We start from the raw sequence: 573,175 nt of genomic DNA, 5'->3' as shown, positions 1-573,175 counted from the left end.
TTGAAATGTTTTTGCTCTATGAAACCTGATGTACTTATATGATTCTGTTTTCTTCAAGTTTGTATTTTGTTGGTCGAACGCACTTATTGTAAGTCGCTTTGGATAAAAGCGTCAGCTAAATGCAATGTAATAATTTATATTGACTATGTTGAATTTATCCTTGAGATACAGTAATTGACTGTGACAGACGGATAACTTAAATGGAGAAATGTGATGTTTGTAAAGTTCAGCTATTTGAATGTAACTGTGTACTTTGAATTTTGAATAAGAAGCATTCCAGACGATCAACCGGATCCTGTGTATAATTATTGCTGCTGCACTTTTCTGTTTTCTACAGAAATCATTTATTGTTGCTGTGGTACCCAAGCTTTTGGGACCCGTAACAAAAAATGTTGTGCAGCTGAGTGTCAAGAACTGCTTCAAATAGTGATAGGATTAATTGTAGTGCTCCACCTGTATACATGTATGTTTGTTTGTTTGTTAATTTGAGTAAAGTTCCATTGTGATTGACATAATTGTTGTTTTCTATGGTTGCCAATTGACCCACAGTCAGTGGTTCATGAACAGTTCATGTACATGAACAGTTCATGAACAGTTCATAGCCAGCCATTGAATTATATTCAGTGACTGGGTATGAACTGTTCATGAACGGTTCATGAAGTTGTTATGAACAGTTCTTGATATGTTCATGAACAATTCTTGAAATGTTCTTGGTTGAATATCCCTACACTCACTGAAAACTCCATTTCATGAATTGTTCATGAACCTGCCTAAAACCATATTCCATGAATTGTTCATGAACCATTCCAGCACAGGAGTTTCATGAGTAGTTCATGAACTGCCCTAGTGCCATTTAATGTTCATGTCACTTTCATGAACAGTTCATCAACTTTGTTATGAGCTGTCTATGAGCTGTTCATGAATATGGTTCACTAATATTTCATGAACTTTTCATGACAAGTTCATGAACAGTTCACTATCATCTCACTGGGGAGTGGTGATGGCATCCCTGAGAGAAATAGAGAGAAACATGAAGAGAGTAGTGTTGTCACGATACCAACATTTTGGTTTCGATACCGATACCAAGTCAAGAATTGCGATTCCGATTCTTTTTCGATACTTTTCTTAAAAAAAGGGAAACACGGAATATCGGCTTTAAAATGAGGAATAACAGATGATTTTAGCAGTCGGAACAACTAAAGCAGCAGTGTTACTAAGAACAGAAACGCCAAAGAGTCACATCTAATATAAATATATATAAAAGCATTTATTTTAATTGTGTAGCAGTGAGTTTAACATTTTGGCAGCACTGTTGAGCATTTTGAAAATGTATTTTCATGCCTCTGTGCAAGGCTTAGTCTTTCTATCTTTATAGCCACTGGTGTAAAGTAACTAAATTCATAAACTCAAGTACTACTTGGGTACAATTTTGAGATACTTGTACTTTATTTAAGTATTTCAATGTTTCTTTTGCTACTTTGTACTTCTAATCCACTACAGTTCAGAAATAATGGTGTACTTTTCCTCCACTACATGTATTTAATCCCTTTAGTTACTTCACAGATCTGGATGAATGATGTGAAATATAATCAAGTGTTAAATCAGACTTTAGTTCCACCTGGAGTAAATCCACCAGCTACCCTGCAGTCTACAAAGTCATTCAAACTAGCTGCACATTTACCAGCTTTGAGAACACTTTCATGATCAATCATTATAAAACATATCATATATATTATTCTGAAATGGACCAATCTGCACAATGACTACTTTTACTGTCGCTACTTTAATACTTTTACTTGAGGAACATTTTGAATGCAGTACTTTTACTGTAACAGAGTATTCCTACACTCTGGTGCTTCTAGTACAAGACCTGAGCACTTCTACTTTTACTGTCGCTACTTTAACTATATTTTGATGATAATACTTTTGTACTTTTATTTGAGGAACATTTTGATTGCAGGATTGTTCCTACATTCTGGTACTTCTACTTTAACTCAAGTACAAGACCTGGGTACTTCTACTTTTACTCAAGTACAAGATATATACTTATACCACCTCCGTTTATAGCCTATGAAAAAAACTAATAGAAAACGAAGGCTAAAGCTAACGTTAGCAGATAGTGATGCTAGTTTGCTAGTTAAGTTTGCTCAACGATAATATTGCGACAGAAACACTTTTCAGTGCACATCACGCTCTTCCGCTGCGACAGGGAGCTCTGCTCTGAACACCTGAACGCCCGTTCACAGACTTCTGGCGTCTTTTTTGTCAACAAGCCGAGGCGCAGCGGCAGTTGCACTCCCACTTGCAGCCATGCTTCTCCTTTTCTCACATGCTCTGGCAGCTAGCGCGTGGCCGCGTGCAAGAGAGAGGGGAGGGACTTAGAACGTGCTTGAGAGGAGCGGGACTGCAGGCACGGCTGCAGTGCAAGGAGTGGAAGCAGAGCGTTGAACACACACGGCTCTTATTAAACGGCGTTTTTTCACGGGAGTACTTTTCCCCGTCATTCTTAAAGTACCGATACTAATGAAACGGAGGAATCGTACCGTTTTTAACGGCAGGGTATCGCGGTACCTTTCAAGTATCGGTACACCGTGCAACACTAGAAGAGAGTGTTTGTATGTGTGCATTTGTTCTTGTGTGGTTATACTATATGTTATACCTCACAGGGACAGAACGATAAAGACCATTTTGTTTATTCTTAAAGGACCTAACGCCAGGGTAGTTTACATTGGAGAAGCATATTTCTTTCAATAATATCAACCCAAACTGTTCCCCCGATGATCCAGTAAGTCTTGTTTGCTGGACAGAATATGTCTAGGAGGTGATTGTCTCCAGGGTAGAACTTTATCCAATCCCTACTCTTCTTTCTCTGATGTTTGCAGGTCTCCCTTGAAAAGAGATCTATGATCTCAATGGGACCAATCTGGATAAATAAAGGTTTGAAATGAAATGAAATGTTGACGAGTGATCTCTTCTTTATTCAATATGCTCCAGTAATGAGGACAGAAAAACAAACATTAAACTAAAATGTAATGAAGTTCATTGGAACATCAGGCTGCTGCATCTAAATTTCCCCCATCACTGTAACAAATATTTAGTAGTAGCAGTAATACATTTTAACATAGTATACATTTCTCATCAAATGCTCTGCAAAAGGTTAAGTGATGTTTCGTAAAATGTCTATTTCTGTAAATAATTTTCCTTCTTAAACTATACAGAATTTCTTCGCGCCCACTATGGGAATTACCGCTATAAATCCTCTCAAGTATAGAGAGCAAGAGCGTATGTGTGTAATGTATGTGGAAGCCTCTATGGACATACATACCACATACTTGTGTATTTAAGATCAATCATAGATGTCTCAGAGAGTTTTTGCTTTTAAAATCTTCAGTCTTATCTTGCATCACAAAGTAAATATTCCAAAAAGCAGTTTTACTTCCCTGGATGAATGAGAATTTCCACACAGGCGTGTTTCTCCAGGGGTTCGGGACATACTATCTGCTGATAAATAATTAATAAGAACATTCCTCCTTCTTCAGCTGGATGTTATCAGCCTAGCTGGTGTGAAAACTGTTGTTTTATGTTCTGACCTACACCCAGTTTTTCAGCAGCCTTACTCCAAAGCTGTTGTTTTTGTTCACCCTTTCTGTCCAAAGTTAAATGAACACTCAGACTCACAAAAACAACAAACAGCAGCCTGTCCCCGTTGAAATGTTTATTTGACCTGCAACAAAACAGTTTGTTTCTTAATATCTATGCTTGATATATTATGACATTTTATCACAACGACATCAGCTGTGGGCTGTGTGTGTTCCCAACTTCACCTTACCGGGCCTGCGCACATGCAATCAACATACACACTATGTATTTATGGCTGTGTACACTCCTCTTTGTGTGTGTGTGTGTGTGTGTGTGTGTGTGTGTGTGTGTGTGTGTGTGTGTGTGTGTGCGCACTCACAATTTCAAGGTTATATTACCTACAACTGTATTGGGTTACTTGTTGTTTTCGTTGTTGTTGTTTGAAACCAAAAACCACCTCTTTCCATTTCTTACCCTTAAGTGCATTACTTCGACTGGGCAAAAGCCGGGTTAATGGTAAAGAGTAGATTGCATGGTGGTATTTTATCCTTAGATCTAATTCAGAGAAGTCTAACTTATCCTCATTACAGGGACCTGTAGAGGAGCAAATGACAAATCACAGTGTGCGATAATAAAGGTGACACTGTGGAAATCTCTTGGCTGGGATCCATCTCATCATTATGAGAGCATTATGAATGGATGTAATAAAAGTGAATTAAGACAGGACACCGCTGATATAGATATTAGGAGCACATTGTCCCTTCCCCAATGTGAATGGTGCTTCAGCAGGCTTCTGCAATAAGAGCCTCAATTTGGAGAGGCTATGCTCAACTCAGAGTAATACTTACATACAATCAGGACCAAAAAGCTGGGAGGAGAGAGGGTGGGCAACTATTGAGTCCTCTTTTGTACTCTCACTGCTCTTTCATTATAGCAATGAATGTAAAAAAGCCTTTGATATCCCTGGCTACAGTGTGCAGTCATTCGGTTGTACAGGGCCTCACGTCTCTCTTTGAAGTCTCAGGAAGAAATTGATGTTCCACTGTCCCTTTATGACTCTTCTGTCGAAAAGAAATATAGATTAATAGGCCCCGGACAAAGCTAATAGCCAGACTTGTTCAAAGCAAAGCAGCAGAATAATAGTGCCGTGTGTCACTTCAAGCCAAAGAACATTAATCTCTTATTAATACCAGTTGAATTTATTTTCAAACTGTACTTTCTCGGCTTCTGTCTTCCCTTCTCTCTCATCCTCTGGCGGCTGTTGCTCTGTGGAAAAGGCCACCGTTGAAGAGCTCAGCTATACATCATTGATGAGGGTACAATAGCATTAGTGTATGCTTAGCCTGCTAATTGTCATCGCCATTATGAAAAGTTTTCTAATTGGACCATTTGTAATTCCGCACATAAAAGGATAAACTAAGATCTGAGCTTGCAATAGCGCTTATGACGCTGATCAAATTAAGATCATTTTCTCCCAACACGAATACCTGATAATGAGAAATAAAATTGACACAGAGAGTACCACTGACATGCTGTTGACAAAGAGATTTGCCCTGCTGTATTTATGAGTATTTGTTATGCACATTGCATTTGCAGGAATGTTTCTAGCGCTCCATTTTTATATATGGTGCCTTTGCCAGAGGTTTATTAGAAACTTCACACTAAAGCAAATTCATTCAATTTAATTTATATTTCAATCAGAAGAGACGTGATGTATGGAATACATGTTTATTATCGGTCACATTATATAAATGAAACATAATGATGACAGTTTATAACAAGTGAATGAAATGGTGTTTGGTGATTAGGCCCAGGTTTTGTAGGATATCATTCGGGAAGGGAAAGAACCGTTTCCGATGAACCCCCAAAAGAAGTGAAGTATGAAGTACTGAACCTGAAGAAATCTTACCTTGTGGGATGCAGTGGAAATCTATGGATGAAATGAGAGGTTAATACATGTGGGAATTTAGACATACTGATGCCTCCCAGGCATCCTTCCTGGACGTACAGGGCATCCTGGACGTACAGGGCATCCTGGACATCATAGGGCTTCCCGGACGTACGGGGCATCCTGGACGTACGGGGCGTCTCAGACATACAGGGCGTCCTGGACATACAGGGCGTCCTGGACATACAGGGCGTCCTGGACATACAGGGCTTCCCGGATGTATGGGGCATCCCGGACGTACGGAGCATCCTGGACGTACGGAGCATCCCGGACGTACGGGGCGTCCTGGACGTGCAGGGCTTCCCGGACGTGCGGGGCAACCTGACTTAGCAGGGACACATTTATACAGACCCGAAGGTTACGACCTGGACATACAGGGTTAGACATGGCAAGAATAAACATGAGCCGCGGGGCGAACATACGTGCTGACATGCTAAGAACCACCACCAGTTATATGCATACGTACCAATTTTAAGGTTGGAGAGACCTTTGGATAGCCAGCACGGCACTGAGGTCCGGACGAATGTAGGATGAGAAAGCGGAGGAGGACCACCGTCCGAGTTGTTGCAGGGATGAGGATGAGACGCCTTGATTAGCAGCGGAAGTAGCTGCACCTATTCTAAATGAATGCCCGTGTATAGAAGGGGTGAAAACCCGGATTTAATGAGAACTTGCTTTAAATATTGATTGAACTGTCGTTGAGTTAAGGGAAAATTCCCTGAGATAAGAAATAATGGTGAGAGAGGATTAGAGGTAGGTCTAAGCTGTAGGAATTTGATCATGGATTTATAAGGGCAGAACTGGGAGTTGTTGCGGGCGGCGATGACGGAGCAGGCGCCGCCGCATTTGGAGTGCTTAAGATATAAGCTAAAATGGCTGGCGTGAAAGGATATGTCAGAAAAGCTGACGTCTCGATTGAAATCGAACGTAAGAGAAGCTGTGGTAAATTCACCTGGTCTGAGGAAAGCATAAAAGCTAGTCATCAAGCATCAAGTAGCGCATCGATATAAGGGGAGAACAACCCACTTCTAAGTTTGGAGAGCATAAGGTGTAAAGTGGAGAGTGTAATAGGACGTCTCCGGTCTAAGACGGGGAGAAACGTTTTAATAAGACCTTTGAGAATGAGTTTGACTGACTGGTTTGCGAACAGGCTGGGAAAGCCGGGATCGAAACAGCGAACATTAAACTGAACTCTTGCTAAGAGGCCCCGGATGTATTGGGGTTTGAGGTGGCGATCAGCGGCGCAGTAGCACATGAAGGCGCACACGGTGGAGATGAGAACAAGTTTAAGTGTAATGCCTACGGAAAAGCAAAATAACGCGAACGTTCTCCAAGCGAAATCATATGTTTTGAGGGTGGACGTGGCTAAGCCCTTCCTCATAAGAAACCTGGCGGATTCGAGGTGCCTTGCTAGGGGGCTTCTATTTAGAAGAGAGAGAGGAGATGCAGGGGAGGAATCCTGACGGGTTGAGCGCTGGCTCCTGGGCAGGGGTTCCGGAATGTCTGGAAGTGGAAGCGAGAGAGGGAATCAGCCACTGAGTTAAGGTGGCCGGGAACGTGACGAGCGGAGATGAGGAAGTTGTGGGTGATGGAAGACCACGTGATGCTTCTCATGAACGGCATGATGTCACGGCACGGGGAGCGCGCTTTATTAATAATCCCGACCACTGATTGGTTGTCACAGAGTACTGAGATCCGCTTCCGGGGCCAGAGGTGACCCCACATGTGGCAGGCAACAGCGATCGGAAAGATCTCATGCAGAGCGGAGGAAGAGGCATGGCTGGGGAATGACGGAGGCCACGAGCCTGCGAACCACTCTCCCTGGAAGAAACCCCCAAAACCCACGGATGGGGCAGCGTCCGTGAAGAATCTCATGGAGTCGGAGGAGTACACCAGGTCGTCGTAGAAGAAGGTGACGCCATTCCAGTGTGCGAGCAGGAGGGACCAAAACCGCAGGTCTGAGCGGCAGCCTTCATCTAGGAAGACGTGGTCATGGAGGTTTTCTGCAGCCGACGCTGTATCCAGGAGCCGGGAAATAAAAGAGCGCCCCTGAGGGATGATACGCATGGTGAAGTTGAGGTGCCCGAGCAGGGAGAGCAGCTGCTGCTTGGTGATAACTTGTTGCTCGCAGAAGGCTTTTGAGATGTCGCGAATGCGCTGCAGTTTGTCCGTGGGGAGAGACGCTTCCATGTCTACGGAGTCGAGTGTAATGCCCAAAAACTCCAGGTGTGTGGTGGGACCTAGCGTTTTCTCTTCTGAGAGGGGAACACCTAACTCCTGAAAGCATAGTTTGAGTTTTGCTAAAGAGGCGCCTGAGTTGTCCCGAGGGGGATCTACAGTATGAGGAGGAAATCGTCCAATAAGTGAAGAACGGAGGGGATTCTGACGATGTTCAGGAGGATCCAGCAGAGGGCTTCGGAAAAAGAATTAAAGATGCAAGGGCTACTTCTGCACCCGAAGGTTAAACGGACAGCGAAGTCGAATTTGGACTCCCACCTGATACCGAACATGTGCCACTGAGATGGGTGAATGGGAATTATTTTGAACGCGTCGGTGATGTCTGCTTTGGAGAGCCACGCTTCTTGCCCTGCGAATTTGATAAGCTTGATGGCATTATCGACTGAAGCGTAATGAAGCGAAAAATACTCTGGGGGAATAAGGCTATTGATGCTGCAAAACGGACCAGCACGAGGAGCGGTCAGATCGAAAATGAGCCTTTTCTTCTCGGAGTATTTGCGTGTAGCGACCCCTATTGTGCTTGTCCGGAACACTGGGAACGGAGAGGAATGGAAAGGACCGATTAAATATCCTTTGTTGAGCTCTTTTTGAATGAGCTGAGAGACTATGGTGGGTTATTTGGCGGCTGACTGCAGGTTTTTAGCCACTAAAGTCACTCAGGGGGGAGAAAGGACCCCTACCCTGAACCCTTGAGAGAGCCCTGACAAAAGATAATCAACGAACACGGGATTTGGGTGAGTCGAAAGCGCAGCTGCTAAGTGTGTGGTGTTAATGGGTGTCGAGGGGTGATATTTTAAAAGGTTTTTCCACCACGTTGATTCTGGCGCGGGAAAGGGGGCCGGCGCCTGGGGCAAACTGAACTCGGGTGAGCATCCCTGCAGGTACTGACGGTTTGGTTTATTGTTCCCGGAATACTGCGTGGGGAAAACGCTAGACCCGGAGAGAGGCATTGAATGGCAGAGCCGAGAGGTGTGGCTCTGCGCTCCGCAGCTAATGCACGAGACGACTTGTTGCCCGCCGCTAGCCATTACGAGCAGCTCGGTATCCAGCACGGACCAGTCCAGGCGGATGTTACAATGAGCTAAGTGTAGCGCTGCTTTGCTAGAGAAGCTTTTATGGCATTGATAGAACACTGATTTCCCGTATTTGATGTGAAGATCGCCAATCGTGGCCAGATAAGCATCGAACTCCACTCTCCTTCCAGGGTAAACTGCGCAGACATCGCGGAAGATGCTAAAAGCTACCAGAAATTGCCCTATAGAAAGGTCTTTGAGGAGCCGGGGGTCTGCGGATTTAAATACCGCAGGAATGCTTCCTCCCGTGGCGATGGCTTTGTCGTACTCCGGGGAAGGCAGAATAAGGCTAACCAAATTAATGTCTTTCCCGTCGAGGATTTTTGCTCTGAGCCGTGAGGAGATGTTAGCGGCTTGGGGAATGTAGGGCCTACCAGAGGGAGGAGCCGGGAGGGCGGAAGCCAGAGAGTGAGAAGGAACTACCATGCCAAATGCAAAATCCTGACCCGGCGGGCCCGCCGAAGAGGTTGAAGCTCCTGCCTGGCCTCTCTCCATGGACTGAAGGCGAGCGTCGATTAGCAGCATAGAACTTGCCAGAGCTTGCAGTGTGTTGGCTAGGCTGCCATCGAAGAGGGGCTGAGTGCCGGAGCTCCCGGGCTGAGCAGTGCTGGGCTGCTGAGCGGCGCTGGAGTGAGCCTGAGGAGTGGAGGATTTCTTGGCCGAGCAAGCTCCTGGAGGACTCGCTTTTTTAGACCTTTTGCCCCCGCAGCCGCGAGAGTGCCCTCGCCCTCTTCCGGGGGGGCTGGCTGGAGCTGCTGGCTTGGGCTGGGAGACCGCACCGGAGGCTTGGTCCGACAGCTCACGGAGCTGGGAAAGCAGGAGATCTGGGGCTGGGGTGATGCCCTGCTTCCGGAGATGGGCGACGAGGAATTCTGCCTCTGCTGTGCGAGAGCCGCTGCGGGCGCTCAGACGAGAACTGAGGCGACTGTGACTTGAGGAGTTTGACGCTTCCTCTGGAAGTGCATCGGAAACGGGATCGAGATCCTTCGAAAAAAGTAGCTTCTCTGAAGAGTCTGAATTAGACATGTTTGAGGTTTTCGTATCAAGTGTTTAGGCGTAAGAGGAGTGTAAGCTACCAACTTGCGCATTGACACCTGGAAGACAGCTGATAGAAAAGTGGCGAGCATATATATAGAGGGATTAACACATTTAACAGGTGCGATAATTACGCTTGTGAATGGAGGGACATGATAGGTTAGCTAAGGAGTGGCGCTCCCTGTCATCTAGTGAAGGGAGCGAGTATTGCCATGACGTGCAATACGGAGTGATAGGTCTTCCTGCCTGAACTTGCGCTAAGCTTCATTTCTTAGTGAGTCTTGGCAGTATTGTGTCAGTCATACATTCTGTATGAATGTAAGAATGATGCCACAGTAATCCTGCCTCACCAAATATCACTCAGTCACTGAGATACACCATTTCCCCCTCATGTTTTTAATTTGTCTTTTCTTTAATGGAAGTATTGAAGGACACATGAGAGCTGAGGGAACACTGGCATCTGATATCCACACTTGCTCATGCAAAGTCATTATGAGGATGCTCATCACAGATTTGTGTTTGAATTCTTCTGCACACTTAAACACCTGCAGAAGAAGAAGGGCTCATATTCTCACACTCATAATGATAGACACAGAGACATGAAAATACAGCCTCTGGAAATTATGGGGTGGAAACGTTCAGTATGTGTTTTTCCTAAGGGAAAATGTTTGGCGCAATCACATCTGATAAGAAAGTGAGAAACCACATTATTTAGTGTGGCACGCTGTTTCGAATAATGAAGATACAGCATTATGAGCAAATATGGCAATTGAGCTCACATATTTTAACACAGTGTCATACGACTTTCTTTATCAGGTGTGACGCCCAACACACCTGTGTTGTGATGTCATACATTTTCTCCTCAGTTCTTAATGAAATATGAGGTCATCATTCAGCGCCCTGTCCGATGAACGGATCCAGGGAAATGTGAGGTCACTCCAGTTTCCCCTGAACTTCAATCACAACAATTACTTCCAGAAAATCTGAGTGCAATCTAAGACAGGGATGGGTTCAGTTTGGATCAGCACCTCCCAAACACATGGACAATTATGTAAATTCCATGTTGATGTAATAATAGCTTTGGCCTCATGTTACTTCTCATATTAGAAGTTCCAGTGGAACATACAGATTGTTATACTCTCAAGCAGAGCATCTCGCAAAGTCTCAGTCTACCAAATAAATTATCATTGGCATTATCTAACAGGTTTTTGAGTAAATATACCAAAAACATATTATTAATTTATTAATATTTTTTGTAAATCTTTGATACAGTATTCACCCTAACACATCTGTATTCACCTCCACTGCATTTGCAGAAGTCTCAGTGGGATCAAGACATCTAAAGTCCCTGCATGCTAAGGCAAATCATATGGAAAGGGAGATATTAGGATTCTTTTTTGGTGAACATTGACTTTAAGGAGTATTTTTGATTTGGGATTGCTGACAGTTTTAGAACTTTGCGCAACATTCACTCCCAGAGGGGAGTAAGGCACATAAAACATAATTCCCATTACAACACCCAACCATCCCTGTGTGATAAGTATCAGTATTACAACCCGACCCTCACACCTGCTGGCCAGCGGGCCACTGGAACACAGAGCCGCCCTCTGAACCGACATGTTTGACTAATACCAACTTGTCAGCACTATGTTTCCCTGCAGCTCAGGATATTGGAGCAATTACCTTCGTAAAGCACCCCCTTAGAGCACAGGGGTCGTTGGAGCCCAATTCATCTGCAGGACCCAGTCAAACAGACCTAACAGAGGCAACGCTGACTTGTTAGAGAACAAGGAGACTGTCATAATTAGCAGTGACATTTGCTGACAGAGAGGCCAAGCAGGCCGGGCCTCCACTGAGATGCTTTAGCATAGCGAGGGGAGAGAGATCTATCAGATAGAGAAGGGTCTTTCACCCGCCTCTCCGATGGATGCTCTTGCTTGCCTAAGGGGCCATTGTGCCAATCAGCAACTTTCTAACCAAACCATTTGCATCATAAACAGTTGCTCAAAGTGTGCTGTGAATTAAAAACAAAACAATTGTCGGTCCAGAGGCAAGAGCTTTGGAGCTAAGAGGTGACGTCGCTTACGTCTCTCTTACGTCGAGGCGTGCAGGAAACTAAACCCACCTCCCATGGGTCGACTGTTATGCCTGCCTACAAGCAGTAGTGCCTATAAACACACTTTATAAAGTCAGGCAACACTAACCAGGCTTCGTGTGATTCTGTTTATTTGTGCCTTACTTTGACCATCCGTTCACTGTTATCGATCATTGTGGAGAGAGGCAGACGTGTTGTTTTGTATTATTGCAGCTATCGGATGCAAGTAGTCAGTTTAGCTTCGGTTGCTATGCTAACATCACCCGTTTTATACCAGACGGACTTTCATAACAGCGTTGTGATACCAAACAGTGTCAATTCAGACTGACACACATTCACTTAAGCTAAGGGGAACTGGGGATATGCATCAGCTGCTTGTGTGAGTCGGACAGTGAATACTTTAGAGCGGCCGCTGCAGTGTGAGCTAACCGGGAGCTAACGGGAGAATAAACTCCAGTGGAAGAGCAGCACTGCAGCGGTCGGTAAATGCTGCAGAAACACATTAATAAACAATGAACCACGGCACTCTGGAGCAAAGTATAAGGTTGGAGAAGTCGTTATTGAATTTATTCTGGCTTCGTGTGATTAAAAGCAACACGATCATCGACCCGACGCAGTTGTTGTTGTTGTTGTTGTGAGCTGCCGTAATGGCTGCCGTTGGGGGGCAAATCAGCGATGTAAACGGTGACGTCATGACGCAGCAAGGGCAGCTCTGGGGCGCCAGTGGGCGGTGTGCACAGAGCGGGAGCTGAAAAGGGAAACTGGAGTTGAACCAGAAAAGCTCCCGCTCGGAGCTAGAAACTGAAAAGCGCTGGTGTGAAAGCCGCATAAGAGAAACTCAGTGGTGTCTGACTGATAATGCACAGCTCAGCGTATTTTTGTTTTTAAACTTGTTTTTCTTTGCATGGGACCTAATCATTCCACCAGAAACAGAAAGGAATGAGAGCAAATACTTATGAAACAAAATTCAAGAACTTCTAAAATGACACTAACAGTTTGCACTGCCAAATTCTGCATGCATATGAACAGTGGCGGCGCCAGAGTATTTTTGTTGGGTAATCTATGGTAGGGCTAACCCATACAGTGGTGGGGCTCAAGTCAGTATTTGTAATGTAATTACATACACGCTATATACACGCTATATCGCACCCCTTGACAGTGAAACGCACGCGTGAGGCTTTTATTAGCTTTTATTAGTCTCCTTTTATCATCGAGAGCAACAGGTGTGAGTTAAACAATACAATAGCCTATTCTGCTAATTCCACGTTGTTACAACATGCTACGCAGCGGCAGAAACAAAAAAAGTTGGCATATAGAATTGACACGGAGAGGGAGAGAGAGAGAGAGAGAGAGAGAGAGAGAGAGAGAGAGAGAGAGAGAGAGAGAGAGAGAGAGAGAGAGAGGGGGAGACAGAGGGAGAGCGACACAGGTAAACAGAGAGAGACAGACACAGCACACAACAGGTGGCCTGTATCTCTATTGTCATACAAAACACTTTTTCAAATGACCCATTATTACAAAATATATTCAAAACTCACTATTCACTCTTCAGGTGGGTCGTGTGACTCTGGCACCTGTTCGACTTGTACCTCAATGCGAGGGCGTTTAAGAACAAATCTATCCATCCGAAATATACAATTAATCCTAGAAGTTCTGCTGTCTGTCTGCAATTTACTCGTTGCGAGTTTGGGGACTGTGAACGTGATGTATCGACATATCAGTAATGCATGACGCAGCAGACCCAACGTTGCGTTGCTCTGATTGGCTGTAGGTCTATTCAAATTGCATTCGGAGGCATTTTGATCTGACCGCGGCCGCACTGATATTATAACGCCAGAGAATTTTCACACCTTTAGTGTATAAAACTCCCCCACTACTTAGACTATTCCTGGCACCCCTCTAGCATAAGCCCGAATGGTCTCAACCATATTGCGTCAGTAACGTGCACTTGTTGTTACAGCAGGATCAGTTTGTGTGTTGTGGACACGACCGGGCCCTTTCTCATTTCTCAAACTCCCCTCCTCGACTCCCCTCCTCGACTCCTATCCTCGATACTTAGTCCCGCCCGCAGGAGATGCGAGCGGAGGAGCCGAGGAGTCGAGGAGGGGGATTTGATGAAATGAGAAAGGGCCCGGTAGATTTTCGCAATCCGTGTTCTCAACATGCTTACTTTAACATAATTTTTCATGGTCGGGCTAAGGTAGGGCTAAGCCATTTCTTGGTATGGCTGTAGCCTACCCCAGCCATACCCTGGCGCCGCCACTGCATATGAAGGATAGCATGCGTCCATAAACACATCCTGAAACACATCTGGTGTCCATCAGAAACTCTTTATAGGTCAATTGGACACAGGATATTTAAAATCTCCATCAAAGAATCCAGATGTCTTGGTAATGTCTTGGACAGGGACAGGGACACATTCAATTACTTTTATTACACTTGTCTCTTATGATCAACAAGAACAATTACAAAAATAATGTTGAGGTCCGTGAAACATTACATTGTCACAGTTCAGACGGAACATTTCCTAACTCAAGTTTTTCATGTAGTTTACATGTTCATGCAGGACCGAATAGCAAACATTTTTGTATCACTCAGTGTTTGCCTCAAGGCAGATATGTAACTTGGAATACACTAACTATATGGTAAGTAATAATGTCCCACATCACTCGATCCTCTGACATGTGTCAGCCTCACTGAAACAAAACGGACCGCCCCTCATGTCAATCACTCTCACATCTTAAGGAAATGCGGAGATGAAAGGAGACGGATGAATCATTTTCAGAGATAAATGAGAACAGGCCTGTCTTGATTTGCTCAATGTCTGCCACCCATGAAGTATGTTCACTTTCTCACCTGTAGCAATGTCTCACTGGCCTCTCTCTCTCTCTCTCTCTCTCTCTCTCTCTCTCTCTCTCTCTCTCTCTCTCTCTCTCTCTCTCTCTCTCTCTCTCTCTCTCTCTCTCTTGTTCTTTCTTTCTGCCTCTCTCTTTCACTTCCTTGCCCCAGGCAGGACAAGGGACCACCTGCCACTGGTGAGGCAGGAACATGGGCAGCAATGACAGCTCTCCTATGGATTTGTACACTGTTGCTGGCCTGGAGGCCCTGTGGTGAAGGAGTGAGGTAGGAAAGAGAGAGGGAGGGATGTAGAGTGGGAGGGCAATGAAAAATAAGTAAGAGAGAAAGAGAGAGACTTTTAACTGCCTTACCCATTACATTACATTACATTGCATTTAGCTGACGCTTTTATCCAAAGCGACTTACAATTAGTACATTCGATCAGGAAGAACAACCTTGAACAACCTTGAACAACCTTGAAGAACACAGAATCATATAAGTACATCAGGTTTCATAGAGCCAAACATTTCAAGTGCTACTCAACAGGCTATAGATAAGCCAGTCCTTTATTAGTATATAAGTGCTCTGTAAGCAGTTCTTTGTTAATAATTCTATCGCTCGAGGTGGAGTCGAAAGAGATGAGTTTTCAGTCTGCGCCGGAAGATGTGCAAGCTATCTGCCGTCCTGATGTCAATGGGGAGCTCATTCCACCATTTTGGAGCCAGGATGACAAACCCACGTGTTTTTGCTGATGGGAACTTGGGTCCCCCTCGCAGCGAGGGTGCAGCGAGTCGTTTGGCTGATGCAGAGCGTAGAGCACGCGCTGGGTGTACAGTTTAACCATGTCCTGGATGTAGGAAGGGCCAGCTCCATTCGCAGCATGGTACGCAAGTACCATTGTCTTGAAGTGAATTCTAGCAGTTACCGGAAGCCAATGAAGGGAGCGGAGGAGCGGGGTGGTGTGGGAACCCAGGGAAACAGACAATTAATTATGCAAATCACGCAATGAATTTTTTACTTTCGTGGCGTAGGTACATGCTGAGTAATTGGTTATTTACCGAAACATATATGATCCAGTAATGGGGTCACTATTCACTTTAGTTCCGTCACTTTGCCATGTACATGGACTGGTTTTATTGCCAGAAACCATAGAGAATGTTTAAAAAATACATTTGCATTTACAAAAGTCAACGTCGGGCTGTGACAACACTAAGAAATGTTTTCAATGTTCAGCTTTACTGCAAATGTGACCCAATCCTCTTTGTGCCTGTTAGCGTAACAATTTTCTTCATGTGCTTCACATTAAGATATTAACTAAATGATTATGTATTATTTATTTATTTATTTCAAAAGAACAGAACAAATAATTTTGACATCCTGTCAATATAGAAAAACATCACATTTGGGAAGGCAAAGAAACAACCTGTTTTATAATTGCATTTTAGTTTCACTATGTTTTTCATGACACATTTTTATTAAAGAACATACTTTTTCATTGTTGCTTAGCACTAACCCCCAGCTCCAATATTAACACGATCTATTCCAAAGGGTTATTGGTTGTTTTACACATTGTCAGCCCTTCTTTTGCAATTCCATGGCCCATTTAGACCGATCTTAGTCTGACAAACCTCCGGGAGATGTATCGCCTGTTCTATTACAGACTTGACACAGGATATATTTCAGATAGGCTCTCTGTGCCTGCAAAACAATAGCACATCAGACACGCAACGTCTAATGTTGTTTTTTCTGGTATTAACTGGATTCTAGTGCTCTGAGGGTCCTGCAATTCTTGTGTGACTTTTCAGTTCAGTGAAAGTGCCTGCTGTACAGGAATGTGTGTGTGTGTGTGTGTGTGTGTGTGTGTGTGTGTGTGTGTGTGTGTGTGTGTGTGTGTGTGTGTGTGTGTGTGTGTGTGTGTGTGTGTGTGTGTGTGTGTGTGTGTGTGTGTGTGTGTGTGTGTGTGGGTGGGTGGGTGGGTGTGTGGGTGGTTGGGTGTGCATGTGGGTGGGTGGGTGGGTGGGTGTTAGCGTGCATGTGGGTATACTCTCTTTGAAGGTTTACCATGTAGGTATGACAGCCCTAGATAGATAAAGGGGATAAGAAAATGGAGAGAGACAGAGAATGAGGCAATATATATGGAAGATATGGACAAAGGTAGATTCTGAGACAAGAGATCCCCTTTGAAAGTCTCTGATCATAAATTAAACATATGCATCTTAATAACACTGCATGGGAAAAAGAACACCACTCTGAATTGGATCTCCGGTGCTTTCTGCAGTCATGGTGAATCAGATGCCTGCCTACAAGTTCAGAATACACCAACACACCAACAAGGGCTGCATCCGCATCTCAGGGCTATGGATGAATAGGAGAGGACAGATTGAGGAGAGGTGGATGGTGATGGGGGAGTGGAGGGGGGACCCAGTCAATGCTTTGGCAGGCGAACAAATAGTGGCAAAAAGTTAGACAATGAAGGAGGGTCATTAAATGGAAAAACATAGTCTTGGGGAAGGATGTGATCTAAGTCCTTAGAAATGCCATTAAATGTCGGTTTGTCACAACTTATTTTGCAATGCCACCATGTTTTTGCTTGAGTTACTAAGGTTTGGGCAACCACAGGAAACAGACGAACAAGAAACACCTTCCCTAAAATACATGCCAAAAATGCAAGGGTCTAGGTTACAGTCAAGTGTCTTATTTTTATTGTTTTTTTGTTGTTGTGTGCATGCAATTCTATAGAGATGCGTTGCTATTGCTGTTGTTCTCTTTTTATCCTCCTTGTTTCTGTGAACGTGTTGGGATATGTATGCACGTCAGAGAAATATATTGTTTTTGTGTGCACTGTGCAGCTAGTGCAGAAGCTGCAGGAGCAGACAGATCGGAGCTCTCTGCACAGTGGAGCCAGAGGCAAACCGTTCATTAAGCAAAGAGATAGAAATTGACCCAGCTGGCGGTACAACTTATACACATGAAATACTCCGAGCGCAAACCCACTCACAATCTGCACGTACACACATGTATTTACATACACTCAGCCAACCCCCCCTAAAAAATACCCAAACGTGAACATGAGCAACTGTCAAATGCATGCACATTATACACACATCTGCATGAACAAGGACTACATCTACACTGATAAGAGTCTGTCTGTAGGCAAGACAATTAGTCATTGAGCAAGAAAACGCTTTCACCTAACGATTTCCAGTCATCCTCTAACTGTGTTTTTTTTTTTTTGGGTGGATGTAGCTGCATGTAGCCAACATCATAACAGCTCCTCCCAACTCTGTTGCACAATTAAACCTGCTGTTAAAATATATGTGTGTGGTTGTATAGACAGGCCTGCGTATATGGCGCTAACGATTGCTTGTGAAAAGAGAGAAGACTTTTATGGCTTGGCTGTGGGGCTCCCAGGGAGCCACTGGGGCTTCGCTTTATCTCTGACTTTACATCTTTGTCCCATTCATCATGTCAGACACTGATAGTGAAAAGCTTTACTCACATACACATAGGCTGCTCTGCCATATTTTCTACATATACCTCTATATCTACCTCTGTCTCCCTTTTGTAAGCACACACATACACATTCAAACTGAGGGAAATAAGTTGTATCTGGTTGTTTAGATTGCCTGTCTCAGAGTAAATCCTCAGTCCTGGACCTTATGGAGTGAGGTCATGGAAGAGCAGTCAATATGGATTAAGGCAAATTGCCTGGCTGTCTATGGGAGGAGAAAGGTGGAGAGGACAGAAGAGGAGAGGAGAGAAGAGGAAAGAGGAGGTAGTTTGAGAGTACTTCAGAGCAGGACATGTAGAGTATGTAGTGCTTTAATTTTGTATGTGATACTATAAAAGTGGACAAACAAACATTTAATAATACAGTAAATTACAAAACAGAGGAGCAAAAAACACACACTTTGTTGGTGCGTTAATACACACACACACACACACACACACACACACACACACACACACACACACACACACACACACACACACACACACACACACACACACACACACACTCTGACACACTTTCTAAGGACATATACACATGCACTTTTTTATGGAAATGAGCTTGATTTCCCAGCGCCAGGGGGTTCCGCTGCCTTACTCAAGGATACCTTGTACCAGGTGATGAACTGGCTCCTCTCCAGCCAAAAGTCCAACTAGACTGAGCTCCTGCCGCCCATGAACCTTTCACCCTAACACCTGCACATCCTCATGTACAGCGCATACACCTGCACCCACACAGATACCACAAACAAGCCTACACGCACATGAATAATACAAAATGTGTATATTCTAAACAATCCCCATGCAGACACAAGTGATCTTTCTCACACAAAAAGTCAAATACAGAAACTCACTCACATTCCTTCTGTTTCCTATTATCTAGGCATCCGGAGACATTTTGTGGATGACATTTCCAATGATCTGTCACTCTTAAGTCTTTCAACTGCCCCTCTGGAATGTGAAGCATTATTTAAAAAAATGGTACCCCTGCTGTCTTTGCTTCACACGTTCACAAAGTCCCATAATGGTAATTACTCTTCACATCATGATTAGAACATATGCAGCCAGTGAATGGCCAACAGATGTGGCATGGTAATCCTGTGATGTTAGGATGAAGATAATTCCAACCTCGCCTTGAATACACAATCACCTCCTTTTGAGTGTTTCTGTGGGTCTGCTTTTACTGTCCCGTTGTGGCATTTGTAGAAGAGATGTATGGTTTTAGATACTTCTTGCATCCAAGAGATTATTTGCACATTCGATTAAAGAATTCAAGTAGCCTGATGCCACTTGGACTTTTAAAATAAGATACTAATACAATTTCCCCATACCTACTTCATTGCAGTTTCAAGAGGCAGTGCACATGTAATCTGCCTGACTTTATCTTGTCCACATCTGTCGGCTCATTTTTCCCATTTATCCAAGTATTGTGGTGTTCTGATGTAGCTTGTTTTTCTTGGCCAGTGCTGCTATGTGCAGTTATTTCCTTATGTTTCCTGTTACTGCTTAAGTTTTCCCATCTCTTTTACCCATATTTAACTCGCAGAACATTCTGATAGCATTTATACATGACTGGAAAATGAGACGTTTACCCAGTGTTACCCACATGTTTTCCACATTTAGTCAATGGCTAGAAATAACTGAAACATTGCAAGACATAAAGATAGTTAGATACTCAGTCCCATGAATGAAGATATCCACAATTGAGTATATAGTTAAATACAAGAAAATATAAATGTGATGTTTTGTACACATTATTCAATCAGACCTAAGTTGTCCAATGCAGGTTGGCAGTCCCCCCCCCCCCCCTTCAGTCACAGAAGAATGATCAAATTACTCTCACTGAATCCTAACCTGGACAATTAAAGGATCACATGCTAAACTGGTCCTCTATCAGCAGGTAACTGACATTGTGCCACAATCCTCCGGAAGGGCCTTGGGCTCCATGGAGTAATATCCATTACCCATCAAGAACCATGGCAGCCCTGGGCTGCCCATCACAAATGAAACCATCTGCCTCCTCCATCTGCGCTCATTTTGTTCATTATTCTTGGTCCCTTCATCTTATTCCATCATGCTCCACAATACCTCACACACCACCTTTAGAAATTCACTCAGTGTTATTTAAAGGTATGTGTCGGAATATTTATTCATGATTGTTTTGTCCTTGTGTCTCATTATGTTGTCACAGCTCTTAAATCCTACAACCTAATTTTGCTATTAGTGTGTGGTCATTCATAAAGCAAATTCCCTGTGTCAGGCCCTACTGTGTGTGTGTGTGTGTGTGTGTGTGTGTGTGTGTGTGTGTGTGTGTGTGTGTGTGTGTGTGTGTGTGTGTGTGTGTGTGTGTGTGTGTGTGTGTGTGTGTGTGTGTGTGTGTGTGTGTGTGTGTGTGTGTGTGTGTGTGTGTGTGTGTGTGTGTGTGTGTGTAGGTGTGTGCAGGTGTGTGCAGGTGTGTGTGGCTTAACGTCTTGTGTCTTTCAACATCTTAATAAAGATGGAGATTGCATCGCATCCCAACTTATTAATCAGCCATCCCCGCTGCATCACTCAGCACGTCTGCATGTGAACTTGTGAGTCTCCATATAATAGACTTCATAAAGCTCATATTCTTATCTGATTAAGTGATTAACATCTGTTTAAGCATTAAGTAGCATTAGGTGGTTCACATTCATTAAATGGGCATGCTGAGAATACAGTGTTTTTCCTTTTCCTCCAATCTTCCCCCTTAATTTTTCCTTCCATTAATTAATTTAGCAACCTTTTAAGTAACAACGTTTCAGCCACACATCAGTTAGACCCTCTTCACATCAACAATTGACAACTCGAAAGTGTTTTGGTTCTATATCTCCTTAAATCAGTAGTAAAGATGTGATGAGTGCAGTCTTCAGTAACCACCATCCTCAGCCATGATTAGCTAGATGCTGCAGATGTCCTCACCAGTTGTGTTTGTGTTGGCAGCATGATTAAGATTTAGTAGCACAGCATCCTCCTGATTTACAAGATGAATCTCTTAAATCTCATTGGATTAACTTGGAGGAAAATACATGTATTCAGTTTCCATTAAGCTGAGGAGGAGGAGGAGGAGGAGGAGGAGGAGGAGGAGGAGGAGGAGGAGGAGGAGGAGGAGGAGGAGGAGGAGGAGGCGCTTGAACATGTTGATGATATACTTCAACATCTGGGAGAGGGTGGAGCTCTCATATATTCTAATGAATCAGCTGGACTGTAACATGATAGAGGATATTGGCGCGTAGGTCTTTAATGGGAGTGTTTGAGGAATGTCAGGCTTACGATTGTCAAGATAATAAATAAATGATTTAGGAAAACCTGGTTGAGTACAGACCCTTCTTTACTTTTATAAAGGGATTGATTTTAGAGTACGGTGTGAAACAAACCCACGTCTCCTCCATTCCTTCTCTACACCCTCTTTTTTCTCTCCACACCCTTATTTATTTACATACCTCTTTTATTTTTCCTCCTAATCCACCTTCCCCAATCATTTCCTTTCCTTCCCTCCTCATGGCTAAAGGCTGATCTGGCTCGATGATATCACAGGGCTTGTTTATTTTCTCACATATCCGTACACATACATCATTCCCAATTAAAATTGCTGTCATGATTCAACATGGTACAATAAAACACTATTTGAAATGGGCTTAACCTGCAAAAGGGTCATGCTTGGACCACACTTTGGAAATAACTGCAGTATGAGAATAAATAATCAGGGTGCGTGTTTTTAGAGACAAAGTTTGGACCTATACAGCTGGAGTGGAGCTGGAGAGTGTTAGATGCAGTTTTACAGCCTCAGGCATTGACTGGGGGAGTGTTTTATTAAAGTTAACGAGAGAAAGCCGCGCCCCTTACAATGCCTATGCCCAAGCTTAAGTGCCTGTTCCCCCATTACTCTGCAAAAGTCTAAACCTCCCTCCCTCCCTCCTCTCCCTCGGACACACATAGATGTGAGAAAGTGCAAACAGGACAGAGTGTCCAATAAAATCTCTGACTGTGTTTAGAGGGTTGTTCTAGGATTCACAGGGCATTTGTGTCTTCTGATATATTTATGACAGCAGCATGTCTAGCTTTAAATACCTTAGACTTCACATTCACACACACATATGCCAATTGCTATGATTGACCCCCATGACCTTTTGATATCAAGCTCCACATGTAAAAGTTGGGCGTGTGAGGAGATGAAAGAAAGAAAAGAAGTTAAAGGGCAAAGATTGTATATACTGGTTGTAAAAATGACCCTATATATGTCAAAGTGAGATGTGCTTTCAACCTCCTTATCTGGTTTTACAAGTTGTCTAAGTTGTATGTGCCTCTGTGTGGCATTAGAGAGGGAGGAAGACTGTGTGAGAGACTGTAAGAGAGGGAGCAAGATGAGAAATCAATAAGGCAGAAAATGAGATCATAAAAAATGAAAAAGGACAAAGAGTAATGTGTCTCTTGCCAGTGGTGCATATTGCTCTTTCACACCAATACCAGCATATCAACTTGTTGATGAATTATGACACACAGCAGTGGGTCAATTAAAAAGACTGAGCCAGTTGACCGAACCCTAAAGCAGGGTTTATGTTAAATACTAAAGTATTATAGCTGTAACCAAAAAGGCTGTGGTGTCAGATCCGGCACATCAGTTTAACATTGTGATAATATCCTCAGATTCTCTGAATGTAACAAAAGCCCTTTGTTGTTTACCAACTTTTAAAGCATATCATTAAGCACTAACAGAAGGAATTATTTACATTTGTTAAACTTGCTTTTTTTTTAATTAACAGGCTACAATGGTGGTAGCTATAAAAACAGATTGTGTTGCATTCATTGCAAGCGTAAAATCACCGAAAGCCATCTTTTAGTCCAGTCACACTTTGGAGATTAAGACTTGGGCCCAGATTCTAAACTAAAACACTATATATATATATCAACAGTGGTTTATCAGAAGTACTGATATATGAAGCCAAAAGAAATAACCAATGTCTCACATTCACAAGAGAGGGGGAAAGACCAAATAGACATCCTGACATATTCTTGTTGATTCTGAGCAAAAGTTCTTCATTGACTGCTTAAATGTTTTTTTAAATGTTTGCGCAATAATATTTGCAGTATGTAACTCATTTCCAAAGGGACTGATGCAAAAAATACATATTTATAAAGAGCAAAATTCAAAGGTAGAGAAAAGTGTATAAATAGTATTGCCCTCAGAAAAGGTATAAATGTATCTTCCAACACTTTCCTTAGGCATTGATTTTTAGGGTACACCTTATCCTAGCCTGGAGAAACTGCTGTGCCTCAGCACGTCAGTTCAGAAGCATTGATTTACACTGTTGTCTGCTGTGATTGGTCCAGAGTGGAGCAACACTAAGCATGGTGTGAAAAAACACTAAAGAGGCAGTGACATGGGAGATGGTGAGGCCTGCATACCTTTAAAAGTAAAGAAATGTGTTTTTAAAGGAGACACACAAACTCTATGAGTTGCAATGTGTTGGACTGTTTTCCTTTAATGGTGTTCTTTACATTGATATTTGGTTGCCCTCGGTTTCTTCTTCCTTATCCCTAAAACTTTGGAAGACCTCTGCAGTTGGAAAATGGCACAGAACAGTCTAATGGCCCCGTTTAAGCGTCCCTAATGGCGCATTTCCACTGCAGCGGGGTAGCCCCGTTTAAGCGTCCCTAAGCGTCCTCGCTCAGGCCTCGGGCTGCCTCGCTGACCGGCCGAGGCCGTGGCGCATTTCCATTACAGTTTAGGACCTGGGGTAGCAACGCAGTGTAGGCGGGACGATCGGCTTTTTGGGCGGAGCGACGCTGGGTAAAACTGCAGTGGCGTCATTTTCAATGCGACACAACTCACAAAACACACACAACAATGGAGGATGTGGAAGCGATCGTTTTCTTGTTTATTGTGAAATCCATGGTGCTGACATGCTGTGCTCTGCATAACCTCTGCGAGAGTCATGGAGAGGACTATGATGATGGGTGGAATGCACCAGCAGCAGAGCCTGGGGTAGCAGTGTCTCAAGGTGTCTTTGATGCGCTACCTGAATACCTACATATGCATTGTATTGCATTCATTGTATTGAACATAAATACATTTTTTAAACAAATGTTATCTGAATTGAATATTTAGTAAATATTTGAATTTCAAGCACCAGTAAGTACTGCCCCATAATAAGAACATTTGAGGAAATATCAGATCATGAAAAGAAAATCTTTCTAATAAATTAAGCGAATATCAAAGCTAACTATAAACATAAATACTAAAGTGTAAAACACAGCAAAACTATATTCATAAATGCAAGTGTAAAATAGTGTGGACAATTGTAAACATGGATGGAGACTAAAGTATCCACAACATAAAACAATATATTAAATATAACCTCAATCTTTCTTCTAGACATGTTAAAAGCTTGCTTGAATGGGTTATAGGTTTCTTCTTTTGTTCTCTTGTCTTTGAAATATATAAGGAATGTGTTGTTTGAGTCTAGTAGAACGAGGGTATTACAATTGAGCAATTTCTACATGTATTATGTATTTATCATGTATTCTTAATACCATTACAAAAATAAACATGTAATAATGTTTTAGAGGAGGACCTCAAGCTAGCAAACTCAATTTCTTGCTTTAAATCTCTTAAAAGTAAGGGGCTTTTTCCTAACTGATGGTGTTTGTTATGTAAGGGATAATGTGCTGCGACGCAGTCATTATGGGGAAAAGAACACCGACAGGCTGATCAGGAGCCCGACGCGAAGCGGAGGGATCTAGATCGGCATGAAGGTGTTCTTTTCCCCATAATGACCAAGTCGCTGCACATTATCCCGCTTATTACATGGCCACATTCTCAACAAAGTAACGTTATGACTCCCAATATTAATTGAAATGCTTTTATGGATTTAGAAAATGATTTTATTGATTTAAAAAATAGTTGTATGTATTGATTTAAATTGACATGCATCCGCGAAGAAAAATAGTCCGTTGTTACTGTTTGAACTAACGTAGCAATGGCAGGAACTGCTTCGATAGCGTTTTTGAGGAGCTTTCTGATTACAGATTTGAAAACATCGCTGCTTGATTTAAAAGTAGCACAATTCATGATGTCAAACCTTGGAAAGTATCTCGATATCCCTGCCCTGATGCCAAAGTAACTGCACACTGTATGTTTTGCCGTTTGATGTATTATTATACCTTCATGCCGATCTAGATCCCTCCGCTTCGCGTCGGGCTCCTGATCAGAGATGGGTCTGTCTGCAGACCGCAGCAAGGAGGCGTTTCCTATAGGGGCGTTTCCTAACTTTTTTTATCCAGCTGCTTTTATAAATCCTCGCAGAAGAAGTCATTGTTCTAGTGATCGGAATTCCGGCTCTTCTTGCTGAGCCGGATCATTTGGCTCACCAAGAAGAGCCGGCTCTTTCGGCTCCCAAAGGGCTCTTCAGTTTACCACATATTATACCTTTTAATTAAATCAAATGTAGCGCTGTTTTGACTAATTATTTATATGTGTACACATATATCACTTAAATTATTCAAGACATCCTTTGTACTAAAGTATTCAAAAGTAAAAATTACATGTTTAATATAAATGATTTGCTGTGGCCAATTGTTTTCATTGCATTTACAGACCCGTGTAACTCTCTGATACCACCCAATTAATGCATTGACTTGCTTGTAGAACCACGCTAGACAAAACAGATAGCAACACCTATAAAAACTATTTAAAAAAAGGGGCTACTGTATCAACCTATATAAAGTATATACATATAGTTTTTCTCCCTGCAGGAGAGGGGAGCGTGCTTTGAGATCAACTGCTAGGCTGCAGCGGGGAGAAGAGGGGGACAAAAAGTAGGAAGAGAAGTAATGGGTCAGAAACCCTCCTTTTTACGCAGCGGTCCAGACATAGACATCATAGCTACGGCGACATATATTCAGTTGCCAGTTACTTTTGGCATTAGGGCAGGGATATCTTTCAAGGTTTGACATAATGAATTGTGCTACTTTTAAAGCAAGCAACGATGTTTTCAAATCTGTAATCAAAAAGCTCCTCAAAAACACTATAGAAGCAGTTCCTGCCGTTGTTACGTTAGTTCAAACAGTAACAACGGACTACTTTTCTTAGCGGATGCATGTCAATTTAAATCAATAAAATCTTTTTCTAAATCCATAAAAGCATTTCAATTATTATTGGGAGTCGTGTCGTTACTTTGTTGAGAATGTGGCCATGTGTAATAAGCGGGATAATGTCCACATTGCACATTGCATAATGTGCCTTCATGCCGATCTAGATCCTTCCGCAAAAACAAAACAAAAAACGTCTCGTTCGCTGGCGAGAGCCGGCTCCCGTCGTTCACTATAGGAAACGCCCCTATAGGAAACGCCTCTTTGCTGCGGTCTGCAGACAGACTCTATTGCCTGATCAGCCTGTCGGTGTTCTTTTCCCCATAATGACCGCGTCGCAGCACATTATCCCGCTTATTACATGGCCACATTATCAACAAAGTAACGTTATGACTCCCAATATTAATTGAAATGCTTTTATGGATTTAGAAAATGATTTTATTGATTTAAAAAATAGTTGTATTGATTTAAATTGACATGCATCCGCGAAGAAAAATAGTCCGTTGTTACTGTTTGAACTAACGTAGCAATGGCAGGAACTGCTTCGATAGCGTTTTTGAGGAGCTTTCTGATTACAGATTTGAAAACATCGCTGCTTGATTTAAAAGTAGCACAATTCATGATGTCAAACCTTGGAAAGTATCTCGATATCCCTGCCCTGATGCCAAAGTAACTGCACACTGTATGTTTTGCCGTTTGATGTATATGTCTGGACCGCTGCGTAAAAAGGAGGGTTTCTGCCCGTTACTTCTCCGCTGTTTTCTTGTCCCTCTTGTCTTTTTCTTTTCTTCACTGGGGACTCAGCCACTAACCATTACTCCAAATTACTGTGCTCTCCAAATATATTAAAATCAATGTTAAAATCCTCCATGTTGCTATCACACGACAGCGGAAAACTAAAGACAATCAGACAGTTTGCTTGCTTTTCAAACTGTTACATTTGAAAAACAGTTACGCAGCGTCCACACTACAGCTCCAAAAATAGCTTGGAGCTGGGCGTGTCTGGAGCTTGGGGATTTTATTCAAGCAACACGACCAACAACCAATCACATGAATCTCCCGCCCCCGACATACAAAGCAAAAACCCCCGGGGATTTTATGCGAGCAATATATATATAAACTCCCCAAACAGGCGAAAACCTACCAGTTCCCCCCACTGCCTCTGCCACCTCCCTCCATGCCTGGTTCCTCCGGTTTGTGTCCCGGTAGGTGAAGAGGGTCTGGTCATACAAAACCGGGTGATTGCTACGGTGATAGTTAGTTTCTCCTCCGACTTTTTTTGAAATATAGAAATGAACGGCGGGATATCTCTCCCAGCTTAGACGCGGTTTGATTGGCTGGCGCTTCAGCTGTCAGATTTTGGGAAACGGGATTTGATTGGCTGGCGCTGGCTACTCCGGCGTCCAGGCGACCAGAAGTTGAACAATGTTCAACTTCTGGTCGCCTGGGTCGCCTGAGACGCCTCGCTCTGCTACCCACAATTCAGTTCGGCGAAAAAGCGCGGCTACGTGACGTCACCCCATTGAAAGTGAATGGGCAGCTTGGAGCTGCTTGGAGCTTTCGACGCTGTAGTGTAGACGGGCCGTTAGAGTGTCTCTTGTCAGTTTGAAAAGCCAACGGTAGGACCTGCTTGCGTTTTTGAGGAGCTTTTTGATTACAGATTTGAAAACATCGCTCCTTGCTTTAAAAGTAGCACAATTCATGATGTCAAACCTTGGAAAGTATCGAGATATCCCTGCCCTAATGACAAAGTAACTGGCAAGTGAATATGTGTCGCCGTTTGATGTCTATGTCTGGACCGCTGCGTAAAAAGGAGGGTTTCTGCCCCGTTACTTCTCCGCAGTTTTTCTTGTCCCAGTTCCGGGACAGTTCAATCGACCGGACTTCTTTCTGAAGATGTGAGCGTCCTTAACAACGGTCAATAAGTCCTTGACAGCGGTCTGTCTGTTCGGTATTAACAACGTGTCACGTGTTCTGAATTGACCAATCAGAATCGAGTATTCAACTAAGCCATGTAATAATGCTTTATAAATTCATGTATGTTTATGATTTTGTTCTGTTGGGTGCCATTCATTATCAACAAGAGATAAGATAAGTCAAAGAAGTACTTTATTGATGGCAGTATAAAAATACAAATGTTGTATCAAAAAGCCATGCCATTAAACAATACAAATAAAAAATGTAAAACTGTATTGCAGCCAGCATAAATATACATGGAATTGTAAATATAAAATGAACATTTTAAAGAAAATAAATAAACAAGGAAGTACAAATGTTGCATTTAAAAATTAACTAGATAAAAAATATATAATATGTACAATAACTATTAAGGTTTTTTGAAGTATCACGGAGGAGACAGGCCAGTCGGCTGCCCAGTCATGGTGCCGTTCCTGCTGGGCCCGATCCTCTCCTCCTCGTTTCCTCTTGCCTGGGTGACAATAAGATAATAATTAGCAATAAGGAAAACACACAGGACAGGTACAGGTCACACAAGGATATAAGAATAACATGTATAAACAGAACAACAGTAAGGTGAACTAAAGAAAGTTCTGGCCCTAGATGTTTACAATGATTGTGAAAGTGAATTACATTATGTCCAGCCTCTTGATAATGAATATAAATATATGTATATGATAGGATGTCACACACAACTGTACTAGCTGCTTACTAGCTAAGACTTTACTTGAAACAGAGCATTTCCACACAGTGGTATAGCTTATTTTAATTACTGACGATGGATGATCCAAGGTTTAAAAAAACAAAACACAATTCCAGTCATTTTGCTATTTCTATTTCTTACCTAGAACCACACGCTGCGGTGTCGTGATGGCACTCGGTGTTGGTGGTTGAGTCGGGTTAGGGTCTTCGGCTGGTGTCTGTGGTCGAGCTGGGGTCCGTTCTGGATTCAATGACGATGTGGACGGAACACTGCCATCAACCGTTGTTCGGGAATGTTCCTCCTCACGAGTCCCAATGTAATCATCTAGAACAGCAAAATGACTTGTTAATTCCACAAACTACTGCAGCACAATACTAAATAGCAACAACAACTATAGAAAAGAAAAACTGAACGTAAACAATGGCACATATGGTGTTAGCAAACAATAGCTCTAGCTAAGGCTATCTGCCTTAGCTAGGTACGTAGCTCTTCGGGGCTCCATAAAAGCATGGGTTGTCGAACATTAATGTAAGGATAAAATAGACTTCTTTGTTAGAAGTGAGCGTACCTTGCAGGGACTCCAGTAAAGCCGTTGCCGTTTTCCCTACATCGCAGGAAAGTCCTCTAAAATCCGCGTTCGGACATCTGTGCAGAGACATCCTGGAACACTTTCACATTTCGCGTTGTTCCGTCGAGCTCCCGCTGGATTTTATCATCCCCAATGAGATGTAGGAACGTCGTCACCTCCTCGGTCGACCACGGTGTGCTTTTCTTCGACGTTGCCATTTTTGTAGCTCCTCCGTCTACAAAATGCTGCAAGCTTGCTTCTTGATATATATGTGACGCGAGGGATGATCTCGCGCGCGATCTTGTGACGATTCTCTCTGACCAATCAGCAGTCGAGTGTTGACGTCACAGCCCTGGCCTGGTCTGATAGAACCACGATTTTATGGGGCCGGAAAAAGAGGGAAAAAGTACCCGCTAGCCGGTACTAGGCTATATGGAAATGCCACCAAAAACTGGCCTGGCCGCATGAGGACGGTTCAGGATGCTTAAACGGGGCTACCCGCTGCAGTGGAAATGCGCCATAAGTGTCCTCTCTGGCCGTCCGAGGCCGTGGCGCATTTCCATTACAGTTTAGGACCTGGGGTAGCAACGCAGTGTAGGCGGGGCGATCGGCTTTTTTTTCACATTTCGAGTTGTTCCGTCGAGCTCCTGCTGGATTTTATCCTCCCCAATGAGATGTAGGAACGTCGTCACCTCCTCGGTCGACCATGGTGTGCTTTTCTTTGATGTTGCCATTTTTGTAGCTCCTCCGTTTACAAAAATGCTGTGTATAAAAATGCTGCAAGCTTGCTTCTAGATATATATGCGACGCTAGGGATGATCTCGCGGTCGATCTTGTGACGATTCTCTCTGACCAATCAGCAGTCGAGAGTGTTGACGTCACTAGTTCAGCCCCGGCCCTGGCCTGATAGAACCACGATTTTATGGGGCCGGAAAAAGAGGGAAAAAGTACCCGCTAGCCGGTGCTACGCTATATGGAAAGGCCACCAAAAACTGGTCTGGCCGCTTGAGGACGATTAAGGACGCTTAAACGGGGCTACCCGCTGCAGTGGAAATGCGCCATAAGAGACCTCTCTCCACCTTCACAGACGCTCCTGCTGGGACTGCTCGCTCTGTAGGTCTCCTCTTTGATTCCCTTTCACTCTTGAAGTGTGTGTGTGTGTGTGTGTGTGTGTGTGTGTGTGTGTGTGTGTGTGTGTGTGTGTGTGTGTGTGTGTGTGTGTGTGTGTGTGTGTGTGTGTGTGTGTGTGTGTGTGTGTGTGTGTGTGTGTGTGTGTGTGTGTGTGTGTGTGTGTGTGTGTGTGTGTGTGTGTGTGTGTGTGTGTGTGTGTGAGTGAGTGAGTGAGTGAGTGTGTGTGTAGATGGCCATTAATAACATCTTTAAGGGATCCAGGCTGGCCCTCCTTGTCCTCTGTGCCTTGTATTTATCCACCAAAGCAGAAAGAAAACAAATGGACATTAATGCCACCTTTTTTCTCTCTTTCACATTCATACACACAGACATACCCACACAATCCTACGTACATACATTCCCATTGGCCCACTCCACTATAGCTCAATGGGTAATGGCAGCCTGGCCAGCGTCCAAAATTTGATTTCACTTATCAAAATAAATGATAAAACACCATAACAGTCGATAACAAGCTATTCAGACGCTATTTCATATCAGCAAGTTGGTGGCTGTCTAAAATGTCTGGATGAATGACTATCCATCAGACCTTTTAAACACTCGCAGGCCCGACTGAACGACATCGTAACAAATAGTCGCCTGGGCTGAGACGCCACTCAGGTTTATTTAGAAGATATTGATTTCACGCCACGGCAGAAGAAATATCACAGCCTTACAGTAGATATCATAAGCATGTATTCAGATGTGAACTCAACAACAATAAATATTTTTTAAATTAAACTAAGCTGATGTAGCAATTTGGCTGCTAAGTGCTATGAGCTGAGCCAACTTTATCCAGATATTCTATTGTATTAAAAGCATGTTTTTACATGCCAGTGAAATATACCGAACAGCAAAAAGTCAGTCACAATCTGTGAAGTGAACACAAGGTGAGAGCTCATGCATCAAGCTTGTCAAACCTGGAAATGTGGCAGTTAGATTAGTAGCGTGTGGTAATTTATTATTTCAGCCAAACTAGATTGAAGTCTTAGCTAATTTCATATCCTAGATTCTTTCTAGCATTAAAGTATCCATTTAAGCAAATACAGTGCCACTTGTAGGCCAAATGTACAGCCTGATGTGGTTATACGAGGACTGCCAGGCCATATTCCTGGCTTTGAAGATACACATTGTATTTTTGTACCATTGTCATTAAATGCTTACTATCCTCACAAAATGGCATTATCAGTGCTTGTATTTTCTGCTTTGACAATGTTCAGTTGTACATTCCTGCATGTATCATCTGACTGCACAGATCCAAGAAATGTAAGTTAGTGAAACTAATCTTATCCGGAATATAAAGTCATACTTAATGAAGCAAGCCGTTAATTGATAGGCAAGGCAAGTTTATTTATATAGCGCTTTTCAACACAAGGCAATTGAAAGTGCTTTACAAAAAATGAAAAACATTAAGAAAATGGCATTTAAAATCAGTCATTAAAGAAAAGAAAAAAAATAAACATTAAAAGAAAAAATACATGGATAAAAGTTACAGTGCAGTCTAAGATATGAATAGTTCAATTAAAAGCAGCGACAAAAAGAAAAGTCTTCAGCCTGGATTTAAAAGTAGTAAGGGTTTCAGCGGACCTGCAGTTTTCTGGGAGTTTCTTCCAGATATTTGGAGAATAATAACTTAGCTGCTTTTCCATGTTTAGTTCTGACTCTGGGGACAGAAAGCTGACCAGTCCCTGAAGACCTGAGAGATCTGGATGGTTCATAATTTAGCAGGAGGTCAGAAATGTATTTTGGGCCTAAACCATTCAGTGCTTTATAAACCAGCAGCAGTATTTTGAAATCTATTCTTTGACACACAGGAAGCCAGTGTAAAGACTTCAGAACAGGAGTGATGTGAGTCTGTCATGTCTAAGAAACTTATTGTGAAAGTTTATTCTTTATGTTAGTCTTGTCATGACCTTTTGTTCTGTGCCTTATGTTTTGCTCGTTAAGTAATTCTCCCTCTCATTGCAGGCCTCCATGCTCCCCGTCCCTATCTGTCTCCTGCGTCTGTGATTGTTTTCCCCGCCCTGATTGTTTCCACCTGTTCCCCATAGGGGGCGCCGGAATTTTTTTTTTTTTTGTATTTGTATTCATTTAAAATAAATCAAAACTCCCAAAAAACGTACACAGCTTCTGTGTGCTTTTCGCTGCTTTTATTAACATTGGAATTTACATTGTAAGCGGCCGCGGGGGGAGAGCTTTAGAGAGCTCTCTCCTGAAAGACTGAGAGGCTCTGATAACCTCAGCTCAGTGAGGTAAAGGCACACCTTTATATGATCATTATAGTTATAAAAAAACAAGAGAATAGGTGAAAAACAGGTATAAAATACTGACAGTACAAAAATATTGTTATTAATGAACAAGAATACAGTTTGAAAGGGGAGTAATTTGTAAAATATCCATAAAGAAAAAGAAAATCTGCTTACAGTTCTGTTTCATCTGGGTGCTGAGAGATGTATCCATATTTCCTAATGTTGCTCTCAAAGTGCACCAGATTGATGCTTGTAACTTCAATATTTAAAAAAAAAAGTCTTCCCAGGGGTGCATGCCCCCTAGAGGAGGTGAGGTCCCCCCCCCCCCCCCACTTAAATCATGTTCAAATGGATAGGAAACTAAATACAGTTGCACACATCTTGTGTCAATATCTTTCTGTGTTGGTGGTCATGCCACAACCGTGCACGCTGCATTTGGGGGGGGGGGGGGCGCCAGCTAAAATCTTGCCTAGGGCGGCAAATTGGTCAGGGCCGGCCCTGCTCCAGAGTGTCCCTGTTGATCGTTGGCCACCAGAAATGTCTCTTCAGGAAAGAAAGAGTGCAGTTTACTCCGGGATGGATTGAGAACCGGGAATTGTGGACCCACTGTAGAACCTTGGAGCGGGCAGCATCAGGAACAAACTGACGGTTCGGAGGACCATTGCCTGGATCTGGTTGCTCTCTCAATGCCTCCAGGATGGTGTTATTAATCTCCCAAGAGAGGGCGCCTACTACACAACTCTCGGGAAGGATTGAAGCATCTGGAGGATCAGGAGAGTCAGGAGAGTATAGCCTAGACAGAGCATCGGGTTTTATATTCCTGGAGCCAGGGCGGAAGGTGAGGCAAAAGTCGAAGCGACAGAAGAACAGAGCCCACCTGGCCTGTCGGGAATTCAGTCGCTTCGCCGACTGGATGTAGGAGAGATTCTTGTGGTCCGTCCAGACCAGGAAAGGCTGCTTGCTGCCTTCGAGCCAGTGTCTCCACTCCTCTAGTGCCAACTTAACAGCCAGAAGCTCCCTGTTACCAACATCATAATTGCGCTCCGCAAGAGAGAGGCGACGTGAAAAAAAAGCACAGGGATGGAGGATGTTATCAGGACCAGCCGTCTGAGACAAAACTGCTCCTACTCCAGTATCAGATGCGTCCACCTCCACAACAAACTGCTTCTCTGTGTCTGGCTGAATAAGGATGGGAGCTGAGGTGAACAAGGACTTGAGTTTTATGAAAGCTCTGTTAGCCTCTGGAGTCCAACAGAACGTGATGTTGACAGAGGTGAGTCTGGAGAGAGGTGCAGCTACTTTACTGAAGTTCCGGATGAAGCGACGGTAAAAGTTGGCAAATCCCAGAAACCTCTGGAGCTCCCTCCTTGTAGTTGGGACTGGCCACTCCACCACTGCCTTGATCTTTCCAGGGTCTGCTTCCACCTTGCCCTGGCTGATGATGTAGCCCAGGAAGCTGATCCGGTTCTGGTGGAACTTGCACTTCTCCGCCTTAACATAGAGCTTGTTCTCCAGCAGTCTCTGTAGGACCCTGCGGACATGGTTCTCGTGTTCCTCCTGATTCCTGGAGAAAATCAGGATGTCGTCTAAGTAGACAAAGACAAAGCAGTTAAGGAAGTCACGCAAGACATCATTGATCATAGTCTGGAAAACTGCTGGGGCGTTAGTGAGACCAAAAGGCATGACCAGATATTCAAAATGGCCCAATGGAGTGGTAAACGCTGTCTTCCATTCATCCCCCTGGCGGATGCGGATCAGATGATAGGCGTTTCGAAGGTCAAGCTTGGTGAACAGGGTTGCCTCTTGGAGAGGTTCAAAAGCTGAGGTGAGAAGGGGTAATGGGTACTTGTTCTTGACCGTGATATTGTTTAACCCCCGACACTCTATGCAAGGTCGTAGCGACTTATCCTTCTTGCCTACAAAGAAGAACCCGGCACCCACAGGAGAGGAGGGATGAATAATACCAGCAGCCACAGAGTCTGTGATATAAAGCTCCATAGCCTCCCTCTCAGGACGGGACAGATTGTAGAGGTGGCTGGAGGGTAGAGGAGCTCCAGAGAGCAGATCAATTGGGCAGTCGTAGGGTCGGTGGGGAGGAAGAGAGAGAGCCCTCTCTTTGCTGAAGACTCAACGCAGGTCGTGGTAAGTAGTAGGAACACCAGTCAAATCTACAGATGCATCAGGGCAGACAACAGGATTTGGGGAAACAGAAGTTGAAGGTATGGCAGAACACAGGCAGTTAGCGAGACAGTGCTGATCCCATTCAATAATCCTTCCCTTAGCCCAATCAATGTGTGGGTTGTGAGTACGTAGCCACGGGTAACCCAAAACCAGAGGTGTAGAAGGAGAGGATATTACCTTAAACTGGATAAGTTCACGGTGGTTTCCGGAGGTGATTAAAGTCACAAGGGGTGACTGTGCTGTGACTGAGGAGATGATTTGTCCATTTAGAGCATAGGCAGTTAACGGTTCCTCTAGCGGCTCCAAGCAGAGTCCCAGCTGTTCAGCTAGCTCCTGGTCCAAAAAGCTATCCTCCGCACCAGAATCAATGAGAGCCTGGAGAGGCAATGTCATAGAACTAACACAGAGCTTGGCGGGAATAAGAAAATGAGTCAAGGATGGGGTTATAGATGATTGCTGTGGACTCGTCAGGACCCCCAATCTTACTGACGAGCCTCCCAGTTTGGACGTACTGGGCAGTTGGGAATGCTATGCCCAGTCTTTCCACAATACAGGCATTGGCCTGCACCTATCCGGCGCTGACGCTCCTCCAGAGAAAGTCTAGCACGACCCAGTTGCATAGGCTCCTCCTGAGAAGAGGTGCGCACACTGGACGACGGGGGAAAAGAGGGAGGTCTAGACACCGAGTGAGCAGAGTAGGAGGAAAAACTGGGCTTACTGAGTGACACTGGTGAATCCCTCCGTGTTCGCTCAGCTCGGTGCTCCCGCAGACGACCGTCCAAACGAGACACTAAGGAGATCAGCTCTGAGAGATCCGCTGGAACGTCTCGTGCTGCCAATTCGTCCCGAAGCTGGTCCCTTAATCCTCCGCCTTGAGAGCCGCCTCGTCCCATCGAGCCTCTGCAGCGAGTGTGTGAAACTCGATGGAGTAATCAGCCACTGTCCGGCTTCCTTGTTGCAGGCTAAGCAGCTTATTCTCGGCGGAGCCAGAGGAGTTGGGATGATCAAAAACAGCTGAGAACCGATCAGAGAAGCCCGATCAGAGAAGCCCTCAAAACAAAATTAATCCTCGTTGCTTCAGCAGCAAATGCAACAGGACGCTGGCGAAAAACCTTGTTACATTGGAACAAAAAACCTCTGCATTTCTCCACATCTCCGTGAAATGGCTCAGGATCGGTGATAGGAAAATCCTGGCGAGGAGGGGGCAAAGGGGCTGGACTGGGAGTAGCCTGAAATGCTACCGTCAAGGTACTGAGAGCGGAGATCTGGCACGCCAACTCGGAGACACGATGAGCGGTTACTCTCAACCAACGCTCGGATGAGCTTTTCGTGTTCACCCAGGAGGGAACCCTGACTTGACAGGGCATGAAGGATTGGGGTAGAATCCGCTCCGGATCCTGCGGGGTTCATTCCTGGCCAGTTCTTCTGTTACGCTCCTCGTAAAGAGACTCAAAACTTGACCCCGCTATGCAAGAACACTTGGGACGGAGACTTAGGTGAAGTGTCAAAAAGACTGGATTTATTTACGTCCTCAAAAAACAGGCAGGAGACAAAGTAAACTCTCAACAGAGTGGGAAGAACGTGGAGCAGGGCTGGACGTGGCAGGCAGGACGGGATGGAATATGGAGTTTCTGGAACAGGCACAAAACAGAACAGGATTAGTATATGAAAAAATCCAACTGGAAGAGTATACAAAAAGACTAGCAATACTAGTCAGCCGGAACTGGAGTTTACCACTGTGAGTATACGAAGAACTGGCGAAGTCTGATGGTCGAACCGGAGTTTTAAGCAGCAGCAGGTGAGTAGTGGTAATCAGTGATGATGAGAAACAGGAGCGGAGGTGAGTTGGCGGAAAACGGAAAGTAGGTCAACCACGCCCAGCCAGGAAGAAAGACAAACGGATAGACAAACAAACAGAAAAAAGGAGAAGGAGATACTGCAATTCCTCACAGCTATTGACTTGATTGCTGGGTCTCCCATTCCTAAGGGTCGACTATATGCAATTTCAGGACCTGAGAAAAAGGCCATGAAGGACTATAATGATGCCTCCCTCAAAACAGAGCTTATTCGTCCTTCCTCATCCCCAGCAGGTGCAGGGGGTTTTTTCGTTAGCAAAAAGGATGGGTCTCTTAGGCCCTGTATCGACTACTCACCTCTCAATGACATTACGGTTAAAAACCGGTACCCCCTCCCTGTCATCTCGTCCACTTTCGAGCAGCTTCAGGAAGCCAAGGTTTTCACCAAGTTAGACCTGCGTAACGCCTATCATTTGGTCAGGATCAGGGAGGGCGATGAATGGAAAATGGGGTTTAATACTCCTTCAGGACATTATGAATACCTGGTCATGCCGTTTGGATTGTCAAACGCTCCTGCAGTCTTCCAGGCTATGATCAACGACGTGTTGAGGGAGTTTCTGAACCGTTTCGTTTTTGTTTATCTTGACGACATTCTGATCTACTATCCTGACCTTCACACCCACAAACAACATGTACTCCTGGTTCTACAGAAACTGCTCCAGAATAAGTTGTTTGTCAAAGCCGAAAAGTGTGAATTTCATGTAGAGACAGTCACTTTTTTGGGCTTCATCATTTCGCCAGGTCAGGTTAGGATGGACCCAGAGAAGGTTAGCGCAGTAGCCTGTTGGCCTACCCCTGACTCTCGCAAGAAAGTGCAGCAGTTTTTAGGCTTTGCTAATTTTTACAGGCGTTTTGTGCGGAGCTTCAGCGCTATTGCAGCCCCTCTTCATGTCCTCACGTCCCCTCAGGTGCCTTTTGTTTGGTCTCCTCAGGCTGAGGAGGCTTTTTCTCGGCTGATAAATGACAGATGTTCACCACTGCCCCCATACTTACCCTGCCGGATCCCACTCGCCAGTTTCTGGTGGAAGTGGATGCCTCCAACGAGGGAGTGGGAGCGGTCCTCTCCCAGCAACAACAGAAGGACAACAAACTTCACCCCTGCGCTTTCCTGTTCAGGAAGCTCTCCCCGGCAGAGAGAAATTACGATGTGGGAAACCGTGAGTTGCTGGCCGTGAAGCTAGCGTTGGAAGAGTGGAGGCATTGGTTGGAGGGAGCCGAGCATCCTTTTGTGGTCTTGACCGATCACAAAAACCTGGAGTATATAAGAAAAGCCAAAAGACTGAACTCCCGCCAGGCTAGGTGGACCTTGTTCTTTAACCGGTTTGACTTTGTTCTTTCCTACAGGCCGGGATCTCAGAATGTCAAGCCTGACGCTCTGTCCCATCTGTTTGACCCTGTGCTTGCAGTCAAGGAGCCGGAACCCATCATCCCATTAAACCGTGTGGTAGGAACGCTGACTTGGCAAGAGAGAAGGAGGTGATACGAGCCAACGGTGGAGCTCCTGCACCCAGGGGTTGCCCGACTAACCGGCTATTCGTTCAGGAAACCGAGCGACCACAGGTGATCCACTGGGCTCACACTTCGCTGCTCACCTGTCACCCCGGAGTTAAAAGAATCCTGTTCATTGTAAAACAACGTTTCTGGTGGACATCCATGGAGAAGGAGGTGAAGGAGTATGTGGAGGCGCTCACAACAAGACCTCTTCCAAGACCTCTTCCAGGGCACGGATGGGATTATTACAACCACTTCCTATCCCCAACAGACCCTGGTCAGAGATTTCCATGGACTTTGTCACGGGCCTGCCCCTCTCTAGAGGTAAAACCACAGTTATCATGGTAGTGGACCGTTTTTCAAAGATGACACATTTTATTGCTCTGCCCAAAATGCCCTCAGCTAAGGAAACGGCTGAGGTCATGATGCATAATGTGTTTCGTCTGCATGGTTTCCCAAAGGATATTGTCTCCGATCGGGGTCCCCAGTTTGTGTCTTGTTTCTGGCAGGAGTTCTGCAGCCTCATCGGTGCCACGGTCAGTCTCTCGTCGGGATACCACCCGGAGTCTAACGGCCAGACAGAGCGCCTGAATCAGGAACTGGAAACCTGCTTGCGCTGCCTGGTGTCCCAGAATCCATCCTCCTGGAGCGAGCACCTCACTTGGGTTGAGTATGCGCACAACATCCTTCCCACTTCTGCCACGGGCCTGTCTCCGTTTCATTGTGTCTATGGGTACCAGCCGCCACTGTTCCCAGCCATGGAGAGAGAGGTCACGGTCCCGTCTGCCCACGCTCTGGTCAGGCGTTGTCATCGCGTGTGGGCTGCGGCTAGGAAAATCCTCTGCAGAAATTCGCAGCTGGTAAAAAGAGCAGCAGACCGAAGACGCCGACCAGCTCCTGTATACCAGCCAGGCCAAAAGGTCTGGCTTTCTACGCGGGATCTTCCCCTCCACGTACTCTCCCGTAAGTTGGCTCCCCGGTTTGTGGGTCCCTTTCCCATCACCAAGGTCATCAACCCGGCTTCAGTGAGACTACGGCTTCCCAGGTCCATGAAGGTACACTCCACCTTCCATGTGGGGAAACTAAAACCACTGAAGGAGAGCGCCATGGTTCCCACCGCCAAACCCCCCCGCCCCCCCGGATGATCGATGGAGGTCCGGTCTATACGGTTAAAAAACTCTTGGCTACTCGGAAAAGGGGTAGAGGGCGACAACTCCTTGTGGACTGGAAGGGTTACGGCCCAGAGGAGCGGTCATGGATTCCTTGCCGCTTCATCATTGATAAAAGCCTCATTGAGGATTTTGACCGCCACAACTCAGAGGAGCCTGGGCCGTCAGGAGCCGTCCCTAGAAGGGGGGGTACTGTCATGTCTAATACACTTATTGATACGCAGAGTGAGGCAGGTAGGACCCAAACGCAGATAGCACCTTTATTTCAAGGACTTAATTATACTTGGACAGACAAAACACTCTACTGTGAACTAGGTCACAAACAAAAGAAGCACCAACACTGAACACAGGAAGAGACAAGACTAAATACAGGGAGGGGTAATCACAAGACAACAAACAGCCTGGCAGGGGAGGAGAAACACAAGGGCCACAGGTGAACACAATCAGATAACTAGACACACCAGGGAAACTAACAACAGGAGGAAAAACACAGGGAAAAGGACCAGACAATAACCCAGGAGGAAAACATGACAGAGAGAACAGCAAAAACACCCAAACCTAGACATAGAAATGTGACATGACATGAGAATCGTGACAGAACCCCCTCCTAAACACCAAAACAAAAATCTAACAACGTCCAGCAGGGTGGGAGGAGGGGGTCCGGAGGACGGGCCTTGGCTGACAGCCCAGGGCAAGGCAGAGTTCGAAGAGGGGGTCTCGGGCGGACGGCCCAGGGGCAAGGCAGAGTTTGAGGAAGGGGTCTCGGGCGGACGGCCCGGGGGCAAGGCAGAGTTCAAAAAGGGGTTCTCGGGCGGACGGCAGAGTTCGAGGAGGGGCGAAGACCACAGCGGGCAAACTCAGGGGACCGGGCTCGAGGGCGAAGACCGGACAGCTCCGGAGGCCGGGCAGGAGCCGGTGTCGACCGGACAGGATCCGGAGCCGGTGGGACAGGGCCGGCAGGACCCCCGGCAGGAAAGCAGTCGGCGGGACCTCCAACGGCACAGAACACAGGGTTGGCAGGACCCCCGGTAGAAGAGTAGTCGGCGGGACCCCCAACGGGACAGGACACAGGGCCGGCAGGACCCCCGGTAGAAGAGTAGTCGGCGGGACCCCCAACGGGACAGGACACAGGGCCGGCAGGACCCCCGGCAGGAGAGCAGTCGGCGGGACCTCCAACGGCACAGGACATAGGGTTGGCAGGACCCCCGGCAGGAGAGCAGTCGGCGGGACCTCCAACGGCACAGGACATAGGATTGGCAGGACCCCGGCAGAAGAGTAGTCGGCGGGACCTCCAACGGCACAGGACACAGGGCTGGCAGGACCCCCGGCAGAAGAGTAGTCGGCGGGGCCTCCAACGGCACAGGACACAGGGTTGGCAGGACCCCCGGCAGAAGAGTAGTCGGCGGGGCCTCCAACGGCACAGGACTTAGGGTCGGCGGGGCCTCCAACGGGACAGGACACAGGGTTGGCAGGACCCCCGGCAGGAGAGTAGTCGGCTGGGCCTCCAACGGCACAGGACATAGGGTTGGCAGGACCCCCGGCAGAAGAGTAGTCGGCGGGGCCTCCAACGGCACAGGACATAGAGTTGGCAGGACCCCCAGCGGAACCTCCAACGACACTTGAGTAGGGACTTGAGTGGGAACTCGAGAGAGGGCTTGAGAGGGAACTCGAGAGGAAACTTGAGAGTTGACTTGAGAGGTGACTTGAGAGGAATCTCGAGAGGGAACTTGATCGGAGACTCAAGAGGTGACTTGAGAGGGAACTCAAGAGGTGACTTGAGACGGGACTCGATAGGGAACTCGAGAGGGGACTCGAGAGAGAACTTGAGAGGGAACTCGAGAGGTGACTCGAGAGGGGACCTGAGAGGGAACTCGAGAGGAGACTTGAGAGGGAACTTGAGAGGAGACTCGAGAAGAGACTCGAAAGGGGACCTGAGAGGAAACTTGAGAGGGGACTAGGGTAGGAACTTGAGAGGGGACTTGAGAGGGAACTTGTGTCGGTCGGTACGTAGACAGGACACAGGGAGCGGGCGTCGGCTGGAGAGCCAGCAGGAGACGAGGTGCTGTAGTCGGCCGGTACACCGACAAGACTCGGGGAGCTGGCGTCGGTTGGGGAGCCAGCAGGAGACGAGGTTCTGGAGTCGGCCGGTACGCCGACAGGCCTCGGGGAGCTGGCGTCGGCTGAAGAGCCAACAGGAGACAAGGCGCTGGAGTCGGCCGGTACACCAACAGGACTCGGGGAGCTGGCGTCGGCCGGTAAGCCGGTCCTGGAGCCGAAACTGGAGTCGGGACCATGGCTACTGGGGCCGGTACTGAAGCCGGAACCATGGCTGCTGGGACCGGAACCATGGTTGCTGGGGCCAGGACTGGGGCTGGAACCAGGACTGGGGCTGGAACCATGGCTGTGTGGGCCGGTTCTGTAGCCGGAACCATGGCTACTGGGGCCTGTACTGGAGCCCGAACCATGGCTGCTGGGGCCTGAACTGGGGCCGGATCCATGGCTGTGTGGGATGGTACTGGAGCACGGAACCATGGCTGCTGGGGCACGGGCTGCTAGCCTGGCCTTGCGACTCCTTCTCTTAGCAGCCGCCTGAATACTCCGTGGACCTCCATAAGCCAGACGAGTTCCAGAATACGACTCCTGGCCAGGAGCAGGAACTGGGGCAGAAGCATGGGTTGACTTCAGACGGAACCCACCGAGGCGTATGGTACCAGGTTGGGAATTGGGAGCCAGGGAGCTAGCATGCCTGGGGCTAGCAGGCCGGGAATCATACACCGGGAGGATCTTTGAAATCCAGCCAGGTAAGAATTTCACCAAACCTGGTTTCTCTCTAGCCATCTGGCGCGCCTCTGATAACACAGCCTCTCGCTGCTGAACTCCGGGTGCTCTCTTCCATCGATCCGAGCAGTTAGCCAAAAAAAAGGAAAAATTCAATAATTCCAGCTCGAACGGATCTGCTGGGCCCATTTCTTGGTTGGTGCTTTCTGATACGCAGAGTGAGGCAGGTAGGACCCAAACGCAGATAGCACTTGATAACTTGATTATTTCAAGGACTTAATTATACTTGGACAGACAAAACACTCTACGGTGAACTAGGTCACAAACAAAAGAAGCACCAACACTGAACACAGGAAGAGACAAGACTAAATACAGGGAGGGGTAATCACAAGATGAGAAACAGCCGGGCAGGGGAGGAGAAACACAAGGGCCACAGGTGAACACAATCAGATAACTAGACACACCAGGGAAACTAACGACAGGAGGAAAATCACAGGGAAAAGGACCAGACAATAACCCAGTAGGAAAACATGACAGAGAGAACAGCAAAAACACCCAAACCTAGACATAGAAATGTGACATGACATGAGAATCGTGACACTTATTGTGAAAGTTTATTCTTTCTGTTAGTCTTGTCATGACCTTTTGTTCTGTGCCTTATGTTTTGCTCGTTAAGTAATTCTCCCTCTCATTGCAGGCCTCCATGCTCCCCGCCCCTATCTGTCTCCTGCATCTGTGATTGTTTTCCCCGCCCTGATTGTTTCCACCTGTTCCCCTTACCCGGTGTATATATTGTGCTCGCTCCCTCCTGTTCATTGCCAGTTCGTTTCCTCATTCTGGACCAACGTCCCAGCCAACTCCACGGACATTCTCACGGACCTTTAAAGCTCTTGATCTTAGTTCTTGTTTTTTCCTCCAAAGAGTGTTTTTGTTTTCCCTGTTTTACTACTGTGCCAATTCCAGTAAAGTCTTTATTTTTGAACACTATCTGAGTCTGAGTTTGAGTCGTGCGTTTGAGTTCATGCCTCAGAGTTCTCCCCTTGACAGAGTCCATGACTACACCTAGATTTCTGGCTTTATCTGTTGTTTTGAACATTGCAGACTGAAGCTCAGCGCTAACTTTTAAACGTTCTGCCTTGGCTCCAAAAACCATTACCTCAGTTTTATCTTTGTTTAATTGGCGAAAGTTCTGACACATCCAGTCATTGATTTGTTCAATGCACTTATTCAGTGTTTGAATTGGAGCATAGTCTCCTGGTGAAATTGTTACGTACATTTGTGTGTCATCTGCATAGCTATGGTAAATTATTTTGTTGTTCTTCATTATCTGAGCCAGTGGTAGCATGTAGACGTTAAAGAGAAGAGGCCCCAAGATGGAGCCTTGAGGTACCCCACATGTCATATTTGTCAACTCAGATGTGTATTTACCAATGATAGGTCTCAGATTTTCTAATCCTCTGTCTTGAAAAGGTTTTTTAGTAATGCCAGATAAGAATGTAGAGCTTGTTGCACATAAGTAGTAGTAGTGTGGTTCAATGTGTGTTTTTTGTTGTTATTTTTTTTCTTATTCTGATGTCAGACACATATAGACAGGAGTGAAAAATGTATATGTTAAAGGATAAATACATGATTGAGGAGTTCTTCTGTCTCTAAACAAAAACAACACATCTGTGCTCTCTGCCTTAAGTCTGACCACAAGCTAAAACTGTTGGATACCATTGTTTATTTAATTGAAAACAGATTTAAATGGTTTGAGTAGCTGGGATTTCGACAAATTATTTAACTGCAAAAAACCTTCTTGTCAAAAAGCAGCTGGTACTAAAGAGTTTTAAAAAATCCGAGAGGGTGATCAGCTGTAGAGTGACATTAGTGCGCAATACCTCCAGTCTACGCTCTGATACAACACATCTGTCTGCTTCTTACACAGGCCTCTAAAGTAAATACAAGTCAGCCTGCAAATGTGTTTTCCTATGATACAAAGAGTTTAAAGCTGGCTATCCCTGCCTTGTGTTCAGTAGTATTCATTAAGGATTTTATTATCGTATTGTTAACTGCACCCAAGTGTCCAAGAGACAAGGATCAATGTTCTAGAGTCCCCTCTCCCCATTTATGGCCCTTATGACAAGCACTCTGATGCTCTTAGTCAATAGCCCATACTATTAATGAGGAGGTTAGTTAATCAGAGGGAGTGCATTGACAAGGCTATTCTCCCTGGTCGATAAAAATATCATTGATTGGCATAAATACCATTGCTTCCTGTCCTGTCATGTTAGATGTGGACACATGCTGTGTTAAAGAGAGATGGATCCATTGTGCAGTTTTCTTTAGACCTATAAGACATCCTGAAAACTCTGGGTTGTCTGGCTGTGCTGTTTTATCTCCCCCAGCTACTTTTTTCACCATGTTGGTTTGTAAAATAACATGCATGACCTGACCCCATTGTGAGCCCAATCCAATGAATGTCTGTGAGCTGAAGCAAAGAAATAACGATTGTAACCTTCTGACCTCTTAAACTTAACCTCAGCTGAAACCTCTGACCCTGATTTGAGATCAAACAGATTGTGTATTTACTTATTAGCATGAAGACACTGACATACCCTATCTGCCAGAACCTTTTACTCGGTGACCTTAGGAGGCCTCAGAGGTACTTACGTTTGGCTATAGGACCGGAAGACGTTGAGAGGAAGAGTTCACGGCGCGGTATGGTAGCAGCTGATGCCATTTAACCAAAGTGTCCTGGGTTGGATTACAGCCTTTGTATTGTATTTCATACCTCTCCCTTCTTCCCTAATTTCTAAACTGTACTCTGTCCAAACAAGGAAAAAAGTACACTACAAAAATAAACTAAAAATAAAAGAATATTAATAGTAAATACACAGCTCTCCAAAAGAAGAAGGAATTGTAGCCTCCATGTTTGATTAGTGTAATATTCTCTATTATAAACCTAGCATTCAGTCCATATTGTCAATACTTTATATACAGCCCATTTATGCAGCCTATACAGTAAGTGTACATGGTCACAACATTTAGATGCATTATGTGACCCTAACAACCATGGAAAATATTATATATTTTAAATAAAATAAATAATTCCAAAAGCTCATACAGTGCATTTAAATTGCTCAGCTATTTTAGATCACAGCCACCCTGCAGGTAACCTCCTGACAGTGTTCAGTACATATGTGTTTGGGGGTATACAGTATTTCATCCTAACATTGTGGGAAGCAGCTTTTAGAACAATGCAATTAGACTTCACTATAGGAGCTATTTGCTCTGTGTTTGGTTATGTGTGACCTTATTGGGATATTAGACTGACATCTATGGGCTCAAAACAGTCTCATAATACACACCTGCACACAGACAACACACTCACTCCCTAAGCGTCCAGGAGCGACGTTTGGTCAGTGTCCGTGGCATCCAATTGTGACGCTCCTAGGCTCCTTCAGCGTCATAAAGGTACGCAAATAGCTTTCAACTGATTGCAATGTATTCCCATCTGCGTTGGGATTTGACGCTCATGGAAGCACGGCATTCGTTTGTGTCGGCTGCCCTTAAAGGCAATGTGAGCGTCCATTCCCATTGGATAACGGAGAAGTGTACACCCGGAAGTAAGTATTCCTCTTACTGTCGATTGATTTTACAGTGATATCTGCACTACTCATCGACTAAAAAACACCAGATTATCCTTGTTAATTACACAACATTGATTGGTTTAAATTGTGTGCAATGCTTTTGTATTTTTCCCCTTCGATTCGGAGAAACAAATATTTTTTCTGAGTAAAGGATGACAGAAGACACTACCCAGAATCCCCAGCTATCGTTTGGACTACACCAAGTGCTCTGTTTGACAAACCCCGTTTTTTTTCACCATTCATTCCCATGGCTGGCGTCTATGTCACGGGATCTTCAAATTTCTCCCTGCAGAAAAAGAAAACATGGCCGAACTTCGTTTTATTCTCGGTGGAAAATGCCTATTTTAAAGTTAGTTTGGCCATTAAAATGTGTTTTAATGTCATTTGATGCGAGAAATATGAGTTGTTATTTCAGATTATGTGTGCAGTGGATGTACATGATCTTGAGTTTGCTAGTTATTACGAAGATTACTTCAGGAAATCGCGACGTTTTCATTGTTACCAAGGTGGTTGCTAGGGACGCTGCTATCGATATTATTTCTGTTATGTTGTGTAACTGTTTAATGGTGTTATCTTTATTGCTACCCCCTTCCCCGTCAATGTATAGTGTTGGTCCACAGCTCAAACATATTAGTTTAACAAAATCCGCATCTAAAGATAGCCTATGTTATTTCCCCTGTGCAATTCCAGTCTCACATCTCACAGCACATCGTCATTAACAAATACCGGAAACAGACCGAAAACATTTTTAAAAAATAAAATAATACTTTATTCCGAGTGTGCTTGCTTTTCTCTTTGAAAGTCATCACATAACGGCATTGTAATACACGGTTCGGCTGCATTAAATATTACATATCTGCCGTAGTTCTGTATTTATAGAGCCCTGATGAGAAGACTTCTAGACAAACATGAGGAACTGAAAACGTGACGTGGATCATAAATATATCATTAAACAACATCTTACATTTCTTTTCACACAATACATCTCCTTGCAGTATCAACACTAATTCGGCTCACTTTTATATTTGATCCAATTGGTGGATAGGCTGTATAACCATAAAGGTGCACAGCTGATATAAAGGGACACCTAGTGGTTAAAGCATGTTATTTAATTTCATTATTTTTATTATTAGATATTAATAGGATCCCTATAAAGTATATTCATTACTCGTTATTCTCTACTAATAGTTAATTAAAGACTGTATATAATGACTATTTTGCACATCCCTTTCAAGATTTCAAGATTTTCTAAGGTTTATTGACATATCATATAGGCCTACACAACTATGGTGTAGTTCTGCATTGAATGAAAAACTTGGGTCGCAGGCTCCTCAATAGAGAGGCGAAGTCACGCCCATCTACTTCCGATCTATGGGACCCCGGAAGCGAAAAATTATACATTGAATTCAATGGAGAGAGAAAACGTATCTTTTGATCCCGTTTGAATTGTGCCACGAACTACACATATGATGTTTGTCAATCTTAAACAACCATTTCCATGTCAAAAAAGTCACATTTTGTCGTAAAACTGTTGAAATATAAGACTATGAAAAATACGCGACTACAAAGACTACAAATCCCAAATCCCATTCTGGGTCGCGTAAGTGATGTCACAGGCGATAATGCTCCAAGTGGTTGGTTCACTTTTACAAGATGCCTGTGTGCTTTGTACCAGGTTGTAATCACAAAAGTGATCATACCACTTGCTCGTTCTATCGCTTCCCGTCTGATGAAAGGACCAGGAGTCGCTGGATCAGACATATCAGGTAATATCATAGGTAATATTGTTGTGCATGGAACATAGTCAAGGTAGCTACCTAGCTAGTAGCGACGAGTAACGAGCATGTTAGTTAGCATTACATTACTTAGCCTTGTCATTTTTAGTAGCCTTACCATGAAGTTATTATTTTATTACATGAAGTAAACCAAAATGTTAAACAGTAAGAGTAGTCATGATGGTAAGTATTTCGTGAAACATTTGAAGAGTAGCCTACTGCGCCCTCCACCGGGTGCTAAGGAAGCAGTCAGGGAGAGTTGAAGGCAGGCAGGGAGCTTTGCATGACATTCTTCTGGACGTATTTCATTGTGATGACAGTGAGGGTGAGTCCATTTGTTTGTTGGAAAGACAGTCGTAGTGTGGTTACTGAGAGAAAATTGTTAGAAGAGATAATTATTCAAAGTGTTTCAAATTGTTTTTACTTTAAAGTGTTGTTACTGACCTTTTTCTCTTTTATTTCCTTTACCTCACCTGTAACTGCTGAGACCCTGAGGAACATGCACACTGACCTGCTCTGGCAACCTGATTTCCACTGTACGTAATAGTATTTGGTTATGATATATTATTTATATAGATCAAAGGCACAATGCACCCCCCAGAGACACACATGTATTGAGTGTGATATTTTGCATAGGTCATGTGAAATCATCTTTACACACTAGAAAACTGTAGGAGCGGCAACTTGTTTTGAAATTGAATTTTTAATATCCGATAATAAAGTTGATCTGTTTTCTTTATTCTTCTCTCTTCCCAGCTCCATCCATCACCATGCTCTGTTCCTGCAGGTCCTGCTTGCTAATCAATGCTCATATTTGTTTACACAATTACAAATAAAGTCAATGTATTGTATGACATGAAGTTGTGCTTCATTCGGAGTCAATAATAAATTCATTCTGCCTTCAACTGCACAATGATTGTGGACTGCACCGAAACCCAGTAAGATGAACCAAGCAAAGAGGGTCACCATCATGCCCAAGGACATCCAGCTGGCCCGCCGCATCCGCGGAGAGAGGGCTTAGACTGACCTGAGACCAGCACACCCAAACACAACGGCTCTTTTAAGAGCCACCTACAGTTTCAAAGAGTTGCAATCCTACATTATTATAATGATTAAACTGGTTCATGTGTCACTTAGTTTACTGAACCGTGATGAATGAAAGAAATTAGTGAGGTAGTGGTTTACTGAAGTTACAAAGACATTAATATATGAGTAACAGGTCAGTGTAAACACAAGCTTCTGTCAATTCATTCATATCATTCAAACTATTTATATAAAAATATGTAATAAAGTTCTAAAACAAGTATTCGGTATATTCCTTGATAGCTTTTGGAGAAGGTTGTTTTTAAGTTTACTAAAATCTATCGTTTCAACTGTTTCACTTTATAAAAAGGGAACAGGTGAGTTTCTTATTCTGTCAGTAAATTATCCAAATGAATGTTTTTCATTATTTTAGTCAACCCTAAACAAATTGATTGTACCTTTTTAATAATGACCTTACATTAACTTCAGAAAATCAAATCTGTTCTGAGAAAAAACTAATAAATGTTTAAAGATAGGAACTTGCCATCCTACTGAAAAACAGTCCGTAGAGATTTAAAGGCGTAGTTGTAGTTCAGTCCAACGTTTCATTTGGATTCATTTCTCCAACAGTCAACTATTTTCATAAAGAATATATATATTTTTCAAAGTCAACTTTATTGTCAATCTTACTCAGTTTGTGTTTATAGACAGAGATCAAAAAGACGTTTAAATAAAATTATACAATTTACAGATATGTATACAAATATATATATATCCTATATACACCATCATGTATAATGATGGTGTATGATGTAGAAGGAAGTGTGGTAGAAAACAAGTAAATATAGAGTTACATACAGATCCATGTTAAACCAAAAGATGGAATAACTAAGAAGCACGCAGTATAATAATAATTACATGCAACAATTAAATAACTGCTCAGCATCTCCACCACAATCCCAATCTGCTGTGTCCTGTTTTCCTCCCCTCTGCATAACACCCCATCACACATACGAAACACAACGCAGAGTCCGAGGGTGTTAAGAGTATGTTTATTTAAATGTCCTCCTCTCTACTGGCCAACACAGGGAGCATATGCTGGGTGTAGAAGTTCTCCAGGAGGAGGAGATTTCCATGCCATGCAGGGTCTTTGGGGATGAGGATGATGATCGCCTCCTTCGTGGTCCACACAACAAAGTAGCAGAGACTCCGGTCTGTGATGTGCAGCTGCCCTTGGACCTGGTGCCAGTATGGGTGATTCTCCTTGAGAATATATGACCCACCCTCCTCACGGAGACAGAAGGATGGTAACTGGACTGCCTCCGCGATGGTCATGTTCCTCTTGCTGTGTGGACACTTCACCTCCAGCAGGGCAGATGGCTGCACAAGTCCATCGGGTGATGCTCCCAAAACACCTGACTCACTCACAAAGAGACCAGACTTGAACACTGTCACCCGATAGGCCTGCACAAAAGCCTTCACCCCTTCGGCCTCGTTTACAACCCCCCAGTTGACAGTTGGCGATGTCTCTGGCCAGTGGGTTGTATGTCTCCTCTTGCTGTTGATAGAGTTGAGACACCGGCTGGACTACTTTGGAAGTGCCAGGCTTCCTCCACTGGCACTCAACATCTGTGGAGCTGATCTGCCACATGGCACATATTGCCAATGCTGCAGCGTGGCTGCATTTTTACATCCCCCGTGCACAATCACAGACAGCACTCTGCATCGCGCCATCGTCTCCCATGCAGATCTGTAAAAATAAAGTAAGTACCATTTGTTAGCATGTTATAATAGATTGAATGAGCAATAATACAAGGATGGTCCAGATCTGGGGGTGGGAGGGTTTATTTATCCATAGTTTTGTCCTCTTGTCTGATTGTTGTTATTGTTTGTTTTTTCTGTATTGGTTGTGATTTGTGTTGTACTGGTTGTGACTGTACATTGTATTTTTCTAAATGTGTATGAATACATTTTTGAAAAAAATGTGATCAACAATAAAAAAGGATTTGGTCAGGATCTAGACTCAGTGTGTAGTTTATTAATTAATCAATGCTCTCTACATTAGGAAAACACATACCAGTGTACCAGAGGGAGTCACACACAGCTGTGCCTAGATAACCAAAATCCTTGAATCTACACACAGCAAATAAACTCAAATGACACAACGAGAAAAAGGAGATCACACATACAGTATAGTCGATATAAAACTGGCCGCTTCAATCTGAAGAGCAACTCAAACAAAACACGGGAGTGTACCTTGTTCTTGTGAACACTAATGTTATCCACAGCATACACAGAGATCACGAAGTTCTTAAGGAGAAAACTAGTTACTAAAACAAAACACGTTAGTGTACCTTGTTAGCTAATGTTAGCTAGCTGACATTAACGTTACACATTGCACTCATATTACTCACCGAAACCTTGTAAAGCCGGTCCCGCTGCTCTTACAGAACCGACTAACTCCCCTTTCGTGTATGTACAGCTCTCAACATGCCCAGACTTGTAGTGATGTTCACCTCGTTTTATACTTTTCGCCTCATTCTGAAAGAAACAGATGACATTTGCTAACGTGACGGCCGTCTTTGAGATGGTGAGACCAGAGACCTGTAGTTCACTGAGCGGTTTCACACAAAAAAATGTGTAACTTCACAGTTTTACGACACATTTTAATTTTTTTGACTTGCAAAATGTTCTTTTAAATTGACAAACATCATATGTGTCATTCGTGGCACAATTCAAACGGGATCAAAAGATAACCTTTCTCTCTCCATTGACTTCAATGTATAATTGTCCGCTTCCGGCGTCCCATGGAGGCTCCCGGAAGGGGAGGGACTTCGCCTCTCTATAGTGCATTACAAGACATCTATCAATATTTGTGCATACCTCCAGCAATGTTAACTATGTTGAAGCACTTATTTTAACTGATATTATACATAATGTATTCTACTCTTATAAGATGTATGTAGATATTTCATCTCCGGCCTTGTCAGGTATTGAACAATGAATAAATAAAGAACACAGAATTGTTAAACAGAATTTGTGTGATTATACTAAATGATTTACAAATAAACACCACTGCATACAACTGTTACACATGCTGATGTAACACAAATGTTCCAACTTGGGATCAATAAAGTATATCTTATCTTAAGCTGATCGATGGCTACTGCCATATTTGCAAAATTTGCCTCTGAACCTTGACAAGTGCATGTTTCAGGCTTATCAATTAATGTAATGTAATGTTATCAATTAACAACAGGGGTCACAAACATAAGACCAGCTGTTGAATAAAGCTCTTCTGACCTTAGCTGGCATGTGTGTATATATATTAATGCTGCCCATTATGGGCACAAGCAATTTTCACCCATTTATTAATTATATGTTTTAAATTTGAGTGTTTCCTGTCCCCTAAACCTCCAGTGATGTACACAGTTTAATACTGGCATCTTCTTATTATGGGAAATACGAAAACGTCTTTTAAAACTACAACTCCCAGTAGAGACGTGCCATATAGAGAACATGTTGCGAAACACAATAGCCAGCATGTGTAGTTATGGGGACGGGGTGGGGGAGGGGGGACACGGTGGACCCGTTCAAATCCAGTTTTGGACAGTCTGCCGTGGTTCCATCCCATTTCAAGTGCTGTTCGAGAATCGGCGTAACCCTCGGAGCACACTCTCCAATCACAGAGCTTGAGGACTATCACGGGGTTTGTCAAACAGAGCACATGGTGTAGTCCAAACGATAGCTGGGGATTCTGGGTAGTGTAGTGTCTTCTGCCATCCTTTACTCAGAAAAAATATTTGTTTCTCCGAATCGAAGGGGAAAAATACAAAAGCATTGCACACAATTTAAACCAATCAATGTTGTGTAATTAACAAGGATAATCTGGTGTTTTTTAGTCGATGAGTAGTGCAGATATCACTGTAAAATTAATCGACAGTAAGAGGAATACTTACTTCCGGGTGTACACTTCTCCGTTATCCAATGGGAATGGATGCTCACATTGCCTTTAAGGGCAGCCGACACAAATGAATGCTGTGCTTCCATGAGCGTCAAATCCCGACGCAGATGGGAATACATTGCAATCAGTTGAAAGCTATTTGCGTCCCTTTATGACGCTGAAGGAGCCTAGGAGCGTCACAATTGGACGCCACGGACACTGACCAAACGTCGCTCCTGGACGCTTACGGTACGTCCACATAGCAGCTTTTCAAAAATCTTGAAAATCTTGGAGCTGGGCGTGTCTGACAGCTTGGGGATTTTTTGTGAGCAATGCGACCAACAACCAATCACATGAATCTCCCGCCCCCGACATACAAAGCAAAAAACCCCGGGGATTTTATGCGAGCAATATATATATATATATAAACTCCCCAAACAGGCGAAAACCTACCAGTTTCACCCACTGTCTCTGCCACCTCCCTCCATGCCTGGTTCCTCCGGTTTGTATCCCGTTAATAGTTCTGGTCGTAAAGAACCGGGTGATTTGCTACCGTAATTTCTCGTTTGGAATATGAGGAAATTAACTGCGGTCTGGTTCTCCCTGCTTACACGCGGTTTGATTGGCTGGCGCTTCCAGCTCAGCTTCAAAAGTTGAACATTGCTCAACTTTTGAATCCTGGAAATCCTGGACATCCTGGAAATCTTCGCTTCGCTCCCCCACAATGCAGTTCGGCGAAAAGCGAGGCAAAGTGACGTCATCCCCATTCAAAGTCAATGGGTAGAGAAGCGTTGGAAGCGGTGGAAGATTCTTCTGAAGCTGCTGTGTGGACGTACCGTTAGGGAGTGAGAGTGTGTTGACACAGAAGGATTCACACTTGTATTTCATGATCCGCAAAAGGAGTCAGCAGCTGATCTGATCTCTCTCTCGCGTCCGGTTATACTTCACTCGCGTTTATGTCCATAGCGATCAGATCCAGCTCTCCTGATCGGCCTTTATAGAGAGCACCGATCAAACTATTAAGAGTGAATATCGGCCGATAATGACCGGCGGGGCTCCCCCCGTTAACAGGTCACTGTCTAGCACTGGCTTCGTAGTGCATTGATCGATTAGGCTAAGCTAACCTGTAGCTGCTCCCTCCACACTCACAACAACTTCATGCAGACATAAATAAAGCAGCTGTATTCGCCATACAGGAAACACACATTTAAAACGGTTTTGCCTGCCGTTTTTGTGTACACAAGCATTCATCAATGGTTCGGAAAGTGGCGCTGTACCTTAATAATATAACTTTAGGCTTGTATTTGCGTGCATTTCCTGTTCGGAAAGTGGCAATGTACTGAGAGTGGACTGGAAGTGTCCTGACATTAGCGCCTGCAGGCAAGCTCCATGGACCTGTCAGCTCCCGACTGCGCAAAATGCGTACATGAAGCGTTACATCATGAACGCAAGAAATCTACCCTCGTGGGTAACAATTGAGTTTTCATTTAAGGGGGTGAAACATTTGATTAAAGAAGTAAGAAGTAAGAGACTGAAATCAATGGGATGTGTTTGTAGAAGCCCTATAAAAAGTTATCCAACCATTTGGGACCCAAATTCATCTCTGTCACTGCCATCCTCTCACAGACTCAGACAGGTTAAAAAAAAATATGACACGTTATTAATAGAGCTGTCTCAAAATCAACTGTATGAAACCCACTTAGGTATCTTGACGGTTGTAACACCCTTACAATTCCAAACTAAGCCTGAGGGATAACACTTGCCAATCAAAAACATGAGAATGGTCACACAAATGTTTCTTTACCTCTTTCCCTCCTCTTCCTCTCCTCCCTGTGGGCGGGTGACAATACATTATAAGTGTAAGATTTTATTTTACACAGGTCCTTTAAAGTGATAGCTGTTAGTTCTGTTCTTCAATGATGATCTCCTTTAGAAGAGTGTTACATTGAAATATTGTCATTTTGACGCCTGAGAATGAGCTGTTTCATCTTCTTGTCAATCACCTGTGTTATCTATTCCCAGTTCAGTAGTTATTTAGTGTAACGCATATTCTTTCCTTAAAAGGAAAAGTGTGTTTGAATAGATTCTCCTTCATTCTCTTGGTAATCATCATGCACAACCTTTCATTCATCACTTATGCAAGCTGTGATGTTTACTCTGTTGTCTGTCTTTCCATCATGTGCTGGGAATCATCACATGATCACAGGACATTACAAATGTCAATCAGATCATGACTCAGACAGACCACACCGCATCACACCGTCTCCTCACATTCGATATCCTAGGGGATTGCATGGCACCAGGCATCATGTGCATATCCAATATTCCTGCCTCGACACTCGTGTTTGTTCCTCTTCTTTTTTTTCTTTCTCCTGTTACCTCAGTCAAGAAAGAAAATGTGCGTGAGGTGAATTTGACAATGATAATATCGAAGTGGGTGCAAGACAACTCTCATCTCCAGTCACCTCATATGCACTGTGTAGCTACACTCTAAAAACAAATGCCTTGGCTCAACAAAGAAAATCAACGCAACAGTTTGCATCGATGTTTATTGAGTTAAGACAACTTCTAATGAAATTGTCTTAAAGCAACAAAGTTATTTGAGTTAGGGGAGAAGGCTTTTCCTCTACAATCAGAGGTGTTTTTAATTACCACTTACTTAATAATTGGTAGCATAAACACAAGTTTTGAAGTTGATTACTCAAAAGATTAAGTTGTTCCGACTAGTTTTACCACGTGATTTAAAAGGAATTTTAAGTTGTATGTACTTAATTACCCTCATTCGGGATTCAAGTTTTGAAGTTGATTACTCCAAAAATTAAGTTGTTCCAACTTGTTTTACCACATGACTTAAAAGGAATTTTAAGTTGTATGTACTTAATTACCATTATTGTGAACACACGTTTTTAAGTTGACAACCATTTATAAATGAAGTTGCTCCAAATATATTGTATTCAATAGTTATTTTCCTTAGCTTTTTCATGTTTTTGCCTTTTAAAGAAAGAAATTAATTGATTCCACAACAAAAATATTAGGCAATTCACTTTTTATTTTGAACTGCAGTTGTTTATTTCAACACATGATGTTTCAATCAGAAGAGAATTCATTTTGTTTGAACATTTATTGACACATGCCATATGATAAGGTGCATGAACACCTGAAATCACAGCTGACTGCAGGAGTGAGGAGAACCATTTTATAGTTTGGCTGCAGCACGTTGATTGGCTACTGGAGAATGAGGTGAAATGTAATAGGTTAAAGAGAACGCCTGTGATGAGCTGATTATATGCAGCTGCGGAGTGAATATACACCCGGGCCCTTTCTCATTTCTCGAACTCCCCTCCTCGACTCCCCTCCTCGAATCCTATCCTCGATACTTAGTCCCGCCCACAGGAGATGCGAGCGGAGGAGCCGAGGAGGGGAACCGAGGAGAGAGGAGGGGAAGCAGCAGGCGGTTAGAGAAATGAGAACTCCTCTCCTCTGAGCGGTCATTTTAAAGAGACGTCCATTAATGATGACAGAAGGCACAGCAGCCCTCTGTCTGATGGACAGATGTGTTCATGATGACTTATATATTTACTTTGATTCATTCACAGTGCGGTATAATGAGACAATAACAGGCTACAGATGCGGACACGCACACACACATATATATGTATATATTTATATAAATATATACAATTTCAGAATCAAACAGAGCACTCTCATAATAACGTAACACTATCAGAGACTGGATATATCCCCCCCCCCTCTCCCCTCTGGTCGCTACAATGAGGAAAATAAATTACGGGCCAAAAGTTGTATTTACAAGTATTAAAAGTAAGCAGAGGACACCAAACCAACAGAGACCTGTCTGTCCGCTGCATCTACGCACACACTGTACCACACACACCTACACACTGTACCACACACACACACACACACACACACACACACACACACACACACACACACACACACACACACACACACACACACACACACACGCACGCACATACAGCTCCTAAAATAGGCTACAGCCGTTGTGTATTTTATTGTGAAGCACTAAATGGTTTTAGAAAAATATCAACTCTTTGTTTGTAGATATCTATTAAACTAAAGCAAATAAAGAGAGTAGGCCTGTTTGCCCTGTTATACTGAGTGATATATATTATACACACTGCTCTGCTTTCTGCACGGACCTCACAGCTGTTCTCACTGTAAACATCACCAGGGGATGCATGCAGAGCTGTCATTGGCTGAGATAAGTCCGGCCGTGCGTCACGACTCTTTGAAACATCTCTGTTGCCGGAAATGCATCCATGAAGGAGCCGTGGAGGACCGTGGAGGACCCATCAGTGTATCCTCGGTTATAGCTCCTCCAGAGAGCCTCTTCGACGCTCGGTCCTCGGTCCTCGAAGTGCATTTAGAGAAATGAGATCTCCTTCAACATGGCGCGCTAAAATTCATTTCCGGGTCACTACCGGAGGACCGAGGAGTCGAGGAGTCGAGGAGGGGGATTTGATGAAATGAGAAAGGGCCCCAGTCTTCCTGAAAGAACTTGCGCTGAGCTTCATTTCAATCTTGATAAATAACACAAATTTAAATTGCCCCACAAATAATAAATAAGAAACACATTAGCCATATTACCATGGGAAATGGCGACACAGCAAATAAATGCTGCCATCACAACAAAGTTAGAGGCCTTTGCATATTTAAAACCAGTGCCAAAAATGTAAAATCTGTAAAGTTTTTGTAAAGCTACAGAAACAAACTCTCAATGGCCACCAATCTGCAGATCACACACATCAATTTGACAAAAGATGTAACAAAGATGTTTACACTGCCGACAGTCATTATTTCAAACAGTATGAACACATTTAACGCAGAATGCTTGCTCATTCATTTGTTTCCCTCCACCACGATGGTTGCCATCGTATGGTCAGATCCTGAGGTGGACCGGTCACTGATGAAGGCGATATTCATGTCCTTTTGAAGCACATTAAATAATAGGTTAGCGCATAAGAGATAATGAATTAGGTAATTGCATACTTTTTAAACTGTCACTCTTAGCTAATTCAAAGCCATTATTACCAGCTGCTAAAGCAACGCTGGTATTGTTTTCACCTATTGAGTCTGCATGTGTGTGTCATCATGGCAACGTGGTCCTGAAGACACACAGAGGTGCTTTTGAGTACTTTGCCTAGTGTTTAAATGCATGTGGACAGATTTTGTCAATCACAACCGTGCACGTTTTAGTGTACTTTCTCATCTGTTTTGCAGGTTCCATACAATATGTGAGCTGGTTAAGTGAAGAGCAGAAGCCACTTTTCAAATTTACACAATCCTTTTCCCATGCCATTGCTGTCAACACCCATCCATGCTGAACGTTGCTAAGATATTATTGATTGGGGTGTGGCAAAAAGTGCAATATGCTTCAAAATGTAACTGACAGAGAGCAGTGCTTTTGTCCTGTGCTCATGGATTTTATGTTATTTCAAGATTTTACGATTAAACTCCTTGAAAAGGTCCTCTTCCTTTTCTCCAAGGTACACGACAAGGCAGCGGATGGCTATAGTTCTCTGCGTACTTCAATTGTATTGTGCTATCTTTGAAAAAGGAAAAAAAGAGAAATTACCTAAATGAATATATTCTGAATGGGTGACTGCCAACAACTTGCATTTCAATGACAACTCTAAAAAACAATCCTACCTCAAGAAGCATGTCCTTGATCTGCTTCACCGAGATTCATTTTGAATAAAAAGTGATATCACAATAGTAACCAAAGTATTTTTACACTCACAGTAGCCTATACTACTTTGTATCCTCTCACATACTATTCACAGTTCAAAGGCTGCTAATTTTGGTCAAACAGCAATTTGCCTATACAGTGCAACTACAAGGCTATCTACTGTATTTGAATGACAAAAGATGACACTCACCTTAAAATGTCCTTTGTATATTTCTATTTGTCTTAACTGTCGGAACTTGTCCAGGCATGTTAAGTGGGAGTGGACTTGAAATCCTTAACTCAAGGTGTAGAACAATTAAGTTATCAAGCCAATTGCATTACTTACTACAACTTGAATTTTGTTTTAAGTCAATTAACGCAGAAATCAGAGTTCAAATTACACACAATATTAAGTTGATGTAATTACCAACATTATTACGTCAATACAACTTATAAATTAATGTTTGCAACTTAAAATGTTTATCTAAATCAATTAACTCACATTTTTATCTTGCAGCCATGCATTTAATTAAGTGGAGGTGAAAGGTCGCCTGAATTCGTTTTTAGAGTGTATTCTGGTCAGGACCCGGTGCTGATGGGAAGTGGAAGTCAACTTTACATTTCAAGGAGTAAGAAAAAAATACAGCCTACTGAGATGCAAAAATACCGTCATCCCTTCAGATACTCTATCTCTGACTGTCTGTGTTTGTCTTAAGTGTGCTCATCTATTTTTGCAGAATATATGCATGTGTGTGCTTATTTGATCATTTGTGTTTATTGGTGTGGTTGCTTGCAGGATTGTAAGTGCATGCTCACTTGTGTGTGTATGCATGTGTGTTCAGGGGTCCAGCATCCCTGGCCTGCCTCCATAGGGAAATATCCTCAACCCTCCCTGTCTGCCTGGACACGGTGTATCTGTGTTCGGACTCTCGCTGCAGGTCGGGGCTCTGTGCCCCGATGTACTCGTCATGCAGCTTTAGTTTACCTCCCCTCCCCTACTGTTCTCTCTTTTTCTTTCTCTCTCTTTCTTTTCTCACTGTCTGTTCCTCTCTTAGTCCCACAGCAGCCAGACACACAAACACTCACAACACACAGAGGTATACAAGCACCAGAGCATTCATGCGCACATTCACATTCAAGTACACACACATGCATTACTTATTCAGTTGCATTCTGGGATATATGACTGATATATCTCTGACAACTAGTACCTGCCAGAGGGTTGGGCAAATGCATGAGTCAGTCCCAAATGACTTCCCAAGTCAAGCTCATAATAGTAATGTTACGTTTTGAGTACTTGAGAAATGTTTATGCATTCTTTACTATCCTTATAGAAAATGACATATGGTAAATGGCACACATACCTGACAAATACACTCAGAAATCAGTAGCTAGTTCTTGCAAATGTTAAGATCCAGTTTCATAAATACAACAGGGTTCAAATCCAAGTTTTCTGACAGTTGCTTTTGTAAGGCTTACTCTTGTGTAGGTACTATTGTGATCAAATTAAGACATCCTGTTCTTCCCTTTGGATGTTGGCAAGCTTTGCAAACTATGCTCATGTGTATTTGACAATTTAATTTGTTAGCCTGGGACTGTGTTGCTTTTTAGGCAGATGTTTCTAAGAGATACCTATCAACTCAGTTATATCCTCTGAGGCATAAATGCATGAACATATGTGGGGTATAGTGTATCAAGCAGGCATATTGTTCTCTTACAAAATGTTGGAAATTCTAAGTCAGACACATCTTGTCATATATAAAACTCCCTTCTTTGCTTTCTCTACTTGAATTGAGAACCTAAAGCACATATATAATGTATATCAGGTGCCATCAGAGGTCAAGTGACGTTTGCCTGTTTTTTCTAGCACTCTTACAATAGTAATTTTTCATTTTTATTTACAACATCTCATTTTCTCCCTCTTTTCACCACATGATGTCTGAAAATGTGAACACATCCTTAATCATTGTTTCTGCTGTAAGTGTTGCAAATGGAAAATGGAGGAAATACTTCAAAAACAGCATGATATAGAGAGGTCCAGTTTATAAAAACGATGATGGTGTAAAACTAAAAGGCCAGTTTTTTTAAATCTCATTTTATCATTTTGAGCTTCATGGGCTAAGGCTATTTTCTGCGGTGCTATGATGTGACCAAAAAAGGCTATAACTCATTTTGTATAAGTTATACTATTATTCGCTGTTCATATTCTCTGTCCATTTACTCACCATTGGGGATCATTTTGACATTAAGTTGAATTTCAAATGCTGTGAAAGTTCTCATCTGGAAATGCCATTTGGAACAGATCTCTTCCATATCAGTATCAGCATTTGTAAGCAACACAGCTGATTTGGATTTAAACCTAAAGGCAAACCTTAGTTTATCATGGGATCTGTCTAGACATTAGACACCGGGTGTGGCCTTAATTTCCATTTCCTAAATCCATCCTGCCACCCTTGTTCCACAACAAAGTGAGAAATATGAGCAGGACAGATTGAGAAGTTACATTTCAGCTTTCTCTCTCTTTCTTCATTTGCAGTCTTGAAAAACAGCGGTTAACACGGAAATTGAACCAAACCAGTGTTTCATTCCGCCCGTTCCTATCCTTTAGGCATTGATTGAATTTTCCTGTTGCCTGCACAAAGCCAGTCCCCACAGGAGCATTGGCATAAATGCTGTTGGAAGCCTGCCTGTTAATCCGCTAAGGAGAAGCATGTGATGAGATGTATCATGTTCGTCATGCCCGCCGCATCAGACACACACAGACACTCACACGTCTGTCCATTTGGTAGTGGAGCGCTGGGTAATGTGGGTATGGATAATGCAGATGATAGTGGAGAGAACACATCAGCTGACCTGTGGGAAATAAAGAGCGATATTTGGTTAGGCAGACCTGCATCTAACACCAATTGCTCTCTGTTAGGGGGAGAAGCTTGAATGGCTTTTTTCTCAGTATGTTTTCTATACTACTGTTTGAGGGGAAGGCATGAGAGATGGAGGATGCCACGATAAAGAAAAGGCAAGGAGGGTATGTGGTGCTGCAGGGAGAAAGACAGCATGACTTTGACCCCAGATAGAGACAGACGGGGAAGTTAAATACTATAAAGGCATACAGTGCTGCCTTCTGTCTTGGTGAATACACTCTAAAGTGTAGTCGTAGAGAACGCTTGAGCCAAGAAATACTGCTTAAAAGGGCACCATCTCTGTTATATATTTTACATTCCTCTAAAAAGCAGGAGATACGTTTCTTTCAAGATCAGAATGCTGATCAAACTATAAAGGTTTACCAGACTGTGCGCCAGTGGACCGATGTGTGTATGTATGTGTGCATCATGTATGCCATTCCTCACGTAACACAGCAGGTCTTTGATGTGATTGGACTTGATCCACTCTTTCATCAACATCAAATAAATAGGCAAATAATAAATTCAGCCCTCTCGGAGCAATGGCACAAAGGGACTTAGATAAGTGGTGTTTACTCAGTGCGTTTCTGTGGGCAAGTGTGCTCACCATTGGTATTTATAACTATACTTTGTAAGCATACAGGCCAGTGTTCTGCTATGCTAATGGATATATGGACATATACAGTCAGATTCTATGACTCTGCATTGTGTAACCTTGTTCCCTAAAATAAATGTTCATATACATTGACATAGCAGTTTGGTAAGAAATATGAAGCTACCAGCATATATTTGTTTAGGCAACTCAAAGAACGTGGTTAACGGCACAATGAGAAGGATTTTCCTAACAACACTTGAAGATTTATACAAACAAATATTTCTCTCAATCATCACTTATGTCTGTTTATAAGACCCTGCCCTCGGTCTGGATGTTCTCTTTTCATTTCATTTTGCAATGTCAAACTCAACTAGAGAATGCAATTCCTGAAGAAATTGGTAGTAGGAATGCTTTATGCTGAAAAGCTGAAGCTAAACTGCTATGCTGAAATGTAATGTGTAAGAAGAAAGTTAAGAATTTAGATTGAAATGATACATGAACACTGGGGGCTTGAATGTGTGATGAGAGAACAAAAGAAAGTAAAAAGGCTTGGAAAAGCAGTAGAATATTTGAACTGCAAACTTTTGAACTAACTTGATGGTGAATGATCGCCATGCCAACGGCATTTGATGACATCCCATAATACGCTTAGATGCGTTGATGGCTACATCGTTACCAAACCTGTGAAGCTTTGGGTCATTTGGAGCATTTTCACTGAAGTTATGAGAAAACCATGTTTCGTGGTGAGCATTGTGTTGCCATGGCAACAGCATTTGAAGAAATCTCAAAACTGTCCCGTAGATGTCTTCACGACATGTGAAGTTTGAGCACTTTTTGAACATTTTCATAGGAGTTATAGCGACATCGTCTTTTATGGCGAGGGATGTGTTTCCATGGAAACGGCATATGATGAAACCCCACAATTGACGTAGAGTTGTTGAGGGCAGGACCGTTAACCATTATCTGAAGTGTGGTGCTGTTTTGACCCTTTTCATAGGCGTTACTACAACATCGTGTTTTATGGCGAGGGATGTGTTTCCATGGCAACAGCCTATGGTGAGATCTCAGAAAAAAATATGAACAGTTGGAAGATTGAAAATGGGATTATTATTAGGATTATTTGTAGGTCATTGAAAAGTAGAATCATTTAGAAAGATGTGAACATTGAAGTTACTATTTTAGAAAAGCTGACACTGTAGAGCATCGCTGGTTTTAAAAGGGATTTATAAGAGTCATGTTTAAAGATGTGCAATACTTAAAACGTTTATAAAGATCCTCTGAGTTTGTGTCATTAGCTGATAAAATGTTAGGGATAAATACCTTGCCATATTGACTACAAGAGCTTGAATCAAACCAGCAACCTTGTATTTGAAAGATTAACTCACATAGCAACAGTCGCACCTGGTATATAAGTGGTGTGGCTGAGTACTTTAAATATTTGAACTGAAAACTTTAGAACTAAAAGCATACGTCACCAATAATGTCTAAAATATGTGGAACATGTTGAAGTCAGTATGATGTCCCCATCAGACGGAAAATAATAGGCTGAGACAGTCTGTTAAACTCCAGTGACCACGTCATTAGTCTGCTGCTCTAATTATGTCAATTGGAGTTATGACATCATCGTGTTCCATGACACAGGTGTTTATATTTGAGCTAACAACGTGTCCAGAGATCAAAGGTTTCCATGGTGATTAGTGAGAGGAGAGCATTTTCATTGTTTTGAATGAGAGATAAACCTCTTACATGTGAACGTTTTGTTGAAGAACCGTAACAGATATCGGTGAAATTTCAAAGCGTGGAGCATGTCAAGGAACTTGAGCATCTGAAGTGTACGTTTTGTGTACTTTCGGGTTAATAATGTGGCCTTTTTGGCAGATTAACTAAAGGTGTGCGTGCGGCTGCTGTGGTGGGGAAAGGTGAGGCTGAACTTACAATGGGGTTTAATGGAGACATGTTGAAAGTTTGTGTCACTTTATGCCCTCAAGAGGCATTTTGTTGAATTCTTTTTGCTTAATTTTTTTTATCTTTCAAGCTACGAGATGTTTTCCTACATTTCTCATGAAAAATGATGTCTCAGGAATGTAGGGTTTGGGAATTATGGCAGGTTTAAAAGAAAATATGAAGGCAAAATTAAATCCATAGCCATCCGACCGAGCTGAACGTTTTGATGTTTGAACGGAGTTTCTGCGATGTTTAATGTGGGAGAAGAAGAGGTGCAAAACCGGCGGAATAATAAAGAATTTCGTGCGTAGCATAACAGATCGTTGGAATGCTGTGTCAGCCTTCCCCCTAAAATGTGGTGAGGAGAAACTACAAGCAGACTTGTACCCAGAGTTAGTTGCTATAACCCGTTGCCGAGCACCTTAACGCTTCTCGAGCAAGGGAGGGGCCAACTATCAGTGATGTATTTCCAAACCCAAAAAACAAATCATGCTTCATGCCTTTCAATTTAAGGAAATAGTTGGTTTTGGTTAGAGACTGGAAAAATAATCAAGGCTGCCTGCGAGCACAAAAAGTTCGCATTGGCAACACAAAGTCATCGCATCGGCTCTCACACATTTCCTCAATTTACAATGCTTTGTTCGCATTTTCACTTATCCTAGGATTATCAAGTATATTTCAGCTCCTGGCAATCCTGGTGAAGTGACTGTCTCATTGTTCTGAACAAATAAGTATTTAAAAAATGCTGACCACTGACCCCTGAGAGGATTAACATTGCTCAATAGCATGACACAGTCACACCCCACTGTTTACTAAGTATCTTGAGTCTCTCATTCCAGCCATTCAACGCTAACACTGGCATCTAAATGGAGAATTATGTGTATGTGAAGTGTGTTCTTGCCATTTCAATCATTATTTCCATACAAGGTCTTATATCTCGTGCAATTCAAGATGCACGATGCAATTCAAGATGAACATAAGCCTGTTCACGAGGGCCATATAGTACCTTTCAGGTCTTCTTGTATATGTTTTGGAGGAAATATCCTCTGCAAGTGTTATTAGGCTGCCTGTGTGTTTGCTCCTAGGAGAATAAACACTATGGTTGCTCTGATAAACCATGAAGCCTTCATTTCACTTTGTATATCTGGGCTCTACCCGAAACTCATCCGCAAGAAATTTGCTGTGCCGTTTCAGGGAGATTGGTTTGGCTGTGTTGCTTTTTTGAAATGACTGGGTCTAAACACTGGGCCTGCATGTTAAATGGCAGCGCTCTTTCCTCCGGGGAGGTCTCTTAGCTCTTAATCGGCATTTTGTTCGGAATTTCAATTTACTGGAAAAAAGCATTTTCTTTTGAATAATATGAACAGAGCCAGAGTGAGGTCCCTCCTGGCCCCCAGTCACTCTCGCAGTTCACCTCAGCCCCCGGGGGTCGAAACACGTGCCGTTTCATGATACACGCGGCTGTACTGTACGTGTGAGCATGTATACGTGTCGGTGGTCTCTCCAAGGATTTGGGTGTTTATTCCTATCATTAAAACAATCGGCTCAGACATATCCTCCATGGCTTAATGACGCACAATATGTGCTGTGCTTCAAACTATTCAATGCTTCTATTAATAAATAGTTTGAAAGAAACATTCAAGTAAAAATAATGAAGGCACTGAATGCATACTTCTTGTCTCTGGTGAGTGTTTTAAAATATTTTGTGAATATAAGAATGCATGTGAGTGCGTATGTGTGTTTATTAACCTTTTGCCCCTGTCTCTGCCTTATGTCTCTCGCATCCCAGGAGCCTGACACTGGGTCACTTTACACATGCATGCACTGACATCATAGGACATGACGCCCAACACACACTAACTCACAAACAAGATTAAGCATTAGCCTAGCAAAAGTGAACCCTTAAGTGCAAAGAAAGTGACAGAAAAAAAACACAATTTTTTTTTAATCTTGTTTAAGATTTAATAAACAAAAAAGAATCAAGCCACATTGTTAGACATTTGGCCTCTGTGCAACATCTATAATTATGGAGTTGAACAAATATTCCATCATTTAAAACATATTCTGCGATTTGGAGAAGAGACAAAGATTCCTTTGAACAAACACAATCCTTAGCCTTTCATACGTTTTCTATTTGTACTCTATTCCCCACATCTGTGCATGTACTGTACGCACAAGGATATGTCACTCAGTTCTCATTGTGTTTCTGTGTGTGTGAGTGTACGCACACGCTTCCTCACAGGTATGCATGTGTGGGTCAATGTTCCAAAATAAAACAGTCCCAGAATACAAGTTTGCTGGAAGCGAGCAATCAAGGATAGAAACAATGCAAACAGATGGAGCCATATCTCCTAACAACCCACAAACACACACACAAACACAACACCACACACAGATGTCCGCAGTTTCAAAGGTTGCTATCAAAGCATCTACTGGCACCACGCTACCCCATTAACAAGGCAGATGGTCTTAAACGGTTTTGTTTGTTAGACTGACAAACACCCACAGCCAAACTGTAACACAACTGAACACCCACACACATTTGCACCAGGTATTGTGGCTTAGTATCCATATGTCGTACTTCCTCTCCTGTGAAAGAGAGAGAGCAGTGTCACCTCTCTGGAAGACTCTGTTTTTGTAATTAAAAGGAGAAGCTTGTCTCCATCCAATTGCAACAGAAAACCTGATGAAAACTATCTGCTACACCCAGCCAACTTCTAGGAGCAACTAAAGACCCAGTTGGGGATTTACGCCTGCAAAATGTATCTTTTGTCTAACTCAAAGTGATGCACAAAAATACCTCTTTTCCTGCTGATGTGTGTAAGTAAAGTGTAAAGGTCAGTTTCAGAATCAGATTTAGGATACCTTTATTTGTCCCACGAGGGAACATTTACATAGTTACAGCAAAAGTGAAGAAATGTGTGTGTGAATATACTTCTAGTCTCATTTTATTTGATGTTGTCAAACACAACCACAACCAGCTTAAGCAGTATTTATTAAGTTTTTTGTGCAGACAGATTTTGGATTTTACAACGTAGTTTGAAAACAATTGTGTAGGGATGCTAATTGAGACCAATAGTATCTACTCTATCACATTTCAGTATATGCAAGCCTGACTAGTCCAAACAATCAGGTCTGTTTCTTGATGTTTTTTTCACATTCATGCTTCTTCCAGGTAATTAAAATCCATTTTCAGGGTAATATATTGGTCTCTATGTCTCTATGACTGTGCATGGTGACATGCTGTGAGTTAAACTGAGCCAAAATCATCAATTTACCTCGGAACAAAGTGTCTTCTTGTTTGTGTCTCCTTGCTCTATGAGAAGGAGACAGTAAGCCAGAAAGATGGGGACGCCAGGTACTAACGAAAGCCATGTATTTTTTCTAACTGTTAAAGACAATACCAGCTGGAGTTTGTTTCAGTTGTGCTCTTTAGCTGGAATAGAGATTTTACTTTCAGGAAATCTTATCTGGTTAAGTATTGAGAACAACAAAATAAATAAATGTGGCAGTACTAGTTGTGCTTATTCTGGAAGGTTCTGAAGTTACAGGGTTTCCCCTTAATGCCATATCCGTCTGAACAAATCAATTATAATCTGATGCCAATATTCAGTGCCAAAGGAGTGTGCCTTTTTCTTTAGAAACGCAGAAGGGCATGAAGATAGGTGGTGGCTGTCAACGTTTGTGTTTCAACAAAGGGGGGGGTTATTTTTGGTTTTACCAAAATATGTCTGATCCAATATCAAAGTTATTTCTGGTGACAGACTTGGGAATGTTGTGTGTTCTGAATCAACTGTTTCCCACAACAAACACATGGACATGATTTTGAATCATATATAATGTAAAATTAAATGTTAGAATATATTTGAGGACTCTGAGAAACCAGCATTCAGAAGAAGACAACTTGAGTGAAACTATCTATAAGACCTGTCACAAAGCTGGACCAAGGTCCTCCTCCTCTTGTGAACATGCTGCACTGATATATTCCAGATAAAAAGGATGCAAGTCTAGTGTGTTATAAAATGGCCTTCAAGTGGATTTCAATAACAATATCATTATTATTACAGAGGTGACACAGCACAGTAACATTATGAAAAGCATGAATAATTTTCTGTTTTATGACCCTTCTGTTGTCATACTGTAGGTATTAATAGAAACACTCTCAGCGGGAGTCTAATGGTACTGATTCTTATTGATATTCTGTACCATACACTTAAGAGGTGAAGGAAAACTTTGGAGCTGCAGTTTGTCAAAGAGCACATAACCCTTGGACCATAAGGTCAGGTCAATGTGTGGCAAACTCTCCAGCAGACAGGTTTGTTTATGTGCTTGGGAGAGTCAAGCACCGTTCGCATTCTGATCGAGAGCTCGCCTACTCTATTTCTCTCTCACGCTCAGTGGCTCTCCATACCTCTATATGTGTCCCTTTAGCAGTCGGGTGGAGTGGAGTAAGGGAAAGCAGAGTGGGAGGGCTAAGAGAGTGGGAAAAAAAACTGATGGAGGTAGGGAGGAGCTTCAATCCGTTAGCTTGGCAGTGGATCTTCGGCGATGGAATGCCAGGTCACTGTTTTACTCTTTGTTCGGGAAGTTTCCCTTCTAGCTGGAGCTCTGCTGAACTCACTGGACTACTATCAGATGGCAGAGTCTACCCTGGTGGTATGGTATAGGAGCATAAAGGGAGAGACACTGAGAGGCAGGGAAACAGGCATCAATTCAACTGAAGGGCCAAGCAGGTCTTTCCAGGCCCAGGGCTCAGCTCAGACATTGATAACAAGTGACTGAAAACACCACAGATTTCCTACTATCCTCTGCGCCCAGTCAGAGAAGTCAATTCTGATGTAACAGAGTATAAACAAAAAGCGAAATGTTCATGTTGAACGTATCTCTGAAACGTTCACTGTAATTTATTTGTTCTCTCTCAAATGTCTCTCCCACTGTATTATTATGAGTGATATAATTATGCTCAATAGCTTAAAAGGATCATATTAAATTGTGTTTTTAAATACGTATTGAATTGAAGCAGGAAATGGGCTGAAAAATATGAAACCCCGTTTATAAAAAAACACAAAATCTTTATATTTTTCTAAACTTACTTGAGGTGAAACTTATACAAAGTTTATCCGGGAAACAAACCCCAGTCCTAGTGTCAACATTGTGCTTCTCTTTGTATGCCAAATCATTCACCCTGGGCTTAAGTCACACTTCCTTGACAAAGAACAAAAAGTTGTTAGTGAAAGTGAAGCAGGCATCAAGTGCATTTCCTTAAAAACGCCTCAAATCAGCAGCACATAATGTATTCTGTATTCTGAGATCAGAACTAACCTAAATATTTTCTATGTCCTATGCAGCTCCGTCTTTTCCCAAAGAACTTAAAAAACGTGTTGCGTTTGGGCTCATCAGGGGATTTATTGTTACAATTACACACCAGGTACCCAGGTCAGTGCATGTCACAGTAGCATGTTGCTGAGGAAGATTAAGTAAATCTAAATCTTACCTGCTGTACGTATTTGAGAGTAACATTTACAATAAGAACCCTATAAGGTTTCACGATGAAAAAAGGACAAGCAGGACTTTGCAATGACTTTTTTCTTTTTACCCTTTCCTGTAGTATGTTATATTTGCGCATGTAAATGGTCTGCAAAGGCTAAAATCACAATGTTCACGCCAGAGGGAGCTTCTCTCCCCTATACATGAAACGCCATTGGACTCGTTTGTTTACTAACAAACCGGGATCACTATGTAACACTCATGCTTCTATTGGCTAGAGCTCCAACTTGTATGTGATAGGCTAAGAGGCGGTACTTTACCGACATATATTGAAGCGGCTGACCAATTAAATCAGAGCCGGCCAGCTTACCAATCAGAGCAGACTGGGTTCTTTTTTTCCGACACAGGGTGAAAAGAGGTGCTGCAGCAGAGGTACAGTAATATGAGAAAACTAAAGACCTATTTGAACATTAAACCATGGACAAATTCACAAATATATGAACCTCAAAATCAGCATCATACGTCCTCTTTACCAAGTGGAAGCCTTCAGATGTTTCCTTTAAAGAAGAAGAGTCAGTAAACACCAACTATTATTTCACTTTTTAAATCTATCTAAAAAAAAAGTTAAAAAAAGACATGGCTTCCTGCTGATTAAGCTATTGTATTTTTTATCCCACCTGTGGCTGACCTGTGATGGATTCACAGTCTGAGTTTTCAGATTTTAATGAGTCGGTCAGGTCATTGTAAAGCTAAATAACCTCCTCTTGTGTGTGTGTGTTTCTGTGTGTGTCTGTGTAAGAGTGGGAAGGGCACCACTGGCTGTGTGGCAAATAATGAGCACGTCCTGAGCTAGTCGTTCTCAGCCTGGTGTGTGGCAACCAGACGAGACAGGCTCTACGGCGAGAAACTGGCTCTGTTAAATCCCAGTGAACTCCACAACCCCTCAGCCTTGGCAGACTCACAGCCGGCTGAGATTGTCAAGTAAAACCAGGAGTCAAGAGACAGAATGTGGAGATGACAAAGAAACAGGGACAAAGGAAGGCAGTGAGAGTGATAAAGAGGGGAAAGGAGGTAGGGAGTTTTTAGAAGACAAAAGAAAAAGAGACGAGTGAAACCACAGATGGAAGGGAAACAGAAAATAGATGGCAGGAGACAGGCAAATGGCAGAGGAAACGCAGATGAAATAGGGAGTGTTACTCAAAAAAAGGAGTGAATAAAAGAGCGATAAGGGAGACAGGAGTGACTAGAGATACAGCACACATGCATACATACACACATGCACACACACACAACAGTCTGGGCGCCAAACCATCTAAATTGAGTGCAAATAAAGAATTGCAGCCGTGTTTGGCAACCTTCCAATTGCCATGCAGGAAGTGCAAAGACGGGATGATTGAGTAGGTTTTGGACTAACATTCTGCCTTCAGATGACACGAACCCTCATCCTTCACCCCCCCGAGACAGTCAGTTATTGGAGCTGTTATGAGCGATGATGTTAATTATGTATCTGACTATTTTTACAGCAAGAAACAAGGGCCGATCGGATCATTACTGGGCTGTGGTTGAGGACAGGATGGCAGGTACTGTAGATGGTGTGATTTGAAAGTAGAGCAGACAGATGGGCGAGAGAGGCTGTGATTACCAGAGGATGAGAGATGATTGCAGCACAGATAGCCACCGTCATTAATCAAATAGTGGTCGATATGTTGCATCGTGGCAGAGGCCTTGATGCATAGGCAATCTTTTTTAACTAAACACTGCAGATACAAGAGTAAGCAACATCACCAACATTGTTCACATACGGATAGGTTGAAAAAAACTCAATCCAGGAACTGAAGATAAGATATTTCTCATGGTCAGCTTTAAGTGTTAGTTTAAAATAATTAGAAGTCAATTGCAACCAAAGAAAAATATAAATGGGATCCCCATCTTTTATTTTAGCAGAGGGAAAAGAAAGTGGGGAAACCAATGTATCTCTAAGTCTGCTCGAGTATAAAGTAACCTGGTTGGTGGTTTTCTGTTCTGTGACATGTGGCAGACCAGTAGATTGACTTTTTGATTTCAGATAAACACAAACAATTACAGGTATGAATAATACTATTAAACTTAAGCATCTCTTATGCTTGAAATTGGAAAATACAGGTTACTTTTTCCTCGCCCTGGTGAATTATGTAAGAATTCATTGATTATACAATAGTTTATTGACTAAACCCTTTAAGCTTCCCAATTCATCTTTGCAGATCCTGTGTTCATATGATGAGGGCTACGACATGTAATCAAACATGTATACTTAGTGGGATGAATTCTGGCTTGTATTGAATGCTCATTTTTGAGGGATGACTACTGGTTAATACACCATGAATAATTAACTACAAAGAGAAGAGAGACTCTACCTGAAACCTGAGTTTAGATAAAGGCCAACAAATACATTGAAGACCATTTAGCTGCAAACAAATATACCAAAAAGTAAACTATCCCGCAGAGATAGACAGTTGTGCTTCTTGTTGGTGTTTTTAGACCTCTTCCTAGTATTTCATTTTCAAAAAAAAGTTGAATTTAAAGTAAACACCATAATGTGGATTCTTTATGCACACACATGCTATGGGAAGTCAGAACAGAGAGCACGCTTGTTTCTTTCTTTCACAGCCTATCAAATAAATTGGTACATTTAAAGTAAAATCATAGTCGAACCCTCTCACAGAGACTTTGACCAATCATCCACGCTTGTTTTTGTCATTGATTTGTTGAATGTAGTTTAGAGGGATGAGAGATGTCTATGTGGTGTAATGGATAGACTTGTATGTGTCTGCTCGTTCTGCCCTGACCGGCACAAAAAAAAGCAGGTCTTGCTCTGGAAAATTAAAACATTCTCATGCACACACACAATCAGACATGTGCGGGCTCACATACACACGAGCTCAGACCGCAGACTGTCTGCTGGTGGATCAGCAGCATCCCCTTCACCCTTCATCCTTTTCTCCATCTTTCCCCCATCAGTCTTTCTCTCCTTCTGTCTGAGCGTGTCACCTTTCTGCCCTCACCGTCTCCTCCTTCCCTTCACTTTTACGCCACCATCTCCATGTGTCAATGCTCTGAGTCCCTTCCTCCCATATCACTTTTCCCTCCTTCTTCCCATCGGCCTCTCTTAGTGGGACAACTCCTGACCTCTTGGCCTGACCCTTTGCTCCTACTTTCCTGCTCTTCCCAGTAACACCAGCTGCCTATCTAGTTAGCCAGAAGTTCTGCTGGAAAGTATAGCTGTAAACCAAATATATATTGTTTTTAAAGCTGAACCCCGCTAAAGTAAACTAAGAAGTGGAATTCAAAACATTTCTATTTGTTTGAATACAAAACATCCGCCATTGGATCACTTTCAAGTTTTGTTTTGTTTCAGTTGAACTATTTAAAATGTATATGTGCTGAATTCAAGGTTAACATCAGTGGTGATTTTCTTCAGCAAATAAAGAACCTTGCAGTCAAATTTAAGTTGTAGAAATAAAGATCTGACACTTGATTTGCCGGTACATTTGACTTATTGAGACCAGAGCCATTTAATAGAAGAGTTACGACATCTCCGTTCACTCCAATGGACCACTTTTTTACAGCAATGGCGGATCGTGGAGCCTCTCAATCGTTCCCCGGAAGTTAGCGCCAAGGCTGGCAGAGCTGTGGAGTTGCAGCATAATAGACCGTTCGTGACGGACTTTTAAAGGTAAGAAGAAGTTTAAAGATTTATATTGCGGATATTATCAGTACATCTGATTCAAATGAACATGTGTATTAAAGGATGTCAGTGGATTATCCCTAAATTAGTAGATTTAGGGAACGTTTACAGATAACAGATTAAGCTAGCATACCGAAGCAAGTTAGCAACACACGTTGAACAGCCTTTTAATTGTAAATTCCGTTCTCTCTATGTCATTTCGTCCAACGTGTTGAATTAGAGAAGAGGGGCTTCTAAACGGGATTGTATGCAGGGGTGGAGGGAGTTAAATATTAGATAAATATAACTTTGGTGCGTGTAAGAGTGAGTGTTTTTAGCAGAGCCATATTGTGTCCTTGTGATTCTGTTTATTATTACCTGTCTGTATAATGTTGCAGCTCAGCTGATTCTGGATTGATGGCAAAGGGAGAGGGACTTAAGTGAGAGTGAAAACACAAGGTACGTTTAATACTACTGTTTTATATAAGTAAACACGTTATCTCCCCAAGGCAATAGGTGTGCTATATAGGTGTGTATAACCCTTTCTCCTGTCTGTTGCTCCCTCTCTCAGCACAAGAACCAGAGGGGAGTTCAATGGAGCCTGAATGCCTGCACTGAGACCCTCACCCTGCACCCTGAGTCTCAACTCTCAGTGTTTTTCAAGCCTTTCCCTGTTTTTTTGTATTTAACAAAACATTAAGCTCTCCCAATGGTGTGGTTTTCGTTTTGTGAAAAAGTGCAAATGCAGTGTTTGTATATAAATCACATATTTTGTTGCTGTTGGTCGTGAAAGTGCTCCTGCTGACTTGAGCCAGCCATTTTTTCCTCCGCTCTGTGTCAGTGGGGAAGCCGTACATTCGTATTCCTTTCTCTGAGCGATTTGAGCATCCCCAGGCAGCACAGCAAACCATGGTGGCGACTAGGAGGCAGCACAGCAAACCAGGACAACACGGAGGAAAAGGCACCGACAAACTGCATGATATGCTCTTCAATGTTTATTGAATTCCATGTATTTGCAATGGATGTTCCTAAAGCAACACATTTAACATCATCATCATATCCTGTCGGTCTCCTGTCCTTTCTGAAAGCCATAAAGACGACATTAGTCATTTAGATAACTTGTGTCCTCAATTACCAGGGGATTACTGAAACTACCATGAATTTAAGAAAATGGTAGAAATGAATCCAATCTGAATTTTAAAGCATTACTTTAGATCCCCTCCCTCTAAATGTATCAATAAACATTAGAAAGTGATGCTCCTGACTATCATACAAGTTTAAGAAGATAATGTTGGTTTTAAAGAATTCAAAGCTATAAATAAACAGCAACAGGCTCTTTAACCAAGGCACTGTTAGCCTAACATGTAAACTAGTTGTTCACACTAATCCTAATATTATCACTTAATATTAGCAAATTCGATTTTATTTTTTAAAACATATTGATGTAAATACATACACATATCGATTTGTTGTATAAATATTGCAAATCAAAACCTTTATTCACTAATAATTACCAAAAATCGTAGTTCTAACTCCTGTTATCAATGCATTCACATTGCCCGCCATGAACTTCCGGGGAACGATCCCTCGTCTACATGAACCACGTGACGATAACCATTTTTGGACTTCCGGTGTCGTAACTCTTCTATTAAATAGCTCTGATTGAGACATGAATGCCTTCAGACTTGACTTCACTTGAAAGCAAGATGCAAGTCACAAGATTCCAGCTGGTGGTGGAAGCAAAAACATACATTTTTATGAACTAGGCAGCCGACTCTACCTTTGCATCTGATTGGCAATGCACCAAACCATTATTAATATACAGTATATCTTTGTTTATGGTCGAATGGCCCCCATGGCAGAGCATTGTTTTTTGGCTGTTTCATGGACCTGTACCTTATGGGACATTCAATTGAGATGACTTGAGAAAGACTTGAACCTTCCACAAAGACTGCTCTGTAAATAAGCCGCTGCTTTATATTGCTGAGATATCACATCTACACCTTTTTTGTTCCTGTTAACTTCCCCTTTCTTTCCCAGCTGCACCCCATATTTCTCTATCTGAATGTTTTCCACACAAACCTCAGAACTCCTCTTATCCTACCAGTCCAGGCTGGCCCAGGTCTGGCCAACTTATCACCTAGGCCAACCCATCTTCTCTCCATTACACCACAAACAAATTGGTCTGTTACACCTCTGTCTGGGCCCAGATTGTATTTCTCTTCTCATCCCTCACTGCCTAAACAGTCTTTCTTCTTCACTGTGACATTTTCAGCTCACTTCATCCACACTTTCACATTGCCCTCCCCGGTCAGACAACTTCTCTCTCTTTATGCGTGCCCTTGCTGCTTTACAGCCTTTGCTTGTCAAGATTGAATCACATCTCTCTTTAGCTCCCTTACTTACCAACAAAAAACACACATCACATCTCTAGAGTGTGTATCTACACACACAAAACTAAGACTTTTATTAAAGGGGCAGCCGGATACACACAAGGATACAACTACAAATTAATTTCAACCTCTTTTTATCAAAATTGTCCTAAAATAATTAATTTAGCTATGTACTTGTGTCTTTGTACCTTGTAACCTAAGCTAACCAGCTGCTGTTAATAGCTTAGTTCTAATAGTGTACACAAGTTGTTACCGCCCTGAGGCTTGTGAATTCAATCAACAACCAGTACATCCAACCACAAAGGACAGTACTACACCTAGAACACAGATCATATGTGGCCTGAACACAAATTGAGACCCCAATTCCGTTAAATGGAAAGAAAGTGAACTTCCTGAATACCTCCAAGGTTGCTGGTTTTCTGAAAAGGTTCCTTCAGTGGTATAGGGCTTTCAAAAAGCTACCCTTGTAATATAAAGTACACTGTATGCATGCACTGCATACAGCTGAAATCATTTCCCTCTTGTATTCTCCCCGGTCACAGGTCAGAAGTGAGTTCTTGTTAGTGAGATAAAATCTTAACTGTAGCTTAGGTCTTTCTTTCAATACTCTCCACGGAGCAAAATGATTTCACCACAGGACACTGTCGGCATTCAAAGACACAGTATGATATACATACTCCACAATTTCCTTACCAGCATATATCATAGGACATGACCACAAAAGTTATCATGATGTTCTCACAAACACATGCTTAAGTTACGCACTTCACTGCGTTTGTTAACCAGAGCGTTGCAATAAAGAGTTGTTCCTGTTGACTCAAATCTGTCTACAGCCTTTTAATCAAACAGTATTTTTCAGCTTTATACTCTCCTTGCCTCCTACACATTCTCCCAACACAAACATATTTACTGGGATTTCAGGGAAGTACAAACTGTAGGTGCAGTGGCTGCCTGCTGATGAAAGACTGACAAACGTGGGCGGTCAATTCTAGGTGTGAGCTGATCATAGGATCTGGTGTGGTTCTTTGCAATTGTATTATTGATATTGCCTGAGCAAAATCTATTCTTCAGTCCACATATTTCTGTGTACACTCGCATTTATGTACATCCATGTGTACGTGAGAGGATGAATGTTCCATCGTAGGCGTGTTTTTCTGATCCACTCTCATCTCAGAGGAGAGACAGTAAGGCCACTGCAAGCACACATGAGAATCTCGTAAACAAGAGCAGATCCAAAGAAGGTTACAAGGGTTAATACAATATAGGACTGAGAGTTGTAGGTTGGTAAAGAATGAATGCAAATGTTTTTTCTGAAAATGTCCTTGAGGTATACTGTATTTCTGATCAAAAACAGCAAGCTGATAAACACAAGTTCTGCACTACTTACCTCTTGAAGGAGGAGCCTGTGACCTAAGAATTTCATTGTCATAACTACACTGTAGCTATATACAGTTGCAAGAAAAAGTATGTGAACCCTTTGGAATTACCTGGATTTCTGCATAAGTTGGTCATAAAATGTGTTCTGATCTTCATCTAAGTCACAACAATAGACAAACACAGTCTGCTTAAACTAATACCACACAAACAATTATATGTTTTCATGTTTTTATTCACATTCACAGTGCAGGGTGGAAAAAGTATGTGAACCCATAGGCTAAAGATTTCTTCAAGAGCTAAGTGGAGTCAGGAGTCAGCCAACCTGGAGTCCAATCAATGAGACGAGATTGGAGGTGTTGGTTAAAGCTGCCCTGCCCTATAAAAAATACACACCAGTTTTGAATTTGCTATTCTTAAGAAGCATTGCCAGATGTGAACCATGCCTCGCACAGAAGAGCTCTCAGAAGACCTACGATTAAGAATGGTTGACTTGCATAAAGCTGGAAAGGGTTACAAAAGTATCTCTGAAAGCCTTGATGTTCATCAGTCCACGGTGAGACAAGTTGTCTATAAATGGAGAAAGTTCAGCACTGTTGCTACTCTCCCTAGGAGTGGCCGTCCTGTAAAGATGACTGCAAGAGCACAGCGCAGAATGCTCAATGAGGTGAAGAAGAATCCTAGAGTGTCAGCTAGAGACTTAAAGAAATCTCTGGCACATGCCAACATCTCTGTTGACGAATCTACGATACGTAAAACACTGAACAAGAATGGAGTTCATGGGAGGACACCATGGAGGAAGCCACTGCCGTCCAGAAAAAACATTGCTGCACGTTTGAAGTTTGCAAAAGAGCACCTGGATGTTCCACAGCACTACTGGCAAAATATTCTGTGGACAGATGAAACCAAAGTTCAGTTGTTTGGAAGGAACACACAACGCTATGTGTGGAGAATCCAAAGGGTTCACATACTTTTTATTGCAACTGTACATATGACAATAAAAGCCTTGAATCTTGAATCTTGAAGGAACAATATAAAACTGCTGAATAAAATAGTACCTGGAATGAACAAGTTTCTTTTTATCATGAAAGAATACAGATACATTTGTCCAGATAAGCATAGAAATTGGCGCAAAAATCCATCTGAGTCACCAGACATAAAAAACCCTTTTTAATAAATGTGGTTCTCAAGAGTAACATCTGACAAGAACAGTAGGGCCTGAAGTGATCTCAATTTTTCATCAGTGCACCATTCAAGCTGACTATAAAAAGCTCACAGTGGAAAGCTACAGGCCTTGCCAGGAACCTGCCGGCCTCACAACACCACACAAAGAAGAGACACAGTGATGTTTCCGTATGGAGCGTGGCCATGGAGCTGCGAGATAATCAACCCCATGTGCAAGCTTGTGACTCTATTCCACAGCCAAAAAAAAATAGGAAGTAACAACTTATCTGTGAATGCAATAGTTATGAGATATTTGTTATGTCAAGGTTTGTGAAATAGTCTAAATCACAAGTTTGTCCCAGAGGGTTCTGAAAACGTTGCAATCGGTATCTTCTAGCCTTACTCCCTTAATTAAAAATAATTCCATAAAAATAAATGTTCTCACAGATAGGACAAACATGCAAGAGGAATCATGTGAACACAGTGGAAAAAAGAAATTGAGATATAATTGAAATGCCTGCAACATGCTGCTCACATGCTTTATTTCATTTCAATATCATTAAGATACTGTTCTGCTTTTAAGTGATTTTATGCGGTTTGCATAATACAGCACATGACTAATATATCTTTATTTATAAACTTGACTTTTTTTTATAAAGATAATCTAGTGGGAAGCAGAGGTCAAGCAAAGGTAGGCCTTCTCGTTATCCTGTTAAGCCCCATAGCCCCCGCCGGCGAAACTGTGTCTCAGGGCTTCTTAACATTTAATAAACTATGAATGTGTCATACTCACTTAACGGGAAGAAACTCAGCTAACTGACGATATGAACAATTTTTACCAAAACAAAACACAATTAAGTCTCACAAGAAGCGCCTAAATTAGCCCTGAGCGAGAAAATGCTAATGCACTTAGCACAGAACTCTAGGTATAAATACTTTATTACTTATCGGATCTGCACGATCAAGATATTAGCTAGCAAGCTGAGATTCCACAGATTCTAGAGGTATTTGTATCATCACTGAGCGATCAGAACTCGCGACATGGGAAGCAAACAGACATCACAACATGCCTTATGGAGCAAAAACGGGAGAAATATCTTACCATCTTATCAAAAGTTGTGTTCAATGGCATTAAAACGAGAAAAACGCTGCTGAAGGTTAATCCAATGTGTCTGTGTCACTTTGAAATGATTACTGATAATTCATCCTTCCATTTTTATGTAAAAACCGGAGTTTTCATATTAGTTGCTATGATGGCTACCAGAGTGTATGACAGCTTCCTGTTTTGGATATTCTGGCTACGCATCACTCTCAATCCTTATTTGATAACGTGTAGGTGGATTTACGAACTTCCCCTCGATTCTATTGGCTCTAACGGTTCAAAAGAGATGTCAATCATCAAAGCCAAGGGGGGGCCGGAGATATGGAAAATCCACCCAAATGACCCCATAAGTGTTTTTTTTTGCTAAACCTCTCTAAAAAGGTCAAATGTCACTTGTCTTGCATCAATCGTGATACAGGGTACTTATATATATATATATATATATATATATATGTTATAATTTGGATTCCTAAAGCTTTTAGTCTACTATCCCATTATTCAAGGGTGGTTTTCACTATAAGTAATGTTTTTTTTTGGACGGACACTACAATTTACGATTCTTTACTATGTTCAATCTGAATTTACTTTAAAATAAAAAAAATCTATATTGATTCTGACTTCTCTACATCCAACTCACAGGTTTATCATTACTTTGAGAAAAAAGATTATTAATGTACCCCTTTTATAAGTGAAGTTATATCATTTTCTAGCCTGAGACCTGGAAAACAGGCTCAGGGCTTAACAGGTTAAAGGGAGAAGAGATCTGGATATTCTTTATCTCTGAGATGAAGGTACGCTCCTACACATGATCCAGCATACCTATGCAGAGTGATGCACGACACACAGTTCACTGAGAATGGCAACCCACACTGAACTGAAGAGTCAACATGTTTTGGTGAGCTCCATGTGATGCTAAACCCATTCTCAGGTGTTACAATAGTATGAATAGCTGTGTAAAGATATTTCAATTGTTCATTTTAGTTAAGGTAAGAGGTCAGGATAGGTTCATACTGTCTAGAGATACAGGAAAGAGTTGTTGTGTCATCTGATAACAGCTGGGTATCAACAAAGCTGAAATGGTACATTGTTAAAGATCATTTTGTATTCAGATTAAGGGTATTCTCATTTTCGGAAGTTATCTTATTTCCTTGTAGAAGTTAGATGAAAAGATGGAAAACACTTTAGTGTCTGTATAGCAAATATGAAGCTAAACCTAGCAGCTGGTTAGCTTAGATTAACTGGGAGAACAAAATCTTCCTACCAGAACCTCACCTAAAAGCTTGGTAAATAACATGTTGTATCCCTATGGTTGTATCCTGTTTGTTTCATGTGTACAAAAATAAAAAAACTGTAAAATGATGTTCGCTACTACTTAGCTTGGAGTTGACAGGGGAAACAAGTGGAGTCACTGTGCCCGGCCAACCAATATTCTGGCAAAGAAAACCCTGTTAAATCACACTTGTTTGATTTTATACTTATACTAGACATTTAGTTTGCTAAATAGTCTGTTGAGGAGATTTGTTTGCTTCCAGACAGTTTTGCTGTTTCCTCCCGTTTCCAGTCTTTATGCTAAGCTAAACTAACCACATGCTGGTTAGCTTTATATCAATCAATCAATCAATCAATCAATCAATCAATCAATCAATCAATCAATCAATCAATCAATCAATGTTTATTTATATAGCCCAAGATCACAAATGTTACATTTGTCTCAGTGGACTTCACAGTTTGTACAGAATATCAGTATGACAATCCAACACCCTCTGTCCTTAGACACTCACATCGTAAAAGGAAAAACTTCCAGAGAAAAACCCACAGTTTAAAGGGAAAAATGGGAGAAACCTCAGGGAGAGCAACAGAGGAGGAATCCCTCTCCCAGGACGGACAGATGTGCAATAGATGCCGTGTGTAAATTGAAAAGATAATACATTTACAACATAGGTAGTCCAAATGTTTGGAAATGCATGTGTGGATAAGATGAATCCACGAGGATATCCATCCAGGATTTATGATCCAGGACCACAGCAACAGGATCAGCCACGACTCAGGATCCCGGCGTAGATAGACACCAAAAATATATTTGGGGAAGCTGGGTTATTCGGAACAAGAGAGTACACAGGTACAGACAGAGAGAAGGAAGAAGTAAGGTGTCCCCTGACAAACTAAGCCTATACTGTAGCATGAAAAGAATATATTAATGGTACACAGACAAGACTGGTGTCAAGCTCATTAAACTTAACAGCTACATATTGTCACCTCTTGTCTACAGTTAAGGTTATTTTGAGATCATTATTATTATGTAATACATTGTGGTGACCACCTATTTAACCACTGGGTCATAATTCAAACCTGGAACTACAGTTGCGGTTATTGTTCCCACACGGACATGTTATGGGTTACCTATAAATAGGTGTGCCCTCTTGGCTCTGTCTCTTGTCGACCCGGGCTGCGACCCGACAACATGTCCTTTGCAGCTTGTGATTAAAGTTCCCTTTTGCACCTTCGATGCACCGCCTCTGACTCCATATCTCTCGGCACTACACTGGTGACCCTGACAAGTCTCGAGAAGTTTCCGGGACGGACCCGAACACGGCAAAAGGAACTCAAGTTTCTTTCTCGAAATGCCGGGGATGTTTTGGAATCGTCCGTGGCTGCCACCGGCACGCGGACTGAGGCTCGGTGCACGCCCCGCAGAAGAGCTGGGACGTTGCTCGCCATTCCCGCATCAGCCTTCCATCCAACAGGGGGTCGATGCACGACCTGCTGGGTCGACCAGCAACTCGATTGCTACCTCGTGGGCTTGTTTCTTCGGGGCGTGCGGCTGCACGTCCTGGCTGCGCTAGCTGACGACGACTAGCGGCTAACCACGAGGGGCTAATAACGGCTAGCAGCTACCGACGACAGCTAACAGCTAACAACGGGTAACAGCTAACGACAACTAGCAGTGGCAGCTAACGGCTAACAACGACAGCTAACAGCTAACAACGGCTAACAGCTAACGACAGCTAACAGCGGCAGCTAACGGCTAGCAACTAACGACGTGTTGACATCTGACTGTTAACATTTTTTTTCCGGTGCCGGAGAGGAGGTTCGACCAGCCGGTTGACCTCATGTGGACACTCTCATTTTTTTTCACCACCTCGACGGCGGTTCCAGACGCCACTCACGGTATCATCGACGCCTGGGTGGTGCACTCCTGGACCCCCTCTCGCCTCGACAGTTCCGGACGTCGCCCATGCTCCATCGGCCCATGGGTGGCGCGCTCCGGGACCCTGTCTGGCCTCTCCTGCTTCCCGGTGATGCCTCAGCACCTGCTGAGGACTTCATGCCCGCCGCCGCGGCACGTCTGCCTGCGGCCGGGTTGTGCTCCTTCCTCCCGGGGGGACTGCTCCTCTCTTCCGGGGATACCTCGACGCCTGCCGAGGACTTCATGCCCGCCGCAGTTGTGCGTCTGCCTGTGGCCGGGTTGCCCTCTCTTCCGGGGATACCTCGACGCCTGCCGAGGACTTCATGCCCGCCGCTGTTGTGCGTCTGCCTGCGGCCGGGTTGCCCTCTCTTCCGGGGATACCTCGACGCCTGCCGAGGACTTCATGCCCGCCGCCGTTGTGCGTCTGCCTGCGGCCGGGTTGCCCTCTTTCCTGCTGGGTTCTCCGCAACACCTAGTGCGGCCCCCTTACGACGGCCCGCCCTCGGTGTGGGTGCCCTCACCCTCGTTAGGGCCCCTGCCCTCTCCTGCGGCCCCCTTTCGTGGCCCGTTCCATGGCCCGGTCCTCACCTGCGGCCCCACCCTCCTCGGCCCTTGTGGTGCTTCCTCCACGGACGTGGGGATATATATTTTTTTTTTGCCATGTTTGAATTCTGGGGGGGCTTGTGTGGTGACCACCTATTTAACCACTGGGTCATAATTCAAACCTGGAACTACAGTTGCGGTTATTGTTCCCACACGGACATGTTATGGGTTACCTATAAATAGGTGTGCCCTCTTGGCTCTGTCTCTTGTCGACCCGGGCTGCGACCCGACAACATGTCCTTTGCAGCTTGTGATTAAAGTTCCCTTTTGCACCTTCGATGCACCGCCTCTGACTCCATATCTCTCGGCACTACAACATACAGTTAAAGTAATACATGTTTTATCTCTGTGTGAGGTTTGAGCTACATAGCGAGCCCCTATTAACCAGCATACCCTCAGTACGCAACCACATTCTTTCACTATGACAACAAAACTGCCTCTGCATGTACAGCAACAATCCTTTAGATGAAAAGAGAAAAGAAAGGCGTGGGCATCTTTTTAGTTTTCTTACATTGTGACTTTGACCACTTGTGAAGTCATTATATCTGTAAAAGAAAAAGTGTTACCTTGCTATTATTTAGTTTACTAAATTCGCTTATATCTTAAAATCAGCCTGTCCTCCTCCAAAAAACGACCAAATATGTTGATTGTTCAGCAGCTTATTGCTACCTATAGTCACGTTTTAAAGTTTAGCACCTCTAGTGGTCGTGTAAGAAACAACAATTAGCGGCATTTGCTCCTGTTGATTGCAAACGCTCCGGAGGGTCGTATATTCACAAATAACCCTCACGGGGTGAAAACAGTATTTCCGGTTTTCATGATAAAACCGGAAGTATTCCCCTCACTGTAAAATTATTTCACAGTGATATATCTGCAGTACTCATCCACTAAAAAACATCATATACAACATTGATTGATTTAAATTGTGTACAATGCTTTTGTGTTTTTAACCTTTGATACGGAGTAACAAATCGTTTTTTGGGAGTTTAGGATGGCCAAAGACACTACACTACCCATAATCTTCAGCTGTTAGGATTTGTCTGTGTTAGTATTTTTTGTGTCCTTTTCTATCTTTGGGTTTCCTATTTTATTTTGTAAAGTGTTCACCCCCGTTTCCTGCCTGTTTGCTTTCTGTCGGTTTCCCTCTCTGATTACCCAATTGTGTTCACCTGGTACCTATGTGTTTTCTCCTCCCTCCTCACCTGTCTCGTGTTTATGTGATTAGTCCTGGGTGTATTTAAGTTCTGTGTTTTCTGTCTCTCTTTGTCGGGTTGTCTTGTGTCATGACTAGTTCGTCGGTGAGTGGTCTGTTTTGTCTTTGATTATAGCTTAGCCTTGAAATAAAGGAATTATTTTTACTTTAATCTGCATTTGGGTCCTACCTGCTTCTTTCGCTCCACCGTAACATTACAACCCGACCTGAAATATGGGCCCAGCAGATCCTTTTGAGCAGGAATTATTGGATTTTACGTTTTCTTTGGCTACCTGCTCTCATCAATGGGTAGGAGCGGTCAGGGTTCAGCAGCGAGATGCTGCTCTGGCAGATGCAGTCCACCTTACACTGAGGAATCAAGGTTTGGTGAAATTCTTACCTGCCAGGCTTTTGGATTATCTCACAATTTGTTTTCCCGATCCTGACAGACCCAGGTCTCCCAACTCCTGTTTTGATACCACACGCATTGGTGTGGTCCGTCTGGCGTCAGCCCCTGCTTCTCACCCAGTGTTTGCTACTGTCCAGGAGCCATTCGCTGGTACTCGTCTGGCCTTTGGAGGTCCACGGAGCCTCCAAACGGCTCCTAAAGGAAGGGGTCGCAAGGCCAGGTTGGCAGCACGAGCCCAAAGAGCCAGGGTTCCAGAACCAGTTCAGCCCCCAGCAGCCATGGTTACGGACCCAGTTCTGGCCCCAGCAGCCATGGTTCCGTGCCCCAGTACCATCCCACATAGCCATGGTACCGTGCTCCAGTACCACCCCACACAGCCATGGATCCGTGTTCCGGTTCCCTGCCCTGCAGCCATGGTTCCGGCTCCAGTGCCGGTCCCAGCAGCCACGGTCCCTGCTCCGGAACCGGACTTTACAGCCATGTTTCCGGCTCCAGAACCGGACCTTTCAGCCAGGATTCTGGCTTCAATTCCGGCCCCAGTCCCGGTCCCAGCAGCCTTGGTGCCAGACCCAGATGTGGCCCCAGCTGCCACAGTCCCATCTCCAGTTCCCCCTCGAGTTCCCTCTCGAGTTCCCTCTCGAGTTCCCTCCTCTGGTCCCTCCTTTAGTCCCTCCTCTGGTCCCTCCTTTAGTCCCTCCTCGAGTCCCCTCTCTAGTTCGCCTCTCGAGTCCCCTCTCAAGTTCCCTTCTCTAGTCCCTCCTCTAGTCCCTCCTCTAGTCCCCTCTGGAGTCCCCTCTCCAGTTCCCTCCTTTAGTCCCTCCACTGGTCCCTCCTCGAGTCCCCTCTCTAGTCCCCTCTCAAGTTCCCTTCTCTAGTCCCCTCTGGAGTCCCCTCTCCAGTTCCCTCCTTTAGTCCCTCCTCTAGTCCCTCCTCAAGTCCCCTCTCTAGTTCCCCTCTCGAGTTTCGTTCTCTAGTTCCTCCTCTGGTCCCTTCTCTAGTCCCCTCTGTAGTCCCTTCTCTAGTCCCTTCCCTAGTCCCTCCTCAGGTCACTTTCCTAGTCCCATCTAAAGTCCCTACTGAAGTGCTGTTGGAGGTCCCGCAGACTACTCTTCTGCCGGGGGTCCTGCCAACCCCAGGTCCTGTGCCGTTGGAGGTCCCGCAGACTACTCTTCTGCCGGGGGTCCTGCCAACCCCAGGTCCTGTGCCGTTGGAGGTCCCGCAGACTACTCTTCTGCCGGGGGTCCTGCCAACCCCAGGTCCTGTGCCGTTGGAGGTCCCGCAGACTACTCTTCTGCCGGGGGTCCTGCCAACCCCAGGTCCTGTGCCGTTGGAGGTCCCGCAGACTACTCTTCTGCCGGGGGTCCTGCCAACCCCAGGTCCTGTGCCGTTGGAGGTCCCGCAGACTACTCTTCTGCCGGGGGTCCTGCCAACCCCAGGTCCTGTGCCGTTGGAGGTCCCGCCGACTGCTCTCCTGCCGGGGGTCCTGCCAACCCTGTGTCCTGTCCCGTTGGAGGTCCCGCCGCCTACTCTCCTGCCGGGGGTCCTGCCAACTCTTAGTCCTGTGCCGTTGGAGGCCCCGCCGACTACTCTCCTGTCGGGGGTCCTGCCAACCCTTTGTCCTGTCCCGTTGGGGGTCCCGCCGTCTACTCTCCTGCCGGGGGTCCTGCCAGCTCCTTGTCCTGTCCCGTTGGGGGTCCCGCCGTCTACTCTCCTGCCGGGGGTCCTGCCAGCTCCTTGTCGTGTCTCGTTGGAGGTCCCGCCGACTACTCTCCTGCCGGGGGTCCTGCTAACCCTTTGTCCTGTGCCGTTGGAGGCCCCACCGACTCCTCTCCTGCCGGGGGTCCTGCCAACTCTTAGTCCTGTGCCGTTGGAGGCCCCGCCGACTACTCTCCTGCCGGGGGTCCTGCCAACCCTTTGTCCTGTCCCGTTGGGGGTCCCACCGTCTACTCTCCTGCCGGGGGTCCTGCCAGCTCCTTGTCCTGTCTCGTTGGAGGTCCCGCCGACTACTCTCCTGCCGGGGGTCCTGCCAACCCTTTGTCCTGTGCCGTTGGAGGCCCCGCCGACTGCTCTCCTGCCGGGGGTCCTGCCGGCCCTTTGTCCTGTCCCGCTGGGGGTCCCGCCATCTGCTCTCCTGCCGGGGGTCCTGCCAAACCTTGGTCCTGTCCCGTTGGGGGTCCCGCCGACTACTCTCCTGCCGGGGGTCCTGCCAACCCTTTGTCCTGTCCCGTTGGGGGTCCCGCCGTCTACTCTCCTGCCGGGGGTCCTGCCAGCTCCTTGTCCTGTCTCGTTGGAGGTCCCGCCGACTACTCTCCTGCCGGGGGTCCTGACAACCCTTTGTCCTGTGCCGTTGGAGGCCCCACCGACTCCTCTCCTGCCGGGGGTCCTGCCAACTCTTAGTCCTGTGCCGTTGGAGGCCCCGCCGACTACTCTCCTGCCGGGGGTCCTGCCAACCCTTTGTCCTGTCCCGTTGGGGGTCCCGCCGTCTGCTCTCCTGCCGGGGGTCCTGCCAACCCTTTGTCCTGTGCTGTTGGAAGCCCCGCTGACTGCTCTCCTGCCGGGGGTCCTGCCAATCCCGTGTCCTGGTCCTCTTCCGTGGGGGATCCTGCCGAGGCCTGTCCCACCAGCTCCGACACCGTCCCGTCAGCGCCTTCCTGCCCGGCCTGCGGAGCTGTCTGGTCTTCGCCCTCGAGCCCGGCCCCCTGAGTGCAGCGGTCCTCGCCCTCGGGCCCGGCCCCCTGACTCTTCCTGCCGCTGCCTTCGCCCCTCCATGGTCCCCACCGTGGACTCTGTCTTGCCCCCGGGCCGTCCGCCCGAATCCCCCTTTTTGGACTCTGCCTTACCCCCGGGCCGTCCGCCCGAGACCCCTTCCTGGTCCTCTGCCTTGCCCCCGGGCCGTCCGCCCGAGACCCCTTCCTGGTCCTCTGCCTTGCCCCTGGGCGGTCAGTTCAGTCCCGTCCTCCTGACCCCCTCCTCCCACCCTGGTGGCTTAGTGATGCGTCCCTCCTCCGGACCCCCTCCACCCACCCTGCTTGAGTTTTTGGATTTTTGTTTTTTGTTTTGGGACGTCTGGGATCCGTCCCTTGAGGGGGGGGTACTGTTAGGATTTGTCTGTGTTAGTATTTTTTGTGTCCTTTTCTATCTTTGGGTTTCCTATTTTGTAAAGTGTTCACCCCCGTTTCCTGCCTGTTTGCTTTCTGTCGGTTTCCCTCTCTGATTACCCAATTGTGTTCACCTGGTACCTATGTGTTTTCTCCTCCCTCCTCACCTGTCTCGTGTTTATGTGATTAGTCCTGGGTGTATTTAAGTTCTGTGTTTTCTGTCTCTCTTTGTCGGGTTGTCTTGTGTCATGACTAGTTCGTCGGTGAGTGTTCTGTTTTGTCTTTGATTATATCTTAGCCTTGAAATAAAGGAATTATTTTTACTTTAATCTGCATTTGGGTCCTACCTGCTTCCTTCGCTCCACCGTAACATCAGCTATCGTTTGGGACTAAAACATCCCCCTCCCTCCTCAGAACTACAAATGCTGGCTATTGTGTTTCGCAACATGTTCTATGGCACGTCTCTACTGGGAATTGTAGTATTAAAAGACGTTTTCGTATTTCCCATAATTAGAAGTTACCAGTATTAAACTGTTTACACCCCTGGAGGTTTAGGGGATACGAAACACAGTGGTGTTTTCAAATTTAAAACGTATAATTAATAAATGAGTGAAAATAGCTTGTGTCCATAATGGGCAGCATTAATATGCCCACATGACAGCTAAGGTCAGAAGAGCTTTATTTAACAGCTGGTCTTATGTCTCTGACCCCTCCTGTTGTTAATTGATAAGCCTGAAACATGCATGCAAGGTTCAGATGCCAATTTTGCAAATATGGCAGTAGCCATCGATCATCTTAAGATAAGATAGGATATACTTTATTGATCCCAAGTTGGGAAATGTTTTTGTTACAGCAGCATACTACTTTGTTCTACTCCACTACAATTCAGAGGTTAACCTTGTATTTTTACTCCACTACATTTATTGTAGTTACTTTGGAGATTCTGATTAATGATGTGAAATATAAACAACCCTTAAATCAGACTTTAGTTACACCTGAGTAAAATGCAGGGAAGGTGATTGTCAAGTGCCAAAATAAACTATGCAATATATTGGACATTAAGTACTTTGTCAGACTTAATATTTATCTGTTGATACCCCCAATGTTTTTTTTCTTAAAAGAAGACCTTAACTTAAAGTATTCTTTAATGTTTGAATAAAGCCTTATTAGTTTGTCTGTTTTGCACATCCTCCTGTTAATATCTTTGGACGTCCTGCACTAGCTGTTTTATTGTAGAGATCACTACAGTACAGGCTTGGATTTTCGTCATTTTAGGGGCAAGGCCATTTGGCCTTTGGTGTCACACATTTTTTCAGCACGCAAAGGCCACATGCCAGGGCACAAAGGCCATTGAGGAAAAAATTAGGATTTGGAGCTTACAAATAAATAACTTCACTTTCTAATGACAAAAAACAAATCACTTTTTTAATATCAATAATCGTATCATCATATAGGCCTATGCCTCCTTAGTATTACCGTATATAAAATGAAATACTTTACTTTTGTGTATGTTTCCCATCTACTTCTTCTCCCATTCACAAATCTGAAATGAAATCTAAAAATCAAAAATTCTATTAATATGTAACAAATATATTCCATTTCAGAGCAGAAGAAACAGCCTTCAAGGGTCAAACTCTGCACATACATCATTCTAACCCAGTCTCATGGCATTTCGTGTTCACCAACACGATTTTTATTCTATTGATTCGTGTTCACGATTTTACCCTTTTTTTCGTGTTGCACAGCACGATTTTAAAAGCAATGCATTTCTACTGGTAATGTGTTTCGTGCCTGCAGCACGTCTTTTTCTCCGGTCGGGTCGTGGAAGACCGGAAGCTGTGTGTTTCATAAAAACATGTTCTTACTCAATATCAAGCCACAATTATTGCTTTTATTTTAAATCGTATAATTTCGGACTTTTGTTTCCGTCTGTGAGGAAAATAAATGGGGCTCAGAGCCTCAGAATACTGAAATCTGTATTTTTTTAAATCTTTTTTTCATTCTAATTTGTTATTCTTTTCAAAATAACACTGTTATTTACTCACCAATAACACACAATTATCCTTGCTTTTATGTATTGGTTTAATTCCATAATCTCGTTTTTTTTTTGGCGTCCGTCAGGAACTGAATTTCAAAATAAAAATAACCGGAAACAGACGTAGGCATTTCGAGTGATTACCCAATATCCTCAGCTATGGTTTAAGCTCGCTGATTGGATGTTTTAGCCGCAATGCATGCTGGGATTTGATGTGTATATGATATGAAATCCGGAAAACATTTTAAAAGAATAAAATAATACTTTATTCCGAGTATTCTTGCTTTTCTCATTGAAAGTCATCACATAACGGCATTGTAATACACGGTTCAGCTGCATTACATATTATAGATCTGCCGTAGTTCTTTATTTATAGAGCCCTGATGAGAAGACCTTTGGAAAAACTGGAAGAAATGCCGCCGAAACTGAATACTTGACGTGGATCATAAATATATCAACAATTAAACAACATCTTCAATTTCTCTTCACACAATACGTCTCCTTGCAGTATCAACACTAATTCGGCTGACTTTTACATTTGATCTAATTTGTAGATAGGTTATATTTACACCATAACGGTGCACAGCTGATATAAAAGGACTTGTAGTTTTTAAAGATATTACTGATTTTCTTTGAATATAAGAATGTAAATACTGAGTCTGAAATAGTATAGCAATATGCTGTAAAATTATGTGAAAACATGTATAAAACTACACATCTTCAGATGTTGTACATACATAAGTGTCCTACACTAATAATACAAAGTTATTATGGCTGTGTGTACCTTGTGTGCACCGCCTAGTGGTTAAAGCACGTTATTGAATTATTGTTTTTATGTGTTATATTTGATTAAAAAAATATTAAGAGTACATACTTTCATAGGGGGAAAGTATAAATATTAGAGCCGGGACTCGATTAAAAGAATATAGAATATAAAAAATCAAGAAGATACTATAAGTGATCTCTACAATAAAACAGTTTAGTGCAGGATGTACAAAGATATTAATAGGAGGAGGTGCAAAACAGAAAAACGAATTAACCTTTATTTAAACATTAAATAACAGATTAAGGTCTTCTTTTAAATAAGAAAAAAACGTTGGGGGTATCTATCTACAGATAAATATTAAGCCTGACAAAGTACTTAACGTCTAATATATTGCTTTCCTGCAATGTTAACTATGTTGAAGCACTTATTTTAACTGATATTATACATATGAAGTATACTCTTATGTATGTAGATAGAATAAGAAATGTGCAGAATATGACAGTTTTATGGTGGAGGTACACACATTGATAGATGTCTTGTCTTGAATGCACTGTTGAGGAACCTGTGACCCAAGTTTTTCATTCATTGCATAACTACACCGTAGTTGGGTATATGATATGTCAATAAACCTTTGAACATCTTGAAATCTTGAAAGGGATGTGCAAAATATCCATAACATACAGTCTTTAATTAACTATTAGTAGAGAATAACGAGTAATGAATATACTTTATTACTCGTTTCAATTCATGTCAATTGCAGATACATGTTTAGTCTTCTCAAGCACCAACTATCAAATATCTCTCCTGATTGTTGGCACTTGACAATCATCTTCCCTGAATTTTACTCAGGTGTAACTAAATGTAAGGGTTGTTTATATTTCACATCATTAATCAGAATCTGCAAAGTAACTCAAATAAGTGTAGTGGAGTAAAAATACCAGGTTAACCTCTGAATTGTAGTGGAGTAGAATTACAAAGTAACAATGAGCTGTCATGTGGGTATTAATGCTGCGCATTATGGACACAAGCGATGTTCACCCATTTATTAATGATATGTTTTACATTTGATAACACCAATGTGTTTAATACTGGCAACTTCTAATTGTGGGAAAAACGAAAACGTTCAGTAGAGATGTCCCATAGAACATTTTGCGAAACACAATAGCCAGCATGTGTAGTTCTGGGGGGGCCTTCGATTCCAGTTTTGGATAGTCTGGCGTGGTTTCATTCCATTTCAAACAGCTGTTTGACGCTCAGCGTAACCTTGGTGCACTGCCACTCCAACATCCAATCCCAAAGTTTGAGGATTAATCACGGGGACTGTAGTCCTAAACGATAGCTGGGGATTATGGGTAGTGTAGTGTCTTCGGCCATCCTAAACTCAGAAATGTTGACAATCGCAATGATGCTCGAAATGTCCCTGATAGGCCTACGTCTGTTTCCGGTTATTTTATTTTGAAATTCAGTTCCTGACGGACGCCAAAAAAGCCAGAGATTATATAATTAAACCAATAAATAAAAGAAAGGATAATTGTGTGTTATTGGTGAGTAAATAACAGTGTGTTATTTTGAAAAGAATAACGAATTAGAAGGAAAAAAAGATTTAAAAATACAGATTTCAGTATTCTGAGGCTCTGAGCCCCATTTATTTTCCTCACAGACGGCAACAAAAGTCCGAAATTATACGATTTAAAATAAAAGCAATAATTGTGGCTTGATATTGAGTAAGAACATATTTATATGAACCACACAGCTTTCGGTCTTCCACGACCCGACCGGAGAAAAAGACGTGCTGCAGGCATGTAACACATTACCAGTAGAAATACATTGCTTTTAAAATCGTGCTGTGCAACACGAAAAAAAGGGGGAAATCATGTTGGTGAACATGAAATGCCATGAGACTGGGTTGATCATTCACCAGTGCACAGTGAAGCTCCAACATTCAACTGTATGAATAAGCAATACTTTGAAATGCAAAAGTGTGTGTGTGTGTGTGTGTGTGTGTGTGTGTGTGTGTGTGTGTGTGTGTGTGTGTGTGTGTGTGTGTGTGTGTGTGTGTGTGTGTGTGTGTGTGTGTGTGTGTGTGTGTGTGTGTGTGTGTTTGTGTCTCTTTAATCAACTCCTCACAGCTCCTCATATCTGTTCAGAAACTCGACAAAAGTTAAACAAGTACAAACCACAGACTGTCTCTGTCATGACAAATACAGTCGCTGCTTTAATTCTGTCTTTAGGACGTTGTTGTGAGTGTGGACAGAGCAGCTACAACGTTAGTTTAGCCAAGGGGTCTGCAACCTTTTTGACCAAAAGAGCCATTTTGCTCCTTTTTCCAAACAAAATGTGTCTGCCGCAAAACATATTTCATAGTTTTTTATTGTTATATCAGACAAAAACTACAGTTTTTTTGCATTTATTAGGCTATTTATTATATGATATAAAACTGTTAACCTCTAATAAGAAACAAAGAACTCTTATAAGGAGAATTAAAAATAATACACAGGCCTACTTTAAAATAAATTAAACACAGCGCTTGGTCCTCTGCACATTTGAAGGGGAAACAAATTTGAAATAAATAAAACATATAGCTGCACCCTAAAAAGAGTTAAAGGTAGGGTAGGTAAGAATGGAGAAACCAGCTCGAGTGCGCTAGAATTTGAAAATACACAACCGGAAAAAATATGCCTCTTCCTTCAGACTTTCTTATAGAGTCCCTCCTCCAACACACACGAACGCGCACATGACCAATGAGGGCACGAGATAAGTTTGTGCACAGATGGAAGGCTGACAGGCAGGTAGGCCATCCAGTTATTTTAGCCGGGCCGAGGCAGATGATTGGTCGTGCTTTTTATAGCGCTACAGCTTCCACAGATTCATTTTTGTATGTTTTTATTGTTAAAGCATTTAATATATTCATTGCTATCGGGACGTTAAGAGCATTCCATGGAATATAACAAAAAGTGTTTTCTGAAATAAATTACATACCCCATTGAATTATGACTGAAGATCGTCAGCTGGCTTCCTCTCCCTTGTTGTTCTTCGATACGTAAAGGCTGCACCACCGTTGACAACTTCTCTCTACATATCAAACATACCGGTAAACCAGCATCGTTTGCTGTGAAAGCAGATAACTCTGTCCACGCAGAATTAAATCCTGTGTTCCTCCGGTACTTTTCTTTGATTTATCCATAGTTCGCTCATCGAGCCGGGGGTTATTCGCCTCCAAGAAAAGGCGCTCGCGCGGGACCATAGCAGGATGTGACGCATATTTTAGTTGACCTAATTAAAACCGTTTTGTTTTTTATTTATGTGTCACAGTATCACCTCAAAATACAAGATACGAAACATTTTCAACCATGCAACAAAATATAAATAGTCCTACAAATACTTTTATTTTATTTCCTTCTTATCTTTGTCTAAGCTCAAGGGAGCCAGAGCAGAGGGCTTAAAGGGCCGCATGCGACCCGTGGGCCACGGGTTGCCGAACCGTTATCAGTATTTAGTTACTTCGGCATAATTTTGAAACGTGTATTACAATTAAATCACGGTAACATAGGTTAATTTGGTCGTAGTTGGTTTCCATCACAGTATTTACATGGATATAAGCCCTGCCCCCTCTCCAGCGTGTCCTGTTTGAATGACAGGAGTAAACACAGCTGACAGCCGCGGTGAAACTATAGGTTACTTACGTAACCCCAGGTCTCAGAGTAAAATGAAGTGAGATGTCTCACTATGGGATGCGCCTCAACGCGTATGCAAACAGAAGCATCAATCTCATTACGCCAATCCTGATTGGCTGGTGATCTTGACGTCTACGTCAGGGAATCCACCCACCCTTTAAGTAGCTTATGCTACGTCACCGCGTCATTCAAAATAAGCACCTCCTCTCGCTTCGCCTTAGCAAGAATGGCCGTCTGGTGAGACATCTCACTTCATGTTACTCTGAGTGCTGGGGTTACGTAAGTAACCTATAGTTCTCATTCATAACACTCCGTTTGATGTCTCACTATGGGATATTGAAACTCCTGTATTGCTAGACATGCTTATCTCGAAAATCACCAAAACAACCAGAACTTAACTTAAGGTAACCCTGTCTCAACACGGGGCCCAGCACTGCGCGGGCCACACTTGGAGCAGAGACATCTAGCCTGTAAAAGCGGACAAAAGTGAGCGGTGAGGACCAACTCGCTGCTGCACAAATGACTTGGATGGAAACATCCTTGAACAAAGCCCAGGATGTAGCCAGTCCACGAGTAGAATGAGCACGTAGGCCCGTTGGTGCCTGCAACCCCTGACTCGTATAAGCCAGAGCAATCGCTTCCACAATCCAGTGGGAGAGCCGTTGCCTTTTAACGGGCTTGCCCTTATGAGGGTTAGCCCAGGATACAAAGAGTTGGTCATTGCATCGAAATTCTTTTGACCTGTCCATATAGGTGCGTAAAGCACGGACTGGGCACAGCAAATTTGGCCGCTGTTCCTCAGAGGAACACAGTGGCGGAGGAAATGCCTCAATGTCAATGGGGGTACATGAGCCAACCACCGTAGGTACAAAGGCAGGGTTGGGCTTCAGCAACACTCTCGTTTGCCCCGGGGCAAACTGAGTGCATGAAGGATGTACAGAGAGCGCATGAATGTCACTGACTCGCTTGGCAGATGCCAGAGCCAGTAACAACACTGTCTTCAGTGACAGGTGTTTCATGTCAGCTTCTTCCAGGGGTTCAAATGGAGGTCGAGTGAGCCAATCTAAAACCACTGCCAAGTCCCATAAGGGCACCAGTGACCTGGAAACAGGGAGGAGCCTTCGAGCCCCTTTCATAAAACGGCAGACCAAGGGATGTTGGCTAGCCGTCTTTCCCTCAAAGCCCACATGGCATGCAGCAATAGCAGCCAGGTACACTTTGATCGTAGAGAAAGTTCTGTGTTTATCAATCAGGTCCTGTAGAAATGATAGAATCACCCCGACAGGACATTGAAAAGAGATGTGTCCTTTTTGAAGGCACCACTCCTCAAACACCCTCCGCTTACAGTCATAGAGGGACCTGGTGGAGGAAGCTCTTGCACTCTGAATAGTGTTTATCACCTTCTGAGGGAGTCCCGCTGTATTCAGGTTATACCACTCACGGGCCAGGCCCATAGTGCCAAGCGCTCTGGGTGTGGGTGAAAAATCGTCCCCCCCGCCTGAGACAGTATGTCCCTGCGTAGTGGGAGCTGCCACGGCTGCCCGCACAGCAGCTGATATATCTCCGCCAGCCAGTACATTGCAGGCCAGTGTGGAGCTATTAGGATCAGTGTGTGGCGTTGTTCTCTCACTCTGGCCAGAGTTGGGTGTATCAGAGCCAGGGGTGGGAACGCGTACAGAAGGACCGGAGGCCAAACGTGCGCCAGCGGGTCCACGCCTAACGGTGCGTTTAAATCGCACATTGAAAAGAACAGCTGACATTGAGCGTTTTCTTTTGATGCAAACAGATCCACCGCGGCCCGGCCGTAACGCACCCACAGCTGACTCACAATTGTTGGGTGTAGAGTCCAGTTTGCATATAGTGGTGCACCTCTGGACAGCAGATCTACCCCGAGGTTCATCACTCCTGGTACGTGCGTCGCTCTCAGAGAGAGGAGACGTCCGCAGCTCCAAAAGATCAGTTTGCATGCCAGCATGTGTAACTGGAGAGAACGCAAATCCCCTTGGCGGTTTGAATACGATATTGTGGTCGTGTTGTCTGTCCTCACGAGGACATGATGTCCTCTGAGAAAAGGCAGAAAGCGTTTCAGGGTGAGGAACACCGCTAAAAGCTCCAGATAATTTATGTCTGACCGTTGGAGGTCTCCAGAGACCCCTCACAGGTCGACCTTCATATATAACCCCCAGCCCGTCAGACATGCGTCTGTGGTGACCACCTTCTGTGATAGGACAGCAACCATAGGCACGCCCCATACTAGAAAAGTCGGGTGCAGCCAGTGGCGCAGTGCCATTATGCATTTCATAGTGACCATCACTCTCCGCGCGCCATGACGCACGGGGTCCAATCTGAGGGCAGCTACCCAGCGCTGAAACTCCCTCATGTGTAAGCGTCCCAGTCGTACCACCAGGATGGCTGATGCCATGAGCCCCAGTAACCACAGACATGATCTGAAGAGAACATATTTGCATGGCTGGAAATTAGCGAGGCAAGCCCTGAAGGCTTTCACTCTCTCTGCTGACAGGCAGGCTGTAAAGGGCACTGAATTCAGGCGTAGGCCCAGGAAGAGTACAGTTTGGGCTGGGGACAACATGCTCTTTTCTGTGTTTATTACGAAACCCAGGTCGAGCAGGTATTTTACGAGGACATTCGTCTGCGTAATAGCCTCTTGCTCCGACTGTGCGAGAAGGAGCCAATCGTCCAGATAAGTTCCCAGGAGAATACCCTGTTGTCTTAACGGGGCTATCGCGGCTTCCTGTACTCGTAACAGACACCCTGAAAGGCGAACCTCAGATATTTCCTGTGTGGATAACATACTGGGATGTGGAAATACGCGTCTTTCAGGTTGACTGATGTGAACCAATCGTTTTGGCGCATGAGACGCAACAGAGATGTGAGTGAGCATTCTTGAGCAATCTTTTGAGATATTTGTCCTCAAATCTAGTATAGGCCGAATCCCGTTCCCTCCCCGTTTGGGAATGAGGAAATACTTGGAATAAAAGCCGCTCTGACTCTGTTCGGAGGGTATTATAGATATAGCCTTCTTGTCTAGTAGCGAGAGACTCTCCCCGGGCTTGCGAATGCAGAATGCCCGAAAAGTGAGGGGGGGGTGACAGCGAATTGGAGTCTGTAACCCTGTGTTATTGTCTTGAAAAGACAATAACACTTTCTTGGCCAGCTCGTCCTCGCCTCGTGTCTGGGCTGAAGACCCAGGGCGGGCTGTGGCCTCTGCTGTTTCGGGATCTTGAAACGGGCAGGACATGAGGCAGCCTGAGCGAAGGACTGCCGCGGGGCCGTTGAAGGCGGCGGCTGGACCCTTCGGGGAAGACAAAGCTGGAGAGCCTCATCCTCCTTCTTTTTGGATTCACACCGCTGCTGCATCGAAGCTAGAGCTGAGCCAAATATGCCCTCGAGAACAATAGGCATGTCCAAGATGTCCTCTTGTTCCCGGTCTGGAAGGTTCATCAGGGTAAGCCACCATGGCTCTCTCCTGTACCACCATTATCCCCAGTGCTTTTCCCGTGGCTTGGACTGCACAGCGCTGCACACGGAGGCAAATGTCCGTGATCGCTGCGATTTCGTCCCACACGGCAGGCTCAGGTTTGAACGTCATGTCCTCGCAGAGCTCCGCCTGATAGGCGGTCAGCAGCGAGGGGACGTTGAGCGCCCTGGCGGACAAAGCTGTGGCTTTATAGGCTCGTTCGGTCTGACTGGAAGCGGTCTGCCTTTGCCGGTAGCATGGGGTTCCTGCTCGGTGCCGAAGCCAGCCGCGGTTGGAGGTGGGCTGCCACCAGCGGTTCCATGGGCGGCATGCGGAGCAGGCCGAGCTTCTCCATGCCGACACAGTCCAAAGAGGAGGCACCCTGGATTGGGGCCTTGTTGCTGAAAGGGCGGTCTCTCCACGAGACCGACACCTCATCCAGCATCTCTGGAAAGACTGGGAGAAGCTGCTTCCTCATCCTCGCTGCTTGGGGCAAGTTCTTCCCCTCATAGCGAGATCTGGAGGTCCCCTTGGCCACTTCAGGCCAGGGGATGTCCATCCTGGACGCAGCGCATTGGCACATGGCCTGCAAGTCCATACTGAGGCAGGGCGAAGCTGGTGTGCTTTCGCCCGGGGGAGCGGACATCGCCTACGGCTTGGCAGCCTGGGCAGATGAAACGAAGATGTCATCTTCGTGCTCATCCGAGTCGGATAAGAGGAACTCAGAGGCATCCTCTTCATCCTCCTCCATATAATCCAGCTGTAGGACATCCTCCGCAGGTGGAACCATGGTGAGGTCCAGTTGGGAGCCCCAGCTTGACACAGCGCGGGGCTCCGCTCTCGCGGCCCTTGCCGCCACCAGGCCCCAGCCTGACACAGCGCGGGGCTCAATCTCCGCGGCAGTCGCCGCCATGTCCCGATTGCCGACCGGCGAATCAACGGACATGAAGGGGTCCCGTCCCGACAGACTAGCTTGGCGCGCTAGCCGTCGGCAGAGGCTCTTGATGGTGAAGCGGGCAATGCCCGCCCGGTGTGAGTCCGTGCCCGAGATCCTAAACCCGCAGCCTCCGAGCCGAGCCTCCGAGCCGAGCCTCCGAGCCTCCGACTCCTCTGGTGTGAGGGAGAGAAGGGTCCATCCTCGTTTGCCGGGGTGTCGGCGCGGAGGGACAAGCTAGTAACAGGTATGTTACCGAAAAAAAATCCAACCTTATCATTATTCCGAAAGGGGAATAAAACGACGGGGTAGATTTTTCTTTAAAAAATATTAACTGGTGTGTTAATATCTTTCTTATCTCCGTCTCCTCTGGTGTGAGGGACAGAAGAGTCCGTCCCCGCTCGCCGTGGTGTCGGCGCGGAGGGATAAACTAGCAACAGGTATGTTACTGTTTGAAGAAAAAAATCAAACCTTACCGTTATTTCGAAAGAAAAAACGGCGGGGCAGATTACAATATTAACTGGTGTGTTAATATTTGTTCAATTCTTCTGCAAAGCAAAAAAGTAACCCACAAGCGCCGTCGACCGAATGTTAGCTTGGGTTCAGTCTGTGGACCGTTAAGCTAGCCCGGCTACTGATATTCGAGATGTGCTCTGAAGCGAGAAGAGGTGTTTGAATGACGCTGCGACGTAGCGCAAGCTACTTAAAGGGTGGGTGGATTCCCTGACGTAGACGTCAAGATCACCAGCCAATCAGGATTGGCATAATGAGATTGATGCTTCTGTTTGCATACGCGTTGAGGCGCATCCCATTCTGAGACATCGAACGGAGTGTTATGAATGAGAACTCCAGCGGTTAGAGCAATGCGAATATTCGCATCGCGTCCGTTGTGAACGCAGCATAATGCAGTTCAGAAACCACTGTTCTGATGCTTTTAAAGCAACTTTTAACAGTGTGAGGGGCCCAAAGGCCATGGTGGCCGTAGGACGTACAATTATTTGTGGGGCATAACGGCCAGACCGAGGGGCTACGACGGCCATGGCCGTCATGGTCGCCGTGAAAATCCCACCCTGCTACAGTATCTTCTTGATATTTTCTATTCTATATTTCTATCATTGACCGTCTACTTTCCCCCTATTTTGTATGTAGGATACTCTTAATATTTAAATGATTTCATCAAATATAACATATTCAATACACAAATTCAATAACGTGCTTTAACCACTAGGTGGTGAGGGTTAAAAAACTGTTAAGTTTAAAGTGTTAACACAATAAATTATACTTTATGAAGATGTTACAAATAACACACAGCATACAATAATAACTTTGTATTATTAGTGTAGGACACTTACGGCCCGTCCACACTACAGCGTCGACAGCGTCGACAACTCCAATCTGCCCATTCACTTTGAATGGGGTGACGTCATGTTGACTCGCTTTTTCGCCAAACTGAATTGTGGGTAGCAGAGTGGTCCGTCGCCAGCGCCAGCCAATCAAATCCCGTTTCGGAAAATCTGACAGCTCAAGCCGTAGCCAATCAAACCGCGTCTAAGCTGGGAGAGATATCCCGCCGTTCATTTCTATATTTCAAAAAAAGTTGGAGGAGAAACTAATTATCACTGTAGCAAATCACCCGGTTTTGTATGACCAGACCCTCTTCACCTACCGGGATACAAACCGGAGGAACCAGGCATGGAAGGAGGTGGCAGAGACAGTGGGTGAAACTGGTAGGTTTTCGCCTGTTTGGGGAGTTTATATATATATTGCTCCCATCAAATCCCCGGGGGTTTTTGCTTTGTGTGTCGGGGGCGGGAGATTCATGTGATTGGTTGTTGGTTGCATTGCTTGAATAAAATCCCCAAGCTACAGACACGCCCAGCTCCAAGCTTTTTTTGAAGCTGTAGTGTGGACGCTCCGTTATGTATGTATAACCTCTGAAGATGTGTAGTTGTATCCATGTTTTCATATAATTTTACAGGATATTGCTATAATATTTCACATATTGTAATTCTACACATTAATATCTGAGGAATATCCGTCATTTAATGGTAAGCTATTGAAATTCTGATTCTATAGATGTGTCTCCCATCACCCAAAACCCCTGACTATTCTCTCAACTAAGTATTTACATTCTTTAATTCAAAGAAAATCAGTAATATCTTTAACAACTACAAGTCCTTTCATATCAGCTGTGCACCGTTATGGTGTAAATATAACCAATCTACCAATTGGATCAAATATAAAAGTCAGCCGAATTACCATTGATACTGCAAGGAGACGTATTGTATTGAGTGAAGAGAAATTGAAGATGTTGTTTAATTGCTGATATATTTATGATCCACGTCACGTATTCAGTTTCGGCGGCATTTCTTCCAGTTTGTCCAAAGGTCTTCTAATCAGGGCTCTATAAATAGAGAATTAAGGTAGATGTGTAATATTTAATGCAGCCGAACCATGTATTACAATGCCGTTATGTGATGACTTCCAAAGAGAAAAGCATGCACACTCGGGGAAAGACATACACGTTCTCCTGGCGAGACCTCAAATAATCTTCGTAATATCTATCAAACTATAGATCCTACACATCCACTGGACGTGGATTCTAAAAGTACAATATACACTTCTCGCTAGAAATCTAATCAAAAAGCATTTTAATGGCCAAACTATTCTACAATTTAGGATTTTCCAGAGAGGGTTATTTGTGAATATACGACCCTCCGGAGCGTTTGCAATTGCCGCAAATTGTTGTTTCTTACACTACCACTAGAGATGCTAAACTTTAAAATGTGATTATAGGTCGTAATAAGCTGCTGAACAATTGACCTATTTCGTCGTATGAGTTGGAGGACTTGTTGGTTAAAACTGAGACAGTTACGATGACTGTGTTGTTGGTACATTGGAAATTATTTGTTATCCTTTGTAACACTATAACCCTTTTTGAACTTATTGGCATTTATTTTGAACTGAAATGAAAACCACAAGCTTTTAGTGAGTAAAGGTTACAGCCGTTGGCACCAGCTGATAATAAGAGTCCAGTGTTGAGGGTATTTGTACACCATCTACAGTAATTCATTGAGGAGGAAAAGAATAAACACAGCAGGAGGCATTACTGTATGTTTTTTCTGGATTAGTAAATGCTGGACAATATGAATATAAATCGCTGATCCTGCCTGCCATCAACGCAAAACAATGGGGGACTAACAAGCTGGATGTCTCAGGGGAGCTCCAATGTAAACAAAACTTTTAATAATAAGATGAGTGTGTACCCGGCACAGTTAATTTCCTCATCATGTTGTCCCAACGGATTCAAGCAGTATTGTCATCTTAAAAAAACAGACATGATTTATCTTCCTTCAATATCACATTACATATGTATACAGTATGCTCAGGCCTTTTGAGAATATATTTTCCCTGATGGAAAACTCGTCTGCTACTCTATATATCTTTAATCTAGGATTTGACTGCTGATTAGTGCCTTTAAGTATGTGTTTTTGCAAGTATGGGTATTTGAGTACTGCATACATATGCAATACAAACTATAAGCAGTATAGAATGTGTGTGTTTTCTTAATGATAATAAGAATAAATAATGTTGGATGCTGTAGGATTGGAAAAAGAGGAAGATAATTTGTTTGTCTGGGTGAGAGGAGACTATAAAAAACATGATCTGCAACAATTTAGCTTACTATAAACATTACAAAATGTTGCTCAACAAGATGCAAATTTCTTCTCATGTAAAGAAAACACAGCAACAAGTTGAGTAGCCAAGATCATGACAACAACTTAAGACACCTTTGCATTAATGTAGCTTTTAGTTGTTTCTTTGAGAGGGATCCACTTTAAATATGTAAATCTAGCTCTTATTCCTATGAAATTAAATTCACTTGATAACCTTTGGATACAAGTTCTGCCAAATGAATGTAATGGATGACAAATCTTCTTTGTTGAATTGAAACTAACATTTGAAAATCAATAGTCTTATTGTGTTATACATGTTTGTATTGTTTGAGTAGTTAAGAAACCTAATGAAAATGTAGAATATACCAATTGTTATGTCCCTGACCTCCGGGAAAAAAATCCACCAGGAGCTAAATGTTACATATTATATAACTTTAACATCATACACTGACGACAGAGAACTTACAAGATGCTAGAATTCAAAAACCTTTTCACCTGTCAGTGTTTGCTTTAATTAGGGATCTTTGTCCACAACAATGTCCAACATTTTCCATACATGCTTTCCTACACCACAATAGTCTGCCTATTCTAAAAAAAAACGTACATTACTTCTGTCATTCCCTGTGGGGTCAGAAACCAAACCTCGGAGGTTGTGGCCACCTGGAGAGAGAAACATCCACTTTCCCATTTCTACCACCTCTGACAGCGATACCTACTGCTCGCTCTATAAGATGATGGTGATAGTCAAGATGAACATGATGAAAACGAGAATGATGGTTGCCTGGTAGTAGTGATGAGCATGATGATGATCATGATCTGCTATTTCTTGTAATGACAGCGTTGAGTCCTTCACAGGTAAAGAGAGGCGCAGCGCTGCCTGTATCAGGTTGACAGTAGGGGTCCAGGCCAGCAGCAGCAGGAAAGATGAAATCACATTAGGTGGAATGAATGTGATTGGGCTCCAGGCTTGTCATCATCACACAGGCCTCCGACCGTTTCAGGATTACATTGTGAAGGGTAGAAGGATTCAAAGAGGTCAAGCAATTTACTGGAGGGTGTGGAGGTAAGTGTATAGACAGAACTGTGTATGTTTGAATTTAAGACTGAGAGTTTTTTCTAGTGTGAAGCTTGAACAATGAAATAGACATAGTCAGGCTTCTTAAAGAAGAAGCAGCGCAGAAAAGTATCACTTTTAAACAGGAGGAGCACTTGTTTTTTTTGGCTGCAGCAAAGAACACTTTGAGCCCCGGATCTAACTACTTAAACTGTCGAACAGCCACGTCAGTGTCACCCTGTCTTGTAACGGCACACGCACTCTGGTGGATGTCTTTATCTCGCTGTGTCACTTTGCTTCTGACAGCTTCTCTTTAGACTCTTATTCTGTGGATGCATCCACTTTTCTGATCCATCAATCCTTGAGAAGATGCGAGGATAGGACAGGAGGGGAAGATTGTAGTGGATGGAGATGAGAGCAGACATAACGAGTGTCTCTCGCTGATTAAAATAGCACGTTTTGGAGCGACACGCCGTGCTGGTTGTGAAGCAGCGTGGGTATGTCAAGGCCCCCAGGTCGATAGCACTCCACCGCAGCGGAATATGAAAAGTATTGATCTGCTTTTTACCTTGGACAGCTTTGAGCACAACGCCTGTGATGTTTCTGTAGCCAACCTTCAAAGTCAATACACTTTTCTGTACATCACTCTGACTTATAAAGGGAAAGAAAGGGGAGAAAAAGAGAGTCCTGTCATATCAGACAGAGGGTTACGTTTTCCTCTGAACTTTTAGCTGGAGAGGTCAGGTTGGTTGTTGTTTTTATTACCTCATGGATCTGATGCAGTGTAAAGGGAGGGATAAGGGTGATAAAGCTTTGGGTCAGATTGAGAAAGGTTAGAGCCAGAGAGACACAGTTTGTGGCAGGGAGGGACAAAGGCTAGAGAAAGAAAGATGAGGGCCACGACCCCATGTATTTCACACATGTAGACTTGAGGGTCACTTTCCATGTTTGTGATTTAGTCAGATAAAAAAACGTTCAAACTCATACAGAGAAAAAATGAGTTTCAAATAAGCAGCTGTAAGCCATCAGACTGTGGAAAATCAATGTAATCAAGAGGAACCGACAGACGCGTTTAAGGGCACAGATCTCATGTAAGAGAATCCTCCTCCACAGAAAAGACCTACTGAGAGAAACACACTAAGGACAATCCTCCCTGTTAAAGCTTGCTGATCCCTGATCAGAGTAGGGGGAGGTCTTGAGGGAGTAATACAGAGACAAAGAACCAGAAAGCCTCTGAATAACAGATCTTAGAGCAGCCTCATACAGTAGATCACAAAGAGCTGCTCCACTCGGGAAAAAACACAGACAGACAGCAGGATATCAAAGCCAAGAAGATGTTCCTTGTTGAGCCTCTCTCTCTGGAAATGTGCATTGTGCTCATGCACTGTTACGTTGCTCTTAAAGACACAGAGTGCTATATAATAATAATAATAATAATAATAATATATTTATTTTGTTAGCGCTTTTACAGGTGCTCAAAGACGCTTTATAGATATAGTGAAAAGAAAAGAAAGGAACAACAAATAAATATATAGTTAAAGTTAAAGTCAAATAATACAAAAACAATCACACATTAAATGAGACATTTATGAGGGTACTTCTATGACACTGCAATCACTACGCCTAATACAAAGTATCTCAGTCTGATTATGACTCCTGGTGAGCGTCTTCCGGGCTATTGAAGACTCTGGGTGATGAGGTGGGAGACAGAAAGAGCCCATGATTAGAATTGAGTGAGTAAACCAGGTCGGCTGAGAATTGAACACATCTGCTGTGATCAGAGGAGAGGTGTGGTTCTGCAGTAGCTGGATTAACCACTGGCCACGGGGCTATTGATGTTATTGAGCTGACAGGCTGATGAATGGAGTCCTTCCGCAAGGTGTTTGAGTCTGCTGCTGTTGCTGGTTAGCGTGTTCACAGGCCAGGCAGTGTGAGAGAATATAGAACCACCAGCAATTAATTTTGAAAGCCAAAGATGTTGTAAGGCAGCCTTTGATTATTTGCAAGAGAGTCAACATTTGCATGATTACTTCCCTTGGTTAACAGTGATTCATCCTTGTGACAAAGGTTAACCTGCTGCCTGCTGCCCAGGGCTCAACGCTAACTTTTTAAAGTGGTTGCAACTGGCAGGCTGGCAACCAGGCATCAGCTTTTGGTTGCCAAAACTGAAAATATGGTTGCCATTTTTAGTCACCTTATATTTTAAATAATGAAGATACTATGCAGTTATACATCAACTTAATAATGAAAATGTGACACTTAAAGAATGTTAAAATGCTTTACAATAAGTAATTAACACAATTATTTGAAACTTAAGTGGTAGGAAACTTGTCCACCCTCAATTGCTGGTATACAAAACACCAGTAGTGCAGTTGTTGTTCTGTTCTTCACAGATCACTAATTTCTTGGTCATCTGTTGTCTCCCTTTCAAATGTGGGTTTTCTTGACCTTTGTACTGATCCCCACCATAGATCCATTGGCCCGTCAGCATTGAAGTCTTGGATTGGCCAGACTAATACATTTCTAATGTTAAATAAATGAAAACCATTCATAGTTAAGAATTAGATATGATTTATTGCTGTAAATTATCTTTAATATGTCTAACTATATTTAACATGTGTTACCTTTTTATAGAAGTGATTATATTTGTATGCCAATATTTTCCTATGGTAAAGTGTCGTTTTGCACTTTTATTTTGGTAGTAATAAGATCGGGACTCTTATTTTGAAGGAATTTTTACCGGAAGTGAATGCACAACGGAGCAGAAGCAGAGGCCGTGGCCGTTTCTCAATCTCGAGGATACTGGCTTCCAAGCCAATATTTCAAGGATGCCACGTCATCGAGTGCCGCCGAAGGACTGTTCCAATCTCCAGCATACTTGGAATTCCACCAAGGCCGCGTCCTTGGTTTGGGGGAAATTTGGAGGGTGCACATGGGTAGACTTTGCGTCCTTAAAATCCCCACAATGCTTTGCGCACAGACCAATTTCAAAAACCCTTGTGGAGAATGGCTGAACCGACGCAGTACACATTTAAATGTAAGTATGTAGTGGCATAGAACATGTGTTGGTAAATATGTTACTTTGTTACATTTGTTTGTTATCACCAAAAATGTGTTCCGTGAAAGTAAAGCAAGTTAATAATTAGATAGACATCGTGAGGTATTTATTTTCGGTACAGTTTATGTTGAAACCGTTAGAGAGAGTGGCACACTTGTTAGGCTGTTCCATTCTTATTCGTTTTCGGAAGCCGTGGCTTGGAAGTATACTTGCTTCGTTTCTGAAGGAAGTAACTTGGAAGTACGCGACTACCAAGCCAGCATCCTCGAGATTGAGAAACGGACAGAATGTCATACATGCCAACCTTTCCAAATCCAAAAGAGGTAGGTTTACGCGAGTCAAATGTGCACGCCCAAATTAGGTAATCAGAAGAAATGGAACCCCAGTAATTACATGTATAAACCATGTATTTAACATATATTGCATAATTTTATGAATTTTTCAGAAAAAGTGGTAGTTTGGTAAACAGTGACATCAACGACATGTCTGGTCTGTAAAATGCCCGAAAAGTAAAATAATGGTAAATAAATATCCCAAAGTCTCCACATTTTATTATATTTTTAATGTGCTTCTGGTCCTCTTTCAGTTGAGACAGTGTAGATGAAGGATGTGTCAGGATGTAGAACTCTTGTGTGAACATTGGTTCATATTTTTGTTTCATGTTGTTGACATATTAGAGTCAAAGGTTTGCACAGAGCCAAATATCTTTGTGTTGCGCCATAAATCAGAAAATACTGCATTAAAAAAGTAATTTCCTGCATTTTTCTACTGATAAAGTGTGATATAAATAATGTACAGGCTTTCAGATTGCTGTAGTTCACTAAACAGAGACATGAACGACATGTTTGGTGTTGAAAATGTCAGAAAAAGTGAAAGAATGGGAGATAAATATCCCCAAATCTCAAAATCGTATTATATTTTGTGTGTGTTTGTGATCCTCTTTCAGTTGAGATACTGTAGGGGAAGGATGCTTCAGGAAAAGACCAAACACTGGATGTCTTTCAGTCGCCAACATGTGTTTTCGAGACACTGATATTAACCGGGAAATCCTGCAGGACTCAAATGACTCGTCTCTGTCCCCTTAAACTCATTTGGGAGTGATTACCCATCAGCCCGGGGGTGCAGAGGAAAGGCAGCGTTACCCCGGTTACCCCCGGTCTGCACGTTGTTTCTCTTTCAGAAACACTGTTTGTATGATGCGATCACAGACACGCTGCAAACGGTGTCCGCCAAAGGTCGAGTCCAGTGTCTATGTAGTGTCATTTTTATTTGTTATAGTTTGAGAAGATTGAAAATCGGTAGGGAAAGCCAGCTAAGTTGGTAGGCGGTAGAAACATGTCAAAAGCGGTAGACTACCGCCCAAATCGGTAGGGTTGGCAGGTATGGAATGTACATATCGCCTCCCAAGACTTTACACATTTCCTCTTTGCTTTTCGTTCGGGTTCATCTTGCGCTTTATCAGTTGAATCACTTTGAACATTCGTTTGAGATGTTGACGGGTTGGCCGAACTTTTTACCCCACAGTCAAACAACTTAATTTGCTTAATTTTTTTAAATCAAACACACGGCGCACCGCGCACGCGAGTAAACGTGCATTGCTTTCTGGCTCCGTAATCACACCAATGCACGTGCAACTTAAGTATCAGGTTCCGACTGGTCACAACAATAATTAACATTTATCTATTTTGGGGTGCACATTTTGCTGTTTGGTGTCCTTATTTCTTTATGTTAAAAACTGGTTGCCACTGATGGCAACCAATGGCCAAGAAGTGGTTGACATTTGTTCTAAATGGTTGCCAATGGCAACCTGGCAACCGTTACTGTCGAGCCCTGCTGCTGCCTGTGGTATGTTTGTCTATGTAGGCTTTTTACCATCAATTATGAGTAAATGAGCATAGGAAGGCACAGTATAAACTACAGCGACCATACAGTTGTTTCAAAGTCATTTCCTCATGCTGAGCATCTGTTTCACTTTGTAAAGCATCAATAATCTGAAAAAGGAAAGGCTCAGCAAAGTAAGAGAAAAAATGTACTGTCTTTATATAAATATCCTCTTCTGCAGGCCTGACTCTCTGTTTTGACTGAGAGTCATTTCAAAGATTCTCTCCAATTACGTCTCTAATGTGCCGGCTTAATTTTCTTTTCTTTGGAAAGTATGAAGTCATTTGGGGAAGCTTATAGTGAATTAAGAACCTAGCAGGCGCCTGTGTCTTTATACAGTAGCCAAGTCATTTCACAGTCAGTATAATAACATAGTGTTTATACATCAATCATCAGTGCTTTGCTGTATTCAATATAAATTGGAATATTGTGAGTGAGTGTGTTTACAGTGAGTCACTTCCTTTCCATTTCTGATCCAGGGAGAGAAACACTTCTACTCCACACATGCACCTCTAGAAGTGAACAAGGAAGATGTTTTTTTTTCTCACAATTTACATTTTCTGGTTGTCTTTTACCCAATTGTGCGCAACTCTTGTCTGCTCTAAGGTATGTCAAACCAAACTTGCATGTTAAATTCATTCACACACATGTACAGACACATACTCTCTCTTGCTGTCTCGACACACACAATCAAACACGCAACAGGTGTCTAGTTTTTTTCTGCATGGCAGCAGAGGTTCCTGAGGGTGTTGTTTTACTAATCCAATGATAAAGTCAGGAGGATTATTCATATTTGTCTCCACATTCCTCCGGTATGTCTCACAAGGAGAGATTAGATTTAGCCAGCTGAGCACCCCCAGTTAACTGCAAATCACTTCCCATTCAAACAAGCAGTCGTCCTGACCACAGCCGACCTGGATCCACCCGTTTCCAAGCAGATCTTGATCATCTGCATGACACAGACTTAACAGATCGCACCTGCATCTTCTTTGATATACAAGCTAGAAGATAAATGAAAGCCAAAAACTAGTTGAGGAAAAGCCAGAAAGATGAAATATGTGTGGTGACTCCCAAGTTGGGGGAAAAGGACCTGTTAAGCAACAGCAGGATGAATTCATTGTCTTTTATGGAAATAATGTGTTATTGCAAGCAAGACAGCACTGAACAAACATTCCAGGGAAACATTAACTTGGCTCCCAAACAAAGCCATCAGGACAATCAGATAGAGGTGATATTTCAATGACTGTTGTCTCAGATCTTATTTCTTCTTTACCTTGTCTTGACCCAATGTGGCGTTGCTTATCTTTTTTGGCTGAAACATTTAGAGGAGGATGCATCTAGCTGATTTATGCTTTTATTGCTTTTATTACACATACTCTTGTAGTTCAGAGGGGAAGTTCAAACTTTTTCCACTAATAATATCATATCTGTCTATATAAAAGCAAACATTTGGAGGTTATTAAAGTGTCACATGTAGTTGAGAAAGTAAAAACAGTTTGAAATGGGTTTGGCTGAGTTTATTTAAAGGTAATGTAAGAATATATTACTATAGTTTGTCATTTCACACTCCAAAAATAACATGGATCCATTATCTGAATCTTTTGTATTCCAGACAGCTTTTAAGGTTCTCCACATTTCCAAAAGAAGCACAGTTAACATTCTTCTTGTATTCATCAACTAAGATGTCACATTGAAATAAAAGTTTTTGCAGGTTGTGAGTGTTTTTAAATGTAGGTAGCAGCACTGATTTTACGTGGTGCTGACCTCTCGTCTAAAGATCTCTAACTTAAAACTCCATGAACTTTGTAAAAATAAAATAGAGCAGAACAAAGAAGGGTAAAAACACCATTCAAATTAAACAGGAAGACAGTTCCCCGAGTCTGTCTCCTTTCGCTACAAACAGCAGACATCATTTTATACAAAAAACTCGGAGAACAGCTATGAGGAGAAGGGTTCTCAGTGTAGAAACAACATCAAATAATTTCCTGAATTGTATCGTCACATGTTGTCTGGAGAGTTACAATTGCGACAGGCAGAGTTCGAAAGGCAGACAAGACTCCTGGAAGCTGGTCACGTACCCATAAGGCACAGACACTGGCGCACACAAAGGTTCACGTGCAGTGTGGCATTGGTGCGGGTGCCAGTGTATTGTTCAACATGTTTAGTTTTGAGAAATAAATCCTGCTCCCTTTTGATGAAGTCATTTCTGGCTATAAATGAAAAACATCACACAAAGGCAACAATAGAAAGTTGGAGAGGCATGTGTGGTTGTCACGTAGCCGAATGTAGCCAAAGTGTTGACATGTAGACATTCAGTAAATTACACTGAGGACAGGGAGCCAAATACAATGAGCTACAAGTCTGCAGCAGGGTGGGATTTTCACGGCGGCCATGGTCCCCTCGGTCTGGCCGTTATGCCCCACAAATAATTGTACGTCCTATGGCCACCATGGCCTGTGGGCCCCTCACACTGTTAAAAGTTGCTTTAAAAGCGTCAGAACAGTGGTTTCTGAACTGCATTATGCTGCGTTCACAACGGACGCGATGCGAATATTCGCATTAGCCGCGTTCACACTGCGGTACTTTTCCCACAAAGGTTCATGCGAACTTAGTTCATGATCGCGTTCACACCAAAAAGAGCCGGTACTAAAAGTAGTTAATGCGAACCTTTTTACCCCCTCGAAAGTCCCTGCTAGAAAGCAGGGACTTTCGAGCGGCTCTTTTTTGAGAAAAGAGCTATATTCCTGATTGGCTGGGCGAATTGCAAACCACGCCCCGTAAAACTCCCAACAAGTTTTGTGAAGCCGCCATTTTATTATCCTCGCATTAGCATTATTAGCATTAGCATTAGCCCAGCGCAGAAACGCAGAGAGACTAACTTATGGCAACACAAAATAAAACATGGGAGCGGTGGAGATGAGGAGGTGTCGGCGTTCTGGCGATTTACTCGGAAGGCTTCAGTAGAAGCTGCTGGGACTCCCAGCAGCTTCTACTGAAGCCAGTCCCCAACTCCGGGGACTTCCGGCCGGGGACTTTGGGCGGCAGTATACGCTGTGAAGTGGTTTGCTGCCTGCCAGTAAACCCAAAGCAGAAGAAGAAGAAGTGACGTCAGCGGCTTCATTTGCCTAATCCACCCCCAGGGACTTTTGCTGGTGTGAACGCGATCTGTACTTAGTTCATGCGAACTAAAGAGTTCGCATGAACTAAGTTCGCATGAACCTTTGTGGGAAAAGTACCGCAGTGTGAACGCGGCTATTGCTCTAACCGCTGGAGTTTCACCGCGGCTGTCAGCTCATTCAAACAGGATGCGCTGGAGAGGGGGCAGGGCTTATATCCATGTAAATACTGTGGTGGAAACCAACTACGACCAAATTAACCTATGTTACCGTGATTTAATTGTAATACATGTTTCAAAATGATGCCGAGCGAAGTAACTAAATACTGATAACGGGTAGTAAAAACCATGCTTTAATGCTTTGACAAGTGTGCAGACAAGACGGCATGCAAAACCCTTTAAAATGCGCGTTTTGTGAATGGAGATTGGATCGATCAGGCTAAACTAATGTTGTAGCTGCTCCGTCCACACTCACAACAACGTCCTAAAGACAGAATTAAAGCAGCGACTGTATTCGTCATGACAGAGACAGTCTGTGCTTTGTACTTGTTTAACTTTTGTCGAGTTTCTGAACAGATATGAGGAGCTGTGGGGAGTTGATTAAAGACACACACACACACACACACACACACACACACACACACACACACACACACACACACACACACACACACACGTTCTCACTCCCATCCCGTCATATATTGACGGACGGTCAGGGCCCCTCCCCGTCGCTATATTACGTACAGGGTACCCCTTGCCCGTCAGGCTTCTACGGGCAGGGCGTCCCATAGACCTTCATTGCGGACAGCAGACCACTTGACCGTCAGGCTTCTACGGGCAGGGCGTCCCATAGACCTTCATAATGCCTATTTTAAGGTTCATTTGGCCATTAAAATGCGTTTTGATCTCATTTTATGCGAGTAATGAGTTTTTATTTCTGATTATTTGTGCAGTACATGTACATGATGTTTAGTTTTCTAGTTATGACAAAGATTACTTCATGAATGTGTACACATTCATGGTTGCTAAGGTGGTTTCTATGGACGCTGAAACAGCTCCCAGACCACGTGATCAAAAAATGTGTGACACCAAAGGCCAAATGGCCTTGCCCCTAAAATGACGAAAATCCAAACCTGGTCTGCAGTCACCATTATGAGAGTCATAGTGAGCATGGTGAGCAGCTTACTGAAGCTTACTCCAAACAAGCTTTATACTAGTGTCGAGCTATTTCTGCTCAAACCGACTGGAAGGCTGTTTCCTCAAATCCCTGAGCTCGGTACACGAGGGCATGGCAGAAGGAAAAGCCAGCACATTCCCAAATAACTTTTGTGGAAGTGACCCTGAGCAAAGCAATTAACACCCGGCTGGTCAAGTAGAAATGCTTGGTGAACAACAGAGGGGAAATCTTGGCTCCCAGAGGTGCGAATGTGTGTAACTGAATGTGTGTGAAGCAGGGCGTTTCTTTAAAGCAGCCTAGCACGCTCGGTCAACTATCCTGATTAAATAGAGGTAAATAAATAAATAAAGCCTGTTTTTCTTAACGTAACCACAGTGGAAGAAGCACTGTCATGCTGGTTTGTAAAAGATCCCCGCACACTTTCTAAAAAGCACAGCGGGGATCATTGCGTTGGCCCACATCCTGTGCAAATTCACCCCCATTTAGGTTTATTCAAAACACAATATTCTCATTAGGCTCAGTTGGCTCACTGCACTGTCATTTAATCTGGCTTTCCGCACACTAGCACATTAGCCCCTTTGGTCCAGTAATGTTCAGAACATAACCCATAAAGGACCATTGTAATGTGTCTCTGCCTCATTATTGCCAGGTCAGTGTATGGAGCAACACAGGAGAAAAGGGTGCCTCGTATGGCTTGTTAATTCAACACCTCTCTCATTCTGAGCAGCATTTATACAGCTGGCCTTTTGAAGGGAGTGCAAACTATATACTCCTGCACATGCAGACACATAGATATGCAGTGACACGGCGCACACACATGGACACACAAAACCTAGTCCCTGCTCTGACATCACTCCACACCACTGGTTCCTGCTCAACCTTCAGCCCCCACCTTGGGAAATCACCCAGAGCCTGTCCAGCCAACAGGGTGTGAAATACACACCCCTGGAAAGCAACTGAGGTGGGTGGAGGGATTGGGAGGTCGGGTGCTGAGGCGCCGAGACGTGGCGAACAAGTGTGAGATTTGGAGATGGAAAAATGAGGGGAGAATTCAGTGGGGTAAATGCAAAAAGGAATGTGTGTGTGAGTGTGTGTGTGTGTGATTGTTCTGGAGGGAGGTGTTGATTAGAAGGTTTGGGCGGCAAGTGATGGAATTGAAGAAGGATTAAATGGACACTAGGTTTCAGGAGGAGGAGGAGGAAGGGGGGCTGCTTTGAAAGGAGGTCTGAGGGTGCACTCTTGGCCTTGAGTCTGGGGCTCCGTCACGCCTCAGGTCTCTGCGAGCCACTAGGGCCCGGAGCTCCAGAGGGGAGTGGGCCCAACCTTTGTTACATTGGAGGAGTGGGGAGTGACAAGGCATACCGGCATGTCTGACATGTCAGAGCAGTTGGCTGGGAGACCCTGAATATGGTCGGGTCTGACGCTGGCCATCTGTAGCTTCAGAACAGGGCTGGACTGTTTTAATTGATGAAAAGCGCCCCAGGGAGGATGTGAGATCGTGCTTGAAGGAAAAAACAAAGAGTGGTTGGTGAATCAGGCGTTGATGAAATGTGCTCCGAGTTATTCCAGCGAGCAAACAAGACTAGCGTATCCTTGGAGGAACCCTAATGGTAGCTAGATAAAATAGTTTTTTCTCAGCAGAAAGACAAATAGAAATATGCACGATCGAATTTGAGCATTGCCTCGAGTCCTCTGTGGATGTATTCATCCTTATTCCGTTCTCACAAAGAGCTTCCTTTAATGTCACCCAGCAAAGCAAAGTGATGAAATGGAGCAATTATGTATCCATTTGTGCTATTCAGGTGAAACCAGGTGTAACATGTTCAATCTGTGCACCTGCTGTATCTTTAATGCATTGTGCTTTCTCACCAGCATTGCCTGTAAAATGGTAATATCCAGAATATGGACAAAATAGTCAGTCAATAAATCTACTTTGCATTATTGTATTGCTTCCAGAGGGGAGGATTGCTCTTCCTGTGTAGTCTAACCGCAGACATTGCAATAGAGAAGTTATGATAGCTCAACAATAACACACATTTTGGGGGGGAAACATTCAATCATTTGTTAGTTCTGCTGTAATAAGAGGTAGAAAGCATTGCAATAAAACAACATTCACCTTCATCAAGAAGCAACATGCCTAATTTGATATCCAGACATTAAGGAATATGAGAATGTTGTCACCCTGAAAAGATATAATTATCTTCTCTGGTGAAAACAGACCAAGTCATCTCCTGTCGGGCTGCAGATTAATTTTCATTTTCCAAACAGTTTGTGCATATAAATATTCATGAACCACCTTGAAAAGGGATGTGCGACTTTATAAGGCGGTCAGCAAAGAAACCAACAACCCCCCCCCCCCTTCCTGCAGCTGTGCTGATGAGGGGGGGCTCGTTCATGATGAAAGACTCTCACTATCCACGACCTTTCCAGTCTAAAACAAAGATTTGCACAATTAACTACTTTTAAATGTCACCCAACTGCCAAATCTGCATATCAACGCCAAGCCTTGCATAGAAATTAGGATGTTTGTAGAGGAATCATTTCTCTCCCTTTTGCCATCCCAATGCCACCAAATGGGGTTATTTCTATTTTAGCTAGGAAGGAATGCAAATGTCAACACATCTTGTGTGGAGATCCTTCTGTTGCTAATTAACCTTTGCTGTGTAGAAGCTAAACTGAGCTCTGCCTAAACACCGCAATTAACTCCAGCTTGAAAGACAGAGAGACAACATCTACATGAAGCCTTGGAAAGAGGGAAATCACAGTGACTTCATTATCCTTCCCAACACATACTTTGCACACCTCATTTGTTGAGGTTACTCACTGTTGGATATTTCCCCCAGGCAGCAGCAATGGGCCTTTTGGGAGGATGTCAACATTTGGTGGATTAACAAATCTCATTTCTTTTATCTTTATGAGTTTGGACAGGAAAGCTGGTTTAGTTGTAGCCCCTGGTGAGAGGCAAATCATTATAGAGGAATTCATAAATCTTCATAAATCAAGCTGAGGACTGCCTGAGTCCATCATCTTCAAGTTCAATCTTTAGATGGAGTGACTGGGAGAAAATCCGTCCTCCTCTAACCGACATCCGCAATCCAAAACAAGTAAAGGAGCCAGTGTAATTTAAATCCTCTCCTCCGCAGGTCTCTGTGGGTCTCGCCGGGGCCCAAACTGCAAAGGCTCCTCTGGAGTCATGAATAGCAACACTGATCTAGCTCCTGCTGCTCAAAGGCAGTGTCAGTTACAAAGTCAACCCATTAACATCTTCACTATTCAACGCTACACTCTTTCCCAAATGCAAAATCAACACCAGTCAATAGGCAGGCAGAATACCACAGGTAGCTATAGGCAACATACCTCGTTGCTCCCCTGGGAGTGGCGTGAGAACAGTATATGATGATGGACAGGAAATAGTTTTCTTTTATATGTTGATAAATATTAGAGTTCTTGGAGCTGATGCAGACGAATGATTGACATCATTTCCAACAGACAGGAAGAATCTGGGTTTGGAGAGGGCAGGGGTGAAGCAGAGGGAATGCCAGAGTAAAGTTGACTCAGTGTAGGATGGATAGGATAAAGGAACGTTTTAACAGAGTCGACCCTCCACAGTCAGACAGTGAGAGCAAGTCAAAAGAGGAAAACCTCAAAGAAGGTATCCACAGACAAGATGACCAACCTAGGTTACGCAAAATACTTGGAGACAAGACGTGACTTGTCAAAGGGAAGAGTTATTTTATAAAAAGGAGAGATGTTCCTCAACTATGGCGATGGGGGCTGCACTGAATCAGATGGCTGCTATAGCTGATATGATCAAACCTTACCATGGGCAGTACAGTTGGCTGGATCAACATGTTTCTGCATGCTGTGTTTGCCAGCATCTGTGTCTCATTCTGATATGTTACTAACAAACAGGGTCTAACATCCAAAGCTCCTGACAGCACACCCACGCATAAGGAGGTTGGACTGCCATGTTTCTTAAACACAGCCTTCATCTTGACTAGATGCTCTGGATCAATTATTTTGAGGAAGTTCAAAGGGGCCCGTACCTTTCAGTGGAGGACATCCGTCAATGTCAGCTATGATTAGGTCTTTAAAAATTGTAATTTCTTAGGAAGACTGGACTAACGTCCTTGCAGGTCCGACATGACAAATGTCCTGGATGGTCAGCGTCCATTCTTATCAGCACCTCATTAAAAATGTAATGACCACATGAATATTTACAAAGTTTAATTACTGCTCTCTATTGCTATTCTGCCGCACCCCGAACACATTTTCTGTCCTGGAGGGCAGTCTCTCTTCTAAGTGCCTGGACTATCGCCTCCTTCCACCTTGATGAATATTGCAGGAGTGAGTGTGTGAGCCATTGATGGAATCCACCTCAATAAGCAGGAGAATCTAAGGCATACACTCACATTTGCAAAGGCACTAATTGGCAGCAGTAAAATTCAGCAACCTGCATAATTTACCCAAGACAAAAATGGTAGCCGAGTGCAGGGGGATCAGCATTTTGTAGTAGAGATATTTAAAAATAAACCTGTCATTCTGAAATGAGAAGGCTTTCATTCGATGCAGAGGAGACAAGCCAAAGGCTACATTTTTAATATATCTGCTTGTCAGGGCCAACGGAGTACATGCTATTCAAGTAGGTTTTCTTGCTAGAGAAGTAACATTGAAAATGTCTTCCTCGATGGTCTTTAGAGCAGAACTGGAAATACCACACCCTATGCACCTGTGAAATGCAGACATGCAGTATTTAATAAATAAAAAGCCAAACACACAAGAAAAAAACCCATCTAAAAATGTAATTATACACAGGTGGTCAAGGCGGCCATGGAAAGCAAGAACTGGACTCTCCTTGCAACATTAATGACGCTTTTCTCATGTTGAGAGGGAACAGAGGACATGAACATGGAAGTGAGTGTAGCGAGGTCATATACCCTTCTTTTCTTCTTCCTATGTTTTCCTTATCTACAGCTACACCATCCCATTAAGGTAATGATATAGTGGTTTGGTCACACAAACAGCTGTTGTAAAAGAAAATATGAAGTGATACACAACTTTACACGTGTTGTTTTATGTTTACAAACCGCTGAGTTTCAAGCAGCTGTCATTTATTTTCATCCATCTGTTGTGAGTGAGTGTCACACGAGGTGAACACAACATAATGAACAATGAAATCCAACACAATAGCCCATAACTGCAACCAATATTTGTGAACATTATAATACGTGTTAGGAAGAGGTATATATATTTCCTATATTGGAAACAAAACCACAAATTGCCGCCTTAAAACACACCATAAACACAACACTTTAGTATAAGAATCTCAGAAAGGCAGTTTTGTTTGAAGTTGACTATCTGGGTACGAGACATTACACAGGCGTTGGTGTTTCTGCTCCAACAATGTCTGCTGCCATGTAAAGGTTGGAAATGTAGGATTACAATTGATATCTTCACATTCTCCTCACTCTGAAAGTAAGATGAGCATACAGTACAGCTGGTTTTAAATTCTACATGTGTTGTATGTGTGCATGTTTATAGCTCCCTATGCTTTAATCAAGATTAGTATGAACTAGTTTAGCTGTGTCTCAAGTAAATTGTGTATATTGACCCAAACTGTGCAGGCAACACAAATAATGTATCTAGGAAGAACCTACCTTGGCATCCCGTTTGATTATTTCTCCCGTGTTTGATCGCCAGACATGAAAATAGGCACTTAAGGGACAATGTCAAAGACTGGGGACTAGTTGAGTGACAGCTTGTTAGCCCTTTGTTGTCTTCCTGAGCAGCTCACTTTGTTTCAGATGTGAACTGCTGTGATGGTGACAATAGTTCTGACCTTGACAACACTTTTAATGGAAATGCAGGATGATTGTTGTGTCATTGTGCTCAATAGAAAAATACATTATCAGTGCATGGGTATCAGTGGAAAACATATTTATTAATACACATACAGAGGCTTTGGTATGTAATACTTGCATATTCCAAGGCGCCTGTTGATGGTAAACCTGGTGGTATACTTTTTGCATTGTACAGTACCTGAGCATACAGATTCTGTGTTGGATTTAAATTCCACGATGTCTACAGTTATATATCGTGGTTGAGATGCAATTGTTGTAATGAGAAGTCGAACAAAGTAAAAAAGAACATCCGATATGTTTAAGCAGTCGTCCGATGATGTCAAATGAGTGAAAAAGTACTCCACTGTCATTTTGAATATTCTTCTCCTGCCTCAACTGCATACATACAAAAGGAAAAGAGAAAAAAAAGCTTGAAGTAGTGTTTTATTCATCTTTATGTAAATCCAGTCATTTACGGTTGCCTTAACAAATCAGGAATCAAGTGTGTCAACATCTAGCAAAGAAGAAAGTGCATATAGGGATTACAAAAGAACAGAAACTGAACAAAAACAGGCCGAGGGAAAACTCTCCATCGGTTAAAGTCTACAACTTCTGACAAGGGTAAAATGAAGGTGTTTTTAATTGTCTGAATCTCGATATGCTGTAGAAAGTTTACAGTTCCACCCACACCCCTCAGCTCAGCAAGCTATTGTTCATGTCTGAGACAGTGTGTGGAGGCCGAGCCCAGAGCAGGTTCACACCATAGAAAAATACCCTGGTTATTAGCATTTTTAACTGTACACTGCTGAGGTTCTATAGAATAGATGCAAAACGAACAACTTTCTCATATAATCTTTCATTGGCCCTGGTTCTTGGCCCAAGACGTTTTTTTTTGTTTGTTTTCTTTTTTTAAATCCTACACCACTAAGAAAGATAAATCCCTCATTGCATTGCTACATAGCTAATGTTACAAGTATATGTTCAAAACCAATAATAGGCTAAGTAAATCCCACACAGTATTATATGAATACATCAGATCAAACAATGGGTTTAAACTCAAACATTTCTTCAGTAAATGATGGTTGCTAAATAGATGGCAATATCCTACTAACCACTTAAGGCAACGTTTCCTCTAACCTATCATCACGGTGGTTGTGGTTAATATTCTGATAACATGGTTTTTAATTAAAGGCAACTTCTATTTCAAGCATTATTTTATTCTGTAATGACTCAAGTTGATGCTCAGTCAACCCTAAATGTATGCATGGAATTAACAAACAGCAAGTCCTACAGATCAGCAGTAGCTATATCTGTAGCCGAAAAAAAGATGAGGATCTTAATGTAAACATGCAGTTTTTTGGAACATAATCAATGCTGTTTTCCTGCCATGAATTGACCAGGTGTTGAACTTTCTTTTGTACCGTGACAATGTGCATATTAAGTCACAGCAAAGAGCTCTGTCCTTCAAAATGGAGCCTTGTGAAACATCATGAGTCCACAAATGCCTTTAACACTGTACTGAACATCCATAGAAGAAAAAAAGAAAACGTCTACTGTAATTGGACAAAATAAACATCACAGTGCCTCAAGTGAGATCTGAAGCACGGGCGGTTCTGTTGTCTTCAGGTCTGAAGTTGTGGATGTCGTCTCTGATCCTTAAGTCTCTGATCTGTGCTGTGCGATCTCACTGCAGCAGTCAAGTTCAGTTTGAAGGGAGTAAACACTACAGAGGGCATCGCTCAGGAATATCTGCAATCCTTTTACTCCATGTTCATTACAAATATTATTTTCCAATGTTACCCGAATGTCTTTAAACAAATGATGCGTTTATTTTGATCTTTTTCACGTGTTGAGGACCAGACCGCTGCCCATACATCTTGACCATTTCTCCATCCAAAGTGATACGGACAACTTACAATGTATGAGTTATAAATACTCTTAACAACTGAGTAACACTCACCTAAATATATATCAAAAAACACTTGTTGGTGCACTGCTTTGCACCAAAACAAACTAGTCACTGTTCTGGTCAAAGAACTATATTGTTGGATGTAATCTGACTTATTGACAATGATGATGCGGACGATTCAGTCATGTATAACCTAAGATTGATAGAAGTCTCACTTTACCATAAAATACCCATATTTTTCATAAATGATTCAAATTGAATATTTGCTTTCAATGAAACAAATGATGAACTGAAACTTTGTGAGTGTGAAGCTACATGTTCACATGCATGTCCGAACAGTGGCTGGGAGGCAGACATGACTGAACTGCAAATATAGTGTGAAAAAGGGCCTCAGTGTGTGTGCGTGTGTGTGTGTGTGTGTGTGTGTGTGTGTGTGTGTGTGTGTGTGTGTGTGTGTGTGTGTGTGTGTGTGTGTGTGTGTGTGTGTGTGTGTGTGTGTGTGTGTGTGTGTGTGTGTGTGTGTGTGTGTGAGTGAGAGAGAGTGAGAGAGCTCTAGCAGTAGCTACGAAGTGTTTGATGTGTTGGGGCTCCAGCCCATTTGATAAGCTCTCTCCAGGGTTCTCTTGCAATCCTGCATCACCGTGCTGAAAACAATGTGAGGGTACTGCACCACCAGCCTCTCCACTGTCTCCTCGTTCACCTGCAAAACACAAAGAAAAAACCCACACACTGTTAACGTACTGATTAAATGATCAGATTCACCTCCATGACAAAAATAATAAAATCGTTTTTGATGGCAAATAAAGATAAATCCTTACTCTGTCTTCCTCAGCAGAAGTTCAGCTTTCAAGGAATTGTGGATTTTTAAACTCTCCATTATACTAAGCACATTTTGGATTAAAAAAATAGTGGGAAAAAAAATCTACATTTGCTGATGAAGAATCTTTAATACCATGGACAGTTCCGATGAAAGAATTACTGCACCTTGAGTTGAGCTTATCCATATTAGGTGCTATGGAATGGTCTTAACAAAACTCTCTCAAATGTTGACTGTCATCAACAATTAAAATCAAGACTCAGAAAAAAATTATTAGCAGCCTACTCTAACTAACCAAAAAAAACCTGGAAATGGGTGTATATATGTGTACATATGTATGTGTATGTATATATAGAATGTAGTTTATCTGTGTGAGAATTTAATTACGGAATTATCTTTTACTTACTCCTTCAACAGGATGACTAATGGGAGGGCTACTTCTATATAGCTATGCTTTCTGCCCTCCCACTTCTACTAATTTGGTTTCTTTTTAAGATGTACAAACTGTCTAAATTGTTGAAATTGTAGAATAAATAATTTAAAAGAAAAGTTGAGATTTTTTTTTGGTAGATTTTTTTTCAACCGCTGTTTTGAAGGCCAACTAAGCACTACTGTCGTCTTTGCTCACTGCCTACATGTTTGTCACAGTATTACCAGTTTCTAGTCATTCTTTATAACAATTGTCAGCTACCCATATGTACATTGATATCGTTTTGTGTCCACCTATAGTCATTACTCCTTTTTATACTTTGAAAGCAATTAAGAGATAGCTTCATAAGAGATTTACTACAGATGTTGGTATATTAGACCCATTGTCCAGGTCCATACCATGAGACAACCATTTCAGAATCTTTCCAGAGTCTTTGACTCAGTATCAGACATATTTCCAGGGAGTTGATGATTTAAAAATAGGCAAATCAGATTTAAACCAAATAAATGCAACATAAATAATGCTTTAGGAATAATAAATACAGACTTAAAAATAAATCTCTTGACCATCTCTCCATCGCTCATGACGCCCTGTTGAGATAATCAGACACAGAGATTGAACTGCGGGGTGTTTTCAAAGTGACAGTGTAGCAGACTAACATGAATGAAAGGAAATGTCTTAAAAGCGAACAATGTATGCACATACACACACGACTGGACTCTGGCGATGGGTTTAGCACTGGAGGACAGCTGAGCTCACAAGGCAAATGAGGCCTTCATGTTCTCACAGGACTAGAAAGACCAGCAGCTAATAGCTACTCCCGCCCTTTTCTGCCAGTCTAAAACTCTGCCAGACCGTCACAGAAAACCAAGAGTGAGAACGCCTGAGAATCTGACAAAGAGCAGAGGGAGAGTAACCCTGGAGACCTTGAGGGGTTAACCACAACCCACCCAGAACCAACCCCCGCCCACCCGCGAGCATGACACTTTCCAGGGGAAAAGATGTATAAACACTCACACACATGTTGAGCACACAGTCATCCGTTGTTGCCAAAGCAGTGACAAAGTGTTCTACAGTTTTCCCCAACCTCATTGCCCAAGAGCCCTTTGGTTTTTGGGTTTTCTGGAAGAAAAGCTTCGCTGGGTAACAGAACCCTGGCTCTAGCTCAGGGTATGATCTGCTTTAAGTTGAGGGCATCAGCAATTCCTTGTTAAGTGGAGAAATTGAGAAAACAAATGGACAGACACAGTCAGGGTAAAGCAGCAGAATCAGAGAGAGTAATAAGCGCACTTGAGAGAGCAGAACACTGATTCTCAGGTCACAGAAAAAAGATGGACAGCAAATGTGAATTCAAGAAGACTATAAGGCAACAAGAGCCTTCCCTTTAAGAGGAAGAAACAGCAAGATGACGTTTGGGTGCTTGAGGTAAACGCACTGAGGCTGATCAAACTCTTCCAGGATACTGCAGATAAGGTCAAATAAAATCAACACCATGGTGTAAAAAAGTCTTTCTTATTTTCATCTCTTTAGTTTTTCTGATCAGACTGAGCCAATTCAGAGAATAAGTGCTAAAAACAGTTGTTACTCAGTTCTCTCTACAGCCAGATTTCAAAAGGGGACGTTGCGGTTTATGCTCACTCTTAAAAACTATAAGCAACAATGGCGACCCCACCCTCTTTTCTTCACCCACAAACACCTGAAGTTACTTAAATATGCTGTACGTTTCCTCCACAGAGCACCAAAGCAGGAGCAGAAGAGCAGCATAAATGAAACCTCCTAAAGCTGCTATTACAGAGACAAGTTAAGAGTGTTATGACATATGGCTGAGTCTCATTAGCAGATAAAATGACAAACCCCCGATTGCCTTCATAACATATTATACTATATTCTTGAAAAGAGAATGAAACATCCCCCAGCTCATTAATCAGAGCTTAATTACAATTACAACAGATCTAAAGAATAGACCTGTCAAACTGATGGGAGGCCATAACATTCATTAATGCTAATGTAGTGTAGCGTCACTCGTTGAGAAAACACAGCACACACAGAATGGATCCCAATCAAAACGCTGAATCATTTCCTAATTGCTAGTTGCGTCAACGCTAAATGTTTATGTTGCATCAGGATCACTTGGATGAAATCATGAAAAGAATAACTAACTAACCTTGTTGATAAGTCTGTGAGTGAAGAGACCATTTTTAAAAAGAACATGTTTATGTTGTTTTTTTCCACTTTTGAAAAAATGTAATTACTGACACATGCAACAGGCTTCAAACGATTGGAAATCAAACATCTTATTATGAGAGGCAATCAAGTTATAGAAAAAAAAAGATTTTACTATCAATCAAATCCAAGCCTGTATACATTTGAAATGGTTACAACACAGCACAGAAACCCAATGTACCTGGTTTAATAAATTGGCATCTCAAAATGACATATGCCTAGGTTCATTTTTAAAACATTTCATTGCCCGCGGATAGAACATTTTGCTGACAGAAAATCAGTTGACAGAGGCATTTATGCATCACAGCCTCCATTAACTGAGTTACTGTAAATCTTAAAAAGGCAGCCTTCTGTCAAATAAACCCTCTCCTAGCTATGTTCCCAGAGTGTACAGCTACAATCTTCCTTCCAGAGCAGGGCTTTGTGCCCTTTGCATGGCTCTGTGGTATGTTGAATGAGACGTGATGACATCACCACACCTGCTTGGTATTTGTGGCTCTGAGCTGATGTTAGACATGAAGGTCAGACCAAAGCTGTGGGTAGCTGGCTGGCAGAGAGGAGAGTCTTCTGGTTACAGCACGACTGCCACAGACTTCTTTAAAACGGTTATTCAGCTGTTTTATCCTACTGTGAAATGTTGTTACTGGGCAAAACTGCGCCTAACGGTATTTGTTGCTAGGCAACATAAGCTTAAAAAAGCTATCGGAAAGCAATGGGGCCTCTGGTGTTGGGAAAGGTGCTTTAGATATATTACTGTGGAAGGACGTTTTTTTTTCCTTTTACCCCATGCATCCCTTAGTATACTGTACTGACCCCCCCACCACCACAACCTGCTGCCAAGTCTGTCGGAGAGCCATATGATGGAGCAGATCGCTGCTCACTGATTCTAATCTGTGAGCAGCATCTGGGAGCCCAGCCACAGCTATCTGGAGCGAGGCCTATACTTATGATATTTTCCCCCATTTTAACTTCAAAGATGCTGCCCTGTAGATCTAAGTGCGCTGTAATGCATGCTGAAGGGTAATGTGCTGCTGTCAGGGTTTACAAGAGGGTGAGGGAGGGATGAGGGGAAAACAAAAAGATGCATGTCTGATATGCTGCTCAGCAAAAAGCATTTGGACAAGCTGTACGGCATACGTGAATAGTTTATAGCGTTGTGTGTGTGAGCGGCTGTTGACAAGCGCTCCTCTACTTTTACATGTGACGGCTGAAGGTAAGTGACGGGATGACCTTTGCTTTCTCTGGGAGTGTGGTCTTTCTTAACAATGAGCCCTTTTTTAAGTCTGATCCTCGGATGCAAATGCACTTTATCACCACGTAAAAAACACATTTACCGCAAGCGCTGGGCCTTCCCCTAGTAAGCAGCGCAGTAAAACACGTCGTAAAGATGACTAATGGAGCAGCAGCGGCTCACATTCTCAGTGGGAAAAAGAAGAACAGGGTCGTAAATCGATAATCAGATACACATACACGAAGATGCATATCATATTAGACCGGGTTGTGAGAACACCCTCTGAGTCCTCCTAGCAATCAATGTAGGGAAATGGAATACAAAAAAGTGGGAGAGAGTTGAGGAAGTACAGTGTTCAATTTTTTTATATATGAAGCCTCCTGAGGACTCTATTGTACACCGCAACAATCACCCTGAAAACAAAACACTCACAGTTGATATGAACAATTTCAGAGCTGAATGTAAATCCGTGCTGATATTAGAAAACAAAGATATGTTTAGTAGTCTGTTTGACAAAAAACTATTTATTTTTCAATAAAAATTGCCCTATTTATTTGTATTCCCTCTGTGTTTTCTTTCAATTCAGACGGGTAGGGATCTTTTTTTTCTTTCCCATACATTTACTTTGGCCATGTGGCAGCCATTGCCGGTCCCCGGCCCATAAAGAGAGACAAATACCACCGTTCCCTTTCTACTTCCATGAAGAGAGGGTATCAGTCAAGCAGTAAATACATTTGGGGGTAAATGTTTAAAAAGCCTGTTTAGGCAGCAGAAGAATGCAGTGCATCAGGTCTTAGTAAAAGGCAGCTTAAACAAGTCTGGATTTAAACAAGCCAGATTTATGGCCTTCTTAAAATAGTCAAGCCCCTGTTGTAAAGTTTTTAAACGAGTGACTGGACAACTGAAAGATAGTCTCTGATAAGAAGGAGAGGTATAGGAGGGAGGGAGGAATGAATGGGAAAGAAAGGAAAGGAGGCCGGGGATTTTTAGAAATTTAGAGACAGCAAAGAGGTTACCACAAACCCATTCTGAAAGATTCAATATTCTAAATGAACTATTGATGCATTGGCTTGGATGCAAGCTTAATGAATAGACTGCTCTTTACCAAGGAAAGCCTGAGCTCAAACATTTAGATTTAGTCTCAAAGCGACCCTGCAGTGCATGGCTCTGAATGCGCTTTTAGAAACCAGGTCAGGCACTGCTTGCGACAACTGAGGTCTGGTACCGCTCACAAACCCTCACCTCTGCACAATATCAGACAGCAGCAGAACTGAAAAGCAGAGTGTCAGAGCATACACCCATTCACAGGCACATGGAGGAATGGGGTCTCAACTGAACAGGGTCAGAGAAAGAGGTTCTGGAGGCCAGGTTTGTAAACCCTATACTCCATCACGCGTGACAAAGGTAACTAAAGGAATGAGTAAGAGGCTTAGCACAATCTCTCTTTCTACACAGGCCTTCTTATCTTGGGAGACATGAGCAAAACATTCAATAACTCAAAAGACTTTCACAATTTATTTGTTGTTCTCTAAAAAAATCACAATCACAGCTAAATGTATAAGTTTGAACAAAAAAAAAAAGCTAATTAAAAAGTGTTGTGGTGACCAAAAACCCTTAGAGTAAGATTTGGTGTTCTAGTCAAAGTTATACTCATAAACCTGTATTTATTTTTGCATTTAAAACATACAATTTGGTATAATAAAAGGAACAACATACAAAGCCAAATGATGCTTTAAATGTCTAGAGGTAAGACAATCTAAGGCACCAGAAAAATTATGTACAACAATTAACTTTTGTCTTACAAATAATTATTGTGACTGGGCGACTGTGGCTGCGAGGGAGTGCGGTCGTCTTTCAACCAGAAGGTTGTGGGTTTGATCCCAGACCATGCAGTCAACATGTCGATGTATCCTTGGGCAAGATACTTAACCCTGAGTTGCTCCCGATGGCATGTGTGAATGTTAGGTCCTAGAGTTAGGTACACTGCTCTGTGTGAATGGGTGTGAATGGGTGAATGACATGTAGTATGTAAAGCACTTTGAGGGGTCTTAAAGACTAGATAAAGCGCTATATAAGTACAGTCCATTTACCATTGTATTATAGATAATTCTAAGTCTAATGAGGTCCAGGTAGGGCCCGTTCTATTGAAGCTGATCTTAGGTCTGTGAATCATTATGACAAACACCCAAGAATATTGAACCAAAGTCTCTAATAACTCACGTGGTGCATCATTATCACAGAAGGAGAAAATGTGTTTTTAAAGCAAGATGGTCAGCGGAAGCAGTCTGTTTGCTAATTCGTACCTTTTGATCCATTAATCCTAAATTCAATTGTTTATGAATCGTTTATTATTTATGTCTATTAAAACTGATTTCATATAATCCATTTTGATTTGTGTGTGATTTTCCACAGGTCTGTTTCGATCGGGTCCCAACCAAGGAGCTCTACTCTTCGACCAAATGTTTCACCATTCACAGTGAATCTGACAAATGTATATTATAACTATCGAAATTAATTATTTACATCTTTCAGCAATTGTTAAAGATTGTTAAATGTTCTCTGTTGGGGTTAAAACCCTTTAATACACAAAAGAGAAAAATAAAGAGACACACACACGCACACGCACACGCGCGCACGCACACACACACACACACACACACACACACACACACACACACACACACACACACACACACACACACACACACACATACTTTTGGAACAAATTCCAGAGCAGCTTACTGGAGGTCAGACACAAGCAGAATTCCTTAAATATAATCACAACAGAGCTACTGTGTTTAATTTTTTTTACCTCGCATGACTCCCTTGTTCTTCAGAATAAATAAAGAATGAGGACAGCTTGACCCTGTCCTTTCAAAGAACACCACGATACAAAATGCATAGTGACTCCTTAGAGCGTGGAGAGCTTGGATTAGATTTGTGGAAAGTTACACACAGGGCAGTGAGCAAGACTTTGGAGTCTCATCTGTAAAACTAACGTTGGAGTGGACATTAGAGACACTCACGGTGAGTATCTTGAATCGTGACTTTATTCTGAATGATCACGAAAGAACACTAACATTAAAGCCAAGTTATTTTGTAAGTTTTGTGCTAAACGCTGTCATTAGAGGAACACATCTTGACAGTATGATAAATCTGTATGTCTTTCGTGAATTTTTGTCTCATTGAAATTGTTCTTTTTCTCACATGTTTTACTCATCTTCCACACTTCATAGGAACAGCATTTCTGACAAAACGTATTCAAAGCATTGACATCCATTATCTATACAGCTTTAAATAAAAAAGCTGGACATCAATCAGGGGCTTAATCCATACCCCGCATAATGTTCTGTATGTGTTAAATCTGCACAGACAACATTCACTGAGGGGGCTACATTGTCATTAGCATTAAAAAGCTAATTCATCACCAACACAGTAAGACTCTACGCCTGCAGGCTACATACGGGCTGTGACCTCCTGTTGTCTCTGCCGAGAAGGAAACACGTAGTTATTGTTTAAAGACATATCAGGATTGGCAAGTCTGAGTACCCAGGCCACACTGAGTTGTGTCTACTGTCTGTCCATGACTCCATGAGATTATGTTGACCTCCATTGTGATGAGTAAACAGCAGTGGATGAAGGAGGAAGACCAGGAGGGGGAGAAAGCGGGGAAGGCTGAAAGACAAGACAGGGGGGCAACTTGGATGAACTAATTTAATTAACAAAAGATGTGAGCAGCATCCAGAATTCAAACAACCTTGGATGTCCTTGCTTAAGGAAGGGGAGGGAGTAACTGAGAGACAAAAAGAGGGAGTAGGGGTTAAAAGAAAAGTAAGGACAAGGTGGAGGCAAAAAAAAGCAAGAGTGTGTATATGAGTGTATGTGAGCCAGGTTTAGGTCAAGTTTACGAGTTTGAGTGTCTGGAAGATTTTTGTTGAAGGGCAATTCTGAGATACTCAGTGAACTCTGTCGCTGTCTCACTTTATTCCAACCTCTCTCCTTCACTGTCCCTTGCTCCTGCCCTTTAGAAACAAGATGAAGGGATGATCAGGAGGCGGCTTCAGTTAAGACTGCCAATCAATATGGCTCTTCTGTGTGGGATGAGACTCCAAGATTACACTGAAAAGCACAAATAGCAAATTACTCTTTCAAACTACTTTCCTGACTTTGAACATTCAAGCCTGACCAAAGCCTGGAAAATAGGAACCAGGGGAACATCTCTATCCTATATTTTCCATAATTCCTCCTCACTTTGCAAGCCTTTAAAACTAAGAACCCCTGCCGGTCAAAATAACAACACTCATCACAGAAAGTTTTGCCCAACTCCAAAATTCTCATTTCCTAAACGAGAGTTAAAATGCCCCCTAACTCTTCACCATACTTCATCTTTGTTTTCCTCACTCTAAACCTCCAGGCCCTGAACAATTAGGCCGTTGTTTATGCCTGCAAATTGCTGCGCCGTGCCTATCTGTGTATGGTCTCCGGCAGCTGGATGCACCGGTGGAACGACGATATTGATTGGTATGTCTGTTCTTTTAACAAGGTCTGTCTGGTTGCTCTATCTGGGGGTGCAGCCGTGCTCATACCTGCTCCCCAAACGCAGCTCCACCTCGGTTCAGGTAATGGGAGAACACTTCAAAACTGCTTACAGAAAACACTTTTGCGGGGGCCATTTGTAAAGGGAATAGCCAGCACTCAGTCTATTGTTTCATTTCATCTAATTTTACTTTCTCTTGGTTTCTGTCATCCGTTTAATAATTTTCTCATTCTTTTTTTCCCTAGAAGCCACTCCTCGTTTTACTTTCATTGTCCCTCCTTCATCTGCTCCATAACTATGATAACTCTTACTCTCTCCACTAGCTGCTGAAAGGCCAGTAGTCAGTGTTATTATCATCAGGCTCCGTGCTGACGCGGTGAGTTTGCTTCCTTCTCTGCTTCACAACCTGGACTGCCCATTTGTTTTCACTCAAATGAAGTAGTGGAAATGAAGCAGTGAAAAAAAGAAGGATAAGAAGAGAGTAGAGGGGTAAATTATTTAAGATGAGGGGAAAGAAAAGAAAGGCAGAGATAAGGGAAGAGGAAAGGAGAGGGAATGGACAGGCGGAGAAAGAGGATAAGAAGGAAACATGTAGATTTGAGCAAGCTGTGAAAAAGCTTCTAAAGAAAACATTGAACTGAGGCTGAAAAATATCTAAATCCCCATAGTGATACATCAGCAAAGACTGAAGTCTACATTTTCAAATTAACCAGTAGGGCCCATTATAGAAAACAGCATCTTAACACAATTAAGAGACATATGAAAAGAGTGTCAAGATTAGATACACTGTATAGTATTCAGCTGTAAGGCTGTCTCTGTGTCGGGACAATTGTCTTTACTTTGTGGTTGGCTAAAAAGAGATACATTACATTACATTACATTGCATTTAGCTGACGCTTTTATACAAAGCGACTTACAATAAGTGCGTTCGACCAACAAAATACAAACTTGAAGAAAACAGAATCATATACAGTGGGGCAAAAAAGTATTTAGTCAGCCACCAATTGTGCAAGTTCTCCCACTTAAAAAAATGAGAGGCCTGTAATTTATATTTTAATAACAAATACGGCAATACGGCGTGTTCTCCTACTGTATATCTCTCAGGTAGTCCACCAGCAGATAACCCCCCCCCCCCACAGAGCGGAGCAAGGCAACGAAACTTAAAATAAGAAGCAGCATTTTATGGCACGCTATGCATGGGGCCACCTTGAGGGGGTTTCCCGACATGTTGTTTCAGTAAATTAAAGGGTGTTTCATGTTGTCGTTGCTGTGGACCTTCTTAATACCTTGGAAAATGCCGTTTAATACTTTTTAATACTTTTTAATAGCCTTAATTTTCGCTAAATTGATTTATCAACTTTTAATACTTTTTAAGACCCCGCGGACACCCTGTATCAATACTAAACCAAAATTAAATTATACCTCCTTTGAAAGTCTCGTTTTCAGTCTTACGCATCCGACCTGGAAAACTTTGCAGCCAATCTTATTTGTTACAGTGTATCGTACACCAGGTCCTTATTCAGAATTCTTATCAGAATTCTCTGAGTTTTTATCAACTTTGGTTCTTAAAACAGATAAAGTAATTATCGTAGGCGACTTTAATATTCATGTTGACGAAGATAAAAATAGCCTTACTGTTGCATTTAACTCTATATTAGATTATGTTGGTTTCTGTCAGAGTGTAAATAAACCAACCCACTGCTATAATCACACTCTCGACCTTGTTCTGACTTATGGTATTGAAATTGAGCAACTATTAGTCGAACCGCATAATCCTGCTTTATCCGACCATTTCTTAGTAACTTTTGAAGTACTGTTACTAGACTACAAAGCATTAGTCAAAAGCTCTTGCAGCAGAAACCTATCTGTTAGTGCTATAGCCACATTTAAGGAAGAGATTCCACCAATACTTAACTCGATAGCATGTCTGCATGTAGGGGAGGAAACTTATACAAAATGTACACCACCCCAAATTGATCATGTTGTTGATAGTGCCACAGATGCGCTGCGAATAAAATTAGACTCTGTTCCTCCTTTGAAAAAGAAGAAAATAAAACAACATAGATTAGCTCCATGGCATAATGCCGAAACCCGCAAAATAAAGCAAAAGTCGAGACAACTTGAAAGGATATGGCGTTCCACTAAACTTGAAGAATCTCGTTTAATTTGGCATATTACTCTCAATGAATATAAGAAAGCACTGCGTAAAGCGAAAGCAGCCTACTACTCTTCATTAATAGATGAGAATAAGAATAATGCAAGATTTCTTTTCAGCACTGTAGCCAGGCTGACGGAGAGCCACAGCTCGATTGAGCCTTATATTCCCATAGCACTCAGTAGCAATGATTTGATGTGCTTTTTTAACGATAAAATTGTTACTCTTAGAAACAAAATTAATGACCTCTTGCCTTTGACCAGTATAGTGTTATCAACAGCTCCCGGAAACGTAAGTTCTAATATTACACTAGATAGTAAACTAGAATGCAAGGCAAGGCAAGGCAAGGCAAGGCAAGGCAAGGCAAGGCAAGGCAAGGCAAGGCAAGGCAAGGCAAGGCAAGGCAAGTTTATTTATATAGCACTTTTCTACGCAGGGTAATTCAAAGTGCTTTACAAAAAAAAAAAAAATGAAAGACATTAAGCATTAAAAAAGAAAAGCTAATAAAATAAACATTAAGGAAAAATACATGGATAAAAGTTACAGTGCAGTCTAAAATATGACTCTGTTCAATGCTTTTCAGCCATAAACCTTGAACAATTAAATTGAATGATTCTCTCTTCTAAACCATCAACGTGTATGTTAGACCCAATTCCAACTAAGCTGTTGAAGGAAGTTCTTCCATTAATTAGCACTTCTTTATTAAATATTATTAATATGTCTTTATTATCAGGCTATGTTCCACAATCAAAGTAGCAGTGATAAAACCACTTCTTAAAAAGCACAACCTCGATCCAGAGGTTTTAGTCAACTATAGACCTATTTCTAATCTTCCGTTCCTCTCAAAAATTCTTGAGAAAGCGGTCGCAAAACAGTTGTGTGATTACTTAAAAAACAATGATTTATTTGAAGATTTTCAGTCTGGCTTTAGAACACATCATAGCACGGAGACGGCTCTGGTTAAGGTCACAAATGACATTCTAATAGCCTCAGACAAGGGACTTGTCTCTATTCTTGCTCGATCTCAGTGCTACATTTGATACTATCGACCATGATATCTTATTGCAAAGACTAGAGCACTTAGTTGGCATACAGGGAACTGCTTTAGGTTGGTTTAGGTCCTATATATCTGAACGCTCTTAGTTTGTACGTGTCAACGATGAATCTTCCACGCAAACCAAAGTTAGCCATGGAGTGCCACAGGGCTCAGTGCTCGGACCTATTTTGTTCACATTATATATGCTTCCGTTAGGCAATATTATAAGGAATCATTCTGTAAACTTTCATTGTTATGCGGATGATACTCAACTATATTTATCAATCAAGCCTGATGAAATTAATCATCTAAATAAAATTCAAGACTGCCTTAAGGACTTGGATGACCTTAAACTTTTTGATGTTAATCCCGACCAAAACTGAAGTTATTGTACTTGGCCCGAAGAATCTACGAAACAAATTATCTAAAGATATACTAACTATGGATGGCATTAATTTGGCCTCCAGTGAGACTGTAAGGAATCTTGGTGTTATATTTGATCAGGATGTATCCTTTAACGCCCACATAAAATCAATTTCAAGGACCGCCTACTTCCATCTACGTAACATTGCAAAAATCAGGCATATCTTACCTCAAAACGATGCAGAGAAACTAGTCCATGCATTTGTTACTTCTAGGCTGGATTATTGTAACTCTTTATTATCAGGGTGTTCCAAGAAGTCAGTCAAGTCGTTTCAGCTGATTCAAAACGCTGCAGCTCGTGTACTAAGCAGAGTTAGGAAAAGGGACCACCACATTACTCCTGTTCTGGCTGCCTTACACTGGCTCCCTATAGAACACAGGATATAATTTAAAATTCTTCTTCTCGTCTACAAAGCCCTTAATGGGCAGGCGCCATCTTACCTTAAATAACTCATTATACCCTACTGTCCTACTAGGGCATTGCGTTCCAAGAATGCAGGATTGCTGGTTGTTCCTAGAGTCTCTAAAAGTACAATGGGAGCCAGAGCCTTTTCTTATCAAGCTCCACATTTGTGGAATCAGCTTCCAGTTTGTGTTCGGGCGGCAGACACCATATCCGTTTTTAAGAGTGCGCTTAAGACCTTCCTTTTTGATAAAAATTATAGTTAGGGCTAATTAGATTCAAAAGCAGTTCAGTCTTGTCAAGGTTGAGCTTGAGGTGGTGAGCAGACATCCACTGATGCCCCTTTCACACCAGCGCCTTTTCAGCTCCGGCTCGGAGCTAGAGCCTGCTCTTAGCTCCGGAATCCGCTTCATTTCCAGCTCCAAAAGATTGTCGGTCCAGAGGCAAGAGCTTTGGAGCTAAGAGGCGACGTCGCTTACGTCTCTCTTACGTCAAGGCGTGCAGGAAACTAAACCCACCTCCCCTGAACATGGGTCGACTGTCATGCCTGCCTACAAGCAGTAGTGCTTATAAACACACTTTATAAAGTCAGGCAACACTAACCAGGCTTCGTGTGATTCTGTTTATTTGTACCTTACTTTGACCATCCGTTCACTGTTATCGATCATTGTGGAGAGAGGCAGACGTGTTGTTTTGTATTATTGCAGCTATCGGATGCAAGTAGTCAGTTTAGCTTCGGTTGCTATGCTAACATCACCCGTTTTATACCAGAGAAACTTTCATAACAGCGTTGTGATACCAAACAGTGTCAATTCAGACTGACACACATTCACTTAGGCTAAGGGTAACTGGGGATATGCATCAGCTGCTTGTGTGAGTCGGACAGTGAATACTTTAGAGCGGCCGCTGCAGTGTGAGCTAACCGGGAGCTAACGGGAGAATAAACTCCCGTGGAAGAGCAGCCAGCACTGCAGCGGTCGGTAAATGCTGCAGAAACACATTAATAAACAATGAACCACGGCACTCTGGAGTAAAGTATAAGGTTGGAGAAGTCGTTATTCAATTTATTCTGTCTTCGTGTGATTAAAAGCAACACGATCATCGACCCGACGCAGTTGTTGTTGTTAGCGCCGTAATGGCTTCCGTTGGGGGGCAAATCAGCGATGTAAACGGTGACGCCATGACGCAGCAGGGGCAGCTCTGGGGCGCCAGTGGGCGGTGTGAACAGAGCGGGAGCTGAAAAGGGAAACCGGAGCTGAACCAGAAAAGCTCCCGCTCGGAGCTAGAAACTGAAAAGCGCTGGTGTGAAAGCCGCACAAGAGATGTCTGCTAGACAATGCGTGCGACGACCTGGGTCTCTGAGCGGGGAAAGGACAGAATTAATTCGTCTGCTAATGACAGATCCGAGCGAGTTTGTGTACAGGGAGAAGAGGAGGGGACCAAGAACAGAGCCCTGAGTGACCCCTGTAGTTAATTGACAAGGGTCGGACTCGGACCCTCTCCAAGTTACCCTGTAGGTACGGTCTTTGAGGTATGAGGTGAGGAGGGAAAGTGCAGAGCCTGAAACTCCAAGTTCTTGGAGAGTGCGAAGGAGAATCTGATGATTCACCGTGTCGAATGCAGCAGACAGGTCCAGAAGGATGATGACAGAGGAGAGGGAGGCTGCTTTAGCAGTGTGCAGTTCCTCAGAGACAGCAAAGAGGGCAGTTTCTGTTGAGTGACCTGCCTTGAAACCAGACTGGTGCAGATCCAGAAGGTTGTTCTGATGGAGGTAACAGGAGAGTTGTTTAAAGACAGCGCATTTAAGTGTTTTAGACAGGAACGGGAGGAGAGAGACAGGCCTGTAGTTTATAATATCGGATGGGTTGAGAGTGGGTTTCTTTAGGAGAGGGTTTACTCTTGCCTCCTTGGGAGTGTTTGGAAAGTGACCAGAAGTTAGAGAAGTGTTGATTAAATGGGAGAGAAACGGTAGAATATCAGGAGGGAGTCTGAAGGAGGTTTGAGGGGATAGGGTCCAGAGGACAGGTAGTAGGACGGCAGAGGTAATGAGGGTAAGAACCTCACTTGGAGAGAGAGGGGAAAAGGAGGTTAGTGTGTGGGTGAAAGCTGGGTCTGGTGACCCAGCCAGTTGCGGAGCCGGGGGGTGGCTGGGAGTGGCCATGGCCACTCCCAGGTGAATCCTGACCACCCTATTGGCCACCCCAAACACCCTCACCAAGGGGACCCAAACAATTTTAGAACATTAAGAAAAAAATGTTTAAGTAACCTTTCATCATTCATCAATAATTAACATTAATAGGACGTTATATCGATAATGTAATCACTAAACTTACAATTCATTTAACTTATTTTCTTCCAAAAGTTAATTATCCAAAGCCTCTGTACACCCCCTTCTATTTACATGTAATGGTTTGGTCCTGCCTCCAAACGCGGTGTAGCACCGCAGGGACTTTCTAGCAGAGAGTGAGAGCATGTTAGGAGCAGGGATGCTAGTACTTTCAAAAGAGAAAAGAAAGGAGAGAAAGAGAGAGGGACTAAAGGGCCACAGTATGTCACCCAGTTTTTCAAAGAAAAGGTGGGTGTGGTCTATGAGTGGTGGAAATGTGTCTGTTAGCTAAGCGTAGTCCATTGTAAATAATAATTGTTATGTTTTTTTACTAAGCTGACATTAAGTACTGTTAATATCTATAAAGAAAATGCAGAGGTTTTTAATTTCACTCCTCTTTTAGCTGACATTTAACAAATGAAGGTACATTTTTAGCAGCACTTCATACTAAATCAATTGTCCCTCCCCCTGGTGCCAGGACCAACAGATCCATCTCTAGACTTAGAAGCCCTGTCCCCCCATAAGTGTTATATTTTCACAGCTCAGTGTCAGTAGATAGTGTGCGGTTAGTATTGGACTACAAGATAGATGCAAGCCTGTACAGGTAGTAGGAGTTATTTAAAGCATAAATTAGGCGTGTGGCACAGTGGATAGAGCCTTGGTGTTGGGATCAGGGGGTCACAGCAGGTTCAAACCCCACTGCAGTCAGCATGTCATTGTGTCCCTAGGCAAGACACTTCACCCAAAAATTGCTCCTGTGGGATTGTCCACAGTATTGAGTATGTTAGTCACTTTGGATAAAAGCGTCTAACAAGTAACATGTAATGTAAAAAATGAGTCGGTTGGGTTCTGGAGGTGTGGTTACAGCAATGGTGCTTGGTTGGCGTGGCCTGGGCCTGGTGGCGGGGCCCAATGTGATATATTTTCATGGGGCCCAAAATCCCTGGCGGCGCCCCAGGTTGTGTGAGTGTATGGCCAGAGGGCAGGACCTATAAACACATTTACTACCCAATAGCATTGTGAGGCTGAACAAAAGGACTGTTTGATGTAAATGTAGTCTTTTAAAAAGAAAAAACATTTACTGACTTTTTTAGGATAGGGTTATGGGCTATTGTTTATTGTTATTTACTTTAAGATGTTTATTCTTAACCTATCATTGAATTTAAAAACCCTTATTTAAATGATGTGTGCGTGTCTCTGTATTCCTGATGATACACTGAGAGAATGAGCTCATAGTGCTGCTGATCATCAGAAGCTAAACAGTCTGTATATTGCATTACATTTGTATAATGTAAACTTGGTTGATACTTTGCCTGCGGGAATACGAAAAAAATAGTTAGATATACTGAATATTATTTGATCTATTCCACCACTTAATCCCAAATAATGTAGAGGTGTGTTGTACAGTAGGTGCCTTAAATAACCCCTTATTTTCTAGTGAGATGTATTTTTATGTTCATATAATAGTGATTTCAATGCCACCCCAAAATGATCACTTGTTCCATCCTGGCCACCCCACCCTCACCAGTGGTGAGTAAAGGTGAGTCAGAAAAAGAAGAGCGAATATAATCAACCTTTTTTTCAAAGTGGTTAACAAAGTCGCTTGACAGATGGGAGGAGGGGGAAGGGGCTTTGGGAGGGTCCAAGAGGGTGGAGAAGATGGAAAATAGTTTTTTGGGATTGGAACAGGAAGTTTGGATCTTATCTTGAAAGAAAGTGCTTTTTGCCTGAGAGATCGAAGCAGAGAAAGAGGAGAGGAGAGCCTGATAGGTTAGGAGGTCGTCATGGTGTTTGGATTTCCACCGTTTCCGCTCTGCGGCCCGAAGGATGGTTCTATTAGCACGCAATGCGTCATTAGTAGCATTTAGTGAATGTGTGGGAGTTTGGCATATGTATGTGTTTCTGCTTCAGAGTCTCTGTGTGTGCCCAGTGCAATGAGCAGAATATATGCACTATATCGCTCTCATTTGATTGAAAGTGAACTCTGCTCTGCGTTTCACCACTATAAAGCATAGCCTCGATTAATAGATAATATTCCATTGTGTTTGTGTAAGAAGATGAATTCCCCACACAGAGAGGACCTAACATTTTACAGCAGACTCACTGGGGAGCGGGCTTTTCAGTGACAGACGCAATGACATGTGTGGCACTGCTGAGCAAAATAAGAACTGTTTTTCAGAAGATTAAGGCACTTTTTCCTTGAGTCTTTCAGCTGAATACTTCAAAAGACAGCCATAGAGGCAGGGCTGAAAGAGAACTAAATGAATTGATTTGATTATTTTTGGGTGAGTCTGGATCAATCGCATTCTTTCCCCTCGTCAGAACTGTGTCGTGGGCGGAAGGGTGTAATCATTGGAGGCAGGCGGAGCACGCCATTTGCCCAGGCCTGGAGGGGTTCTGATTTCAATGCTCCATTATGAACCGTGTTAACAGCAAATAACATAAATTCCTCTCGGAAAGAACACACACTGTTACACACAGACACATCGTATTTGAGCAACTATAAACACACTGAGACACAAAGAAAATCCTTCAGGCAGAGAGGAAAGGAAAAAAAGTCAGTGGGACAAATGCACACATTCCATACTATTTAAACCGTATATCACCCAGTCACTTAAAGGACAGTCTATATAAGAAAATATTCTGAGATCAACTAGACTTCACTTGGATCTGTGCCGGTGCAAGGTCTGTGTTTGTATAGATGTAAAAAAAAATCTCAAATTCTTCATATCTGTCTAAATGGCGTGCCTGACTTAAAAGTCAGGCTGCCTGGCAGTAAAATGTATACAGTACGGAAGCACGTTTGTATAAACTGTGATGGAGGAAATCGATCCCTCACACTGCTCCACATGAGGAGAGCCAGATGGATCCTGTTAACAGTTCTTAAATGAATTCTACACTTTCTAAGTCCTGTGACATTCAGGGAAGCTGTTACATTAAAATTCCCAGCGTTTTGACAATTCCAAACAAATGTACACAGACCGAGCGGAGCTGTCGAGGCGGAGAGCAAACTGGGTTGTCTGCACTGTGTGTCAAGGTTATCACAGGACTGTATTTGTCTAAGACTGACAGGACCCCGTCTGAAACCTAACCCCACATTAGTTATTGTGGGATAAAGCTTTGTGGGGCAGGAAAGGAAAAAAGGAAGGAGGGAGAGAGAAACTTAAACCATGATTTATTTTAAATAGCCAAACGTGGGGTGCAGAAGTTACCTGAACATCTGTAAGGCAGGCAGGCTAAGGCAGGCCGAATGCTGAAGAGAAGGCCTTTTTCATTATGTGATATGGTAATTAGCTATTATTTTTACCACAGTGTTGCAGTTATTTGTACTAAATTCTTTACAAAATACACATCCTGAACTAAAACTAAGCAACATCCTTTTAAGGGAAATATTAACTTTGGAATATTTGCAATATGTCCAAAACACTGTCAACACAGATCTCACAAGGATCAACCACCTGCCAAAGCAGACCACAGTGAGCAGGTGTATATAACTATTTATTTTCGCAAAGCAAACATTCATGGTTGGTTTGCAAGGCAGGATGATTTTGGGTTGGGGCCACTGTCAATGATCCCCTTAGCTACAGTATGTTGGCTTGGACAGTAGGTGCATGATGGGTAAATATTGAGATGGTTCCTCAAGTGTGTAGATCCTGGGGCTGAGCTAAACAAACGAAGGTTGTTCCGAGTGTGAGAGCAATTAAAGAAAATACCATCCAGAGAACATATTCTACACTGAAGAAGTTTTTCCTGGAATCTCCTCCTGTTATTGCCCTATGTTGAATGTAATCATCAATACATGCAGTTGAACAACCTAAGAGCCAAGGAGAAATGTGTCCTACACTGCAGAAGCGTGGATGACCTTATATGCTGGTCATTCACGCTGTCAACACTGGGCTGAGGAAGGAAAGAGAAACAAGCGTATGCATGGAGAACACTACGCCTTGCATCTTATTCTAAACAATGGAGATTTTAATAAAATGAGGCATAAGGGAAAAAAATCTAATGGATTTGTCAACATAAAGAAGAGATGCTGTGGCGGAGAGAAATCTAAAGTTAAGTAATTTGCACAAGACTTTCATTATGTGGGAACCTTGTGGAATTGAGAGTTATCCACCAGCTTCTGCATTTTCCCAGAACCGAATTAAGTGCAGAGATGAGATTAGTTTGCCCAGAGATTGAATTGGACATGCCTCTGGATTTTACTGCTGTGATACACAAATAAAGCATGATACAACTTTGCTAGAGGCTGAAATGTCAAATGCAAACCCGGAAAAAAATCATGACCAAATTGAATATGCTCTCTATACTAAAAACACATTTTGCGAAGTACTTAACAATATTGATTTGGTTTATTAAAGTGACACAACATGCAACACAGATTAAAACCACTGTGAAACCTTGTAAAAAAGGTTCACCAAGCAGTGGTCAAAGAACTTATATTTAGTGTGTAATTTTATTTTATTAAAGTCACTTGACTTCCTTGAGCAGAGAAGAAGCGTCGCAGCAGTGTGGCCAAGGGGTTGAAAAGTCACACAGACAAAAGCCAATAATAACCCTGTCACAGTGACCTTGATAAAGAGATCCAACAGCCCTATCTGTGGGTATTTCCGGAGAGGAGTGTCAGCTGCGTTAATGCCTAAATGGGTAATGCTGTCAATTTAAAAGAACTTTAAAAAAGAAACAGAAGCACCAGTCTTTAACTGAGGCGAGTGAAGAGTCTCCAGAGCAGAGCAGGGGGGTTGGGGGCAGGAGGTTTAAACTAAGGAGGGCAGGAGAGAGATGAGATATGAGTGTTCACTTCTGCCCCTGGACTTACTTGTAGATAACCACAATCAGCTCTCACCTTTTTGACTCATTCTGTAGCTCACATTTTCAGTATTAACAATATATTCCTGTTTTTCTGTTTCCCTCTGAGCACGCTTTGTATTACAACCATTCCTCTCTCCTTCTCCTCCTGAAACTTGACCTACTGTAACTCCTTCTCACACCTAACATCATTAAAAAAAAACAACAATAATAACAACAGCAACAAAGAAAGTAGGAGACGTTGGCAGGTTTTTTCCCACACAGGCCAGACCAATCCTCACCACTACCGCAGACTCATTTGGAATGCTACATTTTAGTACTAAAAAGCCTGGAAACTGAGCAATGGTCGGAGGGGGCAAACATGCCATGAATTAAATCTGTGATTCAGAGCTGGTAATGTTCCTGACCTTGCAAACTGTCAAACTCTTCTATTTGTTCAAATCACACTCCATTACAACTTTAATAGTACAACATTACAGCTTTATTTAGCTCCGTCATCCCCACATGTCCCCCTTCAAAGCAGAGAGAGAATAATTATTTATCTTTCCATCGTCTAGGCAAAATGATGAGTATGAATATCACATCTAAAGAGAGAGATGGAAAGATAAATAAGAGCAGAGGGATAGTTGAATGTTTTCCGTTGGTAGGGTAGGAGCATGAAAGCATAAAGTGTATTGAAACTAGAAAATATTGTTATTCCAGTAAAGATGTAGGTCATTCCAGAACAGAGTTTTTATTACTCTGGCTGTAGATATCGATTGTAGGGTCACTGGGTCGGCAGAAGGGAAGTAAATGATAATGGAATCTAAGTGATCACCTGCTATGTAATGCAGTTTCTCTTTATTACTCTTAGATAAATATGATAGATACACATTCATGTCTGCAATAATGTGGATTGAGTGTGCTGCTTCATCACTGAGATCTAACATATAGGGGTCACTGTCAGACCCTCATATGTTTTAATTTCATTACAGCATAAATAGATAAATATGATACACCGATGTTCTTGTCGCAGTTAACGATCTCCTGGCAGGCATTTTTATCTTAAAAATCCATAGGGTCAATCCTTAGGCCACGGCACGCAGATACCACTGATTTTATAATGTAGGAATAAAAATGATGAGTTCCCAACCCGGTGTAAGGGCCTCAACTTTAAGTCAAATCTTATACTCCCTCCTTTTCTTCCCTGCCGACTTCTACAGTACTTTCACTTTTTACTGCACAGCACGGGGCTTTAAATTAGTTTAGCCCTAAACCCAAATGTAAAATGTGGCCTGAACAACAAAAGGCTCATTAAAACATACTATTACACTCACCATATGCAGGCCCACCAGCATTGGGAGTATGACCTGTGCTGTGTACTACGCTACAGAACAAGAACGCAGACTGTAGAATATCAGCACAGGCTAAAGTTTCTTGGTTAGGCAGCTGCTCACTTTCCCTTCCTTGTCTGCCCTCATCCCACTCATGTCACACTGAATGATGCCACACTATGCCCCTTTCACACCAGCGCCTTTTCAGCTCCGGCTCGGAGCTAGAGCCTGAAAAGCGCCGGGTTTTCCAGTTCACACCGGAGCTGCGCCGGCTCTTAGCTCCGGAATCCGCTTCATTTCCAGCTCCAAAAAATTGTCGGTCCAGAGGCAAGAGCTTTGGAGCTAAGAGGTGACGTCGCTTACGTCTCTCTTACGTCGAGGCGTGCAGGAAACTAAACCCACCTCCCATGGGTCGACTGTTATGCCTGCCTACAAGCAGTAGTGCCTATAAACACACTTTATAAAGTCAGGCAACACTAACCAGGCTTCGTGTGATTCTGTTTATTTGTGCCTTACTTTGACCATCCGTTCACTGTTATCGATCATTGTGGAGAGAGGCAGACGTGTTGTTTTGTATTATTGCAGCTATCGGATGCAAGTAGTCAGTTTAGCTTCGGTTGCTATGCTAACATCACCCGTTTTATACCAGAGAAACTTTCATAACAGCGTTGTGATACCAAACAGTGTCAATTCAGACTGACACACATTCACTTAGGCTAAGGGGAACTGGGGATATGCATCAGCTGCTTGTGTGAGTCGGACAGTGAATACTTTAGAGCGGCCGCTGCAGTGTGAGCTAACCGGGAGCTAACGGGAGAATACACTCCAGTGGAAGAGCAGCACTGCAGCGGTCGGTAAATGCTGCAGAAACACATTAATAAACAATGAACCACGGCACTCTGGAGTAAAGTATAAGGTTGGAGAAGTCGTTATTCAATTTATTCTGGCTTCGTGTGATTAAAAGCAACACGATCATCGACCCGACGCAGTTGTTGTTGTTGTTGTTGTGAGCTGCCGTAATGGCTGCCGTTGGGGGGCAAATCAGCGATGTAAACGGTGACGTCATGACGCAGCAGGGGCAGCTCTGGGGCGCCAGTGGGCGGTGTGAACAGAGCGGGAGCTGAAAAGGGAAACCGGAGCTGAACCAGAAAAGCTCCCGCTCGGAGCTAGAAACTGAAAAGCGCTGGTGTGAAAGCGGCATTAGTGGATGCATCTGTATGGTAGCAGCTCCACTGAGCCAATCGGAGAGGTGGGAGGAGTTGTTACCATGGCACTACAACTAAATGTGCTTCTATCAGGTTGGTGATTGGACGGGTTAGAGGCCAGATGAAGGTTTAAGAGTGACTCTGGATAGAATGTTGGTCAGACCCAGAGGTGAGTAGGTTTGAGAGGGGTCACTGTGTCCCTTCCCTTCTTTTATAACCAAAATGGCTGATGGACATACGGAGCACAGCAGTGGTGGCTAAGCTTAAACATGTTGGTACATGATTGTATTCATACAAATATATGAACGTTCAAAATATAATTCATTTTCTAATATGAATAATTCACCAACAATATTGCATTATTGCCCCGTTTTAGATACGATAGCAACAGGTTTGCAATCAGCAAGCAATCTGAGTCTGATGGCACACCTGTTGCTATTGTAATTAGAACTGGGCAAAAATACAGTATTTTGCACACACACACACACACACACACACACACACACACACACACACACACACACACACACACACACACACACACACACACACACACACACACACACACACACACACACACACACACACACACACACACACACACACACACACACACACACACACACACACCATATGTTACCCACAGTTAGAGAACAATGGGGGCGGTAACAACTGCACTAAAGTGAGGCTAATGATAATTATTATCATTCTGATGATTATTTTAAGTCTGCAAATTCTCATAATGTTTTTTGCTGTCCACATAACAAAAAAGACACCATTTTGCTCTTTTTCACATTTCCAAAAGCATCCTTTGAGATGGCTGCACACATACATTAGATACTGTACTGCACGGACAGGGAACCAGACAGCAGCAGACATATCGGGCTGAGCCATGTTACCTTGTCACATCTCATGAGGCCCAGGTAGCGGAGGGACTTGCTGCTCTGAGCGATCTGTGTGGCTCCCTGGTCTGTGATGTCCTTACACCAGCCGGCATCCACAGTCTCTATGGTGCTGCTGTACTGGCCTATGGCTATCAGAGCTGTGGAAACAGGAGGGAGAGTGAGAGAGGGGTGAGGGTAAGGAGGGATGGAGAGAAACAAGTGAAGGTGTTAGTCTGACACCCGCTCTCATGCAAATGCAGCAGCATCATCCTCCCATAGAGACGCACAGTAATTCCAGATGGAACCAGTGTCATCTGGCCAGCTGTGACAAATACGACAATGTTTGCACAACACCTTGGAATTATCCACACATACAAGGTAACACACTGAAACACACACATCACACACATACACAACTATGTTTGTTCAGACTGCTGCAGGATTCATCCATTAGAGCTTTGGCAATAGTCACAGCACTGAAAGGCAATGACATCGTGCCAGGGTATGATTTAATTCTGATGGTGTGTATGTGAGCGTGTGAGTGTGTGTTTGTGTTTACTGCTGGTAGATAGGGCAGAAACATTGTGCCAGTGTAAAGAGTATCCACAGAAACAAATATGTGTCAGTGTCTGGGGGCTTTGTTACAACCTAGAGCATGTGTGCATAACTACACACATACACACTCATGCACACACGCAAACAAACACAAACCTCAGAAATGGGTTCTTTTAATATAGTCTTCATTCATTTTTCAGCTGAGCACATATTAAACTGTGTAGCTGACAAACCAGATGATATCAAATTGTATGTTATCTATCTCAAATAAAGACATGCTCTCTGTTGCATTAACAAACAAACATACACAGAGACACAACAATCCTCCTCATCAATCTTTGACCCGTCAATCGTTGGGCAGATGGAGGAGACCTGTGCGCCACCAGTCGATTGATAGTGCTGCTCGGTGATCGATTGGTAAGGTCTGGGCTTTGTTCTCCCCTCTCTCACAACCACCACTAATGAGAGTGGGACGGGAGGAGGTGGAGCGAGGGATGAGAGAAAGATGAAAGAAGGAGGGTGAAGACAGAGAAAGCCTTTGACAGCACCTTCAAATACTTAGCCCTGATGTTGTTTTTTCATTACGGAAATCTATTTCACCTCAAACTTTTTCACAAACAAGATAGAGACTCAAACATCTCCACTTTAACCAGCAGGGAAAGAATGTGTTTAAACTTGTTATGTATACAAACATTTTAATGTTTAATCTCTACCTGTCTACGCTTCTAAAATGTTGCCTTATTTAATCAAATGTAAACATAGAATTAGCAGATTGTTGATGTCGCTGCACATTGGGTAACTTGTTGTTCAAGAATGTGTTTGTGTGTGTGTACACGAGAGTGTGCTTTCACTGCGGAGCGGGAGCTTGTTTCCGCAGGAGAAGGGAAACGAATAATCGTACACTTTTTGAATCAACTGCATGTATTTAACCCTTTTTCCTCATGTGCAGCTGGAGCTATGTGATGTAGAGTTTCCTCCACACACACACAGGAACCATCTTGTGTACAGTAGGTAACATATGTAACATATAGCCTTGGGCACTTGGGTGCTCGACATGTGGTTCCCTTTGTGCTCCAGCATGCTCTTGGATGCCATGCATAATGGCACATTATGACTGAACAGGCAGTAACATGGCTTTGAAGCTACAGAATGTTTCATGTAAAACGGCACCATGGGGAAGAGTCTCCATCAGGCCAGATGGGTTCACAGCACACGGAGTAGCCACGTTGTTTTTTGACTGGCCCTGACCCGGTAAAGCATTCTAAAAATGGAGACGCCTGCATTTTTCTATGTGTGTTTGAGTGTGTGTGAGATTGGAAATACGTAATATAGGTGAATGGCTCCCCATCTTGATTCCCTTGTCATGTCCAATCACATGATCCCAAACTCGATTACCTGGGCTCAGACCTCTCGTCTGATGTTGAGACACACATATTGCTGCTGTTAAAACCTCCTTGCAGTGCGATTGGGAGTTTTCTGAGAAACAGGGAGATCAAATAAAAGAGGAGAGCTTCACAGTTAACCAAATCCAACAACAGAACTCCCTCCACTTCCCCTCCAACAACTCCAAGACCCTGTTTCTTCCACTTCAACCTGACAAAGTGAGAGGATTGAAGCAGACAGGGTGCCTACCACAGTGAATGTATACGAACTGTGTGAATATATTGTCCGTGCATTTCCTGATTACTGGGCTGCACTTACCTAAGTACACAACCTTCCTACTCGAAATTAGTAAATTACAGGCTTTTGACTTCATAAAGAAAAACATGTGGTCGTAAGAGATAGCAGCAGGGAGAAAGAGAAGAGCTAATAACACTTAACAACATATTGTTATGCACTCACGTTGGTCAACTGGAGAGTCAGATAATGGCTTTGTCAAAATGAGCCAAGTGTTAGGCTATTTAGACTTGTTTAGTACTCCATCAACAAGTTCATCTGGTCGCCATTAAGTCTAATATCCCCATGTGCTCTGCCTCTCTCCCTCTGCCTTTGATCCTCTATCAGGAGACTGTAAACTCCAGCTACTCCTGGTGGCAAATGGAAATCGTTGGCTACTTTTCAGAAAGAGAAGAGCTTTAAGGGAAACCTTTTAACTATAATCAAAAACAGTTTTGTTCACCTTGTCAGAGATGGAGAGCGCAACTGAACCTGTTTTAGAAGAGAGAGTCAATAATAGTACAAACAGAAGAGGTGTTTTACTTTTTAATATTAGGTTTCAAAATTATTTGACTGGCAGTGTATGGGACCATAAGAACAGGAAGTTGTATTTCCTGACTGACAAGGATGTTCTGTCCGAGAGATGAACCGATATGCAAGAGAAGTTAAGGTGAACAAGAGGTGGAAGAGTGAGCAGAAAATCCCTTTCTGGCAGCAGGAGCTGTGACTGAGTGGTGACTACACACTCAGTCGGTAATGAGGACACACTCTGCTGCCCGGGCTGGAAATGGCTTTCGAATCTGGCTCTGTCTGTGTGTATGTGTGTTTACACTCCCTCTTTAGTGTGAAAAGAAACAGAGAGACCTTAAATCCATGATATCATTCATTTTGAGCATGGCACATTTCACCTGTCTTTTACTGAATATGTCATTTGGGGATAAACTTATGTCATCATGCGAAAAACAGGTGGGGATCGTATTCTAAAGCAACTGTTGCAGTTCATTTAAGCAACTGGGATTTTGGCCAACACATCTTCTTACTAATCAATCACCAAACAACAAATCGATCAATGGATCAATATAAAGTGTCATGAACCATTTAGTCCCTCTAGGAAGCTGTGTCAAATACTGAGCCTGCAAACGCTCATGGTAGTTTGCCTTCCAATTCTTTTACTAAGACTTTCTCAAATGTTAGAATTTAAGGGGAAGGCACTACTCATAGCTCTTAGTGAAGAAACAAGGTGACACATATCGAGCAGAGGTGAATAACCAAGTAAAACCTCAAATCTTCTGTGTTCCATTAACTTCTACATTATCTCTAGACAGAGATTCATAACCTATTACTTTCCCATATCAGGCACAAGCTGTTATCAAAAGCCATAAATAGCAGATTTATCCAGACAGAGGTGCGGCTCTGGGGTAAAGTAACCACATTCTTAACAGAGGGGTCAGGAGTTGGTCAATCCTGTGATGACCGCAACGTGAGAAGAAACCTTCCTTAATCTGCTTTTTCCACTATCTCCGTACCTGACCTCAGAGCTTCAGGGGTTAAGCATCTTTTACAGGCTTATTAGATATACACTTATTACATTCTCCTAAATGATGGTGTGCCATTACTGCTATCTTATTGCTCTGCATCCATCCCCAGGCCTGTCTGCTGTAACCCTATACACCATATTTTAGCCGCTGATGAAGACAGAATGCTTACGAAAGACATGATGGTATATGGTTAAGATTTACTGTGGTGCAGTGTGTGTGTGTGTGTGTGTGTGTGTGTGTGTGTGTGTGTGTGTGTGTGTGTGTGTGTGTGTGTGTGTGTGTGTGTGTGTGTGTGTGTGTGTGTGTGTGTGTGTGTGTGTGTGTGTGTGTGTGTGTGTGTGTGTGTGTGTGTGTGTGTGTGTGTGTGTGTGTGTGTGTGTGTGAATATGGAAACAGGGATAATGCATAACATGGCTTATTATGGCTGATGTATTCCAGAGAGCACAACTGTCATGTCTAATGTGAAAGACATGCACTTGGTTCTTTGTGTTGCGTTTAAAAACTTGGCCTCAGCGTGGCCTTCTCCACTGTGCTGCTGCATGCCCAAAACCAAAAGAAACTCACTTTTCATTTCTTGTCTTCCGAATTGGTGTAACAAGGGATGCAAAAGCTATTTTTTAGGGTGGAAATTACAATCTGTATGTTTTCCTTCCAATTTAGCAAATTGTCTTACCAGTACTGACGTGGATTTGTTTGCAAGGAACATGGCCAAGTTAGTTTCCCTTTTGCGGTTTCAAACCCTTTAAAGAAAAGGCAGGGCAATAAGGGTGCAGGACTCAAGTATGTCCAAGCAGGACTGTGCTGATTACCGGCATTTAAACAGCTGACTTACCAAGTTTTCCTCATGCTGATTCTACAAAGATTTGGTGAATTATCAGGAAAAAAATAGGCTGAATTATCGGTTTTTCAATTTGTCTTCAATGGATCCAATCCCAAACAAAGAGACACATGATGAAGTGCATGGACAAAAGGTGAATGACCTTTCAGATGTTTACATTGATTATGGTGTATCATTCTTGGATCCCTTTTCTGTGAGTAAATATACAAGTATGTACATATGTGTATGTTCCCTTGTGTGTGTGTAACATGATAATCATTTGTGTGCTGGTTTAAACCATGAGCAGCAAAGGGAAAATGCTCCCACAGGATTGTGTTTACATGATTGTACATACACATGCATGAGCACATGCACATCACACATGAGTGTACAAAACTGTCAGGAGATCTCAATGAGCACCATGTGGATGTCACTTACCTCCTTTGATGCCTATCTGACCTGGCCCAGCATCGGCCCCATGGTATGATTGATTAACACACTATGCTCACCTTCAAAGCCCCCAGCCAAACTGACTGGGGTCAAGCAGAGTACCAGAACTAATTCAGTAAACAACATACCAAATAAAGCGTTTGAATCACACACGCAAGGAGAAGAGAGAGGGACTGTTTTGTTGGCTGGGAATTAACAAATTAAAAACTGTGATAACTCGAGGGAACTTGAGAAGGGATGCCAACAATCCCTCGTTTGAGAGGAGAGACAACCCTGCTGGGATGTGGACATGAACATGAACTTGATGTGACAAAAACTGGGCCGCTTCTTCCAAGGCAGAGAAACATATTCAGAAAGAAATAGAAAGAAAGAGAAAAGCGAATAAGAGAGAAGGAACAAAATGAGAGAGGCAGACGTTCAACGAGGTGACGCTCTTTGCCCTGACATGCTGGGCCAACGCAATCAAAGGCCGGGGGAACTGAAATGAGCCAGGCTCCACAGAGAGACACTGGAGAGAGGAGGAACAGATTGAGTGGGACACAAGAAGGAGGGAGAGCACTTTATGGTGGGACATGCTCAATCTGGGAAATTAATTAGCCAGAGGGCAGGGAGAAGGCAGTGTGCCTCCTTCTGTGTGTGTGTGTGTGTGTGTGTGTGTGTGTGTGTGTGTGTGTGTGTGTGTGTGTGTGTGTGTGTGTGTGTGTGTGTGTGTGTGTGTGTGTGTGTGTGTGTGTGTGTGTGTGTGTGTGTGTGTGTGTGTGTGTGTGTGTGTGTGTGTGTGTGTGTGTGTGTGTGTGTGTGTGTGTGTGTGTGTGTGTGTGTGTGTGTGAGAGGGCATGGGCATTTTCCTAATCAGCCTCTGATCTGATGTAAACCAGCTGACACATAACATTTGTGGCAGTGTGTGCTCGTATGGTTTTATGTGTTTCTGTGAGTGTGTGTCTGTGTGTTTCAGGCAGAGAGAGAGAGAGAAACAGAAGCAATCAGCAGACCCAGACATGCTTAAGTGGTGAGGTAAAGGCAGTACAAGTCAAAAGTGACTCTTAAGTTTCATGGTGACCACACACAAGCAAAATGTAACACACACACACACACACACACACACACACACACACACACACACACACACACACACACACACACACACACACACACACACACACACACACACACACACACACACACACACACACACACACACACACAGAGTTGTAGTAGTTGGTGTGTGATAACCTTGTGGAGAGGAAGATTGGAAAGGTGAGTGAGTGGCAGGCAGTGAAAGGGAGAGATAGAGGGGAAGAGTGATGGGCAAGGACAGATAGACAGAGTAAAGGCGCGATAAGGAGAGATGGAGCTATCACAGGGGTGACCTACAACAGCCTTTCCTTCACCACTGAATACAACCACTCGTCACCCATTCACACACACACATTCACAGGTCAACAAGACACCTAACAGGTCGGCATTATTCATCAGGACTCAATTATGTTGAACACACTATGGTCTACAGCAAGAGCAAAGGATAGGATGCACTCACAGGTGAAATACTTTTAAGAACTTGGAAACTCTTTCTATTTATTATATGTGTGCCTCAAAATGTGCGCCCAATGCCTTGTGACAACCCCTCTATACTCTGTCACTTCAGTCAGCCTTGTCCTCTCTTAATATGTCTCTGTCTCGCTATCTTTCTATGTCTTATGCTTTTTATTTATTTTTACACTCATCACTTGTGTTACCAATTGTTCATACCTCATTGATTTGTATTGTAAACAACATCATCTCATAAATAAAATGTATGTGTATAATCTATGTTGAAATAGTGTGTTTTATATCTTCATCTTTCTTCTTCAATACAAGCAACTAATAAAAACACACACACAAACTAAGTTCCCATTGACATCAGCAGTAAACCCAAGATATCAAACTATTTCCAACCAACAGCACCTCTGCACCTCTCCTTTGACGATATTAATCTCCACAACTTGTCTCTCTCTCTTTCCCCCGTTGTCTCTTTCTCCATTACTCTCCCTCTTTCTCTATTTTGGATTGTGTATAACAGGAAACAGCTCTCGAATTCTCGACGGAGGGGCATAAAGCTTATCAACCTCAATTTAAAATGAGAAGACGAGAGAGGAGAGGAAGTGAAGAGGCGGAAAGAGGACGAAAATGAAGACAGACAACATTCTGGTGAACTGCATGTTGCATGCATCTGACTAAAATGAACGTAGCATAGCAATAGTTATGGCTTTGGTTATGGATTATGGCTAATCCTCTAGCATAGGGAGCAGGTCGTAAAGGTAATTACACGCTACTATTGGATCCAGAGCCCAGAAGTGGGCCTCTCTTGCATCACGCTTATTACGACCCAGAAGAAAACTGGCTGCTCTTACATGTTATAACCTTTCGTTATTACATACTGCCTGAACAGACCATGGCATTCTCTGCCAATCTTAATACTATTTAAACCTGTCTGAAGGGTTAACAAGTGCTGTTGCTGGGATATCAGCTGTTCTTTTAGTTTATTATGGAAAAAGGCAAAACACGGATTAAGATACAAAAACACTCTTTGTTTAGTTCTGTGATCATTGGGACTAGGAATTAATTTAGTCATCAAAAGAAAAGCTAAATAGCTTGCCGTTCACCCACTTACGTAATTAGCAGCTCCACTCAGTTCTTGAATATTACCAACACTGAAAGACAGGAAGATGGACCCACTGGAATGTTTATTTAAAGGCATAAGCCATACCCTCACATTGTGTTGACCCTTTCCTCCTTGAAATGCCCCCCTGACTCCGTCTAACACACGCAGTCAGCACTCCAAGTGCCACTAAGTCTGTTTGGATGCCTTATCTCGAGCCTTTAACAGTCCACTCTGTCCGCTGTAACCCTGCGGGAATCATTAACCAGACACACACTTCCTCTTCCTCGACCACTGAGAAAATCCTCCAAATGTTTGTGTGTGTGTGTGTGTGTGTGTGTGTGTGTGTGTGTGTGTGTGTGTGTGTGTGTGTGTGTGTGTGTGTGTGTGTGTGTGTGTGTGTGTGTGTGTGTGTGTGTGTGTGTGTGTGTGTGTGTGTGTGTGTGTGTGTGTGTTTCTCTGTGTGTGAATTAGGGTCTACTTAGCCCCTGAAACAACCATAAAACAAATGACCCGATACCAATTAGTTCAAAACAATTAGGTTAGTAGACCGGTAATAGCAGACGGACCCACCCAAGGAAAAGCTTAGGTTATGCCTGTTTCTTTCCTCAAGCCTAACACCAATAAAAACAGTGACAAACAATCTAACCTTGACAATACAGAAATTAACAATGTGTCCAGCACTGGGACTACTTAACATGGTGTCGAATAAGTGCTAAAGGAAATAGAAACAATAGTCAGAACATGTAATGTTCTTTTCAGCACTACATTATATTTAATGTACTAACTAACTGATAATCTTAACTGTAATCTAAACTTCTATTTGAACAATCAAAGCTATATTTAACCTCAAATGAATACAAATACCTTAAAAACTAAAGCACATCTAAAATCTCAACATGCAAAAGTCAAACAAATGTTTTAACTTAGCAGAGTAGCATTTGAATTGTTTACTAAGACGAGAAGAGGAGATACAATTATTATCTCATTTGTAACTGAAAAGAACATTTTCAAAATGCTCTCTCCTTTTCTTATCATTCTCCATGTGTCTCACTTTGGTCTCCTTTATACAAACTCCCTAATGGCTCATGAGTCAGTAAAAGCACGTCGTCAGGTCTCACCAAAAGCTCTTTAGCAAAGTTTAAAGCTCCCGTGATGTGTTCTGATCGATACCTGGCCATAACTCAAATCTCACGTCAAGTGCCATTACTGTATGGACTGCACACTCTCAACCGACGTGCACCAGCGCACACACAAATAACCACATGTACATTTTCATGAGCTTGGACGGTGTTTTTGATCAATACCTGGCTATAGATCAAACAACTTTTTCAGTTTATGGCTAACCTTTCCCAAGGCTCATTTCAGACGCACACAGAGTAACTCATGTCTTATTCGAGACTGCTGCTTTGACTGCGTCTATGAAATTGATAAGTGCTCTTAAATGCAAAATGACAGTTTAAGAACCTTGTTTTTGTGCCGCAGCATAGTCAGAATGACTCATAAAAACACAAAGCACTTTTCTTTAGAAGGTAACTCCATAGTCAGTGCCAAAGAATGAAATACACAAGGCCAAATGTGCAGCTAAAGACTTGAAACGGCTTGAGAATTCTTCTTTGGAGGGTTATTAGTCCAAATGTAACAAGGGGAACGACATGGTTAGAAACTATTTCCCCCTTATACATTTCATTATATGTCGAATTGAGGAAAAAGATGAGTTGGTTTCCCCACAAATATTTAATCTACCTGAATATTACTGACCTAGAACATTCTCCTAAATGTTTAGACTCCACTGACACCTGCAACATTTTTATTTTTATTTGGCTGGAAATACAATCAGCCATGAATGTTGTTGAGGAAAACTTAAAACAAATTAAATAACCATGCGGTGAAAAATATCATTACTTCCTTATTTGTTTATAATCTAAAAGCGTGGCTGAGCAAGCAGACGGGGGCCTACATTTCTAGCTGTGTGCTTGTTGTTGCTTCAAACATGTGGGCCATTGTATTGTGTGCCAAGAAATCACAGCTTCTCAATCCCACACACTTCTTTACTATCAAGCTTCTCATCTACTGTCATCCTGGATATGCCCAGCATGCACGTCTCAATTTCTCCAGGTCTCAATGTCCTCATCATTTATCCTTTTCTCTTCTTTCCTCATCATCTCATCTCTTCTCATATTGTCCTTTCTCTCATCCTGTTTCCTCCCCCTCCTCATTTCCTCCTGCGCCTCTGTCTTCCTTCCTCTCTTTAATGTTTGCTTTCCCCTCAGACTCCCCCCCTCTGTCTTCATCCTCCTGCCGATCCTCTCTAAAGGATGTTCCTGTGTTCAGGGTCACAGTCACCCCCTCAGTAGCTCTGTTGACCTTTAAACTCTTTACTACTGGGGTCAGCGCCTGTCGCCATGGTGTTTAACATCCCTGTGGGAGGCCCTCCATGTACATGGGATGGATCCAATTCAAACATGCATATTCACATTATGGCATGCAACATTGACCTTTTACATCCACTTCTTCTCTTTCTCTCAGGTTACAAGCCTTGATGACAGACAACAGTCAGAGGAGCCAACAAGCCGCCCCCGCTGTTTGCTTCAACATCTTTTACTCATTCCTTTATCAAACATCCTTCCAAGAAAGTTGTATTATTGCCCTTCCTCCCTGTCTCCCTGTGGTCTAAACAGGTATCTTTCTCTTTGGATATTCACATCCAAGACTGTCGACTGCAGGCTATTGGGTTACACAACCACGATAGAAAGACATCCCACAATGGCAATTATCCCGTGTAGCGATGGCTGTAACTTGTGCCTGGGAACCAAAGAAGAACATTTATGAAAACAGCTTCCTGCTGATATGAAGAGCTCAGTGGCAGCATAAAGCAAACAGGCCAATTTCAGGTTTCTGCAGCCTTCCTCTCAGTTCATGTTCAACCATTTACAATGTCATTAAGGATTAAGCACTAATTGCAAAGCTGAGCTACTTTGTCAATACAACACAAACTTTCCCTATTTTTAAACAAGCAACTTGTAAACAAATGTGTTGGGTTATAAAAAGTATAAAGTGGGTCACCTGTTTTCGTTTTAAAAGTATTTTTGTGTAGTCTGTGTGATGCCGTCTGACAGCAGAAATATGATACAGATGTAATCAGCGCAGCTGGCTTCAGATTTTGCCTGACACTCGCTTTTCCACTCAAAAGCATGCACATATGTACATGATTGTTTTTGGCCGGACAAGACAATGTGCTGCTTTAAGTATGTCATTATGTGCACTTACAGACTGTGTGTGTGTGTGTGTGTGTGTGTGTGTGTGTGTGTGTGTGTGTGTGTGTGTGTGTGTGTGTGTGTGTGTGTGTGTGTGTGTGTGTGTGTGTGTGTGTGTGTGTGTGTGTGTGTGTGTGTGTGTGTGTGTGTGTGTGTGTGTGTGTGTGTCTACGTGTGTGTGTGTGTGTGTGTGTGTGTGCGTGCGTGCGTGCGTGCGTGAGTGCGTGCGTGTGTGCGTGTGTGTGTGTGCGTGTCTACGTGTGTGTCTGTGTCTGTGTCTGTGTCTATCTGTGTGTGTGTGTGTGTGTGTGTGCGTGCGTGCGTGCGTGCGTGCGTGCGTGCGTGTGTGTGTGTGTGTGTGTCCCTACTTAATGTTGAGGGGTGTCAGTCTGTGTTTGCACATGGCTCTCAGAGTGTGTGCATGTGTCAGAGGGAGAGGGTGAGCTTGGGGAAGGCCGCACACTCAATAGTCAAAGATACAAGTCCTGCACTCCTCCTCCATAAATTACCAGCTCATTACAGTAATGCAGCCCATTTAGCAGAGAGGAGGGAGGGAGATGTAAGAAAGGATTGCAACAAAAAAAGTGTTTGGGGGTAGCAGATAAAGCATAAATGTCAAGAAAGAAAATGTGGTGAGGACATGGGTAGGAAGAGGGACCGAGAAATGAGGAGGGATGAAATAGAAGGAGAAGAAAGTAAGGTATGGAAAAAGAAGGGGAGGAGGAAAGAAAGGCTGAGGATTTGCTGTGATGTGTTTAAGGAGCTTTTCAATCTCAACAGAAGTGCTTTTCATTAGGTTAAAATCTATCATCTGTGCAGCTGCTGGAAAAAACAATGGGGAAATATTAATATAGATAGTGGCTACAGTCGGAGACAGAGATATAGACCCAGACGGTATGAAGGAGTGGAGGATTGAGAGGGGGGGGTGGTTGGGGGGGGAGAGAATGGGATGAGATGTAACAGTTGTAATTGAATAGTGAACTAGAGAGGGCCTGAGTGCAAGCACTGATTAATACAATTCAAATTGATTGTCTCCTAGTAGCTGAGAGAACATCTCATTCTGACTTCCATATTTGAATGTTCAGCATGTTCTCTATGTGCATGAGTGTGTGTAAGTGTGAGTGTGTTACAGAGAGCATTACTGAGGGGTAGGGAGATAGAGAGTGCCCTCTAGTGCTTTGCTACTCCTTTTACCCCACCCTTATTCTGTGATATTGGAATCGTTGGTGTTTTTTGTCAAGTAAGTAGCAAGAACTCCCTGTGCTTCATAATATCCCCGGGGTTATCTTCACAGTAAGCATCAATGGTTACATTCTCCTTTTAGGAAAAGTCGTCTGCAGCTTTTTCTATTTCCAGTATTAAAAATATGTTTACAGACTTTAAAATAAGCCACACTAGACATCAGATCAGAGTCAACATGAAGTTTTAACACGGTTTTCTCTGTTAGTTTGTGTACATTAGCTGTGTTTTGCTGTGTGCTCTGCTTACCGTCAACCTGGAAGAAATGCATATCCCCAAAACACATTTTATAATCTTTATTGTCAGATCAATTGCTTTTGATATGGTTGGTGGATAGAGTAGCAGTTAATTTCAGGGAGCAATTGACACTGCAAACAACCACCAAGTTAGAGCTGTTAAGAATTCTAATAGCATCCGGCACTTACAATGGCAGGGTTAAATGCTACGTAGACAGTAATACATGTGTTTTCCATTCACACCATTTTCCTCCTAACTTTATCTCTTTGCCTATTTTATAAATGACTAAGACAGCGCCAGAGAAGCAGTATATATCAGACAAATGAGAGTGAAGATGGCTACGGGGGAAGAGCCGAGCTCCATTTGCACCTCAGGAGTAACAGAGAAGGATTTATAGTTTGGGTGTGAAACAATCATTCACATTAGTGAGTCAGGCCCTGCGTTCAATTAGCAGTAGCTTGTGTCTCACACTAATTCCCTCCGCCTGTGAGCCAGAACATCCTGTCAGCGATGTGAACACAGAAAGCTTTCCTAATAAGACCCCCCACAATTATTGCTGTTCTGCCTGCCAACAGTGGGCAGCCATTAGGATGCCTACCTGCACCACACTATTCAGATCCTTCGGTGGTTTGAAAGGTTTCCCCCTCCTCCTCTGTCTCCCTCTGTCTGTCAGTCCATTTTGTTTTTATTAAGGCCCATCTGTAAACTCTGATACGCTCTTTGTCACATTAAAAAAAAAAAGTGTCACTACTGTTCTAACTCATACGATCTTGATAGCTCATTAGCCTCGGGGAGAAAGTTACATAGGGCTCTATGTTGTCTCAATTGTATTTATTTCATGTGATTCAGTATGAGATGTGACCAAGTAAGTGCACCGAATGATGCTTGGTGTTTTTAATTCAGTGGTAAATAAACAACGGGGATCTTGGCCATCAGGTGACCAGATGAGGCACCTATCATTTCATTTGAATTAAATAACAATTTATAAAATGACAAAATGATTTAGTTTTGAATTAACTAACACAATATATTATGCCTGTGGGACTTTATAAACTTAGTTCTGAGTCTTCCATAGTGAAGTACTAGAGCAGGGGTCTCCAAAAATGTTTCACCGAGGGGCCACATACTGTACAGAAAAATATACGAAGGGCTGGGCCACTCACTCGAGGTGTTTGAATATGCTTTAAGAAAAACAACAGCCTACATCCCAGCTCTCCAGAGGGTTTCATTTATGTTGTTAGCAGCTCATTCCTTAAAACAGGAGCTTATCATAAGAGGAAATAGGAAGGGTTTATTTCAAGCGTGTTTTGAGAATAAGTTATTGGGCTTTTTTCTTATCAACTTAGATTTGATAGAAAACATTTTCAACTTGAATTGACTGAATTTGTTGGGAAAAGTGGGCTTCTTAACACATGAATACTGTGTGATATCTGCTTTGATCTATATTTAAGAAGTAGCTACAATACGAGACAAGTTTCATTTGTGGGCCATACTCCATTATACTTTTTGAATTTGCTGAGGGCCGATTCAAAATGGCCCGTGGGCTGTGGTTTGGACACCCCTGTACTAGAGGGTTGGCCAGGAGGTCTATTGCAGTGACAACAAAAGCCATGTTCAATACTGTGTACCATCAGAGGCATCATAAAGAGATGGAAGTATCCTTACTTTACTTCAAAAGATTTTATGTATGCTCTCTTTGACATGAAGTCTGATTAAATGTTATGTGTGCAAGTACACCTCTCTTTCGTTAAGTAAGGCCTTGAATTGATACAGCAGAACAACATTTATTCCATGCTTGTCCTATGTATGTTTCCCTCACCAACATAAACACTCAAACACACATCCCTAGCTCTCTGCCATCACAAACAAGATGCAATTAAGCTCTCATTTATAAACGGAGGAAAGGGTCAGGTGGAGGAACAAAGACAGAAAGGCCGGGGGCAAGCACTGAATTGTAGCCGCTTCAGAAGAGGGTGTGCTGAAAGCAGTCCGTTGTGCCGGAAAACAGGAACCTATTATTCCAAGAGGCCGGCTACACTTCAGGATGTCTTTGTTTGCCTTTGCTGAAGAGCACTTCCTGCTTCTTATTTGACAAATGTAATCATTATTATCATAATTACTATGAACTGAATTAGAAAATGCCCCACAAACCACACATAAAGAAATCCATCTTAAAAGTTTTTTACACAACGTTTTTCTTAAACCCTGCAGACAATCATGAATAGCTATAGGTCAAATATATGACAACGTTTGCGGGTTAGGTGGCAAGTACGTACAAACTGTGAGAGTGTTCAACGCATTGATCTGGGCAGTGGATCAAACAGTTCATATATTATGGAGAAACATCGGAGAGGCAAAGGTTCCATACACATGAATGATTTAGAGACCACATTTCTGTACAGGATGTTTAAAATAAGTGTATGTGTGTGGTGTGTGTGTGTGTGTGTGTGTGTGTGTGTGTGTGTGTGTGTGTGTGTGTGTGTGTGTGTGTGTGTGTGTGTGTGTGTGTGTGTGTGTGTGTGTGTGTGTGTGTGTGTGTGTGTGTGTGTGTGTGTGCGCATGCGTGCGTGCGTGCATGCGTGTGTGTGTGTGTGTGTGTGTAGAAAAAAGACGACAAAATGAGAACCCAGCTCTCAGTGCAGTAACTCGCAGAGAAACCTACAAAAAAATAAAAGTCGAGACAAACTGTAGGCAACCACAAATGTAAGCATCTACATGTCTTTGGGGTTGTCTGTACTGAGTCACTGCTTATTCCTTTTGATACTGAAATCAGCCAACGTACTTCCAAATATGGTGTGTACAGTGACTGGTTTGATGGTCTAACTGCCAAACATTTTGTATGTTTAAAAACAGATACATCTTGTTCTTTAATGAAAACACCCTCCCTCACTGCCCCCTCAACCACAACAATTCCCACCGTACAATGAACTACTTAACTCCTGAAGCTCAGAAGAAATATCAGCTAATGTGATGTGTACTCGGGACCAGTCGGCAGTGTTGGATGGACTGCTGCTCAACAGAACATTATGGCCAATTACCCTGCATGGACACTAATGGCCCACATTAACTGGCTGTATTATGTGAGTGGGAAGTGGATTATTTAGTAAAACAATGATTTCTATCCATCTGGAGTTGCGTTGCATAGACGCCGGCAGTTTGGAGAATAGGTACACTGAACCTGGCTTAGGCAAGATTGAATCATTCATCAAACTGGAGTTGTAGATATTTAAAACCGAATTCTGCTCACATTTTGCAGCATCATGCCTCAGTGCCTCCAACACACAGGAGAGAAGAGCTTCTGTTCAGTTCCACAACATGCTGAAATATTCAACCAACAACCTTGTTGTGCTTTCGCATTGTATTTCTATAACTTTACTTTGAGTTATGCAGTGCAATCTTTGTAGTAGGGATGAAAACACATGATCATTTAAACGATTCTTCAACATGATATTATAAATCAATTCTCCTAATTAGAATTTTTTTAATGCACTATGTTGAACTGTACAGTATCATTGTTTTTGTAGAACTGTCACATTATTACTTTAAATGGCCTGTAAATTGCAAATGAGTGTCATGACTTAATCTATTTGTATCCAACAACAATGTGAGTATTCAATCTGTCTTTATTAATTAAACAGTAATTTGCAATGGACTGACAAAAGTGTAATACATTCATTCATTGAAATTAGTCTAAAAGTCATTTGGCTTACAAATGGTATACAATCGACTATTCAAGGTTATTGGTCCACAAATAGTTTGTTCTCGAATGAGATGGTTTAATTCATGTTTTCCTCTCTCAGGACATTGTAGTGACTGGAATGTAATATTAGGGTATTCACTTATATATATATTAGGGTATTCACTTATATATTTCCCTTATTAAGTGATAACATTAAAATGACCACTGCAGTGCTGTTTTGCATATGAAAAGTCAAAACCAGACAATCTTTTCCATTAATTCAATGTTTGAAGTTATTTATTTTATCCAAGAAAGGGTTGGAGGTGGTACAGATTGTAAAGCCCCTCGAGTCAAATGTGTGATTTTAGATGTTGAGCTGTAGAAAATAACATTTAACTCATTATAAGCATTGTTTAGCTAGTCGATAAATGTCTTACTTTCATTTGTACCCTTCATACTTGTTGTTGAAGCATTTTAGCAAAAGCAGCACACAGTAAGAATAGCTATTATGTATTTGTTTGCTTAACGACTCCTCCAAAATATTGTTTGTCGATGCAACATCACAGCTTATACCTGTTTCTGCGTAAACACAAACCCAAGTGTGCGGCCAGCCAATAGCACCTACACATACACACCTACTGTTCACCCTCGGCATCTCCCTTCACAATCACCTCCACTGCAATTAATCAAAGCTTGTTCTTTTTCTTCCACGAGTTAAGCCTGTCACACTTACCTCTCACTCTTTCATCATCCCTTGCTTCTTAAAGAGCCACGTGGAGGACAATATGAGCCCTGCGGGTGCGGCAATATGACACAACGCCGACAGAAAGTAGGGGCCGTGGTTTAAATCATACTGACATGCAGATTTATCACTGTTTAACTTGTCCAAAGTGTCTACTCTAGTTGGTGCAGATCTGACTGTGTGAGCTAGTTGGCTCTCCTCAGGGAGGCTCAGAGTCCCAGCCTGGCTTAGTTCAGTTCTGCTCAGCACATAGTCACTTTCTACACTTCTACAACGTGGACAGACAGAGAAAGTTCAATTTACAAAAAAGTATTTTTCTGCTACAGTACAAACACTTTTAAAGGCCACGTTCTTCTGACCATAGCTCTGTCACTATTTGGAAATCATAGTTGTAAAACCTGATATTATAGCTGTTCATCTTTCAACCCACTATAACTGTGATTTAACAACATATATTTGCGTAAATATGGCTTTTACAAGTCATCAAGTGGAAAAGGGTGAGCATGCACAGAAAATCCATTACTGTGCTATTATTCATCCTCCAAGTTACTCAAAATATGATGGATACTTGTCCTTTGGGGGAGCAATCTGGGAAATGTAGGGAATCAACAACCTAAACACAGAGAGACAAGTACATTTGAAATAAAGTGGCTAAAACAAAATGGTAAATCCCAACACTTTATCATATATAAAAGCTGGAATGCATCTGTCATCTCAGACCTATGACACAGAACAGCCCTATCAGAATGCTTATGAATACATAGTTCCTTAGAAACTTTAGTATTACTCAGGAACCAACTTCCAAACGTAATCGCTCAAATACTTTCCTGTTTTGTCCTTATCCTCTCAAAGATATTGCATCTCCAATGGACCAGTTTCATTCCTGTGTTCTTCTGCAGATTGAACTAATGATAATATAATCCAGTGTCGTTTATGCTTCAGTTTTGTCCTACACAGAGTTCCAGATAACATTGTAGTTAGTCCCCTGACAATCATGCATAATTCATCAAGAATGCAGAGCACCTCCTTAAAACACACACACACACACACACACACACACACACACACACACACACACACACACACACACACACACACACACACACACACACACACACACACACACACACACACACACACACACACACACACACACACACACACACACACACACACACACACACACACACACACACACACGCACACACACACAAACACAAACACACAGTGTGTCTATTACTGCAAGTGAGCTCACGCACACATGTTTAAGTATGACCACGCTGCAGTCTGTGCATGACGGATGTGATGTTTAACTGGATCACACAGGAACGTTGTGGTGGTCGGAGTGGAATAATAAAATGAAAGTAAATAAAGCTTAACCCGATGAGGGACAGAAGGCAGGACTCAAACCAGGTCGTGGTGGAGGTAGTTTAGTGTAAGAATATGTGGTATGTTCTACTTAACTGGCCTTGATTGAGAAGATTGGAAAAGGGCATCTGTTAAGAATTGGTCATTTAAAAATGTTGTCAGAGGAAAGTATGTAATATTGTACATTTGAAAATGTGAGATCTGTGAGAAGCATTAATATCAACTAATTTGAAAAAGTTTGGAAAGGTGTTTTTAAAATGCTGCTTGTTTCTGAGTGATAAAATAATAGTGTTGTTCCCACCATTCCTTCAGCAATCAATGTGATTGTGAAACTGCCAGATCAAAGTGTTATCACAATAAATAAAAGTGATGTCTGAGATATCACAAGTGACGAATGGATAAACAAACAACCAGCAGACAGAAAGAGCCATTTACCCAGAGATAGAGACAGAAATGTGAATAGTCCCAGTGAACATTACAGTAGGGAGTGAGAGAGAGGGAAGGCAGCAGTGAAGGGAGTGGGGAAGGTAAGCAGCCTTGTTGCGCTAGGCGACAGGGGTGTCTGCCTTTAGATAGATGGGTCCCGGCTATCGATAAGGTCAGACCTCATTTGCGCCAGACCTTTTGCATTTTGCGAAATGTTGGTCTGGCCATTGGACTGTCAGGAGCAATTCGTCCCTGTGAAAAATGTACTGGCTCATTGAAAACTGTGACTCCATCGTAAAAGTATGAGGCCCTGGCGTCGTGTTGCTACTGTAACTCGTGATATAAAACCTTCGCAGTACAGCCTCAGCTTATTTAAACTCTCCACTATGCTGCTGCTAACTCCCCCTCCACATCATAGCATTGTTGCTTTCATGCCAGGATTTCATACCCCCTATGTTCCCCAACATCACAGGTTATCATTCTTACTATTTATTTTTTCAACAAAACTATTGCTATTTTCCTATTTTATGATTATAGCAAAGGTCCATTTTTTAAATTCTATGTGAAAGTGAAAACAAACAATGGATACAAAAAAAAGTCTTTAAGTAAGATATTCACAGTGCTAATTCAATTAACCTGGCAATCAGGCTTTCATAGCGGGCATAAGTCAATAAGCCCATGGATGGACTGTGTCATTGTCAAGGTCGAATAAGACATAAAGCGTCCGAGTCGACGTGTAGCTGTGTGTGAGGACAGTCATGGAGCTATTTATGTGTGTGACACAGTGGCAAGCTTGCTTCCAGTGAGATCTGTTTCATACCGTAAGTAGGGGTAGGATATTAACCTAGCAGGGGCAAGAGAACAAGGGGGAAGAAATGGTGTGCAATCAGAGAAGTGGCGTGTATGGTCCGAGAGATGGCACCAGCCTAATCGTCATTTAACCCTTATTGACCCAAAGACTCATCCTTCCTGTGTTAAACTAAGGTCAGCTCCCACCTTCAATGAAATCCTGCTCTTACAATATGGCCAGCACTTTGTGTAGACCATAATGTTTCAGTTTGTATCGTACAGTATGTGTATTTCTTCCTGCATTTTAATAAGATTAACATCAGCTCATTATTCTTGCAGTTTTCCAATTTGATAACTAAAGGCAAACATGAAAATAGGGCTTTACTTTTAAGCACATTTCCAATCTATTTATTTCACAGAACTTGTGTGGCCTGTATGACAAAGCTATGCCTAAGTGGCAATTCATTTACTTGTGTTGGGAAACATTCAAGGCCCATTAATTTATGCAGTAGATGCTTATACCAGCATAAAGCACATTTCCTAGACTGTCCACACATTTCAGATGAGCACGGCATTTAATTTGTTTGAAAACCAGCCGATCCATGTCAGCTTTTAATGTAAAATACAACCACTTTTGATTAAATTGGACTTTGTGCATCACAAACAACCCCATATATCAAAGAGTAAAGGAATTCACCCTTTTTTCATCCGTTTATCATTAAAGTACATAAAAAGCCGACCCCTCCTACTCCTTTGAACAAGGACATATAACTTGAGTCCAGAGGACTGTAACTCCCTACACTAAGACACCAGTCTGGCAAAACTCCAAGACACAGTAAAAACAGCTTCCATAAAATAACGCTACAATCAGTGTTTCATATATGCAATCCAATTGCATCTCATCAGCCCACTGGTCACTTCTATAAATTAGTGCTGTCTGCACCATTCACCGAGTTCAGGGTTTATTCAACAGCATTTCTGCAGGGTTAAAGACACAACAGATCAACTGGCTTCACATGGGAAAATCCAGCTGGAACGCTGTGCACCAAGCATCCACTCCCTAACAAGGCGAGTAAGGGGTTGGCCTGGCTTTGAGTGAAGGACATTTCAACCATTTCCACCTTATTTAAAGCTACATATGTACTTTCAGCTCCAATATGCCTATTTAAAAAATATGCTGCTGCTGCAGAGCGGTAACGGTACATTGTCACAGATCAAAGCGGCAGGGGCCAACTGACGGTAATGAGAAGGCCGTATGTTAAAAACACAAGGCACTGTAATGAGTTCTACAAAACAGAAGAAAATACTAAGGGCACCAGTGTGTCTTTGATCCTTTATGTGTAGATGTCTTGCCAGGTAGAGGAAAGCAAGTTCTGTTATCCTATCCACCATAGGCTGCAGACAGCTTGCGTTACTGAGGCTGATGCAGATCACGGGATAATTGACATAACAGGCCAGATTGGTCTGCACGGCCCCCCCATGTTTACATTGGGACTCAGTCACCATTAATCATTAGGGCCAAAAGGAAGAAGCAAATCGAGCGAGACGACACTGTCATGGATCAAGGCAAACATCATATATACACGTAGAAATATATTTTCTACATTCTTTATCAAAATCACCTTCTTGACAAGAGCTACAACATAGCAGAAACCCTCAGTTTTAGATTTTCAGGGTTTTGTTGTGAGATATATATCACCACTGCTTCAGTATGAGGCACAAGTTGTCACAAAGTTAAACAAGAGGCAGTGTGTTTGTTGTAGCAAACCAACAGTTGTATCTCCATGTTAAGGTACTAACTACAAGCTAAAAAAGTACCTGGTTGGGTATTCAACACATTATTGAAAGGGCAACGTAACTCCTCCTATCCCTCAGCTCTACTCTCAGGCACACACATTTCATGAAAACTGTATTAAAAATGAAAACAAAAGTGATGGAGAGAAAAACCTTGAAATCCATAAAAACTGCAGCCATAAAAGTAATGACATACAGTTGTGCTTCCTGGCATTGTGTGAAGTTAATCGCGCATGAAAATGGGGGAGATGGTCATGGACCAAATTCCTGCAATGTAATATGAAATTATAAATGTTTTATCCTCAAGATTCTTAGGGTACAAAACGACAATCAAGTTTCCATTCACAGTTCTTAATGCTCTGAGAGAAGTTCAATACAATGATATGTACATTAAGGTTGCCTGAAGACTTAGAATGGCAGTCAGTAAGACTAGTGGGCACAACACTGAGTGCTTTATATACTATTCCCCGTGGGCATGATCTGTTCCCGGCATATCATAAATCTGCAGTGCACCTATCTTATTCTTGATTCTGACTGGCCATGAAGATAATATTGTCTTCACTTGCATCTCCCTTTCCAATAGCCTGCTAGCTCTAGCTTAGGTGGCTACTCGACCCTGACTGCTGCCGTATCAAACGGAGACCTCTGAGCTGAAATCGATAGTGGGTGCTGAGCATAGAGCTTGTTTGTCAGCCTGTCCCTGGTCTGTCAATCACCATCCTCCATGTCCTCCATCTGCTGCAGCCACGTAACCTGGCTGTCCATGACAGAGCCCTTGGAAAGACAAAATGTCAGATACAGTTTCGATTATGATGCTACTTACTGAAAGATCCATTAGCTCACATGTTTAATAAGGAACACAGGGTGTAAAATGTAGATGTAAGATGTGGCTGAGACTATAATATATTGTCCTTAATAAGCCTTAATGATATGTATTCATCTTAATATTGATAAAACTATTCACTAAAGAACATTCACTCTGTCTAAAGTTAGTGATCAACCTATTGTTCACTTGTGAAAACAACAAGGGCAACAAAAGTGAAAACAGGAAGACTCCCCAGGAATATCTGAAGTTGGGTTGGTTAGATATTCCCAAACCAGCAGAACATTCTGAAAGAAAACAAAGGCTGATGTGTTTAACATTACTCATAGTCTGCAGTCACACGTTACCAGGTCGGTCATGAAAATCTTATATTAAATCTGACTATGAGTTAAATATAAGGATTAAGACATTGTAGTTTTCACATATGAACACAGTACATTCCATTCAATAATCCTCCTAAGAAAAAAACTAAAAGGTATTTACTGTATACTTATTAGAACAGGTGAAATGGGAATCTATAGGATTAGAAACTAATCTTATTACAGTACGCCAAATAACTTAAATTCTGTATCCACATGCTCTGGCTACCATGGTAATCCTAATCAATCTTAAAGGGTCAACGCTATCCCACTTATCACACACAATGTCTGACTCAGTACAGGGTTCTCTCTGTGATGATTATGTAACATGGCAGTACTCACACACACAGATGGTGCACACAGGGGATGAGTAATTGCACCAACTTTTGCCAGTCTGTTTTGCCAGCATTCTCACAAGAAGGCAATTGTCAACTAAATATATGCAAAAAACTGCTAAGTGATATGTCTAACAGCCATATAGTGTGCTTTCACAAAGTAGTCTTTCTGAAACGCCTCACTTTCCACTGACACTTGACAGTTGTTCATGAGAAGTGAGGTAAGTTCATTTACATAAAGAAAACAGAAGTTGACAAGTGTAGCACCTCTCTGTGAATTAAGTTGATTTTAAACTTGAGATGTTTGCACTAGAAATACAGCAGGCTCTTAAGAAAGGTTGCTGGTGCTTAGAGGTATTTGCAGGTGGTTTGCAGGCACTTTGACAGAATTGATAAAAGCTGAAAAAATAGAGACTGCCCAACAGCTTTAACAACTCGTTTGAAAGGGTGTCAAGAACCACCAGCAACTCCACTTATCACAGGATGCTGGCACCTCGCTCCCTGTAGGAAATATTTCTGCAGAGTGGCTGAAAACCAATCTCTCTTCAACCCAACGTTAGAAGAGATTTCTGGCACATGACAATTGATGGTAGAATGTGACAGACTCGTATTTAATAGAAACCGAAGAAAGGAGAGCACAGATCCAGTGGAACCACTGAAACCTCTCTGTGCATTGACTTGGATTATATCAGTTATCGTTGACGGACATGCCAGTTATTTTCAGGTTCCAAGCCTTAAAGTGCTAAACCAAAGTGAGGCCCTGCACCCATAACTCAGTTCCTCTGAGAGCAATATCCTTGATATTTGGAGCTGGTAGAGGGGGGTGGCAGTAGCTCTGTGCCTTCACATTGAATATGCTCTTTTGTGACCATCAACCCAGACATAAAAACATTTTTCTAAACATCACAATCGGTATGTTCTTGCTAACTGTACATTGTGTAGGCTGGGGATGACAAAGGCACATGATGTTGCCCAGAATAAATATATTGTATTGCGTTATATCACCACATTAGGTCATAAATAAACAAAAAGTAATCAATTCGTCTGATTATGTTATAACACCTGCATTTGGAGATAATCTTTTGCTTTTTAAAAGCTTGAATGCAAATAAATATCTGGTGTAGTTTTGGAAAAATATATTATCTAAGGTATATGTGGCCATACATTTATGAATGTATACAACAGTTGTGTGGAACTGAGCTGTGAAGATTGAAAAACCATGAGAACAATAAGGAACTGTAAAATGTGACTTTGACAGAGCACATGTGCAAACACTGAAAAGACACACACACACATTACATTACATGCTAGACGCCTTTATTCAAAGCGACTTACATACTCAATCCTGTGGACAATCCCCACAGGAGCAATTTGGGGTGAAGTGTCTTGCCCAGGGACACAACGACATGCTGACTGCAGTGGGGTTTGAACCTGTGCTCCCCTGATCCGAACACCAACACACTAGTCCACTGCGCCTCACGTCCCCTCCACACACACACACGCGCGCGCACACACACACACACACACACACACACACACACACACACACACACACACACACACACACACACACACACACACACACACACACACACACACACACACACACACACACACACACACACACACACACACACACACACACACACACACACACACACACACACACACACACACACACACACAGTCTATTGACTTGCTCCCCTTAGCAGCCTACATCAATCTGCTGTACTGCTCTGTGCATTGTAATCGACTGCTTTAAGAGTTACATTGTTTACCTACTGAATGTCAGACAGAGAAAAGCAAACAAGCTATTACACTATCTAAGTTTACATCACATTATGTCTCACAGCACTTAGACTGTAGGTGGTGAATAACTAATTTGTAAACAAACAACATGCAGGGATAGCAAACACACGCTCAAAGAGAAATATAGATGTACACACACACACACACACACACACACACACACACACACACACACACACACACACACACACACACACACACACACACACACACACACACACACACACACACACACACACACACACACACACACACACACACAGACACGGATCCTACAACAGCAACAGATATACAATGTAGCTAACAGCATCTGGCTTCTGGATTGATAATAAAATAACTTTGATTGTATCAACATAACAATAAACACATAAGTGATATGCCTGTGTACTCTGTCACAGTTACAGTAAAAGAGCTACATCTCCAAGTCGTACTTTTTTCTAACATATATTTTCTTGTTTTTACTATAACTTTGTATTTGCAATTTATCAATATTGTATAATGTATTTTGCAATCAAGCCCATCTTGAAATATATGTAATATAAAGACAATGAAAGCATGAATGTTGAATCATAGAGAAGCGACAGACATTCTATTTTGTATTTATTTATGTGACATAGGAAATATTCTTAAATGCTAAATCATTCACACACACATACGCACGCACGTACACACGCACGCACACACGCACGCACGCACACACGCGCTTTCGTGCACACACACACCTAGCCATGCTGTCTCTTCTTACAACATATGGTGGATATTTAATATATTTTCCGATTGTCAGCAGAGCCTGTGTCACCACCAAATCACAGCTGGGGTTCAAAAATAAAATATAAAAAAGCAAAGAGAGCCAAATAAAATCAAAGCAGAGCTCACGTCCGAAATGTGGAGGAGAACACAGTAGAGTCAAACTAGTCTGAAAGAGGTGGAAAAAAACATGAGAAAATATGGAAATGTGAATCAAGGAGAGCCTTCAACGGTTTTCCTTATTGCTGTGTGTGTGTGACACACACATTCACACACAACATGAATATTCCATTCATTAAGCCTCCAATTTCTCCGGTCACAAGAAACATTTCAATAAAGTCTCTTAATCAACATGCACACCGATTAGAATGTCATGTTTCAGAATGTGCAGCAATCTGTCTTCCTGTCACTCCCTCCCTCACACACTCAAGCCTCCCAGCCTGTGACTTAATGGCTTTTTTCACCTGCACTTAGCAATGGACTATGGTCTGTGAATAATAAGTGGGAAGAAAGAGTAAAAACTGGAAAGCGGGAGACAGTATGAGTGAGAGTGAGTATTTCATGGTTTGACTGTCAATGTAAATGCCAAATTCTATTGAGAATTTCATATTTCTGCCCCTATTTGCCAGAGTACTTCTCTGGATACAGTAAGGACTGATATTAAAGGATGTAGTCTGCGTAGGCCTACTTTATTATAATATATTGAATAGCAGGGGAAATGGAGGCACACACTAAAAGGTCCATTACAACCTTTTTGACTTCATAATAGAGACACAAACACAAACACTTCTCAATGTATTCTCTCCATACACGATGCAGCCCCTTCAATACAACATAATGCCTTTTCCACAGCACATTTAAAGGTATTCAAGAAAGAAAGATTGTCTGTATATTTGTCAAATGTGTTGTTTGTATACATTAATTGTAATAGCCAGAAGCCAAGGCCACTCAGATATGCTCAGAGGAGACGAGAAATAGGTGTCGATAAAATGCTTCTCATGCCACAATGGAGGCGCGTTGGCTGCATTCCAATGGGGCTGCTTTGTTGAGCACCTGCGGCACAGCGCAGTCATACAGAGTGGATAGGCACTCAAAACAATAGCCATGCCCCTGGGACTCGCAAACATAATCTTTAGAGACAAAAGAGGAAAATACACATGCACAATTACAGCAAAGAAATAATGTTTAATTCTCATTACAACCAGAAATACACAGCTAATGACTTGTGTGTGTGTTGAGTGACTGTATGTGCAGGCATGTTTATGTATGTCTATGAAATGCTACAGTTAAAAACACATGACAGTGTGTTAGGATAGGAGCTACAACTTACATCCCATAACATCTGTTGACACTGCAGATCGAAAAAAGTTTACTATGTCATAGCCTATAACCAAACAATAAACAGAAAAAACGCAGATCCAATGTTTACTCGCTCCCCAGGGCAAGTCTATTGGCGTGAGGCAGGATCCACACTGCCATATGGGTGAGCTTATTGCTCTGTAAGCCTGTGTATCTGTGTGGGTGTGTGTTTATGGAAAAACTCCCTTGAGAGGTATAATGTAGACTAATAACCAGTAATAAAGGTAATGTTGACCTTGTAATAGCTGGTTTCCTGTCAAGCCGCAGGCCTGAAAGGCTGTCTTTGTGTGATACACGGTGCTGTTTAGGCATATCATTTGAAGGTTTAACTAAACTCAGTGATGCAAACACAAGTATGGTGAAAAAAGAGAGAACTATTCGAAGCAGAAAAAAAACAGCGTAATACCATCTGACAAAGGCCTTTGCTATAATGCTTCAATTAACTGGCTATTCTTTATAATATATCAATATATATATCAATAGGAGACAGAGATGTTAAGTTATAAATCAAGGGTTTTTATTATTATTTAAAGCAGGGGTGGGGAACCTTTTTTTTTTACAACATCCTCCAAGGGCCGTACAAATTATTGAACTCAACCTCGGCTTAAAAAAACAAAAATCACAGCCCATTCATTTGGCCTTTCTTTCATGCTGTGCAAAGACAATCCAGATATCTTACCATGACTCGCACATGCATGCATGTGCACGGTTGTGGCATGACCACCAAAACAGAAAGATATGAACACAAGATGTGTGCAAATGTATTTAGTATCCTATCCATGTGAACATGATTTAAGTGGGGGTGGACCTAACCTCCTCTAGGGGGGTACAGGGGCATGCTCCCCCGGGAAGATTATTATTTGTTTTAAATATTGAAGTTAAAAGCATCAATCTGGTGCACTTTGAGAGCAAAATGAAGAGATCTATGGATACATCTTTCAACACCCATTTGAAAAAGAACTGTAAGCAGATTTTTCTTTTGGGATATTTTACAAATCACTCCCCTTTTAAACTGTATTCTTGTTATTTTTAACAACTTTTTTGTTACTGTCATATAGTATTTTATACCTGTTTTTCTTTTAGTCTCTAATGTCTCATTAATAACTATAATGATCATATCAAGGTGTGCCCTAACCTCACTGAGCTGATGTTATTTGAGCCTCTCAGGAGAGAGCTCTCTTCCACCTGGTTGTAGAAAAGCTCTTTAAATTCGTTAGCATAGCTAGCTAACCAGATGCTAATAACAACAGATCGCCACTGTGCTTACAACTAAAGACACAGCCACGCAAACACTGCAGCATGTGTACGGCTCCTTGGCAGGGCCACCTTAATGCACGGGCTGACCTGGGCTGAAGCCCAGGGGCCTACGGAGATCAGGGGCCTACTGTATCATGAGCCAATAAAAAAGTTTTAAAACATTTTTTATTTCGGATGTTTTTAAAACACATTTAAATAAACAAAGTCTTGGCTTTCAGAATATGAAACTTCCAAAATCACACGATAAATACATTTTTGAAGCTTGTAAAGGGAAGATGACAGCTCTCACTCGCCACTCACTCCTCCTCCCTCCGGCTGACATTATGAATGTAAGGCGTATAGTAATCATAGATAACACGGCAGGGTCCGTTACAGTTTGTTTTCATCTGGTTTCAAATAAACAAAGTCTTGGCTTTCAGAATATTAAAATTGTTTCGGCAAATTCAGATGATAAATACAACGTTGAAGCTTGTAACGGCATAATTACAAGCGGAGAACGGAGTAACTTGACGTCACAGCAGGCATAACAACAGCCTGTGTTTCTCGTGAGTGTTTTTCCCGGGAAACAAACACAATACACACAAACGCAAAAATACACAAACACACACACTCGCGAGCTTCCCCCAGACCAGTAATCCAAACGAAAATATCTTCCCTCCGTAGTATTATGATCATTTGCTCCGCTAATCAATCAGATCGATGGATTCCAGAGATTTTTCTCAAACATGATGACTCCGAAACAGTCAGTGGGCACCACTTAACAGCCAATCGGAATGAGAATATGTTTCACATGTGACTTATTCAAATTGCGAGTGATTGAGTGACAGATGAAGGTTGTTTAGGAGAAAAAGTTTGAGAAGAAAAAGTTTGAGAGTGGCGCTCGGGAAAGGAAATTGTTGAGGGAAAAGGAGTTTCGAGACAAGCAGCTATTACAAAAAATGCCGAAGCTTACAGGTTATTTTAAACCTGTAGGCCAGGATGAGGAGGAAGGACAGATGAGTTCTGTACCGAGCAGTAGCGGTGCTGGCCGCGGGGCCTCGGAGCCAAGTAGGCCGTCTGGTTCTGATAGCGATGGAGTAGCGGGAGAGGAAAAGCAGACAGGAGGGACATTATCTGTTGGAGGAAATGGAGAGGACAACGAGGACTTGCTACGTGGAGGGGAGCCAATGGCAACCGGACAAATACATGAGGGAGGCCCGATACGTCACTCATCTGGAGGAGAGGACCAGGCGCGCGTAGAGCAGAGTGGAGAAGTGCGATCACAGAGCCTGCCGAGGCTATAAATGACTTTCATTTGTTGTTTAAATAGGGGGGCCTACAAAACCAAATCAGCCCCAGGGCCTGATGGCAGGTTAAGGTGGGCCTGCTCCTTGGGTACTGCAATATTTGAAGAGCCGGTGCTCTCCGTCAGCACTCCTTTCAGACGAGACATATACCACGTGAAGACACGTTACACTCGTGTTGTGTTCATGGAACCTGTCCTTGACCAGGAAAAACAGGCACTCGCTTGTTTAATTATTTTGCGGTCTAGATTTCTTCTTCTTTTTTGAAGTGAGAAGTTGCCCGTCAGTCGTCGTCCCCCCAAAACGAAAACTCTTCGGTTCTCCACAAATTACACAAGTCACCCAAATCAGCGTTAAAAAAGCGGGAGGCGCCGAAAAGCGACTAATTTGCATCAACGTAAACTAAGATCAAACAAAAAATGTCTGTACCAAAGCAGTCAGACATGATTTTTAAAAGAAACATACAAAAAAAAAAAAAAAAAGTATATGTCTTACTGACTGGCATTAAAATCAAACTGGTAGTCGATAATGTTTAGGTCAAATCTGGTGTGTGGAAGGTTGTGGAAGGTTGTGAAGTGTTGACTATTTGTTCAAGAGTTAGTTTTTTCCAACTTGGAACTATGTTTTTGGAGTATCATGCCACCTTATCATCAATGGTGTACATCGATTAAATGTGAATAATAATAATAAATAATAATAATAATAAATGATATTTATATAGCGCCTTTCAAGGGACCCAAGGTCGCTGTACATGGTGGACAAACAAAACAAACTGACAATCAACGGGCAAACCAAAATAAATAAATAAAGGAAGCCGGGGGACCAGAAAAGGGCTAGGGCCCGAAGGCCAGGGTGAACAGGTGTGTTTTTAGTGATGATTTGAAGATGTCCAGGGAGGCAGCAGTACGGATCTCGGCAGGAAGTGCATTCCAGAGGGTGGGGGCCGCAACACTGAACGCCCTGTCACCAACAGTTATATAGTACCTCATTCCTGACAGATTGGGAATATTAATGTTCCATGTACTGAAGAAAGAATACATTGTCAAAAACTGCTAGTGGCCTCTCACACATGGCTATTCTGGTTCATAGTAAAGAGGCAACAAATATTCAGGTCGATTCTGTGTTTTGAAAATATGTATTAGGGTGTATATTTTTGGTCTTTGTTTGCCTTCATTATAGTGAGGAAGAATAAAGACAGTAAGGGGGGAAGGGAGAGGGGACGACACTCAGCCAAAGGCTGTAGATTGGATTTTAACCCAGGCCTCTGCGGTAAGGATATAGCCTTAGTACATGGCTGGTAGCTCTGCCAGGTCATCTATACAGTAAGTTAATTTGGGTTGTGAGCTTTTACTAGTAACTCAGATAACTTAAAAATGAATAGCAAATGTCTTGAATCTCCAGGGCAGTTTGTTTCTCTCATGTCAAAATGGCACCCTACTGTGTAACAAAACACCATCTGACATTTTTCAAAGACACTTGTCTCATTGGCACTTTATTTAGCCACTCATGGTTAAGTATGGGCTAAAGTAGGCTGACAATGATTCATTCTTAGTGGCAACTTCACCTTGGAGCTTGGAGACTTGTGCGGAAGAAGACTGGGAGTTTACTGCATAAAGGAGAAAGTATTCAATTTTCACAGTAAAAAAAGTTAAAGTGACTCACTCGATGTTGCATACTAGTAATTTCTGGAAGTGAAAGAATTTGAAGAATGGCCAGATGATATGCATACTATTATTAGCATCAAGTAAAGCTTTGCTGTTTGTACTGGAGGCTGCATGATAACGAAGCAGAAAAGCAAGGTCGAGTTGCGCTGTGATTTTTCGCTAAAGGTTGCATCCCTCTGCTGAACAATACAGCAGATGAATAATCTATCTTCCGAGGAAGGCAGCCTTGAAGCAGTGAACTCCAGAAGCAGAGATGTTCAAACACTATTCATTGTTTGCTCTCTCCGGCTCACCTTTTCAGGCTCCATCTGATTCCACTATGGTGTCTCTGTGGGCCCGACGCCACAGTGTCTAACCATACGCTTTGAATGGCCTTGAAAGGAGATTGGAAAAAGGTTAAATCTACATAGCCCTTGTTGGCACATTGTGTACATTGTACCACTGATTAAAATAAAACATGGTGTATTACAAAAATCCCACTTTCAGATACCGATTCCTATATGATAGCATTAAACTTTATCATCATGTCACAGTAATGCAGAATACTTACTTCTCATCTACTAAACCTACATCGTCTACTTTCGTGCATTTCACCTGTGGATTCTGTAGACAGTGGAAGAAATTGAATTGATTAAATATTACTTTTAAAAGTAGCAACTCACATCTTATTGAGCTTGACCTGGTACTCTACAATCGTTTTTTTTCTATTTCTGCTTTTCTTTCAATCCACACTGTGCAGCAAACATTAAAAAAAAGCATATCAAGCTACGCAACCTAACGCACTGGAGAATGACACTCAATCACATGAGCAAAAACACAAACAGGCCTCCCAAGTCTCTTTCCTACGTCTGGTGTCGGGCATATAATTGAGGGCTTACAATGTGCTCCCCTTCTGCTAAGCCTTGCTATCTATCAGGCCACACACTGCTCTCACAAACTGTCCTCCACTGATACATATCTGATTAGGGCTCCTCTGTAAATGAAGCTTTACAGGACACACCGATAACAGAGGGAGAGGATAGGAGAAGGAGAGGGAAAAGAAAGATTACAATATGTAAAAAGGAAATGAGGCGTGGACAGACTTGAGTACCAAACAAGAACACCAAGGTGGGGACGAATGTGGGAGGGATGCGATAGTACGCAGAGGCAGAGAGGTAGAGGGACATGGGAGTATCACAGAAGAAGGGGTATTTCTCCTTCTGCATTTATTTAGTTGTATACACTGAAAATGGAACCATTTTTTAAAAGGTTGACAGGCATCACTGATTTCAAAGATGTGCTTCTAGCATTCATAATACCAATAATATATTTTCATAATAAGCACTTCAAAATGGCCTTGGCAATATCTTGACAAAACAGATCATTTTAATAAAGTCGGCATATCGAAGGTGACATAATGCTTTTTAAAATGTCAATTAACTATGTATGAATCCAAATAGTAATTCATTTATTTTATATAACCCCCAGGACTTTAATTAATACCTGTTCACCTGTTTTTATTCATTTAGCTGAACTCATAAGCCAGGGTGACTTAACTGGTAGCCTTGAGTCATTTCAACACATCTCTTTGATTTGTTTTGGGCAAGTAATTGAACACAATATTAATTTATTCTATAAAAAATGTATGTGCCTTGAGATATTTTCCACAAAAAAATAATACTTTTCTTTCCCTCAGAGTTAATAGGCAATGTTGTTTATGAACATGTGTTAAACAGGTAGCTCCAAGTAATTATTTGAAACCATATTGTTTCCAGGAAAGCACATTTTTGTCGGTGAAAGACTGCGAGGACAAACTCAACTTGAGCAAACTTCATAAAATTACTGTAAAATTGTAATTAATTTTGTTAATAAGCATCTATGCCAGGCATCCTCAAAGTCCGGACTCCGGTCCGGATCCGGACCGAACCACAACTGTCTCTGAGTCTGGACTCTGGGCAAATTATACTTTTCATATATATTATCTGTATTATCTGCGAGACATCGCCACAACGCAACGAGTCAAAATTATCTGCTATGTCCATAGACTGCAAACAGCGCTCTGCATGTCCTGTTCCACTGTCTGTGTGTGTCTGTCACATTCAGCATCCCGTCAGCGTTTTTTCCCCCCAAACAATCTGCGAATCAGAGGCACAGTAGGGCGGGTCTTCGCGGAATGCGGGTGGTAAAAATGTGTCTCTCGTCTCTTTCAACCTGTCTGAGTCAGAGCGAGAGTTTAAAAAAAAAAGAGAGTCAGAGCGAGAGTTAACAGCTCATCTAGTTCCATCTGCACTGTAGCTAGCAGCCTAGTTTCACCTACCGGGGTGGCAACTGCCACCCTAAAAATAGGCCTTGCCACCCCAGCTGCCACCCCAGTTGGCAGCTTTGTTTTGAAAGAAAAGTTGTGGCTCATCGGACATTTATGAGAGAAAGTCTCTAATATCCGAATGCAAGTGAATGCAGCACAAGATGCACGTCATGTAACCCCTCCCCTGGTCCTGGCGCGAGCGAGGACATATGATTGGCGGCGATTTCATTTCAACGGGAAGGCGCAAAACGAGAAGCATTCGGACCCAAGCACAGAAGGAATGAGGTATTTGCGGTCTACACTGACAGAGAAGAGACTGTCAGTTTGGCTGTACTCAGCATTGAATCAAAACGCACTAAAGCTGTTGATCTTAATACGTTTGTGAGGCGTTTTGCTGAACAAAATGGTAATCGCCGCATTCAGCTGTAATACACGTCAACTTGATGCTCTGCTCACGGATGAGCATACAAAACTATTAAGATGATGACCTTACGTGTGTAAATATATTTTTTTCTTTGAGGGTGTCTGCCCCCAAAAAACTGTTTTAAGTCCTGAGAAAGTCAAATAAGACGGTGTGTAAAACTTCACTGCCCAGCCAAAAAAAAGTAACCACTTTGATTTAACTAGGTTAGTAGGTAAGGACTTTCCACTGGATAATAACTGAAGTATAAAAGAATGCATGACTGAAGTGATGGAGACCATGTTGAAGGCAAACAAAAAGAGGAAATAACAGGTCAAATCAAGCAAATCCCCCTCTCAGATCTCACAGCAACCAGAAGAACATACTGGCTGGTGATTTGATTAATCTTTGTGATGGAATAAAAAATGCACAGTGCATTTCTTTAGCTGTGGATGAGTCCACTGACACCGCTGACATTGCTCAGTTGCTGGTGTTTGTGAGTTGTTATGATGAGGCAAAGGGGGAGTTTGTTGAAGATGTGTTGGGCCTGACGAACCTCAGTGGACACACAAGGGGGCAAGACATTTATAAAGCAATAATGGGAATGCTGAATGAAAAAGAGTGCAGCTGCCTTTATTCATAACTGTGTAGCTTTTACACTGCGACTCTGAGGGATCAAGCACAGACACAATAACAATGAAAACTGCTGCATACAGATTATTTTTGTTTTTGCAACCTCGTGTTAAGAATGTTGTTGCAATTGTTTAAAAGTTTGAATGACCGTAATAAACGGACCTTTGTCTTATTGAAACATTTATGTTGGACCTTTAAGATTTGTATTTGAGTACCCCTGATCTATGCAAAATAAATACTTTGACTTATTTTCATTAAACAGTTACAGCTTCCAGGTAGGGGCAACAACCTTACTGCTGGTCGAACAAACCCCTGCAGATCATACACATTATACAAAACAGACACATGCTGAATGAAGCACATATGCTGTGTTGCAGTATATCACAGTTGGGCCAAGACAACAACCCCCCACTGCCTTTTATGTTTAAAGAGCAGTGATTTACAGATGTATTTAATCATATAAATATACTGTACGTACACACGCAAACACACACTAAGTATAATAGCAGGGTTCTGTTTTATCAGTGACATTGATCAAATGATGGTCGGGATTAGCCAACACCATGTGTGACATTGTGGCTTTTTGCCAGAGCTGCTGCTGAAAGACATTTAAGAGTCATAAGCGAAGCCATTAAAACATGGCCGGTGTGTTATGTGTTAGCCACTCCCTGTCAACTGGATGATGTACAGTCCTTTTGTTAAATAGAGGAGAAACAGCAGGAGACATCATATAGACAAAAAGAGGAACATTAATTAAGAGTGATGAAATGGATTCAATTGACTTCAGGAGTGAGAAAAGAAGATACAAGAGGAGAATCTAAATGAAAGCATGGCCTTTAAGTACAAATAGATTTAGCATTTAGATACTTCAGTAACCTTCCCGTAAGCAGAGGAATCCGACAGAGATAAAGACAGGGATATTCTCTTGTAGAGCAGCCACCAAGGTGGACTAAACAACGGCAACAATAGGAGGTAAATGACAGGTCAGAGGTCAGAGCCAGCAGGAGGAAATGACATCAGCAGGAAGTATGAATAAACAGTGGGGTACAATCTTCCAATACAAGCTCTGACCTTGCAAGGGATTAGTAGTGGCATTATCTCTCAAATATACAGATGTCGGAAAATGAGCCAGGGAGTAACCTTCCAAAAACAAAGTTTGTAATTTCAAGGTTTATGTTTAGCTGAAACAAAGACATATAATCCAAATTACAATATATCCATGATAATTGCGCAAAGCACTAGTTCAATATGAATTTCAGTGTGTGGCATTCAGGAAATATGATGCTGTTTTCTCATGCAATATGCAGACTAATTTAAAATGTTCGTAAAGGAAGACCTCGTCATTATCTTTATTTGAATAAACATCCTTATGCCATACAAACAAATCACACAATTCGAAACAACAATGTTAAGAAGATAAAAGAAGAAATAAAGAGCTCTCATGTTCAGTAAAAGGGCATCTCTATCTATATATGGCTCTACATTTTCAGACGGAGCTAACCATAGAACCCACAGCAGGGGGCTTCAACTATCGAATGCTCCCAAATCAACAATACACATCAAAACCCACGTAACCTGCAGGACAGCTCCATTCACACCTGAGAGAGAGGAGGAGGAGGTAGAAGATGAGGAGAGAGGGACAGAGTTTAAAAGCAAAGGAGGGGAAGAAGGTCGGCGATGTAAAATAAATGGAGATAACCAGAGAGAAAGACATGCCTCTATGTCAGGCATCCTCAAAGTCCGGACTCCGGTCCGGATCCGGACCGAACCACAACTGTCTCTGAGTAAATTATACTTTTCATATGTATTATCTGTATTATCTGTGTTATCTGCGAGACATCGCCACAACGCAACGAGTCAAAATGATCCGCTATGTCCATAGACTGCAAACAGCGCTCTGCATGTCCTGTTCCACTCTCTGTGTGTGTCTGTCAACGCATTGGTCCAATCACATTCAGCATCCCGTCAGCGTTTTTTCCCCCCAAACAATCTGCGAATCAGAGGCACAGTAGGGCGGGTCTTCGCGGAATGCGGGTGGGAAAAATGTGTCTCTCGTCTCTTTCAACCTGTCTGAGTCAGAGCGAGAGTTTAAAAAAAAAAGAGAGTCAGAGCGAGAGTTAACAGCTCATCTAGTTCCATCTGTACTGTAGCTAGTAGCCTAGTTTCACCTACCGAGGTGGCAACTGCCACCCTAAAAATAGGCCTTGCCACCCCAGCTGCCACCCCAGTTGGCAGCTTTGTTTTGAAAGAAAAGTTGTGGCTCATCGGACATTTATGAGAGAAAGTCTCTAATATCCGAGTGCAAGTGAATGCAGCACAAGATGCACGTCATGTAACCCCTCCCCCGGTCCTGGCGCGAGCGAGGACATATGATTGGCGGCGATTTCATTTGAACGGGATGGCGCAAAACGAGAAGCATTCGGACCCAAGCACTGAAGGAATGAGGTATTTGCGGTCTACACTGACAGAGAAGAGACTGTCAGTTTGGCTGTACTCAGCATTGAATCAAAACGCACTAAAGCTGTTGATCTTAATACGTTTGTGAGGCGTTTTGCTGAACAAAATGGTAATCGCCGCATTCAGCTGTAATACACGTCAACCTGATGCTCTGCTCACGGAGCATACACAACTATTAAGATGATGACCTTATGTGTGTAAATATATTTTTTTCTTTGAGGGGTCTGTCCCCAAAAAACTGTCCTGAGAAAGTCAAATAAGACGGTGTGTAAAACTACAGTGGAAAGCCAAAAAAAAGTAACCACTTTGATTTAACTAGGTTAGTAGGTAAGGACATTCCACTGGATAATAACTGAAGTATAAAAGAATGCATGACTGAAGTGATCAGTGGTGTAGTGGGGATTTTTTTACTGGGGGGACGCTATTTTAAATTAGGTCATCCCAAACAAGTGCGCACGCGCGCAGTGCACTCACAAAACGGGCAGACAGGTCCACAGAAACTACCGGTATGCTTAGTCCTACTTTACTTACTGTACTGCAAAAAGCAGACGGCGCTGTGCTCAACAGACACACACAGACTCAAAACCATGGACACACTGGCACATACGTTACATAAACAATGTATAGGCCTAAATTGCATAAACTACAGTATTGCAACTAAGCAGACAGCGCTGCTTTTCTCTCTCTCTATCTCCACTTTCAAAATCTATTTAAAACTCATAACAAACAAACAAAATTCCCAAAGTTGTCCTGAAATTAACTTATTAAATAAACAAAACGAAAAATATATATAGCCTACTAATGCAAACATTGAATCTGGACGGGAAATTATTCTGATTAGGCCTAGCCTACATTGCAAATAAGCAGACAGCGCTGCTTTTTTCACACACACACACACACCTTGCGTTTTGAAGACTGATACATCAGATATGGATGAACAAACTTTGCAGCCCAGTTTCCCAGCTTTGCAGTCTATCCACGGGTATGTCTCTTGTTTCCTCCGCCACATCTCCTCCGTCCATACCTCTGGGAAAGGTGAGCTTGAGCTAGCCAGGGGAACGTTGCTAGCGCAGCTAACGTGCACGTTAGCTAGCATTATCCACGTCTTTAGGCGGCTCTTCTGATGATGTACTGTAGTACTAGTAGCAGCTTCACTTGTAGCTTCGGTGCTGCTAGACTCTTTCTTCTTGTGAATTATATTCTTTTTAGAAAAGAAGTCAAGTAAAAAATGGTTGCCTGCCATTATAGAGCTTTTTCGTTAGCGTTCTTGAGGGAAAGAGCTGCCGCAAAATCGGCGGGCGGTAAGCTGGCCGTGGGTGTGTCACTGACACACCCCCAGCTCGCCGCGGGGTCACGAGCGTGATGACTAATCATAATTCTTTAAGGAAATCGTTTTTATTTTTTATTATAATTACTGTGATATGTATTATGTTTTTGTCATTATTACAACAAATACACACTTGCAACTGATAAGACTGGCAATGATTTTATATTTATTAGACTATTACAAAAAAGATCATGCTCCAAATAAGTGGGGGTACGGTGTACCCCCGCGTCCAACGCCCACTACACCACTGGAAGTGATGGAGACCATGTTGAAGGCAAACAAAAAGAGGAAATAACAGGTCAAATCAAGCAAATCCCCCTCTCAGATTCCACAGCAACCAGAAGAACATACATACTGGCTGGTGATTTGATTAATCTTTGTGATGGAATAAAAAATGCACAGTGCATTTCCTTAGCTGTGGATGAGTCCACTGACACCACTGACAATGCTCAGTTGCTGGTGTTTGTGAGTTGTTATGATGAGGCAAAGGGGGAGTTTGTTGAAGATGTGTTGGGCCTGACGAACCTCAGTGGACACACATGTCATTAAAACTATAGTGAGCATTTTACCTGTTGACGGGGTGTATCAGTGCTACTCTGAGGAAATGGCACAGTGGATATGATGCTGTCTCTGGAGAAAGTCTTGTCACATTTAGACACATACACACGATGGACTAATAAGAAAAATAAGCAATGTATCACAACAAAAACCTCATAGCCAGCAATAACAGGGACATCTCTTCCAACTTACACAGCTTTGTGTTATTAAGTCCCACAGGCAGACTTAAAAACTGCTGTTATTAGGAACTACAGGGCTGAGATGGTGGTGAGAGAGAGAGAAAGAGAGAGAGGAGATAAAGAAAAAAGAGAGAACAAATGGACCGTCCATATCATAGCTTTACAAACACACATGGGACCTTTTGTTGCTAAAGCTTGCAACAGTGACATTAGTGTGATCCAGCAGCTCACATATATAAGATTACATCGTCTTTGTACACACACACACACACACACACACACACACACACACACACACACACACACACACACACACACACACACACACACACACACACACACACACACACACACACACACGCACACACACATTAGTGTACAAAAAGGAAGGCACATATTTACATATGAAACTGTGTATAAATAGTTAAACCCCAATTCAATCCATCTTCTCCATAGATTTAAGACTAAAATAGCAGCAGACTAAGGCTGCGGCCCCACGAGGACGAAAACGGCTAAACGCATAGGATTAACGCAAACGCAATCGCAAACGGCTTCCGTCCACATGCAATAATTATCCGGATAGTGTCTGCCCACACGAGACCGCTCCGTTTAGCTCCAACCGCTGGAGAAGCTGCAGTACATATGCAGGAGCCTGTAGGTGGCGCTGTAACTTCCTCCACAAAAGCAGCGAAGAAGAAGGTTGTCATGGTTGCCCTTCTGTTTATTCTCCGCGGTGGGGGCCGAGGGAACCGGGCAGAGTTTTTCGCCAGTCAGCGTGTATTAAAGTTGAAATCTTCCGGACAAAATTATAAAAGTGCCGGTCACAGGTCTTCTTTGTTATTTATTGAGCTTTAAAACAAATGAATAACGACTCTATATAATATAATGATAAAATACACGGAGCCTCTCTTTTTCCTCCCTCTCTTCGGACAGCGCCAGTGTCTGTCTCATGCAGCAGCTCATCCAGTAATCAGTGACCCGGCCGACTGTAAAAATAAACATATTTATAACTAGTTTAGGGAGTTTGAGAGGTAATTAAAATAGCTAAGGGTGATGATCTGACTTGAAGTGTGTGTTTTGCTGCAGAGGGAGGAGCTGCAGGTGAGCAGAGCTGCGTGTCTCCGTCCTGTCAGATTAGACTTCACTCGCGAGAGAAAGATAAATAATCTGAATTCAGGGTGCAGTTTACTTTGACGTGGGGGTGAGCAGCAGAGGTGGGGAGAGGCGGGGCTATTGCCTCATCATTATTGCTGTAGATGTTGCACAAACAACTGTAGCATGGTCAATAGCGTCCGGAGCACGATAGCAACTCTGCGATCCGCCATTGTTGTTGTTGTTGGTGGCGAAACACTTCAGCACTGGCGCGGGGTAAGTGGAGGTGAGCAGAAGAGGTGGGGAGAGGCGGGGCTATTGCGCAATCACTATCAGTGATCTGAAAATGTCCGTATAGGGCGCACACACGGAGCTGTTTGACCCCCCAGAGAGTGGCGTATGCATTTCTATCCACCTTGGGACCCGTTGTCGTTTCCTCAGTCGTTTAGTGCCATATTCGGTCGTCCTCGTGTGGCCGAACGGTCTATATGACACTAAACAGTAACGCAAACGACCAAATTCGTCCTCGTGGGGCCGCAGCCTAAGCGTTGCCACCCCCCAAAAGTTACGGCTAAGGGTGCATGCTGACATTTGATAGTGTGAGTGAAGGAAGATATAAGCAGGAGCTGTGTGTACTGCCTGTGTGATTGTGATTGTTTCTGTAAATGCAAACAGGGCCTGCCTAGTTGTAATTCAAGAAGCACGTGTGTGTGTGTGTGTGTGTGTGTGTGTGTGTGTGTGTGTGTGTGTGTGTGTGTGTGTGTGTGTGTGTGTGTGTGTGTGTGTGTGTGTGTGTGTGTGTGTGTGTGTGTGTGTGTGTGTGTGTGTGTGTGTGTGTGTGTGTGTGTGTGTGTGTGTGTGTGTGTGTGTGTGTGTGTGTGTGTGTGTTAGTTGGGTAAGAGAGAGAAAGAGTTAGTGTATGAGTGTGTTTGTGTGTGACCAGTACGATGGTAGACAACGTAAGCCCTAGCCTTCACAGCTTAAGCCCACTCACTTTTCTCCCCCATAAGGCAAACAGTGGATAGACCACAGGGCTTAGCTGGGGAAAGAGGAGGAGAGGACAATATATGGAAACTAATTCAATTTCAGCCTCTTTGCGCTGCTTCCCAATCTGCAAATACCACCACAGGCTGATGTAAGGAAATGGAAATCTTGACTAACTCAACGACACACTATGAAAAACTGTAGATTGGAACCCTATGGAAGAGTGCTTATACACTTCAGCAGCGTTCAACCAGTTAAATGCCTTCCCACAAGTACAGCCTCTGGAGCTGCTCCCTCCTTACCTGTCACCCTCTCAGTTTTCCTCTATATCATCTAATGAACTTTGCAAATGGTGGGAACACTGTCATCCCTCTTAGTCTCGAAAGAAAGTCGGCTTTACAGTTTCCATGGCTAAAGCCAAAGAAACACTTTTTTTCACAGATGACGTTTTTTTACCTACTTTTTGGATTTCATGTGTTGCATTTTTAAACACAGTTTGAAGAGAAGATGAATAGAGAGAACCTTTGACTTTTTACTGTACTTCCTTTGGTTTCTCGCATTTGTTAAATTGAGCTGATAAGAACAGTGATTGATTGATAAATAAATAGTTTCAGTCATTTTTGCAAAGTTGAGGCTTCTGATTCCTTTTTTTCAGAGTTTTGGACTGTTGGTTGGATAAAACAACAATTCATGTGAAAACTGCAACGATAAAAAAAAAAAATTAGATGTATCAAGAAAACAATAAGTTATGGATTATTAACTAAATGATTTTAAAGTTGCAGCCCTTGATAACACAGAGTACTTATTACTCTGTGCTTCAGCATCCATTCTAGCTCGGCCTAATGCTGGTTGTTTCCCCACGGCTCAGGCACTCTCATTGATTTGCAGAGATAATAACCCGCTTTATGAGTCTTTGCCCTCACCATGTCCACTAGCACTCTGCAACAGTTACCACCCCCTTCCTACAGTCTCTCCTACCCCTCAAGGAGAAAACATACTGCTTATGAACTATCCTACTAGGTGCTACTTTTCCGTACTCCTGCTCCATTGGCTTTGAGGGTCTTGCTGTGATATGGGAAAGGGTCATGGATGTTAGCCTAGGGGCTTCCTCTGCCGTTGCATTGTTTTACGCTTAATGGTATTGATGGCAGAATGATTGCAGCTCTCCTCTCAGGTTGTATTTTGATGGTTGCATTAAACATTTATGTGGCCAGGTGAATTAAACATTGACAAGAACCTCGACGATTTACCCCCCTACATTGCTAATGGTACTCAAGTGTGCGTCTCCAGGAAGTACATTTTATGATCATTTCTTAATTCGTATACAACAATTGTTTGGAAAATAGTTGTATTGTTACAAACAGGCTTAAAGAGCCTGTGACACGGTTTTCCCCCATCATCCAAACCCATCAATTTGAGTACATATTGTCCCCTTGAAAACCGTTATTGAACTGATTTTGGATATTTGTACTTTGATAACCATTAATCTGCCTTCAATGTTGACAATTTTCTGAATCTTCTCGCGGATTCTTCAAGTCCCGCCAAATGATGGGTGACGTCATTGCGGGCACAGCGCTCCAGCTGCACCGTCCAGGATCCCAGCATCTGCATGTAAACCTTTATATATATACAGTCAGATGTAAACGCACGACGGCGCACACAGCAGCAAGCTCAGACAGCGATGACAGGTTAATGTTGAACGTGTCTGAGAGCTCATATGAGGCTGAAGGATCGGTTTATGTTGTATCTTCTAAGTTTAGGAATGAGGTGCGTCAATATGGGCGATCATATGGTCATGTAGCCAGTGGTGGACTGGGACTAAAAATCATCCCGGGACTCTCGACCGGCCCACTTCGGTACCGCTAGTAAGCTGTCAACGGGGGGAGTGGGGGATGTAAAATACAAATATAATGTCTGTGTCTTTGACATTAGCGCTGCTAGCCACCTGTGCCCTGTACTACGAAGCCAGTTCAACAGACCCTGGATATGTTTGAGTAACAAACTAACAACAACAAACTAACAAACGAGATCTCGCTAAGCGGTCCTACGACGCTGGTTATCAACTCGGTAAATCAAGCCAGGGTTTCTCTCTCCAGCTGAGAGCGCGTTCACGTCTAAGACACGAGTGGATCTGACTTTAATTACATTTGACTCGAGTGTTTCGTCAACATAATGTGTTAAATAATACTTCTGCATCCAGTCTGTGACACTGTGAGTGTTGCACGGCCAGATGAGGCTGGAGAAGCTGACTCAGATAAGGAAATATATGATATTATCTGATTGATGATGTAATATGAATGATAAGTGCGACACGTCGGCGTCTTCTCTGCATACGGCAGTTTACACTGTATTTCCTTTATCCTGTAATATGACTTGAGAGATTTAAATTCCGCACACTGAGTGGATCTCTTTTCTATAGACGCCGGAGGCGGACAGCGTCAGGTAAAATAAGTTATTTAGCCTTCTCAAACCTGAGCCTCACGCGCCGCCTATGGGGGATGTGCTAGTTACTTATCCGACCGGCCCACTTCGGTACCGGCCCATCGGGATTCGTCCCGATGGCCAGTCCGCCACTGCACCCACAGTCCGCCACTGCACCCAGCCCACGTAAACTGTCAACGGGGGGAGCCTCGCTGCGGGGAAACGGTGGACCTAGTGTCCCGATCGGAGTGGGAATAATAATAATAATCCGTGCATTTTATCTATTAATTTCCCCAACATTGTGGTAAAAAACCACACGTTTAATCCACGTTGTTGGTGTACTACAACTACAAAAAGCATCGGTTTGTTTTCTCATCAGTAAATGCAGACCGGCTCAAACAAACGATTTTTAATCATCATCCTCACTCATCATTTAATGTATCATATGTTCGCCGAATTGACATGAAAGCACTAATAAATGTAGTTTCATCCACTTGAGTTTATAACCACAAAAATAATCGATTTGTTTTTATATCACATCCGACGGGAGGAAATTCAGCAGCTCTCACTCCCGATTTTTAATCCTAATGTAATCATCATCTTCACCACGATCATTTATGTTTATGTCGCCGAATTGACATGAAAGCACTGACAAATATGAATATACTGTAGTCAACTTCATTAAAACGTTCTTAACGTGCCTAAACTCAGTAATTCACCATTTCTACGCATGACACAACACACTTTGTCCGTGTTTGGCTCTCGAAGCGTTCCCGCATTGACGTCACTTCCGGCTTCCCCCAAAACTTCAAAATGAGTGAAGGAATTTCCCCGCGATGTTCGAAATTATTGATATTTAACGAAACGGTATCGCTTTTTCTTTTTTAAACTGATGGTTCGAGATTACTAGTAGCCCAATATTTCATTGCACAACAGTTGTTGGGATGCTGTCACAGGCTCTTTAACACTCACTTAAACCAAGCTATTAAAAAAAATATTATACAGCGTCCATGAAGGGTAACAGATCCCCCATTTCTAAACTGCAAACCAAGAATAACCTTGATCACGCGCACACACACACACACACACACACACACACACACACACACACACACACACACACACACACACACACACACACACACACACACACACACACACACACACACACACACACACACACACACACACACTGGTGATACACAGACACAGATTATCTATTGACTTGCTCCCCTTAGCAGCCTACATCAATCTGCTGTACTGCTCTGTGCATTGTAATCGACTGCTTTAAGAGTTACATTATGTACCTACTGAATGTCAGATAGGGAAAAGCAAACAAGCTATTACACTATCTAAGTTCACATTACATTATGTCTCACAGCACTTAGACTGTAGGTGGTGAATAACTAATTTGTAAACAAACAACATGGAGGGATAGCAAACAAACGCTCAAAGAGAAATATAGATGTAAAAGGAGAGAAGGCAGAAAGAGATAGACGGTGATGTACGATGACAGCAGGCTCAAGGAACAGCGGTTTACATCATTACCATATCACCGTGAGTTTTCATAACGCAAATACAATAAAGTACCCTTTCATTTTTTGATTTTAGGGGTTTCAATATTGCACTATGCAATGCAATCATTGCTTGCAAGAAATGGATATTGTGCTGAAGGGTGTGACATGTTCATAAATCCCACAAATGGTGCAGAATAATAAAAAGTGAACACTGGCTTAAGGTTAAAAGCTAGCACAGTAACTCTTGAGCTATGAGTTTATCCTAACGACCTCGTCATACTGTATAAGCGAGCATAACAATCACATGTCGTTTTCATTGTCAGTAAGATAGTTACAGTGCTTTTGCAGCTGCTTTTATGTTAACTCACCTTGTAAAAAGCACTATGACACACTGGGGAGTGAGTGTGTATCAAAATGTCCCCAGCGGCAAAGAAAACTGTATATGAACGCAGGAAGGCACACAAAGTTACACAAAGGCATGTCAACAAGTACAGAGGCACACACATATACATGTACACACATGGTACACACACATCAGCAAAGACACACATACAGCCATACTTCATTCTTGAGGTTCTGCTTAAGTAGGGAAGCCCCATCTATCAATGCTCTGTGCATTTAGAGTAAAGCGCCTCAGATGAAAGCGAGAGCTGAAAGATGAATGGAAAGAAGGACGAGAGGGGAAAAGAGAGGAGAAGGGGTTTGGCGTTGGAACAGGGTTTATAAATGAAAAAAGGGGGGGAAATGGAGATATGGGGTATGTTGATATTGTGAGAGCTTTGGGAGGGAGGGACAGTGGGGTAATCAAAGAAGAGAATAAGACTCTAAAAATGGAATGACAACAATAATCTCTCAAGCTGACACATGGGTAAATACAGATGGACATACCAATGAAATGAACAATCTGATAGCTCAGTCCTTCATATTCAACAGCACAACACAAGCACATCCTTCTGGACCATGGGCTGTCAGCGTCAACATTTCTTATTAGGTGCAATATAGCTGCACAGTAGGAGGAAGAATGTTCAATACATATTTGTCCCACTTTCAATTCCAATTAATGATGTCCTTAATGTAGCACAGAACTAGCACAGAACTACACAAAGAGCCTGCATGATTTAACTAGAATATAGGATTACATTATGGCTAATAGTTATAATTATATACACCTTGTGATGGTTTTCTCAGTTTGTTTTGAATGTCTTTAAGGTTACTTAAAATACATTCAAAGGGCTTCACAGTTGCAAATTGAAACCAAACTTGCAAGTAAACTTATTAGAACACATCATTTAAACTAACTCACTATATTATCAGGTGTCTACAAATATTTAGCTTGGAATCCACTGGCCGTTGGCAACACAACAAACCAAACAAGAGTTGTATTGTTCTGTTGTATGAAAGTGCTCATATTCTGTATTGATGATTCAGCATCTAAGACTTGTATAATACTTGGAAAAGCTCTAAAAATCACCTACTGCATCACTGTCCGTGCAATAAATGAAGAGGACTCTGACTTCCATCATTCTGAAGCCTGAAATAATCCCTCCCACTTCGCAACTTTATAGCTGCTCAGCTTGAAGTCCTCTAAAAGCAGACTAAATCTGTTTATTTTCTTCCCTCTCACTCATACACAGTCTCCCACAGGTGTGTCACTCCATCTTGTATTCACACAGATGTATACAGAAGGCCATGACTGACAAGGTGAGGGAGTGTGGGGAGGCGTGCGGGTGAAAGAGGAGAATTACCATATGTAAAGGACGGAGGTGCCAAGGTCTCTCTTTGTGTCTCTCTGGATAAAGCAGGTGAGCTACAAGGGACAGAATAAGTGCAGGTACAAGCGTACACTCTCAATGCTGACACAAAAAGGATGTATGTGAATGCAAATCACACATGTAGAACAAAAGGCGTGAGAGGAGACAAGGAGGTGTCTCTGTCTGACCAGGTGTGTTGAAGATGCCGCATAGACCATCACCTGTGGATGGGTCGGGCACTGAGGAGGTCAGCGGTGCTGGAGTCATCTGATTAGCACTGGGAGCCAGGACGAGTACAGTTTCTCATCAGGATCAGCTTTAAAACCAATGTTATAGTGGTACTATTCATTTGATAGAGAGATAGGCAAACTGTGACCATGGTCTCTGTATCCTAAGGGAATAAAGAACTTAGGTAGTCCCCCTTTTTTATTTTTCAGTTAAGAATACGTGGAAAGTGTGGTTGTCTGTGTCTTTGTCACTGCAGAATTTGTGTCCGTTACTGGAAAAGAGGGCACATTTGCATTGTTTTAAAATGTTTTTTCTCATCAATACTTTCAAAACTTCCTCAGCATTATCTCAAACTATTTACAGTAGAATGGTACATGGGACCAGTGATTTTAATTGTTTTAAATCAACAACACAATCTATCTGTACAATCCATGTTTCCTGTTAGTGCCACAATGAAGTCAACGTTATTATTTGGATTCATAATTTGATAAATGAATTAATGATGTAAAATTATTTATATTGCCATGGTGAATATCTTTTGATGAAATTATTGTTTATTTTAAATTGTAAATATGATCCGTTTCCTTGTACCTTCCGGTGTTTATTTAAGTGAGGTAATTGAGGACAGCCGCGGTGCTCTGAGACCTGATGAGACGGGGAGCGGAACAGTTTTTCGACCGCAAATTGTAAACAGAAATTAGTGTTGCAAATTGGACTGCAAAGTATAGTTTATATAAGAAAGTATATCGCCGAAATATTGATTTAGATTTGTTATTTTGAGACTATTTAAGTCAATACTTTTTTGTTAATAAATTACATTTTTTGACTGAAAACCTTCGGCTGCTTATTGCTTTGGATTGCGTGTCGTCAACCCCGCTCTATAGTGGCAAAAGGAAACCTTGGATGCAGACTGGGCCGGTCGTGAGTAAATAAATGAAATAAATCTGTGTACGCATTGAATGGAATGTCGGATGTGTTAAAGTCTAAGAGGAAATCATAATGGCGATGCACACCTTGGAGGAGGAATGTAAATACCTGTGGATCGTCTGTGAAAAGAATGTGATTGAATTTGTTTGTGCAACAAAAGAAGCCAGTAGGCGTGCTCTGTGAGACTCATTAAAGGAGCGCAACGTCTTTTACGCACGGCCTAAAAACAAATAAATAAATCATGTCGGACAATCCCAGGACTTCTGCTGACGTAGAAACATTGTTAAAATCACTCCAAGCCTCCCGCAGTGGGAAATTAGGAGCATGCACAAGGAAAATGAACGAAATGAAGGCCTTGCTTGTGGAGGATGGGAATGTGGAACATGTGAATGAAGCTTTGGAGATGTTTAAACAAAATATAAATGACTTGTGCAGTGTTCATGGATCCGTACAACCGCTGTTATCAGAGGAAGAGAGAGAGGAGGATCATGTGGACTGGTTTGAGCCAAAAATGACACATTTTTAATATTGTATGAAAGATGTGGATGTGTGGAAAAGAGAACAAATTGCACAATCAAAGATTCATCCCCATGACAGCATCTCTAATGTTTCACACAAGTCAAAGAGCTCAAAAACCTCTTCAGTCTCCTCAGCATGTATAAGAGCGTCTGCTGAAAAGGCTGCCCTGCTAGCCAGAGCAGCTGGATTAAAGGACAAACATGCACTGCTATTAGAACAAGCAACACTAAAAGCTAAACTGGAACAAAAACTGGAACAAATGGAACTGGACACAGAAATTGCACCATCTGCTTCTAAAATAAAGGTTCTGCAAAGCATTGGCGTGGAGGAAAAAATGGATGATCAAATTCAAGATGGAATGAATGCTTATCTGGAGGAAAGCAAAGAAAGAAGCACAGACACTTTGGATCCTGAAATCTCAGCCATGGAGTTCATACAGTTGGGTGCAGTGCCTAAAACACCACTTCAGAGGACTGTCATTAATCTTCACAGCCCTCAGCAACCCACAACACAGTTTAGACCTTTCAAAATGCCCACAATGCATAGCTCCACCCAACGCAATAAAACCCATGATAACCTCGACACTGTTATACAGAGACAGAGAGATATTGCTGCCCTCATCATTATGCAGCAGAAACTTACCTTGTTACCAACAATGGAGATAAAAGTGTTTGATGGTGATCCACTTGAATATCAGTCCTTTATGCGAGCTTTCGAACACTTTATTGAGGATAAAACAGCTAACAGTCATGACAGGCTCTACTTTCTCGACCAGTACACTTCCGGCCAGTCCAAAGATCTCGTTCGCAGCTGCCTGCATATGGATACCCAAAGAGGTTGCACAGAAGCCAAACAGCTATTAAAGGAGCACTTTGGGGACGAGATCAAAGTAACCAGCGCCTATTTGGAAAAGGCAATGAACTGGACATCAATTAGACCGGATGATGGCAAAGCGCTTCAGGCATATGCAATGTATTTAAGAGGATGCTGCAATGCTATGCAAGATGTACAGTACATGGATGAACTAGATATTCCTTCCAATCTAAGATCAATAATATCTAAACTCCCTTACAAACTGCGAGAAAAATGGCGCACAGTGGCTTATGATATATTACAGAGAACAAAGGAGTGAGCTAGATTTTGTGACCTTGTGGAGCTTATGGAAAAACAAGCTAAAATACTCCTGGACCCATTATTTGGGGATATACAGGATCGCCACATCTCTAGCCCAAGGATGGCCACTAGGAGCCAACCCATGAGCCATAGAACACCTAAAAGTAGAGGCAGCAGCTTTGCCACCATCATCGCAGCAGCATGTGATCAGGAGAGCAGCGCCGCACCGTCAAACACAGAGCAGCGTTGCACCTTCAAACAGCCACAAGGGGGCAGTCCTGCCTCTTTTTGCTACTTTTGTAAAGGCAAGCACGTGCTGACTGATTGCCATCAGTTCAAAAATCATCCACACAAGGAAAAGGTTGACTTTTTGAAGATAAATGGTTATTGTTTTGGATGTTTGATGAGGGGTCATATGAGCAGGAACTGTAGGAAAAGGCTGACATGTCAAACGTGTCAAAAGAGTCACCCAACAATACTTCACATTGACAGTCCACTTCTACAAAAGCCTCCCCCTACTGAAACAAAAGGAGCTTGGGTCAACAGTGCACTTGTCTCAGCTGGTGAAGCTACTGGGGCCGGTAGGGATTGTGCCCTAGCCATAGTGCCTGTTCGAGTCAAGGTTCACAAAGGAGATAAGTTTATCTCAACCTATGCTTTTCTTGATCCCGGCAGTTCAGTGTCATTCTGCAAAGAGAATCTAATGAGACAGCCGAATCCCAAATCACGAAAAAAGACAGTCGTTCTACGAACAATGGGTCAGGAAAGACTTGTAAAGAATTACGAACTCAAAGGATAGGAGATAGGAAATGTAGATGGCAGTACTTACCTTAACAGTCAGGTGTACACACAGAGTAAGATTCCTGTCTCAAAAGAAAATGTACCTACCCAAAAGGATCTGGAAAGATGGCCTTATCTAAGTGACATACAGCTGAAAGAAATTGATGCTGACATAGAGCTACTAATAAGAGTTGATGTTCCTAAGGCAATGGAACCTTGGGACATAATAAGAAGTCAAGGAAATGGACCATATGCAGTCAGGACAGTGTTTGGATGGGTGGTAAATGGACCACTCAACGCTTGTACTGTTGTGGAATCCGGACCTATGGTCACAATGGTCAACAGAATATCAGTAGCCAACCAGAATGATCTCCTCATCACACAATACAATCAGGACTTCTCGGAAAAAGATTATGAAGAGAAGAAGGAAATGCCAGGTGAAGACAAAAGGTTCATGGAGATAGCATCAAGCTCAGTAGAACTCAAGGACCTGTCTCAGGAGAAGCAGTGGAGGCATGTGAGCTCCATGGACAACCCTACCGACGATGCATCCCGTGGGCTGCATGTAGAAGACTTTGTAAAGACATCAAGGTGGATAACAGGACCTAAGTATCTGGAAAAGGAAAAGGAATATTGGCCAAAAACACCTAAGAACCTGGGCCTTATTCCATCAGAGGACCCAGAGGTTAGAAAGGACGTAGCAGTTAACAGTTTGAGTGTCCACGAAACCAACCCAACCAGCAAACTGTTTGAGTATTACTTATCATGGAGCAGACTGCAGAGAGGGGTTGCTTGGATACTTAAATTAAGGGGAATTCTTCTTCTGCTAAATCAAAGAAGGAAATCTGCAAAAGCTGACCTTGCCCCAGATTGGACTCTTTTGAAATCCTTAAAGGACAAAATGAACAAGCTAAAGTTGACATTTGGATCACAACATCTGTCTGTGGAGGACATTAGAGAAGCTGAAAAGTCAATAATTCACTTTGAGCAAAGACGTCACTTCTCTCAGGAACTTGCACTTTTGGAGAAAGGAAGGCAAGTAAGAGCAAGCAGCTCTATCAGGAAGCTGGACCCAATATTAGTTGAAGGCATATTAAGAGTGGGAGGACGAATAAGCAAATTGGCAATGCCAATGGGTCTGAAGAACCCCATTGTCCTGCCCAAAGACTCTACTATATCCAAACTGATCCTGGGCCACATCCATCAGCAGATTGGACACTCGGGGAGAAGCCACATGCTCTCAAGACTAAATCAAAGATTCTGGTTGCCTCGTGCTAACTCGGCAGCCATAAAAATAATCAGAGCCTGTGTTTTCTGCCGAAGAATGCCACAGTTGGAGAGCAGAAAATGGCTGACCTCCCCGAGGATCGGGTGTCTCCAGATCTACCACCTTTTACTCATGTTGGTATTGACTGGAGGTTAAACGAGGTTAAACGAGGCAGAGCAAATGTAAAACGTTGGGGAGTGATCTTCAACTGCCTCGTGAGTCGTGCCATACATCTGGAAGTTTCGAGCTCTTTGGACACTGACTCCTGCATCAATGCTTTGCGCAGATTCATATGTCGCAGAGGGCAAGTGACAAGCATCAGGACAGACAACGGCACAAACTTTGTGGGAGCACAGAAAGAGCTAAGAGCTGCTCTTAAAGACCTGAATCAACACAAGATTCAAAATGCATTACTCAGGGACGGAGTAAAATTTACTTTTAATCCGCCATATGGAGCCCACCATGGTGGAGTTTGGGAGAGGCTCATCAGACCTGTAAGATGCTGTGTTCCGTTCTAAAAGAACAGAGATTGGATGATGAGACTCTACAGACAGCTTTGTGCGAAGTTGAGAGCATCATGAATGACAGACCATTAACTACAGTTTCAAGTGACCCAAACGATCTCGAACCCCTCACGCCAAATCACCTCCTTCTGCTAAAGTCAAAACCGATTATGCCACCTGGACTCTTTCACAAGGAGGACTTGTACTCACGGAGGAGATGGAGATAGGCACAATACCTCGCAGATCTCTTCTGGAGGAGATGGATAAGAGAATATCTCCCAATCATGCAACAGCGAGTCAAATGGCACAACCCCAAACAGAACCTTCGCCCCAATGATCTCGTCGTCATCGTGGATAATACAGCACCAAGAAATTCCTGGCAAATGGGCCGGGTGATAAAGACATTGTCAGGGTCGAAAGGGCTTGTCCGAAGTGTCTTGGTGAAAACCAAGAGTAGCACCTTACAGCGACCAATTGTCAAGCTCTGTCTGCTTCTGGAAGCAGTTGATTGAACACAAGGTGTCATGTGCTAGTAACCTCTGACACCCAGTATGACACATACACACACATGCTCCCCCCCTTTCTCTTGAACTCATACAAAAACACCTAACACAAACATTGGACTATGAACTATGACAAAGATTGTATATTGATGACAGTTACATTTTGCGTAACTGCTTTTTTTTTTGTTACCTTTATTTAATCAGATTGGTCCCATTGAGATCAGATATCTCTTTTTTAAGGGAGACCTGCAGCATATAGGTTCCACATGAAACATAAAACAATAAAGGACATCATACATTATTTTTACAGGATACATTTACATAGTTATAGACATTTACAAGTGCCCATAGTATCAACGAGCATTTCATTTAGCCTAGCTTTAAAAACATGCAGAGGAATGAGATTGCTCAGTTTCAATTCTTGCTGAAGATTGTTCCAAGCAAGTGGAGCTGCGCACATAAAAGCTGTCTTACCTAAGACAGTCCTTGCTCTTGGCACATCTAACAAGACTACATCATGTGACCTCAGACAATAGCTGCTTGCAACTCTCTGTGTTATCAGAGAGCAGATATAATACGGGAGTTTACCCAACAAAGCTTTATAAATAAATAAGCTTGTTTTTTGGCTCTATTATAATGTATTAATTGTTTTGCTACTGCGTCAACAATTAGGGGCCGGTATGTTAGAGCCACAATGAAGTCAACGTTATTATTTGGATTCATAATTTGATAAATGAATTAATGATGTAAAATGATTTATATTGCCATGGTGAATATCTTTTGATGAAATTATTGTTTATTTTAAATTGTAAATATGATCCGTTTCCTTGTACCTTCCGGTGTTTATTTAAGTGAGGTAATTGAGGACAGCCGCGGTGCTCTGAGACCTGATGAGACGGGGAGCGGAACAGTTTTTCGACCGCAAATTGTAAACAGAATTAGTGTTGCAAATTGGACTGCAAAGTATAGTTTATATAAGAAAGTATATCGCCGAAATATTGATTTAGATTTGTTATTTTGAGACTATTTAAGTCAATACTTTTTTGTTAATAAATTACATTTTTGGACTGAAAACCTTCGGCTGCTTATTGCTTTGGATTGCGTGTCGTCAACCCCGCTCTATAGTGGCAAAAGGAAACCTTGGATGCCACTACATTTCCGATTCAGAGTATTAGCGTTGTAACTGCAGTAACAGGACATTTAAATGCACAATTATTGGATGTGCTGGAAAGTGTATACGCCCCTGGAAGCCTGGAAGTAGCAGTGATACTGTAAGTGGGTGATTCTTAGATTATAGGTTCTTACATAAAGGGTCAGGACTAAAACTGTCCAAGGGCCTGCAGCTGGAGGGTCTCCATTTGAAAATATTAGTTATTAAAATACCCATGAGTCCCAGGTTAATGCTAAATAAATTCAATATGGGTTTTTCAGTTTTTGTAGTCCAAGAACTACAGAGTACTCCAAGTGTCTTATTAGAGTAGGGGGCATACTTCACCATATGTGGATACCTTTGACAACCCTTCTGTAGAGTCAAACGCTATATAAATAGCAATGATTATATAATGAATTATCATAAAGTGTCAATTAAATAATTTAAACTAAAATAAAATGTCCGTGTTAATAGACCCCCTTCTTAAAACAATCAAATAACCATTATTGTTGTTGAATCGGGCAGTCACTGTGCAAAGCGGTCATTTCCCATGAGTTCATTTAGAAAACCTCTCATTTAATTTTAGTTTAATTGTAGTAGCACAGTAGTGAACTACAGGTTACTTACGTAACCCCAGTCTCAGAGTAACATGAAGTGAGATGTCTCACTATGGGATGCGCCTCATCGCGGAGCAAACAGAAGCATCAATCTCATTACGCCAATCCTGATTGGCTGGTGATCTTGACGTCAACGTCAGGGGAAATCACCCCCTATAAGTAGCCTGCGCCACGACGCATGCGTCATTCAAAATAAGCACCTCTTCTCGCTTCACCATAGCAAGGAGGGCCGTCTGGTGAGACATCTCACTTCATGTTACTCTGAGGACTGGGGTTACGTAAGTAACCTATAGTTCTCATTCATAACACTCCGTTCGATGTCTCACTATGGGATATTGTAGCTCCCGTATTGCCAGACGAGCTTATCTCGAAGATCACCGATCAACCAGAATTTAACAGGTGGAGTCCCGACTCAACAAGGTGCCCAGCATTGCTCGGGCCACGCTTGGAGCGGAGACGTCTAGCCTGTAAAAGCGGACAAAAGTGAGCGGCGAAGACCAGCTTACCGCTGCACAGATGTCTTGGATGGAAACACCCTTGAACAAAGCCCAGGATGTAGCCAGGCCCCGAGTCAAGTGAGCCCGCAGACCCGAAGGTGCTTGCAGATTCTGACTCGTATAGGCCAAAGCAATCGCCTCCACGATCCAGTGGGAGAGCCGTTGCTTAGTAACAGGCTTACCCTTGTGTGGTTTAGCCCAGGACACGAAGAGTTGGTCATTAAGACGAAGCTCTTTTGATCTGTCCATATATGTGTGTAAAGCCCGGACTGGACACAACAGATCCTGCTGCTGCAGATGTTCTACCAGTCTGTGGTGGCCAGTGTGCTCTTCTTTGCTGTGGTGTGCTGGGGTGGAAACACAAACACTAGGGACACTGGCAGGCTGAACAAGCTGGTGAGGAAGGCTAGCTCTGTAGTTGGAGTACAACTGGACAATCTGGAGGGGGTGGCAGAGGGGAGGACGAGGAGGAAGCTCGACAGCATCCTAGAGAACCCCTCCCACTCACTCCACGCAGAGCTAGTGAAGATGAGGAGTACGTTCAGCCACAGACTCATCCCTCCACCACAACGCACCAAGCGCCTCGGACAGTCCTTTGTGCCTGTAGCCATCAGGCTGCACAACAAGGGGTTAATGATGAAAAAGAAATCAAATTAAATCACTGGTCATAAATATACACTGTTTTCACAACCCAGGTTAACTTGTCACTTTAACTTATTATGCACTTTATAACTTAGATGATGACGAAATATGTATATATGCTGACAGTTATTTTACTCTTATTTTTATTTATCTCCTATTTGTATAGTCTTTTATTATTATTATCATTATTTCCTTGATTTTATGTTATTGATTTTAGATTTTATTGATCTGTGTGAATCTTTTCTGTACTGTTTTTTTTTTCACGCTTACCCTGTTGCTGCTTTGTACAACTGAATTTCCCCTCGGGGATTAATAAAGGTTCATCTTATCTTATCTTATCCCCGGAGGAAACCAGCTGCGGAGGAAATGCCTCAATGTCAATTGGGGTACACGAACCAACCACCCTTGGTGTAAAGGCAGGGTTGGGTTTCAACAACACTCTCGTTTGCCCTGGGGCAAACTGAGTGCATGAGGGATGTACAGACAGTGCATGGATATCGCTGACCCGCTTGGCGGATGCCAGGGCCAGTAACAGCACTGTCTTGAGTGACAGATGTTTCATGTCAGCTCCTTCCAGGGGTTCAAATGGGGTCATTTTGAGCCCATTTAAAACCACTGCCAGGTCTCATAAGGGCACCAGCGACCTGGAGACAGGGAGGAGCCTGCGAGCTCCCTTCATAAAACGGCAAACCAAAGGATGTTGGCTAGCCGTCTTACCCTCAAAGCCCACATGGCATGCAGCAATAGCAGCCAGGTACACCTTGATCGTGGAGAAAGCTCTGTGTTTTTCGATTAAGTCCTGTAGAAATGATAAAATCACCCCGACAGGACATTGAAAAGAGATGTGTCCTTCTTGAAGGCACCACTCCTCAAACACCCTCCACTTACAGTCGTAAAGAGACCTGGTGGAGGAAGCTCTCGCACTCTGAATAGTGTTTATCACCTTCTGAGGGAGTCCCACTGTATTCAGATTGTAGCACTCACGGGTCAGGCCCATAGTGCCCCGCGCTCTGGGCGTGGGTGAAGGATCGCCCCCCCCCCCCCCCCCCCGCCTGAGACAATCTATCCCTGCGTGGTGGGGGCTGCCATGGCTGCCCGCACAACAGCTGATATATCTCCGCCAGCCCGTACATTACGGGCTAGGGCGGAAACATCAGAGTAAGTGTGTGGCGTTGCTCCTTCACTCTGGCCAGAGTTGGGGGTAACAGAGCCAGGGGTGGGAACGCGTACAGAGGACCCGGAGGTCAATCGTGTACGAGTGTGTCCCCGCCTAACAGTGCGTTTAAATCGTGCATTAAAGAGAACAGCTGTCATTGAGCATTTTCTCCTTTTGCGAACAGACTTAACGCGGCTCCGCCGTAACGCACCCACAGCGGACTCACGATCCTTGGATGAGGAGTCCAGTCTGCATAGAGTGGTGCACCTCTGGACAGTAATTCTGTCCCGAGGTGCATAACTCCCGGTACCTGTGTCGCTCTCAGAGAGAGGAGACGTCTGCCGCTCCAAGGGATAATTTGTGTGCCAGTGTGTGTGACTGGAGACAACGCAACCTCCCCTGGCGGTTCATACACGATATCGTGTTGTCTGTCCTCACGAGGACATGGTGTCCTCTGAGAGAAGGCAGGAAGCGTTTTAGGGTGGGGAACACCGCTAAAAGCTCCGGGTAGTTTACGTGTGCCCGCTGGAGGTCTCTGCTCTAGGGACCTCTCACCGGGCGACCTTCGTAAATACCCTATCAGCCTGTCTGACCTGCGTCCGTGGTGACCACCTTCTGTGAAAGGACAGCACCCGTAGGCGCGTCCCGCACTAGAAAAGTCGGGTTTAGTGCCACTACGCATTACATAATAACCAAAACTCTCCGCACGCCGTGGGTGAGTGGGTTGAGTGGGTGCTTTACGCGGACATTTTTCCCCGTAATCTGACTCCGCTCGGTGGGCATTATAGATAAAACCCTTCTTTCTAGGAGAGAGAACCTCTCTCTCCAGAATATGGGTTGACTCTCTCTGGGTTTGTGAAAACAGATAAAGTATAACTGTTTTGAGAAGCCCAGGCAGATGTCGTGAGTATCTCCTGCTGTATGCTCCTTAGAGCCAGCTGAGATGTCACGTTTACGGCTCCAGCCGGCACTGCGCATGCGTGTGACGGTGGTGCCTTTACAGCTCCAGCCGGCACTGCGCATGCGCGAGACGGTGGAGCCTTCACGACCCCAGCCGGCACTGCGCATGCGCGTGGCGGTGGCTTCACGGACCCGTCAATAATCCGCCTTTTGAGAGATGCCGTAGCTGCTCTCAAAAGGGGAGAAAATTGGCGGGCTGCTTATTGGTTTTATTGATCTCCTTTTCATTTTTTTGAGCTGCGCCCTCGGCCTGAAGCCTGGATGCGTCAGCGGCAAATGTTTTATGACAGAGGAATCAACCAACGTGTGACATGTGTTTGTGCGGACTTAAGGATGGTGTTTAGGCATCTCTCGAGGCGGCGGGAACACATTCACGGAGGGGAGAAGGAGGGGCTGTCACGCCGCTCGCTTCTTCTTCCTCGACTGCTGGCCGAAATTCTGGGTTGGCTGAGCCTGAGCTGCAGCCGGAACCGGAGATTTTCTCGGCCAACTTGTCTAGTCTGGCCGCAGCGCGCTGACAAACGGCTTGCAGGTCCATGCTTAGACAGGGCGAAGCTGGTGTGCTATCGCCCGGGAGAGCAGCCATCGCTCCCGGCTTTGCAGCCTGAGCTGGTGACACGAAGATGCCGTCTTCTTGCTCGTCCGAATCAGACAGGAGGAACTCAGAGGCATCCTCTTCGTCCTCCATGTAATCCAATTCTAGGACATCCTCCGCGGGTGAAACCATGGTGAGGTCCAGCCGGGAGCCCCAGCTTGGTATAGCGTGGGGCCCCGTTCCCGCGTCTTTTGCCACCACCGGGTCCCGGCCTGATATGGCGCGGGAATCCGGTTCCGCGGCTGCCGCAGTTGATGAGCCCCAGACCGTAAAGGTGAGGGACTCAGTCTCTGCGGCGGACGCCCCCGCGTCTTGATTGCCAGCCGGCCAATCAGTGGACATGAGGGGATCCTGTCCCGACAGGCTAGCTTGTCGTGCTAACCGTCGGCGGAGGCTCTTTATGGTGAGGCGGGCACAATGCCCGCACGAGCCGGGGTTGTCAATAGCCTCCTGGGCGTGTTCCAGCCCGAGGCAGGACGAGCAGACCTGGTGTGAGTCTGTGCCTGATATCTTCAACCCGCAGCCTCCGAGTCGAGCCTCCGAGTCCCTGACTCCTCTGGTGTGAGGGAGAGAGGCGTCCATTTCGTTCGCCGTCGAGAAAAAAGTGTTCCCAATCTGTCTTTAATCCGGAGAAAAAAAAGGCAGTGTGGGTCTTTTTTCTCAAAGAATATTACCTGGTGTGGTAATATTCTTTTAATCCTTTTCTCCTCCGTGAGAAGAGAAAAGAAAAAACGTCCTCGCTACCGTGGTGTCGGCAGTAAGGGAAAAAAGCACAAGCCAGCAACGGGTGTGTTGCTAACTTGAAAGTCAAAATCTTACCTTAATTCCAGAGGAAGAACGGCGAGGTTGACTATAATACTAACTGGTGTGTTAGTATCATACTCTTCTGTAAGGCAGAATAGGGTAGCCGGCTAACACCCGTCGACCAAAAATTAGCTTTGGTTCAGTCTGTGGACTGTTAAGCTAGCCCGGCTACCATTAGAGATGTGCTCTGAAGCAAGAAGAGGTGTTTGAATGACGCATGCGTCGTGGCGCAGGCTACTTATAGGGGGTGATTTCCCCTGACGTTGACGTCAAGATCACCAGCCAATCAGGATTGGCGTAATGAGATTGATGCTTCTGTTTGCTCCGCGATGAGGCGCATCCCATAGTGAGACATCGAACGGAGTGTTATGAATGAGAACTGTACTTTGTGCATCTATTACCTCTAGAGTCAATCTTAGTTTATGTGTAACATAGTAGAGTGTTGATATAAATGTGCATGGGAACGTTTGTGTGTGTGGGGTGTGTGTTAATAGATTTTGATAAGACAGGGATATAAACAAAAATGCTTGAAAGAAACATGTGGGAGAAATCCTTAAAGGTAGGGTAGGTAATTTACTTCAGAAACACTTGTTGGCCCGGCTAAAATAACTGGATGGCCTACCTGCCTGTCAGCCTTCCATCTGTGCACAAACTTATCTCGTGCCCTCATTGGTCATGTGCGCGTTCGTGCGTGTTGGAGGATTTTTTTCGGCTGCGTAGTTTCAAATTCTTGCGCACTCGAGCTGGTTTCTCCATTCTTACCTACCCTACCTTTAAGTAGCGAAAAGAAAACAGAGCGTTGAATGAAGGACAGAGGAAATGTTGAGTGAATAATTGTAGAGGTTTAAATAAACCTTTCAGCAGCATGACTATTAGTCATCATCAATCATGAGTTACAGATGTGAGGAACTGAAATGCATAAATCTCATGAAAACATAATGAGAGTCAAAGAATCCAGGTGTTTAATACGTCTCTATGCTGCCTGAGTGCGACCAACATGTTATTAAAGCAAATTATTTTCCATGCTCTTTAATGAACGAGAGAAAATTCTAGGTTGTTTTTTTTCACAGCACTAATAAGGCTTTCAGTGAGATCATTACGCCAAAACAGCTCTATCCTCGCCTTTTACATTTGTTTCCTCTTCCCCACAAAATAATCTCCAAAACCATCTGCGCTGGGAGTAAAATTACATGTTGCCTAGCTCCATTTTTCTGTCATCTAAACCTGTTTTTAGGTCCCTCTGTCTATCCGTCCTCAAAGCTCCTATAAAAAAAGGAGGAAGCAAAAGCTGGGAGGAAAAAACAGAACACTCAGATGTAAGAGGCTTGTGGACATCTCAAATGCACTCAGAGAGGCCATTAATAAAAAAATAATTAGCACAGGAGATGGGAGGAAAAAACGGGGGCCGGCTTGGCTGATGTCAAATCTAATTTCTGTTATTTAATTTATCACAGACTGGGGCAGGAAATCCACCAATCATTTTGTTAGAACACAAAGCTCCTACAACAGGCATCTCTATTCTGGAAAGACACATACACACATAAATACACACAGAGCACATCATCAGCCAGAGGGGGCCGGAGGGGTCATTAGTGAGGGAAGAAGATCAGATATCAACAATTCATCTTGGTCAAAATGATTAGAGGGCACCAGGAGGAGGGGGATATATAGGAGGGTGGTTGTGTGCGATGCTGGTTTAACGTACTATTGTGATCTTGGAGTCATTAATCAAACAACAGTGGACACACGCCCACATAACGCTTCTCACCCGCAGTTGAGGTTCAGGTTCAGAAAGGTCAAGGTGATTATCTCCACTGTAACTCAAAGAAGTCAGCAGCACACTGCAGCTCGTGCACTTTGTGGCAACACACGTGATATATTCGCATCTTTGCTGGAGAAACCTCTGAATAATTGTGCCTTGTATTAACCTTTCTCATATCTGTTTTCGAGTAAAACCCCAAAAGGATGGGCAAAACATGGCAGCAGAGGATTGGGGTGATGAAGATCCATACGAAAGGTAGCCAATAGCTAGAGATACATTTGTAATTCTCTAATACCCAATTCAGAAAAAAATATTATGATGTGGCTTGCCGGTAAAGTAGAATTTTTCAACATTAGAAAAAGTGGATGTAGCATTCCAATATGTCGCCCGATTTGGTATTTTGACCCTAACTCACTGCCAGAATACACTTTAATCAATTTTCAGGCTCAACTCGAGATTTTCTACAGGCGTACTAGTTGAAAGCAGGCACCATACAGACCAGCCAGCATAGTTCCCATTGTAAAGACATTTAAACAATTACCCAAGTACGAGTGCAGCAAGAGAGAACTAAATTGTGTATCAATTAGACAGGCACTAAAACTGAAGCCACAACAGCTGCACTGCCTATGAATATCATTTCCTGAGTTCAAACACACATCTTGCATCTGCCCCAGTATCAAAAGTTAATAAAACAGCATCACATCGGTCGAATTCATCTGTACATCCCATCATCTCAATGTGCTTTACAGGCACACGCAAGAAAGCATCTCCAGTGCCAGTCTAAGCTCTCTAAGCTCGAAAGAAAACACCAAGGGACTACCAGGCAGAAGTCTCTTATCTCAGTAGTTCCTTTGAGCAATTCTCAGCAAGCTTATCATCCAGACAACAGCAAGTTAAAACACAAACAACTGAAGCATTATCAAACACAAAACTATCAAAAGCATAAGCTACTTGTGCCCTTTAGTTTAAAGAAATATAAACTAACCTTCAGTAGCAGATGTATGACTCCAGCAAGCATTTCGTGTTAAGTATTTAAGTATTTCATAGTCCCTTTTTTTATTTAGAATATGGTATTCATTCAGACACTGAATACCATAAACAGGCAAACCCTAGTTTTTGAAAGTTGGTCATTACAGAACTTATCTGAATAACAAGTAAGCATACCTTAAAATGAGACTCAAGCAAACGTGTTTTTATCATACTTGGATCAGTGTTTTGAGCACAGTGGGTCATTTGTCATTTGTGGGTTAGGTGATCAGAAAAAAAATTATAGAAATAACCTCAGATTGTGTTATATTGGGTATCTTTAAAAAAGAAAAAGCACCCAGAAGCAATAGTTCGGTACTGGAACTCCCAGGGTACACATACACACAAAACCACATACAAAAACACAGACAAAGACTGCCACACAAGGAAGTAGCATTGCAATTCCTGACGCTTCCGTACTAAAATGCTCCAATGTTGCATTGTACTGCAGGTGATAAAAGACTAAGAAATAATCTGCACAACATATGGCAGAGTGGAATCAAGCAGAGGTGGGAGTGTAAACACAATACAGGGGAGATGGTGCTAGAGGGATAGCAAGACTGTACACTGGGAAGGAAAACAGCATGTATGTCTCCTGTTAGACAACATAAATAGATTCAATCCACAGACTCAAACAAACGCATAGAAATCCTGCCAGGAGCAGTCATCGTATGCGACACATACTTCTGAAACAATATTTAACGTCTCAAACATGAAGCCAGATAAAGACAGCATCCTCTCTGTTTGAAGCGTTGCTGCCGACTTGTAAGGCAAGGCAAGGCAAGTTTATTTATATAGCACTTTTCAACACAAGGCAATTCAAAGTGCTTTACAAAAAATGAAAGACATTAAGCATTAAAAAAGAAAAGCTAATAAAATAAACATTAAAAGGAAAAATACATGGATAAAAGTTACAGTGTAGTTTAAGATATGAATAGTTCAATTAAAAGCAGCGACAAAAAGAAAAGTCCTCAGCCTGGATTTAAAAGTAGTCAGAGTTGCAGCGGACCTGCAGGTTTCTGGGAGTTTGTTCCAGATATTTGGAGCATAATAACTGAACGCTGCTTTACCATGTTTAGTTCTGACTCTGGGGACAGAAAGCTGACCAGTCCCTGAAGACCTGAGAGATCTGGATGGTTCATAATTTAGCAGGAGGTCAGTAATGTATTTTGGGCCTAAACCATTCAGTGCTTTATAAACCAGCAGCAATATTTTGAAATCTATCCTTTGACACACAGGAAGCCAGTGTAAAGACTTCAGAACAGGAGTGATGTGATCCACTTTCTTAGTGTTAGTGAGGACTCGAGCAGCGGCGTTCTGAATCAGCTGCAGCTTCCTAATAGATTTTTTAGTGAGACCTGTGAAGACACCATTACAGTAGTCGAGTCTACTGAAGATAAAGGCATGGACAAGTTTTTCCAAATCCTGCTGTGACATTAGTCTTTTAATCCTAGATATATTCTTTAGGTGATAGTAGACTGATTTAGTAACTGTTTTAATGTGACTGTTGAAACTCAGGTCAGAGTCCATGACTACACCTAGATTTCTGGCTTTATCTGTTGTTTTGAACATTGCAGACTGAAGCTCAGCGCTAACTTTTAATACGTTCTGACTTGGCTCAAAAAACTATTAGCTCAGTTTTATCTTTGTTTAATTGGAGAAAGTTCTGACACATCCAGTCATTGATTTGTGCAATGCACTTACTCAGTGTTTGAATTGGAGCATAGTCTCCTGGTGAAATTGTTACGTAAATGTGTGTGTCATCTGCATAGCTATGGTAACTTATTTTGTTGTTCTTCATTATCTGAGCCAGTGGTAACATGTAGATGTTAAAGAGAAGAGGCCCCAAGATGGAGCCTTGAGGAACCCCACATGTCATATTTGTCAACTCAGATGTGTATTTACTAGGGCTGTCAAGTTAACGCGTTAATAACGCAAAAACAAATTAACGCCACTAATTATTTTAACGCGATTAACGCATGTGTATTTTTTTTACTCGGCCGCCCCGTAGTTTCAGAGCGCATCGAGTTTAAAATACCATCTACAAGCTGATGCTGATAGCCCCGCTCCTGCCGCCCGCTTGTGGCAGACCACACTTCCACGCTCACCGGCAGGCACGACTGGCCATCGGGAGGACCGGGAGGGTGTGTGTATGTGTGGCCCGAGCGAGCGAGAGAGAGACCTTACGTGCATTGGTGTTGTTAGCATCTGGTGCTAGCTAGCTGCGCTAACGGATATAAGGAGCTGTTTAAATGAAAACAGAGGAGCGCTCTATCCACACAACTGCGCCGAGCACTTGACTTTATGCAGGCAGCCAGACAGCGGGACATTGTACGAAAAAGTCAGCACACTCGGCACGGATAGTGCAACATGATTGCAGCGTCCAGGCAGCTCCCGTTCGAGCATATGCCTTGAGTTGCACATCGCTCCAACGATCCATCACTCACACACACACACACACACACACACACACACACACACACACACACACACACACACACACACACACACACACACACACACACACACACACACACACACACACACACACACACACACACACACACACACACACACACACACACACACACACACACACCATTTGTATTGTATTATTGTATGAGAGAGGTTCCAGGTTGAATTGAGGCGAATATTTGTAATGTTCAGAGGTTATTGTGTTTAATATTCATGAGAATATTTGTCATTGTTCAAATGATAATAAACATTAGCATAAAGCATATTTGTCCACTCATATGTTGATAAGAGTATTAAAAACTTGAAAAATTCCTCTAAGGTACATTTAGAACAGATCAAAAATGTGCGATTAATTTGCGATTAATCGCGATTAAATATTTTAATCGACTGACAGCCCTAGTATTTACCTATAGAAACAAAGTTGTTTCTGTCCTTTAAGTAGGATTCAAACCAATTTAGAACTGTTTCCGAAAGTCCCAAAGTTGTATTAGAACATTTAGATAGACTATAATATAAACTGCACTAAAGAGATCTAGTGAACAATACTTTATTCCGTGTGAAACTTTGCAATCATATTTTTACTGTTTGCAGGTCTCATAAGGGGGGCGGGTCGTAAAATGGAATGAGCTCTGAATCATGGTAGTGACTGCGGATAATAACGTTATGGTAATAATGCAGATTGACTGCAACAATGGGACAGTGATTGAAAGTATCCTACCGTGGTCTGTGATTTTACAAGACACAAGATACAGCTCCTTCAGACTTCTCCCCTCCTTGGCGATGATTTCCACACACCTACAGAGAGACAGAGAGAAAGAACAAATGTTTAGAGGGCCACCTGAGGCAGTTGTGTTTTGTTTTGTATATTGTGTTTCATATTTGCTTGAAGGCGCTTTTGACCTGACTCAAAAACTGCAAAATGCATGAACACACCCAGCAGCTTTATTTCAACCCTCACGGTTACTCAAAATAAAGGTTAAACAGTATAGCTGCGGGGTCAACCGCTCGAATATTCTGCCTCTGCTACTTTAACACATACATTCATAATTAAACACCTGATCTGATTAGAGAAGCATGCACTAACGCAGCATGGTTATACGTGTGATGTTGTGCATGTGAGTGTGCACAGACATAGAGTGAGCACTTCAAAGAGGGATATCTGCATTCAGCCCGTGCCTGAGCCCAAAGGACCTACAGATTGTGTGTGTGTGTGTGTGTGTGTGTGTGTGTGTGTGTGTGTGTGTGTGTGTGTGTGTGTGTGTGTGTGTGTGTGTGTGTGTGTGTGTGTGTGTGTGTGTGTGTGTGTGTGTGTGTGTGTGTGTGTGTGTGTGTGTGTGTGTGTGTGTGTGTGTGTGTGTGTGTGTGTGTGTGTGTGTGTGTGTGTGTGTGTGTGTGTGTGTGTGTGTGTGTGTGTGTGTGTGTGTGTGTGTGTGTGTGTGTGTGTGTGTGTGTGTGTGTGTGTGTGTGACTGGGGGGGAGATCCGGAGAATTCACTAGGGAGGGCCGGGAGGAAGATCAGAGTATCTGTATCAAATGATTCTCTTTAAATGCCTCTAATGAGAGGAGGGTGTGCAACAACTAGAATTTGATCAACGCATTTGACCTATTAACCTTCAGGATGAAATGTTTTGATCTTCATGCTGGTGTTCTGTCATGAATATTTATGAGACACACACAAACCACACACACTTTACAGCTCTCACTTGAATGTGAAGGCAGAGGTGTAGAAAAAGAAAAGTGATGTTGAGCTGTCTTTTATCATTGAGCCTCATGTCAAAGTGAAACAGGGAACAATATAGCATACTGTGCTCACACACTTCCACACCATATGATTGACAGCTGGGGTTATTCTGAAATGCATTACTCATATGCACTTTCTGTGTGCTGTGTTGGCTAATCTCACTGTAGGCCAAGTGTGATGTGTGAGGACTTGTTGCTAGAAAATGAGCTTCTTTTCTTTCATGTTTTTTATTTAATGTCACATCCTCACTATCTAGAAGACAGAAGTGAAAATAGGATGAAGATCAAGAGGGAATACAGTTCAGTGACATTTCCATTTTGAACAAAGCAGGATCTGTATGCTTGTGTGTTTTTCTCCAGGATTCGTTTAAGGGCACACAATTTGTGGATGTCACTTGATGTGTGACATATCACACCGTGGGATCAAGAAGGAAAAGATGGCAGTGAGAGGAAAGTTAAAATGTGTGTCATATTTCTAAAATCCTTATTTGTGAGAGGAGCAAAAACTGTCAAAATGTGCACTGGCCTATCTGCTTTAGTTCACTGGGCTGCATCTTCATATTTCACCTTTTTCTATTAAATTGTTGTTGTGCTAGCCCTGCATGCCTCTCCATGTTATCAGGTTGTTTTTGTGTTTTTCCGATCTTTTCATTGTCCCTCCCACCTTTCCCTGTTTATTTGTTCTCTTATTCTCCAGGAATCTAGTTCCATCCTGCCCTTTTCTATTTTTCTATCTTCCACAATTTCTCTCTCTCAGGCACACTCTGAGATGGTGATGGGAAAAGCTTTCTTGAAAATAGAAAGATACCTGTTGCAATTGGTCATTCCTGAACCTAAGTTGCGCTGGGGGCCGCATTAGATTAGATTCAGTTGGGCCAGCAGGATCACAATATCATGCTTTGCGTCTTGGGGCTATGGCATTAAAGCTGCTGAGTGAATCAATGAATGCACTGGGGGGAGGGGGGGGGAGGAAACAGATAAAAAGAAAGTAGTGATTCAGGGATGCAGCCACGAAGGGCGGAGAGCATCCTCTGGGAGCTTGTTACACTGTGCCCGGGTCCCCAGTGTCAGGGCAAAAGCAATTAGATCAGACATCAATGAATGAGAGAGGGAGTGAGGAGAGATGGAAAGCAAGTACAGCAGGAAACAGAGTGAGTAGAAATCTCTATACAGTAGCTAGGGGTTGGATGAAGACAGAAGGGGTACATTCGTGGGAGGCGGAGAGCTAAGAAAGCAAGGGAGGGAAAAAAGAAGGAGTAAGAGGCCATTCAAAAGGCCGGATGAAGTAAAATGAGGACTGTGGAGACAGCAGAGGAGACGAGAGGCCGCAGCAGAGGTGTGGGATGTGATGGCTTAGGCATGGATCACGCCACATTAAAGGCCTTCAGAAAGCAACAAGCCTCCACCCAGCTTCTCTCATACCCCACAAGGCTCAGCTGACATGAATTAGTGATCTGCTCGCTTTCAATAATGTACAGAGCCTGTAACAAAAGCCATAGTACTCTGGAACTCCCCTCCCCAGGCACGTCAGATCCGCCAACACTCTCACATCATTCAAACAATCCCTCAAAACTCACCTTTTCACTCTTGCCTTCAACTCCTAATCAACTAACCCCTTGCCCTTATTCCTCGTAGCTTAGCACTTTCTACTTTCTACTTTTGTTTTTTTGTTTTACTTGCTTGTAAGCGCTTTGAGCACCAGGAAAAGCGCTTTATAAATGTAATGTATTATTATTATTATTTATTATTATAGTTGGACATACTGAACATTTAGATTGAGGCGATGCTACAGAAGATAATGTTGAGAGGAGGACATTAGGATGCAAAGTAGTAGGGTGGGTGAGATGGAGAAGCTAATGGTGGTGCTGAAGAAGGACTGAGCAGAGAAAGGTAGGATGAAGAAAATAATAAGGAAATAGAGTGCCACAGTGACGCGTCCTAAAACCCGGAAGTAAGTTAGCCTTGTTAGCACTTCCGGTTCCTTCGATAAAAAGCAATGCAATTTCTCCATAGGATTTTGGAAAATAGCTCCAAATAAGGTCTGTGGTTGACACAAATTGAAGAGACAGATCACATTTTGTTCTACAACATTAAATACATCAGCAGTGACCCCACGGGTGATTTTTTGAAGAGTTTACGTGTCTGAAAAACGATGTCTGTTACTGAGTGGCTGAATAGGACTACAGAAGTTGTCCAGGCCCTTTTACATCATTACACCGAACACGTAAACATTCCCGCTAAGTTTGTTTTTTCCCCCGTATTCTGCTTGAAAGCAAGTCCCTGCCTCCTGCAAACTGTTCAAACAAACGCTTCAACTTGTACCATTTAGAATCTGTAGTTTTAAATATGGATCTTAAGTTGGCGTGACGTTGAAGCAGCGACCCTGCTGTAGTTCCTTTATAGCAAAACGTTAGCATTTTGCTTCTGGCGACTAGATTTATGATTCGAAAATTATAAAAGTAGGATAGACATGTGGATATTATCCGGCTGAACAAAATGTGATCCGTCTCTTAAATGTGTGTCAACCACAGACCTTATTTCAAGCTATTTTCCAAAATCCTATGGAGAAATTGCATTGCTTTTTGTCGAAGGAACCGGAAGGAGTATACTTCCGGGTTTTAGGACGTGTCACTGTGGCACTCTATAAAGCCCCTGTCACACTGTCCCGAAATTGACACCCGATGGACACACGAATATGGAATTGTGAATTTCGCACGAAGATGGCCCCGAACCACACACGAAGGCAACATTTACATTACATTTAAGACATACAACTGCAATGAAAGTACCAAAAACAATTATGTTACAGTACTTATGTCATACTGTACTGATATCTTCAGACTTTGTTCTTTACTTTTCCGTCTTTATATGTAGAAAATATTACGTTTTCTCCGTAATGTTGTTTCCATAACAACAACAACTGTCCTTCAAAATAATATATTATATCCTTTTCAGTTTCACAGAACACAAATTGGGTTATTTACATAATATGTTTACATGATTTTGTTGTGCAATAAAACAACCCGATGGACACACGATAAAGGAAATGTTCAAATTCGGCTATGATCGTAGCAACATCGGGCCGTTCGTGAGGGCATCGTATGATCGCTGGTGGAGTTTCTCAGGCTCCGGCAGCAACTTCGTGAGCGGTGGCAAAATCTTTGGCATGCCAAAAAATTGCCGAAGGACCTTGCGAAGGTTCATTTTCGTGTTGAATTTGTGTGTCAATTTTGCCCTTCTTAAGGCCATCGTGAGGGCATGTTGTTATCATCGGTGCCATGGGGCATTCGCCCCGATCAGAGTGAGGGTGAATGCACCGATGATAACACGAAGATGACACGATTTGACAAGATGCCCTCACGAGTGCCTTACGAAGTTGCCGCTCACGAAGTTGCTGCCGGAGCCTGAGAAACTCCACCGGCGGTCATACGATGGCTTAGATGCTCTCACGAATGGCCCGATGTTGCTACGATCACAGCCGAATTTGAACATTTCCTTTATCGTGTGTCCATCGGGTGTCAATTTCGGGACAGTGTGACAGGGGCTTAAAGGATAGTTCTAGGAGAGAAAAACGTTTTTAAAATGAAAAAGCAAGAACATTTATACAGTAGGAGGGACGTTGAAGTTCTCAAATGGAGAATTTGGAAGAGAGGACAAGAGGAAGAACTAATGAAGTGACAGGTCGTTGATGATGGGGATTCAATGTGAGATTCAGGAATAGAAATTAGTTGGAGAAAGAAAATAGGAGACTTGTCCGCAGAGAATAAGGAAACAGTGAAAATAAGGAGTGTAGTGTAAAGACGCTAAGTGGAGACGAGGCAGAAAGTACAAGATGACTAAAATGAAGGGAAGTGCAGGGGAAGGTTGATTATTATATTTTGAACAAAAAGATACAAATGAGCTTCAAAAGATGAGGAGAAAATGATGATGGATAAGGTAAGAAAGTCAGTCAAGTTGTCTCTGCTACTATATAAGGCAAAGGATGCTCCTATAAATAAAATGTGATACATCAAAGTCAGAGAAAGCATTTTGTTATGTAGCTAACTGAAATACATCTCATGGCTCCTTTTTCAAATAAAAGACAATAAAAGATTCCTTATAACTGAACTAAGGTCTAATGTTGAAGCGATTAGTGCAGCAGCAGGCGGAGAGAGAGCCATTAGGGGTCAGTGTGTGTTTGGCTTCCTGTCACTATGCTGTCGGCACAAACAGCTAGAGGTACACAATCAAACTGTCACTCCTCTATCTCATCCTTACGGGGCGATACAAACAAATATACTGTGTCAAACTCAAGGCCTGTGGGCCAAAACAGGCCTGCAACGTCATTTTATATGGCCCGCAAGAGCTTGCAAAGAATACAATATTCAATACAATTGGTGTAATTATTGAATATTTGCTTTCATTTATTTGCCCTAGACTTCTGCTTTCAGACGTAGTTATTTATGAAGTTATTACCAGAACTGATAATAATCCAATGCAGAGCCAATAATATAATACATTATTTAATATGTATAATATAGTTATATATGTATTTGTATATAGTCTTACAGTTACAACCGGCCCTTTGAGTGCAACCATAATGCTAATGTGGCCCGCGATGACATTGAGTTTGACACTCCTGATCTAGACTCTAGTCAAGGATTTGGGGGAATTTTTCTTCCTTTAAATCATACAGACATTTTGTATCTAAATTGAATTACTGGAGCCACACAACTGGACCTCATGGGCTTAACCCCGAAAAATATTATGTATTTAATTGTGTTTCCTTGGCAGCCAGCTGATGCAGCCTGCCAAAGAATAGATCCTTTGTTTGACTCCACTCTGAAGAAAAGTAGGCCCTAACAGATATGTTTATTTGTCTTGCAAGACAGAGAAGGCTTTCACTTAATAACCATAGAAACATTTTGCAGAGTACTTATAACAGGAAGTAACACTCTAAAGAGATGCAGGTGCTGTTATTTATTTGCATAGCATCAGGAGAGAATACAAAACTGTAATCTGTGCTTCTCATACATAATTGCTTTTTCCTTGGAGGTTTTAAGAAGAAAACTCAATTATGTTGCTTTGAAACCATGGTAACTACATAAGCGCTAATTTATCTTGTGATTAACAAAAGCATTTTTCGGGGGTTTTACATGCAAATGAAGCCTGATGGTATGACAAGCTAATAGTGTCGCTGCAAGGCAGAAATGCCACTGATGTATTTTAAACATTCATTTTTATTTCCCAGGAATGCATTTGATCTTTTATTTTTTCTCCATACAGTGTATTCACTTTCCATAAAGGATTTCAAGTTAGAAAGTGGCTCCATTAAAAACGAATTTCTTAAAATTAACATGGGTTATCTTATTTGCATTTTATTTATGCACTGAATATCATCATTGCAAATATGTTTGCTTTTTCAGAGAAGCTCTTGAAAAATAAAACTTGGAAATACTTTAAGACCTCTATTAATCTATTAAACTAAACGTTAGAAAAATTTACTTTCTGGTCTGGGCCAAGGTGATATACATATATTCCTCTTTATACAGCAAGGAGCTACAAACATTACTGTACACACGCTGTAACATGGCTTGTATGGACTTTTACAGCCTTAACCAATGTTTTCGAAGAAAAAGGGGATTAGCACTTGAAAATAATCGACCAACCAGCAAAACACTGCTTTGTTCTATACCGTGCTCAAAGCTGCACGATAGGACAATTGCCCCGTAACTGTATTTTCTCAGAGTGTGTGTTTAACCAGAGGTTAAACCTGGACAAAGCCTAGTGATCATGCCTTAATCCCAGCTCACTGTAGGATCAACACTATTCTCTTCTATGATCCTTTTGTCATGGTCTCGCTAACATTTCGAAAATGTTTAATGCTTATTTAAGATTTATAGAGTGCACTGTGTGCCGTATTATTTTCCATTTGTGTTTATTTGATTAATTAGTGTTTTTTGACTGGCATCCTGTAAATCTAAATATCAAAACTCCAGAGTAATGACTAGTGTGTTCAACATCAAATATGCCATTGGCATTACATCTATTAACATAAATCAATTAAGATACAATGTGTTTTCATTCTTGAGCAGCATTAATATTTGAGAACCCTGCTCCTTGTCATATTGCATTATGGCCTATTTGACAAAAAAAACACTGATTTAAAATGTGTTTTCTTTTGGTTAATAAAATGCTCTCTGCAGAGCACAGGACATTTCCAACCAACGAACTGGACAATGCCATGCACGGCAAACTGGAATAAGTCTAAGGCTCAACAAGGATTTGTGAGACATAACGAAGGACAAAGGGAGTAAGGTGTTTATGTGTGTGTCATTACGCAGAGTGTGTTTCTTGTGCTTCTGAAATGTGTGTCTCAGAGGTGAAGATAATCTTCTGTTATGCAGCACAGCCAGAGGTATCCAAGCAGACAGGCAACAAGAGGAAGAATAGCAACAACACTTGAGAGAAACAGAGGTTCATGTTTATCACAAAGACTGCAGACAGTCTTCCAACCAAACAACATGTGTAGCGCTTCTCTTTAGCCAATCACAATGGAGCAGGAACAAAGAGGCTTCTGGGAGAATGGCTGTAGGTAGGTACACTAGCACAGCGCTGACCAACTCAAGGCCTCTTCTCATCCCGCTCCTCACACGGCCTACAATTACACGGCTGTCTGGCCACACAAAAGGAGCAGGGAAATAGAAATGGATGATTTTCGAGAGAAGAGGGCAGAAAGAAAGAAAGTAAGCATGACATGTATAAAGAAAAGCGGTTGAAGGGAGAGGTTGAAAACATAAAAGAAGGGGGAGGAGGGGGAGGCAGCAGTGGTGGTGACAGACGAGACTTCAGACTTCCACGGCTGTCTTTAGACTTAATGAAATGGAAGGGCGGAGCAGCAAAGAGGAGGAGAGCAAGGAAAGACGGGGGTTTATACTTCTGAGGAGAACGCTCTTGCAAAATTATTCTTGCTGTAAATTTTCTTTTTATCACCCATAAATCCATACACAAGTGTAAGGAAGCAAAGTTCTGCTTCCTCAGACGATGTGCACTACTGAGTATCTGGAATCTTCCGAAAGAAAAAACGTACAGACCGTTTTCATTGGGCTAATATAAGTGGAAATAAAAATATCCAATACCTCAAAAGAGCCATTCAATAAGCAAATACTTAAGCAACCATCTTAAAATGGAGCAATACAGGTTTTATAGAATGAGAGGGAACACGTTCATTGCTTCTGAAATTGCTGACCCTCTGATAATATGTGCAGACTTGTACAAGTGTTCTGTTGCTGACTTGGGAAACAATTAAAATTGTGTTCTCAACAAAGTATCAGCAAAGAGATTGTTCATTACTTTGTTTGTTTCTTATATTTAAGAAGCCTAATTTCTCGTAGGATCCACAGATCTTATCTGATCGAATGATTTAGGATTTAAGAATATTTCCTATGTCACATTAATAAATACAAAATAGAGTGTATGTCGCTTCTCTATGATTCAACATTCATGCTTTCATTGTCTTTATATTACATAATATTTCAAGATGGGCTTGATTGCAAAATACATTATAAAATATAGAAAAATTGCAAATACAAAGTTATAGTAAAAACAAGAAAATGTACATGTTAGAAAAAAGTACGACTTACAGACGTAGCTCTTTTACTGTAACTGTGACAGAGTACACTACACAGACATATCGCTTATGTGTTTATTGTTATGTTGATACAATCAAAGTTATGTTATGATCAATCCAGAAGCCAGATGCTGTTAGCTACATTTTATATCCCTTGCTGTTGTAGGATCAGTGTGTGTGTGTGTGTGTGTGTGTGTGTGTGTGTGTGTGTGTGTGTGTGTGTGTGTGTGTGTGTGTGTGTGTGTGTGTGTGTGTGTGTGTGTGTGTGTGTGTGTGTGTGTGTGTGTGTGTGTGTGTGTGTGTGTGTGTGTGTGTGTGTGTGTGTGTGTGTGTGTGTGTGTGTCCGTCCGTGTGTGTGTGTGTGTGTGTGTGTGGTGTGTGTGTGTGTGGCGTGTGCGTGTGCGTGTGTGTGTGTGTGTGTGTGAGTGTTCCAGTGGTCTGAATCAGGGTCTGCTTCGGCAATTAGGGCCTGGATGATTTCCCAGGCTAGGCTGCTGTACCCACTGCTCAAATAAGAATCACATTCCTATTGTGCTCCACCACCGTTAATCATGTTTTCAAACGACTTTGCAAAACGGCAGGGCCTTCCAGCAGCTTGTCATCGGCCTGCTTAAAAATGTGCCGATGGGGTCATAACTGGAGCCATAAATGCCCCTCTTCCTCGACTTTCCTGTCCAACCTGTCTTTCTTTTGTTGGTCTGGGAATGAGAGGCGAGCCCAAATGAGCGCACTTTTTAGGTTGATGCAGCCAACGGAAAGTAGGCCCTTATATGTGCCGCTGTCTCCTCTCATCTTCAGTAATGGTTGGCTTCCTTAAATGCTCGAAGCATTTTCTCCAGCTGTAAGCACAGTGTAATTGCAGAGTAAAACACTTACAGTACTCCACAAACAGCAAAACTTTCAATACAGAAACAGCAGGAGCTCTACCCACAGCAAATGGCCATTTACGGTACGAGATATAAAGGTATACATTACATAATATTGAATTCAAAAGTGCAGAAGACTTCTGAAGATATTTCAAAATACGCATATTCAGCTGTAAACCCCTGGCTGATAGTATAAGCACCATCAGCCAATATTTTCACTATCTCCAAAAACCAGTGTCCCTCACAAACCATCTGATTTGTCCATCAAAAGCCAGGGGTAAAAGCCAACTAAGCACTTTGTAAGGTTAAGTGACAGTTATTCACTTTAAGCTCAACCAAATGGACAGCCTGTTGCCTTGCCAACGCTGATGGGTCTCCGTGATGCACATGCACAAAGAGCATTTTAAAGCAGCTCCTCGGTTGCCAGAGGAAAACAAACTGGCTTGACATCGCTCACACGTGGCTCTCTGATAGCTCTCCACTCTGTCTGTAAAGCTCCTTCCTATGTTGCACCTTAGCAACTCCCCCGAGGACATGCAAGTGAGATACTGACCTGCAAATGAACAACTGGGTTCTCTAAAGCAATGCCATGCCCCTATCTACCTCCTCGGTCAACCCACTGCAGCCATAACACAATAAATAACTCAGGAGAAGATGTGGCAGATGGCGATAACACTTACAGCCTCAGGACTGTGTGTGTATGTGTGTATGTGTGCATGTGTGTATGTGTGCATGTGTGTGTGCGTGTGCGTGTGCGTGTGCGTGTGCGTGTGAGTGTGCGTGTGTGTGTGTGTGTGTGTGTGTGTGTGTGTGTGTGCGTGCGTGTGCAGAAGAGAAAGTTGGTACAGCTCATGTGAGACGAACAGTTAGGTCATAGATGGTTGCCCATGATAAATGTCCCTGTGGACATAGCTGCTTTCTTGGTGTCTATCTTATTTCTAAAATAAAGAAATCAGGCATAGCAGGGGAAAAAATGTGTTTTTATTTTGTAAAATTAACTACAGAAAACGATGTATATACAGTACAGTGTAACATTGTTATCACAAGATAAAATAACCTCTATTTGGGTTTCACTAAGATATAAAATCCTTATAAAGCCAATTCTTGATATACTAGTTCAGACATTTAATTATGTTTGTGTCAAACAAGTACAAACATCTGCCAGTGCAGCACTTTTCCATTTTCTTAAACATTATTTCCATTTAACTTTAAGGTAAAAGTAAAAACAGACTATAGAAAATGAGAATGAAAGAGGGATATGACCTTCAGCAAACATGTAGGTATACTGCATGTTAACTACAAGGTTACCAAGATGCAGTATGTGTAACACTTCTAAAAAGCTATGTAAAGCAGTTGTTTGTAGTGAAAACACATTCATACTCTGCTGTCAAGTTTCCTAATTTGTTTTATGAAGTAAGCTTTTTCAGTACTCAATTATTAACAGAAACTGTGGATAAAACTAAATAATCAGTTTTGTTTATTTTAAAACAGGCATTTATTCCTCTGAAATGCTGTCATAAATAAACACTATACCACTTAAATGTGATTTCTGCAGTGCCGAAAACACAGTTAATAACTAGCAGCACATGACAGATGTTTGTCTCAGAGACCAAAGAAACGGCCAGTCTGACTGATAGATTGAGCTGAGCATGTCCCTCGGGCTGTAAATTGTAACTCTTGTGCTCCGTGTGCACATACAGAGAGGGGTGAACTACCCAATGTTTACCAATAGGCCTAACACAGTGGCACACACTAACACACAGTGTACACCCTCCGCCCACTCAGCCATGGCTAATTGCTCTGCACTTTGATTACTTCCATCTATTTTAATGAGAGCTTACCAACACACTCTCTCCTGCCCACTTTCTCTGTCAAACACACATGCAAACACCGGTACACACATGCAGGAGAGTGTGCATGCCACTTTGATGCGCATACACACACGGAAAGGAGAGGAGAACTATACTATGGTCCATGTTTGTCCCGGTGGCAGGAAATTGCCAGGTGTTCATTAGGCTAATGGATATGAAGAGGAAGGGAGAAGGGGATGAAGATAGAATGGGGGAGGACAGGATGAGAGGGCGGGAGGCCTCTGAATTATACTACAACACATTCGGTAAACAACAAGTCATATTGCAGTGTGTAATTTCCTTGCTGCTATGGTAGAGCAAGAGTGCATCAATTACATGGACTGGCTTTAATTACGCTGAATCTGCCTCATAAGGCGGCTCCTGTTGGGAACCAATGAGCTGTTGCGTTTCTGGTGCTGCTGCCCCTGCAGCTTGCTGAATGGACTCGGCTTCATTGGAGTCACTGGTGTACCAGCACACACACCAGGCTGACAAAGCCTAATCAATGGACTCACACTGTTCTAAAGACTCAGGGAGAAGAGAAACAGTAGACACCCAACTGGACGGAGCTGCTGATCGATGGTGGAAATGTGTGCTTTGAGTGTGGCTTCTGTCATCCTTTTTATTTTCCTTCGCACACTTATGTCACTCAGGCTGTACAGACTCTTTTCCTCAAAAACATTATACTTTATATTTCTTTCCCGAGTGAAATGACAAGTGTGCTTCAATAACAAAACATGAGCTGAATGTACACAAAGAGTCAAAGAAAATGAGGGAGACCAAAAAAAATCAAAGAAGAAAGGAGGAGTGCGAAAGGAAAGAGAGCATTAAAAGGGATGAAGCGCGACGACCGCACTACAACCACAACTATGCCAGATCACATGGTCACACTCTGTCTCATCGCTTTACGAGATGCTAGGTCGTCCATGAAACTAGTTCAGCATGTCTAGTATAACAATCATCAATAACACACACACACACACACACACACACACACACACACACACACACACACACACACACACACACACACACACACACACACACACACACACACACACACACACACACACACACACACACACACACACAAGTGCTTAGTTTGAAAATGTTGGAAAACAGAGCTCCAAATACTGCCAGGATGAGGTCAGAGCACTGTGGAGGAAAGCCAACTAGAAAAGGTGAATATGTGCGCGTGTATCCAAGGTTTTGAATTTATCCACATGTCATAAAAACTCTGATCGTTACAGTTTGAATGACCCTGTAGATGCCCCTCACCCTAGCAACAATCATTCCTGACCCTTGACTTCTGACACCCTAGTCACCATAGCAACAGGAGACAAACTTTAACAACCTAAAGTGGTGCCATTGTCTCAAACAAATTTTTATTTCAGGCTTCGAATTCCTGGAACTATTTTGCAAGCAGTCCTACCGTTCCTCTCACCTCATGGTTGCTCCTGAGGATACTGGATATTATCATATAGCATATTCCCATGGTGGTGTTATCATATTACTGAAGTATCACACCTTACCAATAAGCACTACAAATACAATTCCCACATGGAATCTATATAATCTGTAGCAGAGGGCTCTAGCTGCTAATCCAATCGTTACCTCAGCAGGGACGAGAAAGAGCCTAATGAGAAACTGCTGGCTAAATAACCATGATGGTAATAACAGTGGGAGCATCTCTCAGTTCAGGCGTTTGACTCTGGTGACACTCAGCCATTAGGTATTCATGAAAACAGATGTTGCTTGCCTTGCCAGCTCATTGGCCCAAACACCCCTTGAAAAAGCCAGATTCCGAAATGAATTCCCCAACGGAACAAACTGTTTGATCCAATGCCAAAAAAAGTGAGGAGATTTCATGCTAGAGGAGAAGGACAAGGAGGAGGGGGACGGACCAAGGATAAGAGGAGGGGTAAGAAAGAAAGGGCGAGAGAAGTGTGGTTTATCCCCCTTGAAGTTGCTGTCTTCTCTCATAATGCCTCTTCATCACCAAACCTTATTTCTTTCTCCTCATGTCCAAAGATGCCATCTATAGCATGGGCTGAAGAAACTAAATCCTATTAGCCTGACAGCAAAGTGAATTTGTTGAAGCAGTCTCAAGCAGGCGACGCTCCAGTGGCTTATCACTGGCTAAGCAGACAGAGCTTCGGCAAGAGGAGGATGCAGGAGAATGGGTGAGGAGACAGACAGACAGACAAGGGGGGGGGGGGGGGGGGGGAGTTTAGGTGTTTTAATATACAGTACTCGATAAGTAGGTCTGTATAAGTAGGGTTCATTCTTATATTTATTATCCCCTCACTACTCCCCCAAAAAATACATTTGATATTTGATTCTTCCCCCGTATTTCGACTCTGGTTTATAATCTGCGACCCTTTTGTACTTTCTTCCCATATTTTCTGAAATCTTAATGTCAGGTGCAGTCCACTTACTTTGCACTGGATCAACAGTCTGACATGAAATGTGAATAACAATATCTTTAATTGTTACAATATCTTTAATTGTTACTCCGAGTAAAATCCCAAAACGATCAAAAGACTATTTTCTACTTTGGTGGAAAATATTATTTTCCATACTTTTGTACTGCAAAGGCACATTGAAAAAAACAACTAAATAAGTATATACATCCTCACCCTTACTTTAAAGAGTACCAATCACTATTGTAGGGGATAACCACTCGCTCTTTTGTCTGTTGTTGTTTTGGCTCCATCTCTGTCTTTGTATAAGAGTGAATGGCGATGAGCTGCACATTTACCTGAAGACATGAGGAACAAGGATGAAATCTTAGACGATCGGGAACCACACATGCAGCCTTTGTTCACTATCTTTACAAATAACTATGGACATTAAAGTCATCATCCTTACAAAGATTTTCTATTTAGAGCACTGCAGTGAATTGACCATGGCTGGCGGTTTGTAGAGACAGAGGGAGGAAAGCAGAGAAGAAGAAGAACGGGATTTAATAGACATGTCGTTGATGGATATGATTATAGCCTCTTCATACTGCCCATCCATCCCCGATAGATTCCAGATGATAACAGTCCTTGGACCCTCTCTTTCTCTTTCTCTTTCTTCTCTTATCCTGTGCTTTTCACCCCTTTATTTAAACATGCCATCTTTTCTCTTGGTTTTTCCAGCCTTTCTGTTTCTGTTTATCCTCCTTCACTATTTTGTCTCTGTTCTTTTCTCTCTCCAAACTCTGTGCACTCTCTTTGATTCCTTCCTTCCCATTACACCACCTTCCTCTCACAATCACTTCTACCCACCTCATGTGCTTTACAGGGTGCCAACAAACCACATCACAAATCTAAGACCTTTTCTCCCCCTAAATATCGCCTCTTCTATATTTTCTTTCTTTCTTTTATGCTTTTACACTGCCTCCCATCCTTGGTCATCATCCCAGTGCGCTTCCTTACAGTTAACGATAGTGTTCACATTTCCTAAGAAGAAATACCCCCCAATGGGTGGTATGTGTTTGCCTCGAAACACATTAGCAGTGATGGCAAAATGCTATGACAAATGACAGGAGACCAACAGTGGGGATCCTGCTGGTCATTCAGCCAGCAGCAGCAGATCTGGAGTGCGCTCTGCCACAACACTGAGGCTCAGAGTGAAACCAATCTCCAACGCTATACAATATCTGCCTTAATCTTACTCAAGCTCCGCTCATTACACACTCAGCATGGGCCGGAGACAGGCAACACAGGGAGCTATGCAGCTGGGACACCGACTGTGTGCGTGCGTTTGCATGTGTGTAGATGCAATGATGTGGTATCGCTATCACTGCAACATGAAGCCACAGTTAAAGGGTGTGTAATACGCCCTGACACTGTACGCAGATCAAGAAGATTTATAGTCCGTATCATCCGCTCCCATAAGAAACAAAACCATAGAGAATGTTAATTTCCACCGTCATAAACAAGCATAATAAGCATTGCACTGACATGTTAGCATGCCGGTGTACCAATCAACATACTGTGCGAGTCTGCATTCATTACATGCATATGCCTGTGTAGCTTCACCATGTGTGTGAACATAAATGTGCATGAGTAAGCGGTTGTGCACATGTCTACTTTTTGCCTCATTACCTCAGTAAAAAGGCTGAAAATGCTTCGTTCATCGCTTCCATCATGCGAGGTGAGGTCATCCAGAGTGAATTCGGAAAATCCTAATTGTGCAGAGTGATAATGCACCCACATAAAGACTGACATATTTCAACCAGCAATAATAATTCCAGTAATCCAACCACTTTTCAGCACCCTCCAGTACTCAGCTTAGACCCAAGTATGGACGCAGAACAGGCTATACCAAGAGCTGGAGGGGTAATCTGAAAAGCAGAAGCAAACATCTGAATAAAAAAGGTTTTGAGCACAAAGACACAAATGTGCGAGAGGAAACCACTTCCTTGCATACATTATTTTCTCTCAAGCTGAAACAACCATGTACAAATATACACATGCAGAAACTCAGAGCCGCAGACTGGAGGGTTGGAGTGGTACGGCTCCCAGTCTGCCAGTTAGGTTTTATGTCTCGGCTTTGATACAAATCCACACAGCATGGGAGCTCAATCCACCACCTGAGGTGTGTGTGTGTGTGTGTGTGTGTGTGTGTGTGTGTGTGTGTGTGTGTGTGTGTGTGTGTGTGTGTGTGTGTGTGTGTGTGTGTGTGTGTGTGTGTGTGTGTGTGTGTGTGTGTGTGTGTGTGTGTGTGTGTGTGTGTGTGTGTGTGTGTGTGTGTGTGTGTGTGTTAATATAAGTGTGTTTGTGTGTATATATGTGGGTATGAATGTCCAATCCACCACCTGTTTATAAGCGTAGAAAGCCAAACTCCATTCACTTCCAGAGGGTGCACTTGGACGCGTGCGTGCACGTGTACAAGTTTTTCCATTTGTGTGGGTTTGCCTGTATGCAAGTGTGTATCTCTGGTTTGTGTACCATTCTGTTTTCCACATGAAGCTGTTCCTCATTAATCAATGTATGGAGGGACAGCTATATGAGCCCAGTCTCTCCTCCACTCCCTCCCAATAAAAGCTCACTTGGCTTCTTTCTTTCTCCAGCTCACTCACCCACCTTCTGGCTAGATCAGGTCATACACCGTAACAAGAAAACCACAATGAGGATCATTGGCTCGGCCGAACACATGCTATGATTATTTAATTTGTCAACTAAACTTGTGGGTATATATATTGTTTGAACATTCAAGATATTATTTTTACTGAAATGTTAACATCATAATTTGTATGTCAAATATTATTTTATAGCAAAGTTTGCGTGAATGACCTAATGTCGGCATTGAAAGAAGGAATAATCCCATTTTGGTGCCATATAGTAGTTTATGATACATTTTTCCACGGTTCTGGTTCATCAGTTTTTTATAACATTGTGGAATCCTGGCAGCATCAAGGTAAAATGGTAATGAAGTGAGTAAAAAAGACAGGTGGTCAAAAATAAGAGTCAAAAAGAAAAATGGACATTGTTGGGCCAATCTGTTTGACCAAATGTCCACAAGCCTGAACTTTTCTGATGTCTCATGAAACGCACAAAGAAGACGTGACAAATGCAGCAGAACAATGGTTTATCTCATCTGACATCCCGACAACAAGGAAATAAACATAAGCTGACAGCCAATCAGATCGCCCATCTGTTTGTCTGCCCCACAGTGTTTGGATCGCGCGACAAGTGGCGAAGGAATAATTTATGTAAGGGACACACCCCAGAGATGGTAAGTAGTGGACCGGGGGGTTTGGGTAAGGAAAGAAAGGAAGCAAGAGAGGATGAATCAAGGGGAGGGGAGTGGGCAGCCACATGCCAACTCCAGGCTTTTTGATTGGTGGAGGCCTGCAGGCAGCCAGGCAGGCAGGAAGACCAGGAAATGTAATTCAGGGAGGCTGTCTGAATATGACATCTCTGGGAGCTATTCAATCTGCAGCCAAACCCTCAAGTGGCGCCTCGCCTGGCATGGTGGCAGGAAGGTTACTACTGTGAGCTCACTGCCTGTCAACCCCACTACACCCTCTGTGGAGGAACAAATATGACGGTGAGAGGAGAGGAGAGGAGAGGAGAGGGGGCAACAAAAATACTACAATAAAGAGAAATATATTTATATACTGACAATGTAACTAAAAAGGGTGCAGCCGAGATTAAACACGATTTATATTGAGTGGGTGAACACATGGAAGTGAAGGCGGAGGGAATGCCAAGAGACGGAGGCACAATGGGACTGAGTTGAAGCTCCGGAGAATGAATGGAAGATAGACGGAGGAAGGAAAGGCGGAGGTAGTGAGAAAGTGATCCAGGCGCCGGCTGTGATTCTTCTCTGTCAAGCATGGCTCATAGAGAGCAGTGATAATTGACAACAGTGGCTGACGCTGTTCCCCGGACCACTCTATTCATTACAAAAGCAAACAACCTGCCCCGCTTAGTATGCCTTAAGAAATACATTAAGCAACAGCACAAGCTTTGAAGTGGGTCAGATACAGAATGTGAACATGGAACGGGGTGGAGGGATTAGATTAGGCAATGGTGCGATGGGTCAAAGGTAGTAATGTTCACACAAACTATTTCACATTGTTTACTTTCAGTTTGAAAAGGACATGGACTTCAGGAGTTTTAAATTCCATTCAACACAGATGTGTTTTAAAATACATTTAAAATATAGGACTCAAGAAGAATGGAGAATTGGTGTTTTAGTTCGACCTTGTATGATTCATATTTGGCACAGACAAATGAAAAAGGCCAGAGCAGTAAGAAATAAATTAAAAACACATTATTTCAGTTTTGTTCATACCATGCAGGTAATCCAACACAACAACATACTAACAAAAATATAGTGAGGCAAACAAAATACATATACAAACAAACTGACGTTAATGGGAAAAAGTCAAATATGTCTGATGTATCAGCCTTATGCGGTGTTGACCCTCAGCACTGTCCAGGCTCAAACTTATTCCTCCATTCTGTGGTTTCTTGCTCAAAACAAAGACAATGACAGTAACCAAACTCAAGGCTTTCAAAACGTAATGCATCCGAGTGGCCTCACAGACTCAGGGGGCGTTCTGTTTCAATGGTATACTACAACTGTTCTGTTACTGTTCTGAACAGCATTTCATGGCACAAAAAATACTTCAATATAGCAAATAGAGAAAGATTCTGAACAGAACGACTCACACACACCAATACATACATCTTCATAATGTTCTCAACAGAGCGCACCTGGACCAAAGAGGAATGACATCATTTGAGGAAACGCGGCAGCTAATAGTTCAGATGCTGCCATTCAGCTGCACTCCTCGTTCACATCCATGTGGCTTCCCTGCTGTCTTTCCTGCTGTTTTTTCTGGGTTTAATAGCAGGATCTTATCAGTCAAGTTATGACTTCACTGTCTAGTCCTCGCCAGTCAGCTTGAGATATTCGATGACAGCTCACTATTGGATACAGTTCCAGAAATCTTTTATCGAGGCCATTCATTCATACTTGCATACAGATAGAGAAATTCAGAGGAACACAAAGACACACAAACAGAATCACTCACCCCTCCTCCCTCCCATTTCTCCCTCCTACACAGACACACTCAGCTACCATTTCATCCCAAAGAGACCGTACACATTCAAACAAACAGAGGAGACGCTTATTGTTCGAATGCAATTATCGTGTACTGTCCATCTCCTCGACTGCTGTGGGACAAAGAGCCCTCTGTTGATGAGGCTAGCAGCGTGTGAATAGGAGGTTAGACATCCTTGGCCTTTTCCATGGCTGTGGACATTCAATCTGCCATCCACACATCCCAGTGGATCTGATAACACACAACAAACCCCAGAGAGGGAGGGAGAGAAAAAGCCAGACGCTAATGGCTTCACTATTGTGTGTAAATCCTCTCTTATCTGCCTGCTCTTTGTGTTAAGAGACTGGTCAAGGGCAGTAGGAAAGAATAAACTCCATTACAGCAATGTTGTCTGCCAGTGTTCCCCTCAACATAAACAGTTTAGAATAGGCCATGGCTACGAGTTAGGAAACACATCATGAAATGTTTCATAAACAAACTGGAACGAACACATCGACAAGCATCTATACTGTACATACATGTATACACAAAGCTTGCTATCCAGAAAGGGCTGACCTGGCATCAGACTGGAGCTAATTATTCTCAGCCTTTCAGATTTTCCCATTGGATTTGTCTCACATAAATTCTAAACACACACACACACTAATTGTTGTGCTGATTCTGTCTTTAGCGCTGTCTTGTCTGCGTCTCGTGGCGACAGAACAGTGAGAGGAGAACATGAGTGGAAAGGTAAAAGGAGCGAGGATGGAAGGAAAAGAAAAGACATGGTGGATTATCCCTCTAATCCCTTCGTCCCATTATAGAGGGGAGGCTCAGTGTCTGATACATAAAGAGTACAGTAGGAACCAGCTTCTCTCCCATTCCTTCTCCTCTGTGCTTCTCTTTTTTTCAACATCCCCAGAGATGTTGCTTTCTCCTATAACTGTCACTCTTTGTTTTCTTTTGACTGGTTTCATCTACCTCAGTGATATCTGATACTGTATACAATAATTATGTGTATTTTCAAAACGTTTTGGGGACAATGCCTTCATGATAGTATACAGAGGAGCCATGAGAAGAGGTACAATGCAACACATGTGCCACATCCTTCCTGCATTTACATGTATTACATTATTTATTTTTAACATTTACCTTTATTTAGTATTCAAAGGCTTTAATTTGTATTAACATAATTAAACCTAAAAATTAAATCTACACAGCTCTTTGTTTTCAATCCATGGCTTTTCTCTGTTATTTGAAGTCATTTATGTCAGAAAGGCTCCAGCTCTCTGAATAACATGCGGCTGACTCTTCTTCTCAAACACATATTAGGCACTGTAACTTAAAAACAATACTATACACTAATTGTTCAAAAGAGGCAAGCACTATTGGGCAGGTGTAATAGCAGGCAACATAATAAACACTTTGTTATTCTAATGAGAGCCTCAATTGACTCCCCACTCTCCTCTCTACATTTATGCGCAGTCACACACAGAAACTCTCGCTCTGTACAAAACAGAAACGGCTATCAAATAATGTGAAATGTTCATTTTTACAAGCATATTTACAAATGTAACTTATTTTGTAAGATGTTGGAAATCCAGTAGTAAAAGCAGAAATTGTAAATATGCTAAACCAATTACAATAGTAATTTTTCTTTGCAGTCTCCTGCGTGGCGGGTCACAGCAGGGCAACTGTACATTCATCCATCACAGCAATCACTGACACATTGTATGTATGAATCTAATCTGAATGTCAAACTGCAGATTATACAGGCAAGAACCCTGTAACCAATCATTTGTGAATAACCTCCAACTGACTGTGTAGCTGCTACAAGAGCTCAAATGGTGAATGGACCGAGGTTTTCTAGTCTTTTGTGACCATTCAATTCAGAATAATAAACCCATTCACACACGTACACACATGATCACACTGCTGGCAGAGGGAACCATACAAGGTGCCACCTGCTCATCAGGGGTGATAATATCTACACACACCCAGGTGGTAACAGTGTAAGGCTCAAGTATCTTTCCTAAAGACACTTCAACACGTTGACGTAAAGGGCCGGGGATTGAGCCACCAACCGTCTGTATGTTAACACATGGTATATATCCAGGATGTCATGTCTTCCAGGCTCCACTAAAGGAGGATTTCTCTACTCCAGTGTCAACATCACAAAGGCAGGAAAGAGGTCTGCAGCAGCAACAATGGCCTGAGAGCTGACTTGGTGGAGTTGGGTGTCACATTTTGAAATGTTCCATGGATGTGGGCTGTCAGAGGCTGCCAGACTGGCTCGAGCCTGGGTCCTCTTAGGTGCCTTCCCCTGGGAGAAAGACCATCACTGATTGAGTTGCTGCTCCTCACATGTGCACAGTGAATATGTACAAAAACGTGGACCTCATCATTGGCTGATACATGCCTTTTTTTCTTCGTCAATAAAAGCCAGCACAAACACACACTGCTGCCACTGCTATGGAGTGTGTACTTCCCATCACTGCATACTTTTGTCAATACTGGTTCAGGGAGTGATTCAACTGTTTGAGCAGACGAGAGGAGTGTGATGGAAGTGGTTCACACCTCTCTGTGTGCATGTACGTATATATTTGCATAACTTAGCAAGTTGGACAAATGTCCTCCCATGTGAGATGCGTGTGACAGGTATGGTAATGTGTGAATTATTGTCACTCGACCACACCTCGCAGTGTGCATCGCCTTTTTCCATCTCAAAGACATGAACCTACTGCAGCTGTAATTCACTCATCTCCTTCTTTCCCTCTCATTTCACAGTCGGCCTGTTGGGAAGTCATTTTCAGGTAGCACACTCTTGATGTCTCACCATTCCTATGAGAATCTTCATAAGACTCTGAAACACTTTAATTGACAAGTACAAAAAGGAAAAAACAACCATTAACAACTAATGCAGGAAATATTGGAAAATGTATGATTACTAGAAAAAAGGTAAACTTAAACTCGTACTATGAATAGTATTCTTTATTTGGATCCCCATTAGCTTCCCCAAACTGGTCACTACACTATTGTTCCTAAGTTCCACCCTAATATTACACAATACATATTGCCATATTAGATACATTCCACATGGTCCGTTTTTGAGATACAGAGTCATTTTATTTGTTGTCCTGTTGTCTCTTCATCTTCAGTTCTTTCTAAACAATAAATACATACAAATGCAAGGCTAAAATGAATACATGGCCACAATAATCTCTTTGTTATTGACCGGTGAACACCGCGTGAGGGAGAGGTTTATGAGACGGGGAAAGAGAAGAAAATCCAATAAGCTTTTACTGAGGTCCTTACATGCTATATCCCTCTTTACTCTTTTTCAATATTTCTACTATTAACCAAGTATCTCTTCACTTCGCTGCTGAACATTGTCTACCTCAGAAAAAGCCGGAAACACATTCATTTGCATTCTTCCACACTGCCGTCCATCCATCCATCTGTCTATCTGTCTATCTGTCTAAAAAGCAGCTCCTACTCTCCCTCCAACCTCATCGCTCCATCTGTCCATCACTGCTCATTACTCTCCCCAATTTCCATTCCTTCCTACTCATATTCTCTAGCATCCATCCATCTTTGTCATGGAACATAAAAGAAACTGCAGCATGTAAGAATATATGAATTGCGTAGTGTTAAAATAAAGTGGCAGCAGTTTTTTAAACATACATATAGCGGAGGCGTGTGGTGCAGTGGGTTGAGCGTTGGGATCAGGGGGTCACAGGTTCAAACCCCACTGCATGTGGTTGTGTCCCTGGGCAAGACACTTCACCCCAAATTGCTCCTGTGAGGATTGCCCACAGTACTGAGTATGAAAGTCGCTTTGGATAAAAGAGTCTAACAAGTAACATGTAATGTAATGTAATATATAATATGAATTCAGGACAGTTTAATATTAAAGGTTTTTGGGTAAAATCAATATGTTGCCTTTGTTTCTGCAGTTTGTAAAGGTGGATGTCATTGGACTGACTTGGCAGTATGCACGTTCTTCATATAGTTAGATAGGTTGGAAACATGTGTCTAAAGAAGAACTCACTGATTGACTGATAATGAGGAAACTGTTTGTGTTAGTTTTGGGGGAAAACCTCAATGAGATATACATTTTCTGACGACTCCATAAAAGTTGAGTGTAACATTGTGAAGTAAATGCACACACTCACACAATCTCAAGTTTCCATGGCGAGGGGAATTAGACTAAACAGACAAATAGCTCCTATACCTGTGGCCACTTGATCTGATATAAGTCCTCACCAAAAAGATTCCCCTTTGAACAAAACCAACTCATCATCTCTAAAAGTGAACAATGTATCTTTCCCTGAAGACTAATTTCCCTGTGAAAATGGGGTTTTAAGTCTTTTGAGGCTCCTTTTAGATTCTAATAAACTAATTCCAAGGCTCATGCTGAGAGAGGCTTATTTCAATTTCACACGGCTTTGTTCAAATTTGTTTTATATTATGATGCTCATGGGCGGAGGGAGGAGAGGGAGGCATGGTGCTGAGCGATATTTAGTTGAAATGCATTCAGGCACATTGTTTCGTTGTTAGCGGTTTTCATACCATAAAAGAGAAAAATAAATGTACAATCTCAGGGAAGTTCCTCCTTTCTTTATCTTTCTGTCTCTGGGACAAACATTAATACTGCATATTAAAATAATAAAAGCAACTCTTTAATAAATGCTATATGATGGAAGAAAGCTTCTGTCTGTATACCACCATCTTTATATGATATATAAATATTATTTTCTGCTGCACATTACAGCAAAGCAAATCTCCATAAATTCTCCCCAGTGAGTAGGCTTGTAAGTTTGATTTCAGTTAACAATAGCAGCTATAGAGATGTACTTCTTCACATGGAAACAACAAATAAAGAAAGTACATGAGTTAAATTGTAGGCACGACAACAAGCTTCCAAAGGAAAGCAGCACGGAGAGCAGTGTTTAAGATACAGGGAGAGCAGTATAATAGTAATTGCAGCCAGTCCACTAATGACTATAATAACATACCTTAACACTGGGCTGCTCAACTCTGGGCTGACTGTGTTGATTGCAATCATTTTTAATTGCACATGTTTGAGCCAATTAAGGACACTAGCAATTTCAACTGTTGCTGTTCTCACTGGGTCCGTTACACTGTAGGAAGTTTACAGAATATCTATGCATAAATATTTTTGTTCATAAAACTTTTGTGCAAAATATAATTATGAGTGTTAAGATATACTCTGGAAACATCAATAACTAACACATTCAGCATCATCACAGCAGCCAGTGCTTTGCAGGACTTTCCCAAACCAACTGTGTGTTTAGCCTCTGGCTAGCTTCGCTGTAGCAGCCATTAGTTTCCAATTATCTCTCCTGGGGCTAGATATTGTGTGCACATGGAGCACATGTACAGCAAACCCAATCAAATGAATTTTCAAAGATGACTTTATATGTACTCTTGCATAATTTCACACAGATATGGCATGAGAGAGATATAAATACCTCCCTTAACACTATTATTACATGCATGCAGGGGTGGCCTAGGTCAGCAAATATAAGTAAAACATATATATGCAAAGAAGGGAAGCAATAAAAGCAATACTCCAATGTACATCATATTAAAAATGCAGTACATGCACACACATGTTGTGTTACTGTATGTAGGATAGGAATGGGAATGCTCAATGTTTTTGGTCTAATAACACAAACAAGAATGTGTGCATGCATAAATACATATAGTAACAGTGCAACTGCAAGTGTGCCCTCCCAAGAGGAAATAACTGAGACAAATGTTCATGTTAAATTGCAGTGGTTTGGAGTTCACAGTGGTTACACTCTTATTCTCCTGTTTTTGTTTTTGGGGGGGGATTTTCTGATTTTCCAACTGGCTCCCCGACAGCTATATCAATTCTGTAATTTCACTGCGAAGATACTTCTAATGCAGACTGAACATTTCCTAGAATTCAGATCCTCACAGACTATCAGCGTGGTTTTATTATGAAACTGAATTCCTAAGTCCTAAGTTTTACAATTGACTACAGACTCATTGGTCTACATAGCATTATTTCAGCATGTTTCAATTGATGTCTGGCTTAATCTCTTCAGCATGTCTTTTAGGTTTTTTCCTCATGGTAAGAAAAATCTATAACATATCTTAATTGCTTTGTCGAACTATGTTCCTTACATTTGCTTGTGCTGGGTAGCAATGGTATGCAACAAAAGAAAAATACCAACACAATTTACATCTCCTACCTATTCTCCCCCACCTTTTCGCCACAGCAGGATCAATGGGCACAGTGCACTTCCACAGTCCTCATTAGACAGAGTGTGGTTAGACAGGGAGAACAGATGCATGCCTATAAAATATCACCCCTTGCCAACCCCTGGCACGACTTAACCCACAGAGCTAGCTAGACGCTGAGGTAACATGTCATTGTGCGGAAACTCAAGCTGTTGACATGCGTCCCGTTGGCTTGTACCTCTATGAAATAGTTCACTTAAAGTTACAGTTGCATATTTGAGTCATGATACAACAGCTTTCCTTGACTTTTATTACATGCTCTTTTAGTAACATTTAGGAACTTAATGCCCCATTAAGTTTCCCCTTTACCAGCCTATAGGCAATAGAAACTTTTTGTACATGAACTGTGTACCACAAGGCTGCTACTGTAGCTACAAAGTGATGTTCTAAAACCATAACATCGCATGTTTACTCTGCAAACATAGTAACAAAGTCTATCTACCAAAATCATTTATATTCATCATTCAGTATCTCTAAGATGCCAAATTGTCTTTGCCAAATACAAACTGAAGCTATTTCCCATCCAACAAATAAAAATGTGTTTTCATTCAATGTTGGCACTTCAAATTCAAAAGATTGTCATTACGTACTGACGCAACATTTTACAATTTAGCAATCACCACCCAACTGTTGCACATTGTCAGTGATATTTCAACAGAATAATCCATACATCCCCATTAAACCAGAGATATGGATGTCTTGTTTATTATTACAGTTTCCCCGTTGTTGGTGTTGTTGTTGATAACAATCTAACAGCTTTTACTTATATGTATTGTATAAAAACAATGCATTAATTGAAATTACCTCCAAGCTTTGTCATGTCATTTGGATGACAATCATGCCGTTGCAAATGAGGCAAAAAGCAGCAGGACTCAGGTGTCTTTCTGTGTCCAAAGCCAACCTTATTTATTATTCCTTTTGAGGGGAAAGCCACTGACCATCATCTGTAAGTGTGTGTGTGTGTGTGTGTGTGTGTGTGTGTGTGTGTGTGTGTGTGTGTGTGTGTGTGTGTGTGTGTGTGTGTGTGTGTGTGTGTGTGTGTGTGTGTGTGTGTGTGTGTGTGTGTGTGTGTGTGTGTGTGTGTTCCCTGATTGAGTTTCTCAAGGGATAGAATCCTGAACCTCATCTGCTGCACACATGTAGTTTGCACGCATGCACAGACACACACACTGCCAACATCCATTTCACCATGGTGCTGAATGCCATTAATTATTGTGCCACATCTGCTTAGGTGAAGAGCTGGTGACAGAAGCAACCTCAGTCAGAGAAACGTTCTCTCTCTCTCTCTCTGTGCTTCACCGTCTCCCTCCGTCCTCCACCCATCCCTCCACGTCCATCCATATTCAGCAGACCCATGAGGAATAAGAAGAGGAGGAGGAGGAGTGGAAGGCTGTGACGGGGAGGCGTGGGCGATTGTAAATTCAGCACCATCTCTTCTTGTTGCGCGGGAATGACCCATCATTTCACACTGGGCCAAATGGCATGAATTCATAAATATAAATAACAGCAGCAAATTCATCTTTGCAGGATGCTGCACTGAGGCACAGAGAGGGCCATATTAGAATAAAGATGCCTTCCCTCTCACTAGCTTTCTACCTTCCTATTATTACCCACCACACACACCTTTTTGCCCTCATTATCAACTTCCGCATTTTCCCCGTCACCTCTCGCTCACTTCCCCTTACCCCCATCACTATCTGCTTTTCTTTTGTTCTTCCGAGACATCCACATATCTCCTCTATGATGACTGAGACATACAGTATGTAGGAAGAGTAGGAGAGCACAATTCCAACATTATTTGATTGTCTCAAATAATATAGTTTTGTTTTTATAAGTTCCATACCTCCTTTTTATTCTCAAGTTGTTGCTTTGAGTTTTTGCCAGTACTGTGTAGGTTTGATGGGTAATGGGAGTTACAGGAGACCCTCCACCCAGTTGAAGTGTGAGAAGCAGCAAAGAGTGGGTGGAGATTGGCCTGGACAGCCGACAGTTGGATTGATAAGAAGCTTGGCTCTGCCTCTTCATAACCAACGCATCCATTTGCCTTTTGCACAGTTCTTCAGTCCTTTTTGTTGTACATTTCCATCTTTTCTATTCCCATGATTGCTCAATCCTGTGCTTTATTTGTGTTCCTCTTGGCAGCAGTTGAACAAAAATACACGCACACAATCAAACGTGTTGTGAGAAATACACACAAAGCATTAGAGCAAGGGCAGATACAACTGATTAGTCAAACTGCCACCTCTCCACACCACCAACGCTAATGGTTGCCACGGTATTCAGAGATAAATATGGCCAATCAGAGACAATCACCGGGCAGGCTGAAGAGGCAGGTGATCTAATGACAAGGACGCAACAGAACGATGAAATGGTCTCACAGAGCCTGACAGTCATTTGGAGGGAGTGAAAACAAGTGTTTTTTAGCATCAGGTGGGAGCAAACGGCACCCACTGCCTCTCGTACACTCCTCCATCAGGCTCACTCCTCTTCGTCTCTCACGCTCTCTCACCCTCCATTTACCAACTTCTGAAATAGAACCCCAAACTGATAGAGATAGGATCAAATAAAGTAGAAACAAAATAGCACACCATTACTCTACTGAAATGTATAATCAGATGAACATGTTGGTTTAGAGAAGAATATACAAAGCTACTGAAACAAATACTATCTTGATTAGTTAAGAATAACTTTTTCACAAAAATTACTCAAAGTGTAATGACACAACAACACATTATGGGCAACACTAATTTCATAATATGAATACCACCATTTTAATAAAGAGAAAAGTTCATTTTAAATGACTTGAGAAATGTTTGAGCCTTTTTTTGTGGCAAAAATCGTAGCACTCAAAATCTCTGGGACTTTGCTTTTTCAGGACTGTGTGGGTGTGGTGTGTTAAGAATTGATTGACAGCAGCCGGCAATGTGATCAAACAACCCAACAACTGTCATCCCATTTACTTCAAATATTGTTTAATCCATGCACAGATGTATCATCCTCATGTTCCGAGTCCTGTCCATTTCAAACCAGTTACGAGAGAGAACAATTTAAAATAAATCTTGAAATGTCTTCAATTAAATCGCCAAAACTGTTCTTAATAATTGCACATTTCTGGCACCTCTCACCTATAAGTGGCTGATTGAGGGAAAGAGGTTTTTAGGGGTTTTAAAGTCAAATATACCAAAATGCTATCAGTGAAATGTTTTACTTTACAGCTCTACAATTCTTCAGCCAGAGGACCATCACATTACTTGGGTCAACACGTGCACCATAAACCCTGCTGAGTGAATTTGAAATGAAAAAACAGAGCAGAAGCGAAGAAGAAAATGCACTTAAGGGCACTTAATCACAGATGTGGCTCGTTGGTCTAAATCAGAAATGAATGTGGACACAACGGACCTCCATGGGACCACGGATGTACTGGCACTTTGTGGAGAGCACAAAGGCCTGAAAAAGCCATTAATGATGAACACCATACAGTTATCCTGTACTTCCAGATTTAGACCTTCAAGCAGTTCTTCAAATAATAATGGTTTAGAAAAAGGTCTTACCCAGCAGAAAGCAGGGACAGAGATCTTAACTCTCTGAGCCACATGTGACCTTTCGCTTTTATGTTCCTTCTTTCTGCCCTTCCCTTCTTTCTTTGGTACTTTCCCTGATATCATGTTTTCCTTTGTCACAGACTGTTGCTGCTACAGGCTTTTAAGGAGAATTAGCACACTGTTACATATAAAACAAAGGTCAGTATGTGTTAGTGGAATGTGTGTGTGTGTGTGTGTGTGTGTGTGTGTGTGTGTGTGTGTGTGTGTGTGTGTGTGTGTGTGTGTGTGTGTGTGTGTGTGTGTGTGTGTGTGTGTGTGTGTGTGTGTGTGTGTGTGTGTGTGTGTGTGTGTGTGTGTGTGTGTGTGTGTGTGTGTGTGTGTGTGTGTGTGTGTGTGTGTGTGTGTGTGTGTGTGTGTGTGTGTGTGTGTGTGTGTGTGTGTGTGTGTGTGTGTGTGCATGCGTGTCTGCACGGAAAATGAAGTTCTGTCATATCTCAGAGAAAGGTCAGTGTGAAGTGTGCTTGAGTGATCAGGTATGACTTCCTGCCAGCGTGCCATGCTTTCAGTATGGACTAATATGCATGACTGCATCTGCTATCAGAGCTGATTCCCAGGATCCATATTTCCAATCATTGCAGCACAAGCAAAATAATTCTCTCAACATCACACAATCATCCAAACAAGACTCTATTGGATAGCATTGTGTTCTACAATTGACTGGCAATATTTTACATCCCAGACTCTTATTGCACAGCAGATACATTGTTACCCATTCATCTCTAAGGTAATACGACTACATGTTCTACTGCTGTATTGCAGCAGGCAATAAACCAACCATTTCTTTGAGTGAATATTTGTGTTTTTCCCAAACCTGAAGAACGGCCACAAACATATTCATATTCTCCATCCTCATATTATTTTCTCGTGATGGCTGTGGGTATGCAGTTTCAAGGGGTAGTCATCTTGTAGGTGTAACTACCTCTGATGACTTTGCACAATCACATTACAGCCAAGGAATATGAGGCCATTTTGCACAATTAAGCATCCAGTGGTGTGTACACCATTTCCTTGCTACCCAGATAGTTACACTCCCATCCTGTACACACTGCTAAACACATTTAAGAGCATTGTCATGAACACAAATGGTTTGATTTGAACATCAGTCAAACTTTATTGCAGCCTCTGGGGCATCAAATGCAACATATATTTCCACCCTCGCCTCCATCCCTACAATAAATAGGAAAAATTTCCCACCACACAAATGATGCCGCAATTGCTGTAATGTGATAAAGAACTGTCAGTAATGAGAGTCAGTGAGGAACAATGGCAGGAGTAAGACATGCAACATACTAACCCAAAGTTAATGAGTTTCTGAGCTGGATTGTATTTATATCAGTATTAATCAATGTGATTTAAAAATGTTTAGATATTCAGCACTCGCATGTATTGCACTGCCACACAGTGTCGAAGGTAAAGCTTTTTTCCAACCTTCATTTACTGTATGACCTCACATCAGAAATAGTCCCTCTTTTAAAATGAAAGGCATCATACTGGCAACAAAGCAATAACGTTACCTTGGAGTGGACATTTTAGTTTGAAAGCCAAGGGCCAACTGAGTTCCTTTTGAAAGAGCCAAGACAAACTGTTTTTATTGAAGCATCAACAAAGGTTGAAAGGGAAATAATCTTGACATGTGTGAGCTGTACTGGCATTCAAGACCACTGGCCAATGTCAACATACTGAGATGCTTACTTCCTGAAGAAAAAAATCAACCTGAACCTGAGAAGGAAGTAGCAGGAACTCAGACAAAGGGGCCTAGGGGTTGGTCAAGGTCTTCAAACCCACTGTAAATTATTATTTTCACTCATCAACGAATATAGACACAAACTGAGGAAAACGAATGTTGGGAAAATACTGAATGTACTCTTTTAATAACAGAGTAGCACATGATAACAAAGGCCCAACTGTAACTGTGTAGATGGCAGGATGTATGATTACCTAGAAGAGCATCAGGACACACTGTTTTAGGCATATGATAGCTATGTGACAACGATTAACATGATGATTCAGCCTCTAAGGAGATAGACAAATGACAAGCATGATCATTTCTGACGTGGGCCTTAGCTAATCTGAAATAAACATTGTATACTGCTTTGAACCGGTATTCCTCCATCCTGTGACTGTGTAACACCCTCTCTTGTATTTAAGGCATGAAGGCGTGAAGGACACTGTTGCGGGAACTCATTGTACCATATGCTCTGTATGTGATGTTTACTTCCATTCTTGCCAGGTTAATAAATACATGTATCCTGATATTGAAACTCAAGCCGGTGACGAGTGATATTTCTTCTAAAACCTACTACACGTGAATTTAGAGACCAAAGCCTCCACAGTCACATGCATTCCGGGGGCCAGAGCAGGCGACGTTGAGGCGCATCTTAAACTGCTGGCTAAAAATAAACATAAATACGGTAGGATTGTTATTCACGTCGGTGGTAATGATGTTCGTTTACGCCAATCAGAATGCACCAAACTTAATGTGGAGTCGGTGTGTAGTTATGCTAAAACAATGTCGGACACCGTAATCTTCTCTGGTCCCCTCCCCAATCTGATCAATGATGACATGTATAGCCGCATGTCATCATTTCAGCGCTGGTTGTCTTGGTGGTGCCCAGCAAACAATGTGGGCTTCGTAAATAATTGGACAGCCTTCTGGGGAAAACCTGGTCTGATTAAGAGAGACGGCATTCATCCTACTTTGGAAGGTGCAGATCTCATTTCGGCAAACATTTCAGGGCTTTGTGGACTTAATCCATGACAAACTGGAGTTGAGACCAGGAGGCAGAGTCGCAGTCTTACACGCTTCTCTGCGCTCTCTCCTAGGCAGTCATCCATAGGAATCCCGAACCCAATAAAATACCCAATATTAGCGGTGTGTGTGTCTGCCCAAGGACAATTTAAGGTAAAACCTAATAGAGGTGTCGTACATAATAACCTAATAAAAGTAAATGTAACAACTACTACAGTGCAACAAAACAGGAAGATTAAATGTGGTCTCTTAAACATAAGATCTCTAGCATCTAAAGCAATATTGGTAAATGATTTAATATCAGATTATAATATTGATATATGCTGTCTCACTGAAACTTGGTTGAGACATGAAGAATATGTCAGCATAAATGAGGCCACTCCACCCAGCCATATCAACACTCATATTGCTCGAGGCACGAGCCGAGGAGGTGGAGTTGCAGCAATCTTTGACTCAAGTTTACTTATCAATACTAAACCAAAATTAAATTATACCTCCTTTGAAAGCCTCGTTTTTAGTCTTACGCATCCGACCTGGAAAATGTTGCAGCCAATCTTATTTGTTACAGTGTATCGTACACCAGGTCCTTATTCAGAATTCTTATTAGAATTCTCTGAGTTTTTATCAACTTTGGTTCTTAAAACAGACAAAGTAATTATCGTAGGTGACTTTAATATTCATGTTGACGATGATAAAAATAGCCTTACTGTTGCATTTAACTCTATATTAGATTATGTTGGTTTCTGTCAGAGTGTAAATAAACCAACCCACTTCTATAATCACACTCTCGACCTTGTTCTGACTTATGTTATTGAAATTGAGCAACTATTAGTCGAACCGCATAATCCTGCTTTATCCGACCATTTCTTAGTAACTTTTGAAGTACTATTACGAGACTACAAAGCATTAGTCAAAAGCTCTTGCAGCAGAAACCTATCTGTTAGTGCTATAGCCACATTTAAGGACGAGATTCCACCAATAATTAACTCGATAGCATGTCTGCATGTAGGGGAGGAAACGTATACAAAATGTACACCGCCCCAAATTGATCATGTTGTTGATAGTGCTATAGATGCGCTGCGAATAAAATTAGACTCTGTTTCTCCTTTGAAAAAGAAGAAAATAAAACAACATAGATTAGCTCCATGGCAAAATGCCGAAACCCGCAAAATAAAGCAAAAGTCTAGACAACTTGAAAGGATATGGCGTTCCACTAAACTTGAAGAATCTCGTTTAATTTGGCATATTACTCTCAATGAATATAAGAAAGCACTGCGTAAAGCGAGAGCAGCCTACTACTCTTCATTAATAGATGAGAATAAGAATAATGCAAGATTTCTTTTCAGCACTGTAGCCAGGCTGACAGAGAGCCACAGCTCCATTGAGCCTTCTATTCCCATAGCACTCAGTAGTAATGATTTTATGTGCTTTTTTAACGATAAAATTGTTACTCTTAGAAACAAAATTAATGACCTCTTGCCTTTGACCAGTACAGTGTTATCAACAGCTCCCGGAAACCTAAGTTCTAATATTACACTAGATAGTAAACTAGAATGCTTTTCAGCCATAAACCTTGAACAATTACATTCAATGATTCTCTCTTCTAAACCATCAACGTGCATGTTAGACCCAATTCCAACTAAGCTGTTGAAGGAAGTTTTTCCATTAATTAGCACTTCTTTATTAAATATTATGAATATGTCTTTATTATCAGGCTATGTTCCACAATCATTCAAAGTAGCAGTGATAAAACCGCTTCTTAAAAAGCACAACCTCGATCCAGAGGTTTTAGCCAACTATAGACCTATTTCTAATCTTCCGTTCCTCTCAAAGATTCTTGAGAAAGCGGTCGCAAAACAGTTGTGTGATTACTTAAAAAACAATGATTTATTTGAAGATTTTCAGTCTGGCTTTAGAACACATCATAGCACGGAGACGGCTCTGGTTAAGGTCACAAATGACATTCTAATAGCCTCAGACAAGGGACTTGCTCGATCTCAGTGCTGCATTTGATACTATCGACCATGATATCCTATTGCAAAGACTAGAGCACTTAGTTGGCATACAGGGAACTGCTTTAGGCTGGTTTAGGTCCTATCTATCTGAACGCTCTCAGTTTGTACGTGTTAACGATGAATCTTCCACGCAAACCAAAGTTAGCCATGGAGTGCCACAGGGCTCAGTGCTCGGACCTATTTTGTTCACATTATATATGCTTCTGTTAGGCAATATTATAAGGAATCATTCTGTAAACTTTCATTGTTATGCGGATGATACTCAACTATATTTATCAATCAAGCCTGATGAAATTAATCATCTAAATAAAATTCAAGACTGCCTTAAGGACTTAAAAACATGGATGACCTTAAACTTTTTGATGTTAAACACGACCAAAACTGAAGTTATTGTACTTGGCCCGAAGAATCTACGAAACAAATTATCTAAAGATATACTAACTATGGATGGCATTAATTTGGCCTCCAGTGAGACTGTAAGGAATCTTGGTGTTATATTTGATCAGGATGTATCCTTTAACGCCCACATAATATCAATTTCAAGGACCGCCTACTTCCATCTACGTAACATTGCAAAAATCAGGCATATCTTGCCTCAAAACGATACAGAGAAACTAGTCCATGCATTTGTTACTTCTAGGCTGGATTATTGTAACTCTTTATTATCAGGGAGTACCAAGAAGTCAGTCAAGTCGCTTCAGCTGATTCAAAATGCTGCGGCTCGTGTACTAACCAGAGTTAGGAAAGGGACCACATTACTCCTGTTCTGGCTGCCTTACACTGGCTCCCTATAGAACACAGGATAGAATTTTAAATTCTTCTTCTCGCCTACAAAGCCCTTAATGGGCAGGTGCCATCTTACCTTAAAGAACTCAGTATACCCTACTGTCCTACTAGGGAATTGCGTTCCAAGAATGCAGGGTTGTTGGTTGTTCCTAGAATCTCTAAAAGTACAATGGGAGCCAGAGCCTTTTCTTATCAAGCTCCACATTTGTGGAATCAGCTTCCAGTTTGTGTTCGGGCGGCAGACATCCTATCCGTTTTTAAGAGTGTGCTTAAGACCTTCCTTTTTGATAAAGCTTATAGTTAGGGCTGATTAGATTCAGGCCCTAGTTTTGCTGATATAGGCTTAGTTTGTCGGGGGACATCTTACTTCTTCCTTCTCTCTGTCTGTACCTGTGTACTCTCATGTTCCGATTAACCCAGCTTCCCCACATTTCTTTCTTTTTGGTGTCTATATACGCTGGGATCCGGAGTCATGGATGATCCTGCGGTCCTGTGTCCTGGATCGCGAGCGCTGGATCTTGAGTCGTGGCTGTGGTCCTGGATCATCGGTCCTGGATGGATATCCTCGTGGATTCATCTTCCTATTATACACACATGCATTTCCAAACATTTGGACTACCTATGTTGCAAATGTATTATCTTTTCAATTTACACACGGCATCTATTGCACGTCTGTCCGTCCTGGGAGAGGGATCCCTCCTCTGTTGCTCTCCCTGAGGTTTCTCCCATTTTTCCCTTTAAACTGTGGGTTTTCTTCGGAAGTTTTTCCTTGTACGATGTGAGGGTCTAAGGACAGAGGGTGTCGTATTGTCATACTGATATTCTGTACACACTGTGAAGACCACTGAGACAAATGTAACATTTGTGATATTGGGCTATATAAATAAACATTGATTGATTGATTGATTGATTGATTGATTGATTGATTGATTGATTGATTGATTGATTGATTGATTGATACTCCTGTTCTTACAAACATATTTTTTGTATCAACACATTCAGTACATGAGACTAAATTAAAGCAGTCTGATGTGCTGTGGCCCATCTCCCATCAATTTGGTTGCTGGAGCCCTTCCCGGCTTTGGTCAAAGTGTCATTTGATTGTTGGAGTAATTTAATTTAGGATATTCCTACACCTGTAGGCTCTCATTACCCTTTTACAAGATCCCGCCTCCCTGCCCCATGTGAGGTGAGGGAAAAAAAGAACTGTGAGAATGATAATTGATAACCCCCCAGGGCTGTAGCGCAGGTGGCTGATGAATCATTGCAGTGTGTGAATGTGGTTTCATCATCCTGCAGATCCAAATACATGAAGGTGCCACATTGAGAACGGTTGGTTTGATTGTAAGGAGTTGTGATTTTCTTTCACATCCATTACGTGACGCACACTGGCCCACAAAACCTGTTCCTACACAGTCATTGGAAAAGAACGGGTTGCAAAACTGTGAATAATCTTTTTTTTATCACTTTAAATGACTCTCAGCCATATGATTAAATTGTTCTTTTACATTCATATGAGCAAGAAGCAAACAGATAGTCTGACGCATGCTCACAAAACACTCGGCTGCAGAAGCAGTCTCTTGCGTGCATACTCTTGCAAAAGATGTGGAAGCATTGAGGGGGGCCATGGCTTATGAAAAATGTCATCCGAGTGAACAACTCAGAATAAATGGACATTATACACCATATAGCAAATGCTAGAGACGGCCATATTACATTTCAGCAGTGATTATTGCAATTTACAATGTGTTTTTTCATGAATGCAAGTACAATATAGCTTCAAAGGAAGATGATTCTTAATCCTGCCCGTTAAACTCTGTGTGGTCAACTGTTTCTCCTACTGGTAGAACAAGTTGTCTGATTACAACAGAAGACCTGATCAAAGGTCTGCAACTATACTAAGCAGTACTTTAATATTATTGTATGTATACATACAATGTTATTGATGCATGGCAATTCAGAAGAGTTAGCCATTTTAGAAGTTATAATTAAATGTCAAAAAACGAATTCATTCATATGTTTCAGTATGAAAATATACCTTTATAGATTTGTCATATTGATTTCAAATATAGCCCAGCCATATATTAAAGTTTGACAAACTATCTCTCATCCTGCACAGCCTACGTTTAACTTCCAGACTCCTCCACTGTCCTCTCCATCACTTGATCCGCCCTCTCTGTTCTCTTCAACCACTTCTCTCCATGGCAGCATGATGGAGTGGGGATGTCTATAGAGAGGTATGACAGTTGGATCGTTGGCTGTCACAGAGACGGGTGTCCATCTCTACCTGCTCAGACAATTCTGACAGCTTAACAACGGACGCCTTAATATCGCCATGCACACATGCACGATTCAAACATGGTGATCAAGAGTGATAAGATGGGCAAAAAGGCAGTTGTGCATCAATAAACACCCTTTATCCATCCTAAACATATAGATTAGGTCATTCAGGTGGTGAACATGAAGCCAGCGCACATTGCTTGATGAAACGATATGGAACACTGATTGGAACAAAGCATGCAAGGTTTTCCAAGTTAAACAAACAATGTTTTAAGTTTTTGTTATGCTTGGTTTAATTGTTTTTTTAAGAATAGCCAAGTAAAATATCCAAGCTGCCAAAGGACTTCAATCTCTTGCAGCTGAGTAAAAAATTCAGAGAAAAGGCTACAGAGACAAAAACCTGCCTTTGACAGTGTTGTAAAAACTAGGCTTCACGAAACACAACCGGCTGTCTCACGAAGTGTTTCCACACAGAGAACACTGTTTTAACTCAAACACACCAGAGCCCAGGATGTCCTTGTTTCTCTTTGCACAGATTCAATAAACTGGCTGTAATGCCATCAGCAATTTCATTGTAGCAAGACATTCCTTATAGTTAAGTGACTAGTAGTTGACAAAACGATCTCATCGAAAGATCCACTTAGTAGCTGTTCTGGAGAACAAACTTCGTCAGCATATGGAGCTAGGCCATGTGTCATGCAATACAGATTGTATATGTTGCTAATTTTGTATTTTCAGAGCACTTCTAGCGTAGTCAAATTCCATGCTCCAGAACCCACGTTCATGGGCCCCGTTGTGAGGTGGGATCTTTCTAAGAATTAGCATACGCAACTTGACTAGAGTCTTGCACCGTCACTCTCTGATTTATTCTATATTTTTGATTGTTTAGGAGTTGTATTGTTGTTATTCCAAAGCTAAAGAAACGAGTTGTTTCCCACCAAAACACTCACATGATATAGAGGCAGAATAGTACATATTAAAGTTTAGAAGACACATTCATGAGCACTGTAAATGTATGGTGTTGTTTGAATATTGTAATCTTATATTCTTTAACAGGACAGGCACCTGCAGGGATATTTTTTTTTCTTTCTCATTCCCAGTGTTTACAGTTGGACAGGGGTTTGGTATCATTTCTACCAGCTCAGCTTCTTCAATAATATATGCCTATAAGACATTACTGCTCTATCTCCAGCAAGGGAGCTGTGAGCCAGTGGTTGAGATGGCTTGTGGAGGGTTATTCATAGATTCCGCGCACAGTGCACACACATGCACACACTCCCCATTTCACCCATGCAATCCGGCTCTCTTCTCCCAGCTGCCCTATTAAACTGAAGAATCTCGGGAAGTGAAATGAAACTAGTAAATCTCAACTGCTTTTATGATTGACTCGATATGATTTGTATTATAATTTGGACACAGTGCTCCCTCTCTCTCTCCCGCTGCCTCCCACCAACGCACTCCCTATCCCCTTCTCACTGCTTTCATTACTTAGATTGGCTCTCGTGAAATAGGCCGTAGGGTCTTCACAACACACATATGTCCATATGTATAAACACATAGGCACATAAAGGGCCCTTGCACATCCACACAATCTATAACCTCCACGGCCCTTGCTGGCCGGGTAAACAAGCGAGCTGAAGCGACTGAAGGTGGATAGATCTAAACTGTTGAGATAGCCTCAGTTTGCAGACCACGGGAGTGGGCATAAGTGAAATGTGGATATGAGATGAACAGTTATAGAGGAAAACTGAGATCTGACAATCCAATCAGACCGCTCCCTGGACAGAATGGGCTGAGCTCATAAATGAATGCATGAAGCCTGGAGAGATAACCAATGGGCATAAGGACCTTAGAGAGACAGGGAGAATCATTATATCGACTAAGTGATGGACTAACTGACAGACTGATGGAGCGACTGTCTGAATGGACCCTTTGAAATGCAGGCAGTTTGAAGTTGGAAGTCTCAGGGTCTTTGACCATCAGAGTCTAAAAGGCAGGAGAGGGCAGCGTCTTCTATACACCCTTTAGCCTTCTGTGGCTTCACCAAAATAAATGATAACCGCATCTCTGACTTCCTTTATGCTTAGTTGATGTGCCCTTGGCGACACTTTCTTCACTCCTCAGTTTGTGAGTGCATCTGTTGAAAACGAAGGCCAAGTCGTAAGTGCTGGCCCGGACTTTCTACTTCAAACTGAGATCAGGGTCCTAAATACCTGAAATATCCTCTCTCTGAAATGACTTTCTTTCTTGAACATGTTGCCAAACTGGTCTTATCTGTAGAACAGCAGAGTGCAGGCGTGTCCCTCAGTAGCCTTCTGAACTTTACTTTGAAGATTGCATTAGTATACAGACAGTTTACACAAGCATCGCTGTGAGTGACACTATATGCTCTGAGTGACTTGCGGAAAGAAGAGTCCTTGTCACGGAAATCACAACTTAGAATTCAGCGCTCTTAGCAATCGTTGTCCTGCCCTCTCTTCAGTCTTTTACCACTCTATCTTTCCCAGGATAAAATCCAAACTCTGCGGTCCCTCTCAGTGAGAACCGACTCTGGCCGAGCTTCTGTCACAGCCACAGAAAGGCCCGCAGCCACACATCTGTCTACAAAGCAAAATGGCTCACAGAAGCCTGGGCCCAGTTACCTGCTGGGGCTCCAGTCTGTCCCAGTCGCTGAGTCAGATTGAAAAATACACACCTGCTACCATGAACACTGACACACACTCTAACTCCTCCTGCTTTTCTAGTCTCCTGCGGACGGCAGGCATTCTTTCAACATATGTTCATGCCAATATCAGCTCTTTCTTAACACAGTAGGAGAAAATCATTCAGTCTATATTCTGTGGTGAGAGGCCAAGCCAAACTGGGCCTGTGGAGACAATGGAATAGGAGCTGCTGACTGAGGAGAGGAGAGGAGAAGACAGAGAGAAGAGAAGAGGGGAGAGGAGGGGAGATGAGAAAGGGGGGTGTGGCACAGGAAGCACATTAACTCTATCTGTATGGTAATGCTATTACCTCCCATCTAATCAGCATGGTCCCCTCCACAGACTGGCTACCTCCTAGCTTTCATTAGCAACATGAATTATGGATCTGCCCTAGCATCAAAATGCTAAGCATTATGCCATTTATGATGCCGTTTTCTAAATCCTTCTTTCTTTCTTTCCTGTCTCTCCCATCTTCCTCCCCTTCACTCTACCGATCTTCTCCAGAGCTGCCACAGACTACGATTACCGCAGAACTATTAGGAGGCTGTGCTCAACACATTTCCATACCATCATATCTCCCTTGAGATATTGATAGTGAATAATGTGCTGCTTTTGCACGCACGCACGCACGCTCACACACACAACAAATATTTCCAGCTGAAAGATGTGACAGTACCAAAAATCAGCATGAAGCTGAAAGGGGATGGATGAACAAAATAAGGAAATTCTATAGACAGAAATAATGAAAAAAAGATAAGGGGATGTGTGTAGGCAAGCAAAGAGTTATGGATATCAGAAAAAAGAGTCAGGAGGAAGGAGGAAGGAAAGCTTGAGCCTGCCTGTATCGTGCTACTAGAAGTGAAGCCACATCAATAAGCTTGGTGCGCAGCAGGTTTTTAGAGGATACATCGGAGGAGAAACTGGACACTGTGTAATAACAGCTCACTAAAAACATTACAGCCCTCATAAAGCGCCCAAACTCGCTTTAATAGCTGCTGAAATGTTTACTTTGGCCTTACTCAGGCTAAAGGGAACACGTCAGAACAGGCAGGAAGAGAGTGAGTTTGCGTGTGCACTAATACAGGTCAGCGGATCTGTCTTCAGCTAGATGATCCATACAAATTTACTGTAAAACCCCAAACCGAGTTCATCTGTCCATGCAGCCGGTCTTTCGTTAACGCAGTCACAAATAGCCCCGCTGCGGTTTGGTGAATGACATCAACCTCTATTTGGCTGTTTTACGAGCTACTCTGACCAGCGTGAGAAACCATGGTACTCTAACCTCATGAAGTACAGCCCAAGGACCTGGCTGAAACACATGCACAGTAACACACAGACGGACACATACTGAATATAAATGTGCATATACACAATGTGCAAACACTATGGTACAGCAAAGGCCAAAACCGCACATACTTTCCCATGCTGATGGTGGAGTTACTGAGTTTTACAAGCTGAGCTTCTGCTTCTCGCCGCATTTCTTGGTAAAACACAAGATCTTTTTTGGAAACACACACCAAAGCAGCCTTTTAACTGATGGTTCAGGTTGTTGTGCTTGGAATGTGAACTGAGAGCAAACACACATCACAGGAAAACTTTAGCTCTTAACCCGATGACCACATCACTTACTCACAAAAAAAATCATCAGATAGCAGGAGATGGTTGATCAAAAGGCAAATGAACAGACACAGGAACAGTATGTATGAGACACAGACACGTGGTTGAGTCTGACTAAATGTGAAGCTAGTCTAAAAAGAAAGGGTACATTTGAGTTGAACGTGCCTCAACTTTGGCAGAGAAAAGGATGCTCCTTCTGTTGTTTGACTCATAGACTCAGACAGGAGAACATTTGAAGGGAAAAAGCGTTTATGAGTTTTTGGAAAGTTTTGCAATCAGGCTGACTTGCTGATATACAGGTACACTGTGTAACCTTTAAACTTTTATACAGTCTGTGTGTGTAACAATCAAGAACGATATTTCCAGCTGACATCTGTCTGTCACCTCAGTTGTTCGTATGTGGCTTATACATGGAAACTGTAGCCCAGTCAAGCACAAAAGTCAAATGCCGAAAAATAAATCAAGACAAAAAAGTGCTTCAGGCTTAGTCTGAACGCACCCTATTATAAAAATAAATGAAGACAAAGTTAGGGAGCGAGACATAAAAGATAAAAGATTCTACAGCAGAGAATGCATATAAATATATATTTGCATATAAAACTGTTTTATTATTCCATTAAAATGAAGCATTTGTTTTAATGCCTCTGATAAATGGAGAAGATTCTGAACCAGTATCTTTATCAAAACAGTGGTAGTGTGCAATAACATCGAACAATATTTGTAAGGACTGGCTTATCTAAAGCCAGTTGAGTAGCACTTGAAATACTTGGCTCTATGAAACCTGATGTACTTATATGATTCTGTTTTCTTCAAGGTTGTGTCTTCCTGGTCGAGTGTACTTATTGTAAGTCGCTTTGGATAAAAGCGTCAGCTAAATGCAATGTAATGTAATGATGGACAATCCTCTATATTGCCTTTAAAATCAACTCTTAATTCTGCACCACACTAAATAACCCTCATCTCTTTATATTCATATATATATATATATATATATATATTTATATTTATATATATATATATATACCATCAGCTTTCAGCCATTATATCAAACAAACTCCTGATGTCATTTGAGCCATCACTTTACAAGTGTCTCTTGAAGAGTTGGCATCTCACGTTTCTTGATGTTTCAAATTAAACAGTTTGTTAACCTTACACGTCTTCTGGTCTTAATGTAATATGATGACACTCCGCGCATGCAAGTATGAACGGGCCAAACAGGATGGAATTCATGTGGGTTGTTGGGCTGCTCGATTATGGCAAAAATCATAATCTCGATTATTTGGGTCAATAATTGTAAATGCGATTATTAAATGCGATTATTCATTGACTTTGAAAACATCCATTTATTGGAGAAAAAAAATGTGAACAGTATGTTTTTAACAGTTGATTACCCTGAACATTAAGTATAATTCAACTGAAAAAAAAGTAATAATAATAATAAAAAAATAATCGTTTTATTTCGATTACGTTGTTTTCGTAATCGTTGCAAGCCATAATCGTAATCGCGATTAAAATACGATTAATTGAGCAGCCCTAGTGGGTTGCATTGCATTTTGGGTGATATTTGCTTGCTCTAAAGGGTGCACTGTAGTGTACTTGACCTGCATTATTTATAGACCAGGCAAACACTTCATGACATGGCATAACATCCACTTCTGATGGGAACTCTTTCAGGGCTGACGGGACTGAAGCAGCCTGAATATGATCCTGCCAAAAAAGGAGGAGCGAGACGGAGCATAAGGTCATTCATGAGTGGGAGAATGTCAGAAAGAGCCTTTGCACTATCACCCCTCCTCTGTACTCCCAGGGGGGCTGGCTAAAAGACAGACAGGTATATGGACTATTTTTCCCTTTCATCTTTTGATAATCCCACCTATCTTTGCGTTTGATGTTCCTCTTTATGCTCACTGGACAAATCCTCTGTCTCTGCCCCCCTAATCGCATTACCACCTAAGGTGTAGTGCACTCAGAGTAACTGGACCTCACTAGTGCCAGCACACTGCTGTACCAAGACAATGTACTGACTGCCAACAAAACAGGCATGACCATAGGCCTTCATTACCCCCACATCTAAGACACAATTGACTTACACGCACACTGAGTGATACTGTGATGGCACGGGACAGCCACAGTGAGTTCAAGCTACACACTGGCAATAGGAGCACCATCACACCTGACTTAAGCAGAATTTGACCTAACTTTCTTGAGTAAGCCAACAAAGTCCAGATCTGGGTACATCAACATGTATTTCTCTTTCTGTCCTGCTGTGTCTGCACACCACAGACGTAAAAAAGCATGAGGAGAGGCTCAAAGCATGGAAATACAAAAGAGAGAAGAGGTGGCGGGAAAGGAAGAGATAAAGAAATATGAAGCCAAAGCTAGGAGAAGAATGGTGTGGGTAGCGTCCAAGAGCTACTAAAACTGTTTTTCATGTGGAGCTAATAAACATAAGTGAGGTATTCAATATGAACCCGAGCAGATCTGAGGAGAAATAGCATGTAAAAAGGAAAGCAAAGAAAGACATACAAGAAGATGAAAAGGCAAGTTCCTCTTTCCATAGCAACATCAACATGTTTTAGAAATGTCTTGTGCAAAGCATAACAAAAAACGAGAAAGATCAAAGCTGAATTACAGTTTTGAGGGAAATAACCTAAATAAAGGATGGGGGATAATGAACCTGTGAAAAAAGCAAAGAGCACAGATGACTGGTTTTCTTACCTAGATGTGTTGCAGCAACATGAAAAAGACAGAGAAGGAAGGAGGTTGGTGAAATGTTCATATAAACATGATTATATAAATATTCAAAGGTGCACATGCTGGGTGCTTGTATGTTTCCCGCTCGCCTGCCTGACTGTCGGCCCATAGGGAATCTTTCCTCTGCCTTGTGTAAACAGACCATGATTGGAAGTCTGACCCCCTAATCCAGTGACCACCAACTGGCGGCCCGCGGGCCACATCCGGCCCGCCAGACATTCTCATCCGGCCCGCACGACGGGGGTGACTGTGGCGTTGGCGGAGTGCTTACTGCGTTCGCCCCCCACCCATTTCTTTGTTTACAACAACTCGTGAGTAAGGTGCAGTACCGGAGTCCAACAGAGAGGCAGCAGCTGTGGGACAGTAGACTGCGTACTGCGAAATCTTCCTTCCCCTGAAGAAGAAGAAGTGATCCATCATCCTTCGTTGTGAAGAGTCTGGTTAATGCGCTCTGCACCACAGCAGTAGCCCTGCTGCGACAGAGTCCAACAGAGAGGCTGGAGCTGCGGGACAGTAGCCTAGAAGCAGGGTTGGGTTGTAACGGAATACATAACGGCGTTACGTAATCAGAATACACAAATCAAGTAGGCTAACTGTATTCAGCTGGCGTTACATTTGAAAGACGAGTGATCTGATTACAGTTACTTTCGTAAACCTGAAGTGAATACATTTTGGAATACTTATTGGAGGAAAAGTTTCCTCACAAAATGTAATATTCATTACCGGCAGAGCTGTGTGCACACTGCACAAGCACAGCGCTGCAGCAGGTCTGTGAGCGAGAGAGAGATGCAGCGTGTCTGTGAGGCCCCGCCCCCGCACGCAGATGAGAGAGAGAGAGAGAGAGAGATCTCTTTTAAAATATATTGAAAGTTAGAAACGGAGATGGTTAGATAAAATGTGCAAGATAACGTTTATGTATCATTTCTTTATTGTCGAAATGATGACATTTCATAACGGGATGAAATCAAAGTGAATGGCCTGCTGCTGCTGAATGCATGGGGCAAGTGACTGGAAAAAGTTTCAAAAGTTATTACATCGTTTCAGATAATAATAATAATAATAATAATAATAATAATAAATAATGATAATTCATTCTATTTAGGGGCGCCTTTCAAAGCACCCAAGGACACCTTACAATGCATAACATATTCCAAGGAAAGGTTTTAAGACAGTACAAAGAATGCAGTCCGGGTGATGTTTTTTCTGTGGGGTGCAGATGAGGGGGAGCTGTCCAGAATGACACCAAGATGTTGTGTTTGTGCTCTTGATAAGCCATTAAAACAGTAAAATACGTGTCTCCTGTTCACCAAAACATACCCATCTGTTATGGAAAAAGAAAGTATTCCAAAAGTAATCTGAATACTATTTATAAAATTCTGGGCTATATAAAAATCGCTGGCCCGCGATAGTGTCTATTGGTTACATTTCGGCCCTTGGACAAATGTAGTTGGTGATCCCTGCCCTAATCCCACCAGGAGCGTCTGCGGCGTTTTTAGCGATCGCGGCCACTCTAGTCAATGGGTGCTATTCCACCAGACCCGCCGCGGCTCGAAGCGTCCCAGAAGCTCCTCGCCGCAAGCAATTTCTAAAATATAGGATGAATCCTATTTTTGACGCGGCGCAGGCAGGAAGTGATGAAAATCACCTTGTTGTCTGCTTTGCTGGTTGAGGGGGTGCACCCAAAACCGGCTCCTTCTCCTCCCCCCCACCACCTTCTTTCAAGTAGGAGAATACATGCCAGCGTTCTCCTCCGGTTTACAGGCACTGTAAATTATATATATATAGAATAATTATGATGATGAATGCATATTTTTTTACCTCTAAAATACAGCAACACATCTTTGATTCATGTCGTTTATAACTGGAATATTACAATTATTATTAACTGTGTCTGTAGTCTACAACACAACAAAATAGGAAATAACAACAATAAACATGATTTAAACAGACACAAACATAAACCATTTAACTACGTAGCCTACTACTTGTAGAAGTACAAATGTCCAGGAAATATTCCAAAATCAACAACAACTGCGAGGCTGCACACACGATGCTCCGCTTCCGCAACGTTTTGAAACGCGCCTGGTGTGTTAGGTCGCAGGAGGAGGTCGCAGCGCTAGCTTTGACTCAAAGCTGGTGATTCACAATCTGACTTATTAGCTACAGCAGAGCAAAAGCAATGCAGAGGAACATATTTTGTGTGTAGAACAGCGCAGGAATGTTTGTTTCTTACAACAGAATGAGTTATTTCCAATAGTCACTGCTTTATGCGTTTGCATTTGGTCAGATGAAGACCAATTGGGCTGGAAACGTCACCTTGGTGCAATAAATAAGCAAACATTGGAGACCAGCAGTGTGTGAGCTATTTATTAATTTTTCATTTGTGGATATTGTGTACAGTCCCCCACATTGCAAGAGACTATTTAGTTTAAGGCTTAATAGTGATAACAGAGAAGGCTGATTAAAGGAAACTAAGTCATCCAAAAATTTGCAGAACAATGAGACAAGACCAAACCAGAAACAGATTAAGCCTGTGTCCAATCAAATAGCGTTTAAAGTAATCTGTGAAGGATTATGTCGAAATCTATCTCTACTATTATAAAAGCTGCTTCATTCTTAAACAGAATTTGACATGTCACTTTTTTTCTTGCCATTCCTATGTTTGCTGTATAATCTCTGGAGCGAAAGTGTGTCACCGTAGCAGCAAAGAATTAAGATTGGGGATAGTTAGAAAGGTAGTAATGGCTTTTACAACAACAACAACAACAACAACAACAACAACAACAACAACAACAACACAAATATATATATTAGGGCTGTCAAACTATTACAATTTTTAATCAAATTAATCACAGCATAAAAATTAATTAATCATGATTAATCACCATTCGAACTATGTCCAAAATATGCCATTTATTTATGTATATTGTTGTGGGAATGGAAAGATAAATGAAAGAAGGCGGCTATATCCATGTATGTTTATTATAACATTGTACTGTGTGAAAGACAGCCCACACACCTATCAATCATCAAACCGTGGGGTCTTATTTCATTACGTGTTGATTTCTATCAACACGTAATGTTGTATCGATGTATATAGAGATGTACTACAGCAAAAGTATTCTCCGTCTGGACTTCCTGCAACAACATCACGCCGTTATCTTGATTCTGATTGGCCAGAAGACATTATCAAAGATGCTCTATGAGAAGACGATCACTACGTGACAAAAGTTTTCAAAACCGTTTCTAGTCTTCGGTATTTCCAGACAAGTGGCTACTGAAATCAATCTGTCTGTGCAATTTACTCGGTGCAAGTTGGCGGACTTTATTTAGCTTACTTTAACATCATTTTTCATGGTGGGGCTATTAGCCATTTCATGGTATGGCTGTAGCCTACCCCAGCCATACCCTGGCGCTGCCACTGGTGGGATGTATGGGGCGGGCCATTCTGCACATGCGTTAAATATTTTAACGCAATCGTATCCAAAGTAATTTGGAAGTCCACAAGACTAATTTCACGAGACCATATTAATGAGAACTCCTACAGGTACAGTGAACTGGCAGGTTTAGAGATAAACAACTAATGAGAAGAGGTTTGGAGAGTCACCCTAATTGATGTCTGCTAAAGGCAAAGCCACCACCTCTCTACTCTTCAAAACATTGTAAAATCAAAACATGTTGACGGCAGATGTGACCTGTGAGACCAGATTAAATCAAAAACTTCTCGCAAGTGCGGAACGAGGCGGATGAACAGCAGTGGCGAGGTGCAAGATGTCAAAACTATAAACAACAATCATGCTGGTGACAGCTACTGTAGGAGGGTGCGAGGCGGGAAAAGTACTGAAGCACCCAACAACAACAAAAACACACTCGCACAGCCAAACAGAGGTGAGCATACACACACACACACACACACACAAGAACTCTCGGTTGGCTTTCAAAACAAAGGTATTAATCATCATTACACACATACACACAAACGATGAACACAGTGGGCCGGGGGTTGGTGTGCCTGCGGGACTCGTCAAAGAGACACACTGACACCTCAGTGCAGCCGCTACTGCTGCTGTCATAGCAACCAAGGTCAAGTGGTTTAAAGCTGTGTGTGCCTGTGTGTGCCTGTGTGTGCGTGTGCATGAGAAAGAATTGTAACATGCTCCCAGAAGAACTAGTAGGAAATAATGAGCTGGTAGGAAGACAACACCGATCACTCCGCTGAGCACCACGGCACTACCTGTCCACTCCTACAAGCTGCCACACACAGGCTCTAAACGACACTTATGCTACGTTCACACCGGACGCGATGCGAATATTCGCTTCACTCTAAACGCTCCTATCGCATCGCTCTAGTCGCTCGAGTTTCATCGCGGTTGCCAGCTGTGTTTACTCGCATCATTCAAACAAGACGCGCTGGCTCGGGAGCTACAACTACAACAAAATGAACATATTTTACCGTGATTAAATTGTAATACACGTTTCTAAATGATGCCGACGTAACAACATACTGATACCGGTTAGTAAAAACCATGAATTAATGCTCGACAAGTCTGCAGACAAGACAGCAGGCGAAAAACCTTTTTAAAATGCTTGTTTTCTGAATGGAGATTGGGTCGACCAGGCTAAGCTAACGTTGTATATGCTCACTCCACACTCATAACAACGGCCTACAGACATAAATAAACCAGCGACTGTATTCGCCATGACACAGACAGTCTGTGGTTTGTTGCTGTTTAACTTTTGTACAGTTTCTGAACAGATATGATATGAGGAGCTGTGATCTCTGTGTGCTAACTGCTAACAGCTAATGGCTGATGTTTTCTGGTTGAACGTCAGTGACGGCAGGCTGAGATCCTCACCGCTAATTGGCTTCCGCGAGAACGGGTCACGTGAATTTGACGCCCGAGTTGAAAAAATTGAACTCTCGCGTTTGACGCAGCCCCCTTCAATCGCCTCAATCGCGTGATTCGCGCCGCGTCCACCGCTTCATCCGCGCCGTCGCGAATTCGCGTCTGATCGTGTCTCTGCATTGACTTTACATGTAATCGCGCCGCCCCCAAACGTCGCATCGCGTCCGGTGTGAACGTAGCATAAGAATACATTCAAGGATTGTGACACCTGTGGAGCAAAGGAAGAAATAAAGGATGTAAAGCAGAGTATTCCTGAGGCATTCTTGGGTCGAGGTTGTACGCCACCTTGGTACTGAAGCATCGTGTCTTACTATCAACAGTTAAATATCTATCAACAACACCCACACTTATTAAGCATATACACTATCATATGCTATGTGAGAAAATGTAGCTTTAAAGCCCTTTTTGAGGAGAAATTGTTTTATTTTGTTGTCTAGGGTAGGCTACAGTACCTTAACTATGGGAGGGGGAGGGTGTTTGAGGATTATGTTTTAAAATGAAACCCCCCACCAAGCCGAAACAACCTTAATGAATCTTCAACAAAGCCCGTGTAAAAACATTGACAGTAAAGAGCTGATAAATTGGACATGGCAACAGTCAAAATATATTCAATATAATAGACTCATTCTGAGGACCTTGCAATTAAAACTCTACAATTTGGCCTATCACAGGTTTGAATCTCAAACAACAGCTCTTTGTCGGTAACCATTCGACCTTCATGTCTTTTATGTTTTACCCTCCTTAAATTGTACTACAAGGTAAAAACACACCAACCTAGTAGAACATATTATACAGCATTCCAACCTTACAATCAAGGGGTGCTTGACAAAGAGAAACCCATCCAGACACCCTCCATGCACAGACTGAACACAATGTCAATGATGACTTTGTGCAGAGGATTTGAAGAGAGAGCTTTTGAAGTGCAACTCATTTTTCCATCAAGTCCAATGTATTCTTGTTTCAGTCACTGAGGCATCCGTATCCTGACAGTGTCTGTCACAACAGTTGTAATCTTCAGTGGAGTGGTGTCACTCATAACACAATCTGTCACAACCCTCTGAAGAGGCGCACAAATAAAAAACTATATTTATTTATTCTCATTCATGATTCAAAACAAAAGCCAGAGGTCGTCATTACAAGCACAGCCTGTCTAAAATTCATAGAGGCTGGGATCTTGGGTACATACTAATGCTGTTTGAGTGAATAATTACTTCAGAAATACTTTGAAAAGCTCACAAAACATGGGCACACTAGTCCCATAGTTGCACATTCTCACAAATACCAGCACGAACACAAACAAGAGTTCGGTAACCCATACAGTATAAATCAGATCCACTGCGTTTATGTAATGAATAACAGCATGCATAATGTACACATGAGTACTTAGAAATACATACTCAAATAATGTCTGATCAGGAGAGAGGAGTCTCAGTTCCAGGCCAGTGGCTGCAGATCAGCATTCTTTTATAGTTCAACAAATCTCCAAGGCCTTGTAAAATATTATAAAATGACTCAACAGATATTTCCCCCAAAAAATAAAGCGTCTATATACATAACATGGATATTTATTTTTAACTATGACCGGTTCATCCCTCCACCCCACTTTCTTGTTGCATCCCCCTGGGTTAATTTTCTGGTTCACTTTTCATTTTAAATATAACATACCCTTTACTTACCCAGTTTAATCTTGAACTGTTTCATTGTGGTTGAACAAGTGTATGTGTGGTGAAACCGCAGGCTTGTTTTAATGCAGTATCTGAGCTTGGCATGCAGGCATTTGCTCATCAGCCAAACACTGGACACATAATGACATAATAAATAACCTTGACCTCAAAGAAAACTTGCAAATTATGAAAACAAGCCATGTCATCTTTCTTAGACAGAACCTCTTGCCAATAAGAACATTTTGGGGCAGGAGTATTAATAACCTAACTTATATAAACATGAAAAGTTGGCCAGTAAAGACATTTGTGTTGGTATTCGGCCAACTGTCTGTTTCAGTATTTCCCAGCAACATATTGTATTACTTAAAATCTGACAAAGGCCTTAATATAAACACTTAAAGCAGAAGGAATGTGTAAAATATGCTGTCATCAGGACATTGATCATTCCCTAGTGTTGATAGCTGATGAAGATGAGCTTCTCCTGTTGACCTTTCTCTCTGAGCCCACCCCATCGTTGTCATGCCTGTTAATGTTAATTCCATCAATTCTCCCTCTCAATATATCTCTTGCTTTTTCTCTCCATCCTCCTCTTTCTGTCTGCATTACTCATCCAATGTCCCTGTTTCTCCTTCTCTTTTGTGTTAATTGCAGGAACCCGAGACAAACCTGACCTTTTCAGTGTAATCATCCCTTTGGCTCCACTAGATCTACACCCCGGGCCCAATCACTCGCACAGACACACATACTCAAGTACACCTCAATAAAACAACCTGAACACCACCATAGGTTAATCACAGAGTGAAAGTAGCTCCATCCAGGGACGTGATAATCATCCATTCCCTCTGGATATGCTCAATGTCTCCTCAGCACCCTGCAAAGGCCTTTACTCTACAGCTAACAAAGCAGCCTGAGAGAAAACTTGGAAATATTTCATTGGTGGTCACACTGTCTAGACATGTTTTGCCTCTTCACAATGGAATTACACATTGGTGGGTTGTAAGGAAAGAAATATATATCGAAAGGATACTTTGAAATAATTAAAATGAGTGTTTTGTGCCTGGGCGTGTTCATTTTCATATAATAAAATCCGTTTCATCTGCACTCTTGTGACTATAGTATTGTCAGGTGTGCCTAAAGCTACACAGTGAAGCTAAGGTGGGAAATGCTGATACACTGCCATTGTCCACTGAAACCTTGAGGCCACAATGGCTAATGACAAATGATGTGCTGCCTCGATATCAAACTCTGTCAAAAGTTGTTTCATTGAAGAAGAATAAATGATTCTTGGCCTATGGAGAAAGCAAGGATAGAGGGACAGATAGGTTGTGTCCTGACATGCCTGAGGACGACTGGTGACATGGACGATATTAGCCTTCCACTCACATTACCTCACACTAACAGTGATTAGATTCAGAAGACACACATGAGACCGATGAACACATGCTGACCAGAAAGCAAAAAAACATTTACATTCCTACATCAACAGGCACCATGTGAAAACAGGCAGGGAGACGCACAAGGACGGAAACACACGCACACACATCCCATCAATTAGGAAAGAGCCATCCAGTGATCAGTAAAATCTGACTTCCAGCTATTAGTTGAGACGGCACGTTACGGATTGCGGCTGCTCCTCGGCCTTAACTCAACCTTTCTTTTTTCACTCTGTCTTTTTTAAGAGGGGGCAGAATAATTCATTACTGGTATCATTCCATTAAAGCCATTAGCAGTCACTACATTTGTTCATTCTCTCACTCTATCCCCCATGTTCTCTCGTCCTCTCGGGTTCTGTCCCTTCGCTTTCCTCCGTCCCTCTCCCTCTCTGTGATAGATGAACATGCTTGAGAGCAGCTGTAATGCGGGATAGCTTTTAGGCAAAAAGAGAAAAACAGTAAAGCACGCCAAATTGAAAATAAAAGCAGGCCTGGCACAACAACAAAGTATGTCATGGTTGAAGGGTGATAAACAAGAACAGCACGTCCCGCTGTAGTCCTTCAGTGACCTCCATCTCTGGATGTGGCCAAAACCAACTATCCCTATTTGGAATTTCCTGTTTTGGCCACAACATTAGCAGATATATTTATAACATGTGTAAAAAGGAAAGAATGAATAGGTGTGTCATATTCTCAACAAATAAGTCCCAAAGCACTACTGCATTTTAGTCAGCCCCTTTCAACTAACGTAATTAAATAAAGATAGTACAGTTGTGGCTCTAGAAGCCCATTGGTTAAGAGGATACCACAAAACAAAACATTCCTGATTGAATGCCACCACACCACTACAGCTCTAAGGTCTGAAAAACACAGTTATTGTTTTCCCTGAAACAATAATGTAAGTATTTGTTATGCTTTTTCACCAGCAGGAGTCATAAGATAAAAGATTCAGCTTAATATCATTAAAACACATTCACTCTCTGTGGGTTTCTCATACAGTAGTTGACTGTATTGATTTTGTTGACCCAAAGTATTAATATCAAGGGCAAAGCCATACAATCTGGGCAGGGAAGAAGCCTGATCAATTAAGACTCCATTTATTATTCACATCTTGTTAATTTCCCCCACTGTAAAGGGCAGGCCTCTCATGAAGTTACATTATAAAACAAACAAAGACAAGGGGGGATAAGAAAAGACAGGAACCTATGGAAAGTATAAACTCTGCTCCTATAACAACATATTATTGTAATATATTCTAAGTTGTTGCCAATGATCACATGCACCTGTGTGCTTAAAAATTGTGGGAAAAAACAAAGCTACATCTATATGCTGATTCCTCATTTTCTCCTTGTTCTCAATTTCCCTGAGGACGTTGTGAGATAGCGTTCACTCCGTAATGGCCCAATGCGCTGCAGATTTTAGGGGTAAATTGATGTCAGTGACATCTTTGTAGGTTTGCATAAAAACCGTGGGAAGAAGAGCAGAAGAAAAAGTTTTGCTGGGGGGTTTGAGAGCAAATTGACAGCAGCCTGCGCTATCTGGTGCTTTTCAGATCCTCATACCCATGATAACCTTTCTGCAATCACAGTCCAGCATGCTGGATTCAGCTTTGAGCAGCCCACACTACCAGCTCCAGGCTGTGAACACACAGCATCTACTCATACCTCTCAAAGTAGTAGAACTTTTTGGAACACTAAGTGGGAAAAAAATGAATTTCAGTGATTAATGAATAGATGTTATAACTTTGATAAACAATTTAAATACATTCAAATTAAATTACATTATAGATTACAGACAATTAGCTAAACATATATAATCATGCAAATTAAAAACCTTCGTCAGTGAAATTAGTTTGGATAAGAGCTTTGCCCATTCTTTTTATGGTGCAGAATAAACACAGCAAACAAATGTAATGAAGCACAATGATGACTCATTGCAGAAATGCATGATTGTCTTGATTATGGGTCAGCCAAACCACTATCAGCCCAATGGGGTGCAACATCAAACTGTACTGTAACATCTGTCATATTCTGGTGAAGATTGATTTGTAACTAAAGACATGGGAAACTGTTTCACTACTATCATTATGCAATCTAAAAAAGAAAAATGATTTTATACAATAAAGAGAAACATCTTAGGTAGAAATGGACAGTTCATGGACAACCATGGATGATTTAAATAATCATAATAATTATAATTTTTATTATAATTATAATTATCTTGGCCCACAATCCTTATCTGAAGATGTATTCATGTTGGATTAAGTGATTCCATCGCGGATTAAGTAAACACCAAATTTAAATACATTTTCTGAGATTACAGACCAAGGTTAATCACCAGCCAACATTTCAACGGTGAGCACACTTGACAGTGAGACAGCAGGGACAACAGGTGATGGAGCAGCATTTGATGTGAAACCTAACAACTTCAGGTTGCACAGCAGGAGGCAGCAGCTTGAGTTTGTTAACACTCATCCAAACTGGGGGATGACTCCCCAGTTTAAGGCTCAGAGCAGAAACATTTGTCAAAGTTTGGACACAGCGTGATCTTTTCATTAAGAGAAGATCTGTGCCCTGACATTTACAACACCCGTTAAAATGAAGATGAATTACATATTTCACAAGGTGGCAAAAAAGGCATCCATCTCTCTGCCTTACCCTCTCTATCCCTCTCTCCCTCTCTCACTTATGAAATGTGGTACAGTTAGTGGCTTATTAATTTAAATGTACCGCATCAGCCTATCCTAGGTGAATATGCTAATCAAAAATGTTGAGGCTTGATGAAGTATTTTACGAGATGCTGTAAAAGTAGTTTGGGGAAATTCACTGTCAGGTTCAATTGCTCAAAGTGACTGTCCAAGGAGAACCATATCTCAGCCTATGTATTAAAGAGGATGTGGACTGATTTAGGAGGCACATTTGAGGAACCTTACTGTTGTTACAATTGAGTTATCAGTGACAGGGCTTCTATCAAATGAAATCTCTGCATATTACAAAGAAATAAAAGATCCAAGCTACATTTTGGAAAGTGTAACTATCAAACATATAAAAGGATGTCCTGCATGTTTCAAAAGACCCTATAAGGTTTAACATTATTAAAGTATGACCCCACACACCCCCTAATGTTTAGTTTTATCATATTCAATCATTACATTGTATTTATATGTGGACTTTCCAGTTAATCTAGAAGTTTAGCTTTCAATAAAGCTGATTTATTGTATGCTGTTCTTGCAATATGTAAGTGGGTGGTCAGGATCAAGTTTAATATTGTGACAATCCACACTGTCCATCTTCGAGTATATTGTACTATCAGTAGGGAATGAGCCAGGTAGCCAGTACCTTTATAGCACTGCTGCAGAGCTTTGCCTCAGGTGTTGCAGATTATTTTGTGAACTGCTCATTCAAACAACTTTACACTTCACATCCGGGTCCTAAGGAATACACCTGCATGATACAGTCCCCTATATATAGGGGACTGTATATATAGGGGACTATATATATGTATAGACTTACAGTTTACATTATGGGTTGGGCTGGTGTAAACATAACAACCCTATTTAGCTTTGTTAGTTTGTTTATAAACAAACATATTATTCTATTAATCATATTGTGATATTGCTTGTTAGTTAATCAATATGGGTTGGATTTAGAGCTCGGGACGCCATCAGCAAAGGTTGCTATAAGGTAAGCTACTAATTAATTTGCCAGAATGTGTCATAATGATAAATGCCAGTTCAGCATGTTTGTATGAGATGCCTTCTTGTTTTCTTTTCATATTAAGAGGGCCTTTTAAAAAAGGTCACCTATGATGCAAAATCCACTGTTTCATGTATTTTATACATACATACATACATACATACATACATATGTGTCCTCTCTGTGTTAAAGGTGGGGTAGGTAAGTTTCAGAAACCGGCTCGAGATACACTTTTTGTTATATTCCATGGAATGCTCTTAACATCCCGATAGCAATGAATATCTTAAGTGCTTTGACAAAAAATCCATACAAAAATGTCATCTGTGGAAGCCGTAATACTGTAAAAAGTTGCCGCCCTGTCTGTCAGCCTTCCATCTCGTGCACGCAGAAATGTATCTCGTGCCCTCATTGGGCGTGCATTGCAGCAGTACTTCAATGACTCGCCAGCAACAGGCGGCCACTTTCACCAGTCTGCTGACGTCATGTGCGCGTTCATGTGTGTTGGAGGAGGTGCTCTGTAAGGAAGTCTGAAGGAAGGGGCGGATTCTTTTCGGCTGTGTACTTTCAAATTGTAGTGCACTCGAGCCGTTTTCTGAAACTTACCTACCCCACCTTTAAGAGATTCAGAAAGTTTCAGGAAAAAAGATTGTCTCTTTTGTGCTGATCCTTCTATATTAAAACCTGTCAGAATATGAGCTGATCAGATTTGGCCGCTTCGTGATGAAAACAACTAACTAACCAAGGTACCCCCCCCCCCCACCTTATCACCTGAACTCCTCCTAGAGCACCATTGTGTTTTTTTTAAACCAAACACTTCCACAGAGGGGCGACGAGAAGCAGTTAATTTGCATTTACAGCTACAGCCAGAGAATCAGCACTTTTGGAACAGGGCTGAAACGGAGGGGCTCATGGGATGCTACAATGCATGATCTGTTTGGTATTTCAAGCCAAACACTTCAGAGACATGTTTTGCATATGTGAGACCTATAACATTTTGTTGAAAAAGAGTATAATAGGGGACCTTTAAGGCTCAAAATGAACTAAGAGTCAGTTATACTAAGAGTTATTGCTTATATCGACGACTCAAGTCATTATTAATATACTAAATGTATTGCTTCTTTGATATTGTTAATACAAAAATATATGTATGGTGTTATAGCTGAAAGAGCAGAGACAGACTGAGCATCTAACCAAACTCAAGGTTAAGTCCCCCCTTCATGCCCCGACATTGCACTCATGACATCTTTAAATTGATAACAAAGCAAGATCAAAGAGAGATGTAGAGTAAGACTGTGAAGAGTAGGGATAGCAGACGAAAATGTACTTCACTACATGTGTTTCTCTTTATGTAGGACTTTTGCTACTCTCCACCTCTTTCTGAATACTCCTCACCCTTCACGCCGTCAGCAGTTATTCCTCTATGAAAGGCTCTGATCGAAGAGTGATTTGCATGATTGCATCTTCTATACCTTGCATTAATAGTGTAGTAGGGATGAATGGCTAATGGCCTATCACATTTAAGTAGCCATCTCAACCAGCCATCACGTTACAGCTCCTTCAATCCACTAATGAAACAGGTTTTTCTCTCCCTCTTACTTTCTATCTCTATAATTCCCACTCTCTAAATAGACATCTGGTTCAGGAAGGTCAAGTTACCTTCAAGTCCAAAATGAAACATAAATGTGAAAATCTGCGTATGCGAAGAGGTGTGTTAATGACGAAAAATATTTGGTAAACTGCCTCAAACCTTCTAAAAAGTTTTAAATTAATACAAGGCAAGGCAAGATTATTGATTACTTGATCAGTAGAAATATAACCCAGCAAAAATCATTGTTTAAGTAATTTGTCAAGCAAGTTGTCCAATTAATGTTCTGCTTTTCCTGATATTTAAATCATAATAAACTGGTCAATTTATTGTTATGTAAACCTTTTTTATTGTTGTTTTAACTTTTGTGGAACAAAATACACCAATTTGGGCTTAGGAAATATATGTCTAGCGTTTTTTATTATCGTCTTTTATTTTATAGACCAAGTCCTTTGTAATTAATAAATGCTTGATTAAAAAAAATCTTATAAGTATAGGCTCTATACATTGGCTTATAAACTCATATTTAAACAACAGCAGGCACACTTCTAATGTTAACAACACGTGTTTTCAAACAGAACATAAACGTTGGGAGGTTGTAGAAAGAGTGTGTTTTCCTCTGCCTCGGGCCATACTGTAGGAACATATTTGTGTGTTTGTGTTTCAGCAAAAGCTTGAATTGTTTTCCCATTTGGTTAGGTGATTCCAAAACCTCATACCACAAGGTCATAGATATCACACAATTCAAATGTGTATTCTCTCTGGGTTATGGCAGACTCATCTAACCCCCCCACCACAACCACCTTTATACTGCCACCCGCCAGGCCGAATTTCCGTAATCTTCTGAATCAGCTGCCAATAGATTTCCCAAGAGTTCACACTCTTATTGAAGATCCAGAGGATAGAAAGGGGAGATACCCTCAACGCCAATGTGAATACACATATCACCATGCTGTGCCTTCACTTGGAAAAGGTCCGCAAAATTCACACTTACTGTACATATAAACGCACACACCCACATACACATACTGGCTAGGCTCTAGAGACCTCTGTTAATGGTGTTTGGCTTCCAGGGGATCTGACAGGACCTTGGAGCAGAGGAAAGTTTAAATAGTGATTGCTTTGACGAAAGGAAAGATGACGCCAGAGAAGAACGGAAGGCTGGATAGAGGAACAAAGTAAAGTAGGGAGGAAGGGAAATATAGATTCAGTAAACGCAGGAGGGTGAATGGAGCAAGGGACGAAAACAGAAAAAAAGAAAGTCGGGGGGTGAGAATGTATAAGCCTGAGCAAATAGTTATTACCAGTCTCTGAAGGGTGGCGGCGTGAGCTGAATAGACTGGGACTTGGAAACCACTGTTACCGGTGGTGATAGGGGACAGCTTCACAGCCCTGCAATCTGACAAAGGCTTAGTAGGTAATGGAAGCAGACCTCCGACGGCAAAAAAACATAAGAGTGTTAGCAAGCTATAAGAGCCGAGCATCATATAAGTCCAAACACTCTTTAGGTCTGACAAAGTAAACGTTTAAACGTCAGAGATATTTATCTCTTATGATTTGTCAAATGTGAACACCTGAAACTAAAGCCACAACCAGGGACTGTGAAATATTCATTTGAAGCACAACAAATGGATGTGTGAGTGTTTTAAGAGTGTAACTTTGCCTAAAAGCCCAGGAACAGGCTGCTTAGAATAGCAAGCAACGGTTCTGCTTTTCTTTTGCCAAGACAACCAACCGCAGCTGCCGGGGCACAGTTTTGTCACTGACCTTGTTATTTGACCTCATAAAGGCAAGGCACAACTTAAAAGACGCATTATCTTAAAGTCGGGTTAGCTAATGTTAAACCAACCAAATGCCTAAAGGTAAACCAAACTGCACAGGCTAAATGCAAAGTTTAGGTACAGCAGAGAACTTGGCCTGGAGCTCATCTCTGGGGAGAGAAAAACCAGGAAATGAATGTAAGAATAAAAGTAAGCAGTCACAAACAGTGAATGGAGGCACACCACATATGAATAATAGTTGTATCTTGCGATTTGGTTCAGTTGCTCAAAGACAGAGGAGGCCATTTCATACCAGTTGCGGCTGAAATGAAATTAGAAAGTTAAGTTAAGTCAGATTTCCCATAGTTCCTGGAGGTTTCTGGTTAATGCATCATTCTGCTCCCAAACATTACATTTGAGGTTTGGCTTCTGATGGCCTGATCAGCACAGACGGGCCATAGATCATGGCTTGGGCAGGTTTGTGTTGACTGGAAGAAAGGGGGAGGTGAGTTTTCTTGGGTGTGTGTCTGCATTACGGCCCGTCTACACTACAGGCATCGAAAAATGCTTTCAACACTTCGCCCATTCACTTGAATGGGGTGACGTAGTTGATTTCGAATCTTCGCCGAACTGCATTGTGGGGAGCGGAGCGTGGCTTTGCAAGCATCGCGAGCATCAAAAGTTGAGCAATGTTCAACTTTTGAGGCTCGATGCTTGGCATCAGCCAATTAAATCATGCGTATGCAAATCTGACAGTACAAGCGCTAGCCAATCAAACTGCGTGTATGCTGGGAGAGAGTACGCAGGTCATTTCCTCATATTCAAAAAATGGAGCGGTAGTGAATCACCCGGTGCTGGATGATCAGTCTCTGTTCATCTACCGGGATACAAACCGGAGGAGCCAGGCATGGAGGGAGGTGGCAGAGACAGTGGGTGGAACTGGTAGGTTTTCGTCTGTTTGGGGATTGTATATCCAGTTTACTTCGTTTTAACATTGCTATTGCTTTGTATGCCGGAGGCGGGCGGGAGATTCCTGATTGGTTGTTGGTCGCCTTGGGCGCGAGAAATCGCCAAGCCTCAGACACGCCCAGCTTCAAGATTTTTTGATGCCTGTAGTGTAGACGGGCCATTAGTGTCCTTGGCCGGTGAGGTCATAAGCATACATTGTACATAGATATGCAATGCAATGACATGTATTTATCATAATCACATTATGGTCGAGCAATCGGTAACACCAGCTCTTTATAAATAATAAGACCTAGTTAGTTTTAGATATATAGATGTGGAGTCTTCCTCAATTTAAATAAATAGTGCAACCTAATTTAATGAATCACTAGTATAAAACTAGCTAGAATACACTCAAAACTTATTTTAGTAATGGATTAAAAAAGGTTAGGTTAATTCAATACAAGTTCCTGAGTCTGCAGTTCTGTTCCTGACCAGAGAAGTTGCTACCAAGCAGCTTGCATGTGCAGGCTTTCCAGAGGCTAGACCCACACAAACACACACAAGCACATGCATACCAAAACAAAGACAATGAATAACAATCAGCTCAGTATTTGTCCCCAGGAGCTTCTAATACAAACCAGGTGAGCAACAATGGCGGTTAATAACTCCAATTTACTTTATAATTCAGGTCCCATTACAGAGTACTGTTTAAAATACCAATTTGAAATAGTGAATCAGCAACGCAGCAAAAATGTTTATCCCTAGAGACTAATACCCCACCTAAGCAATTCAAACAGACGCAAATTCCCCTCCCTCTATTTAGCATGCAGGCCTTTCTTTAGTATAAAAATGGCCTCAAAACCCTGGGTAATTTTCTTAACCTAGGCCTTATTCTCAAGATTTGCATACAAATTTTCACTTTTGAGGCTCCCCAAACAGAACACGGCTCTAATACGCAATTACTCTCGTCAATAGTGGCGGCTAATTACAGAGGTGTCAGACAAACAGGTAGCAGAACAGAGAGGGGGGTCTCTGATACAATGGCTATAAGGTGCTAGTCCGCCACATGGGACCGAGTGGCTCAATGGAAAGCAGTAAATTCATTTAGGCTGGCTTCATTAAACCCTGTTCCTAGGGCCCTGCATCACGCCCTCCCCTTTGCTCTCCCACTCTCCCTGCTCTCATTTGTGGGGCAGCGGATGTGCTGTGGGTAAGAAAAAGGCGATCACACAAATGAGTGCAATACAAAGGGAATGGGGGAACGCTGTAGGGAGTAAAGGAGGGGGAAACAAAGCAATGAGAAGAAGGGAAGAAAGAACAGCAGGAAAGGAAGGAAGGAAGGAAGAAAGGGAAAGGTTGTTTTCAATAAAGCAGCACAGCAATTCAAAAAAAGAACAGGGCAATAATACATAAAGTGCTTGTGGGATAGAACAAGGGCATGAGGACATGTGCTCATTTGATGATAAAGAAATAAGGCATAAAAGGATGAGCATATACAAGAATAATTTTGAACATGGCTTTTGTTTTATTCATTTGACCCAGTATTCCAAAAGCCATAGAGAGCAGATGAAGAGAAAATGACAGCTTTGTTTCTCAAACACCGGCCAAGGTCTCCAGCATAGTGAAACAAGGGCAGTCGCGCCCCGTGGTCTCTTTACCTTTTAGATTATACGGGCAACTTTCTGACCCCACGGTATGGATAACCATAATAAGCCTCAGTCCCTGCTGTGTACCACCTGTAAGCCAAACATATTCACAAACAACAAATTCAACTTATGCATTGAAATCCTGACCAGTCTACTCACTCAAAAACAGAACTACTCATAAACCTTCCACCTCTGCATAGCTTCGTTAGACTCAATCCAATACCACTGGCTTTGATTTACACCATGTTGTGCGAAATGTAATAGGGAACTCTAAAAACACAATGTAAGTGTGTTGTAAAATGGACATCGAGTAGAGTTTGCCATCTTATGCAAGGAAAGAATCCACTGTCTGAATGTAATTTGAAGTATTGGAGGCTCCCTTTAGCCATATAAAATGTGTGCTGATGCCCAATCTCTTCAACAGTCACCATCTTCAGTCCACTGCTTCGGTTATTTTGGTTGTGCAATTACACAACCTACTTGCTTTTTGACACGCTGATTCTAAGCGACTCAAATCACTTTTACACAGGACCCACACACCCAGCAACCTGGTGAACACACACTGCTCGCTGGACACACCTCTCTCTGGCCGAGGCTCCCTAAGTGAGAGTCACACACAGAGCCTTAGAGGCCATAATTGATTAAGCTCACATTAAGCGAGAAAAAAAAATACAATATGCATTGGCAGATATCGTTTTGGCTACAGACCAAAGTATCCATGTACAAAGATATGCACAGAAACAAATAACCCCATTTGTTTGTCTGGTAGACAAACTGTAAACAGCAGGATTGACTGATACTGTATTAAATCTTCAGTAAAAAAAAAACAATGATTGTGTTGAGCAAGCAAGGAAGGGTTTTGCTAAATAAGTCAGACATTAGAGATAAAAATGCACTTGTCTTTTCTGAGAAAAACCCCCCCATGAAGTTAGGTCAGAAAACCATGTAAGATGTTGCTGATGAAATAGATAAATCAAACAATCAGATTTCCTGCTCAATATTCCACTCAGCCAAAATGTAACCTTCAGAGTGGAATTATTATGGAAAAAAAATCCACAAGAACGAAGGAATTGGATAAAAGCTTACAAGTCAGATCAAGTCTAAAAACAAAGACATACAATAGGATCAAGGGGAAAATCAAATGAGAGAAGATTACTCTAAGCGCAGACCTTTCGGAAGATGCACAATCTACTCTGCATACATTTGGCATAATCCAATGGCAGGTTATAAATCATGGTCTCCATTGACTTATTGTTTTATCTGCTGGTCTGTTACTATCCTGAAGAAGTAATAACTTTCTGAGCATGACGGTAAACCTACACATGGGAAAAAACGAAATAACTGTAAAAACATGTTTGGTATAAATGGGACCAATAATGATGATGTCGAGGGCTAACAATTTTGTTAGCATGGATTTCAGCTCAGTTTCAGTGTAAGGCTCATGACTCATTTTATGAGATATTAGCGCTTCAAGGTCTGTGTCTAATGTGGTTCCACAGCTGTGAGATGCTGGGTTTCCCATACAATGATTACATTTGGACGTTCCACGAGGTAATTTAAACGCTGCTGAGATACATCAATGTTTCGAATTTAGAGTGATACTGTACTCTAATCTGGCATTTAAAAAGCAGTACTCCACATCAATGCTGAAATAATTCTATCAGAACCAGAACATGTGGCTAACATGTCATATTAGCAAAGCAGACAGAAAATAAAAAACAAAAGAATTAAAGTAATAAAATCTAACAGTGCTCAACGCTGCCTCCTCACCAGACATGTATGTTCATTTTTGCCGTTTTCGCTACCTTGAGCTCTAATGTAGATCATTTTTTGTAAAACATTGCCACCATGACTGGCAAGAACTGTTGGTGCTGCAAGTCCTTAGTCACTGAGAGAGGGTGAATAGAGTCAAAGAATACTTAAAGCCCCTTTAAATACACCAGCTGTTTAGTTGTCACTGACAGCATATCACAAATAAAGTCTTATGACTTCCAGAAATGAAAGCAATCCAATCAAACTTAACACCTTAGAGCAGCAGAGTTGTGTGGCAAGCATAATGGATTGTAAAGTAACATATTTTACTTTTTTATGTCACACATTTCCATAGGTTTTGACATACACAGGGAGGAGTAGTAGGCTGCTGGTCTTGGATCTGTCCCTGAATACAACAGCAGCTCTCACGCTGCTGTAGCCCATAAGCTCCAGCTGCTTGCTTTCATTGTGTCTCTGCGCCGCGCCACAATGTTCCTCCATCTCCGATACTTATCAACGCACTGGAGTTTGACGCTGCCATTACTCAAAATGAATAACCAAGGCAGCATGTTTATCATAGCACACTTTCACACCCAACCTGCCAGAAATAATCACTTCAGTGTTTGTGTGTGTGACAGGCAGAGAGGAAGACAGAAAGAGGGAGAATAGGAGAAGTAACACAGAAAGACAATTGGAAGAGAGATGAAGTGCGAAAAACAGAAGAAAAGAGAATAAGTGCCTGATGAAAGACATAACAGAGGGAAATGAACTGAAAATCTGATACATACATACGTGTGCATTTGCCGTACCTAATCACTATGCCTCCATTACACCTCGTTGGTTTTCCCCGCAGCTTTTCCTACCATCGTGTCTGACAACAGGGCAACACTGGCTCTCCTTGTGTATTCACTCTGCTAAGCAGGACTGTAATCTCTGCTGACAGCCAATCTGCTCCAACAGCGCAGGCCTGAGTAAATAAAAAATGTCGGGGTTTTTTAATTTACAAATCGTGTGACTGCCGTATGGCAATGAGCTCACCACTGGAGGGAGAGAAAACATACAGTGGTATATATGGTAGCGTTACTAACATTGTAGATCCTCTTGCTGTCTGTGTGAACATACAGTAGAGAAAGAGAAGCGACAAGGACAGGGGACGGCCCCTCAGCACCTCTGCTTGAATCTGGAGGGACAGGTGGTGGAGAAACAAGACAAGGACAAATGACTGACAGTCGCTGGTTTGGGCTCCGGTGACATTTTTCATGGCATTCAGAAAAAACAAGAGAGAGCAACCTGAAAATAGTGTGCTAGAGGAAAGATATGTGTAGTGAGGTCATACAATACATGTAGACACTTCATATTACCTGAGGGATTTTCTCACTTTCCCAAAGTCTCATGCTTTCTCTCACAGAGATTAATCTGTGTGCTGAACTCAGAGCTATGGGGGTCAGTTGGAGGATTCGTACCCAGCAGAAACCATAAGTATGTCCTTATACTTCTTCAGCAGCAACACTCAGCTGAAGGTAGTCCTTATTTGTGTCGAAAATGCTAAGAAAGGAATTAAGGAAGGAGGAAACTACAAGCTCTTTTACCAAGGCCCCTTTTTATAAAATTAACAAATGACAGATAACTGGTAAAAAATCTTTAACTTTTTCCTGTTGAGTATAATGGCCTTTTATTATATTTTATTGTACATAATGTTCGTTGGTGACCAGCAATTATCCCATAATATCTAACACATTTTATATAACAACTGTGCTTATTCATGAGCAAAACCCCCTTGTTTTTAACTTATTTCAGACTGTACATTTGTAGCATTTTCTGATATGATTTTTGAAACAGAAACAATAAGGTTTTCAGCATTAAATAATAAGCGAATAACCTCCTTTTTCTTGTCGAGAGGTAAACATGCTTTATCAGGACATTTAAAGTACTATAATTGCACCCGCATTTAAATGGCTGGAGGCTCAAAGGTGTCCAAGGTATTTTCAAATTCAAACCCATTGCTAATAACCTGATAACGCTAATGTGAAGTGTCAGCCGGTGTGCACAAAGGAAACCTGCTGGCCTGCAGTGAAAGCTTGTCCTAAAGGCCAGACACGCAGCCATGCACAAATACAGATTGAAGTTCTCTTAGGGTCGTCAACAAATATCTATGATTGTAAAAAGTATAAACATTAACCGGTAGGGAGTTTGCTAGCCTATCTTTTAGTTTGTATGCGTTAATTGTTAATGGAAATGTAACAGATTTCACACAAATGAAACTAAATAAAATGGTTAAATCATTTGGGCTTTATAGAATATCTGAATGTAAAGGTGTAATGCTCCTTTAATAGAATATTTTTAGCCTGATTGGTCATACCTTGGTGAGCATACATTTGATGATTTGATCTTGAAGTGTAGCTCCTTGACTTTGCTTTGAGTAGGAGAAAATCACTTGGTAAATGTTCCTCAGTCTTTTAACTCTTCTCTCTCTTACTCGCTCTTCAGACTCTCAGAAACTTGACACATACAGGTCCTGATCATCTACTGTCGTTCATCATTATTATGTGTATCATGTACGTATACGATTTCAGGGTTTAACACTTCTCCAGGCACTGTGGGGTCTGGCTGCGACAGAGGCTATTTGGAATAAGCTTCCAATGCATGACCATTGCATGTATGATATGTGTAATGTGTATTTGTAAAGCGCTTTGAGCATCTGGAAAAGCGCTATAATAAATGTAAGGAATTATTATTATTATTATTATTATTATTAATGCAAACGCCTCCAAATACACACACCTCACAGTTTTAGAGAAGGTGTGATTCGGAGAGAATGCTTCTCCAATTATTTCCCACATTATAAGCTCCTGAAAGTCAGAGAGGGCCCCCGGTCATCCCTCACGTAGTCCGATGACTGTGTGAGAGGGGACAAAAATGTAGGACAGACTATTTGGGCTGTGATTTGTGATGCTCATGAGTGATGGATATGCAGAGAATGTTGGCCCGAAGAAAAAAGGGTATGAATATTGATTCCCCGAATTAAATGAAGCTGCTTGAAAGACTAAGAGAAGAAGAAAGAGAGAGAAAGAGAAAGAGAGGGAAATACCAGGGTTTTTGGGAAAAGCTTCCAACAAAACGTAACTCAAAAGAAATGACTCACTTATTCCATGCATCTGCTTTCAGTGAAGACTACTGGCCGACTGACCAGAGCTTACTCACAAACACATACACCGACATAGACGGAGGGGAACACATAAATCTGCATGTCAACACAGGCTGTGTGAGGCAGGGTTAATGTTAGCAGAATAGATGCTGACTTTGACCAAAACCACTGAAGAGGCGTTTCCGGAAACTTTATTGCAGCACACTCACACACATACAAACAGAAGGATAAAATTCACATAAAATCCATGTTTAATCTCCTTATTTCTGGCAAATAATGTACAATATAATAAAAACGTATTAGACAAATGAAAAATGATACTATTAAGTCAACAGTCTCCACTGGGCAAATAACTCTAGATATAAAAGAATCTCTACGCACAGACACAACAGAACAAACACAGAACAACAACTACGCCATGGGCACAATATAAAAGCAAGACCATGTTTCTGCAATAGATAAAAAAGGACACCAAGCAACAGAAAATGAAAGATAACCATTTAACTTTGACACTGTGTTTTCAACTTGGTTCTCAAAAGTGAGCGCCATCATTTTGCGCTGCTGTTCCACTTTGATCACGACACGCTCCCCGTTTTCAAATTCTATAACATTTGAAAAACACAATCACACATTGGTCTGCGATCATTGCTGAAAGGGAATACAGAAAAATAACAGGGCTAACAGTGGCCACCTGCAGCACATCACTTCCTGTCTCCACAAGAAATGAGGGTGAACTCAAAATTGGCGTCCTACTGTCACAATCTGCCTGTCAGACTGTGACGATGGGAGCCCATATTTGGTCGACATACCAGCTTTTCTTACACCGGGACGCTGTTTTTGGCCATTACTGAGGAAGATAAGGGGAGCCAGAGGACACAGGGTTTATTATTTTATTTTATCTTACAGATAAGATGAGAGCAGAAGAAAAAAAGAAGAAGAAGGGACGAAATTACTGAAGTGCTTTACCTCCCAAGGAGCTCTATCTCTCAAATTGCACCTTGTGGGGGGACAAATTGATCCTGGAAATAAGGGGTCATTTCCTCCGCCTGTTTACCTGCTCACAGCACACTGTCATCACTTTGAAACACGCTCACCAAAGCTGACCCAGCTGTGCCCTCGCTGAGTTAATGTTAGTCATTCTGGTCTTCACTGTGACAACAAGTGGGTGTGTGTGGGTGTGTGTTAGCTTTCCCAACAGCAGTGACCCGATGACCTTTGAATCTTTCAACTTTAAGCCAAATAAAACAATTTAGCCTCTCTAGGGAGATACAACAATTATATATAAAATATTACTTTTCAAACCAATATCAGATGAGGAGTGTTGACATAATAAAAAAAATGTTTTTCAGATTTTATCAATTCTTATTTGAATTGAATCATGGTCCTAATTTGAGTACAAAATACATGTAAAAAAAAGAGGTTAATAGAAAAACTAAATTGAAAATCCAAGTGTGTACAATCCAACCATCACATTCAACTGTCAACTCAATGTCTTATCATCAAAACAAAATCTCTCTCAAACACAATGAGGTTAGTTACACTTAACCATGCCGTGAAGAGCCACAACCTGCATCCGCAGAGACTGGGGAGATGTGAACTTTTAAGGAGCTGATCTTAATTAAGAGTTTCTCCTGTCCTGGTTGAATATTAAATGTTTGAACACAGTATGGTACAATCATTAATGCCTGTTGTTTTATAGCTTATTTGTAACTCCTCCCATGCCTTTGTTTTATTTATTACAAAAACAAATTAAGTCGTAATTCTGGTATCTTGACACATTGCTCTAAGGCTGTAGTTTGTAGTGGAAACACATTATCACAGTTTGGCAAGCTGCGGCTAAAGCACACACACACACACACACACACACACACACACACACACACACACACACACACACACACACACACACACACACACACACACACACACACACACACACACACACACACACACACACACACACACACACACACACACACACACACACACACACACACACACACTTGTGACGACCACCCAGCCAGTTTCTTCCCTTAAATAAACACCCTCTCCTCCTCACTGCGCCGAACTGTGTGACTGTAAAGTGTAACAATAAAGCGGCTTATGACCGGACTGGAGGCTTTTATTTGCTCCTTGAGAAGCAAGTACACAATATACGCAAACACACAAATCTGCAGGTCCAGGAGGAAGGGCAATGGAAATGGCCCTCCACTACTTTTGATGGATCTTTAAAGAAAATAAAAAATACTTCTTTGGGGTGGGGTACAGTAGCATCAGAGCAGCAAGCATGTAAGACTGTCCGCCTCGGCCTTTTACTCCCCTGCAGCCTCTGCTTAATACACAAGCCAACAACACAGCAACTGCATGCTGCAACAAACACACAACACGCTAGCTTTATCTCACACACACACACACACAGCATTTTCAATTCCAATATTCTCACAGGTGATCCAGACAAATCCAGTCAGACACACATACACCTTCAGCTCCTGAACCAATGCAGTAAATATCATTATGGCATCAATAAAAAGGATGTGTGTGTGTGTGTGTGTGTGTGTGTGTGTGTGTGTGTGTGTGTGTGTGTGTGTGTGTGTGTGTGTGTGTGTGTGTGTGTGTGTGTGTGTGTGTGTGTGTGTGTGTGTGTGTGTGTGTGTGTGTGTGTGTGTGTGTGTGTGTGTGTGTGTGTGCGTGCGTGCGTGCGTGCGTGCGTGCGTGCGTGCGTGCGTGCGTGCGTGCGTGCGTGATAAAGGGAAGAGGTTGATAACGCCATGTGCTTTGGGGATTTCACCAAACTCCATGTGTTTTGATTGAAAGAAGGCTGGTAAGGTATTACCATAACCTTCCCACCACATGTCTGCTGTTTACTCAATAATGCAAGAAAAATGTCACACATGCACACAGACACACACACACACAGACACACACATACCCTTTGTTGCTATGCGCCATGGTAAATTCAATATTGTGTTCACACTCCTAAGCCAGAGTGGGAGTACAGTCGGCAGAGAAGCCACAGCCTAAGCTGTAAATCAATAGATTAAATACAAATGTATGAATAAAACACAAGATAATAAATAAAAGAGGAGATGCTTTACTCTTGCACAGGTTCTTTACCGTTGCAGAGAGAAAGGGGGAAAAAAAAGAAAAAAGTTCTTGGTTGTCTTTTCAACTTGTGTTCAATATTCATACGGACATCCTTCCCTGTGCAAGAGTTGAAATACCTGCACGAGGCCTGTATCCATTATGTATGTGTTTTTGAATGTATGCACAATATACCAGCATGTGTCCTGCAAATGAAATGACTATACAAGAGTTTGATTATGAAGCATATAAATAATGAGCTCCAAATGTTGTTTGTGAGAGTGTCCGTGAGTAGAGCTATTAAAATCCTTAATTGACTAATAGATTAGTTGATTTAATTGAAAACTCATTCAAAATGTTTTTCAATTGGTCCTGCTTAGATTAAAAGTACCCTGTGGAGTTTTCCTTGAGAACAAACAACAGTCGTGGTTATATTCTTTGTTTTTCACCAAAACATTCCTCCTTGAAGCCTAGCAATGATGAATGTATTGTCCTTCTCATAACACATTTGCACATATTTTTCTGTTATATTTAGAGACCACCATTCCATGTTTCGATCAGAAAACAGCCTTCTTCCCTGCCTTTGTCTATGTTACTGAAACCAAGTGTTCAAGAGTCAAATAGTCTGAAAACATGTGCATTATTGCAGAAGGATCCTTACTACAAACAAAGGCATATTTGTGAATATTATTGTGAAGCGGAGAAGAAACTTTAACGTTTCAATCATCAATTACAGCAACGCATAAAAACATCATGAAAAATGACCAATCAATGAAAGATGTCTGTGCCAACTTGGACCCTAAAGAGCCATTAGTCAAATGATCAAGTGGCCTTCATACATTTGATTTACTTTAAGTCTTGGCAAAAGCATTAGTATTGGATTTATTATAAAACTTGATTTATTTTGTAGTTTATTTTTTACTAAGGCTCCTATTACAGACCTGGCAGTCACATGGAGGTTTTTTAGTTGAATTGCCTCTTCCAAGGTTTCTTACATTTATATTTTCCAAATGCAATGACTTTTAACTTTTTTGTTTTCGTTAGACAGAACGACTGTATCCGTTCCTTGGCGGGCCAAAAAACGCATTGATCGATACCAAGTGTGGTACTTATATACTTGACAGACTTATGCACTTGACATACCTGTCGTTGATGCTCCAGTTGAGGCAGAGGTTGAGGGAACTGAGGTTGCGACATTTCCTCACCACCTCCATCACCGTCTCATTGTTGAGCTCTGAGATGTGCCGCAGATCCAGGACATTCAGGTTCCGTAGCTATAAGACGAAACACACACACATATTTGAATTATTTAATCATCCAATAACTAGATGTCTTCTTTTTTAAGTGCTAGGTTAAAAAATGTTTTTAATATTTAAAGAAGAACAGTATGCATTTAAACATTCAAAAAACACATCTAAAAAAAGAAACCTGTTATTTCTTTCTTTGAAGAAGAAAATGAAAAAAAAAAAAATCGGGATAACCTGTCTAGTATCTTGTGCGCACGAGAAACTAACCCGTTATCCCGACTTTGTTTTGTTTTTTTGAGAAAGTTAGGAGGACAACCATTTCTTTTTGACTGTTATGGTTATGTGGGGAAATGACAGAGCATACATTATGAGATATATTTCGTACTCAGACTTCATTTTAAGGACATTTCGGCCAGGAGGCAGCGGGACGTGTAACTCAGAGAAGAGCAGCACCAGCGCTCAAAGAGCTTTTACGTACCACCTACACTGTGTTTACCTTAATTCAAACAGCTAAAGCGTGACCGCAGGCTGCTACGTTTTAACCACATACACCTCTACACACATTGAACTGCCTGATTACTCCCCCTTTTATTAGTTTTATGAAGGAGATGTCAGGTCACCAAGGTGTGTGCGTGCGCGCGTGCGTGCGTGTGTGCGTGCGTGCGTGCGTGTGTGCGTGCTCTGCGCAGGGGCGGACTGGGACAAAAAATCAGCCTGGAAATCTCACCCAGCCCACGTAAACTGTCACCGAGGGGCTAGTGAACTGTCAACGGAGGGAGCCTCGTTGCGGGGAATCAGTGGACCTGGTGGCCCATCGGGATTCGTCCCGAACGTCCTGATCGCCAGTCCGACACTGGCTCTGTGTGTATGTGTTCTGAGTGTTTGTTTCCCTAAAAACAAATAGCTCTACACCCCTGGCCGAAATTTCCTTAAAATGAAGTCTGAGTTCGAAATATATCTCAAATAATGTATGCTCTGTCATTTCCCCACATAAATATAACAGTCTGCAATGAAATGGTTGTCTCCTGTGTACTCCACTTCCTCCAACTTTCTCATTTTTTTTTTTTAAAAGTCGGGATAGCGGGTTAGTATCTCGTGCTCACGAGATACTAACCCGCTATCCCGACTTTTTTTTCTCTCTTTTTTCATGTCCCTTTAGGGGCTCCGTATATATATGTATGCCATGGAAAAGGGAAAAAATGGAATTTAATCTTAAATGGACCAGTGAAATTGAGCAGTCAAACTCCCAACATTTATAAATGAAACACAAAAAATGTAAAAAAATATCAGAAAATGATTTGTTACGATAAGCGGTGCACCAAATGAGAATAAATATTTGATGGAGGATACACGCCTGCTGAATTACATGGACGGTTTTGATGTATCCTCAAGGAATGTGGAAAGAAAATCAGGTTAAACACTGAGTAAACTTGTATACTGCCACATGTAATGAAACCTAACATGGCAGATAAATGATACAACATTGCTGTTACTGTTTAATATTATGTGCCTGGTGTGAGGGGTTATGAACCAATATGAACATTCACTTTCCATCATCTCTCCGACTTTCAATAATCCCTCTTTCCGATCTGAATACTTTATAAGAGGGGGTTTAGATTAATCCTCCGGTCAAAATCTCTACTTCCTGACACACTCTTAGAAATCCACATAGGCGCACTGTTCAACAAGCGCTCCTGCTCACTGAAACTACCAAAGGCTTTTCAAGTCACAGCACAGGTGTATTTTCTCTGATACATGCTAGAAAGTCTTTAAAAGGTGCAGGTGCATGCACACACGCACACACTGTTACACTCACACACCAGGGATGCAAGATAATCGAGGTATGATATTCAGGCCAGTCGCAAGGGAAGCAGTGAGGTAAATGTCAGGGCAGAGAAAACAAGCTTACAGTTGGTCACTGAGCACAATTGTGCGCTCCATAGGTATGACATGTACCTAGCAGCATGAAAACACATGGGCGAATGCATGAGGACCTAGGACCTCTGGGTGAAGTAAGCACATATGTAAACACTCTTCACTCTTCCCCACATACTGAGAATAAAAGCACAGTGACTCAAACACTGACTGCAAACAAACAACAGCGAGTGTCTGATCCTGCACTGAGCTGAGATTAATGTAATAAAAATACAAACCTTTACCTTTGTCTATAGTGGCCCCACACAAAATTAGATCCATGTATTATCTTTTCAATTTACACAGGGCATCTATTGCACGTCTGTCCGTCCTGGGAGAGGGATCCCTCCTCTGTGGCTCTTCCTGAGGTTTCTCCCATTTTTCCCTTTAAACTGGGTTTTCTTTGGAAGTTTTTCCTTGTACGATGTGAGGGTCTAAGGACAGAGGGTGTCGTATTGTCATACTGATATTCTGTACACACTGTGAAGACCACTGAGACAAATGTAACATTTGTGATATTGGGCTATATAAATAAACATTGATTGATTGATTGATTGATTGATTGATTGATTGATTGATTGATTGATTGATTGATTGATTGATTGATTGATTGATCCACACCTCTTGGGATAAAAGGTCTGCTTTGGCAGGAAATAAACATGAAACAGATTTTGTTTGTGGCATATATGCACATGTTTACTAAACACACATTAAACTGTTTGTGTGTGCAAAGACGGGTCAAGAAAGCAGCAATGATAATCAGGGACAGCTAAACTGACATGATAAACAGCAGTTTTTAATGAAAGTTAAAAAATAAATAACTATGAATCAACAAAGAAATGCACATATACTAGCAGATGCTGAAAAGTGGACATTAAAAAGCACACATTTGTCATTTGCCCCTGTGGCCAGTGTTGGATCAAAGTGCTAAATTATGCATGCAGAAATAGGCTGCTATATGTGTGTAGGTCTGTGACTTTGTGCGTGCGTGCGCCACCATAAAAATCAGACCTGGGTGTAGACTAAAGGATTGCTACCTCTTATATTCATAGCAAAAGACATTCATTCACACCGTCAACAATTCTCAATCAAGAGCAGACACGTACACACAATTCCTCTTGCACACACACAAAGATATATACACACACACACACACACACACACACACACACTCACACACTTATTTGCATTATGTATTCATGGTTTTTGAGCCTGGAGTACATTTTAAAAGCCCTGACATCAAAAATAGTATTTGTTCTCAAAATCTTTAAAAGTGCTTATGTCTGCTATAGTAGTATTTATACTACAACCAATAGTAACCGTTTCATTGATGTGGATAACCAATGAGAAATCAGGCCAACTAGTGTGAGTTTTCATTGGCTGAGAGTGTAGCTAGGTTGAAAAGAAAAAGAAAATGTAGCAGATGTCTGGATGAAAGCGAAGTGTAACGTTGTTAATCCATCTGTAGCAAAAGCAATGCAGAGAAAATAAATTCCACCATTTAGCAGACATTTGCCGAAAGAAAAATATCCTTCAAATCCCTGAATTGAAACTGGAAAAAAAAACTGGGTAATTAGTCGCACCTCCAGAATGTGACATGCCACAGTGCCCGTGTTTGTTTTCTCATAATTGACAGATTCTCATAATTTGACTCCTATGTGAAAGTTTGTAATGGTTCCAATCCTATTTAAACATTTCCACTCATAATACAGCTTATTTTTGCCTCATGTATTCCTGTCATCCAAGAATAAACAGGCATGAAATAGAAAGAAAAGGAAATGGAGAGAAACGGGAGAAAGAAAGCATTTTTCTTTTCAGACAGAGTGGAAGACAAAGCAAGACATGCAGACAGTGCAGAGAGGAAAAGCGAGATGGAAACAGAGGGGGGAAAAGTGAGAGAGAAATAGAGAATAGAGAGCAGGGGATTTGGTGGAGGTTTCGGCATGTTTTTCTCCTCGTTGGCTGAAGTCTGTAACCAGGCAGAGTTTGACTCGTCTCCTCTGACTTGGTAGCTACACCTGGATCATTATTCATGCAGTTCTTAAAAACGGTGAAACCTGCAGAACCCAGCTGCTCTGGGGCCAGCGTGTCGTCCCGCCCCGTGAAAACACATGCATGCCGCAGACATTAGGGCTGATTATATGAATATTCCAATAACTATATTCACACTAAACATTAACTCAAGGGTTTTATTTGTGTTTTTATTTACATTTTGTTAAAGTCTATAGCTTGACTAAATATATATCATACATATTTTATATGAATGACTACATTAATTTCACAGAAAAAATTAAGTTACCATTTTTGGTTTAACTTTTACAAGGCAAATGTATTTATATAGCACATTTCAACACAAGGGAATTCAAAGTGCTTTACAAAAAAACATATGAAGAGTTTATGAAATAGGATTGTTATGAATGAAACTGCCCAACACGATATGAAGCAGCAATACTCTTCAACTTGTCAAGCTTACATTTTGCATGCATTCAATTAAATAACATAACATTAATGTATTACAAATAAATATATGTTATTCTTATATTTACACAGTCCCTCTGTTTTTATTTCAAGTACTTTTTGTTAGTAATTTCTTTACTACTTGCTCTAAACTTTGTTTGCCTGATTTTAAATATCATGTGTTTTATTAGCACTTTTAATTTAATTAAGTAATTATTTCGGAATGCTCAGTTACTAAAATATGCAAATAGCAATATAAATATTTAGGTTAAGGGAAGTTATTTAAGAATTATTTAATTGAATAAATAATAAAAGGTATAAAAGTTTGAAAAATGGTTAAGAATTACTTAAACAAACTTGAAGTATATTTTAATACGGTTTTAAAATCAACATTTTATTTCTTAATTCAAATGTTTAATAGCGGCATTAAACCCTAAAAGATCAGAAAAGTTGTTTAAGGAGTGAAACCCCACCCCCCCCAGGCTTCAGCGAGAAGCCTCTCTCAAACAGGGAGAATGGAAGTCACAGTGAGAGGTCAAACCAGAAAAATAACAACCCTTCAGCCAAACATAGTTCAATATTTGGAGAGGTTGATTTGACACTTTATTACATTAGTGTATGTCACAGTCTGGCACACAGTGAGGGAGTGTGTGTGCACCTGTGTATGCTCCACCAGACTACAGAGCTATAACTACCTATGCTATTACTTAATTTATTTGCACAACGTCAGGCATCATGATGCCAAGCAGGAAGTTGAGGCCTGTGGACCCCATGCAGAGGATGTGATGTCATGGTTTGAACGCTGGCACAAAGCAGCATGAGTTCATGGCTGTTGCTGTCCATCAACCTCAGTGTCCCGGCTGACAAGCAGCTAGATGATATTTAAAAAGCACGGACAGAGAAAGCATTGTTTTAGTCCTAACTGGCAAACATGTTGGGTTTGGAAAATATGAGCTGCTATTTCATTGCTGTAGTTAATTTATAACCACTTCGAAGATTTATTATGTGAGTTTAGTCAATGAAAAATATATGTTCTCCATCGGGAAATGCTTTCGATCCAAAAAAGAAACACATGCACACAAGCAATGTCTATGAAAAAATTGTCTTTTCAGCAAAGCGAACAGCCGTAACGGTGTAAACTCTCCATTCTCAGACGAACAAAGATGAGTCCAAACCAGTTTATATCCTCTCAACAATGCCATTAGAAGTTTAAACAGTGACTTTGAAGTCATTTACAAAGTCCTGAGATAAGTCAAAGTCGCAGGGTGTTGTTGAGGTGCCATTGTGACCCTGACACATTTAGCTCGGCTGTCCGCATGTGTTTGAAGACTGTGAGACGGCATGAGGTGGGGGGCCAAAAGGTGGGACGAATGGCAGAAGTGTCACAAGGTGAATACAAGTGCGCACTCATGCATACACGCTTTGTTTGTCTTTTCCATATCGGAACATCCCAGACAGTTCAGTCAGACAGGAGAAATCTGTGTCGAGACAATCCCTCTGCGGTAAGCTTAAATCGTGCGCCGCGCCGCGACCCCCCCCCTTCCAGACGCACACACTGAAAATCATACACACATAAACACACAGGGGCCTGTGCAGACGGAAAGATATGAATATTTGAAAAAGGACTGAGGCAAAAAACTGGAAAAGACCATGGGTCTGGTATCACAAATACATTGTCTGCATCAGTCATGGACCAGTGAGCTGATCCGTGTGCGTGTGCGTGTGTGCACATGCGTGTGTGTGTGTGTGTAAACTTTTTTCTTTATCTTTCTTGCGCCCATCTACTGTCTATCACTTATTCTCCCTCTCCTACCCCCTTTTTCTCTCTCTTTTCCTCCCTTATAGTCGCTAATCCTGCATGTGTTGGTGTTGATAACAAACTCAGTGGCGAGGAAAGGCTCGAGGAGATAGAGAGTGCTGGTTTCTCTTCGCCGCTCTAAGCCAAATGACCACATCGGCACGCGCATACACACTTACGTACATAGGCAGTAGTCTGTGCTTCAGCACTGGATGATAGTCACAGCACAGTGACACTATGGGCCAATAATGAGACATGATATCCCCCCCTCCAGAGGTCAGAAACCTCTCTATCTGTCTCTGGGTTAAAAGTCTTAGAGCCAAAAGAATTATTCTTCAATTACTCTTGCGAGAGACACACATCATCCTTAGGCTCTTCTCTGCTCATTATATTCATAAATCCCCCAATCTCCTCCATACAGCAGTGAAGAAAATTATTATTACAATTTCAACACATTTTGCGACCCCCACAACCCCATTACCTTTCTTCCTCTAAATCCCCTATACTCTTTCGTCTCCCCTTTATCCTCTCCACCACCCCTGAGACACAATACACACGAGCACGTACACAGTCACACACATTTGTACATAGGAAAAGGTACAAAAACACACACACACACAGAGAGACTTCCCCGGTTTGTGTTGGGGGTTATCAGTATGACACAGGGCACTGCGATTATGTATTTCATGTGCTCCAGTCAGAGGGAGGAGATAAGGGTCCAGCAGACTACAGCAAAGCCAGACACCAATCATCCAAGGTGGGGAGGGGCTGGTGGAGTGGAAGGTGTGAAGGTGACAGTGGGTGAAGACCTGCATCTTAACCTTTTGTATTTCACAACTTCAAAACAGCTTTCCTAACCTAAGGTCGTGGACATTTTTAAATGAAAATGGGAAAATAAATAATTTTCTTAAATGTTTCTCTTGGTTTTCCTATTTCTTAAGAGGTTGTAGGCTAAATCTGAACTTCAATGCTGCAAGTATATGCTACGACACTAAACCACGGGAATGGATAGAACATAGGATTCTGGTTGAGAAATTACATAGCTTCCCTGTCCCTTTCCCAGACTGTTTTATTTGCTCATAAACACACAGAGAGAATGAGGTATTGCCCACGGTTCAAAACCTGTCAAATTTAGTGCGCATTTATTGAAGGTCCCAGCTTTTTTGTCTGGAGAAGAAACAAGGAAAACACTGAAGCGGCACGGCTGAATTAATCTACAAGAGCCAAGATTAAGACCAGAAATATCCAAGATCAGCACATCATAGAGACAACACATCGCTATTAAAGTCTCCAAATATATCTCTTTTCATCTCTGACACATTCTTCAACAGTCTGTTCATTTGTTATGTCTTTGGCCCGCTCTCCCTCTCTCCCGGGGGTGGGAACTTCCACACATACAAAAAAGGCATTTTGAGGCCCACAGTGTCTTAGGGCAATGATAGGCTGATGTATGAGGAGGGGCATTGTGGGTAGAAATGACAAGCAAAGGGAAGCCATCAGTGGGACATCTAAGGGTCGAGGAATGAAGGCTCTCTGGCACCCAGCGCTGCTCTCAAACACTGACTCTCTGATACAGCCGACCTTGGACTTAATCACTACCAGAAGAAAAGAGCGGCGCTTGACAGGAAGATGGAGGGACGGTGCGAGAGTGTGTGTGAGAGTAAAGAAGAGAAAAAAAACACTAGTATAGAAGAGAGAAAAAAAATACACACAGAGATTGACAGACACCAAAAGCATAGGGAGACAACAGGTAACAACGCTGTTCTTCAAAGAGAGGGATAATGTCTCTGTCCGAGTCACAGGGGCTGAGAAGCAGAGAGAGAGCACAGTATGCAGTATGTCAGCCACTTCTGAAACACACATAAATCCCTTTCATCACACACAGATCACACTCATGCTTGCAAAGTGATGCCTTCAACCCTTTTTATAATGGCCAACACCTCCATAAATCTATTGCACTTCCACCTCTGGGGCTGGTCACAGGCTTGGCTAAAGAGTAGAGCGCCTGAGACTAAATGAGGAGAATGGTTAATATCATACAGGACCACAAAAAACACATAGAAAGTCCTCAAATGAGCTGCAAACAAACCGCTGAATGCTCTGGGACGCCCACAAAGCCTCCACCCCAACATGTTTTGTATCCATTACACAGCCGTGGGATGTGACAACCTCATCAATAAAACTATTATTAATGTCAAGGGCTTAGAGCTGGCTTTGAGCTTCAATCTCAACACCGACCATAAATAACAATGTACAGAGGATCCCTAGCACGCCAACACAGAAGACCACATCAGATGCACGTCTGCTTTAAAATCCTCTCTTTTGTTTTGACATTTAAAGCCGTTTGTAATATCTCATTTTCAAGCAGTAAGGAAAGTGTTAGAACGCTTGTTTTCGATTAGCATCCTTTATTCTTTCAGACAGCAGACAATCTTGATTTTCCTTTTTAGACGCTAACAGGATGATGATTTATCAAACGGAGCTGCCGTAGGACTGAAAGACTGAAAAGCATTAGGAGCAAAAATGCCACAGCTTTACAGTTTACTCGACAGACCATCGGCATCGAACTCAACACCGTGGGTGGCCTATTTCAACCATCAGCTCACTTGATTAAGAAAATACGATTTCAATTGATTTCCTCAAACCCTAATTTGCGAGAAGTCGTTATGGAAAAAGAATATCAATCTGAAATGAGTGTGTCATATAAAAGAAGTTAATAAAAGTAATGGAGTGTCTTCGCTTTTTTTCTGGTGGTGGCTGAATAGCAAGTCAGGAGGTTGGGAAGATGATCAGCAAGAGAAAGAGCAATCGAGGAAGAAAAGAAGTGGGAGGGAGAGTGTCATAATCGAACAAGAGAGCAGTCCTGAAATCACAAGCAGGTCCACGGAGTCATCAGAAATGCAACGATTCCAAACGCCAGAATATGATTTTCATATGACACTGGATGGGACCAAGTGGGAATGAATGAACTGCTAAATGAGATAATTACTGTCAGAGATTATAGAGGGATGGAGAGAGGAAGTAGAGAACCAGAGAGGGACTCATGGCTGAAATGACAGAATCAAAGAGAGCTGTGATTTGACTCTAAATCTGTACTGATCAAATGAATGTGGTCTTTGAAACATTTCTGTCTCGTCACGATTCAAGTATTATTATCTTAGAAATGAAGTATCTAAGTGGTTGACTAAATCTGTGTTTGATTAATAACCCTTTTAGGTGGGCAAAGTGTGTGTTCTGTAAATGCTGGTGAGGCAAAACTGACTGCTTTTGAGACTGATTTAAAAAAAAGTGTAATAAAAATTAAATCAACCTATAATATTTATTTACATAAACTCTTAATTCATCAGTTGCCTAATTGCTCAGCTCCAACGCCTTGCTGCAGGGATGTAGATGTGTACAGCAGGGTGTGTTGTACACTGTGGCATCACTGGAGGGTGTGGTTACAGCCCACTTCGGACCACAACCATCAATGATTCTGGAAGTGTCTGGACGAGTGAAACTAAATTGAATTGGACTCGATTGAGTTGAATAATACACTTCTTGATCTGTATTTAACATGCTATGCAATGGTTGCTAAACTTTGTTTGGCATTTCCGTTCTAAAATGTGTTCAGTGGTCGATGGCTCTATAAGGACGTATTAAAATTGGTGGTGTTAGACATTAGAGGCTATTCAAAGAGCTGCTGATCGGGTAATATCATTCATGTAAATGATGATTGTACATATACGCACACCTTGGTGCAATTGTAGTTTATTAGGAGTTAATCGCAATTCAGCTTAAACAGATGAAATGTTATGTGAAAAAAAAAGAAAAAAAAGGTATGAATGTATTTTATGTTGATAAATTGTTATGCTATAATATATATATAATATATAGATGAACTCAGACGATTGCTAAAAAACATCAGGTAGGATTTTCTGTGAAATGGCAAGATGGGTGGGAAGAGGGGGGGACGGGGTGGCACGGGAAAGGGATTCCCTATATATATTTTTATTTTTCCTTTCTTTCTTTTTTCTTTTTCTTTTTGTATTGTCTATATAATTTGTATCTGTATAAATCCCTTTTGTGAGGGCAAAAAAAACAACAACAACAATAAAAAGTGGTGGTGTTGTACTGCACCACTAACCTCAATGCTTAAAAATATAATTAAATCAACAACTTACTTGCTTGTAAGCGCTTTGAGCACCAGGAAAAGTGCTTTATAAATGTAATGTATTATTATTATTATTAATGACAGCGTCAAAAATTACTTTATAGGGATCATAAAAGTGGACTTCACAGCAGAACAGTTATATTGCTTTGCATCAGAGGTGTGGGGTTAAAAATGCATAGTCTCCATGTTTGTGTAGTAGTATCATGTTGCAGAGGTGTTTTTGTATGAATACATGTGACATTACTTCTTGTATCAATTTGTATAAGATTGAAAGTGGGGTTCTACATGTATCTCTGGTGTCTGTCCTGTTAAAACCCCCAACCTAAAAATATTTTTTTAAAAGTACAGAAAAACCTATCAAGTAATTTTTTTGTTTAAACCGCAGAAGCTTTAAAATACAAATATTATCAGCATTATTAACTTGCTCATCTGAACTTCTAAAACTTCACCTTGGTTAATACTGTAATAAATAATAATGAGTGTGTGCTAGACTGCGTGTGGGCGGATGTGTATGCGTCCACCTCCAGGTATGCTAATGCTGTTATGACTGGCTGGCTTCATTACTGTCTGTCTACAACACACTGGCCAAGGTCAGTGGGGGCTGCATAGATGATAGGGGGCCAAAACCATGAGCACAAATTAATCTGCTGTTTAATCTAATAATGCAGCGTGGCATCGGGTGTCTCAGTCCTATTAACACAACTGTAATTGCATTTGAGGAGGAATGGGCACACGTAGCCCACAAGGGTACGTTCAGACTTGCGTGTACCCCCAAGTACATCAAAAACAAATCGAATTGTAATACACAGGCACACATGGATGTGCACAACCCCTGCACACTTATACATAGGTGCACTCTAGATGTATGTTATGTTGGGGAAAGGAAAAACATCTGAAGAAAAGCAGGGTGCAGTATTTCCTGATGGATTAAATTCAAGCAATCACGGTGTGAGTGCATGTGTGTCCATGTTTATATGGCACGGAACATCTTTAAACCAGGGAGCCCTGCTCATTAGCATGGTAATATCCAAACAGCAGGGTGTAGCCAGAACAGCAGCGTATTATTAGGATTCATCTCATTAGGCTTTCATGAGATTTAAAAAGTTAACACGAAATAACTTCAAAACTAAGTCTGAGATAAAAGATACCCAGCGATGTCGTACGTTTACTCTCCAAAAGTAATTTGCCCCCCTGGAGACAATGCATGGCCTGCAGCAACGTAGAGAGCTGGCCCACGGTAACAGGATTAAACAGAAGTCTTTGTCACGCTGACATTTCTGTTGACATTTACTGATACGAGTAATTACTTCAAAAAAGTGAAATTGTTGATTGAAATAACCCTCTTTCAACGGAGATAGAGGATTTAAAGTATCTTCATTTTGTATGCAAGTAAAGACATGAGTTGAGTTCTTGTAATAAGTAACAAGTAAGGGTCCAAGGAGCTATGAGTGAGTGACACTAACCGCAGTGAGATGGATGACTCCCTGAGAGGTCACCGGGCATCCCATGAAGCCAACAAACTGCAGCTCAGGACAATGCTCAGCAACCGCTCGCACAGACCGATCAGTGACCTGACAATAGAAGGGAGAGAAGAGGGAGAGAAAAACGTTAGCATCACGGGTAAAGAAGATATTAATATGCATAGTTAAAGTAGATGTACGGAAGAGGATTAGGGCCAAATGAAAAGACGTTTTTGTTTTGTTTTTGTCAGAACTCTGAGATTAAAGTCATTTTTTTTTTCACATGCCCAATACATGTTATTCATGTGGCCCTAATCCTCTTCCGTATAGATGCAACTATGATTTCACACGTTTTTTCTTCTAAAATACTGCCTCAAATGCATATTACAGTTTGAAAATGTGTCATTCATTCACATTTCCAGCATCAATATATGACATTTATGTTGAAAATAAATTACTTTTTCTTCCTTAGTAGGAACGTTTAGAGAGAAGAAAGCTGAACTTGACAGTAATTTGCATGATATACATTTGGTAGACAGAAGAAAAAAGGGGGATCACAGGAGGAGAGGAGAAGGAGGACGATAACGGACAAAACAACCAAACGAGCTCGTCTGCTAAGCAGCGTGGGCGTCAACCTATGATGGATGGACCATTCTCCACCCTTCACCCAGCCGTCTACTAACAGCTCATAATGGATCAGAGATCAATAGGGAACATTGCCACCAGCTTTCACTGTAGTCATCAATGTGGGTATTGATGACTCCCTCATCACACTCAGCACTGCAACAATTTGTGGGAGATTGTTTGTCCTCTCTGAAACCTTCCTCAGTGTTTCCTCAAACTCGTTAATCGTCAAAAAGACTTTGTCAGATAAGAGGAAGGAGACAAAAGAGATACAAATGACTAAAGGCTTTGATTAACCGGGAAACAAAGAAAAACAATCATCAAAGAACATTTAAAGGCATCCCTGGTTAAAAGATGGAATTATTTGAAAACTTTTCAAATACAAATACCCAATTTACTTAAAAACACTTCTACATGTAATATACAAATATTTAAGAATCCTAAAAAGTAAATGAAGACTCACAGTGGGTGGAGCTTGTAAGCTGGTATAATGAACGCCCAAACAAAAACGTAGTTTCATTTGAAAGTCATCCTGCAATTCCAGAATTAAATAAAAAATGGTCAATGGTTAAAAAACTCAAGTTTACAAAACTAAGATTACAGGAACAACACTGTATCATCCATCATATATGTATGGCTGATATAATATTTGTGTGTTTGTATTGAAAGTGAAAGTTCACTACTGCTTCTGTTCAACCACGGCCTGGCGTTCTCACAGGTCTGTTTGAAGCCCTACCTATTACAATGAGACTACTATTTGTAAGCCGTGGTCCTAATTGAGCACTATACAGTTCTTATTTATATACCTAATGTTGCCTCTCCTTATCTATTTCTCCCTGTCTCACTGCCTTCCTCCCTCCTTCTGTTGTATCTTAAAGGTTGCTGAGTCGAAGCAGAGGAAGATGGAAAACCCAGAGAGACAGCGAGGGAAAAAGTCACAAGAAGAAAGAACAAGGTCTCCATTTATCTCTCACCAAGTCCCATACAGTATGGCTTATCTGGGTAAAACACCTCCTATAACTCTTGTGAAGTTCAAAGGTTGGTTTCTCACCTTATCAGAAAGAAGCCAAAGTGCTTGTAAATTGCCAAATGGTTCATAAAGTAATGACTATAAAGGATTTCCTTTCACAGGTGAGGCAGTGGAAATAGTTTTTCGAGCAGAAATGAGAATTGAGGAGGAACTGCAGGCATAGAGCCATCTACTGTATGACATTGTGTCTAAACATTTGACCATTTTCGTCTTTCACTTCAGTACAGATGTAAATATTTTAACTATGAATAATGAGGTGATGAATTTAAGTAAACATTGTCAACAGACATTCATGGTCCCAAGAGGATTTGTCTTTTTATTTACGGCACCTTTAAATGATTTTGTATAACTTTTGTTACCCCCTATTGAACAGGATCCTACCTCCTTCCGGTGTCTGTATTTTGAGCCTTTTAGAAAAACCCTACTATAAAAGTAAAAAAAACGTGTCAAAAAGAACAGTTGACCCTGGAAAGCTGTGAGCACAAGTTGTAGTCTCAGTGTACTTGCTAGTTTTGAACAGAACAGTTTTTTAGAGCAATCAATAACTGGATGCACCTTAATATTCTTAGCCTCAGGTGTGGACCCACACAGCTCCCTGCAGTCAGAAAAGATTAAGTGAAGGTGAGTCAGTGCTCCCACTCTGAGACACTGATGCATATGGAACCTGATCTGCTGGGCCATGTGGAGAGAGGCGGAGGAGTAGAGCAGAGTTGTATTTTTGAGTATCAAACTTAAAGAAAAGCCTCCAGAAGGACCAGTCTGAGCAGAGCAGCTGGCAGGTGAAGTGAGCTGGTCGGAGCTCCCACCAACATGGCCTCTGCCAAAAAAACATCAAGGAAAACATTTTCAGGGTTGACTACCAGCAGAATCAAAAAGCCACACACCGCCATGATCCTTGAATCAGAACCGTCTGCAAGAGAAGCAAACCAATCACAGCAGAGGCCACCTCCGAACCGCCTGTATTACTGGTGTTTGTGGTGTAAAAGTGTGCGGTTACAGTGGTGTGTGTGAGTGAGTGTGTGTTTATGAGTACATTTGAGTTTGAGAAGCATAACACACAAAAAGAAAGACAGCAGGTTACACATCTTCTGTAACTTTCAGCAGGTGAGAGGGGAGACAGAGAAACACATTTCACTGGAGCAGAACAGACCAGGAGGGCATGTACCATATCAGTGTGAGTGTGTGCGTGTGCGTGTGAGCGTGTGCGTGTGCGTGCGTGCGTGCATGTGCAACACCATATGGGTTTGAAACGAGATTTGTCTCCAACCCACAAAAATAAAAACTCCTCCCAAATTTCTCCTTGCCTCCCCCTCAACCTTTCATGGACTTTGATTTAAAAACATGAAAAGAGCCATGGCAGGGCTTTTGGAGAAGAAGTGGCTAGCCAAGAGAGGCCTTAAAGCCTTTTAGAAGGGATCTGGTTTAATGGTCTCTGGGTGAAGGAGGTAAGGAAAGCAGGCAAAAAGGGGGCTGGAATGGTGGAAACATTGCAGTGATAAAGATAGCCTTCATGTGTACGTGTCTTAAAGAGCTGGAAGGTAATTGTTCAGAGTGCCGGGGTAGCAAAAAGAAGTAATGCTGTATGAGTGTGTGGTTTTTGTCTGGCACTCAGTTCTTACAAAACGCTGGGGCAGCACCCAGGGGCCACTTCTCATCCAATAAGGGCATTTAAGCCCGTCAATATTGTCTATCATACGACTCGTTTGACTACATCAAATGCACAGGGAAAAGAGATGTAAACAGAGAAAGACCAAAGCAGATCGCCTTTAATCCCGTTCATCCTTTGTTCAATAGTTTGTTCTCCCCTTCAACCTAGCCTCGTTTAAAACTGGACAATTCTCACCAACAAAAACAACCGAGCAGGGTACATGGCTTAACACCATCTCGAACACACAACTACTTTACAGTATTACAACAAAGATAGCATGGACACCATTATTATGAAGTTCTCAGACCAGGCACAAGCATGTAAAATGATCTGATACAAGAGGGGTTGCTAATGAATGGCTATTCGTGAGACAAGTGGAACTAATAGGGATGGTTGTTGGACAACAGGGAGGGCCATGACATTTAGAAGAAACCAATTATCGAGCCAGTTGGGCCAGCCGTCCAGTTTAGTCTAAGCAGATACCAAGGATAGCACGGAGCACGACTCATGACATTGCCCTGTGTTTGATTTTTATATTTGCTGTTGTAATTTATTGTCTTCTGTTTTGCGATTGTAGTAATGTGTTGTTTATTATTTGCATGTGCAGCACTTTGGCTCGACCAAAAATCTTTTTTTAAATGTGCTGAATAAAACCTGATTTGATTTGATATACAGTATAAGGCCTCATGAAGCAACATAGTCTTTGCTTTTTGCTTAGCTAAGGTAAGGGTAGGATTACAAAGTCACCTTAGGTTGAGCCTAATGTTATGTTCAAACCAAAACATTTAAATGAAGAAACCTTAGAAAAAGAAGACAATAAAGGACTTAAAAACGTGGATGACCTTAAACTTTTTGATGTTAAACACGACCAAAACTGAAGTTATTGTACTTGGCCCGAAGAATCTACGAAACAAATTATCTAAAGATATACTAACTATGGATGGCATTAATTTGGCCTCCAGTGAGACTGTAAGGAATCTTGGTGTTATATTTGATCAGGATGTATCCTTTAACGCCCACATAAAATCAATTTCAAGGACCGCCTACTTCCATCTACGTAACATTGCAAAAATCAGGCATATCTTGCCTCAAAACGATACAGAGAAACTAGTCCATGCATTTGTTACTTCAAGGCTGGATTATTGTAACTCCTTATTATCAGGGAGTACCAAGAAGTCAGTCAAGTCGCTTCAGCTGATTCAAAATGCTGCGGCTCGTGTACTAACCAGAGTTAGGAAAAGGGACCACATTACTCCTGTTCTGGCTGCCTTACACTGGCTCCCTATAGAACACAGGATAGAATTTAAAATTCTTCTTCTCGCCTACAAAGCCCTTAATGGGCAGGCGCCATCTTACCTTAAAGACCTCAGTATACCCTACTGTCCTACTAGGGCATTGCGTTCCAAGAATGCAGGGTTGTTGGTTGTTCCTAGAGTCTCTAAAAGTACAATGGGAGCCAGAGCCTTTTCTTATCAAGCTCCACATTTGTGGAATCAGCTTCCAGTTTGTGTTCGGGCGGCAGACACCCTATCCGTTTTTAAGAGTGCGCTTAAGACCTTCCTTTTTGATAAAGCTTATAGTTAGGGCTGATTAGATTCAGCCCCTAGTTTTGCTGATATAGGCTTAGTTTGTCGGGGGACATCTTACTTCTTCCTTCTCTCTGTCTATACCCGTGTACACTCATGTTCCGATTAACCCAGCTTCCCCAAATGTCTTTCTTTTTGGTGTCTATATACGCTGGGATCCGGAGTCATGGATGATCCTGCGGTCCTGTGTCCTGGATCGCGAGCGCTGGATCTTGAGTTGTGGCTGTGGTCCTGGATCATCGGTCCTGGATGGATATCCTCGTGGATTCATCTTCCTATTATACACACATACATTTCCAAACATTTGGACTACCTATGTTGCAAATGTATTATCTTTTCAATTTACACACGGCATCTATTGCACGTCTGTCCGTCCTGGGAGAGGGATCCCTCCTCTGTTGCTCTCCCTGAGGTTTCTCCCATTTTTCCCTTTAAACTGGGTTTTCTTCAGAAGTTTTTCCTTGTACGATGTGAGGGTCTAAGGACAGAGGGTGTCGTATTGTCATACTGATATTCTGTACACACTGTGAAGACCACTGAGACAAATGTAACATTTGTGATATTGGGCTATATAAATAAACATTGATTGATTGATTGATTGATTGATTAAAAGGATTTCATTGGTCCTTTTACCAATTTGAAACAAAAAAACATACACTGCTATTTTACAGTGACAAAGATATTTGAACTCAGGCTACTGAATATAATCATGTCTTCATTTGAGTTGTTGGTTACAGAATGATATTACAGATTTCCAATATTACCCATAAACAAGATCTCAAACTGCAGGCCTGTGAGGTGCAAATTGAAGTGGGACGATTTTCATCAAAGTTCTGTTCTTTCCAAGGTAATCATTTTCTCCATAAATACCCTCTTAGGGGTGATATTGCAGTGGGTTCATCACAACCTTGGAATACACACACGCATAAACTTAGGTGCCCACTCATGAAGTCACGCACACACACACACAGACACACACCAAACTCTTTTTTTAAAGAGCTCAGATGAGCTGTATTGACGCTAAGGACTGGTGATCTGGCAAAAATCTAAATGAATACTTATCATCCTCTGTAATATCCGATGCCTGGAGACAAAAGCAACATGGAAAGTCATAAAGTTTTACTACAGCGAGGGAGAGTCTCTTTACTGTGCTGTCTCTGTACTGATGAGCAGGCACTGTGCACTAAGTGCAAGGCGGTTGTTGCCTGGAGCTACGTGTGTGTGTTCATCAGCAAAGCATCGCAGAATACAAGCACTAAAGCTTTAGCATTCACATTTAAATCTGCAGGAAAACAATACTTTGATATGAGCACACATACAGACATAGAGAGATACAGATGCGGCAGACACATGGGCCAAGTCCAAAGTTGAGTCTAGACAGATGTGAGGTCCTTGTTCGCCAGCTATCCAGAGAGATGTTTTCCTTGGCTAAAACAGAGGGACGTGTCATATTTACGAGAGGGGTTGAGACAGGAACACAGGATGGATCACAGTGAGAGACAGGGGAGAAGAGCAGGGGGGGAGAGGAAGAAGAGAGGAGGGGGGGTGTGAGATTTGCAATATTTTCGTGTTAACATAATGTACCTTCTAGTCTTCGGTGTATTGCTTTGGCAAGCTCGGCTGCCTGTTTCATGCATGTAAACGCTCTCTGAATATAGATGTGACAAACAGGAGGTGAAAAAGATGGTATGAGAGGTGGTATGACAGGCCAAACAAGCCATAGGTGTGTATGTGTGTGGGGGTTGTGGGTGTGTGTGCAGGGGAGTATACGTGTATATGAGAGCAATCTGATCTTATTAGAGGCCTGACGGGAAGAGGAGCTCTGATGAGAGCTCTGAATCACCACCATCTAATCAATCAGTCTAATTAACCGAGCTTTATAAACACTGTGCCGAGCTGAGAAAGAATCCGCCGACACATAGATTAATAATGATTACTGAATACACTGCAACACATTCTATTAACAATCCATCTTCATGCCTATCTAGCGGCTTTGCATAAGAAGTCGCTTCATCGCCAGTTTGCAGGAAATCCTCCGAAAAATATCATAGGTTAGTCTTCAAAGTAAATGAAATTCCCAATAATTCATTTTGATTTAATGATTGGACTTCTAAAAGTGACTCGGCGTATTAGCATTATAAGATAATTGGCTCATAATAAATGCCCGCATTTCTTTTTAATAATCTAGTTAAATAAACAGGCATGGCCAGTATTATAAAAACCAGACAGTTTAATGGTGAACTTTATAAAACAGTTGGAAGTCATTTTTGTTTGTACTCATATTTAAGTAGAAACAGCACAGGTTATTTGACGCCCACCCATGTCTTCACAGAAGTGTGTGTGTCATGTCTCATGTGTGTGTACATGTGTAGCGTCAAGTCATCACATAAAGCAGACCTTTAACCACCAGCGGGGGTCTGCGTGTGTGTGTGGTGTTACAGTGACCTGCTGCTGGGCAACACCACGCAACAACTGTCAGCGAGGACAGAACCATCTCCCTTACACTCCACTACTTGTGATGCCACGCTGGGAAGTGGGTATTTTGTTTTGTAAACTAAGAGTCTGTGACACACTCTCAGTCTCACTGGGTTTTTTTTCAATCCCACAGTTTCTGTGCCTCTCTTAACCTTTGTCCAGCCCATTATTTGCTTCTGTAAATTGCAGGGGAAAGCAAAGCATGGTCAGAAGGCCAATGTGCAAAGCAAAGCAAGCAAAAGGCCACACTCTCACACCATTTAAATAGAAAAACTGAAAACTGAGCGCAAGTCAGATGCTAAACAAATGAGTCGTAGTTAGTGACAAACCAGATTTAAGAATAATCTGTTATTTATGAATGTAGAATCTAAGCAAGGCTGCAACTAATTGTTCTTTTCATTATTGATGAATCTGCAAATTATTTCCATTTTTCTGTGAAATGCCAGAAAACTGTGAAAGAAAATGCCCAGTGATGGATTTAAATGTGTGGTTTTATTTCAACTATAGTCCAAATCCAGATCCATCATGTTTATCAGTAAAACATCTTTACATATAAGAACCTGGATCAAAACAAATGTTTGCCATTTTCGATTTACAAAATAGGCTTAAACCTTTAAAAATGTAATCAAGTTATATGAGCTAGAGCTACGATGAAGAGGAGTATGGCCTTCCACTTTCCCCACATAACATGTACCCAGGGATTCTTTCCATCTCTCCACTGTATACTGACCATAAAAAAGGCCATAAAGTTGTCTGACAAGCACACTGTATATTTTTCAAAAATCGAAAACTGTCTCTGAAAGATGACTGTTTGAAAAATGAAAACTCCCAGGATCAATAGATCCACTTTCCTCCAGCTGTGGCTATCTCAGACACACTTGGGAAAGAAAACCATGAAAAACTTGCCCTATCCTTTTCACATATCTCGAGAAAAAAGTAACTGCTGCCTGCCTAGCAGGAGCTACTTCATTGCCTGAACAAAGGCAGCATTGCATCCGTTTTTAACGGAAATCAATTCATGTGCCATCTCCACATATTCATAGTACACACTTCTCTCTCTCACACACACTTGCCAAGCAATCTTGTCTTGTTGTTATCAGCCTTGATGATGACAGGGAGGACTGAAGTCTGCATGGGTGATCGCCAAAGTGATTGATCGCCTCACTCGTCTGTACACTCCACTCTCAACTGAAAATTACCTGTCATTTATTCAGTGGCTTAAGCCCCCGGTTCCCTCAGGAGTTTCACACACTGTCTTATCTCGATGTGGCTGTGTTCATGTGTAATTGCAGAGACAAGTATGTGGGCAGGGGGTGAGTGTTGGCTTCCAGAGACCTCTTCATAGCACTAACCATGAGATGAAGAAGAGCTTTTGTTATCTGCCTTTTTCCCTAAGGATCAATAATGCTTTGTTGCGTGTCAGACAGAAATCAGAAGCTGCTACTGCGGAGGAAGCCAAAAGACATACTTTAGTCCATTAAATGCAAAGTCATTACACCACATTGTGAAAATCTTCCATCAGTTCTCTTGAGGCTTCAAATCCTAGTGTGTCTTTGTTCCCAAGCGACATATCAATACATCTTTGTAGCATTTCAAACAAAATCAAACACTACTTCAGAGGAAGCAGGGATGTCAGATTTCATCCTTTAAATGCAAAGCGGGAACTGTTATTATGCCACATTGTTGAAGTCCTCCAACACCTCTCTTGAGTTTAAATCCCAGAATGTGAACATTTGCAGTCAAGGGCTCATCCTCAATGTCAACTTACCATATTGGTTCTATGGCTCTGTGCTTTCACGATATGCAAGGCCTCCGGCTATAGAGCAATACAAATGCAGGCTAGTTTTGTTGCTTTGATGGATCCTGTTTTGACAAACCCTCTCTAAAACGGAAAGGTCCAGCAGCATGTACAGCACAGTGCGAGTTTGGCTTTCAAAAGAAGTACAAACAGGTTGTATTCGATAACCATTTTACAAAACAACCACAAAAGACACTATGTCATAACAGACACAAACAACTCCCTCTTCTTCGTACCCTCGACAGGATTCCAAATGCCTTATTGGAAATGCTGCTTCTAAACCTTTTCACTCTGCCTAAAGCAAGCCATCAATTAACCAGCTTGCCCTTCAGCTTCTGTTTACTAAACAACACGACACACAAAAACACACACACTCACACAAGTCTACACTCATCAACTGTTAAAAGCTGTCACTGACATTTAAAGACGTTGAACCAATTACAATGGACATGGCATTAGTGCATTAGATTCTGCTTGTCTAATGTCTTTTATCGAAATGTCATCAAGAATTAGTTTCATTGTTGACCTTACCTTTATCTCAGCAAAGTTCACTAACCAAAATATTACATAACTTAAGGTGACCATGCAAACATGGTTGAGACTGATAAGAAAACTTGAAAAGGTATTTAAAATGTCATAGTATGTTTAATAATGTTACTCCTGCTGGCATACCCAAGTTTCCCAAGGCAGATTCTGGATTTGTACTTTTTGGCTTGCTGGTGGTCTCTCACTTTCACAAAGAAGTGGAAACCACTAAGAAAGACTTTGGTCTGCACAACACTTAACCTTTAAACCCTTCACTGTTCCCATGGTAACTGCACAGAACAATCTATCAGGGTGGGCCTGAAATGGACTTTAAACACTTTAAGCTTTACTTAAAGATCAGTTTTATGTCTGATGCTAATGATGAAAAATAGGACTTAAAGAGGCCTATTTGACCATGGACCTCAAAAAGGGCGAGTGGCGTAGTGACGTTCCCATCAATGCCTGGCGTTACCGCTATGGCCCATATTGGATTGTTCTGCTCAGCAGTGTATGCAGGGAACCGCTGCCTCTTCTTATCGACACAGTGCTGAAGGTATGGAGCGGGAGCTGGCAACAGCTGAGAGAATCAACAAGACAGCAAACAAACAACAGCTTCAATGCTCTCTCAGGGAAAACATCGGTTTTCAGAACCTTTGAGTTTCTCTCAGATGACATCGATCTTGTTGGTGGATCTTTGATGTTAATCATTGCTAAATACGCTATTCAGCAAATATGAGAAAGCCTCAAGTGGTGTGTGTGAATGTCAGAAAGAATTTGTAAATAGAAAAATATGCAACTTTGCAAAGAATATGAATCGCAAGCCCAGAGCCCTTGTGGATTACATTTGTAATCTCGTATCTTAATCTTAAATCTCAACATGGCCTTGCTGTGGGTTTTTCCCCCGACAACTGCTTAATCAAGACATCATTTGTGTGGATAACCTTGGGTGCTTCCTGTTAATCACATTATACAAAGATACAAAATTGATGTGCACTAGAGAATTACCAAGAAACTACTGGTCAAAAAACGTTATATCACGTGAATGACCACACACTTTTGGTTGTTAGGTATCACCGTTTGTAGCCATTTAAATAACTATAAATCCTAACAGCCTCTTTATTTTATTTCCTTGTTTTTTAATTTTTTATGTTCCACCTCTTCTCTCCTGTCTAGCCACCTTTCTTTTCACTTCCCAACAGTAAATCGTTGAAATCCAGTTTGCAAGAAATCAAGTAACTTGAGCACAAATTAGTCTTGATAAAGATTAAGAGCCCCTGGTTCTAATTTAGAAGAGTCTTTCTCGTGCCAAGTTGATGCTGTTAACTCCCTATAGAAAATGATATAACCGAGTACTGTAGAAGCACTGTAAACTGTACAGTCATTGTGAGTAAAAGCTCATTTCCATCACTTGTCTTCTGACAGAATGTAAACCAACTTTGAGCTGACAATATGTGTAGGAGTGGCCCTTTATTGATTCCAGACATCCGTCTCACCCGTTTTAAGTGGTACTGTATAACAAAACATAGGTTGAGCACCATCATTAGTTTGAAACTCTTGCATTTTCTTCCCCACTGTTTGGGTGAGCTATCGGCTTATCTTCTCTTAATGTTAACAAAAGTTGACTTCTTGCAATATCCACACCTCACTACACTAAACTGCTCCCTTGTCACACCTTATACAAGCCATGCCATCCAAAACAAAAGACAGGTGCCACTTTCTTTCCTTAGTTTCCAGACACAAAGGAAAGCTTCCAGACAAACAGGATGATCAGAGAGAGATCAGGCAGACGCAGAGGGATGGAGCAGAGACAGGAGGGAAGTGAAAGAAACATGTTTCCTGAACGCAGGGGACCTACTGGATGGGGAGCATACAAGTATGTCTGGTGTGAACAGAAATTGCGAGTCCTTTAATTTTATATTTGAAGTTTCACCTTGTCATTGGTCTTTACGATTAGTTCCATTCAATGATTTGAATAGTGACTAATTGATCGATTACAACTGATGTTGTTTAATTATCCAGTGGGAGCAATATTAAAGGGGACCTATTGTGCGGAATCCACTTTGTCATGTCTTTTATACATAAACATGTGTCCCCTCTGTGTAAAGAGATCCTGAACGTGTCAGGAAAAATGATTTGCTCACTTTTTGTCCTGATCCATTTATATAAAGACCTGTCTGAAAATGAGCTGATCAGATTGTGGGCACTTTATGATGTCATAACGATTGTTTTTGGCTTGTGTAACCACCAATAACCAACCAACCAAGGTTGGTAAACCCCCCGCCCCCCTATCACCTGAATCTCCTCCTAGAGCACCATCAAATCTCTCTCGGTGGGGCGTGGGGAGTGGCTCCTTATTTTCATCTAAAGTAACAGACAGAGAATCAGCACTTTTGAAACAGGGCTGAAACAGAGGGGATTATGGGATGTTACAATGGGTGATGCGTTTGGTATTTCGAGCCACACACTTCAGAGACATGTTTTGTATATATCTGAGACCTATAATATATTGATGAAAAACAGTATAATAGGTGACCTTTAAAGTATTTTAGGGTTCTATATTTCTGGCAAACTGTTTCCAAGCCATCTACAGTACGGTAGTCCATACATCCTTCAACCTTGTCAGTGTCATGGTAGGCTAGAAAGACCGGGGCTGGCTTGAGGGTAGCGGCCTCCTCTGCCCTCATGGCCTCTGGGCGTGTAACCTCTGCCTGTTAGAGCTTAATGATTAGAGCTCGAAGACCTCTATGAGGACGGTTGACATCCTAAATCCTCTGGAGGTGCACACACATCTACAGTCAGGAGAGTTACCAGAGTGTTCCGTTATGCAGATGATTGCCAGGCAGGTGACAGTGCCCAGGGCAGGGAAATTAAAAGGCTGTTACATGTTACCGGTGTGTGCAGAGCTCATTCACAAGGCATTATTCATGCTGATGCTATGAATAGTGACAGTGACATATATCTGCTGTCAGAGAGACAGAAATGCGAGTTGCTTTTTCCATACATTTCAACAGTAAGGACGCCTCTAACAAAGTGTTTTATTCTTGTAGAGTTCTGACTCAAAACTGATTATTATACAATCTGACACCAAATAAGTGGCCATAAAAAACATTGAATTTATTGTGGGGAAAAAACAATACTTTGCCAATTCTGCAGTCTGATCGTAGACGTTTATAGAGACGTCCATTACTGGTCATTACTGACTTTAAATAGATGCTGACTATTGGGGAAAACAAGAGGTCAAGTGGTGATTATAAAACTAACTTCAGACAGCCAAGATGTTGAATGGCTAAAGGAATCAGCAAGAGAAATAGGGATGAGGAGGTGCCATATGCTAACCCCAAATTAGTATATAAAAGAAGGTTGGGACAGCAGTGACAGTAAATGTGTTCCTACTTGAAGCTGCATGGCCTAGCCCCCCCTTTATTCTCTACATAATAAGCTGTAGATGAGTGAACCATTATCTTTGCCATGACTGTTTAACTTGACAATTAATGCCCAGATTTTAAAAACGGGGACCCGACCATTAAAATGGCTGATAGCTATAGAAGTCCACTGTGTGCTGGTGCATGTATGTGTGAAGCAGACTGATGGTAACTGACAGTGAGAGAGAAGGGGACAGAAAGAGAGACAGAGAGAGAGGGAGACATCAGAGGTAGGTTAATTAGTTCAACACTATCACAGATGGCTAAGGGGTCATTGTTAAATCTTTATGCACTTCCATATTACCCACGTCAATGGTAATTCTACAGGAGCTAGGTCATACGCAGCATGGCTTGTATAATGAATGTGCCTTATAGCAAGGCCTGGGGTGTTGGCAAACCGGAGCCTTACCAGTGGAAAAATTGAAAATTGACCTTTTACGTTGCTTTCCGACTCACAATGCTCAATCTTCAGGTTCAGAGGCTTTCTGCAAAGGTTGTTAGAGAGCCATTGTTCCCCTGGGTGCCATGGGGTGCAACGAGAGAGACGGATAGATTGAAAGCACAAGAGAGCGTAAGGGAACGGAATTAAAATAGAAGAAGACAAATTGAGAAAGAAATCTACAAGAGTGACAGCAGGAGTGTAGTCATAGATAGAAGCACATCACATGGAATTAATGTGTTTAAAGTGTTTCTTGCCATTTCTATATAGAGACAAACACTTGTGCTGACAGCAAGATAGAGATTAGCCCTATCTCCACGTATGAGTGCATTTGCAGGTAGATGTATGCTATTTTAGTTGAAGAGCTGTAATTGCAATACAGAACTTATAAAGCACAGGTTAATTATTTTCACTCAGAAGTATGAGCAATACTCACACACGCTCCAACACACATATCCAGTGAGTGTCATCACTAAATCGTTATTGACAGGTAAGCGTTCGGGCTGAGAACCCTTCTGCTCGGCATGTATGTTTTTTGTAGCCGGCATTGAAATACCTGTGCGGTTCCACAAGGGTGTTTTTTGTAAATCCAAGAAAAAAAGTCAATAAATCTCAATGGGGAAGCACTTTGTTTTAAAACACTCACTGGCTGTGTGTTAGGACAGTAGCAATGAAAAAATAAATGAAAAAATGTGAATGTTGTTAGCCTCAGTGGTTGCTGTTTGTGGTGATGGCAGTCTTTTAAAAGGAAGTATAACTATAGGTCTGTCTGTCTGTATCCTAAACATAAAGTTACTGCAATCAGCATGCTAGACTAGGGAGGCTGTGGCTCAGTGAGATAGTGCGCTGAACTTTGTGCGCTGAACTTTGAATCAGGGGGTAGCAAGTTCGAGTCCCACTGCAGTCAGCATGTCGTTGTGTCCCTGGGCAAGACACTTCACCCCAAATTGCTCCTGTGGGGATTGCCCACAGTACTGAATGTATGTAAGTCGCTTTGGATAAAAACGTCTAACAAGTGACATGTAATGTAATGTAGACTGGTGCCTCTAGCTTGAGGCATATCAAATATATTAGGTGTACCAATATGTTATCTCCCTATCAAGGCAGCTGGGCTGGTAAAGCATGTGCCAAGACTGAGTCCCTACCGCAACAAAGTTCAAATCCGACCTGCAGTCTCCTGCTTAACGTTATTTTACCCTTTCCAATATATCTGTCCTATCTCTTTAATAAAGGCAAAAGGCCAACAATGAAATCCTTAAAAAGTCAAACAAAAGATTGTATTTTCCAAAATGCTCAATAATAGATATAGTCAATTAAAAGGATCAAATTCACCAATGGTGGTTACCTTCAATAGCAAATGTCTCCAGGGTTGGATTTTGTTTTTGATTCCAACACAGTTGCTAAGCATCTGCAAGCATGTCAGGTTGCTAATGTGAAATTAATGTGATATTTTGAAAAGGCTGAGATCAGTCTCCAACTAAATATGTGTTGTTAGGACTGCATCTGAGAAAATCTCTCAGACAAAATCCTCTGAGAAGTAAAGGCACGATTGCCTAGTGAAATGCTGAAATGGACAACATTTGTTTGAAACAAGTATGTAATCATTATGTTGTTCCTCAGCCTTATAATTCACTATATCATTGTGAATGTAGCTTGGAAGACAGTCTTTGATTAGAGGTGTCTAAATGAATATATGTTAAAGTTATTGATTATTTAATCACTACAGCAATTGAAGAAACAAAGTTTAAACAGCACGTACTTTTCCTACATTTCCTTTCTAATGGTTTCTAAAGTGTTAGCAATACTGGCAATTGCTGTTACACTAAGTGATGTTACACCCTATTAAAAGGGAATACATTTTGAAGTGTTTTTTTTTTTTTGGAGTACTTGTTTGGGATCCCAAAAAAGGAGTGGTAGTAAAAATGGCGGGGAAAACACAAAAGAAAATAACAGTAAAGCAAAAGGACACTCAGAGAGCGTGGATCTCTGCCAAGGGCAAAAAACATAACCTGCCAGGGGTAAATACATTCTCTTTTTCCACTGTAACCACAGCACAGGCTAGTGCAAAAAGGAACAAATCATACTCAGAGGCCACATCATGTTGAAAAAACAACAGTTCCGCGCTCTAATTCAGCATTTAGCCCATGTGTCTTTGTGAGTGAGAATTATCCGACACAACGTTGGGTTACTTAACATAACCTCAGGTATTTGATAACAGAGCGAGGTGTTTCACTGAGGGGATCGCCTCAGCGTGAAGCAACTCAGGAATCTCTAACGACACACCGTGTATCAGTGACAGATAGGTCAATCTGTGGCAGGGCAGTTCCCATGGTGCTACACGGAGCGAAGTAAGAAAAATAACCCCTATTGGAGCTTGAGTCCCAGGCGCCTTCTGCTTAGAGACTGCTAATGATAAAAGAAAGCAAAGGGAAGGCTAAAAGAGTGGCACAGTTATAGGCGGCATTAGAGGGATGCATAAAAACATGACATTATGGGACGGCCCGCTGCACAGTCAGCTCAGCGGGGGGTTGACACGGAGATGTGATTTCTTAGGCAATGTTTGTGATATAAAAAGGAGCAAAGGAGGCACTGAGAGTCCTTGGTGCTTCAGCAGCACTTTCAAAGATCTACACTATCACACAGACACTCACATTAACCAACACTCACACACACCATTTCACCCATTGAAGTTATCAGTGATTTATGTAAGATACATTAAAAGCATCTGTTAATGTTCTAAGTATATCAATCTAGTGACATTGGTGCCTAAATATTAGTTTTTAATCAATTGGTTGATATTGATAATAAATTGACGAATAAATGATTATTTCTGAAATGTGTAAATTCACTGTGGCTTTAATTGAAATCTTCACATTTTGGACTGCTGCGTACACAGAAAGAGACATCTGAAGATATCTATGGGCTCAGAACAGTCTCATAATACACACATGCACACAGAAGGATTCACACTTGTATTTCATGATCCGCAAAAGGATCCACACTTGTGTTTTTCAATGCACACACAAATGTATTCCGTTTCATATACATGTAAATAAAATCCAAATACAGAAAAAAGTTTTACATATGTATTTTTGATCCTCACATATTTGTTTTCCGTTTAAAACCTCTGAACCTGCAAACACAAACAGCTTTCTGTGCACGGATCGCTGTGCATTCGTGTGTGGGGTTTTTGAGACTCCCCTGACGGTCAGCCGATTCGTACTTGTAATTATTTCTACCTATAGCCAATCAGATGTCTCCTCAATTCTAAGCCAATCACATGAGCGCGCCCCCACGAGGGTAGATTTCTTGCGTTCATGACGTAGCGCTTCATGTACGCATGTTGCGCAGTCCGGAGCTGACAGCTCCATGGAGCCTGCCTGCAGGCGCTAATCTCAGGACACCCTCCACTCTCAGCACAGCGCCACTTTCCGAACAGGAAATGCACGCAAATACAAGCCTTTATATTATTAAGGTACAGCGCCACTTTCCGAACCATTGATGAATGCTTGTGTACACAAAAACGGCAGACAAACCTGTTTTAAATGTGTGTTTCCTGTATGGCGAATACAGCTGCTTTATTTATGTCTGTATGAAGTTGTTGTGAGTGTGGAGGGAGCAGCTACAGGTTAGCTTAGCCTAATCGATCAGTGCACTACGAAGCCAGTGCTCGACATTGACCTGTTAACGGGGGGAGCCCTGCCGGTCATTATCGGCCGATATTCACTCTTAATAGTTTGATCGGTGCTCTCTATAAAGGCCGATCAGGAGAGCTAGATCTGATCGATATGGACATAAACGCAAGTGAAGTATAACCGGACGCGAGAGAGAGATCAGATCAGACAGCTGCTGAGTCTGACGGAGACACGCTGCTCTGCATGATCACCTGAAGCTCCGCCCTCTGTTTAGCGAGCTGACCGGACTGCGCAAAATGCGTATATGAAGTAATCTTACCCTCGTGGGGGCGCGCTCATGTGATTGGCTTAGAATGAAGGAGACATCTGATTGGCTATAGATAGAAAAAATTACAAGAACGAATCGGCTGACCGTCAGGGGAGTCTCAAAAAACCCACACACGAATGCACAGCGATCCGTGCACAGAAAGCTGTTTGTGTTTGCAGGTTCAGGGGATTTAAACGGGAAACTAATATGTGAGGATCAAAAATACATATGTAACACTTTTTTCTGTATTTGGATTTTATTTACATGTATATGAAACGGAATACATTTGTGTGTGCATTGAAAAACACAAGTATGGATCCGGAAATACAAGTTTGAATCCTTCTGTGTGCAGGTGTGTATTATGAGACTGTTCTGAGCCCATAGATATCCCCTTGGATACTGGATAACTGCAACTAGCAAGTTTTACCATGTTCTCACATTATAAAGAGATTATTATATTTGACACATGTATTTGATAATTAGTTCCAAGATCAGTTTTGTGAGTAAGAGTTGCTTGTATTCTTTGACTTTTATTAGGGCTAACTGAATAGTGTTGGGTTCTGTACTCTTCAGACTGAATAAGCAATTTAGGAACATCACCTCATGCTCTAGGAACCTTGTGTTTTTTTAGATCATATTTACAAAGATGTTGCAGACCAAACAATGAACACAAATAATAATCATCAGACGAATCAATTTATTTTTTAAATACCTATTTGCAGTTACGATACAAGAAATGCATCACTGCAGACCAATGTAAATTCTAACTGTGCTGATTCGTTAACCATCAAAAATAACAACCACTTCCAGGCAAAACTGAAGACAGGAGGGGAGCAAGGGGGAGAAAATAAAACGGAATGAGAGAGAGACCGAGAAAGATACTAAAAGAGAATGAAGCATTCAAGGCCAGAAAGTAGAGAATAGCAAGAGACCAGAGATGGAAAGCTGCAAATGTATTAACAAGCATTCCCTGTTGATGTGGTATCATCATGTTCACAAAAACCCATGCACAACACACACACACACGCACGCGCCACACGCACACACACATACACACACACACACGCCGCACACACACACACGCGCGCGCGCGCGCGCACACACACACACACACACACACACACACACACACACACACATCAGAGAGGCAGTGTTTGAGGCTCTGCAGACTTGGATTAGCAGCATGTTATGATTAATGCAGTGGGGTTAAGACTTTGATACCCCCCGTTTTGCTGTGAACATCCTCAAACAGTCCACACCAGTAGAAGCACAGAAACACATACTGTATAAATGTAAACACATAAAAAGGAACATAAAGACCAGTCTTGTCTTTTGCACAGGCAACAAGCTTAATGCTGCAGTGAGCACCCACTGAAGAAAGGTTGGGAAACATCAAACGCTCACACACATGTGGTCTGCTTCTCCGGGCTGTCTCCCTCATCAACTGGTCTTTTTCTGAGGTAATCCCTTTGTGAGCTAGGGAGCGCGAGCATGCTGGATATTACCCCCAGGAAAGACAGGCATCCAGCAACAGAACAAATAGATGGGAGCACCCAGTGATGGGCTGGTGGACAGCTGGGGTCAGCCTCCTCCAGTGGTCTCTGATTCACAATCCCATACCTGTCCAACACCATTAAAGCCATCACAGAACTGCAACATCCAGAGGCAGTGGGCTGGAGATGGAAACTCTGACAGCAGCTTCACTCAGTCACTTTGATAAGCATTTTATATACATATTACTTATGTTGAATCAAACTGCTATGAAACATTCAATATATATTTTAAGGGCACTAATCGACTTAAAACCGTTTTATTTATTGTGGTGGAACAGGTATTTGTATGGCAGTTAGATATTGATATGAGTTATACTATATACACAAGCTGATATTATTTTATTTATTTGCTTTATATTTATTTTACATTTGAAAAATAAATGTTTGATAAGGAGATCAGAAATCTCCTCGCAGCAGGACATTTTACATGAACAATAAACGTCACCACTATAATGTCCTGCCTGCATTACATGTCGGGATTGTGTATATTATGAGAAAAACTGCTGTTGGCTTTCCTTTATTGCAACTGATGATTTAGTGCATACCAAGGGCAATAAAGATCGTCTTTTATTCTGTTTTCTTTGCCGTTTAAAATTGTTGCGTATTAAAATCAGTATCTTTAAATCACGTCCATGCTAGTGACATCGACAATAGTTTTGAAAGTTAGCTCCTTCTATAAAGCAAAACCACAGAGACACGAGACCTTCTGTTACAGTCAGTGACGTCTGATATTTCTTTCTGTAAACCTCTCAGCCATTCATCACATGGTCCTGCTCTCAGAGCAAGATTTATGAAAATGTAGCAAAACATTTTCTTCATATATTTTGCATATTATATTGCATGATGTTGATTTGCATAGAGAAGGAGCATGCCCCTCAGCAGTTAACAACCAAATTAGTAAAAAGGAACAGAAGAGAAAAGGATGAAAAGGAAGAAAGCGGAGATGAGGCAACATGCTTTCTAAGTGGTGTATCCCCTTGGTCCCCTTAAGGAAATGAAACGTTGTTTTCTGGTCTTTCACCCTGAGGGAAACATGGGAGCAGACTCAAGCATGAAGCTGATACAGCTGTTTATATTCAGTCTGCCACTAATGCACCCAGTGAGACAGACGTTTGGCAGTGTCCTGAGGAGTGTTGCAACAACAAGGGATCAAATCTTTGACCCAAAACGTCAAACTATACCGAGTCTAATTCTATCCCAGCACTAATGAGAGTAATGTCAGGAAGGATTAACTGTACTTTTTTCTCTTTAATAGTTGCTTCAGGGAAAAAGACAACTTTAATCATAGAACAATCTCTTTTCAGCAACAGTATCTCAGGCAAAACCCTCAAACTCAAATGAAGTGTACAAACCACCTGCTGTTCTACCAATTTACATTAAACTGCCATCCTCCCAGCCTTGCTTAAAAAACAGATGCTATATTTGTCCTATAACCTTAATTTCACACCCTGTTTCCTCCTTATTAGGGGCCCTTCTGGGGCTCCTAACCTCCTAATCACCATGGTAACAGGACACAGTGACACAGACTTGGTCCCTCACCAGGTGTTGGGCTGATCAGAGGAATTAAAAAAAGGAAGGAAATGAGAGCAGGAGAAATATATGAATTATCAATGTGTCATGAGCAAATGGGAAATTATTATTTCATGGTGATTGTCTGATGTCTGATTCTGAATTGTAATAATAAATTATTAATTCTCTCAATGGGATGAATATTTGATGAATGAAACAGAAACCGTGGTTGAGGTAATTTGAGGGAGGGAATATGGAGGTCACAGGTCATTCAAAGTGGGATCAAGGACGAAGCATCTGTATGCATATGAATCCACACGATAACACATTATTTAGAAATACTGAAACAATACCTGTGGACTTCTTTTCCCACATTTGAATTGATTTTTGTATGTATTAGTATAAGTCTATAAATGTAAGGGTTATTTTCTGTCTGAATGGACAAATGTCACTATAAATCCTTATGTATTTGTTTTGCTTAATGTTTAATTTATGCAATGTATTCAATGTATTGTATATATTGTACATATTTATTTTATTTATGTTATTTATTTTATTTATTTTAATTTATGTATGTCACACATCGATGGATGGAAACAGGCTTTATTGAATTGTTGCACTTAATAAAGGATTTTAAAACAGCATATTTAAAAAAGAATGACGAATAAATCAAATGTTAAAACTTACATTTTTAATTAACAGATTCTTAAAATGAATCTGAAGGGGCTTAAGTTGATCAAAACACGTTGACTGCTGAACACAATAATTATTAGAGCAGAAAGACTCCTTGACTTTAGCAGACCAGATGAATAACCTTGAAAAGCAGCCCAGCTCATATCACTGCGGTTTTTACTGCTAATTACAGACATCGCTAAGAGCAAAGCATAACTAAAAACGCCTTTCCTGACACACACACACACACAAAAATGCATTTGTGAACACAATGCACACCCCACACACTACCCTAACAGGCTTCCACTGCGAAATATTTAACTTCCACAAAATAAAAGTTTAAATGAGACAGATTATCTGATGAGCAGATTGCCAGGTCTGTGATACAGGGAAAGACTTGGGAAGGCTCAGGGTTGTGAGGCAGACGACGCAACAACAAGCCAATTCCTCACTCATGTGTTCATCCATCTGCATTGCCAGTCGAGCAAATTGGAGTGTGCTATATTGTTGTTGAGAACAGACAGTAAACAGACAGGTTAGAGCTGATAAAGAGAGACAAATGAGAGGGAGAGAGAACGAGGCAAAAACAAAACATCAAGAAACAAGGAAAAAGGAGAAAGACAAGAAAATAAAGATAGAGAGAAGATAGAGAAAGACTTTGTAAAAACATGCAGAGTATAGAGAGGTCACCTGACTAGTGACCTGGGAAATATGTAAACCATTTCAGGGCCAAACCCCCTGAGAAGTGACAAAAGCAAATGTGACATCAAGATCAGTGTAGGGCAGGAAGAGAGAGGGCTTCATTTTGTTTATAAATGTTTTACATACAATTAAAAAAGGATAGCTATCATAGAATATATGTATTTACTCAAATACAAAGTTACCTTCAGTCTACGGATATGGAGGTTTTGCAAAACTATAAAGTGCTTATTTTATTTTAATACTGTGTTACATGAGGTTAATGATCAGGGATGTCATTGATGTGGGTTTAAATAGGTCAAGTCTGCAACAATAAGGAGGTAAAACAATGTTTCATATTATTGTATTTGGCCAATGCACACCTTACTAAACTACTGCAAAATAGTAATAAACTAAATAACTGCATATCTTCTACTGGTTTATTTTTAGACAAGAAGATCCCCGTCATACACCATTTTAGAAATATTTTATAATCCTTTGTGAGCCAAAAGTGACATTTGTCTTGCTTCAGAACATTAACTATGACATTTGTTCCAATAAAGTTTAACACATTGGAGATACAGCAGATTCTTGCCTTTCATTATAGGTATTCTCTCAAGCTATGGCTACCAGGAAATATATTCTTTAATATCATCTTCATCAAGGGATGCGATTGTGGGTCGTGGAGGTCTACTATTTTTATACCACAGCAATACCTCCTGGTAATCCACTGTGGGAACTACAGAACCACAGAGGAAGATGTCCTAATTCCAGACAAGAGAAGAAGTGAATCTACAGTAGCTGGTTGCTTATCAAGGAAATGACTGAGTTGAAAGTAATGACCGCCGATCTGTACTAGGAAATAGGAAGGTAGGTATTTGCAGGGTTTATAAAGACAAAAACAGGAGTTTGCTGGCAGTGGGTTTTTTTTTTCTTTTACCTAAGCATGTTGTGTACCGCCAAGAGACACATTTGACCTTGTAGAAGATGTAGGTAAAATGTAGGACATCATTGAGGTCCCTCAAGCTACAGGTTACCCAAAAAATAGAAATAAATATATTTAGTGATTTCATGAGGGAGCCTTGGCACTCTGGGAAATGGACCATGGTTGAAATTATCCTGTATCCCATGTTGCTGTATGTCTGGAGCCACAAGTTGTCCACCATAACAAGGAGAAATTACCGTGTACGGGTAATCAGTGGCTAAAAGCTTCCCCCGCTGACTCAAAGTGCTTTAGGGAAAAGGCCGAATTGAAGGAATAAAGGGATGTGAAAAATTAGTGGAGCAACACCGGGACTGTGTGACAGCCAAGGCTGAGAAAGCAAGCGATGCTGATGAGAAGAAGAGCAGAAAGGGAGGAGAAGGGGGTGAGTGAGTGATTGAAACAGAGTGAGAGGGTAAAAGTAAGGGAGTGAGAAAATGAGCTTCAAGAACTCCAAAGGCGCTTTCTGTCCATTTCTGCATCATTCTGTCCTATTAGTGCTACTCTTCCGGCTGTCCAAACACCACTGAAGCCTAATAAAGCCTGAACTCAGTTACTTACACACACATGAACAAACACACACACACAGTGGTGTTCTGAGATGGCTGAAAGGAGGGTATTTCCACAGGGCTTTTAAAAATGACCTCCAAAGACCATGGCCTCACTCTGCCAAGAGCCCAGAAACTTTAATGGAGACCGTTTGAGGGTTTTTGGTGATTTGGCTATTGGCCATTTGGCGCCAGCTCCTCCATTTCCCACCTATTCTGACAGGAATGGGCAAATAGAACTGCAAACAGCTTGAAAAGGCCATTTGGTTGTGTATGCGTGTTGTGGGAGGTGGGCTAATGTGTAATCGCAGTCTAGTGTCCTGACTATTTTGGCATGAAGATGGAATTGCATTTGAGTTCACCACTTTATAAAATACAAAACGCGCTGTTTTAAAGTGTTAAATATATCTGAAGCATGAAAAACAATAACGCAATATCTCTGAAAATTGCTAAAAGTAAAGTGATAGAAAGCCAGCTTTAAAAAAAAAAGATTGGGGCATAAAAGAAAATAAATCGTGTTTAAATGCATCCTAGCCTATATTATTATTTTGATACTGATAAATATGTGTCTATAAGTGACATTTAACAATCACAGCAACAGAGTGCAGCCTTTCCCTCTCTTGTAAAACGTTCCATTATAACATTTACAACTCGAATGCTGGAGCTGGAGGATGGATGCTGGTGGAGGTGAACGTTTGACTGTGGAAGATCAAGGTGTAGAGTAGCAGAAAACGATGCTCCACACCTATGGAAGCAAACAAGAGACAGAAGTATTTGAATTTTATCAGACACCGAATGTATAGCATTGAAAATAATTACTTTGAAAATCATGTATCTGAATTTTTTTTGCTCCGAATTTACCTATGTGAAATACAAATGTTGAAATTCAGATCCCAAAAATTCAAGTGAAAAAATTCGATGTCAAATATTTCGGTGTTTAAAATTCGATGTAAAAAAATTCGGTGTATAAAATTCGGTGTCAAAAACTGCGATGCGGCATCATCCGGACTACTCAAACAGGATAAGCAATCGAGCCCGAATGCAATCAACCCCACTTCTGTGGGACAGTGCTGTGAAGCTCAATGCTGCAAACTGTAGGCGATGGATGCAATTCCCGTAGACCCTATGTTAAAATGTCCAACTTAACATCAGAAAATGAACATGTTTCTAGCCTGGATCCACAAAAACATATTCTGTATATAGTTAGATTCCCCCTTCATGACAACAGGACTGCTTCTCCTGGCTCCTGTCTCACTGCTAGCTCCGTTAGCTCCATTGGCTCCGTGATGCTACAGCGGCTCAGTTCATGAGGAGAACACTACTTGAACTCGGCCGTGTTTGTTGTGTTGGCCCATGCAAATATAGGATTTATCTACGGTTAAAATAGACCGACCGTGAATGCAGTTTCTTCGGTAAGTCAACCCTGCATAAAGTACTTATGTTATGTTACTGGTGTTTTTATTAAGCTAACGTTAATGAATGTTTAGAGTTGGGTTAGCATTTGAGCAATCGTACCTCCATCTGTGCTAACGATGCTATGCGTAGCATCCAAGAGTGTATACCATTAAGTGGGATGCTACTGTATACCAAAAGGCTTCTGTGCGAGGTTGCTAAAATAAGGTCATCCTTGTACGTTAGATAGTTAGGTTACTGTATGCATTGTTAAGGTTCGTTTAAATTCGCTATGCTCTACTATAGCATACAATAGACTAGCTAACGTCAACGTATTGTTGAAGAGGCTTAGTGTATATTAAATCAACCTCACAATGAAATGTGTGTATCTTTAAAATATGAGCGTCACATGTCAAGATGGTCCAGAAATAACGCTCCCTTAGATATTGTAATATGGTTTGTTGAACTGGAGTTATTTCTTGCAGCTAACCACCTATCCGACGAACGACCCAAACATTGTTGTTTTTAATATTATTACCAATGCCTCTTTTAATTGTATTATCATCACACTTGAGAAACAGCCTTATCGTGGCTGTAGAACGGAACATGTAACTTAATGGAAATGATTTGTTTAAATATTAGATATGACGTTGTGTGTGACTTCAGTGAAAATTAAGCTTATCCATTGCATTTGTTAAATAGGTTTGTGTCTTACCCTTACGTGTGTGATGCATATGAATATGGCATATGAAAACAAATTAATTTGACTGACTCATGAAAAACTCATCCAAAATAACAGTAAAATAAAAAGGACCTACACAATAATACTCAAACTGATACAGTATAAGGACTGTGATATCCAGCAATTTCTTAAGTATAACAATAAGATTATGACCTGTTTTTAAAAGAAGATAAAAAGTTGTTTGCATGTTGTGACGGGGCTCTAATTGTCCGTTCACAAACACTGGCCTAGTCGGTTGGGTTACGCTCCAAAACTTTATAACAGCAGCAACAACAAAAATAACGAACCAGCACAACTTAAACAAAATAAATAAATGTCCAAATCAAACCGTCCATCACTCATCAGAGTAAACATGCTCTGGTGTTGCCTTCTCTGCAACCATCTCCCGAACATGTCCCAGCTGTTGCCTTCATTGCAACATCCTTCCAGTCATCCTCCAGGGCGAAAACCGTCCATTTTTAACCCATAGCCCCTCCCACAGGCTTACCGTCAACAGGTGACACAATTACCTCAAACCACATTGTCAACATAAAAAAATCCGACCCAAACATTAACAGGTTAACCACCTGTTAACATAATCATTTAACAAATTAACAAACACGTAATAAATTTAAAGGAATGTGTGTGTGTGTGTGTGTGTGTGTGTGTGTGTGTGTGTGTGTGTGTGTGTGTGTGTGTGTGTGTGTGTGTGTGTGTGTGTGTGTGTGTGTGTGTGTGTGTGTGTGTGTGTGTGTGTGTGTGTGTGTGTGTGTGTGTGTGTGTGTGAGAGAGCTGTGTGTGTGAGAGAGCTGTGTGTGTGAGAGAGCTGTGTGTGAGAGAGAGCTGTGTGTGAGAGAGAGCTGTGTGTGAGCTGTCAGTGGCAGAGTCGGTCACTCATGTGATCCGCTCCGTCACACATGTAAAGAAGTCTGTAACCCATGCATGTAACTTTACATCTGTTTGTTCAAAGTGTCCTCAAGGTGATCCAGACAGGCTGGACCAGAGGAGGAGAGACAGATCTGGACTCCTAGCAGCAGAGAACTTCAGCACGGATTCCAAGGTACACCTTTTTCATACTTTACAAATAATGCATAAAGTAATGACTCAAATACATGCCATTAAACATGACTAAATACTAGACCACCTACACATCAGTGATGTTGAGTGCACTTTCTTAGCTAAAGGTTACATTTACATTTTACCAAGCAACATAACTTTTTTGTTCAACTTTCACATTTCAATGTATTTAAGGCAAATATTATTGAACATAGTGAGAACTGCGACCCTTTGTCTTTCAGTGAGACAACCGGACAGAGCAAGCTTCTACAGTTGCACTACTTTTGATAACAGTTAACTATTATTTTATTAATACATTTATTTCAATGTTGATGAATTTAGAACGGTTTATTCATAATCTGATTATTTTTGTAGTACACTGTTGAATTTTAAAAAACATTCAAATAAAAAAAAATCATTATATCTATAGCCCCTGAACAAACACACCTCCCTCTTAAATAACACACTTGCTCTGCAATAATATGTTTTTTGATATTTCTGTTAGGAAAGGACATGCCTGAGAGACAGGACTGCTTCACCATTTTCTCTTTCTCCGAGGGTCCAGAAGAACATCCAAGAGGGAAAGGAGAAGCTGATGTGATGAGATATAAGAGCAGTACAGGACATTCACTAAGAGACACTTGTATTGTAACACAAAGACCTGCACACTGAATAGTTTTGTAGTCTAACAGGAACTTCATTTGTGTGTTGTTTTGTGTTTTACGTTGCACCTCAGAGACAGTGTGATTATTGTCAGGCCTATAAAGTTTGGCAAAAAAAAAAAGTCAGCTGATCAAATGCATTTGCCTCACTTTATGAGCTTCACATCACTTGTGCCTTGTACCGCAGAGTTTGCAACGTCACAAATAAATGGGGCCAATCTTCAGTCAGATGTGAATGTGTAATCTAACATTTTCAGTAAGAATAACGGACAAAAGGAGTACAAGTTATCAAGCATGAACCATCATCTTTTTTTTTTAAATAAAAACGAAATATTATACATAAATTACACTAAATGTTAATCTGTTAATTGACAGGCTATGCATGTGCAGGTGGTAACAGCTATGTCCAGCATGGGGTAGGTGCAGCTGGTGCAGGTCCTCCTCCCTCAGGCCTGGTCCTTCTCGCAGGAAAAGACCCTCAGCCCTCTCCGGCCAAACCAACAGACAGGACGTTCATAAAGCTGAGGTCTCCCCCAAAGTCTCTAATCATCCATCCTGTGAATATGAGAGGGGAACAAATAGTGTAATAGATGCTTTGGACAATAAGAAATATAAAGTTAACTGTTGAGTTGCTCAGTTTTTTAGATTGAAAGGGTTTAATAATACAAACAAAAGGAGAGGCACCGTAAAATAAAGATTGGTCTTTCAATAAATTGTGTTGATTTTGTCTTTTGAATTGTTACTTATAGTTTGAATGATACAGTCTGGTTATAATGTTTGGAGGAGGCATCACAGGTAAGAGCACTGTTTGTTGTGTTCCATCCACAACAAATGCACACAGATTGATGTGTGTGTATTTATTGATCTACTATTTCTTGAATCATTACTGTCAGTCCAAAACAAGAGATTTTGTTTTAGTAACATGTTTTAAAACATTATCTCTTTTCCACTACACTATCTTGAATATTTTAGTTTTTACATCACTACATTTATCTAACAGCTTTAACATTGTAAAGGTGTCACTTCGGACTCTGGGTAACTATGACAGCATGTCCTACTATTTTGAGGGTTTGAACAAACCAGACCATCTATTAATGTAGAAAATAGTCAGCACATTAAACCATTATGAAAGTAATCATTAGTTCAAAATGAGCTCCAACTACACACAGTTAAGTCAACTCTTGCATCGGTAATAACAATAAAACAAATGATATAATAGTATAACTTGTGTCTACTTTAAATACTTTAACAACACTTTCCTAATTATACTAGCATACTATTACTAAAGTAACATTAACATATTTAAATGCAGGGCTTTTGTAAGAGAGTATTTGTATAGTGTAGCATGGTCTACTTGACTTATCTAACCGAAGTGATCGTAACGTTACTTTGCAAACCGTCACCCCCCCCACACACAAAAGGGCATGGTAACGTTGTGATTCACTTCAATTAATGATAACTACGGAGCTTGCTAACAGCAAGGCACAAGGCTACTTCACTCATTTAGCTAGCTAATGTAAGATACAAATGCTGTCGAGCCCTCACTGCTTGTAAAATAAAGAGCACAAACTGACTACTTACCCAAGCCCCACTGTTCGCCGTCATTTTTCTCTCGGGTTGTTGTGATCACATGACTGACAAAGCCAATGCTCAGAAGTCGGTTTGATTGAATTAGGGCTCGATTACTTATCCTGTCTGAGTAGCCCGGATGATGCTGCATCGCAATTTTGGACATAGATATATATAAACACTAGATGGCTCATGGGAGATTTTCCAGCGTAGCTGACCGGCCGCCATCTTGCTACAGTTAACAGTTACTCTGATTCGCGTTATGGTAACTGTTGTAAGGTGAGTGATCTGCACAAAAATACTCTTAACTCACTGAAATCTTGACTGATTTACAAACGGTTTGGTTTATTATAAACATGATTAGCATGGCTATGATACAGGACCCTTGGACATGTTGAGATTGCAGCTTTTCTTTGTGTATGTGGTTGTATTTATTAGCTGGCTAATAACAAGAGGCTGTCAGTGAGACCTAGTATTACAAAGTTGACCCAGCAACTTTAAACCAGTGGGAGAGGCAGAACTGCTCTTTCTTTTCAACATAACTTAAGTTACACATGATTTCTTCCAAGTGGTTTGGCTTGTTAAAAACATCTTGCATTATGATACAGGAATTTGCTGGCTTTGTGTTTACAGAAGTACCTGACTATGCCGGACTTTTGTGCAGCCTACGGATGCTCCAATCGCCGCAGTCTGGAAACAAGAACCCGTGGGATCACCTTTCACGTGTAAGATATGACAATATTATGACTAAAATTAGGATAATCGTTAATTACTTAGTGGATGTATGTACATTACAAGTCCTGCTACACAGGATCAGTGGGGCTATGTGAGATAATAGTATTGCAAGATTGTTGTTGACCCAGCCTCTTTAGAATATGTTGTTACCATTTCTTTACACAATTATTTAATGTTTCTATTGGACACCTTTTTTATTACTCTTAGTGTGGTTGTCTTATTCTTAAAGTAGGCTATACATACATGCATACATACCAAAAATATGATAATTTCGGTGTGTATTTTTGTCCTACCCTTAATGTTAAAGGAAAGAAGGGAGGAACATGTTGACAATAATTTATATATCTGGCTACCTTTCTCATGTTTTTAAGGTTTCCCAAAACCAAAGAGAGGAGGAGGCAGTGGGAACTCGCCCTAAGAAGGGACGGTTTTGTTTCCTGTGACAGGACACTGCTCTGCAGTGAGCACTTCAGGAGTGAGGAATTTGACCGGACAGGAGACGCAGCACTATGTTCCCCACATATGTTTATGTTTGCTCAGTCTAATAAACCCATAACATGGTTGTGAAAGAATACCAAAGCTGAGGCTGGATGTTGATTGATTGTTGGTGTGCCATGTGTCACTGTGTGTCTTATTGGTTTTGTGTTATACTGTATTTTATTGTGTGCAGCTGGTCCTTATCTCCAAGACACATTTAAAACAAATAACCTTGAAGTCCCATCTCTCCCCACCTGCTCCTGCTTCCTACATCCCCTCCACACCACACCAAGTTGTTCTTCTTAATAATAATAAATTTATTTTGTGGGGCCGCCTTTCATAACACCCAAGGACACAGGATAGTTTATGTTTAAATTGTTCCCTATATTGCATAGGGGCAATATAGGGAACAATTTAAACAGTGGATTTTGTGATATATCAGCCGGGGTGAGACAAGACAAACCACAAATGGACTACAGAAGGACACATGGTACAGTTTATATTATTCTTGGTCTTTTTTCAATAACATATTTCAAAGGTTCTGGATTTGTTTACAAATCTAGAAACTAAATACAAAACTAGGATGATATGAAGATCTCATGTCAAAAATAATTGTGATAAATTAGACAGAACCGGCCTGTCTGTGAGCACATTTTATGTTGGTTTGGTTCTTCTGATAAAGGTGTGAATATCTAAATAATATACCAACATATGCTATTGTCATTAGTTGTGTCCCTGTTCTTAAAGCTAAGGCATTGCTAAATTAACAACTCTTGGCTTACAGAGTGGTAACATGAGACCGATTTTTATATATAAAATATAAATGTATTTTAATTTTATAATTTATTTTAAATATTAACAATATAATTAAATAAATGGAAATATATACACCGGCAAATATTTAATATAAATACCTTGTGTGTGTGTGTATAGCTATTGCTTTATCTGATTAATGTTATTTTCATATGAAAGTCCATGATTATAAGTATGCAGTATCATAACTACATCTTTGATGTTTATAAAAAACCAAACCGTTTGAAAATTGGTTGAAAATTGAGCAAGCTATGGTTATTTAAATAGTAAACCATAATGTTATGAATGACAGAACTCCCTGTAGCAAGATGGCGGCCAAGTGGCAACGTCGGTCTCCATTGGCCAGCAGCGCGGGTGAGTCATCTAGTGTTTATATATATCTATGATTTTGGACATCGAATTTTATACACCGAATTTTTCATGGGAGCCTGCCTGCAGACCTCCACTCTCAGGACAGTTCCGGTGCAGGCTGTCACTACCCGATCCGTCACCCTACCCGATCGGTACTGCGCATGTGCGAGATGGTCCGCCATATTGGACAACTCCGGACGGCAACACCAGATGGACACTTGACACAGTGGCTTTTAGCAAAGCTCAAAAAGAAAACTCGAGAGAGATGAGTTATTGTTATTACAACGTGACTTCACTATTATTTAACAACTCTTTTTATTGGGTTCTTTTATTTGGGGTTAAGTACATTGTCAGAATAAGTGAGGAATGATTTTAACTTCTGTTAGACAGCCATATGCCATACATTTTTGCATACATTCACAGTAAATATGTATTCAGTATGATAGCTGTCTAACAGAAGTTAAATCTATTTCTCACTTATTCTGACAATGTACTTAACCCCAAATAAAAGAACCCAATAAAAAGAGTTGTTAAATAGTAGTGAAGTCACGTTGTAATAACAATAACTCATCTCTCTCGGTTTTTCTTTTTGAGCTTTGCTAAAAGCCACTGTGTCAAGTGTCCATCTTGGGTTGCCGTCCGGACTTCCGGACCATCTCGCACATGCGCAGTACCGATCGGGTAGGGTGACGGATCGGGTAGTGACACAGACCTCCACTCTCAGGACACCTCCAATGTCAGTACAGGAAGTGACGATTCTGACGCGGTTTTTTCCCGCGCACCGAAGTACTCGTTTGATGGAAGTTTTCAAATCACAATGGAGACTCATCACGGAGGTGATGAGTCCGACCACCGTGCACTTTGGGTCGGCCTTGGTCAAGCCCTTTTGACCCCCCCAGCCTGGTTCTCGTAAAAGTTTTTCGCTCAAATTACACCATGGAGGAATGTAACGGGAGTTGACAGGGGACTCTGCCCTCCTCACGAGTGCCAATTTCGGACACTTTTTTTCACTTTTCCCCGGTTTTATTATTTTTTTGGCTATTTCACCCGGTTTCTACCGGGGACATTGCCCGGTCTCGGGTGTCCCCCCACGGCCTGTGTCCAGCCCCCCCCCACACTCATCCATATATTAACGGATTTTCACAATTTTTGTTGCATTTTTCTCCTCTCACTGATCGAATGGCAAACGCGACCCACTGTCGGAGGGCCTCCGCGCCGGCCGATATGAAGCGTGACCAAGACGCACCGTCCAGGGATCCCACGGGTCCCGCAGCGGGGTGGAGGTTCCCAGCTGGAACCTCCCCAGCTCCGCCGCGGTGCACCCGGCAAACACGGTTGTTTCTCGAACCTTCCACTGTTGTCTAGCGGGTGTAACTAAAATACAAGATGTCGTATTTATATATATAAATAAATAAATATATCTATATAGATATATATATATAGAGATAATAAGTGTCAGTGCTATTTTATGTTGTATTAGCGTGCATTTCCTGTTCGGAAAGTGGTGCTGTACTGAGAGTAAACAATACAAGGTGTCCCTATTTTATATATAGATATATATATATATATATATATATAAATATATATATACATATGTATATAATAAGTGTCACGATCCGATTTTATATTTGCGTGCATTCCTGTTTGGAAAGTGGCACTGTACTGATAGTGGTGATTTTATTTTGGAATTCTTAGCGTGCACTTCCTGTACTGACAGTGGAGGTGTCCTGAGAGTGGAGGTCTGCACCGGAACTGTCCTGAGAGTGGAGGTCTGCAGGCAGACCCCTCTCGAATTTTTTGACGTCGAATTTTTTTCACTTGCATTTTTGGGATCTGAATTTGAACATTCGAATTTGTTTCACTTTAATTTTTACATTTTTATTTCACATAGGTAAATTCGGAGCAAAAACATTCAGATACATGATTTTCAAAGTAATTATTTTCAATGCTATAAATTCGGTGTCTAATAAAATTCAAATACTTCTGTCTCTTGTTTGCTTCCATACACACCACCTTCAACCTATATACCCCCATAGATTTTACACCGTACTACATCTTTTATTTTACACTTTTGTCAATGATAATAACTAACCTAAGACCGAAAAAGTAGTAAGAAGAGTTATGTTAGGGGGAAATAAATGGCAAAAAATTAAAAAAATCTAAAGGTGAGTTAGGATATCATGCCCCTGCAGCTTTACACCCAAAATAAAGCACAACGAAGACAAATATGCAAACAGATAGACACCATTTAAGTCCCTACTTCTGTGAAGAGCAAAGGACAGTGCCTTGACGGATTTGGAGATTTTTTTCTCTTCAACATCAACCAAATTATAGACATGAAAAGGGAAGTGAAATGGAGCTGAGGTTAAAAGCGTGAGACCAGATGATGTGTTATTCCCTTTATTCCCCATGCCGTCCATCCCCAAATCAATTACTCTGAGGGGATGGAGAAGAGCTTGGAAAGCGAGGATATGGAATTACGACGAGAAAAAAAAAATCTCCCTTTTTCTGTGTGGAATATGTTTTCTAAACAAAAGCCACACGTTTCAATTAAAATTCTGACAGTAATGATTTGAATCCAACAATGGCAAAGGTTATTTTCTGTAGCTTGTAACCTTGACTTGATTTATCATCACACAATCAACTAAAGGCTGAAAACCTTACCCCCCGTCTAAAGGAGAGGTTGGAGTTTGTTTTGCTCACAAGAATAATTGTGATGTGATTTCTAAAGGGCAAGTCCTGAGCTGAAGGTTAAGGTTAAATCTGAGTGCTGCTGTGGGCCAAACAATACTTATATTTCAATTAAGCTTAAACAGGCCAAGGCCCATCTCAGTTTGTCAGATTAGAAGGGTAATAGTGGCCTATTTTTGTACTAAATCAGCTATTAGGCCATTAAGAGCTACTGTACAGTTTATGGATTATACCAACATAGCATCCACATTATATAATAATTTCTTAGGTTTTATTTTTATATTAAGTATAAACCCCCCATGAGTTTAGTTGCCATCTGATTTTTTTAAAGCATTAAATAGTCAAATTGCTGTTCAACAGCACAACATATCATCTGTATAACCAATTGATTATTTTTATCAAAGAGCATCATCTAAAATATTGATATGTACAAGACTGAAAGAGTCTAGAGGATTTTTTTGAAACCTTATGAACATCTGTAGCTGACGATGCTACAACATCACTCTCTGTTACTCAAGCTAAAAAAGTGAAATTGAATAAAATGTTAGGAACATAATAACTTTTACTTATTTGTTTTCCAGTTGTCTAACCAGGTTATATGTGCATTAGTGCTGCAGTTGTGATGATGCACGGGATATACTTAGTAATAAGCTGACTCTGAAACGGGAATAAGGTGAGGACAACGTAAAGCTACAGCAGCACCACAGCCTCCACAGTGCGGAGGGTTTTAGGGTGCTTTTTGAGAAAGTGAAGTTCTGTAGAGGTTGCATGAAGAATCTGCTCTGGCTTCTCCTCAACTTTCCCAAATGGTAAAATTCTGCAGAGGAAACCTTCGGGACTACACAAGTCCCACGATGACAAAAACGTCATCATATAAGGTTAGCAAGGTGAAATGATGTGAAACTATAAATACACAAAGCCTGCAGTCGCAGCACGGACACCGAAAATACAGAGGATACCGCTGAGACTGGAAGAAGTGTAATTGAGCCTTAAGGGTGCATAGCGTTTGGGTTAAGTGAAGATAGGCTGTTTTTTAGGTTTTAGACACATGTGGTGTGTGTGTGTGCATCCATGGAAGTGAACACAGCATGTTTCGAAAGACAATTTGAGCCACCTTAGGTCGAAAGGGCCACTATGGGCATAGATATGTCTCATAATTATTTGTGTGAACATAAAAATAATTTGTGTGTAAATATGTGATTTGTAAATGTAAAACACCATCCACAAATGCATTTAAAAGATTTGCAAACTCACAAATAAATTTGCAAGTGTACAAGTAAACTGCAAATACGCTAAATATTTTCACAAATAAAAAAAAGATCTGTGAATATCTCTTTAACATTTACAACTTTCGATCAGGCATTTGTGAATCCATTTTGTATTTGTCGACCAAAAATGCACTTGCGGACCTCAAATCTCTGCTCGTGGATCTCAAATCTCTGCTCGTGGATCTCAAATCTCTGCTCGTGGATCTCAAATCTCTGCTCGTGGACCTCAAATCTCTGCTCGTGGATCTCAAATCTCTGCTCGTGGATCTCACATGTCTGCTTGTGGATCGTCTTTTTACACACACGGAATTTTGAGACATATTTTCCGCCGGTCTCGGCTAAAATCTACTCGTGTCACTCGGTTATTTTCGGAAACCACGTGATGGCCTGCTGATGACGACATTTCCGCATGATTTCAAAGTAAGAGCATGATGGTTTGTTTAATGCTCTGTTTTTTTATTATAATGAACAGCGGAACGTTAGATGCATTCTTTATCATCATCATCATCATCATCAGCACCTGTCTGCTGCATTCGACACGGTGAACCATCAGATCCTCCTTCGCACTCTCCAAGAACTTGGAGTTTCAGGCTCTGCACTTTCCCTCATCACCTCATACCTCAAAGACCGTACCTACAGGGTTACTAGGAGAGGGTCCGAGTCCGACCCTTGTCAATTAACTACAGGGGTCCCTCAGGGCTCTGTTCTTGGTCCCCTCCTCTTCTCCCTGTACACAAACTCGCTCGGATCTGTCATTAGCCCGCATGGTTTTTTATACCACTGCTACGCTGACGACACCCAATTAATTCTGTCCTTTCCCCGCTCAGAGACCCAGGTCGTCGCACGCATCTCTGCTTGTTTAGCTGACATCTCTCAGTGGATGTCCGATCATCATCTCGAGCTCAACCTTGACAAAACTGAACTGCTTTTCCTTCCGGGAAAAGTTTGTCCCACTCTTGACCTGACTATCAACATCGGCACCTCTGTTGTTTCCCCGACTCAGACTGCAAGGAATCTGGGTGTGATCCTAGATAACAACCTGTCCTTCACTGCAAACATCGCTGCTACAACCCGCTGCTGCAGATACACGCTTTACAACATCAGGAAGATACGTCCCCAGCTGACCCAAAAAGCGACGCAGGTTCTGGTCCAGGCTCTCGTCACCTCACGCCTAGACTACTGCAACTCCCTCCTGGCTGGTCTACCTGCATGTGCCATCCGACCTCTGCAGCTCATTCAGAATGCAGCGGCTCGTCTGGTCTTCAACCTTCCTAAATGTTCCCACACCACGCCGCTCCTCCGCTCCCTTCATTGGCTTCCGGTAACTGCTAGAATTCACTTCAAGACACTGGTACTTGCGTACCATGCTGCGAATGGATCTGGCCCTTCCTACATCCAGGACATGGTTAAACTGTACACCCCAGCGCGTGCTCTACGCTCTGCATCAGCCAAACGACTCGCTGCACCCTCGCTGCGAGGGGGACCCAAGTTCCCATCAGCAAAAACACGTGGGTTTGCTATCCTGGCTCCAAAATGGTGGAATGAGCTCCCCATTGACATCAGGACGGCAGAAAGCTTACACACCTTCCGGCGCAGACTGAAAACTCATCTCTTTCGACTCCACCTCGAGCGATAGAATTACTAACAAAGAACTGCTAACAGAGCACTTATATACTAATAAAGGACTGGCTTATCTATAGCCAGTTGAGTAGCACTTGAAATACTTGGCTCTATGAAACCTGATGTACTTTATGATTCTGTTTTCTTCAAGGTTGTGTCTTCCTGGTCGAATGTACTTATTGTAAGTTGCTTTGGATAAAAGCGTCAGCTAAATGCAATGTAATGTAATGTAATCATCATCATGTTATAGTGATACAGTTAGTTTATGTTAGTTTATTGGTTCAATACAGCATATATCGAGCACTTTCGTTGATGTTGAAGTAGGCTACAGGCTATACGCCGCTTTCGGGTCCCGGGGGAGCAGCTGGCAGCGAAGCAGCCCAGATAAAACTCTTTCTTCATTGTTTGTTGTGTATTCAGTCAAGCGGGTCAAAGTTACAAAGCACTTCACATCTTATTAAAATCGGCCTAATTTTACCTTACCAGTGGAGTAATAAAGTAATCTGTAGAAAAGCACCGTATTTAAGTTAGCCTTCATAGTAAGGCTACATTAAATGTTATAATATTCATTGTGTCCTTTCTATATGCATATATTCCTGTCTATTGCTTTCATTTGTATTTAATGTTATTGTGTTTATACTTGTTTCACACATTTCACAATTTGGGATGAATGAAGTATCCATCTATATATGATATCCATCTATCTATCGGTCTATCTATCTATCTATCTATCTATCTGTCTGCCTGCCTACTAGTTGTTTTGTTTGGAGAGGTTTTGTCATTGTATTGCTCTTTACCGGCACCTGCAGAGTACAGGACTTTACATTGTACTTCGACCCGCTTGACTGATTACACAACAAACAATGAAGAAATAGTTTTATCTGGGCTGCTTCGCTGCCAGCTGCTCCCCCCGGGATCCGAAAGCGGCGTATAGCCTGTAGGCTATACTTCAACGAAAGTGCTCGATATATGCTGTATTGATCCAATAAACTAACACAAACTAACTGTATCACTATAACATGATAATGACGACGACGACGACGACGACGACGACGACGACGACGACGACGACGATGATGGTGATGGTGATAAAGAATGCATCGAACGTTCCGCTATTCATTATAATAAAAAAACAGAGCATTAAACAAACCATCATGCTCTTACTTTGAAATCATGCGGAAATGTCGTCATCAGCAGGCCATCACGTGGTTTCCGAAAATAACCGAGTGACACGAGTAGATTTTAGCCGAGACCGGCGGAAAATATATCTCAAAATTCCGTGTGTGTAAAAAGACGATCCACAAGCAGAAATGTGAGATCCACGAGCAGAGATTTGAGATCCGCAAGCGCATTTTTGGTCGATAAATACAAAATGGATTCACAAATGCCTGATCGAAAGTTGTAAATGTTAAAGAGATATTCACAGATCTTTTTTTTATTTGTGAAAATATTTTTACTTACAAATTTATTACAAATTTATTTGTGAGTTTGCAAATCTTTTAAATGCATTTGTGAACACATATTTACACACAAATTATTATTATGTTCACAAAAATAATTATGAGACATATCTATGCCCATAGGCCACTCCCACATATCCTGTTGCTAACTAAGTCAACCCCATCACTGCACTGCTTCTTTGTATATGCCATGTTCATTTACCCTGGTCAATTAAAATATGACATAATTGGGGTATTTCTCTTTTTTCTTTTGAAGTTAAGTAGGTGCTACCTGCTGTTTTTTCATCGCCATCTCATACAAGCTTTATCTGCTGCCATCAACAGCAAAACAACATATATGTTTCTCATCTATTACTCTAGAACAGGGGTGTCCAAACTTTTTTCACTGAGGGCCACATACAGAAAAATATACGAAGGGCTGCTGGGCCACTCGCTAGAGGTATATTGCCTCATAAATTCAGTTATAAGTTGGAAAAATCTATCCAATGTAGGTAAATTATTCTTGATACTTGAAAATGCTGCTAGAAAAAAATCACAGCTCTCCATAGGGTTTCATACATTTTGTTAGCAGCTCATTCCTTAAAACAGAAGATTCTGATTAATTATAACAAGAGGAAATATTATATAAGAGTATATTTCAAGGTTGTTATGAAAATAAGTTATTGGGCTTTTTTCTTAGCAATTTAGATTTGTCAGAACATGTTTTCAACTTTAATTGACTGAATTTATTTGAAAATTGGGCTTACTAACTCATGAATACTGTGTAATATATTTGAACATATATATTTAAGAAGCACAATATAAGACAAGCAGAAGTTTATTATACTTAAGTCATTATACTTTTTGAATTTGCTGAGGGCCGATTCCAAAATGGTCCGCAGGCCGCATTTGGCCCCCGGGCTGTAGTTTGGACACCCCTGCTCTAGAAGAACATAATTTGCAAAAATCAATTAACTAATTGTGACACTAGTAGGTCATTGTATAATAAAATAAAGACTTATTTTACTAGGTTGAAAAAATATACTACTAATGTGAAAGGATCCACCATACAGGAGGAACACCAGGCTCTGACCACCCAGCAAATGTTACTCTCTGTGTGGAGAAAGAGATAGTATCAAATTGCAGAATCACAGATAAGTTGAAAAACTGACATATAACAGAATTCTTTACTGAGTAAGTACCAAACACCGAACAAATGAGCTGTACAAATTCATGTACTTTTCTGAGCCAGTCTGTGTTAACAAGGTTTGAGGCCCCTATATAAGATTGTTCTTCTGGGAATTAGGATAAAGTCACTGACTCTTACTATAAGACACATCATGTTCCTACAATACTATTGTTGTTAAAGAACTTGTGATCTAACTATTTAAAACACAACAGCTAAGAACACCCAAACAACCCAGATATTTAACTCATTCAGCTCAGGACGACTTTTCTAAGGCCCCGTCTACACGGAGACGAAAACGAACCGAAGTCAATATAAAAAAAGTCTTCCGTCCACACGGAATCGGCTCAAGAAACGTGTCCGTTCACACGAGACCGCTCGACCCGCTGGAGATGCTGTAGTACACATGCCGGGCCTGTAAGTGGCGCTGTACTTCCGCCACAAAATACACCAGGTGAATAAGACCCCCGAGCATGGTTGCCCGGTTGCCCTTCTGGTTATTCTCCGCAGTGGATTTAGCAACATGTAGTTCTCCATGTCCACTTGTTGCTGATCGTTGTGGTAGAGGAGCTGTAGATTTTGCACTTACATCTGTAGCATGGTCAGTAGTGTCTGGAGCACGAACACAACCCTGTGATCCACCATTGTTGTTGGCGAAACGCATCAGCAATGAGGTGGGGGTGAGCAGGAGAGGTGGGGAGAGGCAGGGCTATGATCGTATAGGGCGTGCACACGGAGCCGCAAGCGTTTCGTCCCCTGACCTACCCACTTTGGGAGCCGTTATCAAAGTGTATCGTTGGGGGCTCCGTTTCCACGGCTCCGTTTCCACGGCTCCGTTTCCACGGCTCCGTTTCCACGGCTCCGTTTCCACGGCTCCGTTTCGGCCTCGTGTGGACGGGAGGCATTCCAGCTTGGCCCACAGAGCTGAAGGACTTTGCTAAGTAGGCTATGAGAGGAGGGGAAAAAAACTGCTATTTTGAATCCTTCCACTACCGCACCGGTACCAGTGAGAGCGCAGCCAGACTGTAAAACAAATGATGAGTAAGAGTAGTGATTGCAGTCAATAACTGACACACTCATCCCCAAATGTCTTTGTCAAAAAAGAGAAAAGTGGACACGGAGTGCCGATGGACCGCATCCTATTTTTTTTACAGAGGTAAATGGAAAACCTGTATGCTTGGTGTGTTCGCAGCAAGTTGCTGTGCCGAAAGAATATAATATTCGCCGCCATTATGAGACTCACCATGGAGAGAAATACGACTGCTTGCAAGGACAACGGAGAAAAGAAAAGATAAATGACCTGCTATCAGGTCTAAAGAAACAACAGGACGTTTTTACCCGGAGCCGAGATATAAGTGACGCAGCAGTGAAAGCCAGCTATCTCATCGCTAACGAAATAGCATCAGCCTCAAAGCCATACTCTGAGGGTGAGTTTGTGAAAACATGCATGCTGAAGGCTGCAGAAATCGTGTGTCCTGAGAAGCGACAGGCTTTTGCCAACATTATTCTAACGAGGAATACAGTGAAGGATAGGATTACCGATCTTTCCGCAGATTTGGATAGCCAGAAAAAAACAAAAGTCAAGTCATTCGTAGCATTTTCAGTTGCAATCGATGAGAGCACTGACATTACAGATGTTGCTCAACTGGCCATATTCATTCGTGGTGTTGATGAGACTTTGACGGTCACCGAAGAGTTCCTTGAGTTGGTTCCTATGACAGACACCAATAAGGCGGATGACATTTTTAGTGCTCTCGTTGAAGCACTGGACAGGGTCGGAGTGAACTGGACCCGTGCTGTCAGTCTGGCTACAGACGGCGCACCATCAATGATCGGGAAAAAAGCAGGTGTTGCCACGAAATTCAGGGAGAAAGTACAAGCAGCAAATGGAGGAGATCGTTTTTGGACATTCCACTGTATTGCAAGTCGTTAAAAATGGATCACGTCATGAAAGTGGTTGTCCAAACTGATCATTTCATCAGAGCCAGAGGGCTGAATCACCGTCAGTTCGACAGCCTCCTCAGTGATAAAGACATCACCTGTAGCCTACCATATCACACTGAAGTAAGGTGGTTGAGCTGAGGTGCCGTGCTTAAGCGTTTTTCTGATCTACGCGAGGAAATTGAACAGTTCATGGAGAAAAAGGGTAAGCCAGTGCATGAATTAAAAAAAACAGAATGGCTGCAGGACCTTGCATTTATGGTGGATATTTCAGAGCACTTGAATAATCTGAACATCACGATGCAAGGTCGCAAAAAAGTTGTCACAGAATATTATGACAGCATACGTGCATTTAAGTTGAAGCTGGCTTTGTGGGAGACACAGCTGTCAAGTAGTGACCCTGCTCATTTCCCTCATCTAAGAAATGTGCATATGACCGGAGTTACTGCTGACATGCGACGGTACAAAGACACAATTACGGAATTGCTGCGGGAGTTTGAGCGGCAGTTTCAGGTCTTTGGTGAGCTTGAGACAGAGTTTGCCGTTTTTCGCTCGCCATTTGCAGTTAAGGCTGCGGGTCTGCCCGTCGACATACAACTTGAGATAATCGACTTACAATGTGATCAGGATTTAAAGGACAAATTTGCCTCATCGGACTTGGGCACATTTTATCGGTATCTTTTGCCAGGATACCCCAAATTGACAGCCCTGGCAGCAAAAGTTTTGAGCATGTTTGGGACCACTTACCTTTGTGAACAGGTTTTCTCTGTAATGAACATTACTAAAAACAAAGCTGCGCTCAAGACTCACACACAAGTGCCTGAATGAAATAATTAAATTGGCTGCTAGTCAGGATTTTAAGCCTGATATTGATGCCCTTGTGAGGGCTAAAAGATGTCAAGTTTCAGGAGCAAATTAATCAGTGAGTTGACCTACTGTTCTGTGACCTCAGTTCTGTGAAAATAAGAACCTACTGAAATATTTGAACATTTTATATTATTCTGTCACTGAACATTGTGTATTATAATGTAAATCAGCAGCTTCATGAGGCAAACAATCGTTTGATTTGATGTGAAACTTTTTTTCAATATAGAAATTCTATATTTTCAAGGCAAGGGAGGTAACTCAAACTCCTCACTTAATAACTCCCACGTTTTTATTTGTATTTTGTGGTGAGTCAGTTCAGGTGGAAAATGTGATCTGTTGTAAAGAACATGTGTGTAGCACTTGAAATTGCACTTGTTTGTCTTAATAAATGTCAGTTTGTTCATAACGTTTTGCGTCTCATTACATGTGGACATTTTCCAAATGTACTTGTAGCTTATTTGCACTTAAACAGAAATATTGTCGTTATGTAGGGCCTGTGGGTTATTATGCTATGATTGTACTGGTCCGGCCCACTTTAAATCAAAGTGGGCAGTATGTGGCCCCTTAACTGAAATGAGTTTGCCACCCCTGGTCTATACGATAAAGAACTTTAGCGATTACAACCCGTTTCGTCTCCGTGTGGACGGGGCCTAAGAGTAGCTGTTTCTTTATCTTTGCCTTTTAAAAATGTGTCATTGTCACAGCTTGATTAAGTGGTGACTGGTGGGAGACACTAACAACAAGTTAGCATGCAGATGTTAACTAACTAGCAGACAAATGTGTCTGTAATTGCTTTTAGAAGCACAGAAATCAAAACAATACATAATTGAGCTACAACAAATTGACAAAGGTTTTATTTTAATGTGTTTATAAGGCAAATGCCACCAACTAAAAGCTAATCATAATCTGACTTTTAGATTTGTATCTAGCACTCAGTTGGGGCTAATATAAGTGGATCTTTGAGAACAAAGTCGAAGATCCAAAGGGAAAAGTCAATATCCAATGTCATAAATACAGGTGTCTGTATGCGTGTCTGTCTGTTTCTGTCTCTCTGTGTGTGTGTGTGTGTGTGTGTGTGTGTGTGCGTGCGTGCGTGCGTGCGTGCGTGCGTGCGTGCGTGCGTGCGTGCGTGCGTGCGTGCGTGCGGCAGTAGGAGAGTACGTGTGGCCATCTTGAGAGATTAATCATTGTGGAGAGATAAATGCTAATAAGAAAAACCTGGAGCGGGGTCAGAGATGAGGAAACTTTTTTTGTTACGGTCTCCTCCAGGAAACAAAGTATTCCCCTCTTTGGAAAATGTAATCTTCTTAACAAAAGCAAAATTAATGTTTCCTTTTCCGTGGCAAAATCCAGGCTTCTATGCTTCTGTCAATTAACTTGTCCAAATAGCTATTCATTGAAACAGCCCTAAAAGCAAATTTTCTCTGGAGTCAAACATGTCCGATTCAATTAAAGTCTTCTGGACAAAAAGGTTCAGGCAGTTTCAGGTGTTTAATTCAACAGTGTGTTGGAAAAGACAGAGCAGTAATTTGCAAGTCATGTTGACAACTGGAAAAGAATATTGCTCCAAACGCCAAGTCAATAAAGAGAGATATAAAGAGATGAAGGCATTAGTTGTGTGTGTGTGTCTCATTCTTTGGAAAATATTGCAATTAATGAGCTCGATACGGCATTTTCGGAGCTTCGGGCTGTGTTACAAAACTATATAAACAGCATGCATACAAAATGATACAGTAATATATCTTCAAGAATACTGGTAGTACTCATCCACTATTCAGAAACTATTATTTTCATGGTGCCAGTACTTCAGGGGCTAGCTATTTTTAATGAAACCAAGCTGGCACTGACAGACATTTTGCCAGACAATCCCTCGGCTCTGTTCTGTTCGGCAGTATGACATTTCAAGTTTGGATTTTCCTATCATTATATCAAGAGCACGCTGTTTATCTTATGGACTTTTTACCGCTTTCTCATACTAAACCATACCTACTTTCAGTAAGTCTTTAAGCCAGTTGTAAACCACTCTTGTTAAGGTTTTCCTATAAAGAACTTTATAAAATTCAACCAATTCAAATCGAAGTCATTTTAAATTGCGTCTGAAGACACGTTACATACCTTTTTAACATAACAAACATAACACTTATTCTACTCTCAGTAATCAACATCAATTGTCTGGTGCCAAGGTTTTTTCGTATCTTCCTGAGGTGTATAGAATTAATAAAGTAAGCTAGTGTTTGAGCTTGTCTATTTCAAGTTATTTATTGTTTTCCTTCAAACAATCAAGTCATTATAACAACACAAGGCCTACTAACGAAGCCTCAGCCTCAAGAAAAAACATCAATAGCATTTTCCTTAAATTACCTAATCCACCACAAACGTACAAAACATAATTCCACAATGATTTCTCCAAGCTTGGAAACATGAAAACCTAATCAACAATATTAAAACAATCAGGCTGATCTTTGAAATTACATATTCACTCTCTGCACTGATGTGCCCCTAGCGATGCTAGCGTGAAATAAATGTGTGTTTGATGGAATAGTTTAAAGAGCAAAGAAGACCAGAGTTCAAGAGGTGACTTTTTCCCTCTGCACAGCATGAATAGTGGCTTCATCAATACGGCCTGTCCCTTCTGGGGGAGAGCGGGAGCCAAAGCTATCTGGCATCACACGACAGCTGGCAGACAAACAGATGAAGAGAGCTTTCTGAACATTTCAAAGAATTATTCAAAGTGACTATTTATTTGTTTATGCTTTCCCTATCATCATGTTATTAAAGAGATGTTTTAAAGCCATCACAGGTTTGGCATGCTACAGGAGATACAGAGTGCTCACGTGCACATTGTGTTAGAAACTGAAATACTATTAACTAAATGTTGACAGGAGCAATTCAAAAGGGAGCTGATAAATGTTTTGGACCGAATCCAACTGATGAAAAGGTTATATTATTGCTCAGTCCCTTAGAGAGACTAATATAATAATATACAAGAACATCACTAACAAACCACTGATCACATCTGCCTAAATGTAATCAGGTCACACTCAAAATGTCAAGCACAACATTTTATTGGGCTAAATGCCTTCATAAGGTATTTTAGGTCCAGGCTAATTTAGGACTTATCGTGAGCTTTTAATGCATCATTTTTGGGGGGCTTCATCTAGCCCACTGCTAGTGAACAAAGCCTTTGTACTAAGGTGTTCTGAGTAAGGTAGTCTGAGTGTTTCAAGTGCATTAACACATGCAACGGTAGGACTGAACCACCTGGGCTTCCATACACTGAGAAAGGAAAGGCTGCCGGAGGAAGAGAGAGATTGAGAGGGACAAAAGGAGGATAGGGGAGAGCACCAGATCCAGTGGATTTTCTAACACCTTTAAAGAATGCATTACTAAATTATACGGGGAAGTGTCTAGACATCTGGGTCTCTTCTTGGACTTTCAGACTGGAGCCCCTCGACCGGTGAGTCGAAACCTCAAGAGAAAGCAGCCATCTTTGTAATAACACACTGTGCAGCGAGAAGCAATGATGAAAGACAAAAATAAAGAAAGTGACAGATAGAAGAAAAGCAAAGGAGAAATGAATGGAAAGTAAGAAGAGAAGGGCGGCTTAAAGCTGTGAAGGCAGAGCGGCAGCACTCTGCATTATCTTTATATATTTTTTTACATCTGTATGTCTTCCGCTTGTCAGTGAAGTCTTTCTATAAGCTCTCAAACTCATAATAAATGATTTTTCACAAACCCTAAAAGGCTACATCACATAGCTCCAACATAAGTTAAACCATATGTAGGCAGCACACTTCAGCAAATGTTAACATAATCTGTTTAAAACTCCGGATGAACTCTAGTGAATTCTAAAAGCAACATTTTCAATCTGTATTAAAAAGTTAACCGCTGAATGTGGGAGCTCGCGGTTCCAATCTGTCATTGGAGTCACACATCCCCGTGCTCTGCTGATACTGTTCCAGGTTCCAACGCAGCCTCAGCCACACGTTGAGGGTTTAATTTCATTTTTACTGCGTTGCTGGCCACAGACCTAAGTCCCACAGTATTAATGAACTTAGCCAATATAAACGCAATCATGCCTGAGGAGCAATTACAAATCTAATTGAGCATCTAAACAGAATATTAAATCGGCGTTAAACCAGGCCTCTAATTTAGAAGACACTTTAAAAGTCGAATCCTAGCCCATAAAATAAACACTATATTACCAGAGGGGCTCTTTGGAAAAAACGGTTGTGATGAGCTGGTTCTTTTTTTTGGTCATTTTTTCCAAAAGAGCACAAGTAATCAACTTAATGGGCTGTAAAGTCATAGTGACAACTTGCTGCACGACAAACATTTGTTTTGTTCACTCTGACTATGTTAATCTCTATGTAATGGGTATATTGGGAGTGGGGGTAAGACATGCAAGAATAAAAACCAACTGATGCTATGAAAGTCAAAACACACTGAGGGGGAAACCTGACATGGCTGTTGCTTTCTGATGCCTTTAGTGCTGTGGAACATTATATTATACTTACCTCTGTTACTGAGGTAAGTAAAGGTTACTATTTGAAAAATGTAGTCAGAGAAACATCATGGTTTCAGTTCAAATAAGCAGTAATATTAGGGAAAAATTACTAAAAGAAACAAAAAGATAAGTCCTTTCAAAGTGAAGTGTTTTGTGGACATATTTTTCCACTCTAACTAGCTCAGTCTGAGGGTTTTGTGGCCCTTTAGACATACTTTTGTACGCTGTTGACACACAAAAGGCAAAAATTCCATCAACCACTTTTGTCAATTGAACAGAAACATATGTCCTCTTTTCGTAAATTCGTACTTTCCTTGATTAATAACCCATGTCTTGACACTATAATTGTACTAAAGGTTTGCACAGCCTGTATACAAAAATATGTAATGTGTTTTGAATTGAAGTTTTTTGGAAGGGCAGGTCAGGTTTGTTGATGCCTTGTAGCTATGTCGCACCCCTGATGAGCAATGTGGACAGCAGCTGCCACTGAGTGCACTCACAGTCGGCATGAAGATAAAGCCAAATGATGCTAGAGCCAAACACAATTAGCTTGCCCGGCTAGCAGTTTGGCAGCCTCAACATTATTAAGAACCACACAAAGTTATGCAAACTAACTTCCAGTCCCGAGTCACCTTTCTTTGAATGCAATCTTTTAAAGATGATGTAATTAAAAGTTTGCAACACTAAAGCAATTCAAGTATAACAAAGGAAAAACAAACACTGTTGTCCTCTATCGCAGGGCCCCCAGTTGTGTCTTATTGTCAGTAAACAAAGAAATAGAGAGATGAGATGAAGAAAGAAATGTTCAGATAATTCAAAGAGTGTTTTGTAGTGGTGGCTTCGCTGTCAACGGTGAGAGGACAGCTGTGCTTCCTGTCTTAGGGCCACACTAAGAGAAGAAGGGCAGAGGAGAGCAAAGGGGAGCAGAGGAGCTGAGGAGCGCGCCACACAGAGCAGCCCCTAAAGAGCCCTGGGGGGAGGTTAGCCCTCCTCTCAGTCCCCTCTCCTTTCCATCTTCCTGTTCCCCTCCACCTTTCTACTTCTTTGAGCAGCAATTAGCCAGCAGCCAGCCTCCACACCTCTATGAATATTAACAGAACGCATCGCGCATGCCGCCCACACACACTGCACCTTGATATACCTCGCTCAAAATACACTGTCGAGAATTGCCTTTACATTCAAGTTGTCTGGCATTTTTCAAAGCGAGGAAAAGTGAATTTGAGAACGTCGATTTGCTGCAATAACAAAAATGCGAAAACATAAAGAGGATGGACAGATGCCTGAACAGGGCAGAGTTGAAGAGTGACACTAAGTAGGTTGCATGGCTGTGTGGAGCCGAGCTGGCCTCAGGGTAAGCACTGATTTACCGCCTTTTGCAAAGAACAAATAAATCAACCATCAGGCTGAGCCAGACACAGACCTCAAGAGATGCCTCAATACCGCTGTTTATCGATCCCCCCATGTGTGTTTGTGCGTGTTCCCTGTGTGTGTGTAAGAGAGAGAGAGAGAGAGCGGTATTTATGGCGTCGCTTATTCATTTGTTGGCAAGAGGTACTTTATCTAGCCTGTGTTTGAAGAAGTTAATGCGCTTACTTTTAAATTAAAGACCCACTTAGGTAAGGTTGGAGGGCAAACAAGTGTGGTGGGAGAGCAAGAGAGGAGCAGGGGGGAGGCGAGGGAGGAGGGGGGGGGGGGGGGCGAGGGAGGAGGGGGGGGGTGGCTCATTTGAGAAGGCCAGCAACCCCTGCTGATGAGAAGGATATTGAATTTCAATTAGCACACACCTGCATTTACATATAGCCTACATGACGATGCTTGGGTAAGCAATTTAACACTCCGATTCAAACAGCTGCTGCACGTCATTTACATAAATTAGTAAAGCAAATTAACATTCCATTGAAGTGTTTTTTCTTCTTCTTTCCTGCACGTATTTTTCGCTCCCTTTCTTTAAAGTGAGTGGAAATATTAGCGAGGGGTCAGGGCAACAAGTTGGCCGATCCAATTTGTGACTCCCAGGAGAAATTAGGTCTCCGCCTGTTTTGACTAAATCTAAACAGCAGGTAGCTGACAGTTCCACTCACCGAGCTCCTGCTCTACCTCCACCTCTGTCAGTGGCACATTTGATTTATCCAAGCAGCAGCAAGCAATCAAGATCTGCCAGAGTCTGAGTCTCAAAGCTAGCACACTAAAAACACTAAATCATGGCCAATCTGCTGCCACCTCAATGCACTCGCTGTGAGCCGGTGAGGAGTATCAAATAAACCAAAGCATCATCCAAAGAGCACATACCCAACATATTCTATCTGCATCAGGCAAACTCCCAAGTGCTGTTTCTGGATCTGAACTTCCAGGAGTCTAATTTCTGATACTTTAATGATATCCAAGTGCAGTGATTTTTGAGTACATTTTTCCAGAAAGAAGAAAATGAGCCAGGGAATTTTGAGGTATAACTTAAACTGTCAGCAGTGTCATGCCAACATGTCTTAAGAAAGCCACCGATGCATCAGGCCAGCTGGAGAAAGTCAAAACTGAAAAGCCAACAAGTCTCACTTAAATTGAACCACACATTTTTACGAACAAAACAGTTCTTAAAAGTTTCTACTGTAAACCGTGCACTTGGTATTTTCCTCGTCCGATATTTGTCTGCTTTGAGTATTTCTACTTCTCACTTCTAACAGCAAGAGCGTCTGCGACACCCCAGAATGCACTTCAGCTCACATTAGAGAAAAGGACTCAAGAGGACTCGGATGACATGAAGAAAGAAGAAAATGCTTGGAGTTCAGGCAAGATTAATGAAAAATGTATGGAATAGGTACTATACTAAAAAAAAATGTAGCAATGCAATAATATCTTTATTTACGTCATAGTCTTCCAATAAAATGTATTGACATAGAAATCACCAGTGTTAACACCAGAGAGAAATTACAAATGATTTTATGTTCATTGAAAATGTTGTATAATTGTATTCCATCTTTCTTTTTCTCCTGCATTTCACACCTGCCTCTGCCTTTGTGCGAGCTGCACGCTACTGATCCGCCATATAAAGGCAATGTGCGCCTGGCAACAAGAGCCTGTCATTTGAATGTCTCCTGATGAAGAAAGCACACAGCTGGGAAGACTGAAAACAGGTATGCAACTTGGAGAGACTGGTTAGACACATTACAAACTCAAATGCACACAAAAATACACTTGAGGTCCTGCCAGCAAAGACAATTCCTACAAAATCAGTCTTTGCGTCAGTATTCTCACATATTGGCAGAGAACTTCTCTTCAGATCGGATGAATGAATAACAGGACAATGTTCTGTCTCTAAGTCTACAGTCAGCATGTTTCCCTCTGTGGTCAACTGGAGAGGACTCGGCTTTTCATTGAACCTTATATAGCTTTGACAAATAGCACCGCTGCAACCGTTATAGATTTTAATAGTTTAAAAAAAAAAGGGAAAACATTAACACGTGTACAAAACTGTCCCATCAGCAAGAATATGCCCAAATGTATACCCTCCCAGAACCATGGCAGGTGGTGTCTGAAGCTACGATAATGAAGGGTATGTGCAGCTGCAGAGCTACGTCCACACCGTAGCAGCATGGCTGCCTCCTCTGTCTGTATTAGAGGAATACAGTGGGGAGCTTGTTACACACAACTGTTTCAGCTAATTTGTCCCTGCGCCATTCCCGGACCCCCACGCCATTCCCCTCCTTCATCGTCTTCCTGAGCTCCTTTTCTTCCTACGTCCATTAGAAGCCTTACTGAACTGTGACTGAGTCATTTCAATAACGCCCTAGGAAGCAACACACAGTGCTTAATTAGCTTGTTATAAAGGGCGGGAGATCATAGAAATGCATTTCCCCTCTCCTCGACACCCCCACAGTGTGACCAGGTGTGGGCCTGCAAGGTGTCACAGAGGCCTTGTGTTGTAATCTCAGGAGGAAGAGAGGCCAAGTTATGGGTGGACGCGCCCGCTGCAGGCATCGGCTTGTCATCATTTAGACTCACACGCAAGCAAATACACAACCTCCTCCATCACATAACGAGGCAGTCGGATGGAGACAGCTCCATCCTTCAGAGGCCAAGTTAACCACAGTCATTAGTCTTGCTTTGCTGCCTAATTGGTCCGGCGGAGGTATAGGGCCCGTTGTCCATTCTGACGGAGTACTCAGCCCCTCAACGCGCCACACTGCAGAGCATCCTACACCGCTACACAAGAGTGCATTTAAGATTGATCTAAAATGCACAAGTACACAATAGAGTGCATGTTGTGTGCTCCCCTGCCTACACAGACAATTACTAAACAGCTGCAGTTATAACTTGCACGCAGCTCAATGTATTCTCTTAAGATAAGCATAACATGAAATACACAAGAGTGCAATCAATCTCAGATAGCAGACATCCTGGGAGACCTAGTGTTCAAAGCAGTCGTCTGCTTAATAAAGTTTGTTATATGAAAAATATATATATTAAGAGGTATATACACGAGGCGTTACACAGAGCTTCAATTATTTAGCAATGACACCTGCGCGCAGTCTACCACCAGTCAGATTGTGATGCATGCTTAAAAGGGTAATTTAGGAAAATAAAATACTGTTTAAATGATAACAAGTAGTTCATCTGCACTTCTGTGACCACATTAAATAAATGTCAGTGCACAAAGCTCGTCTTCTACTCTGGCAGGTGGAGTTTGTCAAATTAGCTGTCACCCTGATCATTGCATGCACTGATGCATTGCAACAAGCGGGCCGTGCTAAACGAATATTCATGACTCCAAACAATCTGAGAAGTAATGTGCGGGAGCGTTTTGAACTGAGTGTCGTAGATGGAAAAAATGTTGATGAAGTGAGAGAGTTTGTGTTGCACTTTAAACATTAGAAAAGAGGGAAATCGGCCATGTCCTGTTAGCTCGACATCCAGGCAACATGAATTCCCAATTTCAGGATGAAGCCTTTAAATTGATAAAAAAAATGCACATGATAATTGTTTGAATTTGTATTTTTCATTTAATAAATACTACTTAAATTCTCTGAAAAATACATTTATATATTGTATTGCCAGTATTATAACATCTTTACTGTGTCAATCTTAGCAGGGAATAAAGTGCAGACTCGGCAAACCAAAGATGTTCCAAATTAACGTTAAATTCCACGTTAGCCAGTCATTATTTCCTAGCACAGGTTTGAATTCTTCTCGCGGGTGTCAGGTGATTGACAATAAGCATGGCATTATTTCATCTACCCACACTGACAAGAAAACACTCATCGTGCTCAACAAATTGGGGAACCAAAACAAATTAAGGCTTTGCATTTACTGTGATGGATTACCTGGCCAAGGCAATGTTCCAGTCTGTGTAAATTGTTTGTGTACTGTACGAGACTCAATGGCTCTAAATGAGTTATTCTGATGGGAGGAGCGGTTGATGAATACAACGGCAGTCTCCAGGGGTTGACAAGAGTACACTTATGTACACTACAACGCTGGTATGAGTAGATGGTGAGAGGACAAAGTCTGGGAGATGGCATCTGGTAGAAAAAGCTACATTTCCAGTGCTCTAGAGTTCAGAAAAATAACAAATTGCAGGAAATGTCAAATGAACAACTAACTTGTGCACACATTGCTGAATTCTTTATTTTCAGTTTTTAATGGCACTTGAATAGCAAAAGCATCACAACAGAAAACAGCTAACCTAACAAGGAAATGACTGCTCCTGCAAGCAGGGAAAGTTAGCAAAAAAGAGAAATTCATGAATCCATCTTATCATACGCCTGATACAATAACTGCACACACCAATACAATGTCGTTTTGATGTTAAAATTAGGAGACGTAGTCGAACCATACTTCTAATAAATGGGCTTTAAATGGTAGCCGACAGTCCCAGTGGTGAAGAGTAATCTAAAGCTCACCAGCCATGTGCAATCAGAAAGCACACACTGGGCACGAGCGCACACAACAGCAGTCATTATCTCTAAACTGCCACATTGCATTGTTGTCCCGCAGCATGAACGCCAAGTCTCCAACAGTATCAACTCATCTTTTATATTGCTCTACATATTAGGAGCCACAGCAAAGACCCTCAGAGACAGAGCTATCAGCTGGAAGTGGAGTCAAGTCTACGCTCTAAGCATCACATTGATATCGCTCGGGTAATTGGAACTCCAATGTCACAACTTTGTCTGAGAGACTTACATAAACAAGTAAAGAGGAGATATTCCATTTATCTTACCTTGTGCCGAAGCAGGACACATCATTACACAGAACAGTAAGTGTAGTGGTCTAACTAGGCCTGTATATTTGTAAAATGGATGGAGCGGCAGTATGTCCATGCTTTCTCTAAAAGGAATCACAGCCCTTGTAAGAGCTGGGAGTCAGAGGAAGGCGAGGAAGGAGAGGAAGGAGAGGAAGGAGAGGAAGGCAAGAAATCGAAAACCGAGCCAGTCTCACTTTTCCCCCCAGTATTTAACTTTAGTCTTTAAAAGCGGACAAAGAGTTTTTGGGGCATTTCATGTGGGTCTCAAGTGATCTAATTCTTAAATTACGAAAACCATTTTACATTTTCTCACATATCTAACAAGCCTTACTTCTCAGGTCATACTTTTAACTTTAATTCAGTAGAGGAAAAAAGCCACGGTTAGGAACAGCCACATGAGTGTCAGTGTTATTGTGCCACCGAATGTAAGGCTGTCAGAGCAGCACAGCTTCCACAGAAAGCCCTGGGTTGACAATGAGTTCCAGACAAAGGTAAAAAGGCAACAATGGTGTCCGAGTTAGTATAGAGCCCAACAATAGTGCCAACAAAAATGTACGTATATGCTGCATGATCATTTCATTGTTGTTGACGGTCTGCACAGTAGAGGTTTTTTTTTTCTTGACATTTGAAGGTTGTCACAGTCCAGTAAATGTTTCCCGGTAGGCCACAACAGGGGTCCAAGTGTCCAGCTGCAGCCAGTTAATGGCCAACGCTTAAAATCTAATCCAACACTTGCCTGCAGACTAGGAGAGGTTATTCCTTTCATTAGCTTGTCACCATTTTCGAACATTTCAGGGGCAAAAAGACATAAAAACGATGGATATGGCTATTATGTCACTGTAAGGGTACACAATTAACCATTCAACAATCACTTTCTATATGCTGTGATTTATGTGCCATTACAATGACAATTCCAAGTACACTGCATACACTGATTTTCCCATGCTTTGTTTGGATGGAGGCAGGTGCACCAAGGCCCTGCTAAGGGATCGTTCACGCAACACTCCGATATCCAATAAATGACTTGACACTTCATAACTCCTGAATGCATACACTTGAGCCAAAAACATACTTCCCGAATCTTCAAGTTAGCAAGTTTAACTTAAAGAAAGTTTTATTATCTTAGGGATTTTGCATTGGCTCAGTGGGAAAGTCGGCATTAAACCAATTTGTTCCCGTTTGTACTTCATACCCAACAGCCAACATGTTGCATCTTTCAAATGAAAGCATATAGACCTGAAGCACATGTGGAATGTGTCCTCAAAACAGACCGTTTGTCCCATATGCATTTGTATTCCAATGTCAGATAGTGTTTTGTGACAGTGTTCACCTCTCCAGATGGGTCTCCATGGAAATCTGGAAAACACTGTTAAAGCGTTTTGTAAGCAACTTGAATGTTTGCCAAGCTTATTACAAGCCGTACATCAATTGTAGAAGATCCATCTTTGATCTGTACAGTCTACTTTTTAATGAGGTTTTCAGAGCTTCTCTTTCTCTTCCCGAGTTGTACAATTGACTTTACTTACATGTGTTGTTTAATTATATGGATTCATCCTTTAATGTCTTTTGATACTAGAAATTAATTTAGTGTATGATGTTATGCAGCGACTTGCGGAGAGATCTTAGTTGCACAGGGTGTTTGAATTTGCTCATGCTTCTCATTGCATTGTACTACTTGCTTTGCGTTCACTCTGACAGTCATTTTAACAGGACTGAACAAATCAGTGCATTAACAGTTTTTTTTAAACCATACAGCACACAGACTCTGAAGTACATTTTCCAATGATATGCATTGTGTTTATCATTGTTAATGAGACGTAGGCTTTGGTCAGTCTTTCTTTCACTTTGAGCGGTGGCTACAGTTTGCCTTTAGCCCTCTTCCCAAATAGCAGCAGCAGGCATAAGTATGAGCTATTCAACACAATTCCTGAGCCAGCATCTTTTAGGCAATTTCATCAAAAACCTTTCCTCGGCTGTATAAACAGCGAGGCTTTGCTGATCTGTACCTTTGTGAGATCCTCCTGAGAGACCCCAGCCCCAGTCACTCTGCCTTCCTCTCAGACTTACATTTACACAATACAAACAAAAGCCAGCCTGTGAACATTCCGCTGGTCTGGGAAAGGGTCATGGAGGTCAGACTTCCTGGGCCAGACTGGTCCCTGACACTACGGTTGGGCTCAGTGTCACTCCACCTCACACCGTTGTAGAAGCATGAAGTGACAGAGCAGACAAGACACCCCCCCTCCTCCTCCTCCTCCTCCTCCTCTTCCTCCGACCTGCTCTCGCTCTTGTTCCTACAGTAATTCCCTAAAGGTCTCACAGGCGTGGGATGCTAAGTTTGAGCTGGGATGAAAGGGGGAGCAGGGGCCAGAAGGATGACAAGTGATGGGGCAGGAGGTCAAGGATATGGGGAGACTCACCCACTGGCCTGAGTTCCTTTTCTTTTCTGATCAGAGACATTTTAGATCTGTTCCTACTGCCCGCGACGACCCTGTCAGGGTTAAAGGTCACTCCCTCTGCATAACTATATTGGCCGGCATACATTTATGAAAGTAAAAGTAACACAGGTTCACCAAGTTCACAAGAGCAGCGGGAGAAAAATAACAGAAATGTATGTTTTCATGCATAATAAAACATAATAATATGTTTGGGGAAATTCTCCAACAAACAAGCAGAATAAAAGCCAGACCATAAATAAAAGGACTAATCCCTTCCTGGGCCTTTGTCTCCGCTGACCCAGAGAGCTGTCAGAAGAGCAGAAAGGCCGTCAACACGCCCACTGAGAGGGCTGACATGGACCAGTGACCATGACCCGGGGCTCAGGACAATGAGCTGGTCAGAGCAATGGTGGGGGGGGGGGGGGCAGCAATGCCAAGGTGAATCGCATACAAGGAGAAAAAGGGGCTCAATTTTCATCTAGAAAGAGATGGAATAATGCAATAAATGGTGGTGCATCCTACTAACAGGGATAGAGAGTGTCTTGCTGGCTGTCATCTTTGCTAATGAAAGTGTGAAGACAGTTACTGTCTGCTTGAGAGCTTAAGTCAGATGCATAACCATGAATAACAGTAAAGCCTTTCCTATAATTACTACTTTCTCCATACAAAAATGAACGGAGGAGGCCATTTCTTGGAGGAAGAAAAGATGGAGATTATGGCAAATTGAAGGCTAGGTGACGGGAAGGAGGAACAGGGAGGAAGGAAGGTGATGCTGGATGGAGACAGCAGGAAGACAAAAAGGGCAAAAGACAGAACAGAGACCGGATTAGAGGAGTGTCACAGCGCTGAGAGTTCGCCATGCATCTCGACCCAATATCCTCTCCTCTCATCAAAGATAATAGAACGAATGCAAGGGAAACCACAGGAGGGAAGGGGAAGACACAAACACAACAAGCAGATGTGTCGTCTGGCCTGCGCGCAAATTAATCCTCCTCCCTCACCATGCTTTCTTCCTTTTATCTGTCAGTACAAAGAGACCTGCTTGTGTTTCAGGTCCAGACAACAGAGGAGGCTGGATGGTGGATTCGAGTCCTTGCTGAGAGAGGAGACTAGGAGGGGAGGGGGGAAATAAGGGATTTGGGGGAGCTGGGTGGGAAATGTGGGTGTACGTGCCGGGTCAGCCTGGGACTTATGGCAGAGGGAAGATGGGAGATGAGAGAGACAGTGAAGGTTGGGGGTGATAGGAAGCTGGCTGGGCTAAGAGAGAAACGAATCAAACACTGACTCTCACAGAGCTCAGACACACTCATGGGCTTAGATGTGTGTCGGAGGTATAAGGAGAGGGAGGGAGGAGGCAAGGAGAGACAAAAAGAGAGGGGGGGAGAGATAGAAAGAAAAAAACGTATTGAGAAGGTAACAAAAAGATTGTGTCAACCGGTACACACTTCCATTTTTGCTTGTTTTTTGTTGATTCCAAACTTATCTTTGACACGATTTTTTTAATGTTCCAATATTTCAAGTGCATGGAGTTCTCAATGAAGCCACACAAAAAGATGTTGGGCTCTTGGTCATTCAATATCTTACATGGCCAATTATAAGGCATAACAGGACCATCAGTACAATAAACTATAGTTTGATAATAAAGGTTTAATCGCTGTTAGATTACGGTCTAAATGATCTGCAACAATGAAATGCAATTTCCTAAATACCAAGCAAAATGATCTCTGATACTTTACTTTGATAATTTTTCTAAAATCTTTTTCTTTCATTAAGCAGAAGGGAACATCTATAAAACAGCAGATATAAATAAAACACAGATTAATGAAAAATAAGCTGTTTGATCCCGTTTGTAAAACAACTGTACTATACTGTACAAAATTGGCAAAGTTATTACTTAAATATGTGCAGAATATGTGGCATAAACAAGACTTGAGACCATTAAGTCCAAACGTTTGATATTAGACAGTTCAATGCAAAACAAATTCAGCCAGCCAAGTATTGAGTTGTATACCCCTCCCCAGTAAAGAGATGCAATTTCATTTTGGGACGGGAAACCTCGAAAAAGAGGTTCAGGGTTAGCAACGCCTTTTTGCAGTGTTGTTGCAACAGTAAAAATAAAAGAAGGATGAGTAACATCGAATAAGCATTGGAAAGAAATACATTTGGAAAAAACAGCTTGTTAGCCAAACATGTTTTTGATATCATTTATATCTTAGAGGAGCAGCCAAAACAGGGCTGGAAACAATGACGTATTAGGACATGACTCAAGTTAGGCCGCACAAAGTGTGTGTGTCTCTGTGTGTAAGTGTAAGTGTGTTTCCTTTATCCAAGTTGGTTATCTTCTCCTAAATCTGACTTAAACAGACATAATGAAGCCTCACAACATGAACACGTTTTGTTGTGCCTCTTAATGCTGTCTGAACAGTCGCGACAAAGGAAACCTGTAACAGATAGCTAGTCTTGATTGGTCCCTGTGAGACGAGCATGGTAAAGCCCTTCCTGGGGGCAACTGGCCTCAAGCCCCTTCATGGGATTAGGGTTTGACCTGCAGAGAGGCAGCAGATGAGCAGGGATGGACACACACTGAGCTGGAAAGCCACAGGAGTCTTAGCAACAGAACATCTAAGCCCTAAAAAAGACCGCAACACAGGCCCACATATCTGCGTCTGTGCAGGTGTCCCAATTACTAAGCTGTGTTTTTCTCCTGTGTGTAAGGAGGTGACCTCTTGCCAGCTATGTTATTCAAATTTTTTAAGGGCATTTGTTTTTGAGAGATTGGAAAGGATGTCAGACTAAGGTCCTCGGCTGGACTCAAATCAGGGATGGTGCAGTTCAAGGTTAACCTTTTAAACCTTGTGATTTCAAGGTAGCCCCCTTATTTGAAGTCTTATTATTTTTAATTATTGTTTTCACCAGTCAAAGTCATAATTAATACTAAACCTGGAAGGGAAAAAACAAAGATGAACATTTCTAATGAACATTCATCATAAAATATGTAGTTGTGTTGTGAGGTGTGTTAGTTCATCAAATCAAATAATTGTTCACAATTGGTAATAGTTATCACCCAGCTACACTAAATGGCTAATGTTAGCTTGGAGTAGGACACTCATTGTTTATGATCATTTGGTATTAGTTATTATTTAAACCCGCATATCCGCCTTTCAGTGAATTAGGTGAATGTTTTTTTTCTATATTAATATAACCAATAATGTGCTTACACATTGACCCTGCAGTTATCAAAGAGGCCAGTTTTCATCTGTTGTCTCAGACGGCTTTAAACGTTTTTGTGTGCAGGAGTACAACTATAAAAACAGGACCAAAGACACTGCTGCTTCCCATAAAATAAAGTCAGGCCACTTTAAGATATCAACAGGGACTAAGAAGGAGCTTTCTGTGTTGTTAAGAGGAAAACGTTGATCAAAGTTGTTTCTCCTCATCCATCTCTGACTGTCCTGGCCAGTCATAAATCATCTTCATTGGGCCGACTGTCAGGCTCAGTCCCATAGCCGTGAAGATCTAATTCACCGGCATAACGCTCTGTGCCGATCTCTGCTCCGCTGTCTTGCTGCACGGAAGAAAGAACCTTGTTCTTTTTGGACATAAGTGGTCCCACATAAAACATTTTTTTTTTTTTTTTTTTTTAAATCTAACATGACCTAGATAAATATCGTCCTAATAAGTTTGCTCAAGGGATTTAGAAAACACATGTAATGTCTGTTCAGTTCAACAACACACGTTTGACAGGAATTAGTCGATACCCTAAGTAGAATGGTTGATTCCAAAGTATTAAAGGGGTCTTGGACATTCTAAAACACCAGAAAAAATAGTTGCATCATTTTGTAAACTGGCATGCAAGCCCCTAAACAGAACCCAAGGTTTGTGTTAGGGATGTCCCGATCACCTTTTTTTGCTCCCGATCCGATTCCGATAATTTGATTTTGACAATCTGCCGATACCAATTTTTCCCGATCCGATCTTTATGCAATGCATTAAGAGAAAAAAAAGGTAACAGATAACGGCTGGTCATCCAACGCGATGAATTCAGCTATCTTGGCTGTTATTTTTTTGGCCTTTTCACTGTTCTGGGGCAGTTTCTCTTTCCTTTTAAAAGTCTCTGAAAGTGTCGGTTGTTTCAGTGCCGTTACCTGAGTGGCCGCTGTGTACTCGTCGTGTTGTTGGTGTTTGTTTCTCAGGTAGCGTATTAGATTGGTCGTGTTGAACGTAGCTCTGTTCTTTCCACCACGCGGAACCTCCGCCTTGCAAACATTGCATCTGGCTGTTACACTGCCTTCGCTTTCAATTTTATAATACTTTCAAACTCCTGACATTTTCTCTGTCCCGACTCCCGAGTCACCAGCTGAACGTAGCCTCTCGTTAGCTTACTGCTACTATTAGACACTGCGCCCACTCTGTTGCCAGATTTCAGAGAAATAAGCAACCAGGTCTATGAAAACAAGCCCAAAGAAAGCAACACATACATGATGTTGTGTAATTTTAAACCAAAACTAAGTCCTCAGGATGACTTTAAGATGTGAACATGGTCATTTTTGTTTTGTAACATTAAATAAAAAATATATATTTTATACAAAAAAAAAAATAAAAAATCCCGATCCCCGATTTTTTTCTCCCGATTCCGATCTTTTGAAAATCACGTGATCGGCTCCGATCCCCGATCACGTGATCGGATCGGGACATCTCTAGTTTGTGTCATTGACAAGAATGAGACAAACCTTTTTAGCTTTTACCTCCCTTGTGGACCAAAGTCATAAAATGATTTGCATGGCTTCAATGAGTTCTGCTAGAGCATATCTGCAATGCTAATAAAGTCCATCGACACTGGCAGGTAATAGCATGCTACTGTAACTTTTCTACCTCAGCTCAGCACAGCTCAATCAGCCCCCGCCAGAGGCCTCTCCTCTACGAGTCCCCGCGGCTCAGAATCAGCAACTTTCAATCTCGGTGTGTTAGCACGCAAGAAGACGCAACTGTACGTTTGGGATGGGTGATGAGACAAGCAGACAGCACAGCGTGAGAGTGAGAGAACAGCAGCGGCTGCACACACACACAGTGTGTCGCACATACAAACACACACATACAGTCTAATATCAGCTCAGTCCCCGACTCCCTTTAAGAGACCTGAGAGCCAGAGAGGGAGAAATAAATACTCTGCTTTATTACAGAGAGAAAGACAGAGAGGGGAGACGAGGGGAGAAGGAAAAGTAAAACACAGAGGCAGGGTGAAACTGTGCACACACTCTCTCTCTCAAACATACACACACTCACAGACACACACACACAGCCATGACTGGTTCTACCTAATGTTGCTGAATCCCATATAGCAGCTGAGAACTCTTTTATTCCCCCAGTCAGCAAACCTCCCTCACCCCTGTCCTCTCATATACTGCCAGCTGACAAAGTAGAAAGAGAGCATACTATATAATACAATAATGTAATAATACACACACTGGTCACATACCAACATCTCTCACATAATGAGGTAACGATATGCCTCTTTTGAATCTAATCAAGTGTTTGTTATCAATAAAACTCCACAGGGTACCTTTAATTAACATTCATAGACCAACCTACTAATTTAAAATTGCATTGTCAAAGGTATTGTGCTGCACAAGGTTATTTACACTAGATAAAATAATGAATCCCAGCAAGCATGAAGCATCTTTTGATGTTGGATAAAGTTGTTTATAATCTCAATTATAACTCATCACATTGGGGATAAAATAAAAACTTGGGACATCAAAAATTAATTATTGTTGTACCTTTGACAGAAATGGTTTCTAATGACAACGTTTTAGTTTTGCACACCTGATCCCATTAAAATGCTTTAAAAGAGGCAACAAATACCACTCATCCTGTCATGTGTTACTCGTGGTGTTGTGTAATGGTTCTTGTTACATGCCATATAAAGAGATCCATTGGCAAAGATCAACATCATGATTTCCTTTCTTGATCGTGCCAGATCCAAGCTCCAACACCATAGTCATAACCAAGTTGTAAACATTGTGGATTTCCCGCCCAAAAAAGCAGTGAAATCAGAGTAGGGAACTCTAAAAAAAATTAAACGAATGTATTGGCATTTCATTGTATTTCCAACCACCTCACAGCCAACTCATGCAATCATAAAACAGTTTGAGTTGTCCTTGGACATGAACAATCCCATTGGAGTCCATCCCATCTCTACCATTCATCTCATATTTAATGAGCCAGGACAATGAAAAACAGGATCTTGGATCTGGCAAGATAAAAGGGGACAGCATGATCTCTCTGCACATGTTGATCTTTGCCAATGAAGATATGGCTTGTAAAAAGAATCAGGACAAAACACGATGAGTAACACAGAAGGCACACGGCTTTATTCTCATTCTGCGCCACTTCAAAGAGTTCAATATTTCTCGCCTAATTAGTAGTATTAGTATGAGTAAAGTGTAGAGAGGCAGAAAATGGACATGCTGAAGGACAGGTTCCTCAACATTGTACACAAGAACAGCGGTTTAGTCAAAGTAGGAACTCTCCAGCACTGCAAGCCAGTAGAGCTGCATTAAAGCAACAGTACCAGTACAAACTCAAAAGACCCCGGCACATTATAAACTTCCACACTAAACTTCCTTTTAAAGAAGTGGGAGAGGTCATTTAAAAAAGTTACGTCAGTTCAGTGGGGTGGGGATTGGGTATTCATGATCGATTAGGCAGCGAAAGATCTCTTACCCATATAGCCAGCAGACCATTGATCAAGTCAAGTGCAATGAATAATGGCTGATGAATGCACATTCAAAGAATCCCACAGCATTAAAATCTCAACATGTTGCACAGAAAACACATGTAAATATTATCCTGCCTTTAGCCATTACCACCAACTATCCTCTGAAATTATATTTTCTGTGCTTCTACCTCTTTCTATCTAACCGAGGTGATTCCTTAACAATCCCTTTATTTCTTCAACACAGGCAGTCAGACTCTTAAATGTGTGTGTGAGAAAGTGACTCAATCTACTCCTCTAGATACAGTCCTGGAGGAGGAAGGAAGGTTTCCCTGAGTGCTACACGGAAGATTCTCCACAGGGTCCTCGCAGTCAACATGGATGTCCCTTGGCACATTTCTGTGGTACCCCACAGAGTGAGGGGAGAAGCATAACAGTGTGCGCGTTTCTGTAGTAATCCCACACTACTCAGGCACGGCTCCAGCAGATATGGGAACCCCCACAATGGATGACTCATGGAAGAGAGGGATTTACAGAGGAAGAGAAAGACATCATGTGAGGGAGGTATAGTAAAAGAGGCAGAGGACAAAGTTACCATGAGTGTGCTGTTCCTAAGTAGAAAGGGGCAGGAGAAATATTGTGCATTTTTGTTCAACTGTATAGCCACTGAATTAAGTCATTTAAATGTTTTGTTTGCCTATTAGCAACGAGAAATTATACTCAATATGTGCCAAATTATCCAGCTAAGCATATACAGTATCTTGATAACAGCTCTTTAATAATGATATTTCTCAAATATCAGATATCATCATCACAAAGGTCAGGAATCAATAACCGTACATATTATCTCCGGGCAGATAGTATGGCTCGCACCTTGAACATAAAAAGAAACAAGGGGACACTGACCATCAACTTTGACTTTGTTCAGCAACAAGCATCATTGACATAAACACAGTCCGCGGCGGCGCCTCCCGTCATCACAGAGGAGTGATGTGATCCGTCCTGAGGTCCGGGTTAGGCCCAGGTCTCTGAAGATTTAAACACAGCATTGCCTACACTAACACCTGTATTGTACACTGTGAAGGTTTGGGCAGAAACTGCGTTGTAAACAGATTGCCGATTGAGGCTTTGTGTGCCAGAACAGGGGTGGTTTGTAACAAGAAGGCAGAAAAGAAACATCTTTAAATGGGAGATTCTCTCACAAGAACAAACATGCAAACAAACACACACACACACACACACACACACACACACACACACACACCAAGCTCATCTCATCCTCTTCCACCACACTGGCCTTTACCTGTCACACAGGCTTCATATTTACAGCCACCACAGCCCATCTGCCCACACTCAGCCCTGACTGTCAGTCAGCAGCAAGCCGCCTCCCCCTCAGCCTATCCACCACCAGGCCTAAAGCACCGGGCCACACCGCCTGGCTCAAACACTGATTTCCACAACACGTGATCCAGTGCATGATGCTACTTTTTGCTCATCGGATATCTACTCAAACTTATATACACACTATCCACAATGTTTATTGCCTAATGTCAAATGAACCGAATTATCTTTGGAGAATTTCGTCTAAAATGTTGCCATTAAACTAAATACCTTCTTAATGCAGAATTGGTCTCCATGCATCAGCATACAGGACTACTGAATGGAAATGCATTTACATGAAGTCCTACCAGAGTACATACATTAGAGGTTACAATATGAGCCTTTGCATTATAATTTTAAAACAACTAATAAAAACTGCCAGCTTATGAGCGTTGCATACCAGCAATTTCCTAACGTTTCGCAACATGCAACTACGAGCGTCTTTTAACTGTAAGTGACGAAGGACAGATGTGAAAATTGGAAACCCACACCTTCAGCAGTCTAACATACTGTATCAACACTATGTCTAATGGGATGCAGTGGCTGCCAGTTGTGTGTTGTCAGTTCTTATTAGTCACACTTTTATACTTATGCAGGTTTATAAAGGTCAGCTACAAATTCATTTTGTGCAGACACACACATGAACACACCTTCATTTCCAGTAATGCCTCATATTTTTCCAGCCCTTTACCGCTGTCTAGAAAAGAGGGGCAAATGCTCCAGGTAAGAGCTCACACACACACACACACACACACACACACACACACACACACACACACACACACACACTGACACACACTGACACACACATCATCCTCCCTGCAGGTAGTGCTTGCCCGGGTAGGTGGCGACTGGATTCAGCCCCCTGCATCTCAACGACAGTCCCACATCCAGAGGGATTTATCTATATGCAAATCAGCTGCCTTCATTCAACAACACACATAACTTACTTTGCATTCTCCAAAACACACGATGCAGGCGGGTACGGTCAGCCAGACAGGCAGCTGTGTGGCCCTTCGGCTCTGCCTTCTCTTTCACCTGTGCCCTCTGGAGCCTGCTCATTTTCCCCAAATTCACTTTGAATAGAGAGCTAATTTACCAAAGCAAAATGCACGCTGGAGGAAGATTGGATAGGAACTGAGCGGGGGGTGGGGGGGGCAAGGAAGGAAGGTTTGAGGAGAGCGGGATTTGGAGTGGCAGGCGACAATAAAATCTGCTGTTGGTGTCATTCTCACTCTCAAAGGGGTGGAGCAGTTTGAATGACAGGAGGAAAGGGAAGGAGAGAGAAATATGAGACCAACCAGGCAGAAGTTTGATTTGTTTCCAGGTAAATATAAAACATGTTTGCTAGCAAAAAGCTCTTGGTATTTTAACGTCAAGGTCTTAATTGGGTAATCCAAAACCACCTTCCTAAAGTTGTACACCGACAAAATGACCCAATGACCTGTGCTTCCTTTCAGTTATTAAGTTCACCCAAGTGCCATGTGCAAGGTGTCGATGAAGCTGCCAGCGTGTGATGTACACCATGCTGTAAAGTGATCTATGCTTCAAAGGTTATCAGGGGTCTCAGCGATGGGAAACAACTTCCTTGATGCTTTCTCCGCTTCTACATAGCTGTTAATTAGCCCGGCTAAGTGCACCATTAATCGATTGCTTGTCTCTATGCTATATCTCATAACGGTGCAGCACTGGCGAAGAAATGTGAGGTTCAGGAAGTCACACTTTTCCACTGGTGAAATACTGGTGGTGGAGAGTAATGGCTGCCTCTCAAAGACATAGTGGGCGTTGTACTGATGGCAACTGAGTGGAGGAAAATTGCTGCAGAGTTTAACATGATTGAAATCCATTATATTACCACTCTGGACAAGTGGAAGATGTAAGAAAGCAACACAAATGTGTAAATTAACCAAGAAGTTAAAAGTCAAAACTATATCACACAGACTGGATGTAAATGAATTGTCTCAACGGAACTTTGTGCATCGCATATTGTCTCATTACAGATACTGTATAATGAACACAATCAATAAGCCCTGAAATCACATAACATAAGCTTTTATAAACCCATCAATACTAAAAAAACATTAGGTAACACTGTTCCTTCTGTTATGACAGAAACATAAAAGTAAAAAAAGACAGGGAGCAGAAAGTGTAAGACAATGTATCTGTTTGAGAAAAGGAGTTGGTGGAAAAGTGATGAAGACAGAGCATAATGCTTATTGTTTAGACACTTTAGTCAGGTGGCAAACTCATAAATGAAGAAACAAGGTGCATTTCCTGCAGATAAAATACGATGCAAAGCAGGTGTTGCTTCAGCTGGTGCCAGGCATGGTGCTCACCGGAAGATCTTTTTCAGGTGCAATTTACAAAGTGATATTTGGAGGTAGCATAAATCAACAATAAGGGAAAAAAACATTAAACTTAAATCTATATTTGTATAGAAAAAATGCACTGTTGAAAAAGCTTAAGTGCAGTTAGATCTATTTTTTTTTAGCCAACAGAGAAGTGTAGCTGCATAATGTGCATCCGTCAGTCTCTTGAACAGAGAGAGTCAGGAACTTCAATGCTTCAAGCTGCCAGAAGTATTCTTAGCAGGCTTCTTAGAAACAAGCTTCTTAGAAAGGAAAAAAGGGCTCACACTACTCCAGAGCATCGATTAGAGCCAGCATTCCTCGGCAAGTTGTCCTTGAAAAGATGGACAGGCTAACAGGCGACCACATGTTGGAGACCAACCAAGAGAGATATACTTAGAAGACAGAGTGAGCAAATACAGACACAACAGGAGATTGAGGCGAATAAAAACCTCACAAAAATGTAATGTACTAACAGGAGCAGAGGGAAAGCAGAGGCAGAGCGCGAGAGCTGGAGCAGCGGGTAAAAAACGACGAGAGAAAGACAGAAAGTGTACAGGTGAGGAAATCCCGATTACAGCGTGACCTTGTTAACCCCAGAGGCTCGTTAGAGTCTCGTTACAGCAGCATTTTCCAGGCCCATCCTCTGTCACACCTTCATTAAGCCCATCGACCCACTGTGCTTATTAAACACATTCATTACCCAAAGTATCGAACTGCTGCTGCTATCGCCGACCCCAAATGCATCACAGGTGCAGGCAGAAGGGTGACGTCTGGTGGAAACACACAACTGGACTCACAACACCTTATTATGTCACATTTATACAGACACACACCTTCCCGCCTCTTATCAATCATCACTAATTAAGTCAGCGATTAGAGCTGCTTTGGCCTCTCAATCACAAATTGACACAGACAAAGGGAGGAGAGGCAGATAGATGGGGTGAAAGAAACCCAGAGGGAGGATACGGCTTGTTTGAGAGGGAGAGAGTGATGGGATGAGTAACGGGACGATAATACAATTGTTTAAAACAAGCCAAAAGAGGCAGGCAGACTTTCTCCCTCAGGCGTCTTCTGTTTTACACTTCTGTCTTTTCTCCACAGCACAGGACAGAGGTGAATCCCCACGGAAGGTTATTCATCATGATACATACAACGTTGTCCGTAAAGCTAAAGGGCGAGGCCTCCGTCCTGCTTTAAATGATGACATCATTTCTGCCCTTCTCAAACAAAAGGAAAACTCATCATTAGAGAGAGAGAAAGGTAGAGGAAGGGAAAGAGCGCAAGGAGATTAAGAAGAGTAAAGGCGTGAGCGAGTTGTCGGAAAGGGCCATGAATCATTGTGACATCCCTGGCTGGGTGTCAGAATCTGCTGCTGTCTGGAGCTGGATAAACAGAAGGCCTCTAAAGCAATGCTCTTTAAACGCAGGCCAGGTCGGAGCCCGGCACTGGCCCTCAGGAGAAACACAATGGGTGCCAACATGTTTTTACCTAACTTCATTGTCAAAAAGTGACTTGCTTTTGTGTTGCCAAAACCTTTTCAGCTTGCTGCCAACTGCAAAAATATCAAATCTAGAGTTGCTGTGTCAATGAGCCGCTGGTTTAAAAAGGAACACGTACATTTAAAAAAAGCTAAAATAAGGGGAAAAGAAAAGAAAAGCACATTAAGCTCTGGGACTGCAACGTGTGAAAGAATATTCTCTAATGGTCTAGAAAATGTAAAAAGGCAATCAAAAAACCAATCGCAATAGTGAACAGGTAATGTCAATACATGTCTTTTTGTCCGACCAACAGTCATAAACTCTAAAATATTCAATGTGCTAAAGCGTAACACCAAGAAAAGGACCAATAGTTTAACATTCCTGCTTGAAAATGGACCTCAAATTATTAAATCATCAGCCTATCTTTCTTATTAGATTTTTCTTATTAAGCCAAGTATTCAAATTGCTTGTTTCACGTAACAAAAAGTCCAAACCCAAAGTCATTATATTAATTAGAAAGCTGCAGCTGATTCAGAACGCCGCTGCTCGAGTCCTCACTAACACTAAGAAAGTGGATCACATCACTCCTGTTCTGAAGTCTTTACACTGGCTTCCTGTGTGTCAAAGAATAGATTTCAAAATACTGCTGCTGGTTTATAAAGCACTGAATGGTTTAGGCCCAAAATACATTTCTGACCTACTGCTAAATTATGAACCATCCAGATCTCTCAGGTCTTCAGGGACTGGTCAGCTTTCTGTCCCCAGTCAGAACTAAACATGGAGAAGCAGCGTTCAGTTATAATGCTCCAAATATCCGGAACAAACTCCCAGAAACCTGCAGGTCCGCTGCAACTCTGACTACTTTTAAATCCAGGCTGAAGACTTTTCTTTTTGTCGCTGCTTTTAATTGAAACTGAGCCGTTGTGTTCATCAGTAAAGTGGAACTTATGTGTGAACTATTCATATCTTAAACTGCACTGTAACTTTTTATTCAGGTACTTTTTATTCATGTATTTTTTCTTTTAATGTTTCTTTTATTATCTTTTCTTTTTAATGACTGTTTTTAAATGCCTTTGTCTGAATGTCTTTCATTTTTGTAAAGCACCTTGAATTGCCTTGTGTTGAAAGGTGCTATATAAATAAACTTGCCTTGCCTTGATGACCTCAAAGCATCAAATCCTAACAGGAACCAACAAATAGTTCACGTGTTTGCTTTAAAGAGATAGCGGTCTCCTTATAAAATATAACAGTGAGTTGTTAGCCATAAGGCAGGATTCATTTTGCACAGTATGTACCGCAGCCACCTGGTAAGAAAGGTTGGAAAAAAAGTCTCAGGCCGCCGTCTCTCCCTGTGCTCAGCCAGAGTAAGCAATGAACAGAAAAGCAATAGAAATGGAAGTCACATTCACATTAACATTCTTCAGAGCTTTTCCCGGTACTCTGGTAGCTGCGGGCAAGTGCTTGATAACGTCATAGAGACGAGTGCTGCTACAACATCTACAGTACTAAAAGATGAAATACTACCTCTGAAAAAGCCATTCAGAAAGTCTGAGAATGTGCTTGCTTTCTTAAGGTATTCAAATGTTTATATAAATGATATGCCAGTGAGAAGACATGAAAGATGCCAACAGAAACCCGCCAGAGCACAAATATTAGAGCCATAGCATCAACAGGTTAGAGAGCATCATTACATCCAAATCAAACTGACTTTAAAAAGGACTTCTTGTGAATAATTGTTCCAATAACTTGTAGCAGACACATAAACCACAGAGTAAAAAACACAGTTAAGGAAAAAATGGTGTTGCTCAAATATTTATTAACATCCTAAAAACGTTATATTTTATGTGCTGTCTAAGTATAAGAAGCACTCTGCATTCAGCTGCCAGTTCGCTCGCCAGTCAGTTATAACTTCACTTAGCCAGTCCTGCTACACCCTCTGCAGGGGAAACTAGGCACATCAACCAAGAGCACTGAACTCGTATCCAGTGCGGTGTACATGTTGTAAAAAAAGAGCACTGATTCAATGCCTAAGTGCAATCTCTTTCATTTATAAGGTCATAATAGTTACTTGACTTGACTTAAAGGTCACCTATTATACAAAATCCACTTCTCCATGTCTTTTATACATACACCCCAGGGTTTCCGTTAGCCGGTAATTACCGGTTTTTAGCTGGTAAAATTGATAAAAAACCGGTAAATTCAAAACCTGACGGTCAAAATGTCTGGTAATAATTAGGGAGGCTCCGATAGATCGGCCGCCGGTCATTATCGGCCGATATTCACTCTTAATAGTTTGATCGGTGCTCTCTGTAAAGGCCGATCAGGAGAGCTGGATCTGATCCATATGGACATGAACGCGAGTGAAGTGTAACCGGACGCGAGAGAGAGATCAGATCGGCTGCTGAGTCTGACCGAGACACGCAGCTCTGCATAATCACCTGAAGCCCCGCCCTCTGTTTAGCGGGCTGCAGGAGCTGCAGGAGAAACTGACGTGCTGTCAGGAGAGAGAGAGAGGGAGAGGGGAAAAGAGAGGATCCGTTTCTCCCGTGTTATTATTCAAAGTTGATGTAAACTTCTGAATAATGTACGTTATCTACTACAAGTAGTTTGTTTGAATGTAATAATTATGTTGTTTGTTGTTTGTGAAATCATTTATTGAAAATTAATCTGAATTTTTTCGATCTGTTACGATTATAAACTGAAGCAATATAAAAATGAGCCCCGTGAACTGAGTTTTAAACATCAGCATATCTGCTCATAGTCCGGTAAATTACCTGCTTACGGAAACTCTGCTACACAACTCTTATTATTATTATTGAAATATAAGTTTCAAATTTGGCCGGTAAAATAAATTCTGCCCGGACATTTGACCGGCGAGAAAAAATCCTAGCGGAAACCCTGATACACCCCTCTGTGTAAAAAGATTCTGAAAGTTTCAGGAAAAAAGATTCTCTCTCTCTTTTTGTCCTGATCCATTTATATAAAAACCTGTCTGAAAATGAGCTGATCAGATTTTGGCCACTTTATGATGTCATAACGATTTTTTTTGGCTTGTGTCACCATTAGCCAATCACCAACCAAGGTGACACCCCCCACCTTATCACCTGAATCTCCTCCTAGAGCACCATTGTGTTCTTTTTAACCAAATATCTCTGAGAGGAGTGGGGAGTGGCTCCTTATTTTCATCTAAAGTAACAGACAGAGAATCAGCCCTTTGGAAACAGAGCTGAAACAGAGGGGATTATGGGTAATGCTACAATGATCTGTTTGGTATTTGGAGCCAAACACTTCAGAGACATGTGTTGTATATATCTGAGACCTATAATATATAGATGAAAAACAGTATAATAGGGGACCTTTAAATTCAAGTATATGATTTGTGCAATTTAAGGCAAGTTTAACCAAATCACAAAGGAAAATAAACCGCACCCAAAAAACAATCTAATACAGAAAGGAAAATCTTAAAGGTGAGGTAGGTAAGTTTCAGAAACCGGCTCGAGTGCACTAAAATTTGAAAGTACGCAGCCGAAAAGAATCCGCCCTTCCTTCAGACTTCCTTACAGAGCACCTCCTCCAACACACATGAACGCGCACATGACGTCAGAAGACTGGTGAAAGTGGACGCCTGTTGCTGGGGAGTCATTGAAATACTGCTGCAATGCACGCCCAATGACGGCACATTTGTGCGTGCTCGAAATGGAAGGCTGACACTTTGTTGTACTTTTTACAGTACTACGGCTTCCACAGATGACATTTTTGTATGGATTTTGTTGTCAAAGCACTTAAGATATTCATTGCTATCGGGATGTTAAGAGCATTCCATGGAATATAACAAAAAGTGTATCTCGAGCCGGTTTCTGAAATGTACCTACCCCACCTTTAAAAGTCAAAGTATTAATCTATGCTATAGATGAGTTTTTACAGTCAACACATTAAATGTGGTTCTTTATCCAAAAAAAGGCCAAAATAATATGAAATATTATATGAACAAGTTATAATAAACTACGTTTAAATACCACTGCATACAATGGTGTGAAACATTATCAATATTCTCTGATCTAACACAAAAGAGTTTACCTTTGATGGCTTGCATACACAAAAGCATAGACACCATACCACCAGGACCAACTGTAATTTAATATACAGCCGCTACGATTAATTCAAGTGTATTTTGTGTATAACCACTACTAACCAGTTCCCCAGGCTATACTGTATAGCTGTTAAACAATTCCACTCCAAAACCCTCACTTCCCTGATCCATCTTCATACTTGTACTGTGAATGCCAGTCTTAGAGGACACTAATAGCAAACAAAGAGGTATGCAGTGGGGCAAAAAGTATTTAGTCAGCCACCAATTGTGCAAGTTCTCCCACTTAAAAAGATGAGAGGTCTGTAATTTTCATCCTAGGTACACTTCAACTATGAGAGACAGAATGGGGGGAAAGAATCCAGGAAATCACATTGTAGGATTTTTAATGAATTAATTTGTAAATTCCTCGGTAAAATAAGTATTTGGTCACCGACAAAAAACAAGATTTCTGGCTCTCACAGACCTGTAACTTCTTCTTTAAGAGCCTCCTCTGTCCTCCACTCGTTAACTGTATTAATGGCACCTGTTTGAACTCGTTATCAGTATAAAAGACACCTGTCCACAACCTCAAACAGTCACACTCCAAACTCCACTATGGCCAAGACCAAAGAGCTGTCAAAGGACACCAGAAACAAAATTGTCGACCTGCACCAGGCTGGGAAGACTGCATCTGCAATAGGTAAGCAGCTTGGTGTGAGGAAATCAACTGTGGGAGCAATTATTAGAAAATGGAAGACATACAAGACCACTGATAATCTCCCTCGATCTGGGGCTCCACGCAAGATCTCACCCCGTGGGGTCAAAATGATCACAAGAACGGTGAGCAAAAATCCCAGAACCACACGGGGGGACCTAGTCAATGACCTGCAGAGAGCTGGGACCAAAGTAACAAAGACTACCATCAGTAACACACTACGCCGCCAGGGACTCAAATCCTGCAGTGCCAGACGTGTCCCCCTGCTTAAGCCAGTACATGTCCAGGCCCGTCTGAAGTTTGCTAGAGAGAAATTAGATGATCCAGAAGAGGATTGGGAGAATATCATATGGTCAGATGAAACCAAAATAGAACTTTTTGGTAAAAACTCAACTAGACGTGTTTGGAGGAGAAAGAATGCTGAGTTGCATCCAAAGAACACCATGCCTACTGTGAAACTACTGTTTTTCTGCAAAGGGACCAGGACGACTGATCCGTGTAAAGGAAAGAATGAATGGGGCCATGTATCGTGAGATTTTGAGTGACAACCTCCTTCCATCAGCAAGGGCATTGAAGATGAAACGTGGCTGGGTCTTTCAGCATGACAATGATCCCAAACACACCACCCGGGCAACGAAGGAGTGGCTTCGTAAGAAGCATTTCAAGGTCCTGGAGTGGCCTAGCCAGTCTCCAGATCTCAAACCCATAGAAAATCTTTGGAGGGAGTTGAAAGTCTGTGTTGCCCAGCGACAGCCCCAAAACATCACTGCTCTAGAGGAGATCTGCATGGAGGAATGGGCCAAAATACCAGCAACAGTGTGTGAAAATCTTGTGAAGACTTACAGAAAACGTTTGACCTCTGTCATTGCCAACAAAGGGTATATAACAAAGTATTGAGATGAACTTTTGTTATTGACCAAATACTTATTTTCCACCATAATTTGCAAATAAATTCTTTAAAAATCAGTCAATGGGATTTTCTGGATTTTTTCAGGCCTCTCTCATCTTTTTAAGTGGGAGAACTTGCATAATTGGTGGCTGACTAAATACTTTTTTGCCCCACTGTATATGTCAGTGGAACTACTACTACTGGAACTACAATTTCTACAAATACTACCTCAAAATAAATGCAGTTATTAACAGCAGAGATTTCCTTGACTGCTGCGCTCTGTTTTTGCCCTGCCAAACAAATACTGTATATTTGGTTTTGGCAATACCCTTGTCATGTATGGCAATCTGTCACTGTTCAACAATAAAACCAGCTATAGTGGCTGTCCCATCGACATTCACTTGACTTTCTAAATACTTGTATATGAGCCACTCTGGGGATCCAAGTGAGCATCCTGCCACTCCAAGATCTTTTTCAAAAAGTAATTTCACCTTTGTTATTGATGGAGTCAGGAGAAACTGCCTCATGTCGATGTGGAATATTTTCCTAGGGTAACCAATGTTGAAAAGAAAACATTGTAGCAAGATGAAGTATGGCTTTGGAGTCACACTTCACAGGCTCACATTTACAAAGTGCCTTCACTTTCTTCCCTTTAAAACTTGTTTTGTTCTTGGGCAGACGGCAGAGGGAACATATCGACGATGTCTGTGTCTGAGTGCAGCCGGCTGTCCAACTTAAAGTCAGAGCTCATTAATGGATCGGATTACTCTTCAGGCAAGGACGATTAGCAACCACACACACACTTTCACAAACAGCAGCTTTTTGGGGACACAGATCGATACGGAGGCACTTCAAAAGAGCAATGAAGAGGAGGATATAGGAGAGAGGAATGCGCTGCTAGCTTAGACTACATACTGAGAATGTAAGCAGTGGAACTGCTGAAAACAAAAGTTTAGGAGTATAACTTTTGTTAGACAAGGCTGTGACTAACAACTGATGTCATTTTTTGACCCATAAAAGGTCAGAAAAAAAGCATAATTGAATGCTCATATCACTTCCCCAAACCCAATGGTGAAATATGCAAACAGATTGTCTGGCCAACACTGAAGAAGTAAACATACTTGCTTTTTCTGATGGTAGAGATTTCTGTTTGGTCAAATGCCGTATTTCAGTACCAAAAGGATCTGTCGAGTTCAACAGTGGCATAGTTTATTGTCAGTAAAAGATGACTTAAAGGTTCAGTTTACACTCAGTGCTACTCACTAAAAACACATTGTGTTTATCCTTGAGGCCATTTCCTAACTCCTAAAACATTTGCCAAGTCAATTCTTTAAATATCTTTAAATGATGAGTGGTTGTGGCCAAGAGGGCATGAAAAAGGAGCTACTGTGTTCAAAAACTACACAGGGTGCTTTAAGGCAGTTAATTAATTTCCAAAATGATTGCAGAAGTTTTATTTTAATAAATGTGTTTGTCGTTTCAGCTCAACAGAAAGTGCCATCAGCCTTACCAACCTTTCACACAAATGTTTCTTTCACCACGACAGTATCCACAACTAGAATAATGTGAATAAATGTTACAATTTATAAAGAATATTTAAAAAAGAGCATATTCAGAAATAGGCAGTGAACACCTAAAGGCAAAAAGATAAGTTAAAAGGAAGGGATGAAAGATAGGAAATGGAAAAAGGAAAAAATATATACTTTTAAAAATATGAAATGTTGACAATGCCTAGATATGGCTACTTCCAAACTCTGGGCAAAAACAGACAAAGCAAGCAAAATAAAAAATACGTACAGTAAAAACTAAAGAGACTTTGTGATGACTTACTAGCAAGGAATTTCTAGATGGGAGCAGAGCTTTTTCCACAGTCTGACCGACATCATCCTGTGACATTAGCGGGTAAAATGACTAAACACACAACATCTGACATTCAACATCCTGATAAGTCAAACAACTGACCATGAAGACTGGAAGGGATTGAGGAGATTATTAAAAAGAGATTGACAATTCGTAAGTGTGTGTGTGTGCGTGTGCGTGTGCGTGTGCGTGCGCGTGCGCGTGCGTGTGCGTGTGTGTGTGTGTGTGTGTGTGTGTGTGTGTGTGGCTGGTCGGAGGAGTTCTATTTATCTCTAATTACAGTCAAATGCACGATCAAAGTTTCCAGAGGAGATTCCCGTGCAGCTGGCAGCTATTCAATTCATAAGTTCCCATGTGTGTGTTATTCCACCGTTTTAACAAGGCACGTGTGTGTGATATTGTGTGTGTTGGTTTATGTCAAAGGGTCTATCGCATAATAACTGACAGCCATCATTATCACTTCCTTTGTCTTTCTAATCCGGCTAATGAAATCTGTTAATGTCAATATACAATTACATCTGTGATTATGTTTGATGGGACCGGTGAGCCTCGCTGCCATTCTCCCTGCCAGAAAAACCTGACCACTGACAAGCCATACTGACAGCCAATCAGAATTGGAGATGAGACTTTTTCACTGACCATGCCCAAGAAAACACCATTCACTCTGACAGTTCATATTTTCCAGTGTTTCATGAGGGACGTGGTGAAAGCACGGCAGAGAAGCGTCTGATTCTACATGCAGAGTGGTAATTACACCTAAATTGAGGGCACATGGTAATCTATGTTAGGTCATCTCCAATTCCATTTACATTTCCACATTTTGGACTAATTAAAACTGTAAATAATCAGAGCCTGTGTGTGTGTGTGTGTGTGTGTGTGTGTGTGTGTGTGTGTGTGTGTGTGTGTGTGTGTGTGTGTGTGTGTGTGTGTGTGTGTGTGTGTGTGTGTGTGTGTGTGTGTGTGTGTGTGTGAGAATGCGAGAAGGGCAGAGAGAGGGTGTGTAGGCAGACACAATTTCTTTGAGATGAGCCAGTGGAGGAATATTCCCATCACATGCAGGGAAATTAAGTGCACACACTATGATTTTGACAAGACAAGAGAGAAGATAAAGGTTTTTTACGAGAGAAAGGGGAAAAGAGAGTAGAAAAAGTGCTTCCCTAGCAAAAATATTTGCAGATTGCGATGTGTTTAATTGAAAGGAACATCGGAGCAGCGTTACCGACATGGAGGGATGGGTGACAAGAGGTTTTCTCAGAGAACAGCTCGTCCACCAGTTGGTCTATAAAACTGACAGAACTCAGAGTTAAACTTTCAGGGTTGCCTCTCCCCCCCCTACGGCAAATTGAAGTGAGATGAGGATAAGGGGAATTTGCTATTCTCAGAGCCTTTGCCCTTCGAGGTGTTGGAAGAGCACAGAATATGAATGTGGGAGAGAGGAAAAAACACTTCAGAAGATGAAAACAAGCATTGAAAGGCAATGGAGCAATATAACCAGCTCTGGCATAAATACTGGATGATCGCCAATACATTTTTCAAACCTTTATTTAACCAGATTGAAGAGCATTTTGAAGAGAATAAAGAATGCAGGTAGATGTCAAAAAGAGCATGGCTCAGAGACGCTGAAGTCGACCTGCTTTGCACAAAACACACTCTTAGCCTAGGGTTATCTGTAGCCCTGGGCTGATTTGGCCCCCAGCTAACAAGCAATGAAAGATTGTCCCCTGGAACCTACATTTGGAGACACACTAGTCACTCCTGCAGACATTCTCAGCATTTCATTGGCAACTTTCAACAGCCATCTGTTTCAAAAGTCTCCTTAACCTTCATCAACTGTTCACTGACTGCCAAACAAACTGTGCAACATTAGCTTAGTTACTACCAACAATGTCGGTGTGACGATTCCTTAAGGCTTCAAAAGCTTATTCAAGATGTTGCTCCCACCCCCCAAAAAAAAAAGAGAAGTTTAACAATCCACAGAGCTGGATAAGGTCTTAATACAGAGAAGGACCCTCCAGCAAGGAACTCAAACCACAACCACGACAACAAGGAGGCCAGTAGAGAAGAAAAAATGTATGTGGGTGTGCACATGACAAAGAAAAAGGCAGAGGCCGAGCCAAAATACCACACAAGAAACATCCTGCAGCAATTCAATTATTCAATTTTGGAGGAGGAGAAAGATAGAGCAGATCGCAGTGAGTGAAAGGATCATCCTCATCTGTGGTTGATTAGGAGAGACTGGGACAAGATTCCTTATACCACAAAAACAAGCCAGCAGAGAGGAGAGGAGACGAGAGGAGACGAGACGAGAGGAGAGGAGAAGAGAAGAGACGAGAGGAGACGAGAGGAGACGAGAGGAGAGGAAAGGAGAGGAGACGAGACGAGACGAGAGGAGACGAGAAAAGAGGAGACGAGAAGAGAGGAGACGAGAAGAGAGGAGACGAGAAGAGAGGAGACGAGACGAGACGAGAGGAGACGAGAGGAGACGAGAAGAGAGGAGACGAGAGGAGAGGAGCTCTTTAACATGTCTATGCAATTTATAGCACACTAAAAACCAAAAAGCCCATCTCAATCCTGGATCAACTCATGATGAGAATAAAGGTTCAACGCACACAATGATCCCAGGAGTGTTCAAGCTTTGGTTCTTTGCATAAACCTTTCAGTAAGAGCCGTTTCCATGCTGCATCAAACCCTTTTAGTTGGTCTATAAACAGCAGACCCAGAATTAAATAGAATCCTTAAAGTACAAATGGTTGTCACATTCTACATTTTTCATATGCGATACAAAATTGTTATAACTATTACACGTCTAAAAAAAGAAAGATATGAACCCAAATATTTCAGCTTTTGTGCACATTTCTGGATCTAACAGGGCCAAAACATTCAGCCAAACTCATTACAAGTCTGTCATTATCCACAAGGCAAAACAAATGGTTTGTTTTTCTCCTGAGAAAAAGGAGGATGTAACCTTAGATTTGAAGCTGTCACAGAAAATAAATGGCCAGTGTAACAAAAGAAAGGTAAGTTTTGGGTTGTCTTAAATCCTGCCAAACGTAATGACAATTTTAGGCCAAGCTACTAGAGTGCCTACAGATGAGAATTCCCATCTAAGCTCAGCCCACTTCTCTGCACCCTAATGAGAGGACGCTAAAATAACTGCAACGATCCCTCGCTTGAAAAATGACTGTCTGAAATGGATAGTGCTGCGCTGAATGTTATCAGCGGCAATATTAATCTTTCACATGATGGTAATCACTCATTTCAGTTGAGTTGATGAATGGGGTTTTAACAAACTGAGCTATTGTTAACAACTTAATGTGGACTAATTTATCAAGGTCATAATTACTCATGGACAGCAAAGACACATTAGCAGGGAAAAGTGCAGGAGCATTAAAGGAAAGGAAGATCTAAATAAAAAGGAAATAGAAGCAGACATTCCAAATGACTATGAATGTTCACTTTATGTATCATAATTAAACACTTCATGACAAATAAAGTAACATTTGATCATGATTCAGAGGAGTTGAGCACAACTATCTACAAGCTGGCAGGCTGTTTTTAGAAATGTGGAAAACAGTGACATCAAGTGGTAGATTAAAGTAGCATGTCACTTAGTTTCTAACTGCTCTTTTTTTTAAAGAAATATGTTGGGGGAAAGTGAAAAGGCAGTTCTCTCATGCTCATGATGTATAAACAACACCAGCTGTGATAATAATAAGATCAGTCATTACTCTGATTAAAGCATTAGTCAGCAAACACATGTCTGCATCCACATGTTTTCTTATAGATAAACATGTGGGTGGTGTTGATATGTACCAAATATATTCAAGCATTACTACATTTTACAGTGTTTAGTAAGAGAACATCATCCTCTTATTAAACTGCAACTTCGCTAAGGACCTTCAAGTTCTAAGAAGGTCATCATAAAAAAGAGAAATCCTAATGAAAAATAATAATTCTGTATGAAAATGTAGATATTGCCTAGTGAACATCAGGCTGGCAATGCATCAATTGTAAGAAGCCACATTTTCAGGCTGTACTTGTGAATGACACATCGCTGTATCAAACAGTAAGGAATGCAAGAGATAGGGCTCTGACAATATTATAATAACCACTGATCATAGTAGCTACTAGGGATGGGTATCGTTAAGGTTTTAACGGTACTACTACTTGTATCGATACCGTGTGTGTGTGTGTGTGTGTGTGTGTGTGTGTGTGTGTGTGTGTGTGTGTGTGTGTGTGTGTGTGTGTGTGTGTGTGTGTGTGTGTGTGTGTGTGTGTGTGTGTGTGTGTGTGTGTGTGTGTGTGTGTGTGTGTGTGTGTGTGTGTGTGTGTGTGTGTGTGTGTGTGTGTGTGTGTGTGTGTGTGTGTGTGTGTGTGTGTGTGTGTGTGTGTGTGTGTGTGTGTGTGTGTGTGTGCATGTAGCGGCTGCGTGTGTGTAAACTGCGTGTGTGTAAACTGGGAGGAGAGAGATCGAAAATACTAAAAATAATCATCGAAGCATTTTGCAGTCTTTTTGCGTATTAGAAACGGAGTTGGCGACACTAAAACTGCAATATAATGTTTGTGTAGCAATAATACACATGACATATATTTTGTACATGTCTCCAGTACCGATAAAAAGACCGCTAACGTCGGAGCTTAACGGTACCACGGTCTTTAATAATTCAGCCCCGGGGCCTGTTTAATAAAACCGGGGATCGGTACCCATCCCTAGTAGCTACTATAGCATAGGAATGTGAATGAATGAATATATATAGCTCTTATATCAAGTTATATTCAGTAAACACATATATCCGAGTCATTGCTGAGACCATAGCTTCATATTAAATAATTGCCGACTTCATCTTGACACAGACAATGTGGCTCCTGTAAGAGCAGAAACCACGAGGCAAGCAGGGAGAAAAAGCACGCATATGAAACTGAATGTGTGGGACTCACCAGTTTGTTCTCTTGCAGGTAGAGTCTCTGCAGTTTAGGGCAACCTTTAGCCAAGGCCACCATGCCCTCATTCGTGATACTGTAGCACTGACCAAGGTGGATGTCCTTCAGCTCACTGCAGTGCTCTCCAAGCTGAAGGCCAAAAAGGTCACATTACTGAGAATATTTCAAATTAAATAACACATCTTCACCTGAATCACTTTATTGGAGTATTACTTCTTTTTTACGTAAGAGTAAACAGAGCATATGAGGCGGGTGTATTTTCTCGTGTCTCTATATCGATACCTTTTTAAGTGCTTCATCTGTCAGTTTGTCCTGGTTGCCCACATGCACCTTCACCAGCAGAGGGCAGTGTGTGGCCAAGGCCGATAGAGACATGTCTCCTAGCTGCTTGCATCGGTATGCTGTGTACTTCTGCAGGCCTGGGCAGTGTGAGGCCAGGGAGGACACGCCGTGGTCATGGACACCTCTGCAGTCAGAGATGTTAATCTCGGTCACATTCTGCCTTCGTGACGCTATCTTCACCAGGAGATCATCATTTACCTGGGGAACACAAGGAGATGATAAACATAAATAGTGTTAACTATATAGGTTGACAAGACAGCTATCTATCATGTTGGCAAGAAGGTAAGGCCTCTCCTGCTCAATCATCCCAAACCAGATTATGAGCTTAATGTCTAAAATGTAAAATAAGAACAATTGAAAAACTAAGGAATCACTTGTGAATAGAAAGATTGATGACAAAAATGCATCATTCTGTGTGCTTACTTGTTGTAGGCCACTGAGATCGATTTGCTTCCAGAACTGGAAGTCCAAGCAGAGGTCCCTCCAGTACTTACACACCAGAGAGGCACACAGACAGCGCTCCTTCACTGTCAAGTGAGAGAGCACCTGCGAGGAGAAAAAAGAAGATGTATAAACTAATGCTGTCAAAATTATCGCGTTAACGGCGGTAATTAATTTTTTGAATTAATTGCGTTAAAATATTTAAGGGGTATGGCTGGGGTAGGCTACAGCCATACCATGAAATGGCTTAGCCCCACCATGAAAAATGATGTTAAAGTAAGCTAAATAAAGTCCGCCAACTCGCACCGAGTAAATTGCACAGACAGATTGATTTCAGTAGCCACTTGTCTGGAAATACCAAAGACTAGAAACAGTTTTGAAAACCTTTGTCACGTAGTGATCGTCTTCTCAATAGAACATCTTTGATAATGTCTTCTGGCCAATCAGAATCAAGATAACGGCGTGATGTTGTTGCAGGAAGTCCCGACGGATAATACTTTTGCTGTAGTGTAGTACATCTCTATATACATCAATACAACATTACGTGTTGATAGAAATCAACACGTAATGAAATAAGACCCCACGGTTTGATGATTGATAGGTGTGTGGGCTGTCTTTCATTTTGACACACAGAACAATGCTATAATAAACATATGTTAAATGGATATATCCGCCTTCTTTCATTTATCTTTCCATTCCCACAACAATATACATAAAGAAATGGCATATTTTGGACATAGTTCGAATGGTGACTGATTAATCATGATTAATGAATTTTTAAGCTGTGATTAATCTGATTAAAAATTGTAATCGTTTGACAGCCCTAGTATAAACACAAAGACAAATCCATTTAAAATGCACGTTTCCAGTCTAGTAAAAGCTATTCAACAATATTTCAGATAGCGTGGCTAAGTTGTCGTGGTATATTTTCATTTCTCCTAGCACCCAACCAATGGTACATATTCACAAAACACCTATTTCTTTGATGAACTCTGACCTTAAGCAGAATGGAGGAAGGCAGGTGGTTGATACTTGAGTGATCAGTGGCATCAGAACTTCTCGCCTGGCAGTCGTCATAATGCTGCAGGCAGCAGGGGGACGAGTCTGAGCTGTGCGGTAGATCAGCATGAGGACCCAACCCGCTGCAGCCATCAGCAGGTGAGGAGGAAGAGGAGGAGGCAGAGGAAGAAGAAGTGGAGGAGGAGGGGAGTGGACAGATGGGGAGGTGGCAGTGGCCAGTTTCAGAGTTTGAGGCGGCCTCTCCTCCACCTCCTCCCACTCCCCCGTTCTCCAGCACTCCGTCAGGGGCGGCGAAGGCGCAGCGCGGCTGCTTACAGGGGGTGCACCTCTGCACCTCTGAGCACTTCCTCTTACACACCTGCACCCAGAGACACACACAGATCAGCCAGGTGGAACAGTTACTGCAGGCAAGTCAAGGCACATTGAAGTGTAAAGCCTTTAAATACAATTACGGTGTTTAAGAAACTCCCACCACCCACATTATCAAACAATACCAACAGCACCCTATACCTTGGATATTCAATTAGAACAGAATAAAAGAGGATTAAAAAATGTTGTTGCTTTTGGTGCAAAGTTTGAATAGACTTATATACATACTAGTATGAAAAGTTGGGGCACTGGTCAACAAACCCACTGTAGACGATTTATATATTGTAATGCTCATAAGTCACTGCCAGAACAGTTTTTTCGTCTCGTCAAACATATTTTTAACAATTGTTATTTTGTTCATTGTACATGATAGAACTCATCTGGGTGACAGATTGTTTAATTTAAATAGGTAATCAGTCTCCTATGGGCACTTATGTGTAAACTTTCTTAAATGTTCTTGAGTTAAAGCCCTATGAATAATGAGACTCTTTGCACTACTTTTTATTTTGTATTTTGAATTTTTGTATTTCATTATATATGTTGCATTGTTGGGGGAGCTCAGGTCAGAACAATTTCATTGCCATTTCTACACTGTAGCTTTTTGCATATGACAATAAAACGTTTGAATTTGAATCAGCTGTACTGGTAAATCATGGCTGATTCGGCGCTCTGAACTGATGTGGCTCAATGCTGCATCTTCAGCAGCTACAACATGTGGTGCTGTTGGTGCAGCTCCCTACCATCTCAGTGTGGTCACTGGTGCTGCCAGGCACAGGTAGGGGAACGTTCACAGACACCCCAGCGGATCTGAATAGCGCGGGTAGTGGAACCAGTTTGGCAGGAACAGCTGATAAGAGGCTCCTTCCTTGGCCCTCCCAGATAGCCAGCTCCCGCGGAGAAAGCAGGAACTTGGAGCAGTCTTCAGGAGATGTGAGTATTGCGTATCGCTCGGCGAGCTTCGAGGCAGCTGCTGCTCCGCTGCCAACTCCACCCACACCAGGAACACTGATCCCTGTGATGCTGTGACGGCACGCACTGCCGTTGATGCCGGCCTCCAAATGGTCACCTTCGTCGTCAAGACCGCTGCTGTTGCTGTGGACGATGAAGCAGAGCATGCAGGGCAGCTGCAGGAAACAGTTCCTCTTCTTCTTCTTCCTGTGATGCAACTTACGAGTCCTCTTCTTCAGGCGGTAACCATTTTTCGAGAGAAGATGGCCCATATAGATGATTCAAGGAAACTCTAGAACAGACATGATTCAATTCATTAGTAAATCCATGATTTGGGAATATTCTAAGGACCTTGACAATTAAACTAGTGGTATCATTGTTGGTATCATATTTGTGTCTATACAATACATTTGGGGTTTTGTACCAATTATTACGTACTTTGATGCTTTTAGCTCCCTACTTTGAACCTTGTTTGTGTTTCATTTACCCAAACAAAACAAACAAAAAGAACAACACACAACAACATTTAGGATGGTGCAACAAAAAGAGCTGAGGTTTAATCAACCCTTCAATAGTGGTAGAGAAAAAGAGTTGCCTAACAAATCTTAATTATATATTAGCACAAATGTTTGAGTTCATATCACTTGTAAAGGAAGAGCCCTGCATAAAGGTCAAGCTATTCTGCATCACTGTCCTTTGCTAATGTGGCAACAATACAAATGTGCTCTTTGTCTTTTCTCCTAAAGAGGAATTTTGCCGTTGAAGGAATAGAAAACCAAAGTGCGATTATTATTGAAACACTGTAATGATTCCAAATAGTTATATCTGGCATACAACACCGTAGCCTGCTAAACTTCAAAATGAATTTTTGCCCACAATAAAGACTGGATAATTTCACTTCTCGCTTACATTGGAATTAAAAAGAGATCCTTTCCCAACCATGACTAATAATTATGAACTCTCAATCTGAATGTACACAATGACATACAATTAGATTAAAAAGAAGAGAGAGAATGTTATATAGGTAGCCCTATATATAGTGAAAGAGTAGGGCAAATAACAATATCAACAGATGAGGCTCATGAGCACAACGCTTTGAAACCGAGCTGTCGAAACCATCTGACCTATATTACTTGTGTTATGAATACATTACTTGTCACACGTTGATTACGCTGTCTACGTCAGAGTAATAAATAACACATTCGTTATTGTAATGCGATGGTCTAGCAAGGAAGCAGCACCGATGCAACGTCTGGTTGCAGCCGAATGAAAAGATGTAAACATTAAACAGGTGGCCATTTGTTTCTCTGACACAGTCACAAACGTTGTACTTGTTGATTCTGTTTTACTGCGACAGGTTTATGTTCAACATTATCTCCATCATAGCGATACACTCACGGCCCTAGTTTAGAGCAAACACACAGTTACAGTGCTAACCCAGTTGAGCTTTCTGACAGGCTAGCTTGCTCCATCACTGGATGCTAACTTAGCTGTAGCCATAACATGAAACATGTCTCACCACTTCACACGGTGCTCCCTCACTCCGGACGGTGCTCGCATAATACTGCTATGCTGCACAGCCGAGCTGAGTGCTGACAAGTCCGGGCAGTAGAGACGAGGAGGCGAGAGACCCTGCTACAGAACTAGCGTAGTGTTTATCCACAGTGCAGCTCTGGCTTTGCTCCTGCTGCTGCTGGAGGACAACACTTCCGCACCGAGAGGGCAGCGCGAAGGAAGCCGACGAGGCCGATTCGTAATTCGTCATGGAGGCTGGATGAAGGGCCTTGAGGGAGAAGAAAAGCCCAATATGACCCAAGTTGTATAACCGTTTGTGCGTTATCATAGTTTTACGTTTCAGAATATATTTGTTTGCGTTAATGTTTACATTCTTCCCGGACTATAACTATTTTCCTCCATGTGTCATTGTCGACATTAATTTGATCGCATTCTTTCTTATGTTTCAAATTAATTTAAAGTGTATCTTTGTTAGTGTTAGTGAGATAGATAATTATGCCGTATTCAAGTGTCATTAATTGTTATGGAATGGAGCTTATAGCAAAATATGTCATAACAAATTTGAGAATCGTGTCTTTTATACACGGTCCTTGTGTAATAAGACTAATACCATGACAGTATCACGACCAAAAAACACACAAAACAGCATTATAAACAGCAAGTGAATATTTCGATAAAAATGTAATGATGTCACCAGGGTTATCTTGGTTTAGTCTTAAAACGAATTAGCAATAGCATCTAATAATTAAAAAAAATAACATATTAGCAAATGATATAACATGAATATAAACTACTGTTACTTTGCTTTTCACTTTCCCCCTTCTCTTTCTCTCTCTCTCCCACACAGACGCGCGCGCACACACCAACACGCACGCACGCACACATGCAAATTATGGGCGTGAATTTGCAGCCACCAACTCTTCAAGCCTGAACAGCAACTCCCAAAATAGCAATGCTAGTTCGGGAAGCCTCAGGAAAAAATGGCTGAAGCTATTTCACCAATAATTCGACAAGTAACTATAGAAAACAAGGACATTGGGAGCCTTTCTATCGACTATCATCTTGAAGACGTCGAAGATTGTTTAATTTACGACCGGCATGGAGTCTCCTTTCCGTTCAAGAAATTATATCGAGACAGGAAATCGGTGATAATTTTCGTGCGGGTAGGGGAATAACTTTGTTTGGCTTTATTTTGCTGGTGACTCATTGGCTGCACTGCCTCAAGTAAAATCATGAGAGGCTCAAGTTTATGTTGATTGAGCTTCAAAAGGCATCACAGTATATAGGCAACAGTTGAGCATCAGCCTTGCTGGACAGATGCAGCAACAGCTTCCTCTGCTATGAAGGGATGGAGAGCTCATAGGTGAAGACAGGGGGATAAACAGTATTAAGGTGCAAGACCAGAGATTTAAAAAGCAATGTAATATCGCATATCTAGTCTATTTATGTATTACATTTGGTGTCTCTGCAGAATTTCCTGTGCTACAGCTGTAAGGAATATGTGGAGGATTTGAGTAACATACCTAAAGAAGCACTAGAGGTAAGTCCTGATTCACACCTAATCTACTGGAGGCTATTACTTTGTTGCAAACTTGACATACAAATTAGAGTTAATGCCCTATGGTAGCTTGGATGATTATAAGACAATTTCGAAAACTCCACATTGTGTTGCCTTTTTTGCAGGATGCTGCCATTAGACTGGTTGTGATTGGACAGGCTGCTCATCATCACATAGAGGTAATTCATTCAGTGATTTCATGCATATTTACAGTATGCCACACTCATTTATCATGTCATATTGATTTCGTTTGTAATCTCTCTAGCCGTTCTGTTTACTGACCGGGTATCCTTATGAAATATATGTGGACCCCGAGAGGATCATTTATCAAAAGCTGGGGATGAAGAGAGAGGAGAAATGTACAGACACAGGTAATCCAATATATGAGGACATAAACACTGCATATGTTAAGATGTGATTAATATAAATATGTGTGTGTGTGTGTGTGTGTGTGTGTGTGTGTGTGTGTGTGTGTGTGTGTGTGTGTGTGTGTGTGTGTGTGTGTGTGTGTGTGTGTGTGTGTGTGTGTGTGTGTGTGTGTGTGTGTGTGTGTGTGTGTGTGTGTGTGTGTGTGTGTGTGTGTGTGTGTGTGTGTGTGTGTGTGTGTGTGTGTGTGTGTGTGTGTGTGTGTGTGTGTGGGTTGGGTGGATGGGTGTTTATGTTCATAGCCCAACCCAGTCCCCATGTGAAGTCTGGTGTCTTTATGGGGCAAGTGAAGAGTATATGGAGGGCCATGACTAGCCCTGCATTCGACTTCCAGGGTGACCTACATCAACAAGGTGGAGCCATCATCGCAGGACCAGGTAATCCTGACTCTCTCTGTTTCATTGTATTGTACTCAAGGTCTGTCTCTGCCTCAACTACTTTCTTGTTTCCTTGCTCACTCCTTCTTCTCTCTACAGGCTCTCGGGTTCATTTTTCCCATTCTGACATGAACCGCCTGGACCACATGCCCATTAACTGGCTCCTGCAGCTCGCTGGGGTTCAACAGACTCTGGACTTCAGTGATAAGCCAACAATCATTCATGTGTAGCCAGCGGGTCTGCTTGAAAGCATGCTTCATTCTTCATCACTGTTTGGGCATCATCATTTTATAAAACATATTTGTGTCTCAGTTATACTCAGTCTGTTTTTTTTTATCAAGTCTGTACTTCCTCTTCTGCTCTGCCAAAATATTGGATAGGTGAGGTCTGAAACACAAGTCTTCTCTAAAACTCTTGGCTTTATTCAAGATCTTACTAGTATTTCCAGAGCTTCCAATCACATCTCATGTGCTGATGAAGGTGAAAGCCAGTAAATGAACTGAGCACAAGTTGTTCTGCCAATGAAGAACGTAATGTTGTTTGAGAATAAAAGAGCTCATTGTGGTCATTGTTGTAAAGGTTTTGTTCAAATACATAAATTATATTTTTGATTGACTGCATAACAGAGACATTACTATAAAAATATCTACTTTTTCTATTAGGTTACTCTCATCATTTTAAGATGGATGTGTGTGGTAGGCTATTAATAAAACTCTAAAACAATGTGTGCATTTCTGTCAGTGATTACCTTATTACAGAATGTGCTTTTTTTAGACTATCCTCTTGTAAGTGTTCAGAATCACAATACCTTTACTCGTCCCACAGAGGGGATATTTACATTGTTACCGCAACAAATAAAACACTTTTAGATAAAGAGCATGCACATAATATAAAAACATTATTAAGTGATTCCAATTTACAAGTAGCATTTGTAATACATTTTCCAATTTACATATAGCACAAGTGTTATTGCACAACAGTAGTGTCGTAGTCTTTGGGGTATTTTGGGAGGGGGGGGTGGTTACATAAAAATGCAAGTGAAGTTTTATTGCAATTTCCTTGCTCCATCTGTGTTGTCTCATGTTATCCACATGCACACTGCAGACCTAATACATGGTCTTCCCACAGTCATGTCCAATGGGATCACCTAGGACTACATTCCCCACGTTATCTCCAGCTGCAGAAGGTGAACAGTGGAGGGTGGGCGCTGTACATCTAATCCTGATACGTCACGTGCATGAGATTCAGAGAGCAGAAACCTGCCCCTGCTCTCAGACGTCACCGGCACCACCGGAGAGGCTGGAGCAGACGGCGGGACCTCAGTTGACACCTTGACACATTTGCAACACACATACATCCCCAGACCATGCCATAAGAACAACAAACCGGGGACACGCCGCCGCACTGCGAACCGAAGGAGGTCTGCTGCTGCTGCCCGGGAATGCCCTCCGTGCAGCCACGAACATGAAGCGCAAGAGCGAGAGGAGAAGAGCCGAGTCGAGGAAAAAGCGCTGTGCAGCTCTCAGCAGCTCAGAGGCGGAGCCAACCTCTGATGTTTACACTGAGATAACAGGTAAGGGGCCTGCAGGGTGAACCCATAGGGTGAACCCTGTCAATTTAAGGCCGACTCTGCAAATATGACACGGACGCCCACAGCAGGATGCATGTAATTAAGTGAGCAGGGTGTGTTAGAAAGTCTTCCATTGAATATAAAGACATTGGCTCATTCGGCTGTCGTGTAATCATCAATGTACTGGGTTTGCCTTGTGTTGTGTGCAAAGATGCATAATATTATCATAACTTCCTGCTCCGGTATTTAGAGGAAGCAAATTACACCATTACTTCGCTTCGTCTGCACCATCATATCTTAATGGGCTATGCATAGAGACGGAGTGGTGTATTAGTGTGTATTATAGTTAGGACACTGTATTTTTCATGGCGTTTTCCTGGTTTTTGTTCTTCACCCTCCTTGCGCAGCTCAAATCTCAGGGAAGGAGGTTCGCCGAAGTGGAAATCGCGTATTTGATTGGCTGGGAGATCGCCCTAGCAACCGTTTGGGCAACGTTCCGGGGCCTATCATATGTCTTATGTAGAGAACTTTAAACTAAAAGAGGCGAGGCTGAGCAATACTAGCAGGCCGTTCCTCTAATCATGTAGCGGCCTGGATATCTCGCAGCCAATAGCGTGTCGCCGATCAGTGAGGGGTAGTCCGGTAGAGATCCTTCTTTTTTGTGTGCGCACTTGCAATCGAAACTCTTCTTCTCTCTTTGACTGTTAACTTTTTGTCCCGGATTGTTAAATCAGATTTGAAAACGATTGTGTTATACTGTTACTTTTTAACGTATTGCTTTTTTAATCAGCTCGTACACTAACCGTGGAAGTTTTACTCAGTATGCGCAAGTCTTCGTCGTAAAGAAAATCTACCTCGTACGTTTCTCTGCAAAACAAACATGTTCAGAACTATGAACAAGATGACCACGGACGATGTTTCGTCAAGATGCATCGAGTTTGTCAAGGGTAAGTCGCGAGAAAAATGAATGGAGTAGTAAAAAGGTTCCCGGGCTAGGGGAAATTAGAGACCACAGAAGTTTATGTGCATGACAAAAGCAAGTATTTAACTGCCTCTTTATGTTGTCGCCCTACCCCACCCCCCTCCCTCCCCAGATCAACTGTATTTCGCCATTCTAAAGCAAAAGATCAAGAGCACAGCTGATCGACACTGTTTCTGCATAGATGAAGAGCTGGCATATGAGAAGTAGGCTTTCAGTCTCATCCCATTTTTGGAACCTGAACATGCACATTTAGCTTGTTGCTGTAATATGTGTGTGCTTTGTACCTGACCTTTGCACTTCTTTGACATTATAAGTCTGCATTGTCTATACCTTTGTTATGCACCGTTGTAGTAACTTATAGTATATCATATATAGTATATCATTTCAACCATGAGTAGATGCAGTGATTCTCGCATTGATTATCATTGATTGATTATCATCAAGAAATCGTTGGTATGAAGTTATCCAACATATTCAGATTTGTTTCCTCAAAGGAAGCAATACTATTCCTAAAATAAAGAAAGATTGTTAAAACTAAAAGCCTCCTTTAACTGTTAGAATAGATCCAAATAACCAAAACAACATAAACAATGAAAGGCTCACTAAACCAGTAATGGCACATTTTTCAAGGGCATGGCTGTTTGAATGGGCTGGTGTTAGATTGGCATGAGAAGAGAACCTGACCGACCTTTAGAGCTGTGTGTGCCAGTGGTACAACAAATACTCATGTCTTTGCAGCATTTTGTCCTGTTCTGAGTGACCTATTACAGCATCAGATGCTTCTAAAAATAGACTTTACTTTGTCAGGGTTTTTACTGTTTCAGTGTAAGGTAGCTGATTCCATCTAATGAAACTTCCCCAGAGACTGTAGCCGGTTGCATAGCCACTCTGACACACTCTTCTTTTTCTTCTTCCCCCTCTCTCAGCTTCTATGCGGACTTTGGTCCCCTTAACTTGGCCATGTTTTATCGCTTCAGCTGCAAGCTGACAAAGAAGCTCAAGGTAAAGTAAACCGTCGATCTTAGTTGTACTTCCTGGAAGAGAGAATAGGATCCATAGAGCCAGGTCAATCAAAAATATATTTATGCTTGCATTAGGTAGACACAATAAAGTAGAGGTATGTTTTTTGCACATCATGTACTAGTAATACTTTTCAACTTTTTACAGTTATATTTATAGCTATAATATCCGTAAAATGCAAGTAAAAAGTCATTGTTTGTTTTAAGTTGGGTTAAAAGTCCTTAATAATTTTCCTATGAGGAATTTACTTTTTTTTCAAGCCACTGTGGGTAACTGCAAAGTCATAATTTAGTATTACATTTGTATGTAAAATAAAAAATGTTATCACATCTCAGTTCATACTAGGGATGTAACGATATACCGAATATTGCGGTAAATAAACGTCCCAATACCGTCGTGAGAATGACAAAATCTACCGCGATATCTTTTTTAATTAATTTTTTTTAAACACTTTTTTTTGTTTTAAACCTTTATTTAACCAGGTGGTCCCATTGAGATCATCGATCTCTTTTTCAAGAGAGACCTGTCCAACATGGCAGCAAGTAGGTTACAACATGAACATAAAACAACAGAACACAAAAGGACATCGTATTTACAGGGCTACATTTACACACCTAGAGACATTGGCGGTGTTATGCCGTGTGCACCTCGCGGGAGCGCGCACAGCGTAAAGAAAAACCTCCCAGACATGTATTGATCTGTACGGCAAAGTACGGTTTGGAAACGATATCATTTCCTTTTGGAGGGCATGCATAACACGGAAAACACCAGAGCCTCACTGCGGGGAAACGTTGGCGCTGTTCCGAGTTTGTTCTAATCTGTCAAAATGACAGACTGCTTTCAGATTTTTCCGTCATTGTTAAATAAAATATTCGGTTAACGCGACCACTGCTGTTCCAGCAACATCAGTACCAAGCGAGAGAGTTTTTTCCAGAGCAGGGGATATTATAAATGCCCAAACATCCCAGCTTATAAATACCTGGAAATGTGGACATTCTCATATTCCTAAAAACCTGTCTGATGATGCTGTGTGAGTGACTAGTGAGTTTGAATTGAGTTACTTGAAAAACTAAAGTGAAACTTGATTTATTTTATTGCAGGGTCTGATTATTAAATGTTTATTTGTGAGATGCAAAGAACATGCAAAGAAAATGCCTACTTTGTTTGGTAGTACTATAGGTACACCAACACTGGTTTTCTTGTTCCAGTCTGTTACTGTCACTTTGTTTTTGACACTTTAAAATACTGCTATCCTACTAAAATGCTGTACAAATCAGATTTATTATGTAATAAAGAAACTTATATATATATTTTTTATTATTCAATATCGCGATAAATACCGTACCGTGGACTTGTTATCGCGATATTATCGTACCGTGAGTTTTTGGTATTGTTACATCCCTAGTTCATACTGATGCTCTGAATATCTTTGTACAGTCTATTACACTCTCAAGGAAGAAGATAATATTCTACACCTGTGGAGATCAGAAGAAACAAGCCAATGCTGCCTATCTCATTGGCTCATATGCAGTAAGTGGAATAATATGTGTATAATGATATCAGCTTTTAACCTGAGAGGCACCTAGTGATTGGAGATTTATTTTTAACAGGTGATGAATCTAGACATGATGCCGGAGGATGCCTACAGTCTGCTTGTGTCAAGGAACTCAACATATATTCCATTCAGGTAACTATTTCTGTACTGTATATTTCACATTAACCCAGTGAACAACAAAACAAAGTCATTATCAGAGCAGACTGATCTGTTTTGCCGTATGCTTCCATCTTAATCCTACAAATATTTAATTTTCTTTTTTAAATATGCTGCATCTGAAATTTGGAAATAGGGTCCATACATCTTGTCAAATTACACTTTGAAAATATTGCAGAGAGTTGTTTTAAATTAAAAAAAAACACATTGTTATTTTTACCAGTTTTGTTTAGATTTAATTGCAACAGAAGAAAAAGGCTCAGGGATCCCAAGACCCAGAAGGCTTAAAGGTCCCATGTCATGCTTTTCTGGTTATTACCTGTCCCCTTGTGTGTTATGTAGCTTTTTATGCATGTAAACGGTCTGGAGAGTCACAAACCCTCAAAGTACACCCTGTAGCGAGTAAAACTCTAACACAGAAAAGACCTGTCTATGCTGCCCCAGAACGCCTCGTTGGAGATTTCTCTTTTTCTTCCTGGATACAGTGACGTATTTTGGTATAGTGACGTAATGTCCGCGGAGCTGTTTAGTTTGGACCAATCCGCGGACTTTCTCACACACACACACACTCGGTGGGACGTTGCGAGGCTCGCTGCTGCGAGGAGCGGACAGTGTGAGCTGGCTCACTGGTGTGGGGTCGGCGAGACACCGTGGAACTCAGCCTGAGCACACACACAAACTCCCAGCCAGGCTGCGGGTGCGTGTGTGTTTCGGCTGGGTTTTGCTGTGTCTCGCAGACGGCCACTGGGCTCAAAGAGAGGGGGGAGGGGGGCAGGAGCTCCAACAAGCCGTTTAGGACAGAGAGTGAATACACTTACTATACAGAGATACTGTATGAGAAACCAATGTGAGTTTGGAAAATTGCACAATGTAAATCTATTTTAGTATACCTCAACGATGGAATTATGATCAGTAGAAATGGCCATGACATGGGACCTTTAAGGGCCTATGTGCCTGTGTTCTTTATATTACTATATCATGTTGAATTTAAATAAAAGTATTAAGAGAAGAAACAAAACAAGACATTAAAAGAGCAGGGTAGGTTGGATAGCAGTTGATATTTTGTTAAATTGTATTTAAAGGGAAATAAATATGGTTTAGGTGTTGTGCTAAAAAAGATTCATCTTATTTTTTGTTTCAGAGATGCGTCATTTGGATCCTGCATGTACAATCTGAATATCCTAGACTGCCTTCGTGGTGTTCACAAGGTACGTCATATTAAGATGTAATTACATTTCTGTTTTGCTGTGTCATGCTCCCTTGGAATGAAATCTCCTCTCTCCCCCCTGCCAGGCTCTGCAGTACGGCTGGCTCGACTTCTCCAACTTTGACGTGGAAGAATATGAGCACTACGAGAGGGCAGAAAATGGGGACTTAAACTGGATCATTCCAGGAAAGTTTCTTGCGTTCAGCGGGCCTCATCCAAAGAGCAAAATAGAGAATGGTAAATAACATTTACGTCTATAAGTTACCTATAAAAAAAAAGGATATCTGGCCTAATCTTTATACCTATTATTAACCTCATTTTTTTACTCCAGGGTACCCTTTACACGCTCCTGAGGCATACATCCCATACTTCAGGAATCACAACATCACCGCTGTCATCAGACTCAACAAAAAGATGTATGATGCCAGGCGTTTCACTGAATCTGGCTTTGAGCACCACGATCTGTTCTTTGTGGACGGGAGCACGCCAAACGACTCCATCGTCAGGAAGTTCCTCAACATCTGCGAGAACGCAGAAGGAGCCATCGCTGTCCACTGCAAAGGTACATGTCAAACTGCAACAAAGGCAGTGGATAGGCTAATCTATTCTGAATGATTATAGTTTTACTCCTAGATCTATACACTGTGCTCAATGTCCCGTTGGTTGTGTAATTTAACACTGCCATTTTTTTCCCTTTAGCTGGTTTGGGCAGGACTGGCACTCTGATTGGCTGTTATATGATGAAACATTACGGCCTGAGTGCTGCCGAGGCCATTGCCTGGATACGAATCTGCAGACCAGGGTCCATCATTGGGCCTCAGCAGAACTTTGTTGAAGAGTAGGTGTTCACTTAAGTAGCATTTTCAAAATGTTACTATGTTCAAATCTTAGGGGTTTCTCCCTCATGCAGAATCTTCAGTCAGAGTTAACGTTCAGAATATAGTATCCTTAGATTTTATTTATTTGATTTGTTTGTCAGTCTAAATCAGCGTGTTTCAATTCAAATGTTGCATAACTTTATTGTGATTGGAGCATCCAAACTGAGCCATGCCCTCTTCATCAGTCAGAATCTGCTAAGAAATTGAGTTAATAATAGTGTTGGTTTTTTGTTTGGCAAGAGAAATAAGGTAATTTTGTCTTTTTTTACTTTATTTTTTCATCAGTAAGCAGAACAGTCTGTGGGCTGAAGGAGATGTTTTCCGGGAGAAGATGCAAAACGAATGTGAGAATGGCAAGACGGCTGTAACCAGGATCCTGTCTGGTGTGGATGACATATCCATCAACGGGAGCAACAAGAACAGGGCATCCAATAAAGAGGAAATGGACCTGGTGAGTTTACAAATCACTCCTTTGTCATGCTCACAGGTACAGACTGCAGAATGAACTGAAAGTAATTCTGTAAGCAGAATATTTTTTATTGAACCACAAGTACATAGAAAATTGTTTGTAACCACAAATTGTTCTTTGTTTTACAGTATAATGATGATGAGGAGAGGAATGGCCTTACGCAGGGTGATAAACTGCGAGCCCTGAAGAGCAAGAGGCAGGCCAGATCATCCTCAGGTTCACTATCGTAAGTACGCAGGCAGCCTGCAGGTACCATCATGCATCACACCTGTGTGCTGTCGTACCGTCAAATGACCGACGCCACTCCTTGGCAGTCTCTTGGATCATTACACGTTTAAAGTTTTGTCAGACTAATCTGAGAGGTCTGCTCTCCTTTATTCCTACTATGACAGTTTTATCCTGTTATTGCATTTTATATTTAAGTTGAGGAACCAGGCCACATTCCTGTAATTTTTCAATAACTCTGTCTTTGTGTCCTCTTATTGTTCTTTTGATTGACTGTCATGACATGCAGATCAATGTAAGTCATCACATTTGTATCTATAATCTGTTAATGACGAGGATGAACATTAAAGCAAGGAAGAAGTCGGTCAAATATTAAGAGGCAGAGCGAGTGATAAAGTTGATGGAGTTATCTGATACACAATCTGTTGAGGTCTGGATTTAGAAAGGCACAAAAGATGTGGAATTAAAGCATGTGATCTATGAGTTAGATTAACTGCAGGATTTGATAATTAATGAATGTCAGAGATGAGAACATTTAAATATATAGCCGTATAAATATAGAGCTTGGGCTCCAGGTTATCATAACATCATGTCACAATGTCTTGAGGCAGATTTTTATTCAGAATCAGGTTTATTACCAGGTAGGCTTACACGTACGAGGAATTTGACTTGGTGTCGTGGTGCATACATACAAGTAAAACAAGAATTAAAAACACAGGTAGAGAACTAGAAAAATAATACAAAATATAGTCAAATATAATATAACAGTATTTACATTGCAATGGAATGGAATAAAAATCGGCAGTAATACAACAACAAAAAAGATATTGTTGTACATTGTGTGCATTAATGTAATCAATTATTTAATTATTAGTGCTATTTATAAAAAACAAAACAGGGGTAAAGAGTGTGCAAGAATATTAAAATTGTTATATAGTACAATTGTCATAGTAGCCCTCCATGCCAAAATGTAGTACTTGAATCTGTATTGTACAGATACATTGACAGAAAATAATGAAAAGTGGTTTATTACATGTGTCTGTTAGGATAAAAAATAGACATCCATTATGTTGCAGAAGGGAACAGGCCTTGATAAAAAAAAAAAGCAATATTTAAATAAATGGAATTAAACTCCAACCATTTAGTAAGCTATAAAGGCCAATGGCTTGTTGCTGTCTAGTTATTTAAAAAAAATATGAATAGAAAATCTAATATTGGATTTTTTCCTTCTCTATCTAAATGAATTCCACATCATTTGTGCCTATGTAATTCAGCCGTGGAAGGTTGGGTGTCACATGGCTGAGGATGGTTGACTGGCCTCTGCCAATGTACCCATGTGGCTTTGGCTTTTGTTGTCCCATGTCAGGCAGGTGGTAGTGTTCTGCTGCAACCTCATGGGCACGCTGTGGCCGATGTGTTGCCTGCCATTCAAAAGATAGCTGAGAGTGGCAGAGAAAGAGAGAGAGAGAGAGAGAGAGAGAGTGGGGGAGAGCAAAAACAGAGAGAGGATGTGAGGTTTTGTATGACAGAGGTAAGTTTACATCACTTCCTTATTAGCTGCCTTCCTCTTCCTGTAGAAATGGTTGCTATGCCAGTGTATGGTATGGCTGATTTTGAGGTTGTTTCTTTTTTGTTTCTTTTTTTTTCTGTCTTTCGTTGGATGACTATGGTGTGGATATGCACTTAGTGGATGCATTACATTTACACGCCTTGCATTATGTGCCTGTCATGGACACACTGAGCTGATCTGCTTTGATATCAAAGCTTATCCCAGAGTTACAGTAAAGCTCTTTCATTGAGCCTGCTGTACTTGTTAACAATGGCACCAATTATTCAAATAATCACGGTTTAACAAAGGATCTGGATTAGTTGAATTTAATGGTTTAGTGCTTGGCTTGCACTGCTGACTTGGCACGTCTCAAGAGAAAATGTTGGCGAAGGAAACTTGGTCCTGGTTCTGATCTGCAGTTTGTACTTGTTTAGTTAAGAAGCTAACTTGCCTGCTCAATCATATAGCTGTAGGTGTTTTTTAGGAAACATCAAGGAGTACTTTGTTGTTAAAATGATCTTTGCTTGGGGTGTTTTTATGAAATAATAAGCGGATTTAAATGGCATTGTTGGGATTGGTAAATCACACATGATTCTATTTTAAATACACAGGTTAGCTCCTCAGGAGGTAGAGGGATGGAGAAAATGGCTTTATATACGTCCTCAGGAGGGAGTTGAGGCAGAATAGAGATTTGTTCGCACAAGAAATTTGGCTTATCAGATTATGCGCTGCTACACATCCCTCTTACTTCCAGCTGAACTTCACCATCTGGCTCCACTGTTTGTTTTATTAAGTAATACTGACATGCATGTTCAATTCCAGTGATGATAAGAACGACAATTATCTGAAAGCGTTCTTTTCTGCCTCTTCATGCATGGCAACAGGCATGAAACCCTTGGACATGCACGCATGAACATGCCTCTTTGTTCGATCTGTGTTTGTGTCTAACATGTAACTAATGTTGGGCCGGGTTCATTGTCTATTGCCTGTTGTTTTTCCATTGCTTCTGTGACTGGATCAGTGTGCACATACCATCCGAGCTTTGTGTACCCCTTCAGGTTTCTGTGTCTGCCAGCTTCTATTAAAACGCTCCGTCTCTGGAACAAAATGTAATAATGGTAGTTCATTTTAATATTAGAGCCCGATCTATATTTTGGCAGGCTTGTATCAGCCACTATTTGCTCACAGATAATAATAATAATAATAATACATTTGATTTATATAGTGCTTTTCCTGGTGCTCAAAGCCATCTTAGTATATTTGATAGAAATGTCTGTCCATAAGTTTACTCGTAGGTGGCAACTTGTTTTATTTTATCAAAACTATACTCATTTTAAGTTGTTTATTTAGTGTAATTTTATTATAAGCAAATGTTACTACTGGATATTTAATGTTATCTTACAAATACTGTTAGTTCCAACTGTAGAATAACCACTACATATTGTATATTTTTCAAAAGCTTTTTAAAATAATTGTATGGTTGTTTTAAAATCTCTCAAAAAGTTTCATCTACTTTGAAATTCTCACATGAGTTGAGTGTAGAGTTTAAAGCAAAGTGCTTACACATCAGAGCAAGTGAAGAAGAAGAACTTGCTGACTGGCTAGTCGGATGCAAGGCTCTTTGAAAGGTAGTTCATCTAATCCAGTCTCAGTGGAAAAGCAGAACATCAAAGGCTTTGTGTCCCGCCCGGACGTCTCTTGTCTCTCCTTCCTTTTATTTCCCCTTTTTTCCGTTTGCTCTTGTTGTTGGATTTGTCCTCCTTTCAGATGGCTGGTAGCCATGCTGCTCTCCTCCCTGTGTAGCCTTGCCCTGTGGTGGATTGTGTATGGCTTCCCTTCTTCCATCCTGCATTTCTGTATAGACGGGTTAGGATTTCAATGAGTTCTACCGCCCGTCAGCCCCCAAAAACCTGTCCTGCCCCCCTTCTGGAGCTCTAACTGAGAATGCTGTAAGTGAGACCCAGTCTCTTTTTTTAAACTCCCAACCCAAATCAGAAATTTGTTCAAAATGATCCTCTTTATTGCTTTTGCAAGTACAGTAAACTTAAAGCTAATAAGCAGAGCCAGTTATTTAAAATATAAAACATCAGAGGCTACTTGTCATTGTGACCTTTTTCTGTACATAATGATTTTGTCTTACTGTGTCCATCATCATGTCATTTTAAACATCATGCTTGGCTGGTGATTGTGTTGACTTGAGTGCTAACTGTTCAAATGTAATCCTGCCAGACAGTTAAGCTTAAAGGCAAATCAAGTCTCCTTTTAAGTTGTTTAGTGTCACCTGCTGGCTTCTCCTGGTATGACTTGGCTTTAATAATCATATCTGGCTGCTCAGGCTGCAGTAATGATCTGTGCACAGGCCGTAGAATAGAATAGAATTGGGAGGGATGAAACCCCTCTAATGGTCACACAGCACACACAGTGACATTTGGCCTCTGCATTTAACCCATCCTATTACCAGGAGTCTAGTACTAGGCACTATCAATATCTTTAAAACCTCCTTGCTCATCTGCATACAATATTTTACTTCTCTGCCTCCACTCTGTCCTGTCCTCTTTCTAAGATCTCTCAATGAATAAGTTGAATCACATGTTTTACTGTTGTGTTACTTGTGTTTTCACAGACAAGAAGAGAATAAGATTCACACCCGGTCATCATCACAGTCCCTAAGGTAGATTTTGCAGTGTACACACAACATGCATATCTACACTCTGACATACAGTGGCTCAGACTAATGAATCACATGTCTCTTCTGCAGCAGGGTCATATTGCAGGCCAGTGTTCAGGGCGGTAACCCATTGGCTCTGTCTGACCAATCAGACAGCAGGAAGAGGACCAGATCCTCACTGCCCGCCAGCGGAGGAAGGTCAGTGGCACATTCACCCCTTATATTTTCATTTATATACCATATACCAAAACCTAGATTGGACACTGGATGCCTTTTTGTGTCTCTACATTTAAATGTGAAGATTTGAAAAAAAACTAGAACTGGCTTAAGTTCCACTTCAATCAATCAATCAATGTTTATTTATATAGCCCTTATTATATTTATCGTATAAATCTCAGCCGTTTCTCACTCAGTCTTTGTGAATGAATGGAGTATACTCAGTTTTCATTGAGATGGCAGATATGTGGTCATGAGACCATCATGTGTAGAACTGGTCATGTGATGATAAGGAAAACTGATGAAGCTTTTAAACTAAAGAGATGATTTGAGTTACAATTGGTTTTTTGAATCAGCAAGTTGCATATCAATTATTCAGCCCTCAATGTGGACTTTAAATACTTCATATTTGCCATTTATTTACTTACTCAGGGAAGTGTTGTGTTAATGGAATATTTAATACTTGAATATATTTTTGATGTTTTATGTGAAGTTAATTTTTAAGCAGCCAAGAGGCTATAGCCACTCGTGGGTCCTTATGGAGGACATTAACACTTCCTTCTTTCTGCCAGCTCCCTGAGCCACACCAGGCTGGTCAGGTCTCTAGGAAACTTGCATGTAGTGTCTGGAGACAGGGACCCCATGTGTTGGGAGCCATGTGGCAGCCATAGAGACACAGCCAGTGCTACGGCCAACACAGGCCCTCTCATCAACTTAAACATGGCACAGGTCCACCTGCAGGCAAGCTCCCTCAAACCCACCCTGGGCCACAACCACATGTTCACTTTTCTATGAAGACATTTCCTCTCTGCTGTCTGAAACAGGGAAAGTCATATGTAAATGGTTTCTCCCAAGTTTTGGCCACCATAGGATGATCAGATCTTACAGATAATTTCACTGGTGCTTGTGTAAATCCAGTCAAAACTCAGTCTCTGCACTCTTCTGCTTTCTCCTCTTGATAATAATCACTTAGGCTGGGATGCACAAACAGGGGTTGAATTGGTTTGAACAAAAACAAATTGTGGTTAATCCACCGATGACTTTCATTCAGAAGTTAGATCTAAATTGAATCTTGATTTTCTGACAGTTGGGATGAAAAAGGACTGTTCCTTAAAGAAACATTAGATACAACTGGTCTGATTAACTTAAATTGCTGAGTTTATTTGATTTAGGGGGTTTCCTGCTAAATCATGGAAACTTTTGAGTCAGTTATTTAGCCAGCATAAACCTAAAATAACAAAGTGGAGCAAACCACTGATTATCTCCACATGAGATGAGTTTTTATTGCTATTTTCCAACTTCAATATTTTAGTTTTGTTGTACTTTTAATTGGTGTAATCTCTGTTCCTGCCAGCCATAGATCTTTCATCCAACATGTCAAATTCAATTACAGTTAAACCGTTTTGTTTTTTTATCTTAAATTAAACCATGGCGGTGCAGCCCAGCCACGGTTCTTCTTCACTCAGCTGTTGTACCAACATTATGTGAAGGTCTAATGTTTAGTAAATCTGACCCTGCTTATGCACCGCTGTCAGGTTGCCAAATGAAACTCCACCGCCTCAGTCTCCCTGCTGCCTTTTTCAGCGTTCCTTCTATGACTGGCTATAGCTTCTCTGGACTCTGCTGCTCAGTGTCTCTGCCTCCTCTCTGTATTCATTACTGGTGCTAATCTGTTTATATCCTTTCTTTTTCCCTCTTTCATATCTCGTACACACAACAGACACACTGTCTCCAGAGGATGTAAAGCTCGCAGCTCTTTGCAATCAATTCGATTTTCCAGGTTATGGTATATATCTTTTCTTCACGTTCGGTTGTTATTAATTGTAATATCAATTTCTGATCTTTGTGCAAACACATGCATGAACTAAATACATTTAAATCGGTTATTTGATTAGTGAAATGTAAATCAATGATATTTTCCCATCCATTAACACTGACTTTCTTTGTTTTCTTTAGTCATTCCATACCCAAAGCTAGAGCTCCTCTGCTCCGGTGAGCCGATCTGGAAACACTGAGGAACTTCACATGAAATCCAACCTCTACACAGCTGTACTAGCATTTTAATTAAGTTTGAAACAAACATTTACCAACTGGATGTGACATGTAAATCATTTTATAGACTTTTATTACAAGTTATTTTACCCGTAAGGCACTTTTGTTTTATATTTTTTACAAAGCATCAATACATACAGATTTATAATCATTGCCTGGTTGTTCCTACTTATTGAAGCATGCTGTAGCAAACTAGCATGTGAATCTAAAAGATATCTTAAATGAGCACTGTGCAGCGCATTTTCTACTTCAAAAATGAGATGTAGATTATTTTAGGAGTACGGCCTAAAAACCTGCTCTTGGTCCTATGAGAAGGCAGTATACAGGTGGTAGAACAACAAAGTCCATCACAAGATACAATACTGTGCTCATCTGTACCTCCACTCTCCATATACATGTGAAGCTTTCAGCTACTGTATTTCAAGACTGTAAATAAGACTGTCAACATTTGATATACTCGGTTTGTATTTTTTAAATATTTTGTACTATGTTTAAATCATGCTATGAAATAAGTGTATGGTCCTAACGGGGCTTTGTCCAACTCATGTTCATAATCCACTGAGAACATTAGCTTAAAGCACATACTATAGAATCAGACTTTTCAAATGAAACTGTACTGGCTTTTAGTCTTTGTAGCAAATGCTTATAACAAGATGCATTAAACAGTTTCAAGTTGATTGTTGTTTCTCAATTTAATTTTAAAACCATTGGGTTTTTTTTATGCCAAGTCACAGTAACACTATTCTGTTAAGCTGATTTTACAAAATACATCACAGGTTTACCCAAACCTCTCACATTTCAAGTAATCCCAGCGTGGCATTCTAAAATAAAAAGCAGCTCCAAGATAAACTTGCAAAAGTATTTATTCTCCAAATGCCGAACAGTGCAACAGAACAAAAATAAATCAAGTACTATAAAACCCCAACCTTAAGAACAGTATTGACATTAAATGTTCTTTTTTTAACATTGTTAAGTACAACCACAGGAGAAGTGAACTCAGTTATTTTCCTGCACACAGTGCTGGGAAGTCTTCTGGGTCATCGGGGTTAGGAGCCGGGTCCTCCTCCTAGTGGGAGAACAAATCGCACACGAATGACATTTAGTAAATACAAAAAAAAATGTCAAAAGATTGCTAATGTTTACATATTTGATCTCCACATGTCAGCATATTGACTTATAATTTCCAGTTAAGTCAAAAAAATAAACCAACACTAAAGATAAATAAATAGAGCATCTACATATAAAAAACGGTCTTACCATTAGCCCCCATAAAATGTACTGAATAATCTAAGACATCGAAATGTTTAGTTATTAAAAAGCTTAAATGTATTTTTTTTGTTAAAGAACGTTTAGTTGCTAAAAGCATATTTTATAAAAAAGGTGTGCCTGTGCTCTTCCACTGAGGTATCCTGCATTTTGTGTCTTAAGATTCTAATTAAGCAAAATAAAGAGTCCAGGACATACCCTCTCAAACACGGGTTTAGCTCTCTCTGGGCAAGTAGCCGGACCACCTCGTGCTCCCCTTCCTCGACCCCCACGACTGGGACGTCCAAGACTCCCGAAATTGATGTCCAGAAGGGAGGTGATGTCATTCACGGACCTACGCAGGAAGTGGCTGTCATCATCCACTTCTTCAAGGATCCCCTCCTTTATGATCTAAAGGTTGGAGACAAACGGTAAATGAAGTCCAAAACCTCTAAATTGACATTAACAACACCTCCCCCTAATTGGTGTGAACGCTTGGTCTAGGTTTTCTTTTTGAGTGTTCATTTTTACAACGGAAGGTTACTGCTAGATGATGACGCATACAATGTTGTTTGATCAGTCTAGTCAGTCCTGATCACCGCTCCAGTGTGATCAGGCTTTGGGTTTTCTTCCAACAGATCCTTGCATCACACTCTCACCTCCACCTTCTTTGACTTGTGGATGACCTTGGCTTTGGTGGGAATCTGGTCCTCTGCTTTGCGGATATTAAAGTCTGCCTTGGGACGACTTGTCGCCTGCAGCGCCTTCCACTCGTCCAGGGTCATCTCCACGGCAACATGGACCACCATCTCTCCATCCTCTTCCGCACTACAATTTGGAACAAACTACATCTGTCAATCTACTTTATTTTGACACCTTTACATTTAAATAAACATTGCCAAATACAGGCTCTCTCTTGAAAGAAATTAACAGAATTTTATTTTACTGGCATTTGTTATTATTTGATCGCCTTGTTGCTGAACCTGAGAACTGACAATGTATCCACAACATAAGTAGATGGCAGATTACTTAGTTTTTTCCATAAACACACTTTTCATTAACACATTTGATTGCGAGTGAAATTTAACATGTATAGCACTCGTGAAGCAGAAAAGCAACTTTCATGCGAAAAAGTCAAACATGTGATGAATTATGTGTGTGATTCTAATTGCAAATGATCCAACTGCCAAGTTAAACCCTAAACATGTTTTAATTTGGTCTAACCATCAATTAGTGCCTTTAATTTATCGATGCAAAAACACAACAGGCATGATAAACCGAGTAAACCGTATCAATTGACTGTTAAATAAGCCACTAAACCAGGTAATGTGGCACAGATTTCATTCATAAGAAAGTTGTTTCTGTGTGCTTTACTCACCGATACTGATTATCATTCTCAGCAGGAATCTTATCCTCAGATTTGGTAAAAGCATCAGGGGTAACCTCCATTAATTCACTTCAAAAATGAGATACGACAAACATAAAGATATCCAAATTGTGCACAAGACTGTTGATATGTTTCATGTTAATGACATGTCATGTACCCTGTATTTTCGTCAGCACTGCCCCAGTTCCAGGGTCCTCTGCCTCCTCGCTTTTCCTCAGGAGAGATACCTCTGCAAAGCAGGTTAAAACAAAATGATCAAAAACACCACCAATAAGCTGTACTGGAGTAAACTGCTGCATGAACAAAGAGGCTTACGTTCCGCTGTGTCGATCATAACCTCTCTTGCCCCTCGGGTTGAAGTTCTCGGAGATCCTCGCAAACCCTCCTCCTCCTCCTCCACCTCCACCTTCTCTTCTACCTCTGAAGCCCCCTCTGCCCCCTTGATCGGACTCTGTATTATAGTAAGGCCTGGGGATCATTTGAAACAAAAAACACAAGTCACTCCTTTGACTTTAGTGACTTTAGTGTTTTGAATAAAACAAGGGTGCTTTTCATTACTCATTTAGTTTGTTGAAGAATCACATAATTTCCTCTTTCAATCTTTACTTAGCAAGGAGAACAATCAGATGAGCAATGTCCCTTCATCTGATTAATCCATGCACTTGAGGGACATCATTTGTACATTTTTTTAACAGCAGTGGTCCTGTAAAACAGATGATGCGAAAAGAAAGCAATATGAAGTGTTGAGTTATAGCCTCAGTCTCATGAATACATACTTAGGGATGGAAAAATCCTGTGGGTACTCGTCTTGGTTGGCCCTGCGCTCCCCAAAAGCAGGCCTCTTTGTGTTCCTCTGGGACTCCCCTCGACCATACCCACTCTCAGTTACTGGTCCAGGACGTCCTTGCTGTGGGGGCTGCGGCTGCTGCTGCTGCAGCGGCGGCGGCTGCTTACGGACTGAGGAAGAGAAAGTGAGATATGTGCTGTTCAATTGTGTTACCGTTATCACTTTCTTTTGTTGAAAAGTCTATGAAGAACCTCAATAACCAAAGAGTTGATCAGGCAAATGGAGTAAATTGCCTTGTTTTAACCACTAATCAAAACAAAAAAAACACATATTACAGTCTTAACACCGCAGTGTGTGTGTGTTTTAATCTTCCAGTAAGTTCTTAGCCCTGATTTAAATACATGTATACTGCTTAAACTCACTCAAACTGCCATTCTACAAAAAGGAAAGGAGGGTCTGATATCATGCAAAAAGGGAAACAAACAATACCAAGAGAGTTAAGTTGAAGGGAATAATTGCACTTAACCAAACAAGTTGTTTGCAACGAAATCAGTTGTTGACTGACTAACATACCATATATAAAGTATGCATATGTATACAGTTTAAAATGTGCTACACAACTAAAAAAAAAAAAGATACCAACTTTAGATACCAAGTTGAAACCCAGCCTGACAGCATGAACATGTGGTCAACCCCCACTGTCATAGCAACATTAGTAGCTGACAAAGCCAAGCAAACCGCCCAGTCGGCTGGACTCTCCGAGGTAGAAATACCAGCAGCTCTCATAGGATTTGGGCCTGTTTGGTGATAATGCAGACAGGAGTCTAGCTAACCTGGAGCCGGGTCGGGGCCCTCCGGAGCAACAGAGATGCGTCTGTCCTTCTGGGATTCCTTCTGCCCAGGTTTTTTCGGCTTGGCTTTCTTCTCCTCGTTGTCCTTCTTTTTCTTTTTGGCCTTCTCGATTTCTGCTTTAGTTATTATGTCGAAGGGGTCAGCATCGTCATCCAGAAGATCCCCATACCTGTTCGCCACAGCGCACCCAAATGCGTCCGGGAGCATTTTAGCCTGTGTATGACGAGAAAAGCTGATTCCCTCCTCCTCAAGATGTACACATATCTTGCAATTACCACTCAGCAAAACAACCGTTTTCGTAAAGAGCAGAGCCGCAGACAGTACTTTGCTGTGTCAGTGAACATCCAGCTAATGCCAGCAGCAGTGTCTACACATTTAAATGTTTGCACGTGCAGATCAGCGACCACGCCCCGTGCTCATTAATGCTGATTGGACTGTGTGTGTTGCTGTTCAAAATGACACAGGAAGTGTCCAAAGGAATTGTACATAAAGCTCTGTAAAAAAAACAAGAGACCACTACAGCATTATCATTTTCTCTGGTTGTACTATGCATAGGTATACATACACATGTGTTTGAGTAAAATTAATGTTGTTTTACTTTATTCTATAAACTACTGACAAAATGTCTCTGTGTTGGCAAAAACTACTGACAACATTTATCTGTGTTAGAATTCAACTGACACTGGAATGGAATGGCTGCCATATTTGTTTTCGATGGAAAAATAAATGCATAACATTTAATGTAAAATACTACGTTTTAAACCTTTCACGTTTAGTTGCATGCTATTTTCCCTGAGTTCTGTTTTTATGGAAGCATTTTCATTGACTAGGACTTTTCTGGTTCGACTACCTGTAAAGTTATGTGACAGCTGCTGTAGCAAACAACTTCTCTCCAACATCTGACTAGTGTACCAGAGTAACCTGCTCAGGTCAAACAGGCTTTTCACAGGCCCATCAAAGCATCACAATAATAATCTGAAAACGATTTGGTCGTTTTTATTTGTAAATGTAATCAATTATCCCCCCAACATTATAGTATTATATTTGTAACTATAGTTGGATAAGATGTATGATGAAATAAGATAAACAAACCTTAACCCTGAATTAGCTTTGTCACCCGCAATAGGTCTGTTTAACCCCATCTAGTGGTCAAATGAGAAAGTGCAAGTCAATGGTGTTCAACCTACAGTCTCGAGGTACATGGGGTTTGGGAACCAAATCATATTTACTTCCCTGTTACAGTATTGATTGTACATGTCATGAATCACTAATAGTTTAGCATACAGGCTTCTAAATGCAGTTATATGGGCAGTTTCAATTACACTTATGCATGATTTTTAAATACACATTGTACATTGCAGTATGGGTTATATTTGGATTTTTAGGATGACTTTGAATGAGTCAAAGACAGACAGACTGCCCAACAGTAAAGAGGCAAATAAATTCAAACAAACTGGCTTTATTAGTGGTAACATCTCAAGACACTATTACTTTACACTTTATATTTGTTAAATAGCCTTTTATATTGGCACTTAGTCATTGGTGTTACTGTTACCTCTACAATAAAATGAAAGTCATTGTATGCAGTTAATCAAAAAGTGATGGCATCTTAAATTAAAGTATTGGTGTTCTTATGTCCAGCACGTGTTGTGTGAATATAGACTATATTTTCATCTTGTGAAATGTTGGAAACATAAGATTGAGTGTGGGTAAACAGAGACCATTTGTGGCTAAATTGTATTTTTCCTAAATGTAACACTTACACCTTTTTTCTTTCAATCACACTAAGTTTCTATTTCTTTTTCTCTTACACAATACACCCTTTGTTCAAGTATTTCCGCCCTGATTACGTAACTTTGGCGCCTCTGAGGCACAGATCCTTTCCCTTTAAATTTACCAAAAATGTAATAACATAAACAGACTCCTCAGCGCGGGAAAGAGCCATCTGCTCCTCTGCGATGTAGAATTAGCCGCCCTTCACTCTCATTGGCTCCGTCGAGGCAAAACGTGGGTTCTGCTCGACTTGATTGGCCAATGCTCGTTTCAGCGTGTAAAAGCGCGCGTCAAGTGTTTAAATATCATTGGATAAAAACGTTGCGACCAATCTTTGCAGGAAGTGCGATCCCTCTTTCTCCTATTGGCCCACGGGCTTCTAAGGTGGATCCAAAAGGGTGCTGCCATTGGTTACTCCTGACATGTGGGGTCTGATCCATGCAGCTGATTGGTCAGTCCACTGCTCAGGCGCGATTTTGCAACGCGGGACAACGCTCCTGTGGGCGCACAGGTCAGTTCGGACGACCCGCTGCGGTGAGAAGGAAACTAGCCATCTTTACATGCAACTGTATATTCTGCGGATACTTTGCAGCGAACAACGGATCCAAGAGCTTTATTTACGACTTTGGAAATGAAGGACATATTCACTCCGGATTGAAAAAGCGACATATTTATGACTTTCATTCATTCATTCTTTAAGCTAATCACTAAGGAAGAGGTACAGCTTCTGCAGTTTTTCTTGCTTTTACCGGAGTTTCGACACCCACATGATGGCCGATAACAAGCACCCGCACGTTATTTTCTGCAACGACTCGCCTAAAAGAGTTTTGGTGTCTGTTATTAAGACCACGCCGATCAAACCCAGAAGAGCTGAGGCCCTGACTCCGACAAGTCCCGGATTCAGCGACTTCATGGTCTACCCGTGGAAATGGGGGGAGAACGCCCACAATGTGTCTCTGAGCCCGGGCTCAGTGAGCGGTGCTTCCTCACCCACCGGAGCCCAGACTACCAGAGAAGCGGACACGGAGCCAACACCTGAGCAGATCAGGGTAAGTTTCACTTATTTAACCGTAGAGTTACTCAGCACAACGTGTAGTATGGCACATGAAGTTACATAATCGAAACCTATATAAATGCCTTTAATTTAGTTATTGCTCTTTTGGAATACATGATGACGACACTGTAATGCAATGCATTACAATGTTACAACAGCACTGTTTCACTGTTTGTAACAACAGCAACTTTATGAAAAAGAGAGCAGCCTACATGCAACATGATGTTGACATCTTTTTAAGACATTAACTATTCGAAACTGAGCTACTAGGCGAGGTGTATACTCTTTAGAGGTAAATAACTGTTAATGTATACTTTAAAGTAGGGGAAACTGTGTTTAGAGTTAGTCTTAACATGGCCGGCGTTGAGAGTCATTTAAAAAATCGCCCGCGCAATAGGGTGTGACATGGTGGATTTTAAACCCCAGTTACTTCCTGATTATGGAGCAGCTGCTCATACATGACGTCTAGTCGCGCGCCAAAATGTAACCGGATATGAATGGATTATAATGGCCAAACGTGCATCCTGTTACAATGTAACACGTGAGCACAGCTAAACAAAATCACATGATGTTGCATTGTATGATGTAGTGTACATCTGCAGTGTTCTTAATATCTATTTATAATAATCAAATGAATTAATACAGATGCATATATAATAAAATAATGACTGAGATGATATGCCAGTTTTAATATATTTCAGAATTGTAATTATATTTGTTTAAAATCATAAATTAATGTATGTACAAATGATGTCCTGCATTTTCCTAAGGCTGATGGATATTATAAAAATAAGAACGTAAGGTGGTGGTAGAGCTAACATAACAATTATTTTATTATTTCTGTCAGGATGGCATCCGCAGAGGGCGTCCCCGGGCTGACACTGTCCGAGAGCTCATCAACGAGGGGGAGACTTCTGCCAGTCGCATTCGCTGTAACATCTGCAACCGCGTGTTTCCCAGAGAAAAGTCTCTGCAGGCTCACAAGAGGACACACACAGGTGAGAGAGACAGAAGGATAGGGGCACTGGACATTAGCGTTGTATATAATTACATGGCTAATGGTCAAAAAGACATCTTGTTAAAGCCGAAAACAATTGACCTCCTAGCACCTAATCTCAACTTTCTGGCTTTAGTGTTCTCATTTTAAAGTAGGGGCTGTATGTGTGTATCATATAAGTAGCACTGTGTAATAATTTGACTGTAAACTTTATATGCTGTTGTCTTAACAATACATCTATTTCCCCCCTCAGGAGAGAGGCCCTACCTGTGTGACTACCCAAACTGTACGAAGGCGTTTGTGCAGAGTGGTCAGTTGAAGACCCACCAGCGGCTGCACACTGGGGAAAAACCCTTTGTCTGCTCGGAGAAAGGTGGGTTTGTGGATTTTTATGAAAGACCTGTCATTATTAAAGTGCAGTTGTTCTGCTTTTAGAACAACAAGTCGAACTTTTAGGACCTTAAACTTTTGGATTCATCCCAGTAGCATGCTCAGTACGTTTGTCTGACTGGAGCTTTTAACTGGTTCTCTTATATTTAAAGCAGTAGAAAGTACCTCATTATTGTTATTCTTTTCACTAGAAAAAAATGCATATCAAAACTGTGACATTCTTTAGAAACCACATAGGTCATACATTGTGCATCTTAACTATTCTAAAATCACAGAGAAACATGGCCTCTAACGGCTACTGCACTACTTGCTTCTCTTTTTCAGGATGTGGCAATCGGTTCACACATGCCAACCGTCACTGTCCCAAGCACCCTTACTCCCGTCTGAAGCGAGAGGAACCAAAAGAGGACCAGGAGAAGGCTCAGTCTGTGGATAACAAGGCTGTGGCTGAGTGGCTAGCAAAGTAAGTGGAGCCACTGTTTAAAAAAGTGTGCATAGAAGAACTTCTATTGTGCTTTTAATCGGATTTCCTGTGTACTTTGTATGTTAATATTGTCTTTTCTGTTGCTGTAGGTACTGGCAAACCCGTGAGCAGCGTGTCCCCACAACCACCAAGGGGAAGACACAGGGCAAGTCCAGAGCAGAGGACCAGGAGCAGCAGGACCCCATGGAGTACCTCCAGTCCGATGAAGAGAACGAGGAAGATGAAGAACCAGCAGAGGAGGAGAAGGGGAGCCAGGGAGGAGCCACCAAGCGCCGCCTCCAGGAGCAGCGAGAGCGTCTTCATGGTGCTCTGGCACTTATCGATCTGGCCAACAACCTGTCTGCCTGAACCCCTTCCCACTTCCCGATGCCTGACATTCCCATTCCCTCATGTCTCCATCCCCAACCCGCCTTCCTGCTGTATGTACTGTAGCTAGAAGTGTTCATGAATGCAGATCAATGACTAGTTTAGTTTATTCTTGCAAGTTGTAAAATCTGACTTTGAGAACGAGCTGAACTGGCCTGAGATCAGTGTTATGCACATCATCATCTATTGTCACAGCACCAGGAAGGCACAAGCTAAAGCACCTTATTCAGCTTCCATTTTATCCTTTTAGGCTGCTATAATTGTAGATTTGACTATATGAAGAATGTTTTCTTTCTCCTGTCTTCTAAAGGCAAAGGAAGAGTACCTATTATGTTTTGTTTGCACTTTGATGGTAACGAGTTCTTTGAGTGTTTGTGAGTGTAACCGAGTGTGTATGATTGATGTATATATGGATTAAGCTCAGATGGACAGAATGATACAGGGTGTGGTCATACATATGACGTATGGATGGCCTCTCATCATGCTCCCAGGTTTCATCTCTAGCATTGTAAGCACACTTTCACTTCCACTGATTACAGCAGTGGTGGTAGAAATGGACTGAGTGGTTCAGTTTAAGCATCACCTTGACAGCATGCTCTTAGAAGTGAGCGAATGTGGACTAAAGGAGGGGGGGGGTCAGTCAGTCTGGCATTGGCATTGGCTCATTTTTATATTCGAATAAGATGGGATCATTGCAAGCCTAATCCAGAGGTCTTCAAAATAATCCATACTTTGACAGCTTTACCACTTTATCATGATTCACACACATTTGTTTTCAATTTACAATACCGGAGGCACACAGGAAGTTCACCTGGAGCCTTTTTTCTTTTTTTTATACTGGTCTTACATATTCAGTCAAGCAATCGTCAATCATTGGAGGTCGAGAATACCTCTAATGCCATATTTCCATTGAAACAGATGTTTACCTTCAAAAGTAAAATCAGCAGACCTAAAGATGGGAGATATTTCACTATGTCACCTTTTATATTAAAGGGGGACAGACCAGATATTATACGGGCATAGAAACATAGTGTCATATCTGTCATTTAATTTCAAAAGAATAAGTTATGATCTATTTATTTCGCCATATTCTTTTTTTACTGGATAACAATTTCTTTGATAGCCCTGAAATCTTTTGACATGTAAAGGGAAATATTCTGGCACCAGCAAAAATCTAAAACCTTTCAAATCCATTTAGGTTTGTCAATTTTGACACCTCATTCATTTTTACTTAGCTCTTACACCCCTACTTAAGTGTTGGATTAAGCTTGCAATGCACAGAAAATTAGACTTGTCGTACGAGTCCAAAAAGATGGCATTTGTTTTTGATAAACTGATTTTTATAGTGCTTGGTGTTATAATTTTCTTTCTTTTTTGAGCAACACTACATCCTTCGACACTGTATGAACCTCTCATAACTGCCCTGTCAGCAAGCTGTCACTCTAGCTGTGATGTTTGATTCTGTTTGGTTTACAAATGACCTTTGTGGAGTTTCGGTAAAACTGGAAGGCAAGTGATTTGTTGATAATCAAAACACCAAATGATTTATTTGTACCCCATTATAGTTTATTTTTGAAGCATTTCTAACCCTTAGTCTATTTTGTGGTTTGAGAAGATTATGGCATTTAATATATACACCTTTTTTTGTTAGAATGTTGAGTGTGAACAATTTACGAAGAGCTTTGAAGTCGATTTTTAGTTTACATTTTGTTTCTCCCCTAACATGCTCCAACAGTTTCCATGTTTTTTAACATGTATAGAGTGATCCTGCTTGCTTGGTAGACATTTTATTACACATTTTAAGGTAATATTTCTCTGACAGGCTGTCCACACTGTTATATAATTGTTGGTTTTAAATAAACGTTCCCCAAACCTGACCCAGATTGGATGTGGACCTCAATTTATTCTGTCATGATTTGGTATGAAAATTAAAATGAGAGCCTTCTCAATGTATCCAAAGAAGTAAATTAATAGATTTTAATAAAAAATGACAAATGAAATATGATGCTCCAATATGGAGTACAGCAATGCCACCAGGTGGCGAATGGTAAAATACTGTCCCTTTAGATTATAGCTTCCTTCTGGGTTGAATCTCCTGTGATGCGAATCTTCAGCTCTTGTGCTCCTTCATAACTTACAGGTGTTTTCTGATTAAAGATGAAATACGAGTACACTAGTCCACCTGACATACTGCAAAACAAAAAATTAAAGCAAATTAATTGTTAAACCAGGGAAAAAACTCATGTTTGGTCATCTGGTCCCATCAAAGTCTTCTGAGAACTTTCAGTTGTAGTCAGGTAAAGTTTATAATGACATTCAACACAATATGTCGATCACAAATTGTAATTATAAAAACGCCAAAATAACACTAACTACAGTAGTGATGCGTTTTGTTTTAATATATTATAGAGATCTGGTGGAGATAATTGCAAGACTTAGCAAGAACATTTGAGGAGACAAAAGTATGAAAATATAACCCTAACTTTGTAGAGCATCATCTATTGAACACTGATACTTATTATTTAAAAGGAGTCCTGAGCCCCAGATTAAGATCCATTGTGATTAAAGACCTATAACAATCCTAAAAATACATTACGGTCAATATTGTCAAATTTGATTGCCAGAATCAAATCTTAAACTCTTACCAAATGCTGAGGCCAAGGAAGTTGGTCCAAGAGAACAGGTAGTCTCCACCCACAAAGATGCCAATATAGGCAACTGCAACGTTCTTAAGAAAGTTACAACAGTAATTCCAGTTAGTGAGGACCTCGTTTGAATATAGAATATAGATGAAATGCTCGTTGATACTATGGGCACTTGTAAATGTCTATAACTATGTAAATGTATCCTGTAAATATAATGTATGATGTCCTTTATTGTTTTATGTTTCATGTGGAACCTATATGCTGCAGGTCTCCCTTGAAAAAGAGATCTATGATCTCAATGGGACCAATCTCGTTAAATAAAGGTTTGAAATGAAAATGAAATAGACAGATGGAAATGTGAAACACAAACATAGTTGACTCCACCAAGGAGGGTGTTTTCTTGAGTGGGAAGATAGGTCATTGCCATCAGCTGAACAGTAAGGAACTAGTTTTAGGTGCATATTTAGATCTTAAATTCTTAAAATTGCAAGATTTTGAACATGGTCACTGTTTTATGATTGATTAACACTATGTGTAATATGATGTAGATTCGAGAACCACGTAGTTTGGAACTTTAAGCATTTTCTATGATTAAAATAATGAGTTTCGAGGATTAGGAAACCTTGTTGGAGATTTGTCTGATTTCTAGTCTAAAAATCAGTGTGGTCTTACCTTTATTGCCCCCACTACTGTTGTAGTAAGTGCAGAGTTATAATAGCTGCACAGGACTATGGAATACATCAGCACAAACCTGAGGAAACAAAACAGTTTAATAAAACCAGGTGGCATGAGGGAGTAATGGAAGATCTTTAGATTTTAAAATATCACTATTTTGTACAGTTGACAGTAGAGTCACAGTAATATAGCAGTTTGAAGTACATTTCAGTGACATACCCCATGGAGCAAGACAAGAGGAAACAAAAAACAAAAGTGGCGTCGCCCCAGTCCTTAAATGTGACTGCCTGTGGAGAAAATCATACAGGGTGGTCAGGCAGAGAAAAAATCATATAGTTTTGAGCGCAAACATTTAGTAAGAATACACAAATTCACAGTTACTGTATGTACCTTGTGTAAATCTCCGGTAAACGCACTTGCCAAAAGAGTGGGGATGATGATGAAAAGTGCATTGTAGAATAAGACGCCATGCTTCCCGAGGCCCTTCAAAAGAAAGACAAAAACCTTAGATATAATGTGACCAAAATCAAATACACAACGATCATTTGTGGAGATACTTGTGAAACAAAAAGTCATTGTAACGTAAATGTATTTACTTTTACAATTGGAAAATGTTAAAAACTCTTCATATTATACATCTATATGCTGTCAATATCTTAAATCGTGATAGGCAAAAAAATATACGTTTTTAAATATGTGGTTAGGAGGGCAGATGATCAAAGTCAAAGCTTTCACCTTTTTTCTAAATCTAATGTGCATATTCTTCTTTAATGATCTGATTCAATACCATTTATATTACTACAAAAGTCTTAGACATATAGTACAAATGAAAGCAAACAATTATTTATAAAGAATTAACGACTGAGACAACTGTAAAATAAATAAGTCAGATTCGTCTTCGTTCTTTGGCAGGACAGCTGTGAGTAACATTTCCTAATACTGTATAATTTAACATACAAAAACTGTTTACTACACCTATACAGACATTAAGCTTTCGTGAAACTACCAGTTAAATACAGCATGAATGAAAGATGCAAGTTGTTTTTGGCAATTATTATTTGAAAGACAAAAAAGCAGCTAATAGCTTCGTTGTATGAGTTGAGTCAACAGGTTTCTGAATTGTTCTCTCAGCGATCAAAACATGGTTCTACCTGCTCTAGTTTCCACTCCAAATAAATGAGGCCACATCCAAAAAAGAAAAGGAAGAGGCAGAATTTAAAAGTCTAGAGACTAAAGATAAACAACGGCTGGCACAATTTGAACATCTACAAGAGGTGAAGGAGTTGAACACCACAAGAGTTTGAGTTAAGGTTAAGGTTGATCTGGACAATATGCTAGCAGAAGCCATAAGAACCAATAATCTTCTAGCACCAGAGTCAGCATTGTTCACTGAAGATGTGTTTCTTCTGACAAGAAGGAACGAAGCAACAAGCCTCAAAGAAAGAAGAGAAGTGGACATCTTCCTTATCTAGCTGGTACAAGAATACTTTTTTTCTAAAGACATCCAGACAAAATAAAGCTCCAAAAACAAGTAAAACCAGTTGAAGTTGTATAGGACAAGGACAATATCCTCAGGGTTTAAAAGAACCCAAGTGTGTCTTTCCGTCTGTGTAAAGACCTACACACAGAACGTGCAGCTTACCTCGGTGCCAAGTTTCTTCTTGGTGTACACACCACTGGCTGCAGTGAAGGCATCGTTGAGCAGGATGAAAGTATAGCCCTCTAATTCGAAGGCTAGGTCAGAACTAGAGGAGAGGGAAAGAGGTATGGAAAGTATAGGTATTAGGGCTTAAAGCAGGGGTGTCAAACTCAAGGCCTGGGGGCCAAATCCGGCCCACGACTTCATTTTATGTGGCACCGCAAGAGCTTGCAAAGAATATTATGTTTATTATACGGTTACATGCCGTTTTACAGAAACACATTGCCAATAAACAACATGTCCCACAATGCATCTCATTTTGTGACATGCACACTGAATTATTTGCCCTAGACTTCTGCATTCAGACGTAGTTAATTATTAAGTTATTACCCTATCCGATAATAATCCAATGCAGAGGCAATAATGTAATATAATACATTATTTTATATATTTATATAGTCTTAAAGTTACAACCGGCCCTTTGAGTGCAACCATAATGCTAATGTGGCCCGCGATGAAATTGAGTTTGACACCCCTGGGTTAAAGGATCTATTAACAATTCTAAATCAATGAATTCAGATTTAAGAAATCTATACCTTGCAGCAACCATAGCACCGAAGACTATGGCCACAATGCTGTATACAAGGCGTCTTGGGAATGATTTTCTGGAAAAAAGGGAACATTCAAACATTCAGATCAAAGCCAGAAGCTCCTGTTTTATATAATACTTCTGATATATGAACCTCTTCATGTAAGTGGGCTCATAATACATAATGTTCTACACAGTTCAGACATATGTCTTACTTTAGTAAATATACTTCCAAGATCATCGTCATCAATATGGTGAACTTCCGTAATACTGTAAACATGGGTAAACTGTAAAAGCACAAAACACGTTTAGGAAACTCATGAATGAGCAGCGTGACATTAAGGACTACTAGATAACATCCAAAATGGTTTAACCTGAGTTTTTTGGTGCTTGCCAGTCCTGTTATATGGTTCCCAACATACAGCAAAGGAAGAGGGAAAATCTGACAAGAAATTAAAGGAGTAATATATTTTGAAAACAAATGTTATCAAATCAATTATAATAGTATTTTTTTTATGAGAAATGCTTACTTTAAAGAGAATACTTCTGTCAAAATCTTGAAACTGGACTTTCTTTCTAATTTTGGCAGCATAAAGAACAACAAGAGTGACGATCATCTGAAAGGACAAAAGGGACAATGAAGAAGGATGTGTGTGTGTGTGTGTGTGTGTGTGTGTGTGTGTGTGTGTGCGCGTGTGCGTGCGTGTGCGTGTGTGTGTTCAGCACACGTTTTTAAAGTGAGTGACAGATTTCCCCCCTCAGTTGCTCTGTCATCATGGATCTGAAAGTTGTGTTTGCGATTGTCTGTCTGTGCGCTCTAGCCATCAGCTCCACTGAAGGTAAGGACCCCATTATTATGACAATTTATGTTGAAAGCAAGACAACGCTTTAATAGAATCAGTTTTTTTAAGGTAAGTTATATACATTTTCAGAGATGTTTATATTTTTGGGCAGAATATACAGGAATTGATTGGTTTTTCAGGGTGTGTGTGTGTGTGTGTGTGTGTGTGTGTGTGTGTGTGTGTGTGTGTGTGTGTGTGTGTGTGTGTGTGTGTGTGTGTGTGTGTGTGTGTGTGTGTGTGTGTGTGTGTGTGTGTGTGTGTGTGTGTGTGTGTTTGTTTGTGTACATGATTCACATTTGTATAAACACTCAGAAACATCCACACCTGGACAACTTACCTGGCCAATTCCCAGAAACAAGTAGGACGGAAACCTGAACATCCAACACAAAAACAATAGCTGACTGTGTGGTATTGCAATGTGAATCACGTATTGCATTGTGAATCATTTAGTTATAAGCTTCCTTTGTGTGTGAGCTTTCTACATTGTTATTACTATGAATGAAGATGAAAAGTACGTACATGCACTCAAGAAGTACACTTCACTTCAGTATATCCATTTTATTATTACTTATTCGTCGGCTACTTTGAAAAGGCTATTCATATTCAAATTATAGATTAAAAATAACACTTTTCACAAGTTACCCAGCAGTTTATGGTTAAATAAGCTCCACCTTAACCAGCTCCATTATTAAAGTTAATGCGTACATATTGATACAGTAATTGAATATACATTGTATTTCATAAAGGGAAGCTATGCTTTTGGCCCCTAAAGTTTGTTTTAGTTTCGAAACGTTTTAATGCAGGACTTTTACTTGTATAGAGAACGCTAACTACACTGTTTGTATTACCACTTTTAATCATAGTCTTAGCATAACGCTTTTAACACTAAATGAGTTGACAGCATGACACAGCGCCACATAGCCTACCTGAAGCTCGTCAGCACGGTTTTATTCACCACCGTGATGAGGAACGAGCAGCCGGCGTAAAACAAGGCAGAATACAGCTTGAGCATTCCGGAGTGTTCAACAGTTTGTAGACCGCCAATGGCAGACATCTTAAGAAATTATAAAGACACCTGTTACCGTTTCTTTACGTTTTTCTAAGGCGGAGTAATTCCTGGTTTAGTGGTGGGAGGTTCAATCCAATGGACCCTGCCTGCGGGCAAGGGAAATCGAGTCCAATAGAGTCTGGCTGCAGATCGCAGCAAGGAGGCGGATCGTATAGGGGCGGATCCTATAGGGGCGTTTCCTAAAGGGTTATGAACCCCGCCCCCACGTATTTCTTAAAGGTATATGACGCTCTCTGTTTCTCATTTATTGTAATGCTTTGAATGAATCATAAACGAACTTTGAAAAATAATAATTATAATTAATTTGCATAAAGAATGAAGAGTATACAACCCACAGAGAAGACAAATTCATAAATTGTAGGCATATCATTTTTCACTGTTTGTGGTAGTAATTATTATTCAAATCAATCAACTACGTTTTATGGAAGATATTGCTGTATATCATTTAACAACATGAGTAGAGGTTTCTGTACACCTAAAATACTGAAGTTTAAGTTACTGTCCTGATGTGTATCATTCATTTGTTCATGTTGTGTCTGGTGGTAAGAATAATAAAAAAAGATATACAGTACATACAAAGAGGAAAGTCTTTATTAAACAAACATTTTATTGGCTGTTCTAATTATTATTAACCCCATCAGCCATTTTCATGGAAGGTGCCTCCAGCATCATAAAAACAGACAATTGTGTGTTAAGAAAAATGACATTACAATAAATATAAACATGCATCTCTGGAAAATACTATTGCCGCTGTTTCAACTTGTTGTTCGGCCATCTTGAAAGAACGAAATGTGATGTGTCGGTCGCGAACGAGCCGGCTCAAAGAGCCGGCTCTTTTAAGTGAACGACGGGAGCCGGCTCTCGCCCGCGAACGAGCCGTTTTTTGTTTTGTTTTTGCGGAGGGATCTAGATCGGCATGAAGGCACATTATGCAATGTGCAATGTGGACATTATCCCGCTTATTACACATGGCCACATTCTCAACAAAGTAACGACATGACTCCCAATAATAATTGAAATGCTTTTATGGATTTAGAAAAAGATTTTATTGATTTAAAAAATAGTTGTATTGATTTAAATTCACATGCATCCGCTAAGAAAAGTAGTCCGTTGTTACTGTTTGAACTAACGTAACAACGGCAGGAACTGCTTCTATAGTGTTTTTGAGGAGCTTTTTGATTACAGATTTGAAAACATCGTTGCTTGCTTTAAAAGTAGCACAATTCATTATGTCAAACCTTGGAAAGTATCTAGATATCCCTGCCCTAATGCCAAAAGTAACGGGCAACTGAATATGTGTCGCCGTTTGATGTCTATGTCTGAACCGCTGCGTAAAAAGGAGGGTTTCTGCCCCATTACTTCTCTTCTTACTTCTATAAGAATAAAACACGGAGGACGGAGATCTCTTTTTGTCCCCCTCTTCTCCCCGCTGCAGCCTAGCAGCTGATCTCAAAGCACGCTCCCCTCTCCTGGAGAAAAACTATATTTATATACTTTATATAGGTTGATACAGTAGCCCCTTTTTTTAAATAGTTTTTATAGGTGTTGCTATCTGTTTTGTGTAGCGTGGTCCCACAAGCAAGTCAATGCATTCATTGGGTGGTAAACGCTCCGTAAAAAGGGCAACATCTTGAATGTGGCAACCATTCTGCTAAAATGTGCTGATTATTGATATTTTGTATGATGCATTCATGGACTCATGTGTCGTAACAAGTTATATTTTACCGAAACAAACTGTATCATGTTCAATTTGAGGCCTGTTTCCTGAGTGAAACTCTGTGAGGAGGAAGTAACACATCCAACCTGTGCTACTTTTTAGGGCCATGTGGGGTTGCCTGCATGTAAATATATAGCAACAGCAAACACTTTACACTATGGGAAAAAAACTCACTTCGGCAAACATGAGGAATCTGCAGGACAGATTATTTTACAATAACATGACAATAAAAAATCACTGGTTGTTGTTGTGCATTAAATAAGACCATCATGCCAGTAGAGGGTGCTATTGCATCAGACTTATGATCTCTTCACAGTGTGAAAGAAAACAGACACTCCTTCTGCTTCAACTTTACTTTTAGATGTTTGATTTTGTTATGCTCTATAATATTCTCACTTGCTTAGAGCTAAATAGCATTTGTATTCTTGTTTATCACAGCACATTAACATTGTTAAATCACCTTTTTCTGTAGTTGTATTAACAAAGAGGATACTTCTTCCTTCAGCTTTTCAAAGTATTGCCCTTGGAGGCAAGATGAGCCACAGCTGAACCTTTCAGAAGGTTTGAGTGCTGATTAATCAGTACCTGGAGATTTAAGATCACAGATTAAGTTGTTGGCAAGAGTTCAACAGGAGACAGCTGTGACATGTGTAACAGTCATTTATGCTGTTGCCCAATCTGACACCATTATGTTTGTTTTCTTGAAATATGGTTTCTGATAAAGGGAGTGGCTAAAGTGAAAAGCTCTTTGATAAATGGTAAATGTCTTCACATCATCCTAGTATGTGCGAACCTACCTGGCAATAAACCTGTTTCTGATTCTTATTTCTGATTCTGATTCTGATCGAGGGTTTTTGACAACGTGCATTGAAAAAATTTGCTGTGACTCAAATATTATGTGATAAAGAATTACCGCTCGTCTGGGAATGGAGGGATTTCTGTCGTTAGCTGGAGGGGCTTTTTGCTATTTGGAAATAATGAGTTATTGACAATCAAAACAGCCTGAGGACTTGGATCTTAACCTGATGGATAGCTTCATGTTGTGGCATGTGAGTGAAGTAGTTAACCTGTGGATGACTGTTCGCCTTGAATTTATTTTTGTCATGTCATCAACATATATTTCACCTGACTTTTACATTGCAACATTTCTATATTGCATCATATAGTAGAAGAAGGACGCACAAAAGGGACTTACATACACTTGGAATACTACAGATACTGCCTGGGGTTGAATGCCTATATCCTACAAAGTGCTTCAAATTGAGTGCCTGCGTAAACGTTTTTTATTTGAGTTCCTTGCATGTTAAACAATGCAGAATATGAAAAGCAGCATCAGCAATTCAAGGCTGCTCCCTTCCATTCAGTCTCAGACAATTAATGGTTGGACGGCTTTGAATTGAATGTACTATGCACCAACACAACTTTGATGATTTTCTATAAAGTAATCTATAAATCTAATAAATCTGAGCGTGAGTAAAATGTTTTTCTCTTTCTTTAAATGAACAGTGCAGGATGTGATCTTTCAAACCTTAATAAAGGATGAAAGGTCAAAACTAAAACTAAACCGTTGTACAGCAGAGAGTTGTATTTAAAACAGTCACAGAAAAAAAGAGCTATCCCATAAATTACAAAGTTAAGTACATCAATAATGTAGGCTACTTGGTGACAGTGACAACAGCAAATGTGATTAGGTGATTTCCCCCCTTGGTCCGAGTTTTTTTGAGAAAAATCCCTCACTTTGGAATGAGACCAAATAAATCTAATAAATGAGAAGCTGTCCACAGTGTTTTAAAGCTCTCTCTGTAGCAGCTTGTCTGTGGGATTAGTTATGACAGACGGGGAGTGGGGTCTAGGTTTTGATCATCAGAGGGCAAAACGGAACAAGGAAAGTTCAATTTACACTCAGAAAGATCTGGAGTTACCAAGGATAAGCTATAGTATTCATAGACTCCACAGATATAGATTGTCCATCTGTGTCTTCTAGTGTGCGATGTGAGAACATTAGATGAGTGAACCTATTATCAAAACAAATCAACTTCAGTGCTAACATAATATTCATGCGAGTGCCTCCTGAAGTCTAAGTATTGATTGACAATTGGAGGACCTGACATTGACTCAACAGACAAAAACCATCACTTTTTCATTTTCTTAAATTTTGGTTTTTGGTTTTATGTCCTACTATGTGGCATTGTTGGAGGAGCTCGGGATTTAAAATGTTCATTGCCATATCTACACTGTAGATACTTTACACATGACAATAAAGACACTGAATCTTGAATTGAAAACAATTGTCGCTCTCTCTCCAATTGATGCTTTCTTAATATAGCCAAAAACCTTACGTACATTATCTGACCATTTATATAAATGATCACTACAACTATACCTGGAAGCAAAAATACAAATATAACATATAAGAAAAAGTATTTATTAAAACACATTTGACAATAATTTTGTTATGCATTTGTATTACGATACAAAGTATAAATGACAAAGATTTAATTCACATTATTCTACAAACCAAAAACAAAAAAAATGCTCCATTAAAAGTAAAACCCCTTTTTTGTAACCTTTACATTAAGTAAAAGCACAGAATCATTAGCAATGAAACATACCTCAAATATTGAAAGTAGACAGAAGACAGTCCATTTTTAGCTAATTTTAAAACGCTTCACATACGGTGTGGTTTAAGAATCAGATTGTATGTCAAATCATATTCTGAAAAAGAATATCTATTAAATACATGTAGTTGATTCTAGAATAGTTTGAAATGTAAATAGTAAATGTAAGTACCTCTAAATGATCATCATCAATAAAGAAAGAGACAACTGTGAGGGCTTATGTATAACACCAAATGTAGAAAACACAACACAGACAATTATATTTCTCATGCTGTCTGTCTGCTCCGCTTCACCCTGGCCTGCAGCGCCATCAGGGCTCTCTTCAGTTTGAGATGAGCACATATGGGCTTCCTTAAACCCTTTATATGCAGACTGTCGATCCGCAAGAGAAACATGTTTCAAGGTTAGATAGTAGCACAAAGAATCAATTTGATAACTGTAATAATATGGCCTATTGTTGATGTTCACCACTTACATCAGTGCAGGGATGTCACAGGCACCTCTGCTCTGTTGCACACTCCATCTCTGAACCCTCACCAGCACATGGAGGGGAATGTCCATCTTTACTGAGAAGCAACATTTTGGAATGCCAGCTGCAATGTGGGATTAAGATCCATTAAAAGGATGTTTAAACAACAATAATGATTAACAAATGTGTTTAATTGTGTCTCTGCTATCACTGCCATTCTATGAAGTTATATCTTTAGGTACAAAATCACTTTAAATGTGCGGGTGTTAGCCAAAAAGGCACATTATTAACTGTTGTCCCTGGGCCTCGAGTTACATTTGGCAATTAAGCAAGAGATAAAACACAAAATATATAAAATAGGGAAGGAGAAAACAAATCTAAAGTTTTAGATTGAAAAACAAAGAAGATTATTTAATCAATAAACAGCTGCATCAACAACATAGTTATTTAGATACTCTGCCTTTACAACATCAACTTATCATTTTCATATTCTACAATATGAAGTGAAAGTGAAAGACCAATCGATTCCTGTATATTCTGCCCAAAAATATAAACATCTCTGAGCATGTATATAACTTACCTTAAAAAAAACTGATTCTATTAAAGCGTTGTCTTGCTTTTAACATAAATTGTCATAATAATGGGGTCCTTACCTTCAGTGGAGCTGATGGCTAGAGCGCACAGACAGACAATCGCAAACCCAACTTTCAGATCCATGATGACAGAGCAACTGAGGGGGGAAATCTGTCACTCACTTTAAATACTTGTGCTGAACACACACACACACACACACACACACACACACACACACACACACACACACACACACACACACACACACACACACACACACACACACACACACACACACACACACACACACACACACACACACGCACGCACACACACACACACACACACACACACATGCACCCACCCACCCACCCACTTACAAATAGAGGTTATAGACATATGCTCAAATCTACCACCATCTCACTGTAATGAATGCACCAAAATGCAAAACAGAAAGTAATTAAACAGTGATGATTAAGTTATTAAACTATGGTAGGTTTAAAGTCTTTTTGAAAACCAATGTTACTTTCGTTTTGAAAATGACTCTTTGTTTAAACTACCTGTGTAGCAGAGTTCGTGGTACAGGTATGTTCCACTCAGACAGGCTCTGACAGGTTTAATCACCACACTTTTTATAGGATTTTCTTTGATTGACAGATACTGAATTAAGGCTTAGCTAGTGCCACACCCAAAGTCAAGAAAGCCGGGTTATAGTTTAAACAACTGAGATCAATGGGAATTTAACTGAGATCAAATGTCAACCACAGAGTCGAAAGAAACAAAAGGTATATATTTAACGGTGTATCTGAAGACTTAAGATAAATTAGTATATGTGATGAGTGCAAGGCTTTGTAATAATGTTCTGATGTTGAACAAATAATTATCTTACCTTTGGGCAACATTTTCGATAAATGATCATGGAAACTATCCTTCAAGCAGAAGACATCATTTGAAAAGCCCCTGAGCAAACACAGGCACTGCTTAAGTATCAATGAGCAAGACTCTTTCTCTCTAGATGGGCCTGACCTTTGTGCAAAGAGAAGGGCTCATAAATAAGTTACTAAAGATGGCAAAAAACGTTTGGCTTTGTCACATGTTGTGCATTTACCTGAGCGTGCAAACCAGACAATATAATTATTCGGGGGGGGGGGGGTCAAACTGTTCCCAAGGGGAATTCTTCTGGTAGCAACAATGACTGACAGTTAGCAGATTAACTACTTGTGTGTTTGGGAAAGTTGTCAAAACCAACAAATAAATGCAGTGTTTTTTTTTTGGTTTGCATTTCAGTTTAGAGCATGCAACAATAAATACCTCATCCCATACTAAGCCTTAAATCACAAGACTTAATTTCCCCCCTTTTTTCGGAGCCAGTTTGACACAAATGAGGTTTTGTTTCTGACATGTTCTTTTTCTTCTTCTGGAAATGAAATCTGGAAGATTCGTTTTTTTTGTGGGGAAAAAGCCACTGTGGTCTTTGTTGACTTCATTGGCTGCATCTAATCCGCTTCTGCTCTGTACTAATTACAAATAATTAGGTAATATTAACTAGTATTCAAAATCAAGTCGCACATAACTTTACCATTACACAGCCAATGAGCACGGTTTCATTCTGAGTCTTTTTTAAGTCAACTTAGTCAACTAAGTTTGACGATTCCATGGAATTGTTTGGTTGTAATCATTTATATTTAGCACTGACGCAACATTGGCTGTTATCAAAGCTTTTAACACTGAACAATTAATCAGGCAGATATAAGACACGTTTATAGTTCCCGACACATATGTATTATTTCAGAACAGTTACCGTAAATGTCAGAATGTGGGAGGTCCAACTGAAACTGGCATCACATACATTCTGGCAAAACAACTTTTAATCATCCTGCACAAAGGAATATGAAGCAACACTGTCTAACAACAAAGAGATACGTGTGCTTGAAGAAGATAATGAAATGCAGCTGATTGACACGGTTAATTCATCGTATCAGTGCAACATGTGACGGACAATTCGATAAATAATTGTTACTAGCCGACTTTTAAATCTGCCGTGAAATACACTAAGTCCAGCTTATTTCCTCTTTACCCTCAGATCAATATCAACGTTTTCATTTTACATTTTAGTTTGCAGTAGTTTGGCACACCTACAATTATTGTGTCTTCTGGGGGGGGGAAAGGATGACTGTTATAACTGTCCAGCCTTTTGAACTTACGAACTATAACGCTGGACAGGTTCAAAGAATTGATACTGATTTACGACAGAAAGTATTATGGGTGATTTCTTAGCTTTCTATTTCAGGTAGTTATTCATTCCTTTCAGACACCCACATTCACAGCCACACACACACAGACTATAAACACTATTAGTCATCATCTTTAAAGGTGTAATTATGTTGAGCTTGTGAATAACGACAACAGATAGCTGAAGATGTTTGGCAGTGATATATTCTGTATTGTCTCTCTTATTTTCAATTTACAATAATATTTCTACCACACAATAAGTAACTGCTTAAGTTGTTTTACATGGATGTCTTAAATGTCAGATCTCTAACTTATATACAGGGGTTTTCTGCTGTAATTCGCTTACTATGAGGTGTGTTACATCCTCTTAGATAGAATACAATTTGTTTACAGTATGTGCATCAGTATATACATTTCTAAGGTTGGAACAAACAATACAATATCATGATTCCTCTTCCACAGGATCTGGATGAAAACTGACTGATTACTAAAGTTACAGGTAGTTCTTCTATGGCCCTCTCTACAGATACAGGACAGCAGAAGGGGTTAAGAGAGAACAACGTTTGACTTGGCATTTTATTGGTTCATGGTTTACATCTCAAGGCTTGTAGTGGAACAGTGATGATCTTCATTCTGTTTCCCTTCATGGCCCGTAGTGTCAGTACTCAGGCTGTCCTCTGGCAGCCACATGCAGCAGGCGCAGCAGAAGTTCTGCAGGTGAGCTAAATGAAGAGCCGTGGGCCGGATCTGGGGCCTCGGTGTCCCCCAGGCAGTCAGGGTCCACCGCACAGCTCTCTGAGAGGAAGGAGAGGACGTTTTTCAAGCTGTTTCTATAGGCCAATTCATCCCGACTTATTAACTTGTCTGAACATGAGGAATAATAAATCAGACTGTACCTGAGTCACAGCAGAGTCCTGAAGCAGCGCAGCGTCCTCCCTCAGATCCACAGGGTCTCCCTCCCGCCTGGCAGGGGGTCAGCAGGTAGTTCTCCTCCACACAGTGAGCTGTCTCCGGGGACCCCAGCAGGCAGCCCAGGCCCTCCCCGCAGCAGATGCTGGGGCCGAAGCAGCGGCCCCTGTCTCCGGGGCCACAAGACATGCACTGGAGGAGAATTGGGGAGATTTAAGCATTCATAATAAAGTACATCCAGTCAATTTGTTTGGAAACATTGTAACACTTATTAAGCATTGCACTCTCTTTTGAGTTAATTAAAAACACTTGTAAAGGGCATGCTTAAAAGCTGGAAAACTGTTGCATGATTCTGTTGCACATTAATCTCAAAACAGTATGCTTGTTTTTATTATTAATGTTTGGATATAAACGTGCCTGTATATATCAGAAAATGCAGAACCAAAATAATATAAAAACACTTGAAATGCATCATGATGGGTGTTGTTTCTACTATAAGTTATTATGCACACAGTTATCATTATAACAAAAAATAAATGTGTTCATCTAATAGTTAGCTCCTGAAATTGGACATTTTTGCTATATTTAACAATGTTTTACGTTGTTATTCCTGTCTGATTTTGTCAATTTTATTAAGTAAAATGGCTTGGTTTTTCCTCTAAACATTTAAATCCCAAACCTCAAAATCAATATCAACTGATCTCATCAAATGATTGCAAATTGAACTATTTCATATTTAAAATTATCCTGATGTTATATATTTTACTTCCCCTTACTTAGGGGAAATTGCAAACCAAAAAAGCATCCAAAGCATTAAAAAGAAATCTGATAAAGTCACAGATGACAGGCTAAGTGTCCTCACCTGTCTGTTGCCAGACTCCGCCAGAGCGCGCTTCCCTCCTCGAGGGCAGTTCTGGATGTAGCAGGCGGAGGAGAGGGCGAGCAGTGCCAGGACGCACATGGGGAACAAGGAGTGAGGCATCGCTGCTGGTTAATGGAAGAGCCGCGCACCGGTCTGAGCTCCGTCTAGAGATGTGTGGCTGATACCCCGGTACATGGCTCACTTTATAAGCAGATGGACATGAACTGACAAAGCGATTGACACTCATATCTGACGTCAGTGTCGTGCTGTACACCTCTCCGCATGCACGCGCACCCGAAGGCCACCTGGCTGCGTGCGTGTGCGCAAGAGGTCGCAGCAGATATGGCTCTGAATCAGATTAGTGGCATCTAACAAATCTACAAGAGAGAACAACGCTGACAACACAAGATGCCTTTTCTGTATTCAAGACTGCGCCACACTTATTTAGAACATCTTTCTGAATAATTTCAGCCTACGCGGATGGCACACACTGAAAATGGCAGAACATGAACGTCTAATTAGACTTGTGGACAACTAATTGGATGTATTGCAATAAGCGCAATGATTTGGTACATTTCATGGTGATCATGCACAATTTATCTTAACCACCGTTCATCAGTAAATACATATTTTTCCTCTTGTTACATGGAGGGTATGGTTCTTTCATCATGACCACCTCGAGGTCACACAGATTATCCTGAAGCTGTCATTTCAAACAATTAATGAGCACAACAAGATTAGCATTTCAAATGGACGTAAGTATCTGAAGTTCATTATTCCGTTCAGTTTCTTGTTGCATGCTTTGGATTCTTACTCCCCGATTAGCTGTTGTGATGCCGAATGCTAAGTGGAAAACCTGAGCATCAGATTGAGGGTGTTTACTTTTATTTTATTACATTTCTCACATGGAGAACAACAAGCTCATCAGTTCATTAGACAAGTAAAAGCAGTAGTTAATACCACTCTACATCTCTTTTAGAGTGCCGATACTTGTATCTGATGTGTTGAAGATTATGTTTGTTGTTCACATGCAGAACAACTGATTCAGCCTTTACTCTAACTGAGCGGATACAGGATCATGACCTTGGTTAAGCTTAATGTTGTCAGGGTAACCAACACATACATATTGCCACTTGTGGATGCAAAGCCCAATAAATGCTGTTTTTCCTGACTCTGTCCATTTAACCCTTTTGTGAATGCAAGACAAACTCATAAGAGGTAATTAGGTTGAAGTGTTAAGAGGAAGGAAAATGAATACGTGGGCAAGGACACTGGAGTACATGTAGCTTCTCATAACATTGCACCTTAAAGGAACAACTGTGATAAAACTAGAACCATAATCTTATTGGAGATATATGGAGACATTTTAAGTATAATGAAGATATATATTTGAACAGAACCAACACCAAGAAGTCATTTACATTTTCTGCCTTTATTTCTGTTAAGACAAGAACAATATACCAGAGTTAAGGGAATGTAAAATGGTGAATAGAGTGAAGGAAAGAGGGGAAAGATGAGCATGACATGTGTGATTCTTCATAATGGCCAAACGGCCTTGGGTAGATATGAATTCACGTTCATTCTTCTGGCCTCTTGCTCCAAATACTTGTGTCCCAGAACCTTTTCTTTTTGCATTCTCAACACGTCCAGGTTTTGTACAAGGTCTGCAGAACCAAGGCTGCAACGACGGGGGGGCGGATGAGAGAGGAAAACAAGTTTCTTTAAGCATTCTTTTGCTGCAGATTTTTGTAAAGGTCATTGCTTTCAGTGATGTTCTTTCTAAGCTGTGGACATAAATACAAAGTTGAATTTGTGACGTGGCAGGTTCAAGAAATGTCAAAATAATATTATAAACAGATTTGAAAAACTCAGGCGTGAATCAAAATCATAATGTAGAAATATGACATATGTATACAAAAAATGAGAGTAGTATCAAAATTACATTTACACACATCTGAGAAAATATGCTGTATATCAAAGAGGGGGATGAAGGTGGCGTCAAAAAAGTGAAATATCCAGGATCTGTAGCTCTCAGCTGTGAATGCTGTTGTTTCCACCTTGCGTTTAACATGTCCGAAACATTAAAGACTTAATCTCAGGTATAATGCTGGTTTCACCTTCAGAACATCCTCTTCATTGTGTTGATTTGCCTTTACACATCATCTGTTAGTGATGAACGCGTATGACCTCACTGCGCGGGGTAGTGCTTTGGCAGGCTGAACACAAGATGTGATTGGCAGTTGATATGGTGACAGAGCTTGGTGGTTGTGGTTCCCTCCGCAGGCAGGAGTGGCAGAGCAAGTGGCCGCAGGTAAGACGGTAGATGGAGGATGTAGATTTGGAGTAGCCAGAGACCGAACAGGAACACGCAGAGCACGTCTTCTCACCTGGCAAGCAAAGGAAAACAAGCAACCATTCAATGGATTTATATTGTTTAACATCAGAGATCAGGAACATTTAAAAACAACAACATTTCAAGAATGATTTTGTAACGTGTTGTTACGTGTTGGGTTGCCATCCTTTCTTTTTTAAAACTAGTGTCATGTACACCAGAATGTCTTTCATCACTAACGTTTTTTGCACTTGTGTTTGTGAAAATGAAAAGAAAATTCAGTTCAGAAAAAATAAAAATGTGTCTTGGCACCAAATGTATTTTCCAGTGTAGAATTTGTTAGAGTCAAAAATAATTTGCGACATATAGGGATATTTTTGATGCCAGACAAACCCTCTACTTGATTTTGTCCGCTTTAAAAAAGGCAGCATCAATGAGCTATGAGAGAGACTTTCTGCTGGCCATGCGAGTGTGATGAGACCAAAAACAGCTCTGCATTAACAGGATGCAACGGTGGGCATGTTGCTTCAGATATAAATTAGATAAGAAATACAATCAAGGATTGAAATGGAGATTTGTCAGAATGTGTGTATAAATGCTTTTGTAAAACTGAGAAAATCAATAAAGATATTTACAAAAAAAAAAAATACAATCAAGGAAGTCCAGTTTGTAGAACAACGAGTCTAAGGTTAATGAAAAACACTGCACCGTATTGTTGTTATGGCAAAAGGTGAGCTTATTTTTGTGAAGGAACCCTGTTGTCAACGCACTTTACAGTGGGTACAATCTGTTGACACTAAACATATTTTAGTTTGAGTGTTTCAAAATACACTTCTCTTAATCCTACCTTGTGGGATGCTCGAGGGGCCGGCAGCCTGACACTGATGTGATGTGTTCACTGGTTCAGAATAAGGTGTAACCCGTTTCTGCTGAGTCAGGTTTGAGGTGAAGGAGGGTCTGCCCTGCAGGGCGGAGAAGAGGGCCTCATCCAGGCTGGCTGACAAACGCTGCTCATGAGAGCTGGAAACTGATGAAGACGGAGTAAACACCAACAAGTCAGCAGGAGAAACACAGTAGTGAAATATGTTGGCTTTTTTTGTTGTTGTATAAAACAAAAACACATTTTACCAGAAGCGACATCATGTCTTGGTTTTTTTGTCTGCTGTAGTAGTTGCCTGTCGGCTGGCAAACCTTCTGTGGATTCTTCGGAAACTCCACCTAGATTTCGTTTCCTACTTCTTTCCGATTTCCTCTCCGTGTTAAGAGGCTGGGTGTCAAATTTGTGATTCCCATTATCTGACGAATGACTTAATCCAGTGTCTTCTACTTGAGTAGTCCTGTTTGTGTTGCTGGTGCAAGCATTATCGTGAAAAGCAGTGTTGTTTGTCAAGCTGTCACTGAGACTTTGAGAGTCCTGGGACTGTCCTTCTACCTTGGAGTCTAAAAGTCTCGAGGCCTGTGGATGCTCTCCCTCCCCTTGTCTCCCCAACATCCCCTCCCTCCTTATCATACTGTTTTGCAGGAGGAAGTGGTCAATGCGGCTTTTCAGTTGGGGGTTAGGAAGAGGCTGGGAGGTGGAAGTAAACGGGACGCCAGTGAAGGGGTCGTTTGGGGGTCGACCCCAGGTGGCTTCCCTCTTCTGGTGCTCCTCCAGCGTGCTGTGGTCCACGGACACGCCACTGGGCAGCAGCATGGGCAGCATCATGACCTCCTGGGTTATCCGGTCATGGAACTCTTCTGGGATGGAAAGATGGCTGGAGACAAAAAGCGGACACAAAAAGCGGACATAAAATCATTATCCTTTATTATGATTATGAGCTCTATTTCATCTACAACAAGAAGCAAATGAAAAATAAATTAATGTTTTCACATACCTTGGAGGTGTATCTGCTTGCAGTAGTGGTTTCATCTGGCTGGCAGAAGGGGTAAAGAACGAAGGTCTTGGCAGCTGTCTTTGGCTGTCCTCATGGACTTTTTTAATTCTCGCCACTTCTTCTGCAGGACAGCAGCGAGCAGGTTGCCCCCACACAGCCAAAGTCTTGAGCCCCAGAGCAGATGCTGAACCGCCAAACGGCAAAGTCACGCGGAGTTGTGTCACAGCGCCCAATGAGAGCAGACCCCGACTCCACAGATCCTCTTGGTGACTGTTCGCAGGTTGTGGGGGGAGTGAGGAGAGGAACGGGGGCCGGGGCCTGAAATTTGAGCGTGTAAAACAGACTCGGGTTTCCTCCCTGAGTTCGCAGCGGCCTATCAGCTTAAACTCTAGTTCAGGATTACTGGATTCAGTGTTTGACTTGAATGCATAGCTTCTTTGTTGAGGCTCATCCGGAGCCTCTCCACACCACTGCTGGGCCTGATGTCTCCACTGGTGTCCATTACTCTGACGAGATGTACTGCCATGCCCCTGCTGTTTATCTCTGCACTGTTTCTGGTCCTTTACCGGCATATGTTTCTGCTGAACCCGTTTGTTGCCTTGGTCCAAATTCTGTGTGGGTGTGGAATCAGAGCTGGTGCTGATCTCCAGTCTCTTGCAGGCTTGTCCTTTGTCCATACCCCAGGGCCAAAGCTCCACATCCACCCTGTACAGCTCCACTTTGAAACCAAACTTCAGCGTCACCTGAGAGGAACAAAATAAATATGGAAATCAATATTAGAGATTCATTTATTACAAGTGATGCCACTTTTGCAAATATTAAAATGCTAAAAGATAGTGTACGGATGCTGTTTTATTAAATAAACTACAGCATTCTGCCATAAGAGTGCTCATGCTTTATGCTTGTAACTTGAATATAAGTTGATATTTTTAAGACTGAAGGCCATTAGTTGGCAGTAAAACCTTAGACAGTAGCCACTTCTGAGATAGACAATGATTATTTATCATTGTCTCTAACTCTCAGAAAGAAATTAAACCTCTACTCAAGTAAGACAATCGTACCTGTACAGGTGGTCGTAGGAAGTACTCCAGCTTGAAGCCCTGCCTCCGGAGAGCAGGGTCGGCTGACACAAGGTTTGTGACATCATAGCCATCTGCACAGAGCTGCATAAACTTGTTTTACTATAAACTGTTCATTTTAGGCATACTTTTTTTTTTACAATTCTGGAAGTTTCAGCGGCCTTCCACATTAGAATCGAGCACAGAAGACATTCAATATAAAACATCACATGGAAGGAGATGTGACAATATAAAAGATGATGGTGGGTAAAAGAACAACTTCCCTGCCGAGTGTGGAAGAAGATGCCGTCATGATCAGATTACAAAATACAAATAAGAAGAACATAACAAGGTCAGCTGTGATTCACTCTCCCACACATCACTTTGTCCCTCTGCTTCTATTTTCACATCTCTGTCCTCCACCTTTATCCTTTGCAGAGTCGTGTCTATCTATGTTGTTAATTCTTGACTATTGAGACCTATTTTCTTTTTTTAAGAAAATAGGCCAAAGCAAAATCTCACTATAATAAAACACTAGACAAGTGTAGAAATCAGTTTTTATTTTATTCTGTACTAGGTAATTGTTGTTAAGACTACTTGAATGTCAACTGGAAGGAGCAGCACATTTCTACCAGAAAATAGAAACAAAACAGGGAGGTATCGTATATTGGGGCAGTACCAATTGTTTTCTTTTTTTTAGATGTGAAGCTTAAATTATGGTTTTGGAATAAGGCTTCCAGTGTCTGACGTCATTTTATGATTTCATCACTCTCAAAAAAATCCTTAAACTAATCCACAATTTGAATAAAGCCATTCATAGGATTAAAAGAGTTAGACTTTTTGAATTGTGTTGAATGCAACTCGTCAGTGTGTCTCTCTCTCTCTTTATGTGCAGCAAGCACAAGAAGGGACTGTTTTTGAAGGTAGTCAAACATGTTGTTTTTGAAAGGGTAAATGCCAACAAATATACATTGAAGCAAAACATTGTGTAAAAAACATACAGTAAATCTACCTTATTGCGTTTTTCTTTTTACTTCACAAGACTCTGGAGTCATTGGAAATGTTCAGATCACAAGAGTCTGTAATGTGATGCCAATAGTAGCCTTGTTTTTATCTGCAACTTTGCAAAAATACCAATTTGGAATGTTGAATTAAAATTCTGATGTCAAAGTTATGATGAGGCTTCAAAGCTTTGGGTTTTTCTGAAAGGCCCTATATTTAATGCAATTAATAAAACTGAAAGAAGTTAAGGTTACATGATGTACATAAAATGGTTGTACCTTGTTGCAATGAACTGTCGCATAAAAGTGTGGCAGACAGAGATTCACAACCATATTGTCCAACCTGTGAAGACACAAACTGATTAAGAGGCATACATGTTCCCTTGGGTAACAAAGAGTAATGTATAGGTCAAGGCAAAATGAATTCATATAAGAGCTTTCTTAACACTGATTCACATTGGTTCACAACTCTGCCCTGGGTTATTTGAAGATAATCACTTTGTTTGTGTTTACACCTATTAGCTCACAAGACCTTTGACCTCATCAAAAAACGACCTTCAAGAAATGACATCTCTCATAAACTATTTTTAACACTGAGTTTAACAAGGTAAGCACACACAGTACGAGTGACAAAAGGAGATAGTTACTTAAATTAATGTTTGCCATCTGACCACTAAGTAACACTAGGAATATTTTAAATCTATAATTGTCTACACACTAAATGATTAATAATATAAATAGTAAACATTTAACAAAAGTTAGACCTAAACATAAACACGATTTGGCCACTACATCTTTCCTATTACTCTCTAAGAATGACAGTCAAAATGTCAATATTTGCAAAGCTGAGAATGTAATGTTATTCCTAACGATATGATATGCAATTCAATATCATACAAGACCACCTAAGTGGATAGCCTGTATTACATCAAGCCAACTTCACAAATTAAAATAGTCCTCTGAAGGATAATAGTTCATCAAGCTAACCTTACCACAACACTACACCAAATAAACTGATACCAACGAGACAGATGTAGGTTGTAATTCATTTTTCAGATATATTATCTGCACTGATGTAAGAGGATCTGGGCCTCAAACGAAAAACCTGTAAAAACATTTACTAACGTGAGGCATCGAGCTAATGTTAGCTTTCACGGTATGTTCACATACGCTAACACCACACTTATGGTTAGCTAGCAATATAATGTTCACCAACATTGTCAATACTGAGCCAATCAGACAATGATAACACAAACTTAGTAAAATAAAGCATACCGAGCTTACGTCGCCTTATTGTTGCTGTTTTGGGTCTTTATTTGGCTCCTTTGGCCAACTTTAAAAGGTAGCTAACATCCAAACATTAGCTAGCTTAGCCAACAGTCCGACACATCTAGGGAAGCCGATGAGGGACATGCCTTTAATTTGTAATTGCAAAATGTCTCGATGGTTGCTACAGGTAGGATAATAAGCTTGATAAATGTTTGTCCGCGAATTATTTTATTATTTTATTTCTCACTCCAGCACAACCTTTATTGTGCAATAATGTAAACGTCATGACCTTTTGTCAATATTGTGTCTGTCTTTTCAGAGTAGTCTCTCCTCCTCCACATGTCAACAAGGTCGATCACCTTTACAAGATGCTAAATGGCAGCTTGCAGTATTTCAACTTTCAAGGACAACTAGTATGCATTTTCCTTTTGATAGTTCCAGTGTCTCCATCCTACGTTCAGCCCATAGACTGTATGTATGAATGAATGAAAACTTTATTACAGACTCAGGGTCCAGATAAAAGACAAGACATTACATAGATAAAAGACAAGGCATTACATATAATAAATTACATACACAGCATAAAAATAATTCATAGTTTAAGAATAATTTAAATCAGTGTTCTACAAAGAGACAACTATACCAATGTCTCCACAGCTGCGATTGGTAGCGTGTAGTACTATACTTTATGTTCGATAAGGCCAAGAGGATTTCATTATCAGAGTCATTAAGCCGGCAAAATTACATTTATACATAAGATTTCTTAAAACAGCTTGTAGAGTATTGACTCCTGCAGCCACAAACATTTCACTTGCACTAGACCATCGAGGTCTCTTCAGCAATATTCTCATGGCATCAGTATAAGCTACTTGAAGTTTCCGTAAACTTGCTTTTCTGTAGTTTGACCACAGATGTGCCGTATTGAGCGGTGTGCAATATGCTCTGAACAGAGACCTCTTCACTCCATCTTCACTCCATCTGTACATGCACCAAACTTACGTAGGAGAATGTTTGCTTGTGCATACATCATGCGGCATTGCCTATAAATATCTTCATCATCTGTCATTTGTTCTCTAATAAAGTGTCCAAGATATTTTAACTTATTACAGACACTAAGATTAATATCAGACAATTTAAAATCAGGAAATGTGAGACATTTATCCTCTTTGGTTCTAAAGATCATGACAGCACTCTTACTGGCGTTGTATTTGATGTCATGTTCCACACCATACACAGAACAAACAGCAAGAAGCTGCTGAAGACCAGTATGTTCAGCCTAGAAGACATTAAGACCAAAACTGTTCACCGAACTTTTTGGTTTGTGATTCCAAAAAACAATGCACATTTCACTTGCAATCTCTCCTCACTCAAGTTATGCACAGTAGTTTTGAGGTACACTGTTTGAGCACTTTGATTTTATGCTACTTTTGTATCTCACAGTATATCAGAATGGTGTAAGCATATTTTGACTCAGATACATTTATGTGACGGCTTCGCTTCTTTCTTTCTAAACAAACTTGTAAAATAAGATGCATTGCTACAGATGAAACCACCAACAGTACATATATACCTACATTTGTATACATTAAACATTCTGCTGAGAAGTTTATGCATCATTGCTAATAATTAAATACCTTCATGAACCAATTAATTCTGCTTGATTTACTTTTGATACTTATTTTGACGATAATACTTTTCTATGCAGGAATTGTACTTGCAATGGAGTATTTTACAGTGTGATATTTCTATAGTTTACAGTAACAGTGGTTTTGTTTCAATAATTTTGTATGTTGGGGTATTATTATTCTGAATTATTGTTAAGCATGTCCTGACCCATTACAAGTATTCATTATGAGCCCTTAGACACAACAGGGGAACCACTGCGAAATAAATTGTGTGCCTGTATTTCCATTTTGGAGATAATTTAATCCTAAATTCGAGTTGAACCACTGGACAAATTATTTGCTCAATGACAAAAAAGTGCTGAATTATTCACATTTCTTTATTAGTTCTGCTGAATAACAAATAGGTGGTTTCAATCAAGCCAGAACAGTACTAGTAACATAAATGCAAACAATACAATTGTGTAATGTATAAAATTGGTAGCATTTTGTTCTCTAAACAATGCAATACTGCAACTACATTTATCACCTACATCAAAAAGAACATCATTTTTGGACAGGGTTGCTATGATTGCACCATTATGGTAGGCCAATAGGCTATCTACACAGTTAAAAAAACACATAAAGGAAAGCTTAAATGGCACATATTTTCTCTGTCAGTTCACCATAATATAATAACAGTAATAAAGATGATAATACTATGTAATACTTTAGAGATAAGTTAATATTCTTGAGCAACATCTTTGTATGCTGGCATAAACAACACATATAAAAGCCATGATATTCACATCTGAGTCTACTGTACATCATAACTCGTGTGTAGGACACTACATAGTGCAGTTGGCCTGAACGCTCCCTTTAAAGAGGCTGACTTTCCCTTTTCAGGTTTTTTTTTAAACGTTGTTCTCCCCTGCTTTGTCTAAAAGAAATATACAGTAGAGACAGTTTTCCATGATATACATACTCCTTCAGCCTCAGTGCCCTTACATCTTAAAGTACTTAAAGCCCCCACCCCAAAAAAAGAAAAATCCATTTACCATCAACATATCTTCACTTACTATATTGCCACTAGTCCCTCTATCCTCAATCTCATAAGCTGAAGCTTTTTATAAGTATACACACATGCACACACCGGCTCTCCCACGCACACACTCGCACTCTCACCACATACACACATTTACAATCTATAACTATTATAAGTATTTATTTTTAGTGTATCATACATTCTATAAATTGTATTTTTGACTTTGGGGATACCGACTGATTTCTTGGCTGTAAATGCACAAAGTGAACAACACAATTATCATAATAACCAAATTCAAATTGTGTGCTTTGATTCACATTCTCCTTGCAGTTCAATAAAAGACGGTTGAGTTGGTATCGCTGTGAAAGCTCTCCTATGACCTCTAGTGTTTGTTTTTAGTCAAGACAGGCGAGCTGCATTGAAGGCGAATCAGGTTCTCCCACTTTTTAAAACATGTTCTATATTCAGTTGGGGTTGATTATCTGCTAAACATATCTATTTAATTCAATTTGTAGAAAATATAAACTCTGTTGGTATTAATTATGTGTTTATATGGGTCATGCATTGTGGACCCTGTGCATGAAAGGACTTGAAAACTCAATACAAAATCAGGGTGTGACCTTTGATGTTGATATCTGCTGGGATTTTAAATGTGTAACAATGTTGTGTGACTGGTTTTCTGATATTATAATTAAAGCACTGAAAATGATAAACACACTCCTATTTTTCTATTCCCAGCATTAGTTTTTCTTGTATACATGCTGGAAAAAATGGAGTAAGGCGCTCTCTGGCCAAAAATGCAAGTTAACATCACACACTCTGACCTCTATTTCTACTTATACATGACCAGTGACACAGACTTACAATGAATAAATACCGCATAATATTCTGATCGTTAATTTCTGACAATATCCCTGATTGTCTTGGTCCTTTTCTAGCATGGGCGTTAAATGACCCCCTGTATTAGTGCTGTCATCTAAAAATGGTCATTTAACATTTTGCTTTTCTGCCATCCATCAGTGTGGCACATTCCTCACATTGCACACTGGCTAAATGAGATGTAGTAATGTGCAACAACAGAGAGAAAGGCTGCTTAGGAATTTGAAAAATCATTGATTAAATGAAGTTCAACTTCCCGTGCGGAGGATCTGTTACTGATAGTGGGCATTCGGCATTTGTTATTGTTTTCAGTGTCTTAAGTTGCTTTGAAAAGTTTGTCAGACTGTACTGATTTATTCTATTGTAGACTGAAATGTTTTTCAACTGTATGCTGAAGTGGTTTTCTGTGAGAGGCCTCGTCACTGTGAGTGTCTTGGACTGGAAAATTGGTCATGTCTCTATATCTCAGTGGACTCTATCCTCTCCAGGCGTGAAGGTCCTGCCCAGGGATTGGCAAGCTGGTGGAGAGAAGGAGGGCCCTTCTGATCTTCACAAGGCGGGGAGATGGTGAGGGCAATGGGGCCAGAGATAGAGAGTGAGGGCTGAGGGGATAGAGGTGACATGGCTGGTGGTGGAGGGGGAGAATTGGAAGAGGTGGGGGAGCTGGTGGTGATGGTGGTAATAGTGGTGGTGGTGGACGTTGAGGAGGGTTTAGCTCCCAACGAGATCATACGTTTTTCCAAAGCTTGATTCTTCTGCAGCGTTTCCACGTAGCTGAGCTGAAGCTGTGCCTGGTATTTCAAAACCCGTTCCTTCTCGTCCTGCCAGGTGTGTCGCTCCTGGTCGAAGTTGAGTGCCTGGCGTTCCCGTTGCTGCCGCTCCAGGCGCAATGCGGCCTGCAGCTGCTCAAGTTGCCTGCGAAGCTCCCCTGACTCGTCCCAGTGACCCTCCGGGCCTCGCTGCGGCAGGTGGCCATCCTGACGTAGCTGCACTTCCTGGCAGAGTTGGGCCTCATGACGCATTTGGGCCTCGTGGCAGAGCTGGGCCTCTTGGCGTAATTGGGCTTCATGGCGGAGGTGAGACTCCTGACGAAGCTGGGCCTCCTGACGGAGTTGGGCCTCTGGTCGAATTTGGACATCCTGACGCATTCGAAGGTCCTGCTGCATGTGGGTATCTTGCCTCTGCTGCACATCACGCCATTGAGCTTCTTCCCGTTGCTGCCTCTCCTGTCTCTGAGCTTCCTGCCTCTGGGCCTTGGCTTCATCGCTCTGAAGACTCAGCAGGTTGTCAGACGTGGAGGTGAGAGAGTTGGTTGAGGACTCAGTGGGGTTACGTGGGCAGTGGACAATCCCCCAGGGGGGCAAAAGTCCTGCAGCAGCTAAGTTAGGGCTCATAACCACTTCTGCTCCTCTGCTCACTTCATTTAGAGCCCGCTTTAAACTGAGCACCTCTGCCTCAAACACACCCAGCTTCTCTCTTAGATGGGACACCTATAAAAAGGAAAATGTATATCACAATAAATATTTTCACAGTCACAGGCAGGAGGATTCCTACATAGAAAATAAGCTTAATAAGTGTTCATAGTTATATAGATAGACATAAGATGTGAAAGCATTCATTCACACAGCCATTCGAACAAATACTCATCCAGCTGCATTTGTTTTTCATACTGTATATGTAGAAATGCAATCAAGCACATGTATGCACTTAAACTGTACATAAACGTAGGTCCACAACGCTTCACTAATGTTTCCAAGTGTATTAATGGCCCAAAAATGGAAGCTTTCTTTTGATGGTTTATGATTGAGTGATATTGTACGTTTTACCAGACAAGAGCTATTGATATATGCAGACATTCTGTTAAAAGAGATAAATATTGCTCTTAAACTTACTGCCTCTTAAGTGATGGAATACAAATAATATATACATGTGATATGTGTCAGCTGCTTATGGGCTTGTACAAAACAAGGACAAAAATGCTGTAGCTGTAGTAAACGATGTTGCCTAATCCCCAATTTGTTCTAGTCTATTTTTTGTTTTGTTTTTCGAATCCTTCTGAAGGATTTCTTGGTTTTAGATGCTCAACAATCTAGATTAGTGTAAAACATGTCAATCCTTAAATCTGCCTTGCTGTATACTATTTGATCAACATTGCATTACTCTCTAAAGCCTTTGATAAAGTTGATGGTGCTGAACTACACAAGATTTACATCATTGTCCCTAGAATCATTTCATTTCATTTCAAACCTTTATTTAACCAGATTGGTCCCATTGAGATCATAGATCTCTTTTTCAAGGGAGACCTGCAGCATATAGGTTCCACATGAAACATAAAACAATAAAGGACATTATACATTATATTTACAGGATACATAGTTATAGACATTTACAAGTGCCCATTGTATCGGCAAGCATTTCATTTACCCTAGCTTTAAAAACATGCAGAGGAATGAGATTGCTCAGTTTCAATTCTTGCTGAAGATTGTTCCAAGCAAGTGGAGCTGCGCACATAAAAGCTGTCTTACCTGAGACAGTCCTTGCTCTTGGCACATCTAACAAGACCACATCATGTGACCTCAGACAATAGCTGCTTGCAACTCTCTGTGTTATCAGCGAGCAGATATAATACGGGAGTTTACCCAACAAAGCTTTATAGATAAAAGTGTACCAGTGACTGAGCCTCCGTACAGAGAGTGATGGTAAACCTGCCTTGGTATACAGTGTACAGTGATGAGTAAGCGCTTTACAATTTGTGACAAATCTCAGAGCACTGTGATACGCAGCATCCAATTTGCTCAGGTAATTGGCAGGTGCATTCATATACAACAAATCCCCATAGTCCAGCACAGGTAAAAAGGTCACAGTGACTAGCCTTTTCCTGGCCTCAAGCGAGAAACAGGACTTGTTTCTGAAAAAGAACCCTAGCCTAACCCTCAGTTTTTTTAGCAGGTTATTGACATGAAGTTTAAAAGAGAGACAATCATCAAGCCAGATACCAAGGTATTTGTAACAGGCAACAACTTCAAGTTTTGTTCCTTGCGTAGTTACAATATCTAAAACAGGCTCTGGAGTCTTTTTAGCTTTTGAAAAGAGCATTACCTTGGTTTTATCCACATTTAAAAGAAGCTTTAGTTCAGAGAGCTGAGTCTGAATAGTGTTAAAAACAGCCTGTAATTTAACAACAGCCTCTTTAATGGAGGGACCTGCACAATACATTACAGTATCATCCGCATAAAAATGTAAAGTAGCTTCATCCACATTATCACCTACACTGTTAATATATATGGAGAATAAAAGTGGTCCTAAAACAGAACCTTGTGGTACACCATTAGAAATGTTTAACCACTCAGAAGACAGCCCATCAAAGTGAACACATTGGGACCTTTCAGAGAGGTAGTTCACAAACCACCCCACTGCATGGCTGGATATGCCTATACTGAGTAGCCTCTGCTTTAAGATGCGATGATCAACGGTGTCAAACGCTTTGGAAAGGTCAATAAACAGAGCTGCACAACTCTGCTTATTATCTAAAATAGTAGTAATGTCATTTACCACTTTCATTGTCGCAGTGATGGTGCTGTGTTTCTTTCTGAAGCCTGACTGATGTTTAGACAGGATGTCATTGTTACATAAAAACTCCTTTACCTGTTCACTCACTAAGCGTTCGAGCACCTTAGCCAGAACTGACAACTTAGAGATTGGCCTATAGTTATTTAAAATAGTTGCCTCCCCTCCTTTCAGTAAAGGCAAGACATAAGCAGACTTCCATACTTTTGGAATTGTGTTCGTGCTGAGGGAGAGGTTAAAAAGAGAAGTAAGAGGTGGAGCAATAAAATCTGCAGCTATCTTTAAAAAGAAAGGTTCTACGTTGTCCGGGCCAGCCGGTTTCCTAGGATCTAACTTGGATAATGCTTCATGAACAATACCAACAGTTAAAGGAGTAAAACTGAAAGGGTTTTCCAGACCACATTGTTCAGAGTCAAGGATTGGAGCGTTCACAGGAGCCACACAGCCAAACAGAGAGCCACAAGACACAAAATGCTCATTAAAGCAATTTAGCATAGTAGCCCTGTCTGATATAATGCCAGATGCTGTGGTAAGGCACGGAGGTAGCTCATTTGGGATATCACCAGTGGAAATCGATTTTATGGCTTTCCAAAATTTCCTAGGATTATTCAGGTTTTCTGTGGTAACCGACAAATAGTACTTTGATTTAGCACTTTTTATTTGGGATGTGAAGCTATTTCTTAGCTGCCTAAAACGTAGCCATTCTACCTCTGAGCCTGATTTCCTAGCCTTAGCCCAAGCATTATTTCTCTCATGAAGGAGACTGGACAGCTTAGCAGAAAACCAGGGATTGTTTCGTCCCTTCACTCTAAATTTACGCAGAGGTGCATGTCTATCTATAATTTTCATAAAACCAAGATAAAAATAAGACCATGCAGTTTCTACATCAGCACACAAATTGATTCTACCCCAATCAAAATCAAACAGATCATGTAAAAAACCCTGCTCCACAAAGTGTTTTTTGTCTCTCTTTGTGATGATACATGGTTTAACCTTTTGGACCTTAGTGTCCCTAATTGTGGCTACAACACAGTGGTCACTCACATCATTAGCAAATACTCCCACAGATGAGTATTTATGTGGAACATTTGTTAAAATTAGATCAATTAAGGAGGATTTATTTGGGGACTTAATATTTGGGCGAGTAGGACTGTCTATAATCTGGGTAAAATTCAATGAGGTACACAGGTTTTTAAAATCCTCTGACACAGAAGTTAACCAGTCCCAATTAAAATCACCAAGCAGCACTATTTCCTTGTAGGAAAGTTGCGATAACAGTTTTGCCAATGACGATAAAGAGTCCTTGACAGCCGAAGGGGCCCTGTAGCAGCCCACCACCATGAGCTGTTGACCCTTTGTTACCTCAATATTCACAGCTAAAAATTCTAGCTGTTTACCAACAGATTTGGAAACCATATTAGTTACACAAAACTTATTTTTCACATAAATGGCAACGCCACCACCTTTTTTAGGGCGGTCAGTACGATATACACTGTAACCATTTATGTAAATTTCAGAGGCCAAAATGGATTTATCTAGCCACGTTTCTGATAAGACAATGACATCAGCATCAGTAGAACTCGCCCATATACGGACAAAATCTAATTTAGGTAACAGACTACGCACATTTAAATGAATTAAACCTAGCCCAGATCTAGATATAAAATCAGCAGGAGTAGCTATTTGACTAATACTGCTCGGTGGACCTGGATTTGGCTGTACATTTCCTGATAGTAACAACAATAAAAATACCAAGCACCTTTTCCTCTTAATCAACACACATACATTGTCAGCTGTTCTAGAGTCACCAGCAAACTTCGCGAAAGTGAGATTAGAGTTTAAAAAACAATTCTGAAGGACCATCGTGGCAGGCATGTGAGAAAGACAAACATTTTCCGAAATGAATGTCCGCGACAGTGCAACCAGCAATTGTTTGTGCAACACCTCCGAAACTGTACAAGGGATGTCCACAGCGGGCGGCAGAACATACCCGAATCCAGTAGATTGGGAATAATGTGAGCCTTTCAGCCAACAGAACCAAAGTCCTTTGACTAAATATTCATGTTGAAAAATCTACCTTATGAGATATTTTAACCAAACTGGAGTCGATATTAGCTTTCTTCAAAGAAGCAGGACTCGTTTTATGTGTCTATGTGCATACAATTGGGAAAATATCCTACGATCTGGAATTTGTGTTTTCAGCAGCTTGGCTAGTACTCTTTTTTTTGTTCACTTGTAAACTCATACACACAAATAAAGAAATAGGATTTTAACAAAGACACAAACTCGAGATTTCATTCTCAGGTTCAGGGATTTTGCCAAATAAAAAAATATATATATTTGAAAATATTTTCTATTAGTCAGACCTTTAGCTTCATATGGTGCGACTTGATTATTTAGGTCTGATCATTGCTCTACTAGGAAATCTGTTTGGTTGCATTGCCAATTCAGAAAACTGATAAATAAACTGACTATCATTTACATTTTTTAAATAATGTTCAAATTATTCACCTTTGTGTTTTTCTGTTGTTTGTTTTCCTCTGTGTTAAAGCCTGCTGAGCATAAGTCAAGGTGCAATTGAAACCTCACCTCTGAGAGAGTCCTCCTCAGCTCCCCCTCACACTTCTCCAGCTCCAGGCTCTTGGTGCTGTAGGAGTCCTTCAGGCCCAGCATGGTCTCCTCCCGCTCCCTCAGCTGGGCATTGAGCTCCTTCAGCTGGCCCCTTAGGGCCACCATCTCTCCAGCTCGCTGCGTCACTTCAGCCTGACTCTCCCTCAGCTGCTGCTTCAGCAGAGAGATCTCTCCGGCCTTCTGACACACCTGCCACGTATAAAGAAGAAGGGAATGGTATTTTGTTGTTGTTGTATTAAGTGGGGATGCAAATACCCATCAATCTGAGTAGATATAATCGACTCAATGATCAATAATCCAGGATATTGACACATCGTCAAAACAACAATACATATCATTGTCTTCAGATACCCTTATTTGGAATTTCTTGGTTAAAAAAACGTGTTAAAAAATTGTCTGAAAGAGCCAAGCAATTAAATTGTCATATCATATTTCAGTGACTTTTTGGGAGTTGATTTAAATGTAGCTGATTGTGTTAAATGGGCATCTTCTCATATCTATCTAAGACCCATGAACTGAATTACATTTAAATTGTATTTTAGCAAAGTTTGTGATATCAGCAGTTATCCCATCCTTGTCCAGATAATCAATATGTATTGTGATGAAACATCAAACCCCCAATATTCAGAAGTATTAGTTTTTATGGTCAATATGCTCCCTGTTCCTTTGCATATAAGTGGCTTGCTGTACAGAGGCAGCGTCACACACACGGTTGTACTCAGTCCTCTACTGTTCAGTCTACCATGATGTAACCCTGATAACATTTTACTGAACTAGTCAAGCGCACCGAGTCATATACTCATATCTCACCTCCCACTTGGTCTCCTCCAGACGAGGCAAGATGTCAGCCTGCTCCTTCCTGTAATCCAGACACTTTCTCTCCAGCTCCTCCCTCTGGGCCAACAGAGCCGCCATCTCCTCCTGGAGCCTCCTCTTGTCCTGGGATAGACGGCCTATCTGGGCCTGCAGGGCAGTCTGGGAGCGCTGAGCACGACGGGTAACCTGCAGAAGCAATGTAGGTATAAAGTGTTATAAAGTTTTAAGTATAAAGTATACAAAAATTATGTTTTGTTGGTATCCATCTATATGTGGAACAGATTGAGCAATAACATATGCTGGTACTTAAAGCCATGACCCAGTAAGTGTTGTATCAGGGACATATTTGGTCTGAATGCCATTTGGAACCAGTCAAGTTTTTTGGGCTGCTTGGGTCAAAATGCATGGACGTCAAAAAGCCATTCAGATTTTCTCCCCATCATATGCAGGATCAATAAATCACCTGCCACCTTTGCAATTTTTCTTGCAAGCCAATCAGAGCATTGTCATTAGAGACAAGGACTAAAACAGAGCGTTTCAGACAGAGGGTGAATATTAAGCCAGATAGTTATATTCAGTGACAGCCTTCCCTATGTAGTGAAGACATATAAAACAAAAAGATAAAATGTCATCTGTTGAAATTGTACCATTGTTTCAGATTTTGACCACATGCTTCACAAGAATTCACACTTGTTGCATTTGACTCAAAATGTGAGTTGAGATTAAGTGCAGCGACATCCTGTGAATCAAATGTAGTGAGTCCACCTGCTGCAGGCGCGAGGCGTAGTTCTGTCTCAGCTCGTCCATCTGCCGCTCCCAGACACGCTGCTTCTCCTCAAACACCTGAATAATCGCTGCCTCACTTTGGTCCAGGTTTCTACGCATGTGCTGCACCTGGTAGAGAAGAAGAGAAATCAAACAGCCAGTTAGTAAAGACATAGGACATTTAAGTTGGATAACAAAAGTTGGAATATCAATGAAATTATTCAAGTTTAGAACTGATCTTATAAATAATGCCAACCATTCTTGTTTTTAAGTAAGTACAATTTATTTAGTATAAAACTTATCCTAAACAAGAAAAAAAAATTATATATCATAAAGCCCACTGAGTGCTAAAAACAACTGCATGATAGACTTCACTGTGTTGCCTCTGACCTCTTGCTCTTTCTCCCACAAGCGGTCCTCGAGGTCCTGGATAATGTCGTCGGAGGAGGGCGAGGGCCGGAGAGGAGCAGGGGCGTCACTCAGGTGGCTCAGCCTCTGATAGGACGAGGAGCTCTTTCCCGAGGAGGACCGGCCACTGTCTGAGGCGCTGAGCCCGTTCTAAAGGAGAGAACCATTGAGATACATTAAAGATGATAACAGCAAGGTGTGGCGCACCCAATCACAGTATTGACTCCTGAAGATGTAATCTGATTTGCCTTTACCCTGATTGAAAACCCATTGATATAGAACTTGACCAATAAGTTACTGAAATATCCTGGCTGATATTGTAATAACCTTTTAACCAATTTGATGTTCGGAATGCTAAAGGACACTAACATTTATATACATTTAGTTTTCTTTACATTTTCAACAAAAATACAAACTTTTTTACATTATTACATTTTTTATCAGTAATATTAAATCTTTAGTTTTTAAGTAACGATAAGGTTTTTTGAACTATATAACAATACAATGGCAGTCAGGACATTGTATTACATTATTGATCACGTTATTAAATGATTTGGTTTTGTTACATAATCAGGTTGAGTGCAAATAGTGTTACATTTTCGGCATTATTTCAGATAAAGGAGATCACGCTAAGACTAAGTGAGTATGGATGGGGGTCTCACCTGGTAGCCAGGCTTTTCCAGCTTGTCGAGGCCTGCAGCTGCCCCAACCATGCCCAACCTGTTGATGTGGCTGGTGGAAGCACTGAGAGGCCCCAGGACGGCCGGGGGCCCACAACCGGACCCCGAGCCCGTGTAGGTGGGCAGGCTGGTCAGGGAGTTCCTCCCTGAGTCAGACATCCCTCCCTGAACCACTTCATTACCATTTCCCCCGCCCTCAGTTCTGCTGACCCTCACTGGGCTCTCCTGGTCCAGGAGCAGGGCCTCTGGGACCTCTCCTGATTCTCCTGCCGCTGCGTCCCTGCCTCTCCTGCCTCCTCTGCTCTCACTGAACCCTTCACTCCTTGCCTCAGTCTTGCCCTCGCTCCCAGCCCCTCCTGCCTGGCCCACCAGGTTCTGCATGGAGTGGAAGCTCTTGGGAACCACCGGCTTGAAGGCGGAGGGACGTACGAGGCCCGAATTGTTCTGCATCGCCTACAAGAGAGATGGAGGAAAGAAGGTAATCAAATATATAAAGGAATGTACACATAGGAGAAAAGCCTGATAGAAAACACATTATTGTTAAGAATATTAACAGAATATGGACGTGCATCGTACATAATAAGATATTGTAATTGAATGTGTCAAAAAGACCTTCAGAATGCATTTTTGCTGGATAGGTTGTGGCTTTATGAGTATGAAATTCCTTCTTTGTGTTTGGACACCGTTTCTTCCATGAAGAGTGTAGGAATAGTAACACAAATAGGACATGTTATACTTAGGAAGATGGCAATTTCATATGTCAATAACTTTGGCTGAAATATTTTTGCACTGCATTTTGTTCGTAGTTGCTTACATTTCACACTTGTAAGCGATCACTTTAAGTATGGACGAATCATAACAACTCATGCAACTCACTGCATGTGAGTAATACTGTAGATTGACCCTTTTGATTCATTTTGCCTGAGCCCCAGGTTGGGAGTTTTAAATCTTGAAGTACCTGCTCCAGTTTTCCCGACACTGGCAGGATCTTGGGTGGGTTGTGGTTCGGAGGGTTGTGGCTGCCTGGATTGTTTTCTCCGTCGGCTCTGGCTGCGGTCATCTCTCTGTGCTGGTGCGGGTGCGGATGCTGGATCTGGTGTGTGTTCATGCCAACGCTGGTCTTCTCAGGTCCTCCTCGTCCCACAATGTTCCCACACACATCCAAACCTGCAGCCTGCATCTCCCTCTCTCTGTCTCTTTCCAACCTCTCATTCTCCAGCCTCTCTCTTTCCCGCTCCCTCTCCCTTTCCCTCTCTCGCTCCCTCTCTCTTTCTATCTTCTCTCTCTCAATTCTTTCTCTTTCCCTCTCTCTGGCTCTCTCCCTCTCCCGCTCCCTCTCTCGCTCCAGCCTCTCCCTCTCCACTCGCTCCCGCTCCCTCTCCCGGTTCCTCTCCCTCTCTCGTTCCCTCTCTAACCTTTCTCTGTCCCAGTCCCGGTCCCGGTCTCTGTCTCTCCCCCTCTCACGCTGCCTCTCCCTCTCCCTCTCCCACTCCCTCTCCCGCCTGCCCGCTCCATTGCCACACTCCAACTGGTTGTTGTTGGACGGGGCAGTCATGGTACATTCAGTGTTGGTGGAGGAGGCTGTTTCGGTGGGCCGGTCAGTCCCGGTACAGGTCCCAGTCGCAACACTAACACTCCCCCGCTCATCGCTAGAGGCCGTCCCGTCAGATATAGTCGCAGGAGGGCGGGGCAGTCGTTCTGCACTGCAGCTGCGGTCGGCAGGGCAACGGCGAGAGAGAGGAGGGGCTCTGGGCAAGGTGGTCCTCGTACCCACAGACTTCATGGCAAACTCCTGCTCTCCTGCCACCCCACTGCCAACACTGCCCATAGTGGGGTCAAAGGTCAGGGATTAGAGGTTAGGAGTCAGGATTGGGGAGGGTCACAGAAACATTTGGAAGTAGTGTGGGTCATCACAACCTAATGCAGGTAGTGGGGGCACACACACTAGAGGAACACAGAAAAATGAAAGGCGTTATACAATATTATAATTGCATAATGACTAGTTATACATTAATAACAAATGCAGAATATTTTTCAACCAACATACAGGAAAATGTGCTCCTCCCACCATGATAAAAATGACAGACAAGTCTAGATAGTTATGCGTATAGTGAGAGTATAAATAAAGAGTAACAATAAAACCCGTCCTCCAGTTAATTGATAACATCATTGGCACAAACTGGGCCTGCACAGACAATAAAATATGGACATGGCAGTAAATCCTTACTTCTACACCAAACAAGAAAATGATCATGATTCAAACTTTGTGTTATATTACTAAATATATTCATTAACTTTGTTTACAAAAATATATATTGCCTGCCCTATATGCGGCATCTAGGAGTTATTTACAGAAATCCTCATAAATGTGCATCAGATTAGGAAAAGTTTTGAAATATCAATCTGAAAAAACAATGTTAAGTATGTTTTAAGGGCTGTTTAAGGCATCTTTGGTGGTGTACATTAAGGTACAGCGCCATTCAATACAAAATACCCAAAACCAGGGTCTTTAAAAGCTTCATCAACACCTATCTAACAGTAATATATGTCAACACTTTACCTCAAAACAACAATTTATTTCAATTATATTGTCTTGCTTTGTGATGAGATGCCAGTTTAGAGGTTTACTGCTGATCACATAACGGTAACATCCATGCGTTTAAGTCCAGTCTGGGACCTTTGTCATGTACAACTTTTTCTTTCACGTAAGCCATTCACTGTCTCCTATAAGGCAAACATGTCCTCTAAGTGTAGCACAATACAAGTCAACATCGCCACAAACTGCAGCTACAACTAATACAGAATATATAAACTTTTTAATGGCGAGATATATTGCAGGAATAAACTGGTAAAATTAGCTTGGCACATTCAAGTTTGTGTATACAGTATTACAAAGAGATGTGCTTGAAAAAATGGCACATTCAAGTTTGTGTACAGTTTGTGTAAATATGTTTGTATACAAGCTTTATATATGTAAGCCCTCAAAAACGTTACATATTATCGAGCTCACATATTACATATCCAAATGTATACAGCAGCATATATAGATAGATATAGGTAGATAGATAGATAGATAGAGAGAGAGAGTCATGCCAGTGCACCTCCCCTCCCCAGCCCATTTACTAGAGGATTACTTCCACTTGGGTGAATAGTAGTAGTAGTAAAAAGCACTGCCATGTATCTGCGGCTCTGCCTCAATCCCCTCTACTCACGACTCCCCCTCTCTCTCCCGTTTTCTCTGCATCCCTGGGCGGCAAGGGCGGCTTTAGCAGCATCCGCATCAAGCCCTGAATCCACTGCGCTCCCAAACAATTACTCGCTAGGCCCCATGACAAGAAACACACGCACGACCCTCGCCGAATCCAAAAATACATCCACATTAAAATGCACAGCGTCATTGACATTGACGACAGTAGCTTTGATTTACCGATTGTAGCATCCTGGAGGTCCATCATCAAAGGCTACTCACTATTTTGCAGCTCGGCGTTTTGTAAGATGGCAGCCTCAATAAATATTAGTGTCTCAAGAAGCACCGTCGGTCCCGGTCGGCTGGCCTCTCTGTGGTCATGCGATGTTACCGTGGCTCGGTAAAATTAGGGATGCTGTCTTCGACCGCTGTCACCGTCGGATGCTGATGATGGAGTCGGTCGGTTGATACGCGCATCAGCTGAGAGACACACACCCACCTCTGGCCCCGCCCCTCCGGCTGCATGATGCAAACGCCCCCTTTTGGCTTTCATCCAGTGGTCTCCCTGGGGAAAAGCCTATCGAGTCACATATGCAGCCCCCTGGGTGGATGGATGAGACATTCAATGGAAACAGTCTTATATTTTTTCTAATGTCCTGTAACTAAAAAATCATCATAATTGATGTCATTAGAAGAACAAAACACATTTGTATTGTTGTATAAGTATTTTTTGGCATCTCAGTTTGGGGACAGCCATACATCCTGAATGGTGCAATAATTTGGATCCATCTATATAACTAAAGTTACTAATATCTCTCTGAAAATCAAAAGTAAAAGTCATGCATCAAAATGGTTACATTACTAAAAGGGTAGAATCAGGAACATTTATTTAAAGTGTTAAAACTAAAAGTACTCCGCACTGCAGGAAAACATATCTTAACATTACATTATTGATAATAATGCATTCATTTTAAATCAGAAATGTACGGCTGAAGTTGGTGAATTAGACCTTATTTTTGTATCCATTGTGATTGCAACTTTGCAGTTGATTATGGATGAGAAACTATAGGAAATACATTGAAATTATTCAAGTAATGACAAGGAAAAGCAGATTTTCATATTTTGGATGATGCTCGGTCCAATCACTGACTTTTTCTGGTCACACAAGTCATCTCATATTGGGCAGGTTGTCTTTACTTGTTGTCTTTACTTTGAAATTATTTCTGTGGTATAGACTATGTGACCTGACCTTTTGTTGCATAGCAGTTTTCTTTCCCCCATTTTCTTTTATCAGAATCAGAATAACAATCAGAAATCCTTTATTGATCCCACAGTGGGGAAATATACATTGTTCCAGCAAAGGGACAGTGGACATTAAAGACAAACCTCTATAAGTAGGCTAACTTATAAAATAAAGAGACAAGCATACATTTATAAAATACAACAAATACTAGTAAAATAATAAGTAGCAGCATTATAAAAGTATGTGAATAAATGAAGTAGATTAAGTAGCAGTATTATATATATTGGGGGATTTTTTTTTAAATTGTAATTTATATTTTGTATCACTCAAAATCTTTTGTTCTAACTGGTGGTTCGAAAAATTAAATAATACTGATGATTATTTGTTCTTGTTTTTTTTCAATGTATTTTTATCTTGTGAGAAACCCTTTATTGTAGAGCTCTGGTTAGCTCCAGTGTGCCCCCTCCCTGCAGGATGAGGAAGGAGCATCCAAGAGAAAAAACACACATGAGTTGAGTATATAAAAACAATATTTATTTTATGGGTATAAGAGGTCCTACATACACAGATAATACGGTGGTGTGTGTCATAAAGGGATATTTCAGTTCAGTTTTTCCAACTCTGAAGAGTTATAACCGTATGATGCTCTGATATGATGCATTTACTTACTCCCCAGAACAGTCTGGTAGTAATGTGAGGAGGGAAGTAAGTGTTGTTCTACAGTGTGGTTGACCATTCATCTCTAGGCCAATGCAATCTTTACATACTTTTGAATTGGAAATCTCTTAAGAAGAAGCCTCTTTCGCTGTTGCACTTGCAATCAACTGTCCATATGGAGGCAGTGTTGTTCTGTATTTGCTGAAAGCCTGTAGTGTGGTTTTCACAGTTGCAAAAAGCTTAATTTACGCTCAGATGTCCCCGCTGCCACTAGAAGGCGCTATGATTTCACACACCCAGCCTAGCCGCTGTATATTGCTTCCTGGCTCTTTGTCACCCACTTATTTGTGTTGCGTCTGTGTGCTGAATCAATCAATACATTTAGCTTTTTATTAAGAAATCCAAAATGTCATATATGTCTTCTCTGCATCTCCTTAATGTCCTTTAATGTCAGTTTCTCAGTTCAACATTTTATGTGTTTGGGGTTAATGCTATCAAATCAAAATGAAAAGAAAATCTTTTCATGAACCCATGAGAAGGTCAAAAGTGGGTCAGAAGATTACCAAATGCCAAACCTGCTATACAATTACATTAAATGGTATGGTAGGATTAGTCATTTAGTGGCACAAGACTTCGGTCATTATATTTTTGGTGCCTCAAGATTGATGCTTATCTCTCTGTGCTGAGAAGTATTTCAAATAATTATTTGTTATCTCTATTTGCTTCAAGCTATGCTTTAAGAAGTCTCGGGTTCAGAGTAAGTCTGCTTCCCATTGTTGTATCTAGCTCATATGGTTTATTTTTTCATGCTGAACTTTAGAACTTAAGTTATTTTAATTGATTATGTCAGTCAGTTAACACACAATCCATAAGCCAGAGTATTTCTTCAGTTTAACACAGCTTGGCAGTGATGTTCACTGATGTAAATGCAAGGAACACATTTCACGCTTTCATCTAAAACCATAATTGTTTTAAACACAGAGCCATACTGTTTTTGAATGTCATGTGTTAAGTCATATTTATTGTCCTAATCGATGTTTTTTCTGTTTTATTATCCGATCTGGTCACTGATTTTCTTTTAGTTTTCTAAAAATCTATTTAACATGCGTTTTCTTTATAAAACATCTTAGAAATTGCTTGTTAAGGTGTTTATTTAAATTATATTACTACAAAAGCTTTTTTGTTAAAAATGTAACCCATTTGAATTTGATCAATATCATTATTCTGAATCAAAAAACATCTTTTAAGTTTTCTTTAGAAGCCTTTGAATGTAGTTGCCGGATTTACCGTCTCCTAATTCTCCTCTCACTGTGAAATTAATACAATCACATGCAATGCATGAGTTCTGCCTCATGTTGGGTTATAAAAGCAGCCCGTTGTTCCCATCTTCACAAAAGCAGTGGGTTAGTGTCTCTCATTTCACATTATCACCCGAGAAAATCTGTGCAGATGTCAGACATTAACTCCACAAACCCCAGGACTCTGGGCCGGGGAATCTGCATCATCACTGGAGCCTCCAAGGGATTCGGACATGCGCTGGCATATCAAGTAAGTGATCAACTTGTAGGAAGAAAAAAATATTTTAAAGAAAGAAAAGCAAATAATCAAATGTCCATCCAGGTGTCCTGCTATCTGGAGCCCCGCTCGGTCCTCCTGCTGGTGGCTCGCTCAGGGCCTCTGCTGCAGGAGATGAAGGAAGAGCTGCAGAGTGCCACTGAGGAACAGCAGCTCGTGGTTCACTGCGTCACTGTGGATCTGAGGACCAAAGAGGGTGTGGATGAAACGGTCAGGGTGGCAAGGCAGGAAGCTGTAGATGAAATAGAACATGTGCTTCTGATCAACAACGCTGGTGGGTCACTTTCTCTGTTTGAATCTGTCACCAAGCACTAGATTTTGTATGCACTGGAAAAAATGCTGCTCCAAAAACAAGTTGGAAAAATAATGAAAACAAGGTGTTTTTACTTGAAATAAGTACAACAATCTGCCAATAGAACAAGTGGAAATTAGCTTGGTAAGATTTCTTGAAATAAGAAGGGATATTTAGATAAATCAGATCTTGTAATTAGCTGGGGAAACTTATTTTGAACTATATTTGACCAGAATCAGGAAATGCTAAGCCGCAAATGCTCAAAAGGTTTCTGTTTTCTGATGTTAGTTGGTGATTTTCCAATAAATATGTGGGAAAAAAAACATTCAATCTGAGATACAACTCAAAATAAGATTGAAGATGATGCATATCTCACTGCATTGTTACTTCTGAAGTTATTATGTCTTATAGCAAGTGTAAAAACAAATTCTGACTAGATATTAGACAAATATACTTTTTGTAGTGTGTTGACCCATATTGTCATGTCAACACGCATGTTTACCCCTTTTTATGTGTAACATCTCCTCTCTCTCTCTACCCTTATAGCCTCTTTGGGCGACATTGCCAAGTTTGAGACTTTCACCAATCCTGATGAGGTGAATTCCTATCTGTCCCTCAACGTAAGCTCCCCTCTGGCTCTGACAGCAGGGATCCTGCAGTTGTGTCCCTGCAGGCCGGGCCTACGATGGAGTGTGGTAAACCTCTCGTCTATGTTTGCACTGCAGGCCTTACCCTCCTGGGTGCTATACTGCACCGCCAAAGCAGCCAGGAATATGATGTTCTCGGTGCTGGCCAAGGAACAGCAACATGTCAAAGTCCTCAGCTACTCTCCAGGTATATAGACTTTATATATTGACCAGAGGTATGCAAAACAATTATGTGTTAAAGTTAATTTAAAAATCATAGAAAACAAGGGAGAGTATTGTCCCTTTTTAACAGGGACAATACTCATTGAACAATGTTATTATAAATGTGCTATGTTAAATGTTCCTTGGCCAAATTTTGTATTTACTCCAATGTCTACTGAGAAAAACATGAAGATTAAAGGATGTACTGTGGGGTCGAAGGGTACATGACCCCGGCCCAAGGCCCATGTAAAATGTTGATAATATGACATTGTAAACAACAAATCTGTGTTGTAATCGACAGGAGAGCTAATAATGTAAGCTGCTAGCTGTAAGCAGCCGGTGGGCACAGACTCCTACAATAACCGCCTTTCCATTTGATGGTTAGTTTGATTCGACTATATTTTATGCAAATAATCACTATCTATTACAAAAACAGAGTTAAAGGATATCATTTTTTTTTTACGGTTTACACTTACTTCAGGAAGGTTGAAATATTTGTTCAGGTAAGTGGTGGAAATGTTGTCCAGAGCCATGAGTGATGTGCCCAATTTGAAAATGTCACCCCCCTTTCCATAATCCCTTTATCATCACTGTATTTAACCGTCTATGCTTGTAATATGGAGTGCAAGAGGCAAAACGTGTTATTTTCTAACCAGCTCATTCTTTTGGTTTCCTTCAGGTCCAATGGACACAGATATGCAGAAAGAAATCCTGAGGTTAACAAATGTCAATCATAATCCCATGCCCTGCCATGAATCTGCAGCCAAACTGATGAAGCTGCTGCTGGACAATAACTTCTCCTCAGGAGCACACCTCGACTTCTTCGATGTGTGATATCTATACGAGAAAGAGTCAAAAAGAATAGTGTCCGTTGTGTAGATTATTAGATGTCATTACCTTGCTAAAGTTAGAGAGAAAGACCCATGCTCTTTGCTATTGCTCTCTGGTAGAGCACATAATTTGCTTTATCTACTACAATAATTACATTTATTGATAAGATAGTTTTTTTTATCAATTGCTGTTATACTGATTATGTGTTTCATATGTGATGTCAGAAAATAAATGTCACTCCTGTTCTTAATTGTTAATAATTCCTTAAGCGTTTCACCTCAACTGTTTCACCTCAATTTTGACACAACACAGAAACAGACTACTAATACTATCAAAAGTTGGGTCAAGAACACATGTACTAATACATCCATCAATAGATTGGACCTTGGTCTTTTCAGACAGTGTAGTCATTTAAGCAAAGGATTTAAAAAAAAAGAAAGTTCAATACAATACAGGGCAATGAAAACAACTGAAGCGTAGGTGCTTTAACTGTCTTTTGTAGATACAAGTTAATACTTGGTTGTAAAGCCCCCCGAGTCATCCCAAGGTTTGGATGAAAATCTGAGTATTTGTGTGCACATACAGTATATATATCAGAAACACTGATAACCAAAGTCTAAGATGATTATCGTCATAGTTCCACTTCTGAAGATCTCTCAGGTCTCTTTCCGTCCCATCGTCTCCTCAGAGCCAGCGTAACCTCTTTTCTTACTCTTTCACAACGAAATCAGTCATACCAGAAGATATTTTCCACATATCAGGCATATCTTGCCTCAAAACGATGCAGAGAAACTAGTCCATGCATTTGTTACTTCTAGGCTGGATTATTGTAACTCTTTATTATCAGGGAGTACTAAGAAGTCAATCAAGTCGCTTCAGCTGATTCAAAATGCTGCGGCTCGTGTACTAACCAGAGTTAGGAAAAGGGACCACATTACTCCTGTTCTGGCTGCCTTACACTGGCTCCCTATAGAACACAGGATAGAATTTAAAATTATTTTTCTCGCCTACAAAGCCCTTAATGGGCAGGCGCCATCTTACCTTAAAGAACTCATTATACCCTACTGTCCTACTAGGGCATTGCGTTCCAAGAATGCAGGGTTGTTGGTTGTTCCTAGAATCTTTAAAAGTACAATGGGAGCCAGAGCCTTTTCTTATCAAGCTCCACATTTGTGGAATCAGCTTCCAGTTTGTGTTCGGGCGGCAGACACCCTATCCGTTTTTAAGAGTACGCTTAAGACCTTCCTTTTTGATAAAGCTTATAGTTAGGGCTGATTAGATTCAGCCCCTAGTTTTGCTGATATAGGCTTAGTTTGTCGGGGGACATCTTACTTCTTCCTTCTCTCTGTCTATACCCGTGTACACTCATGTTCCGATTAACCCAGCTTCCCCACATTTCTTTCTTTTTGGTGTCTATATACGCTGGGATCCGGAGTCATGGATGATCCTGCGGTCCTGTGTCCTGGATCGCGAGCGCTGGATCTTGAGTCGTGGCTGTGGTCCTGGATCATAGGTCCTGGATGGATATCCTCGTGGATTCATCTTCCTATTATACACACATGCATTTCCAAACATTTGGACTACCTATGTTGCAAATGTATTATCTTTTCAATTTACACACGGCATCTATTGCACGTCTGTCCGTCCTGGGAGAGGGATCCCTCCTCTGTTGCTCTCCCTGAGGTTTCTCCCATGTTTCCCTTTAAACTGGGTTTTCTTTGGAAGTTTTTCCTTGTACGATGTGAGGGTCTAAGGACAGAGGGTGTCGTATTGTCATACTGATATACGTCATATGTTCCACGTATATGTTCTTGATAGACAGCTCCAACTGTGGGCCACAAATAACCCTCAGCAACAGGGCACCTACCAATTCATGGTCGGGGGTAGGGGGAATTTCTGCCAGTGAACGGGACAAAAACTCTAATCCCTAATTTGAATACATTTGAAAATCACATTGAAAGTGTGATAGTTTTAGCGGTGTGACTTTGAGATGGTGTTGTTGGTTTTATTGACAGGATAAGACATGTGAGTTCCATGTGGAGGGGGACAAATCACCACCAACCCATTTTGGGTCTGTTGGTACAGTTCATAGGGTGGAGGGCTATTTTAGTACCTCGGGGGAGGAATGTCCAGTTGTCATTGAAGTACACAGAGGGCACAGATTGGTCTACGAGACCCTCAACTACCCTATCACTGCATTCAGCTTTTTCTCTTACACTGAAACTTCTGCCGGCTGCTCACCACTGACTCACTGCTCACCAGCTTCTCAGGAACCAGTGCAGGAACAATGGAGAATGTGGCAATATTCGAGTCACCTGGAAAGGGGAGGGGTCTTAAGGCCACTAAGGAGTTTTGGGCTGGAGACGTCATTTTTGCAGAGCCCAGTGTTGCAGCTGTTGTGTTTGACAGGTAAAATGGTGACCAACATTTGAGATGTGTAAGCTAAGGGGAGGGAGACCTCATCAGATAGGGTCATTTGGGCAGATGACAAATATATTTTCTTTTTCTTCTGTCTGTCTCTAGATTTACTATCTAGCCACAACATCTTACAGTTTCCTGTTTTTATAGACCATAGTCTTATTTTACTCTGGTTTTATCACTAACAAAAGTGCCATGTTCTTACTAACATTACTCCAGTCTGACTTGTCATTCTCAGGGGGATTTTCATTTTTACTGAAGAAGTGCTAATCACATTGAAGAACAAACACAAATTGTGACTGCATTTGTATCTTTTGTAAAATAGAGCTCAGTTGTACTATCTACTAGCATGTACTATCAGAATATCTGTGCATTTGTATGTATGATCTGTGATATTTTGTATAACATTCCTTTATAAACAAGCTGTTGTTTATGAGAAAAGGGAGTGAAATCCAACAAAGTGTATGTGTGAAATGTAATGTTTTAAATTTGTTTTATATAACATCTCTGGTCAGACTTCACTGTCAGAAGTTACCATTATCAGAGGAAGACATGGAATGTTGAGTTGAGAATATCTTGTGTAAAGATGATAATATCAAGAGAATAAATGCACATCAACCTTTTTCATGCAAATCTGAGATATTGCCTTCAAACTCTTAATTATTACTATACAAAGCAATCAATAGGCAATAGGCAATAGGCCCCAGGTATTAGCCAGAACCAACGTGCATAATAACTCTTCCTTTGAAAACTGTCCCCATGTTATCTACATTATGCATGTTCTGTAAAATATGGACCATAAATATCTTTCCTCTCTTTTTCCTCAGCCTAGCAGACCGTATTTGCCACAGCTGCTTCCGAAGACAAGAAAAGCTACAGAAGTGCGGCCAGTGCAAATTTGCTCATTATTGTGACCGAACCTGCCAGCGAGCCGGCTGGGCCGAACACAAGCTAGAATGTAGTGCCATAAAAACGCATGGCAAAGCACCGAACGAGAACATCCGGTGAGGGAAGCAAAAGGAAATATTTAGTCGTTACATGCTTAATATAGATGTTGAGATGTATGTGGATACAATAAGAGAAAACGCGTTTTCTGCTATTTAGTAATCTTTCCTCAAAGGGGACCTATCAGGCAAAATGTACTTTTTGAAGTCTTTTATACATAAATATGTGTCCCCGGTGTGTCAGGGAACTCACAAAGTGTCAGAAAACAAACCATCTCTCTTTTCCTCCGTATCCAAATCTCTAAAAACGGGGGTACAACGGAGTTGATCCAAATTTGCGTCCGATATGACGTAATATCGGAAATGTGGACCCACAACAGCACTATCAGAAACGTTAACGAAACACATCATAGACATGTTTTTTATATATCTGAGATCCATAATATATGCCTAAAAATAGCATAATAGGAGACCTTTAATTGAAAAATAGAGGCTTTTAGAGAATGTTGATTGTGGGGATAAGAAAAAGGGATGGACTGGAGCCCCGTACTCTGATATTGAAGAGTCTTCTTTGGACTAAAAGGGTTCAGGAAGTCAGGGGGGTAGGGTTAGGGTTAACGTCTTGGATCAGGAGTCAATTAAGGGAAGCTGTAGTATTTAATTTGAAAACCTACAGTACACATGGCAGGCCTGAAAATAAAACTTTACAATAATCCAGTCTGGATTATACAAAGACGTGAAGTGTGATCTCTGCATCACCATGGATTATAAAGACCTGATTTTAGCTATGTTGCATACATGGATGTATGACTGAACGGGCCTGCTGGGCACAGTAAATATGTATTGCTTAAACACAGTCAGTCATAAATCCTGCTTTTATCGTGAACCTAAGAGTTACCTTTCTTCTTCTATTGTTTTTGTTCTGTGGTCAGTTTGGGGGCTCGCATCCTGTGGCGCCTTGACAAAGATGGGAGCATGATGTCGGACACGCAGATGGTAACACTGGAGGAGCTGGAGGATCACATTGCTGACATGCCTGAGGACGATTTGAAGGACTTCAAAGTGGACATCCACAACTTCCTGGATTACTGGCCCCGCAGCAGCAAGCAGCACACCATTGATGACACTTTTCATATTTTTGGAGTGGTATGTTAATATGTGCTATCCCTTTATGGGCCATCCCTAATTTTCCCAAGTTGTATCGGGTTAACGGTTTATTTAAACATTCACAAAAGTTGTATCTTACTAAGCTTTTAACATGGCTGTTACAAAAGGAAATACAGCCACAAGTTTATACGCCCTGCAGCTCAGATCATGTGATGTTTTTACCAATTATTGACATGGTGGAAAGAAAGCGTGCCATAGACCTTGTGACCTGCCCAAAATGAACATTTAATAAACCTTTCTAAGTAGTACAGTTTAAGATGTCGTAGTTGTTTTGTTTTTTAACTCAGGCAAAAAACAGGCCCTAGTTCTGGTGTACTAAGGGACAATCTGATTTCAGAACATTTTTATATCTTGTAAATAGGATGAAGCAGTCTATATTTTGAGAGGTCTTAAGTTTCCATGAAGAAAAAGCAGCAAAGATGAGAGAAAAGTCAGAGAGAACAACATTGTTTGTGTAGCAGAAATGTTTTGTACTTATTACAGGTTCTAGTTATCATCTTGAGACCCCTCAGATGTAATTTGTGAATCCATATGACAGTGAGAGTAGTGGTTTAATAAAGCCACAGTTGCAGTCTCCAGTCACTTTGACATTGCTTTATTTAATTTCACCCTTAAGAGAAAAGAGAATAAAGGCCAAAACAAACAAACAAAATCCTAAAAATGGTTTTTCATTGCATAAATGTTTCCATTATTTATTGATGTGTTTTGTTATTCTTTCCTCCTTCTCTCAGATTAACTGTAATGGTTTCACTGTGAGTGACCAGAGGGGCCTCCAGGCAGTGGGAGTGGGCCTTTTCCCAAATCTTTGCATGGTGAATCACAACTGCTGGCCGAACTGCACCGTGATCCTCAACCACGGCAAGTAAGTAAAGAAAAAAACGGTTTCATTTTTATTCCTTTTCAAAATATAAAGTGTGTGTTTGCCTACTGTTATGTGTTGTGTGTGTTAATGTGTCTGTCAGGTTGTATTTGGTGTAAAACTGCTTCCTGTTTGTCTTTCAGTCAATCGGCAGTGAATACTATGTTTCATTCTCAACGGAGGTGCGTTACCTCAACCTGAGCCTTTTTAATCCTCAGAGCCTTCTTTATCAACATAATATTATACTTAACACGCCTTCCTTCCTCCCATTCTATCATGGAAATGCTCTAATCTTATATAAAGGTTTCTTTATCTGCAAAAAGACAGCGTGCCATGTCCACACAAGGTTCTTCTTGTGTGATGCTTTGTCACTTTGTGTGTTTGTCATTGTGTGATCTCAATGTGTGTCCATTCATCACACGACACAGGTTGCTTTGTAGGAGTGTATTAGAAGCTTCTCTCCTTTATAACAACTTTAATTCCTAGTTAGTCACCTCTAACACCATGCAACATCAAAAACAACATTTTAAATGTTACATTATTTCATCTCTAAGCCTTTATTAACCTTTTGTGTAAACATTTACAACATGTAAATATGTGTCAAGCATTTTTAAATTGTTGAAATAAAACCTTAATTTCAAAATAAATAAAAACAATCCAAAGAATACACAAGAAAATATTTAAAGAAAGTGGTAAATTGACTAAATTAATTTACTTTATTTTGGCTTAAGTGTGAAATAATCTTCATTAATATCCATTCCTTCAATCCTTCTACTGGATTGAGAGAACTGAAAGCAAAACTGTGAAACAGGGTTTCACCAATCGTATACTGTATATGAAAGACTATACAGTGAGAATACTAAATCAAGTCAATTCTGCTTGTATTTCTGCATATCTGCTTGTTTATAACCATGTTTCTCTACCTCAGGATTGAGCTGCGTTCTCTGGGTAAGATTGAAGGGGGAGACGAGCTCACAGTTTCATACGTGGACTTCCTGAATTTGACCGAGGAGAGACAGAAGCTGCTGAAAACACAATACTTCTTTGACTGCACATGTGAACACTGCAAGGACCACGTCAAAGATGACTTGAAGTTGGGGGGATTGGAAGTGGATGGAGTCAAGGTTTGTGGAGAAGGATTTTATACTGCACAAGGTAGAACAAAACAAAATCCTCTTACCACTTTCAGTACTGGCATGGCTGATAAGGACAGAGGGGAAACATGTGAAGCAGAGCAGCATGTCCTATTTTTAACAAAGATAACTCCCAATGGTATCATCTTACAAACTGTGTGTAAGGTTGTGCATGTACACAAGTGACAAAGTACTAAAGATAAACCTTGATTAACTACACTAACTTTAAAGCAGTAACAGTATTTCAATGCTTTACCACATACCAGGAGTTATTATCTTATCAACTTTATATTTTATAATGTAATTGACATTCAACACCCGATTATAAAACACAATGTAATACATTGAGGCGTGTAAATCAATGCATAACACTGTCATACCATAAAAAAAGGCCATGGCCTTGGATGATACGGCTTGCCTTTGTATATCTGCAAAACATGACCCACACACACACACACACACACACACACACACACACACACACACACACACACACACACACCCTCTTGTAGCGTGGTTTGTATGTGTGGGTCAGAAACTATTTATAGCATGTGTCAGGAATTATTAAAAAAAAAAAGGTTTGGAGTTTAATACTTTATTTTAAGCCAGGAACTGTGTCATATCTGGCTGTCTGATAATGACCGTAATAGAATTGTTTTTTAATGATACACTAAAGGAGATATGGTTGTTATTAGTAACATGTTAATTAAGTGTTGGACAGGGCCTCTTCAGCAGTTCAAAGGCCTTCAAGATTAAGATCAAATATAATCAGACCTTCGCCCAACTGGTGTTGCCAATGTGAAAACAATTGCATGTTCTCTTAAAAGATGTATTTGAGTGTGTGAACCCCTGTGTTAAAACTGATAACAGTTCTTGATGCTTTCTTTAAGATTTGATTTGTGTCTTTTATCTTCACTGTTTAGCCTACAGAGGAACAAGTGAAAGAGGCTACAGATTATTGCTTTGAAATGATGGAGAAAATGGAAAAGGCTCGACTAAATGGCAACTACCATGAGGTATTGTATCTAATCTCTCACAATACCAAATTCAATGTTTTTCTCCTATATTTCCTACCTACAAGATTTATCCATTGATGTTTATCTTTTTAGGTGGTAAAGATCAGCAAGGATTGCCTGGAGAAGACAGAACCAGTTTTGGCTGACACTCACATTTACCAGCTGCGGATGTGGAGCACGTTAAGTGAGGTGCAAGCTTACCTGCAGTTATTTGATGATGCTGCAGACAATTCCCGCAAAATGGTGGAGGGATACATGTGAGTACAGAGATATTGTGCACTTTGTTGTGCTTTATATGAGCCTTTTGCAATTAATGTTCTATTCAATGTTTCAGATGAATAGACGGACTTCTCAATGTAAGAAATTGAGAAACAAATTAAATCTCTTCCCCTGACAGGAAACTGTACCACCCAAACAATGCTGCTCTTGGTATGGCCGCCATGCGATCAGGAGTGACTCACTGGCAAGCTGGGGAAATAGAGGTCGGCCATGGCATGGTCTGCAGGGCCTACGCCATTCTCATGGTCACCCACGGCTCAATGCATCCCATCACCAAGGACCTGGAGGTAAACACCGTAAAACCTCATAATCCGTATACAAAACTGCATTTTGATGTGGTGAGCTGGTCTTTGGCTCCTTTACAATGTTATTTAAAGCGAAATATAGTTTAAAGGTCCCCTATTATTTTCATCTATGTATTATAGGTCTCAGATATATACAAAACATGTCTCTGAAGTGTTTGGCTTGAAATACCAAACAGATAGTGCATTGTAGCATCCCATAAACCCCTCTGTTTCTGCCCTGTTTCAAAAGTGCTGATTCTCTGTCTGTTGAAATAAGGAGCCCCTCTGAGAGATATTTGGTTAAAAAGCCCACAATGGTGCTCTAGGAGGAGATTCAGGTGATAAGGTGGGCGGGGGTTACCTTGGTTGGTGATTGGCTAATGTTTACACGAGCCAAAAAATCATTATGACATCATAAAGTGGCCAAAATCTGATCAGCTCATTTTCAGACAGGTTTTTATATAAATGGATCAGGACAAAAAGTGAGCGAATCTTTTTTCCTGGAACTTTCAGAATCTCTTTACACAGAGGGGACACGTGTTTATGTTTAAAAGACATGAAAAAGTGGATTTTGCATAATAGGTGATCTTTAAAGCTGAAGGAACCGGTTTCAAATGTGCATTAATTATATAAAAGCTACTCATGGGGGAACATTTTAAGAGCTAATATGTCCTTTATTATATTTTTACAGGCAATGCGTATGCAGACAGAGATGGAGCTGAGGATGTTCAGGCAGAACGAGTATGTCTACCACAGTATGAGAGAGGCAGCACTGAAGAACAAACCGATGACTATGATGCAAGAACCCAGGAATATGGAGGAGGGAGTCAAGAACCTCTTCCACCGGAGGAAGTGATTAAGCAGATGAAGGAAAAACACCCCACTGTTTACCGTTACGTTTTCTGAGTGTCAGTGTGTGAGTCTACACGTTTAGTCACATGATCATTTTCTGTTTCACTCAATTTTGTAGTTACGCTTTTCATTAAAAAAGATGTCACATCGAACTTGTGTAGTATTTTTCTTGTCTGATATCATTTCAGTACTCTTCCCTCTTAAAATAAACAAAGCTGGTTATACATTTGGCACTTTGCTTAACCAAGACATCTCAAAAAACATCCTACTCAATGTATAACAAATATTCTACTCCCCTAAGGGAAAAAACCGAGTCAATCACATCCCTCACTTAGGCAAAACTGCTACTTCTTATTTGAACCTTTTCAGAAAACGTTTTAGTTTTTGATTCAGTCGGCACCATTCAATTATCCATTTGAAATGCAAATTGTGCAAACATTTTATTATTTGATTATTCTCTTCAAATAACAGGAACTTACATTTCAGTGTAAAATTCTTAATCAAACATAGCCTTTATACAAATGACAGTTGTTTCAAGTTAGGCTAATGGTTCATATCAGTAAGGTTCCCCACACATGTATTTGTGTTAATAGGTCCTGTGGATTTTCAATGCAAAACAAGTGATCGACATTCTGTAGATTGATTCTCTACACTCTTGTTGTGAAGAATACCAGTGGTGACCATTTTTAAATGCACTTTGCCCAGGGAAGATACAGTATGGATGTTACTTTATAGCCCTGTTTGAGAAAGATTGCATGTTCACACAAAGTGGGCAGATTCCTTCATCATTTACTGCAAGAAAAATGAAATGTATATCTAAATTTAAAAGGATGATAATGGGAAATAAAACACTTCCACTTAAGGGCTCTACATACAAATAGAAAAAAAAGCAGAACAGGCTGAACATATTTGAACAGATTTGAAATATGTTCTGGGATGAGCTTTGAGAAGCCAGCAACAGTGCAAACTGGTTAATGCCAGTGTTTGACAACTAAGGCCTCAGAGATACTTAGCCCTTTGTAGCCTCTGAGTTATCTATGGCTTCAGACAGCTGCTGGATTAAGTCATAGCTAAGGCGGTGACCCAACTCTATGTGCAGCTCAAAACACTGTTATCTTTAGCCGGTCTCCCTGCACTTTGATCAGCTTCTACTGCATGGCATTGCCCGATCAATATTTATCTTGTGATCTTTTTAGCTTTCCACTTTAGTTTTTTGAATTGGCCCCATGACTGACAATTTCCTTTTTACTGCAAGTGTGAAATGCAAACATGAGCCAGGTGCAGAAGTGAACATTTGTCAGATTTCTTACTAACACAAAGGCATTACTGTAGGTTCTCTTAGCACATTAGTCTCAAAATGTAATTTGATTCAGTAAAACTAAGCAGGCCGTCGAAGTGACATTTAGAAAGTTAGTTGTTGTTACCCTTTGGAAAATACTCATGACCTACATCATCAAACTCAACATTTAGGGGAATTTTAGGTTAAATAAAGCAAGACAGCTGTGCCTTTTTTTTTACAACATTTTATTATCCCAAAGTACAGACATTTATATGCGTTTAATCGTCCTCTTGTACACGATGCCGGCAACTGTCATAGTCTGGAGGAAGGGAGAAAACAAAGAGAAAGAGTCCCATTTAAAAACAAGGGTCATTGAATACTGATGCAAAAAATGTGGCATCTTTGTCTACTCACATTGAGAATAGTGTTCGCATCCACCATTTCTGTGATAGACTCGATTCCCTTCAGGCAGACTTTCAGCTTGTTGCCTTCACGATGAACCACCGACTTTAAAAAAAAGCATAATGCAATACATTTCAATCCGAGATGCTTACACAAATCTTGACTAATGTGCAAGACAATGGTCAAGAGTTAATGACATTAATCTGCCATTATCTCATTGAAGATGCATTTAGGTGTCCTGTCTTACCTTGACCTTCTCCCCGGTGACTGTCTCCAGCTCTGCCTCCTTCCCAATAGTGAAGGAATTGACGAGGACCTTGGAGCCCGTGGTGACTGTCACTTTAAAGTGGTCCCCATTCTCCTCAATCTCAGAGATGCTCTTGATGTCTTTGCCTTTCTGGATGAGTTCATCAGGGAGCCCTAAGAAAGAAAAGCAACAGTTGTATAAACACAATATTAACAATAACTTTATTTGCCCAGTTTCATAATCACAGTGTTAACGCCTTTAAAATGTTGTGAAAGAAAGTGGGGATCTCACCAATGGCCTTCATGAAAGGCTCAAAGTTCTCCTGAGACTCCAGCTGGTACCTTCCAGAGAAAGACATGGTGACAGACAGTGATGGTAAGAAGAAGCAGTAGTTTGTTGCCTACTTTATACTCTCAAACTTCAGCGTGCAATCATTAACCCCATGGAGTCAATAATAAAGGCAACTTAGCCCTTCTAAAGATTCACCACCACAGATAAGTACTGACAGAGAGATAGAGAGGTACATGGTGTGATTGAAACTAGGTCATCCTTAGTGCAGCCGAGAAGATACTGAACTGTGTATGCAATGTTTTGAAGTCAAAATGCCTGCGTAGTAACATAATATAATGATATAATTCTAAGTGACTCGAACATATGATGGCATGGATGGTACCCCTGATAACTGCTGACAGGACATAATGTTACTGTCAGGGTACAGATTGCGGCATTCTTCTTCCATCCTCCACTTGTTGTTCCTTCTTTTCAACACTTTCTCTCAGTCTTTTCTCCCTCCTCTCTTTTGTCTTCACTTACAATCCTTTCATGTCTTCCCTTCTCTCCTTTGTTCTGCAAGACGATTTGCACTGTTTTTCCAGTACTTTTTATTGCAAATCTATGAATCTTATAGAAAATATGTTATCCTAAATGTCATTGGTAAAATATAGTTAGTTTGCATGCATGCAATTAAAACATGCCAGGGAAAACGGTTCCCTTAACAGATCATGCCAAAAGAAGAAATTATTAAACCTTCAAAAGATGACAATCAACATAACAGGATCCTCAGTTTAGGTTAACAATAAATTAAAGTAACTTCTCAGCATAGTTTTCATGTAATAGTATTTCTGTTCTAATATAGATATGAAAAATGCAGAAAAAGGATCATATAATATAATATATATTTTCAGTTGTATTGATGGCTGGTATACAACCCGCCTGGGGTTCATAGTGGTGTCAACAGTGTGAACTGTACTCTACAAATGATTACAAAGGTACGTTGGTACTCAGTAACGAGGTCACATTTCAAGATAAGATTCCTGAAATAAAAGATCTCTCACATAGCTGACAATTAAACAAAATATTAATCATGATCTAATCATTTTTCATCAGTATTTTTAATTTAATATTTTAAATGTGTTTGCCATTTAATGTACATCAAAAAAGCAGCTTATGTTTAAAAACAAAGCTGACAGAAATGGATCAAAGGTGACGAACATACGAGATAACCCTGTTGCAACAGTGATATGTCACTGGAGTTGCCATGACACACACACGCACGCACGCACACACACACACACACACGCACGCACGCACGCACACACACACACACACACACACACACACACACACACACACACACACACACACACACACACACACACACACACACACACACACACACACACACACACACACACACACACACACACACAGTCATGTGAGGATCACACTTTAACAGGATAATGCAAAGCCAAAAATGTGAAAAGATAAAGACGGCTGCAGGCTTTGAGCGTTTGGTGATAGTGGTGTTGCATTGCAGCCTGATAAGCTTTCTGCTGACTTGTTCTTTACTGAATGGAAACAATGATTTTGAGTGTTTCATTCTATCCTTATCTGCAGCTAAGTTTTCCACACACGTTTGATTCAGGTGCCTCTAAAATAAAGAGAAACAACGTTTTATACTTGCTCAAAACTTTATTTCAACATGCAAGTATCTGGATGACCACTGTCAGTTTTCATCCCTATTTTCATACATACAAATATAGTGACAAAGGCACTCTACAGACATACTCCAGAGGAAAGAGCAAAATGACAAACAGAACTACAACTTTGAACTACAACAACAAGTCCCATTTCCTGTGAGGCTTGGGTGTCAGGAGCAGCTCATTGGTGAACTCGGTGAGAAGTGTGACCGGCCAGATGCAGCAGCCTGAGGAAGAGGTCAGTGGGGTCGCTGCCTTCGAACTGGCTGCTTTGGTCGTCTCCTTCCTCCTCCATGAGGCACAATTGGTCTGTGGTGCAGCTCTCTGTGGCAGGGTTTGGAAATAACGAAATAAAGAAGGAGTTATCACTGAGAACATGGTGGTCTGTTGTTGCAAATACACACTTATAATATGCTGTTATCAGGTGTTATGACCCGGGACCATAACCTTTTTCAGAACAAATGGGCAGATGACTGTAAAAAAGTCACAATGATTAAGTTAGCCGACCTCAAATGCAACTACACTATGCTGCCAATTTAAACACATTTGCAGATGTGTTATAATGTACCTTAATAGCTCAAGTATGTAACACAATAGAAAAATACTAGAAAATCAATGGACAATATTCAGGTATTTAAATGTAATGCTACTTGGTACACCTTACTTATTACATTTTTTAAATATGAACAGGGCATTAAATACATTATTACACAATAAATCCCCACCTAAAACCATATGAAACAACTAGAAAACTGAAACGTTGACTTTAATTAAATGTATGATGTCAACACATTTCACATAACTGTATTAAGTTAGTTGAAATACATTATATTAAGTTGAACCATATATATTTTTTAAACCTAATATTATTAATTTCAACTAACATAATAGAGTTATGTGAAATCTGCTGACAGGATCATTTAATCAAAGTCAACATATTTTTCAGTGACCATTTAAATGCTGTAACATACTGTATTAATACAATATAACAGATTCTCGGACCCACTTCGCATACTGGTACTTTTACTTACATTTTTTTAATAAATATTGCTGATAATATTTTTTTCAGTTTAGCTTCAGTTTTGAAAGCAGGACTATGCTACTTTTACTCAAGTCAAGCATCTGATAGTTTCTTTCACATACTGTCTGAACACACTCTACAGGACATCCTGACCTGCATCACAGCAGAGTCCTGAAGCAGCGCAGCGCCCCCCCTCAGATCCACAGGGTCTCCCTCCCGCCTGGCAGGGGGTCAGCAGGTAGTTCTCCTCCACACAGTGAGCTGTCTCCGGGGACCCCAGCAGGCAGCCCAGGCCCTCCCCGCAGCAGATGCTGGGGCCAAAGCAGCGGCCCCTGTCTCCGGGGCCACAAGACATGCACTGGGGAAGGAAACGCTATTATTGCCCTTGTTTATCATGTATGTCAAATAAATATATTACTGTGCAGAGCATATTTATCATGGGATTATGTGTCAAATAATCTCTGAAGACAAATGCAATGTGTTTGAGAAGCTCAGCTCTTTTATGTAAGATTCAAATAAAAACATTTATTTGAGATATTTTGACAAGTAGCCAAGTAGGATTCATTAAGTGTAATTTTCCTGAAGTTATTTTTTTCAAAATCATTGCTGTGTGAATAAAATGTACTTGAATTAAAAAGAAAAACTGCATTTTATAATCTAATGTTATTAAATCGGTAAAAACAGCTCACCTTTCGCTGCGACGCGTCCATGATGGACCTCTTCCCACCGATAGGACAGTTGGAGATGTAACACGCCGAACATACAGACAGGAGGAAGAGTAGGCACATGGACACTGCGGCTCCAGTCATTTCTGCTGAGAGAGACAAGCATTAGGAAAAACTGGTTTATACGGAAATAAACCAAACAAAAAGTCCACTGACCACAAATATAAGTTAGAAATCTACTAATCTGCATATATAAAAGCATACTTATTTCTCAGTATCTTGAGGAAGAGAAGATATGAAGAGTTGGTTTCAGATGCTTCTGGATGCTTCTTCTGTTCTCGGTGCCCTCAGACATGTCTTATATACTTTCCGAGCTTTTTCTGAGAGTGACACAGAAACCTAACAGCCACTTAGAGATCCTTAATGAGCCCATTTTAGTTACTATCACCTCCGGAAATTAAGCTGACCACTGTGCAGGCCGGGTCAAAAGGGCCACGCAGTTCTGTGGCCCCGTTTGCTTCTTGCTGTTGAGAATCATTAGAGAGGGGCTCGTGGTGCGTGACCATGCATGTTAGAGATGACAGGAGAGTCAGAGAGGTCAGGAAATGAATAGGGAGATGGAATTATTAAAAGCATTAATGGACAAGAGAGTATAGTCCAACTTCTGATCTGCTTGTTTTAAAAAAAGGATTTGTATTAAGGATTCTATTGTAATGGGTGTATTTTACAGGGCAGATGGGGAAAAGTGAAAAAAGCTGGTTTTCAAATGTCAGAAGAAGTTTTTCTTTGATCCTCGGACCTCGGCCTTCTGAGAGCGGCCATGTTTGCTAAGGGCTGAGATTTTGGTTTGTTTGTTAACAGACACAATGATTAAATAAAAGACATACTGTAGCCTACACACACCTACAAATATTCTTTTTTATTAAAAGAATCTTAATTTTTTTCACGGGAATTGACGCACACATTGTCCAGGTCTGAGGTTAATTGGTCTCATGAGCTAATTAAGACGGCTAATGATCGGACACAACCCATAAAAGACAGTTTCACCGTTTCAATGATATGAGCTCAATTACTGCTCCTCCCTCCTTATCTGCTAACTGCCACCTCATCTCAATTAAAAAATAAATTGAAAAACTTGTCCTTGTTCTCCAACTTCTGTGCTAAAATGGGGATTGGGACTTTGAGTCGTTATTTAGATTCCACCCAAACTGATAGATGGCAAAGCTTAACTATAGTCACCATGTGAAGACAATTTGTTGACAAGTTTGACAATGGCACACTCTTGCCTCCTAGTGGTTGTGTTATCCCATTTAACCAATGCGTTCATGTTTCATTGTCTTTCATCGCAGGGGGTAGACAAAATATCAGACAAAAGAAACATAAAATAATAAATATAAAAAGAAGAAAGACAGAAACATTGAACATCCAAAGTTTCACGGAGATAGTGTTGTTTAAGTGTTTTTGCTTTATAGCAAGGCCCTGTATGATATGCACCTAACGAACTATAAACTGTATGAGTTGGAATATAAAAGATTCAAAACATATTTAACTGAAACACTTTAAGTGCTTATATTTTAAGATTGAATCCTTAGAGAGAAAGAGCTGGTTTACCCGGCTGAGATCCTCCTGCATGTCACTTCACAGCAGTTGAACATTCAAACTGCATTGGTTTTTTTGTGCAACATCAAATCTCACCATTTCTCCAAAAGCTGAGCAAATCCCTGTTTCATATAGAAATGGAGATGTCTATCTAGTGTTTCCTTATTTTTCTGCAGGAAGGCACTAGGCTTGTTGACTTCCTCTCCCCTCCCTTCCTTCCTTCTCTCCGAAGGTACTCATCTGAAAAATGAGAACAAAGTGATTGTTCCTGTTCTCTTTCTTAAGTCACTTCAAATGCTATCCGTGGACACGCGGCTCATTGTCAGGAGAGTTGCAGTGCGAGCAGGAGGCAGAGAAAAGCAGGTACAGCAGCAGCAGCAGCTGCAGCAGCCGTTCAGCAAACAGCATCACAGAAAACACACTCTGCTACACTCAGCTGGTAAGTTAGACACACAAACACACACACACACACACACACACACACACACACACACACACACACACACACACACACACACACACACACACACACACACACTTACTTACACTGGCTGGCATATGAGGAGGGGCTTCGGGTTTTAATGGATTGTTTGGAATGCATGGTGTGGCAAAGTATCGCCCGGGGTCCCTACACAGTGCACCTTCAGTGATAGAGGTGAAGAGGATACATGATTAAAGATCAACTAAAATCCAGGAGAGTGTTAGAAACTGACTGAAAGGGATCACTGAACATTTCAGCATACATCTGGAATGGTTGAAACATCTTTGTAAGAGGCACAATTATATTATTTTATTATATATTATTGTTATAATACTGATTATGCATTTACATTGTGTCTCTGTAATGTGTATTTTCATAGTTTATTGATAAAGATTGGATTGTTTTTAGAGTGTGTGTGCACTGATTGCATTGAAGCCTTTTAAGTAGGTTTATGCTGAAATGAAATTACTATGAATAACAGAATGTGAATTTGTTTGTATTCTCTGCATCTATTTTCATCTCAACATTTGACATGACATAAAGATGTTAATCATAATATACTTTGAGTTAGTATTTGAAACTGGATGCATACTGAACATTACAAGAGTTGAAATAGTGGATTCATTGATCAGCCAATTGACAATAAACTTACTCTTTTAGTCATTTACTCATTTTATTTAAACAGGTAGCCTCGTTGAGATTGGGATCTCTTTTTTTAAAAGACAAAACAAACATATGCAGTTAAAGCATAGACAGACCAATATATAAATAACAGACATATAATACATCTAAAGTTACAAACAAATCATTTAATTATTATTTCAAAATACCTATTTCTTGAACTGTATTTTTGAAAACTGTATGAGCATCATTTGGATTTATTCTGGCCAAACTCATCGACGAAAGAATCTTTACTTGCAGCTTTACATACAATGCCTATGATTATATAAAGAATACTTGCAACAACCAACATAAATAAAAAAATACAACATGTAGCAGACAATAAAGTAGAACTAGCGGTCATGCTACAGTGTATTGATCTCAGCAGTTTCGCACTGATAAGCTCTAAGCTATTACAGTAATAGAATAGATACGTACAACATTGAACACACTTGATAAGTCATGCAGAAGTAAGGCAGTTCCCCTCTGAGTATCATCTCCTTTTTACCCATAACAGTTATCTACACTACAGTATGCAAAACAAAACTGCAGTCGAGATGTTATTTATAGCTATATGACATCTAAACAGTTTTCAGTCATTTAATCGACTTCAGACTTTAGGCGGCTCACAGTGATACCGGTAAAATCCCCATGTAGCGTTATCAGTGGAGGAGAAAAGAGGAAGTTCTTCCGGGTCATCAGTTTAAAAAAGATGAACAGAGCAGAGAGAAAAGATAAGGAGAAGCGAAAATTGTATGGGAGGTAGAGGTGAGCATATCACACATAACTTCCTACTTTCAGGAGAGGAGGAGATCTGTGAGAAAGAAAGAAGTGAAAGGTTTCAGGTCGAACACTGAAAGGCACCACACAAAACTGTTTGTGTGCCCGTTGAACATTTCTTAAACAGATACCTTCAGAGAAACAGTTTCATATCCTGAATAGCAACCAGACACAAAGTCATACCTGTGTCGATTCTTTTTTTAAGGCTAAAGTAGGATTTTATGTAAAAAGACATATTATAATATGAAATATGACATATATAAATACAAAATATCTGATAAAATTACTTTTTGACATCCAAAGAGGTCAAATCTTATATTTCACAAGAAAGCAAAGATGCAGTCCAAACATTGAAAAATACAAATGTGTGTGTACACATACATCTAAATTAAACCAACTACACTTGATTTGGAACAACAGGAATATAGATATGAAACAAATATAAAACTCGTTCTTCTAATTTTCTTGCCCTAATTTCCAACAGTACAATTTTGCTTGCGTATTAATAAACAATCTAAAACTGTAATATATATAACATAAAACATAATGTATATTATATTAAAGGATAAATGGGGCTATTTCACTGCAGAATACTTCTGAACTTTCACTAAAGCATCCTTTGAATACTGAACATGATATTGCAATATTTTTCTACTTGATAATTAATCTGAAGGCTTTGTCCTCACCATTATAACCACTTCTTTTACACCTTTTTCTTCAGGGAAAAGATGGAAACAGACCAGGGGATTTTCTCACCAGCAAGAAGTCCTTTTCTCAGAGATGAGCAAAGAGAAAGGTCTCAGCACAGTTTCTATCTAAGCCCACCTCGGCTCTACATGAAGCCCCCAAAACTCTCCCCTCCCAGATACCCCAGCATATCACCCAGCAGAGACACCTACAGTGTGTTCAGCCCCCCTGCTTTCTTTCCCATGCTTGGCCCCAGTTTTGCCCAAAAGGAAGGATCCCAAAAACGCAAAAGAACTCCTTTCAAAATGGACACCCGTGGAGCTGAATCTCCTGACAGAGGAGCAGAGGAGGCAGACGAAAGCAGCAGTAAGAAGGCGGTGCACTTGACCCACGTCCCCTTCTCCTTCCCACCTCGCCCCATTCCTTCCCCATCACCTAAGCCCATCCCTGGAATGATCGAGCTAAACAAACTGCAGCTTCATCACAGGTCACCAGGTATGAGTCTACCTGTGCAGGTGAAGCAGGAGCCTCTCAGCCCTTCCCCTGTGTGGCCTTCCTCTCCTCTCCTCCTCCACCCTCCCTACTTCCCACCTCTCCACCACAGCCTCCTCCCATACCCCTTCTTCATGCCCAGCCCAGTCATGCACTTCCCCGCTGGTTCTTTCTATCCAAGAGAGAACCCCCGCCCTGGTCATCGCGGCCGTGACGAACCTCCTCGCAGTGGGACGGCCAGTGCTGAAAAGCTCGTTTTCAACGTCCATGTGGACGATAGTTATTATGTAGATGTGGGTGGAGACCAGAAGAGATGGAAGTGTCGTATGTGTGAAAAGTCCTACACCTCCAAGTACAACCTGGTTACACATATCCTGGGGCACAACGGCATCAAGCCGCATGGATGTCACCTGTGTGGGAAACTTTTTAAGCAGCTGAGTCACCTGCACACACACCTGCTTACCCACCAGGGCATGAGGCCCCACAAGTGCCAGGTGTGCCACAAGGCCTTCACTCAGACCAGCCACCTGAAGAGACACATGATGCAACACAGTGACGTCAAGCCGTACAGGTAGTTGTTCAGTTGCTTGTGCTTTTATTTTTAACTATTGTCTTTTTTATTCTAATCCTTCATACATTTTATCCTTACCTCTAGCTGCAATGTGTGCGGCAGAGGTTTTGCGTACCCTAGTGAGCTTCGCGCCCATGAGCTGAAACATGAGAAAGGACAGGAGAACGTTTGTGTGGAGTGTGGTCTGGATTTCCCCACACTGGCCCAGCTGAAGAGGCACCTGACCGTTCATCGCGGTCCCACCCTGTACAGGTGAGAGCAAAACCTGTTATTCGCATTGCCTTAATATCTCAATGACTGAATTGCTAAAGCAATAGTTGGAAATACCCACTCTAATGTTATTGTTGAGAGTCAGATGGTGTCTGAATTTGAAGCTACAGCCAGCAGCCAGCAGCAAGTTAGCTCAGCTTAGTATATAGATATAAAAACAGGGCAACAAGTAGTCTGGCTGTCTCCAAAGCTAACAAAATCTGCCATGAAACCCCGTGTGGCAGTGTTGATGTATTTGTGTAGGCTAAACTGGAAGTTATTATTGCACTGGTTAGATTGACAAAACTTCTTCCATTGAAATTTGGATAATTGCAAAAAATTGGACACCGACACCTTTTGTTAATTTCCAAAAAATTCAAAACGTTATTTTTTTAAGTGTGAATGCTTTGCTAGAATTAGAAAACAAATATTATGCTATGAATAAACTACAACAGGGTCACATGAGGTTCAAAGTCACTACTACCAAGAAGATAAGTTTCTCAGCGGTTTTTTTCCTCAACAATCTCTGTAGTCTAATTTAGCGCCTTGTAAGCAACATCCATTTTTTGGACACTAAGACACTTCAAACATATGTTATCGGTGAAATAAAGAGTTGCTGCTAAGTTGCAGATTTGGTTACATTTGGCTTACAGTTTCCCCTTGTTTTCAGTCTTTGTGCTAAGATAAGCTAACAGGTTGCTAAATGTAGCTTCATATCAATATTCTCATTGAATTCTCGGTAAGAAAGCAGCAAATACATTTCTCTAAATATTGAACTACTGCTTTACCATCATAGTCCTCTATTTGGGTCAATAAAGAAGTATATGCTTGTTGTTCCTGCAGGTGTGCTGAGTGCCAGAAGACTTTCCAGTACCCGAGCCAACTTCAGAACCACATGATGAAACACAAAGACATCCGACCGTATATCTGCAGCGAGTGTGGGATGGAGTTCATCCAGTCACACCACCTGAAACAGCACACTCTCACCCACAAAGTAGGTTTAATTAGGAAGAAAAAAAGAAAAGACAAAGGATTTTACATTTTTTGACAGGTTGAAAGCATGGATAGATTTATTTTGGGCATCATCGTTTTGAAGGAGACATTTTTCACACCACATCTTTCACATTTTCTTGTTCTATAGGGGGTGAAGGAGCACAAGTGCCGCATCTGTGGTCGGGAGTTCACCCTGTTGGCAAACATGAAGCGCCACGTCCTCATCCACACCAACATTCGGGCATACCAGTGCCACATGTGCTTCAAAAGTTTTGTCCAAAAACAGACTCTCAAGGCTCACATGATCGTCCACTCGGACATCAAGCCCTATAAATGCAAGGTTGGTCGTAACTAACTCATCAGATGAGATCTTTGCGTTGTGTTTTGGCCTTTCACTTCCTCTTTTTTTTACAGTCAATTCTGCTTTCGCTCAATCAGGAAAGGAATAGTTACTTGGATCACACACAGTTAGCTTAGCTTGGCTTCATTTCATTTCAAACGTTTATTTATCCAGGTGTATCCCATTGAAATCATTGATCTCTTTTTAAAGGGAGACCTGCTCAAGTAGGTTCCACATGAAACATAAAAACATAAACAGAACAACAAAAAGGACATCATAGCTTAGCTTAGTTTAGCATTGAGACTGGAAACAGGAGGTATAACAGCTAGCTTAGAATTGTCCAAAGGTAACAAAATAATCTTACCAGCCCCTTTTGAGGTCACTAAATAAGATTTTCTTACATGTATTGATTCTTTAAAAAAAACATCAGTAAAAATCATACATTGTACATGGAGTTATCCGGCAGACTCTGGTACCTTTAGACCAGTGGTTCTCAAAGTGGGGGGCGCAGAGGCATGCCAGAGGGGCGCGAGAGACCAGGAGGAAAAATGGTTATAATTTTTTTTTTTTTTAAATCATAAATTGAAAAATTATTGATTCGAAAATAATATGATGCAGTACTATTACGTCTGGGTCTCTGTGTTTCATTAAAGCTCGGCTCTGTGTGTTTGTGGAATGAGCCATTTTGTGTGCGCGAGCAAGAGAGAGCGCATCGGTACCGGAGATCGTTGTTGTTAGTTTCTGGTGCTAGCGAGCTACGCTAACGGATATAAGGAGTTTTTTCAACAACTAAGTGGAGGAGAGTCCTCTCCTGTCAGACTGAGAGACTCAGTGAGCTAAAGGACTCTCTCAGTGTTATTTCAGTGGGTCTTAAATGTTTTGGTCACCATTAATGTAAACAATTATTTCCGAGGCACACGTTTATATGATCATTATAGTTATACAAAAATAAGAGAATACATTAAAAACAGGTATGAAATACTATATGACATTAAAAAATGAATAAAGTTTAAAAGGGTGATTTGTAAAATATCCATAAAGAAAAAGTAAATCTGTTTACAGTTCTGTTTCATATGGGTGTTGAGATCTCTTCATTTTGCTCTCAAAGTGCACCAGATTGATGCATTTAACTTCAATATTTAAAAATAAATCTTCCCGGGGAGCTTGCCCCCGGACCCCCCTGAGGTCCACACACCACCTATAAAAATAGCACTTGACCCCTGCTTACACCTATATGCCGTGAGCTGATTATTGAGCCTTCATTGTAACAGTCGTGGGTACACTGTGTATTTCCGTGGGGAGTGTTGCAGTAGAAAATTCCACTGTAGCGCCCGGTACATTAATGGGAAACCCTAAATGTTTGAGCACCCTCTATGAAACGTCAAGCTACAGCACCCCCAAAAGAAGTCTCTGGCGTCGCCACTGAGCCTGACTGTTTGTGTTGGGGGGGGCCCCGACTTTTTTTTTTCTCCAAAGGGGGGGCCTGACAGAAAAAGTTGAGAACCACTGCTTTAGACACAGCCAGGCTAGCTGTTTCCTCCTGTTTCCAGTCTTTGTGCTAAACTAAGCTATAAGCAGCTGTTGACTTTAGCATCATATTTAATAGGACACACAGACTGTGTGACAAAAGTAGACGTAGTTTTCCTAAATTTATTTTGTGGACTGCCTTTTTTAAGTTCTTGGAGTTTGGCGTTTTGGTCGTCGCCATCTTTGGTTTTTGCGACCAGAAAGACCCAAGAGTGTGGAGCTAAATACAACCGCTGAATGAGAACTGTTTAGGAAACCAAAAAGGTTACGTTCAACTTTTCCTAATTTAAAATAATATTTTAAAGGGTTATTGTTAAACTATTCCTTCAGTATTTACTCCTTTTTGGCTAAAGATATGAATCACTTTTTGTTAACTAAATTAACCAATAATCCTTGCTCTTTTATATTTAGTGGTAGCTGCTATTAAAGTTTTTTAAGTGGAGAGGCAGTTTTGACCTTGGTGTTTGGTGCGAGGACTGAGACGATGACCAGATAGCTGAGAGGCTTTTGGCAGTAGGAGCCTCTTCGTCCATAGGAAGGATATCGCCGCACAAACTGCCTCTCTAACAATGGTCCCCCAGCCTCCCCGGAGAACAAGGCCCTCAAATAGATTTCATCTCGCTTTCTCTGCTGCTGGAGAGAGCTTCCTGTTTTCTCACGGTCCTCTTGGACAGTTTACAGTCCCTCTCTCCTCCTGAAGGAAAGGACCACCCTAATAAAAAAGAATGCAGAGGAAGGACAGCACAGGAGTTACCCTTCCCTGTTCTCCTCCTGGCCCTGTCTCGATGTTGCTTCCTCTCTCTTTCAGTTTTTTCTTGTGTGAGTGTGTATGTGTCAGGGAGTGAGAGAGAGGGGGGGGTAGACAAAGAGGGAAGGAGCAAAACAAGGATAGGAGGAAGGAGAAAGGGTGTGTGTCTATGTATATCTGAATGCATACACATTCATTCATGATTACGTGTTGCTCTACAACTCCGCCGTCTGCGATAATTAGTCATCTAACAAAGGAGATTTGGCAAAAAGAAAAATAATAGTTGGTTTGCCTATTGTTTTTGCATCCTTGAATAGTGTTTACAACAGCCAGTCGGGGAAAGTAATCAAGTTATTTGCATGCATGCTATTTTAAGCTGCATGTTTTTCACTTGTTTGTAACCTCATCTTTAATTGTACAATATTTACGAGGGAAAATTGTTTACCCACTCAACTTCATTTCATTTCATTTCAAACCTTTATTTACCCAGGTGTATCCCATTGAGATCATTGATCTCTTTTTCAAGGGAGACCTGCTAATTTATCTGCCAGCCAGAGTTAAATAGTTACTGGTAGAGAAATAGTAGGAAAAGTTTGACATTCTAGAAATTGTGTTAATTATGTTTCTGGATGGGGTTTAGATGAAAAGACTCTACTCAAACATATGTGGTGAAGCTTTTCTTTTGTTACAACTGTGAGTGAGTCAAGTGTGTGAAATGTATAGATTTCTTACTCGTGGCAACTTACCTGGCTCTGCGCTTCTCTCTCTTTGTCTTTCAGCTTTGTGGAAAGGAGTTCAACAGGATGCACAACCTAATGGGCCACATGCATCTCCACTCAGACAGCAAACCCTTCAAATGCCTTTACTGCCCGAGCAAGTTCACGCTTAAGGGAAACCTCACTAGACACATGAAGGTCAAACACGGCGTCATGGACAGAGGGCTAGATGAAAGATGTAAGCATGCACATACTGTAGATGCTACATACATGTTTTGTTGCCAAAGTTGTTTGATGTAATGACTTACATTCTCTGACTTCAGTGTTTCGGCAAAGAGGGCGATTCTGCGTGTCCACTCCCATGGGCCTCCTCACTCGCTTCAGCCAAGAGGAGCCGTTTGATCTTTCCCAGAAATCCCCAGGCCTCCCCAGCCTCCACCTCTCCCAATCTGATGGCGAGAGCGTGCCTGGGAGCTCATGTCAGGAGGAAGATGAGGAGAGTTTGTACAGAAGGAGCCAGTACAGTCCTGATGTGGACAGACATGAGCAGGTAGGCAGCGACCGGTACATCCCTGAGCTGGAGGAGAGAGGGCAGGGATCTCCAGCTGAACTGAGGCCAGGGGAGAAGCATGAAGAAACTTATCAGCATAGTTCAGATGGACAGACATATGAGAAGGATTCAGCAACAGAAGAAGGGGAGCAGGTGCAGCTTTTACAGTCAGAGGAGACGTCTGAGATGGCCTATGAGTCTGATGTAAGTGACCAGGAGTACCACAACGAGACAGGCTGCACACAGTTGTATGACTATGACTCTGACTCAGAAATAGAGAATGATCTAGATAGCTCTACAGAGCTAGATGAGGAAGAGCAAGGTAAACAGCAGAATGCCATCGATGCAGCAGGTCGCAGGCAGGTGAAATAGTGCATCCCTTGCGCAAAAGGATGTTCATGGAAGTTACGGGTCCACGAGTGGAAGAAGAAAACAATGTATGAGGAATATGAGCTGAAGAATGGTGATGCTTTTTAGAGAAGGTTGATGTTATTTTGATCAGAAGGTAGAAGAAAAGTGTGTACAGAAAATCTGTAAATGAAATTGATTATAAAGATGTCTAGCTTAGCACCAAAAAAGGAAAGAAGAACAGATCATGTGAATGAACTGAACAAAACATAACAATGAAGAAACTTAAATACAAAGCTGTGAAGCATAACATGTACAGAACATACCATAGACAGACAGAAAGTTGATGTGCATTTATGATTGAATATTATGTCATGGGAATGGCGGTTTTTTGTTTTTGTTTTTATCATTACAATATTGACTCAAGTATGCAATTTTGCTTTAACTTTGATTCTCTTTTAAGTGTGTCAATCGATGATCTTAAATTAAAAAAAGATGTCATTGCTCAAACCATATTTTGAAATGATTTCATTATTTTTGTCTCTTTGTTTGTAAGATATATGTTTTTATGGATTTAGATACGACTAAGCTTGAGTTTCTTGGATATTTGAGTATCTTTATGAAATAAACTGTGATTTATTTTGTTGTTTAATGTCTAATGTTTAGATTATTTGATATCGGTTTGTCTCTCTTAGTTCTGTCTTGTGGGTGTAGCTTTCTTTTTATGGCAGTGCATTTCTGTTCACCTGAATGTGATTCTTTGAAATAAATGCAAAAATAAAAGCTTGACTACACAATCCTTTGTAATTATCCTAATTTTGTGTTTGTAGACACTTTATAAACACCCATATAAGTGTTTTTAAAGAATATAAGCACCCAAATCCCAATTCTCTCCATCTGGCACGTACTTCAGCAAGCCAGAGATGATTGCTGTGTGTTTCAAAAAGCTTGCCTTTCTCCTCCTGCTTCTCTTTCAAAGCAAAGGAAGGGGAAGAGAAAACACCTCTCCCCTTCTCTCTTTTAGGTTTTGATCAAACAGCAGTGACGGACACAGTGGGTGTCCCAGACAAAGGCTTCATATGTCTGTATGACTGAGAATAAAGCATTGTTTCCGCTCATTGCAGGAGCCTCGAAAAAAATATACATTAACATTCAGTGCATTCTGTGGGATATCTTACATGTATCTCATATATTATAAAGCTATCTAGTAAAGGGTTATTTAAAATATAATTTACTGGGTTTCAATGTAACATTAAGCCCACTTAGATGTAGTCACACATTGTACCTCACTCTGAGGTGCCAGTTCAGGTAAACACCAAGTCATTTCTTGTCAGATGAAATGCAGAACAGCAGCTTCTCTATTTCTACCAGTGACGACCACCATGTCCAAAAGGGTGAAACTGCAAACAGTTTGAGGAAGTTCTCACATCCTCCTCTCCTTTCCTTTCCTCACCTACACGTTTCAATCCCTTCAACAGAGAGAGGATTTACGGTTTGTCTCTTAGATACAGCTTCTTTCAGCAGCATCATACTGAGTAATCTCTGAGGAACAACATGTATGGCTGACCACACTTCAGAGACTTCATGAAAGATGATGTTTCATATGGTAACTCTATCCTTCATGTTAGTTTAATGAACTGAAACTTGAGCAATCATGAGAATGTAAAGATTACCCAGAACAGGTCGATAGTGATGTGATGGGAAAATGAGTAGTGTGGTATGAGACGGTTCATTGTTCTGCTTTGGAAACATACTAAAAGCTGTAAAATACCCTCAACTTATATGAATATAATGTTATCTATACTTTCCTACAGCAGATAACTCGGATGTTCAGGCCGCACATTTCAGAGTTCAGTTGAGTAGAAGTACATTATGTATAAAAGTCTTATCAGTAAACATATGAATTAAATGTAAATATTAATACATTTGATTATTAGATTGGTATTCAAAATGCATCAATTGCTAAGTAGTTGGCTGAGGTTGAGTTAGTTTTGAAGTTTTTTAAATACTTTGGTATTTTAACCCCAGTGAAACTCAGTCCAGGGGCCGGGACACAGGATAAATCTGAGAGGTCATGAGAGGACTAATGAAAAAAGGACCCTAACCGTTGCCTTTTTAGTGAAATATTGAATGATGTGTAAATGTATCAAGTAATAAGGACTGGCAAAAAATACAAGAAATACTTAAGTAGAGTACAAGCAATATGAATTACTTTCATTTAAATAAATCAAGTAAATGTATTAAGTTATTTCCCCGTGCTTCCAAAAACATTCTTGCTTGTTTTCTGTATGTTTTTAAAACATTCTTCAACTGATCTGTTCAGACCTTTATCAAACTAAATTACCAAATATGTGCTGTAACCAGCTCATCAATTTAGACTAGAGTATTTGTTGTTTTCCGTGATTAATACATATGGAGTTACTTTATGTTTTAGACTGTTTGTATGGCAAAACTAAGCATCTTTCACATTATTGCATGTCTTGTTTACTAACGAATTCAAAGATAAACATCAAATGAATTCCCTTTTAGACATAAATGTGCTATTTTGTAATGTTGCGATGCTATGACTGTGAAATTAAAAGGATAGGAGATAATGTTTGTAACTGATATATACTGAAAACAAAAACTTCTGAATTCTTTATATCCCTGAATCATATCCATAAACAAACGTCACTTTAAATGAAGTGAATAGTATGGTAAGAGGTTTATGATGACTCTTTTGATGGAAATTGACTACACCCTTTGTATCGGCTAAAACGATTGCAAACAACGAGGACACAGCAGTGAAAAAACACTCATAAAAATAGTCAGTTTATTCCTCAAAAGATATTTGTATCCCCACCTGTGTGTCTGGAAATGTTTCCTGTGAGTTCTCTATAGTGCAGCTCAGGGAAGAGCTTCCTGTTTTGATGGTGAATGAGAGAACGAGATGGTGCTAAAATTCTTCCACGTTTTTGTTTAACAAAACTGTCCCACCCCAGTATCAACCTGTCACCTCCTTTGACCCACAGCCAAGAAAGCTTACTGTAATAATAGCTGAGGGCTGTCCTTCTTAAAAACAATAACAGTGAAATAGAGGTGAGAGGACAAATGTGTTGTGCTGTACATGTACTAATAAATACACAGTTAAAGTCAATTATCCAAAAGTAAAAACCGTTTAGGGTGCATCATTTTGACGGTGTGTTACTATTCCAGGGGTTGTATAATTGTATGGCTGTTTTTCCTTTTAAATACATAAATATGATGTCCTAACAAACATAAGGAAGCATCCAAAATGTATAAGTAACAAACACTTTTACTTTGTATGGCTTTATTTGCAGGTCCACTGGGCAGAGTGAAACTGCTCCCTCTCTACTTCAGTGGATCTAACTCCTCTTTATGCAAACAGCGCACTCTTTTGTCACAACATGGGTACTTCTTAAGTGTTCTGCATTTTTTTCAAATTAATACATTTTTAATTTCAAGACATTCCCCCAATATTTTAATTTGAGAGCACATCCCTGCAACAGAGTCTCTATTATTCCCCGAAGCCAACGACTTGATGGGTGATCTACTAAGGACGACATTTTTTCTAAAAATGAATACACATTAACGTTGTTATTGTACTCCATTATCTAAATACCTTTGTTATAATTACAATATGTATTAATCGAGAAAAAGATATAAAAACAATAGGCTATTACCCTTTTGGTACAACCCTCTTGTGTCGTCCCCCATCCCGGGTTAAGTGGTGGTTTCGTCCAAAGATGGCAGCCTCCGTGTGGAAGCGGTGTGTGACTGCGGCCGTCAAAGTTAAATGTTTATCCCCGTCTTTTTCAGGTAAACTGATCTAATATAAAGCCATGGATAAAATCACAGTTTACATTATCGCATTGGTTTGTGTATCTGTTACACCTTTGTTGTTTACTTTTCATTATGTTGATGTTTAGGAGCTAAATGTCCCCAGTTGATGTTGCAAGCTAACTGTAGCTAACGTTACATGAACCTGCTAAACAGCACACGTGTGTTAATGTTTTGTAATTGTTAACGAGCTTATAAACGTGTAGTGTTTGTATCTATATGACCTGACTGACCTTGTGTCTTCGCAGCCAGGAGATGGTTGCTCTCAGCAGCTTACACAGACACCAAAGTGTGGGAGGCCAGGGAGAAAGAGCCTCTCAACTTGGGTAAGAGATACAACTGATAATAATGTATTCACAAACTATATTCAATGAACAGTCCAGCCAATAATAACTCAAGTCTGCTAACGTGGGTCAGGATTAGTGGGAATGTTGTAGGGAAGACATATTGTCACACGGATCATATGCAGATTATCAATATTCAACAGTTTAACCCTGAACGTGGCAGAAATAACATCTGTTGTAGCGTTTGGAGGCTACAAATCAGCAGAAAGACTGCTAAACTCATTATTTACACTCCACCATTCCATAAAAAAGGAAAGCTAAATAGGACATAACTGCATTGTGTTTATCAAGCCTGTGTTGTACAATAACAATACATCGAGCCTCAAACCTACTGACTAAAATGCACCAAGTATGTAATGAGTATCAAAAACTGTTGAGTGCCAAGAGTTGACTTTGAGTGCCTTGTCTAATTCTTAGTTGTATTTTCTTTTTTCGATTAAAATGATTCCTGACTTGAATCATAATTTGATCAAATATATTTTGGATTTGTGAAACTTAACTATTAAAATAACATCTGTATTGACACCTAGCCCTATCATCATCAATAGATTTCATGTCAAAAGAACGAGGACATTGTTTTATTGCTGCATGTAGGACATCAACATCTTGTTGTGTGTGCACTTGGTCACCACACGAGCGCAGTGTAATGCTACAGCCTCATGTTGCATGGTAATTGTTCAATAGTTAAAACAAAATTAGATTGTCGGCTATGGCTTTATTAAATTAATATCAATACATGTTTTTTTTAAATTGTTTAAATGGGTAGTATTAACTGGCTCAAATGTGCTACTGTACATGAACTGTTTTAAAGTCCTGTGTTTCTGTTTTTTATAACTTACAGCTCTACTTGCCAACAATATGGACAGGACATACGACAGAAATCTTCCAGTTAGCTCTCTAACTGTGTCTCGGGTAAGCTCTAGATTTAGATCCTCTCTATTTAATTGTTTGTCCTGCCACTGATCAGTATAAATAAACAAATATTTGTGAATCTGATAACAGTAGATACAACATATTTTAACACACATTTGAATTCCTGTTTCAGTTTGTTGACACTATTTCATCTCAAGAGGAAGTGAACCAAGCAGAGTACTACCTTTACAAGTAAGAAGGATCACGTTTACTCTTTCTGCATCAGTTTCTGTGTCAGATTCCTGCTGCTTAGTTGTTTTTGTGTGTTTCTCTTGGAATGAGTTGTCTGTTTTCAGTTTATGTTCTGTCACATGCTTTTCTTTGTTCGGGGCAACGCCAGACTTTTCCTGTTAAGTCCTTCCTCTGGAATCTGCACCCAGTCCTGTGATAATAGGATTTAGTAAATTCACACCCTTGTTCACAGCATATTCATTTTAATAATCAAGTAAAAATCAAATAACCACCTTTGCATTTAGGAAAACTAGAAAATAGTTATTTTTAGTAATGGATTCTACTGTCCCACATGTGTTCCGGACTCTTGTTTTTTGGTTATAAGCTCTGACATTTCTTCGAGTGTTCAGTTTGCTCTTTGCAAACCAAGCAACCAAAATAATGTCTTGTGAAATTCAAATATGATCACATTTCATCTCTACTCTTCTTCACATCTTCCCAAAAAATATATCTTGCCTGTTATTAGAGCCAAAGTTTAAGGGATATATATTTAATAAAAATGTGTTGTCATTTTTTCCCCAGGTTTCGTCACAGTCCAAACTGTTGGTACCTGAGAGACTGGACCATTCACAGTTGGATAAGGCAGTGTCTAAAATACGGAGTCAAAGAGAAGGCCCTGCACACACTTAAAAACAAGGTACACAACACGTTATCATCCCTCAATTAAATCAACTCACAATTCTCTTTGTTCAATGCAAAAGGGATCCATCTTTTTAGTAATAAAGGAAATCTGATCAGGCTCCTGCTGCTGGGGTCTGACAGCTGCAGTTATCAGACAGTCAGAGCAATCACAGATCAGTATCAAAAGTGATACTTGACCACCCAGATGCACTTTCAAACTGATCTGAGCAGAACATAACATCTCACGTTTGACATTTCAGCCCAGCATGTGTACTGTTCATTAGTGAGTTGTAGACTCAGGGAATCACTGAATTTTCCAAAGTAGTGTTTTGGAGCGAGGTAGAACAGAGTGTGCTCGGACAGTAGAGCCTCTGATGTTGTGATTGGTGTCGTGTTACTGTGAGACTTTGATGCATTAGGAATCAGCAGTTGTGTTTTGTTGTATTAGGGTCTTTTTTTTTCATGAGGTAAATGGTCAATGCTCATAATAATGCAAAACATCTTGTGTGTGCAGGTCCAGTATGGAATATTCCCAGATGACTTCACGTTTAACCTGCTCATAGATTCTTACATTAAGGACGGAGACTTTAAAAGTAAGGTTTTTTTTAAAAACATGTTTCTGAACAATCATCTGGAAAAACATGACCAGGCAGACTATAATAAAATACAATCTCTGCAGACACATTCCTGTTGTCTTTGGATATTTCCAGGAGTGGAAACAGACTGTCTATCGAAACCACTAACATCAGATTTCAAACATTTCTTTCCTTGTTTGTAAAAGACAGAAGTGAAGGGGAAGCCTGGTTATTTGTTCTGTAATAACAGTAGACGATAAACAATACTTCATATTTGGCACAAAGTGAAAGCGCATACAGTAGATGGTATTCCAGTGTTTTCAGTTGCATGGTACATTTACAATTACATTTGATACAATTATGAACTCATTCAGTTGTTATGTTAATTTATACTGTATAACTTAAGTATTGCCAATCAAATCTAAGGTTGTTTTACATTAGATTGTTAATCTAGCAATATTATATTTTGTGTTGCCAGGAAATCCCATAAATAGACTAAAACCTTCAATATATTGAACCTGTTGACCCATTCTGCCTGAGAAACTAAAATCTGATAGATCTTATTCCTCTCAACTTAATTTTCATCCCAAAACTCTTAAGAGATGGTGAGTTGGTTCCCATCCACCTATTTGGAACCTCATTTTCATTTCTGTGCATAGAAAAACCTGAAATGAAACTTCAATACTAATGGCAGATCTGTGTGGACTATAAAGTTCTTAAAATGAATCAATTAGAAACCATTATAAATGCCATGCTACGATCACATGTTCCCTTATTGTTGCCCAACCAGAAGTTCAATTAGATGAATATTCACATAACTTTTGTGATTTAAATAAATGTGCATTCATTAAAAGAAATTCTTTAGATTTTTAATATGTTAACTAAATGTTGTCTTTTCAAAACATTGTTTGACAATAAGAAAATATATTTTCACCAGACTTATCCTTTTAACTTGAAAAACAGGGTGAACAGAGATAGGAAAGAGTTAAGAAAACATGCTTTTGATGTAAAGACCCAATGTAATTAAAGGACTTGCTCTGCTGACTTATATCATTCGAAGGAAGAAATCCTTGTAATATCGACAATTGTTTTTATTGTTATTTTCCTCATAGCAAGATTTAATAAGAGGGTGTAGCAATGACTATGTATTTGTGGTAATTACAGGTGCGTGCTCTGTGGTTGAAGAGGTGATGTTACAGGAGGCCTTCGACCTTTCCTCCACTCAGATCCTGTCTCTGTATGCCCTGGCCAGTTACCTAGCAACCAGACCACAACTCGCTGTGAGTGAAACGACGGCAACATGCAAAAACATGATCCCAAAATAATGTTATGTTTGTAAATACAGTACTCTACATTCATTTTGGCGCCACACTAAAGGCAACGATTTTAATTGCAATGCATTATAATGGAAAAAAGCTCTTTTATTAGCATAAATGTTAAAGCATCACAAATCTGCTCCCCATTACTATCGCTTACCCTTGCTCCTCGCTGTGTGCAGGTGTCAGAGGAGAGGATGTTGGGAGCGTCGCTGCTCCTCTGTGGGATGAAGCAGGAAAACTCTGTTGGCCTCAGCGCTCAGCTGCTGGGCAACGCTCTGCTGGGTGTGTATTTGGGTTTCTTTACCCACTTCATGTGATTCACTCAGTGTTCTTTCTTTATGCACTTTGTCTCATTTGTTCTTCTCCTTCTTTCCAATCCAGGTAAGGTGGAGATGTCAAAGGGCATTCATGCCTTGTTCAAAGGGATGCCTCTCTCCTGGGAGCGAGGGTATCTGAGCCGGGCGCTGGCTGTCATGGAGGGAGTGGCTGCTGCTTCTGGGGACGTCAAGCTGTCCAAAGACTCAGTAAGGATCGAGAAAATGTGTAAATGTTTTTAGAAGAATACGTTGGTTAGGTGCATCCTCAATGACATCCTATCTCATAACAAATGAAAACAAGAAACAAAAGCCTTGGAAGAGGCAGGTTTTTCCCTTTTCTAACCGAACAGTTTGCTCCTAATTCAAGTCTGCGGTGTCAATCTTCTCCACTGACTGTGGGTTTGACGTCAAATTCAACTTTAAGACTGTTCTGGAGAAAAAACTTGAAATAAAATATGATTCAGTGTTGTCACAGAACACATCATCACAAACGCGCTCAATAGAGACTGTTGTTACTGTCCAGGTGGGGTGTGTGACACAGACAGTCTCCATCTGCTGAGATAAAACACACATGCGGTCATTTTGTTGTTCTTGTTACATAATTGCAACAACACACACTGGGATGTAGGGCCTCTAATCCGGCCTGTGCTGTCCAGTTCAATACTCCAGCTTTGTCCACGTGTAATGAGATTGTGGCTGGCCTGCAGCACAGAGGATGTCTGTGAGAATCACTGCGACAGGAACTAAACCGCTTGTGTCAGACGGCAGCACAGCAATAATGTAGACAGAGCGGATAACGCTGCAGGACAGAGGAAATATTACATCTCAAATGAAAATGCTGGTGACTGCCGCCTCAGGTGACAGTTAATCTTACTTCTACCTAAAATTAAGAGGTGAGGTCTTAGCGTGTCTGTCCTTGAAATGAAATCTTAGAAAAGATGTGCCTTTCCTTCAAAATGTTTAAATGTAAATCAGATAACGTACTGAGTAACACCTCTTTCAGCAGTTCTACTCTTTATTGATTTTGTACACGTAATCATTTAAAACTATATTTTTTCTGCATACTCAATGTTAGTTGTTTAACTTATTTTCAGCTGGACTACATGAACGACCTGCTGCAGGAACTGTCTTCTTCCTCAGACAGCAAGTCCTCTGGAGAGGAGTCAGCAGGAGAGGAGGTAAAGAAAGAAAACCCCGTCGATGAAGAAGATGAGGCGGAGCAGGCTAATCTCCCTCAATATGTCAGCAGATTCAAGGTGGGTGTTAGTTGTGTACAGCGGGTGTTAGGGGTGTAACGGTTCACAGAAGTCACGGTTCGGTTCATACCTCGGTTTGGGGGTCACGGTTCGGTACGGGTTCGGTACAACAAGGAAAAGCAAAAAAAAGTCCCAAATGCATATTTTTTTTTTGCTGTTATTTATTTGTAACAGTAGTGGAAGTTTTGGTATGAAAATAAGGAACTCTAACATTTGGAATCATTAACTGTATTACACAGTTACAAACAAACTACAAACAGTAACACACACACTCAGATGGCCATATTATTTATATTGGCTGATGTCAAACAAAAAGGTTAAATAAGCTGAACAACTAAAAAGAATGTCTTGAAAATATTAAAATAAATAATAAGAAAGTCTTTCAATCACAATCAATAAAAGGCAATACAGAACTGTATAACATCTCCTGATGTCAAAATATAAAATAAATACAATGATAAATATAAAACAAAATAAAATCTGTACCTTTAGGAGCAATGTCTAACATGTGTAATTAACTTGTGAGTGTGTGAGGCCATTATGCCTAAATAAAGGTACTCAAGCTCTACTCTATTTTCAAGTTGTTCTTCAGAAAGATGAGTTTGTCTACGTTGTCAGTAGTGAGGGCAGATCTGTTGGCGGTAACTATGTCACCTGCCGTCGAGAAAACCCTCTCGCTGGGGACTGAGACTGACTTGGATGTGATTGAGCATGTTTGACGTGTTACCACTAGCATACCGCACCGCTGTCGAACAATGCCGACACACCGTCCTCGTCCGATCCACAACTCGCACCCCATCATTGTTGTGGTCCACAGGGAACCCGAAATGTTCCCACACAGCTGATTTAAAAGAAGCAGGTGGGTCTTCTAGCTCCTGTGTGTTGTGTGAATTCGCCGTAGCTACTAACTTTTCTTCTTCATGTATTGTGTTCGTTTTGTTGTGTTTTGTTCTTGTTCTTCATTTGTTATTTACGGGCGGCTGGCTTTTAGGCGCAATACCGCCCCCTGGATTATATATAGTGTAATACTGCCCCGAGTGACAGACTTTTTTCCCTCTCGTAAAAAAAGGCGTATTCAGCGTGTGACTGCGTGTGCCGAACCGTGACGTCCGAACCGCGACGGTACGGGACGAATACGGATACCGTTACACCCCTAGCGGCAGTGTTAATTTCGTCAGCTATTTTTTAATTTAGTTTTAGTCTTAGTCCTGTGTTAAATTTCCTTTTAGTTTTAGTCATATTTAGTCACCTTCATCCTGTTTTTATTTAGTCAAGTTTTAGTCGACTAAAAGTCTGAGCATTTTAGTCGACTAAAACAGTAAACATTTTAGTCAAGATTTAGTCGACTAAAAGTCTGAGCATTTTAGTCTTATTTTAGTCGACTAAAACAGTAAACATTTTAGTCTACTTTTTGTCAATGAAAACTGTTGAGTCTTTTTTAGTCATCAGATTATATAGAACATTTCAGTCAAACCAATAAATTGTCATTTTAGTATATAAATAAATAAGATTATCTTGTCCTTATTTGATGAAAAACACAGGTTGAATGATTTAAGAATGCAGCTTTGCAGAGAGTATCTGGTTTGTGGTGTTTGTACCTCTGTGTTATGGCCACATTGCTTCCCTTCTGAAGAAACAATGCATTCGCTTTTTTTCTCCGCCTCATTGTAGCGAAAATGGGCCCAAATATCACATCGTTTCTTTCTCCCAAGCAGTGGTGGCTTTAGACTCTTTCGTTGTCAGTCATTTTGACGGACAGGATCGTAACATTTCCGTCATAATCCATTATTATCCGTCGAGTGCACAATGCATCACTCACTCGCGCTGACGGGGGGTATTCGGTTAACGCGACCACTGCTCTTAAGCCCTGTTGTTGCCATTTTATTTTCTGTTAAATAAGGTTAGTTAGACCATGAGTCAGACCATGAGTTAGACCCGAGTCTTCCTGACAGTTCATATTGTGCCGCTGCCCGGTGTAATTCAAAAGTACCGCCGCGCGCAGCACAGAAACAGCTGCTGCTCTGCCGCAGCACCGGAAATGGAACTGCTGGGAGAAAAACTGACTATCAGAGGTTTAACGTTATCTTTGATAATATTTCGTCTCCTCATTTTTCGTCAACGAAAGTAAAGAGAGATTTTGTCATAGTTTTTATTTAGTAAACTACATTTTCGTCTCGTCACTTTTCGTCAACGATATTGCATGATGATTTCGTTACAGTTATTGTTTACTGCCGTCGGTGCCGTCTCGTCATCGTCTCGTTTTCGTCATGGAAAAAAAGGTCGTTGACGAACATATTTCGTCATAGTTTTAGTCAACGAAATTAACACTACCTAGCGGGTGTACTTTTGTTTGGAGCAACTGAATTAACCTCAGCTATCGTTGTTGGGACGAGTCCGTAAACACAGACATAAAAACACAGAGGCTTTTTTGATCAACTTCACCAAGAACACCAGTCATTACAGATTCACTTCTTGCTGTTCCTACCTTTTTAATGTAAGAGCCCAATATAAATGCACTCAACATTTTTGCTGAATCCAGCTTTGTATGTCTATTTGAGGACTGAGATGGATGTGTCGGGTTTTTTCTGGTCAATGACTGAAATCTTTTATTTCAGAAGATGCCCTTGTGTTATTACCACACTACAAGCTCTATTATTAAACGACTATTTAGTTTTACTGCAAAAAATATATCTAAGTTGTCCTTCAGTGCATTTATTGGGCATGTCCTGCCAAAATGTGTTGAATACATTTTCTTCCTCCTAAAGGATTTTTGTCAATGTTAAGAAGCTTGCGCATTTCTCCTTTCCTGCCGTTGTTGGCACATTGATGTGTTTAAGGATCTGTCACCACCACCACCACCACCACCTGTTGTCCAGTGTGAACACATTGGCTGAACAAAACAAATCTGATACCAGCCAATAAGTGCGGTCCGTTACTGGCACGCCATAACTACACTTGTTTTAAACATACTCCAAAAAAATAAACATTTACAGAAACCCAGGTCTTCATCATTACATTACATTACATTGCATTTAGCTGACGCTTTTATCCAAAGCGACTTACATTACATTCGACCAGGAAGACACAACCTTGAAGAAAACAGAATCATATAAGTACATCAGGTTTCATAGAGCCAAACATTTCAAGTGCTACTCAACTGGCTTTAGATAAGCCAGTCCTTTATTAGTATATAAGTACTCTGTTAGCAGTTCTTTGTTAGTAATTATATCGCTCGAAGTGGAGTCGGAAGAGATGAGTTTTCAGTCTGCGCCGGAAGGTGTGTAAGCTATCTGCCGTCCTGATGTCAATGGGGAGCTTATTCCACCATTTTGGAGCCAGGATAGCAAATCCACTGATGGGAACTTGGGTCCCCCTCGCAGCGAGGGTGCAGCGAGTCGTTTGGCTGATGCAGAGCGTAGAGCACGTGCTGGGGTGTATAGTTTAACCATGTCCTGGATGTAGGAAGGGCCAGCTCCATTCGCAGCATGGTACGCAAGTACCAGTGTCTTGAAGTGAATTCTAGCAGTTACCGGAAGCCAATGAAGGGAGCGGAGGAGCGGCGTGGTTCATCATGTGCTGAACTAAGTGGTTTGGTTCACTGCATTTCAGGTTTGCGTTTAATCATTGGCTTGATTGGGCCTTTATAACAGAGCCAGTCAATAATTATATGTTGACTCAAAATTCCTTATTAGAACATCCAGTCCTTGATGTTTTTTTCATACTATGACTCCAGCTAATCTGTCTCTTTTTGGTATGTATCAAATAACCTGGTTTTGAGTTTTGAGTCACTGTTGGGTTCTTTAACATAGTTTTTGTTTCCCTGCCTCTTCAGGAGCTGTGTAGCCGGCTGGAGTCTGAGGGCAAAGTGGACTCTGCCTCGTTCCTCGCTGCAGGGACCGCTCTGGCCCAGCAGAACATGGCTGCTGCGGAGAAACCCGACCTGGAGCTGTACAAGAGCAACATGCCGGCCTGGGAGGCAGAGAGGAAGCAGCTGATCCAGAGAGAGAAGGAGCTGAGGAAGCAGGCTGAGCAGGAGAAACGGGAGAAGTTAGCAGCCCAGGCTGCAGCCGAGCAGCAGGGGATGAGAGCCGAACAATGACACCTGACATTTTCATTGAGTTTACCCGTGGAAATTGTGTAAATTGTGAAATATCAACATCCACATCTACAACATTACCATTTTGTCTCTATTCAGTTTTGTAAATAACAATTATTGTGTGCTTATGTGAGAACTTAGTAAGTATTGCTCTGTTTTTATACAACGAAATAGGGCAAATATTAAAATAATGTAAAAATTGGGTCTCATTTGTTGTTTTTCTCGGATGATATCATTATTTTAACATATGCACACATGAATAACCGTCAAGCCCGATGGTCGAGTGACCTCATGTAAGCAAAAGAAGGGAAAGATTGTGCCACCAAATCCTCCCACTCCTTTCTATGTGTGTTTGTGTGTGCGTGCGAGTCAAAAGCAGGAGATGCTTTTGACTCGCACGCACACACAATGTATGTTTTCTCACAGGGGACTGAAAGGAGTATTGCACGGAAGAATTTGCTAATAGCCAATCTAGAAAGAACCACATTCTTTGCTTGGAAAGAAATGCATTAGAGGCCAGAAGCATTTTGTGCATACTGAAAAACATAAATAATGCAGTAAAAATCCTGATATATATATAAAGTCAGACATACATTTCAAATCTGTGTTTGTTAAAGAATTAAAAAGGTCAACATGAGAGTGCAGCATCAGCTAAACCTTTGACACGTGATATGAGCATTAGGAGGGTTATTTTGCATAGTAGAGAAAATATCATTGGTGTATTATATTTACTTTCTGTAAAATATACCTTTGGTGAAACAATTCAGAATTTGATTTGAGTTTTTAATTGACTTTTGAAACTATATTAATACGTTGTTGCATCTGAGCTGCTTAGTAAGAATGTAAAATGGTTTTAATTGCATTTCAGAACACATACAGTAATCACTAATACATGGCTGTATGAATAGCATTACGACCAGCTCTGATTCATATTTCTCAAAGCATGTAATGTCATCCATACACTCACAAAAGTTTAGCAGTTAAGTTGAACATATATCATTTAGCCTCCTAATGCTGTAACATTTTGAAGTGACAGCTTGTTATGCTACAGTCACTTCCTATCTACACTGTTTACTGCTGTCGATTGAAGCTGCTATAGACGTACGGTATCCTAGCAATGAATGTACACATTACTAAAGTCCCCACTTTTATACTGCAACCCAATCAAATATGCCACTGGCACAGGTTGGAGAAGTACTCAGATCTTGTACTTAAGTGCTCAGAGTGTAGGAATACTCTGTTACAAGTGAAAGTCCTGCATTCAAAATGTGACGCAAGTAAAAGTACAAAAGTATTAGCATCAAAATATACTTAAAGTACCAACAGAGAAAGTACCTATTATACAAACATTTCAGAATAATATATATGGTATGTTTTGACTTTAACTATTGATGCATTCAAGTGTTCTCAAAGCTGGTAAAGGTGCAGCTAGTTTAATGACTTTGTGTACTGCAGGGTAGCTTGTGAATTTACTCCAGGTGGAACTAAAGTCTGATTTAACACTTGATTATATTTCACATCCTTCATCCAAATCTGTTAAGTAACCAAAGGTACCAGATAAATGTAGTGGAGTAAAAGTACAAAGTAGCATAACATGGAAATCCTCAGGTAAAGTACAAGTATCTCAACATTGTACTTAAGTACAGTACTTGAGTAAATCTACGTGGTTACTTCCCACCTCTGGTCACTGGTTTGAAACTAACTAATAGTTGCATGATCTTAACACACCAACTGAGTCATCAATAAAGTGATGAAAGAAGCAATCTAAAGTGTATCCATGCATCTTGTACCAGCTGGACTCTGCAACCCTTTCTTCTGTAATGCTTATCTCTTATAACACTTAACCGTGTACAATCTGAAGAGAATTCATTAGCTCTAATCTGCAGTATAAATGGGTCATTCATCATAATTTGTCTGCTTGTAGTCCTCAAACTCAATTTAAAATCACTGGTTTGAAAGTAACTCAATTGTTTACATTTCTTGCTGAAATTGAACCTGGGTGTTTGAGCAAGTGTGAGGAAGATGGGCTAACACTACGGATGAACCAAATCAGTTGAGACGTGATGAGGGGATAAAAGTCAGGAAGCTTGACCTCCACATCACCGGTTATGCGATGCCGAGAGCCTCTTAAGTGTTTTAAAAGAGCTGCATGTGTTTTCGTGGAGGGACAGGAGGAACTGTGTCATGGGTTATTGGACATGTGTAAATATTACAGAAATTGGAAGGGAAAGGGGGATGCATCTGAGGTGGAGCATGAATGCAAAACACCTGCTTCTCTAAAAAGAACATGTGTCTCACCGGGAAATCTTATTTGTAGAAAAAAGACAATTCAGCACATCCTTATTTAATATTTGAGGTTAAGAATGTACTATCAAATGTGAACAATACTAAATAATACTCAATTAGCAAATGCTTAAGTTATTTGAGCAGATGTGTTATATTAACATGGCTGTACTTGTCCTTAACATGCAGACACAAACCATTTTTCTTTTTTTTCATCTTTTAACTAAAGTTAATAATGAGTTCCTATTGTTGATTTGTATGTTTTATATCTGAGACGAGAGCGTCTGTAAAGCAGATAACACGATAAGATTCTGGATCCAGAGACACATGTTTATTAATATTTCATTATTCATTAAGGTCAACTGCATCATATTTAACATTTGAAAGAGATTAGTGAAGTCAGATTACATTTGTCCTTCTGTTTGTTTTGAGGGTATGCATGGCTTTCATGTGTCCTCCTGGTGTGTTGTGTTGAAACAGTAATAAATTAGGCAGATGTGCAGCGGTAATTAGAAATTGGATTTATTTGCTGTCTGATTCATTTCCCTCTTTTTGTCATCATTACCTTTTAAAGTCATCATAACCTTTTAAAGCTATTAAAGTGTCCACATCAATTCTGCAGATGCAGACCCAGTGTTTCAAATTGATGCATATGTAGGCTATATTAATTTTGGATTTTTGTTATAACATAATTTAAATAATGGGGATATTAGGAACATATCACAATTATTTGTTTCTCATAAAAAATAAATAAAATAAAATCTCACTAGGCATGTGTTTAGAAGAACAATCTATGTATGACTTTTCCTCACTCAGAGCTCTGTATCCAAGTCCCACTGTCCTAATAGGACATGTGTTAAAATATGAATATTGAAAGTCTTAAAATTAGCATACACTTACAAAATCAAAATCAATTACAGAAAAGTCTAATCGAAAAAATTATCCTTATAAAGCACAGAAATATTATGTTTCCTGAAAATGTAATCAATTATCTGCTGTACTTCCATAAAAGGTGCTGGTGCCACCTATTTAAAAAAAAAAATCTATGTGATAATTGTTTTACACAATGTGCACCTTCCCAAAGACTGTTCTCAAATAATAAAGGCTCCTCTGTATGGCAGATGACACTTGTCCAAACATGGCCCTCACCATTCGAATATGTTATGTTTTGATACGGATTTCCAGTATCTCCCAACCTCTGACCACACTTTGCATATTCATTTTATTAACAAAACTTTGTGAAAGAGTATTGACCCCTTGATGAGGTTATGTTGCTAAAACACATGTCTGAAGGATGATGTAATGGTCAGGCAAGACGAATCAAAGCTGTTCTGGAAGCTGTAGCTCCGGTCATGACACCGACAGTATCACGATGCGACCTAAAACAAATAGTCCTCAGTTTCCCTCACATTGAAAGATATGAGCATGTGGAGATTGCTGATGAAATACTGCCAGCAGGGGTTTTACTGATAAAAGACTGTGCAACAAGATAAAAGCTTAGACAAGGCGATATGCATCAAGAAAACAATGTATTACATGGGAATTAAAAGGAAAATGTTATCAAAGAGAAGTTGCATAATCTGCGGTTTTATGATTAATCTGTTTAATTTGTTCAGCGCACTTTTTTTTTAATGATCACATGAATCATGAGCCAAGAACAATGAAACACAAAGCCCCCATGCCTGTGCCCTTACCATAAAGTGTTACCGAAATGTTTTGATTGAAGGTCATTTCAGTTTTCAGCTTACATGTCTAGTAAATCAATGGCTTCAAATTAAAGCAGTTTATTCATACATATAATACTTAATGCTACACTGGAGTGAGTAGTAAACATTTATATTTGTTAGATTTAAGTGTTTCTCTGAAACGTGCTGTTTTGCTTTATTGGGGGGGTCTGGGGGGGTCCGAAAACCAGTCAGTATCTGGTGGTAGGGGTAGGGTTAGGGGTAGGGTAATGTTGTGAATCGAGTGGCCCATGGTGGTGGTGGGGTTATGGTATGGGCAGGCGTATGTTATGGACGACGAACACAGGCCACTCGATTCACAACATTACCCTAACCCTACCCCTACCCCTACCCCTACCCCTCACACCAGATACTGACTGGTTTTCGGACCCCCCCAGACCCCCCCAATAAAGCAAAACTGCACGTTTCAGAGTGGCCTTTTATTGTGGCCAGCCTAAGGCACACCTGTGCAATAATCATGCTGTCTAACCAGCATCTTGATATGCCACACCTGTGAGGTGGGATGGACTATCTCGGCAAAGGAGAAGTGCTCACTATCACAGATTGTTTCAGATTTGTGAACAATATTTGAGAGAAATGGTTATTTTGTGTATAAAGAAAATGTTTTAGATCTTTGAGTTCATCTCATGAAAAATGGGAGCAAAAACAAAAGTCAAATCATGTTACCCATCGTCTCCAAATCGAAGCTGAATTATTTTTGCTACACTTTAAAGGGACATGCCGGCATGTATGTTATGTTACTGAGACTGCAGGTCATGAAATAAAAAATAAACATCAGTAATCTGATTGAAACGTTGGGTTCTCTTGCATATAAATGAGCTGCCACAGCAGGAACACACAAACAGCATCAGGTGTGTCTCAAACTAGTTTACAAAGTCAGTAGTTGGAATATAAATGAGCTGATTAAATGAGATTCAGTGCTGGTCGGGTGTCGCTTATGTGTTTTGGTTAGGCCCTTTGGCAGGTTTGCACCATTTTCCTTAATGTATGCATCATCAGCAATATAACATCCTGCATGTTTTTCCATTGTGCTCTAATGGGCAGCCAGGGGTGGTCTGGTTGTGTTAATATTAGCAGTTCATGTCCCTAATTTGGCTTTGAGTTGCTCTCCCTGTCAATGATTACCACCGTAATGTGTATGGAATGGTACACTTGTACACCAGTGGGACACACTGTTTTCCAAGGGATATGAACCCTTTTGATTGATTAACATGTTGTATTTGACTGTCGCTGTGAGTCATACCCCCTTTAGGGGTAAACCAGGACAGTTTATCCCTAAAGAAGCACAAGAACATTATTGTGTAAAGTTTGATGTTAAATGCATGATCGTGCCTAACGGTGTGCTTTGTCATTTTGACGTGCTTTGCAGTCCTACAGCCTGAAAGTAAATCCTCCTGCGTGGGTTTCAGGATAACTGAACTGAGATGTTGACAATAGATGTTTTATGCTCGGCTCAATAAAGGTCAAATTGAGATTCAACCGTTCAAAATAGTAATGGCAGTTTAGTTGAATTTAGTTTGGTTGAGTTAATTTGGTCTTTTACCATTTTTACACTATTATTTTGTACAGTTCTAATTTAATATTTGCAGTACACTGAAAATAAAAGAACAAAAGAAAGAAAAAAATACAATGAATAAACATAACTATATTCCCAAAGATTAATATACACAACACTGTTTATACAGTACCTTCGTTTTCTATTTGTTTATCATCATATTCTTTTAAATCTATTAAGTGTATACTGTTAAGTGTTTTTTCATGATAATGATCTCTATTTACAATTATTATAGCTCTCTTCTGTATACAAATCAATGCAATTTGAAGGATACAATCTACAACAGTACATAATATAAGTGATGCAGATTCATACCAGTTGAATCAGATGGTGGCGTTGAATGATTCTCAAAGAGCATTCTGTTTTCACGTTGGTACCAGATGTCAAACGCTGTGCCAGTTCAAACAGTTTACATCTGATCTCTTTGTTAGGCTGAGTCAGATGCTATACGAATGTTATCTACATATCTACCAGACCCCAGGATAAACAACCGTCTAAATTCTCTCCAAAGTCTGATATAAAATAACTGTTAACTGCATCATTGGCAGGGAACGAGTTTAATGCTCAAAATAGCAACTGAAAACAACAATGTTATCTGTTGGCCTATTGGTGATCAAGGTTCATGAAAACAAGTGCTATCGTCATGCATTTGTCAACAACCTAAATGAATAGATAAGACCAATGTTCTTGCATGTTTTAACCCATTCATTACCGTCATCCTTTACTGCATGTCAGTTCTGAATCAAGGTTGTTTTTTTTAAATGTATTTTCCAAGTTTATAAATGAGTGAAAATGTGTTTTGACCCTTTTAGATTTTCATTTGTTTCACTAATACATAAAAAAAAACTGCTTGAAACTGAGATAAATGATCATTTCTGGCTTCTAAACTTTTAAATGACTATTGCGATGTTTTGGGAAATGTGCTTATTCTCTGACAGGAACAAGATGTAACATGTTTGTTCGTGAGCTTTAAATCTGCTAAGGTAGATTTAGATTCATTCGGAAAAAGCCAGGCTAGCTGTTTCTTACATTACATTACATTACATTGCATTGCATTTAGCTGACGCTTTTATCCAAAGCGACTTACAATAAGTACATTCGACCAGGAAGACACAACCTTGACATACGTTTCTCTCTTTTTCAAGGCTTTATGCTGAGCTAAGCTTTTCAACTACATATATAACATACATGTGACTTGTGATAATCATCTTTATCACAAAAAAGCAAATACCTATTTCCAAAGATGTTGAATATGACTTTAATGCAGTATGTGAAAGAGTTCAGAAGATTGAGGAATTCCAAAAGGTCGTGAGACTGTTTGAAGCTAAACATGTCAAAGTTTAAATATTATCAATTTAGCTTCATTTACAAGTGCTCAGGTCACTTTTCTTATATGGAGCAGGTCCAAACCATATTCTGTATCATAAATCATCAGCACGAGTCAGTGAATTGACAACATTTAAATTGTGTATTCAAAGTATCCGTTTTGTCAGTTCAGTCAGACAACTCACGTGTTCCTTTAACATGTTTATTAGAAGCAGCATATAGTTGAGTTTGGCGACTAGGCTCGGGCATCATCACTCCATAGATATACATAGCACGATGAGTGATGATTACATAACTAACCCCCGGGCCTACAGGTGGAAGCTGGGGTGGTGGTGGGGCAGGCAAGCAGCAGCGACGTAGAGGTAGCTGCGGCAATAGCAGCAGCCAGCAATGCATGGAGAGAGATCTGGCAGGTTAAATAGAGCGGCATATTAAGGAGACTCTGTTTGGTTGGTTGTAGAGTGGCAAGGGGGCGTTATGTATGAATGCAGCATAAGTGCTCGAGTTGACTGCCTGAACTAGCTCGCAGGCTTCGCCCCATTTATTTAATGTGTGGGTGTGTACACATTATGCAGAATTAAACCTGGAATGAAGACGGTTTTGTTAGACCCATCCCAAAAGCTAAGCAATGTGTTCGTACATGTCCACAGAGATCATGTTTTACTCTACAGGTAGGTGTGTTTCTCCGAACAAAGAGGCCTGTCGAAAACTGTAATCTCTCTTTATAGACTCAATCAAGCAATAAACCAAAACATAATCACATTGCGAGGCAAATCATCCAGAAAAACACCGCAATACTGTGGCAAATACAGTGTGCCACATACCTGTAATTGCACGTGTGTTTATAATTTCCTTGGTTGTTTAAATTCCTCTCTTGTTGTGGGAAATCAAATCAAATCCATAGCTGCTATCACCGGAGAAAAATGTCTACAAAGCCAACAAAGCCTTTCCAGGAAACAATGTAGTAATTGTTTGTCACAGGAATGAAGGCCCTGGAAGAATTGCTGTTTTGGAGAAATTATTTTTTCTCTCCTTTCTTTAAACTACAAAGTCTAACAAAAAATGAACGAACAAACAGAAAGACCCACTCGCCCGTGCGATTGTCTATCTACAGAACATATGCCAGAGTTACATTCACAGGAAAATGGATTCTTTCAGCAGTGTTGGTGGTCGTTAATCTGAGGCTGAAGGGCTGCAGGTTATCTGACTTAACAAACAAATCCAGGAAAAGCACATTCATAAGAAGGCTAATCTTTCAAATCTACTTACCGAACATTCTGCGACACTGGAAACCTGACATTCACATAGAGAAATACACAACAACAGGCTGAATTCATATTTTATACAGCACATTACATAACAACAAGTGTGTTTTTCAAGAGTTCAGGGTCAGTGTAGTAGGATGACATCAGGCCGCGGGGCTCAGGTTCTCACTTCCTCTGAGTTTAACATGTTCTGTGAAAGCGGAAAACAGCCTGAATCAGTGTGTGTCCAGGCCTTTTTTAAAACATGCAGACCTGTACTTATTTGAGTTATTCAAATGTTGAAAATCCTACTGTATCAACAACAAAACCATGCTGTTCTTTACACAATAATTCAACTGACATTGATCTCAGGGTTAAGAACATCACACACAGACAAGCTCCAGCCACAACTATAATTCACTGCTGACATCATCCAACCAGCTTGTTCTACAAAGCAAGCAACGTGTGGGCGTTGTTCTACAAAGCAAGTCCTGATCGAAAATGGAGATTCTTAGGAACATAAAATATTAGTCGTTGAGATTTGAATTTCCCTGGAATTTCCAATGTTTGTTCAACATTGGCTGTGCAATCTATTGTGGTGGTATTTTATAGACCACACTGAGTTTCCCAATTGTTGTCATCAACATGGTTTAATTAAAAATGGAATTGGCTGTAGCACAATAAAAATTGTCACCAGATGGTAATGCAGAAATTGAAAAGTGACTTATGTTAAAAAAGTTGTTAAGAGAGATGCTAAATCAAGATGGAGTAGTATTCCTTTCATGCTCACCAAAGGCATTGTAAAGGAACTTGGTGCTGCCAATTGGAGGCTCTTTATTGGCTATTACAAAACAGTAATGCAGCATTTAATGGCAATCTTAGTAAGAGTACGTCTCAATTATTTGCAGCTCTGTGAAGGATACACAATAAGTGCTTCTGGTGATGTTCACTCTTCATGTAAACATTAAATGGTTAAACCACAGTCAAATGTACAGTTTTGGAGGGATTTTTGAGGTTTTACAAAGATTGCTTTCTTGTTGTTTTATACATTATTTATGATAAAGTAATCATTATTAATTGTGTAAGACAACAGAGTCTAACATTGATCCGCCTATGTTTTCCTAAATGTAACTCACAGCTCATGGTGGGTTAACTTCTTTCCATTCTTTTGAAGAAAACAGGTCTGAATAGAAACATATCCGATTTCAGGAGTTTTTATAAAAAGGCTGTGGACCTCCTACAGAGTGAACAACTACATGGTTTGTTTTGCAGTTTAACTCACATGCCCGGCCATCATGTCAGGGACTCTGGTGTCATCGCTCTCTCTCAGCACAAGTTGTTTGTTTGCTCCACGGTAAATATTAGGGACAAATTACAATGTGCTGTGGTCATTTGCATGTGTTTTTTTAAAACAAAATGGACTCCATTTTAATAGCCTGATCAAATGTTCTTGATCATTTGCATATTAAATGATGTTAGAAACTGTTAATCTTAGTCTTGGTGTTTTCTGAGAAACACAGAGACCAAGCAGGATGGCTGCAGGTTGTTGAATATATTTGCAGGACATATGGTGAACAATGGATTTATTGTTTGACATTTTGTTGATTTGTATCTATAATTTTGGATTCGTCATCCCAAATCAATCCTTATAAAATGATTGTCAGGAAATCAATTAAGGATAACCTTTAACTGAATTAGTTATTTGGCCATTACAGTAGGGATAATATGCAGGTGTTTCTTTTATATAAATCATGTTTTACTATCATATTTCTACTGTTTTGACATCACTGGTTTAACATTGCACCTGCCTTTTGAGACAATTGGTAAATTAATCTTAATATGAAATGTATTTTAAATTTTATTTCAGGTTGCTGTTTTTGACATTAAAGGAATAAAGGGTTTGAACATATTGTGGCTTAAATTGCTCTGAATTTAACCCCTGACTAATTGCCTAAAATAACATTTTAACACAATATGAATTGTCCTTATGGTCATATGAATTACATTTAGTACGTTTTACGGTGGGTTTATGATGTCAAACCATGTTGTTCAAGCATTGTTTTGAGTTTAGATTAGACATTAGACATTGAGCTCAGGGTTAAGAACATCTCACGCAGACAAGCTCCAGCCACAACTGTAACTCACTGCTGACATCATCCAAGCAGCTTGTTTTACGAAGCAAGTCCTGATCAAAAATGGAGATTCTTAGGAATTTATAATATTAGTCGTTGAGATTTGAATTTCCCTGGAAGGGGAAAACGTTTGTTCAACATTGGCTGTGCAATCTTTTATTGTGGTGGTACTTTATAGACCACACTGAGTTTCACCATAATCAACATGGTTTAATTATAAATGGAATTGGCTGTGGTACGATACAAATTGTCACCTCTGTATGACGGTTGCAAAATATGTCCAAGGTCTTTGGTGCACCAGACAGAGCAGGCAGTGGAGTTAAACTGAGGGGAGGGACTGAGCTCAGCAGGAAGATTGAAGTCAGTCTTATTTCAATGAAGTCTGAGCTAGTGTCTGCTGCCTGCCTTTATCTCTCCTGTGAGGGAAATATGCTCTTACAAAGCCAGCTGAGGACTAACCACAGCAGCTGCTACATGATGCCCGGCAGGGGGAATTTAACTTTTTTCAGGAGTTGGTTTTAAGGTTCAAACTGGTTTTTTTCAGATTTAACAATGTTGCCCAGAATTATTTTATGTGCACTTCTATCCGTTTATTGCTCTGGACTAGAAATGATAGCGTTAAGAAAAGTTGTTTCTCGACTTTAACTGCGTTTGAAGGACATAACAATGAATAATCAATCGATGACAGGGAGGACAATGGTCCCGACCATTCCTTCCATAATGTTTATTTTCGGGGTGGTTGGAAATGTCATCGCCATCGTAGTTCTTTGCAAATCCCGCAAAGAACAGAAGGAAACCACGTTTTACACGTTGGTGTGTGGACTGGCAGTGACGGACCTGCTGGGCACACTGCTGGCCAGCCCGGTCACCATCGCCACTTATGTGAAAGGCTCGTGGCCCGGAGAGGACCCGTTGTGCCAATACTTTGGATTCACCTTGCTCTTTTTCTCCCTGTCGGGGCTCAGTATAATCTGTGCCATGTCCGTGGAGAGATACATCGCTATAAACCATGCCTACTTCTACAATGACTATGTGGACCAAAAACTGGCGGGTTTGACTCTCTTGGCGATCTACATCTCCAATGCGCTCTTCTGCGCCCTGCCGATTGTCGGCTTTGGACAGGTGAAGAAACAATACCCGCAGACTTGGTGTTTTTTAGAGTGGAGGAGCAACAAGACCAGCGATGCAGCCTACTCCTACACGTACGCGGGCTTCAGTTCTATTCTGATCCTCGCCACTGTTATCTGCAACGTGCTGGTGTGCGTGGCTCTGATTCGGATGCACCAGCGATACGTGCGCAGGATGTCGCTGGGAACCGATCTGGGACGCACCGTGGAGCCACCGAGGAGAGGACGCAGCTTTGGACGTCTGGCCGGTGCAGAGATTCAGATGGTCATTCTGCTTATAGGCACTTCGGCAGTGGTGCTTATCTGCTCCATCCCTCTTGTTGTAAGTTCTCTGTTTCTGCGTCATGTAGACTCTTTTTATCCTTTACGCACTAAATGTAAACTTTTTTTTTTTGCAGACCAAACAATTTGGTTAACATGTCTTGCCATATTTTTGCCGTTCTCTGGCTTTACTCCATTACCCACGTTTTACGCACGGCTCCCAACCCCATCCCAAAAAAGTGGTGTAATAGAGAAAGAGAGTTAACATGTTTTTATTTTCGTCTCCCTGCTCTTCTTTTTTATTAGTGTGTTTTTCACCTCATACCAATCAGACACAGATATGTGGACTCATACTGCTGCAAACTCACACATATTTTCCTCAGAAACACACATAATCAGCTGCTAGCACACACATAGTTGGAAGCATTTATCTATCTACTCATAATGTATTATTTCTTCCCTTATAGGCTCAGGTGTTTTTGAACCAGCTGTATAAAACTCCAGTGGAGCTGCGTCTGGACAAAAACCCTGATCTACGAGCGATAAGATTTGCCTCCTTTAATCCCATTCTTGACCCCTGGATCTACATCCTGCTCCGCAAGGCTGTTCTCCTCAAACTCATTGAGAAAATCAAGTGTTTATTTTGCAAGATAGGAGCACGGAGGCAACAGAGACAGGGAAACCTACACATAGACACCCAACAACTCTCCTTGGCCATTTCTAACCAGGACTCAAAGTCGTTGGTTTCCCACAACCTGAGAGACTTCACCAGCAGCTCCCAGACCTTCCTCTACCTGCCAGAGGGAAGTGAAGTGTACAAAGGAAGCTGCCATAAATCAGACACACCCTCTGATTCACAACCTTCATCAGTCAGAAACTTACAAGCATCTTATTCGTCTGAGCAGGGCAGCGTTGAGGCTCACAGTAGAGAAGGGACACATGTAATCAGGGACCTTTCAGCTCTGCCATGCCCAAAAGACACAGCACTTCAGGTGTCGTTGAACACACAGACAGTGGAGGAAAAATGCATCTGACTTAACTCTGAATTAGGAAAAAACTCTAAATTCACTCTGAGTGAGACTGTCTACTCAATGGCTTCTCCAACAATGAGGCACATAAAGAAAAGAAATGACTCTTGTGATGCGGGGGCATGAAGTGAGAAAGAAAGTTACACTTGAAGTGCGGTGAGCTTTATTCTCCGGTTGTTTATTCTCTGTTTCAGCATCTACCTCAAGTGACCATCTCTGACTGTATGAGCGATTTGTCGTTTTGCCTAAAATGTCATTCTAACAGACATTACCCTCACCTCATGACTCAAGATTCAGTGATGGAATATATTTTTCATAATTTCAGCTATATTAAAACCTATAACTGTGACACATAGTAAATGGGTCCAGTTAAATGATTGAGTCACAGGCTTGTGGTTAATATGATACATTTAAACAGTATTGAATGTGAGTAATCACTGGCATGTGTGCTGCCATTGTAATTTATATATTTAACCAACTCTAATGGACAGCGCTTTTTGAAGGACATGAGTTAGTTCCATGACTAATATACAGTGCAGTATTATTATGTGGCAAACCCTTAGGGTTTTGTTCCTAAGCCCTGGAATACACACACATAGTCACCTAAAACTAGGAAAACTTATTTTCCCATCTTACAATTAGGCTACAATGATTCACGTAACACTTATCTCTCCCCAAAGCTACAGAAAATGTGGTAACCTGTGGACAGATGTTGCGTTAATGTTGAGTTAAGCAACATCTGATATCAAACATATTTCAGCACACTTGTCAGCTTGAGAGAAAATGTGTTGGAGATGATTGATGTTGTGTAAAATATGGTTTGTAATAACATTATTCTTCTCCATGAGAAGGTTATAGTTGATAAATCACACGCCTCAAGGGACTGTCCACACTAAGGATGTGTTTGATCAGAACACTTTTTCATGAATTTCTATTTTCAGCACAAACATCCAGAAAATCAGGGCTTTACAAAAAGTTTCAAACACTTAGCTACTATCATTTTCATTGGCAGATATCTATCTATCTATCTTCACTCAAATGGGGGGGTTAAAAAAATCTGAAAATTGTCAATTTCTGTAAAACATGTCAAAAGAAATGTAATGGCAGAATTCCACTTTTTGATTTCTCATAATGATAGTCGATGCTATTTCTGTGGCTGTATTACCACTATACATATATATACATACAATAGACTGAACCTTTGAACGTTTGAGCTTTTTCACTCAAATGAGCTTTATGTCTTAGTTTCAGCAGCTTTGAGGCAAACTCTGCCTCCTTTTCCCTGTTATCAAATCAACTCCAGAATGTTGCTTTATGTAATGGATAAAATACCTGCCTTTAGGATAAGCCACATCATATTTGGCTTAAGTGGCCTGTTAAACAAGGTCTTTAATTTATTTAAAAAATATTATATTTAAATTATGCACTTTATTTTGTATCATGTATGTATTGTGATGTAGAATTAAATCTGTGGCCACACATTTCATGTCTGTAAACGTTATGTGGTTTGCTAGAGTCTAGCGGTAATAACTGAGAACTTTACGAAAGAAAATGTATACATTGTATAATGAAGCTGTAATGCCCTTGCTATTGTTTCACAGCAAACATGACCTGTGACATGTCGCCATATGTTGTCAACATAAAGCGGAAGTTAATAATATGAGCACCAAGTTTCTCACACTCTCTTTTCCTGCTAAGGTTTGGTGAGATCCTCTCATGACCCCCATTAGCACAGACAAATGGCAGAAGAACAGGCTTCTCCAAAGTCTATAGACAAATAAAGGAACGTTTAACACTCGGGTAAGGTTAGACACAATTAGGATTTTTTTAAGTGTACGAAAAGCCTCTGGGTCTTAGTAATGTGTCAAATAGCTAATGCCAGACAGACAGAAACAGAGAATGGAGGGGAAAAATATCAGGAAGTTGACCTTGCCGGGACAGATTCCCTCCTGAAACAATAAACAAAATCTAAGGCTCCAATTCATTGCAATTAATCTTAAACAAGCATTGCAGTGGCTTTGACAAACACGTTTTGAAGACGCCTGAAAGAGTATAGTGTAAGATTATCCAGTAGACTCTAGGAACAATACACATTATTGAATCAAAATTGTGAAAAGATTAAGCTTGATGTTACGGTATGCTGTGATATGTAAAACAAGCCCTCCACCCAATCCTCTTTGCTGTCAGTCTGCCAAATAACTTATTAAATGTATAAATGAACAACCAAAGAGGCTGATATTTACCGCCTGTGTGAACAGGGTCACAGTCACATCCTGTACAAATAAGAATAGCCTCACTAACCTTTACTCAAACAAATCTAACACAAGTCTTTTCGAAACATCAGCAATAAAGGAAGATTATTTTGATGCATATGTTATGATAAAAGGAGGTGATGCTTGTGTAAAAGGATCCTAAATCACATACAAGTTGACATGAACGTCATTGTGAAGCTGCTTTACAACACAGGTCCTTGGGTGACACTCTGCACCCTGTCTCCTCATGTGCTCATTGATAAACAGCAGAAAACACCTGCTGCTCCTCCACCTCTGCTGTCAGCCTCAGTTGTAAAGGACACTAAACAATCCCAGTCTGGAAAGACGCCAGAACCAAAGCAGAAGTGATGCAGGAGCTGATAAATGCTCTATGGAGGTAAAAGAGCCACAGGCTTATATAAGTAATAGAGAAAATAGGAGATGTGATTTGTAAAAACAGGATTCCCTACAGTGTTCCTCTCACATTAGTGCCAATATCAGCCTTTGTGACGCCAATTAAGCAATTGGATCGTATTGCTAATATGCTATAACAACAAAGAGCTTAGACCTGGCTTAGATGGTCAGTTTGTCCTCACATCTCACCGACCCAGCAGATGGTCCAGCTGTTTTGTTTTTTTACATTTTTTCTTTCATATAATTTCACAACATTTTCTTGAAAGAGAACTGCAGTGAGTATCAGGGAAACTATTTTTATTTAAAAGATGTTACTATTTTGTGCTGTGGGAACCATAAATGAAATGCTACTCACTCCCTGAAAATAGTTATATAAGAGAACAAAAACTTGTAATGAAAGCTTGTGTTATAACAAGCTGAGAAAGTCTGTTGAAAAATACTACTGAGGATATTTGATCATCCTTTTGATTTAATTAACACAACATTGCTGAAGTGCTTCTTTAAGGTCGTGGCGGAAACCTCAGGGCAGAAATCTCTTGATGGCATAATACTCATTACTAATGTTGTGTCTTAAGAGTTTATATAAGGCAAGGCAAGGCATGTTTATTTATATAGTAACTTTCAACACAAGGCAATTCAAAGTGCTTTACAAAAATGAACGACATCAAGAGCATTAAGGAAACACATTATAAAATGGCATTTAAAAACAGTCATTAAAAAGCAAAGATAATCAAATCAAATTAAAATAAATACATGAATAAAAGTTACAGTGCAGTGTGAGATATAAATAGTTCAATTCAAAGCAGCGGCAAACATACAAGTCTTGAGCTTGGATTTAAAAAACACAAGAAGAAAATGCCATTTATACTATTGACCAGAATAAAGGTGTTTATTTATGTGTTAATATCTATTTGTTTAACCAGGTGAGGCAATTGTAGATGGAAACCTGTTCTGCGATAGAGAACGGGCCAAGACACAGTAACCAAAATCAGTGAAATAGATAGACCAAAAATAAATGAGACGATATAGTTCATGATGTGTTATGTTTATTTGTCTAGTGTCTTTGTGCCAACTGTATGAATGTTTGCATGTTATGTTTACTGTTGAAGCAGGGTTAGTTGGTGCATGTAGTTGCCTGTTTTCGCCACAAGGACGGCGTGAAGGTTAGGAAGAGCGTTTCTTCCTCGGTGGTTGAGGGAACTGTGACCATAGACCAGTGCTTCTCAAAGTGTGGTCCGCGGACCACTGGTGGTCCGTGAGTATATTGGTAACATTTCACATTTTACATAAATTAATTAATTTGAGTTTTTCCGCACTCTCGCGGGAATATTTCCGCATTGGCGCGAGCTTAAGTTTCACTTTAAATTGCATGATATAGCCCCGCGCAACACCTTCAATCATCACACATGTTGCCACTTGTTTGTCCCATTTTCAAGCGATTTCTAATCTGTTCTGGAAAAACGATGTGATTTTGGATATTTGTGGAGTTAGGTCCGTGTAACATCTTGGTGAATACAAGATCTTTGATTACAGAGATCACGTGAATGACGTCAGGTATGTGTGCATGTTACGCGCCAGTGGAAATAAAAGATGGACACTCGGAATAAAATAAGTGGTCCGCTTCATCTGTTTATGTAGACACTTACATGTCCATAGAACAGAATATTACATGGTGTCAGAGTTAGTTCATTTATCATCGACCTGACGACGGAAGATGGAGAACACAGGCGTTCCAACACCACGAATGGACTGGGACTCGTCTAATCTGCTGGACGCATGGAGAAAGTTTCGGCAGCATGTGCAGCTAATGTTTTCAGGCCCGCTACATGCTAAAGAGGAGGAGGAAAAATGTAGCTATCTACTCCTATGGATTGGGGGAAAAGGCAGAGATGTTTTTATACATGGACTCTCACAGAAGACCAAAGTAAGGTACTAAAAACGTACTATGACGGTTTTGAAGCTTATGTAACTCCGAAAGCAAATCCCATATTTGCGCGCTATAAATTTCATGAAAAGATCCAAGGAGACAGTGAGAGTTTTGACCAGTTTGTAACGGAGCTAAAATTTAGTGATGGTGAGATGAAGCCTTATGAAGCTGTGAAGCTTTCCAGCCAATAGAGAGGCGAAGTCACGCCCATCTACTTCCTTATCTATCTACTCTACTTTTAAGCTCGCTCCATAGAGAGGCGAAGTCCCTCCCTTTCCGGGAGCCTCCATGGGACCCCGGAAGCGTAAAATTATACATTGAAGTCAATGGAGAGAGAAAACGTATCTTTTGATCCCGTTTGAATTGTGCCACGAACTACACATATGATGTTTGTCAATCTTAAACAATCATTTCCATGTCAAAAAAGTCACATTTTGTCGTAAAACTGTTGAAATATAAGACTATGAAAAATACGTGACTACAAATCCCAAATCCCATTCTGGCTCGCGTAAGTGATGTCACAGGCGATAATTCTCCAAGTGGTTGCGACTCGTAAATAAAGCGAAGAAGAAGAAGATCTCATAACTGATTTATTCCCTCCAATAAATAAGAGATTGCTAAAAATAAATTCACTTTTACAAGATGCATGTGTGCTTTGTACCAGGTTGTAATCACATAAGTGATCATACCACTTGCTCGTTCTATCGATTCCCGTCTGATGAAAGGACCAGGAGTCGCTGGATCAGACATATCAGGTAATATACATGTTGTGCATGGAACACAGTCAAGTTAGCTACCTAGCTAGTAGCGACAAGTAGCGAGCACGTTAGTTAGCATTACATTACTTAGCCTTGTCATTTTTAGTAGCCTTACCATGAAGTTATTATTTTATTACATGAAGTAAGAGTAAGAGTAGATGGTAAGTATTTCGTGAAACATTTGAAGAGTAGCCTACTGCGCCATCCACCGGGTGCTATGGAAGCAGTCAGGGAGAGTCGAAGGCAGGCAGGGAGCTTTGCATGACAGATTCTTCTGGACGTGTTTCATTGTGATGACAGTAAGGGTGAGTCAATCTGTTTGTTGGAAAGACAGTAGTTGAGTGATTACTGAGAGAAAATTATTAGAAGAGATAATTACTCAAAGTGTTGTTACTTTAAAGTGTTGTTACTGACCTTTTTCTCTTTTATTTCCTTTCCCTCACCTGTAACTGCTGAGACCCTGAGGAACATGCACACTGACCTGCCCTGGCAACCTGATTTCCACTGTACGTAATAGTATTTGGTTATGGTATATTATTTATATACATCAAAGGCACAATGCACCCCCCAGAGACACACATGTATTGAGTGTGATATTGTGCATAGGTCATGTGAAATCATCTTTACACACTAGAAAACTGTAGGAGTGGCAACTTGTTTTGAAATTGAATTTTTAATATCCGATAATGAAGTTGATCTGTTTTCTTTATTCTTCTCTCTTCCCAGCTCCATCCGGCGCCGTGCTCTGTTCCTGCAGGTCCTGCTTGCTAATCATTATGCTCATATGTTTTTACACAATTACAAATAAAGTCAATGTATTGTATGAAATGAAGGTTGTGCTTCATTCGGAGTCAATAATACATTCATTCTGCCTTCAACTGCACAATGACTGTGGACTGAACCGGCATCCATGTAGCTGCCCCCCAGTAAGATGAACCAAGCAAAGAGGGTCACCATCATGCCCAAGGACATCCAGCTGGCCCGCCGCATCCGCGGAGAGAGGGCTTAAACTGACCTGAGACCAGCACACCCAAACACAACGGCTCTTTTAAGAGCCACCTACAGTTTCAAAGAGTTGCAATCCTACGTTATTATAATGATTAAACTGGTTCATGTGTCACTTAGTTTACTGAACCGTGATGAATGAAAGAAATGAGTGAGGTAGTGGTTTAAAGAAGTTACAAAGACATTAATATATGAGTAACAGGTCAGTGTAAACACAAGCTTCTGTCAATTATGGATCATTCAAACTATATACAAATAATATGTAATAAAGTTCTAAAATAAGTATTCGGTATATTCCTTGATAGCTTTTGGAGAAGGTTGTTTTTAAGTTTACTAAAATCTATCGTTTCAACTGTTTCACTTTATAAAAAGGAACAGGTGAGTAGAGCATTATTGAGTTTCTTATTCTGTCAGTAAATTATCCAAATGAAATGTTTTTCATTATTTTAGTCAACCCTAAACAAATTGATTGTACCTTTTAATAATGACCTTACATGGTCGCCAAAGTTAAATTAACTTCAGAAAATCAAATCTGTTCTGAGAAAAAACTAATAAATGTTTAAAGATAGGAACTTGCCATCCCACTGAAAAACAGTCCGTAGAGATTTAAAGGCGTAGTTGTAGTTCAGTCCAACATTTAATTTGGATTCATTTCGCCAACAGAATATATATATTTTTCAAAGTCAACTTTATTGTCAATCTTACTCAGTTTGTGTTTATAGACAGAGATCAAAAAGACGTTTCCAACAATCCCAAATACGAATAATTAAATTATACAATTTACCGATGGCATGGCCAGCGGTGTGTGAATGTGTATGAATGTTAGTTCCTAGAGTAACATACACTGCTCAGTATGAATGGGTGAATGACATGTAGTATGTAAAGCGCTTTGAGGGGTCTTAAAGACTGGATAAAGCGCTATATAAGTACAGTCCATTTACCATTTACAGATATGTATACAAATATATATATATATATATATATATATCCTATATACACCATCATGTATAATGATGATGGTGTATGATGTAGAAGGAAGTGTGGTAGATAGCAAGTAAATATAGAGTTACATACAGATCCATGTTACAGCAAAAGATGGAATAACTAAGAAGCACGCAGTATAATAATAATTACATGCAACAATTAAATAACTGCTCAGCGTCACCACAATCCCAATCTGCTGTGTCCTGTTTTCCTCCCCTCTGCATAACACCCCATCACACATACGGAACACAACGCAGAGTCCCAGGGTGTTAAGAGTATGTTTATTTAAATGTCCTCCTCTCTACTGGCCAACACAGGGAGCATATGCTGGCTGTAGAAGTTCTCCAGGAGGAGGAGATTTCCATGCCATGCAGGGTCTTTGGGGATGAGGATGATGAACGCCTCCTTCTGGTCCACACAACAAAGTAGCAGAGACTCCGGTCTGTGATGTGCAGCTGCCCTTGGACCTGGTGCCAGTATGGGTGATTCTCCTTGAGAATATACAGGGTTCTTACACCTTTTCAAAAGTCAAATTCAAGCACTTTTCAAGCATTTTCAAGGTGCATTTTCCAGCTTTTCAAGCATCTTACAGCTGTTGTAAATTACATATTTATATACACATACTCAAATGATTATTTCCCTACCTCACATTAAATCAGATGTTCTTTATGCTATAAACAACCAAATGTGTGTTTCGTGATAGCATTCTACACGAGGATGAAAAATTAAAGAAAAGAAAACTAAGTTTAATATTTCAAAATTAGTGACCTGTACATAGACTAGGCCTCCCATATAACCTGGCTGAGCCAATATACAACAATCAGCCAAATAACTTTTCAATACATTATTGATTAATTGTTGGTAGTGAACGCAAGTCAGAGGTACATGGTGTACTTCTACTCCTCTACAGTTCAGAGGTACATGGTGTACTTCTACTGCACAACAGTTCAGAGGTACATGGTGTACTTCTACTCCACTACAGTTCAGAGGTACATGGTGTACTTTCCTCCACTACATGTATTTAATCCCTTTAGTTACTTCACAGATGAATGATGTGAAATCTAATCAAGTGTTGAATCAGACTTTAGTTCCACCCAGAGTAAATCCACCAGCTACCCTGCAGTCTACAAAGTACTTCAGACTCGCTGCACCTTCACCAGCTCTGAGAACACTTTCATGATCAATCATTATAAAACATATCATATTTATAGTGCTGCGTACCTGGACTCACATTCAGGTTCAGGTCCGGACTCAAGTCCAGAGGTTCAGGTTCAGGTCCAGACTTATAAGTCCGGACCTGAACCCATGGCTTGTGTCAAGTTGTGTGAGTAACTAAAGTGAACTTATTGTGAGCTAATTATCAATTGAAAATTAACTCATAATCAACTCAATTTCAAACTCGTCAGGTTTATTGCGCTCCCTTCCAACTTGTGTCCACATTTCTCTACAAAGTACAAATGTAAAAAAACACTTTTTGCCACTTAGTCTACAAATGACTTATGACAGCAACTGCAGTGAACTACTACAAAGTTCAAACATTTATTTCATTTACCAAACTAAAGTAACCAAACAGTCCCTGAGCAGTCAGAGTGTACTGTCTGTGTACACCATGTATTTTCTACAACTCTGCATGTGTACATTATACAGTACATACTACATACATAGTGATGTACATACATACTGTTAGAAATTAAAATCAATGTTGATATGGCGTAATTTTGAATTAAATACACTATTTAATTTAAATCAGTTTTATTCTGAAAAAACCGGAAGTTCACACTATTAACTTAATACTTTTATTCTGAAAATTATTCACTTCCGGTTAGCATTAGCATGTGGCGAAATGCTACGTTTTCAAACCGTGAATCGAAGGTGAAATGACATGTGATGTTGTACACTGAGCACACTGGGATTAGCACTCATTTATTGACGCTGAATAACGTTCATCAGGGAATGTTTAAATAACCACAGACACCAGAATATACGTAAGTGCTAGTTTTTTTGCGAGTCCAAGTACCGGTCCCCGACGTTCCGGTTTTAACCGGACTTGAACCGAAACTTTTTACAAGTCCAGTACCGGTTCGGCTGGCCGGTACGCAGCACTAATCATATATATTATTCTGAAATGGACCAATCTGCACAACGACTACTTTTACTGTCTTTCACTATATTTAGATGAGAATACTTTTCTATTTTCACTTGAGGAACATTTTGAATGCAGGACTTTTACTGTAACAGAGTATTCCTACACTCTGGTACTTCTACTTTTACTAAGTACAAGATCTGAGTACTTCTACTTTTACTCAAGTACAAGATCTGAGTACTTCTACTTTTACTCAAGTACAACATCTGAGTACTTGTACTTTTACTCAAGTACAAGATCTGAGTACTTCTACTTTTACACAAGTACAAGATCTGATTACTTCTACTTTTACTCAAGTACAAGACCTGAGTACTTCTACTTTGACTCAAGTACAAGATCTGAGTACTTCTACTTTTACTCAAGTACAAGATCTGAGTACTTCTACTTTTACTAAGTACAATATCTGAGTACTTATAATTTCACTACAAGATCTGAGTACTTCTACTTTTACTCAAACAATATCTGAGTACTTCTACTTTTACTCAAGTACAAGATCTGAGTACTTCTACTTTTACTCAAACAATATCTGAGTACTTCTACTTTTACTCAAGTACAACATCTGAGTACTTATCCACCTCTGGTAGTGTATTAGCCTGAATTGTAGCCACAAAATCACGCAGAGCTGCATACAATTAGACTCACAATGGTAACAAGTGGAAAATAATATGTACAAATGTGTACAATGATTTTAGGTAATGTTGACTACTTAAGACTCCTGACTTATACATCTCCAAAGGAAGACTGTGTTCATTCTACAATTACATGGGATTAAAGCAAAATGTAGTTTTAATTGTATAATACTTCAATTTTATATAAAAGACAGTTTGTTTTCATGTTTTCAAATCAACAAAGTCTTGGCTTTCAGAATATTAAACTTGTTTCGGCAAATTCAGATGATAAATACAACTTTGAAGCTTCGGCATAATTACAAGCAGTGAACGGACTAATGTAACGTCACAGCAAGCATAACAACAGCCGGTGTTTCTTGTGAGTGTTTCGGGTCAATGTGACTGATTTCGATAGAGCAAGTCACATTTGGTTTAGGCACGAAACATACTACCAGTAGAAATACATTGCTTTTTAAATCGCTCTGTGTCGAATCAATAGATTATATTTCGTGACTATAACACGAAATGCCGTGAGAGCTTCATCCTCTGAACACCACACGATGGCGACTGTAACGCACATAACATAGGTACGCTCCTCTAACATGATTGTCCCCTGCAATTATTATTATCCCTCATGGAGTTCGCTATTCAGCTCGCTAACGTTAGCTTAAACAAACGTAACATGCAACGTTAGCCTAATCTAAAATGCCCTACTACGGCGTACCTTTCATGTGGCTCGTCAGCGCAGACTCTCGCATCGTTATTTTTGCAAACTTTGCAGGAGGCTACTCGTGGGCTTGACCCTCGTCTTAGCCATGGCTTGTATTTGTCTTCTGCTAGCCAACGCTCGTTGAAACTGCAACCTCCTGGCACACAGTCATCTATCACTCTCATCAGAATGCCCAGGTCACACGTAACACAAACACTTGCAGGTTGCGCGCATAGCGCGGGAAGGCCGCAACGGAGATGTTTTATGTAGAAGAGAAGCAATTCTTTTCTTTTAATCTAAAAAGCGAACTATTCAGTCAGACAGCAATTTTTTGTAAAAGTAAAGCATTTACATTTTCAAGCACTTTATCTCAATTTCAAGCACCATTCCCAAAATTCAAGCACTTTCCCAACCTTGAAAACACCACGTCAAATTTCAAGCATTTTCAAGGATTTCAAGCACCCGTACGAACCCTGAATATATGACCCACCCTCCTCACGGAGACAGAAGGATGGTAACTGGACTGCCTCCGCGATGGTCATGTTCATGTCACCAAAATCCTTGAATCTACACACAGCAAATAAACTCAAATGACACAACGAGATGTAAAAGGAGATCACACATACAGTATAGACTATACTGTATAGTCGATATAAAACTGGCCGCTTCAATCTGAAGAGCAATTAAAACAAAACACGGGAGTGTACCTTGTTCTTGTGAACACTAATGTTATCCACAGCATACACAGAGACCACGAAGTTCTTAAGGAGAAAACTAGTTCCTGAAACAAAACACGTTAGTGTACCTTGTTAGCTAATGTTAGCTAGCTGACATTAACGTTACACATTGCACTCATATTACTCACCAACATCTTGTAAAGCCGGTCCCGCTGCTCTTACAGAACCGACTAACTCCCCTTTCGTGTATGTACAGCTGTGGTGTTTTGTGAAATGCTGTGGTGTTTTGTGAAATGCTGTAGTGTTTTGTGAAATGCTGTGGCGTTTTCTGTAATGCTGTATGTGTTTTGTGAAATGCTGTAGTGTTTTGTGAAATGCTGTGGTGTTTTCTGAAATGCTGTGGTGTTTTCTGAAATGCTGTGGTGTTTTGTGAAATGCTGTGGCGTTTTCTGAAATGCTGTAGTGTTTTGTGAAATGCTGTGGTGTTTTCTGAAATGCTGTGGTGTCTTGCACTTCAGGGCCACCGTAGTTCTTTCCACCATGCGGGAGATGGGTCTGGCTGCAGACCGCAGCAAGGAGGCGTTTCCTATAGGGGCGTTTCCTAACTTTTTTTTTATCCAATAGCAACTTAAGGGATTCCAGCTGCTTTTATAAATCCTCGCAGAAGAAGTCATTGTTCTAGTGATGGGAATTCCGGCTCTTCTTGCTGAGCCGGATCATTTGGCTCAAGGGCTCTTCAGTTTACCACATATTATACCTTTTAATTAAATCAAATGTAGCACTGTTTTGACTAATGATGTATATGTGTACACATATATCACTTACACAAAACAAATGGCAACACCTATAAAAACTATTTAAAAAAGGGGCTACTGTATCAACCTATATAAAGTATATAAATATAGTTTTTCTCCCTGCAGGAGAGGGGAGCGTGCTTTGAGATCAACTGCTAGGCTGCAGCGGGGAGAAGAGGGGGACAAAAAGAGATCTCCGTCCTCTGTGTTTTATTCTTATAGAAGTAAGAAGAGAAGTAATGGGGCAGAAACCCTCCTTTTTACGCAACGGTCCAGACATAGACATCATAGCTACGGCGACATATATTCAGTTGCCAGTTACTTTTGGCATTAGGGCAGGGATATCTTTCAAGGTTTGACATAATGAATTGTGCTACTTTTAAAGCAAGCAACGATGTTTTCAAATCTGTAATCAAAAAGCTCCTCAAAAACACTATAGAAGCAGTTCCTGCCGTTGTTACGTTAGTTCAAACAGTAACAACGGACTACTTTTCTTAGCGGATGCATGTCAATTTAAATCAATACATAAAACTATTTTTTAAATTAATAAAATCTTTTTCTAAATCCATAAAAGCATTTAAATTATTATTGGGAGTCATGTTGTTACTTTGTTGAGAATGTGGCCATGTGTAATAAGCGGGATAATGTCCACATTGCACATTGCATAATGTGCCTTCATGCCGATCTAGATCCCTCCGCAAAAACAAAACAAAAAACGTCTCGTTCGCGGGCGAGTACCGGCTCCCGTCGTTCACTATAGGAAACGCCCCTATAGGAAACGCCCCTATAGGAAACGCCCCTATAGGAAACGCCTCCTTGTCTGCAGCCAGACTCTATTGCCACGCGGAACCTCCGCCTTGCAAACATTGCATCTGGCTGTTACACTGCCTTCGCTTTCAATTTTAGAATACTTCCAAACTGCTGACATTTGCTCTGTCCCGACTCCCGAGTCACCAGCTAAACGTAGCCTCTCGTTAGCTTACTGCTACTATTAGACACTGCGCCCACTGTTGCCAGATTTGAGAGAAATAAGCAACCAGGTCTATGAAAACAAGCCCAAAAGAAGCAACACATACATGATGTTGTGTAATTTTAAACCAAAACTAAGGCCTCAGGATGACTTTAAGACGTGAACATGGTAATTTTTGTTTTGTAACATTAAATAAAATAATTTTTTTAAGGATTCCCGATCCCCGATCTTTTTCTCCCGATTCCGATCTTTTAAAAATCACGTGATCGGATCGGGACATCTCTAGTCACAAATATAGCAGCCACAGACGAGATATAATCCCAGAAAATTGCATACCATCTCAAACAGTGCAGAACAGTCACTAGAAGAACTCTATATTGATGCTATCATAAAAGAGCATGAAAACACAGATAGAGAACAGGCATATGCAGAAGTAGAAATAGGAAAAGCGAGGAACAAACTGAAGTTTAAAATGGACACTGGTGCTCAGACTAGTATTATACCAGCAGACACATTCCGCAAGATATATGGAAGTGTAATACTAGGCCCCCCATCAAGCAAACTCTCAGATTATGGTGGGCACAGGATAAAAGCAGAAGGAACATGTAGACTGACATGTAAACATGGTGAGAAAACAGCCATGGTAGGTTTTGACATAGTCCATACAAATGCTCCACCTCTGTTAGGCTTAAGAGCATGTCTAGATTTAAACCTAGTCAAAATGATACATGTAGTTGATGCAAAGCCGATGACACACACAACCATGATGGAAGAGTTTGCTGATGTGTTTAAAGGCAATCGGACTGTTTCCTGGAGAATGCAGTTTCCAACTCAAACCCTCTGTACCACCAGTGGTATGTCCACCTCGACGCATCCCATATGCTCTGCGTGACCGGCTCAAGGATGAGTTGGACGACATGGAAAAACTGGACGTTATCCAAAAAGTCACAGAGCCAACTGAATGGGTTAATGCACTAGTAGTGTTGGAAAAGCCGAAAACAAATAGGCTGAGAATATGCCTAGACCCCCGCGCCCTGAACAAAGCTATCCAAAGACCCCACTATCCACTCCCTACTCTAGATGACATCACACCAAAACTGGCTGGAGCACAGTATTTCAGTGTACTAGACGCCAGATCTGGATACTGAAATATAACAACACACTCTCACTCCCTAAGCGTCCAATAACGACGTTTGGTCAGTGTCCGTGGCGTCCAATTGTGACGCTCCTAGGCTCCTTCAGCGTCATAAAGGGACGCAAATATCTTTCAACTGATTGCAATGTATTCCCATCTGCGTCGGGATTTGATGCTCATGGAAGCACGGCATTCGTTTATGTCGGCTGCCCTTAACGGAGCGTCCACACTACAGCTTCAAAAATAGCTTGGAGCTTAACGTGTCTGTAGCTTGGGGATTTTATTCAAGCAACACGACCAACAACCAATCACATGAATCTCCCGCCCCTGACATACAAAGCAAAAACCCCCGGGGATTTTATGCGAGCAATATATATATAAACTCCCCAACAGGCGAAAACCTACCAGTTTCCCCCACTGTCTCTGCCACCTCCCTCCATGCCTGGTTCCTCCGGTTTGTATCCCGGTAGGTGAAGAGGGTCTGGTCATACAAAACCGGGTGATTTGCTACGGCGATAGTTAGTTTCTCCTCTGACTTTTTTTGAAATATAGAAATGAACGGCGGGATATCTCTCCCAGCTTAGACGCGGTTTGATTGGCTACGGCTTCAGCTGTCAGATTTTGGGAAACGGGATTTGATTGTCTGGCGCTGGCTACTCCGGCGTCTCAGGCGACAGAAGTTGAACATTGTTCAACTTCTGTCGCCTGAGACGGACCGCTCTGCTACCCACAATTCAGTTCGGCGAAAAAGCGCGGCTACGTGACGTCACCCCATTGAAAGTGAATGGGCAGATTGGAGCTTTCGACGCTGTCGACGCTATAGTGTAGACGGGCCGTGAAGGTAATGTGAGCGTCCATTCCCATGAGTAAAGGATGGCAGAAGACACTACACTACCCAGAATCCCCAGCTATAGTTTGGACTACACCATGTGCTCTGTTTGACAAACCCTGTGATAGTCCTCAAGCTCTGTGATTGGAGAGTGTGCTCCGAGGGTTAAGCCGATTCTCGAACAGCACTTGAAATGGGATGGAACCACGGCAGACTGTCCAAAACTGGATTTGAACGGGTCCACCGCGTCCCCCCTCTCCCACCCCGTCCCCAGAACTACACATGCTGGCTATTCTGTTTCGCAACATGTTCTCTATGGCACGTCTCTACTGGGAGTTGTAGTTTTAAAAGACGTTTTCGTATTTCCCATAATAAGAAGTTGCCAGTATTAAACTGTGTACATCCCTGGAGGTTTAGGGGACAGGAAACACTCGCATTAATAAATGGGTGAAAATTGCTTGTGCCCATTATGGGCAGTATTAATATATATACCCACATGCCAGCTAAGGTCAGAAGAGCTTTATTTAACAGCTGGTCTTATGTGTGTGACCCCTGTGATAATATTACATTACATTAATTGATAAGCCTGAAACATGCACTTGTCAAGGTTCAGAGGCACATTTTGCAAATATGGCAGTAGCCATCGATCAGCTTAAGATTGGAACATTTGCGTTACATCAGCATGTGTAACAGTTAAATATGCAGTTGTGTTTATTTGAAAATCATTTAGTATAATCACACAAATTCTGTGTTTTATATTCAACAATTCTGTGTTCTTTATTTATTGATTGTTCAATACCTGACAAGGCCGGAGATGAAATATCTACATACATCTTATAAGAGCATAATACATTATGTATAATATCAGTTAAAATAAGTGCTTCAACATAGTTAACATTGCTGGAGGTATGCACAAATATTGATAGATGTCTTGTAATGCACTATTGAGGAACCTGCAACCCAAGTTTTTCATTCAGTGCAGAACTACACCACAGTTGTGTAGGCCTATATGATATGTCAATAAACCTTAGAAAATCATGAAATCTTGAAAGGGATGTGCAAAATAGTCATTACATACAGTCTTTAATTAACTATTAGTAGAGAATAACGAGTAATGAATATACTTTATAGGGATCGTATTAATATCTAATAATAAAAATAATTAAATTCAATAACATGCTTTAACCACCAGGTGTCCCTTTATATCAGCTGTGCACCTTTATGGTGTAAATACCGCCTATCTACCAATTGGATCAAATATAAAAGTGAGCCGAATTAGTGTTGATATTGCAAGGAGACGTATTGTGTGAAAAGAAATGTAAGATGTTGTTTAATGGCTGATATATTTATGATCCACGTCACGTTTTCAGTTCCTCATGTTTGTCTTCTCATCAGGGCTCTATAAATACAGAACTACGGCAGATATGTAATATGTAATGCAGCCGAACCGTGTATTACAATGCCGTTATGTGATGACTTTCAAAGAGAAAAGCAAGCACACTCGGAATAAAGGATTATTATTTTTTTTTTTTAATGTTTTCGGTCTGTTAATGACGATGTGCTGTGAGATGTGAGACTGGAATTGCACAGGGGGGAAATAACGTAGGCTATCTTTAGATGCGGATTTTGTTAAACTAATATGTTTAGGCTGTGGACCAACACTATACATTTACGGGGAAGGGGGTAGCAATAAAGATAACACCATTAAACAGTTACACAACATAACAGAAATAATATCGATAGCAGCGTCCCTAGCAACCACCTTGGTAACAATGAAAACGTCGCGATTTCCTGAAGTAATCTTCGTAATAACTAGCAAACTAAAGATCATGTACATCCACTGCACACATAATCTGAAATAACAACTCATATTTCTCGCATCAAATGACATCAAAACGCATTTTAATGGCCAAACTAACTTTAAAATAGGCATTTTCTACCAAGAATAAAACGAATTTCGGCCATGTTTTCTTTTTCTGCAGGGAGAAATTTGAAGATCATGTGACATAGACGCTGGGGATTCTGGGTAGTGTAGTGTCTTCTGCCATCCTTTACTCAGAAAAAATATTTGTTTCTCCGAATCGAAGGGGAAAAATACAAAAGCATTGCACACAATTTAAACCAATCAATATTGTGTAATTAACAAGGATAATCTGGTGTTTTTTAGTCGATGAGTAGTGCAGATATCACTGTAAAATCAATCGACAGTAAGAGGAATACTTACTTCCGGGTGTACAATTCGCCGTTATCCAATGGGAATGGACGCTCACATTGCCTTTAAGGGCAGCCGGCATAAATGAATGCCGTGCTTCCATGAGCGTCAAATCCCGACGCAGATGGGAATACATTGCAATCAGTTGAAAGCTATTTGCGTCCCTTTATGACGCTGAAGGAGCCTAGGAGCGTCACAATTGGACGCCACGGACACTGACCAAACGTCGCTATTGGACGCTTAGGGAGTGAGAGTGTGTTGAATATAAAGCTCACACACGACTCATCTATGCTAACCACGTTCAACACGATCTACGGCAGGTACCGTTTCAAGAGGAGCACGACGCCAGCCTGCGTGCCATGCTGGAGAGAACCAGAGAAAAAGGCATAAAGCTGAATAAGGACAAGTGTAAAATCTATGTGCCTGAGGTAAGCTATTTTGGGCACAAGCTGACAAGAGAAGGCATCCGCCCTGACCCGAACAAGATTAAGGCCATCAAAGAAATGCCTAACCCACAATGCAAGGCAGATTTAGTGACCATCCTGTTCATGGTCACTTACCTTTCCAGGTTCGCCCCGAGAATGTCAGAGGCAACAGCTCCACTCTGGCAACTGTTAAAGGAGTTTGTGTGGGACTCAAATCATGATGTAGCCTTTCAACGAGTAAAAGACATCCTAACACAGGAGCCTGGCCCAGTACTCACCTACTTCGATCACACAAAGGATGTGAAGTTACAAGTCGAGTTTCCAAACACGGCTTAGGAGCTGTCCTGCTCCAGGAAGAGAAACCAGTCCCATACGCATCAAAGACACTGACTGAAACTGAAGAGAACTATGCTCAGATCAAAAAGGAGCTATATGCAGTGCTCTTTGGATGTAGGCGGTTTCACAAATACCTGGCAGAGATAAATGGCAGAGATCAGAGCTGCTATAGCCAAAGATGAGCAGCTCTCAGTGCTGAGACAGGTGATCCAAGCAGGGTGGCCCGAGAAAATCAAAAAATGTCCACCTGCAGTCTCAGAGTATTGGAATCATAGGGATGAGATATCAGAGACAGATGGCATCCTACTGAAAGGAGAGAAAATCATCGTGCCGCACTCACTCAGGGCTGAAATGCTTTCACGCATTCACACAGGACACTTAGGGATGGAAAAGTGCAAACAACGTGCAAGAGATGTGCTGTTCTGGCCAAGGATGGGTAAGCAGATGGAGACACTAGTAGGGACCTGCAGGACCTGCAGCACCTGCCTTGAGCGACGCAGCTCACTCCCAAAAGAGCCTATGATGTCACACCCAATCCCAGAACAACCTTGGCAGGTAATAGCCACTGATCTGTTCACATGGAACAGTACTGACTATGTAGTTGTAGTTGACTATTATAGTAGGTACTTTGAGGTAGAAAAAATCACCAGCCTCACCTCCTCAGTAGTCATCCAAAAGCTGAAGGCCATGTTCGCTCGATTTGGAATACCACAGACACTAGTCAGCGATAATGGACCTTTCTACAGTTCACAAGAGTTTAAAGCTTTTGCTCATGCATGGGACTTCAAGCATGTCACAAGCAGTCCTCTGTATCCACAGAGCAACGGGCTAGCAGAAAAAACAGTTCAGACTGCCAAAGCTCTCATGGACAAAGCACACTCTCAGAGAACTGACCTGTACCTCAGCTTGTTGGAGTATAGAAACACACCAGTGGATGGTTTGAAATCGCCAGCGCAGCTACTCATGAGCAATTGTCTGCGCTCCATCCTTCCCACCACTGAAAAGCATCTACAACCAGAGCTTGCCTGTCGCAGCACCGCTCACAGCAGGAGAGAACAGTGCCAAACATGACAAAAACAATATTATGACAGGAATGCCAGACCACTGCCTGCACTACCAGTGGGAGCCACGATCCGCTTCCAGCTTCCAACAGGGACATGGAAACCTGCAACAGTAGTCAAGCCAGCAGGTACCCAGAGATCCTACAACATCTGCACGGACGGAGGTCACATGTTTCGGCGCAACAGGCGTCACCTTCTACAAACGTGTGAGAGTGACACAGATCAAGAGACTCCATCAGACGAGCAGTTGAAGCATGAGGACACTAAGACTTTGCAGCAGGACACTGAGAAACAAACAGGCCCCAGAGAGCAATCACACATTGTTTTGATAAGATCACAAGATCAGGCCGCATAGTGAAGCCAAGAAATTTGTTAAATCTGTAAAAAAAAAAAATGCAACACTGACAATGCACTGTGATTGTATTTGTTTAGAAATTGAATTCAACAGTTTTGTTTCAGAAGCAGTACTACATGCTCTATTAGAATTATTTCTGGGCAACTGTTCAACAAGATAAGTTAAACTGCAGAAGTGTTTACTAAATGTTGATGTACCAGCCTTATAATATTCCCTCAGTGATAGAGTAATCACAATTAGTAGATAGTGCCTCAAGATGTACATTTATTTGAAATGCATATGGTTATAATTTGTTATGGCAGCTATACCGTTCTTTTCTAAAGAAGGGGGATGTAACTTCTTGGTGAATACAAGATCTTTGATTACAGAGATCACGTGAATGACGTCAGGTATGTGTGCATGTTACGCGCCAGTGGAAATAAAAGATGGACACTCGGAATGAAAGAAGTGGTCCGCTTCATCTGTTTATGTAGACACTTACATGTCCATAGAACAGAATATTACAGTCCGAGAGTGTTTTTTTATTGGTTAAGTGGTCCTTGGTATGACAAAGTTTGAGAAACACTGCCATAGACTGTATATATAAAGACTGTGACGGAGTTTTTGGTTCATAATAAAGTTGCCACGAGTGAGCAAAGACAAGTGATGTCCGTTTGAGTCCTTGAGTGCAACATAAACGTAGTTTGGGTAAAATCAAGTGCTATTATCACATCTATGATTGAATCTACTAATACAATCTGATCTATCTGGCTATCTCTTGCTGCAGCTCAGTGAAGCTGCCGTGTGTTCAGTCTGGCAGGCGACGGCAATGCAAACAGCTCCCGGCCAGGTCACCCTGCTGACTCTGTTAAGTCCCGCACAAATATACAGTATATATGTAGAGCCACTTATTTCAAAGCTTTAACGCAGAATTATGGACACCAGCAAGTTCCCATGAAATCAGCAGCTAATGGGTATGACTTTGATCTCCGCTGTTATATAATTCCAAAGCAACTAGGAAAATCTTAACCACACGAGATGACCTGTCAGACAACAAGCCAATCAGACACAGATATGTGGACTTTAAATGTACTTGTTGTACATGTTTAGACTTGTTTTAATTTAGGTTTTTTTTGTGTAGTAAATGTTCAGTTCAGAAGTAGATAAAAGAGTTGTCTATCTGCTTTTACAGTTTCATCTTTTTGTCTGGAGATGTGTGTGTGTGTGTGTGTGTGTGTGTGTGTGTGTGTGTGTGTGTGTGTGTGTGTGTGTGTGTGTGTGTGTGTGTGTGTGTGTGTGTGTGTGTGTGTGTGTGTGTGTGTGTGTGTGTGCGTGTGCGCGCAACACGTTCTCACTCTCATCCCGTCACATATTGACGGACGGTCAGGGCCCCTCCCCGTCGCTATATTACATTACATTACATTGCATTTAGCTGACGCTTTTATCCAAAGCGACTTACAATAAGTACATTCGACCAGGAGACACAACCTTGAAGAAAACAGAATCATATAAGAACATCAGGTTTCAAAGAGCCAATCGTTTCAAGTGCTACTCAACTGGCTTTAGATAAGCCAGTCCTTTATTAGTATATAAGTGCTCTGTTAGCAGTTCTTTGTTAGTCATTCTATCGCTCGAAGTGGAGTCGAAAGAGATGAGTTTTCAGTCTGCGCCGGAAGGTGTGTAAGCTTTCTGCGGTCCTGATGTCAATGGGGAGCTCATTCCACCATTTTGGAGCGAGGATAGCAAATCCACGTGTTTTTGCTGATGGGAACTTGGGTCCCCCTCGCAGCGAGGGTGCAGCGAGTCGTTTGACTGATGCAGAGCGAAGTGCACGTGCTGGGGTATACGGTTTAACCATGTCCTGGATGTAGGAAGGGCCAGATCCATTCGCAGCATGGTACGCAAGTACCAGTGTCTTGAAGTGGATTCTAGCAGTTACCGGAAGCCAGTGAAGGGAGCGGAGGAGCGGCGTGGTGTGGGAGAATTTTGGAAGGTTGAAGACCAGACGAGCCGCTGCATTCTGGATGAGCTGCAGAGGTCGGATGGCACATGCAGGTAGACCAGCCAGGAGGGAGTTGCAGTAGTCTAGGCGTGAGGTGACGAGAGCCTGGACCAGAACCTGCGTCGCTTTCTGGGTCAGCTGGGGACGTATCTTCCTGATGTTGAAAAGCGTGTATCTGCAGCAGCGGGTTGTAGCAGCGATGTTTGCAGTGAAGGACAGGTTGTTATCCAGGATCACACCCAGATTCCTTGCAGTCTGAGTCGGGGAAACAACAGAGGTGCCGATGTTGATAGTCAGGTCAAGAGAGGGACAATCTTTTCCCGGAAGGAAAAGCACTTCAGGTACGTACAGGGTACCCCTTTCCCGTCATTTTCTACGGGCAGGGCGTCCCATAGACCTTCATTGCGGACACAGCGGACCCCTTGCCCGTCAGGCTTCTACGGGCAGGGCATCCCATGGACCTTCATAATGCCTATTTTAAGGTTCATTTGGCCATTAAAATGCGTTTTGATCTCATTTTATGCGAGTAATGAGTTTTTATTTCTGATTATTTGTGCAGTACATGTACATGATGTTTAGTTTGCTAGTTATGACGAAGATTACTTCATGAATGTGTACACATTCATGGTTGCTAAGGTGGTTGCTATGGACGCTGCAACAGCTCCCAGACCACGTGATCAACAACAATGGCTGTCCTTCGTGTTATTCTCGGTGAAAATGCCTATTTTAAGGTTCATTTGGCCATTAAAATGCGTTTTGATGTCATTATATGCGAGTAATGAGTTTTAATTTCTGATTATTTGTGCAGTACATGTACATGATGTTTAGTTTGCTAGTTATGACGAAGATTACCTTACGTCTGTGAGGAAAATACACGGGGCTCAGAGCCTCGTATTTTTAAAATCTTTTTTTCCTTCTAATATATTATTCTTTTCAAAATAACACACTGTTATTTACTCACCAATAACACACAATTATCCTTGCTTTTATTTATTGGTTTAATTCCATAATCTCGGTCTTTTTTGGCGTTCGTCAGGAACTGAATTTAACAATAAAAATAACCGGAAACTGACGTGGGCATTTCGAGCGATTACCCAAGATTCTCAGCTACGCTGATTGGATGTTTTAGGGGCAATGCATGCTGGGGTTTGGTGTTTATATTAGATGAAATCCGGAAAACATTTGAAAAGACTAAAATAATACTTAATTCCGAGTGTTCTTGCTTTTCTCTTTGAAAGTCATCACATAACGGCATTGTAATACACGGTTCGGCTGCATTACATATTACAGATATGCCGTAGTTCTTTATTTAGAGCGCCCTGATGAGAAGACCTTTGGAAAAACTGAAGAAATGCCGCCGAAACTGAATACTTGACGTGGATCATAAATATATCAACAATTAAAAAACTTCTCAATTTCTCTTCACACAATACGTCTCCTTGCAGTATCAACACTAATTCGGCTGACTTTTACATTTGATATAATTCATAGATAGGTTATATTTACACCATAACGGTGCACAGCCGATATAATAGGACTTGTAGTTTTTAAAGATATTACTGATTTGAATTGGATTGAATTTTGAATGTAAGAATGTACTGAGTCTGAAATAGTATAGCAATATGCTGTAAAATTATGTGAAAGCATGAATAAAACTACACATCTTCAGATGTTGTACATACAAGTGTCTGTGTGTACCTTGTGTGCCTAGTGGTTAAAGCACGTTATTGAATTATTGTTTTTATGTGTTATATTTGATTAAAAAAATATTAAGAGTACATATACTTTCATAGGGGGAAAGTAGAAGGTCTGTGATAGAAATATAGAATATAAAAAATCAAGAAGATACTATAAGTGATCTCTTCAATAAAACAGTTTAGTGCAGGATGTACAAAGATATTAATAGGAGGAGGTGCAAAACAGAAAAACGAATTAACCTTTATTTAAACATTAAATAACAGATTACGGTCTTCTTTTAAATAAGAAAAAAACGTTGGGGGTATCTATCTACAGATAAATACAAAGTACTTAACGTCTAATATATTGCTTTCCTGCAATGTTAACTATGTTGAAGCACTTATTTTAACTGATATTATACATATGGATTATACTCTTATGTATGTAGATAGAATAAGAAATGTGCAGAATATGACAGTTTAATGGTGGAGGTACACACATATTGATAGATGTCTTGTAATACACTGTTGAGGGACCTGTGACCCAAGTTTTTCATTCATTTCATAACTACACCGTAAGTTGTGTATGATATGTCAATACACCTTTAAAATCTTGAAAGGGATGTGCAAAATAGCCATAATATATAGTCTTTAATTAACTATTAGTAGAGAATAACGAGTAATTAATATACTTTATTACTCGTTTCCATTAATGTCAATTGCAGATACATGTTTAGTCTTCTCAAGCACCAACTATCAAATATCTCTCCTGATTGTTGGCACTTGACAATCACCTTACCTGAATGTCACTCAGGTGTAACTAAAGTCTGATTTAAGGGTTGTTTATATTTCACATCATTAATCAGAATCTGCAAAGTAACTCAAATAAGTGTAGTGGAGTAAAAATACCAGGTTACCCTCTGAATTGTAGTGGAGTAGAATTACAAAGTATCAATGAGCGGTCATGTGGGTATATTAATGCTATATATTGATGCTGCGCATTATGGACAGCGATTTTCACCCATTTATTAATTATATGTTTTACATTTGATAACACCAATGTGTTTAATACTGGCAACTTCTAATTGTGTGAAAAACGAAAACGTTCAGTAGAGACGTCCCATAGAACATTTTGCGAAACACAATAGTGTAGTGTGTAGTTCTGGGGGGGCGTTCGATTCCAGTTTTGGATAGTCTGGCGTGGTTTCGTTCCATTTCAAACAGCTGTTTGACGCTGTAACCTTGGCGCACTGCCACTCCAACATCCAATCCCAGACCTTGAAGAGTAATCACGGGGACTGTAGTCCTAAACGATAGCTGGGGATTCTGGGTAGTGTAGTGTCTTCGGCCATCCTAACTCAAACATTTTGACAATCGCAATGATGCTCGAAATGTCCCTTATAGGCCTACGTCTGTTTCCGGTTATTTTTATTTTGAAATTCAGTTCCTGACGGACACCAAAAAAGACCGAGATTATGGAATTAAACCAATAAATAAAAGCAAGGATAATTGTGTGTTATTGGTGAGTAAATAACAGTGTGTTATTTTGAAAAGAATAATAAATTAGAAGGAAAAAAAGATTTTAAAAATACGAGGCTCTGAGCCCCGTGTATTTTCCTCACAGACGTAAGGTAATCTTCGTCATAACTAGCAAACTAAACATCATGTACATGTACTGCACAAATAATCAGAAATAAAAACTCATTACTCGCATACAATGACATCAAAACGCATTTTAATGGCCAAATGAACCTTAAAATAGGCATTTTCACCGAGAATAACACGAAGGACAGCCATTGTTGTTGATCACGTGGTCTGGGAGCTGTTGCAGCGTCCATAGCAACCACCTTAGCAACCATGAATGTGTACACATTCATGAAGTAATCTTCGTCATAACTAGCAAACTAAACATCATGTACATGTACTGCACAAATAATCAGAAATAAAAACTCATTACTCGCATAAAATGAGATCAAAACGCATTTTAATGGCCAAATGAACCTTAAAATAGGCATTATGAAGGTCCATGGGACGCCCTGCCCGTAGAAGCCTGACGGGCAAGGGGTCCGCTGTGTCCGCAATGAAGGTCTATGGGACGCCCTGCCCGTAGAAAATGACGGGAAAGGGGTACCCTGTACGTAATATAGCGACGGGGAGGGGCCCTGACCGTCCGTCAATATGTGACGGGATGAGAGTGAGAACGTGTTGGTGTGTGTGTGTGTGTGTGTGTGGTGTGTGTGTGTGTGTGTGTGTGTGTGTGTGTGTGTGTGTGTGTGTGTGTGTGTGTGTGTGTGTGTGTGTGTGTGTGTGTGTCTCAGGTTTAGTTTTCACTGAATCAGTAAATTCATATTTGTCACATACCAGTAAAAAAGCCAATAGGAGTTTTCCATTTAATATCTGATTATTAAAAGAAATAAGCTATTTGGCAAACTAAAGTTTATTAATCCACAAGTTGGGTATTTTTTGATATATGTTTTTGTCTTGGAACATAGCATGAAAAATATCTCTTTGGAGTTTTGTTAACACAAGACCTTATTACAGGCACTTTACCTATTCAAAAACACATTGACAAGGTAACCTGAAGTGATAACAAATTCTTACTCATTTCCGGATTTTAGGAATCATTCTGTACCACTTTATTATTGAGGAAATAGGCTGCTTTGGGTCCAAACTAAACATGAAATATTTAAATCAATGATTCAGCCGGCACTTGGTGTACACCTTCTGCTTTGGCTTCAAATCTAACCATTGATCACAGGAGGTATTTCATCCTTTTGTATTTAAAAAAGACAATAAGCAAGATGAAATCTCAACCAGCACATCAAAGCTGCAATAGTTTATGGCAATTTAGCAAAGTCATTCCTGAAAGTTTCAGAAAATGTCAACTTGTTGTTTTTCACATTTTTAGGGTTTAAACTAAATGAATAATGTTGCCTTCATAGCCAGTCTGTTAGCACCTTCACACTTTATGCTAAGCTGCCCAGCTGTTGGCTGCTGCTCCATCATTAAAGTATAGACACGATAGTAGAAGGCTACTGATCTCCTCACAAAACCCATGGCAAATAAATGTAAATTGTTAACTACCCAAAATATATAACTATTCATTTTTAAAGTTAAGTAAAAAATGAATGCAATCATTAATGGTTGAATAAAGTCACAACAGCCACCACTTCAGAAGGTGCAGAGCAGTTTGAAAAGTTGTTTGTGTCAGATTTGAGCACTAAATGATATGGTAAAAAGTCTAACCACGCAGTTGCATGGAGATGTTGTTACAGAAAGTCACATGTTCATATTGTGCTCACACATACAGTATACTGCTAGCAGCGTTTCCCAGCTCGCACCACAGTCCCTGCCAACTCCTTACTCCAGTCAGTGATTCTTGGACCACTCAGTATTTTTTTAACAGCTATCTAAAATAAATATGTTGCTCCTTCATTTCTCAAATAATCATTATCCCCTCTGATCACCTATTACAATAAACAATTCCCCCTTCAACCTTTCCCTGTACACAATCTGTCATATTCAAAACTGGTTAACTTGACTACAGGGCTCCTCCAGAAGTTAGAGCTGCTGCTGGGAATCAGATTACTTGCTTCACTCTGAGGTTTTTCTGACAAATGGTATTCTGAAACAATGTTGATGGCGTTAATTTTGCTCATATCCGGATTTGTTCTCTGATTTCAGCAGCTCATAACTCAAAGCCAGTTGCTCTGTGTGTCAGCGTTAGTAATGACTAATGCATCAAACCAATTCACACACGTCCCCTTGTGTGTTATGAAGGTTTGTGAAGGAGCTCCAACAAGCCGTTTAGGACAGAGAGTGAATACACATACTATACAGAGATGCTGTATGAGAAACCAATGTGATTTTGGAAAATGTCACAATATAAATCTATTTTAGTAGACCTCAACAATGGAATTATGATCACTAGAAATGGCCATGACATGGGACCTTTAAAAGAATGTCCGACCCGAGAAATATAATATACTGCAGAAATATATCCAGAACCAATCAGTCACTTTTACTAAGTGTAAGTGTCATTTTTAAGTAACATTTTTAAGTAACTGTTGGGTTTTTTAAGTAGAATATGGTTAATTTGAACCAACAAACTCAAGGTGTACCTGAAAAACTGTCACCAATGTAAAGTTGTCCAAAACAATGTGCAAGAAATAATAAGTAAGAAATAGTCACATAGAAATGAAAAATATTTGCGTAAATAAGCCAACAGTAATACAAAAAAAAGCTATTGAGACTAGATGGTTTTCTGCATATGGGTAAAAAATCTCTGCCCTGCTCTGTCTGTGTTACATTGACTCTTATTGGTCCAAGTTTGAGTTTAATGCGGCTTTTTGAAAACAGCCTGCATCATATCAAATGTGGCTGAGAGCTGATGGCATGCATGGGAACCTCTGCTGAAAGATGCAGCATACAAGAGAAACATGATTTAGTGGAAGGGTCGATTAGACTATAAAACAACAGTTACAGGCCATAAATCAGCTAATTTGTGTCAACCTGACATTTTTTATGAAGTCATTGACTTCAAAAGGACAGGTAATTAGTGGGAACACTGTGTTATATATCTCTCACAGGCTCCACCCTCTACTGGACTCTATAGCCGCTTTCACACCAAGTACTTTGCCGTACTTAGTGCCGGCACTTAGTACGGAATTGGTACTTTTTTCTCCCCAGGATAGTACCACCTCTCTAGCAGGCACTAAAGTACTCTTTTTGGTGTGAACGCAAAATTCCAGGCACTAACGGAACTAAACGGGAAAAGTACGGGGAAAAGTACTCCGGTGTGAACGCGCCTTATGGGTACTACCCTATGGTACTACCTTATCATGCAAGCATTCACCCACTGAGACTTCCATAGACGTAGCCGGCCCCCGGTGCGGGCCTACCGGAATGTGTGCGCATCTCAACGTATAAAAGGAGGCCTCGCCTCCTGACCGTCATCCCTTTCTCTTCAGCGAGCGGAAGTGATACTGAGCAAAAGACGTATGAGAGAAAGTGATACTGAGCATTTGAAAATGGAACCACTCCTGGAGCACCGAAACTGCCTGACATGCCCTGGCCTGATTGCGGGAGCTGACCGACGTGGCAGCGTCCACTGAGGACGAAGGCCCCAGTAGCAGCCATGACGGGCACCATCAGGGTGCAGGGCCGCTCGGACACGGCGTGTCCCGGTGTGCCCCCCCTCGATGAGAGCCTGGCGGCCCATCTGCTGCCGCAGACAGCTGGTTGGGCGGAGGGGAAGAAACCACTGCCCCCGCTGCCGCGGGACCGAGACACACTTGAGTATTTAGACAAAATGTTCAAGCTCGGTGCACAGATGGCGGCTGCGGCCAATATTCTCGACGTGTTGGGCATCTCTTTGATTACTCCTCAAACAGACGCCCCCGCCCTCCCGCCTCGGATTATCCGGGGCCGGCTATGTCTATGGAAGTCTCAGTGGGTGAATGCTTGCATGATAAGGTAGTACCCATAGAGTCCAGTAGAGGGCTCTGCCTGTGCTTATATTACAAGGGTTACCATACGTAACCCCTCGTTTCTGGAAATGTATTCTGAATATTGATCATAATAAATATGTATTGCGTGTGGGTTTTTGCTTGTCTCAATGTGTGTTTAAAGAAGCAATGCCTGCATAGCTCAAATGTCTTCCATTTGTGATTCTTTAGTTCAGTTCCTTGTCCCTCACCAAAAGTAACAAGACGCCGTCCTCATATCCAATATACCAGGAGCAGGGCCTCTAATTGTTGGTGGCTTGGATCAACATGGATGTGAGTGCTTTTCCAGGGCTTTACTGGGAACTGAGAACAAGTGCACTTACTTGCACACACATCAGTTTTCACCTCTAAGTGTACTTTCAGCAGGCTAAAAGTAACAAAGACATCATGACGTGATCGAGTGCAGATGTGGTGTAAGGGCATATTGTGGATCTGTCTCCTTTGATTTCTCCTCCCTTACAGTATTTGTTTCCAAAATAGACTACACCTTTTTTGTCACATGACCAATTTATTACAATTCATAGTACTCTGGCACCACATCATGTTCTTACACAAGCTGAAACAGGTTTTGCAAGCTCAACAGACTTAGAAATAATTTGCACTGCAGCGTTCCAAAGAAAGTACTTTGGCAATTATGGGAACCCCAATTTGAAAAGAAGATTAAACACAATCTCTAAATGTAACAACATCATAACTTTAACAGTTACGATGTTAAAGAAAAATGTGAGGCTTTAATCACCCCCTAATTATTAAACAGGCCTTATAGTATTTTCACTTACATCAGACTTACATCTTCTGTGTCTTCCTACCTCCAGAGGCCCTGCACACTCACAAAGGTGTGTACAATTTACTGAATGCAAAACAAATGTTTGCTGTTTAAAAAAACTAAAGTATAAATTGGGGTATATAAAACGTAGTCAAATTTCCCAATACATTTAAAATGTAGGGGCGAGACTACAAAAAAAAAAAATCGGGATCTCGTCATGCTCACTTCTCACTGTACCAAATGTTGTCCACTGGTGGGATTTGTTTCTGTGTTGTATAACAACAACTGAGACAACTAACTATAAAAAGGGAAAAAACACCTTGACAAAAAATAAATAATCAGTGTTTTGGTTTCAGTATGATCTGATAATGATCTTTGACCAGGATTGGCCGAGCAACATGACAGAGACCCTGTTCCTCACGTATCCTTCTGTGACAGTCTATCTCCTCTTCATTTCCTCCTGTGTGAACCACAAGACCCTGCAGTGTGTTTGTTGAGAGTGTCTTCAATGTCACAGCTCTGTTATCACAAAGTTCCTTCTGAAAGGGATGGAAAATAAACATGCGTTTGGGAAACCAATTAAGCTTATAATCTGAAGGCTGTGAAAGGATCTGGAGTCAGTCTCACATAGAGGAGACATCTCAGACTCCCGTTTGAGTTTACATTACTTGATGTTTATATCTCTAAAACTAATCAGGGTCAGTCAGTTCATTTCTCAGAGTGGATAATGAACCGGGGTGTTGTGGATGTTCATTTAGTATTTTATGTGTATTTAAGAAAGATTTAGCTTTTCCTTCATTTTTTAAAGACACACAAGTTCAAGGTTCAAGGTTCTTTATTGTCAAACTAACATAGCTACAGAGTAATTATAGAGTGGCGAAGTCACGCCCATCTACTTCCGGTCCATGGGACCCCGGAAGCGGAAAATTATACATTGAAGTCAATGGAGAGAGAAAAGTTATCTTTTGATCCCGTTTGAATTGTGCCACGAATGACACATATGATGTTTGTCAATCTTAAACAATCATTTCCATGTAAAAAAAGTCACAGTTTGTCGTAAAACTGTTGAAATATAAGACTATGAAAAATACGCAACTAGAAAGACTACAAATCCCAAATCCCATTCTGGGTCGCTCCAAGACTGGTTGCGACTCGCAATTAAAGCAAAGAAGAAGATCTCATAACTGATTTATTCCCTCCAATAAATATAAGAGATTGCTCCAATAAATTCACTTTTACAAGATGCCTGTGTGCTTTGTACCAGGTTGTAATCACAAAAGTGATCATACCACTTGCTCGTTCTGTCGCTTCCCGTCTGATGAAAGGACCAGGAGTCGTTGGACCAAACATATCAGGTAATATGTTTTGCATGGAACACAGTCAAGCTAGCTACATAGCTAGTAGCGAGCCCGTTAGTTAGCGTCACATTACTTAGCCTCGTCATTTGTATTAGCCTTAACATGAAGTAAACCAAAATGTTAAACAGTAAGAGTAGTCATGATGGTAAGTATTTTGTGAAACATTTGAAGAGTAGCCTATCGCCCCCTCCACCAGGTGGCACATGCTAAGGGGGCGGGAGGTAGGCTAACGCCACATTAGCATCGGTGATCTTTTCTACTTAATGCTATCTGCATAAATGGTTAACATTGAACATTAAAAGAGTAGGCAGTTCAGGGAGAGTCGAAGGAAGGCAGGCAGGCAGCTTTGCATGACATTCTTCTGGACGTGTTTCATTGTGATGATAGTGAGGGTGAGTCAATCTGTTTGTTGGAAAGACAGTAGTTGAGTGATTACTGAGAGAAAATTATTAAAAGAGATAATTATTCAAAGTGTTGTTACTTTAAAGTGTTGTTACTGACCTTTTTCTCTTTTATTTTCTTTACCTCACCTGGAACTGCTGAGACCCTGAGGAACATGCACACTGGACTGACCTGCTCTGGCAACCTGATTTCCACTGTACGTAATAGTATTTGTTTATGGTATATTATTTATATACATCAAAGGCACAATGCACCCCCCAGAGACACACATGTATTGAGTGGGATATTTTGCATAGGTCATGTGAAATCATCTTTACATACTAGAAAACTGTAGGAGCGACAACTTGTTTTGAAATTGAATTTTTAATATCCGATAATAAAGTTGATCTGTTTTCTTTATTCTTCTCTCTTCCCAGCTCCATCCATCACCGTGCTCTGTTCCTGCAGGTCCTGCTTGCTAATCAATGCTCATATTTTTTTACACAATTACAAATAAAGTCAATGTATTGTATGACATGAAGTTGTGCTTAATTCTGAGTCAATAATAAATTCATTCTACCTTCATTCATTCTGCCTTCAACTGCACAATGATTGTGGACTGCACCGACATCCATGTAGCTGCCCCCCAGTAAGATGAACCAAGCAAAGAGGGTCACCATCATGCCCAAGGACATCCAGCTGGCCCGCCGCATCCGCGGAGAGAGGGCTTAGACTGACCTGAGACCAGCACACCCAAACACAACGGCTCTTAAGAGCCACCTACAGTTTCAAAGAGTTGCAATCCTACGTTATTATGATGATTAAACTGGTTCATGTATCACTTAGTTTACTGAACCGTGATGAATGAAAGAAATTAGTGAGGTAGTGGTTTACTGAAGTTACAAAGACATTAATATATGAGTAACAGGTCAGTGTAAACACAAGCTTCTGTCAATTATGGATCATTCAAACTATTTATATAAAAATATGTAATAAAGTTCTAAAACAAGTATTCGGTATATTCCTTGATAGCTTTTGGAGAAGGTTGTTTTTAAGTTGACTAAAATCTATCGTTTCAACTGTTTCACTTTATAAAAAGGGAACAGGTGAGTAGAGCATTATTGAGTTTCTTATTCTGTCAGTAAATTATCCAAATTAATGTTTTTCATTATTTTAGTCAACCCTAAACAAATTGATTGTACCTTTTCAATAATGACCTTACATGGTCGGCAAAGTTAAATTAACTTCAGAAAATCAAATCTGTTCTGAGAAAAAACTAATAAATGTTTAAAGATAGGAACTTGCCATCCCACTGAAAAACAATCCGTAGAGATTTAAAGGCGTAGTTGTAGTTCAGTCCAACATTTCATTTGGATTAATTTCTCCAACAGTCAACTATTTTCATAAAGAATATATATATTTTTCAAAGTCAACTTTATTGTCAATCTTACTCAGTTTGTGTTTATAGACAGAGAGATCAAAAAGACGTTTAAATTAAATTATACAATTTACAGATATGTATACAAATATATATATATCCTACACCATCATGTATAATGATGGTGTATGATGTAGAAGGAAGTGTGGTAGATAACAAGTAAATGTAGAGTTACATACAGATCCATGTTACAGCAAAAGATGGAATAACTAAGAAGCACACAGTATAATAATAATAATTACATGCAACAATTGAATAACTGCTCAGCATCTCCACCACAATCCCAATCTGCTGTGTCCTGTTTTCCTCCCCTCTGCATAACACCCCATCACACATACGAAACACAACGCAGAGTCCGAGGGTGTTAAGAGTAGGTTTATTTAAATGTCGTCCTCTCTACTGGCCATCACAGGGAGCATATGCTGGGTGTAGAATTTTTCCAGGAGGAGGAGATTTCCATGCCATGCAGGGTCTTTGGGGATGAGGATAATGATCGCCTCCTTCGTGGTCCACACAAAAAAGTAGCAGAGACTCCGGTCTGTGATGTGCAGCTGCCCTTGGACCTCATTTAATTTAATTTCAAACCTTTATTTATACAGATAAAATCCCATTGAGATCATTGATCTCTTTTCCAAGGGAGATCTGCTCAAGTAGTTCCACATGAAACATACAAACATAAATAGAACAACAAAAGGACATCATACAGCATCATTTACAAAATTATCCACATAAACAGGTACCAATAGCTTCCGATTGAGTAGCATCCAACCGAGCTTTAAAAACATTTAGTGGCACCAGATGTTACGGTAGAGCGAAGGAAGCAGGTAGGACCCAAATGCAGATTAAAGTGAAAAGAATTCCTTTATTTCAAGGCTATATATATATATATATATACACACATACATACATACATACATACATACACACACACGGGCAGAACAGACCACTCACCGAGGACAAGCCAAATCACAAGACGAACCAACACTCAACACTGGGAGACAGGGGAATTTAAACACAGGGTAACTAGACACAGGTGGGAACAATCAGGGGCGGGGCTGACACTGATGAACACAGGAGACACACAAGGAGTGACAGGTGAAAACAATCAGGAAATTAGACACCAGGGAAACTAACGACAGGAGGAAAAACTAGGGCCACCAGGGTGGGTGGAGGGGGGACTCAAAACTAGGGTCCTCCAGACCTCCAGACACCTCCAGACCTCCTCCACCCACCAGGGTGGGTGGAGGGGGTCTGGAGGACGGGACTGAACTGACCGCCCAGGGGCACGGCAGAGGACCAGGAAGGGGTCTCGGGCGGACGGCCCGGGGGCAAGGCAGAGGACCAGGAAGGGGTCTCGGGCAGACGGCCCGGGGGTAAGGCAGAGTCCAAAAAGGGGGATTCGGGCGGACGGCCCGGGGGCAAGGCAGAGGACCAGGAACGGGTCTCGGGCGGACGGCCCGGGGGTAAGGTAGAAGCCGAGAAGGTGGACTCGGGCGGACGGCCCGGGGGCAAGACAGAGTCCAAGGTGGGGGTTATGGAGGGGCGAAGGCCACCGCGGCCGGGAAAGTCAGGGGGCCGGGCTCGAGGGCGAAGGCCGTGACTCTCAGGGGCCCGGGATCGAGGGTGAAGGCCGTGGCTCTCAGGGGACCGGGATTGAGGGTGAAGACTCCGGCTCTCAGAGGGCCGGGCTCTCAGAGGGCCGGGCTCTCAGAGGGCCGGGCTCGAGGGCGAAGACCGGACAGCTCCGGAGGCCGGGCAGGAACCGGTGTCGACCGGACCGGATCCGGAGGCCGAGCAGGAAAGCGCTGATGGGACAGCTCCGGTGACCGGGCAGGACCCGGTGTCAGCCGGACAGAGACCTGAGCCGGTCGGACAGCCTTCGGCAGGATCCCCCACGGAAGTGGACCAGGAGTTGGCAGGAACCCTGGTGAGACAGGTGATTGACATGGGGCTGGCAGGGCCCCCGGTAGAACCTCCAACGGCACGGGATATAGGGTTGGCAGGACCCCCGGCAGGGGAGTAGACGGGGGGACCTCCAACGACACAGGACACAGGGTTGGCAGGACCCCCGGCAGGGGAGTAGACGGCTGGACCTCCAACGAGACAGGAGAAAGGGTTGGCAGGACCCCCGGCAGGGGAGCAGACAGCGGGACCTCCAACGATACCGGACCTAGGGTTGGCAGGACCCCCGGCAGGGGAGTGGATAGCGGGACCTCCAACGAGAAAGGAGAAAGGGTTGGCAGGACCCCCGGCAGAAGAGTAGTCTGCGGGACCTCCAACGGGACAGGACATAGGGTTGGCAGGACCCCCGGCAGGGGAGTGGACGGCGGGACCTCCAACGAGAAAGGAGAAGGAGCTGGCAGGCCCCCCCCCCCCCGTCAGGAGAGTAGACGGCGGGACCTCCAACGGGACAGGACATGGAGCTGGCAGGACCCCCGGCAGGAGAGTAGACGGCGGGACCTCCAACGGGACAGGACAAAGGGTTGGCAGGACCCCCGGCAGGAGAGTAGTCGGCGGGGCCTACAACGGGACAGACATACGATTGGCAGGACCTCCGGCAGAGGAGTAGTCGACGGAGCCCCCAACGGGACAGGACCCGGAGTAGGGACCCGAGAGGAGACTCGAGAGGAGACTCGAGAGGGGAACCAAGGGGGAACTCGAGAGGAGACTCGAGAGGGGAACCAAGGGGGAACTCGAGAGGGGACTCGAGAGGGGAACTAGAGGAGGGACTAGAGGAGTAACTAGAGAAGGGAGCTCGAGAGGGGACTCGCGAGGGGAACTAGAGGAGGGACGAGAAGAGGAACTAGAGGAGGGACGAGAAGAGGGACGAGAAGAGGGACGAGAAGAGGGACTAGAGCAGGGACTAAAGGAGGGACTAGAGCAGGGACTAAAGGAGGGACTAGAGGAGGGAACTGGAGAGAGGACTCGAGAAGTGACTAGAGGAGGGACTAGAGATGGGACTAGAGAAGGGAACTCGAGAGGGGACTCGCGACGGGACCAAGAGGAGGGACGAGAGCAGGGACTAGAGCAGGGACTAGAGCAGGGACTAGAGCAGGGACTAGAGCAGGGACTAAAGGAGGGACTAGAGGAGGGACTAGAGGAGGGGACTCCAGAGGGGACTCCAGAGGGGACTCCAGAGGGGACTTGAGAGGAAACTGGAGAGGGGACTCGAGAGGAAACTTGAGATGGGACTGTGGCAGCTGGAGCCGGAAACCTGGCTGTAAGGTCCGGAGCGGAAGCCTGGACCCTGGCTGTGTAAGCCAGGTAATCCAGTATGGACGCAAAGCTGCGTGGGCCGGTACTGGAGCATGGAGGCATGGCTGCTAGCTTGGCTTTGCGCCTCCTTCTCTTAGCAGCCGCCTGTGGCATCAAAAAAAAAATTAAGCGTCTTTGGGTACTATAAAAGCGCTATATAAATCCAATTTATTATTATTATTATTAAAAAAGCTGAATCCGCTGGGTCCATCTTTGGGTTGGTTCATAATGTTACGGTAGAGCGAAGGAAGCAGGTAGGACCCAAATGCAGATTAAAGTGAAAAGAATTCCTTTATTTCAAGGCTATATATATATATATATACAGGCAGAACAGAACACTCACCGAGGACAAGCCAAATCACAAGACGAACCAACACTCAACACTGGGAGACAGGGGAATTTAAACACAGGGTAACTAGACACAGGTGGGAACAATCAGGGGCGGGGCTGACACTGATGAGCACAGGAGACACACAAGGAGTGACAGGTGAAAACAATCAGGAAATTAGACACACCAGGGAAACTAACGACAGGAGGAAAAACACAGGGAAAAGGACCAGACAATATACCAAGAGGAAAACATGACGGGGAGAACAGCAAAACACCCAAACCAAGACATAGAAAACGTGACATAACACAATAATCGTAACACCAGATTGTTAAGTTTCCATTTAATTTGCAGACTATTCCAAGACAGAGGAGCTGCGCATCTAAAAGCTGTCTTCCCTAAGACAGTCCTAGCAGTTGGCACATTTAATAAAACCACAGCATTCGATCTCAGGCAGTAGCCACTTACAATTCTCCATGAGATCAGGGAGCAGATATAAGATGGAAGTTTCCCTAACATGGCTTTGTATATAAAAATGTACCAGTGACTGAGCCTCCGTACAGTTAGTGAAAGCAAACCAGCCCTTGCATACAGGGTACAGTGATGGGTTAATGCTTTACAGTTTGTCACAAATCTCAGTGCACTGTGATACGCAGCATCTAACTTGACCAGGCAATTGGCAGGTGCATTCATACATGTATAGACCAGATCCCCATAGTCCAGCACAGGTAAAAAGGTCACAGTGACTAGCCTTTTCCTGGCCTCAAGCGAGAAACAGGACTTTTTTCTGAAAAAGAACCCTAGCCTAACCCTCAGTTTTTTTAGCAGGTTATTGACATGAAGTTTAAAAGAGAGACAATCATCAAGCCAGATACCAAGGTATTTGTAACAGGCAAAAACTTCAAGTTTTGTTCCTTGCGTAGTTACAATATCTAAAACAGGCTCTGGTGTCTTTTTTGCTTTTGAAAAGAGCATTACCTTGGTTTTATCTACATTTAAAAGAAGCTTTAATTCAGAGAGCTGAGTCTGAATAGTGTTAAAAACAGCCTGTAATTTAACAACAGCCTCCTTAATGGTGGGACCTGCACAATACATCACAGTATCATCCGCATAAAAATGTAAAGTAGCTTCATCCACATTATCACCTACGCTGTTAATATATATGGAGAATAAAAGTGGTCCTAAAACAGAACCTTGTGGTACACCATTAGAAATGTTTAACCACTCAGAAGACAGTCCATCAAAATGAACACATTGGGACCTTTCAGAGAGGTAGTTCACAAACCACCCCACTGCAAGGCTGGATATGCCTATACTGGCTAGCCTCTGCTTTAAAATGCGGTGATCAACGGTGTCAAACGCTTTGGAAAGGTCAATAAACAGAGCTGCACAACTCTGCTTATTATCTAAAATACTATTAATGTCATTTACCACTTTCATTGTGGCAGTGATGGTGCTATGTTGCTTTCTGAAGCCTGATTGATGTTTAGACAGGATGTCATTTGTACATAAAAACTCCTTTACCTGTTCACTCACTAGACGTTCAAGAACCTTAGCCAGAACTGACAATTTAGAGATTGGCCTATAGTTATTTAAAATAGTTGCCTCCCCTCCTTTCAGTAAAGGCAAGACATAAGCAGACTTCCATACTTTTGGAATTGTATTTGTGCTGAGGGAGAGGTTAAAAAGAGAAGTAAGAGGTGGAGCAATAAAATCTGCAGCTATCTTTAAAAAGAAAGGTTCTAAGTTGTCCGGGCCAGCCGGTTTCCTAGGATCTAGCTTAGATAAGGCTTCATGAACAACATTGACAGTAAAAGGAGTACAACTGAAAGGGTTTTCCAGACCACATTGTTCAGAGTCACAGACTGTAGTGTTCACAGAAGCAGAGTTAGTCACAGAATCAAACATAGAACCGCAGGACACAAAATGCTCATTAAAGCAATTTAGCATAGTGGCCCTGTCCGATATAGAGCCAGATGCTGTGGTAAGGCACGGAGGTAGCTCATTACGGATCTCACCGGTTGATATTGATTTTATTGCTTTCCAAAATTTCCTAGGATTATTTAGGTTTTCTGTGGTAACTGACAAATAGTACTTCAACTTTGCGCTTTTGACATTTGAAGTGAAGCTATTCCTTAGCTGCCTAAAACGCAGCCACTCTATCTCTGAGCCTGATTTCCTAGCCTTTGCCCAGGCCTTGTTTCTCTCATGAAGGAGACTAGACAGCTCAGCAGAAAACCAAGGATTTTCTCGTCCCTTTACTCTAAATGTACGCAGGGGTGCATGTCTATCAATGATCTCCATAAAACCAAGATAAAAATAAGACCATGCGGTTTCCACATCAGCACACAGATCAATTTTACCCCAATCAAAATCAAACAGATCATGCACAAAACCCTGCTCCACAAAATGTTTTATGTCTCTCTTGATGATAATGCGAGGTTTAACCTTTTGGACCTTAGTGTCCCTGATTGTGGCTACAACACAGTGATCGCTCAGATCATTTGCAAATACTCCCACAGATGAATATTTATGGGGAACATTAGTTCAAATGAGATCAATTAGGGAGGATTTATTAGGGGACTTAATATTTGGGCGAGTAGGACTGTCCACAATCTGAGTAACATTCAATGAGATACAAAGGTTTTTAAAATCCTCTGACACTGCAGTTAACCAGTCCCAGTTAAAATCTCCAAGTAGGACTATTTCCTTGTAGTCTAGTTGTGATAAAATATTTGCTAGTGAAGACAAGGAGTCTTTGACAGCTGAGGGGGGTCTGTAACAACTCACTACCATGACCTGTTGACCCTTTGCCACTTCTATATTTAAGGCTAAAAATTCAAATTGCTTACTGATCGATTTGGAAACTAATGTGGTTACACTGAACTTATTCTTAACATAAATTGCAACGCCACCACCTTTATTAGGCCGGTCGGTACGATACACATTAAAACCATTTAAGGCATGTCAGAGGCCAAAATAGACTTATTTAGCCATGTTTCAGATAAGACAATGACGTCAGCCGATTTTGCCCAGATACGGACAAAATCTAGTTTACCTAACAGACTGCGCACATTCAAGTGGATGAAACCCAACCCAGACCTAGCTTTAAAATCAGCAGGAGTAGCGATCTGACTATTACTACTGGGCGGACCAGGGTTAGGTTGTACATTTCCTGACAGTAATAACAACAACAAAAAACAGGCATCTTTTCCTCTTAAATGACACAAATACATTGTCATCTAATTTAGAAACACCGGAAAAGTCTGCGAGAGTGTGATTAGAGCTTAAGAAGCAGTCCTGAAGAACCATCAACGCAGGAAAATAAAAAAGACAAACATATTTTGTCGAGCAGATTGACTGTGACCCGGTGCCAGTATGGGTGATTCTCTTTGAGAATATATGACCCACCCTCCTCACGGAGACAGAAGGATGGTAACTGGACTGCCTCCGCGCTGGTCATGTTCCTCTGGCTGTGTGGACACTTCACCTCCAGCAGGGCAGATGGCTGCACAAGTCCATCGGGTGATGCTCCCAAAACACCCGACTCACTCACAAGAGACCAGACTTGAACACTGTCACTTGATAGGCCTCCACAAAAGCCTTCACCCCTTCAGCCTCGTTTACAACCCCCCAGTTGACAGCCATGACTCTGTCCAAGTTGTACCCCCCAAGCACCCTCTTCATGAGGGACGCGCATGGAGTGGATGAAAGTCCCGACCACAGCACAGCACCAAAATTGCTGGCTGTCAACCTGCCCTGTCTGTGTAACTGCCACTGAGGATTTGTCCGCTGTCCTACGGTGGCTGTCTGGATGGCAGCTTGCTGGTCTCTGCTCAGTCGCATTGAGGCAAGAATTGCCTCAAGCCCCCGACCCCCATGCCCCTTCACCGGCCACCTCCCCTTTCAGGGTCGCCACCTTCTGCTCCGCAGCATGGCGGAGCCTCAGCTGCCGCGCCTGCAGCTGGAAGCAGCGCCACAACACCTGTAGCCCTCGGGCGTACAGAGCCGGGCGGCCCACCGCCACATCCAACATGGAATACTGCAAATAAAAAAACACCACATTTACACATAAATCTGAAAACTATTAACAACCATTTAGACCAGTGATTCTTGAGACTGCATTTGTACATCCCCCGTGCACAATCACAGACAGCGCTCTGCATCGCGCCACCGTCTCCCATGCAGATCTGTAAAAATAAAGTAAGTACCATTTGTTAGCATGCTATAATAGATTGAATTAAAACTGCGGTCGCACTTCTGCGCGCAGTGATGAGAAGGGCCCTCGCGTCCGTGCGCCTGTCGGGGAGGGTTGCTGGTCCCCCCCCCAGTCCTCCGAAATGAGCCGTCTGTCATCCCTCTAAATGGTTTACCTGACTGCGTTCCTTTGTTTCTGACCAGGACATCTTAGGCATGTGCGCCAGTTGTGTTGGTACCATTCTTCCTGCTTCAACCAGGTAGCGATATGTCGTTTGTTGATCCTAGAGGACTTAAACACATCATGTCAACAATTAGGGATTATTGGACTGTGCAGCTATATCTTTATGGATCTTTAATTAACTGTCTACACCACAACAATAGATCAAACCACCACAGGGAGTCGAACCCCGTCTCAAATGAGAGTCCATACCAGTGGTTCTTTGCTTTTTGTTGTTGCCTAAACTTTAACAACAAGCAAAACCTGCAATACATCTGTTTTGTGGTCAATGCCACCAAATGAAGTTATACATTTTGAAAATGAAATATATGCCTGAAGATGTAATCTTTCAATATTTATCTTACTGTACTGCAGGACAGACAGACAACAGATATACACTTCAACAGCATGCCAATAAAGTAAAAACCTCCCGTTGTCATGGCAGTGGGTTTGGTCCTCAGCATGAAATAAGGGTCCATCAACTCTTTGGTATGACAAAGGGGGTTAGGGAACTGATGGGAAGAAAACATGAATTAATACAACTTTTATTTACAAACGTGACAAAGAAATGTTAAACTGATGTGAGTTAATAAATGCTTTCAATTAAACAGAATGTTTGCGCTTTTGAGAAATGTTATGCGACTGCAGATTCATCCAATTGAAGATGTGGTTGTGTTGGTTAGTGTGGATAGCCTCAGACAAGTGGTCACAATATGTTTTGGGGCAGAATAGCTTAAATGTGTTTTTATAAAAGATGAATATAATGTCAGTAATGGAGTTGAGAACATTGCTCCTAAATAGTTGCTGTGGCACTGACACCAAACAACAGTCTTTGACTCGGCAGGGATCAGGGCACGTGAATGCCTCTCCCTGCTTCCGCGTCTACACACAACCACAATGATCTATACCTTGAGAGTGCTGCAAAATGTTGCTGTGGCACAGTATAAATTAAATATTAATATTTACTCAAGTATTAATGTGTAGGTCCACAGCTTAGACCTGCGTAGAGCTAACTTTGCCTTGGTTAACTTGAAGTGTTATTGTGTTGTTTATTTATTGATTAATGTGTTGTGTTTTTTTAGGCTGAAATGGATTCACCGTCAAATCCCTCAACTGCAGGACAGCGAGGCGGAGACACTCCGGGGAGAGGGCCAACTGTTCATTGGAAGTAAAACATTGAAATGACAAAAGTATTTATGTAAGCCCGACGCGTAGCGGAGGGATCTAGATCTGCATGAAGTCGCTGCACATTATCCCGCACATTCTCAACAAAGTAACGACATGACTTCCAATATTAATAAAAAAGGAGGGTTTCTGCCGTTACTTCTCCGCTGTTTTCTTGTCGCTCTTGTCTTGTCAGTTCGAAAAGCCAAACTGTATACAGTTAAATCGAACGGACTTGTTAGTGCAGATGTGAGCGTCCTTAACAACGGTCAATAAGTCACTGACAGCGGTCTGTCTGTCTGACAGCGGTCTGTCTGTTGTCTGGTCCCGACCAGGTTAGCTGCTTAGCATATATTACCATGGAGATCTAGCTTGCTAAAAAGAGAACCAGCTTCGTAGGACCGGAAAGCCGGAGTTTTCCCTGAATTTAGCCGGCTAAGCGAAAATCCTGCTTCGCAGTATACCCCCCAGGTTAGGTTGCAGGCTAAGAGCTCAACTCAGTGAAAGCACCGCCTGCTGACCAATCAGAGCTCAGTGTGCGGAGTTTAAAGCGATCAAGTCATATTACAGGAGAAAGGAAATACAGAAAAACTGCCGTCGCAGGAAAGACGGCCGGCAAAAATCACCGACTGTGTGAACGTGAACATGAATAGAATATCACCTCCATCTTCAGAGCAATCTGACTATTATAACATTAGCGTTAAGAAAGCTTACTTAAATATCCGCCACAACATAAGTAACCGGATCAGAGTACATTAAGTACAGTCCGCGGCATATCACTTCATAATGTATCATCTATCTCCTTATCTGAGTCAGCTGAGCCGTATCTGGCCGTGCAACACTCACAGTGTCACATAGGCCTACTGTATGCAGAAGTATTATTTTAAGCAACACATAAGTTGACGAAACACTCGAGACAAATGTAATTGAAGTCAGATCGTGTTTTAGACGGGGCAGTGATATCATAAACCTGTTAATGCATTCAAACACTCTTTTTCCAGCTGTATTCACCTTGCAGGTGCAGCTATGTGGCTTTTATCCTGGATAAAGTGTTTTAAGTCATGGATGTTTAAAGTTTAACTTCTTCATTTTTGACTAGTATTAAAGTTCACTTTTCATTCAGGAAGTATGACGCTGTGCTGTCAGTACGCTTCTCCATGTTTGTGATTGGTCGAATGCTCCAAATACCACCCCTTTCATGTGAACGCGCACCTAACTAGATAGGACACGGCTGGCTTGAGCGATCCACTTGATAACCAGCGTCGTAGTACAGTTTAGCGAGAGCGCGTATGTTTTGGATTAGGCCAACCGGCTAACTCAAACATATCCAGGTTAGGTTGAACCAGGTTCGTAGTATAGGCCCCTGGTCCACTCACACTACATCACTATTTAAGAAGGCACAGCAGCGCCTACACTTCCTGCACAGCTCCCCCCTCCCACCCTCACCACGTTCTACAGAGGAACCATAGAGAGCGTGCTGACCAGCGGCATCTCCATCTGGTCGAGAGACTGCAACGCCAAAGACTGGAAGTCGTGGATGGAGCTACAGAGCTGCTAGAAAGACAGTCCAACCCGGTGCATTCCTCCGTCTGGATGTGGAGCACTTTGGCTAAATGTTTAGACACATTGCTCGTGTTACCGCCCTCACATGCTAAACTCTTATTCCACTTTTGGTAACGATTATTGTCCACATCGACACGGCTATAGTTTAACCACACCTCGGAGCGCGTTCTCTCTGCCATCTCCTCCGTGTGTGTGTGTTGCTGCATGTAGCAGCTGCGTGTGTGTAAACTGCCCCGCCCCCTCGCACACAGACGGGGATAGATCTCTTAAACGGAGTTGGCGACACTTAAACTGCAATGTAATGTTTGTGTAGCAATAATACATACAACATATATCGGGGGCACAGGTTGTTTATCCTTGACAGTCGCACAGTGGGCACACACTGAGTGTTTTCATATTCAGCAAATGTGTACACGCTAAACTGCAGACCTCAAGAAGAAATAATACTTTCATTCACTCACGGCAAAAGTTACTTTACTTACTATAAAAAGTCACGGTAAAAAAATGCACTCCCTATTCCATTGTCATGAAGGTGGAATCTAACTATATCCAGAATAAGTTTTATTGGATCTAGGCTAGAAACATGTTTATTTCTGCTGTAAAGTTGGGCATTTTAACATGGGGGTCTATGGGAATTGCTCCTTTTTGCATCCATCCCCTGTCGGCCACTAGATGAACTGCAGTTTGTGGCACTTCCTTCTGGGCTTCCCGGTTCTGCGCTATGAAGTGCTGATTGGCTGTGTGTGGGCCAGACGTGCATGTGGGTGGGCCCAGGCCCACCCGGGCCCACCCACAGCTACGCGGCTGGCTCCTAGGCTCCTTCAGCGTCATAAAGAGACGCAAATAGCTTTCAACTGATTGCAATGTATTCCCATCTGCGTCGGGATTTGACGCTCATGGAAGCACGGCATTCGTTTATGTCGGCTGCCCTTAAAGGTAATGTGAGCGTCCATTCCCAGGAGTAAAGGATGGCAGAAGACACTACACTACCCAGAATCCCCAGCTATCGTTTGGACTACACCATGTGCTCTTGACAAACCCCGTGATAGTCCTCAAGCTCTGTGATTGGAGAGTGTGCTCCGAGGGTTAAGCCGATTCTCGAACAGCACTTGAAATGGGATGGAACCACGGCAGACTGTCCAAAACTGGATTTGAACGGGTCCACCGCGTCCCCCCTCCCCCACCCCGTCCCCAGAACTACACATGCTGGCTATTCTGTTTCGCAACATGTTCTCTATGGCACGTCTCTACTGGGAGTTGTAGTTTTAAAAGACGTTTTCGTATTTCCCATAATAAGAAGTTGCCAGTATTAAACTGTGTACATCCCTGGAGGTTTAGGGGACAGGAAACACTCACATTTAAAACATATAATTAATAAATGGGTGAAAATTGCTTGTGCCCATTATGGGCAGTATTACTATATATACCCACATGCCAGCTAAGGTCAGAAGAGCTTTATTTAACAGCTGGTCTTATGTGTGTGACCCCTGTGATAACATTACATTACATTAATTGATAAGCCTGAAACATGCACTTGTCAAGGTTCAGAGGCACATTGTGCAAATATGGCAGTAGCCATCGATCAGCTTAAGATAAGATATACTTTATTGATCCCAAGTTGGAACATTTGCGTTACATCAGCATGTGTAACAGTTAAATATGCAGTTGTGTTTATTTGAAAATCATTTAGTATAATCACATAAATTCTGTGTTTTATATTCAACAATTCTGTGTTCTTTATTTATTGATTGTTCAATACCTGACAAGGCCGGAGATGAAATATCTACATACATCTATAAGAGTATAATACATTATGTATAATATCAGTTAAAATAAGTGCTTCAACATAGTTAACATTGCTGGAGGTATGCACAAATATTGATAGATGTCTTGTAATGCACTATTGAGGAACCTGCAACCCAAGTTTTTCATTCAGTGCAGAACTACACCACAGTTGTGTAGGCCTATATCAGAGGTCTTCAACTAAAATTCAACGAGGTCCAGTTAGAGAAAATCTCCCCATGCAAAGGTCCGGAACATCAAAATGTCTAAGTTGCTTCATGAATTAGTGTGATATATATTGAAGTGACCTGTAGCTTTATCAACGTCTGTATGTAATCAACAACTGACTGCCAATCAAATAAAGAAAGTACAATTAAAAAACAACAATATTTATTGTCAATTAACATTACTTAAATACTGTGGATATGTGTAATGTTTAAATGTTGAAGTTAAAAGCATCAATCTGGTACACTTTGAGAGCAACACTGAGAGATCTATGGAGACATCTCTCAACACCCATATGAAACAGAACTGTAGCATATTTTCCTTTTTGGATATTTTACAAATCACTCCCCTTTTAAACTCTATTCTTGTTATTTTTAACAGCTTTTTTGTTGCTGTCATATAGTATTTTATACCTGTTTTTCATTTAGTCTCATTAATAACTATATTGATCATATCAAGGTGTGCCTTAACCTCACTGAGCTGAGGTTATTTGAGGCTCGCAGGAGAGAGCTCTCTTCCACCTGGTTGTAGAAAAGCTCTTTAAATTCGTTAGCATAGCTAGCTAACCAGATGCTAATAACAACAGATCGCCACTGTGCTTAGAACTAAAGACACAGCCACGCAAACACTGCTGTATGTGTACGGCTCCTTATGGGAGCTCTGCTTATGGGTATTGCAATATTTTAAGGGCTGGAGCGGCGTTCCGGTGCTCAGCACTCCTTTCAGACGAGACATATACCACGTGAAGACACGTTACGCTCGTGTTGTGTTCATGAACCTGTCCGTGGCCAGGAAAAACAGGTACTCGCTTGTTTAATTATTTTTGCGGTCTAGATTTCTTCTTATTTTTTGAAGTGAGAAGTTGTCCGTCTGTCGGACTGACTCCCTCCCCCCCACCCCCAACACGAAAACTCCTCGGTTCTCCACGAATTACACAAGTCACCCAAATCAGCGTTAAAAAAGCGGGAGGCGCCGAAAAATCCCCTATTAATGTATTGATTATAGCTCCGGGTCCGTATATGTCGGCGTCTGGGTCCGCATCCGGACCGCGGTCCGCCTGTTGCCGACCCCTGGCCTATATGATATGTCAATAAACCTTAGAAAATCTTGAAATCTTGAAAGGGATGTGCAAAATAGTCATTACATACAGTCTTTAATTAACAATTAGTAGAGAATAACGAGTAATGAATATACGTTATAGGGATCGTATTAATATCTAATAATAAAAATATTGAAATTCAATAACATGCTTTAACCACCAGGTGTCCCTTTATATCAACTGTGCACCTTTATGGTGTAAATACAGCCTATCTACCAATTGGATCATATAAAAGTGAGCCGAATTAGTGTTGATACTGCAAGGAGACGCATTGTGTGAAAAGAAATGTAAGATGTTGTTTAATGGCTGATATATTTATGATCCACGTCACGTTTTCAGTTCCTCATGTTTGTCTTCTCATCAGGGCTCTATAAATACAGAACTACGGCAGATATGTAATATGTAATGCAGCCGAACCGTGTATTACAATGCCGTTATGTGATGACTTTCAAAGAGAAAAGCAAGCACACTCGGAATAAGGTATTATTATTATTTCGGTCTGTTTCCGGTATTTGTTAATGACGGTGTGCTCTGAGATGTGAGACTGGAATTGCACAGGGGGGAAATAACGTAGGCTATCTTTAGATGCGGATTTTGTTAAACTAATATGTTTAGGCTGTGGACCAACACTATACATTGACGGGGAAGGGGGTAGCAATAAAGATAACACCATTAAACAGTTACACAACATAACAGAAATAATATCGATAGCAGCGTCCCTAGCAACCACCTTGGTAACAAGGAAAACGTCGCGATTTCCTGAAGTAATCTTCGTAATAACTAGCAAACTAAAGATCATGTACATCCACTGCACACATAATCTGAAATAACAACTCATATTTCTCGCATCAAATGACATCAAAACGCATTTTAATGGCCAAACTAACTTTAAAATAGGCATTTTACACCTAGAATAAAACGAAGTTCAGCCATGTTTTCTTTTTCTGCAGGGAGACATTTGAAGATCACGCGACATAGACGCCAGCCATCGGAATGAATGGTGAAAAAAACGGGGTTTGTCAAACAGAGCACATGGTGTAGGCCAAACGATAGCTGGGGATTCTGGGTAGTGTAGTGTCTTCTGCCATCCTTTACTCAGAAAACATATTTGTTTCTCCGAATCGAAGGGGAAAAATACAAAAGCATTGTACACAATTTAAACCAATCAATGTTGTGTAATTAACAAGGATAATCTGGTGTTTTTTAGTCGATGAGTAGTGCAGATATCACTGTAAAATCAATCGACAGTAAGAGGAGTACTTACTTCCGGGTGTAAAATTCTCCGTTATCCAATGGGAATGGATGCTCACATTGCCTTTAAGGGCAGCCGGCATAAACGAATGCCGTGCTTCCATGAGCGTCAAATCCCGACGCAGATGGGAATACATTGCAATCAGTTGAAAGCTATTTGCGTCCCTTTATGACGCTGAAGGAGCCTAGGAGCGTCACAATTGGACGCCACGGACATTGACCAAACGTCGCTATTGGACGCTTAGGGAGTGAGAGTGTGTTGAAATATAATACAAATATATATATATATACACATTATGTACAAAAATCAGTTTTTTCTGTATTTATCTGTGCCACGCTTCAAAGCAGGTTCCTCCTCCTCCATGTCAAAAAACAAGCTTAAAGCTTGACTCACGTTCAGAGTTCTCTTCATCATAGTTGAATCTTCAAAACTCTAAATCTATCTATATCTAAATTCTCAATGTTTGTCTGTCACTTTACATCAATCGCCGTCTCTCTCCATTTCCTGCCGTCTCTCTTCGGTTCCCGCCGTCCCTCTTCGTCTCGTTTCGTATCACTCCGTTTACCTGATTACCTCACCCCCTCCCTGGTAAATACATCCTGTTGAGAAGAATCTACAGTTTCCAGTATTTTCCGTTTCGTAAAATGATAAAATACGGCGAGGATATTAAAAGATGTGCTTCCATTTTTCATACTTTTGAAATATATTTGTATTAACTTTATATAATCGTATTCGTACAAACAAGTGGCAACATGTGTGATGAAGGTGTTGCGCTGGGCTATATCATGCAATTGAAATTTAAGCTCGCTCCATAGAGAGGCGAAGTCCCTCCCTTTCCGGGAGCCTCCATGGGACCCCGGAAGCGTACAATTATACATTGAAGTCAATGGAGAGAGAAAGGTTATCTTTTGATCCCGTTTGAATTGTGCCACGAATGACACAGATGTTTGTCAATTTAAAAGAATATTTTGCAAGTCAAAAAAATTAAAATGTGTCGTAAAACTGTGAAGTTACACATTTTTTTGTGTGAAACCGCTGAGTGAACTACAGGTCTCTCGTCTCGCACAATACGCGTCACCATCACAAAGATGGCCGTCACGTTAGCAAATTTCACCTGTTTCTTTCAGAATGAGAATAAAAGTATAAAACGAGGTGACTACAAGTCTGGACACGTTGAGAGCTGTACATACACGAAAGGGGAGTTAGTCGGTTCTGTAAGAGCAGCGGGACCGGCTTTACAAGATGTTGGTGAGTAATATGAGTGCAATGTGTAACGTTAATGTCAGCTAGCTAACATTAGCTAACAAGGTACACTAACGTGTTTTGTTTCAGTAACTAGTGTTCTCCTTTAGAACTTCGTGGTCTGTGTGTGCTGTGGATAACATTAGTGTTCACAAGAACAAGGTAAACTCCCGTGTTTTGTTTTAGTTGCTCTTCAGATTGAAGCGGACAGTTTTATATCGCCTATACAGGATATTCTATACTGTATGTGTGATCTCCTTTTACATCTCGATGTGTCATTTGAGTTTATTTGCTGTGTGTAGATTCAAGGATTTTGGTGACATGAACATGACCATCGCGGAGGCAGTCCAGTTACCATCCTTCTGTCTCCGTGAGGAGGGTGGGTCATATATCACCCATACTGGCACCAGGTCCAAGGGCAGCTGCACATCACAGACCGGAGTCTCTGCTACTTTGTTGTGTGGACCACGAAGGAGGCGATCATCATCCTCATCCCCAAAGACCCTGCATGGCATGGAAATCTCCTCCTCCTGGAACAATTCTACACCCAGCATATGCTCCCTGTGTTGGCCAGTAGAGAGGAGGACATTTAAATAAACATACTCTTAACACCCTCAGACTCTGCGTTGTGTTCCGTATGTGCGATGGGTGTTATGCAGAGGGGAGGAAAACAGGACACAGCAGATTGGGATTGTGGTGGAGATGCTGAGCAGTTATTTAATTGTTGCATGTAATTATTATTATACTGCGTGCTTCTTAGTTATTCCATCTTTTGCTGTACATACATTGTATGCAACTCTATATTTACTTGTTATCTACCACACTTCCTTCTACATCATACACCATCATTATACATGATGGTGTATATAGGATATATATATTTGTATACATTACATATCTGTAAATTTAATTTTTCGTATTTGGGATTGTTGGAAACGTCTTTTTGATCTCTCTGTCTATAAACACAAACTGAGTAAGATTGACAATAAAGTTGACTTTGAAAAATATATATATTCTTTATGAAAATAGTTGCCTGTTGGCGAAATGAATCCAAATGAAACGTTGGACTGAACTACAACTACGCCTTTAAATCTCTACGGACTGTTTTTCAGTGGGATGGCAAGTTCCTATCTTTAAACATTTATTAGTTTTTTCTCAGAACAGATTTGATTGAAGTTAATTTAACTTTGCCGACCATGTAAGGTCATTATTAAAAAGGTACAATCAATTTGTTTAGGGTTGACTAAAATAATGATAAACATTTCATTTGGATAATTTACTGACAGAATAAGAAACTCAATAATGCTCTACTCACCTGTTCCTTTTTATAAAGTGAAACAGTTGAAACGATAGATTTTTAGTAAACTTAAAAACAACCTTCTCCAAAAGCTATCAAGGAATATACCGAATACTTATTTTAGAACTTTATTACATATTATTTGTATATAGTTTGAATGATCCATAATTGACAGAAGCTTGTGTTTACACTGACCTGTTACTCATATAGTAATGTCTTTGTAACTTCAGTAAACCACTACCTCACTAATTTCTTTCATTCATCACGGTTCAGTAAACTAAGTGACACATGAACCGGTTTGATCATTATAACAACGTAGGATTGCAACTCTTTGAAACTGTAGGTGGCTCTTAAAAGAGTCGTTGTGTTTGGGTGTGCTGGTCTCAGGTCAGTCTAAGCCCTCTCTCCGCGGATGCAGCGGGCCAGCTGGATGTCCTTGGGCATGATGGCGACCCTCTTTGCTTGGTTCATCTTACTGGGGGCAGCTAAATGGATGTCGGTGCAGTCCACAGTCATTGTGCAGTTGAAGGCAGAATGGATGAAGGCAGAATGAATGTATTATTGACTCCGAATGAAGCACAACTTCATGTCATACAATACATTGACTTTATTTGTAATTGTGTGAAAACATATGAGCATAATGATTAGCAAGCAGGACCTGCAGGAACAGAGCACGGTGATGGATGGAGCTGGGAAGAGAGAAGAATAAAGAAAACAGATCAACTTCATTTTCGGATATTAAAAATTCAATTTCAAAACAAGTTGCCGCTCCTACAGTTTTCTAGTGTGTAAAGATGATTTCACTTGACCTATGCAAAATATCACACTCAATACATGTGTGTCTCTGGGGGGTGCATTGTGCCTTTGATGTATATAAATAATATACCATAACCAAATACTATTACGTACAGTGGAAATCAGGTTGCCAGAGCAGGTCAGTGTGCATGTTCCTCAGGGTCTCAGCAGTTACAGGTGAGGGAAAGGAAATAAAAGAGAAAAAGGTCAGTAACAACACTTTAAAGTAACACAACAGTAACACTTTGAATAATTATCTCTTCCAATAATTTTCTCTCAGTAATCACTCAACTACTGTCTTTCCAACAAACAGATTGACTCACCCTTACTGTCATCACAATGAAACACGTCCAGAAGAATCTGTCATGCAAAGCTCCCTGCCTGCCTTCGACTCTCCCTGACTGCTTCCATAGCACCCGGTGGATGGCGCAGTCGGGTACTCTTCAAATGTTTCACGAAATGCTTACCATCTACTCTTACTCTTACTTCATGTAATAAAATAATAACTTCATGGTAAGGCTACTAAAAATGACAAGGCTACGTAATGTAATGCTAACTAACGTGCTCGCTACTCGTCGCTACTAGCTAGGTAGCTAACTTGACTGTGTTCCATGCACAACATGTATATTACCTGAGATGTCTGATCCGGCGACTCCTGGTCCTTTCATCAGACGGGAAGCGATAGAACGAGCAAGTGGTTTGATCACTTATGTGATTACAACCTGGTACAAAGCACACATGCATCTTGTAAAAGTGAATTTATTTTTAGCAATCTCTTATTTATTGGAGGGAATAAATCGGTTATGAGATCTTCTTCTTCTTCTTCGCTTTAATTACGAGTCGCAACCACTTGGAGAATTATCGCCTGTGACATCACTTACGCGAGCCAGAATGGGATTTGGGATTTGTAGTCTTTGTAGTCGCGTATTTTTCATAGTCTTATATTTCAACAGTTTTACGACAAAATGTGACTTTTTTGACATGGAACTTATTGTTTAAGATTGACAAACATCATATGTGTAGTTCGTGGCACAATTCAAACGGGATCAAAAGATACGTGTTCTCTCTCCATTGAATTCAATGTTAATTTTTCGCTTCCGGGGTCCCATGGGCCGGAAGTAGATGGGCGTGACTTCGCCTCTCTATTGCGGAGATATTCCTGTGAGAGTACATTTAGATGTATTTACCAATATACTCACGGACCACTAGGGGGCACTCACGGTCCGCGGACCACACTTTGAGAAGCAGTGGTTTCATATGATGAACGTTAACCTGTTAAGCCCGAGCCTGTTTTCCAGGCCTCAGGCTCGAAAAGGACATTCCCAGAATGACCATATATTCCCTTCTAAAAGGGTTAAATTAATAATATTTTTTCTCAAAGTAATGATAAACCTGTGAGTTGGATGTAGAAGAGTCAGAATCAATATAGATGTTTTTATTTTAAAGTAAATTCAGATTGAACACAGTAAAAAACTGTAAATTAGTGTCCGTCCAAACAAAAAACATTTCTTATAGTGAAAACTAACGTTGAATGATGGGATGGTAGACTAAAAGCTTTAGGAATCCAAAGTACAACATATAATAAGTACCCTGTATCAAGGTTGATGCAAAACAAGTGATATTTGACCTTTTTAGACGGATTTAGCAACAAAAAACCCACTTCTGGAGTCATTTGGGTGCATTTTCCATATCTCTGGCCCCCCTTGGTCGATTTTGATGATTGACATCTCTTTCTAACCGTTAGACCCACATAGGTGGACCAAGAGTTATCCAGCAACTTCTTGGCTTTCTTCTCAGTTACAACATCTGATGTCATCAAACAATGTCCAATCCAGGATTCTGTTGCCCCTTTGAGCGAAAATCCAATCTGCACTGCAGTCGATGGCTTTCCATATTCGCAGGTGGTATTGTTGTAGTTTGAGACACTCCTTGCTGCTTTAATTGCGAGCTGAAAAAGTGGTGGGTCACAAATGTCTTTAAGACTTCTGACACACAAACCGTCCCAGTTCTCTCAACTTCTGTGCTATTCACCTATGTTGAGATTGCTCACGGCCTTTCCTTGCAAACATGCATCTCCATTATGTACATGTCATCGCTTCTGATGCGAGAGGTACCTTATCTTGCAGCATATTGTGTATTACATTCAGAGTTCCCGTTAGAATAGTTTTTCGCCGGTCAACATGTCCGTTAAAGTTGAAATCTTCCGGACAAAGGGAGAAAAGTGCCGGTCAAAGGTCTTCTTTGTTATTTATTGAGCTTGAAAACAAATTGATATGATTCGATATTAAACAAACTAATTATTAAGTGTTAGACATTAGAATTGACTATTCTTGTCTGTCACATAAGTGTCGCAACTGATGCGGTATTGCGCTAAAGGGAAATTATTTTGACCGGACACTTTGACCGGAGATTTAGATTTGCCGGTCATAGTCCGGTAATTACCGGCTAACGGGAACTCTGATTACATTCTGAATTCCCTCTAATGATTCCACCAGATTTGGAAGGAGTTGTGAGGAGGCTTTTTGAACTCTTCTTCTTTGGCCTTTTCCCCTTTCCTCTGTCCTATCTCTGCATGACTTCTCATGTCTCCAGAGTTCAGTCCTCTTGAACATTGCATAGCAGTGTTGGCATGGTAGGTAGTCCTTTACAGATGTTTTCTCAGAGGGCTGTTTTCATGTAACAATCTCCCCATGTCCTTTTTCTAAGACCTCGGAATTGTGTTGCCAGTCCCGCTTATTGCGAAGAGATTTCAAAAGTGTCTTCCTTTGTCTTGAGCCAGTCTGAAAACTAAATGCAGAGGCAACATCAGTTTCATCACTGTGCTTTCGTTGTAAATTACATTACATTACATTTAGCTGACGCTTTTATCCAAAGCGACTTACAATAAGTGCGTTCGACCAGGAAGACACAACCTTGAAGAAAACAGAATCATAAAGTACATCAGGTTTCATAGAGCCAAACATTTCAAGTGCTACTCAACTGGCTATACTGTAGATAAGCCAGTCCTTTATTAGTATATAAGTGCTCTGTTAGCAGTTCTTTGTTAGTCATTCTTTCGCTCGAAGTGGAGTCGAAAGAGATGAGTTTTCAGTCTGCGCCGGAAGGTGTGTAAGCTTTCTGCTGCCCTGATGTCAATGGGGAGCTCATTCCACCATCTTGGAGCCAGGATAGCAAACCCATGTGTTTTTGCTGATGGGAACTTGGGTCCCCCTCGCAGCGAGGGTGCAGCGAGTCGTTTGGCTGATGCAGAGCGTAGTGCACGCGCTGGGGTGTAAAAAAGGATTTGATCATTAAGTTATTTTAACTTTTGTCTGTAAGTTACTTCCACTTAATATATCAATTTATACTTAATTTCATAAGTTGTAATTATTTCAACTCAGCTCTGTAAGCCAGTTCAATGACCTCTACATTCTATGAAGTCAATTTGACTTAACCGTGTGAGTTGTGATGTGTAATGTTCTGGAACTTTCTATGGCCTCTTAACATGGCAGTAGTGATGACATATTCCTGCCCGGTGAAAATAGTCCCGGTCTCATAGTTGTTTTCATTCATGGAAGGCATTTAACAGGGACATGAGTTTTTTTTTTTTTTTTACGATATACAGCAAGTGAACCACCGAGTTCGATTCACCATTATCAAAAGAAGAACTTCAACCGGACAGATTGATGACTACGAAAAGCTAAGCGGCGAATGAATACATTTTTGTAAAGCGATGTGACAGTGAGTGAACATGACCTACAGCGTACCGGGTATACGCAGATCTTATCGGCTGATGAACCACTGATGGACAGGCAAAGTGAGTTGAGTGTTGCATATTTAATGGTTTCAGGCAAAACGAAAAGTAGCTAAATGGAGTTAAATTATTTCAGGGCAGAGTGTTATGAAAATGTCAGTTAACCAAGCTAACATTACAGGATTATGATTATCTAAACTTTTATTAAATAAATAAGTTTCAAGCATTCTTACTCTTATTTATGACGCTTGTGGTTTTTTAAAAGGTTTGAATGGTAACTGCCTATGTTTGTAGCTTAATTTAGCGAGGTTCAAATATTGAAGCTAAATTAACGTGTTTCAGTGAGGTGGTGTGTGTTAGTCGTGTCTTGGCTCTCAGTTCGGTCAAATATTAAAGCTACATTTGCACGTTTCGGAGAGGTTATGTGTGTGTGTTCCTGCAAGTAATTAGCCGTGTCCCGGCTCTCTGTTAAGCTAACAATTGTATCTTGTTAGCCCCTGCTATGTTCTAGTAGCTGGGCCATGGCTTTGAAATGGAAGTCATTTGTGGATAATAGGGGACTTGAAGATTGTTTTTTGTTAAAGCCGAGCAAGTGTTAAAGTGGTTCAGCTCACGCTAAACCTGCCCAGATACAGAGGGGGTGCCTCGCGCCGTTGAACGAGTAAAATGCTAATTGTGTTCAGAAATAGCATTTATATAGTGTACGAATGCTATGTTCCACTCTTGAAATGGAGACACATTTGTATTTTATAGAAAATGTACCTAAATGTGTGTTCTCTATTACAGGTACAGATTTTCGAAGATTTCTGTTTTGCTGCAACTGGATGAAGTGGACTTGTAAGTTGTGCAGGTTTTCCAGTTACAATGAGAAGGCAATTGTTAATCATTACAAAGAAAAGCATGGACGTGGAAGACGGGGTTTCTGCTGCATTTATCCAAACTGCCTAACATTCCACCAATCCCATGTGGATTTAACAAAACATTTACAAAGGAGCACAACAAAGGATCTAACCTAGTTGCCAAAATTCGCTGCGAACTTTGTACTTTTTCAGAACCAACTAACATCAAGCAATTTTTCCTTCATTTGAAGAGACATTTAAGAACAAGAGAGACTGTGAATTGCCCGTTCGCGGGATGCTCTTTTAGGTCTAGGGTAGTGACAACCTTCACTACTCATAAATGTCGGTACCACCAGGAATCTACATTTGAACATTTCAGACCTGATCTTGTCATTAAATCTCCCATTCAGGCATCTGTAAACAGTGTTGGGCAAGTTACTTCCAAAATGTAATATATTACATATTACTTATTACTCTCTTTTGAAAGTAATAAGTTACATTACAAAATTACTGTCTCTGAAATGTAATGAGTTACACTACTTTAGTTACTTTTCTAGTTACTTTCACCAAAATAACCGCAAAAGAATGGCTAGGTATTTTAAATGCTAAAATGTAGTTTAGTGCAGCTCATTATACATCCAATGAAGGGCGATGTGGTATAGCATAACAACTGTGTAGGCCCTTAAGGCTACTGACAACTTGTATTACACGGGTTAGTTGAATACTCGATTCTGATTGTAAATTATTAACATGTGACACGTTGTTAATCCAGCAGTACAGACCACTGTCAAGGACTATAATGAAGGTTGCTAAGGAGGATCAAGAAAGAGACAGGAAAAGAGGTTAAAAGACGGAGCGCTGGACGTCAGATAAATCACCAGAAGAAGGCAGACAGGAAGTAAACACTAACAGGACCAGGGAATGGGCTCTGGTTTGTTTAGTGTATGGCCGTGTGCAGGCCCGGCTCCAGAACAACATGACTCAGGGTGCCTCTGAGATTACAGGGGGCGCAGCAGTAGTAGGTTTACATGAGTAATAGTGGCCGATAACAGCAATGAAAATTAGCATTGATGGTCCCAATGAACAGATTATGGCATTTGTTATGTTTTGAAACCAAGCAAGTGAGAACATTTCAAGTGAGTTAAAAGTGCAATCCCTGAAATATTTCATATAGTCCAAAGTGGACTGTGGCAAAGAAAAGCACAACAGCTTCAAAGCTGTACTGATAAAACAAATGAGAACATTTTGTAAATCAAGGCACATATTATTTGAACCAGCTCATGGTTTGAAATGGCAAACATTGAAAAGCAAAAGTATTATTAAAACCATGTAGCCTATTAAATCATCACCTTGGTCCCATCATGTACTCTGGGAAGAGAACATGTACTGTGCTTGAGAACTGGTATCACATCATCATGTGAGGTTGAATTTGTGACCTGGAGATAATTTCAGCTGCAACATTAGCTCGTTGATAAGCTTGGGATATGAGATCTTTCTGTAGCCATTCGTGGTGAAGGCATCTGTGCTATTGTGTGCATTCTTTTTAACCCAACATTTCTACAGGCATGGCAGAATATGGCACTATTTTCACATATTCTAGCCCTTGTCTATTTGTATACCACGAGCTGCAAAATGACCACCTACTGTAACCCCACTGTGCAGGCGGGTACTTGTTTAGATATACCTGGGCAGGCTCTGTTTTGCCGTGGTATCCTGGGTGGCACCTGCGGGCCGCAGAGGGGCGGCGTAGTTTCGGGCAACGAAGAGTGCTGCTCCGGGGTTGAGGGCGGCAGTCAGGCGGGAGTAAGCTAGTGTCCACAGCGGAGGGTGACGTGATGTCCCCATCCGACCTGTTGCTACGGTCTGCAGTAGATGCAGTGTTGCTGGCGTTTAGTGATGGTTGCTTTAACCATGTTCGTATAAATGATTATCCACAGATGTGTGTCACTGCTGTGGAAGCACTTTGGAAATGATGCACGCGCAGCGGAGCAGGTCACGCGCACCTGACACAATTTGTTGTTAGTATTTTTCGCTCCGTTCTCTTTTTTGAATAGAGGGTGCATAACATTCAACTGCCCCGAAGATCCCGGCGCGAAGCCTGAAGAGTAAACACCAGGTTTACTAATCTACCCGCACAATTTGTCTGGTGTCGGAATGTCTCGCTATGTTAGTACATTCTTAAAAAACAAAACACCATTTAATTTCGGGTTAAACTGCGTTACTGAGCATTGTAACGGGTAATATATTACCCACATTTCATTAGTAATGCGTTACATTACCTCGTTACAGCATAAAGTAATATATTACTGTAACTCCGTTACTTTTGTAACGCGTTACACCCAACACTGTAAATGATGAGCAGGATGAGTTGAACAATTTAGTTTTGTCAGATTTGTTGTTGCCTGAATCTGAATTTCAGCCAGATCAAAATTCTGTTCAGCGGCGAATTGCATCCCTTTTACTACGGCTGCAAGCAGTCCTTCACGTATCACAGTCAGCAATTCAAGAAATTGTGGATGATTTATTTGATATTGGTGAATTTGCTGGACAATTAACAAAAAAAACTATTGCAAATATTTTGAAGGCACATTGCACATCTGAGGGACTGATATCATCATTGACTGAAGCATTACAGAGTGCAAACCCACTTAATTTGCTTTCAAGAGAAGGGCCTTTAGGCACAGACTATAAAAGACAATTATTTTATAAAAAACATTTTGTTGTCATTGAACCGGTTGCATATCTTTTGAACACACAAGAAGAAAAGCATACTGTTGTTTATATACCTATTCTAAAAGTTCTCTCCGAAGTATTGAAAAAAGACGAGGTTTTGCAAGTATTAGAGATAAACAAACAGTCCGGCCACTACAGGTCATACGTATGTGGATGGGGACTATTTTAAAGAAAATCCAATTCTCTCAAGTGAAGATATTACTTTATCCCTAACATTGTACATTGACGATTTCGAAGTGTTTTAACCCTTTGGACACATCGAGAAAAAAACACAAAGTCTGTGCTGTGTATTGGATTCTTACAAATGTTCCAAATATATACAAGTCATCGATTTCTTCAATCTACCTTGCTATAAAAAGGTTTTGGAGCCACTGATTAAAGATATTCAATATCTAGAAACAGTTGGTGTTTTCATAAAGAAACTTGCTTGTAATGTAAAAGGGACCATCTTGTATGTGGCTGCTGACAATTTGGCTGCACACTCCTTAGGTGGATTCCAAGAGTCCTTCAATGTGGAGAAGTGTTGTAGGTTTTGTCTGATTAGCCGTGAAGACATACAGAAATGTGATGTTAGTGGTGGGAACTTTATTTTGAGGTCACCAGAGTTGTATGATGAAGCTGTTAAGGTTTTGAAGCAGACTGAATGTGTGTCTGTTGATGGTATAAAACGAGAATGTCCTCTTAACATATTGACAGGTTTTCATGCATGCAAAGGCTTCCCACCTGATTTCCTACATGATGTTCTAGAAGGCATTGTACCTGTAGAACTAAGCCTGTGTCTTGCTGATTTTATTTCCAAGAAGTATTTCACATTAGAAGAGCTAAATAGTGAACACTTTCCTTTTAAGTTCTCTGATAGAACAAACCGCCCACAGAAGCTTTCATCCACTTTTTAACGCAACAAGACTATAGGAGGCAATGGATACGAAAATTGGAGTCTTGTTCGTTTCCTTCCACTTATCATCGGTCACCGTGTTCCAGAAGGTGATAGGACATGGGAATTAGTCCTTGAGCTCAAAGACTTGGTGGAGTTATTGTCAACTCATCATTTCACTTCAGACTCTTTGTTATTTACAATCCAAAATATCAGACCACAGACAGTTGCTGCTAACAATTTTCCCTGATAAGAAGTTGCGTCCCAAGCATCACTTTATTGAGCTCTATCCATATCTCATTCAAAAGTTTGGGCCCCTCATTGAGTGTTGGACTATCCGATTTGAGTCAAAACATTCTTTCTTTAAAAGGGTTGTGCATAATGCAAACAATTTTAAAAACATTCTTCTCACTCTGGCCTCTAGACATCAACTGATGTTGGCTCATTATCTTGACATGCCAAGCATATTCAAGCCTGACATTGAGACTGGGAAGGTGTCAGACGTGTGCCTTGAAGTACTAGACAGTGGAGGCAGACAGGCAATCTTGGATACATTCACTGATGTCGACACAGTTGGACTCACACCTAACGTCTTCCTAAATGGAACCAAGTATTCAAAGGGAATGATTGTTTCTGAATACGAGTGGACTACCAGACTCTGGGAAGATTTTGGAAATATGCATCGCGTCTAGTTCTGTTTGCTTCATCATTGAACCTTTTACTACGAACTATGTGGAGCATCTGCGGAGTTACCACCTAGTAGAGAAAACACCATCTGTATGTATTCTGGTGAAACCAGATGATCTCAATGATTACATGCCACTTGTGTCATACTTCATTCAGGGACGCCTGTTGGTCACTCCCAGGACATTCTTGCTGAAATAAACCTGTAAGTTAATCCATCCATCCATCCATCCATCTTCTCCCGCTTATCCGTGGTCGGGTCGCGGGGGTAGCAGTTCCAGCAGAGAGCCCCAAACTTTCTTTTCCCTGGCGACATCAACCAGCTCTGACTGGGGGATCCCAAGGCGCCCCCAGGCCAGCGAAGAGATATAATCCCTCCACCTGGTCCTAGGTCTACCCCTTGGTCTCTTCCCAGCTGGACGTGCCTGGAACACCTCCCTAGGGAGGCGCCCAGGTGGCATCCTAACTAGGTGCCCGAACCACCTCAACTGGCTTCTTTCGACGCGAAGGAGGAGCGGCTCAACTCCGAGTCCCTCCCTGATGACCGAACTTCTCACCTTATCTCTAAGGGAGACACCAGCCACCCGGCGGAGGAAACCCATCTCGGCCGCTTGTATCCGCGATCTCGTTCTTTCGGTCATGACCCATCCTTCATGACCATAGGTGAGGGTAGGAATGAAAATGGCCCGGTAGACAGAGAGCTTTGCCTTCCGGCTCAGCTCCCTTTTCGTCACAACGGTGCGGTAAAGCGACTGCAATACCGCTCCCGCTGCTCCGATTCTCCGGCCCATCTCACGCTCCATTGATCCCTCACTCGAGAACAAGACCCCGAGATACTTGAACTCCTTCACTTGGGGTAAGGACTCATTCCCTACTTGGAGTGGACAGTCCATCGGTTTCCTGCTGAGAACCATGGCCTCAGATTTGGAGGTGCTGATCCTCATCCCAGCCGCTTCACACTCGGTTGCGAACCGATCCAGTGAGTGCTGAAGGTCGCAGACCGATGAAGCCATCAGAACCACATCATCTGCAAAAAGCAGTGGTGCAATCCTTAGTCCACCGAACTGCAGACCCCCCCCCCACGACTACGCCTCGAAATCCGATCCATGTATATTACAAACAGGATTGGTGACTAAGCGCAGCCCTGGCGGAGGCCAACCCTCACCGGAAATGGGTCCGACTTACTGCCGAGGACCCGGACACAGCTCTCGCTTTGGGAGTACAGAGATTGGATGGCCCTGAGTAGAGACCCCCTCACCCCATACTCCCGCAGCACCTCCCACAGTAACTCCCTGGGAACCCGGTCATACGCCTTCTCCAAGTCTACAAAACACATGTAGACCGGATAAGCGTACTCCCAGGCCCCCTCCAGGATCCTTGCGAGAGTAAAAAGCTGATCCGTCGTTCCACGACCAGGACGGAATCCGCATTGTTCCTCCTCAATCTGAGGTTCGACAATCGGCCTGACCCTCCTTTCGAGTACCTTGGAGTAAACTTTCCCGGGGAGGCTGAGTAGTGTGATGCCTCTGTAATTGGCACACACCCTCTGATCCCCCTTTTTGAAAAGGGGGACCACCACCCCGGTCTGCCACTCCTTCGGTACCGTTTCCGACTTCCACGCAACGTTGATGAGACGTGTCAACCATGACAGTCCCTCAACACCCAGAGCCTTCAGCATTTCCGGGCGGATCTCATCCACCCCCGGGGCTTTGCCACTGTGGAGTTGTTTGACGACCTCAGTGACCTCCCCCCGGGAGATTGGCGTTGATCCCCCGTCATACTCCAGCTCTGCCTCTAACATAGAGGGCGGAGTTGTCGGGTTCAGGAGTTCCTCAAAGTGTTCCTTCCAACGTCCCAACACTCCATCAGTTGAGGTCAACAACGTCCCATCCTTACTGTACACAGCTTGGATGGTTCCCTGCCTCCCCCTCCTGAGGTGTCGGACAGTTTTCCAGAACAACTTTGGTGCCGCCCGAAAGTCCTTCTCCATGTCTTCTCCGAACTTCTCCCACACCCGCTGCTTTGCCTCGGCCACGGATGAGGCTGCTGCCCTTCGGGCCTGTCGGTACCTTGCAACTGCTTCGGGAGTCCCCCGGGATAACAAATCCCTGAAGGCCTCCTTCTTCAGTCGGACGGCTTCCCTGACCACCCGTGTCCACCAGGAGGTTCGAGGGTTACCGCCCCTTGAGGCACCTAAGACCTTGAGACCACAGCTCCCCACCGCGGCTTCGGCAATAGAGGCTTTGAACACCGACCACTCTGGTTCAATGTCCCCAACCTCCACAGGAATGCCCGAAAAGCTCCGCCGGAGGTGTGAGTTGAAGGCCTCCTGAACTTGGGCCTCCTCCAGACGTTCCCAGTTCACCCGAACTACACGTTTGGGCTTACCAGGTCTATCCAGAGGCTTCCCCCGCCACTCGACCCAACTCACCACCAGATGGTGATCAGTTGACAACTCCGCCCCTCTCTTTACCCGAGTGTCCAAAACATACGGCCTCAGGTCCGATGATACGATAACGAAATCGATCATGGACCTTCTGCCTAGGGTGCTCTGGTACCACGTACACTTATGAGCATCCTTATGTTCGAACATGGTGTTTGTTATGGCCAATCCATGACTAGCACAGAAGTCCAGTAACAAACCACCACTCCGGTTCAGATCAGGGGGGCCGTTCCTCCCAATCACGCCCCTCCAAGTGTCTCCATCATTGCCCACATGTGCGTTGAAGTCTCCCAGCAAGACTAAGGAGTCCCCTTCAGGAGCCCCATACAGGACTCTTTCCAGGGTCTCCAAGAAGGCCGAATACTCTGAACTGCTGTTGGGTGCATAAGCACACACAACAGTCAGAGTTTTCCCCCCCATAACCCGCAGGCGTAGGGAGGCGACCCTCTCGTCCACTGGGGTAAACTCCAACAACGAAGCACCTAACCGGGGACTTGTGAGTATCCCCACACCCGCCCGGCGCCTCACACCTTGAGCAACTCCGGAGAAGAATAGAGTCCAACCCCTATCCAGAAGTAAGGTTCCAGAGCCGACGCTGTGCGTAGAGGTGAGCCCAACCAGATCCAACTGGTACCGCTCCACCTCCCGCACAAGCTCCGGCTCCTTCCCCCCCAGAGAGGTGACGTTCCACGTCCCCAAAGCCAGCTTCTGCCGCCCGGGTCTGGTCCGTCGAGACCCTCCGCTTTCACTGCCACCCGTCTGGCAGCACACCCGACCCCATCGATGTTTCCCGTAGGTGGTGGGCCCGCGGGACAGAGAAGCGGAGGTGTTGCCCACGTTGCCTTTTCGGGCTGGGCCCGGCCGGGCTCCGTGGCAAGCCCGGCCACCAGACGCTCGCCGACGAGTCCTCCTTCTGGGCCTGGCTCCAGAAGGGGACCCCGGGCTTCCTCCGGGCCGGGTATCCTCACTTCTTGTTTTTCCTTTCATGAGGTCTTTTGAACCAATCTTAGTCTGGCCCCTTGCCTGAGACCAATTTGCCATGGGAGACCCTACCAGGAACACAAGGTTCCAGACAACACAGCCCCCAGGTTCATCAGGGCACACAAACCTCTCTACCACGGTAAGGTGCTGGTTCTTCAGAGAACTAACTGTAAGTTAATACACATTGAAATTGGGGGTTAAAGCATTATATTTGATGATAGTGTTGAGGGACGGATGTGTGTGAGTTGGACTGATATCAATACTTGATATACTGAATATTTGTAATTGAAAGTATTTTTTCTTTTTCTTTCTCAAATACAGGTAAAAGTGGTCTACAATGCTGTTAAGAGTCATCATATCCCAACATGATATCAGGCACCTCCGGATTGAAAATATACCCACCAGCATTGAGGGGCTGAATCTGGAGTTAAGAACAAACCAAGGCCTGACAGGTGGATTCATCTTACAATTTGAGGATCCTGATTTCAATAATGAGCTGTGCAACTTGACAGACATCAAGGACCTTCCTGCGGAGCAGGCAACATTAAAAGTATTGTTCACAACTGATGTGGATGTCTCAGATTCCACATTGGACACATGCAGCCTTCCGTTGGTCAGCAGTGGGGATTCTGTTGAATGGCCAAACCCCTTCCCAGTTCCACAGTTCTCACATGACGTGGAGCTTCTGCTGACACAAGCTAATCTTCGGCATGCTAAGGATGGAAGTGTGATGGTGATTCCTAAGGGTGTAAAGACTGATATCCTTGACACGCTTGCAGACATTATGTCCAAAATAAGTGCCTATCCAGAGAAACGGCACTATGAGACTGTAGCAAAAGCACTTGTGGAGAAACATCCCGGCCTGAAGGACCCAGGGTCCGAAAAAGGATGGCAATCCTGGTTTTTCAGCCTAAAGTTCAAACTGGGGAACTATCGGCAGAAGTTGAGTACCGCAGGATGCCATGAAGTGGTAGTAAACAAACGAAAAGGAGTGGAAGCGAAGGGGAGTCATCTTAAAAAGTCGAAGAAGGGTGAGGTCAACTATTGTCCAGATCTCCCTGAAGGATTGAGTAGTGATGACATGGAAGAGAAGCGTCAACAAATGGAGATGGAAATGCCCAAAAAAGACCCTGATCACCAATTCATTGAGGCATTGATGACCGATACCTTTTCTCAGCGTCGGAGAGAGATCGTTGGAGATCAGCCAATCACAGAACTAAAGTCCAGATGGCCAGCTCTGTTCAGTGAGAGACAGGTAATCAGTCCTACAATTGTACATTCAAACTATAAAGCATCTTATTTCATATATTTTATCAGTCTTATTCAATCATGTGAAATTTGAAAACTTTAAATCACGCATGTAGAGACACAAAATGATCACTTTATCAATATTATTGCAGATTCGAGTCAATTGTTTAAAAGCTATTCAAAAACACATCATTTTGCATGTTAAAGACGGGTATATCATTTTGAATCAAGTTCTACTGCTGATGACAATAATTTAGCCACCATTTGTTTGCTACAAATGAAGCTTAGCGCAAGTTCAATCAGGAAGACCAATACCCCCTGGTGTTACACGTCAATCTCCTCTTCCATTAAGTAATCAGGGGCGTTACTCCCCAGCTAGCCAATCATCGCACCTGCTAACCCCTTTAAATCTGCTCTTCCCTCTCTGTCAGTTGTCATTTCAGGCGTCAACGCACAACCCTCCTCCACCCCTTCGCCTCCTGTCTCCTAATTCAGGGCCAAGCTAATCCTTTTTCCTTCAGACCAGACCGAACCACTTAACACCACCAGTGTCGGAGTGGTTTTCCCCTCCCGAATGATCATCCTACAAACCGGGGCCTAATCTCCAACCATCAGTTAATTCATTGTTGTAATCTGTCAATCATCATTTTCTTATACCATGTGTCCCGGTAATAAACATGTAATACATCACGTCTCTCCTGATTGAAATGTGTATATCCCACTGCATTTGTTGTCCTGCAGAACACAAATGAGAGGAGGAGGACTGCTGCTCTCTTGGGACTATCACACTTCTTGTCTGGCGAAAATCAGGCAAATGTCATCAGGATGTGTGATGTAAGATAATAACTGTCTTTAATTACTTTATGTAATTGTACATTTTAACATAAATCAACCCAAATCACCCTGTGCCCAAAGTTTCCTTCAAAAGTAATGTTAACAATTACCTTAATTTAACTAAAATAATTGCAATAAAGAATGATACATTTAATATAAACAAAAACAGCAAGAAAATAAATGTTTAACTATTAAATAATATAAATAAATATATAACTCAAACTGTGAAAAGGGAGGCAATGAGGCAATTGAAATGATGTTCCATCACATTGCACTTTAACACTGAACTGTAGATTTTAGCTTCTATGTTTATAGCAGAGGCCTCTTAATTAGCTTTGTAGATAAAAAGTACTTGTAATACACTGAGCTCACTTTTATTTCTCCTTTTTTAAGGCGAGACACGGCAGGCAAAAACATCGTTTTTCAAGTACTGGTAAATGTTGAGATGTTGTGCTATTTTGATTCCATAACATGTTTTCTTTCAGGCTTTTGGAAGGAAAACGTATAAAATACACATTTAAGTGTACATTTTACAATAGTTTGTCTACTTGCGTCTATTATAGATTTCTCCTAAATTCACGAAAAGTTAGCATTCTAACGTAACATAAAGTACCGCGACCGCTGTGTGCACCATGTCAACAGAGATATCGTTGGAAAGCTCCGTCTCTCCTGCACAATCTCATCAGATCCAAATATGGTCATTTCCTTTGTATCAGCAACCAATCGTGAAAGCACAAATGGGTCTTAAACCAAGAAACGAAATCTCATTGGCTGGTGTCAATTTCTGACAACGTGATTCGTTCAGATGCGTCACGGGGTGTGCTAAAACACTTCCTGGTTAGCTTTCCGCTAGAAATTGAAATCTCAAAATGGCAAAAGAACGGCGAAAAAAAACGTTCACAGAAAAGACAACAACAATTGTCACTTGCACGAAGCAAAGTTATACAAAAAACAAATGACCCCGAACATGCAATACCTTCACGGAGTGCGTCGAGGCGCAAACTATCATCCAAAGAACAGGAGGGTTCAGCTAGCGCCTCACTGCAATCTTTAAAGGTCGTTTTCTCAAAATGAGTTTTTTCTCCTACTCTGAGTTCGAAATGTCAACTTCAGTAGCACGCAGATACACCAAACCTTCCAGTTATATTCCTATCAATATTATGAAGGCTTTTACAGAAGGGTTTGTTCATATATTATTCATAGCCTGAAGTATACAACATTGTATACCTAAAAACATGGAGAAAATTTATATTTTAGGGCTATTAACAGTATTTTCTGATTTATGGAGTGATACAAAGAGATATCCAATACCCCTTCTGTAAAAGCCTTAGATACTAATATGACTGCAAAATGAAACAAGCATTTTGAACCTGGCTTTATCCAAAGTTCAGATTTCGATTCCTGAAATGTGTTAAAATATGTGCATATTTAATGAGATAATGGCTCATTTGCATATTTAAACATGCTATTTAAGAAAACTTGTAATACAAAAGACAATTGCCTTATTGTAAGTAATTAACTGGAGAAATTTCTAGCTGATACCTTTAAGTTAAAAAAATTACCCTATTCACCTGGGGTGTCTCGTCTTAAAGGATCCTTACTTTATTTTGTGTGGTAATACAAAAGCACACAGAATTATAGAGATAGGAGAGACGATCCCTTTCATTGAGTTTCATTAAACCGTACACATAAAATGACTAATAATTACATACAAGCCTTTCCTCTGTGGCTACATCCACACGTACCCTCCACCTCCACAAACAGCATGCATCCTCTCTTCTCAAAATCAGCTGCTCACACCTACTGGTATTTTGTTGGTCGTAAAAAACCCAAAAGTAAAACAGAAAAATAAGTATGCCATAAAACAAAAAGGGGCTCATACAAAGATCGCACTCATCAGACCCGGTGGAGGATTTTATATCGAAATAGATGTTTACCCACATCTACACAACAGTAGGTTTTAATCTAATAGTTTTGTTTTGAAGGATTATTCAGGCGCCAAAGTTACCCTCCTTTTGTCTGCATGTATGAAACAATATAATATCTTATTTTGACATGACATGTCAACTGAAAGGAACAACGTATTGCAAGAGGGAAGCTTTGAAAGACGGGTCGGTTTACCCAAATTTACAAAATGCATCGCCTCACTTCCCCCTGTTGGTGTCCAGTGAACTCCCAGAGGGAGGTTCAACGGGGACGTTCTCTTTAGTGCAAGATATTTCCAGGAAAAACAGTTTACAGTAAAGGTTTTGGATTAGCAGGAAACTCTTGGAAGAGACGTAGCTTCAGAGGACCCTGAGCTCATCTGGAAAGTGTCGACAACTGTCCGGGAGATGACGCTCGACCACTTTAAACATCAGAAGGATAATCCTGATGTGAACTGGAGGACTTCACAGTGGCTTATGGTGCAGGGCAGGGCGAGCTAGAAGTTGGTGGAGTCTTCCAGCGCATATTTATTGATCATCTTTTAAGGAAATTCCATTTACCCCCCTTTGTATTCAGATGAAAGTGACTAAATAAAAACCCTTATTGTACAGAAGAGGATTAGAGACACTTTATAACGTAAAACTGCGAAAATCGAATTTCGACTAAATAAAAAGTCAGAATGCAGAGAAAGAAAATCTGAATTTCCAAATTTAAACTCAGAATTTGGAGAAAAACAAAATGTACGTGGCCTTAAACGTCTTCCGTATCACTGAGAGCATTTGTTAAAAAAAGCGATAGTAATTTGGGTGAGTCGACCCTTTCACACTCACTGTCAACCTGTCAACACTTAACAATACAAATAACAGAAGCTTCTATGTGTGGAATGATTTGGAAGTTATAGCTGGAGACAAAATAAGTGAGATTTGTTTTTACCATGTTTGCTAAGGTTCATGATTATTTAAATCTCTTCTGCTCGACCCAAGAAAACCCCTTATCTTACGATCCCCCCTGCTGTGCAAAGATAGTGGATACATGGTGGACTACTCCAAGCACCATAAATACAAATGGAAGACTGGTGTCGCTCTGTAATAAACCCATTGCAACTAATAAAGACGTGTTCTTCATTTAGGTCTACGAGGACGTCCTGCGGAGGAACCGAGGAACAAAAGGGATTTTAATGAGAAGAACATTCTGGTTTGCCGACTCCCAACACACGGGGGAATGAAAGGATGGAGTGCAAAGTGCATGAGGCGCAGGGGACCGGGATGCGGTCCGATCCTGTCGTCATGTGGAGATGTGTCCTTGGTGTCGAACCTGGGCTTCTTTCTCTCCACCATCTAACCTCTGCTGGTGTGTGAGTGCAGTCTCGCACGGTGTGGAAGCAGTCGTTTCATCATTTAGAAATCGCCCCTTACACAAATATACACCTGAACATCAGCAGGAGAGGACTCTTTAAAGTAGAGACACTACATACTGATATACACCTGAACATCAGCAGGAGAGGACTCTTTAAAGTAGAGACACTACATATTGATATACACCTGAACATCAGCAGGAGAGGACTCTTTAAAGTAGAGACACTACATACTGATATACACCTGAACATCAGCAGGAGAGGACTCTTTAAAGTAGAGACACTACATACTGATATACACCTGAACATCAGCAGGAGAGGACTCTTTAAAGTAGAGACACTACATACTGATATACACCTGAACATCAGCAGGAGAGGACTCTTTAAAGTAGAGACACTACATACTGATATACACCTGAACATCAGCAGGAGAGGACTCTTTAAAGTAGAGACACTACATACTGATATACACCTGAACATCAGCAGGAGAGGACTCTTTAAAGTAGAGACACTACATACTGATATACACCTGAACACCAGTAGGAGAGCACTCTTTAAAGTAGACACACTACATACTGATATACACCTGAACATCAGCAGGAGAGGACTCTTTAAAGTAGAGACACTACATACTGATATACACCTGAACATCAGCCGGAGAGGACTCTTTAAAGTAGACACACTACATACTGATATACACCTGAACATCAGCAGGAGAGGACTCTTTAAAGTAGAGACACTACATACTGATATACACCTGAACATCAGCAGGAGAGGACTCTTTAAAGTGGAGACACTACATACTGATATACACCTGAACATCAGCAGGAGAGGACTCTTTAAAGTAGAGACACTCCATACTGATATACACCTGAACATCAGCAGGAGAGGACTCTTTAAAGTAGAGACACTACATACTGATATACACCTGAACATCAGCAGGAGAGGACTCTTTAAAGTGGAGACACTACATACTGATATACACCTGAACATCAGCAGGAGAGGACTCTTTAAAGTAGAGACACTACATACTGATATACACCTGAATATCAGCAGGAGAGCACTCTTTAAAGTAGAGACACTACATACTGATATGCACCTGAGCATCAGCAGGAGAGGACTCTTTAAAGTAGAGACACTACATACTGATATACACCTGGACATCAGCAGGAGAGGACTCTTTAAAGTAGAGACACTACATACTGATATACACCTGGACATCAGCAGGAGAGGACTCTTTAAAGTAGAGACACTACATACTGATATACACCTGAACATCAGCAGGAGAGGACTCTTTAAAGTGGAGACACTACATACTGATATACACCTGAACATCAGTAGGAGAGGACTCTTTAAAGTGGACACACTACATACTGATATACACCTGAATATCAGCAGGAGAGCACTCTTTAAAGTAGAGACACTACATACTGATATGCACCTGAGCATCAGCAGGAGAGGACTCTTTAAAGTAGAGAGACTACATACTGATATACACCTGAACATCAGCAGGAGAGGACTCTTTAAAGTAGAGACACTACATACTGATATACACCTGGACATCAGCAGGAGAGGACTCTTTAAAGTAGAGACACTACATACTGATGTGTTGTTCACGCATTTTAAGAAGTTATATTGTCACTTATATAGGGCATATATACAGTATATATTATATATATTATATTGCTGGATTATGTGTTCATTAGGTGGTAAAAGTGGAAGACATTTTAATCACTTTATAATCTGCTGCTGGATATTTTAACCTATATCCTGGCTTTCTATTGATTTAAGGTAAAAAGATAAATAGTAAAAAAGATAATTACAAAGTAGAACAAATATATATAAATTAAAGATTAAGGAATTTCAATAAAAAAGTGAAAATTGAATAATAAAAAAATTAAAACAAATGTGACATTTATGTGATAATTTGTATTTATTTCTATTGATGTATTCTTGATCATCTGTCTTCTCTCTCAGATCTCGCTGCCACCATCGATACCTGCGCCTACGAGCTGCGTCAGGTGGGAGACGGCTTCTACTGGAGGTACAAGCTGCTGGAAATACTCCTCAGAAACTACCACAACGTCACCAAAATCAAGTGAACGTAAAAGTGGAATTGGATTGTTTTACTAAAGTGTTCGGCATTCAAAGCCAAAGCAGCAGAAGAGACTCTGAGACAGACTCTGATATCATCTTGAAAAGGGATGGAAACTTCTGGAAAAAAGCGCCCTGATGTTTCGGAGACACTGGATGTGGACTGTGGTCGTTTTCAAGTCTGCAGATATGCAGAGAAAAGCTACATGAATCCATGCTGTGTGAATCCACGAGGCATGCAGAGAAAGTGCAACACCTGGATGGAGGTTATCTGCTAAGAAATGCTGATTCTAACGGGTCTACTCGATACATACTTCTGTGTATATATGGACATTACATCTGCATAAGTAAATCCTCGCTTCTCTTTGTGGAGATTGATATATTTGTATGTATGATCCTTAATAAATACATTATGAAAACAAAGTTGAATTGTTCATTTGCTTGATTTTTTGTCAATGAATAACCAATTTAAGAAAGGTTATTCAAACTGGAGGAACCCGGAGTGCCCGGCGATAACCATACATAACAAATTAATTCAGTTTTTTCATCCCCCAAAGAAAGGGTACATTTGTGCCCATTTCAAGTGGAAGAACTCCCTTCCTGGTCCGTCAACAAGCCTACATCCATGAAGAACATCCGGGCTGTTCCTCGATGTTCTCCGGCTGGTCGCTCGACACGTGATGCGCCGGGACAATTGGGAGCTGGTCTTTCCTCTCAAAGAGCCCCTTGACTTTGTTCCAGAACGTCGGCTTCTTCTGTGTGCCGGAAGCCTCAGTGGGACGTTCGTTAGCGTTGGTTCGAGACGTCTCGTTGAGTGCATTGCTCCGTGTCTCGACTGTTTGTCCTCTAGCCCGGAGTCCGTTGTTCTTCCCCTGGACTGTTTTCTGGTTCTCTGTGAGGTTGTTGTTCTTTACGTGGACTGTTTTAATGTTCTCCCTGTACCTATTGCCCTGCTCCAGAAGAGTGACATTAATCTCCTTGAGTTCAATGTTCTTTGCCCGAAGCCTTAACATGCAATCATGCAGTGCATCGATCTGCACCCGAAGGGTTTCATTGTCCTCTTGCAGTCCACTGTTCTGCACCCAGACTGTTTTAATGTCCTGTTGCAGTCCACTGTTCTGCACCCGGACTGTTTCATTGTCCTCTTGCAGTCCACTGTTCTGCACCCAGACTGTTTTAATGTCCTGTTGCAGTCCACTGCTCTGCACCCGGACTGTTTTAATGTCCTCTTGCAGTCCACTGTTCTGCACCCGGACTGTTTTAATGTCCTCTTGCAGTCCATTGTTCTGCGTCTGGAGAACTTTTATGTTTTCTTGTTGTCCAGTGATTTCTTCCTGGCATGTTGTAATAATCCCCTCCAGTACAACGATACTTGCCAGATACGTCTCTTGTTGGTTCTTATGGATTTGAATGTTCTCCCTGATCATGTCGTGATACTTCTGATCCAGATTGTCTTTGTCTTCCTGAATTATGTCAATTTTACGATTCAGTAATTTGCACTTTGCCCTGAAAGTGTTGAAGTCCATCTGCAGACAATGGTTCTTCACCTGGTGTGTTTCACTGGTTTTCAGAAGGGCGTCATATTTCCCCTGCAGTTCAGTGAACCTCTCAGAGTTCTCCATCATGTCATCATCTTGCTTGTTTTCTGGCTGGACGACAGCCCTACCCTCCCTTTTCTGAGCTATCTCCATCACCCCGGTAATGTCTTTCTGGAGGCACTGACTGACTGTCTCTTCCTCGATGAGGATCTCCTTCAATTCAGGGATATCCTCAATTTGTTTGCAGAGTTTCTTGACATCAAGGGCCTTTAGGTCTCCATTACATTTCACATAAAGTGTTTTGGAGTATGTCATGACTTTATCACACGTCCCTAACTCCCTGTTTAATCTCCGAATCTCACAGGCGTTCCTGCGTTTTCTAGTCATTTGAGCCATCACTCTTTCTTGTTCCACAGCAGCCATTTCTTTGCGTTCGAAACAAATATATTTTGCACAAAGTAAGTTGTCTCTATTAAACACCGGGTGTCCAATATGATAAATAAAAATGGCGCGCTGAGAGCTAATGTCCTGCTTCCTGTCACGTAAAGAGTGGAATCTGTAATGAATTGAGTCCGTCAGCACAGCTGTTCATAGACAGATTAGAGCCATCATGTGACGGAATGCGATGATGTCATCAAAGGCACACATGGAATGTCCGGTCGTGTTTGTGGTTGCTAGGCAACACATAGACAAAAGCTTGGACTCTGCTGTTTACTTCAGGAAAACAGTGACATCACTTTTGAAGGCTAAGGGGCGGGACTCTAAGGGGCGGGACTCTAAGCGATTGACCAATCACAACAGAGCCGGCCCGCTAGCCAATGAGATCCCTATAATACGCTTGTTTGTGCTTCTCTAGGTCTCCATATGTGTTTTCTATTTGTTAGCATTTTAATATAAATATATGTATAGAATAAAATGACCACAGTAGCACGGTGCTAAATTCAGGCACTTAAGGCGAGACACGGCAGGCAAAAACATCGTTTTTCAAGTACTGGTCAATTTTGAGATTTTGTGCTATTTTGATTCCATAACATGTTTTCTTTCAGGCTTTTGGAAGGAAAACGTGCAAAATACACATTTAAGTGTTTATTTTACTTTAGTTTGTCTATTTGCGTCTGTAGATTTCTCCTAAATTCACCAAAAGTTAGCATTCTAACGTAACATAAAGTACCGCGACTGCTGTGTGCACCATGTCAACAGAGGTATCGCTGGAAAGCTGTGTCTCTCCTGCACAATCTCATCGGATCCAAATATGGTAATTTCCTTTGTATCAGCAACCAATCGTGAAAGCACAAAGGGGTCTTAAACCAAGAAACGAAATCTCATTGGCTGGTGTCAATTTCTGACAACGTGATTCGTTCAGATGCGTCACGTGGTGTGCTAAAACACTTCCTGGTTAGCTTTCCGCTAGAAATTGAAATCTCAAAATGGCAAAAGAACGGCGAAAAAAACATTCACAGAGAAGACGACAACAATTGTCACTTGCACGAAGCAAGGTTATACAAAAAACAAATGACCCAGAACATGAAATACCTTCACGCAGTGCGTCGAGGCGCAAACTATCATCCAAAGAACAGGAGGGTTCAGCTAGCGCCTCACTGCAATCTTTAAAGGTCGTTTTCTCAAAATGAGTTTTGAGGCTTTGTGTGTTTTCTCACCTGAGGCTGACGCAAAGCACCCTGGGATGTGAGGCGACCAAACGGTGCTGTAGATGACCCCTTCATGACCCCTGAGCGTGGACACTAGAGATGTTAAGATTCACCGATTCGCATCGGTGCACCGGCATAAACGTTCAAGATGCGAGTGCACCGGTTGAAAGAGTGCACATCGGCTACAGTTTGGGTTGAACCGGGTTGAACTCGCGATGCATCGATTGCGTAGCGTCTTTGCATCGGTAAAAAACCGATTCATTCATATAAAATCCCCTCATCTTGTCAACGCTCAGCAGAGACGATCTTTGATATTTGCTTCGCCACTACGGAGGCCGAGAGTCAACGCACACGGAAGTTGAGGAGAAAGAGAAACACAGC

At 41.4% G+C, this 573,175-nt stretch overlaps 17 protein-coding genes and 2 long non-coding RNA genes across 39 annotated transcripts; 10 read left to right on the top strand and 9 right to left on the bottom strand.

Annotated features, from left to right (window-relative positions):
• Positions 1–118,893: 118,893 nt before the first annotated feature.
• fbxl17 (F-box and leucine-rich repeat protein 17) lies at positions 118,894–375,697 on the bottom strand. The gene is made up of 11 exons (XM_034091053.2): positions 375,610–375,697; positions 373,883–374,382; positions 372,751–373,131; positions 371,736–371,858; positions 371,253–371,510; positions 370,968–371,099; positions 291,174–291,281; positions 279,285–279,415; positions 208,834–208,910; positions 144,183–144,325; positions 118,894–121,075 (listed from the first exon to the last, which is right to left on the bottom strand). Exons 2-11 carry the CDS (start codon positions 374,360–374,362, stop codon positions 120,938–120,940), a joined length of 1,971 nt encoding a protein of 656 aa, XP_033946944.1. The 5' UTR covers positions 374,363–374,382; positions 375,610–375,697; the 3' UTR covers positions 118,894–120,937.
• On the top strand, positions 315,933–318,335 carry LOC139434489 (uncharacterized). Its single transcript, XR_011643840.1, has 3 exons — positions 315,933–316,013; positions 317,685–317,774; positions 318,276–318,335. It is a non-coding gene; the product is annotated as an uncharacterized lncRNA (long non-coding RNA).
• Positions 320,219–321,332, top strand: LOC139434488 (uncharacterized). The gene is made up of 3 exons (XR_011643837.1): positions 320,219–320,280; positions 320,635–320,726; positions 321,108–321,332. It is a non-coding gene; the product is annotated as an uncharacterized lncRNA (long non-coding RNA).
• A 151-nt stretch (positions 375,698–375,848) lies between the features above and the next one.
• Positions 375,849–378,689, top strand: prxl2c (peroxiredoxin like 2C). The gene is made up of 7 exons (XM_034091063.2): positions 375,849–375,921; positions 376,453–376,768; positions 377,077–377,145; positions 377,289–377,342; positions 377,429–377,534; positions 377,832–377,966; positions 378,066–378,689. The coding sequence occupies exons 2-7, from the start codon at positions 376,586–376,588 to the stop codon at positions 378,194–378,196; spliced, it is 678 nt and encodes a 225-aa protein (XP_033946954.1). The 5' UTR covers positions 375,849–375,921; positions 376,453–376,585; the 3' UTR covers positions 378,197–378,689.
• A 537-nt stretch (positions 378,690–379,226) lies between these two features.
• On the top strand, positions 379,227–393,188 carry cdc14b (cell division cycle 14B). Of its 8 annotated transcripts, none has more exons than XM_071204366.1 (16): positions 379,228–379,539; positions 380,631–380,721; positions 381,445–381,520; positions 382,976–383,068; positions 383,149–383,225; positions 384,391–384,457; positions 384,543–384,693; positions 384,788–385,018; positions 385,156–385,294; positions 385,620–385,785; positions 385,932–386,029; positions 390,201–390,248; positions 390,339–390,443; positions 391,034–391,202; positions 392,182–392,241; positions 392,418–393,188. In XM_071204366.1, exons 1-15 carry the CDS (start codon positions 379,431–379,433, stop codon positions 392,203–392,205), a joined length of 1,644 nt encoding a protein of 547 aa, XP_071060467.1. In that variant the 5' UTR covers positions 379,228–379,430; the 3' UTR covers positions 392,206–392,241; positions 392,418–393,188. The 8 variants fall into 8 exon arrangements, 7 of the variants coding, with proteins under 7 accessions (XP_071060467.1, XP_033946946.1, XP_033946947.1 ...); XM_034091055.2 differs by having other exon boundaries at positions 390,336–390,443; XM_034091056.2 differs by having other exon boundaries at positions 390,336–390,443; positions 392,182–392,247.
• A 170-nt stretch (positions 393,189–393,358) lies between these two features.
• On the bottom strand, positions 393,359–397,172 carry LOC117452431 (intracellular hyaluronan-binding protein 4-like). Its single transcript, XM_034091061.2, has 8 exons — positions 396,766–397,172; positions 395,922–396,102; positions 395,461–395,613; positions 395,303–395,374; positions 395,137–395,214; positions 394,418–394,586; positions 393,978–394,169; positions 393,359–393,579 (listed from the first exon to the last, which is right to left on the bottom strand). Exons 1-8 carry the CDS (start codon positions 396,989–396,991, stop codon positions 393,514–393,516), a joined length of 1,137 nt encoding a protein of 378 aa, XP_033946952.1. The 5' UTR covers positions 396,992–397,172; the 3' UTR covers positions 393,359–393,513.
• Positions 397,173–399,067: 1,895 nt separating this feature from the next.
• znf367 (zinc finger protein 367) lies at positions 399,068–403,725 on the top strand. The gene is made up of 5 exons (XM_034091062.1): positions 399,068–399,606; positions 400,459–400,609; positions 400,862–400,981; positions 401,323–401,461; positions 401,572–403,725. Exons 1-5 carry the CDS (start codon positions 399,325–399,327, stop codon positions 401,828–401,830), a joined length of 951 nt encoding a protein of 316 aa, XP_033946953.1. The 5' UTR covers positions 399,068–399,324; the 3' UTR covers positions 401,831–403,725.
• Positions 403,726–403,811: 86 nt separating this feature from the next.
• On the bottom strand, positions 403,812–409,404 carry slc35d2 (solute carrier family 35 member D2). Of its 4 annotated transcripts, XM_034091417.1 has the most exons (12): positions 409,165–409,404; positions 408,576–408,609; positions 407,927–408,013; positions 407,771–407,838; positions 407,612–407,683; positions 407,404–407,472; positions 406,811–406,913; positions 405,559–405,651; positions 405,388–405,455; positions 405,166–405,244; positions 404,494–404,576; positions 403,812–404,038 (listed from the first exon to the last, which is right to left on the bottom strand). In XM_034091417.1, the coding sequence occupies exons 1-12, from the start codon at positions 409,290–409,292 to the stop codon at positions 403,912–403,914; spliced, it is 1,011 nt and encodes a 336-aa protein (XP_033947308.1). In that variant the 5' UTR covers positions 409,293–409,404; the 3' UTR covers positions 403,812–403,911. The 4 variants fall into 4 exon arrangements, with proteins under 4 accessions (XP_033947308.1, XP_033947307.1, XP_033947309.1 ...); XM_034091416.1 differs by having other exon boundaries at positions 407,612–407,838; XM_034091418.1 differs by lacking the exon at positions 407,612–407,683.
• Positions 409,405–413,493: 4,089 nt separating this feature from the next.
• Positions 413,494–414,837, bottom strand: ccl27a (chemokine (C-C motif) ligand 27a). Its single transcript, XM_034091814.2, has 3 exons — positions 414,765–414,837; positions 414,118–414,235; positions 413,494–414,014 (listed from the first exon to the last, which is right to left on the bottom strand). Exons 1-3 carry the CDS (start codon positions 414,826–414,828, stop codon positions 413,909–413,911), a joined length of 288 nt encoding a protein of 95 aa, XP_033947705.1. The 5' UTR covers positions 414,829–414,837; the 3' UTR covers positions 413,494–413,908.
• Positions 414,838–416,456: 1,619 nt separating this feature from the next.
• avp (arginine vasopressin) lies at positions 416,457–418,846 on the bottom strand. Its single transcript, XM_034091445.2, has 3 exons — positions 418,688–418,846; positions 417,813–418,017; positions 416,457–417,711 (listed from the first exon to the last, which is right to left on the bottom strand). Exons 1-3 carry the CDS (start codon positions 418,805–418,807, stop codon positions 417,575–417,577), a joined length of 462 nt encoding a protein of 153 aa, XP_033947336.1. The 5' UTR covers positions 418,808–418,846; the 3' UTR covers positions 416,457–417,574.
• A 1,272-nt stretch (positions 418,847–420,118) lies between these two features.
• ubox5 (U-box domain containing 5) lies at positions 420,119–426,354 on the bottom strand. Of its 5 annotated transcripts, none has more exons than XM_034090919.1 (7): positions 426,228–426,354; positions 425,232–425,295; positions 423,955–424,056; positions 422,894–423,636; positions 422,148–422,773; positions 421,867–422,046; positions 420,119–421,074 (listed from the first exon to the last, which is right to left on the bottom strand). In XM_034090919.1, exons 2-7 carry the CDS (start codon positions 425,283–425,285, stop codon positions 420,854–420,856), a joined length of 1,926 nt encoding a protein of 641 aa, XP_033946810.1. In that variant the 5' UTR covers positions 425,286–425,295; positions 426,228–426,354; the 3' UTR covers positions 420,119–420,853. The 5 variants fall into 5 exon arrangements, with proteins under 5 accessions (XP_033946810.1, XP_033946811.1, XP_033946812.1 ...); XM_034090920.1 differs by having other exon boundaries at positions 426,237–426,354; XM_034090921.1 differs by lacking the exon at positions 425,232–425,295.
• A 1,851-nt stretch (positions 426,355–428,205) lies between these two features.
• On the bottom strand, positions 428,206–442,257 carry lzts3b (leucine zipper, putative tumor suppressor family member 3b). 4 transcript variants are annotated; one of them, XM_071204363.1, is made up of 8 exons: positions 442,041–442,257; positions 439,572–440,557; positions 438,596–439,066; positions 437,916–438,083; positions 437,526–437,654; positions 436,755–436,946; positions 435,903–436,133; positions 428,206–431,236 (listed from the first exon to the last, which is right to left on the bottom strand). In XM_071204363.1, exons 2-8 carry the CDS (start codon positions 440,439–440,441, stop codon positions 430,205–430,207), a joined length of 3,093 nt encoding a protein of 1,030 aa, XP_071060464.1. In that variant the 5' UTR covers positions 440,442–440,557; positions 442,041–442,257; the 3' UTR covers positions 428,206–430,204. The 4 variants fall into 4 exon arrangements, with proteins under 4 accessions (XP_071060464.1, XP_033946807.2, XP_071060465.1 ...); XM_034090916.2 differs by having other exon boundaries at positions 439,572–440,433; XM_071204364.1 differs by having other exon boundaries at positions 442,083–442,257.
• Positions 442,258–445,112: 2,855 nt separating this feature from the next.
• On the top strand, positions 445,113–447,382 carry sprb (sepiapterin reductase b). Its single transcript, XM_034091998.2, has 4 exons — positions 445,113–445,248; positions 445,321–445,549; positions 446,114–446,401; positions 447,095–447,382. Exons 1-4 carry the CDS (start codon positions 445,150–445,152, stop codon positions 447,247–447,249), a joined length of 771 nt encoding a protein of 256 aa, XP_033947889.1. The 5' UTR covers positions 445,113–445,149; the 3' UTR covers positions 447,250–447,382.
• A 1,997-nt stretch (positions 447,383–449,379) lies between these two features.
• On the top strand, positions 449,380–456,350 carry smyd1b (SET and MYND domain containing 1b). 2 transcript variants are annotated; one of them, XM_034090233.2, is made up of 10 exons: positions 449,380–449,655; positions 450,492–450,668; positions 451,541–451,754; positions 452,507–452,637; positions 452,778–452,816; positions 453,563–453,758; positions 454,691–454,783; positions 454,877–455,040; positions 455,181–455,349; positions 456,038–456,350. In XM_034090233.2, the coding sequence occupies exons 1-10, from the start codon at positions 449,534–449,536 to the stop codon at positions 456,200–456,202; spliced, it is 1,470 nt and encodes a 489-aa protein (XP_033946124.1). In that variant the 5' UTR covers positions 449,380–449,533; the 3' UTR covers positions 456,203–456,350. The 2 variants fall into 2 exon arrangements, with proteins under 2 accessions (XP_033946124.1, XP_033946125.1); XM_034090234.2 differs by lacking the exon at positions 452,778–452,816.
• Positions 456,351–457,705: 1,355 nt separating this feature from the next.
• LOC117452982 (fatty acid-binding protein, liver-type-like) lies at positions 457,706–458,619 on the bottom strand. The gene is made up of 4 exons (XM_034091806.2): positions 458,418–458,619; positions 458,127–458,299; positions 457,892–457,984; positions 457,706–457,796 (listed from the first exon to the last, which is right to left on the bottom strand). Exons 1-4 carry the CDS (start codon positions 458,482–458,484, stop codon positions 457,746–457,748), a joined length of 384 nt encoding a protein of 127 aa, XP_033947697.1. The 5' UTR covers positions 458,485–458,619; the 3' UTR covers positions 457,706–457,745.
• A 1,473-nt stretch (positions 458,620–460,092) lies between these two features.
• Positions 460,093–462,125, bottom strand: oxt (oxytocin). Of its 2 annotated transcripts, none has more exons than XM_034091504.2 (4): positions 462,056–462,125; positions 461,816–461,937; positions 461,280–461,484; positions 460,093–460,429 (listed from the first exon to the last, which is right to left on the bottom strand). In XM_034091504.2, the coding sequence occupies exons 2-4, from the start codon at positions 461,933–461,935 to the stop codon at positions 460,287–460,289; spliced, it is 468 nt and encodes a 155-aa protein (XP_033947395.1). In that variant the 5' UTR covers positions 461,936–461,937; positions 462,056–462,125; the 3' UTR covers positions 460,093–460,286. The 2 variants fall into 2 exon arrangements, with proteins under 2 accessions (XP_033947395.1, XP_033947394.1); XM_034091503.1 differs by having other exon boundaries at positions 461,816–461,940; positions 462,056–462,115.
• Positions 462,126–463,699: 1,574 nt separating this feature from the next.
• On the top strand, positions 463,700–473,314 carry znf366 (zinc finger protein 366). Of its 2 annotated transcripts, none has more exons than XM_034090296.1 (7): positions 463,700–463,829; positions 466,033–467,061; positions 467,146–467,313; positions 468,154–468,304; positions 468,452–468,643; positions 471,698–471,872; positions 471,958–473,314. In XM_034090296.1, exons 2-7 carry the CDS (start codon positions 466,040–466,042, stop codon positions 472,554–472,556), a joined length of 2,307 nt encoding a protein of 768 aa, XP_033946187.1. In that variant the 5' UTR covers positions 463,700–463,829; positions 466,033–466,039; the 3' UTR covers positions 472,557–473,314. The 2 variants fall into 2 exon arrangements, with proteins under 2 accessions (XP_033946187.1, XP_033946185.1); XM_034090294.2 differs by lacking the exon at positions 463,700–463,829 and adding an exon at positions 464,074–464,157.
• A 2,936-nt stretch (positions 473,315–476,250) lies between these two features.
• Positions 476,251–486,239, top strand: mrps27 (mitochondrial ribosomal protein S27). The gene is made up of 11 exons (XM_034091100.2): positions 476,251–476,351; positions 476,621–476,698; positions 477,558–477,628; positions 477,762–477,820; positions 478,382–478,496; positions 478,995–479,073; positions 480,220–480,335; positions 480,554–480,656; positions 480,756–480,898; positions 481,786–481,947; positions 485,780–486,239. Exons 1-11 carry the CDS (start codon positions 476,279–476,281, stop codon positions 486,044–486,046), a joined length of 1,266 nt encoding a protein of 421 aa, XP_033946991.1. The 5' UTR covers positions 476,251–476,278; the 3' UTR covers positions 486,047–486,239.
• Positions 486,240–496,639: 10,400 nt separating this feature from the next.
• Positions 496,640–500,740, top strand: ptger4a (prostaglandin E receptor 4 (subtype EP4) a). Its single transcript, XM_034090181.2, has 2 exons — positions 496,640–497,777; positions 498,184–500,740. The coding sequence occupies exons 1-2, from the start codon at positions 496,995–496,997 to the stop codon at positions 498,748–498,750; spliced, it is 1,350 nt and encodes a 449-aa protein (XP_033946072.1). The 5' UTR covers positions 496,640–496,994; the 3' UTR covers positions 498,751–500,740.
• Positions 500,741–573,175: the final 72,435 nt, after the last annotated feature.

This window comes from Pseudochaenichthys georgianus, chromosome 9 (assembly GCF_902827115.2).
Source record: "Pseudochaenichthys georgianus chromosome 9, fPseGeo1.2, whole genome shotgun sequence".
Taxonomy (NCBI): Eukaryota; Metazoa; Chordata; class Actinopteri; order Perciformes; family Channichthyidae; genus Pseudochaenichthys; species Pseudochaenichthys georgianus.
The sequence above is the reverse complement of the archived record's forward strand: the minus strand, read 5'-3'. Positions and strand labels throughout refer to the sequence as shown.

Coding starts and splice junctions, on each gene's coding strand:
- fbxl17 (XM_034091053.2), bottom strand. CDS start 374,362: ATGGGCCATCTTCTCTCGAAAAATGGTTACCGCCTGAAGAAGAGGACT. Junction 371,859..372,750: donor CTTCCTCCATTCTGCTTAAG/GTCAGAGTTCAT, acceptor TTCTCCTCGCAG/GTGCTCTCTCACTTGACAGT. Junction 371,100..371,252: donor CAGATGAAGCACTTAAAAAG/GTATCGATATAG, acceptor TTTGGCCTTCAG/CTTGGAGAGCACTGCAGTGA.
- prxl2c (XM_034091063.2), top strand. CDS start 376,586: ATGGCTGAAGCTATTTCACCAATAATTCGACAAGTAACTATAGAAAAC. Junction 377,146..377,288: donor TACCTAAAGAAGCACTAGAG/GTAAGTCCTGAT, acceptor CCTTTTTTGCAG/GATGCTGCCATTAGACTGGT. Junction 377,343..377,428: donor CTGCTCATCATCACATAGAG/GTAATTCATTCA, acceptor TAATCTCTCTAG/CCGTTCTGTTTACTGACCGG.
- cdc14b (XM_034091055.2), top strand. CDS start 379,431: ATGAAGCGCAAGAGCGAGAGGAGAAGAGCCGAGTCGAGGAAAAAGCGC. Junction 380,722..381,444: donor GAAGAGCTGGCATATGAGAA/GTAGGCTTTCAG, acceptor CCCCTCTCTCAG/CTTCTATGCGGACTTTGGTC. Junction 383,069..383,148: donor ATCTCATTGGCTCATATGCA/GTAAGTGGAATA, acceptor TATTTTTAACAG/GTGATGAATCTAGACATGAT.
- LOC117452431 (XM_034091061.2), bottom strand. CDS start 396,991: ATGCTCCCGGACGCATTTGGGTGCGCTGTGGCGAACAGGTATGGGGAT. Junction 396,103..396,765: donor GGGCCCCGACCCGGCTCCAG/GTTAGCTAGACT, acceptor TCTCTTCCTCAG/TCCGTAAGCAGCCGCCGCCG. Junction 395,614..395,921: donor CAGGATTTTTCCATCCCTAA/GTATGTATTCAT, acceptor AATGATCCCCAG/GCCTTACTATAATACAGAGT.
- znf367 (XM_034091062.1), top strand. CDS start 399,325: ATGATGGCCGATAACAAGCACCCGCACGTTATTTTCTGCAACGACTCG. Junction 399,607..400,458: donor CAACACCTGAGCAGATCAGG/GTAAGTTTCACT, acceptor TATTTCTGTCAG/GATGGCATCCGCAGAGGGCG. Junction 400,610..400,861: donor TCACAAGAGGACACACACAG/GTGAGAGAGACA, acceptor TTCCCCCCTCAG/GAGAGAGGCCCTACCTGTGT.
- slc35d2 (XM_034091416.1), bottom strand. CDS start 409,292: ATGTCTGCCATTGGCGGTCTACAAACTGTTGAACACTCCGGAATGCTC. Junction 407,473..407,611: donor TTGGAAGTATATTTACTAAA/GTAAGACATATG, acceptor CCTTTTTTCCAG/AAAATCATTCCCAAGACGCC. Junction 404,577..405,165: donor CAGTAGTGGGGGCAATAAAG/GTAAGACCACAC, acceptor AACTTTCTTAAG/AACGTTGCAGTTGCCTATAT.
- ccl27a (XM_034091814.2), bottom strand. CDS start 414,828: ATGGATCTGAAAGTTGGGTTTGCGATTGTCTGTCTGTGCGCTCTAGCC. Junction 414,236..414,764: donor AGCCATCAGCTCCACTGAAG/GTAAGGACCCCA, acceptor CCCACATTGCAG/CTGGCATTCCAAAATGTTGC. Junction 414,015..414,117: donor TGTGACATCCCTGCACTGAT/GTAAGTGGTGAA, acceptor GCGGATCGACAG/TCTGCATATAAAGGGTTTAA.
- avp (XM_034091445.2), bottom strand. CDS start 418,807: ATGCCTCACTCCTTGTTCCCCATGTGCGTCCTGGCACTGCTCGCCCTC. Junction 418,018..418,687: donor CGGAGTCTGGCAACAGACAG/GTGAGGACACTT, acceptor ATTCTCCTCCAG/TGCATGTCTTGTGGCCCCGG. Junction 417,712..417,812: donor AGGACTCTGCTGTGACTCAG/GTACAGTCTGAT, acceptor CCTTCCTCTCAG/AGAGCTGTGCGGTGGACCCT.
- ubox5 (XM_034090917.1), bottom strand. CDS start 425,381: ATGAATTCATTTTGCCTTGACCTATACATTACTCTTTGTTACCCAAGG. Junction 422,774..422,893: donor CAAGCAGATACACCTCCAAG/GTATGTGAAAAC, acceptor TTTTGTCTCCAG/CCATCTTTCCATCCCAGAAG. Junction 421,075..421,866: donor CCCCTCGAGCATCCCACAAG/GTAGGATTAAGA, acceptor TTTGCTTGCCAG/GTGAGAAGACGTGCTCTGCG.
- lzts3b (XM_071204363.1), bottom strand. CDS start 440,441: ATGGGCAGTGTTGGCAGTGGGGTGGCAGGAGAGCAGGAGTTTGCCATG. Junction 438,084..438,595: donor TGGAAAAGCCTGGCTACCAG/GTGAGACCCCCA, acceptor TCTCTCCTTTAG/AACGGGCTCAGCGCCTCAGA. Junction 436,134..436,754: donor TGGAGGAGACCAAGTGGGAG/GTGAGATATGAG, acceptor TATACGTGGCAG/GTGTGTCAGAAGGCCGGAGA.
- sprb (XM_034091998.2), top strand. CDS start 445,150: ATGTCAGACATTAACTCCACAAACCCCAGGACTCTGGGCCGGGGAATC. Junction 445,249..445,320: donor GACATGCGCTGGCATATCAA/GTAAGTGATCAA, acceptor ATGTCCATCCAG/GTGTCCTGCTATCTGGAGCC. Junction 445,550..446,113: donor GCTTCTGATCAACAACGCTG/GTGGGTCACTTT, acceptor CTACCCTTATAG/CCTCTTTGGGCGACATTGCC.
- smyd1b (XM_034090233.2), top strand. CDS start 449,534: ATGGAGAATGTGGCAATATTCGAGTCACCTGGAAAGGGGAGGGGTCTT. Junction 450,669..451,540: donor GCACCGAACGAGAACATCCG/GTGAGGGAAGCA, acceptor TTCTGTGGTCAG/TTTGGGGGCTCGCATCCTGT. Junction 451,755..452,506: donor CTTTTCATATTTTTGGAGTG/GTATGTTAATAT, acceptor TCCTTCTCTCAG/ATTAACTGTAATGGTTTCAC.
- LOC117452982 (XM_034091806.2), bottom strand. CDS start 458,484: ATGTCTTTCTCTGGAAGGTACCAGCTGGAGTCTCAGGAGAACTTTGAG. Junction 457,985..458,126: donor TCACCGGGGAGAAGGTCAAG/GTAAGACAGGAC, acceptor TTTTTTTTAAAG/TCGGTGGTTCATCGTGAAGG. Junction 457,797..457,891: donor ATGCGAACACTATTCTCAAT/GTGAGTAGACAA, acceptor CCCTTCCTCCAG/ACTATGACAGTTGCCGGCAT.
- oxt (XM_034091504.2), bottom strand. CDS start 461,935: ATGACTGGAGCCGCAGTGTCCATGTGCCTACTCTTCCTCCTGTCTGTA. Junction 461,485..461,815: donor TGGACGCGTCGCAGCGAAAG/GTGAGCTGTTTT, acceptor TTCCTTCCCCAG/TGCATGTCTTGTGGCCCCGG. Junction 460,430..461,279: donor AGGACTCTGCTGTGATGCAG/GTCAGGATGTCC, acceptor ACCCTGCCACAG/AGAGCTGCACCACAGACCAA.
- znf366 (XM_034090294.2), top strand. Junction 467,062..467,145: donor AGTGACGTCAAGCCGTACAG/GTAGTTGTTCAG, acceptor CCTTACCTCTAG/CTGCAATGTGTGCGGCAGAG. Junction 471,873..471,957: donor CAGAGGGCTAGATGAAAGAT/GTAAGCATGCAC, acceptor CTCTGACTTCAG/TGTTTCGGCAAAGAGGGCGA.
- mrps27 (XM_034091100.2), top strand. CDS start 476,279: ATGGCAGCCTCCGTGTGGAAGCGGTGTGTGACTGCGGCCGTCAAAGTT. Junction 476,699..477,557: donor GAAAGAGCCTCTCAACTTGG/GTAAGAGATACA, acceptor TATAACTTACAG/CTCTACTTGCCAACAATATG. Junction 479,074..480,219: donor TAAGGACGGAGACTTTAAAA/GTAAGGTTTTTT, acceptor TGGTAATTACAG/GTGCGTGCTCTGTGGTTGAA.
- ptger4a (XM_034090181.2), top strand. CDS start 496,995: ATGAATAATCAATCGATGACAGGGAGGACAATGGTCCCGACCATTCCT. Junction 497,778..498,183: donor TCTGCTCCATCCCTCTTGTT/GTAAGTTCTCTG, acceptor CTTCCCTTATAG/GCTCAGGTGTTTTTGAACCA.